The sequence below is a fragment of the Vanacampus margaritifer genome, chromosome 17 (assembly GCF_051991255.1).
Source record: "Vanacampus margaritifer isolate UIUO_Vmar chromosome 17, RoL_Vmar_1.0, whole genome shotgun sequence".
Lineage (NCBI taxonomy): Eukaryota > Metazoa > Chordata > Actinopteri > Syngnathiformes > Syngnathidae > Vanacampus > Vanacampus margaritifer.
In genome coordinates, this window is record NC_135448.1 from 11,054,864 (window position 1) to 11,542,450 (window position 487,587).

At 40.2% G+C, this 487,587-nt stretch overlaps 39 protein-coding genes and 4 long non-coding RNA genes across 100 annotated transcripts in view; 22 read left to right on the forward strand and 21 right to left on the reverse strand.

Moving 5' to 3' along the window:
- The window catches only part of LOC144037480 (uncharacterized), a 70,105-nt gene extending 63,500 nt beyond the window's left edge, over nt 1-6,605 (reverse strand). For 9 of the 12 annotated variants that reach the window (XR_013288914.1, XR_013288918.1, XR_013288913.1 and 6 more), the window contains exons 1-2: nt 4,072-4,382; nt 2,342-2,469 (exon numbers count right to left, since the gene is read on the reverse strand). This is a non-coding gene — a long non-coding RNA (uncharacterized LOC144037480). Of the gene's footprint in view, nt 1-2,341; nt 2,495-4,071; nt 4,383-6,473 lie in introns of those variants that run through there. The other 3 variants (XR_013288910.1, XR_013288912.1, XR_013288911.1) reach the window with 3 other exon arrangements.
- Nucleotides 6,606-7,081: 476 nt separating this feature from the next.
- Nucleotides 7,082-9,180, reverse strand: hoxa1a (homeobox A1a). The gene is made up of 2 exons (XM_077548838.1): nt 8,499-9,180; nt 7,082-7,817 (listed from the first exon to the last, which is right to left on the reverse strand). Exons 1-2 carry the CDS (start codon nt 9,103-9,105, stop codon nt 7,438-7,440), a joined length of 987 nt encoding a protein of 328 aa, XP_077404964.1. The 5' UTR covers nt 9,106-9,180; the 3' UTR covers nt 7,082-7,437.
- A 3,289-nt stretch (nt 9,181-12,469) lies between these two features.
- LOC144037474 (homeobox protein Hox-A2a-like) lies at nt 12,470-15,715 on the reverse strand. 2 transcript variants are annotated; one of them, XM_077549004.1, is made up of 3 exons: nt 15,513-15,713; nt 13,812-14,062; nt 12,470-13,442 (listed from the first exon to the last, which is right to left on the reverse strand). In XM_077549004.1, exons 2-3 carry the CDS (start codon nt 13,903-13,905, stop codon nt 12,712-12,714), a joined length of 825 nt encoding a protein of 274 aa, XP_077405130.1. In that variant the 5' UTR covers nt 13,906-14,062; nt 15,513-15,713; the 3' UTR covers nt 12,470-12,711. The 2 variants fall into 2 exon arrangements, with proteins under 2 accessions (XP_077405130.1, XP_077405129.1); XM_077549003.1 differs by having other exon boundaries at nt 13,812-15,715.
- Nucleotides 15,716-16,965: 1,250 nt separating this feature from the next.
- On the reverse strand, nt 16,966-46,387 carry hoxa3a (homeobox A3a). 7 transcript variants are annotated; one of them, XM_077548997.1, is made up of 8 exons: nt 45,903-46,387; nt 45,150-45,301; nt 43,824-43,935; nt 38,139-38,261; nt 33,457-33,579; nt 24,752-24,794; nt 21,535-22,081; nt 16,966-18,526 (listed from the first exon to the last, which is right to left on the reverse strand). In XM_077548997.1, exons 7-8 carry the CDS (start codon nt 21,962-21,964, stop codon nt 17,763-17,765), a joined length of 1,194 nt encoding a protein of 397 aa, XP_077405123.1. In that variant the 5' UTR covers nt 21,965-22,081; nt 24,752-24,794; nt 33,457-33,579; nt 38,139-38,261; nt 43,824-43,935; nt 45,150-45,301; nt 45,903-46,387; the 3' UTR covers nt 16,966-17,762. The 7 variants fall into 7 exon arrangements, 5 of the variants coding, with proteins under 5 accessions (XP_077405123.1, XP_077405124.1, XP_077405126.1 ...); XM_077548998.1 differs by lacking the exon at nt 45,903-46,387 and adding an exon at nt 45,479-45,858; XM_077549000.1 differs by lacking the exons at nt 43,824-43,935; nt 45,150-45,301; nt 45,903-46,387 and adding an exon at nt 38,355-38,375.
- Nucleotides 22,333-27,840, forward strand: LOC144037484 (uncharacterized). Its single transcript, XR_013288923.1, has 2 exons — nt 22,333-22,646; nt 27,368-27,840. It is a non-coding gene; the product is annotated as an uncharacterized LOC144037484 (long non-coding RNA).
- hoxa4a (homeobox A4a) lies at nt 30,255-32,237 on the reverse strand. The gene is made up of 2 exons (XM_077549009.1): nt 31,742-32,237; nt 30,255-31,327 (listed from the first exon to the last, which is right to left on the reverse strand). The coding sequence occupies exons 1-2, from the start codon at nt 32,166-32,168 to the stop codon at nt 30,996-30,998; spliced, it is 759 nt and encodes a 252-aa protein (XP_077405135.1). The 5' UTR covers nt 32,169-32,237; the 3' UTR covers nt 30,255-30,995.
- On the reverse strand, nt 38,691-40,960 carry hoxa5a (homeobox A5a). Its single transcript, XM_077549007.1, has 2 exons — nt 40,026-40,960; nt 38,691-39,519 (listed from the first exon to the last, which is right to left on the reverse strand). The coding sequence occupies exons 1-2, from the start codon at nt 40,612-40,614 to the stop codon at nt 39,272-39,274; spliced, it is 837 nt and encodes a 278-aa protein (XP_077405133.1). The 5' UTR covers nt 40,615-40,960; the 3' UTR covers nt 38,691-39,271.
- A 3,069-nt stretch (nt 46,388-49,456) lies between the features above and the next one.
- hoxa9a (homeobox A9a) lies at nt 49,457-51,263 on the reverse strand. The gene is made up of 2 exons (XM_077549010.1): nt 50,618-51,263; nt 49,457-50,424 (listed from the first exon to the last, which is right to left on the reverse strand). Exons 1-2 carry the CDS (start codon nt 51,117-51,119, stop codon nt 50,183-50,185), a joined length of 744 nt encoding a protein of 247 aa, XP_077405136.1. The 5' UTR covers nt 51,120-51,263; the 3' UTR covers nt 49,457-50,182.
- A 3,268-nt stretch (nt 51,264-54,531) lies between these two features.
- On the reverse strand, nt 54,532-56,832 carry LOC144037472 (homeobox protein Hox-A10-like). The gene is made up of 2 exons (XM_077549002.1): nt 55,995-56,832; nt 54,532-54,821 (listed from the first exon to the last, which is right to left on the reverse strand). The coding sequence occupies exons 1-2, from the start codon at nt 56,830-56,832 to the stop codon at nt 54,547-54,549; spliced, it is 1,113 nt and encodes a 370-aa protein (XP_077405128.1). The 3' UTR covers nt 54,532-54,546.
- Nucleotides 56,833-61,419: 4,587 nt separating this feature from the next.
- hoxa11a (homeobox A11a) lies at nt 61,420-86,325 on the reverse strand. Of its 2 annotated transcripts, XM_077549008.1 has the most exons (4): nt 86,193-86,325; nt 67,463-67,651; nt 63,185-63,916; nt 62,312-62,569 (listed from the first exon to the last, which is right to left on the reverse strand). In XM_077549008.1, exons 3-4 carry the CDS (start codon nt 63,828-63,830, stop codon nt 62,337-62,339), a joined length of 879 nt encoding a protein of 292 aa, XP_077405134.1. In that variant the 5' UTR covers nt 63,831-63,916; nt 67,463-67,651; nt 86,193-86,325; the 3' UTR covers nt 62,312-62,336. The 2 variants fall into 2 exon arrangements, 1 of the variants encoding a protein (XP_077405134.1); XR_013288906.1 differs by lacking the exons at nt 62,312-62,569; nt 63,185-63,916 and adding an exon at nt 61,420-61,741.
- Nucleotides 71,416-86,290, reverse strand: hoxa13a (homeobox A13a). The gene is made up of 3 exons (XM_077549005.1): nt 86,193-86,290; nt 72,483-73,306; nt 71,416-72,246 (listed from the first exon to the last, which is right to left on the reverse strand). The coding sequence occupies exons 2-3, from the start codon at nt 73,150-73,152 to the stop codon at nt 71,999-72,001; spliced, it is 918 nt and encodes a 305-aa protein (XP_077405131.1). The 5' UTR covers nt 73,153-73,306; nt 86,193-86,290; the 3' UTR covers nt 71,416-71,998.
- LOC144037615 (homeobox protein XHOX-3-like) lies at nt 81,740-83,857 on the forward strand. The gene is made up of 3 exons (XM_077549211.1): nt 81,740-81,902; nt 82,231-82,466; nt 83,327-83,857. Exons 1-3 carry the CDS (start codon nt 81,740-81,742, stop codon nt 83,855-83,857), a joined length of 930 nt encoding a protein of 309 aa, XP_077405337.1.
- Nucleotides 86,326-97,716: 11,391 nt separating the features above from the next.
- On the reverse strand, nt 97,717-125,225 carry hibadha (3-hydroxyisobutyrate dehydrogenase a). The gene is made up of 8 exons (XM_077548675.1): nt 125,108-125,225; nt 124,220-124,380; nt 123,976-124,085; nt 123,741-123,862; nt 106,735-106,868; nt 106,488-106,564; nt 99,602-99,758; nt 97,717-99,093 (listed from the first exon to the last, which is right to left on the reverse strand). Exons 1-8 carry the CDS (start codon nt 125,175-125,177, stop codon nt 98,935-98,937), a joined length of 990 nt encoding a protein of 329 aa, XP_077404801.1. The 5' UTR covers nt 125,178-125,225; the 3' UTR covers nt 97,717-98,934.
- A 291-nt stretch (nt 125,226-125,516) lies between these two features.
- On the forward strand, nt 125,517-142,829 carry tax1bp1a (Tax1 (human T-cell leukemia virus type I) binding protein 1a). Of its 2 annotated transcripts, none has more exons than XM_077548368.1 (17): nt 125,517-125,661; nt 126,446-126,659; nt 129,830-129,932; nt 130,416-130,606; nt 130,707-130,853; nt 132,850-132,989; nt 133,148-133,229; nt 133,300-133,485; nt 134,630-134,881; nt 134,963-135,154; nt 135,236-135,308; nt 136,498-136,961; nt 138,463-138,549; nt 139,663-139,852; nt 139,926-140,143; nt 140,468-140,550; nt 141,306-142,829. In XM_077548368.1, the coding sequence occupies exons 2-17, from the start codon at nt 126,471-126,473 to the stop codon at nt 141,514-141,516; spliced, it is 2,808 nt and encodes a 935-aa protein (XP_077404494.1). In that variant the 5' UTR covers nt 125,517-125,661; nt 126,446-126,470; the 3' UTR covers nt 141,517-142,829. The 2 variants fall into 2 exon arrangements, with proteins under 2 accessions (XP_077404494.1, XP_077404495.1); XM_077548369.1 differs by having other exon boundaries at nt 141,309-142,829.
- Nucleotides 142,830-142,983: 154 nt separating this feature from the next.
- Nucleotides 142,984-159,541, reverse strand: LOC144037158 (juxtaposed with another zinc finger protein 1). The gene is made up of 5 exons (XM_077548372.1): nt 159,213-159,541; nt 151,634-151,706; nt 149,934-150,130; nt 147,230-147,399; nt 142,984-145,424 (listed from the first exon to the last, which is right to left on the reverse strand). Exons 1-5 carry the CDS (start codon nt 159,325-159,327, stop codon nt 145,248-145,250), a joined length of 732 nt encoding a protein of 243 aa, XP_077404498.1. The 5' UTR covers nt 159,328-159,541; the 3' UTR covers nt 142,984-145,247.
- A 2,931-nt stretch (nt 159,542-162,472) lies between these two features.
- LOC144037424 (cyclic AMP-responsive element-binding protein 5-like) lies at nt 162,473-175,780 on the forward strand. Of its 3 annotated transcripts, none has more exons than XM_077548915.1 (12): nt 162,473-162,588; nt 162,700-162,947; nt 165,259-165,325; nt 165,804-165,897; nt 166,697-166,806; nt 167,855-168,087; nt 170,516-170,642; nt 170,927-170,998; nt 173,688-174,017; nt 174,095-174,337; nt 174,412-174,520; nt 175,015-175,780. In XM_077548915.1, the coding sequence occupies exons 2-12, from the start codon at nt 162,922-162,924 to the stop codon at nt 175,068-175,070; spliced, it is 1,467 nt and encodes a 488-aa protein (XP_077405041.1). In that variant the 5' UTR covers nt 162,473-162,588; nt 162,700-162,921; the 3' UTR covers nt 175,071-175,780. The 3 variants fall into 3 exon arrangements, with proteins under 3 accessions (XP_077405041.1, XP_077405039.1, XP_077405040.1); XM_077548913.1 differs by having other exon boundaries at nt 175,090-175,780; XM_077548914.1 differs by lacking the exon at nt 170,927-170,998 and having other exon boundaries at nt 175,090-175,780.
- A 480-nt stretch (nt 175,781-176,260) lies between these two features.
- tril (TLR4 interactor with leucine-rich repeats) lies at nt 176,261-179,227 on the reverse strand. The gene has a single exon (XM_077549033.1). It carries the CDS (start codon nt 179,021-179,023, stop codon nt 176,753-176,755), a length of 2,271 nt encoding a protein of 756 aa, XP_077405159.1. The 5' UTR covers nt 179,024-179,227; the 3' UTR covers nt 176,261-176,752.
- Nucleotides 179,228-186,345: 7,118 nt separating this feature from the next.
- Nucleotides 186,346-200,497, forward strand: LOC144037718 (oxysterol-binding protein-related protein 3-like). 2 transcript variants are annotated; one of them, XM_077549429.1, is made up of 21 exons: nt 186,346-186,471; nt 192,333-192,487; nt 192,584-192,700; nt 193,832-193,885; nt 193,960-194,073; nt 194,175-194,318; nt 194,410-194,500; nt 194,664-194,767; nt 194,895-194,981; nt 195,483-195,618; nt 195,730-196,085; nt 196,782-196,875; nt 197,410-197,645; nt 197,743-197,880; nt 198,118-198,181; nt 198,312-198,390; nt 198,525-198,669; nt 198,988-199,132; nt 199,208-199,334; nt 199,462-199,584; nt 199,876-200,497. In XM_077549429.1, exons 2-21 carry the CDS (start codon nt 192,425-192,427, stop codon nt 199,970-199,972), a joined length of 2,514 nt encoding a protein of 837 aa, XP_077405555.1. In that variant the 5' UTR covers nt 186,346-186,471; nt 192,333-192,424; the 3' UTR covers nt 199,973-200,497. The 2 variants fall into 2 exon arrangements, with proteins under 2 accessions (XP_077405555.1, XP_077405556.1); XM_077549430.1 differs by lacking the exon at nt 186,346-186,471 and having other exon boundaries at nt 192,410-192,487; nt 195,730-195,854; nt 195,954-196,085.
- A 343-nt stretch (nt 200,498-200,840) lies between these two features.
- Nucleotides 200,841-209,503, forward strand: LOC144037853 (gasdermin-E-like). Of its 2 annotated transcripts, XM_077549738.1 has the most exons (10): nt 200,841-201,459; nt 202,609-202,827; nt 202,993-203,185; nt 203,286-203,463; nt 204,490-204,616; nt 204,747-204,887; nt 206,023-206,144; nt 206,206-206,329; nt 206,404-206,474; nt 207,298-209,503. In XM_077549738.1, the coding sequence occupies exons 2-10, from the start codon at nt 202,617-202,619 to the stop codon at nt 207,526-207,528; spliced, it is 1,398 nt and encodes a 465-aa protein (XP_077405864.1). In that variant the 5' UTR covers nt 200,841-201,459; nt 202,609-202,616; the 3' UTR covers nt 207,529-209,503. The 2 variants fall into 2 exon arrangements, with proteins under 2 accessions (XP_077405864.1, XP_077405865.1); XM_077549739.1 differs by lacking the exon at nt 200,841-201,459 and having other exon boundaries at nt 201,487-202,827.
- Nucleotides 209,504-210,673: 1,170 nt separating this feature from the next.
- On the forward strand, nt 210,674-211,629 carry polr2k (RNA polymerase II, I and III subunit K). The gene is made up of 4 exons (XM_077548344.1): nt 210,674-210,783; nt 210,985-211,052; nt 211,357-211,449; nt 211,540-211,629. Exons 2-4 carry the CDS (start codon nt 210,992-210,994, stop codon nt 211,560-211,562), a joined length of 177 nt encoding a protein of 58 aa, XP_077404470.1. The 5' UTR covers nt 210,674-210,783; nt 210,985-210,991; the 3' UTR covers nt 211,563-211,629.
- A 141-nt stretch (nt 211,630-211,770) lies between these two features.
- Nucleotides 211,771-218,031, forward strand: spag1a (sperm associated antigen 1a). Of its 3 annotated transcripts, XM_077548343.1 has the most exons (8): nt 211,771-212,912; nt 213,760-213,859; nt 213,936-214,088; nt 215,220-215,377; nt 215,894-216,035; nt 216,794-216,920; nt 217,228-217,366; nt 217,550-218,031. In XM_077548343.1, the coding sequence occupies exons 1-7, from the start codon at nt 212,612-212,614 to the stop codon at nt 217,360-217,362; spliced, it is 1,116 nt and encodes a 371-aa protein (XP_077404469.1). In that variant the 5' UTR covers nt 211,771-212,611; the 3' UTR covers nt 217,363-217,366; nt 217,550-218,031. The 3 variants fall into 3 exon arrangements, 1 of the variants encoding a protein (XP_077404469.1); XR_013288838.1 differs by lacking the exon at nt 217,550-218,031 and having other exon boundaries at nt 216,784-216,920; XR_013288837.1 differs by lacking the exon at nt 217,550-218,031 and having other exon boundaries at nt 216,794-217,022.
- Nucleotide 218,032: 1 nt separating this feature from the next.
- LOC144037146 (E3 ubiquitin-protein ligase RNF19A-like) lies at nt 218,033-232,171 on the reverse strand. Its single transcript, XM_077548341.1, has 10 exons — nt 232,029-232,171; nt 225,266-225,995; nt 223,311-223,519; nt 222,119-222,263; nt 221,817-221,979; nt 221,624-221,738; nt 221,388-221,546; nt 221,092-221,311; nt 220,844-220,987; nt 218,033-219,436 (listed from the first exon to the last, which is right to left on the reverse strand). Exons 2-10 carry the CDS (start codon nt 225,865-225,867, stop codon nt 218,875-218,877), a joined length of 2,319 nt encoding a protein of 772 aa, XP_077404467.1. The 5' UTR covers nt 225,868-225,995; nt 232,029-232,171; the 3' UTR covers nt 218,033-218,874.
- A 661-nt stretch (nt 232,172-232,832) lies between these two features.
- dgat1a (diacylglycerol O-acyltransferase 1a) lies at nt 232,833-240,386 on the reverse strand. Its single transcript, XM_077548589.1, has 17 exons — nt 239,769-240,386; nt 238,886-238,973; nt 238,166-238,206; nt 237,993-238,078; nt 237,162-237,214; nt 236,219-236,324; nt 236,023-236,151; nt 235,849-235,920; nt 235,673-235,776; nt 235,551-235,589; nt 235,436-235,477; nt 235,309-235,353; nt 235,017-235,129; nt 234,894-234,959; nt 234,747-234,834; nt 234,607-234,669; nt 232,833-233,906 (listed from the first exon to the last, which is right to left on the reverse strand). The coding sequence occupies exons 1-17, from the start codon at nt 240,020-240,022 to the stop codon at nt 233,766-233,768; spliced, it is 1,530 nt and encodes a 509-aa protein (XP_077404715.1). The 5' UTR covers nt 240,023-240,386; the 3' UTR covers nt 232,833-233,765.
- Nucleotides 240,077-247,205, forward strand: LOC144037255 (TBC1 domain family member 20). Of its 2 annotated transcripts, none has more exons than XM_077548590.1 (10): nt 240,077-240,904; nt 241,379-241,433; nt 241,709-241,839; nt 241,913-241,993; nt 242,062-242,248; nt 242,715-242,816; nt 243,082-243,223; nt 243,300-243,484; nt 243,585-243,694; nt 243,998-247,205. In XM_077548590.1, exons 1-10 carry the CDS (start codon nt 240,850-240,852, stop codon nt 244,174-244,176), a joined length of 1,227 nt encoding a protein of 408 aa, XP_077404716.1. In that variant the 5' UTR covers nt 240,077-240,849; the 3' UTR covers nt 244,177-247,205. The 2 variants fall into 2 exon arrangements, with proteins under 2 accessions (XP_077404716.1, XP_077404717.1); XM_077548591.1 differs by having other exon boundaries at nt 243,938-244,040.
- An 11,749-nt stretch (nt 247,206-258,954) lies between these two features.
- Nucleotides 258,955-311,656, forward strand: dus3l (dihydrouridine synthase 3-like (S. cerevisiae)). Of its 4 annotated transcripts, XM_077548585.1 has the most exons (18): nt 258,956-259,187; nt 283,314-283,429; nt 297,371-297,454; nt 306,431-306,519; nt 306,948-307,197; nt 307,335-307,683; nt 307,888-307,955; nt 308,053-308,142; nt 308,229-308,270; nt 308,350-308,502; nt 308,724-308,840; nt 309,578-309,643; nt 309,737-309,847; nt 310,140-310,236; nt 310,323-310,398; nt 310,523-310,711; nt 310,785-310,913; nt 311,169-311,656. In XM_077548585.1, exons 4-18 carry the CDS (start codon nt 306,440-306,442, stop codon nt 311,239-311,241), a joined length of 1,890 nt encoding a protein of 629 aa, XP_077404711.1. In that variant the 5' UTR covers nt 258,956-259,187; nt 283,314-283,429; nt 297,371-297,454; nt 306,431-306,439; the 3' UTR covers nt 311,242-311,656. The 4 variants fall into 4 exon arrangements, with proteins under 4 accessions (XP_077404714.1, XP_077404711.1, XP_077404713.1 ...); XM_077548588.1 differs by lacking the exon at nt 297,371-297,454 and having other exon boundaries at nt 258,955-259,187; XM_077548587.1 differs by lacking the exon at nt 283,314-283,429.
- LOC144037799 (transcriptional repressor scratch 1-like) lies at nt 273,176-282,311 on the reverse strand. The gene is made up of 2 exons (XM_077549585.1): nt 281,695-282,311; nt 273,176-277,735 (listed from the first exon to the last, which is right to left on the reverse strand). Exons 1-2 carry the CDS (start codon nt 281,813-281,815, stop codon nt 276,945-276,947), a joined length of 912 nt encoding a protein of 303 aa, XP_077405711.1. The 5' UTR covers nt 281,816-282,311; the 3' UTR covers nt 273,176-276,944.
- A 446-nt stretch (nt 311,657-312,102) lies between the features above and the next one.
- Nucleotides 312,103-315,856, forward strand: LOC144037384 (zona pellucida sperm-binding protein 1-like). The gene is made up of 10 exons (XM_077548839.1): nt 312,103-312,680; nt 312,742-312,916; nt 313,561-313,683; nt 313,796-313,965; nt 314,052-314,149; nt 314,235-314,383; nt 315,065-315,239; nt 315,319-315,454; nt 315,631-315,705; nt 315,784-315,856. The coding sequence occupies exons 1-10, from the start codon at nt 312,186-312,188 to the stop codon at nt 315,790-315,792; spliced, it is 1,605 nt and encodes a 534-aa protein (XP_077404965.1). The 5' UTR covers nt 312,103-312,185; the 3' UTR covers nt 315,793-315,856.
- Nucleotides 315,857-316,514: 658 nt separating this feature from the next.
- cndp2 (carnosine dipeptidase 2) lies at nt 316,515-323,815 on the forward strand. The gene is made up of 12 exons (XM_077549468.1): nt 316,515-316,604; nt 317,640-317,718; nt 317,878-318,021; nt 318,462-318,624; nt 319,384-319,472; nt 321,167-321,367; nt 321,440-321,524; nt 321,619-321,779; nt 321,857-322,021; nt 323,197-323,338; nt 323,423-323,570; nt 323,636-323,815. The coding sequence occupies exons 2-12, from the start codon at nt 317,659-317,661 to the stop codon at nt 323,700-323,702; spliced, it is 1,425 nt and encodes a 474-aa protein (XP_077405594.1). The 5' UTR covers nt 316,515-316,604; nt 317,640-317,658; the 3' UTR covers nt 323,703-323,815.
- A 660-nt stretch (nt 323,816-324,475) lies between these two features.
- recql4 (RecQ helicase-like 4) lies at nt 324,476-335,479 on the forward strand. The gene is made up of 26 exons (XM_077548623.1): nt 324,476-324,929; nt 325,042-325,075; nt 325,151-325,260; nt 325,490-325,636; nt 325,706-325,836; nt 325,907-326,579; nt 326,651-326,733; nt 326,798-326,897; nt 327,319-327,484; nt 327,550-327,810; nt 327,877-327,969; nt 328,725-328,861; nt 328,987-329,070; nt 329,132-329,320; nt 329,392-329,574; nt 329,679-329,871; nt 330,159-330,352; nt 330,435-330,518; nt 331,402-331,539; nt 331,613-331,868; nt 333,337-333,466; nt 333,558-333,718; nt 333,804-333,981; nt 334,152-334,308; nt 334,929-335,037; nt 335,276-335,479. Exons 1-26 carry the CDS (start codon nt 324,846-324,848, stop codon nt 335,395-335,397), a joined length of 4,197 nt encoding a protein of 1,398 aa, XP_077404749.1. The 5' UTR covers nt 324,476-324,845; the 3' UTR covers nt 335,398-335,479.
- A 1,524-nt stretch (nt 335,480-337,003) lies between these two features.
- On the reverse strand, nt 337,004-346,667 carry slc39a4 (solute carrier family 39 member 4). The gene is made up of 12 exons (XM_077549527.1): nt 346,352-346,667; nt 343,354-343,713; nt 342,042-342,237; nt 341,823-341,959; nt 341,583-341,754; nt 341,253-341,425; nt 340,675-340,845; nt 339,805-339,909; nt 339,681-339,735; nt 339,445-339,597; nt 339,152-339,339; nt 337,004-337,664 (listed from the first exon to the last, which is right to left on the reverse strand). The coding sequence occupies exons 1-12, from the start codon at nt 346,571-346,573 to the stop codon at nt 337,536-337,538; spliced, it is 2,061 nt and encodes a 686-aa protein (XP_077405653.1). The 5' UTR covers nt 346,574-346,667; the 3' UTR covers nt 337,004-337,535.
- LOC144037771 (uncharacterized) lies at nt 339,957-343,545 on the forward strand. The gene is made up of 4 exons (XR_013289036.1): nt 339,957-340,855; nt 341,531-341,966; nt 342,063-342,326; nt 343,417-343,545. It is a non-coding gene; the product is annotated as an uncharacterized LOC144037771 (long non-coding RNA).
- An 888-nt stretch (nt 346,668-347,555) lies between the features above and the next one.
- On the reverse strand, nt 347,556-349,734 carry mterf1 (mitochondrial transcription termination factor 1). Of its 3 annotated transcripts, none has more exons than XM_077548719.1 (2): nt 349,683-349,734; nt 347,556-349,254 (listed from the first exon to the last, which is right to left on the reverse strand). In XM_077548719.1, the coding sequence occupies exon 2, from the start codon at nt 349,214-349,216 to the stop codon at nt 348,074-348,076; it is 1,143 nt and encodes a 380-aa protein (XP_077404845.1). In that variant the 5' UTR covers nt 349,217-349,254; nt 349,683-349,734; the 3' UTR covers nt 347,556-348,073. The 3 variants fall into 3 exon arrangements, with proteins under 3 accessions (XP_077404845.1, XP_077404844.1, XP_077404846.1); XM_077548718.1 differs by having other exon boundaries at nt 349,553-349,713; XM_077548720.1 differs by having other exon boundaries at nt 349,549-349,713.
- A 3,067-nt stretch (nt 349,735-352,801) lies between these two features.
- Nucleotides 352,802-395,760, forward strand: akap9 (A kinase (PRKA) anchor protein 9). Of its 12 annotated transcripts, none has more exons than XM_077549437.1 (49): nt 352,802-353,005; nt 354,833-355,084; nt 355,857-355,901; nt 356,250-356,315; nt 356,857-357,000; nt 357,261-357,416; nt 357,613-357,810; nt 358,267-360,777; nt 362,569-362,683; nt 362,993-363,149; nt 363,531-363,582; nt 364,027-364,332; nt 365,707-365,886; nt 366,559-366,641; nt 366,809-366,954; nt 367,902-368,035; nt 371,657-371,819; nt 374,267-374,361; nt 374,544-374,661; nt 375,539-375,577; nt 377,493-377,725; nt 378,269-378,388; nt 379,869-379,889; nt 381,282-381,458; nt 381,836-381,940; nt 382,020-382,172; nt 383,423-383,509; nt 384,757-385,524; nt 385,674-385,790; nt 385,871-385,915; nt 385,988-386,122; nt 386,204-386,248; nt 386,681-388,657; nt 388,745-388,802; nt 389,122-389,249; nt 389,363-389,542; nt 389,745-389,915; nt 390,771-390,876; nt 390,958-391,141; nt 391,316-391,466; nt 391,527-391,823; nt 391,895-392,365; nt 392,493-392,672; nt 392,953-393,159; nt 394,114-394,349; nt 394,434-394,528; nt 394,951-395,074; nt 395,149-395,279; nt 395,369-395,760. In XM_077549437.1, exons 1-49 carry the CDS (start codon nt 352,958-352,960, stop codon nt 395,413-395,415), a joined length of 11,757 nt encoding a protein of 3,918 aa, XP_077405563.1. In that variant the 5' UTR covers nt 352,802-352,957; the 3' UTR covers nt 395,416-395,760. The 12 variants fall into 12 exon arrangements, with proteins under 12 accessions (XP_077405563.1, XP_077405565.1, XP_077405570.1 ...); XM_077549439.1 differs by having other exon boundaries at nt 356,253-356,315; XM_077549435.1 differs by lacking the exon at nt 352,802-353,005 and adding an exon at nt 354,476-354,742.
- A 45-nt stretch (nt 395,761-395,805) lies between these two features.
- Nucleotides 395,806-401,407, reverse strand: cyp51 (cytochrome P450, family 51). The gene is made up of 10 exons (XM_077549459.1): nt 401,122-401,407; nt 400,937-401,035; nt 400,383-400,559; nt 400,178-400,304; nt 399,110-399,284; nt 398,472-398,591; nt 398,206-398,401; nt 398,049-398,144; nt 397,794-397,962; nt 395,806-396,548 (listed from the first exon to the last, which is right to left on the reverse strand). Exons 1-10 carry the CDS (start codon nt 401,284-401,286, stop codon nt 396,370-396,372), a joined length of 1,503 nt encoding a protein of 500 aa, XP_077405585.1. The 5' UTR covers nt 401,287-401,407; the 3' UTR covers nt 395,806-396,369.
- On the forward strand, nt 400,043-404,055 carry LOC144037729 (uncharacterized). Its single transcript, XR_013289026.1, has 3 exons — nt 400,043-400,511; nt 403,612-403,756; nt 403,846-404,055. It is a non-coding gene; the product is annotated as an uncharacterized LOC144037729 (long non-coding RNA).
- On the reverse strand, nt 402,398-407,478 carry krit1 (KRIT1 ankyrin repeat containing). The gene is made up of 16 exons (XM_077549458.1): nt 407,343-407,478; nt 407,091-407,247; nt 406,936-407,028; nt 406,193-406,322; nt 405,766-406,009; nt 405,573-405,688; nt 405,365-405,508; nt 405,149-405,305; nt 404,954-405,061; nt 404,111-404,267; nt 403,828-403,979; nt 403,576-403,742; nt 403,412-403,499; nt 403,121-403,327; nt 402,925-403,041; nt 402,398-402,767 (listed from the first exon to the last, which is right to left on the reverse strand). Exons 1-16 carry the CDS (start codon nt 407,442-407,444, stop codon nt 402,678-402,680), a joined length of 2,229 nt encoding a protein of 742 aa, XP_077405584.1. The 5' UTR covers nt 407,445-407,478; the 3' UTR covers nt 402,398-402,677.
- Nucleotides 407,479-408,652: 1,174 nt separating this feature from the next.
- On the reverse strand, nt 408,653-411,452 carry rpz2 (rapunzel 2). Of its 3 annotated transcripts, none has more exons than XM_077549464.1 (2): nt 411,316-411,452; nt 408,653-409,574 (listed from the first exon to the last, which is right to left on the reverse strand). In XM_077549464.1, exon 2 carries the CDS (start codon nt 409,563-409,565, stop codon nt 408,846-408,848), a length of 720 nt encoding a protein of 239 aa, XP_077405590.1. In that variant the 5' UTR covers nt 409,566-409,574; nt 411,316-411,452; the 3' UTR covers nt 408,653-408,845. The 3 variants fall into 3 exon arrangements, with proteins under 3 accessions (XP_077405590.1, XP_077405591.1, XP_077405589.1); XM_077549465.1 differs by having other exon boundaries at nt 408,653-409,571; nt 411,316-411,420; XM_077549463.1 differs by having other exon boundaries at nt 408,653-409,609; nt 411,316-411,408.
- LOC144037727 (1-phosphatidylinositol phosphodiesterase-like) lies at nt 409,377-417,527 on the forward strand. Of its 2 annotated transcripts, XM_077549461.1 has the most exons (5): nt 409,377-409,518; nt 411,319-411,478; nt 414,376-414,446; nt 415,641-416,211; nt 417,008-417,527. In XM_077549461.1, the coding sequence occupies exons 3-5, from the start codon at nt 414,409-414,411 to the stop codon at nt 417,317-417,319; spliced, it is 921 nt and encodes a 306-aa protein (XP_077405587.1). In that variant the 5' UTR covers nt 409,377-409,518; nt 411,319-411,478; nt 414,376-414,408; the 3' UTR covers nt 417,320-417,527. The 2 variants fall into 2 exon arrangements, with proteins under 2 accessions (XP_077405587.1, XP_077405588.1); XM_077549462.1 differs by lacking the exons at nt 409,377-409,518; nt 411,319-411,478 and adding an exon at nt 413,026-413,264.
- Nucleotides 417,528-418,552: 1,025 nt separating this feature from the next.
- Nucleotides 418,553-456,516, forward strand: ptk2aa (protein tyrosine kinase 2aa). 10 transcript variants are annotated; one of them, XM_077549453.1, is made up of 35 exons: nt 418,553-418,740; nt 432,142-432,168; nt 433,728-433,975; nt 434,413-434,585; nt 435,635-435,722; nt 435,943-436,022; nt 436,587-436,649; nt 438,228-438,282; nt 442,749-442,889; nt 442,998-443,075; nt 443,152-443,259; nt 443,377-443,494; nt 443,979-444,009; nt 444,654-444,718; nt 446,657-446,674; nt 447,993-448,049; nt 448,343-448,363; nt 448,959-449,056; nt 449,128-449,212; nt 449,289-449,389; nt 449,466-449,581; nt 449,736-449,836; nt 450,171-450,260; nt 450,348-450,552; nt 450,747-450,858; nt 450,960-451,034; nt 451,894-451,983; nt 452,145-452,249; nt 452,729-452,791; nt 452,942-452,981; nt 453,225-453,328; nt 454,435-454,590; nt 454,667-454,747; nt 454,866-454,951; nt 455,026-456,516. In XM_077549453.1, the coding sequence occupies exons 3-35, from the start codon at nt 433,772-433,774 to the stop codon at nt 455,144-455,146; spliced, it is 3,129 nt and encodes a 1,042-aa protein (XP_077405579.1). In that variant the 5' UTR covers nt 418,553-418,740; nt 432,142-432,168; nt 433,728-433,771; the 3' UTR covers nt 455,147-456,516. The 10 variants fall into 10 exon arrangements, with proteins under 10 accessions (XP_077405579.1, XP_077405578.1, XP_077405580.1 ...); XM_077549452.1 differs by lacking the exon at nt 418,553-418,740 and adding an exon at nt 428,719-428,901; XM_077549456.1 differs by lacking the exons at nt 418,553-418,740; nt 432,142-432,168 and adding exons at nt 432,690-433,349; nt 444,944-445,030.
- Nucleotides 456,517-457,539: 1,023 nt separating this feature from the next.
- On the forward strand, nt 457,540-462,018 carry LOC144037726 (major histocompatibility complex class I-related protein 1-like). Its single transcript, XM_077549460.1, has 8 exons — nt 457,540-457,955; nt 459,150-459,416; nt 459,555-459,833; nt 460,734-461,033; nt 461,122-461,229; nt 461,313-461,330; nt 461,423-461,541; nt 461,622-462,018. Exons 1-7 carry the CDS (start codon nt 457,892-457,894, stop codon nt 461,530-461,532), a joined length of 1,146 nt encoding a protein of 381 aa, XP_077405586.1. The 5' UTR covers nt 457,540-457,891; the 3' UTR covers nt 461,533-461,541; nt 461,622-462,018.
- Nucleotides 462,019-471,016: 8,998 nt separating this feature from the next.
- On the forward strand, nt 471,017-477,233 carry LOC144036898 (focal adhesion kinase 1-like). Its single transcript, XM_077547849.1, has 5 exons — nt 471,017-474,036; nt 475,143-475,298; nt 475,375-475,455; nt 475,574-475,659; nt 475,734-477,233. Exons 1-5 carry the CDS (start codon nt 473,947-473,949, stop codon nt 475,852-475,854), a joined length of 534 nt encoding a protein of 177 aa, XP_077403975.1. The 5' UTR covers nt 471,017-473,946; the 3' UTR covers nt 475,855-477,233.
- Nucleotides 477,234-478,206: 973 nt separating this feature from the next.
- On the forward strand, nt 478,207-482,730 carry LOC144036897 (class I histocompatibility antigen, F10 alpha chain-like). 2 transcript variants are annotated; one of them, XM_077547848.1, is made up of 8 exons: nt 478,209-478,693; nt 479,836-480,102; nt 480,239-480,517; nt 481,423-481,722; nt 481,811-481,918; nt 482,002-482,019; nt 482,112-482,230; nt 482,311-482,730. In XM_077547848.1, the coding sequence occupies exons 1-7, from the start codon at nt 478,630-478,632 to the stop codon at nt 482,219-482,221; spliced, it is 1,146 nt and encodes a 381-aa protein (XP_077403974.1). In that variant the 5' UTR covers nt 478,209-478,629; the 3' UTR covers nt 482,222-482,230; nt 482,311-482,730. The 2 variants fall into 2 exon arrangements, with proteins under 2 accessions (XP_077403973.1, XP_077403974.1); XM_077547847.1 differs by having other exon boundaries at nt 478,207-478,693; nt 482,112-482,730.
- Nucleotides 482,731-483,037: 307 nt separating this feature from the next.
- On the forward strand, nt 483,038-487,264 carry LOC144036899 (uncharacterized). Of its 2 annotated transcripts, none has more exons than XR_013288753.1 (4): nt 483,038-483,196; nt 486,506-486,618; nt 486,715-486,953; nt 487,049-487,264. XR_013288753.1 is itself a non-coding variant. In XM_077547850.1 (4 exons), exons 1-4 carry the CDS (start codon nt 485,302-485,304, stop codon nt 487,101-487,103), a joined length of 441 nt encoding a protein of 146 aa, XP_077403976.1. In that variant the 5' UTR covers nt 485,278-485,301; the 3' UTR covers nt 487,104-487,264. The 2 variants fall into 2 exon arrangements, 1 of the variants encoding a protein (XP_077403976.1); XM_077547850.1 differs by lacking the exon at nt 483,038-483,196 and adding an exon at nt 485,278-485,335.
- The last annotated feature ends 323 nt before the right edge of the window (nt 487,265-487,587 follow it).

Sequence of the window (487,587 nt, forward strand, 5' to 3'; positions counted from 1 at the left end):
AAGCCTCTTTTTGTATATGGTAAAGTGGCCCCTAGTGGCCCTTACCATGTGCTTCATTTCTCAGCATTTTGTTCTTTTTGCTTGAATGGGCTCTTCTCCTCTGTAGCATTTTGCTGGCGAAATGACACGTCGTCCCCTCACAATGGGAATCTATGGAGATGGATGGAGGAGCGCGCTACTGTTTTCTATTGTGACCGACAAAGCTATTCCTTCGAGGGTGTTGGGGGGCCACGAGTCTGAGAGGGGAGACAGGATGAACAGCCTGTTTGTCAGGTGTTGTTACTCACATTAGTCATGTAAAAACAAAGACGAAGGAGCGACGGCCGACACAAAGAGCATCCAGCCTCCACTCGGTGTCACCCGATCCCTTCTATTCCAATGTGCGGCTAGATAAGTGTGCGCGAGTTGTTTGGAAGGGGGAAGAGGGCGCCTCATTGGCTGCCACGCTTGGGTCAAGCCAAGGTCAGGACGTGCGTGATGGATGGAGTTTGAGACCGCGGCCCTTCTACCCATCCTCTCGCCTTTCTGGGCCTCAACGCTGATAATAAAGCGGCCGCTCTGTTCACATGTCTTTGTGTGCTCGCGTCGGGCCGAGCCGGACTGCTTCGTGGAGAGGTTGGGGCAGAACCGCAGGATGATCGACAAGGTGAGTTGTGAACAAGTCAGTCGTCTTCGAACACCTAACCTCTGCTCGCTTCCCTCGCTCATACTTTGCTGCTAGCGATCTACTGTACATGCATTTAAAGACCAAAAGATTAGCATCTACTAAATAAAATGATTAGGGGTGTAATGACAAACTCTATGAATCTGAAAATTGGTTTTGACTGAAACAAATTTAATCAATACATTTTAAAATGTAGCATTCTTGAATTGTACCGCACCCCATGCATCGAGATATCAATTCGTATTTAAAGGGATACTTTAGCTATTTAGCCATTTTTAGCAGTAAGAAGATAATATTTTGTCTATAATTAATGTGATAACTTCATTTTTTTTCATAAACAATGAATACCTTTTAAAACCTAATTTTGCCACTTGCTGTCAACTATAGATGACATTACCTGTTCTGAGGAAATAGGTTACGGCCAATCATGGCTCAGTTTGCTGACCAAACCCAGAAAACAAGTGAGCCGTGATTACCTATAGGTGATGTCATCTTCAGTTGACAACAAGTGGCAAAATGTGTTTTTAAAGGTATTAATCGTACATGAAATATTATGTTGTCAAATTAATTCTGAACAAAATATTAACTTTTTAATGCTGAAAATGGCTAAATGAGTCAAGTATCCCTTAGGTATATATTACTGACAATTTGTTTTGTTTTTTTATTTATTTGCCTTGAATAAATTGGGCTTTGGGAGTTTTAAATGTTTTTACTCAAAGCAGAAGGTCAACCCCAAAACATTTTGACAATAATATGTTCTATGCAGCCCTACTGGTCTAAATATGGTATTCTGGTTAATATTGCGTTAGTGGAATATGAGTTAAGTAGCAAAATTCAGCCATTTTTATCCATCTCAGGGGGCGGCCATTTTGCCACTTGCGACTCAAGATGACATCAATGTTGCTCAGGTCTCAGGTAACAACCAATCACAGCTCAGCTTCAGAAAACATGTGAGCTGTGATTTGTTGTTGCCTGAGCCCTGAGCTACTGTGATGTCAGCGGGATGGATGAGATGGATAAAAATGGCTGGATTTTGCTTCATAACTCTTATATCCCAAATGTAATATTAATCAGAATATCATGTTTAGACGAGTGAGGTCACACAACATATTATTGTCAAGAAATGTTTAAGGTTGACTTCCACTTTAAACATGACAACAGCGGCAGCTATGCGTATCAAATAAAATTGTAATCCAAAGAATCAAACTGAATTGAGTTGTTCTACTCATAAAGCTATGTGCTATTCTTGAATGTTATCATTGTATCACCCCATGTATCAACATTAAGGATGGGCGAGTAAAGATACCAGGTATCGGTATACGTAAGACCGATTCCCAGCCTTATTTTAAGGTAGCAGTACTCACAATTTGTGGCCGTTATACAATCAGGACCTAGAAATGAGCAGAATATATTTTTTTTTTATCAATTTCAATGCAATACTATTTAAGGGAGAATTCTATATTTGGATGTATAGGTCTTTCATTACAATTATTTCTTTGTTTTCTTTGTGAAATTTTATGTATCAAAAGTACTAGTGGTGTCAGTACTTGGTATCGGTGACTATTCAAGGGAATTTGCATCTTTTAAATAAAAACTAATTTTCAAATTCAAATCGTTTTTTGTTACACCCCTAATGATAATAATAATAATAATAATCATTAGATGGTGGAGATGTACCTTGTGCAAACAAGCCAGTGATCACATGATGTCATCTCCGTCGTCACCTTCTCCTCCGTCTCTCCCTCCATCATACTGTCAATGGCTCTGTAGGCTTGCCGGCTTTATCGGCATGCGGAGACGCACATCTGTCGATGGAGGAATTCATTTTGGCTGTCAATCACAACAGGGGAGTGGTCAATGAGCGCACATGTGCCAATACCTCGACGACCCTGATGACTGACTTGTGTCTGGTCTTTTTTTTTTTTTTCTGTTGCTGTTACCTGACTAGGAGACTCGCAGTAGTAACTTTGTTGCACGTTTTGAATTGCTTATAGTGTGTGTGTTAGCAAGTAGGTGACCACAGACGGACGATATGTTGTGTGGAGTTAAACGTGCAGCAAGAATGGCCGCAGATAGCCTGGCAAGTATGTTAATTCATGCAGCTCCAATTTTCATAAGGCACTGATTAAATTGGCTTCTATATTTAAAGCTTAGCTCAAAATTAAGCATGTAGAGGTGACAAACTAATCTTGAGTCTGGGCCATATTTTTGCTTTTCCTTTATGATTGCTTATGTTTCCCTTATTATTGTTATGGCTGTGGAAAAAAACTAATTAATGAATATAAAATGGATACAAGAAGTCTACACACCCCTGTTCAAGTCCCAGGTTATGGCAAAAAAAAAAAAAAAACTTTTTTAAAAAAACAAATCAGCATTAATGTGGCCTATAACTTGTGAAATTCTAGTAGTCTTCAAGAGCATTAGTTAAAGGAAAAGAAAAGAAAAAGGAGATGGTTGCAAACGTGAGCAAACACGCTCTTTTTTTTTACTGGGATGAGGCTGTGTTCCAATCACATTAAAACTCATGTTAAATGGGAGTCACAAAAAAACAGCTTCCATTTAAAGTGCTGCTGATTAACCTCAGATGTTCTAGTAGGCTTTCCCTGACATGACTTAATTGCTGTAGTAAGTCACAAAAAATGATTTGGCAGATTGTGTCTGGCCTCGGGCTTTGAGTTTTAAAAAACTGGATTGTCTTGAAATCCTCATGCATCTTGTTGATATCCATCCATCCCTTTTCTATACTACTTCTAAGACAATAAGGTCACAGCTGATTTAAGGTGGGAGGTGAGGACACCCTGAATTGGTCACCAGCCAATCAAAGGTTTCATATAGACAAACATCCATTCACATTCACACCTAAGAATGATTTAGACTCCGATAAACTTACAGTAAGCTTTTAGAATGCTCCAAAGGAAGCTAGATTTGAACCCCCAACCTCAGAAATGTGAGGCCTTAACCACTCTATCACCATGCTACCCCTCATGGAGACAACTAAGTGAAAATGAAAATAATTTAATACAATTTAACTGTCCTTATGAAATATAAATTATTGATTAATGTGGACATTAAACATTCTTTGGAAATCAACATTAATTCAAGCCACAGCTGTAAATACAATATAGACTTCATGGAATTTGGGGTATACAATGTGTACATAATTAGCCAAATTTGTTGTAAAGTAAAAAATAAAAATATATACTGATTACCTAATGCCATTTGTATAGCATATGTCCAAAGTAAAAACACAGACACGTACACAAGTTTATTGCTGCTCTTGTCTAATGACTTTGTGGTTTTCTTGAACAAATAAAACACTAGTTGCCTTGAATCAACCTTTGCAGATTACCACGACCTGGATAACTTAATCTCCACAGACATTAAAGCATATAGTGCTTTATACTTACCTAGCAGGTGGATATTGCGTCAGTTGCCATTGACACTGAGAAGAAAAAAAAACGGCAGCAAAATCAAATTAGATAGCTAGCTCAGACAGCTACCTAAACTAGCTTGCTATGCTAGCGAAAATAGATACTAGATAGATAGCCTACAAGATTAGGCTGTGTCCAAATGTCCACCATTATGCTATCTCCTAACATTTCAGACACTATAGTCCCGCATTATATTAGGTAAGTCTTACAGTAGTAGGCCGCGTAGCCTTTATAAAATGTACCACGTTTTTGGGGCGATTTGGACAGTCAGCTAACTACTTGCTCCTCGTCTCATGGCCTATCACGTGACAACCATACCTATCATGACGCACGTATCTCCGCTTGCGCCATCGCACGCATGCGCCATTTTGATTTCCTGCTTGTCATGATCGCTCTACTTTTCAAAGTTTTTTGTGGGTAATTTTTTTAGTTCGCTGACAGATAGAGAAAATAACTGATAACTGTAAGAGGCTATAAATTTCACAATTTCATTCACTGCCGTGGCCTTTACAGGCTTTTTTGGGTCAGGGTACATTATGCAGGTGTACCTAATCAAGTGGCCAGTGACAAAATGGAAAACGAAAAGGCAACACACACAAAATAAACGCCCAAAAAAAGGTTTATTTTTTTGGGCGTTTTTTTAAGACACAATTTCAGTTTTCAAATACATATCTTTGTAAAAATGTTTTTGATTTGAAATGCATTAAAATAAAATAAACACATAGCTGCAATTATTTTATTTTTTTTACATTATATAACAAACGCCTATTTCATTTCAAATTTTAGCCAAATGTCTTTATTTCAACATGTTTTAAAAGTTAAAATCTTCTGGCGATCCAGAAATAAATTGTAATCTACACCATGCTGAAAAATGCTATAGTCAAATGTTTTTGTTTTTGTTTTGTTTTTAATTATTTTCTTATTTGATATTTTACCAAATGTCTACTTGGAGTTCAAACCACATCAATGTTGCGTCTTAAAGACATTTCCATCGAAAACAGGGCAAGTCAACCTTTAATCAGTCCTCCTCAAAGACTTTAATGGTTCATCTGTCATCGTCCAAGTGTTTATTCGTGGACCCTAATGGGAACCATCGGCCGCATCAGTCATGTTGTGGAAGTGCAACTAAAAGAATGTTTCTGTGGGACAGCTAGCTCACATGCAGTCCGCTGTGGTGTTTTGGTCAAACAGGTCCTCGGAGGTGGACTGTGACTTGTTGTTCAGGTGCTTGTTTGACCAGTGTGGTCTGTTGTTTGGGCCTGAGTGTGTGTGCGTGTGTGTGTGTGTGCTGTGACAACAAACTCGAAGTTTGACCGTGGGATGACCCGAGGCTTTCTTTTGGGGGTCAGCTGCGTTTCCATGCCTTTTCCAATTCACTCACTTGGCTCCACAGGGAACCCGAAGAGAATTAAGTCAGTGAGGCCTAAACTTTTTTTTTTTAAGTCGTTTCAGAATAGTTTTAATTTTTTTAATCACTAATGGTAACGCCTGGATTGGCTGGCAACCAGTTCAGGGTGTACCCGGCCTACTCCCGATGCCAGCTGGAATAGGCTCCAGCACCCCCGTGACCCTTGTGTGGAATAAGGGGTTAAGAAAATGGCTGGACTAATGGTAACGTTCAACTTCAATTACCCATGGCCTATTTGTTTGTATTTGTAAACACTTTATTTTAACGATAATAGTTATTTTATTTTATTTCTCATTTAAAAATAAACTTGAAATCTCAGCTATTTATTCGTTTGCCAAGTTTCAACGACGCGAATGAGGGATGTTTGCAAAAAGAGACCTAATCTGGAGGGTAGGCAATTTGACGCTGCTGATATAAATTGTGTTACTAGTTTTAATTTAGATAAAAACATATACTGCATATTTCCAAACATATTTTGACTCCTAAAAAAATTCTAACAAATTTCGTAAATGACTAATTCGTTCGGTAGTTCAAAAAAATAACAATAAAAATAAAACAAGATAGAGGTCCACAATGGGGAAACTTTTAGATTTAAAAAAATAGATTGCATTGTCAAATGTCTATTTTTAAAAAGTATTTCCTTACCAATATGACACGTACATTTAAAGCAAACACGGTTAATAATATTATCATTCTTGAAATGGTGCCTACCGTTCTAAACATTTTTTTAAAATAATTATCATATTAATTATTATATAATAATAACAATACATTATTTGATACATTTATGATCAACTTTTCCAGACCGTTATTCAAATTAAATAAGGCCATTAAACAACGTGGTTAAAAGACAATATGTTGTTTTTCAAGCATTTATTTTTCACAAACAATATATGCATGTGAAAACTGCATAAATGGGATATTTGAAAACAGTTTTAAAAAGGCAATTAGAAAAGACAGCGGAACTTACAGTCTTGCGTGTTTTGGCTGCAGGTCCTCACAGCTCCAAGGGAGCCGATCCTGCAGGTGGATCCAGGTTCAGGTGAACTGCGCTCATTAATCATGCTTCTTCGGGCGGTTTTTGCCCTTTTATGGTAGGATGGACTCGCATGCTGCACGCCAGGAATTAAAACAGTTATAGGGGAAAGCGAGGGGGAAGATAAAGGACGCATAGAAAAGAAGAAAATAAAGAAGCAACCATAGTAGCAGCAGACGAAATCTCACTTTCAATTAGTTTTAAAAAGGATGACGTGAGCGCCTCTGCAACTTTTCACCGACCCTCTTGTCCCTATTGGCGCGGTTGATGACACTTTCACGCAAGTTTGGGCGCTGAGGAGCAGACGCTGACAGGGCCAGTGGGGCTACATCCTCGTCGATATCCTAACCTCCATGTTTGGATCAATACTGCTTATTTTTGCGTCTCCAATAAGGTTGTCATCGCGAATGACAGCAAAATAATGTCATTACCTCTCACGGGAGCGCGCATGGCTTAAACCACAAATGTGACGTCATTGTGCATTAAAAATTAACACCACGTGAAACTAGTAAGAGGTAATCTCACTTTAATCATCCGTATGACTGACCCGTAAACGTTTGAGGTGTTTGGTTAAATATACAAACACATAAGCCTGCAGCACGTGTCAGGTCCAACTGATAAAACTCAGCATCCCGATAACACGTGAACGCACCATGCAACTTCTGCACAAGACTTTCACACAATGTGCGCAAAGATGTGGATTATGATGATTGTTGTGACTTTGGCACATTTGATGTCAGGTCCAAAGAAGTGAATACTGCACATTTTCTGGACAGTTACATGAATACAAGATAGAAAAGACAATTACAGCCCACACGGTCCATTTTGCTTACATGTCAAAAAGTGCACGAATTCCTCAAAAATGTCCAAAGTTAATTGCGAACGAGGCAAATGGCTCTTAATTGGAGCAGTAAGGGTCAGCCCCGGTGGAGGACCCCGCGGAAGAAGGAGGGGAGGGGGTGGAAGGAGCCGAAACCGACTTCTCTGACGCCACGTCGTCCATTTTCTCTTGAAGGCGCTCGCCGGGGTCAGAGGGCACGACCTTGACCGGGAGCAGCCCTTCTTTTTCGCGCTTCTTCTGCTTCATCCTACGGTTCTGGAACCAGATTTTCACCTGAGTCTCATTCAGCTGCAGCGTGGCTGCGATCTCCACGCGCCGCGCTCGGGTCAGATACTTATTGAAGTGGAACTCCTTCTCTAGCTCGGTTAGCTGCTTGGTGGTGAAGTTGGTCCGCACAGTGTTGGGCTGACTTCCGTAGCCGTAGTCACCTGACCTCCCTAAAGGCAAAAAAAGAAAAAAAACACCATGGGAATTTTGAAGGCACAATTTGCTCTCATAGGACGTTACATAAGGTAGACCTCGGCAATTAACCTGCATCATAACATGACATCCTTAACTAATTATGTGAAGTGTAGTTTGGAGATGAACTCTAAAAACAGTTGGGTCAAAAATAACCCAAATTTGGTGAAAAAGGGACCAACTCAACTTTTTGGCTTTAAATAATCCACAAAATAACCCAAAAATTGGGCATCTTTGTGTGTTATTAATTTAATTTTTACGAACTTTTTGGGTTACATATTTCAAAAAGTTCGTTCGGTTCATTTTTCACCCAGTTCAATTGTTGTTTTGGTTATTTGTTTGACCCATCTTTTGGGGTAAATTAAATAACCCACAAAACAATCCAACAAAACCGGGTTGCTTTGTGAGTTATTATTTAATTCAACCCAACGCTTTGACTAAAACAATTCAAAAAGTTGGGTCGGTTCACATTTGACTAAAATTCTGTTGGGTTATATAATTAACCCCAAAAGTTGGGTCAAACAAATGAACCCCAAAACAAGCCCAAAAAATAGGTTGCTTTGCGGGTGAAAAAATTGCATCGGTCCATTTTTTACCCAATTTGGATTAATTTTGACCCAACCGTTTTTAGAGTGTATCTAATGAGATAAGTGACCCACCTGTTTTGGGGGGATTCCTCTTGACTTTCATCCAATCGAAGGTCTGTGCATTGGAGGCTCCCTCCGACAGAGGGGAGCAGCATCCGTCCAGGTGTGCCGCATGCAGAGGGGACAGAGGGTTCGAGCACCCTGGAAATGGGGTGACTTGCTCGTGCCCGCCTCCGTAGGCCGGGTGGGCATACTGCAACTGACCCAAAGGGGCCGCACTGTAACCCTGGCGATGCTGCGCCACCACTGACGTGGAAAGGTTACCCGAGTACACCAGCGGGCCGCACTGTGGGAAACCCGCGGTGGCGTCTACTTCCTGGTTGAGCGCGTAATGGTTGTAGGACGCGCAGAAACTTTGCGAGCCGTAGCCGGAGCCGTAAGCGAGCCCCAGGTTCCCCGCGGGGGGCTGGTAGGAGCCCGGCTGCTGGTGCTGGTGGGGGTGGTGGTGGGTGTCGTCCGGGGAAGCCCTGTTCGCCATGAAACGGTCATCCGCGCCGCAGTTGTTCACCGTCACGGCGCACGACTGGAAAGTTGTAATCCCGTGATCCGGGTGGAAAGCTCTCACGGAACACGACCCACCCTCGCTGCCCACTACCGAATAATCTAAGAAAGTGCTCATTGTGGCATATTGGACCCAAGCAGGGAGCGCCTGGAGCACCTCTGATCTCTCCTCTCTTACCCCCCGAGTGACCGTGCCAACATTTACCTATACTCTGATATCAGGAGGAAGGTGAAGGAGGGGGCAGCTGACCGATATCAATGAACGGGCGTGGTCACGTGGGTCGGGGTCAGCCAGTGAGACACTTGAGCTTATCCTCTCAGCCGCTGACAGATTGCTGTTTGAGTGGCTATTTAAATTCCAGCCGCTCGTCGATCAAGGTGACGCATCACGCACTCGTGCGTTGGCCGAGCAAACAATGAACGCTGGGCGGCAGACGGTGGCGGACGGCGGACGGGGTCGCATGCACGGGGATGCTCTGTGGAAGCCAAGGCGGATGCGTGAACTCTGACCTCAGGTACAAGTCTTTTTTTAGGGGAAGCGATCGTGCATGATGTCATTAAATAGTGGAACTATTTTCTTCAGGATGGATGAATGTCTCAATTTGTGTCACTGCCCGAGGCTATCAGTGTCCCATTCCGATGCCAAATGTTTCACGCTTTAACACTGCGAGGGATTTACTCAGCAAATATTGTCACAGCGGGGCACAGAGGGCAAATGTTTCACTCCATTGACACCCAAAAGAAGCCAGTGGAGGATAATGTTGTTTCTATATGACTTTGTTTCCTCATTAGGGTCACATTTATCTGCGTATCAGCGTTGCTGTAAGGTGAAAGAAACTACGAGATGTACTAATAGAATATGCCATTAATTCAGTTTCCTCTCAGGGTCAACTCTGACTTAACTTACACGGTGTGTGTATTCATTATACGCCGTGATCAAATGATGTGATAATGCGTGGCCAGCGGCGGTGCAGCTCGCGCGTAGCCTGCGGGTTGATTACCCTGTTAAAAAGTTCATCAAATAAAGCTGCTGGGGAAATAAATTAATGGGAGATTGTGCGGTGGGAAGAGAGAGTGCATGGGAGTGAGTGGGAGTGGGAGCAGACCGGAGGGCAAGCTCTTTACTGAAGCGGAAGGAGGGGGGGGGAAGAAAAAGAGGAGGGAGAAGGAAGGGAGGGGCGCATGAGAGAATCATTCGAATGGTTGAGCGCCATTAGTGGTCAAATGTGGAATTACACCTAAAATTATTATTTTCTATCACCATTTAGCCACAAATGTCTGAGGACATGGAGTAGAATGTAAATTGGCTCAATTTGATAAAGTATTTATATTTCTCATTGATTTAGTAGTCGAATTGCACCTGCACAAACTAATAAACCACGAGTCATATAATATTGCACTTTCTTTGTATTACACTATGGGTAAAAAAAATGGGCCGATGCTCTACTTGTGTCAATTTGACCCAACTTTGAGTCAAGAAATGGGTCTTTTAGTGTAAAACAACTCATAAAAATTTGATCACATCCTTTATTGGATCAAAAAATTGGGTCATTTTGTATAAAACAACCCAGAAAGTTGGGTCGAATTGACCCATAAAGTGGATCGGTTCATTTTTTATCCATAATATAGTATTCATGTGACAATAGATTCATAATTTTGGTTGTAACAAGCACAGCTGCTGAGTTATTTATATGTTTACATATGTATACATATTTGCATATGCACACACATGCATATACACACATGCATACAACCAGTATACGTATACACTATCAATCATGATCGGCTTATTTCCATAGAAAAGTAAGTGATCGGCATATGTTGATCAATATCTTCCATTTCCGATCACAAAAAAACGATTACCGGCAGCTCGTATTTTGCAGTATAGCGCCCCCTCGCCCTTTACGCAACACTGCACTGTTACAAATATAAAATTTAAAAAAACTGGATAATGTTTGTGCATTTCAAATACAATGGATGGACGTTTGGATAAAATATGTGTGTGATTTTAAATGTGATTAATCAATTAATTGAAAAAAATAATCGATGGATAATCAATTCCTAAAACAATCATTATGTAAGCAGCTCTAAAATTGGGAAAATGTGCGGCTAATCCATGTGATCAGTCTTGGAACCAGTATCGGTTGATCTCACTAATGAATCGACAGCATAAAATCCTGATTGGAACGCTCCTAATATACGTATACATATACCCATACTGTACAGGCCTATACATACTGTATATGTTTTTTTTTTTTTCAAGAGGACCTCAAATGCATGATGCGAACTTGTAAGCAAGCCTAAGTGGTAGTCAATACTCTCGCCTTCCCTTCCCCCTCCCCTGTGACATCCCATCTGCAGCAGAGTGCATGCGTGGGCGCGGAGAATGGTGCATGTCAGTGGAGCCAGCCACCAGCAGGCCACGCAGCTCTCTGTGCTCTTTGTGTGAGCACATGTGTGCACAGAAAAGACGCGTTGTCTCGGAATGATTTGGTTATGGACACCAATACTGCAGGGCTCCCCCACCGCCATGTTGTTTTTACCCACTCTACATCTGTTTTAAACACACAAAGAGAGCACATACTCACTCGGTTATTTTTTTTTTCTGGCCACCGATGAGCTGTTTGTAGCTCGCGTGTTATTAAATCGATCGGTGCAACTGGTAGTTGTTGATTTGACACACAAAGTTACATCCAGTTATTGAACCAAAGTGGGCTATTACACGATTCCCATAAGTCAACTCAAGTGCAAAGCAATAGAGCAAAGCTATTCATAATCATCATATCGAATCCCAATATTTCACCTGACGGCTTTACCAAATAATCCTGCACTGAAAATAATCGTTACTATAATAAAATAATGCAAATGGGAGCACGTAAATTATACTAGCGGTCTGTTTTGAATTTGAGCCGCGCAGCCTGCACAGACATGCAACTCATGCGAGCCGCTGCAGGAGAAGCCAGCCTGTTTAAACAGGCCATAAAAATGAATCATTGCCAACGCGTGGAGAGACTCGGCCCCCTCTAAGCTAAGATATCGGGGGAAACCCGTACGAAAATGTAAGTGGGCTTGTATTTGTGAACATTAAGTCACAATTGGGCTCCTTAATGTTCGTCCCATTCATGCCACCGCGGTGATTTATGAGGTCCTGGAGGCAAACATGGCTCGGCTGCTTGCTTGCAGCATGCACCGTGTCAAGAGCTTGGCCATGCAAAATCAAAATACTGCTGCATTCAATTTGATAAAGGCTTCGGGGGGAAAGAAAAGTTAGAACCCATTTTGTCTGTCTATTTGTATTTTTTAAATCTCTAAATTTAAACCGTCACACATTAGCGCCTGCTAGGTTATTTATATTCATTACCAACCTGTTGTTCAATTTGCATAGTATTTTTAACATCCCGCGTATTTTTTTTTACGAGAATTAATAAAACGTCAATAATCGCTCTGTCAATAGAATAAGACTCAAAACACAAAACAACATATTTGTAGCAAGTTATTTTGTATTCTAACAAAAATAGTCAAGACATTGGAAGCTATACAAAAATAAAAATGCCCAGTTTCCATACAGGCCGGATATTGTTGAATTTTCACACACACCCAAAATAATTTCCACTCCAAAAAAAATCAATTCGTTATGGTAGTTACAGTCCTCCGTGATTTCTTCATCCTTACCGTCCCACAAAATGTGTGCCGAATAAACAGACTATAGTCGGATTGATTTGTGTTAATAGTTGAGATTCTGCAGGTCGATTGTTGTTAGAGATTCCGAGAAAAAATAGAAAGTGTCCGCAGAAATGTCCACGGGACTGTCCAGGGATTCTGACAAGCTCGGCGAGGCAGCGTCGGAGAGTTGCAGGCAGGAATCCGACGAGAAAGCTTGGAAGTCGTGTATAGAAACATCCAAAGCTGGGGGACTGTCGCCATTGTCCGGCACAGATGCCGAGCCGGGGCCCATTGTTGACACGCAGCCCAGAACAGTGGGTGACGGGTTGGGAAAATGTTTCAGATTTTTCTCATTGCTGTTCAGCGGCGCAGCGGCAAAGCTCACGGAGCTGCTATTGTGGACCTGCTGCGCGGATTCCAGATTGTTGTTGTGAAAGGAGAAAGTGTCTCTCTCCAGCAGGGCCCCGCTTTGCTCGTACTGGGGCCCTTCGTCGTCTTCGTCGCTGTGCATCCCGTCCTCCCCGCCGCCGGGACCCTTGCCCGCGTCCCCGTTGTGGTTCTCCTTGCTCTGCGTCTGCCGCTTGTGCTTCATGCGCCGGTTCTGGAACCACACTTTGACCTGCCGCTCGGTCAGGTCGAGCAGGGCCGCGATCTCTACCCTCCTGGGTCGGCACAGATACTTGTTGAAGTGGAATTCCTTCTCCAGCTCGAGTAGTTGCGTGTTGGTGTACGCCGTCCTGAGTCGGCGGGAGCCTCCGCTTAGCCCTCCGCCTTCTGCGGCCTCAGGCGAGCCTGGAGAACCGGGACAGAACCGTTACATAAGGCAGGCTTGAGCACACTCACACACACACAAAAAAAAAAATGGCACCCGAAGATATTTACTTCTTTTTTTTAAATTGATAATGGCTCGTCCGTTTTGGACGTAAAAATGCTCCAAACAAAGTGAGACACTAATGAATGCTGCAGAACTCCATCACTCTTCATTACTGTCACACATCAAAAGTGTGACTAGGAGAATAAATCAGCAAACTTTAAGCAAACTTTTTCTCATTTCCTCCCGAAGCTCTGTCTAAAATACTAATATCGCATTTTTAACGATATTATACGATATAATAAATCCCCCTCCCCCCTCATTAAAAATAATATAATTAAATCACCCACCTTTTGGGGAGAAGCAGACGGGTCCATTCGTGGATAAAGTGGTAGCGGTGGTCGTGGGCAGGTGGTTCCGCTTGGAGGCTTTCTTCTCCCGCATCCACGGGTACTCGGGAGGCAGCGAGGCGGTGGGCAGCGGGCTGCATCCGTCGGGGCTGTGTCTCGGGCGGCCGTGGCGCGGATGGCTGCCCGGGTTGAGGCTGGGGATGGTCTGCTCGAAGGGAGGAGGAATCAGTGTCGAGCTCTTGATTGATGAACTTTGAAATGAATCAGCGACAGGGGGGAAAGATGTCAGGCACTCAGCAAGCGACGGCTGACTATTGATAAATCCGCTCTCTCGCTCGAATTCGTAATTCATCTCCTCTCCCTACGAGCCCAGGAAAGTTTGCACGCGTTATTGTCGACGACCTCAATGGCCACGCGAAGACGAAAATCATTCAAAAAATGTCCTGTGATGGCTTCCTCTTCCTATTTCTGTGATTACGGCCGTGTGGGGACCGAGCTACTATGAAACTATTGAATTCATGGAGACAAGGTTGAAATTGGACCGAGTGGCCTGTCACATGATTACCTCTGCCCAATGACAATTTGGGCTTTAATCAAAAGAAGCCACTGACTGCCTGATTGATCCAAAAAGTCTTCTTGCTTGCTTGCTGCCGCCTCGCTCAGCTGTGCCACTTTTATTTACATCTTTCTCCTCACGACTGCGTACCACTAAGAGAAGAGACCCCCGCTCGAGGAAAAAAAAAGTGTTTTTAAGAATGGCCGACTCACTATTACAGGGAAGGACCCCGCGCGGATTCGTGCACTCCTCTTTCTCGTATTGTTTGAGGATGTCAGGCGAGAACGCCCCCCAACACACGCGCGCACACGCACACACATGCAACATATACCCCAAAAGTGCTATTAAGACTTCTTCAGAGAATCCTGCATGACGAAAGAGAAATACATGAGGATGAGCAGCAATAATAATAATTAAAATAAAAAAAAACAGACCACTATAGATGAAATAATTAGTGCCACTTTTAGGCCCTTGAGCAAGATAATATTAGTTTGTTGTTAGTTTGACGTAAATCTCATAAATGTGCGCACTCACATTTGAACACAAAATAATATATTAACCTGCATTTCGTCTGGCTAATAAAATAATTCTTCTTTATTTTTTTGAGATGGGATTTTTTTTTCAACATCTATCCAGTAATTTCCTGCAAAAATATGACTTTGACAAAAAAAGAAGAAGAAGAGTTAGGCAGTTATGTTATTAGCCTCACGATATTTGCTATGTTTACGCACGAGGTTAGCATAGTTCGATGGCTAACATCAGTTTTCGATGCTAGCCTAATTTTTGTTTACACTATTAGCTCTTTTACAGGGCTTAAACGCAAAAAAGCGTCTACAGTGTGCATTCAAGCTAACTAATGACCATAATGGTTTGTAATAAACATTAAAAACGAATAATTTGCTGCGTTATTAGTGAACGTCTCTCCCCTGCTGCGACTTTGCTTTATTGTCGTTCCAAAGTCATCTGTGAAAGCCACATTTATGGGAATGTTTCCACCCCCTTAAACACACCGTGATATATGTTTAAGAAAATAAAAGTACGACTTGGTGAGTAAGAGAGAGGAAGAAGTGGTATAGGTTCTCTCTCAGTTTGTTGCTTATATACCAAACAAAGAGTGCTGGAAGCCTGCACGCGATCAATCTTACTCGCCAAAAGGTCTGACAGCTCGGTGCCCTCACAACACATTTAAGGCTTCTAACTCTCCCCCGGATCAAATGCAGCCAGGAAGCGGCGAGAAACACTGGTCACTCAGATTAGAACCATTTTCTGCTGCTTCTAGCCCGAGCTGTCGCTGGAGGGATGTTTTAAAAGATAAATAAGAATCGGACCAGGCGAGTGCGTATTTCCTTGCAGGGGGAGGCAGTGAACGCACCACGGGTGAGTATCAAAAATGCATTCACCTGGATTTGATCTCTTATCGCTAACGGGAATTTACGCACTTACATGGAGATATTTTTGTACACATCGAAGCAGTTTGTTTGCGGAAGGTTGCCATAGGGAAAATTGGAATCAGGCACAGGCTTTGTGTATAAGGAAAAGTGTGGGAGGAGGCTTTTTTTCCCTGAGCCTACACACATTGCAACAGTGATTTAACACAACTTTCCCACGGATGTGACTATACTGCAATACATGGCTTAGTTTGATACTTTTTGTTTTAAATGCAGCTTAAGTGACACATATGGGTCAGATCAGTGGCTTGTGCGAATGTAGAAGTCCAGCTTCGACACACCATGGTTCAATTGTTCCAGGTCTCCCTGCTAACCATATGTCATGGATACTAATGCCCTGTTATATCAATCATATTCAGATTGGAAATGATTTTCGGGGGGACTACATTATGGAGGATAAAAAAAAAAAAAAGAACGAGTAAATATTGTTTTGTTGAAGCAATTGTGATAATGCATTTCATCTTCTTTAAATTTTGCTAGTCGAGAACTAAGATTTATTTTTAAATAAACACTCAAATTGATAAGATTTTTATTTGTTGCTGTTTTTGTCTGAATCCTATTCGTTTTTTTGCCCTTTGAAAGCTGAAAACAAATTCCCACGATAATTTAATGTCCTCATCACCCTAACGATGCATTTAAAGACATTTGGACTTTTACGTGCATTTTGCTGAATAATGAGATAAACAAGCCAATACAAATTCACGTGGAGCTAGTATCCTCTCTGACCACATTTGACCGACTCAAAACATATTCAGGGACATTAGTTTTCAAACGATTTCTCATTTAGATTGTTGTCTACTTGCAGGGGCTGCACAAGGGTCCGGTGCCTGACATTTTTATTATTATGGATGTGCCCCGCAGATGAGATGAGAGGAGGGAAGAAGAAGGCCACCCGAGAGTTTTCTTCACGTCTCATCAGGAAGAGAAGGAAATAAATTACGCAGCTTTTTTTGGGGGGGCTGCATGTAATGCTGAACGATATCAATGGCAAATTTACTGCGTATTTATTTTTGGGGTTGTTTTTTTAACGCACTATTTTCCTTGGCGAATGCAGATAATTATGTTTACTACATGCTTAAAAAAATAAAAAACACAAATGATGTGCATTCTTATATTAATTTGTCTAAATTAAAACAAATATGCTTGGAAAGTATTTCAATTGTTTTATTTACTTCTTCGAACTGGAGCAGCATGGAATGTATGAAAATGTTTGTCTTGTGTTTTAATTCTGTTCAATAAAGAAATGACTAAAATATCCTTCTTTCCACCCTTATTGCGTCGACTGATTGATTTTACATTCTGTGAGAAAATAAAAATAAAAACAAAATGTCTCATCGAAGAAGAAGGGTGGAAATAGTATGACGTGGGTTGAAAATGGGAGTTTGGGGTTGGGGGTGACTTGAACCACCGAGCTTCCCGCAAGGGTGTCAAATAATACCAGGACTACTTTTAACACTAAACAAAAAATAAATAACATCAGAAATTCCAAGCAAAGGTTGCATCCTTATAAGCTCGTGACCCTTATTTTGACAAATGCATTTCTTTCACGTATGCCACGGATCCTTTCACAAGTGCAACAAAATGCATTTCAAAAAAATAACTTCAAATGCGGATAAATAAGTTCACATAAAAAAATCGAATAACATGTTTTCGTAATACCCTGTTTGAATTTGAAAAACACTTAAAATAGATTAAATAGGCCTTGGCTCGCTCGACGTCCTCCTCGAGCCTTCAGAAATGTCTTTTTAAGAAGGAAAAAAAAAAGATTATTTATCCTATACGCTACTTCACACATCGTCAACTAAAGGGAACCTAAAGAAAAAAAAAGAAGGCAAAAAAGAGACAAAGGTAGACGCAGTGTGGAGGCACACAAACAAAAGACGGTGACGCGGTCCGGAGGTGGCTACAAGACAATGGGCGGAGTGATACGGACTGCGCCGTGCACCGCTACAGATGAGTCAGTTTGGGCGCCTCCTGGATTCTTCCCTGAGAGTATTGCGGTGTAAGGTCTGTGTACGTGGGCGTGGGATCACACACGCCGTGATGCTGACTGTTGCCCATCGTGATTGCTCCGTTGTAGTCCATGTTGGAGGACGGCGGGTGCGGGGGGTGCGGGAGGTGCGTGAGGCCGAAAACGGAAGCCCCGGAGTTGGCCATGGGTTCCACGTAACCTCCGCCGACATAAACGGGGCTGCCCTGCATGTGAGTGCCGTAGTTGCCTCCCTGTAGGGGGTGCGCGTCATACTCGGGCGTGGCCGAGTCGGGATACCTCTTGTGGGAGTTGTTCAGACCGGCGGCGGGGTATGACGTCGCCATGCCGTACGTGTTTTGATGATTCTTATTGTAAGATGTAGGCGACTCGTGGGACTCGTAAGAAACACTGTTCACGAGAGAATGCATAGAGCTGAGGTATCCTCCACCGGAAGGGGGGCCCACTGGACTGCGAGGGGACTGCCCCCCAGGGGAAGGCATCATCCCCACACCCTTCTGATCCTTCTTGTATTTCATCCTGCGGTTCTGGAACCAGATTTTGATCTGTCTCTCTGTCAGGTTGAGCAGGTTGGCCATCTCCACCCTCCGAGGCCTGCAAAGGTAGCGGTTGAAGTGGAACTCCTTCTCCAGCTCCACAAGCTGGGCGCTGGTGTAAGCCGTCCTGGCCCTTTTGGAAGCGGCCGACCCAGGAGGACTCTTGTCTCCCGGGCAACTCTCCACTGTGAGGGGATGGAGGAGGAGGAGGGTGTCAATCAGTAATCCATTACAGGCAGGACAGTGAGAGTGAAAGCAGAACACAGTAGATAAGAAAACTACAGGAGTGTTTGCTTACTGGATAAATACGCTCACGGGCCACAACATTGGTTACGCGTGGACATTATGACATCAGCAAATTTTCATTTTTCAGCCAACATATCCTCCAATTGAACGGCTGGGTCAAAAAGAACCCAATTTTGTTTTTTAAAAAAACAAACGAAAACAAAACATTATGCCGACCTGCTACTTGGGTCAACTTGACCCAACTTTCAACCCAAATTTTTGTACACAACAACTTCCAAAATTAGTAACTCGGGGAAATTTTTGACCCAATTGTTATGTTTTACCCAGCTGTTTTAAGGGTGTACAAACCAACAAATGCACTCAAAGTCAACCCAATTTGGCCAAAATCGTCCCGACGTGCTACTTGGGTCAATTTGCCCCAACTTTCTAATTGGGTTGTTTTGATAAAAACACCTTGAAGTTGGGTCAAACTGACCCAAGTAGCGTGGCAATGAATTGTTCTTTATTTATTTATTTTGACACAGCAGTTTTAAGGGTGTTCAAGTCAAACAAACACATTTAGTTACTATGCACACTTAAAACAGTTGGGTCAAAAATAACCCAATTCTGGTCGAAAACTGGACTGACCTGCTACTTGAGTCGATTTAATCTACCTTTCTGGGTTGTTTTGTACAAAACACAATTTTTTTGGGGTATAAAACAACACCCATATTTGGGTTGTTTTATACAAAGCAACCCAAAGTTGGCCAAACTGGCCAAAGTAGTGGGCCGGTAAAATTTTGACCCAATTTTTTATTTATTTATTTTTGCTTTGTTTGTTTGTTTGTATTTTTTACCCAGCAGTTTGTAGGGTGTACAATTTGGGTACAATCTAAACCAAACTGCTGGGTCAAAAACAACCCAATTTGGGTAAAGAATGGGAGCAAACCGTTAACTTGGGTCAATTTTTACCCATTTCTTTGTACAAAACAACCCAAAAATGTTGTTTTGTTATATACACTCTAAAAACAGATGGGTCAAAAGTAACCCATTTATGGGTCAAAAATGGACCGATCCACTTTATAGGTCAAATTTGACTCAACGTTCTGGATTGTTTTATGCAAAATAACAAAAAAAAATTGACCCAAGTAACCAATATTTATGAGTTGCTTTATGCTGAAAGACCCATTTATTGACTCAAAGTTGGGTCGAATTGACCCAAGTAGCGGATCGGTCCATGTTTGGATTCTTTTTGACATGTACAAAGCAGAGTTGGGTCAAAGTTGGCTCAAATTGACTCAAGTAGCAGGTCAATCCATTTTATGACCAAAATTGGGTTATTTTTGTCCAAGTAGTTTTAAGATTGAAAGAGAAAAATGCTCCATTTGATTGTCATACTGTCAGAAGGTATTAAATAACATTTATTATGGTTGTATCATATTGTAGCGGGAGCATGCTTCAATACATCGTTGTCATAGGAATCGAGGCAACATTAGGTGCTTTGCATGGGTGCAGAAATACAAAACATCACATATGTGAAACTCATTTTCGGAGTGGGCCACGTTGCGGTTTTTCTCAGACAGCCGTGATGACTGTAAAAATCTTATAATCACCTCATCATACTATCCATTTAGACTTGTATTGATTTTCAATACTGTACTAGAGTAGTTAACAAAAGCTTTGGTTAACAAAAAATACTTGTATCTGTTTGCTGCTAAAATGAAATAAAAAATAGTAAGGAACAAAAATATTCCTTTGCACTTAAAAAAATATTATTCATCATATTTTTTCTAGTGTCAAGATAATAAAGTAAACCTTGTCCCCCCCCCCTCTCTCTCTCTCTGATATTGTATTATCACTTTTCTGTGAGCAGACACTTAATTGTATCCCTGTAGTATCTTTTTGACACTTTCCCCGGTCCACAAAATTATTTGGTGAGCCTGATCTGACCCTCCGGGCCTCAGGTTTGACACTTGTGACTTTTTTTTTGTTTTTTTGCCTTGCAACATGAGACAGGAGAAATATCATAAGTAATGCAGTTCTACACATTTACCACAACCACAATAGCGAATACCTGCCTGTCAGTGTCAATCACAACTTATTGTCCTTGTAAAGACAGAATTACACCAATGTGATGAAAACTAGTTCTTCACTAAAAAGTCTCTGTAGCGAACCACAATGCATGAAAATCCAACTCAGGGTTGTCTCGCCTCTCACACGGTAGCATATGCCTCAGGCACATTTCTCATTGTGTGCACAACTTCACAGATAAGCCTGCCCCTTCTTGCAGCAAAGCAAGGCACACTTGGAGTTTTTGTGGCAGGCGGCCAACAGCACATAGTAAATTTTACTACCTGTCGAGCCAAACATGGAGCAGAGGGACTGTAAGATGACATAACCTCCACTGAGGAACTAATAGCTCGTAAATTTATAGGAGGACAGAGTCATACATGACACCAAATTATAATGGCGTGCTAACTTATCAAATTCGGCATCACTTCATTTGCTAAGGTTTTCCTTTAGTGAGACAAGTGGCCCATGTTTAGCATGTTTGTTGACTCTGTGGGGACGCTATGTGATCAGTGCATGTGTATGTTTACAGTAGGCAGAGGTCATCTGCGGGGCAAGCAGGCAAATGGCGGGATTTAGCCCCAAAGCATGGCCTTATTTAGTGCGGTGAAGTGGGGGGGTGTAGCCCTTTAACCCCCCCCCCCCAAGTCCTTCCCATACCGAATTTGGACGCCGTTAACAGAACTACTCAGAGGTGTTGATTATTCCCCTCCCTGCTTCCTGAAGTCGCATGTAAAATTTCCCTCTATGTGACATTGGAAGAAGTGGGAACATCCCCCCCACTTGCTGTGGCCTTCACAGTGGGAGTATTATATGATGTGTGTTTTGACACCCCCGCCCCTCCCTCCTCGACACTCCCGACACGAATTTCACGGTGCGGCTTGCGTGTGCGTTGTACCTGAACTGGCGCTATTTGCGGGTTTCTGCTTGGTGTTCTGCCGGGACTCCTTCATCCAGGGGAAGATCTGCTTGCCGCGGGCGCCCGACGACGGCGAGCCGCTCTTGGCGCTCGGCTGGCCGCTGCCGTTGCTGGCGTTGTGGCCCGTATCGGAAGGGGAGCGGGAAGGAGGAGGGCTGCCCTCGGGATGGTGATGCGCCTTGGCCGTGCCGTCGCAGCTCTCCGCCTGCATCTCCGGCGGCTTGTGCAGAGGAGCTTGCACGGAGCCGTCGGGAGACTGCAGGGAGCAGGCGGGTCGATGGTAGTCACTTTCCACATGAGAGGCGCGGGGATATTGGACCTGATTGGCATCATAACTGAAGCTATTTGCGCTTTGATACGGGTAGCCACTGTAAATTGCCGAGCTGTCGTAGTAGGTTGCCTTTTGCATCTCGCCGTTTCCCAATATTTATTTCACAAAGTGACAGGGTCTTGACACCCTTGTAGAAGAACATTGGCACCCCGTGGTCACGTGACGCCTCTCCGCCAATGGCCTCCTCGGGTGAACCTGGGGTTACAACAAGCACTGTGAGGAGACGAAATGGTGGCGATCCATCTTACTTTTCAATGCAGGCCTGACACTGCGCACTATAGGCGAGATTGGGCCCGGCGCTTGTGCGCGCGATTGCCGTTTACCTTCTGGCTTGCACCGGCCAACCTTCTATTACCATCTGTGCTAAACAACATGCACTCAGAAACAGTTCGAATCAATTACGGGACCTAACAAGAAAGGGAATGTCATTTTAAGACACTCTTATTATTAAGCGCAATACAATAAAATCAGAATTTCACTGTGAGTTGTAATTATTAAACGAATCCTTTTTTGTCCTCTCTCAACCACTTACTGCAAGGCGTAAACAAGCACATTCCCTTCTGTGCCTTCCTTAAAGATAAAAACTTCGGAAAACCAGAAAAACCGGGTGGACATTGATGCATCTTTAGGACCACGATGTGAACTTTTGCTGTCCTGACCCATAATAATGGCGGCTGGTGGTGTTGACTTGGCGGCTGACCGGACCGAGCTCGGAACAAACCGGCCAGAATTGCTGCCGGGCCTACTACGAGCCATTAAGGTAACCTGAATATTAGTGTATTATTATATTTTAAAGCACATATGGTCATAAAAATGAATAAAAAAAAGCGTAGAAAAGAGAATAGTATGAGCTACCTTGATTTTAATCCGATTTTGACATTAAGTGGGCCCTAATATCACACGAATAAAAATTATCGCTAATAATAATAATAATAATAATGATAATAACAATAATAATAATAAACGAATTTTATGTATTTATTTTGTAATAATAAATTATGAGTGGTAAATGCAACTTTACATGTGTTTGCTTTCAAGCCGAGCAAGCATTAGTGCACATTAATTAAAAATGTTTTTTATATATAAAATATATATTTTTTTAAATACTGAAAAGGTTATTATATAAAAATGCAGTAAAACGATATTGCGTGACAAGCAGGTAAATCTGCTGAAAATGAGCTCTAGCGAGCGAATAATTAAAGCAAAAGTAATCATCTCGACTGGATCTGCAGCGCCGGAAGACTCGGCCGATTTCTCCTAAAACAGATTGTGTGGCAAAAGTGTGCATTAATCCCAAAAGAGCGAGTAGGAGGCAGGCTTGATCTTGCAAGCGCGCAGCCGTGCAGTGCTCTACGTTAAGAGAAATCTGCGAGTGTGTGAACTCTTCCTGAACCGAGATCCAAGTCATACGGTGATAAATCACCGCTCGCGACACACAAACTCGGCCATTTAGAACCGGGGCAGCCTATTCCTGGCCTGCTTACCTTAACCTCTGACGACCAATGCAGAGCAGCGAGCAATATTTTCTCATTCAGCGACGAAATCGATCAAAGTAGTAATCCGGAGGAAAGTTGAGGAGGAGGCAGGGCTGGGCTGCAGAAGCGAGCGCCATGCGTGCAGGCGGCAACCACAACAAGAAGAATCGAGGAGAGAGAGAGAAGCCCCCTTGCTTTTTTTCTTTCTTTCTTTCTTCCACCCTTCTCGTGTCTTCCCCACTCGACGTGGATGTGTACATGGAGATTACGAAAGCAGGCGGGTCAGCGAGATAAATCTTATCTGGCTTCAAGGGCTGAATTTATCGCCACGCCATTGGAAGCAATGCTTCTCCAGAGCAATAATAGAGCCATGCACGCAGCCGGTGGGGGATACGAGGCTGGACCGGACCTCTTGCGTGATCGCCAGTGAACTGGCCCGAACCGCAGCGTCACACCATAGACAAGAAAAATTATGCAAATGAAGTAGCGCCTTGGAAAAGGCAGTTCAAATCAAGTGGCTGCTTCGCCTCCTCCTCCTCACCCAAGCAAATGAGGGAGAGAGAGAGAGAGAGAGACAGAGAGAGAGAGAGAGAAGGGGGAGAGAAATAGAACATAATCACAAATACTAAGCGAGAAGTCCATTTTTATATTTTATATTTACTTTCTTTACAATGGACGCTAAACAAGACGCGCAATTGTATAGACATTAATCATTAACCTTTTCATCTTGGGATGTAATATTTCAAATCAGCACTCCAAAGTGGATGTATGATCAAGTGAGCAGAAGAGCGTGGGGGAATCCCTCTGCGTGGTAATGTTGTCTTTTTTTCTTAAGAGAAAGGAAAACGTCTTGTCAGCTTTACGAGAGGGGAAAAAAACTCCAAAATACGCTACGCGTGGGCCCAAAAATTCACGCGTGAGGTTTTTTTTTAAGACGCCTCGGCTTAATTATTGACCTCTTTGTGCTGTGTTCAAACTGCTGATTCCTCTCCTCTCTCTTTTTAATGCGCGTAAAAGGAGGTTAAAAGTCATCGAGGTGGGGGAGAAAACGGCGTGAGGAGTGAGCCGATAGGGAAAAGGCCGGTAAACAGATGTAGAAAATATATAAATATGTATCGCACGTGCACACGACTGGAGTAGAAATGGGTTTTTGAAAGGAGCGAGGCAGCGCTCCAAGAGCCTTCCTCGTCACGTTTATAGTGACAAATTACACCTCGCAGACAAGTGGAAGAGAAGGAATTATTGCTCCCGGCCTGCTCATGTTGCACATCCTAAGAAAAGTCACACACTGCTTCTGTCAGGCCTTTGGTGGGCGTGCTAGTTATTATTTTCAAAAAATTGAATAAGCAGCCATCAGGAGATAAATCAATAAAGACGAATATAGACTTACCGGTGTAGTCGCGTGTGTGAGGTGGCTTTATGGGCTTGGATTTCTGCAATGGAGAAGGGGAATTATGTTGTGCAATATTTCTGCAGGGTATTATTTCATTAGGTATTGCATAAAAATGGGCACATTTAGTTGAAGACGTGAATATGAATTCCATAATAAAAGCCTTTTGATGACTAAATTGTTTCCTTAAGCCTGTTGGGTTTAAAATAACCTATGCAATATAGGTTGGAAAAATACAATATTGTTTACAAAAATGTACCCAACATTAAGAAATAGCCCAGTATAGGTTAAAATAGCCCAATATGGATTAAAACTGAAGCAATGGATTAAAAACAAAACTACAATAGTGGTTAAAAAAAGGCCAATACGTTTTTAACAAGTAATCCAGTATCCAGTAGTGTCAAAAAATTGCCCAATATGGGTTGAAATTGTAAAAAGATATATATTGGTTAAAAACAACCCAATAATCAGTTTTAAGATATAGCCTGTAAATAAAATAGGTTTAGAAAAACAACATTGGTTAAAATTAACCCAGTAAGTGTTTTTCGCCCCCAAATAGGCCAGTATGGGTTAAAATAGCCCATAGTGGGTTAAAAGTGACCAACATGAACAGGGAAAAAATGTTAAAAATAACCCAATATGCGTATGTGTTAAAACTAACCCAATCTGGGTTAAAAATGCAATATTGGTTAAAATAAATGAATAACCCATATGCGGTTTTTTTTAAATTTATTTCCCAGTATGGGTTCAAACTGGTTCTCTATGGGCTCAAAAGAGTTTTAATGCTGGATGTCAAATATCGCAAACTAATATTTCCACATTGAGTCAAATCTCGCTGTCTCTCTGTTTAGTAATCCAAGTAAGAAAATGAAAATAGCTTTATGCAAATACGCTGTTTGTTGTTTCCCTCTCGGCCGGTAAGCATTTTTCCCACAAACGGATCGAATAGTCATTAGCTGCCGAGCACCATCTTCCCCAAGTCCCCGCGCCCATAAATCACGCCGGAGCGCCGTGACCTCAGTGCGGCCGAGCCGTCCTGCGTGGCACTCCGTCTTCCATTATAGGCTCGTTTTCCCCCCTTGGAACCACACAACCCCACAGCGTTCACCTACTTTTTGGATTCTACATTCGATTCGCTTAGGAAACCAAGTCGAGCGTTTTGGAGAAATTTTTGCTTGAGTTTCTATTGTAACATTTAAAATAATAATCGCATGAAAATGTGAAATTTTGTTTATTTTTATTTTTTGTTTACTAAAAATATGATTTCAATTTCTACTGGAGATATGCATCGATCTCCTCCAACAAGGGCTCATAAATAGACTAATACGAGATATAGCCTCCGTGTTTCTCTCGTGACCTATATTTGCAAATACGTCTAAATATGATCGTACGAATATATCAAATTCGCCCAACTAACTCCCTTTAATACTGACCTGTGCCTCACGCTGCAATAACTCACCACAGCAACGAACAATCGGCGGAAATGCCTCAAAATAAAATCCATCCTCCCAAAGCTCGGACTCTCTCCGCGTGGAAAAACATATCCGTCCTTGACAGCCGTTACATCCACTCACACACGCACGCACACACACGCATAAAAGTAGAGCGTTTCTCCTATTTGATTTCGCCTCTTTTCCTTTTTTCCTGGTTCTCCTGCCCACGCGATAAACACAAGCTACCAAGCCAGGACTCCCCTCGTGGAAAGTGGGGTTATAATGAGCATCATATGGCCGCATCGGGGCTCCGGTTTGCTCGGCGCAGCCATAACATGGAGCGGCGTCACGTGACGCGACGTCAATTTAAATCCTTTTTATTTGAGCCTGTGAATCATTAATGGAGACAGTGAGATGTGATTAAAAAATTTTTTTTTTAAAAAGAGGATTATGTCACACATGTTTGGGGTTTTCACGCGTGGCCTCCTTTGGTGAAATTCTAAAGGGCTCATGAATTGATTCATTTTCTCTATAATGCTAAAAGTAGATTATTCAAACCGGATTGCGATGATCATTCAGATCGACTCAGTGTCGCCCCCATTTTCTGTGGTGGCGTTTAGCGGTAGCGTTCAATTTGGAGGCAAGTCACAAAATAATGCTAATCACTTGAGAGGCAAACTTTGCATATTGGGTGTAAAAAACGACTTTTGGAGGAGAATTTGGGTGGTTGCCAGCACCCACGGAGTGTGCCACTCGTGCGCCATGGGAACTATCTGGCGCCCGGAACCTGCACCAAAACGTTGCCAACATGGCCGGCAGAGCCTCTCTCTCTCTCTCCCTTGCTCTCTCTCTCTCCTCGGCACCGTTTGGCGCTTGTTTTCAGTCAACACCGAGAAGCGGGCGTGGAAAAATCCCACCACAACAATTAATCACTCGTGGACAACGTCCCCCCCCCCCCCCCCCCCCGCCCTGCATACTCCCACCACCCGGCCGGAGCCCTGCCTTTTGTGTTCCCAAACTTGAGCGGTAAACTTTTAAAAGGCAGGAACTCGAGCGGCGGAATTCACAATGCGTAAAAGTACGGGAGAAGTTGACTTTTACGCACGGAACAAACATACATTTTACGCACGGGAGAGCTGTTAACCGGTATGTGTCCTTAATGCTTTTTCTTCTGTGATTACAGATGGAATCCTTTCACGAGGATTACTTGGCGTGGACGGGCTGAGTTTTTTTTTTTTTTTTTGTCTCACCTTTCATCACTCTACGTGAACTTTTCTGTGACCCGGACTGAAGAGATTCAAGTGCAGACTTATTTGAGGACGTAACGTCTTCTATTTAGCATTTCTGTCACGTTTTAGCAGCTAGCTTAGTTAACATTACTGTACATCTTTTTAGGGTGAGCTTTTGGTGTCGTTTACACAAACCGAAGCTTCTTATCATGTCAGCGAGGATGAGTTCAAAGACCCATTTGGACGATAGCCAGCACAAGAAGCATATCTTTGCACAATGTTGACATGCAGCTCTTTACAGGCAACTAAAAGGGATGATAGCAAGCAAACATCAACGATAATGAAACATGGAACGCCTTAAAAGTGACTTTCTGAAGTTGATTGTGGGGGTTATTTTTGCATGTTATTAAATAAAATTGAACGTCAACGCTGGTCTCTTTCTTAATTTGAAAAATGAAAATTTTGCATTTTACATTTTAAAATGTAAGCAGATTATTTTAGCAATAGCGAGCAAACTAGCTTAAGCCCTGAGGGACTCTGTTAATGATTTACAAGGTACTTTGGTCCATTGTGTTTTCTTTTTCAATGGACCTTTCATTTTGAGCTGTCCTGGCTACAGTTCCTTTTATACTACTGCTAATGTCAAATACACGATTCTTCATTGAAATCACAAGCTTAAATTTAAATATTGTATTAACATTATTCACTACTGAAACATGATTCATTCAATGTACAGGATGTCACACTCAAAGACATCGCTTATAACCAAAGTAACAGCCCCATTCTAATTTATATTAAAATAATAAATGTTTAAAATTTCCACCTAGCTACAAAAGGGTCGATAAAGTCTTCAAACTACTCACAAGCCATGACGGTCAGTGTGGAGCAGAGGAGATGTGACTCACGCCCTGAAGAGATCACTTCAAATGAAAATAAGTCGCATTTCCACATCTATTTCTAACCCCGGACCATTCATTATTCAACGAGCCAAATTAAAATTTCAGCACATTGGAAGTGACCTCTATTGGCAAATGACTCGGAGATTGTAATTGGACTTCTTCATGGAGTCTGCGCAGAATTGCTGTCAGTCACACTCAACGCCATTTTTTTTTTTTGCATGTGGAGCGAACATGAATCATAAAAACGCACCATCACGCAAAAATTACAAAAAAGAAATACCATTCGTGCCCACTAATCACTACAAAAACATTGGTTGTCTCGCACAAAAGCAACACGTTTCTCCCCCTTTGTCCCAAACTGACTGGGGTGTCTCTTTGGATGAATTCATGGCCGAGGTTCACACCTTAAAAGGCACTTCTTCTTTTTTTCCTCTACCGTGCCGTCTCGGGGTCAATCTTCAACGCAAAGAAACGGCTCTCGGGGGTCTCAGCACTGATGTATGGTCTGAACATTGTATGTGTCGAGAGGTCAGGGGTCACAAGAAGGGCTGTGGGCCGGTGATTGGTCAGAGTCGGCCGTGTCCCTTGGTTGAACCCTTCATTGTTTGGATGTAGCAGGTAGTGACCAACTCACACTCTGGTGCACTGAGGCTGGCTGAGGTCGCCTTGTAATGGCGTTTGACAATTTAGGTTTTTGGGCTTGGGTGTCAAAAGTCAAGCTTGTGACAAGCGCATTTTGATTCCTGAGGTTTTAAATTACAGTCCAGCGTGTTTATGGAAATTTACAGTGTCTGTAAATACACACTTGAAACGGCTGGGTCAAAAATAACCCAATTTTAGTCCGCAATTGGACTGGTCAGTACTTGAGTCATTTTGACCCAACTTTGGGTTGTTTTGTCTCCAACATTCTGGTTGATTTGTACCAAAAAGTAGGTCGTTTTTGGGCAGCGTGTCTTATTTTTTGACCCAGCAGTTGAGTGTATAGGTAAACTTAAACACAACTTACTATAATGTTTTGTAAACAGTACATATTATTTTTTAATATGGAACAACCCAAAGTTGAGTCAAATTGACCAAGAAGGTCGGTACAATTTTTTTTTTACCAAAATTGGGATATTTTTGACCCAGCATATTTAAGAATGTATAATACGTATATTAACTCAAGAACACCTGTACTGGAGTATTGTAAACATTATATACAAATGTATTTCTTTTGTATAAAACAATTTTGAAAAGCTGGGTTGTTTTGATAAAAACAACTCAAAGTTGGGTCAATTTCACCCAAGTAGCATTGGTAATTTTTTTTACAAAAATGGGGTCATTTGAACAGTTTTAAGAGTATATACTACATATCTAAATGTATATTGGGTATTATAAACAATGCATTCTATTGTATAAAACAACCCAAAAAGGGCTGTTTTGATAAAAACAAAGTTGGGTCAAATTGACTCAAGTAGCAGATCCCATTTTTAATCAAATTTAATATTTTTTATATACTATACATAGGTAAACTTCAGCAACTGCATTTATTATAAAGTACTGGAAGAAATGTTTTCAAAAAAAATATATATATATATATATATATATAACCCACAAAAACGAGTTTTCAGCAACCCAAAATTGGATAAAATTGGGTTATTTTTGACCCAGCAGTTTTGCATCAATATCAGTAAACTTTTTATTCTATTTTGTTTAGGTGCTAAAAACAATATACTGTAATTGCAATATGAGGACGTCATTTCCAAAATCTTGATCATAAAATATGAAAATCTATTAATTTCTGACCTAAATAATTTTAATTTTCAGGGTGCACATTTTTTTTTTATATACAAACAAAAACACAATAAGGCTAAAATAAATAAGTAAAATCCTGCGCGGTGGATTTTTACGCACGGCGTTTGTGGCTCAATTTGCTCCATTACTAATAACAATCCAAAAAGCCTTACAAGTGAAGTACACATTTATTTCACAAGGACATTTTCAGTCTACACTACACATCACAGGGGTCACTAGTGAGACGGCACAAACACAAATGTATATTCACAGTTTCGAACAACACAACATGAGACACAAGAGCACGAATCAAAAGTATACTGAAGACCTCACGACATGGAACTAGCAACCCGAAAAAAGTCTCTCCCTGTAGAAATGCATTCCTCATTGTGCCTTCATTCATGATTTGTCTATATATGTACATTACAATATGATGGGCATGTCACTTGCAGGACTATACATTCAGCACTCAAACACACATTGTGGCTACAATGGAACTCCTAAAAAAAAAAATCATAACGTTCAAGTATATTATAATTCTCCGTGGAAAATAAAAAAAAATCAAAAAGGAAAGGATTCAAGCTTTTGCCTCACCCATTTTGGCCATTTCTGACTGAAATGCAACACTTGTTTTGATCCATGTGACTGTGCGTTATCCTTCATTCGTAAAAAAATAAAAATAAAAATACAAAAAGCAAATATGCGAAGCCTTCAGTCGCCGATGTGGGATTTGAAAAAAAAATAAAAAAAACTATTTCTAGCTTATGAAGACGGGAAAAACGACCGCAGAGTGGAAGGAGACAAAAGGGGCAAATAACACCAAAATATTCACTCGGTCCGTCGATTTCCACTTGTGTTCTTTGCCATCTCAGTCTGGTTTGGGATTTTTTTTTGTTGTTTTTTAATTTCACTATAGACCCACGGTGCACGGCGTGGGGACCAGCTGCTGGCTTGTTTTCATCTGCTGCTGTTGGGCCCCGGAAGACGACGACGACGACGAGGCCGAATTGGAGCGGATCTTCGTATTGGGCAGCTTGTGCTCCTTCTTCCACTTCATGCGACGGTTTTGAAACCAGATCTTAACCTGGCGCTCGGACAGGCACATTGTGTGCGCGATCTCCACCCGCCTACGCCGCGTCAGGTAGCGGTTGAAGTGGAACTCCTTCTCCAGTTCCAGAGCCTGCTGGCGGGTGTAGGCAGTGCGGGACCTCTTGGGCACTCCTCCGGTGTAACTGGCATTGACTGGGGTGGAGGTTGAATGAGGGGGGGGGGGGAAGGAGGTGGAGTGTGGGGTCGCACACAGGCACACAGGCAGGTGTTAAAGACAAGATTCTCTCCAGAAAGCAATAAAAACCGCCGACTATATTTGCTTTAACGCACGTACAAGCATCCGGGGACAGCTGACGCTTAGGAAAGATTAACTAAACAGCGGGGTCGGATATTACACATTGGCTCCATTCCAGTGGAGGAGGCAGTTTGGGTTAAAAAGCAACAAAGGCGCATGAGCCCCGACAGACGAACACAGGCAATAAAATTTACGAGGGTCCTTAATTACCGACCCCGCTGCTCCATAGTCGTAAATTGCAGCTGCAAAGTGGCTGCCAGCTACCAGCGCTGTCCTCCACGCCACGCGTGCGTGCTTTTCTCACAACTCACCGGTGTTTACGTGGACCTTTTTCATCCAGGGATACACCACCGGCTCTTTGCCCTTCACCGCGCCGGGGTAGACCTCACCGGCGAGGCTGCATGAGTCCTTAACGGCCCCCGCTCCGCCGTCCGGGGCCGAGCCGAGGCGCGGTCCGTGGTTCTGCTGCTGAGGAAGCGTTTGCGGCTGCGCCGTGGAATGGTGGCCGTCGGTGAAATCGTCCAGTCCGGCGGCGGGGACGCTGCCGTAATCGTAGCCCGGTTCCGTGTAGTTGGACCTGGGGTAGGATGGCTCTTCGTGATGGGGGAAGCCCGCGTCTTTTGGCCGCTCGTAGTAGTCCCCCGGGTTGGGGATGTATCCGCCCTGCTGGTATTCGTCGCATGGAGGAAAGGACGGCTCGATATAGTTGGAGTTTATCAAGTAGGAACTCATGGTCATTAATTTGTGAAGTGCAACAATACTAATTTTTATCGCGCTGTCGTTTTTCTGATCTCCACAAAACCCTCCTACTCGCTGTCAAATGTACAAAGTTGTGTGGTCACGTGAGCGCGGCCGCCAATCAGCGCGCGTCCTGCGGGCATCATGTAAACAGGAACCAATGGAAAGCATGGCACTGGCATCGCCAGAACCTCTCCGGACTGGCTTACGTAGCTGTTTTCCTTGTTAAATCACATTATAGAAAAGCAAAACCAATCAAGAGACTTGTTTACTGCACGCAGTCAAACTTATGTGGGCGAGGCTTCATGTGGGAAAAGACGAGAAACTACCAAATATGAGGATAATATGCTTTCATTTTAACGCGTATTTGGGATTATTAACATACATGTTGCTCGCGTCTTTGTGCACAATTGAGTGTAAAATAAATATTTTGACACTATCATCATCAAAACCTTCATGGACAATGACTTGCACCAGCGGTTAAAAAAAATACACAAAACACCTCGCACGATTGCACGTGTGCAAAACAAAACAAAAAAAACAAAACAAAAAAACACGTCATTTTGCCTGTGTCAAAACCGTACAAATCTGGCAACCAACGCCGATATGAATCCTATTATTCCGAAGTCCTTGCATATCTGTCAACTCATCATTAAACACAATTTTGAGCGTGGATGACAAAGATCTTCAAAACATATTGTCACACTCATTGGCTAAAAGTATTGTGAAAGGCTCACCAAGAAACAATTGCAGACATGCAGCACATATCTGGCAACACAAGCGGCTGCAAAACAAAGCGCTGCATGGGGATGTTTTTGCACGAAGGACACGAGACGCGATGTTAAGGACACAAAATGTGCAAAAGCAGAATAGGTTGTCTTTAATATAGTATAAGATTTCTAAATAAATTCGTATAAAAAAACATTTTAGCACAAATCTATAATATTCGAATTGGGTGCAAAAATAGGTACACTTCAATTCAGTTCAGTTTAAAAATCCATCAAAAAAGGAGAGGGCACTTATGACCACATATAGAAACACCACCAACAATGAAATAATTGTAATAATAAAAATGACAAAATAATAATTATTATTCAGATCTGAAGTTGACTAAAAGTTTTTTGCACTCTTTCCATATTAAGCATCCATTTTTATAGCCTGCTTCTTGTTTAAATGCATTTTATATATTTTGCCAGTCCTGTTAAAAAAAACAAAAAACATCGCCAATTGTATAGCAATGACAACCCCCACCCCCCAAAAAAAGTCTTTCTAAATAAAAGTTTCTGACCTTGCTGCTGTCCATCAGCCATCACGTGCAGTCCCCGCTGCCGCTCCATCGTGGAGGTGAGAAAATGTCCTTCAAGATGCTCCAACTCCACACCAGGACACCCTACCGGCGTCAACAAGGCCTCTGCATGCACAAACAAGGAGTCCAAACTTAAGAAATATTAAAACGCGTTTCCTTTTCTCCCCATCAACCTTTTTTTTTCACCCCCTCCCGAGTCCCCCGCTTCTCTGTCTTCACTCCCCCAAACAGAGATAACTTGTGGCTGACCCCAAAGTGACACAGTTTCCATTTTGTTTCTGATTAATCTTGCCCATTGACAGTCTTTGTTAAACAACAAGGCGTGCCCCCTTCTTCCAAAGGGGCGACATTTTCATATCAGTTAGACGCGCTGACCCGCTCTTCACCCCGGACTTGGACTTCTGGCCAACTGTGGATTTTCTGAGACCGCTTTTCAATATTCTGAGCTTCTGGATTCGTTTTTCTTTAAAAGGGACCGCAAAGGATGAATTTGACTAAGCTTGGAATATTGCAAATATCCATAAAATGTCATTGCAGAGAAAGATTGCAGGTGAAACTTACAGCCGGCCGCTGGTTCGAAGGGATTCTGTTTAAATATGGGCCGTTACTGCGAGTTGAGTGAAATATGCGCCGCTGAACTTGTTGCTTTTCGTAAAAAAAAGGTATTGGTTTATTTTAGAGGCCTGCGTGGTGAGCACTGAAAATAATATTTCTGCAAAGCATCTCGAGTGAAATTCAACCCAAAAGAAAATAAAAAAATGCCCACAGTTTACAAGCGAGCTCGACCGTGATGTCGCATGCATGCTCGCCGGCGAGCATAAACCGCAAGTGAAGGTCTGCTGAGGTAAGATACATCACCCTGACACTTTACTGTAAATTTAGATTATGAGTCAAGTGCTGAGGCGATAGTGACAGATTACAGGTGGCTCACGCAAGGTCTCTTGTCTATACGTAATAAGAATGGATATCCTTCTGCATCAAGTGTCGATGGAGCGGAAAATATCCATCAAAAGTTCACAGAAAATATTTGGATGTGGTAAAAAAAAAAAGTTCACATGTGTATAAATTGCATTTTCAAAATGTACCTGTGCTTAAAATTTAAATTTACAGTACACCAAGTTTAAATGAATTGTATGATATTTTGACTGGAATATTATCATTTTCAATAAAGTTTTTTTTTTTAATCAAATGTGTTTTTTTTATGCTGCTATTCTGATGTCTGCTAATAAAGGTTTGTTTTCATATCTGCTTTTTATTTATTCCCCTATAACGTTTTGATTCAATGTATATCGTCATATATTTAGGTATTGTATATTACATTAAATTCACCTTTTAAATTTTTATTTTAAATCGAATTGTAAATTAAAATAATAATAATAATAATTTCAACACACTGTTTTTTGTTCTAATATTCGCACCAAATTGTCTGTCCTGCTTCCCGTACTTTAAAAAAAAAAAACAACTAAAAAACTTACAATTATGGAATCAAATTCGGTGTCTTTGTGTGCCACAAAAAAAAAAAAACATCTGTGCCATTTCTGCTCCCCTTAAAAGCTTTCCATTCACCACGATCAGGACGCGAGAGGCTAAATGATTTTTAAGGGGTCCGGGGGCTCAATTCGGGGGGTGTGGGCTGTGTGCAGGGCCTTCCCATTACGCGGTGACCGGGTCGAGAGTATCAATCCTGAAAATGCAAATGCCGCCCCCCGTCCCCAAACATATCAAATGCAATTTATTCAAAGGAAATTCACCAATCAAGCGCGATAATAAAACGCCAGCTACTCAATCTTGTTGCCGGGGACGGCTGGGGGGTTTTGCCCACCCCACCCTCCCTCTCGAACGCGGGGTCACCGTGCATGCAGGGTTCACCTGGAGTGCACCCCGCAACATATGTAATTCAAAGCTATTCTGCCTTTTGTGTAGACGAGTCAAGATCGCTATTATGAGGCTGCAGGCATCAAGCTGATGACGGAGACTTGCTGCTCAACTTTTGACCCCAATTTTTTCCTCTCCTCTCTATCTCGCCCTCGTCAGAGGCGACCCATTGAGCCCCCCCACCTTCAAAAAAAAAATTCGACAATCTCAACGTGAAGCCATAGCATCATTTCCATCAATTTAATGGAGAGGAAAAACCTGCACTAGTGATTAGATGAATTTCAAAGACAAAGGCAGGCAGCACAATATGCAAATACAAGTCGAATGTTGTCTTTCAACAGCATCCAAACGCTTTTTTTTTTTCTCAACCATCTTGTGTTTATTTACGCACATCACTCTTATCTGGACAAGGCCAAGGAAGCGTGCTATTAAGTCTCCTCTGCTCTGCGCACATTTGCAGGCTGACAGTGAACTTGGCCTAAAGCGAGCTCTGCTGGTGGCTCGGAGAGGATGCAGATTCATCTTGGAGCTGGGAGGCTGACCTGCGCGTGAACCCTCCCAGCCTGGCAGCGTGCCGCACAATCATTTGACGTATTGGCTCGGATTTTCATTTCGAAAAAAGCACAACTCTCCGATATGTGCGCCTTGTTTTATTGTCATTGTGCTAGCAGGACAAAGTTGGATACGCTCAGTGTGGGTGAGAAATGAGGAAAAGGCATTGGATGTATGGGCAGTTGATTGGATTGTTTTGTCCAACGTGGATAAATAGAGAAAAATTGGACAAATCTGATCAGTTGAAAGTTAATCCGAGTGAATGCATTATCGGAAGTGGTGTAAAATGAGGTTATTTTAATTTGGCACCAACTTGAAAATGGACTGAATACAAAAACTCCAATTTGGTTAAAATATGGGTCAAATATGCACCCATTCACTACTTAGGTCAATTTAACCCAACTTCCTGGATTGATTTGCACAAATGAACCCAAAAATTGGTTATTTTCTTCAAAGTAACACTCAAAAAATGTAATCGTTTTTAACCCAGAATTTTGGTTCATTTTTTGCCCAAATTGGGTTATTTTTTACTCTATGAGTTTTCATATAGCAATAGCACCAAACGAGTAAGATGATTACAAAAAAATAATAATAAATCCGTTCAATTCCGCTGGTTTCTCTACCATTGTAACTTTTGTCAACAATTTTACGTAAAGTCAAATTTATTTACAAAACTGGGTAAAAAAATTGACTGAACTTGGGTCAATCTGACCCAACTTGCTGGATTGATTTGTATAAATTAACCCAAAAATTTGTCATTTTCTTCAAAGTAACACCAAAAATGGGATTGTTTTCAACACAGAAATTTGGGTCAAGTTGACCAATGTAGTGAATTAGTCCTTTTTTTGGGCCCAAATTGAGTTATTTTTGACACTATAAGTGCTCATTTAAATATCACCAAACGAGTGAGATGATTTAAAATAATAGTAATAATAACTCGGTTCAATTCAGCTCGTTTCTCTACCATTATAACTTTTGTCAACAATTTTAAGTAAGTCACATTTATTTATAGGGTCCAAAATTGGACCGAATTTGGGTCAATCTGACCCAACTTTTGGTTGCTTTGTACATTAAGCCAATTTAGGGGTGGTTATTTTGTACATAAAATTTGGGTTGTTTTGTATAATATAAACCCAAAGTTTGGTCAAATGAGCCCAAGTTTAATTAAGGTTTTTGACCCAAATTGGGTTGTTTTTAACAAGCAGTTTTATATAAAATGTCAAAGCAATCCAAAGGGTTTTACACACATTCCATACTATAAAACAAGCCTGCATGCTTGGCTCTGTTTTTCTTATATTGGTCAGAGCAACATTATTCTACAGTAAAAAAAAAAAAAATCGTGTTAACTGCACGATATATGAGGCCGTTGTTTTTTTAAATAATTCATATTTTAACATTTTTGGGGGGGCAATAAAAAAATCTATTTACATCGATTCAACCTAGTCGTGACTAGAATGACTGAAAAACCCTAACATTAGCCTTCTTTTTTTTTTTTTTTTGCTAGCACAAGCACAAGTTACAATTATGCTAACGATATGTTAGCACATGTCCGGAATAAGTAAAGCAAGAACAAACAGGCATATTCTTCCATTGTTTGCCTTAAAAATCAAGCTACAATGGCGTCTGCATTTCCCTGTCACCACAAAGCGAGAGTGACTTTTCCAAAAGGGACTGAGCTTTGGGGTGGGGGGGGGGGGGGGGGGGGGGGCTCATTTGAACTTTTCAACCCCGAACCCAAAATGACTTGCCTGACACAAAACGGAATTCCTTTTCCAAAGTCTCCCTGCTGCATGCTGTTTGTCCCCGACTTGTGTTTACTTGACACTGTTTACAGCCGGGCCCAAAATGTGTGCAGCCAAACTTCCCCTAAAAGTCATTTCTGGGTCCTGCGAATCCTCCAATGTGATCAAATTGAGAGGAGAGAAAAAAGCGCACATCCTCCAAGACGACAAGTTAGTGGGTGGAAATGGACGCGGGGATAATTATCCAACATGCAAAAATGGATTATGAGTCGCACCCCAGATGGAGGGAAACAAGTTACACGGGGAAGGAAGCAATTAAATGGCCATGAGCCGGACCCAACCCTGCCTGCCTGCAACATCTGCCCAGACCAGAATCCAGCCCAGCACCACTGACAAATTAGCCTAATGGACTAATTGGGAAAAATCGAGGCAATAAGACGATTTAACACAAGGCTCGCTTGTTCTCAGGCTACCGTCCAACGTGCACAAACTCACCCGGACAAGCGTGCTTCATTCCGGCCGTGCTCGCAGGCGACGTCCGGTCCTCTCCGGTTCCGTCCGGTCCGGTCCACTGAGCTCAAGTGTCGCTGCGTTCTGGTCAAGAGGCTTCTCAATGCGCTGCAAAAGGCAGAGTCAGACCAAGCCTGGTCGTCAGTGCGATTATATGTTATGTGCAATATACTGTCAACTCCCCAAAACCATAAAACTTACTTTAATGGCCACCACGTGACCGTTTATGGCCAGTGAGCCTATCTGGACGCGCTCCGGATGATTTTTACGATCTAATTCATAGACAAAACCCCCCCGTTCATTTAACACCCAAATGTCGAAGAGCCAGAAAGGGGCCTAATAAAGTTTACAGCTTGAAAAGTCGACAGTTTGGTGTGTGCTGAGCGAGCTTGACGAGGAACGCAAACGCCGTGCAAGGTGAGTAAAAACAACGGAAAAAACAAACAAAAACAAACTTGTGGATTTGTATTCAAACTAAAATAAGCTTTAATAATAATAATAAAGTTCCTTTATGTAAGGAACACAACACACAAATAATGTAGTTCCAGTAGAAAGTTTATTATAATTATGATGAACAACAACAGTACATTTGACTTCCAGTCTTTTTAAAAACATTTACAAAAAAAAAAGACAACGCGGGTTATATTACACATAATGATTTGAAACAAAGGCCCCAAAAAAAAAAAGGAAAAAATATTTCAATTCCAAATACAATGCGCAGTTATAGTGTACACACAAGTACAATCACTTAGCAGACTTTTGGCTTTTATCGCAATTATACAGCACACAAATAAATACAATACACAATATACTGAGCTAAACAATATGTGTACATTGAGTGCATTCGCTGGTTAATATAGGTAGCATTTTTTCTCCCTTCTTTTTTCGGAACAAGAAATAATTTAAACCAACATTTATTGAGTCGTTTCCTCTAAATCTAGACAGAACTGTACATTTAAGATGGCGGAAATGAACATTTGAATGTCTTGACGGTCCTGGTGGTCCTGGTGGTCTCTGCACCCCCAGTTGATATGACATAACTTTTATTTTTGTCTCACTCCTTATCAGGGGGTGATGATGGGTGGGTTTGGGTACGTGGGGGGGTCGGGGGGGGGTAATCAAGGCCTGTAGCCCCCCGCGCCTGCAGCCATGCTCATGCTCTTCAGCTTGTTGTCCTTCTTCCACTTCATCCTGCGGTTCTGGAACCAGATTTTGATCTGTCTCTCCGAGAGGCACAAGGCGTGCGCGATCTCGATCCTCCGCCTGCGGGTCAGGTAGCGGTTGAAGTGGAACTCCTTCTCCAGCTCCAGGGTCTGGTACCGGGTGTAGGCGGTCCGGGCACGCTTGCCCTCTGGTCCGGATAAATCTAGAGTGCAGCAACATTTTTTTTTGAAATCATGGTTGCTCACGATATTTAAAAAAAATATTCGTAAAGGATTTAAAAAAATAATAATAAAATAAATAATAATTTAAAAAAAAAAGGTCAAAAATTGGACCGTTGAATCAATTTAACGCCATTTTGAGTGTTTTTTTCCCCCCTTCTAAACAACCAAATTTGGGGGTTGTTTTGTACAACAAAATTGGATTGCTTTATATAAAACGAGCTAAAAGTTGGTTCAAATGACCCAAAAAGCGAGTGGTCCAACTGTGGACCAAAATTGGGCTTTTTTTCCTTTTAGGTTTATATCGCGTAATTTTTGCAAGTGAAATACGTCACCATAAATAAGACGTCCCATTTTGTAAACATACAAATATACATAATGGCAAAATTAAACTTTAACCACCTACATTTTGAAGTGTGACTTTTGTGTAGACTTTCAGAATAAAGTACTGGACTCATATGACGACATGGTAAAGGGAAATGAAGTTTACCGTGACTTATGTGCAGTTTTCTCATCCACGGATATATCTGAGGCTGGGCCGGGTCGCTGGCGTTCTGTGGCGTGCCGGGTGTGCTCCCCGTAGGCTTTTCCTCGTCGATTGGGGACCCTTTGGACGCCGCACAGTCCCGGCCGTGCAGCAGAGTGCCCCCGCCGGATCCGGAGCACGGGCTGGGCTGCGAGTTTTTCCCCGCTCGGTGCTGGGTCCGAGACTCGCTGATCTGCGTGGAACCGGCCACCGCGGACGGGCACGGGTTGGGGTCAGCCGCGGGGGACAGAGCCGAGTTGGAGCTGCTGGCGACCGGCTGCGTGTACCTGAGCGGCTCCGCCGAGGGGGTGGCGGCCGCCGAGTGGCTCGGGGAGAAGGCGGCGGTCCGCTCGCTGGCCGCAAAGTGTCCGGGGGTGGTTCGGTCGACGGTCAGGTCCATTCCGTTGTAGCCATAGCCGTACCTGCTGGAGTGCATGGCGGTGGAGTCTCTGTATTGCTCGTCGGTCGAACTATGCTCTCCATAATTATGTAACTGGAAGTCCGCGCCATTGGGATAGCGACCGCAGAATGAGTTCACAAAATAGGAGCTCATTTGTTGACAATTCCTCCACTCGTGGTGTATTATTGTTACGATTGCAAGAGGAGAAAAGCATAAAAAGCAAGCCTGCTTGATTTGTGGCTCTTATGCTTTAGCGCGTCCTATAGCAGCCCTTGCACAATTTATGATGAATTATGGAAATGAGTGGGCCATGGACTTGATTCTCTCTTACGTAGGCACCCAAATATGGGGTACGGCGGAGTATCACGTGCTTTTGTTGACCAGTCGTAAATCCTGCTCGGTGACCTCCGGAGGTAAACTCGCGCGGGGTGGGGATGAGGAGGACGCGCTTGCTCAGGGCGAACTTTGCCTTGTCGACGTGCGCCATCCTCTGGCGCAACTGTTGCACTGACTTCTGCCGGCGGGGTCATCCGGAGGTTAACGAGCATTGCGGCAAAAAACGCCGACGCGCTTTCTTGGAAACAATACAAGCAAGGCGAGGAGGCGTGCTGCGGGTGCGATATCTGCAGCCCAAGGCTTGAAAGTTGCCTACTATAACCTGCGACGAGTGCAAATTGGACATTTAATAGTATAAAAGCCATTCTATGTATGTTTTGCACTCATTATGATCGTAAAACATTTCGCGAGACGTCTATGGGGGGTACTAATGAATGAATGCCAATAATATGCAATTTGGGAGTTCTATAACACACATATATATAATGCCACGTAAAATCACAATTTAAGCCTTTTTAAACCTCCTCACTTCATTGTTATTTATGAAAACATATTTGTTAGTGTGCGAGTAATAATAATAGTAAAGTATATAAATAAATAAAGTAGTCATTTGGAACCTTTGCCAAAAATTGAAGAAAAAAAACTAATATGAACAATTATGTAAAATTGGTAAAAAAAAAAACATTCACACAAATATAATTTGATATCAAAATGATAATATTATACAAATAATAGTAAAGTATATAAATAGAAATAAATAGTAGTAAATAAAGTAGTCATTTGGAACCTTAGCCAAAAATTGAAGAAAAAAACTAATATGAACAATTATGTAAAATTGGTAAAAAAAAAACATTCACACAAATATAATTTGATATCAAAATGATAATATTATACAAATAATAGTAAAGTATATAAATAGAAAGAAATAGTAGTAAATAAAGTAGTCATTTGGAACCTTAGCCAAAAATTGAAGAAAAAAAACTCTAATATGAACAATTATGTAAAATTGGTAAAACCATTCACACAAATATAATTTGATATCAAAATGATAATATTATACAAATAGGCTACATAAATGCATGGCAGTGTGTCAACCATGGGCAAATATGCAAATATATGGGAATGAAATAAAATATATTTATATATGGGAATACAGCCTATCATAAATTTATTTATTTATTTATACACACACGCGAGGACATCTTGTAAAAAAAAAATAATGAGGAAAAAGAGGGAAAAAAAGAAAAGAAAATAACAATGGTTCAAATTACCGTAAATTCGGTTAAACAATACAAGTTTTAAATAGACATCTTTGAGGAAAAAATATTGCCATATCGCTACCTTGGCGTGTTCAGTTCAGCATAATTTATTGGCCCAAAGGGAAGCTCGTCTTGCAGACATATAGTATAAAAGACCGATTCAGAAACAGTGAATGCAATTTAAAGCAGTCGACAAAAGTGCACCATAGAGACACAGACAGTTGACGGATTAAAACAAGGACACAAACAGACTGCTGGAGTTTTTACTGTAGCTCTCTTTGCCACTTAATGTTCAAATTTAGTAACAGGCCTACTACCCGACGTAAAATTTATTTGTCTTTGTCTTTATAAAACATATTTTCTAGCTGCATCTATCAACTGTATCGATCTATCCATCTATTAATTCAAACAAAACGTCTGAACTACACCAGAGCAATATAACTCCGACAACAAGCGTCTATAAGCAGCTCAATAAAAAGCATGGCAGCAACTCCGTTTGGTCCCATGCAGACTTGTGGAATTTTTATGGCACCCTTCGCCTCTTTTGTGAGCTTGTGAAGTGGCTTTTGGGTTCACGCTTCCTCACCCCTCTGCGGTTTTTTGCCTTGCATGTGCACAGGCCCGAAATATAGCGACAAAATAAAAAAAAATGAAACGCACACATTATCGACCCTGCTCTTAAATACTGTACAGCAGATGCTCTAAAAAAAAATCTATAGGAGACGTTGATTCGTCCGTGCGCGAAGGACACTAAAGTGTGTGCATGTGTTTCCTATACTACAACTGATTTATGACGGGCCAATGGCAACAAAGTTCCCACGAAACCATTTCCCCCCAAGTCGAGACATGGACACACCCAGAAGCTAAAAAGGGGCCACAAAAAAAAAAGGAAAAAAAAAAGAGTGGTGGTCGTGAAGGGGTGAAGCAATAATAAGACGGCAGTGCACTCTGCAGGCTCCTCACACACTAACACGCTTTGCAAAAATGAATGAAATCATCGTTTGACATTAACTTCAATTTCAGCACCTCATTATGCTTTGCAGTTTACATTTGACTATTATGTAAATTAAATCTACTTTTGATGGAAGCAATAAAAAAAGAAAACTAGTGGACGTTGTCAATCTGCAATATTTTGTACAACACAATTTATTCATCATTAGGCTACTATTGCACAATTTAATAACTGTTACTTGTGTGTAATGTATGTCATAAATTGAGTGTCTTTACTCCAGAGAAATTCCTTACGTATCTTAACAAAGATGAATCTGATATGAGTCGACAGTCTGGCATGACATGGTTTCGACACCATCTGGGCCGTACGCCCAAAAAAAAGAAGAAAAAAAAGACCTTGTAAGATCCACGCGCACGTGCACTCCCGCAGAGCTCCAAACATCAAACACATATTTTCCCCTGCAATAGAGGTCAACGTGTCACTCTTTCCTCGTCGGACATTTTGAGTGAGACAAGCGCCGCGTCTATATGGCGCGCGACCACAAGGGGGAGACAAAAACACCCTCATCGCCACTGTCAGCCACCTACAGTTGCCGCGGAAGCCCATCCCAGTTTAAAGTCAACAACAAACACACGGAAAGCGATGCAAAACACAAACGAACAATCATATGGTGCAAATTGATCTTTAAATGATCAGGCAGAATCGATAATATAATAATTAGAGACTGTAGTAGCAAATACAGCATCACTCGTGACAATATGGCTATTGACATGCTATTAAAAGCTTGCATAGAGTAAATATATGATCTGTCTTACCTATTTTGTTAGGTCCCAGGACACAAGACTTGACATGGGGGTTCAAGTGACGCGCAGGGACTCCTTCCACACATCTTGCCAAAAGCATCCAGTCACGTCTAAAAGGATGCTTCTGTGGGATAAAATCCGACAAAATGGAGAAAAAAAAAAGACATGTGAGAGGCTGAAGCTTAAAAAAGGGCGCCGGTGAAACCATCCGTGTGGGAGCCGGAGCCTGTTTAATGAAAGGCTGCTCTATTCCTCGATTGGAAATTATATATAAAAAGTTCATGTTCACTGCTCCCGACCACGTGACGAGGCGCGGCCAATGGGAAGCCGAGGTGGCTCGTAAAGCCGGATTGCCATGTTGTAAATTTTCATAAACAACAACGGATTTATGGCCCAGTGCTGGAGGAAGAAGAGAGGGAGAAGAGAGGGAGAAAAGGAGGGAGAGAGAGAGAGAGGGAGGTGGGGGGGAGTACAAAGGAGGAGGGAGCGAGCAGGTCAACAGCAGGCGCCATCTTAGTGAGGGACGAGGGAGAGTTCAACAGTAAATTCTCCTTCTCGTGCAGCTTGCCTCGTCTCGCATCTTCATAGTTCGAATTCCCCCAAGTGAAATGTTGGCCTCAACCACATTTTTTCCCCCCCAGCGTTTTGCGTACGCGCATTTGTACCAAAGAAAAAACGAAAGCAAATTACAAAGTCACCACCACAGATGTGACCGCTATTAAACTTTTTTTTTTTAAACACAATCTGATTATAAATGACTGCACATTTTAAATATGCACTGCCACACTAATATAATAATAACATAGCACACTGATATAATGACAACTTCCCGTTCATGAAACAATTTGCAGTAGGTTATACAATAATGGAGTCTAAAAAAAAACAAATCAATGGTTTTAATCATGCTCAATTAAATGTTAGAATTTAGCGTGTGTGGCAATATTTTTGAGCAAAAATATTTTTCTCGTTTAGCGACGAAATCACAAAGGAATTTGCTTTTGTGCGTGCGTGTGTGTGTGTGTGTGTGTGTGTGTGTGTGTGTTAGGGGTATATTGATTAGTGAGTCTAATCAGTATTTTATGTGTGCATGTTTAGTGCGTTTCTAATTGGGGCTATATTGATATATTGAATTTGTGTACGGGGGTCTGTTTAATGTTTAATTTGCGGCCACATTTCTGGTTTAAGAAAATATTTTTTTTTACTCTCACAACAGAATTCCCTTGTTTTATTTTTAAACATTTGCATAAATAGGCATGGCACGTGAGCGATATAAGGGCCTATATTGAAGCCGATTTTTTTCCCCCAATACTTTTGTGCTTGTGTTGCAGTGAGTCTTGCCTCCTTCTGCGCATCCGTCGACAGACGTCATGACTCTGATCCGTCCTTCTGTGACACTCTTGCATGCTGGAATCAGATTTTCATTCGTCTCTGACAAAATCTCTCCAGCCTGCTTCTCTGCTTCATATAGAACTGAATTTACAGTCTGTGATCTGGTGAAGGGGGGGAAAAAATGCACGAGTTGTACTTGTACCTTGTTAAAAAAATACAATTAAAATAAATAAATCAAGCATTCAACATCAAACTTGTTTGTCTGATTTTGCAGTAATTTTTTGCATGCCATTACATTCAATCCATGTCAAAAAAAATTTTTTTTTTCAAATCACCACCTGACTGATATGCAGCTGTCGTTGCTTAATGATTCGACATGGAAAATCCCAGCAGCCTTTCGTCGCAGAGTGAAGTCCCAATTATAAAGTATAGCTTCAGAGTCCAGGAGAGCGATTTACACAAAAGGTCACTTTTTTTCCCTTCTTTTTACAGCCACAAAGGGGATACGAGGCTATGAGAGTAATAGGAGTGCACAGAAAACCCCCCAACGGCAAGGTCTATTGGTAGTGAACACAGAGGCGCTGACCAAATGAATTTATGGCTGCAAAACTCATTAGTTGCGCAATAAAAGTTTTACGAGTCCTCCCTTGCAACACCAGTGGCTTCACGAAATTAATTGAAACACCAATGGTTAGGCTAAGTATCCTTGTGTTGAGGGAAGAAGAAAAAAAAAAAGTCACACTTGAAGTCAGTAGCACATACCTGCTGTTTGCATCATCCAGCCAGGCTGCATCCGGTGTTGTTTACCCGGGCGGCTGGTGCAGGCTGCCGGGTGGGAGCAGCTGTCGGGGAGCAAACGGACTGGTTCGGACTCGGAGTCCTGCCTCTGGCTGTGTAGCCTGCAGGAGCTGGACTTGGGCTGGGCCTCCAGACGGGCCCGGTCAAACGCAAGATCTCTAGCAGAGCCGCTTCCACCGGACTGGACTGGATGTGGATAATGCGAATTCCTCGGCCGTGTTTGAAAACAGTCAAGCTACGCACCGCCGTATATTTACTAAGAAGACCAAATCATATTTTCTTCCTGTCTGATTTGTTGGTCCAGAATCCTCAGTGTCATTTTTACGAGGTTGTGTGATATATGGCAGCAATACGGCCTAGATTTACACCAAACACCATTTTGACCGTGTACCGAGGAACTCAATCACGTGACACCGGCCTGCCTGCTGTCAGCCAATCGGGAGGCCGAGATGAAATCCATCATGGCGATGGCTGCAGAGTGAGATTAACGCTTCTCGCTCATAAACATCAAGCACATCGCAAAAGTGAGCTATATTCATCAAGAACAACATGAAACATTGAATACAACTTTTAACATTGATTTAGAAATAAAATAATGGAAATTATTCATGGGTGAAATATTCACTATCGTAAATTATCAAACTCTTGTCAATGTTTTGTCTATAATTCAAGTTTTTTTATTCAATATTATCAAATGTTTGCATCATACACATGGTAAGATTAAATAACAACCTTTATTTTATTTAAATAATGTGACAAATACACTCTTACTCTTAAAACCGCTGGGTCAAAAATTGGACCCAAACACTAACTTTAAAGATTGTTTTGTACCAAAAAAATGTAATTTGTCAAATTAACCAAAGATTAGAGTCGGTCCAATTTTTGACCTTTTTATTTTATTTTATTTTTTTACTCAGTTTTAAGAATGCATAGTACCCAAAATGTGGCTTTTATACACCTTTAACAGTGCTTGGTCAATATATACTGTATATATATATATATATATATATATATATATATATATATATATATATATATATATATATATATATACACATACACACGCGGCCCAAATTTGGGGCAAAGTTTCGTACAAAAAAAATTGTGTTGTTTTCTATAAAACAACCCAGACATTTAAAGTTAAATTTGGTTATTTTTGGCCCAGTTTTTTAAGAGTGTATGCACAGAGTAACTGCTTTTTGGGACTATCCAAGCATTTTTAACTGTTCTAGAACCAACCATTAGCACCAAATCAAAATGACATATTAAATGTATCCTGTAAAACAATAAAAATGTACCGTCATAATGGTAGGGGTTGGGGGGGGGGGACTATTTTGGTTAAAATAATAATAATAATAATAATAAAAGACTGACCTGATTGAACCCATTTTTTTTTACTTGGTTTGTATTAAATAAACCAGAATAATGGGTTGGGGTTATTTCTGACCCTGTACATTTAAGTACAATTGAACTATCACATTAACAATAACATAAAATAAAATGAACTAGTATTGAGCTATTAAAGAATTAATTTTTTTAGTGTAAGTATTTTTGTCTCATTCGAAAACCTTGGGAAATACAGTAAATATTTAAATCATGATTGTTTCACGATTGATACATCCTAAAAAAAAAACGATTAATCTCACAGTGAGTTATACGATAGCAACTACAATGAAGATAATTGATTATAGGCTACATTTCGTAATAGAAAGACAGACAACTTTTGGTTATGTTTCTAATTACAAAACAAGTGCAGAGAGTAAACAGAATTAGGGCCTACTGGAATGAATATGTTTAGAGACTAATTAGAATGTATCCATATTTTAAATGATCAATTCGGTTTGTTTGGGGGGGGGGGGTCGTTTTTATAGTGTCTTGCACGCCGCAGACGTATGGCAAATCCTACATGAACAACTGCATGTGCCCATAAGCCTCTGACCCTGCGCGTGCTGATTCCTTCGAGCATGTGCAGGGACTGTTAAAAAGGTGTGAAATTGTTTGGCTGGACTCTTAAAAATGTTACTAGAATATTTCGCCCACCGCCGCCACCACAGAGCAGGTTCATTAATGCAGACGTGTTACAAAAGACTGTTGTGGAACAGTGTCGCCACCCTCTGGAGGAGGAAGAGATTGCCACATCATGCACAACCTCCTTTGTGTTTTCTGCAACAATATATACCCACGTTAGATTATTATATTGGTGTTGAATATGGGTTTTAATTTATACAATGGGAGAATTTGGATGAACAAACATGAGTGAGCAGACAAAATACGAATTAGTTTTAATAGGTTAAAAAATGATGGTACAATCACGAAACAAAACAATGACATGCTTAGTCATCAGGCAATCACATTTTTCTAAATAAATGCCAATATGTCACAAATCCTGCCAGCGTATGTAAATGCACAAGCATGTACAGCCCATGGGAAAAATGTCAATGCCAACAAAAGATGCAAAAATAAAATAATAATAATAATTTTGCTCCAAAGCTCATGCTTGATTTTCAAGTCATCATTCGTCTTGTGCTTCATATTTATCATTACAAAAATACACGTTTAGTGGGAAAAAATGATTGCATTTTAAATCGCAATCGGAATATTGAATAAAAACTTGCCGTTTTATTATTATTATTTTTTTTTAAATTGCTGCCTGCACATGCAGGGCTGCTAAACTGCGTGTTTATGGACGTCTCGCGGCAGTGCAACGGGGTGCAGAGGGCGGAAGGTTCCCAGGTAGAAACAAAGGCTGCGTCCAAATGACCGTGAGTCGTGCATGCGCGTCCCCGTTGGGAAGAGTCCAATAAAGCTGATCATTTCCGCTCGGCCTTTTGTCCAGAACCAAAGAGAAGAAAAAACAAATGGCTGCCATTCTGGAAACAGCCTAATTGTGTCTGGACGGCCATAAAGCCATTAAAAGTGGAATGCCAGACAGTATAGGAGACCAGGCGGTTTATTGCGCTGTCTCTCGGCGAGTCTTTGAAGTTTGGGTCCATCTGCGTCCCCCCTAAGCGCGTCACAACACACTCGAGTCTTCAGCTTCAAATTCGTCCAACATTTTCTGCTTTGAAACCGATTTGAGGGCGAGATGATCAAGCGTGAGAGTTGCCGGCAGCGATCATATGATTCTCACTGTGCCCCCCCCCCAAAAAAAAAAAAAAAAAAAAATCTCTACAGACTTGAACCATGCCTTGGATGAGGTCGTGTTTGTAAAAGCCTCTCATTGACGAAATGTTTATTTATTCCTGACTGTCCAACAAAATGCATTCTACCCCCCAAAAAATCGAATCTTCATGTGTCCAAGCTTCTTCCATGTCTTTTTCTTGTTTTGCGTCCGCTTGCCTCGCAGCGTTTTTGCACCCCATAAAATGTTATAGCGGTAATTGTCTTTTACGGCTCTACAGAGCCATCACCATCCTCTGCCATCACGCCCAGTACTGTATTCTCCAACACGATTATGCTCATATTTACTGAATTTTCGCTTATTTTTTTTTACACCAAAAAGCGTCAACCAGGCAACATTTGTGCAGATATAATTTGTTTTATTTTAATAAATAAAGTACAAATTACATTTGAGAACTAAAATTCAGACGGTCGGCGGACCCGAGAGGTAATCAATTATAACCTACAGTGTGTTATTTAATTTCTCATCACTAAACAATTCTAATCTTTAAACTCAGGCTTGCCTAACCCAATCAACACAATAATTTGCCATGAGAGAAAAAAAAATGTTATTGTAGGTAGTTGATCAACACATATAGGTAGTCAGTCATGTAATGTAACGTAGAGCGTCTCGGATATTCTAATACTTTGAGATGTAGCACTTATAATAAAAAAAAAATACTGTCAGACTAAACTCAGTCATAATTCTAGCAATAATAACAAAATCCAACACATTTTACAAACTAGACAGAGAACACATAGCTGGAAACATCCAAACAAGCACGGAGACCAGGCCAACAAATTCACTTTAACGAGATACTAATAAAACATAATAATAATAATAATAAACACCATATGAAAAGGACAACTAACAAAAAAAAAAGGGGGCACTGTTAAAATTGTGCAATATAAAAAAGGTAGTCGCTTCAAACGAGAGCCTAACATGCTTATTATACAAGACAATCAAGCCCGAGAGGTTCTGCTATACGGAACACTAAAACGAGTTTTTCAAGAATTGCTCCACAGCAGAGCGAGTGAGAAAATCTCGCCATCGGCCTCGACGTGTGCTTCTCCTCACTCATCAGTCACTCATCTTTAGGCACGCCATCTTTGTTAAACTTCTTCATCTTCATACGGCGGTTCTGGAACCAGATTTTAACTTGTCTCTCCGTCAGGTTCAACAGCCTGGCCACCTCGTACCTGCGGTCCCTGGTCAGGTAGGAGTTAAAGAGGAATTCTTTCTCCAGCTCCAGGATCTGGTGCTTTGTGTAGGGACAGCGCTTTTTTCTCGTGGCACTCGCGTGGAGCCAGTTGGACACGGGGTTATCTGGAGAGAAAAAAAAAGGGAGGAGGGAGGGGGTGACTCAGGTCTCTTTTCGTATGGGATGAGCGGCTAAATGCATAGAAATGTATCATAAATGGTGATGTAAATGTTGCCAATGAATAGAGAACAGGGCGAGGGGACGGAGGAGGGGGCATAAGGAAATGGCATGTCAAAAATGGCATCCGATGGGACTTACTTGGATCAAGGTTCGGCTTCTCTTCAACCTCCACGCTCGCGTCGACTCCTCTACCGGCTAGCGCATCCTTTTCCGCGGCTGACGGCACCGAGCCGTTGCTGTAGTCAGACAGCAGCAGCGCCGTGTGCGAACCGGCAGCCTCGGGTTTGATTCCGTAATGGTGCGACGCCTGTAATCCGCTCATGGGCTCCAGGAGCCACGACTGGTAGCGGGCGTCTGATTCAGCCCCGGGGCCTTGGGGGTGCCCATAAGGGTGGTGGTAAACAGAAGAAACGCCGCCGGGGAACTGAGCCGGAACGTGGCTCCACGACGGGCCGAACACGGCAGGTTTGGACGTGAAGGTGCAAGGTCCGAGCTCGCCGTGCTCACTGATGGAAGGGGGGTGCTGCCTGCCGTGCTGGTACCCGGGCCCGGGGGGGTATCTCGGCATGGAGAGCTCCTCGCTCTCGGGGAGAATGAGAGAATCGACGTAGTAACTAGTCACCGCTCCGGATGTCGACATGGCGGCAAACTACACGTTCGCACGCACGCAGTTAGCCATACAGCAACAACAACAACAACAAAAGAAGCACGCGCACACACATACACAAGCAGTAAAGAGAGCCTCACAAAATAACAATGTGGAGAAATCAAGTAGCAACTTGGCCCCTCACAGAACTACAGTGGGTTGTAATGTGGGAGCCACGCCGCCAGGCCATTGGACAGCGGACGCACGTGATCATACAGGCTGAACAATAAAGTATAAATCAATCCCCTCTGGTCATTAAATACGCGCACAGTCCCCAATAACAAGCAGAGTTGGGAAAATAAGAGATGAAAATGAATAAAATCTGATAGATTGGAGAAAATGAATGAATGAAACGACAATGACGTCATGTGGGAAAAATAGTTGGTCGCTGCCTCTGCTTCATGTTGAAGACTTGCTGAAACGACACAGAATTTTCTAAGCTCATTTTATGAGCTATTTTATAGGCCACGTAAGCACGCTTCCATTGCTGCAAACCAAAACAATGTTTAAAACACTTCAAGGCATGCAGCAATTAAGGTTTAAAAAAAAAAAGCATTGCTAAGCGACTTTCAAATTTTGTTTATACTTACACACGTCTTCTAATTGTAATAATCTTCAAAATTCCGATTAAACGTTTAAAACAGCAACTTGATGAATTGCCGCGCTAAATGAAAAGTGCATGTTTTTTTTTTTTTGCACCCTACAATTTGGAAAATGTCTGTGCACGGGCCCGTGTTGTGGCACTGAAATAAAACATGCTCATTAACTTTAACGTTAATTGGGGGTTGCTTTTAACAACGTTTTGCTAACTTACAATTCACCGCACGAGCTGCGCATGCGGCAAAAACACACGATGACGTAAACGCTACTATTTGTTTTGAGCAGTGAAATAGGACGAAATAAATTAACATTTAAAGATCACAAATATCAGTTTTTAGTCAAACACGTTCATAAACATATTTTGTTGTATTTAAATGATCATTTTTAATTACCCGTTTTCCCGTTTTTTTTTATTTTGACGCTGCCGGCTTCACATTGTTTCAATTATTGTTTAATAACAAATTGGCATTTATTGTATAATAATCACTTTCACACGTGAGTTACTCCTAAAGTAATGTGTGTATCAAATAAAATAAAATAAAATAAAGACGTAAATAAAATATTTCACGTGTTGCTCACTCAATTAACAAAGTAAACACGAATGAAATATTTAGCAAACAAAATGGCGGACGGTGCTCTTTAACCCCCGTTAGACTTGTTTATAGTTTGCAATGCTGTTATCGCGTCCATACTTCAACATTAACAAATAGTGTTAGTGGCTCTTGTGTAACCTTATACTTATGTTCAGCTAAAATATGCAAGTGGTGGCCGCGGTTTTCTTCTTTTAGAATTAAATGACGCTCGGAAATCAAGGAAAGTTGACGTTAAAGATTTCAAGCATGCTAGGGAATGATTCCAAAAAAAAATAAAATATACAAATTGCATTTCTGTGTTAATAATTTGAGTTAGGAAGCCCTGCAAAGTTAAATGTCACACACACACACACACACACGATTGTGTGTATTTTTGCATTTACTCACAACGCCACAGGCAATTCCACAAAATGAGTTTGTCATGAAAGCAACTGGACAAGGTGTACATCCTATATTTGCAGACTGCCATCTTATAGGTGCATTGTTTGGCAAACAGACATCAAACGAGGAAGGGGAGGGGGTGTCAGGAAGGGGGTCTCAGAATAGACCATCCAGCAACGCCTCAGATGAGGAAAACACGCCACTATTGCGACGACTGTCTGGTTGTAAACCTAAATCAGGGTGTGTGTTTTTTTCACCAACTTTACCACGGGGGCTATTCAGCTCGTTTGCTCGGGGTAGATAACAGCCTGTCTGGCGGATCTAAACGTCGCCATAAAGCCCCCTTTCCCCTTCTTTTGTCTGAGCCGCTATTGCGCAGCGGAAGCATCCGGTCTCATTGGCCACGGAGGTCGCTGTTGGCCCATTCACCTTCCCCTTCCCCTCCACTGCAGTGGTCGTAACCGAGGCCTTGTGTCTGGCGCGTCTGCGTCACGCATCTCGTGGGCAAAAAAATGATATTTTTCCAACAACATACATATCGTATCATATGGTATTTTTATCGTGGATGTTGCTACGATTGATGTGATGATAGTCCAACGTGAACAAAACAAGCAACAGCAACCCAATCCATTTTTTCAATCAGCCTCGGCAGGAGGTTCGGATCACGTTACCAACATTTCTCAGTCTTTTTTTTTTCTTTTCTTAATCGCTGCATTTGCTCTCCGTTCGACGTCCATAACTGGGGCAATTAAGACAGTTTCATGTTGCAGAGTTCCAAATGCACCCCAACAACATGAAACTACCTAAACCACTCGACAGTCCATCCGGGGCCTCAAGTCACCAAATAGTCAACCCGACCAAACCAACCGGAACCAATGAAAGCATCATCATCATCATCATCATCATCATCATCATCACACCGACGCAATCCATGCACACAAAACGACACACAATTCAATGCACTTACCCGTGCATCATCTCTGATCCGAATCCTGTTAATCCCAAATTGAAAAAAAAAAAAGAAGAGCAAAATTGGATCCAGTGTGTAAGATTAGAAGCAGAGAGCAGGGCCGCCTGTCCGTTTGAAAGACTCTCCCACGACTGAAGCAGCTCTTAGAGGAGAGTGAGAAAGCTCATATAGCAGCCAGTCATAAAACTCGACAATAGCCGCCTGCATGCAGCGTCGTCGTCGCCTTAGAGCCTCGTTTCTTAATTATTTCCGATGCTAATTGCCCCTCTCGTCTTAAAACGGAATACAAATGAAAGATTTTTGGGAATTGGGTCATATAAAGATAACACACACACACACAGGGAGCAAAAATACAAGCAGCTAGAGCGATAATTTATTCAGCATGACACAAAAACACAATGTCGGTATGTACACAAAAATATACAAGTCAAAAACACGTATATTTTTCTCTGGTGGAAACGCCACTAAAGATTGTTGCTCGATTTACACATTTAGCTCACAACTTGGTCACAGGTGTATTATTATTAGCATTATTATTTGTAATATTTACGTGGTGATTCAAAAATGATTCCATGCAAATTGAGGTCGAATATTTGACTAAAAACAATAAAATGTGGAGTTTCTCTTTTCTTTTTTTGCTAGTGGAATTTACTAGCACTGACTAGCTAGCTAGCTAGCTTGCTGCTAGCTAATAATACGACAGAAGAGACGTAAACACAATGTTGCATTTTGAGTCACAAAATCAAGCTTTGCGGCCCACGTGAAATGGGTGGGTGTGTTGGGGCGTGGTGACAATGGAAGGGGGGGGGGGGGGGGGTCAGTCATTTGACGAATATTATTTCCTTTTTAATGTGTTGTTTTTTTTTCACCTCGTTCATCACGAAAATCCGTAGTTGGACGTGAGCTCCCGGATCCTGTTTTCCCGCGTCATTTTCTTCAATTTCATCCTACGGTTCTGGAACCAAATTTTGACCTGTCTGTCAGTCAGGTGCACGCTTTTACTGATCTCTAGGCGGCGCTCTCGAGTCAGGTACATGTTGAACAGGAACTCCTTTTCCAGCTCCAGAGTTTGGTGCTTGGTGTACGGGCAACGCTTCTTCCGGCCGCTCTTCGCCGTCAGCCAGTTGGCCGCGGGGTCGCTTTTGCTGTCGCCTGCAAAGGGGACGACATGCACACACACACGCGCACACACACACACACACACACACACACACTTATGTTTTAACATACACTGCAGTGTGAGCTTTGAAATTTGTTGATTAGTGTGACTTTGTATTTATTTATTTATTTTTGCATTTTTTTTCCCGTGCGTGTGTATGTGTGTGTGTTTGAATTAATGCATTTTAGTAAGTGTGTATGTAATTTTTTTCTTGTGTGTGTATTTGGATATATGCTTCATAGTGTGTGTGTGTGTGTGTGTGCTTGTATCCCCCCCCCCCCCCCTCACTATATATGGCTACGTGTGTGTAGATAGCATTATATTATATTATATTATATTATATTATATTATATTATATTATATTTTTCAATTTTGGTCTGTTGTGCATATATTTGCAATTTTGCCAGTGTTTTATTTTGTTTCAGCGATTTTGTGTGGGCAGTTCAATCTTATATTGTTTAGTGATAGTGTGGACTATAGCTGTTGATTTCTTTGTTGTATAGTCAGTGCATTTATTTTTTAAATTAACAAATTTGTCAAGAAGTGTGTGGATTTGTATCGAGCATAGCTATAATAAAAACAAATTGCTAGCCAGTGTGTGTTTGACAGTGGTTATTTGTGTCAGTGTGTATATGTTTTATTTTTGTTGTTAGCCAGTGTGTGTTTGTTTGCCAGTAGTTATTTCTGTCAGTGTGTGTTTTATTTTTGGGTTATGCATTTAGTGTGTTCCTCTTAGTGCTATTCGTGTGTTTGTGTGTGCTAGCGTGTGCTAATGCGTATCAGGGCGTGAGTGAGCGCGTGTGCGATTCCACGCGCGTGCGCGACAAGGACTACAACATGGGAACATTGAAAAGACTCCAATAGTTTACGATAGTGACTTGTTTACGATAGGAAATAATTGAAACCATGCGTACAGCAAAATACAAAATTCACTTGAACGCAATCGTCACAGAAATTAATCTGAAGACTATAACCACATAAAACCATATTGTTCTTAAAGGACTTTAGCAATGTTATTTTCTACTGTCAACCTCTCTATACACAATTATAACTGCATGGATAGCTACTTGCCATAGCTATACTGTGCTAACACACTCTAAAGACGTGTCTTGGGGCTATCAAGCTTTAACAGGTGCTAGCAGTGCACAAACAAACGTCGACTGTACCTTTGCTTCCCTTCTCCGGCCTCTCCTTGTCCAGCTCGTCGGTTTCCTCAGCAGACGAAGCTTCTGCATCCGTGGACTCGCGCGGATCTTCGCTCCCGGCCGCGGCGTGGGGCTGCCGGTCCGAGTTCCCCGCGGACACGGGCTCCTCATTGTCCCCGCCGCCTTCTTGCGTGGCGTTCAGAGCTTGCGCGGAGGTCGGTGGCGAGTGGAAGCGAGCAGGGGTGGTGGGCTGCGGGCCCAAATGAGAGTAGGGAGGCTGTGGGCCGTCGGCGTTGTAAAGTTTATGAGGGTGTGCGTGAGGTTGAGACAAGCGGAAATAGCACGGCATGGGGACTGTGCCTCCTCCACCTCCGCCGCCACCGCCGCCGTCGTTCACCAAACCAACCGGGGCTAACCGCGAATACGCCAGGTCTTCGGCACCGGAAGCTTTAGGGCACTTGGACTGCTCGTAGAGACAGTAGGCGCTCTCTTCCTTAATGTTCTGCGGGAAGGAGCAGGGCGTGACCTGAGGACCCGCGGAGCGCTCTTGGTCCACGCGGCATGACCTCTGCGCGTCCATCCACATCTCCATACCGGACAGGTATGCGCCCGGAGCGCTGACCTGCACATTTTGGCCCCCCACGTCAGCCCGCTTGGGTACACCTGCGAAGTATCCGTAGTTGTGTAGTCCGTAAGGCACTTCGGCGGCGGCGCTTCCCGTGTAATGACCTCCGCAGTTCTCAGCCCTCCCGCTGATCAGAGAATCCACCAAGAAGGCATTTCCTGATGGACTGTCCGAACATGACATTATTGTGGAGTATTTTGGCGAAGGGAGAAGGTAGCCCCCTCTGTCTGACATTTCTTGTGCAAAACATGCTGGATCTGATTAGGAGCGCCCCTCATTCTAGCGTGTGCGCCGGGCGGCCAATGGGAAGCTCAGAATGCGGCTAAGTCCCGCCCACCGGGAGCCTACGTATAGCACATCGATCACGCATGAGGACGAAGAGAGCGCAGCCATCACTGTATGCCCTCATCTTGCCTTAATGCACCATTATCGACCCTCGCACATCACGAGGAAACTTTTAGCAAACACTAAAATAGAAATAAGCATCACACAAATCCATATGCAGTCATATTAAATAATAATAATTATAATAATAATAGTGGAGCCTTTGTAGAATGTGTCAAATCAAGTCGAAACCTGTAAACGCACCAAACACAGACGTAAAAAAAAAAAAAACAAAGCCAGGGGACATGGATGGTAATAAAATGTTTAAAATTTGCCGATGGGGCTTCTACCAGCCAGCAGGAACTCTTCCGCTCAGAAAAAAAAGGAGAATCGCCAATTTGTATGCACTAATATGGCCTGAGGAGAACTGGGGAGCTATCTAACAAGACGGACATTTTTGTGTCTTCTTTATTCCAAGGCTCGACTTTATACTACCGCCTGCTTCTTTTACATGCAGCTCAGATTTATTTGAAATTGTGTAAAAATCAACTCATATTGGGAAAGCTATATAACAGGGCGCAGATGAAACAATAAAATAGTTATTAGGGAATATGATGACAGTGGAGAAACTGGTTTTTATAATTGTTCAAATAGTTTAATGAATTGTGGCTTCATTTATGTGATATTTTTTTTAACTGTAGGAATCCAAATGTTTTATGATTTTTAGAGAATAAAATGTTTTTTTTTTTGGGGGGGGGGGGGGGGTTCACAGCGATGATATTTTGGGAGTGGTTATTCGTCATTAACAACCTAATAAACGTGTGTTAATACGTGTACTTCCACGCAAACACACACGGCGTTCAAATCGTGGATCAAAGTGCGTGCGCGCCACACAGCGCGCTGCTTGCACGTACACTTCATCTTGTTGCTCCAATTCGGGGCCATAAGGGCCACAATAAAACTTTCCTTGCAACCTCCTTGCAGGGTCCTTGGCCATGTGCACTGTTATTGCTCAAGTTAATCTCGGCTAGCTTTGCCGTGACCGGGGCCGGCCCAGGTGGGCTGCAAGCCCCACACGGGCTTGTTAGCAAAGCGGACGACATGAAAACACGGGCGGAGAATCAAGAATAAAATATATTATGATTAATATTTACTTCATTTAATTTAACAGGGAATATATGGACCATGTTTGGGGTTACTGTAAAGTGCATGTGCTATTTGACTTTGCATCTCGTACATGCACAAATATATATTATACGCATCCCAAATGTATATCTTTATATACACACACAAGTGTTGAATATTGGCATGACATTATTATTTCATGCAGCAAAATAAACAGACTCAATGCATTATTATGTTTTTGTTTTTTTTATTAATTTATTTAAAAGTTATGAATGCCCTGGACTGCAATGCGCATTTAATATATCCTCCAATTTAAGATTGCTTCTGATTGGTCAATACCTTAATGCACATCTTTGCAATACCGCAATGACGAGATTTTTTCGATATATTGTATAGCCCTAAAAGTGTATATAATTCGTATGTAAAAAAAATAACCGTGGGTAAAAAAATAACCCAATTCTGGTCCAAATTTGGGCCAACCCACTAATTGGATTAATTTGACCCACATTTCTGGGTTGTTTTGTACATAATACACATTTTTTGTATAATATTGTAACTGTAAAAATTGGGTTGTCTTGTATCAAAACAATGGGCCAAATTGACCCAAGCCGGCCCATTTTTTACCAAAATTGGGTTCATTTTTGACCGAGTAGTTTTAAGCGTGTACGTATATTAGCCTACATAGATTCACACGTATTTGCGACCTATATGCATACAAATATACGGGTATTGTTATATTCTCACACACACACACACAAACATTCATCTATAGCCCAAAAGAGAAATAAATAAATGCAAGTAAGCATGCAGGGCGATTCTAAATCTTAAGGAATAATTCCAACAATATCTGTCCAAAGCATACATTGTCCTCCTGTGTCCTGCCAACCTCGCGGACATATGAGCCAATGGGGGAACTAAATACATCAATTAATTACGTGCGTCCAGTATTTTACAATTTGGGCCGTATAGTGGAGCATGAGATAGGGGGCTATCGATAACTTTCCACCGCCGTTATTAATTGTAGCTATTAAATCTTCATTTTCACAGCTGCCCGGCCATTTTAGCCTCTCAACAGTTTCCTCTGACCACTGGCTTTGATCAGGCCCACATAATGGCGGCCGAAGAGGCACTCAGGGTCGGATCATGTTCGTCCAGAGTGCAGCGATGAACAATAATGCGGCGTTTTATTACATCCAGCGGAAGCATTTATTTTTCACCAGAGAGCAAAAAAAAAAAAAAAAAAAAAGAGGCATGGCGAGCGGGTCCACACGAACTGACGTCCTCAGACACCGAATAGCCTCAAGGGCAAGATGTTGGGTCCGAAGACCGGAAGGAACCGGAGCCGCAATCAGCGTCCTATCGCAAGCAACAATCGACTTTGACTAATAAGACTTTTTATACACTTGGCACGTTCGCTAAGTGTTTTGGAAGGACGTCAAGCGTTGCTGTCTCTCGAGAGGAAACGAGGAAGATAAATGCCGCTGCTGTGATTTAAGAAGGTGACTGTTTGAATGCGTGTTTTGGGCTTAGCCACCAAACACAATTACATGTACAAACTAACCAAGAGGAGCTTTTACTTAGAGGGCTGCGTGTTATGACTTGGACCTTTGAAAAGTTGCAGCTCGGCGAAATGAGGAGCACATGCATGTGCGCAGTGCAGGGCGCTCGTGTGTTGCTTTTTTTAAGGGCGGCTTCCGCGCGGCGAAAAAGGAAAAGGAAAAAAAAACAAGCGATGAGGGTTTTATTTTCCTCATCGCCTATAGGGGAGGCAGATATTGTTGATTTTACCTGCGAAACCTCCACGGCCGTGACATTGGTTCCAATAGCGCCTCCCGGTGGCGAAGTAGAGTCCAGTCCGGGATGATTGAAGTGGACGACTCACATGAGGGAACCCTGTCCAAAACTGAAGTCCAGTGCAGGCGACAAGAAGTGCATGCTTTTCCTCTATCCTTCCTCTTCCTGTCGTGGCTCTCGCCTCCTTGGTAACACAGTTAATAACCTTGGGTCTCAGACGCTTTATTGCACTGCACTCCAATTGTACAAACGCTCCAGACCCTCAGACAGCTTTTACGACTGCGTTGCCTCGGCAACGGGGAGGATGTCCCGTAATTAGGGACCGAATTCCAGCGCGCAGTAAGGGATGCGAGCGAGGCGAAGGCAAGGCAAGGCCGGACTACAGCAGAGAGGGGCAACCATAAACTTCAGCCTCTCCCTCGCCGGCGTTTATGACCCTTTTGACTGTCATATATGAACGCCAATGCGCTGCGGCTAGCTGCCATAAACACTGCGATAACAACAGCAAATATGGCGAGCCTGCCCAAAGCTAAGAGCTGTTGGAACAAGGATTTCCAAAGCCAATATGTGGCCTGACAGCTTGACGGAAGAAGACACAGAAACTTGGGGGGGAAAAGAATAAAAAAAGAAAGAAAAAAAAGATGAGACAGAATAATAGTGCATGTTTTCTGAACGTAAAATGTTACGGCGACAATTAACGAAACACGTGAATAATGTTTGAGTTCATTTAAATGATTTGTATGTAAAAAATTGAGACCAAGGCAAATCATTGCGATGCAAAAAAAATGTAAATGCTAATGTATTTTTTTCGGGTAAACGTTTGATTGTGACTAGCATCCTTGTATTTATTTTTATTTTATTTAGTTTTTGCCTTTTCCAGACATGTGTGCAAATATGGACCATTTCATTGAAATACATGATTGATAAGACAAAACTATTATTTTACTTAAGCATTTTAGAACAATCGTTATGTGACACAAAAAAAAAGACCCACAAAATGACTTTGAAACAATTTTTTTTTGGGTCCTTCTGTGCAATAAAATGGGTTGTTTTAACCCATAAAGTTAGGACCAAACATGACCCGAGATAGTTCGGTCCAATTTTTGACCCAAATTGGGTTGTTTTTGACCAAAGAGTTTTGAGAGTGTATGTTCAAATTGTGCTATAGTCGATTTTTTTTCAACCTGGTTCATTTTAATTATTGAATATTTTATACTGTTATTTTATTTTAAGATACATAAACTACAACCTTAAAAGCGCTAGAGCAAAAATAACCCAAATTAGTTTTTAATAAAAATGGACCAATTTAACCCAATGTTGGGTTGTTTTGTATTAAAACAACGTTCTGAATTGTTTTAATACAAAACAACTCAGAAAATTGCGTCGTACTGACCCAATTTAGCGGGTCAATCCATTTCTTTACCTATTTATTTTAACCGAAATTGTGTTTTTGGCCCACATCGGTAGCCTACTTATTAAAAGTAAATACATTTTTGCACGCCGTGTAAAACATTTCATGCGCATAATTACACACACGCTTTGTCAAACCACACGCATACAAACAACACTTATATCAAATCTATTTTCATTTGTTTTTATTTGGAAATATAGTATAATACACAATCGTGTTTTAGGGCATAACAAGCAGGAGATTCAATGCGTTGACCCTGACATGAAATTTTCATTTCCATAATACTCAGATCACCGTTAAGACCGCAAATGCTTCAGAGTCAAAGAAACCGGAACAAATTGAGTTGGGTCCAATTAGAGGATGCAGGAGACCCTCTGCATTTTTCTACCTGTGTTTTTGGGTGTGGACCTCAGTGCAACCCCCGTGTGGATCCAGTGGACGAGCTTATGTCTCTGGTGGTGATAGGCCTGCAGCATTTGACTAAAAAGTCTGTTAAAAAAATCAAAATGGCATTGTGGGTTTATGGGGTATTAAAAAGAGAAGTAGATATAAATACATTTAACCTGCTTGTTATAATAAACTTACGTGAAATTAAAATATAGTAAACGAGTGGCTACAAAATAAATACACACAGAAAAAAAACATTACGTTACATTCTCATTCGTTAGGACGCCATTTGGTCACACCAATGTTTGCATTGATTCACTTATTAATTAAACATGACTTCCGTTTTGTGAGGAAAAAAAAAATCAAATTACATTTTGATAGCAAAATACACTTGTTCAGTCAGAGTACAAACTGAAACTCAAAAAAGAATGCGTGAATCACACTACTGCGCGCGCAATAGAGGCGCAATTCCAAAATAAGAGCTTCAATAGCAGAATAAACGTCCATGAAGCAAAAAGAAAAAGAAAAAATCATCTTCATTCAAGCTCGCTTTTTTCGCCCATTCGGGTGCTTGTCCGCGAACTTGAAACGCACTGTTGTTGTTTTGGCGGCCATCGTGGCGGCGGCGCAACAACAACAACAACAACAACCGCAGCCTGAGAGAGTCGTTGGTGGCGAGGTCCAAATAAGTCGCCCACTAGAGCAGAGGGTTGGACGTATAATATTGCAATCTGTCTCTGTTCAGCTTCTTCTCCTTCATGCGACGGTTTTGAAACCAGATCTTGACTTGGCGGTCGGTGAGGTTGAGCATCCGAGACAACTGCAGACGCTTCTCCTTGTTAATGTACACGCTGAAAAAGAATTCCCGCTCAAGTTCTCGGATCTGATATTTGGAGTAAGGGCATCTCTTCTTGCGGGTTCTCTGGCCATCTAGGGCGGACGGAAAAGGGGAGAGCCTGGGTTAGAATATACACCAATCGTGAGTTGCAAAGCAGACCAAAAAAAGCGTCAAAATATTAAAATAACAACAATAACATTCCCCAGTTGAGTCAAAACAGTCGCTGCTGGTTGGCTTTGACCTTTTCCAGCAGGGCAGGCTAAATATACTCCGCTCTCTATACTGAAGAGTGGGTGCAGCTTGTTTTTTTGTTTTTTTTAAAGACAATTCATCAACCCTAAGGTAAGATGAGGTGACGTGCTTTAACGTAAAAACTCGTATGACTTGAAAGTGCAGAGCGAGGCACCGCCCTCGAAAATTTTAAAAGCTTGAATGGGGCTTAGTTTTCAATACCGGGTTTCTGCTTTCTAATAATTTGCAAAAACAAGAAAAAAATAAATCGCTCTCATGGTCAATTTCAACAGCAAGAACGTCGTGGTGGTTTGTAACAAAGTTTTGTCGCGGGGAGAGAAGGGGAGGGGGTACGCAGGCCCTCTATAAACATTATATGCTTATAAAACAGCTTATAAATTTTTTAACAGCGGCGCCGAAGATTACAAAGTTTCTCTCATAAGCAAAGTGCCGACTGGAAAACACGCAATACTCACTGCTGCTGCCACTGCTGCAGGATTTCTCCTCATTGTTGCCGGAAGACAGCTCCGGGCTGCTGGTGTCCTCGCGGGGCTCCTTGGCTTCGGAGGAGCCCGAACCCGAGTCGTCCGGAGCCGAGGCGGGCTGCTTGCCGTGCGTTTTGTCCGCCGGGTATCCAGTCGAGGGGCTCTGGTCCGACACCGTGCCGTAAGCAGTCTCATAAAACTGGTCGAAGGCTTGCGGGAGGACGCCGTTTCTCCCCACGTTGCCGTAAAAGTTGGACGAGCCGGGTGCGGCGTGGTGGTGGTGGTGGTGGTGATGGTAGGCGCTCGCGGGGCTGTTTTTGCCGAAAAGATCCGTCGGACCCGACAGACAGTCCCGGTGCACCATGTCCTCGGTGCCCGGGTAGCACTGCGTCAAATTGCCCCGGTGCGGCCATTTGCTAGACGCGTCGATGGCGGCGTACTCCCTGAACGTCACCTCGCGGACGGGCTGGACTTGCGGGAGGTTCGAGGAATAAGAGTAGGTCATGGGCCGGGTGCTCGGACTCTGGGATAAAAAGGAGGGCAGCGCGGAGAACTCCGTCCCCGCCGACACGTAGTAGGTGCAGCTGGGCAGATACATGTTGGAGCCGACAGGGACCCGCTCGTCAAAATCCATCATGGTATCGTCGGATCCCGGGTTCTACGCCTTGGATTCCTCCACACCCGCCCTGAGCATGGCTCTGAAGCGCGCCGCTTTTCTCGCCTCTTTCAAGCAGGTCCGCGAGACAGAAATTTGGAGACGTAAAGCTGACGTGGAGAGCCATCGCCATCCACTCCGACGGAGGCGGGCGTCACGTGACCGCGCTGCAAGAAATTGACAGATTGGCAGTGTGTGGGTGCGCGCACGCCGCCGAGCGAGCGCGCGCGCGCGCGCGTGTGTGCGTTAAGCTTGACATTGATAGTTTATCGCCATGTTGGACTCGGAATGAATTCTTTGAAATTGCAACAAATCAGAGCAGCAGAAAAGCCGCCATCATTCCTTCATGACTTTGTTTGCGATTGCAGCCATTTCTGTTCAATAATTTGCTATAAAATGGCGAAATATCGCAATATGCACTTCCCAGGTGGGAATATATAACATTTTAGATATTCGACTTTGTGCACGCGTGTTTGTAAATCGGAGTCTTGAGGACTGTGCAGGAAGGAGACGGTCAAGCTTATCTCCAAAGTCTGCTTTTAGAATCGTCTTAGTCATCAGCATTTGGTGTTTTTACAACAGCAAGCATTTGGCTCAGCGCGCATTTGGTTATCAGGGTCATGTTCAAAGTAGCGGCTAATGTTGCAACTGTCTACAAGGTGGAAACAAATAAGGGAGGCCATATTGTTCCAAGAAAAAACAGTGGGTGAAATTATATTTAAAATATATTTTTTTTATGCAACATGCTTTAAATGTATTTAAACAACTGGCACGTGACTTACAAGTGTATTTTACTTGATTCCAACACGGAGGAATAAACCGCTCCATTTCTCGCAGCACGCTGTTTCCACTTCAGTTTTACGCACTACTCTTTCTTCATGTTTTCCCGGACATATTTATTAAAATAGACCTCTTCCAACAGGAAAAAAAAAAAAAAAAATCTTCCAGATGTTTTGATCTATTCCCCCGCAGGTTCACGATAGAAAGATGTTTTGCAAATTCCACAGCGATACCTTTTCTGTTATTTGTCACCGAACAAATTCGGCCACCACGCAGCTCGTTTTTGGAGCTGCAACCTGACTCTAATATGAGACTTGAGCTTGGATTAAGACCGCCGTGGCAGGCCTAGGGAGGGGGGGCTCTTGATAGCACATGTGAAACCCAAGATGAAAATATCACATGCTCCTTGCCTGGGGTTTGAACATCAAGAAGCAACGCGCCGTGTGGCCCTGCGGCTTTTATTTTATTTGGTAGAAATTGCAGGGGGTGAAACAAACAAAACAAATCTTGTTTGCAAGTTGAAGACTAACACGCTCCGCCTCTCAGTCAGTTCGGATAATTCTACGAGGTGTGCGGAGGCTTTTAAGCTCTAATTGAGGTACAGGAAAAAAGCAAAGACGAGCTCTGCACAGACCTGCGTTTTTATAGCTGCTATGCTATTCTGCTGAGCCCCCCCCCCCCCCCCCTTCACAGCCAGGCAGGCAGACACCACTAAAGTGGCCAAGCGTGACAGCAAGTCGCCACCAACGCGCATCCAAAGCGACCCAACAACACGACCGCGGTAAGATGCACTTCACTTAACACTGACTGATTGGCGCTTTTTGGGGGAATCTAAAAATAGACAATGAGGCTTGTTAAATGGTTTTAACCTTGAAGGGAAGTCTGCCGGAGCATCATTCTTATGGGTTTTTTTTGGCAAGCAAAGTGCAGTCTGGCACGGGAAGAGCTCTCAAAGCCAAAGCTTTGTCTGAACGGTCGACTTCAAGTTCGGGGGAGGGAAAAGAGGCACAAAGAGCAAAAGGGCCTACTGTGCCCCGGATGGAGCCGCTTTAATTGCTTTTGCATTTACGCATGCTTTGGGTCACAAGAGTGGACTTTAATGTCAGACAGAAACTTCAGGCCTGGGGCGACTATCGTCATTAATATTTCGAATAAGTTGCTTTATTGTGATAGAATTGACTGTTTTGATTGAGGGAAAACAAACAAGAATCTGAGGTGAAATAAACTTTCCTTTAAAGTATTTACTGTCTAATCGTTTTTATATTTTGTGAAAGAAACTTGTGAGTGAGACCATTTAAGGGAAACTATGTGATCTTAAAACGATATATTTACATTTTGAATGGTAAACAAACGTTACGACGTTCTTGCATAGACTTGGCTAAATTGTTTTTCGAATGGGGGGAAAACAAACTTAATATTTGAAGTTGAAAGTTTTTTTTTTTTTTTGAAGAAACTTAGTTAATAAAAGAAAATATCTCACCTTAAAATGACACGCTGTCATTTGGAATGAAAAACTAACGTAATGAAGTTGAGAGAAAGGTGCATTTGGAAACTTTCTTATAATCTTATATTTTTTTATGAAGAAACCAAAATGACACATTCTCCATTTTGAATGAAAATATGATAACTTAATATTTCAAGTTAAGAGAAAGGTGTAGTTTGAAACTTTCTCATGTAGGCTATTAACTTAACTAAACGGTCATACTACTTTCTAGTCTTTTTTTTTTAGTGAAGAAACTAGCGAGGTCAAGTGAAAATATCTCAACTTTGACATTTTGAATGAAAAACTGTCCAACAAAAACTGACTTAATATTTTAAGTCTACAGATCTTACTTTACATGAAGCAATTTTATGAACATTCTTATACAGTACTTCCATTCTAGTCCTGTTTTAGTGATTAAACCCAATTAAGGAAAACTAACTTTTTCCATTTTGGACGAAAAGGATTCATTTGAAAGAAAGCCACACTTATTATTTAGCCTACTTAACCATGTTGTGAAAGAAGAGTAAGTGACCCCAATTTGCCTCGAGGAAATATGTTGACACGTGCACACATCCACACTTATTTAACCTTCCAGCATGTTTAACAAGCACTATTTTAACATTCTTTCATTCTTGCAAATTAAATCCTAAGGCAAAAGCCCAGTGTTTTTTGTTTTTTTCAATCCCCCCCACCCAGCCGAACAAGTGGACACATAGCTGTGCCAAACCCGGCCGTGTGCCATAAAGCCTCGTTAGACTCCGAGTCAACAATTGATCGTGAGGAAGATGTGAGGGTACAGTTTAACGCCACATCAGGTAGACCCGTGGGCTGTAAAGCAGCCTCAATTGGCGCATTCAGCTCCTTGCAGAATGAAGCCTCCTGTAGTTCGAGTCCTTCAGTGGAGGAAAAAAGGGCCCACAGCTTTAGTGCTGCCTGGTTTTGTTTTCATTTTATGGTGAAAAAAAAAAAAAAAAAGCTATCACACCTGCAACTCCAAAGGGAAAATTCGCTGTAACGTTACAAAAGAGTGTGCGTTCTTTTGGAATTAAAGTTGAAGGAATAAAAAGGACTTAAACGCACGCCCAAAAAAAATCTGCTTTTATACTTATAAATACCTCAAACATCTCCATTATAAACATTTTGCATATCATTTGTGATGCTCCCGCGTGCGTTTTTTAGAGTAAAATCTTGTTTTTGAACTTGAATGATACGCGCTTGCTGTCTGCAGCACGGGGAGTGTAAAACCATTTGGGTGGAACAGGGTCAAAAACATTTACAGCTTAGAGTTTAGGAGCGGAAAAGACGACGAGGACATAAAAGGTGAGTGAGGGAAAAGGAAAAAAAAAAAAACCTGATTCGAAGCGCATCTGATGACTTCTTTCTCCCCCAAAACAGGTGACGGAAACGTTACCGGGACCACACAGGAGCCTTGCTGGGAAAAGTGAGCAACTCCACGGTCAACGGGAGCACCTCTGGACACGCCAGTGCGGTTCCACAATGGCGGCTTTGCCTGTGGATCGCATTTCGGGACACAATGGACCTAGACAGGAGGGAGGAAAGCGGATTTTAGTGCCACAATAAATGAAATGCCAAGCATGAGGAAAGTGACTTTATTCGCACACTGCTTTACATGAGTGCAGTAAAACGCATTTCAACACAGAATGCACAATAGAAGTTCAATCAATATATAATAAAGACACACGAAACATGAAACTTAGAAAAGTCTAATTTTAGGATTTGTGTTATTGTATCCCGTTTAGCTGAATTTAAAAACTGCTGAATTGGAAAACGTTTAACGTAAAAATAAAGAAACTAAAATACATTTATAATGTGACGTGCGCGCACTACGCATCCAAAGCAGATTTTTTTAATGCATTATTAGCTCGAAATTGAAGTTTAATTCGTTTCAAAAGACTCGCTGAATTGTATTTCCATGCATTTAAAACGCATAACACAGCGTTGTTGTCATATGGTTCACTTTATTTTTAATTGAAACTATAAGACAAAGATTTTTCCCCCCTCCATGACATATAGGTTATGCTAACCTCCATAATACAGAATATGTGGAACACTTGTGGAATCGTTTTTAAAAAATATATAAATGTCAAATAAACAGCAACAAATATAGTTTAATGATTTTTTTCCGTTCATTTTTAAGACATTAAATTTACAAAAAGAGCTTTCGTCAAATCGACTCTCGTTAATGCCAAAGCAGAAACTGGGATCTAAACGTGACTCTCATTCAATGCTATAAATTAAAAGGTCACCTCTACATTTCCAACTATGTAATCTACAATTGATTATTATGCAATGATGTGTGACATTTCATTCTTATGCAGCAAACGAGTTTTAGCTTCGGGGGTGGGGGGGGGATTTCCGAGCTGCCGAGGCGCCGACTTCGGACATAGAGGATTTGACGTGATGTCGGTCACGCGTTGTATTTGCGAGCTGTCACGGTCTCGGACTAAATTTTGTTGGTGGGGGAGTTGTGAGATTATGGTCCAACCTTGAGCCAGATATTGGTGGCCTAGCCTGTGTGTGTGTGTGTGTGTCGCTTCCATTACTTGCAGACAGCGAAGGTCAATATAAAGAGCACAATGCGTGCTGCTGTTGGCCTCGTCTAGCTCCAAGCACGTCTGAAAAGCAGCTGACTCATTCGCCGGCCTGCTTATGAGGTCACTGTGCTTATTAAGCATCGCAATTCCTTTCAAACGACTTAAGTAGATTCAAATTACATATCAAAGTTATTAAATCGAGTAAATAAATCAAAAGATCAGGGCGGTAGCTTTGAAACGCGGTCATTTTCCTTCACATATTCCTTTAAAAATGATTAACTAATGTGTAGTGTTTATTTGCGATGAAGTTAAATAACGTATGGGAAACTAAAAGGCAAGGTCAACCCAAACGCTGCAACTCTCCGTTTGGCCTTAAGGTGGCAGCATAAGTCCAATTTTTGCACTCCGCTCAGTTTAAACTCCAATGGGCGTTCCATTCATAAAAGTCTCACGTGACCATGGGGGAAGTGTGCTATGCGCTACCAATGCTCAAATTACAGCACAGCTGAAATGGGCGGGATTTGGGGGTTGTGTTATCCTCAGGCCGGCCAATCATAGCTCGCCGTGGCTGGTCGTGACCAATGAGTGACAACACTCCCCTCACTGACAGCTTCCGCAGTGACGGCGTACTGCGCATGTCCAAGAGGGCGCCACCACCTCGCGTGCGCGCGGCACTGCTGTGACGTCACAGCGTGAGAAGCCGCGGCCACGCGGACGCAGCGTGGTCATTCTGCAGTGGTGTTTCGATGTCATACACTAGATTAATGATTTTAAAGAACTCAATTCTGGATTTTATAAGTTTACTTAAATGTTTGTGTTATATTTTATGTTTGATTGCATTGCTGTACATTTGTTTGTGCTGCAGTTGTTTTATTAAACATATATAAATGAAATTGAGCTTAATGTCTTGACTTGTCACTGAATGGCACCCAATGTAAACAAATAGCAATGTTTTAAATTGAACAAATTATATAGCATGCTAGCAAACATGTTTGGACGCAATTTTAATGCATACAGGCGCACGTTTACGGCACTCCAGTCCATAAGAAGATAAGCCACATAATATGGTTAGTTTTTATCCCTACATAAAATTAAAGTTAGTCTACTTTGATGCTCTGATATTGTTATTACAAGTGCAACTGTCAATACTTTGTCGGACATACTAAGAAATAATTTCAAATCTCTATAACGCTTTTAAGTAAACGTCCAAATATTTTCTATTATAGATCATTTTGGTGTATTATTTGTTTGGACTTCTATTCTGTAAATAAAGATGACAATTCATAAATTAGGAAAGGCACGACTATAACATTCTAACTTTTAGTTTTAAGTAAACAAGTAAAAATTACAATAGTAGTTCCAAAACAATCTTAATTGCTTGTCGCCAAATAATAGCTATCATCAATAAAAAATAAATGTCATCAGCGATCTGTAAATTTACATTGCATGATAATGGCGAGTACTTTTTAATTGTTAAGGAGAGGCTCTTCTGAAAACAGGAAAAATTAGTTGCTGTTGCATCACCAATGTGAGTGAGCCTGTCAAGGGAGCTAGTCACGCTGTCATTTGGCTGCCAGTCACACTGACTCACGGATGAATTCAGCCAAAGCAAACGTGCGTGATGAGTTAGCTAATGCTGATTGTTCACTTGCAACTGCACTTAGTCACTCACTCGAAGCCGAGCAACGCATTTAGCGCTCGAAAAGTGGCGTTTATTTTTGTGTAAATATGCTGAACTTGATCAAAATAAAAGACACGTCCATTTAAAAAGACCAAGTTTGATTTGACATGCAACGTATATTTTACTTTTTGAAAACATCACACAATCTTTGCAGAATTAAGATGCACCGTGAACGGTATAAATTATTTTTAGACGCATTTGAGAACGAGTGGATACAACAGTACAGTGGAAGTTAAACATATCATGAGAACCAAAGAAATATACTGCCAGTGTGTTTTAAATTACACAAAAATAAACATGGTGGACACCAAAAGCACAATTGTATCATTCCCTGAAAACATACAGAAATTTCAATTGCGCCCGTGTGCTAAAAATATTGAAAAATACACAAACGTGACCAATAGCAATTCTCATGAAAATGAATAAATTTGACTTTAATTGAGAACAATAAAGAGAAATAAAAACCTTGCAGGACTTCCAATGCATTTTTTTATACCGTAAATAATCAGGTAAAGCATTCGGGTTAGTTTTTCATTAATTCATCGTTTTACTATTTATATCTACATACTCACTATAGTTATATATTATAATCATAACACAAAAATAGTGCATTATGACAAAACAATGAGATATTAGATGTCATTTTCTAATGTTATGGCCGTTTACAATGATTTCAAGCAATGTGTTAGTCACAAAATGATCGCTAGATGGCAGTGTTGATCTACATTTCAGCACAAATACGTGGTTTACTTTTTTAATCTTTCTTCGAAATTTACGTTTACTTCACACATTTCCATAGGTTTAAAATATTTAGAATTTTCCATAGGGTGCAAGCAATTCCAAACAAATATATTCATCACACGTTCACGTTCAAGGCGAAGTTGCTGGGACATTATAGATAAAGAAGAGAAAAAAGCAGTAATTCCGTGGGTGGGGTGGGGCGGGGGACATTCGTGGGAAAGTTCGAAACATGTTAACAATTTAAAGATATTAAAGAGTCTGATTTCAACAATATTGGATGCATATCAACCAAATACATACTTTATTGGCACGGACACACACATAGCCTTGACGTCATGCTAGAATTTACTTTATATACAACCACATGAAAAGTCACACATTATCAAAAGCTATAATATGCACAACATCAACACAAGATTATCTGAGCATTCGACAATTGCACCATGATGAAGATGGACATGAACGATCACACACGTTCCAACAAGCACTACAAGCTAAACATGTTGAGTAAGATGAAAACAAAACAAAAAAAACAAACAGAAAAAGACATCAGGGAGATTAATATTTAACATTCCCAAGGTCCAAATCCGAAATCGCGTCGTTTCCCGTGGATTTTCGCATTTATCACTCTCGTAAAAAGTTGCAGATAAAAAGGTGGAAACTCGTTGTACACCATTCTGCGAGAGTGAGCAAAAAAAGTCATAATTCAATGTTTGAGTTTTCTCCCCCTTGGACAACAAAGTGGCAGGTGGCTCCAGGAAGTCATCAACCAACAAATTATTGCTGTTCCAATCCAGCCATGTGTGTGTGGGTGTATATATATATGTGTGTGTGTGTGTGTGTGTGTGTGTGCGTGTGTGTGTGTGTGTGTGTGTGTGTGTGAGAATATGAAGAAGGGGGAAAAGGGGAACTAGCTGACCGGTTTCAATTTGTTGACAACCTTCTTCTCCTTGACGCGTCTGTTCTGGAACCAAATCGTAACCTGCCGTTCGGACAGGTTGGACTGGGCAGATATCCTCCTGCGTTTGTCCTTGGTGATAAATTTATTGGCGGCGTATTCCCGCTCCAGTTCCTTCAGTTGCACCTTCGTGTACGGCACGCGCTTCTTCCTCCCACGCCTGTACGAGCTGCAGTCGCCGCCTGCGTGGGACACTACGTCTGCGTGGACCGCAGAACGTCAACAAGTGCGTGAAAAAAATGGAGTTGAATGCCATTTGAATTAAAAAGGCAATTATGAAAAAGTGACTTGATTGCAATATTTGTTGTCATAAACACGCGTTTACATCAAATCCCGCCATGGAAAATTGAAACAATATGATTGCGGCAAAAGCTAGCTTAATTGCCGATAAAGTATCAAAAAGGTTCGAAATAAATGCTGACGCAATGCTGCTCACCTGAAAGGGGGGACTTCCACATGTGTCCCGCCGACTGAGGCTGCTCCTTGCCGCAGTAAACTTGACCGTTCCACCCGTTGGCGGCCAAGCTCCACGGCTGGTAGCTCTCCACGGGCAACAGCGGCTCGTGTCTGGCCTCCGAAGGCGCACCGATAGCGGGCACCATGGGGACGTCCAGGTAACTGGGCACAGGTTGGTAAGGACCTGACGGGTAGGTGGGGTAGAAGGCGAATTCCTTAGCCCGGGTGGTGAAGTCTTCCCCGGGGGCCGACGTGTCCATGTATTTCTCCCCGTAGACGGAGGGGGGCTGAGCCCCGCACGATTTGATTCCGCCGTGGTGCGACATTCTGCACGGGTAGTAGCCGCCGCCGAAGTAGCCGTAAGGCAGGGAGGCGCTGGAGGAATTCTGGGAGGCCGAGCAGGGGCTGCACTGCTTGGCCGGCTCGCCCACGCCGGTGGCGGGCACGTCGCCGGATGTGTACGCCGTGCTGGGCGCCAGCGAGGCCGGGTGCGCCATCAGATTCCTGCACTGGTTCGCCGCGAAGTTCCCGCCCGCGAAGCCCTCCATGTTCTTGCTCGCTTCATCGGAAGCGCCGCCGTTGTCGTAGAGGAACATCACCGACGGGTCGAGCCAGCAGCGAGGAGGACGGAGCAGCAGTGGCGTTGTCATAGCACGGCGTCCAACATTGAAGCTTGTGGCTCTTTTCGAAAAAGCCCACGGAGTGAAAAAAGATCCATCCTGGTTTCCCAGAGCGTAAAGCGGTGACGCGCACCGGAGCGCCGACGTCGCGCTGTGATTGGTCGACGCGGTGACACGTGAGTAACTGTGCAAAAGGAGGGACGGTAAACATCCCCACTTGAGATAATTAAATGGAGGAATATGCGGGAGACGCAAGTTGACCGATGAGCGAGTCTTATTTTGTTCATGCTAACATTTGTAATAACTCTACATAAGACGCATAATCACTTTCATTTTTAATCGGAGCCATCTGTTTGATTTGTGGAGAAAGGACATTCAAAATGAGAAATAGGCTACGCATGCACGAATTGTTCTTCAGTGTGAATGAGCAAAGCAAATGACTTAAAATGTGCTACAAAACAACATTTGCTTGATTTGTGGAGTGAATTCAAAACAACGCGCCATTACGCACACATTTAGGCTACATTACAACTGCCATGCATTGGTATGAGCACCCGGAATAGCCAAAATAGTCAAAATCACTATTTTAATAGCAAACAACATCTTGAATCACGTGTATTAAAAAGTACATTTTTAAAAAATTGCCTCATTTTCACGCACGCTTCACTTTGCTGCGTATTTTCCTCAAAATGGCCGACCGCGAAATATTGAGAATGGGCCTGCAGACGCCAACAGGGTGTCAATTGCGCACGATTATTATCTTAGGGGGGCTATTGTGACTCGGGCTAATTACGGGAGGGGCGGGGGAGGGGGTGGGGGGCGCCGCTGGAGGCCAAGGTCAAGTTGAAAGTTGCTGTCTCGCCGTCCGGGCTGAGGGCCATTGAGGCTTTGAAGGGAGCGTCTGAGCTGCTTGAAAAGAACGGAAGAAGGGTGAGAATTCCTGTCCCAATGAAAGCGATTGGAGGACATTAAACTTTTACTATCATTTTGTTTTCTGCACCAGCGCTCCTTCTCAACTGCTTGTCTGACGTCTGAGCGGCGTTTGAGCCAAGTGCAACTTTTCTATATACGCTGCATGGGATTCCGAGAAATTTGTTTTTATTATTTAGAGATCTTTTGGGGGGTGTTTTTGGCAAATACGTGTGACAATGGTGGAAATTCTGGGAAGAAGGGATGACGCGTCGTTTCTGTGTGCGTCTGGTTTGTTTATGACCGATGGCTCTTTTCTGACGCTTTCAACTCATTTTGTTTGACTTTTTTAACTCTAACCTGAGCATTTTTTTGGGGAGTGTTGTTATAACTTTTCATGTAAAACATTGCACTTGACTGGAGCAAGTACGGACGTTCACGTATAGAATATTAGGAAAAAATACTGGATCTTCTTTTTTCACTAGCAAGAAAATAATTCACAACACTATCATGAAACCAATGCACAAATAATCACGAGTAAAATATACCCCCCCAAAAATCAGTGACTGCTATATTCCAATATACATATATAAAAGAAAATAAAAATATGATGCAATAGCTGCTCAAAACAATTTCTTTACATTTTAAAATGTATGGAAAAAAATCTGTCATTCCCGTTCCCCTTTGAAAAACTATTCAAGTTATATTTTTGAGTTTATTTTACTATTAACTATTAGATATTGATGAGATTGGATTCACCATTAGAGTATAACATTTATTGTCTCGGTAAGCGTTTTACAAACGCTGATCAGGTGAACTGTGTTATCGTCTGGAGAATTATTTCATAATACGTACGCCAACTAATCAAATTTATAATGTAAAAAATTCTACAGGAAAACAAGTTAGGTCAAATGTGATAGTACAAAAAAATAAGTGCACAGCGGTAGAAAGTGTATTAGCTCATTTGTGCAACTAAAATAGACATTTATCAAATATATGACCAAATGTATTTGTGCCAAACGACTGGTAGTTTGATTGCAAAATATCCTCAAATAAACGTTTGTGAATATCTAATATCTTAAGTGAGTTAGTCTATGATTTGAGCAGAGCCTGTACGTTACTCATGGAAATTAAATCAAAAAGTGAATTTGTACAAAATCGACTTTTTAGCCCGACTTGTTGCACAAGACATCCTCACAATGAGCACGCGTTTACGGCAGACGCGCACACACAAAAACACACACAAGCTCCCGCCAAATAGCACCCAAGTTCAAGTTCGACTTCCTCGATTCAAACGGATTAGCTAGAAATGTGGCTACAAAAAACGTTACGTGACATTTTCAGTTGCCAGGATTTCAATACGGGAAAGCAGCTATGCATGTAACACATTGGAACATAAAGGCCTATATTGGGATTGACATCTAAATTAAGTGCACAAGTAGAAAGTCATTTATTGGGCCTCAATGCATGGAAAATATGAGTCGCATAACTCTATGATATATGCAAGGCAAAAATAAAAAAAATAAATGTTTATGACGTCTGCGGAGTCGACAGGAGATGTTAAAATAACAAAATGTGTTTTTTTTTGTGTGTGTGGTGATCCAAGTTACAACATGCGAGCATTTTGGACTTATGCTACTTCCTCGGGGTCTATTTATAATACAAAACACTCAGATTAATGCTCACATTTTCAAAATTTTCCTCCAGATCTTTCACCACATACAGCCTATATTTAAAAAAAAAAACTTGTAACTCATGAAATCATCTATATTGTCTTTGTGGAGGAAAGTTACAGTTTTTAAGTGGTATTTTAAATCGGCCTATATCACAACCCCCAAATTCTATACGCCCACTTATAACAGCTCTCTTTTGCAGCATCAAATGTTATCATGAAATGCTACAGCAGGCCCACGAAAGACAAATAGGCTAAAAATAAAAGGGGATAAATTTGGCTCTAGCATTCAGCCAGTTCTGTTAAAGATGGAGGACTGATGGAAATAAAGCATGGCGCGCGTTTTTTTTTTTTTTTTTGTGAAACGAAAAGGAAATAATGGAAAATATTAAGTAGTGGCCAGGATATAATGAGCATTTAAGCGATATAAACATTGTGATATTTCAGTTTCATGTCGCTCATCTTACCTTAGTTTATATAACAAAATTTAATTAAAAAAAAATAATTAAAGGAATGCTTGTTATTTCTGTTTGAGTCAAGCAGTTTACGGATATGATGTCACTACTTTTGAACAGCCGTTCCTATCGCGCGCAGTCACATTTATTGTCCCGTCTTCTACAAGGATTTAAAAACTTGCAAACATTCATCCAGATTGATCAAATCTGAAATAGATCCACTGGCGTTTTGTGAATACAGTAGGCCTGAGCTGCGTAATGGCGGCGAGGCTCTAAAATGAGAACCGCGCTTGCAAGCAGAGAGACTTGTAAATATCAGCTTTCTCAAAACGATGCCAGTCTGAAGAAGCTGGACTCTTGAGGGGGGCTTTGCACCTGGTGTGTGAGTTTGCTACTGATGTTGGCCCACTTAATGCCATGCTTGCCCCCCCCCCCACCACCTTAAACAGTCTCCTCTCGGGTTTACAATAAGGAGCCGCCGCATGCAAGGATGAGACAAAGTTGCAGTCACCGGGACGAGTTTGTCTCCAAGGTCATCGAGTTAAAAGTCTGCATGCGTCATCTTGCTTCAAGGCCAAACTCAAGCGAGGGAGAGAAAAAGAAACGGGAGGGGCCATAATCGTTTTATTTCCATCCTCTGCTAGCAATGCTTTCAAAACATGTGCGTCTTTTTTTGTGTTCCAAAAAGCCAATCTGGCGTATCAGTGGACTGGATTCCACACGAAGGCTACTGCACAGACTCCATGGTCAAGTTCAAGTTGGGCTGCCTGCTGCCTCATAAAAGTGAGGGGTGCATTAGCACCCCCCTTCCTTCCTTGAGCCCCCCCCAGCAAAGAAGAAGTCACGATAGAGTGAAGAGTTCTGCTCCTTGTCACAAAGAATGACCCACTTTATGCTAGTGGTGCACTCACATATACACTGGATGTGTAGTAAAGTAAAAAAAAACAAAAACTGGTATGTAATAAAGTACAAAAATAACGAATATTTTCTTAAACTGTCAATTATATAATCATACTTTCGACATACATAGTGCTAATGAGGAAGAAAATCACATTGACATGACATTTAGCAGCTAGCTTCTTGCTAGCAAAATGACTCATTTCCATAGTATGCACTAACAAAAAATGCTAAATTAAGCTATAATGATATATTTAAAAATGCACAATTATCTTGTGTGTTTTTTTATTTTATTTTTTAGGTAAGAGAGATCATTTTTGAAAATCAGAAGCTGTAGGTTGGCGACACGACTTCTTGTAGCCCACAAACTATTATGGATGGCTCCGGCCTTTTTTTTGTCATTAATATTTTAGAATATTAATTGAAATGCTGGCTACACAGATTTTTGACTGCCCCCCCCCCTCCAAATCAAATACCATCCCTATAGCTGCAAACTAGTTCATGGGTGGGTAATATCTTGCTTCATAATGCTCCCAACTTCACGTTCCGTGACGTCACTATTAATTTTCCCCTCATTTAGGATCCTCGCCCCAAAAACGAAAATCAACAGCCTCTATTTACGTCTTTTTTTTTTTTGTCGTGTCGTCATCAAACATTTTGCCAAATTTAAAATTAGACAGTAAAGCTATTAATTTTCATAGGGACAAATACTCAAGCAGGACATGAAACATGTACACAGTAACTAAGTATTTCCATACTTTGTTACTTAGTTTCCACCATTACTTTTTGGACTAAAACACGCGCTCCACGTGTGTATGTTTAATCTTTTAAAGGACCCCGCAGTCAGCAAAGTCACCAAACCCCTTCCGCTGTCCTCCACTATCTAAAACACAATATAAAGTGACGCTACTGTAAAGCCTCCAAGGTCACGATGGTTGCGCAAAAAGCTTCCCGGTGCGTTATCTCTCAAGGATCACAAGATCTCATCTGCCCTTATGGCCAAGACCCGTTGCATAACAGCAAGTAGCACAAAACAACCCTTGCGATAGATCAGTCAAGACACACAAACACAAAAGTAAGATGCTAATCGTGACGGCGGATTAATTACTACTATTTAAAAATGCACACGTAAGCAACTTTCTCACACTTGTATGGCGACGTTTTGCTGTTATGAATACCTATTAGCAGTATCAACAAAGCATCTATGACGGGATGTGAGCTAAATTGAGAACTGTATTTAAAAAAATATATACTTTGATTTTTTTTTTTTAAACAAGTTACTAGTGTTGAACGAAAACGACTGCTACACATTTATTAGTTAATATTTTGGTTATTGAGCCTGCACACGAGGAAAAATATTCAAAACATCACTACAATCAATCAATAAATAAATAAATACGCCAATACAAGATTCCAGCAAAAAATAAATAAAAAAATAAAAAAGTTGGGTGAACTAAAAATGCCAAGGAAATAAACTTGAATACAATTTTAAATAAATTGTCCCTTGTCCCCAACTTAAAGCTAAAACAACTCAGAAAACAGTTTTAGAGCAAACAACTTGTTGCTTTGTTATGCCATAAATGTTAAAAGTTGTTCCAACATAAATGACTGTTTTAGCACCCCAAAAATGCAAGCAGTATTTGTTAAAGTACTGTTCATTAAGTTATATTTTGGGTCAAGAATAACCCCTTTTTTGGAGTTGTTATGAACACCACGCCCCCAAAATTGGGGATTTTTTACAAAACAACCCTTCAAAATAATGGGTCAAATCGACCCGGTTTTGCACAAATTAACCTGAAAAAATGGGTCAAATTGACCCGGTTTTGTACGAAATATTACAAAATGGGTCAAGTTGACCCAATTTCGAACAAACCAAGCCCCAAAAATTACCCAGCTTTGTATATAATAACGCCCCCCAAAATTGGGTCAAATTGACTCAGTTTAGTACAAAACATACAAACCCCCAAAATGGGTCAAATTGACCCAATTTTGAACAAACAAATGTAAAAAAGATAATAATTTTGTACAAAACTGGGTCAAATTGGGTCAAAATGGTCGATTTTTGACATTTAAAAAAACAATAATAAATTTAGACAAATTTTTCGAGTAGATTTGAACTTGAACTGCACGATGGATTGCTTTCTTTTTATTATTATTATTGTGTCATGCAGTTTTTTTTAATTTTCCTTTATTTAGGTGCAGTGTTAATGTTCAAACTGCATTATTTTGAAAAAATGAAATGGATTTTTTTTTAAGTACTGTTCACTTGTATTTAACTTCAAAGCACAATACATTTGAATGCAATCTTTTGGTTTGTCACTTAATACAATATTGATTCAAATACATATAAGTGCATGTTTGTTTTTTACTCCCCATGTAAGCACAATGTAAAGATTCAAATTGTGCATCAAGTATTTCCTTTTCAAATATTGTCACTCAAATATGACGACAATCCAACGGTGAAAGCGAGATAGCCTTTTTTTTTTTTTCCCCCTCCTGTCTTCATCCTTTACAGGCCGGATGAAAGAGTTGGGGGAGAAAAGCAAAGGAATTTCCCTTGACTTCTCAGCAGGCAGGCATGAGGCAAGCAAGCTTTGTGGGTGGGGGAGGGGCTGGCATGCCCACTGGGGCCTTTCCCTCCGTCAGACAGGCGAGGGCGCACAAGGACAGCAGAGGCTGCTGCAATTTGAAGCTTCCCTCTCCAAGTGGATAGAGATTCTCCGCCCCGCCCACATGCAAATCCCAGCATGCCTTGCAGCTGCCCAAGCAAGTAGGGAAGCTGCATTTAATCTCGATTATAGCCTCAAAATAGCCGTTTTCATGACTATGGTTTGTAAATACACAACCTCAAATAATCTCAAACAAAACTTTACTGTCATAAAGTTATAAAGTATTTTTTACTGATTGTTTTTTTTTTTTTATTACAATAGGTCAGGAATCAATCTTGAAAAAGTGTGCAGATGAAAATAGTGTAATGGCGCCACAGCAGGATATTTTTTCCTGACCTGCCTCTTAACGTTTAAAGACTTCAATGTCAAAGGGTCTCTTATCTAAACTGACCCCGAGACTTGACCTTTAAGGACTTTACTTGACTCCACTTAAGGTAGTGAGGGGTGGGGGGGGGGGGGGGGTCAGCAAAGCACATGAGAGGGCTGTGCTGCGTGTGGGGAGTGGAAAGAGGTGCGACACTTAGCATGATTTATACATGAAATTGAAAAGTGCTGACACTTTGATGTGGAGATACACAATCTGTATTGTACTTTTACAAAAGTGAAAAGTAAATTATCTCATGTACAAAATGTTTTCCATCTTATTTACTTGAGTGGTGCTAGAACTGGTTTTGCTAGCAAAACTTGTTCCCGCTATCTTGCGAACTGACTGAAGTTAACTACATTGAAATGACCTCAACTGTTTGTTTTACAGATTATGTTTAAATGCATTTACCATTATGGAGTGAGCACTGGACAATAAACAATTTTCGGAACTACGGCCCTGGATGGGGAATATGTTGTCACTGCTGGCCCTGTTTTGTTCCTGGAGATAAAATCAATCCAAATCTCAAACCTCCTTTTGGTATCATCACCATAGCTTAAGAAAAATAAACAGATTTCAATCAAGTAATGAGCAGGAAAAAAAAAAGTATAGTCAGAAAACCACAAGTATTCCACAGAAACTGAGAAAAATATTTAAGTAAAAGGAACAAAGCATTTGTACTGAAAACCTGAATAAGTTACCAGAACACACAAATAAATAAATAACTAAATAAATACTTATTTTGAATCCAGTTATTTTTAAGTCAAAAGTTTCACAGAATTTAATGGATGACATCAACCAAAGTACTTCTGAGATTTATGTCACATTAATTCAATTACCGGTATTCTCAGTTAAAGCAGACTTACAAACTTTAGTTTTTAAACCACTGAAACAAGTTAACAAAACTAAAAAATAAAATAAAATAAAAAACAGACAAAAAACTATATACACAATCTCTAGACCACTGGAAAAGTTAACAATACTTAAAAAAAAAAAGTAAAAAAAAAAAAAGTTAAAAAAAATCTCACCATTTCACGTGTATTAGTCCATATTATTTACAAAGTCAAATATGTTAAGTTTGTTCACATGGGACTAGGCAATTGCAATTGTTCTGATTTCCTCCAATAGTCAATGCAAATGACACTCAGTCTGATTTTCAAATTGAATATAAATTGGAGATGTTTTGAACAGATTCCCAGAAACTCGCACCGCCATTGCCGCCTTGCGTTTAAAATGTACAATCAATACGTGACGTCATCTGGGCATCCTACACTGGCCAATTAAGATTGACAGCTCTAGAGAGAGAGGTGGGGAGGGGGCGAGGTAATGGTGATCCCTCCCAGAGTTCCTTCTGCACACTCTTCTCTCAGGGTCAGAGCGGATTGCATCCCAAGCCTCTCCTCCTCCTCCTCCTCCTCTTCCTCCTCCTCCTCAGCCACAACACGCCACCGCATCGGCCGTGCACACTCTCGCCCCACGCACCCTCAAAAACATCACTACCTCTTTGCTCGCCACGTTTTTTTCTTCCCCGATGGAGAGCCGAGAGGACATGCTGGCCCAGGAGGCTCCGACCCGCAAGGGAACCCCGACACGGGCGGACGGGAGCCCCGGGAAGCCGCAGCAGCGCAGGGGCTGCTTGACGGAGGCGGTGATGGAGGAGATCGCCCGCAGGAATTTGTGCGCGGAGATGGCTGGCAGGCACCGGGGCGATGGCCCCAACAGAGACGGCAGCAGTTCGGACACAGAGTCGGACTTCTACGAGGAGATCGACGTCAGCTGCACGCCTGAAAGTATGGACTACCCCTCGGCTAAAGGTGGGGGGTGCAAGTGATGTTTGGATCGCAAGAATTGGCAAAGATATCAAAAATACAACTTTAGTAATCTTATTTAAAAAAATGAAATCTATAGAGCTATACAGTGTTCCGTCAATGCACCTGTATGATGCATAGTGTCATTTGTGATTAAAATATTAGCGTTAGGTGAAAAGGTCTTAGCATTAACAATTAAGAAAATATAATAATAGGCCTATAAAATGTAAATGCATGCAATGTCACGTTGAAAATGACGACGAAATATTAAGTAAATAACTTGTGCCCATCTCCCCCGCTCACAATATATTATATTCCATTATCATCCCTCCAGGTCGAAATGGGGAATCGCCTGGTCTGCCAAGCGATTCTGGTTCGGACCCGGGTAAGCCCGGCTCAGGTCAGAACTCTCTGTCCTACTCGGCGGATCAGATTCGCCGGTACCGCACAGCCTTCACGCGGGAGCAGATCGCACGGCTGGAGAAGGAATTTTACCGGGAGAACTACGTGTCCAGGCCGAGGAGGTGCGAGCTGGCGGCCGCCTTAAATCTACCGGAAACGACCATTAAGGTAAGATGGAGAAAAGAAGCCGTCCAATTAAAAGACGAATAGAGTTCAGTAAAAATCTGATAGAAATATGAAATGATTTAATTGGGAAAGGGAAATAAATAAAAGGATGGCTGGCCTATAGTTTACTATTAAAAAAAACAACAGTTGGGTCAAAAATAACCCAATGTTGGGTCAAAAGGGGCTTCTTGGGTCAATTTGACCTTTTTTTGTGTACAAAATGTATTTTTTTGTACAAAAAAAAATTGGGTAAAAAAACAACCCTATCATGGATTAAAAAGTGGCCAACATAATTACGTGGGTAATTTTGACCCTTTTTATTATCTATGCAAAGCAATTCAATTATAATTTTTTGGGGTTTAGCAAAAAAAAGTTGGGCAATAAAAATAACCCAATTGTGGATTACTAAGGTGGATCATTTTGACCCCTCTTGGTGTGCAAAACAACCCAATTGCGTTTTGCCCCCTCAAAAAAAGAGAGGGGGGGGGGATTGGTCAATATGACCTTTTTGTTTACAAAACATTACAACAAAATATGTTAATGTTTTTTTTTTTTTTTCTTTGTAATTAAAAAGTTGGGTAAAAAATAACCCAATCGTGGGGCAAAAGGGGACTAATGTCAATTTGACCTTCATCACTTCAATTGTCATTTTTGTTTTTTTTTTTGGGGGGGGGGGGCAACTTGACCCATAATTGGGTTATTTTTGACCCAACACTTTTGAGCTAAGCTATAGTAGATAGACTACATGGAGTAGCAAAGTAAGAAATGTACACCCAAGGCAAAGCCAGTTAAGGGAGTTATTATGGTGAGTAATAGAGTTAAGTTTGTGGTTAATATTTGACCCGGCGTGTCTCCGGCCTCAGGTGTGGTTCCAGAACCGCCGGATGAAAGACAAGCGTCAACGTCTGGCCATGACGTGGCCTCACCCAGCCGACCCAGCCTTCTACACCTACATGATGAGCCACGCGGCGGCCACGGGCAACCTGCCCTACCCCTTCCCATCCCACCTGCCGCTGCCCTACTACTCGCACCTGGGGATGGGAGCCGGCTCCACTCCGAGCCCCGCCACTCCTTTCCCCAATCCCCTGCGCTCGCTGGACGGCTTCCGGATGCTGTCCCACCCTTACCAGAGGCCGGAACTCCTGTGCGCCTTTAGGCACCCGTCTTTGTACCAGAGTCCGGCTCACGGGCTCGGTCCCGGGGGAAGCCCGTGCACTTGCCTGGCCTGTCACTCCGCTCCATCCGGCGGCCTCTCGTCCAGGGCCCCGACCTCGGACTTCAGCTGCTCGCCAACGAGCAGGACTGATGCTTTTGTCACGTTTACACCTTCCGTGTTGAGCAAAGGTTCAAACGTGACAGTGGACCAGCGGGAGGAGGTGCCGCTCACCAGATAAAACCCCCAAATCTCCTCTTTTATACTCTTATTTAACCTCATTCCACCAGTCTTTATGAAATCTTTGGCTCACCAATTCTGATAGCACGTTTAAAATCAAATATTGCAATTAGGACCCAAAAAAAAAGAGAGAAACATTTCAATCCCTAATTATGTTTTTTATTTTATGCCGTCTTTCCACATCCATGTAAGAGAAAAATGCTCGCAGAGTCTCATTCTAACAAGGGGGATTTGTTAGCCGTCTCATTAGAGGCGGATCTCAGCCATGTGCACATGAAATTACAGCAAGTGATGTATATGTATAGAGCCGCTGAATTTTGAGTGCGGAATTAATGATTAGACCAGGAAGGGGATATGCTCGCTGCCGAAAGGTAACAAGGCGCCAGGGGAGATGATTACAAAGGAGGAGGAAGAAGCAAGATGGAGAGTGGACAATCAAATATCTTGAAAAGAAAAGTCTTTTCTCTCATATCAATATGATTCTCTTTTGATTATAGCCTAATTGCTGCACTAGTTTCGTGTATTTTTCCTTTTCATTGATTTTCTGTTATAAGGATGGGGTTATCTCAAATTTGCAATAAATTGTCATAAACGTGGAGCAGACGAGTTTTCTTTTAAGTCGTTTTATTTTACAATGTTGTATTGTTATTTTTTTTGTGGTCTCATTTAAGAGCTCCCTCGCTCCCCTTCCAATAATAACATTAATTTTCTTCAAGTGGTCGATGGGGCCTCATATCACGCGATGCGTCCGCTAGATTGACCATGACACTTAAGTGGTCCCAGGGCTCCTTCATATTTTCCTCTTGCAAGACACTTAATAGAGAAAATATAGAGAATTATTGGAGGTGCGAAGAGATCGATGACGCACCAATCAGCTGCTGCTTAATTGCACGAGTTATCTTTAACTGATTGGATTGATAAAAATGATTCTAGAAATCACATTTGACGCTATAATTTAAAGTCTTAAAGCATGGCCACTTTATTAGACACGTGCAAATATAATAGACCTGTCACAATATGGATAATATTGAGTTTTCATTTTTCATTATTATCTATACAATAGGGCTCATGAAACACTTAAATACTTTTTGGATTTAGTACACGAATAAAAATACGCATAACGTATATTTTTTCATTTGATTTGTTATTTAATTTTTTAAATAGCGGAATTTCACATGCAGTAATTTTCAAAATGATAATTTACAGCATAACACAGATTCCGCAAACAAGCATGCGAAATAATGAACGCTGAGGATGGAGAAAAAAAAACAACGTTTCCATTTATATAACAGCAAAATTGTGACCATGAGCATATAGCTAAAATAAAATAATAAATTAATCCATCCTCGCTACACAAAAAACACAAAACGTCTTCGGATATCCTCGTCCTTCTGGTGCGTCCTAATCAGACAGCGGTGCATCCATGCGTGACGCAAACCGCCCCCCCCCCAACCACCCCTCCCACCTCCATGTTGATTGATGGCCTTATTAACTGCAGTTCTTGTAAGTGTGACCACGTTGATTAAAATGCATATGTTTGGAACAGGACGCCGTTTAAGCCGCGCGGGTAGATTTATGTAAATTATCAAGGCTGTTTTCTTCCTTATTGAAATGTATACATAATCATTAAATACAAAACATAACACATTTTAGACAGGTGCATCAGGGTATTTTTTTTGTTTGCTGCAGACGAAACAAACAATATGTTGGAAAAAAAATACAATTTTAAAGGCCTAAAGCAACAATTTCAGCACACAAACATACGATCGTATCATCCTTAGAAGGGAGAATTGACTCATGTATGGCACCCCTGTTACATCCCACAAAGCATTTGGATAGGGGCGGTGCAGTGCAGATGTCCCAAACTAACACACACAAAACACACACAAATGGTGGTATAAATTGGCTTAGGTCCTAATTTACAGGCCCTTGTCGTCGAAAGCAAAAGGGCTGGCGGAGGCGTGCGCGACCCAATCGCAACGTAATGATGATGAATGGGAGATTAATGCGCATACAAGCAAGACAATTTAGACCTTCATCTGTTTAAATAGGCTTCCAATATCATTTTGGAAGCGGGGGTCACGTTAAATCAATCGAGGGAGGGGGGTGAAAGTCATTCGAAACGGCGTCTTTATCAACATTATTTACGGCGCAGCCGGGGGAAGAAAATGGACCGGCTGCGAAAGAGATTTTGTAAATACAAATTACATGGCGAACGAAAAGACTTAAAATGGTTTCTATAGCAGACATGCTCAGTCAATGGCTTTCAAAACCATAAACAACACGAGCGATTTTCTTTCATTTCGTTTTCTTAAGGTCACAAATCATACACTTACATTAATTCGACGTCCGGGGACAGGAAAGGAAGAAAAAAAAGTATATTCCCCAGTTGGCAAAAAACTCAACAGGCCTATACGTATTTTAGTTAGAAAAATTGTTACATTTGAAGCTAACGAGCTAACTTTACCTGGAATATACCACTTGGGTAAGGGAAGGGGTGCTCACCCATTCACAGTTATCCCTTTAACACAATAACTAACACACAACACTTGTAGTAGTCAACATCACGCTTTTATTCGAACTATAGTCCGATTAGAGACAGAATGACAAGTGATCAAACGGTACATTCATTTAATTGGGCCTACATTTACCCCTGCTTGTTAACATTGGTTTCCTCCCACATTTGAAACAGGTGTGGAGACACTTGCGCGGCTTTTGCGACGTATTGACAATTCCGAGATGACGTCACAAGTCAAATTGGCGGTCAATTCGTTGTCATTTGATTTGTGAGAATTATTTTAATTTTAAAATGCGATGAGATGTCATTTGACTACTATATCAATCTGTGTGCTTTGTATGATAGTCACAGGCAAAATTAATACAATACGCCGTTTGTTTTTACCGTAGCATTTGCATTGCGTTGCATTGGGGAAGTATCAGAAATACCCGGATGTTCGGAATTGTCAACAGTGGTCTCCTAAAACTGAAATTCATTAAACCTGTCCCGTAGAGTAACATCCTTTTTTGATTGTTTTCCCAAATTTCATATTTGTGAAGAAATCACCATTAATGCAATTTGAATGAGCCCGCATGAGCCAGGAGATCAGGGGTGATCAAACTGTGGCACAGGGGCCATTTGTGGCCCACCTTCCATTTTTTAAGAGGCCTGCAACATAAGCGAAAAATAAAATTTGTCACGCGCCCCTTCAGTATTTAGTTTTTTGGTATTTTAAAAGGGGTGTTAAATTTGTCAAAGGTTGGAGAGGTGCAATACCCAAATCCGCCCAAATCCCAAATTCAAAGCGACTATTGTTTTTTTACTATAACTATTACGAAACACTTGGTTTAATATGGATCTGTTCGAAATATCACCTACCTAAAAGCATAATTGCCCAAGTCATTTTTTTTTTTTTAACATTTTCGAAAAACAACAACAAAAAACTAGAGTCCAGTCACATCGATTTGACATTCATGACCTAGATCAGGGGTGCTCAAGTTGGGTCCTCGAGAGCCCCTATCCAGCCTGTTTTCCATGTTTCCCTCCTGCAGCACAGCTGAATCTAATGATCAGCTAACCAGCAAGCTTTGCAGAAATAATGATCCTCATTATGAATCAGGTGTGTTAGTGGAGAGAAACATAGAAAACAGGCTGGATAGGGGCTCTCGAGGACCCAACTTGAGCACCCCTGACCTAGATGATTGCGAAAACACGCGGATATAAAGAAAACATCTTTAGCAATGATATTTTTTATTGGAATTTTGACAGTAAGTTAAGAACTATGCTACTATGCTAACAATATGCAAAGATGCAAAAAAAAACATCAACAAAAGTAGCAATTACATTTCTCGTTATTAAGGTGAATAAAGTTACTAAGCCAAAAAATTTTCCTCCACTTTCAGCTCCTTGCCAAGGTCTAATTAATGATCTTTAAAAAAGTGCCAACTAACTTACGACAGGTTTCTCTTGTTTTGGTTCTCATTGTGAAGATCAGCATAATGCAGGGGCGGATCTTTTCTAGAGGGTCACAGGGCTGTGGACCACCCCAAAATTTGATTATCACCTTCAACAGAAAGCTGTGATGTCATAAAAAAACAAACAGTTTATAAACAATATGAAATCACTTGGTTAAGTGATCTTCCCATATTTATGAATAAAAAATGAAGAATTCCAATGAATGAGTTAATTTATAAACTTTATTTTGATTGTCCAGCTGCTATCCTCATCAGATCATTTTTCGTTTCATGTGGCCTCTCTCAGGATGCATTGCATCGAGCAATATTGTTTAAAAACGATTTAATAAGCACTTTGTTTTATGACGCCGTGTTATTATTTTACAACCCACTCGGCAGCCAGCGGCTCTGCGGATGCGTCCAATTCTCTGCGCACTCCGTTTTTATTTTTACAGCACGCCGGCTGCGTTTACTGCTCGGCAACCATGGCGGCTCAAGACCACAGGAAAGTTGCCCCACTTTTTCCACTTTGCCCGCAGTCTCATTGGACGTTCTTTAGTGTAGGTGTTAATGGCAGGAAGGGGCTAGCTTTTGTGAGCTGGGAGCTCAATATGGTCATGTGACATGGGTCACTCCACTTATAGACGCATACATACACTAGCATCCACGCTACGTTCCCTCTCAGTGCCGCAGTGATGCATCCTCATTAAGTCCCCGTCCTGCGACTGTCACAGCAAGCCTCCTGGTCCCATCCTTGGCCAACCAGAGTGTCTGAGCCTCCCCCAGCCTCCATGGAATCTTCGAACACTCCTCCCCCCTCCTCTGCACGGTGAAGCGCCAAGTTGTCCGCCTGACCTCTGAATGTTGCTGACCAATATTTGTGGTTGATATGATCGGAGAATGAAGAGCCTGCCACAAGTGGTGTCCAAACATTTTCTATAGGAAAATCCATTGTTTATACTGTAGTGGATATTTACCCCCCCCCCCCCCCAAAAAAAAAAAAGTCTTAACACCCCTGTTACATTGAAGCCCAAATAAATTTCAGATGTTCTAGTAGGCTTCTCCAGGCAGCGTTGTCGTCACATCTTACAGCAGATCTCTCATATTTCACCTTTGAACTTCAAAGGTATGAGTCAAGAGAAGGATCCAAAATGATTTCCAAGCCTTAAATCGTGAAGACGGTCGTCATCAATTGGTGAAAATATGGCACAGCAGTGACATTAGCAAGAACTGGATGCCCCTTCAAAATGGATGCAAAGATAAGAAAAAAAAAACGGGTCCGAGAGGCCTCCGAGAGGGGGTCAGCTGGCAAGTCAAAAACACAACCAAATCCAGCAAAAAAAAAAAAACAGTCTGCCCCCCAAAAAATTCAAAATAAAACCTTGAAATCACATGGGAAAATGTCTTACGGTCCAATGCAAGCAACCAAGTTTTTGACTGGAAGTAGGAAAGCAAAAAAAAAAAAAAAAAAAAAAGCATGAAAAGCCTACTAGAACATCTGAAACTTTTTTCGGGTAATTCAGAGGCACTAAATGGTAGCAGGTTTGTGCTGACTCCCATTTGACATTGAGTTTGAATGGGATTGGTTAATTCTGAACACAGCCACATCCAAGTTATGAGGGTGTCCAAACTTATGCAACCACACCTTTGTGCAGTTAATTTTGACTCAACCTCTTGAAAATATTTATTTTTCAATTGTGCAGGCCATGTCCAATGTTATATTTCATACATGGCTGCAAATGGCTCCCGGGCCGTAGTTTGAACACCTTTGACCTCGACTGATCCGGTAGATACGTTGGAGATTGAAATTCAGACACAGTGGAACCGCCAATCACGGCTCACGTTTTTTCTGGGTTTGGTCATGTGACTTCCTCAAGCTGAGCCTTAGGCACTGTGATGTCATTTTCAGTCAAGTGTCAAAATGGCCGCCCCCTTGAGATGCATAAAAATGGCTTAATTTTGCTGCTTAATTCATATTCCGTAAACAATCAGAATATTTAGAACATGTTGTAAAAAAAAAATGTTGACTTGAAACAGTCTCATTGCTAATGTAGCTTAGCTTGCTACTTACATGGACTATCAGTACCGATTCTGAAGACCTTGGCCAGATTAGATTGAATCCGGCAGCACATAAGAGACACAAAACTTGATCGGCGAAGTAGCCAAAAGAAACAAATATTGAAATTTATGTTGGGTACTACTGTACGTATTTTGGGGAAAAAATCCTGCGTGTATCGGAGCGTAGCGTGCTAAAGTAGGGAGGTAAGGTTACACCATGGGAAAGGGAGCAGGGGAGATAGCGGTACCAGATAGCGAGGGCATCTGAAGACGAGCTAAGAGCCTGTGCTTAGTGGCCTAATGGACGATTTGAAAGCACACTCACACTCTTTGGCTAGCAGCAGACCTCCCTAAAACCGTAAAAGTCGGCTGATTGACAAGGTAGAGGTGGGGTCAAGTGTGTGTGTGCGTGTGTGTGCGTGTGTCCTCCAATGTCGGGACATGATTCTGTTTACACAGTCATGCTGTGTGGTTGAGACTTGCCTTCCTTTTTGGGGACAAACAATCATAAAAGACCAAAAGGGAATCGTTTGTATGTATCGTTAACATTTTTGTTACATTCTTGACAAGGGACGTTCGATACCACTTTTGAAGTTTCAGCACTTGAGTAGTCACTGATACCACTAATATCCCAATATAGAATTTTACCTTAAAATTGTATGAACAGCTTTCCATTTTTGCTTGTAATAATGAATTATCTTTATTCACCACAGTGTTATGAAGAGAAATGTTACTTGTTTTAATTGTAAATTGTTCATTTGCATTAGGGCTGGGTATCGATTCTAATTTTCTCAATCAATTCGATTTCGATTCGCAATAATTCAGTTCGATTTTACCCGATTTGATTCACTTCGGTTCAACCCGATGTCGATTCATTATGGAACATCAATTCTTAAATGTCAAGGACATGATAAAAACTCCGCAAATATTAAGTTCCAAAGTAAATTTGCGGAGGCAGTAACCGATTTAGGTTACTAATGAAAGTAGCACACGTTTATAATCAGTTAACTGTTACACAAACATTGACATCAGCAAGGATGTGGTGAAAATATTTTCATAATTCTTGATTGAATAATTGTAAATATTCACTTAAAATATTCAGGATTGTCTTAAAGTGCAATGTCAGGTCTTTGATAAATTTGAGAAAATACTTTGAAATTCATGTGAATTATTAGATATATATTTTTTAAATCCTACCCTAATTTGCATATTTAGGACGTATATTTATTAGTAGCAGATGTTTTTAGTATACGTCTTGGGCCGCTAAAAAATGGATGGCGGGCCACAAATGCCTCCCCAGCCACAGTTTGCAACTCCATTTATAATATTTGCCGCACTTTGGCTTCTAGGAATCTAAGTTCTGAGAAAGGTAGCACATGATTTAATCGCAGATTAACGAACGCTTCATGTCATTTTGCAAACAGGAAGTAGATGATCACCACTTTAAGGCCATCAAAATTGATCGTAATAATTTGACATTTCATTTATGCTGCATTCAAACACGCCGGCAGTCGTGACCGGATGCAAAGTTTAATAAGACAGACAAGCTGACGCTGATGTATGAAGACCTGTGGCGACTTGGAGAGGAAGGGGTGGAGCTTAAACCAGGGAATCCCCAGCACTCGGTGAACGGTCAATGTGTCAATTTGGGAATAATGCACTGATGGAAATAATGATGGAAAACAAGACTCACGTTCCAGAGATGAAGAGCAAAGGAAGGAGGATCGTTTTTTTACGGTGATGCTTTGTTTGCGACGGCTGTCTGCTGGATGAAAACAGGGCCTCTTTAACTTCTGCTGGGTTAATGGAACTTTTATGAGTTTGTCCTGCAATCATGTAACCCCTGGCGTCTCCGTCTCCTCCTCCTCTTCTCTTTCTATCGGACGGCACATCAGAGGTGAGCCGCTGTGGCGTATCTGTAAACACCGCTTCTCCGCCTTTATGAGGACAGGACGGAGTCTAAAATGGCGGGTGACTCACTTGGCCCGGATGAGTTTATATTCAGTAAAGACTTGTTTAGGCAGCGGTTAGTGGAGTCACATGCGCAAAAAAGTACAGAAAAGTTATCCTAAAGGGACGTAATTGCTTTCACTTTTTGCAGCGTGTCAATTGCTTTCACTTTTTGCAGCGTGGTGATGGACGCTCAAATTAAAGAAGCGGCTCTTTTGTTTTATTAGAGAAGTCATCGCATTGCTTTTTCTCGAACCCCCGCCGCTTCAAAAGTCAGCATAAAAGGAAAATCTCCCGTCATAAAGCACGGCTGAGGAAAGAACGTCCCGCGTGTCAGATGCAACTTTTAATGCGGAGCCGTGACTCACGCGCGGGCTTCGTCACCGGGAGTTTTATTCACTTCCATCATCGGAGTGTCGATCGCAATCACGGGGCTATCTGAGCGGCGTGATTGACGGGGTGGAGTCACGGGCGTATGCGGTGGGAGGTGGAGCTGAACACTGAAATCAGCTGCCATCACAACGCCGAATTGCAATATTGGCATTTGTGTGACTGGAGCATTGCTCACACGAGAACCAAGTAGAAGTTAGCATTAGCATCAGATGTAACGCACTGCAATCGAAAAGTGACATTTTGGGGTTGCTGGAAATTAATGAGGCAGTGAGAAGGAAAATCTGCATACAATATAATACATCCTAAAGGGAACAAAACATTTGGTTGACTGTTTTGACCTCTAATAGCAACTTGCTGACACAGCAAATTTTTGATTCACTGTTATCTATTAAACATTATTATTGAAACTCATTAGAGATATTTTTTCAAAAAAGATGATAAAGAGATCCATAAGAATCCCTCTGAAGCTCTATTTTTTGTGTGTGCAGGGCAAAACCTGAGCGGGCTTTGAAGTAAAATACGATTTTTAGCTTAGCCTTAGTCCATTAGCATAGCGCTAATACTAAATAGCATCTATGTTGCGGTGCTACTACCATTTGAACCACCAACCGACAATCAGAATCATATTTTATCTCGTGCGTTGGATCCCTACCGGAATCCTCCATCACTCTGCGGTTAGCTGTTAAACCAGCCGGCTATCAAACGGTGGCTAAGGCTAGCTATTTCTCTGCTAGCATAGCGCATTTGGCTAGCATCTAAGTGCATTACAGAACATCCAAACGTATTTAAAAACGTCCAAAATGTTTACACCACACTGGCGGTTCCACTCTTCCGTTTACATACGCACTGCCGATATGCAAAGACGCACACCCGCGCCGTCTCTCGTCCCCAAGTCGCGTGGTCTTTTATTAGAACGGCATAATAAGGCTCCATCACCGGAGCCAGCCAGCCGGATCTCGCCCTCCCGATGCCGACCACCGCTTGGCTGCAACGGATGCGAGAGCTAATTTGTCACCGTCAGCGCTTGTCCCTCCCGTTTTCTCGAGTCTCAGAGGACGGTTTTAGCATTCCATCTTGGTACGGCATCGGGTTATAGAAGACATCTATCCGCCCACACTCGCCACTCTGCCAGCCAATGGAATGACTTTAATGAGCATTTAATTTTGCCCCCTCGCCATATATTCCTCATGCAACATGATAGCGTGTGTGTGTGTCCCCTCCACGCTGCTCTAAACGAACCAATTATAGGTGTTTATGTAGCTTTAATGCTCGTAAGCGTCAGGAGAGAAAGATTGCGCCGCTCACCACCTAATCAATGAGGCCTTGAATGCGACACCGGCCCACCCTCCCATTGCTCTCCCTCTCTCTCTTTTTTAAGCGTCTTGCTCTCCCCCTTGTTCCATCTCTGTTCAATTAGCGCCAGACAAGCATAGCGTATCAGGCTAATTGGCCATGAAGAGAACTTTAAACAGAGCGGGATGAGGCTATTGCAACGCTCCATTCAGGACAATAAAAAAAACAAAAAACATAAATCCTCAAGCTTGGTATAATGTGCTGATGTGCGTTTGATTGGATGATGCCGCAATGGACAGTATGCCATTAAGGTTCTTGTCGCTACATACTGTGAGTCCATATTCAGAACCTTGCCCAGCATTGGCTCATTCTCTTTTGGATCCAGCGCTGGGTGAGCTATTTCGCAACAATTTGGGTTACTTTTTGTCCAGCAGTTAAAAAGTGTACAAACATAACGTCTCAAGTTGACTTTGGCGTGCAGAAGTGAGTGCAGTGCCTCTTCATTTACATATATTCAATCTAAAAATAGTTGGGTCAAAAGTAACCCAATTTGGGTCAAAAAAGGAACGACCTGCTACTTGGGTCAATTTGACCCTACTTTCTGGGTTATTTAAAAAACAATCCAAGTTTTTGCGTAGTTTTGTACAAAATGATAAAATTTTGAGGTTGTTTTGAGCAAAATAACTCAAAGTTGGGCCAAATTGACCCAAATAGTGGATCGATCCCTTTTTGACCAAAATGTGGATATTTGTGAACCAATTGTTTATAGAGGAGCAGCTATATAAAGCACACCTTAAAACTGTTTGGTCTAAAGTGGGTCAATTTGACCGAGCTTTGTTTTTTTTTGCAATTTAAAAAAAAAAAAAATCTGAATTTTTGTGTAGTTTTGTACAAAATTACCCATTTTTGGTTGTTTTGTGCACAATAATCAATAAGGTTGTGTCAAATTGACCCAAATAGTAGATTGATCACTTTTGGACCCAAAATGGGTTATTTTTGAACCACCCGTTAAAACTGTTGGGTCAAAATTTGGACCAACCTACTAAATTATGTCTATTTGACCAAGCTAAAATTTGGACCAACCTACTAAACTGGGTCAATTTGGCCGAGCTTTGGGCTGTTTCGTACAAAAACTTAAAAGTTGGGCCAAATTGACCCAAATAGGGGATCGATCCCTTTTTGACCAAAATTCGGATATTTTTTTTAAAACCATTTGTTTGTAGAGGAGCAGCTATATAAAGCACACCTTAAAACTGTTTGGTCAAAAGTTGGACAGACCCACTAAATTGGGTCAATTTGACAGAGCTTTGGGTTATTTTGAAAAAAAAATAAAGAAAAATCCAAATTTTTGTGTAGTTTTGTACAAAATGACAATTTTGTTGTTGTTTTGTTCACAATAACCCATAAAGTTGTCAAATTGACCCAAATAGTGGATTGATCACTTTTGGACCCAAATTGGGTTATTTTTTAACCACCCGTTAAAACTGTTGGGTCAGAATTTGGACCAACCTACTAAATTGTGTCTATTTGGCCAAGCTAAAATTTGGACCAACCTACTAAACTGGGTCAATTTGGCCGAGCTTTGGGTTGTTTTGTACAAAAACTTAAAAGTTAGTTAGTTAGTAGTGGATCGATCGCTTTTTGACCCAAATTGGGATATTTTTGAAATCACCTATTTTTAGAGTAGCAGCTATATAAAGTACACCGTAAAAAAGTGTTGGGTCAAAAATAGCCCAATTTAGGTCATAAACCGGACGGACCCACTAAATTGGGTCAACTTGACCAAGCTTTGGGTTGTTTCATACCCCAAAAATTGTAAGTTGGGTCAGTCCAGTTTTTGACCCAAATTGGGCTATTTTTGACCCAACACATTTTTTGGGTATTATTGTCTACTGAAAGTGTGCTCTCACAAACCCACACAACTTTAACAATAACAGGTTCAAAAACAGCACCTGTAGCAGCCTTTGCACCCGGAGGCAGGCAGAGATGAATGTGGTTTACCGCGATGCTGCACCACCCACTGGGTATTTAGGGCCCACCTCGGTGGGTTAGGTGAGCTCTGTGGGGCCCGGGGTCCTGTTAGCTAACAGCGCAATTACTCACGTAGGACTCGGATCTCTGCGGGTAGCAGGCGGCGACGTCGTCTGACGGTGAAGATGATCACTCTTCCAATGAGTGTAATTAATATAATGAAGAGCTACTGAGCACGTTCACCGGCGTGTGATGAATAGAGCGCACGTGCTGTCGTTACTCACAGGTGACGCCGTATGTGTTAATGTTTTGCGAGTGTAGCGTGAGGAAGAAAAGGGCAGAAAACACACTACCATGCGTAGAACACAACTTATTACAACTCCAGATACGCAGTGAGCACAAAACAAAAGCAGACAAACGAACCTGATGTTTATTCATATTGTTGAACGGGCACAAGGTTCAACAATATGAATAAACATCAGGTTCGTTTGTGCAGTGGTCCGAAGTTTCACAACTACGGCGCAAATATATTCAAATACAGACGTAATGTTATAATTAGCTGTCATGGTGACATGTTATGTGCTGGCCTGCTGCCTGCCCGCGGTGAAATTATCTTCACTAATGAACCTAAGCGGAGTCAATGACTCAGGAAAGGGGGAGGGGGCGGGGGGGTCGACCAAACAAGACTTGTTTGGGCTAAATTACTATTGGCGGCATTGTGGCAAAGATATCAAGTCCACAATACTTTACTGTGAGGGGCTTGTTATGCGCTGCTGGGCAAGCTATTAAAGCTGCGAGTTTGCAGCAGCTAATTTAGCAGCGTGTCACTTTGGCTGCTTAAGCCGTTTGGAAAATGGATGGATTCGATACCACTTTTTTTCAGACCGATACCAGTTTGAATATTCACACTTGGAAACTCGAGGAAATGAAAGGTGTCTTAGACGGCTTATGGCTGGGCGAAATTTCCCTTTTAGGCATCAATAAAGTAATCTGAATCGGAGTACTCACCGATACCGAGTACAGATACTTTTGATACATAAAATTTCATTTATCACAATGAACAGACCTTTTCCTGACACAGATGATCTGCCAATGTGCCAAACTCTCACAGGACGGCGCCAACTACTGCTAAGGAGGACTTAATAAGATCGTTGGCTGGTATCGGCAGCTTCCACAAATACTCGATACCTTGAAATAAGGCCGATTATCAGGCCGATACCAGGTACTTGCCCACAGAAAATAGATTTTCCAACCATATTAAAAAAAATTCTCAAACAGCAGACGTCTTTACTTTCTTTGTGATTATGGATTCACGATTGACCTGGTGTGAGGTCACATGACATAAAAATCTTTAGTTAAAGCGAATTAACCGATTCCTGTAAAAATGTACTTTAGAGGAATGACCATTTTTTGGTGCGAACATGCAGCAAATAATTAGAGACAAACTTGTCTCAATGCCACATAGTAAAGGTTATTTTCCCCAACACTCGCTGACACATCAGACTGGATTCTTGCCCGATTGTGGACACAATACAGTGCGGTGCGTCTGTCGGGTGAGGCCCTCTGGCTCGGGGCTCGGTCGCGTCCCCTTCCGACGTCAGCGCTCGAGTCAGTCTCGCCGCGACTCCTTTACGGCCCGCTTTCATGTGTCCTTTAATGAGGAAACCGCCGGCTCAGCAGCCCGCTATAAAAACAGGCAAATTTAAGCGGGCCGAATAGGAATCAGCGGCCTAATTCGGCAGGCTAGACAAGAGGCGAATCTCTAAACCAGAAGCCGTTGTCTTATTTGCGGAGTAGACTATTTCAAGCATTAACAAAGTCTAATTCAAGAGTTATTTCTCCTCCGAAGCGAGGGGGATTTTTGATCGTGAACAGCAATCCAGTGAGTCACAAAACGATGACGCAACCAGCAACTATAGCCACAGTCTACTTCTAAAATCACAAAAAAGCAGTTACACAACCCGAAAAACGAAAGTTCAGTAAAATAAAATTGCCCACCCCCTCATTTAATTGTAATGATAGAAACAAGGGGATTGGTGGGAAGTCTCATTTCACCATTTTTGGGTACTAATTTTTGGGAATAGCACATCTAAGGAGATTGGAAAATGTATAACATCCACTTTTTTACATGAACAGATTGTGGAAATATTTACATTAAATAACACAAAAAGATGCCCAGGTTTACTACATTGTTACTGAAGAACAGGCATTTCTATCGGCACTAATAGCCAATAACACACAAAGTACACAGAACACATTTTAATGAACATTTGAAGTCCAAGTATGAGGTTCCACACAGGGTTGACAAAATGTCACAGATGTCTCCAATATGTTTCTAAACGCCACAACAAAAATGAAATATACATTATGTACATTTGCTTAAAGCAGCCACAAACTAACCGTTCCTTGCTTGTGACTTTAAAATTAAAAATGAGAAAAGGGAAACAAGTGGAAAAAAGTGGAGGGCGACTATTTTGCACTCTAAAAACAGTTGGGTCAAAAATAACCCAAATTGGGTCAACAAGGAAATGACCCAATGTTTTGGTTTATTTATTTGAACCAAAAAAAGTTGGTTCAAATGATAAACCCACTAAACAACTCCTTTTTTTTTTAACAAAACACCTGAATTTTTGGGGGACTCACCCAACTTTTTGGGTTGTGCATGTAAAACAAAAATTGGGGTAAAAAAAAAGGGACTGATCCAAACTTTTTGATTTATTTATTTAAGCTGTAAAGTTGCCTCAAATAAATAACCCACAAAACAACCAATTTTTGGGGGGATTGACCCAATGTTTTGCGTTATTTATTTACTTGGTAAACCCAAAAGTTGGTCTAATGAATAACCCACTAAACAACCCCTCTTTTTTTTAGACCTTCATATAACCCAAAATTGGGTCAAAAGAATAAACCAAAACCCAATTTTGGGTGTTGTTTTTAGTGTTATTCATTTGACCCAACTTTTTGGATTAAATGATTAACCCAAGCATTGGGGTTGGTCCCTTTTGACCCAATTTGGGTTATTTATGACCCAGCTGTTTTTCTTTAGTGTGTACAGTGAACAGTGCACAACCTAAACAGTGTTTGACAAGGGATAGAGGTAAGTTCAAGTAGCTTGTGTAACATCAAAACAGTCCTGAGCATCGTACAAGGTGTCCAAAGTGCAAAACTAAACATCTAAACCTCACAATATTTCACAACGAGGATCAGAAAGTAGCCGATAGCAACGATTGTTATGATCCTCTTGAGGGAAAACACGTAAACTTGAACTGTGTCCGTCAGAACCTTTGGTATTCCAAAACCGATTTGAGGCCTTTTTTTCTGGCACTCGATACCACCAAGTGAAAATCGGACGACGACGATGAGGGTATATGTTGTGTGCTAATTGGACTGTAGCATCTCCTGAGTATTGTGGGACGACGGGCAGCGGGTGCGAGGTTGTGCTCGTGTGTGTGTGTTTTCCACTCACTGTCCTTCCTCCTCACGCAGGAACTGGAAGACGGACGAGAAGTCTTTGTTGGCATAGCCGCGGGAGGCCATGACTCTGTAGATCTGGTGAGCGAGAGAACCGAGAGGGATCGGCGTCTTGGTGTTAGTAGCGGTGTTTTGGGCCAAGCCGAGATCCTGGATAAGAGACACATGAAGGAGAGGTGAGCATTTTTTTTTTTTTTTTTTTTTGCATTGAATGGTGAAGCACATCACATACAGTTAGATTTGATCCTACACGTTGCGGATATGGCAGATTGACAATTGGACCACAAAAGCCCGTTGCGAGGAGCATATGGACCATCAAATAGAGGAAGCCAGCAGACATGTTAAAGCCCTAAATGTGTCAGCTGGTGACCGTGATTGAGGAAGCCCCCGGCTCATACATGTGGACACGCAATAATGGTGTCCTACCCACTATATAGAAAGAGTAAAATGGCAGTAAAGTGAAATGTAACATAATAAATTGCACATGAAGCAGAACGGGGGGGGAAGTAGGTCCGAGGGTGTAACAAGCATTTGATTCGCTACCAAAACGGACGATTAAGTGAATGCGGTGGAACCTCAAATGAAGATTCAAAACAATACTTGTTTCCTGGAGGTAAATAAAAAAACTCTCCTTTCCCACATGCAGGGCTTTTTTTACCTTGGCCATTAGTGTGGTTCCGAAACCTCCCTGATAGTTGTTAGCAGAAGGGACTCCCTCCATGACGCCGGGGACGGGATTGTACGCGTCGCTGGACCAGCAGCGACCCGAGGACATGTTGAGGACCTTGGCCAGAAGTTTGGGGTCCAAACCCAGTCTAGACGGAAGAGACAAAAGAGTCAACTTTGAAATAACTGACACTGTAATTCACAGGTGGATCGTTGGAATTCAAGATAATATAGTTTCGATTGTGCATAGGCAGTAATAATCAATTCATCTATTGATTATTATATGAAATAATCAGATACAAATTTTTATTGAAAAAAATGGGGAAATTATTTCAAATTGACAGTCCTAAAATACACAAATGTAAAGTAATTATGATTCAGGTACTGGTTTGATGGTCAAAAAATTAGCAAAAATGTTGACTGCTGTTTTCCAAAGTAAAAGCAGACGTTTGTAAATGTCTTGTTTTGAAAAAACACAAAAAGGTGCCTCCTTTCATGGAGGACTACAGAATTTTTTGGGGGGATTATTTGGACCATTTTAAATCTAACAAGGTCTCTAAACGATTAATTGATTAGTTGTCGATTATTCAGATTGCTTTTACACCTCCAGTTAATTTTGTGGAGTTGTCTGGTTTTGCTTTCTATCAAAGTAAAAAACAATTTTTTTTTTCAAATGAGCTTTTTTTAGATGTGAAATCAACCCAACAAATTTTTTTTTGACTATAATATGTTCTATGCGACCCCACTAGCCTAAATACGGTATTTTGGTTAGTATTGCGTTAGTGGAATATGAGTTAAGCAGCAAAATCCAGCATTTTTTTAAAACTATATCAGAAGGCGGCCATTTTGCCATTTGTTGTTGACTGAAGATGACATCACAGTTGCTCGGGTATCATGTAATCACCAATCACAGCTCAGCTTCAGAAAACAGGTGAGCTGTGATTGGCCGTCGCCCGAGCATTGATGTCATCTTCAGTCGACAGCAAGTGGCAAAATGGCCGCCTTCTGATATAAATAAAAATGGCTGGATTTTGCTTCATAATTCATATTCTACAAATGTAATATTAATCAGAATGTCATGTTTAGACTAGTGATGTCACGTATAACATATTATTAATCAGGAAATGATTAAGGTATCAGATTGATTGTTGCAGCTCGAGCTAATTTTTTTGGGAGAGTTTTAGATGAAAATTATTAGTTGCCTTGAATTAGTAAATGAAAAAAGTGATGATGATGATTTTCTTAACTAACTAAAATGAGCAAAAATGCTTATGTCTGTGTTTGAAATCTTTATTTGTCACCTTTGTCGAGATGCGAGTATAAAAAGCGAATTTGATGACATTTTGTGAACTCCTTGAGGTGCAAGCAAAACCTGGAGATAAAATGGGTGCGGGGCAGCGCCTGACCCCCGTTGAACCTTTGCGCCCGAGTGCGACCATACCTCAGCGTTAATGGCTGAAGGCTTTGTAATGCAGCCTAATGCAGTATTGATGTTTAGCGGTACGTCTATCCTTCATCGTCCCTCTTTCATGGAAAAAAAAAGTGGAAGAGGAGGAGGTGAAGTGGTTTAAGCAGCACGGGGGAGCCATAAAGCTCACTGTCACGGAGCTCTTCTTTCTTTTTTTTTTCTTTTCTTTTTTTTTTATCTGCGGCTGCAGTGGCAGGTTACGATTATGCATGCGAGTGGACCCGTTTTGCAGGCGAGAGGAGGGTGTAACTCTGGCGTCGAATCTCTTTTTGTAGGCAAATGAATGCTGGCCACATCAAGCTGAGTGTTACTTACAAGTCGGCTCTGCTCTCAATATGACTGTTAAACAATCATAGCTAGCTTACAAGCCCCGCCCTCCCTCCCTCTGATTGGCTCTCATTCCGCCATTACAATAACAGTAGAGCTTTTTTTATTAGCCGTCGGCGAGCTAATTAAGGATGGCTGGCGTTTACATGCTCTTTTTTTTTCTTTCTTTTTTTTCTTTTTTCCTGGAGATGGACATGTCAAATCGGTAAAATTACCGAATGAACAATACTGAGCTCTCCAGGAAAATTTTTACATGCGCTTTTGTGTCCCGCGTCGGTTTTGGAAATGCGGCATCGGTGGATCTCTCGTCACTGATGGCTTTTTCAGCCACGCTTTTTTTTTTCTTCCTCCTCCTCATCTCCTGTGCTGACACGTCGTCCCCCCTGTCTGAGGACTCAAGGGGACATATGTTTGACATCACCCGCCCCCCCCTCCCTCCCTCTCTGCGTTCCGGATCAGCAGCTGAAAAGGTTACGGGCCGGGCGCACAATAAAGCGCGCCCGAGCGAGCCGAGACGCTGACGGCGAGCTGTTGTCTTCTGTGCACGATAAATCAATGAATCCCCCCCCCCCCCCACGTCGCACACGCAGATTACCGCTCAAACGCCGCGGAGGTGTTCTTCGTTCTAATATGCGACACGTCACGCTTTAACAAGATTGTCATGGACGCGCTTAGTCAAGGGCGGCGACGCAAACGTGTTGCCGTGCGATGGAAGTAAGACGAGCGCGTTTTATGCGCCGGCAGGTGGAGTTTTGCATTCGCAGCGGCGCTAATGTCTCCTCCGCTGCAATTAGCTCCTCATCCTCATGCGACGCCGCAAGAGAGAGCGACTCCTGTTTGTTATTACGCTAAAGAGGTAATGAGCGCGCACGCAGGCTTTAATGGTTTCATTTATAGGAGGCAACAAGCACATTTATAAGCGCTAATCAATTCGCTGGGGCAGCAATGAGAGGAAGATTTAATTCCTCTTTGCTAAAAATGGCAGTCTGCTGTCGTGACCTTTTTAAATCACCCGCGCGGGTGTGTGTGTGTGCGCGTGCTAAGAGATAAATCGTCTTCATGTTCACGTACTGTACGACAGGGATGAGCAACTTAAAAGGATATTTGACTCGTTTATCAATTTTCAGCAATAACAAGTTCATATTTTGCCTAGAATTAATTTGACAACGTAATTATTTTTCCATGTACAATTAACTCATTCACTGCCATAGACGTCAAAAATTCATTTGAACTAGTTCTATTAGTTTAAAATTTGTTCTAATTTTGTTAACAAAAGTATGAAAAACTATTTATTTTTTGTTGTACATTTAGAACAGATATAAAATTTGTGATTAATTGTGAGTTAACTAGTGAAGTCATTCGATTAGTTCCGATTAAAATTCTTAATCGCCTGATGCCCCGAATTATTCATAATCTTTAAGTCGCGTCAGGCGATTAAAATTTGTAATTAATCACACATTTTATATCTGTATTTCCCCCCCCAAAAATCTAGGTTTTCATACTCTTGTTAACAAAAGTGGAAAAAAAATGTTAAACGAATAGAAATTGTTCAAATGAATTTTTGACGTCTATAGCCGTCAATGGCAGTGAATGAGTTAAGTAACTTTAAAAACATATTTTGTCACTTGCTGTCTACTGAAAATGACATCACAGGTGCTTATAGCTCAGGTAATGACCAATCGCGGCTCACCTGTTTTCTGGGTTTGGTCATGTGACGTTTGCAAACGGAGCCGTGATTGGCCCTTAACTGATTCCTGAGCACACATGAAAAATAATAAAGTTATTAAATTCATTCTAGATGAAATATGAACTTCTTACTGCTGAAAATGGCTAAATGAGTAATGAGTATCCCTTTAAATGGTATAAGGGGCTACAATATTTCATCAGTGCTACATTGGACCACACACTTCCTAACCTAAGACAAAAAACATTTAAAATATGGACAAATATGTGCATAATGCATATGTGCAAAATTTGTATCATACAAGGACGGCACAAATATGTTTAACAGCAAACCAACTCATTTTGTGCTTTTTTTTTCCCACCCCAAAAATTATATATATATATATAAAAAAAAAAATTCAGATTATTCAGGTACAATGTTTGTACTGCATATTTTTTTTATTAGGCCTAATGAAATAATTTTGTAGTAAAGGTTAAGTAAGTGGAACTACACCATGCCTGCCATCTAAAGGTGAATGTAGATATTACACCTTAAAACTTTTTTTCTTCTCCCCCCAATATTTTTCAACATTTTGATTTGGTTCCAGGATTTCTTCTACATTTACTTCCAGGTTTTCATGATAAAAACATTTAAATAATAATTAATTAATTAATTAATAATAAGTACAATCACAATAATTAAAACAATAATTAAAATAATAAAATAATAATAAAAAAAATGTAATATTGAAAATTTGTCATGGGGCAGTACCCACCGCCCCCCACCCCCCAAAAAACAATTATATAAAAAAAATTCTACATTTACTTCCAGGTTTTCATGATAAAAACATTAAAATAATAATTAATTAATTAATAATAAGTACAATCACAATAATTAAAACAATAATTAAAATAATAATAAAAAAATGTAATGTTGAAAATTTGTCATGGGGCAGTACCCACCGCCCCCACCCCCCAAAAAACAATTATATAGATTTTTTTCTACATTTACTTCCAGGTTTTCATGATAAAAATATTTAAATAATAATTAATTAATTAATAATAAGTACAATCACAATAATTAAAACAATAATTAAAATAATAATAAAAAAATGTAATATTGAAAATTTGTCATGGGGCAGTACCCACCGCCCCCCACCCCCCAAAAAACAATTATATAGATTTTTTTCTACATTTACTTCCAGGTTTTCATGATAAAAATATTTAAATAATAATTAATTAATTAATTAATTAATAAATAATAAGTACAATCACAATAATTAAAACAATAATTAAAATAATAATAAAAAAAAAAAATGTAATATTGAAAATTTGTCATGGGGCAGTACCCACCGCCCCCCACCCCCAAAAAACAATTATATAGATTTTTTTCTACATTTACTTCCAGGTTTTCATGATAAAAATATTTAAATAATAATTAATTAATTAATAATAAGTACAATCACGATAATTAAAACAATAATAAAAAAATGTAATATTGAAAATTTGTCATGGGGCAGTACCCACCGCCCCCCACCCCCCAAAAAACAATTATATAGATTTTTTTCTACATTTACTTCCAGGTTTTCATGATAAAAATATTTAAATAATAATTAATTAATTAATTAATTAATAAATAATAAGTACAATCACAATAATTAAAACAATAATTAAAATAATAATAAAAAAAAAAAATGTAATATTGAAAATTTGTCATGGGGCAGTACCCACCGCCCCCCACCCCCAAAAAACAATTATATAGATTTTTTTCTACATTTACTTCCAGGTTTTCATGATAAAAATATTTAAATAATAATTAATTAATTAATAATAAGTACAATCACGATAATTAAAACAATAATAAAAAAATGTAATATTGAAAATTTGTCATGGGGCAGTACCCACCACCCCCCACCCCCTAAAAAACAATTATATAGATTTTTTTCTACATTTACTTCCAGGTTTTCATGATAAAAATATTTAAATAATAATTAATTAATTAATTAATTAATTAATAAATAATAAGTACAATCACAATAATTAAAACAATAATTAAAATAATAATAATAAAAAAAAAATGTAATATTGAAAATTTGTCATGGGGCAGTACCCACCGCCCCCCACCCCCAAAAAACAATTATATAGATTTTTCTCTACATTTACTTCCAGGTTTTCATGATAAAGATACTTGGAAGATTTATTTCGGTTTGTCAAAAAATAAATAAAAATAACAATAAAATTTTTTGTGTGAAAATCAGTCATGGGGCAACTGAGAATGCAGTTTGAGGCCATCCCTGACGTAAATCATAAAAAAAAAAAATATATATCACACTTATGCCACTTTCCTACTATTTGTCTGCAGTCCCCTCACCATCCCCTTCACTGACTGCTTGACTGCATGCAGAAATTACCGCAGGCACAAATGAGGCTAAGGAGAGTAGAAGGGATTAAAAGGACAGAATAAAATGAGGAGGTAAAACAAATAGGGACAAAGAACGAAAAGGAGGAAGAAAGACAGCTTGCGTGTGTGTGTGTGCTTATAATTGTCATGCGCGGCGATTCCTTGCACTCTGAGAACGTCACGCTCTGGCGGAGATGGGCCGAGCCTCCATCTGAGATCAACAAATTAGCTTCATGAAAAGAACGGCGTGTGTGTCTCGTTGTGAGAGAAAATTGTGCGCTTGTGCCCGTGCGGGCAGGTAAGAAGACGCACTTGTTTTCAGAAATGCCGCCGGCTTTATTAGCCTGCTAACATTTTCGAATGTCAGTGTGTGCGCGCACGTGCATTTTAGGACACGCTGTAAGAAACACATTTTCATAAAACCTCTCGATAAGAAGTGGACTGTGGATGTGCTCACGTTTTAAAATTAAACCTAAAAAACATGCCGACAATATTTGGCGAGAATTTCTTGTGAAGGTTTGCCTTTTTTTCGACACGGTTCTAATGTGCGTCGTCATTCGGTAGAAGTCGGTCTTGATTGTGTCAGCATATAAACGGGAGGGCGTGCACGCGTGTGTTTGTGTAAATCCCCGTCGCGCCGTTAATGCCGCCATATTTCAGTGGCCGAGCGAAGCGATTTATGTGCGACGGCTCATGCCAATTTTCCTCTTCTGTCTCAGCGATGATAAATCAGTCGCACACCGGCACAGCTGCGCTCGCGCGCGCGTTGAAACCAGGTGCTCTGTGGCATTTAAGTCGTCAAGAGTCATAAAAAACGCCTAATATTAACACTCTCAACGCAGGAAGTCGCCTGACAAGGGAGATGTGTGTTATTTGGAAGCTTGATAATTTACTGCAGGATCTAAACTGTTTTTTTTCTCCCTCAATCTGAAAATATCCTATTATTAACGCCCTAAAACCTCATGTGATTTAAAGTGGTAAATACTACCACTGTTACACGCCATATTCGAACGAGCTTACCTGATGCCGAGGTTCATGGTCTCTGCAGTTCCAATCATCCCGATGGCCAGCAGCATGTTGTTGCAGATCTTTGCAGCCTGAAGAGAATTATGACAGAAGAAATGTCACCTGTTCTGCATATGATTGGATTTGTCTTAATTACATGTGGGAGGATGCCTGGGGCCACTGCCCCCTCAGCCCCCCTGCTATGAACGCCACTGATTTTTTATTTTTTCCCCCTCCAGCGAATCAGAATTTTTGTTGTCACCTGTCCGGTGCCAACTTGTCCGCAGTAGACAACGTTGGCTCCCATGCAGGTGAGCAGCTCCTGCGCAGCGTTGTACTCTTCCTCCGCTCCACCCACCATGAAGGTCAGCTTGGCCAGGCTGGCAGCCCCGACGCCTGAAAAACGCACCACATGAGAGTTGATGTCAACTGACACGTCAGTTCCCCTTTGGAGGAAGAACAGCCAATTTCATCGTCACAAATTGGACCAAAATTGATTGCTAACAAAGTCAAATTGGATCGACTAACTGAGAAGGATGCTAATCATCAGCTAAGACATGGATGCATTTGTTCGATTCATCTTTTATTATTATTATTATTTATTTATTTATTTTTTAAATGCAGAAAGAGTCAAGCAATCGCACTAATGGTAAAATTCAGAACGTTTATTAAGAAATCACTGTACATAGTCAACGAAAGCAAAGCGAAAATGTGAGTCATATATCGACCAAACAGACATTAGATGACTTGACATTTGATACGATTAATTGAATTTTATTAATTGAGTTTATTATGATCATTAGGCTGTAATCCCTCTCACTCCAGCAACTAGTTGCCCTTTTCATTTACTTACGCTCCCTCCAATCAAAATCGGAGTTTCATCATATGGCTCTTCAAACATAGCACCCCACCCCACCCCATTTATAAATTTTTTACAAACCCAAAATATTCTCCCAAAAACATTCACTATTTTTATTTTTAAGAAATGCAGGGGGGAGTAGGGATAAAAATCCCTTAGAAGAACGGAAAACCCACAAATATGCAAATCAATATGCAAATCTGCAACTGTAGTTTTTATTTGTAATATCACCATTCACCACTAGATGGCGATCATGTCTTAGTTGCGCTTAAGGTGGTACGTGTGTACTATCGGCATAATTTTATTGTATTTTTTTCAGATTTGGAATGATATGCATTTTGAGTGAGTTGATTTTTGTGAATTTTTTTTAAAAATGTGTTCTTAATTTTGGTTTCTTGTTCAACAGTTATGCGCTGTCCTTGAATGTTTTTTTTTTTTTTTTTTTTACCATTCACCAATTTGCAATTTTTTTGCACTGGAAAAAAAACTGGTGACCGAAAAGGAAAGTTATTTTTTTTTAAAGGGTTACTTGACTCATTGAGCCATTTTTAGCAGTAAAAAGTTAATATTTTGTTCATAATGAATTTGATAACATGTAGAACCTGATGTTACTCAAATAAATGAAAAAAAACAACAAAAACGATTTTTTCTTCTTGCTGTCAACTGAAGATGACATCACCTGTGCTGAGGAAGTAGGTAACGACCAATCATGGCTCAGTTTGTTGACCAAACGCGAAAAAACGGGTGAGCCATGACTAGTCGTTACCTACTTCCTCAGCACAGTTGATGTCATCTTCAGTCGACAGCAAGTGGAAAAATTCGCTTTAAAAGGTATTAATTGTATACAAAAAAAAATCGTCGTTATCAAATTCATTCTGGACAAAATACTAACTTTTTACTGCTGAAAATGGCTCAATGAGTCAAGTACCCCTTTAACCCTGGAGAACCCACGGGGTCAAATTTGGCCCCTATAAATTCTGCTACTCAAATAAAGACCTTTTTTTTCCCAGCAGTGATTTTGTCCCTGTGTTCTTGTTTCCATTGGCCAAAGTGTGTTTGTGCATTCAAAATCCAGTTCTAAAATGCAACAAATAAAACAAAAAATTATATTGTTCAATGTAGCTGTGTATTTGATTGATTATTTTCTTAAATTCTAAATAGTTTACTGACAGTTTTTGTTATTCAGATTTTTCGAAATGATACCCCTAAATCCCAAAAGGGTCAAATTTCGCCCTAATCCTAAATTAGGGAATAAAGGGTTAAAATTGAAAAAACATATATTTTGATGTTCAGTGAATTTATAGCAGTCATTTAATGTATAATTCATAATTTTCCAAAGAAGAAAAGGGTTCCTGGGTTCTCCAGGGTTAAACAATTTATTTGCCCACCAATCGCGAGGAATCGGGATCAGACTGGTCCGCGAATAGTGAAAATCCGTGTATAGTTCACACACGCATTGGAGGGAAAAAAATGCATTACACATATATACACACATTTTTAATCATCTAATTCATGAGTAATCAGTATTTCTATCTGTCAAATATTGGTACCAGCAGCCTTCGTTTTCATCTTAAACACACGTGGCAATCGTCAGCTCAGCCACTTGACTGCGTTTCAAATTTTCCAAAGGTGGTCGTTGCACTTTAGCGCGCGTGTTGGGAGCCACGGCGGGACCGGCGTGTTAAGTAGCGGCGCACCAGAGGGACAGACGCATCCTTAAAAGCCGATTGTTGCAATCATCCACTGCGCAACTCTCGGGGGAGCTCTTGCCTTTTGTCCTGTCACCCCTTCTCTTTTCCTCTCTCTCTCGCAAACACACACAGATGTATAGCCAACGTGCGCACACACACACACCAGCTGTGCCTGAGGCTGCCCCTCCTCTCGGGGCTATCAGTGACATGCGTGAGGGGTAATTAACTTTACACTTTATCATGTTCAATTAGGCATCCCTCCCCATGCCTGATGGCTTAAGGAGCGTGCCATGTTGTGGGAGGCAAAACACCCCCTCCGAGGCCCCTCCCGCCTCTACAGAGTCCTTCATGTGAAAAATAACTTCTTTCCAAAGCGGGCCGCACCCGATCACCCTTAAATGCTTTTGTATCGGCAGACAAAAGCACTGTTAAACACACACAAAAAGAAGCAAAAAAAAATTAGCAGCTTGCTAAATGGCGCACGTTTGCACTTTTAGCTTTCCAAAAAGGAGGAGGGGAGGGCGAGCAAGACTTTCACAATCTCTTCAGGGTGTCGTGAAACTGTAATGAAAGGCCTCTTAATACGGAACGCCTAATAATGTCAGTGTTAATAATTAAACAGGAATTAGCATTAGCAGAAGAGCTGAACTCACATTAGCGGTGACTTGACTCATACTGGCATCGGTCTGAAGAAGAAAAGAAAGAAAAAAAAAAGTGGCATCCAACATCCCTACCTTTCATTTCTACGCCTTCTTTATTAGGGTTGATCTCAAATGAAGTCACGTTTTCCTCATTAACTCATTCACTGCCATTGACGACTATAGACGTGAAAAAATCCATGTGAACTATTTCTATTAGTTTAACTTTTTTTTTCATTTATTTTTTTTAATGAAAACTTAGATTTTTTTATTGTACATTTATAACTAAAAAAATTAATTTATCATGCGATTAATTACGATTAAACACCCCTTATTTTTAATAAAATTAGGCCAGTCAGGAGATTATTTTTTTTATTGTAATTAATCACATAATTTCACTTGTTAACTAACGATTAATCCCAAATTTTATATCTGTTCTAAATTTACAATATTTTTTTTTCTAGGTTTTCATACTCTTGTTAACAAAAGTGGAAACAAATGTTAAACTAATAGAAATAGTTCAAATTAATTTTTGACGTCTTTTTCACGTAAATCACTGCCGTTTAATTGTACATGCTTGAACCCAGCGGAGACATTCCTTTGGAAACTCCCTTCATTCGATCCCGGTCATATCCAACCGGTCGCGTATCGGTAGACGCTAGGGGTGTGAATTGCCTAGTACCTGGCGATTCGATTCGTATCCCGATTCATAGGTCGCGATTCGATTCCGATTAATCCCGATACCAATCTATAAATTGATTATTGCGATTTTTTTTTACTCAAATTTAGAAAATACCAATCAGTAAACTTGTACACTGTAAGATTTGTATGAAAATGTATTTATTTATATGAAAATTCAAGTTGCAGTCTGTTTCATCTTTGAACAGCACTGAAATAAAAATATTAAGGCTTAATGTTGCATTAATGTAACATTCTTCCATGCTTAATGTGTGAATCTTAACCCTAAGTACAACGTTTTGTTGAATATTCCCATAAAAAATTTATGTTTAAATATCGATTCGGTCGCATATCGAATCGAGAATTGCGCGCTGTAATATCGCGATATATTGCCGAATCGATTTTTTCGAACACCCCGAGTAGACGCCAAAGCAGCAGAGATTTGTTGTAACCATAATACATCTGTTAAGTATATTTATAGTGAAATAAGTTTTACGAATACACTCACTCAGTCGCCTGCCTGTGTTTCTTTTCCGAAAATCAACTGGCCACGCCCATGCGCTGTTCTAAAAATAGTAATTTTTTTGCGTAATTGTAAACTGCCCTATATGTCTGATGACGTCACATGACAACGTGTGTCAGTGATAAGCTGTCACCAGCGCACATAATGAGACCACTACAAACATTTCATACCCGTAACATTGAATACCAAAGATGTCACAGAAGCTGAGAATAAAGAAAAAAAAAGACGGGAAAAAAAGGCCCCGTCTTAAACGCACACACACTTAGAAAGGGCAGTGCGACAACTGCTGCTTAATTAGCAAAGATCACCGTTTGTGGACAACTAAGAGGCAATTATTGATAACACACTCGATGTGCTGATCAATAGAACTCACTGAAGAGAAAGCGAGAGGAAGATGAAGAGAAGAGAGATGGCGAGACACCAGAGGAGAATTAACGATCGTCCTCGTCTTACCTCCCAACACTCCTCCCTCCGAATTAACTAATCACCCTAATAAGCGCTTATGATATGTAGAGGATTTCTATAAGCTGTGGTCATGCAGGAATGATGGAAGATCTATAAAATTGAAAAAAAAAAAAAACCCGCAATCATCATAATGTGCCTGTTTGTGTGTGTTGGACTATCAATGACTCAGTTCAATATGCATACACTAAAGTTCAGCCACACGCGTGCGCATTTGTGTGTGTGTGTGTGTAACGGTCATTTTCTTCACACACTTTCACAGTGTATATTAATGCACGTATGCATCAGCGTGCGTGTGCGCAGGGATACGTCCCGTTGCCGGGCCGGTTCTGTCAGAGACGGATTAAAGAGGAATCCTAATGAGGCTTCCTGAGCGCTGGGGTGCACCGGCTCATCCATCCCAGCGGGAGTGACAGTGGTGGATCGTTAGCACTGCGCAACTACACGACGCCCCCTAGGGGGGGGGAGGGACAGGATGCGCGTGAGTGCGTATGGGGGTAGGAGGGCGAGGAAGGCAACTACAAGACAGGAAGTTGTTATGATGCGAGAAAGGGTTTTAAGTACCAGGCCACATTTCATGGTATCGGTACTCGCGACGGATAACGATACTGGTATCGGCCCCCCCGCTCTTGTGGCCATTTTTTGGTCAACTGTCAGAAAGACTTGTGTGTCTCCTAATGAGTTAACACTTAATAGTGATATCACCGATATCTGTGTTGTATATGTTTGTAGCTCATGTAACTTCTGTGTTTAATTTCCTCGTTTACGTTTGCCGTGCGCTTGATTGCCTCGCGGTGCTGAAAAAAGAAGGGCGCCATTTGCGAACCTCGCAGACGCTAATTATAGCTCTTATACATACTACATTATATTTGTAATGAACGGAGAATGTGAAACAGGAAATGGAAATACTGAACAGCCTTTCAAATTAAAAGCCTGGATTTCAATTATATATATATATATATAAATATATATATATATATAATTAAACATCACACGCTAAACAGATGGATTACTGAATTACTTGAATTGTATTCCTTAAAAATAAATTGTGCAACCACATATTTTGATTGGCCAATGGATTATTCATTTTATCGATTTGAAAAAAATATATATATATTATTTTATTTTGTGCACTATGCAAAATGACTTATAAGCAAATTAAAAAATATATAATTGCCATTAATTTCATCCAATTTTAAGGAAATTTGCTGCAGTTGGGATATATATACGTCATTTATTAAAATGATCTGTCGTCGTGAAATTTTATGTATCATAAGTACTAATGGTACTGGCATCAGTGAGTACTGTAGATTTGAGCATTGGTATAAAAAAAACATCCCTAGTTTTAAGTGTGAACGTAAGAAGAATAAATTTAAGGTGAGTACTAGAAAACAGTTCAATTAATGGTTTAGAGGGACATCAAAAATGACCATATTCAAATATTCTTCGAACACATTTGTTTACATTCAAGCTTCAAGTTGCCGTAATCGCAAATGATGTCATGTGATGAAATCTATCATCCAAGGCTAATGCGCAGCTAACGTTAGCATGCGTGCCTTCTAGCCGTGTCAACTGAACACGACCACTCAAACGAGGGAACCCGATAACGACCCGTTTGGAGCCAAATGAAAATCTGCACATCGTAGCCCGCGACGCATACGCACGCCTCTCCTGCGGAAAAAAAAAAAAAAAAAAGTTAACAAGCCGACGATCAAACATTATTAGGGCAGATGCTTCGCAGCACATCATTAAACATGAACGTCAGAAGGGTGAAACTTGCGCAGGCAAAGCGACATCAGAGAAACTCATTTGGTTAAGCCGGTTTTGTAGTTCGCACCACCGTCTTCAGTAGCGCTACTTTCATGACACTAAACAAAAACATACAATCCGCAAGCCCTTGGAAGCTTTTACGCTAAAAACTCCTTTTGAAGCGGTGAGGAACGTCCGTGTTCTTGTACGTAGAAGATCCGCGTGTGTGTTTACTGGGGACAGGTGCGAATCAGAGACGGCGGCGCCAGTGAGACTTCAGTTGGTGCCTCTGAGACTCTGGGCTTTTGTTTTTGTAAAGTAATATGCCCGTTAATTGCGGGTGAATCAGTTCACAATAATAATAGAAAAAGAACAGAATGTACAGCAGTGCTTAAAAACATAAAAACAAAAGGAGACCATCCAGCATAAAGAAGTGCTTTAATGCGGACTATTTCATTTTCAGAGCGAGGGAATGGGGAATTTTAAACAGTCAGTCGGTCTGGGAATGTTCAATACCATTTTTTTTTTCAGACCGATACCAGTATGAGTACTCCGCTCTTCAGTAGTCAGCGATACCAAGTACCGATACCACTAGTACTTTACATGCATAACATTTCCTAAAAAAAACAAAAATATTTTAAAGAAAGAACTATAAACCCACCCTTAAAAATGTATGGAAATGTTCTTCTGTAATTTAAAAGAGGGTGGCCGATACCTTGAATTAACACTAGGTATCGGTACTCACCCATCTCTAAATATTTTTTTGCAATTTAAATACTGCCTTCAATGGAGGGCGGAATAATTGTAATCCATTCCAGCTCCCAATAAAACGCCAAAAAACAAAATTGTAATGTGTTTTTCAATAAGTTCCCTACAGTATTGTATTTTATAAAGACATACTGTAATAACATAATTGTGCAAACCGTGGCCACCTGTGGCGGGCGAGTATAATATGTATTCTGTCAAAACTGATCAGCAAGACGTCGTAATATTAGGTAATATATGCCTATGAGGATTGTTATATTGTCTGTCTACAAGTGTTGCTGCACCGTTTGTGTCTGTCAAATATCTGTTGCTTCAAAGGTTGTAACGCCGCAACATCTAGGCTAGTTTTGTTAGCTGAATTATAGCATTTTGCATTGTGTGTTAGCATCAACTCATTCACTGCCATTGACGGCTATAGACGTCAAAAATTCATTTGAACTATTTCTATTAGTTTCACTTTTTTTCCACTTTTGTTAACAAGAGTATGAAAACCTAGAATTGCTTTTTATTGTTCATTTAGAACAGATATTAAATTTGTGATAAACGTATGAGTTAACTAGTGAAGTCATGTGATTCATTACAATTAAAAATTGTAAACGCCTGATGCCCGTAATGAAAAAATAAAATAAAAGATTTTTAAAAATTAGGGGCGTCAGACGATTACAATTTTTAATTGTAATTAATTGCATGACTTCAATAGTTAACTCACGATTAATCACAAATTTTATATCTGTTCTAAATGTACAATAAAAAAAATTCTAGGTTTTTATACTCTTGTTAACAAAAGTGGGGAAAAAATGTGAAACTAATAGAAATAATTAAATAAATTGAATTTTTGACGTCTATACGCGTCAATGGCAGTGAATGAGATTTATGCTAGCGGACTTTTGTTTAAATAAATATATGAATCATCTGAGCGATGGCTTGTTTCTCCCAATACAACACAATTCGTGCCACAACTTTAAGTGCAAGTTGCCGTAAACAAATGCAACCTTGGGTGCCACTAAGTTTTCCCAGCTAACTTTGGCTCTTTTTTTTTTTTTTTTTTTACACAGCAGCCTATCAATGAGAGTTGCCCGCCTGCAGTTTAAGCCAGCAGGGGTTGCGAATCTGTTTAGAGGCCGACAGCATAGCCTCATGTGGTCCGCCATTATAATTACACCCACGGGAAGATCTCGTTCTCAAACAAATTAAAAACCCAAGAAGGCGCCATAAAAACCATAACGGAGATCGAGCAATTCAGTGAAACGGTACGAGGGGGTGCGGCCGGCCAAAATAGCACAGACACATAAAAACGTTTATAAAAAAAAGAACATTCGACAGTTTATCTGCCAACTTGACTAATACCGCATTCTTTATCAGCTGCAGTTAACGAGTGCAAAACTATGAGAACCGAATCCTACATATAAATGTTTCTTAAGAATCTCGGGATCGGTGCTGGATTTCACTTTCCTTTGGTCCTTCCTCGGGTCTCCTGACGGCCTCACGACTCTGGCTGGGAGTGTTCGGTTTAGGTGAACGGTATGGGATTTTTTAAATAGGTTTTAGGTGTACTAATGAATACACACACACTCACAGACACATACAAAAAAATAAAAAATAAAAAAATAAAATAAAAAGAGAGCAATGATGATGACATGTCAAATCGGTAAAATTACCGAATGAACAATACTGAGCACTCCAGGGAGGAAAAAAAGAAAAAAAAAAGAAGGGAATCTCGGGATAAAGACTTGAGTGCAAATGAGACAAGCAAATGCAGTCTTAGCGTCAACTTGTATTTAGGGATACTTAAGGTGCAAGCCTGCGATGCTCTTCTATTGACCACAAGACCAACTTTAATAATCAGCCATCATTACCATCATCGCCATCGCTAACCGTTCAATTCCGCCGGGGTGGGGGGGGGCGGCGTCGGCTGCTCAATGGTAGGTGACAAGAGAATGGAGTGGGAAGGTGAGATCCGCAATCAATTCCTTCCTCTGGCCCGACGAGACTCATTTAGAAAAAAAAAGTGCCAGCTAATAATGCTGCAAAAATGAGTCCGCGGGCACTTTTTAACGCCTGCCATCACAACTGCCCTTCAAACGAACGTCATGCTAATTCCTGCTTAAGTGAGTGACATCGGAGTTACATTTGACGGACAGGGTTGGTTTCCGTACGACTCATTCGCCAGCTGACTCTTTGTCTGCGTGCGCGCACACACACACATGGGCGCGCGCAAACGTAACACAACAGATGACATAGGGGAAGTGAGAGCCAGTCCACAGCTGCCGCGGGTCTACCTCCATCTGGAGCACGGGCATCATCAGCATCCCCCCCCACCCACCACCCCGCACCATCGGCGCTACCCTGACTCTCTTTACTGCTCATCCATTCCCTCCCACTTGCAAACTCCCCCCTGTGTCACTGGAACACGTCAATGGGAGGCTTGTTATGCTAATCTAGTCTTTGGGCCGCTGTCTCGCTAGTACTGGTTAGCCATCAAAATGACAGACTGCAATTGCACCCCCCCCCACCCCCTCCTTCCCACGAACCTCCAGTAACCGGCCTTCGGACTCGGACACTCATCTTCTCATTAATCCCATTCTCAGACTGGATTAACCTGTCTTGAGTGATCTCCTGTTACTTTCTATGATGGCTGACCAGACAGGCTGGGGTGGTGACTTGTTTTTAAAAAAAAGTGACAGTTCCAATTGGGTCAGTATTAACATTGGTTGGTTTGATTGTGTGTCTGATATACAATATTGTTCACAGTAGTAGTAATATTGCAATATTGGGATTTTTTATATTTTTTAGCATGACTGCATTGAAGTAATAAGCATTAAAGGCATAAAGAAAATCAACTCTTCTGGAAAATGTCATGAAGATTCATGTCCTGAGTCAAACGGGTTGCTAGCACGAAAACAACGGTCAACTAAGAATGGTCAAACTTTGGTGGCCATTCATTTATAAGTAAAAAAAAAAGCCTCAAAATGTTTCAAAGTGAATGGTTTTAATTATTTTTGTAAAAAAAAAAAAAAAACACCAGCAGTAGATATGGACTGATACGTTTTTTTTCAGGACCGATACGATTGTTAGTAGTAAAAAAAACGGTCATAACCGATATTTCGAGCCGATATTCATTTTCGCTAAAAGGAAAAATATTGGCATCAAAATATGGAAAAAAATACAAACTCCAGCACTTGTGCTTTTTGAATATTTAAGCATACGTTTATTGAACAATTTTTAGGGTTCATAAAATATTGGAGTTTAAAAAAAATAAAATCTTAGTCAATAGACATCTTTGTTTTAAAAATCTGACAAGTTCAGGGATCTCCCAGGGGCAGTAGCATGTCTTCAAAAGTTAAATAAAAACTTAAGTAAATAGCTCTCTATTGTGTTTGACAGTTTTTCTAAAATTTCAGAATATCTGAAATATTAAAATTGTACTTATCTTAGTTTTAACTTCAAACAAAAACAGAAGATGCAGACTTTCCAGGGTCAGCAGCATCTATGAAATTTAATAATTTGCTCCCTGAAGTCCCCACCCCCCCCTTGCACTCTTTATTTTTTATTTTTGGATCTATTGTCGGCCGTATGATTCTTCAAAATGGCCGATGCCAATATTTGTCTAAATTCTGAATATCGGCGCCGATAATCGGCCTAATTCATAATCGGTCTATCCCCAACCAACAGCATGAAAAACTCAATCTCAAACTCAGCATTGAATTTCACATATTTAGTCCCAAAAATATGAATTCTTAATTACATGTATTGTATCTCTGTTCATCTATTCATGCCATAGGCCACAGGTGTCAAACACAAGGCCCGGGGGCCAGATTGGGTCGGCTAAATCATTTTATGTGGCCCGCAAAAGCAACACAAGCATGTCAACTTCCAAGATGCTTGCTAAAAAAAAAATAATTAAAACTTCAAATTGTCGTAACTACTATGTGGCTCGCGACAAAAATTAGTTTGACACCTCTGCCATAGATGTACAGTGAGAGAGAGACTAATATTTACTTGAAAAATAAAATAAAAGGAAAACTTTTTTTCACTCAGAAATTCTAAGTAAATTTTACAAGGGAAGTTTTGATTACATACATTTTACCAGTTTATTTAAAAAAAAAAAAGAAAAGCGACTCATGGGTTGAGGAACAAACCCACCCACAACCCTCCACTTTACCACCTGAGCCAAATGCCGCTCCTGCTGTATGTTAGTATAATGATGGTGTCAGGCAGAATCCTTGTACCTCTAAGAGACCCGTTTTTGGTCTCATGTTGGGCACACCAGCAATGCAGAATAGTAGTGGCAACTGGCAAACAGCGAGAGTGGCATGACTCGGGTGGTAGAGTAGCGGTTTACCAAGCGGAATGTCATGAGTCCAATCCTCTATCCTTGAGTAATTTTTTTATTTATTATATATATATATATAAACTGGTAAAATGTACTCTAAAACTCTGCTTGTAAAATTTACTGAGAATTTCTGAGTGAAAAATCTTCACTAGTTTTTCCCCCCCAAGTAAATATATCTTTTTTTTCTTTTTCTTTTTTATAGTGTAGTGCCATGTCTTAAAAACAGTTAAGAAACACCCAATTATAGAATTTAAGAATAGTTTGTAGGTACAAACAAAGCATACATTTTAGGAATACATGACGTACCATTCAATTCATTGATTACGATTTCTGTTCAATTATGTAGAAGTGATGTCACGTCTCAATCTGCCCACAGTCTTAATAAGAAGGACAACATGGCATCAGCTACGGAAAGACCACAAAGTCCTCTGGGAGACATTATCCTGCTGAACTGGAGTTCCAAACATCCAGTGAGATTTTCCCATCCCATTAAAATAAATAAATTAAAATAAAAGGAATTTTACTGTAGCCAAATGCCCATAGTTAGTGCATTTATAGCATTGCTACTGCAACCAGCAGGGGTGAATTATATAGGACACAAGCCATATACGGTTTATGGTTGGAACTCGAAATGCCTACTAAGCACAAAAAAAACAGTTTGGTTGGGGATCATTTGATAAAGTTGTTCTGTACCTCTGAAGAAGAAATGTTGCCGTTTGTAAATGTACCCCCAAATCACTCAAAGGACAGTCGACTGGCATGCGTGGATATGATTAGAGCGCCTTTGAAAATGGGCAGTTAGTCGAGGACTTTAAGACCTCACAAGTGAGCAGCATCGGCCCGATTGCCAATCGGACAACAGCTTGCTTTCCCAGTGCTGGGAAAAAACACAATGAAAGTTTTTTCCGGGGCCTTTTTAAAAGCTGTCATGCGTTAGCAATGCGGCACACCATCGTGGGCATTAAGGCACCAACACAGGCATTATGGGTAATTACTGCTAACGACCCTGCCACTTGTTAGCCAGAATTTCTATTTTTGCAAGTTGTATGCCAACACCCTTGGCTTGTGACATCAGGGTTTTGCTTTGTTGTGGATAAACTCTGTAGTTTACTGACAGTTGTGTGACTTGAGACCCAATCTCAGCGTGAATATACGGTTATTTAAAAAAGTGACTCAGGTTCATGGTTATCACCATTTTGGGTTCGGAAAAATGTATTGTTAAATTACATGTCTGATTAGAATGATAGATACAAGAAAATGTAAAAACAATAATAGGACTTTTTTGATAGAAAACATTTGAATGATTATCATAATAAATGAACGGGTAAAACTCCTTTAAAGAACATGCAAAGGATTAAACAATAATCACAAGTGTATTATTATTCACAGCGGCGCTCTGCATATTGTGACATGTGGAAAAGTCCAATTTGTCACACAGCCTGGATCGTATTGCTCACAAACCTCTGTGTGCACCCTATTTGGGTAGGGTGCCATCTCCTGGTAAGAGGCAGAGCATATTAATTAATTCCCTATACATAGGCGTAGGTCACAATGATTATTATTATATACCATTTTTATTTTTCTAAAAATTTATGCGTAGATTAATATCACTTTGGTGTGCTATTGAAATTTACGGACGCGTATTGCATTCACTTGAATAAACACTCTCCTGTTTTTCTGACTAATATTTTGGGGGGTGCTTTGTTTTTTTGTGTATTTTTAATTTTATTTTCAGTTTTTCTGAATTTTTTTGGTGTCCCAAAAAAATTTCTGAAAAATGGGGGGGAAATATTCCGAAAAACAGGAGGAAAATTTACTCAGAAAAACTTTTTTTTTTTTAAATATTCAGAAAAAAATTATTCACAAAACCAGGAAAAAAATTACTCCGAAAAACAGAGCACCAGCTTGTTTTTCAGAATTTTTTTTTCTGTCAAAAAAAAAATATATATATATGAAAAACAGGGGGGAGGGGAAATATTCCGAAAAACAGGGGGAAAACGTACTCAGAAAAACATTTTTAAAAATTATTCTGGAAAAAAAATATTTACAAAACCAGGGAAAAAATACTTAGAAAAACAGAGCACCAGCTTGTTTTTCAGATTTTTTTTTCTGTCAAAAAAAAAAAAATCTAAAAAGGGGGCGGGGGGGATACTCCGAAAAACAGGAGGAAAAATTGTTTTTGTTTTTTTCTTTACTTCTGAACTCCAAGTGACTTGTTGCAGACTCTCGAATGGTGGACACTTTCCCACATACCGCCAACGTACCTTCAAATATATGATTTATTGGCTCAGTTAAGGTTAGTTTACAAACATGTCAATCGATTGGAATGATTTTAGTAAGCTAACAGTTAAGTTTCTACGGAAGCGTATTGCATGCGGGAAAGTGTCCGCCATTTGCCAGTCTGCAACAAGTCACTTAGAGTTCAGAGGTAAAAAAAAAAAAAAAAAAAAAACAACTCTGAAAAACAGAGCACCAGCTTTTGATTTTCTGAGTATTTTTTTCTTCTGTTTTTTGAATAATTTCCCCCTCCTGTTTTTTCTGAATATTTTTTTCTTCTGTTTTTTGAATAATTTTCCCCTCCTGTTATTTCTGAATATTTTTTTCTTCTGTTTTTTGAATAATTTTCCCCTCCTGTTTTTTCTGAATATTTGTTTCTTCTGTTTTTTTGAATAATTTTCCCCTCCTGTTTTTCTGAATATTATTTTTCTTCTGTTTTTTGAATAATTTCCCCCTCCTGTTTCTTCTGAATATTTTTTTCTTCTGTTTTTTGAATAATTTTCCCCTCCTGTTATTTCTGAATATTTTTTTCTTCTGTTTTTTGAATAATTTTCCCCTCCTGTTTTTTCTGAATATTTGTTTCTTCTGTTTTTTTTAATAATTTTCCCCTCCTGTTTTTTCTGAATATTTTTTTTCTTCTATTTTTTGAATAATTTTCCCCTCCTGTTTTTTCCGAATATTTTTTTTCTTCTGTTTTTTGAATAATTTTCCCCTCCTGTTTTTTTTTAAATATTTGTTTTCTTCTGTTTTTTGAATAATTTCCCCTTCCTGTTTTTTCTGAATATTTTTTTTCTTCTGTTTTTTGAATAATTTTCCCCTCCTGTTTTTTCTGAATATTTTTTTCTTCTGTTTTTTGAATAATTTTCCCCTCCTGTTATTTCTGAATATTTTTTTCTTCAGTTTTTTTGAATAATTTTCCCCTCCTGTTTTTTCTGAATATTTGTTTCTTCTGTTTTTTTGAATAATTTTCCCCTCCTGTTTTTTCTGAATATTTTTTTTCTTCTGTTTTTTGAATAATTTTCCCCTCCTGTTTTTTTAAAATATTTTTTTCTTCTGTTTTTTGAATAATTTCCCCTTCCTGTTTTTTCTGAATATTTTTTTTCTTCTGTTTTTTGAATAATTTTCCCCTCCTGTTTTTTCTTAATATTTTTTTCTTCTGTTTTTTGAATAATTTCCCCCTGCTGTTTTTTTCTGAATATTTTTCTTCTTCTGTTTTTTGAATAATTTTCCCCTCCTGTTTTTTTCTGAATATTATTTTTGTTTTTCTGAGTAGTTTTTCCCCTCCTGGTTTTTCTGATTTGTTTTGTTTTTCTGAGTAATTTCCCCCCGTTTTTCTGAATAATCCCCCCCCCCCTTTCCAGAATATTTTTTAATGACAGAAAGAAAACGCAGTAACACAAAAAAATATATAGAAAAACTGAAAATTAAAAAAACGAACCCCACCCCCAAAAAAAAATAATTGCCAGAAAAACAGGATTTTTTTGTCCAAGTGAATGCAATACGCTTCCGTAGAAAATAACTCAATAATTACACATTTTTCTTTGTGTAATACCTAATTTTTGAACGTTGCTGGCTAATTGATGCTAAGCTAGAGGCACATAAACAAGGTCAATCATTGGTCATCTCAGGCTAGTAAAAGAGTCTTATTTGGGAGACAACCTTCATGGAGGAGTGCACACACTAACTGTTCACTGTCTGTAGTATGTAAACAGTGTGTGTGTTAAGGGAGAGTATCTGGCTTTAAGGCTCTGATCTCCAGTCGCTCGCTGCTGCAGACGCCAGCTGGTAAACATGCCATAGGCCCAGTCTATGTTTGTAAGGGGAGCGCACGGGCAGCAGAGTGTGTCGTGATTAATTCGGCATTGTGCAATCCAAAGTCCGCTACTGTCGCAAATAGCAATTAGCAATAGCAACCTGTGCGAGTCAAAAAGAGCCCCGATGAGGCGACGTGATGGACAGCTTAACTGTGAAAGCATCTCCTTCTCGTCTTATCTCCTTCCTCTCCTCTCCATGTGAAGGAAGCTTTTCTCCTCTTTATGACTCTTTATCTGACATGAAAGGCACTAACATGGGATAGCCGCCATTACTGCTCCATCAACATGAAAAAGCTCTGACGCGGGACTTCTCCAGCGCTGCTCGGCCCATTAAGAGTGACTGGCGATCCTGTGCTCTGTCAAGGAGTCGTCACGAGCAGACAGCGCCGACATAATGAGGACTTAAAACCTCAACCTTGCCTGAAAGGACTCTCGGTCAAATGCGGCAATAAAACCTTGAGATGGCAACTGACTGGCTTGGTAATTACAACCCATGTTGCGGTATTAACCCAAAGGGTCCTATGGTTTGAATTTACAAAGAGTCTAAGACAGGTCAGGAACTTGGCAATGGGGTCACAGAATTACCACTGTGGTTGGCGCAATTGGATTCTTCTTTACTTTCATTCCTTTATGTTTAACACCAGAGGAGCTTGTTAAGTGAGAAATAAAACTATGAACGTAGCAATGACCTACATTTTCTGTCCTTAACTCATTCACTGCCATTGACGGCTATAGACGTCACAAATTCATTTGAACTATTTCTATTTGTTTCACTTTTTTTTTTTTAGAGTGTGACAACCTAGAATTTTTTTATTGTACATTTATAATAGATATAAGATTTGTGATTAATCGTGAGTTAACTATTGGAAGTTCTGCGATTAATTACAATTAAAAAATGTAATCGTTTGACGCCCCTAATTTTTAATAATCTTTCCTTTTCTTTTCTTTTTATTAGGGTCATCAGGCGATTATTATTTTTTTAATTGTAATTAATCACATGACTTTACTAGTTAACTCAAGATTAATCACACGTTTTATATCTGTTCTAAATGTACAATAAAAAATGTTTTCTAGGTTTTCATACTCGTTAACAAAAGTGGAAAAAAAATGTGAAACTAAAAGAAATAGTTCAAATGAATTTTTTACGTCTATAGCCATCAATGGCAGTAAATTAGTTAAATAGTTGCCTCTGCTCTATGAGATGTCGTTCCATTAATTAATCACAGTTTGTCGTAATCCTAAATGAATACACGCCACACCTCAAATAAATGCTAACTTTTTTCAAGAAATAAGTGGCAACAAACTGACCAGCACTGAAAAATGTCTTTGTATATCTGTTGTACAATGACAATAAAGGCATTATATTCTATTCTATATGCATTTCATTTTTTTATAGAAATAAATGTCTTTACATAATTTTACTGGTCTATATGTCAAAATCAATCTTATGAAAAAGGCAAAAAAACAAAAATGTTTTACCTCCTGACACAGGTGCATCCATGAACACAGCGCCCATCTTCTCCGCGGCTAACGCCATCTCTTTTGACACGGCAGGGTCGATGGTGGATGAGTCAATCAAAAGCGTCCCCTTCTTTACCTTCCTAACAATAAACAGAATAGATTTTTATTTGCACATTTAGGAAACACTCTAAATGTTCTTTTTCCTTGCATGACACTTTAATCAGGGCATTTTTGGGCAGTGTCTAAAACTTACTTAAGGATGCCATTGGGTCCTGTGTAAACTTCAATGACATTTGGACTGGAGGGAAGCATTGTGAAAATGCGGTCTGCTTTCTCAGCAACTTCTGCAGGGGAGTCCACAACCTATAAAAATAAACAGATTATGAATAAAGTTGGGCTGTTCATTTTTCAACATTGAAATCAATATGTTAACACATGTCCGTGACATGCTTTCGTCAAAATCTGCTTAAAAGATACATTTACAGGTTGCGTGTTACCTGTGCCCCGAGATCCCGCAGCTCCTTGCAGGACTCAGGAAAGACATCAGTAGCGATAATGGGGTACCCATTCTTCAGCAGGTTCTTGGCCATGGGACTTCCCATGTTTCCCAAACCAATAAACCCAACTGGTGTTTTTGAGGCCATTGACCGCATGTACACTAAATAAGGGGGGGAAAAAAAGAGGAAAATTAGATGGAATTTTGCTGAGTTGAAAGTCCAGGGAGGAGTTCTGTCCTGTACAGTTGCAGGCTGCAATAAACTTCCAAGTTAAGCGATAAAGTGATAAGTGACATTCAGCCTATTGCAAGATAAGTGATACTAAATTAAAAAACACTGCATGGGTAATGCAATGAGGATCAGATTTAACGTCATCAAAAACATATTTATATGAAAATATATTACAGGATAAAATGCTGCAGCATGTCATCACTCCGTACAGGTCACTCTCAGCCAGCATTTTGGAACTGTGGCCAGGCTATTAAACAGTTCAGGCTTAGCCAAAGTCCTGGCAGGTTAACAATACTAAACACTGGCAGTGCACCAACCAGACAACAAAAAGGCTTTACAATTAAGTAGAAAAGTGAAGTCTACTACCTTAAACCTGACAAAACATTTTAAATGAAACCCAACAGAGAGCACACGAAAATAAAAGTAGCATTAATAAATGCAATAGAACATACATCATTTAATGGCTCATTTAATGTTGCATTTATTGCAAGATGCATGCTCAGAGCAGGTGGTCAACAATTGGGAATGTGACTCAACGTGCTAGCACAACTAGCATTGGCTAACATACTGGAAAAGACAGGACAGCTTAGCATTCTCGCTGTCCGAACACACAGAAATGTTAAGAGAGGAAAAAAACGATATGGGCGGATACGTTACCAAAGGTAGGGCTGACATGTTTATTCCACTTTAGCAAAATATTTCCACACCCTCTAAACAACGCTGCCATACTCCTCTCCCCTTGACCTCGGCAGTCGGCAAAAACCGTGACTGTTGACACGCCGGTACAGCAGTAATGATTGACAGTTACTTCAGCCAATTGTAGTTAGAGGATAATCACTTTAGCCAATAGGAATGAGCCAAAGGCGGGATGTCCTTTGTTTTCACATGTAAATGCACTTAGGTCGCGAATACTCCCAAATATTCGTAATTTACTTTATATTATTTGCTTTAGGTTGGATTAACATGAATATTAACAACAACAAAATAAATATTTCATTGATTTTTACCTTCGTTTTATCAATCTCTCTGCAGCCTCTGCATCGGTAGTCGCCTCCTCATCCCGGAAGTTGTCCATCGTTGTCTTTCAGGAAGCGGCGCATCATCATCATCATCGTCTGCGCTTTCACAACATCGCAGACAGGACAGGGACCAAAACAACTCTCTGTCCGCGAGATAATCCCTTTTTTCTCACTTGGAATTCTTTAAAATGGGTACTGTTTGATTATTAAGCCAATTTGGCACCCTTGATGTTGTCGGTTGAGGCATTCTCTGTGCTAGCCTCGTCACTAGTGCAATGTTTAGCTAGCTAATGACTTGACACGACATGGCCTGTTCTCAGGCTAATGTTAGCTGCTTAGCTACAATAATTGAGACGATTGCGTACCTAGTCAAGAGCCGATGTCCTCAAGAGTTAAGTACGCGTATGGTAGTTGCCATAGCCACAAATAACAATGGTTCAGGATTGTGTACTAGGCTGTCCAGCAAATGTTTATTTTAACTTCTCATTTGTTTACCTCAGCTTTTTATTGATACGTTTACTATGGATACAAAGTACTGCTTCTGTTCTAATGATTCTGAAGATCACAGCAACAAATACACAATAATATGGAAATATAGTACTGCAGTGGTAATATTATTTATTGCAGTAATAGCAATGCAAAACAACCAAGGAAAATAATGCAAATATCGTGAGAGCGCTGCAAAGGAAATGTCCTTTTATCTTTTGCTTTGTACAATATTGTGCATGACATCTTAAAGCACGCATACATGTTGACTTTCATGACAGCAGCTGTGTCTTGGGACAAATGATCAACCCATCATATTCAATAATTGCCCGAGCATTTAGTTATCTATTTTCATGATGGATGACAAGTTTTGAACAGAAGTTAAGAAAAATGTGCCACATCTGACCTGTTAGCTTCAAGTTAGACACTTGAAGCCATTGTAAGTCAAAAAGTAAAATGATCTGATCCTCGCTGTCCTTTTCCTCCACAGGCAAATGAAGTGAGCGGTAGATACAATGTCCTCGTTCCAGATAGTCGATTCCTCACCTGGCAGCAGCGTCAGCATCATGGAAACGTCCAACTTTGCCCATGTTATCTTCCAGAATGTTGGCAAAAGTTTCCTTCCTCAGGCACCCCTAGAGTGTCGCTACACTCTCACCCCGCACATCACACCTCACCCTAAGGACTGGGTGGGCATCTTGAAGGTAAATCTTATGTTCAGTAATTTAGTGGAACAATTACATATTGGGAAGGTCTTTAGTCTACCTTGTTAACAGTGGAACAAAGTAGATCACTGGGGAAATTTTCATTTTCTTTTTCTTCATCTATTTTTCCCATAGAAATAAATGGAAAATTATTTGTTCTCTTCCAGTATCACATGGTATGTTCTTTAGATTCTCAGTGTGATGAATCTCCTTTGATGTTATGCATGACAATTGTGGAATATTCCCAGAAAAATGCAATTGTACATATACAAAATAAATTGTACATAATACTTAATGGATCTTTGGTATTCATTTACACTAGCAATTTGCACATTAACATCTGCCTTTTTACCAATGGCTCCGCTCGTCACTACGCTGCTGAAACGTCACCACAAGCTTTGGTTTTGATTCTTATTAGGACCTCTTTCCATTACCCATTTGTGCCCCTCTCATCAATCTTATCTCTACTTCCTCCTCACCACCCTCCCATTTACTCTTGTATCAAACCTATACAATCTTAGACTTAATTAACAGGAAATGCAAAGTAAGAAATTAAATGTCCCAATAAAGTCAAAAGGCAAACAGTTTATTGTTTTAAGACGTCGACTTCAAATCGGCCCGCTCAATTAAAAAGGAATAAAGTTGTTGGAAGTTTATTTGGAAAAAAGTCGATTGGAAAATGGTTTTGTCGTAATCCGTGCTAATTAAACCCGTTTGATGGTTAGGGCCTGATGTCTGTATCTGTGCCCTCACATGATTCTAGAAGATCTGGGTGTTGTCTTGTGTATTAAACAACATTCCCAACAACATTCAGTACAATTCACGTCTGTTTCTGTGAGCGAGAGTGGAAGTTGGCAGGATACAGGGATGACTCAGTCTTGACTTGCTTGAATTTAGTTGTGCACCGACGCCTCCTAGTGGCTGAACGTATTCACAACCTGCCGTGTATCTGAGTGTATGGCCTCTAAACACACAGTATTGTACACCCTTGTCAACTTTTGTCTTCAAGTAATTTTTCTATCAACCCTTTAATATATTTCTCTGTTCAAATGTTGATTTAGTTTAAATGTGATGAAGCCAACAGCTGTCTAAAAAGCCCCGTGGTGGATTTTGGTCGTGGCATGTTTGTTGGGAGAAACCCATGGCGCAGGTGTGTAATTTAGGTGTCATCGCGCTGTTCCCTCGCACCTTGGCTCAATGATTGATAGTCACCGTGCCTGTGATTACTTTATAACATCACTGCAGCGCTGGAATGCCACACCATACCGAAGCGAACGTCAGTCAACTTCACTCTGCAATTAGCAAAATTATTTATGTCTCTTTGCTGTTCTGCAAACACGCGTGAGCGGACAAGCCGAACTGGCGGGAGGCCATTGCGGGCAGAACAGTGGCACGGGTTCTGCTTCGGCGATAAATTCATCACAATATTCTTGAGGTAACATCACAAAATCGTAAAAGCGAAACATACACGTGGTATTAGTAAATTTAGTTTTAAATTCTCACTTAGATGGACTCTTAAGTCTGTGAATTATTGCACAACTTTAAAGATATATTTATATATTCAACTAAAAAGAAGGTGAATACGCTTCCACAATAGTGTTATCTCATGTCACATATTTCGTGACATGTCACTAACTACTACGCAGCTTCCCTCCAAGTGAGAAACTCTTGTGTTGCTACTTTTTTTTTCTCACATCTAACAAAGTGGTTATCGCCCCCGCGCAATTTAGCACAAGCATGCGTGCGTGCGTGCGTTTGGAGCAACAGGTTTATGACCAGGTTTATTTATAAGTTGAGGTTCCAAATTTCATCATCTGCCACCTAGCAACACATGCAGTCCATTAGGTTGCATCTCACTTGCTATTTTGTGTAAAATGGTCACCTTTTCTTTGCCTCATTTTTTCCCCTCCAGCAACACCCACGCCAGACCCCTCCCACCCCAGCTGCCCCTCCTTTTTAGAGAGCCAAACAGGGGCAGGGACAGTGGAGAAGCTGGTGTGTGTTTTCCATTAGGGATGTTCGATATCACTTTTTTTTTCAGATCTTTACCAGTATGAGCACTCAACTCTTGAGTAGTCACAGACACTGATACCACTAGTCCTTTTTTTCATAACATTAAAACAAAAAATAAACGGAAAAAAAACATAAGAATAATAAATTTCAAAAAAGCTATATATCTCAACATAGCATTCTCCTTAAAATTGCATGAAATTAATGGGAATTTTCTATTCTTCTAATTTCTAGTTCCAAGTACCGATACCTTAAAATAAGGCTGGGTACTCGCCCATCTCTAGTTTCCATTTTGCACTCATTTTTTAATGTCGTTTTTGTATTTACTTCTCCAAAGATGACTATTTCTTTTCATGGCCGTTGTTTTATTTGGCCTACCTGATTTCCACAATTTGAGTTTAAAATGTGGGCCAACTAAAAACACACACACGAAAAAGAACCCACACATTTGAATGCTAATCCATATATTGATAAAGGAAGTTTATTACTTCCTTCTTTTCCAGTATTAGAGCAATTTTGACTGAGCTTTCAAGACCCACTGAATAATACAGTATAATATCCTATGACAATATTAACACTAAATCTACAAACACACAAAAAAAACTTAACTCTTCTTTAACCCCCCAAAAATAATTTGTCTCTATTGGTTTCTGTTCTTTTGTAATCAGCAGTAAAACATGGGTTGGTTTTGTTAAAAACGCTGGCTTCTTACCAAATTGTGGATTTTGTGAAAAGAAAAATGTCAAATTTTGCGGCCAATATTTTTCGCTTTTGTAATGCCTCAAACAATAAAACATCAAAAACAAGATTGAAAAGTGGAAAATATTTTTTAAACTATGACTGTTAGTGGCTTTTTTTACATGCCGTTCGCCATTCACTCCATGAACTGCTTCATTTTTTAAACACATTTTTTTAATCACGAGCGTGACACATTTTGTGTGAGGTCCCTGAACTCGTCTGACTTCCAACATGTTCACATTTATCTTCCCGATTATCGATATGACACGCAGAGATTCACCCCAATCTATTAAATGGCTGCCTTGGCGCAATAAAGATTGCAAAACACTGCTGCTCTGCTATCTCTGTGGCGCTCTCGTGACTGCCGAATATATAACATCTACTTACTCGTGCACATTTCCTTGCATGTGGTGTGTCCTCAGGTGGGCTGGAGCACAGCTCGGGATTACTACACCTTCCTGTGGTCCCCCATGCCTGAAAAATATCAACCAGGAAGTACTGTGGACAGGACTCTGATGTTTCAAGGTACAGAAGCTGAACACACACACACGCACATTTAAGCCAGCATGCAGACCCAGGCTTTTCCGAAGTAACTTCAGAATTTTATGATGCATATAAAAAAGCAGCACTTTTATTTAATAAGGAAACATAACCGCACATGTCGGCCTGGGACCTAAGCACCTCTGAAACCACACTCACTCCGACACATGTGCACACAGACACACACACAGTGAGGGCCTGCAAACGAGTTTTACTGTGCCTGGAATGGTCAGATATTGCACAATGAAAATATGAGCGCATGCTGTGGCGTGTCACTAGTCAGTAAAAGCGGTTTGCAGATGGATTTCCTGCACTTAACGTCTCCTATTGGCGAACCAGGCGAGTGAAAGACCTTCAAGTCACAGATCAAATCAATGTAAAATTTAATTCTGCATATATCAAAGAAAACCAAAGGTTTCAAATATGACAGCAATTTGTGGTTTAGTAACGCACTATTCTATTTTCTAGGTTATTATGTTCCCAAGTCTGATGGGGAATTCTATCAGTTTTGTTACGTGACACATGGCGGCGACGTGAGAGGGGCCAGCACACCTTTCCAGTTCAGGGCAGCCACACCCACCGAGGAGCTGCTGAGTGTCAGTGAAGATGAGAGCAATTCCGATATTGTGGTGGTCACCACTAAGACTGGCCTGCTGGAGGTAGGAATGTCATCTATTCAAACCTTGGACACACACCACACCGTGTTGTATAATAAAACTCTACATATTTCATCTCTTAATCATTATTATGGTTTGGCAGCATGTGGAGGAGGTGCAGCAGGAGCAGCTGAAGGCCATGCAGCTCCTCCAGGAGGAAAAGCAGCAGCTGCAGGAGGAGCAGAAGCGATTTTCGTGGGAGCGGGAGCGTGAGAGGGAGACGTGGTGCTTGATGCGCACACACAACCAGGTCAGATATTAAAACTGCAAATCTGCAATTATTAGTCAGTGTAAACTTGATATGGACTTTAAAATCAGCAGTCAGCAGCTGAACAAAGACTGATTTTTTTATTTATTTTTTATTTTGTTTTTTATTAATTATTATTGATCATCAGGTCTGAAATAAGAACATTTTGTGCCACTTTACAATCTCAAACTGCTCGTTTTGATCATGTGATACGGTAGTAAAAACAACAAAAAATGCTGCTGTAAATCTTTCACAAACAGAAGCCTTATGCAAAAATGAAGGTGATGAAGTTGCGTGTATGTACACAGACACGCAACGTTATCTAGCTGGAGCCGGTTCCCCACCAGTGATCACAGGTCTGAACTCTTCAAAGGATTTATGAATAATCTGCATCCATGCTCAAGAGACACGCAATTAGTTACAGCATGAGTGTGTCTGTTTAACTCTTGTGTGTACGTGCACGGCGGTCTTTGTCTGCGACTTTAACGACCCGGCTCAGTGGGGTAGAACGAAATTGCCACTCCGATTTCCCGGGCATCTGGCGTCGGGGACGATGCCATCGCAGCCACAGAGTTAACAAACATGACGTCAAACGTGCGCTCCAGGTCCACTTGGGCTCCCCAACACGCACACAAACACATGTACACAAACGCTCATTATGCTCGCAAACCCTTTTCGGCCATGTGTGGAATGAGGGGGGTTTAGTCCACAAAACCGCCATGGCCAAGCTGAGGGACAAACACCCCTCAGTCACGCAATGGCATGTCTGTTTCACTTTCATTTAAAATACAAAGTCAACTACTGAAATGCATACTAACATTTGTCAAATTGGCTTGACTGTTAATTAAAACATGTTTGTCAGAAAAATATTTGTAAAATGTACACTGGTAAAGCTCATAAAATGTTGGCTACTGTTCCATGGTTACTATTACTATTGATTGCTAATTTGACAAACTGGTTTGGCTGGAAGTTGGGATCATATTTATCAACTTTTGATTCTTGTGTAGTATCGCCCTCTAGTGGCGCTGTCCGGTGCAGGCCCAAAAAGTAAGAGGCTGCTTTGAGTTAGACTATTTAGTTGCTCTTTTTACGAAGGGCAAAATCGCCATAAATTACGGGGTATTACGCGCACACTCTGTTATTACCACTCAGCTTTTAATTCAACTCCCATTTTCCATGCGTAAATGTATAACCTGTGTGTGCGGGCGTCCACGTTTCTTTTACAGTGGGCATGTCACGCCTGATGAAAATATCCTATTGAGTTTTACATGAGATGCTAAGTACATTTTTTGTGGCTGCTAATTTTATGACTCCACTTTTTATAAGGTCTTTATGAACTGCTAAAGTGCTTTCCAAACAGCAGCCATAAAAAAAAAAAAAATCATAGAGATGTTCGAGACATGGCCTCTGGGCTTTAACTGTGTGCATGTCCACTCCGGAGTTTACAGTCGTTCCTTTGTCCTTAACTAGCACATCTATGTGTGTGCATGTGCATGCACTGTAAAAAATGACATTTGAGGGTGTGGAAGAGCTCTCATTTGGTGACAACTGATTTTAGTAACGCTTGATTTATTGCTCTTTGCTACTGATTGACACACACGTTCAAACAAGTTGTTTCCTCAGGAGACGCACCACGTGAAGAAAACTGACATGTATCGCACGGCATAAGCCACTTGACGTTTGTTCACAAATGCCTGTGCAACATACCATGACTGTTACTTATCATGGTGAGCCTGAAACATTTCCAGAAAGTGAGTTTAACATCCACAGGTGACTCTGGTGCTATCGGAGCATTATGTTGCATCTGTCTTGTAATTGTGTGAAAAACTAAAAATTGAGTTTAATGCTCTGTTGAACTACATTCGCAAAACATAACATATGAATGGAATACAGCTTGATATATGAACCAACTGTCATTCAGTCATTACTATTGCATGATTCACTTACAGCCTGCTGAATCATGTCACGATATTCGGTACCCCCCCCCCCCTTTCCTCAGGAGCTTCTGCGCTCCTCGCAGAATCTGTCGGAGGAGCGGGAGGAGGTGAGGTGGAGGCTGACGGATCGAGTGCGCCAGCTTGAGGAGGATCTGCTGGGAATGACGAAGAGAAACCTGATGAAAGAGACGGAGATGGGTTGGTGAGTGACGGGACGCGTGCAAGCGTCCATCAGTCATTAATGAGCTTAGTGAGGAACTGTTGAAATGGAAGTCTTGTCAATGAATACCCGTTTTCAACATCAGATGGTTTTCAATGTCGAGTGTTCAGTTGTGCCCTCCACTCTTTGTAACTCTTCAGGGTACGTGACGGTCTGAAGAAGGTGACAGCCGAACGAGACAACCTCGACGGCCAGCTCAAGGACGAGAAGGAACTCTACAAGGTGAGAAATAAACACTGGATGACCAACCGAGTGTTATCCATCTGAGCGGTTTATGTAAACACCTGCGCAGGCCCATCTGCGCAGCACCGAGCTGGAAAACACCAAGCTGAGCGCCGAGCTGCAGATGCTGAAGGCGGTGGAGCTCAACCGGGAGGTGACAATCGCGCAGTTCCAGGAGGAGCTGGAGAGGCTCAGGAGCTGCGTGGCCCAGCGGGACAGTTTGGATAAAGAGATGCTCACACTGAAAGCTGACAAGGTACTTGTCAGCATATGCAAATTAACTAGATGATTAAAACTATTCAGGGGAGTGTATTTGATTTGTTGTGCTTCTTTCCAAGGTTATTACAGCTCATGAAAGCTTATGAAATAACTAAAATTTGGGGGGGGGGGGGCTAATAAAAACTAGATAAATATAAACGAACATCCCGCTCTAAAATCATTTTTAAAAAGTCAAACCAAAAATAAAAACTATCATGAACCCCCAAATATAGATATATATATAAAATATATATAAAGCTAACTCGATATATAAAACTAAAACTAATAAAAACTAAACTCAAAAAAAGCATTTTACAATAAATATACATTAACAACGCCGCTATCCATCCACTACCGCTTATCCGGGGTTGGGTCACGGGTGAAGCAGCTTTAGGAGGGAACCCAGACCTCTCTCTCCCCAGCCACTTCAACCAATTCCTCCAGCGGGATTCCCAAGGCGCTCCCAAGGCCAGCCAAGAGACATAGTCTCTCCAGCGTGTCCTGGGTCGTCCCCGGGGCCTCCCGCCGGTGGGACATGCCCGGAACACCTGTCCAGGGAGGCGTCCAGGAGGCATTCGAACCAGATGGCCGAGCTGGCTCCTTTCAACGTGGAGGAGTAGCGGTTCGACCGGGAGTCCCTCCTGGATGACCGAGCTTCTCACCCTACAACGCTGCTCTAAAAAAGTCAAAACGAAATTAAAACTATCATGAAAAGTCCCAAACTATATATATAAAAAAAAAACATGTCATGTTTATAATGCTCGATATATAAAACTAATAAAAACTAAACTAAAAGCATTTTTTCGATAAATATAATTTAACAACCCTGCTCTAAAAAAATGTTTTTAAAAAAAAATTTAACTTTAAAATAAAAAGTCAAAACAAAATGAAAACTATCATGAAAAATCTCAAACTATTTAAAAAAAAACATGTCATGTTTATAATGCTAACTCGATATATAAAACTAAAACTAATAAAAACTAAACTAAAAGCATTTTTTCGATAAATATAATTTAACAACCCTGCTCTAAAAAATGTAAGTAAACTTAGAGTAAAAAACAATTAAAAAAAACAAAAGTCAAAACGAAATAAAAACTATCGTGAAAAATCCCAAACTAATCTAACCGTGCCTCTCGTTCCAGGCCGAGATGGCGCGTGTGCGTGAGCAGCTCCGTCAGGCAGAGGAGCAGCTGGCCGCGTCCCGCCAGCAAGCGGCCTTGCTGGCCTCCGAGCTCCGAGACTCAGCCAGCGCCCGGGACCACTCCATGACCGAGCTGTACCGCGCTCGCCTGGAGGCGGACAAGCTCCGCGCCAGCCTGACTGAAGCGCAGGCCGAGTGCCGACACATGGAGAGCCAGCTGGACCGCATGAGGAGCTCTGCACACAGCGAAGTGGTCAGTAAATCAACACAATAACTCTATTTCCCAAAAGTTTTGAAATATTTTTCATTTCCAGTTTTAAACGTCTTGTTTCAGGGCGTTGGGACCAATGAAGAGCTGGCACCTAGTGTGGCGATTGTCTCAGAGGTGGAAGCTGAGCTCCAAAGGGAGGTGGAGGAGCTGAAGCTGCGCCTCCACATGGCGGCCGAGCACTATAAGGAAAAATACCGAGAGTGCCAGCGGCTCCGCAGGCAGGTGGCCAAATTGAACACGAGCGAGTCGCACGCGGTGAGTGACTCTGCGGTGAAACCGGAAAGACGCAGCAAACATTACGCAGCCACATATTTGCATATGCTTTCCTGTGCACAGGAGCACAAGAAGAATGCATCTACTGAGACAGTCTTGGAGCCTATGACGCCAAGTCCTGATTCGCCCACAGCAGGTATGAATTTCCAACCTATAATAACATTTTATAAGGAAGTGTTCCTTTTGGGTTTTTTTTGTTGTTGAAGATTTGTACAGGTGAGCTAAGGTAACCTCGGAAAAATATTACCAACTTGAAAGCGCATACCTTGTGTCAAAAGCTTCCAACATGCCGATAAATCACCGCTTGCACCGCAATTTACTCTGACGGCCTTCCAACTGGCTTGTTTTGTCTTACCCAAAACATTGTGTGAAAATGCTTCTGCTCATGTTGTCAGTTTCTTAGCAGGAATTAAAATCACTAGTTACTTTTTTTGAAAAATAGGAAAGTCAGTATGTTGGCAATCCTGATTGTTTTTTGTTAGTGAACTCCTCTTTGTTTGCAGACATAACAAAGCCCCCCCCCCACAAAAAAAAGACATAATCATCCTACAAATGACTTGATGAGAGATGGGTAGGTGGCGGCTGGCCCCTGACAACACTTGAGTGGCACCTTCATTATTAAAAAAAAATAAATGAGAAAAAATTAATTAAAAAAAAACTTTTTTTTGCAAACTCTGAAATTCTTCAAAAATCGCTGCTAAACACCGAACATGAGTAAATGCAAGAAATTCTAGAAAAAATATATAAAAAGATTCATTTTTAAATTAAATAAATAAATATGCAAACTTGCATCAACTGTAGTTTTAAGTTGTAATATCACCTATAGCCCCTAGATGGCAGACATGGCTAAGTTCCACTTACAATGGGTCTTATACTGCAACATGAGTAGGCGTAATATTTTTTTAGTCTGGATTTGGAATGACATGCAGGATAGAAATAGTACCTCAATAATATTAAAATTTGGAGTGAGTTGATTTTTGTGAGAGAGAAAATGCACAAAATGAGTTATTGCACTTAATGTTGGTTAGCATTTTTGTGCTGTCCTTGAATGGCAATTTTAATGCAAAAATTCACAGTATATGGTTATTTTGTTGTTTGGTTCAAATCTTTAATTGTTGGGATTCTCAATACATGCATTGAGAAATGTATTATGAAAATTGAAATATATTTTGCACATACCTAAACTAGCCTTTTTTTTGGCATACATCTGGTTAGGAAGTGCATGGTTCTATGTGGCCCCCCGAGTGGCACTGATGAGAAATTGTGGCGCCCTCCAGCATTTAAGCAGCCCATCCCTGATGTAGGAATTTGTGTGTTTTTTGCAGGAAATATTGCCGCAGGAGCCCTCCAAGAGGCCTCTACCTTGACAATCAGCACTGAACTTGAAAACACGGACTGTACACACTGCAGCACACAGACTGAGGAGAAGCAGACCGAGGACAAGTCGACGGAGAGCGCAAAGGCGGAGAGAGATGTGAAGCAGGAAGAGGAGCGAGAAGAGAGGAGCGAGAAGGCGCGGGAGGACAGCCTGCAGCTGACGAGCTGGGTGGAGGTCGGGACAAAGTGGGCGGGCAGCGAGGCCGAGCAGACGGGGGAGGAGGAGGAGGAGAAGGAGGAGGAGGAAGAGGAGCTGGAGGACAGGAGAAAAGGAGAAGAAGAAACGGCAAAGAGGGAGCAGAGTAACTCCGTGGAGGAGGAGCTGGCAATGATGGAGGAGAAGTGGAAGGAGCAGTGCGCCATCAATGAGAATCTCAAACAGCGTCTGGCCAATGAGGAAGAGCGATTTAGAGTGAGCTGTCTATTGTACTATTTTATGCTCTTGTGCCTGGTTAAGTAGAGAATGCCTGATCTAATGGCATCCCATAAGCACGACTGCCAACTGCAACTACAATATGTCAATCAAAATCGAGCATTTTGCTCTTTGTCAGATGTTGTTGTAACTAATTGTACGGAAGAGGATTATGGCCAGTGAAGAGAAAAAAAATGTTTGGCAGGATTCTCTAATCTCAGAATTCTAATCTGACTTTACAGTGAGAATTCTCACTTTATTCTAAGAATTCTGACTTCAAAGTGAAAATTCTGACTTTATTTTCAGAATTCTAATCTGATTTTAAAGTGAGAATTCGCACTTTATTCTTAGAATTCTGACTTTAAAGTCAGTACTGTGACAGTACTGACTTTAAAGTGAGAATTTTAAAGTCCGAATTCTCCCTTTAAAGTGAGAATTCTGACTTTATTTTCAGAATTCCCATTTTAAAGTTAGAATTAGAATGCTGACTTTAAATTCTGAGAAGTCAGACTTCTGACTTCATTCTCAGATTTTAGTGAGAATTATAATTCTGACTTTATTTTTTAGAATTCTTAATTTAAAGTGAGAATAGTAGCACTAATAAAGTCAGAACTCTGACTTTAAAGTCAGCATTCTCACTTTAAATTTAGAATGCTGAGATGTAAGTCAGAATTCTCACTTTAAAGTCAGAATTCTGACTGGCCCCTAATCTTCTTCCGTATAATCCAACACTACTTAAATATATACTCCATTATTTCAGTTAGCAGGTTTGAGGTGTCAAAGGTTAAACTGAGCCTGCTTTTCAGTGCTTGCACACCTTCCACCTTAACAGCCCGAGTTAACATGAACCTAACGACATTTGGAGAGCGAGCGTGTTTATCGGCGCTCTAAGCAAAAGGCTCTCCCGTCTTTGATCGGACCTCCTGTCTGAGTTGAGGGCCTCGTGTGTCCTTAATGGCCGACTGGGGGGTGCGGGGGGGATGTCGGCCGACCGCCATGTTTTACGACTGTTTACATCAGGCACAGAGGGGGATGAAGCCAGAGTCAGACAGACAGTCGGTACTGCTGACTCCCCACCTGAACTTCACCCTCTAATGCCGCACCATAAATCCCTCAGAGGTGGGGAGAGCACCAGAGGAGATGAAAGAGAATTGGGGAGGGGGAGCAAAAAAAAAAAAAAAAAAAGCAAACACAATTCAAGAGTTGGGAAAGTGGGCCGGACAGACAGACATGAAGCAGAGAGAGAAGCCGAGGGGATTTGGAATCTTGGTAATAGGATGAAATGAGAGACGACGAGACACCCACTATCCCACAGTGTCTCCCAGATTTACTGCCATCCTGTTTCTTGGCGGTCCAAGATCAATAACAGATCAACAATGAAACTCCTGTTATCAGGGATTGTTTGCTTTCAGGTTCCCTGCAGGCTCTCCCAAGCTGAACTAAAACCTCTGGAGTGAAATGCACTTTTGCTGGTTATTAACTTCCTGCTCCGTGTGTTTAGGTACAGATGGCAGCGCGGACCAACGAGGTGATGGAGTTGAAACGTGACCTTGCACAAGCTTTGAAAGACAAGGAGCAACTAGAGGAGGTAGGGCCGGGCCGTTAATTGAATTTATTGATTAATTTAGGGTTATTTTTCAGTTTTTTTTTTTTTTTTTAATTAAGTGTGCTTTTTAGTTTTTCAAAATTGCATTTAGTTAAATTTAGTATTAGTTTTTCTTACATATGGCGTATTTGTGGAGTGCAAGAAAAGCAAAGGTCAAAGTATCGTCACAAATGTTCAACCTTCTTTTGTCTAGATGGTTGTACAGTAATTGATACATTTAAAATAAACCCTGAAAGCTTCACAAAGACGAAAACTAAGGACATTTTTACAATAATTATAGTTTTGGTTTGTTTTCTAAACATGCAAAATGTAGTTTTAGTTATCTAAAGCTCTTGCATTTTTTTTAATTATATTTCATTTTTCAATGTTAGGTTTAATAATATTTGTTTTCGTTAACTTTTACAACCTTCCACGAACAACATGAAAACAAAGTGAAGACAGTATAGAATTAGGGTTGCCAAATTAGCAACTTTGTTGCTATATCTAGTGTCCATATTTAAAAGAGCAACAATTGACTGAGCCATAGAGTTTGAAGGCTCATTTTCCAATATTTTTTTAAATATTTTTTTTAATTAACGATAATTGTTTTGGTATGATTTTTTTTTTGAGTTAAAAAACTTGAGTTAATTAAAGTAACTATAATTTGAGTTTTCAATAAGCAAAGGGGGGAAAATCTATTAAAATCGGGACATTAAAAGAATTTTCAAGCCATACAGCCCAGCCCAGTTGTCAGAGATGATTCCTAACATGCATGTGCTCTTTAGTCACGTCGTCCTCTTTCATGTCCTCCCCCACTAATTAATACATCCATAGCTGCCTCTTCTCCCGGTGCCATTCTTCCATGCAAATGCCAGGCGTGTCTGTTTCACCTCGCCAACCCTGGTTTAAATGTTAAACCTGCTAACAGAGCACTAATGAAGTCATCCAGGGAGGTCGGTGAGGGGGGAGAGCCCAAGTCTGACACCCATTACAGTAATGAGTAGGCTACTAATGCTAGTGCGTCACATATTATCACAAAGGGCAGCAACAGTGTTGAAGGAAATTAAAGTTGGGACAATTTGACATTCTTTGCTAACTAAATTTCTCCCTGCACAGGAGTTGTTGCATCGCTTCCTGAGCCGGCTAAGGGAGCAAGACGGCCGCGATGAAGGGGCTGAGGTCAGGCAGCCCATGCTGATGCGGTACCCGATGCCCTACTCACAGGACCCTTCGCCGCCGCCATTGGTACCACAGAGGCCCGCAGAGCTGCAGTTTGGCAATCCTTATGCCACTGCGGCCATGCAAGGTGTCGCATCATCGCCACCATTTTTTCCCCCATCATCACTATTTGAGTAATTTTTTTAAACCTTTATTTTTAGACCAAGAAACGGATGCCTCCCTCACTCCCGAGCAACTGAGCCGTCCTCCTCCCGAAGCTCCACCTTGCGCTACTCCATGCGCCCCTCCAATCACCCCCCCAAATCCGAACCCCGGCCCAGTGGCGCCAGGCTGGGACAGAGAGGTGGTCTGCATCCAGCCTTCACGCAGCACCAGCCCCCCGGAGACCGTGGAGAACCCACCCGAGGAGCCTCAGAATGTAAGAGGATGCACATTTTTTTGCCACAAGAAAACATTTTTTTTTATTAAACGTGTAGTTAGTTTAGCTGTCATAATGTAATTCTGGCATAGATAGCTGAACAAAGATAAAAGTGAAACCCTGTATATAGTTGTCATGACTTTTTTCCCCCTCATGCATTATGTTGCATAGAAGCAAACCAGAGCTATAAATGTCATTTAAATTTTGTACTGTATTTGGTTGTATAGGAGTAAAATAAATCAGACTTAACTCTGACACACTTCTTATTTTACCCTTTTGGGATATAAAATCCACCACTGTTGTTCTTGTTGACGTGTGTTGTAGTCTGGTGACGGAGCTCAGCCATCTTGTGACCATCAGTCCAGCAGACATGGTGAAACAAGAAGCAGCTTCTGCTTTGACGCGAGGTAATTCTCTTTAACAAATAATTAAATACAGTATGATTCATCTTTTCATTTCTTATCCAACAAAGAATAAATAGTGGTTGTCATAATGGTGCAAATTGCATAACTGGCTTCAAAACACTTCAAAACATACTAAAAACATCACTTTCAGTAATATTTCTTCTTGTATATAAAAGATTACCTCCTTAAATCACTTTTTTGAAAATGTCAGACAACCAGCTTTAGCATTAAGAAACGTTTTTTTTTTCCTTTTTAACTTAGCATAGCTTAGCGTAGCTATTAGCTCGCTGCGTCAGTAAGGTAACTTAGCATAGTTTAGCTTACCGTTTAGCGTTTCTTGGTTGCTTCACTTGACTTAAATAATTGTCCTTGTCGATTTAAATATAAATATGATGGTATTTTTTTCACTTTTAAACGCGTTTTGAGATGTTTTTTTCGTTAGCTTCGGCTTACACGTTTGTCTCGCCAGCTCCAGCAGGCTCTCGTCTTGACCTGTCAATCTAGTTCATGAGGAGGAGGGACTTCCGGTTCAAATCGAGCTCAATGGCAGATTTTGTTAAAATAATAAAAAATAAAATCCTTTATAGATTGAACAGAATATACTAATAATTACATTTATTATTTATCTTTTTAATTCGTAGTTTGTGTCACAGGGTTACATGATAGTAATATGTATTAATATGTCTACATACAAGCAATGGCACTTTCACCTGCACTGAAATACTAAGATCTTTATTAACTTTCAATCCCTCCCACAGCAGCGACGTGCACAAGCGCTGCCCGTTGTGCGAGGTGATTTTCCCGCCGCACTTTGAGCAGAGCAGCTTCGAACAGCACGTGGAGAGCCACTGGAAGGTGTGCCCCGTCTGCTCCGAGCAGTTCCCCCTCGACTACCAGCAGCAACGGTTCGAGAGGCACGTCCTCACGCACTTCGATGGCCACGTGCTCAACTTCGATCAGATCGAGTGACGGGAAGCCCCCCACCCCCTCCGGGTGTCGTCTGTTTCGTTAAGTGTACAATCATTGGCACTTTTTGCAGGTTACAGGTTATGTCAAGCTGTTTGAGCAGTTATTCCATATCCTTTAAATCCAGTTTTAAGGTCCATGCACTACTTTGCTACTATGTGTTTATGCCCCACCCCCCCACCCCCCCGCTAGTGTCACTTTTGCAGTTAAACCTTACAAGTAAACTTCTGTGCTACACTACAAGGCCCAACTAGTAGGCTGGCTGGTCAAGGATGTTCAATAAATTTTCAAACAGCTTTCCATACGCCAACACACATAAAACTTTGCTTCCACTTTATCTTATTTTTTTTAAAGCTCATCTTTGTTTCTCTGACGCACCTTTGGTAGTGCATGTGGATATTAACGGTGTATGTTCAAAATTAAAATTAAAAAACACGCACTGTATTGTCTGTAAAGAAATACAAACAGATATATTTCATTTTAAATGTAAATGCAAAGATGTCTAAGAATGGACTTCCAAACCAGAATGCTGCTCTTCTTCCGGAAAGAGGTTTGAAAAACAAAACTGATGTTTAAAAAAAAAAAAAAAAGTAATACATTGTATCTGCACACAAAAAGGCTTTATTCTGAATGTAATGTACATATGGAAATGTGTGCGATGTGTACTGTTACTGGGTTAGTCCTGACGATGACTGCACTTTCTACTTCATGTTCAGGTGATAGGAAGCTCTCGAAGATGCTGACACACTGAAGACCATTTGCACATTTTGCTATTCCATATCCTGGATATCCAAGGTGTGTGCTAGTATGTACTTTGACCTCACTAGTATGACAATTCAGTAGTAGTAGAATGAATGAATGGCTATTTTCCCCCCACACTCCCAAGACATTTGAATCTACTGAATTACTACTAGTGCAGTACAGGAGCTTACTAGTGAGGTTGAATTGTGTACTAGTGGGCCAAAAATGGCAACACGATGACATAGTGTTACTAGTGAGGAGAAAGTGCATAGTTGTACATGAACCTCAAGCTGGATTTCAAAGATATTGAATAAATGGTTTTCCACTGTTATGTTATGTCATATTTCATGTTATGTCATTAAGTTCTCCTAAAAAAAATACAGTATTTGCTCTATACATATTAGACCTCATGAATGAATGTCCACGTGTATCTACATGTCAACTGCTGTCATTACGTGAGCCTTGACGGTGTTGTTTATTCAGGCTTTACAAAATTGCACACAAATCACAAGGCCAGTGTGAGCGTGTGTATGTTTTTGTGTGAATGTTCATGAATAAATGACCTTAGCCAAGCACACGTGATTTTGCTACTTTTTTTTTTTTTGTAAGAAAACACAATTTGACTGTCAGTCTTTATTTTTGCATTTTTTTTCCAGGCAGGTGCCTGTTTACATTGAAGCAGCTTCACTTTTATATAGAAAGACAAAACACCCCCCCTCCCCCCTCCCCGAATACAAAACACTTATGTCCACGGTACATACGAAAATATAATTTAAAAGCACTTAACAAAAGGACATGTTACGATACATTCACTGTACATTGTAAATACGGGACTACCGCATCCCAACTACTCGACGTGTGTTAATACTGTCCTGTCATTGGTCCATGTTTGTTACCATGGAGACTAATGACAGAGCTGCTCATCATGGATAAGAATTTTCTTAATGCACAAAAGAAGAGTGGAGGGTGAGTGGAAATGTCACTGGACCCATCACAAACACAATGACCCCCCCCACTCCCAAGAGGCAATGAGTGATACGAATCCCTGTAAGGGGGCAACACCACCGTTTATCCTTCCTGCTCCACAGGATTGATGTGGCACAGAAACGACACATCCACACACTAAACGGCACAATAACACTCAAGGCTGATGTCTATGCAAACACGCACTCTCAACACACACACATCTGGAATGCTGTCATCTACAACACACATCTGGAATGCTGTCATCTACAACACAAAACAGGTTGTAGCTACTAATCTCTTCTTTTTTTTTGTACAAATCACCCTTCAGAGTGCATGCAATAAAACATTCAATGTACACCCACTTTTTTTTTTTTGGGGGGCGACACCAACATGGCCGCCCTGTTGTTGCCTCATCCCTCCCCTCCCTCCCCAATCAGGCACACGGTATGGTGGATGTTTGGCAGTGGAGAGCTGTTGGCAACCGTCATGGAAAGAACAAAAAGCTACGTTGGCAACTGGAATGACACGTCCAATAAATGGAGCTCCGTATGAGATGAAGGAAAAAAATGTCTCACTGGTGCGTAGAAACGCTACGAAGACCCAGACATGACATGGGGTGGGGAAAAAATGAATTGTGGGCACAATAAGCTTAATTGTGGCCAAACAAATTCCTTTGTGTAACAAAAACGAGTATGGGTAAACAAATGGAGTGCACCTTCGCCATAAACCGAATACAAAAGGTGCGCTTGATTTGCTTACCCAACTGTCCAGGAATGATGTTCATGTTAACAAATCTGGATTTTGCATGCACATTATACTTTATGGCCACACATTTGTATTTGGTGCATACAATATATATAACTTGTCATAAATTAAAATTTTGTGTCCACAAATGTATGGGCAGAGGGGGCGCAGAGAAAATAAATCCACCCCACTCCCCCAACATCTACAGTAGGAATGCATTACTTTAATCCAAATTTAGCTTCTCAGTTCAACGTAGTTCCATGACTCCCAGATGCCGTAAGATGGCGGCAAAGCACTACTTTTATCTAAATGAAACACCTCAAATTCACCAACAGCCCTGTGGCGCCAAGACACCACAAGATGGCAGCAAAACACACCTTCTGTCTAAATGAAGCTCCTCAACTCACTTCCAGCAAAGTTCCTTTGGCACCAAGACGCTGCAAGAGGGCAGCAAAGCACTATGTTTGTCTAAATGCAACACCTCAACTCACTTCAACATAGTTCCTTTGGCACCAAGATGGTAGCAAAGCACTTCTTTTGTCTAAATGTAGCTTCTCAATTCACTTCTACTTAGTTCCTCAGCCTCATAATGGCACAGAAGTGTGACAAAGTCTAATAATTTTAAAATTTTAAAAATCACTACAAATTGTGGCAACAATTTAGAACGCCATACGACCCTCCCACCCATGTCATGTCTGGTAAAGGTTTAGTGAAGCACGAAGTTTGAGTATTAGAAAAATATTTGCGATGAAACTTCGGACCATTCAAGCCAAAAATACTGACAATAAAATATAAAAAATAAAGCTTGCAAATAAAACTAACTATTCATGTAAATGCTTGTGAATAAGCTTATAGTTTTGATATATACAACTACATATGTGTCTACTGTTTATATAGCAATATATCTATTTGAAATATAACTTAGGCAGAACCCCAGAAGTTCCCGTGAGGCTGCCGATCCAAAGTCAGTAAACGAAGAAAAAGGAGTGAACGCACCTCCTGGCTTGGATCGGTGACCGGAAGGTAACTTTGTCGTCGTGCGGGGGGCGGGGCTTGGTTGCACTTCCTGTCTCTCACTTCCTGTCAACTTCTTTTAGCACCTTATGCAAGTCAAACCGAAATCAAATGATAGCATATACGAAATGTGCAAATGTACAACAAAAATAATACAAAGATATACTTTTGGAAATACGAGTGATATAAGATGGAAAGAAAATGTAAATAATAATGGGAAAAGAACTTAAAGCATGCACTTTAGTGTGAGGAGCCCTTTCTGGCTGGCTCTAGCCTTGAATCTTGCGCAGAATCTCGGTGGAGACGGGCGGGTGGAAGTTGATGGTGTGGTGCCGCAGGCCCTGCGACGTCTTGTAGCTCTTCCCGCAGCGGCATTTGAACGGCTTCCTCACGCGGATCTGCGTGCGGTGGCCGTTCTTGGCGTGGTACTTGATGCCGTTCACGTTCTGAGAGGAAAGAAGACGACGCACGCTTGCTTCAACATGCAACGCTACAGAAGAACCTGTTTTTTGGTGTTTTTTTTTTTTAATAGGCATAAATCTTAAAGAGCGGGCGTGGAGCGATTGGGAACTTGTCCATAAAAATGTCTACAACTCATAAAGTGCTCTGACATGTTCAAATGTGTCAATGTGACATTGAAATTAATTTTAATGCCGCTGTAAAAACGTCACTATTCTTAGCTACCGGAATCGGGTCTCGTCAAGGGTGACTGACTATCTGCTTCTCGGGAACTTTTTGGTAACTTTCTAGATTACAGTGGCACCTCTACTTATGAATAATAACAAAATTAAACAGAATGTAAAGAATTTAACAGTCATCGTGATTATTATTCATTATGCAGCTCCTTTTGGTGCCACTTTATCCTAACATATGGTTATAAACAAAGAAGATGGTCACAACTGCTCTGTAAGCTGCAGCAGTATTTTTTTGCAGTGAGAATAACAATCAACATTAATGCTAGTTTTGTTAGCCCTCTACTGCGTTTTGTATTGTGTGTTAGCATTAAGCTAGTGAACTTTCCTTTGGCAATGTGGTTTTAGCTAGCGTAAAATAAATAGGAGTGTCGTAAAAAATAATGTCATCATTATTTTCATTAAAATGAATGACTTTTTTTTTTTTATCTAAATCTTTTTTTAATGCTAAATATCAGTGTCAATTGATGGTAACAGTTATCTGGCATAATGTAAATTAGTGTTAATTTTATGAGCCATTTTTTAATTTAGTCTCAGTTTTAGTACAATTTCAATCACAGTTGTTAGTTTTTATCATAGTTAGTCAACCTCATCCCATTTTTATTTAGTCACCTTTTAGTCGGCTATAAGTCAATCATTTTAGTCTTTATTTTAGTCCAAGAAAACGTAATTTTATTCATCTATTTTTAGTCAACAGAAATTGTCAACATTTTTGTTCAGTTTTAGTCAGGTCAGGACAATCATTTGACCCTTTTACATTTTTTTTTTGTCAGCTGATAATATTCACATTTCCATCTACAGCTACAGTATATCAACAAGTGGCTATTATGACTCCATGCTAACACTAGTGTGTTAGCTAGCATTAGTTTGCGGTCGGATTAACTTTGTTTGAAAGAATTTAAAGGGTGTGTGTTAGTGACAGATTAGCAGAGACAGGATTTTGCAACAATTATAATTTTCATCTCGTCTTTGTTCGTGAACTAAAATTAAAATGTCCATAGATTTTAGTCCAGTCTTTATTAAGTGAGCAAAATGTTGTCTTTATTAGTCAATAAAAAAATGCATACTGATTTAGTTCCAATTATTGTTTATTAATGGCAGTTTTAATTTAATCTAGTCTAGTTTTTGTCCGGTGAAAAATGTGTGTTGAAATAAATATTTATCACAAATATCTAAATATTTTTTATTTCGTTTTCGTTAACAAAATTAACACGAGTGTACAGATTTTGTGCTGATCTTATTCTTTGTTTATATAAAAGTAAAAGTAGTGTGGGAATATTACAGCTGGCCTGAATAATCTTAACATCATCATTGCTGTTTTTGTCCTCTTAAAAAGGTCCCACATGCAGCAGTCATGCGACAGTAATGTCACCATACTCCCCAAAATATTAAAAAAAAATTGAAAGAGGTTTTTGTTTGCTGTTGCCTGATTACAGAATGATATTATCACTACTTTCAATCATGACATTAATGACTTTTTTTTGTTTTGGAGGGGGGTTGGTGAGGCAACGTGATATTTGCTTAACATCCATAAAACCACATGAGATCAGCTCCCTCACCTTGTATCTCTTCTTGCAGCCCGGCACGGGGCACGCAAACGGCTTCTCCTCGCCGCCGTTCATGCACATGGAACTGAGGATGGACTCGGAGCTGATGGCGCTTTCGGTGGTCCACGACTCATCACTGTCCGACTCCTCGTAGTCTACCTCCTCTTCGTCGTACTCGCTGCCTGTAATCAGTGAAACGTTTTGGAATAAATATAGGAAGCATGCAGAAGTTTTTTTTTTTAAATTAAACTTATTACCTTGGTCAACAAATTTTTACCAAATATTTTAATCAGAGATGCAAGTTAATGTTTCAAGAGGAGTTTTTTACTCTAATTCCGAATCTGCCCTTGTTTTTTTTCTGTAGCACATTAAGTTTTCATAATAATAATAATAATAATAATACGTAATTTTGTATTCTATTTAGTAATATTTATAAATTAAGGATCAGGTTCAGCAACAGGTGTGTTTTTTTTTTGTTTTTTTTAGGTTAGCTATAAATTACAATGTATGGGAAAATTGCAAGGTTTCAATAGGTCAAACTTAAAAACCAAAAAATAAAATAAAGCTGATGTGCTTGAAAAAAAAAAACATTTACATAATCAACGTCAAAAATATGTTTAGGGACACATAAAGCTGTCCGATTAAAATTTGCACTTGACCAGTGTTATTAAACATTACACAAATATACGTTTGAAGATTGTCAAATTACTAATCTAAATTATTAAACTAATTAAAACATTTTTTTTATTACAGTGGTGCCTTGAGACATGAGGTTTTTTATCTTATTTAAAACAATGTGACAACACTGTAATTAGAATGCTAAATAATAAAACGTGAATCATGATTAATTCATTGTGACTTCTTCTGGTGTGTGCAAATTGGCCACCGGGGGGCAGCATAATCCAGTCATGAGGACAAATGGACAAATGAAAAAGACTTTCACAACTACCGTTAAGTGGCTCTGTAAACTTCAGTATTAACATTTTTTTTTTTTTGCAGAGGTTGAAGGAAATAGCCCTGTGATTCTTGCTTTATTGTCTGTCTACCAGAGTTGATGCACATAACACCGCTAAAAATCGATGCTGTTCGTTAGCTCGTCGTTGTGTGTTAGCATGAAGCTAGTGGAAGCCAACGTTTTGTGGTTGCGTTAAATACAGAATGTGTAATATCCTTTGTTTTGTTTTAGTTTGACAGTATCTCTAGGTACAATATACGTTGGCATGTCATGATGAATTACCAAGGTTGTAATTCCCCCTACCCCCTAATTTGATTAAAGCCATAAAACAAAAATGGTAAAAATGGAAGTTAGCCCACTCTCTCACTTTCTCATTTTGCTATTTTCCGAGGATTGTGTATGTATGTGTGTGTTTGTGCCAGTGGGCCACATTCTCACACAAAAAAAACCACCTTGTCCATGTCTGCATTCTCTTGTGCCTGTGAGTCAAAATGCAGGGATTGGCACATGGAAGGCGATCATTAAGTGGGAGTGATCCCCATTGCTCAGGCTGGAAAAGTACTCTGGAGAATAGTTTCCACTCACGCGCGCGCACACGCCGACACACACCGGCCCCCCACCATCACACAGGAAATTCTGCACCTCAGCATGAGGAAATGGATGGTACCCTGGCACATGTTGAAATGTGTGCATGTGTGTGTAAAAGTGCAGACCTAACACTACGTTTAGAAACCATTTGGGCTGCTTCTGAACTGTGCACAGTTGTATACACACGCGCACGCGCACACACACACACACACACACACGGCCCCATGTGAACACACAGTGGGACAGCTGCTATGTAATTAGAAGAGTGTTGACTGGTCTGCTTGCAGCAGGAGCCTCTATGTTTAACACACATATACAGTAACACACACACATACTGTCTAATGGGGGTCAAAGGGGCTCATCATAATATTGGGTTGATCAGCTTAAATGTCCACAAAAAATGCTCACACAGTAGCACAAAGAATTAAACAGTTTGTGCGTCACAGTAAATTAAAAAAAATATTTTAAAATGATGCTTCAAAGCACATTGACATTCTCCTTGTGTGTTTGCCTTGGCCACCAGGGGGCAGTATAACAGACATATGACCAGCTCCGTTGATAGAGTTCACACACGCTGTGATTGGTCAACTGCTGGTCACATGACATATGGACGCCAAACTCTCTCTATCAAACTCTCTCTATCAACGACGAAGAAGAGTTTCACAAGTCGACTTGGTAAACGGCAGTCATTTTTTAAAGATGAAGACTATATGCCGTTAACTATCGTTATATGGTTGATCTGTACTAAAAAATGTGTAAAATGTGGTTAAATCAACGTGTTTGTCATGTTTAAACTTCAATTAGGAGTGACAATAAACATCTGTCAATACAATTCAGCGCACTAGTAGAACAACTAGGGCACTCTAATAAAACTAATGTCTTACTAGTGACGTTTTTTTCACGACTACCTTCCAATACAGTGTGACATATCTGCTCACAACTAGAACTAGTACGCTACTGCTGAGGTAAAACTGCACTAGTTGACATCTGCGCACAACTAGTACGACTAGTGAAGCACTAAATGCTAACTAGTAAAATTATATTATGCCACTAGTAGTGCTAGTAGCACTGTTGTTGTACTAATGCGCTGAATTGTCTTACGGGTGAGGACAAAGCGCCTACAATTCAGTGCACTAGTAGCATAGTGATGAGCGCGCACACCTGTCGTCGTACCTGTCGGCGTGCTGCTGCGGAAGGAGGAGGAAGGAGTGATGGGGGGCGTGACGGGCGGCGTCAGGTTGCCGCTGGTGTGGCGGGGGGGCGTGGCAGTGCTGTTCCTCGACACGGAGCCCGTGATGGACAGCGACAGCTTTGGCGCGACCTTCTTCTTCATGGTCTCCTGCTCCCGCCGTGCAGCGTCCGTCATGAACCTGACGGGAAATGAGTCACAGGTTATTGACAAAATGTGGATTCAACGCTCTTAAACGTTTCATTTGAATATATATATATATATATAAATTTAGAAGTAATACTTTTAATAATAACGCATTCATTTGTGGAGAGTGGGGTCAAGTTGTATTTTACCATTTAAAAAATGTGCAGAATTTCACAAATTATTTCATGTTAAAGATTAGATAGCTCTTAATATGAAAAGAAAATTGCACTGACTTGTCACCAATGTCTTACAATTGCAATTATGCCATCTAGTGGCAGAAAAATGACCTCAACACCAATCAATATCACACAGTACATCTTTCTAATTTAAACTCAATTTTATGATTTATTTTGAAATTACTGTATCAATGACCAAAAGATGCAGCCATATTTTTATTATTTTAACATTTTTTTCCACTTTTATGTTAACAACCTCTAAAAAAAATGTAACGCCGGAGACTGACATTTCTTAATTTTGCATCCTGAAGCCGATTCCACCATGAATTTCCTGTGCACATGTACTGGTAATTGATACATTTGATAAGAGATACATTTTTGTTGTAGTTTACTGTCAGTTTTTAATGACATTGCATTTGTGTACTGTACATAAACCACTAAAAATGGCTAATCCAAGAGAATAAATTTATGGAGGTCAGTGGTAGATAAAGGAAGGAGTGGACAAGCCTATTAGAGGTTTATTAAATTAAATAGAAAAAAAAACAACTCCACATTGAGTAACAATTCCCACACATTTGTCTACTCATTGTTTTTGTGCTAAATGTGTTGAATTATGAGTAGTCTTTATGCACTAGAAAAAGTGAAAAAGGAGGGAAAACAGTTTGCAGCTACAATTTGTTGCTGGAGTTGTAATTCATCCCAAAGGTGTTTGTTGAGATCTCAGCTCTTACACTAGATCTCATTCAACATTCGAGCATAGCTTTACAGGCCTTGTGTTGCGGGAAGCGAAAAGGACCCGAGAGGACAGTCCAGGAAGATAATGTCACCATTGCTTTGCTACTGGTTACTGTATTGAGGAGCTTTTAATGACGGTCGCTAACAGCCACTATTACGAGTGTTAAGTTTTGACAAGATCTAATTAAGATGAACAAACTGCCCCTGAAAATACATCCCGCCATCAAAACATGTTCTGGGGTTCCGCGGATGACATTTACAAGCTCGCCACTTGAACAATAACACTCCCACCCCCTACAAAAAAAACCTCACTCTCTCTTTTAGTCACATATTTTTCCATGTTGCGGCCGAGAGTGATTTAAGAGGTTGTGTGATGTATCGGTTTGCCACACAAACAAACAAAAACACACACAGAGCCGCATGAGCTGTCGTCCTGACTCAGGCGTCTCATGTCTTCTGTGGTTTTCTCTGCTGCTCTGCCAATGAGTCATGACATTGTCGACGGGAATACATCCGTCATTTGGAACCCCCCGCCCGGCAAAATGAACGCATGCTAACGTTGCCGCCTAAAGACAGGCCGACGGTACCTGTTGATGTAGCTGAGGGCCAGGTAGGTGGGCTGCTGTTGCTCTTGCTTCTCCAGGACCCGCGGATCTGTGTCTGAGACAGAGAGAGGTTCCACGTTAATCAAGAGGACTTATCTGTTCTTCCTGCCTGATAAATTATCGGACCAATCACCACGGTGTGTCACGAACAACAAATCGCATTAAGTCACGGGTGTCCATGACGGCCTCTGTGAACACGTCATCAGGGCCTTCCCAGACTTTGTGTCATGAGAGTCGCAAAAAAAAAAAAAAAAAAGAATTTCGCATGGGAGTAAAGGAGACACAAGGGCGCTGTGATGAATGTTTACAGTGTATTGCTAAAACACACACAGACCCTCTTTGGGGCGACTTCCACTGCCTGAGGGGAGCACCATTAAGTCTGCCTACCAACCTCCCAGGGAAACCAGTGGAGGGATGGGGTGGGGTGGGGGCTCGCGGGTGGGACTAGCGTGAAGCGCCAGCGCCATCAAGTGTTCGGCATGAGAACGCTGAAGGCCCATAGCGTGCTGGTCTGTGCAACAGTACATGCCGAGTAATGGCTATCAGATGGATGTGATGAAGGAGTTGGATCATATCAGCGCAACTGTGAACAAAACACACCCCAAGTACTCCTTTTCCCAGCTTTTCTCAAGTGTGCGTCTATGTGTGTGCGTGTGTGTGTGCCGGCCATCTTCGGTTTTCAGACTTTCACACCTCGTAATCTGAAACGAAAGCAGACGTCCGGCAGAACAGGACAACACCAAGGAGACCGGCAAACAAGAAAACAAGCCCCAGACAAGGAACACACTATTACACACACAGAATCTGCTACTACAATAAGGTGGTCCACAGAGGTGGTCACTGACCACCTTTTATAGCAGAGCCTCGACAAGACAACCCACTGCTTAGAACAGAAAAGCACACACACACACACACAACAATATAATAATAATACAATTAAATGTCCCAGTTAGTATAGAATTATTAATATAGTTGTTGTTTTTTTCCCAAATTGGAGGACAAGCATGATTTAATTTTATTCTTCCAACTCAACCATAAATAGTACACTTTAAAAAGATATTTGGTTTGTCATATCTCGTTGCTGTTTGAATTTTGAAACATAAACAACATATACTTAAAAAAATACAACAAAATAAATCCTTTATTTACAATTAAACAAAGTTAACGTCTATTTGGATATATTTTAATATACCTCTAATTAAAGTGACTGCAAATCAATGCTAATGTTTTGTTTTGTTTTACTCAGGAGTATAAGCTGGCTCTGTTAGCTGCTATGCTAACTGGTCAAGAACAAACAAACAAAAAAACTTTACAGTAGTGCTATTTCTTTATCTTATGAGTAACAAGTGTTGAATTAATTTGAGTTAAATATTTGTATGGAAATAGTAGCCTAACTACTGTTCATGACAACACCAATGCTAGTTTCCTTCGCCCAACTTGCATTAGCATTAAGTTAGAACACCTTCACTTTTAAGGCAAAGTTACAGTGTTACTACTAGTATTTTTATACTACTGAATAAATCCTTTAATTACAATTAAATAGGTTTTTTTTATTTTATTTTTAATATTACAGTTACGGGGCAGCAAATCAATGCTAACGATAATGTTTTTACTCAAGAATACAAGCTAGCTGTGTTAGCTGCTGTGCTAACTGGTCAAGAACAAACAAACAAAAAACGTTGATACCGTAGCGCTATTTCTTTATCTTATGAGTAACAAGTGTTGAATTGGTTTGAGTAAAATATTTGCTTGCCACTTTTTTCCCCAATGACGGCAACACCAATGCTAGTTTCCTTTGCCCGGCTCGCGTTAGCATGAAGCTAGTAGAGCATCACTTTTAACTTTTAAGGCAAAGTTACATGGTTGTTGTTCATCAAAAGGCAAGTCACAAGGCTCTGCCTCTTAAATTTAATTGTTGTGTTCAAATACATAAATATATTGAAATGATGTAAGGTGGGTAAAATTAAAGATAATAGTTTTCTATAAGGTCCCTCAATATCACAGATTTGGGGAGGGTTTGGAACATATCCTTGGTAATAAACTGGGGTTGACTGTATGGCAACCAGCGACAGGGTTTTATGCGGATACGAGGCCTGTGAGGTGAGCCAGGTGCGCAGACGCTGCCATGTTTACGACGTCCGCTGGCCTCGCAGCACAGGAAGCTGATGGGCAGGAGGGCAGCTGCGTCTGTGCATATGTTTGATTCATTACAGTAACTAATGGAGGCGACTACAATTTTAGCTACACTGCTGCAAGAAAGCTATCCATTTTCTATAGTGCTTGTCCTTGTTAGGGTCACGTGAGCTGGAGCTTCCTGCTGACTTTGGGCATGTGTGTCTCAGATTCTCAAAGTCGCATCCAATCAGTAGTCAGCAGTGCTCTTCACACAAACGGTCTTATCAGCGGCACAAGAGCGCCCCCTTCTGGCGCATTACAGCGCAAACGTGTGTGTGTGTGCGTGTGTGTCTATACACGTTTTGAAAGCAGGCCAAGAATGCACAGCTTGTTTTGCAGGCTGCTAATTAAGCCACACACAGCATTTTAACGTGTTTCTCGAGCAGCAGGCAGCCGGATGGAGGCCAAGAAGCGGGAATGTGGGAGGGGTTAAAAAAAAAAAAGAGAGGTAAACTTCCCTGTAATTATGCACCGCGGTGCATGGCGTGGCACTCGGGGGCCCGGCGACTTCCGCCATGCGATGATGTGTGAGCTCGCGTGCATGCCGTGAAAAGAGCGTCTACAGTTCCGCTTTCGGGATGCCAGTCCAACTAATTGCTCCGCTACACCCTCACAGGTCATTCAGGAAGTGGCATGGTACATGGACGCACACACACAAACACCCTTTCCGTGTCACACCTCCACAAAAAGGATGCAATGGATAGTTCGGACAGAGTAAAAGGCAAATAAAGGGAAGTTGTAACGAACCAGGATCTTTGTACTGATCCAAAATGCCATTTAAAAATGTGTGTGCGGTACAGTAGGGATATTAAAATAGCCACGATATCGTCGTGGTCATGTCACGATATTAAATGCAGCAAAAAAAAAAAAAGTTTGTATTCAATTTGTGCAGTTCTAGCACCCTCTGGTGGTTAGTTTATTGGTGCAGTTTAATTTGAATTCGGAATGTATTGGCCACTGCAGCGGTTATCACTCCAATAAATCTGTCATACGAGCATATATCTTTCATATTTTTCTTCGGGAAAAAACACTGAGCCGATAGGAGCACATGACAATAACATGTGACAGACATGACATGAACAAGCCCATTTTTTTGCTACATGCTGTTATTACAGTATGTACAAAAACCATAATATTGTGCTTTTTCCCCCCAGTTAGGTTTTATACAATATTGTGAGCTCTTTTTCTTTCTTTCTTTTCTTTTTTTTTTTTTAAATCGCCAACCTCCCCACAATATCGTATCATGAGGTTCACATTGTGATATTTATGGTGTTGATCCTTACATCCCTACAGTAGTGTTCCACCACTATAATGCAGTTCATCCTTCACCCTTCCATTAATCTAAAACATTTTAAAGCGAGCATTTGCATTTATTTAGACACAAGAGTGATGAAGCGAAAACAATAAAATGTTGTCTTTTTTAAAATTGCAGATCGTTTTGGTTTTATCTGGGATTATTATACAGTGCTAAATTTACATGTACACAGTTGTTAAGATTGCTAAAATGCTACTACATTACATGCGCAGTCAATGATTATTTATTTTTTAACAGAAAAGGTCTCATAATTTTGGAAATTAAAACTGGAAGTCAACCACTGTCCCAGAACTGATTCTATTTGACTTTGAGAGATAATTTATCAATTTTGAGCATGTCATCATGCCACGGTAAAGCAAATATCATCCCCTTCTTAAAATAAGTCTTTTTTTTTTCGCTAAAATCAGCTTTCAGATTGATATTGTGATTCACTCAATCTGGGACTGGTCCATGGTGATTTGCTCGGGAAAGGCGGGACATTCTGTACAATACTCCGAGCTGATTGGACGATGTGGCATCTTTTACACGTTTGTTTCGACCAACCAATCACGCCCACGGATTAAAAAAAAAAGTCGCCCTCGTTGTCGTCGTGAGCACAAATGTCTTTACCAGCTAAAAATGCACGAAGCGCCTCTCGCTGTTCAACATTCAACAAGGAAACGGTGAGTGATTGGAGCGTCCATTCGTCCATGTTAGGTTAAAAATCAGCTACATTCTATAATAAAATAATAATAATAATAATAAAATCAGTAATTGGTTCAATTCTTCGTGTTTTCTGGGGGAAAAAATGATGTAGGCCGCTATTTTTGGCCGGTAACGACGTGACCAAACATAATATTGTTTGTAACTATTGCAAAGACTCCCTAACTGCTGATGCAGGCAGATAATCGTCACAAAAGCAAATAAGATCACCAACAATATTTGACGTAATGCTCATCAAGTTGCAGAGTGTATTCAGTGAGAACAAAAAAAAGTTTGGGATTTCCCTACTTTCGCCCCGGGTGTTTTCTTCCTTGTTTTAATCTCCCCCCGTGCTCGGCTTCATTGTGCTGCCTTTGTTGAGGTTGCGGGGCAGGTTGGTGCGTGTGTAGGTGACACACAAATGTGCGCACAGGCAGATCAGCCTGACATCATCACATTCCTCAGACCTGAACTATTGGGACAACTAAACACGGTGCTCTGAAAACAATTTCCTGCGGCGATCGAAAAAGCAGGGGCTATGTCATTGCTGAGATGTTATCTCTTTTTTTGTAGGATGAGGTAGCCGACATATTAAGCGCTTTTCTCACGGAAACACACGTCTGGTGTTTACTTCCATGTGTGCAGCAGGGCGAGCGACTGGAGGGGGCGGGACGGTGAGCAATGTGGCACAGGCCAGGTATGGCCACAAGAGGTCAGTATTGTCAAAAGATGTTGTTTTTTTTAGGACATCCAGTCTGAACTTTTTAGCACCGAGCTTGACCACTTCAAAGACAACGAGACTTTATTCTTTTAAAAATATAATTTAATGCTATAAAATGACTTTATCGCACAACTTTCTTTAAACTTTACTCAGAAAATGTTATGGCTTTTTCTTGTAAAAGTATGAAATAGCCTAATTTCTCATAATATGACTTTATTCTCACAAAGTTATTTTGATATAAGAAAATGTCTCATAATACTGTATTATATTTTTTTCTTGTAATTAGGACTCAACTTCTCATCTCTGCTTATTTTATGTGTTTGTCATTCATATTTAATGCAAAAGGGAGTTCAATCAATCTTAGCTTTTCTTTTGATTGATTACTGATCACATCAGCAAAAGGATGAATAGTTTTACTTTATTTTAGTTTTATCTTGCCATACTATAGTGGTCTCTTTATACATAGGCCTATGATGTTAAAGAATATTAAAATATTAGTAATCTGCTACTACATGATCTGTTCACTTATATAAAAAATGGGAAAGATAATAAATGAAAATTACCTGTTTTTTCCTCATTACATAGATTTATTCTTGTACTGTTACTTTGAACTGCGAAAATGTTCTCTAATAAATTTAATTTTAATATTTTTTTTTTACAATACTGCGACTTAAAAATGTTTTTTTTTTCTTCTTTTCAACAGAGCCAAAAAAGTCCATTTTACTGGAGAAAGAACTACCAAAAAAATGCATAGAGCATCTGTAAAGTATGGTATACACAACGCTTCCCTTGCTCCACATTTTGTTATATAACAGCATTATTTCAAAATGTAATTTAAAAAATCCATAATTCTAAAAAAAAGGTTTTTTTTGGAACTATACAAAAAAATGCATATTAAGTATTATAATGGAATTTTAAGGGGAAAATTAAAACTATTCCATTTTGGAATATGCCTCTCACAACAAAATGTGGAAATAGTGAAACCCTGTGAATAATTTCCGGATACACTATATCCTATGCAAAATAGGAACTCCCACCTCCGTCACACTCCCACCTCAACCCCCTCCCATCGCCGTGGTAACTGATCTGGGCGAGCGATTGATTGAACTTGCAGCCGTGGAGGCCGCCGATGACCAGCTGCGGCGTTAAAAGTGAGTGGAGCGGCTGGTCATTAATGGGGCTTGTAAACGACCTCTCTGCGCGGTTGATGGCCGTGGGCTCAAAGGTCAAAATATGGTGCAGATGGGGCCTATAAGGGCAACTGATAGCCCCATCCATTCATTTTCTTTACCACTTGTCATCATTAGCGTCACTTTTTTTTTTTTATGTTCTACATTGCCACAGGCTGGCTTACCAGGAGAATGTCACAGCTATTCACACTCACTCCTTTTAACTCAAGAGATAAATAAGTGGCACAGCCCTGCCCCCTCCCCACTCGTTCCCGGCCCATAAACACATCCTCTGTTCTGACCCCAAAGTGGTGTGACATCACATGGGGTGTCCTCACCCCTACTGACAACACGGCCGCGCTCTTTGTGGACGAGACAGCAGGTGTGACGAGTTGACGCCGAGGCACCGTCTCCCTGACCCCTTTTAGAGGCTGCCAGTTGCCATGGAGACTGGCTCCATGAAACCTCCGGTCTACGCTCACTGTCATCCACTGCTTCCTTCCAACACACCACGAATAGTGATTAGCACTAATCATCTTTGGTTCGCATGATTGAGTTCTGTGGTATAAAAAAAAAAAAGGATTATCTCAAAAATACTTGCTTCATCTCACAATGTTGCACACTGGTGACAGAGTAAACGCAGCTCCAGCCTTCCTGTGAGGAGTTTGGCAAGATGGTGGCAATTGACTAGTTTTGCCAAATGAAGCTCCTCAACTCACTTCAGCTCGGGCAAATTTTAGTATACATGTACACTGAACCGTGAAGATGCATTGAAGATGCAGTGAATCCTTGTGTGAATGTAAGTATAAATGATTATTTGTTTACTAACGACAAGTCCATGCTGTACCCCGCCCCTTTCCAAAATCAGTCACCTGGGATGGGCTCCAGCGCTCCCCTACTACCCTCAAGAGGATAAGCCTATAGAAAATGGATGGATGGCTAGATGTAATTGAAAGCCTGAAGGCAATCATCACTTGCAGATTGCAGGCAAACTTAATGAAAAGTGCAACAAGTTGAGACTTGTGCAATGGGGGGTGAAAACCAGAATATGCGTAATGCGTTGAAGTCACTTCAAAGTGACACCAAGCTCACGTCAAAGCACTTGAAGGGAGTGATTTATTAATGAGCTCAGACACTTCAAGCAGACGCGTTCAATACACAAACTGAGTCGCATCAGGCCCGCTGTGGTAAACATTGAAATGTTAGCTGGCGAAACCGCTGTCTGCTCAGGATGCTAATTAAACTCATATGCCGACCGAGTGAAGGTGGAAAACGGCAAATACCGACGGGAAACAACGCTTAGTTTCTTTTTGAATGTAACACAAGTATATTGTAACCACAAAAATAATCAGAGGCGGCTCCACGCAAAGCCCGCAGCGTGAATAGCGGAACCCGAGCCTACGAGGCTTTAGCTCGCCTAGCTAGGAGGTGAGCTAGCAGCGACTAGCTAGTTAGCTCCCTGCCCCCCACCCTCCTCCCCACCCACCGAGGCCGACTCACCGATGTGATTGTCCTCGATGTGGACGATGAGCTCGGCGAGAGACTCGAACTGCAGCCCGCAGCCTCCGAACCTGCAGGAATTGGAGAAGAAGGAAGCGGCGGCGATGCCCGTCATGTTGTTTTCACCCGGGGACGCGCGCTGGTGCGTTCACCGGGCGGAGGGGTGCGATGGGGTAGGGGGGTTCTTGCGGGAGCCGGGGCGGTGGAAGCTTGGGAGGTAGGTTGGTAGGGGGGGGCTTCGGGTTCGGGGAGGGAACGGGGAAGAGTGCGGAGCAGACACCGGGGCGGCCAGACAGGACAGCAGCGGACGCAGCTGAGGCGAGCTCGGCGGTGGGTGGGGGGTGGGGGCTGCCGGCCTGACTGCCTGGCTGGTGTCAGCTACGTCATGACCTGCTTACCTGTTTGCATGTGTGAAATGATGAAAACAAACCGCATTCATAATCATATCGTCGCTACACTGCTCCTTTGCGTGTATTTTACAAAAATAATAAAGTTATAATAAAGTGTGATGTATGCAGTGTAATCAATACTGAATGTAATCTACAGTAATTGGATTTCAAGATTTTCAGCGTTGTGTTTGTTGAAAACGTTTTCACATCCAATTGAATCATTCACTATTTGTGAAAATAGGTGTAAAGCATTACATTTTGAAAACCTGATGCTGCCACCACCATGCTAAGGTGACCATTCTGTTGGTGGTGAGCAGTTGCACCACCCTTACTTTAACAATAAAAACAAAACAAAAAAACTTGTTTTTATTGGACCATAACAAATTCTCCCAAACACGTGGGGAAACACATTATGGCTTCTCACAAGTTTTTTCGCTAATGTTTTTGTAAAGAAAAATACCACTGCATTGCAAAATATAAATATAAAAACAAGATAAAATAATGTAAAGATATAAACTGTCTTATAAAGTGTAATTCAGCTGACTGCCGCGCGCACACACACACACACACACACAAACTGTAGCATTTGTTTGTTGATGTGTGCCTTTAAGGGGAGGGGTCTACTGATTGACGTCAGGCACTCTGACCCCAGCCCAAGTTGGCTATTTACTATTGGTGCTTCTCCATGCTCCTTGCCGGTGTTTTCAGTTTGTGTTTGACTGTTTGTCACAATTAATAAACAGCTGTATAAAAATAAACTGTATATTTTTTCCCCCCCATCTATCTATGCCAGGGACGTATAGTGACAGGCATTGCTCTTACACTGGATGGCAGAAGATACAGACATAATCATAGCTTTGTTTTAAACTAAACAGGCCTGTCTGCTTTTTATGATATATTTGTTTGGTGGTGTGACGTGTGTGATTTGTCTAATGTAAAACTGCTGTAGATTGACATTAAAAAAAAAACATACACACATAATGTGCATTTTTTAAACCCCGCTTGGCCAATAAAAAAGATTCCAATTTGGATTCTGTTGGTTCGCTAACATCAATGTAAAAATGCAAGTTGCATCAGCCACTGACAACACCACAACCCCATCTATAAAGTTTACTGATTAATGTGACCCTATAATTGTTCAGTTCAGAGAACTTTGGATGTGTTTATGGTTTCGTGTGTGTGTGTATGTGTGGCTCCCAGAGAGAGGAGAATGTTCTTAAATCACTGAGGTTGGCTGATCAGGGCCGACTGGCGTGTTAATTGACCATTATAACGGCCTGCCATAAAGCGCTGGCTACCGACTTCAGCAAACTCCCTCGTGACATGCTGGGAGCACACACTTACTCTTTTTCTTCGCTCACGTCTTGTCCATAAATTAAAAATGGATATTGCGTAGTAGATGATAATATAAATCCTAAGCTAACAACACTGTGTCCGTTTAGAAAAGACACAGCTGTTTGACGGGTACTACCAATATGAAGTCAAATTATATCTCACACTTTTAAAAGTTATTTTGGAAAGAAATGCCTAATGATTGTTATGGACAGACAGAGTGGTAAAAGTAGATGTAATAAAGTGGTATTGTCTGCCCCACAGAACCAACCAGAGACTTCCTGGTTGCCGTCATTGGCTTGCAAGTGTGACCGCCTCCTCTAGTTAAGTGTTACTGTGCACTGGCACGCACTCATGCTGTAAAACATCCCCTATCTTGGCTCAGAACAGAACTCTGATTCACATCCACACAAGTAGGGGGGGGGTGGCTGCGCACACAACATGACATCATCACAACTTCCTGTTTGGGCTTGTTGCTGCGGCCGCGCTCATTTGCATACTCCACTCCATTGGAGGATGATGAGTCAGTAGGGCTGGGTCCCATTTCGCACTTGTACCACAACAAAATTCTACTCCTCCAGTCTGCCCTGGCCTGGCTGGGGCGCAGGAAAGCCTGACCAAAGATGGCAGACAAGACTGCCACGCTTAGCTCAATGGACACGTGAATGGACGCGTTCCATTTGTGCTCTTGAGGATTTGAAATGTTTGTAAACGAACAGTTCGTTGGATTGGGGAAACTAGTGAGTCATAAGAATATTAATGTAATTTGCAGCAAATCACTTCAAAGTTGTGATAATCATTATTAACATGTGGCATTAAAGACCTTCCAAACAAGTCGGAAATTATGAGATTTGAACCTGCAACCTGACAGTACAACAGTACAAGAAATGGAGCATGGGCTCCCTCAAGAGGTATGGATAAAGAATTGATGCCCAAGTACAGTTCAGTTGTATTTAACTCTAAAGTTTAATATATTTGTGTTTAATCTTGAATAACTATTTTAAAACATTTATTTAGGTTAAAAAAAAGGTGCAATATGCATTTTAATTGCAACAGTTTTAAGTACAGTTTCCACCCCTTTATTTTTAATGGTGATATTTGGAGGGCTAGTTACTTTTTTAGATGGTACTGAAGCTACTGTGTTTTTACATAAAACAGTAAATTACACTTTTATTATTGTTATTTCTCTTTAAAAAATATGAATTTTCATCATTTAGGTCTTTTTTTTATGAACTATTTTACACTACATCATACATTTTCATTGACCCATTCACATGTATTTGCAGATGAATCAGTGTCACCGTAGTTAGGGAGCGTATCTGAATTTTGACGCCTCCTTCGACACACGACGACCGCGGGACGTCCCATCGCGCTTTCCCCCCCCCCCCAGACAAGAACCCACCAGGCGGTTCATCTCGTCGCAAGTGAGCAGCCGGGTTCGAGCTCCAGTAGCTGAAGCGTCTCCCTTCACTTCCCTAACCGACCGGCCGGTGTGGAGCTAAGCCCCGCCCATCGCACTCCGCAATGATTTAGAAGTTCAGGAATCCCACGTGACGTCACACGGAATGATGTAATGCGTCTGTAAATAGAATGTATTGTAATCTCGCGCCAGTCCAACGTGGTTCCTCGCGCCGCTTGTCCCTCTTCACTTGAAGGTAAGCTTGCGGCCGTCTGCTTCCCATTCATAAAACTTACAAGCTGTCCTCGCAAGTTGGAAACTTGTTTTATGCTCTTTTCTTTTCTTTTCTTTTTCTTTTTTTAAACAGCGGTGCCAAGTTTGAGTGTCCCGGAGGAGCGCCTTTTCGCCGGTCGGTGGTCTATTTGGGGGGCGTGTGACAGCACAGCACCGTATCCAGCTTGTTTTTTTTTGTTTTACGGACTTTTTGGGGGGAAATACAATTATTTTACACTGGATGCTAACCCGGAGAGGACTTGATGCTCAGAAGAACCGAAAATCTTATTTTTGTTTTGAATGAACTGCAAATGCGATGTTGACATCCGGCAGCAACAGGAAGTTAGTATGAATCATCATCATCATCATCATCTTTATTATTATTATTATTATTATTATTATTATTATTATTATTATTATTATTATTATTATTATTATTATTACCACCATGGGATGTTTAATGGAAAAATTGCACATTTATTATATTAATTTATTATATTATGTTTGCATCTTGCTTCAAACAATATATTCTATAAAAATATTACTTAAAATTTACACTGTATGTATCATGTTATATTAAATATTGTACACACGTAATATTACAAATAATTACCTATTATTCTTATTGGTACTAAGTAATAATATAACATAAAAGTCATGGTTCATTAATATTTTTTTATTTGCATATATATATATATATATATATATATATATATATACATATATATAACAGTATCATAGTTATGTATAATTCAATTCTGCTTATCACAACTTTTATAATATAAAATACATAGTATATTATTATTATTATTATTATTGTTATTATTATTATCATCGTCATATATTGTGATGAGATATATGATATATATGGTATATATATATATTATATTTACGTTATATTATTACTAATAACACATGAAATATTATAGTAAAGCAACATTTTATTGAATTAAATTAATTTAAATAAAATAATGCATAAAATGTAATAGTATATTACTTTTATATGTATATATGATTCTCTTTAAGTTATTATTATAGCATGTGACAAATATGAAATATTAGCGTATTTATAAGGTATATTCTAATTATCAATGCTTATTCATATTACTATAACTTTAAAAATCTAACTATATAACACATACAATTATAGTTATCATAACTATTATTCAAGTCAATTAAAGAAAGCAGTTAAATTTCAGTTACTATCCCAAGGGATAATCTAGTGTAAAATGACAAGATGCTATTTGGTATGTTGTTGGAATTATGTATTTAAAAGGTGACGTCACCTTGCTGACAGAAGGTTTTGCTTGAAATGTGCTGACTGGGCTCATTTTTTAAGCACTGCTCAAAGAGGCAGAGTCATAACCTATCCATCTATCTATCTATCTATCTATCTATCTATCTATCTATCTATCTATCTATCTATCTATCTATCTATCTATCTATCTATCTATCTATCTATCTATCTATCTATCTATCTATCTATCTATCTATCTATCTATCTATCTATCTATCTATCTATCTATCTATCCTGTCTTTTTCCATTTTGACACTTGCATATGCTTGCTCACACGTGCATGTGCACACACACGTACGCGCCTATGAAGTCACCTCTACTTGCCAGGGGTTGGAAAATGGGGGCTGAAGCAGGTTCAAACCTGTCAGGAGTAGGCCGGTGCAGCCCTCCCCTTTGCTGCCACCTCCTGCCCTCATTCCTTCCCCTTCCATTCATTGTCGCCTCCTCCTCTTCTCTGCCTCTCTCTTTACCCCACTGCCCTTTCCAGTCCACTAATTCAATCACCTTTCAGTCACTCTACACTACATGGAGGTTTGTGCTACTGCCCTGATTATCAAATAGTCTCAAATGCAGTACAGTAAACCGGAGTTTCAGAACTTAAAAAAAAAAATACAGCATTTTGTATTTCTTCCATCGTTTGTGCACTGCAAGTGTATCTAAAAGTGACGTGGCTGTGTTAGTCCTGAGCTAACCCAAACTGTACCATTGGTGGCCCTGAGTGTAGCCTACTGTGGGAAATGCAGGCCCAGCAGCATTGATACCTCAAAAGTCATAATCACTTCACTGGCTTAATAGCTCGATGGAAGAGCTGATGGGGTCAAACCTGCGTTAGCGTGTCCCAAGCACTCTTATTTGTGCTGATATTTATATCCTACGATGACTTGATTTTGATGCAAGGCACGCCGAGCATGCGTCGTTTTCATCCCGTTACTTTACATGCACTGATGATTGGGTGATAAAATTGTATTCCCTAATGCATGATAAAAGTGCATGCTAGTAGAGTTGTAAAATATGTTTTTAAAATCAACAGATTATGCTGTGAGCTGAATCATAAAGATAACTACGTGTACAATACAATTTAAGATAGTGTTTGTTGCTGCAAAGGGATCTTTTTCTTCAAGATAATGTCGCGCCATCAATCTCATAACACCTCATTTCTCAGCGTAAAGACACGATAATCGGAAATGTAACACGCTATCTGAAGTTGAGGGATTTGTCTCTCGGAAATATAGGCCAGAAGATGCCTTCTGCATGACATCACCACACAGTAACTGCAAGATGAGTAAGATAGTCCCCTCGCATACAGTGTGATTAGCCTGCTGCTAAACTTGCTGCCCCCATTCTCTCTTTGTGTAGGCCTGCATATGACATGAATGACAAACAGGACAGGCCTTATGTGTGCGAGGCCCCTGGCTGCTCCCAGGTCAGTTTCGTATTTATTTATTTATTTATTTTTTACACTTGCTGTATGCACTTCATTAAACGCACTTGCACCAAATTAGAACGCATATCTCATGTAGATAAATATAACGTATTATATAAACAGTATGATGCAACACTGTTTTACATTACATTATTATTTTTTTAACTAAGGTAAGGTGCCTTGTATATGATCTCATTAAATTGTGCAAGTGAGCTTAATGTTGAAAAGCTAACAGAGGCCCTTTAAATGGTAGCAGATGTGTGCTACACCTGCTACTTCCCCAGTTATAATGGGGTGCGCAAACTTATGCAACCACATTATCTCAGTTCTTTATTAGTTGGACAAGTTATAGGTCTCAATAATGATGCAAAACGTTTTTTTTTTAATGTATCATAAAGCCTGCCATTTGAACAAGGGTGTGTAGACTTTTTTTTTTTTTTTTAATATCCACTTAATATATTTTATATTCATCCTGCAGCGCTTCCAGTTTGAGGAGCATCTAATCATTCACAGACACAAACATGAGATGACCCTCAGGTTCTCCTCCACCAAGACGGATATGACTTTTACCGGTGAGAGAACACGCACAAATAATATAAAAATATTCCCGCCTCACAAATCTTGCTTGTTTTCTCCTTTTTAGCCAGGTACTGCTTAAGACACATACAGTATAAAATCAGATAAGATCAGTACAGTCTCTATTCTTTTTTTTCCCAGCGTGCACGCTATCCTCCATCAGATCATAGCAAATGATGTCACCATCTGTAAAGAACACTTTAAATTAAAAACATTGGTCGGTTCGGGCGTCAGTTCCACCGAGATGATAAATCAGAAAAGAAAGCAGAATGTGTCATCGTTGCCATCCCATTGGTTAGACTAATGGTAATGTGACATGGCCGTAACCATAGAAACCATCTGTCTATCTGGGCACATACTGTATATCAACATTATTTCAAAGCTCTCCAGACTCGCCATATGTGTGTTCCTGTTCCTTTCAAGTATAATGCGCGAAATCTTTCCTCAATACAAAGAGCCAGCTGACCTTCGACCCCTTGCATGTTTCGACAACTCGGGGAGACAGACTGATGCTATCGTGAGAGAGAAAGAGAAGCGTTTGTTACACAGAGGTCCCTCGAAATTGCTGCATCAGACGTGATGTTTATCAATCTGCCTTTGCTTATTAGACAAAACCCACCATAGTGGAACGGCATGCTGCAATCATTAAATATTTCAGGACATTAGCTGTGACAATTGCTTTCGACAGGCACCCTGAAAGGGATTAGAGATACGGTTTTAAAAATTAGTGACATAATAGCACAAACCCTTTTTTTTTTTACATATCCCTTGGTGTTGTATATGTGACCCATCCAGACCAGACGCCGACTCCCACTCGGTTTTTGCAGAACTGTGAAGAAGTTGGTCTGTTCAAGGAGATAGAGGAGGAGTTTTTGCAGGAGCAGGAAGAAGAGGAGAGCAAACAGGTACTGTTTTGCTACACAGAAAAGAAATATTTTTTATGGAATTATTTACAATAATTAAATAAGTGAATGCAATATAAACATAATGAATAAATACATTTTAATTAACCAATTTTAGGCAATTTTTTTTTTTGCCTATCCTCTAAAAAAAAAAACTATTCGCTGTTTTTATGCTGAGCCCAGTGCCATTTGGTGGCCTCATGATGCCAAGGAAATAATGTGAAGGAAACAATTTTAATTGAGTTGAGGGGTTTAATTTTAAACACGGGTGTCAAACTCATTTTTGTCACAAGCCAAAGTTTAGTTTTCGTCAAAAGGGATGTTAATCATATAAAAAAATATATATATATTTTTTTTAAAAATCATACAGTTGACCCTTACATATTTGTGGTTTGGTATTTGCAAATTATTATTTTATTTTTTTGGAACTTATCCACCGGTATTTGCTGAAGCCTCCACTTTTTAATTGATCCATTGCTTATTTTTGAGTGTTTTCTTAGTTAAAAAAAAAATTCTTGAATTTTTTTTGACAGCAATTATTAGGGATCATCAATAATTTGCGGATTTTCATTATTCATGTTCTTTGATTGATATACATTTTTAACAACAATTTGATTTTGAAATTACAAGTCATGGAAAATAGTGACAACTAGGGTTATAAGTGATATGGTGATAAAAATGCTAAAGAAAATTTGCTATTTTGGTGCAGATTTTATTTGCTTTTGTGGGCCCCGTAAAATGACGTAGTGGGTCTGATCTTGCCCCTGGGCCTTGAGTTTGACACTAGTGATTCAGTCAAAAGTAGTTCTTTGTCACCATTTAGTGATGGGGAATTAGTTTCGGCGATTTCACTGTAATGCAACAAACATTACAGGGCTCTTGATAATGTCAACGTTCCGTCGACCCGATGAGAGAACAACAGGCCATATGTGGCCCGCAGGCCACACTTTCCCCACCCCTGGTGTGTGGCACTAGCACGGTTAAAATGACTATCAAGACCGTCTACCCACTTCAGAAAATGCATCCATCTGTTTTGTCGCTCTTCCCGCAGACGGAATCCCATAATGGGCCTTCTTGTATGAATCAGCCCCAGCTCAAAGCCCAGCTCCCGCACCCGCACCCACACCACCAGCCACCGCTGCACCATCCCCACGCCCATTCCCTGCAGCACCCCCACGGCCCAATGATTGGCCCGAGTTGCAGCCTGGCTGCCCAGCAAGCCGTATCCTCCTCCATGTCTGGATCAACCAACAGCCAAGCTCCATCCTCACTCACGCACTCAGGGTGAGTATAATTGGTATACACACCCAATCGGTTAATAACCATGCTCATCATTTTGCTCAAAAGTGAGAATATAAATAGTAGAAGTCAGGAGAAGAGCTACTTATTACTAAAAACATTACCCCCCATGCACCTAATGCTTGTGGAGATCCGGACGTGAGTAAGCAGCTTTCATTAATCTTACAGTTTATTATTACACAGTGCAACACACGGATTAGATTAATCCTGTAATAGTCCCAGGGCTGGAAAATCTGTACCATTACAGCAAAAACACTCCCAGGCCATAACATTTGGTACACCTGCGCAGACCTTCAATACAAAATAACCTTGAGTTTGATTGATATTCTCAGAGACGTGTGATTCTAGCATGGTGGAGTCACTGTAATATTTGGGTTACCTTAGCAATACGAGAGGGGGGAAATATTGGGGTAGAAACCCTCAAAGTCCAAAAATGGCCAATTTTTTTCCACAAATCAATACTATTGGTCTGTCCCCACATCATCTGTTATTTTTACGCATAATCAATAGAAAAAATAGCTAGAGAACAAATCTATTATCTCTCTTGACTAGAACTGTCTTGAAGTGTCATAAAGCTCCGCCTCTTCCTTCTCTCTCATCATATTGATTTAGTCATTTAAAATGATTATGGTTTGATGTTATGTCCAATCCAACAAAACTAAAGACTCCTCTGGCAAAAAAAAAAGATCTGTAGGCAACCATTTGATATAATATTCTGTACAGTAGACCGATGAGCATCCAGACAGCGTGTCCACCAGTGTTGTTAACTCAACCATGGATCGAGTGTCTGAATGTTTCCCCTGATGTTTGCCTTCGGTTTCCATAGCAACCAGGCCCTCTGGCCGTCCGCCCGAAGGCCCGGTAGAACTGTTGTGGTTACATCAAGAAATGCTGCTTTTGGAGCGTCTGCACTTTGCTGTAAAGCTAAACGGTCCACATGCCTCAGATTCAGTCATGACATCATCGGCGATGACCTCAGCACGGCCGTGGAGGCCCACGCTGTCATGCTGGCTGACGGCCAGGGTGGTTCGGTCAGCACATGGAACCGTCCCCTGCTGTGATTCCTCAGCTTTTCCTCCTTAGCTGTCTTTTCCCCCCGTACACAGTCCGCTTGCTCTCAATTGTCAGCTTTTACCAAGTACACTTATCAAGAACTAAAATTCCGAAGTTCAGTGAAGCCCTCAGACCAACCTGCAATAGGTTAAAATCTGTGACACAGAGAGCCCATTGAACATTTTTTTTATATAGCTTTAGCCTTCTCACATGCTTTAAACACACCTGAAATTTTGAAAAACACTTTTTGAAGTGTTAGGTCTGCTACAGAGTGCGTTCTAAAAACAACTAAAAAATAACCAAAATTGGGTCAGGAATGGACTGACCCAACTTTTTTAGCTATAAAACCCCAAAAGTTAGGTCAAATTAAATGAACAACCCAAAATGCAACCCAATTTTTGGGCTGTTTGTGGGTTATTTTACATTACATTGTTGTTTACATTTGACCCAATGTTTTGGGTTGATTAAATAATCCAATTGGATTTGGGTCCAATTAATTTTTTTAAAAAATGGGTCAAAAATGAACTGACAACTTTTTGAGTTAACAAAAAAAATTGAGTCAAATTAAATTAATAACCCACAAAACAACCCAATTTCTTGGGTTGTTTAGTGGGTTTTTCATTTGACTCAACTTTTTGGGTTAATTAAATAACCCAATTGGATTTGGGTCCAATTAAATTAATAACCCACAACCAAAACAATTTTTTGGACTGTTTGGTGGGTTATTCATTTGGCCCAACTTTTTGGACTGTTTTGTGGGTTATTCATTTGGCCCAATTTTTTGGACTGTTTTGTGGGTTATTCATTTGGCCCAATTTTTTGGACTGTTTGGTGGGTTATTCATTTGGCCCAATTTTTTGGACTGTTTTGCGGGTTATTCATTTGGCCCAATTTTTTTGGACTGTTTGGTGGGTTATTCATTTGGCCCAATTTTTTGGACTGTTTTGTGGGTTATTCATTTGGCCCAATTTTTTGGGTTAATTTCGTAACCCAATTGGATTGGATTGAGTTCTTTAACCCAAAAAGTTGGATCAAATTAAATGAAAAACCCCAACTAATAACCCCAAAAGCAACCAAATTTTTTAGGTTGACCCAACTTTTTTTAGTTAAATGTCCAAAAAGTTGGATTGGTCCCTTTTTTACTCAGCTGCATTTAGCGTGTGAGTTCTTTTGTCAACTCTGACTGTAAGTACAGCACATGTCATCTATTTATCTGTACTTATTTTATCTCAGCTCCGTCTGCCATTACAACCTGGATATAAATGTCAATTTGCACCTCTGTCTCTAAGCCGCATTAGTGAAACTTTATCCCCGGCATAAAGCGTCCCCCCTCATTCGCCCTCTCTCCGGTTGACAACAGGCCTGTTCCTGGACCCCCCTCCTCCCTCCTCCACATACGCAACAGACACCGTCAACCGCTGCCAGCCTCGCTGCCTGGCACCCTGCCCGACCCCGCCATGCAAGGGGCATCTGCTCAGCACATGTCCGTAAGTACAGGCGACTGGCTCCGCGCTCCGTCTGCGACCTATACACAAGCGTCTTTATTCCCATCCGAATGATTCATAAGACGCAGTTACATTGGTCAAAGTGGCCGAGATGCCCTTGTTGTTGTAATATTCATAGCGGTCAGAAAAAATTCACTTCTGTTTTGAGGATGAATAAATCAGAAGTGTCACACAAACAGATGGCTGTGACCTTGCGGGGAGGAGCTTTTTATTCTCGAGGAGAGAGAAAAAAAAGTTGATTTTTGCGTCATTTATTTATTCTTCAGATGGAGAAGCAGATGTCTTGTATAATGGGTATACCAGGCCCCATAAACAACCCGTCCTGTTCTTCGCCTCAGGTACTGAACAGTCGGCTATAAAGGAAATATTTTCTTCCTGTGTATGCAGATCACTCCCTCCTACTCTGCTAAGAACATCAGGCCCTATAAAAGTCCATCGCTGTTGGAGCAAAAAAAGAATGCAATCCAAAGAATTGCACATTCTTTTTCAGTTCCCTTATAGCTGCAGTATGTTGCAACCTGTCTGTCTCACATAAAAAGAGAAGCATGTTGATTTTGAATTATACGTCAAGGTGGTAACAAAGGTTAAAGATTAAATCAGAAATCACTATAATAAGTACTTACAGGAATGATAAAAACCTGCCAGAAAATATTTTGATTTTGCAGTTATTCCTTCCAGCATGCCAGCTCTGATTTTAGTTTATTATGTTTATCGAAAGTCAGAAATGAACCACATACTCTGTCTGACTAATGACAGCTGCAAGGGAAAAGTAAAACCACAACGTCTTTTCAAGATTTCTCCTTTTTTTGTTCATTTTAAAGGATAGATTCATCTTATTCCATTTCCAAAATGAATGCATACAAAAAGTCTACAATGGATGTAAAAAGTCTACACCCCCCTATGAAAAGCCAGGTTTGTGTGATACAAAAAAAGTGAGACTTCCTCACACGTCACACACATGCTTATGATTTAAAGTGATTCCTGGGGTCATATTTGGCTCAATATCATGTCATTGATATAATATAACCTTTCAAAAATTCTAAAACAGTAAACTTGTTGCAGGGTTGAGCTAGCTAAGTGATTCTTGCAAAGTGAAGGTCCACCATGTGATCATTAAGCGCTAACATTAGCCAAAAATGTCCAACCTGTCAGCGAGCATAGATATTTTCCTGTTTGCATGTACATTATTATTATTATTATTTTACAAAGTATGGGAGCTTGAAAAACACAACATCTAAGTTCAGTTAAGTTTTAATATGAATTTCAGTGAAACAATTTTTCAGGTGAAATGGGGAAGTCTCAAAGGCACCTTGAGGTGAAACTGACACAGCTACTTGTCATTTAACATAGGACATTTTTTCCAACTGAAAGTGTCTACAAATGTCTCTATCGCACAGTAAAAGTTCAAGTACTTCATGTACACTTTTGTCTTCATTCCCTGATACCCCCAGTCAGAAATATCATGGCGTATGTCATCCACGCCAAGGAGATCCATGATGTAATCACAGGGGCCCACTGTCAGAGTGTTTCTATGTAGTAAACAGAGCTGAAATACTCGTGCCCCGTCCTGTTCCCTCCGTGCGTACGCGTATGTGTGTGTGTGTGTGTGTCTGGTAAAGCTGGCACAGACAGCTGAGTGATCTCATCCTTGGCAGCCATTAAATGTGCTCCCTTTTTCCCCCCTGTCTCTGGATGGTTGAAGTGGAAGGGGGTGGGGGGGGGAGTCAGCTTGCCTCTCTTAAAGAAATATTGTGTAACTTGGAGCAGATAGCAATATTGCCATGGAGGGGAAGGGGGGTGGGGGTGGGGGGTGATGTCATGCTGCAAACATGATCCCTCCCCGTTCCCTCCCGCTCTCTCTCTCTCTGGAGCTCTCTTGCACTCATTCTCTTCTTTGTCAAGTACAAGAGAAAGGTGAAATGAGGTTTAAATGAGCCGGAACAGTCCATTCGGTCAAATATGCAGGAGTGAAAGCGTGAATGAAGCTTTTATTAAAAGAAATATGAGGTCTGAAGGTGTTTGGTTGGGTCAGAGCTTATCTGCTGTTTCTAATTCAGTTGGGGGCGACTTAGAGGGGCGGAACGCACGCTTCCAGCTACCATGACAGGGGTGGAAAGTGGTTTTAAATAATGACGTTATGAAGTTATTCACACTTCAACCAAGGCCACAGGAATTCACATACATTTGTTTTAAACTGTTACAATAGAGAATTGTTTGATTTTCATTCAAGGAGGAATCTTGTTGGTTTTAATGATGTCATGGGATGACAAGGGTAGCTGAGGGCAAATCATTACTCATTCCTTCCTTGAATCTACTGTAAAATACTTTTCAATCAATGATCCTCAAATTGTCTCAGATTATTTACTAACTAGAACTGTACACAAAGGTAATGTTATATATGTACGCTACATTACTCCAGCTACATTACCAGTATTGTAAAATTTCAGCATTGACCTAAAATGTAATACAGTATACGTAACCTTGACAGGTGAATTCAATTTGACCTCTTCAAACTTTTGAATACACGCCTGACTGTTCATAACGTTTCGAAAGTATAATGAGGAAGGCGTGACCTATATGGATTTTTTTTTTTTTATAAAGCTGATGCTGATTCTGTTATTTGGCATAATTTGAATAAATAATAATATACAATGAGTTAAAAAAAAAAGTATAGAGAAAAAAAACATAGGGAAAAAATTGGCCGATTTTTAAAAATAGTTTATATTTATTTATTATAATAAACTTTCCAAGTAAGGGGCGGTAATTAATCATGCGTTTAAAAAAAAAAATAGTGGTGTTAAAGGAACTTTAAATTAACTCAAAATAAACACACTCATTTCGACACCCCTAACATATTTATATATTTATTTACACATAATTATATGTATTATTATATTTCTATTGACATAGTTAATATCAGCTAATTAAATAAGCTAGCCAATTAATCGGTATCATGTAAATATTGTACAGTATATTACACTACATAATTAAGGTCATTTACATTACAAGTCTTATGCTTTCGTTTAGAAGTCCAAGCAGATGATGGGGCATCACTACCAACACCCGGTAATGGCCCCCGTAACCAATCCTACGAGTGCAATGATGGAGATAATGTCACAGCGCCACCAGGCTCCTCCACTACAACACCATCATCACCCCCATCACCATCCTCATCATCCTCAGCTTACTGCTCCCCCCCTCAGTTACCAACATCGATGCCATCCAACCCATCCACAGCACCTTGGAAGCCCCCACAGCCACCCTCACCCGTCAAGGAACACACCAGCTCACCAATCACCCCCCGCCAACCTCCCCCAAGGCTCACCTCCTGCACCCCCATTGTCTGTACCTGCACAGGTATGACGCCTCTTCATCACCAACCTGCTTCCTGAAGTCATCTCTCAGGATTTGAACGTCAACGTATGCGTCCGCAGGTATCGCCGGTTCCGCAGCAAATGCACCCCTGCCAATCGCCGCACTCCCAGCATGCACTGCAGGTAGGCGGAAGCTGCAGCCGGCGGAGGAGGACGTCCGAGCAGGACCCCGACGAGCGCAGGCAAAAGTTCCTGGAACGCAATCGAGCGGCTGCCACCCGCTGCAGACAAAAGAGGAAATTGTGGGTGTCGTCACTTGAGAAGAAGGCTGAGGAGCTGACTCACAACAACCTTCAGCTGCAGGTTGGATTAGCTGCTTTCTAGCGAGCGCACACGTTTTGTTTACACGTTTAGAGATTTGTTTTACTCTTACCCAGAATGAGGTGACGTCATTGAGGTCGGAGGTTGGTCAGCTGAAGCAGATTCTGCTCACCCACAAGGACTGTCCTGTCACAACCCGACAGAGAGAAGCACAGGGATACAATAGTGAGTAATTATATCGCTATTAATCTTGCCACCAGATGATGGAGGTTAGTTTCTAGTTTAGTCACTTCTGCCACCCGAAAATACCCTAGAGCAGGGGCGGAGCTACATGGTGGCCATGGCCACTCCAATCTTAGAATCCGTGATTTTTCTTCATGATTATGATTATTATTGATTATTATTATTAATGTTATCAAATTTATTATTATTGTTTTTATATTATTATTATTGTATTTATTTATTTATTTATTTATTTACTTACTTATTTATTATAAAATCACACTGGCCACCCCAATGAAAATTTCCTGGCTACGCTCCTGCCCAAGTGGCTATTTTTTATAAACATTTTGAAAAGGTCTATACAATTGTGGGTAAAAACAAACACAGCGGATCTAAAAAGTCTACACACCCCTTTTGAAATGCCAGATGTTGTAATCTATTTGCATTCATCTGCAACGAAAAGCATTTTGTTGAACCGTTTGACATGCACCACACAGGAGTACGGACAAGAGTACGCAGGACAGCCAGCCAAGGATCAAGTGACTTTGATTGACAGCTGTCTCTGTGTCCAGCTGCAGGGGTGAGCCCGGGAGGAAGCCCCACCCCTGTAGATTCTGCGTGTCATCGGCAGGCCATCCAACACAACAGCATCACCACGTCCTCGCTGAAAGGCAGCACGCAGCACGAGCCCAAGCCTGGACGCTAGAGATCGGACTGGACTGTTTTTTTGTTTAGTTTTTTTCAGTGTTAATATCATTACCATTTCAAATGGTGCATAAAATGCCTTCTATAAAAGCTTTTAAAATGGTTGCAGCATTGAGTTTGTTGGCCGCTAACTTAGGGACGCTCATTTCATTTGGCCTTGCTCTTGTATCTTGCACTAATTTTGAAATATAAATACTATAAGCTCCTATTTTTAACAGAGCATATGCAAATGTGCACCTTTTGCCTTTTCCTCAAAACGGGGGCAGCTTCAACAACAACAAAAAAAAAGACTATATTTTTCTACAATTAATAATAAGAACATCTTTTTAGACAAGTGTCATTGCATCATAACTTCAAATCAATAGGTTTTGTTGAAAGCCATTTAATGATGCAATATTTCTTTCCAGGCACTTTTTAAATACCATTTTTTCTAAAGCTGCGCCTCCTGATTGAATTCCTGTTCGCATAATTTAATTTGCACTTGAGTTTCTCTTTTTGTACTGTAAAGATGGTGACTGTACATCTATAATATTAATAATAATAAAAATCTTATTCTGATTTGTTCTGTCATTGTTGAGCATTTGTATTACGTTTGATTCAGTATTTAAGAGTCAAGAGTGCCCTCTAGTGATTGCTTTGGTATTGCTCTTCAACAACAGGGTTAGTGAGGTGGCCTGTGAGAAATTATGCTAAATTAAGTATTCTCAGACAGAAATTACTGTATGATCCAGTAATTTTAAGTTTAATCAAATTTGTTGAAATTGTTATAATTTTCAGGGTAGTGATATCATTACAATTAACTAACTAATAAAATAATGAATTCAAAAATGAATAGAAATAAATTTAATATTTATATATTTCATAAAAATAAACAATAAATTGTTCAACAGCATGTTGACAAAATAACAAACAAAGATCATTTTGCTTCACAATCAAGTCAGGTTTTAATTTTGGCTCTGAAACAAAATTGCATCCATACATCCCAGATGGCAAAGCAAACATTAATATCCCATTAAAAAAAAAGAAGAAAACCTTATTTAAAAAATATATAAAACTGTACAAATAGACATTAGCATGTCTGTACAAGTGAAAACTAGCACCATAGTTGAAATCAGTGATCCATCATTCACACTCTCACACTTGCATTCAAAACAAAAGCACATGTAAAAAAACCTTGCAGGTGGGAGGATATGAAAGACACAAGGCGAGAAGAGGACGTGTGTGTTGGAGGACGTTGTCTTCCTCTGGGCTCTCAGAGAGTCCTGACAGGAAATGATCCAATTTCACTTAAAATTGTGAATTATATACAACCAATAATCTATCTTTGTCTTTCTATCTATGCCTATGTAAATGACATTACTAGATGAAGGCAATACTTCTTAAACTCCTTTTAAAATGATCATACATTTCTTCTAAATGTCACTTTACAGTGTTTTTATGAGCTGAAGTAACAAATCAAACAACTCCCAATGTAAATTGAACTAAAACTGAATTAAAGTTCATTAGAAATTTTCCCATCCATTTACAATCCTATTCGGAGAATCTGGGCAGGTCAATGTCCCTGCGAGAGGAACTCGTATCCTGAAAACGCTCACAAGAGAACTGGATGAGGTCTCCCAGTTCTGGTGGCACAAGCCGGGCCGGGCGACTGCTCTGGTAGCTGGTAAAGTCAGCGGACACCGAGGTGTTGCCCCGGAAAGGTCTTCTGGTGGAGTACATGTGGCGCACGTGAACCGCCGACTTCCTCCTCTGCAACCTCTTCTTGATGCTCCGCCCCAGCCAGACCAATCCCAGGACGAGAAGCAGCACGGCGTTCCCGGCCAGCGTCAGCACTGTCACCAGCTGGAGGTTGGAGGTCAAGACCGAGTCTTCGGAAAGGGTGACCAGACCTGAGCAGTGGTCGCGGGGCGCCACTTGACACACGGAACCGGCGACCACTCCTTCCACGCACACCATGTAGGTGATATCCGGGCGGAGATCCCGCAGGGTCAACGACCGGGCAGAGCCAGGGGTGTAAACGTAACGTGGAAACCGGTCGGATGTGCCGAACCGGTCAAACATAATCCGGTAGCGCACCTCATCCAGGACTGGACTGGGTCCTGGTGTCGCCCAGTAGACTGTGACTGTACTGCTTGTGACCTGGTCCACTGAGACATTGGTGATGAAACGGCGATTAAAGGCACATGGATCGGTGATAGGCGGGGCCTCTGTGTGGTCCATCCTAAGAAGATCAAACAATTCTCCGGATGGGATGCCAACAGTGGAGGCCCTCTCCTGGTTCCCTTCTGGATTTGGCATGGGAACTTTGGGATTTTTTCCAAGTGCGTCAGTTGGTGATTTGGATATGTGGGAGCCATTTTTAAATGAATGAACCATTACTGGCACCTCTTGGTCTCCTTGTATCCCCGCCTCTTCCTTCCCTTGTGTTTTCCCCGCCGTCTCATCCTGCTTTTGTTGCTTTGGATCCTCTCTTCCTCTTTCTTCCTGCCAAACTTCACCCTTCATCTTAACCCACGTCTTCCCTCCCTGGCTCTCCTCAGGTCTGGCGTGGCTCCCGCACAAATCGCTCCAGTTCCCGGCAGACTCTAACTGGGAACCGTTTACACGGTCCAAGGGGGTCCCGCTCAGGGTTGCCGGGTGATGACACTGTACAAACACATCCAACAGTTTGCCCTGAGAACGTGCTGCAGTCATCCATCTTTTCAACTCTTCCAGGCGACAATCGCAGGTCCAGTTGTTGCCTCGGAGATCCAGGTCGTGAAGAAAGTTATTTAGCTTGAAAATGTCACCTGATATGCTTGTTAGGAGATTATTTGTAAGATTCAGAACCCTGAGATGTTTAAGGTGAATAAATGCTAACGAGTCAACATTAGAAATCCGGTTGTGACTAAAGTCCAAGAGCTCCACGAGCTCCAGAGGATCCAGAAGCCCAGGTGGGATGTCCTCCAGCTCATTGGCATCTATCAGGAACTCTTTGAGGCTTGATAAACCGAGCAGAGCCCCGCTGTGCAGATGAGAAATCCTGTTGCTGCTGAGAGATAATTTGGACAGTTTTTTTAGATTATGGAAAACTTTATTCCCAACGTGCTGGATTTCATTTTCAGACAGCAGTAAGGTTGTCAAGGCTGTGAGATGGGAGAAGGTGAGAGCACCGCGCAGGGCTGGCAGCTTATTGTGGGCCAGGTTGAGAAAGCGCAGGTTGGCGAGTTTAGAAAAGGCGTTTCTGTGAATGTGATGCAGCTGATTGGACTCCAGATGAAGATGGCGCAGATTGTCCAAGTCTTTAAAAAGTGAATCTGGCAAGTTTGGGATTTTATTGCCATCCAGGCGCAACTTAACAAGATGGTCCAAACTAGAAAAAAGCCCTGGTGTTATTTCAATGATGCTATTGTTATTTAAATAAAGGACTGTCAGTTTCTTCAAGGGTTGCAAAGTTCCATCTTGAATGTCAGATAAATGATTATGTCCCAAGTAGAGCTCTTCCAAATGATAAAGTTTCTCAAACGCTTTAGGGTGGATGTTTAAGATTTGATTAAACTGTAAATCCAACCGTACTAATCCGATGAACCTTCCGAGGTCGACTGCAGAGATGTTACCAATGAAGTTGCCCCCAAGGCTGAAGACCAGCACCTCCTCCTGGTCGCTGCTGCGAGTGGGCACGGAGCGCAAACCCCGGTTGGCGCACATGAGACGCTGCGGTTGCTGGCAGTCACAGCGGTCGGGACAAACTCCCGGGGAGGCGAAACCACGGAGAGACAGCAGAAGCACGCAGAATCCTGCCAGGAAATAGCCGGTATCCATCCCCACGGCGCTTGTGGTACTGGTGCGGCATTCGCGTCCTCTTTATCAGGCGCAATCGCATCCGCTTGTTGCATGCGCCATGTTACATTTGCAGCTCTGGCGTTGACAATGAGCCTACAACACCAGTCTGGGTAAAAGCTCCATCACTTTGCAGCGTGTCGCGCTAATTAATTTAAGCAGTCTGCGGAATCGCTCACATCTCCAGTAAACCTCCATCCCCTCAAGTGGTCATCTGCTGCGAATTACCCACGCACTGGTGGAATATGGTCCCTCCTCTGCAACAAGTGAGCTCGTGAAGTTTGCAGGATGGCGCGTGCACGTGAGAGGAGACAGATTTTGACCGAGTTTCCTGCGCGTGCCCGTGTGCAGCCAACCACGGCTCTGATCTGGTTGAATTGACATGACGATCTCCAAAGTGTGTGCACGCAGGCTATTAAATGCATATATAGTATTATTAGTAATAGTAATAAAATAAATAAATATTTATATACAGACATTTTTTGTGTGGAAATTTTATGTTTCAACATAGTGCTATCATTATTTGTTATCGCTTTTGGTATGGTATCGTTCTAATAAATATGATATCAAAAATCTCTAATTTTTACATTAAAAAAAAATTGTTGTAAAGGTGTTTTTTTTTTTTAATCTATTATAATAACATGAATAATGCAATGTGCTACTCACCAGTTTGACAATTACAGTTGAGAATCATCCCTATGTTGTCGTGCAACCTCAAGGTACTAATTTCTGTAATTACTAATTTCTCTCACCATACCTTCTTCTAATTAGTAGGCCTACACCTTATGACGATAGAACCAGAAGGTGCACACATGGCTCACATTTGCAGGCAAAGGAATTCAGGTCTCAGACATCGGAGGGTGATGTGCCAAATCTGATCTGTCAGATAGAGAGAAAGGGTTTAAATACACTATGTTTGGGTATTGAGCCCAGTGAGATTGATTTTTTGCCAAGACATTTATGACACATGAGGTAAAATGCTTTTCGCCAATGGCACACACAAAGCATAAGCAGTGTAGCCTACTTTTTTTCTGCCAAAATATACTCGCAGAACAAATGTCAAGGACAAACACATGCACAGTGTTGCACACACACAAATACATGCAGTTTTTTTTTTTTGGGGGGGGGGGGTAGATTTGAGGGTCAATTTGCTAAAATGGTTTCCAGAGATTGGATGACTTTTGTAGAACAAAAGCTACAAGCTCCCCTTGTTGGGCCTTGTTCTCATGCTCTCATCGCTTGGAAGACATCAGATGTGAGCTCACTCTGAATCAGGATCTGTATATGAGAGACAGCTAAACACAACCCTTTGGGAAGTACCCTCTTTCTTGGGGTCATTTCCTGTCTGGCAATTTCTCTCTTGGATTCCCACAGCCCCCTCAACCTACACATTTTGTGACTGTGGAACACACACATGGAGCGAGATGACATTAGCCCCCCCATGACTGGTTGCCTGGTTTGTGTCACGGCCGAAAGACGATGGCTTTTCACATTAGCATTGATTTCATTCATTAGAGGAAACATGGGGGGAGGGCTCTTTGGAACTGGGAACATAAAATGAAAGATGCCTGGTAATAAATTGTAAACGAGCCAGAGGATGCAGGGAGGAAGGAAGGAAAATTGTTCTGGGGCTGACCCAGATTCAGAAAAGATGCTGGCACACTCGTTAGCTGTTATGACCTCAAGCAGAGCTGTCTGCCACCGGGCCTGCACCAGGCCGGCCTGCAGCAGCATCAGCATATTTCAGTTTCTCAGCAGGGAGTGTGGGGAAGGAAGCCTAATTCCAATTACATCGAGGAGAGGAGGGAGAAAGGCTCGGACGCCGCAACATTAAGTACATCTGAAAACATTTCACAAACGAATTGAATTGTGCTAGCATTGAGGCAAGATTCAAATCTTGCTAGCAGTTTTAGAATCGTAATCTCCTACTTGTCTGCATCTTTAATTTCCTAAAAAATTGACAAAAGCTACAATTGATGTTCTACTTTCCTGTACTTGTCTCGTTTCTACGTTGTTTACATGGTACCCACAACCGCGAGTGTGAAGGACTAATGAGCCTCTCCAAAGTAACAAAGTCAAAGCAAAGATGTCCTAGTAGAAACATGTGCATCCTGCTGTAAAGCAGATTGCATTCATGTTATTTTTCCTGACCCTCACTGAAAAGTACGTCCATATGGGACTAACATGAAAACAAATCTTACTTCTTACTGACTCAAAAATGAGATGAATGTCATCTAATCAAATAGACTCTGTTATCGTGCCATAGATTGTCCCCATATGTGACAAAGCACAGGACTATATCTTTACATTTGTGTTTTCTTTATTTGCTTGTGGGAATCAAGGAGAGGAAGCAAAGAGGCAGGGACGAGGTGGGATTGTGTGTTTGCACGAGCAACAGCTGGTGGGATCATTAAGAGCTTTGACCGGGACTCATGCTCACGCGCACTAACAGTGTGCGCCGATGTATGTTAGTGCGGGGGTGAGTGAGCATGTTTATGCGCTTAGAGGGGGAAGGTGAAAGAGATTCTTTCCTATCTGTCGCTGCACTGAGAAATGTCGATGTGTACAAAGACGTGGACGACACAGGGGCGGTGCACTATGGAAAATATTGGGACACGTGGCCATCAGTTGTGGGCGGTCATATGACAGCAAGGCGTGCTCAACTATCAGACTCATTGACCTACATTTACAATCTAATTTATAATGTTTGCGCCAATAACTTGTGTTAATTTATCCTCAACACTCTTTAGTTCGCTGTGTTTATCTTGGGTGTACATGTTAAAAATTTTTTTTTGCTCCTTCAAATTCAGTAGACAAATTCTATTAGCAATGGGACTGTTTGTTTAGCCAGTCAGATTTTAAATTTGTCCTGTCTTTTTTTTATTTATTTACAGAATACAAATTAAATAATTGTCCTCTCAATGCCAGAGCGCAAGTCAGCATTTTTACATCATCTGATTGGTTGTTCAAAGCAAAACTTGTTAGATCAATTTTCGACCAGTAGGGAGATCGGGGCTAGTTGTATCACGGGTAAGTTGTCACATTGTAATTTTCTTCTCCACCAGAGGGCGCAACGAAAAAGTGGAATACTAGTTCTCTTTGTATAAATAAATGGTCAGGGGTTGTGTACTGTCTGAAAAGAGAATAGCACATTGTGAGCTGACATGAGTGCCAGTTATTTTGCTTTGCACAACCCAAAGTAAAAAAAATTAACTTCATATATTTTGAAACAGGTGTCGTCGTTCATAGACAAATTCTAGCAGCAATTCATGTGGACTTGTTAGGGGAGAGATTCGGCATCCTGTCATGCCTCAGTCCATGCTCTGTTTTAAGCTAACTTTAAGCTAGAGCAAAAATTAGCCAACATGGCAATTTGGGGCAACTTGTCTCAGTCATTTGGGGGTTTGTTGTCACATGGCAAAGAATGGGCCAATGAAAAATCTACCTGTGGCAACTCTGTTTACTTATGCCAGAATTGTTCTTCAGATAATGAGTCTAAAGAGTGAGGAAATTAGTTTGCCAGGTTTTGTTTCATTGTTTAAAATTGATTTTCCAGTTGCAGGAACTACAGTATTCACACATTGCATTGCTGTTTAAAGCAAGCAAAACATTTGAGGCTGAGAGCTATGATCTACATGCCAGCAGTTCCTAAGGACTTTAATCTGTTTCATAATATTTTATGTTAAAGTTTGCTCAATGACTATATGGTAAATTTTTAAGATCAATGATAAACAATTTCTCTGGCTGTAAAAAACAATTAAAAAAAAAGGAGAATAAGGATATTTTTGTCCTTGTTTTATTAGTTGCAAAATCCAATGTGACATCTTACCCCATATGGTGTGACAACTTACCCATTGGTGGGGCAACATGTCACATGTTCACTCCCTCTATTTGATGTCTTATAACTCTGCACTGACACAAGGTATGAAAATGACATGAATACAAAAAATATATCTAAGACTTTGGTCTTTCATCTGGTATACATCTTGTATATGTGTTTATGTTTATGTGTGATGTATTGATTCCAAGAAATATATAAATGTATAAAAAGTGATACAACTAGCCCTGGTCTCCCTAAAACACATCTGTAGTGATCTGGAAACAGTAATACGCTAAACAATCATCAATTTTCAAAAACATTTAACAAAAAAAAATTGCTATCATAAATATTGAACAGATTTAGAATAATTGGTCAGGATATTTTTTCAGAGATTTCAGAGAATTGGGTCTTGGCCAACTTTGATCAAAAAGATCAGGCCCCGTTTGCAATTAAGACGTCACTGACGTGGAAACCTAGAAGTGTCATAGCTCACATTTTTTTTTGTTCCCAGAAAGGTAGAAACATGAAATTGACCAAAATGCATTGGTAAGTATTAATGTCAAATACATCCAGCCAATGGGTAATTAACTATTCAGACTTTTGTCCATAGTGTTGTGTCATCTGATCAAACATGTATAAAGATAGAGGAAGTGTGGGAGGGACACCTGGACAGGAAAGCACCAAACCTCAATCTCCCCATTCCTCTCCAGCTGGTTTTCATTACAGGGGGGGATGTAGGCCTAATGCTTAAAAAAAATATATCTCACACAATACAATAGAGTATAACAAAAGAACAAAACAAAGTCCTTGTTTTGCACGATTACACCAATGCAATGTAACATGGGAAATGCATTTCTTCCCTGCATTCTGTTGAGCTCCAGTCCCCCTTTTTTGACCTCCTGAGGCAAAAATGTTGAGGCGACAGCACAACTACAAGAGCTTTCGGCCTCCACTGTGAGAATGTAGAAGGGGAGAACAAAAGACGTACTTCTACATCTGGAAATAATTACAGCAGGCCATTGCCCTGTTGAAAGGGTGGCGAGTGTAGAGGGGGCAGGATGAGGGGGGGTGGTATAAAAGAAAATGAGTGCTAACAAGCCTTTGATGGACTAAGTTCGAAAGAAACTGCACATAATCAGACTGAATCACATAATGACTCAGAGAATGTTCCTTAAGATCTTAAGAAGGCAGTGCCACACTGACCCTGGGATCGCAAATCCCATGAAAAACCGAACTAAGGCGTATGAGCATGAACATATGGACTCTGGCGAACTGCAGATAGTATTCATAATCTGCATTTTTGCATCTTAATCTCCCACAATTACAAACAGATTAAAGAACAAAAAATGTGGTCTCCAGTCTTGATTCAAAGAAATCTGATTTGCAGCTGTTAAGTCTTCCAGAATGAACTGATTCTGTTAAACATCGCCCTCTGCAGTTGCAAGGGACACATTGAAAAACTAGAAGTGTAATTTGTACAAGCACACCGTGCAGCTTCCTAAACTTTTGTTTAAATTTTTAAGTACGTATTTTTAGTTCAACTTTGGCTATACTCTACTGTATTACAGAAAGTGGAACAAAGTCACACATGAGTTGTAACTCGTAAAACTCAAGTAAGTGCCAAATTACTGTTATTTGAATCAAATCAAATTTGAAACAAGTCAATTAAAGTTGTCATTGCTTGGGTTAGTCAATAAGTTAAAGTCGTACAATCTTGTTCAGTCACAAAATATATTCGCACATTAGCCACTTTGTACTCTTACTAGCGATTAGCTCACTGTACTAAAACATTCACAATGATATCATTTTTAATTGTTCCAAAACCAGCCTTCATATTGTCTATTACTTTATTGTCTTCCCAATTAAACATTAAATTAAGAAATGTCATTAAAAAACTTGTATATTAAAAATGGATATGTGTTTTCAATGCTTTATCTTTGTATTTTGAGAACTTCACTAGAAAAGGAAAAACTAGAGTCTTGTCTGCAAACAAAGTGTTTGTCACGAAATAAATATATTATTTCAAGCATTAAAAAGATCCCTTTTCTTACCTGGAGAAGATTCCCATCTCCAAGAAGCAATGCCGGTATGCATTTAAGCGTCTTTAACAATCACACATGTTGGAGGTGTGTTTGTGAGACAGAAACATGATATAAGGGGATGTAAATAGCTATTCTGGGATCAGTTTTCGTTGCGTTTGTTTATTAATGACCCACTCTGTCTCTTCTTTCGCTTTTACATTGCACAATGTTAAGATGTTTAAAAGTCTTTGTGGCTTTGTTTTATCTGAATGTGTCACAGGTGTGGTTCAAAATGTCTATCCATGCCAAAACCATGCCAAGGTATGTTGCCTGTTGTTTTGTTTCTGGACAAGGAAATGAATTGTTCTTAAAATGAAATGTTTTCTCAATATTATCTTTCTTTACTTTCACTACTTTGCAATTCACGAACATTCACCGTTGACAACATTAGGCATAAAATACCTGCACAGTCTACAAGCTTCTTCAAACACTCGACTCTGCCAAATGTTCTCCTCCCTTTCAACTGCCTTGTTGCCATAGAAATAAGCACGAGCAGGAAAGCGCAGCCTTGTGCGCATGCAAAGAGGGAAATTTGTTTTGTTGGATAAACAAAACCTGAGGCAGCAAGGCGACGGCAGGCATTCCAAGGAAAATAGAGGCGTACTGGTCAGAAACACTTCACCCCCATTTGCTTATTCTGTACATGTATACAGTACCGCAAAGTTCAAACAGTCATCATTTCTCACTTGTGTGGAAGATAAAAGCACCGTTTACAGTGGATTAGTCTAAAAAAATCAGTTACATAATTGCATGTCATGCTATGAAGCCACGTTGAGTAAAATATTTTTCTCACAGAACCATACCACACAATTACACTATTTGAAATAAACAGATTCATGTCGCCTGCCTGTAACGATTGATGACTTTTGTAAGTACAGCAAATATGAGATACTTTAAGACTTTTTACTCAAGTAATATTCTACAAAGTGACTTCCACCAAAGTTAGTTTCTGTTTAGATACTTGCAGTTTCAGGTACTTTATACAACACTGGTTAACAACAAATTGATTTAATGTGTGTGAAATGAGTGTTGTTGTTGTTTTTTACACTAAAATGAATTTGTATTTTTGCGCTCAAATACATTTTAGAGTCTGTGCTGTTTTTGCGTTCACACAAGCAGCACTGAAGTACAACGTATGAGTACAATTCTGCTTATACATTATGTTTATTTATTTTCTGTGCCTTTAAACAGCTCGACAAGTACTTCATTGTTTTTGACGCTCAACTCTCACCTTATCAATCAATGCCGCCGGCAAATTGCATTTCTGTCCACGTCATTCAAATGGGTTGTTTTAAAACGTACGATATCTTCCTCATTCACCGCCCGCGTGTGTTAATCCCTGCTTTTGATTGGCTAACGTAAATGCCGTTCAACCCGACACCACTCATACTCCGCCCCCTTCCACAGTTTTCGAGCAATGAAGCGAGGAATTGGGAGGACTTTCCCGACAGGTACTTCACCTCTTTGCTGCCAGGATGCGAGGTGGTTGTTTTCACCACGGAAGCCGAAGCATTTCTTCTCACTAACAGGTAAATATGTACATATTATTGTAAACCCTTGTTTGGAGTAGCGCCGCGTTGTAGTCGCATCTTTGACAGAGGAGTAAATACACCGCTTTCGATAGAATGACTTCGTCGTGACATTTGGTGGCCAACCAGTGCCCGAAAGCAGCACCGCATTAAATAATGAAAGTTGTACCAATGCTTTGTGCGCACCCGTTCGACGGTAATGTCTGGACTATTAGACTCTCTCTTCCTGAGTGATTGCAGCTTTGGCAGCTCGACGTGGGAACTGAACAGAGCGATCGTTTTAAAATGGACACCTGTGGAGTTTATCTCCATTCAAGATAGTTTATTAGCTATTTAGGCAGGCGACGTTGGCGCCTGTCTACAATTACAGTACAAGAATGTTGATTTTTCACCGGGGTAAAGACAACAATAATAGCAGTCAAAACAAACAAACAAAAAAATCTAGTCTTACTGGACTGCCTGACTATACAAATGTGAACTATGTAACATCGCTGTACAAAATTGCTTTAGGGCTCTATACAATTCAATAGAAGTGGTTTGGTATAATTGACAAGTAATTCATCAAGCAAAAGAATAAGCAAAACAATTGTCTGACTCACAATTTGTGGTAATGTTAGCTAAATGGGTAGCTTGAATATAAATAAATAAATAAATAAATATGTATGCTCTAGACAAACACTACATTGAAGCAAAAACTTGGAGTGCCTACAACAGTGGTAGGGAACCCTGGTCCGCCCTGTTTTCCATGTCTCCCTCCATCAACACACCTGATTGATGAACAAGATCGCTTGCTTGCTGATTAGCTGATCAGTTGAGTCAGCTGTGTTTGAGGAGAGAGACATGGAAAACGGGCAGGACAGTAGCTCTCGAGGACCAGGGTCCCTGGTCTACAATAAATGTGCATAAAAATAATAATCTAAAAAATGACAAGAAACAAAGCGTTTCGTACGCAGACTCAGAGAGGCAAATAATAAATTTTGAAAAATATTTTTTTTAAGGGGGAATTTATGCGACGCTCAATAAATTGAACAGATTTTGATTCAAATAAACACATTTTCATCAAAACTGCAAGACATCATGCCATTATCAGTACTCGGTATCGGCGATTACTTAAATGTAAATAGTGTACTTATGCTCGTGGTAAATGGTATCGGTACATCCCTAAAGATAAGGTAGCAGATCAATTAGTCACAGTACTGCCAAATTATTTTCCCCCAATTACGTTTGTGGGCGTCACCATTCAGATTGACTGACATTCTGCACTGATTTATCATTGTGTCACTTTCGACAGTCCACACCTACTTAAAAGCTGTTAAACACACCGCATACTCCGCCTTGGCCTCTTTGCTTACCTATCATTCATTGTGCTTATTTGTTATTGTGTATGGTGCGCCCTGCTTCAGTCAAGCCAAAGCTTCTCTTATGTGTACAAATAGTGTTATTAAAAAGAAAGGAGCAGCCACACTGGATGTAATTCATGTTTTGTTCCCATAGCAACGAGTTGTAACGTGAAGCATGAAAGCGATCTTAAACGACATGGTCTGCACACGATTGCATGCCGCTGATGCCTGCATTCAACCATCACGGGCTTTACATTGAAATCAAGCATGTTGTTAAAAATATGCCCGCTCAGCGCTACACTCTGTGGACATGATGTCAGAGGTCAGATAAGGGGTGTTGAGTGCTGCTGCCACCATATGTTTTCCACGAACCAGCTGCTATCGTTTGTCACAAAATGCGGGTGCTTGATATAATATTGTGAGTCTGATAACAGCAACTTCCTCTCACTTTCTGATAATCAGGGGATCATGCACAGTTTTCACTGGATAATTCCAGTAAGAAGCTTTGCTGCAAGATTCTGGATGTTTACTAGAGGCCATGTCACAGCTGGCTCATTTGCGAGGCTCTCTTTGCAGGCCATTGCTACACTAATGCATTGCGGACGATCCAGCTTTGCAACTTGTCCGGTTGATAGCAGTTCATGCTGTTATGGAAAACCTTTTGAGCATTTAGTATACAATATCCCGCTTAAGGTCCACGTACTACTGTAGTCCTCTTTGTCCTCACTTTTAAGACATTTCAGTGTACATCAGAAGAAGAAGAACTAGCTGCAGCACAATTTAACATCTAGCACGGTTTTTCCTCACTAGTGACAAGTAGTTGTCCAACTATACTGAAGTTCTCCTGCTATGACGACAAACAGTCATAGAAGTACTTGGACCTTAGGGTGGAGATCAAGTTTATAGTATAAATGCTCAAATGCTGATGCAGTAGTTGTGAATCAACGTCTGTTTATGTTGCTATTGCTCACGACTGGAAAGTCCAGTCTGACGTTTCCTCAGGCTGCAACTTGGTTTATCCTGTCTTGGAAACTGGTGAACAACATAATGAAGCTTTGCTGTAGGGATGTTCGATACCACTTTGTTTTGACTACTCTTGAGTAGTCACTGATGCCACATACCGATGCCACTAGTAGTTTTGATCATTTCCCCGCCAATATATCTCAATATTGCATGTTTCCTTAACTCATTCACTGCCATTGGCAGCTATAGATGTCAAAAATTCACTTTATTTCTATAAGTTTAACATTTTTTCCCCCACTTTTGTTAGCAAAAGTGTGAAAACCTAGACACATTTTTTTGTATTGTACATTTAGAACAGATATAAAGTTTGTGATTAATCGTGAGTTAACTAGAGGTCATCCGATTAATTATGATTTAAAAAATTAATCGCCAGACGCCCCTAATTTTTAATAATCTTTTTTTAAAGAAAAGATTAAAAATAAAAAATATTATTATTTTTAAAAATAGAAAATATTATTATTTTTAAAAATAGAAAATATTATTTAAAATAAAAAAAAAATAAAAAAATATTATTTAAAAAAAGATTAAAAAAAAAAATCTAATATATATTCTTAAATAATTTAAAAAAAGATTACAAATAAAAAAATAATAATTACAATTATTTTTTTGAAAGAAAAGATTTATAATATATATATATATATATATATATATATATATATATATATATATATATATATATTAAAGAAAATATTATTATAAAATAAAAAATAATTAAAATATTTTGTTAAATAGAAAAGATTATTATTTTTTAAATAATATATTTTTTTAATAGAAAAGATTATTAAAAATTAGGGGCATCAGGCGATAAAAAAATTATAATCGTAAATAATTGCGCGATTTCATTAGTTAACTCACGATTAATCACAAATTTGATATCTGTTCTAAATGTACAATAAAAAAAAATCTAGGTTTTCATACTTTTAACAAAAGTGGAAAAAAATGTTAAACTAATCAGTACTGGTATCAGTACTTGCCCATCCCTAATCATAATATAAGAAGCAAGAGACTTGCTCTATGGAGAGATGCATTTAATCCATGCATATCTGATGCAAAATAACTTCCAAAGTGCTGATCATTCATTGATCACTCTCATTCAGCCACGCTTGACCCATTTTTAGAAAAACACAAGTCATTTTGCTTCACCTTGACACCTTTCTTCCCTCATGTCTGTCTTATGACTTTGCTGACGACATAACCTCTTTGCACCTTTTTAGGAGATCATTGACAAGCTTTCGTGTCATAAATGATTGACACGTTTGAGGATTACACGGGTTGCAGGTTGCCGATAAACCGTGATGAAATTTCAGACAGCATCACCGTTTCAAGTTGTAGTTGCTACCGAGTGCTACTGTTTCAAATGTACTCTCATTAGAATAGCCTGAAGGCCAAATGAGTGTCACGGATATAATATATATATAAGATATAAATAATGGCAATCACACGCGTTAGTTCAAGTTTGTCATCTTGCAAGATTGAGTAAATATAAAGTTCAAACATGCATGGGAAAGCTTTTCAAGGTTCCTTTTGAGGGCTAAGTTATGAAAGGGGGGAGAAAAAAAGGGTGGAGCATGTTATGCAATGGGCTGCTTTTACTGACCACTGATGCCAGTCAGCCCTACTGTAACATGAGTGTGAGAACTTGGTTGCGCTAAAATAAGCTGTTCAAGTGTATTGTTTCTATGATGTCTGTGTTTTGAGTCTAAGCCCCGGTGTGGATTCGCTGTGCTTTTCGACACGCTTGCTATGGTGTATCAAAGCACATTCTTTCCTGTCGATGACTCACCCCACGGGCACGCCACCGGCCGTAAGGGAGGCCCCGAGATACTGCAAAATAGCACACACATTTAAACCATTACACTGTTGGCATAGGGCGTATTTATTGAGCTGCACTTTCTTAAATGAACTCTACCATGTGTACAAAACCCGAAATACTCCCTGTCAGCCATTTTGGAATCTGTTGTGCAGGTCTCCACGTTCACTTCACAGTATCGTGCACACGTGGGGCGTGGCTAAGAAACGCTCTTGGCGCTGCAACAAAAGCATGAACAAACACAGCCCGGTTGGGGCATGTGTGGCAAGGAGAGGAATGTCTGTTATAATCACAGTGAGAGCTGATCTTCTGCCCTCATCTAGAAGTCAATTTCCTTAACAAGGACGCCACGCTTTCACCCACCCTTGTATTTAAGCAGGGTTGCGAGAAAATCACATTGAAGCATGTAGAGGAGGGGTCAGCAATTTTTACTGTCAAAAGAGCTATTTTAGGCCAATTAAAAAAAAAAAAGCCGTTTGGAGCTGCAAAACATTTTAACATTGCAAAGAATGAAACGGTGTGTTAGTCTAATGAGGGACCAAGAGCTAATTGAAGCTGCATATAACAGAAAAATATGAGGCATCCAATAATTTGAGATTGTTTTTTAAATTTTTCAGAATTTGTTTTTCCATTTCATTTTTATACTTTTCTGCTTTTCTGTCAAATATCTAAAAAGAATTGGCAATTTAGGGACATGTGGTAATTTTCTGCCCTTCTTACTCTTTTGGACATTTTATGGCTACTTTTTGACATTTTTTGCTTTCAATTTTCTGACTTTTTTTTGTGCATTATTGTGGGCATTTTATGGTCATTTTCGGAATTAGTTATTTTGTTTTTGGACATTTTCTTTTTACTTTTTGAACATTTTCTTTCCTAAATCAACCTAAATCCATTTTTTGTGGACATTTTATGGTAACTTTCGGGATTACTTCTGTTGTTTTCGGATACATTATGGTTACTTTTTAAACTTTTTCTTTTATGCCTTTTCTTTTAAGTAATTTTTTTTCTGACTTTTGGGGAATTTTGTGTACGTGTTATAGTAATTTCCAGGATTTCTTCTTTTGTTTTTAGACATTTTATAGTTACTTTTTGCATGTTTTCTTTTCTGCCATTAACATACAATTCTCATTTTCAATTCATGGACTTTTTATGGTAATTTTCTGCTTTTCCTCTTCCTTTTTAGACATTTATGGTCACTTTTTTAAAACTTATTTCATCTACCTTTTACATAAAAATTTTGACTGACATTTTTTGAATATTTAATTACTATTATTTTTAATCTAAAACATTAATAAATTTAAATAATATTTTATCTTAAAAAAAAATCAATATGTCAAAAAATATAAATTTCTACTACTTTTTTTTTTTTGGGGGGAGAGATCCACAGGAAGTCACAGGAGATGAACTAAAGAGTCACATGTGACTCCAGTATTTTCCAGTGAAAAATGAACAACAATTTGCGGCCGGAAATTAGCGTTTTTGCATTTGAACACTCCAATTTCATGAGGTGGATGTTGCTAATCACTCATCCACTGTACTGCCCAATTCGTTAAAGTGCACTTTTGCCAGGGATGTCATCTTGTGGTTCAATCTTCCTGGTTGTACGTGCACACGATAACACAGTCCTATAAAGAGCATAACCTTTCTGCTCTATCCTGACATGGGTTTCTCTTAACCTTTCTCGGCAGCACTGACTACCGTTGCGTGACCTTCAAAGGTCAGATTGTTGCTCTCGGCTGCTCTGCTGCGATCTCCAGCACCGGACTTCACACACAAAAAGATGACGTCTCCATCACCAACTCACAGTGACAGTAGTGGCTCTTCCAAACAGGATGGTAACCAGGTGAGTTTTCCTTTTGGCCGACAACTTGATTTTGCCGCCGATTAAATGTTCTTGTCTAATGTTTATTAATTACTGTTTTGCCTGGTCTCCCTATAGGATACCTGGGAAATTGTTGAGGGGCTCAGGGGGGTTCCTGCCACCATGCGACCGCCTGAGCTACAGCAGGGTTTCCTGTTAAAGAGAAGAAAGTGGCCTATGAAAGGATGGCACAAGGTGAGTGCGTCATAAGACTGGATTGGCGCCGGAAGGGAGTTCATTTTCATTTGTTCGTTCCGGTTGCCTGCTCACCTACTATCAGATGTTTATTGAACGTAACAAGCAGCCAAATACACAAATGCTAAATGAAAGCACTCACAATAAGCATGGAACAGATGTTAACTAGTCAACCAGAGATGGAGTCAGAGCTCCTGACCTCACTCACAATAGGCCACGCCCACAATAGAGGACCATCTTAATAATACTTTATAAAACCAGTTAATTTCAATGGGGACAAATTACATACGAGGAAATACAGTAACGAGCTTGGTCACGGAGCAAATGAAATTCGTAAGTCAAAGTATAACTGTATGATTCATCCCGTGGGCGTCTGAGCACAGAGTGTCGCATTGAATGATTGTTGTAAAGGCAAATCATTGTTATCAAAATTAGCGATGGAAAGTCCCCATGCACTCGCCTGCCATTTCATGATGTCTCTGGTTATTTTCCCATTTATTTCCTTCAATCGTGTCACCCTGACTAATCCTCTTCCACCTCCACCCCACTTTTTTGTTCTCGCTCATGAATAATTGAACTACTAACCTACAACAATGATTCCCAACCACCGTGACACAGCACATTAAGTGTGACTTGAAAGATTGTCAGGTGGTGGTGACGGAACAATTAAATGCACTTCCATTGAATGGTTAATTAACACTGACTTATAATATGATGGATATTTCCTTCATAGACTTAAAGGTGAAGTCAACCACAAAAAAATCTTTACAATATGTTGTTTGTGTCCCTACTAGTCTAAATTTGGCATTCTGATTAATATTGTGATTGTGGAATATGAGTTAAGTAGTGTTTTGACATCACATTTGCTCGGGTAGCGACCAATCACACAGCGCACCTGTTTCTGAATCAGAGTCGTGATTGGTCATTACCTGAGCAACTGTGATGTCATTGTCATGGGACAGCAAGTGACAAAATGGCCGCCTCCTGAGATGGGTAAAAACGGGTGGATTTTCCTGCTAAACTCATATTCCCCACATTCCTCACGTAGTCACTTTTTAGTGATTTTTGTTTGCCATGTTATTTTTTTTTATTGAAGAATTATTAACATGAATTTTGTTTTTCACCATTTAGAGATTTTTTGTGTTGGACAAGGGCATCCTTAAGTATGCAAAGCATGGCACAGATGTAAGTAGCTCAAGGGTGCCTCATTATTCTGTTGTTGTTTTTTTTTAATACTAACGCACAACTTTAATTGACAGTTGAAAAAGGGAAAGATTCACGGTTGCATCGATGTCGGCCTTTCTGTCATGGCCATCAAGAAGTCAACCATGTGCATTGACCTGGACACTGAGGACAACATTTATCACTTAAAGGTAACTAACATTTGAGGATCACATTAAACAAACATCCAAAAGTGAGCCACTTATGACGTCATTCAATTCACGACTTGTTCAATTTATTTGTGGCACCCCAGTTGAAGTCTCCGGAGCTGTTTGAGGAGTGGGTGTCAAAGCTGCGTCATCACCGTGTGTTTCGGCAGAACGAGATTTCCTCATATCCTCACCATTACCACACTCACACCTTTAACTCGCCCTCCCTCACTGACTCCATGAGGAAGGTAAGTTGTGTCGCTGCGGCTTGATTTGTGGGCAAAATCGGCAAAAGGTGGAAGTGATTTGAGGTTGCGTGTCATGTCCCTTCTCACACAGAGGGCTTCTCTTCCCAAGCAAATGTCGATCCATCAGGCCAAGGTCAGCTCTTGGCTCCACTCCTCAGAAGACATGAACAAATGTGCCAAAGGTTTGTTTTTCTCAACTCTTGCTTTATCCATTTTGGCATTTAAACGCCACTTGGCAAGCCGAAAAGCTACATTCGAACCGAACTTGCGAACCTAGGTCTTTTTTTCTTATTTGCTTGAATAATTGATTGATAGCTAATAATGATGGCCGTGTTGTTTACTTAGACTTGGAAGAGTGTGAATCCTACCTCCTAGAACTCAACCTGCTGCTGAGGAGCATGGAGGTCATGCATCGCACATACTCTGCCTCATCCATCAGCGCACTACAAGTAAGCATTCCTAGTACTGTACACTCTTTGTGCAGCTGCTTTGAAACTAGCATTCATTTGAGATTACCATATCCCAGGTAGATTAAGGTGCGTACTCTACGAATATCATTATCTTGTGTTACCGCAGACATCTACAACTGATATCTCAAAGAAAGAGAAGAGGACAAAGAAATGGCGATCCAAGAATAGCAAAAATAGCAAAGTAACAACACAGGTATATTTTATTTTGCATTTTTTGGGGCAATAATATGTTATATGTGGCCTCATTAGTCCAAACAGGACATTCTGATTAATATTACATTTGTGGAATATGGGTTATGAAGCGAAATCCAGCCGTTTTTAGCCATCTAGGGGGCGGCCATTTTGGCCACTTGCTGTTGACCGAAGATGACATCAATGTTGCGCAGGGCTCAGGCAATGGCCAATCACAGCTTACCTGTTTTCTTAAATTGCACTGTGATGTCATTTTCACTCGACAGCAAGTGGCAAAATGGTTGCCTTCTGAGATGGATTAAAAAACAGCTGGATTTTTCTGCTTAACTCATATTCCACTAACGCAATAATAAGCAGAATACCATATTTAGACTAGTGGGGCTGCATAGAAGATATTGTCAAAAAAAAAGAAAAAAGGCTTCCCCTTTAATGCTTATTATTCATTTAGGAGGACTGACGTTCATACTGTCATATTTTTTACCTCCTCATTTCACCATTTAAGATGCCTCAAAACAATGCCTCCAATCCCAATCTCCTAACTATGGAGCCCAGCAGCCAAGACGCTTGTCCGGAATCTCCAGACTCTCCCGTCGATGTTTCTCGTATGCAAGAGAACTTCAACAGGCTAGCTAACAACAGTCAGTCTGTTTTATTGTATTTCCCCCACCCTATGACTTAAAGACTTTCTAAATGTGTTTTTTTTTTGTGTGTGTGTGATAACATTGTGCTGTTTGTTTCTTTCTCTCCAGTCCACAGCACACTGAAATCAGCGTATAGTTCCCTGTCATCAGAAAGGGACAGATTACGGCAAACTATTGAAATGCAAGCTCCCCAGCCAATGCAGGTTACGGCCTTAAAGACCGCCTATGGCTCAGTGAGTGACCCGGTACCCTTGACCACATGCCGCCTATGTGATTACACAATAAACGTTGCCTGTAATAACTCTCTCCGCCGACTTTTACCATCCAACCAGGAATGTCCAGAAGAAGGCCATCCTTTGGTCCACCAGGCATCAAATGAAAGCAGAGCATCAATCCCTGAGTCGATATCCGAGTTCTACGATGCGCAGGAATACCTCCTCTCCTCGTCTTCCTCTGAGAATGAGGTGATGCTTGATCGAATTCATAAGCCCTCTCAGTATTGGTCTTTTCACTCAAGTCAGAGTTTTATTATTCAATCACACGTAGGGGCTGGGCGATATAACCTTAACTCATTCACTCCCAGCCATTTTCACTGAAGCAACCCCCTTTGCTCCCGGCTATTTTACTGGATTTTGACTGATTTTTGCAAGGCCCACAGAATATTCTGTTCCATTGCTGTAAAAACATGGAACCTACCAAAAGAAAGATTACCGTCTCTTCTTTCATCTGTTTCCGTTTTGCAGCAATTAGCATTAGAATATAGCTAGGTTTCACCTTTTATTCACAAAAACACAGGGGGAAACAGCTTGTTGCAACATGGCCCTGGCTGGTTTCTTATACTCTGCTACCACCTGCTGGCCGTTTTTGTAATAACTACCATTGCTTCATGCATTCTCTTGAGTTCAGAGGCTGCATCAAATGTATAGCATAAAAATAACTTTTAAAAAACATAAATACGTCTTTGGGAGCATGGTAATATTTAAAATAGAATGTATTTATATGTTTTGGGGAGCAAATGAGTTAATAACTGAAGCACCAGTAGTCCAACAGTCTGTTTGAAATCATTCAGCATTTTTGTAGAAAGGTTTCTGACCTTACTTTTCATATTTTACCCGTTCATCCTGGTTGCCTGCTGACCTTTCACTGTTGCTTGTCACCAGCTGTCCGACGACGACTCGTACATCAGCGACGTTAGCGACTGCATTTCCGTGGATACCTGTAGCAACGAAGGGGGCAGTGAGAGACACAATTCGGGTACATAAAACACACAGTGCTTTATGTATGCATCAGCCCACTTCATCAACGGCATACGGAACCTTTTCAATTTGTTTATAGAGAAGATAAGCTTGTCTGTTTCCATCTGTGTGCGTGGCTTTTTATTTGATTTTTTTAAAGAATTAAATAAAATTTTGAATTGAATTGGATTGACTAATCTCTTGAGTGTAATTCCTATTTAATGAGTGCAAATATAATATAATAATATAAAATAGCATTATGGTTGATGGAAGTTGGTGTAAATTCAATTAGGTTTTTAAAAAAATAAATAAAAATGCACGCCATTTTCATTTCTACTTGTAGCCCTTTGAGATCTTGCGACGTAAAGGGCATTATAAATAAAATGTATAGTTATTATTATCATTAGTGTATTCTAGATGCGCTAAGCCAATCTGGCATCTCATTTTACGTTTGAATTTCTTGTTTTTACTGAATTTTTTTATTTTATTTTTTGGACAACTTGAACATCATCCAAGCAGCCAATCGCTAATTCCCAACACCTCCTCTTGGCAGTGAGCAGTGTAGCGTCCGTGGTCCGCCGCCGCACCACGCTGCCCTCTCCCAGTCCCCCCTGCAGTGTGAGTCTGTGGAACATCCTCAGGAACAACATTGGTAAGGACTTGTCCAAGGTGGCAATGCCAGTCCAGTTGAACGAGCCACTCAGCACCCTGCAGAGGTTGTGTGAGGAACTGGAGTACAGCGAGCTGCTGGACATGGCCAACAGGACCCCTAATCCTTACCAGCGCATGGTGAGAGGAGGAATTTAGGCTTACAATGTGAAAAGTAGGAATTTGTTACGCCATTCTTTGATCGGCTATTTATTTATTTATTTATTTTTCCTCATAGGTGTATGTTGCTACGTTTGCGATAACTGCATACACGTCGTCCTACTATCGGGCTGCAAGCAAACCTTTCAATCCCGTCTTGGGAGAAACCTATGAGTGCGACAGACCTGACAAGGGATTCAGGTTTATTGGTGAACAGGTATGTTTGTGTATGACTTGTTGAATGTTGTACTGGTATCGCTTTGTCATTAGCTCAGTGATGCTATAGCAATTTTTAATGATTGGTAACATGCGGTGATATTTTTGATGAAAGTAGTGACTCATTCTAGTTATCTGTATGAGGAGAAACAGCACCCTCTTCCGGTTTTGTGACTCATTACAGTAAGGATTTTTTTTTTTAATTCCCTATTATTACTTTCCCATTTTATTTGCCCAGGTAAGCCATCACCCACCTGTGTCAGTATGTCACTCGGATTCAAAGAACTTTTCCTTTTGGCAAGGTGAGCATAAAGAACCTCTGTTTGTTATAGTTATGCTCAAATTTGTGTTTAGAGAAGTTACTCTTTAGTTTTCTGCACATGTGATTTCATTTGTGAACTAAAACAAATTGTGTTCCCTTCTTTTTTTTAGATGTTCGGTTGAAAAATAAATTTTGGGGCAAATCCATGGAAATAGTTCCAGTTGGTACTACCAATGTCACACTGCCTTCGTAAGTCATTTACTTCTTTACTTTTTGTGTGATAAATACTCTCTTCCTGCCACAAAAATGTAAACCACCACCTTTTCCAGTTTATAGAGTTATTCTATTAATTGTTTGAAACTGTAATTGTATGTGTTTGGTAGGTTTGGGGACCATTATGAATGGAACAAAGTGACGTCCTGTATCCATAACATCCTCAGTGGGCAACGTTGGATTGAACACTACGGAGAGATGACCATCAAAAATGTCAACAGCAACACTTGCGAGTGTAAAGTCACATTTGTCAAGGTCAGATTCCTTTTATTTATTTACATACCGCCATTATACTGGTTAGTGTCTTTGCGTGTTCATTCTTGTTATTAAAAGATATATAAGATAAAAAGCTTCAATACCTTAAGTCAATTCCTCAAATTGAAAATACTATTTTAGACTTCCTGGTTCCTGAATACACTTCATTCAGTAACACTATCAAGCAAACAGCGCCATCTTTTGGCCAAAAAGGGTATTTATAAAAAAAATAATAATAATAAAGGGCGTTTTAGACAGAACGGTGCTCGATGTTTATTGCTTTTATATTTGATTATCCTTTTACCTTCTCTTTTTCAGGCTAAATCCTGGAGCTCCTCTGTCAATGAGATACAGGGCGTGGTGACCGATTCCAGTGGAAAAGTTGTGCATTCTATTTTTGGAAAATGGCACGAGTCCATTTTTCAGGGAGACCCACCCTCTGCCACATGCATCTGGAGAGCAAGTGAGTGGAGGCGGAGGGCCATTTTACAAAAATGAAGCCTTGCTTTGAACTCACTATGCCAATTTGTCTGTGTAGATCCCATGCCAGCGGACCAGGACCAGTACTATGGCTTCACTAGGTTTGCAGTAGAGTTAAACGAGTTGGATCCCACCATAAGACCTCTACTGCCCCCTACAGACACACGCTTCAGGCTGGACCAGAGGTTGACATCAGTTAATTTGCCTTTTTCTCATACAGCTTTCTTTTTTTTTCTTTTTTTGACACAAAGTAATAAACACTAAAAACTCTTCCACCAGATTGAATTAACTTTCTTTGGCTTCTTTGTTCAGGCTTTTGGAGGAGGGAAATGTGGAAGGAGCTGAAGAGCAGAAGCAGAGGATAGAGCAGCTCCAGAGAGAGAGGAGGAAAGTGCTGGAGGACAACAACATGACCCACCAACCGCGCTTCTTCAAGTATGCTTCTGTACTTGTTTGAATGCACAATCAGATGTGTGCACGTGTGTCCTTTTTCACATGACCGTGAGATAACATTTACACATGCTACTGTGTCACAAGTGATAGTCTGCTTACTCCCCGAGTCCCGTTTGTTCGACAATTTGGTTGAGAAGCTTCTTTTAGACAAAAGCAGTCATTTGCCGCCACCTTATTGCATAAATGCGCAATAGCAGTACAGTAGAAACCTTTAGGAGGGGTCACATAATGTATCAAGAAAATAACAAAAACTACTTTTATTGTGGTACACAGGAAGTCGGAGGATGACACATGGGTGAGCAACAACTCATACTGGGAGTTACGCAGAGACCCCGGCTTCACTAAAGTGGACTTTCCTGTGCTGTGGTGACCTGTGGATTCGACTCACATTCCACTTTCATTCTATGCAAATTAACAAAAAGAGGGAAGTAGAAAACTGAAGTGAGACGGACCTGTGAACCTGATGTGTGTCATGGTAACCCAAACCAACACGGACTTCCTGTGCCCTCTTTTAAGAACCAGCTCACTGTTTTCCTGTTTTAGCATAATCTTTCTTTATTTACACTTTGTTAGTGAGGACTCAAGCTAATATTGTATAACATAATTTTATGGATCACCAAGTGCCTTTTATTGCAGTGCTGCACCCATTCAGCTGCTGTAGCAGTTATTTAGAAAAAAAATATATATATTTATATATATATGGCCATGGGAGAAGGAATGAGAACAGAACTAATTAAAAAAAAAAAAAAGTTTATATTTTTAGCCTGGAGCACTCAAGAAGTATGAGCTGATCAGAAGTTCATATTTTTTTTAGTGATTTTAGCTTTGTAGTGTTCTGCCTGTGGATGGATGCGATGGTGCTTCAAAAATGCAAATAAACACGAAAGATCCACAACTTTTTAGTGCTCTGGTTTTGTGATCAAACTTGATATGTGGTATGAATGAAATAAATTTGCTTTATGATCACTGCAGCCATATAACATCATGAAAGTCAACATCGCTCCTCCATTTTTAAAGGTGCTCCGTGACTGAAATGCATTTGCAATTATATTGCTAGCTTAATAAACATGTATTTGTAAATTGGGTGAACTGGCATATCTTGCTGAAGTTAGAAAAATTCTGACTGAGCAAAAGTTGTTAACAATGTGACAAATCAATACAGTATATAGTTCTAATACGAGTAAAATAACTTTTTAATCAAATTATTATTGTAACGAGTGTACCTAATGTTATGGACTTGTGAGTGGATTTTTCCAGCAATATTGCTTTGTTTTGTAGATCAACATACTTCTCAAACTTGCTATTTGGATCAAGATTGCTACAAATGAATTGAAAATCAAATTGTTTCCTTCAAGCACAAATCACATCGCTGCAGCAACAGGATGAGATCATTTTGAGTATCGTGTGTAGTTCTCAGGTTGGTTAGTTGGTTTAAGACCTTAAAAGTTACACTTGTCTGTGCCCCATTTTCTTGACTCAAATTGTGGTGCCATCTGAACCACAAAAATTCCCCACCATTAAGTCAAACAGCATGTCTGCATTACATCACTATATTTCCTCAAAGTGAAAAATTGAATGAAGCCAATCAGCTCATGCCTTACACGAAGCTCCCTGCCTGCTTGGGTAACTGAGTCCACACCAGTGGGAGGAGGCAGAAGTAGGCGCATTGGGTGGGAAGTTTTCGTTTGCTAGCACTCTCTTCACCACCATCCTGCTGCAACCACCATTTTCTAATAACTCCGAGCGTGAGCAAACTCGATATAATAAGCCCAGTGGATAACTCGTTCGCCTCCGTGACATTGAACTTGGTCCGCGGCGTTTTATCAGCGACGTCACAACCTTCTTGTAACTTCCAAAGTAAGTAATCGATAACTACTACTGTCTCACTACTTTAACGTTCCTTTTGGTGAAGTAAATAGTGCAATCGTGCCCTTTGGTTCGTTTTTTTTTTTTTTTTAAGTGCTGTTACATGATTTAATTTGAAAATCCGAGTCATGAGTTTAGCCAGTGGTCCCGAGAGGGGCTGCCGGGAACGCGCGTGTGACATGAGGACGGGAGCCAAGCCCTTTTTCTTTTTTTAATGGCACTTTCAACTACTTGTGTTTATAATCTTAATAATTCCACGCATAGTCCGCATTTGAAAAACTGTACAGATCATGCAGCGGCGGCTCTTGCGTCATGGTACCTGGGAACCCTGAGTGGGGGACTTCCCCGAATTCATGCAGCTCCTAAAATTACCAGCTTCCATGAAAAAAGCCCATCAATTTTATCTAACACAATAAAACAGCACGCATCATACTCCTCAGAGATGCTGATTATTAATTGTATTGTGTTTTACTTGGCTTACGCTGGCCAACCAATCAGAGGCTGGAAAAAATAAAATGCTGATGTTAATGCGGGGCTAGCTTCTGCTCATGTGAGGCAAATCTCAAATCTAATCGGTGATTTGGTGTAATTATAGTTTACATTTCATTGGTCCGCTCTACTAGTTCTTCAGGTTTTGGGCAGACTTGACCAAATATTAGTATTTAGGTTGCTTGTCATCAAAGCCAGAGGTTGGAGGCTACCCCAACGGACTTTGGACTGGTTTAAAGTAGTAAGTTACTACTTCCCTCCTCATTCCAAAAGCATCACTATATGTCACTAATATAGTAACCACTAGATCACCTCGTTTGTTGCAAACATCCGAAGTACAAATGTGTTCCAAATTAAATGTTGGCCATGCATTTGTTATCCCTCAACGATGAAATATTTTCTGCTGTTGATTTCACTCTTGCAGACATGGAGCTCAAACTTACTTAAGATGACTGTTTGCAATTATTTGGCCTTTGAAATATGAGACTGCAGAAGTGTGTGTGTGTGTGCATATCAGTATTAATAACACACTGCTGGTTGGATGACACAGAGGTGTGTCAGTTTTTGGTGTCAAATGTCCTTATTATACACTCCTGTGAAAATCTATAAGAATTTCCTTCCACCCTTTCTGTGTTGTCTTTCTTTCCGCAGTCCAAGCAATGTTTTCCAAGGCAACTGCCAACTTTGTGCGCCAGGTCGACCCGGAAGGAAGCCTACTCCCTGCTCGCGGGATGAATGACTCTTCCAAGCTGCTTCCGATGGCTCTGGTGGTCAAACGCAAGCGTCACTGGTTCTGGCAGAGGCCCAAATACCAAACGACGGATTTTACGCTCAATGATTTGTTACTGGGCGGTGAGGAGATTACACCTGGTATGTAGGTGTTGCTGACTGTTTGTATGTTGTCTTTCTTTCTTTCACAATTAAAGTACAACGAACCCGGGTTATTTGACGTTTCATCATTCATGCTCCTGCTATATCATATTGATTTTTAAGTTATTGTTTTTTTTAGTTTTTTAACATTGATATCTGTTTCAGCTGTGTTCAAGACAGACTTCCTGACCTACATGGCCAAATACGGAGACAAAATCACTGGCAAGTTGGACGCCAAGGTTACTTCTGTTGGCGTGAAGCTGGAGGCTCAGGGCTCATCTAAGCTCCAATCGGATTTCGGCAAACTGAAGAAAGAGGCGGTAGATGTGAAGAAGTTGTTACATGACTCCGACAAAAGGTGCTAAATAATTCACCCCATAATACAATAGATACCAACACCTTTCATTCAGGAGTGTCTTGTTACTGTTGGTACACATTCATCTCTCTTTTTGCACCAGGTTGGTGAACATGGAGCATGTTTTGGTGCAGGAGCTGGAGAAGCGATACGACGTTCTGGCCGTTGTCAAAGAGAGCATCCTCAGCACCGGCGCCTTCACTGTCACCCAGACCAAAAAGGAGCGGTATGCTTTAAGTGCCGTGGCGGACATGTTGGGCAAGCTGGGGGCCACCATTAACGTGAGTGTCTTGTGCATTGAAGAACAGTACAAAGTCAAACTCATGAACCAATGCGAAGCAACTTCGTCACAAGGGCGGCCATCTTGGGACAGGGCTGCTCGATTACTCAAAACATCCAGTCAATGGCTGCAGATTGCTCAACTCTCCCAAATTCTCATGCGATTTTCATTTTTGCGCTACATACATGAATGATCATAAGACAACAAACGTAATTAGTGATTTCATTTGTTTTGGGATTGCCCGTTTTCTGAAAAGATATTCATAATTCTGTTTTCATTATTATAGAACCACAGCTTTCTGTCTGTTTGGTTTCAATAATTATCCATCTGGAAGTAAAAAGGCATTTCATATCGTCAATCTTGTTCTTATATTGGCTAAATGGCATTTACACAAATGCCGATACATCAACCAGAGACCTAATTTTTCATGTTTGAAAATTAACTCAAATAATTAATATATTGGACATTCCACAAACAAGAAAGCAAGCAAAACCTCATATTTATGTGAGCGTTATAACATATTTTTGTAGAAGTTTATGTTCCTGTGTATTTATCTCCCCCTGTCTGTTATACTGTTTTGTATTATTGTTTGTTCAATAAAAATTGTATTTAAAAAAAAACGTAATTAGCATATGCTAACAATTAGCGATTAGCATTAGCATTTTAAGTTGACAAACGTCTACAATTCGGCACACATCTAAGCGCTGCATGCTCAGTATGTAGTATTAGTTGTTCCATAAATCGCTTACAGACGATGCTTGAACAAGAGAGAACTGCAAGGAAACACAGGAGTGGAGTTGTCCACTGGTGCCATTAAGATCATTTACTTCCGGTTTCCGACTTCTTCTTCTTCTACTATTTCTACACACACAAATAACATTAACCACTGGTGGTGCACCGACACAATTGACAAATGTAAATTTAAATTATTTCCCTTTATATTTCAGCTCATCAACTGCATATATCTGTATTCACATGCTAATAAAAATGCAGGATGCTAAACTTCAGAAATTACATATCGTTTCAGTTCTGTATCGAGGAGAACACCGACATTGAGACGGACATGGATCTTTGTTTGGAAACCCCACCTCATGTAACGGTAGTCATTGCATACAGCGTCCTGGAACTAAAAATAAACAAAGACGGCCACTTCAGTGAGTGTGGGACTTATGTGAAAACTACTTCATTCTTTGAAAACTGAGGTCATTTTCTTCTGCATGATTGCTGACTGGTTGGTTTTGTGACAAATCTGTGCGCCTGTCCCGTAATTCATCTCATTAACAGAGATATGCCTCCAACCTGGAAAGATCGGGGGGGGCTTTGAGGCCGATACGGTGGAATCGTGGTCCTCTCAAGATGACTTGAATGTGGTGGACGGGAGGTGCTTTGATGAAGATATTCCACAAGAACAACCACAACAAAATGGTTTGTGTCTGATTTTTCGAAGGGAAGTGAAACTCAGAAGTACATAGATAAAATGTCGCAGTTTCCCCATTTTTCTATAGTGACAAATTATGAATGACGGGTTGTTCCCACCCCCGAGGAACTGGTATCATCACAGATTAAAAGAAAATATGAAAGTGGAAGTAACATACAAAGAAGTTTAAAACAGTTTTGCGGTCCAAATTGATTAGTCCTGTAAGTTTATTACCTTTAACTCTACTATTGTAAACCTTTCACAGAAAGCTATTTAAAAAAAAATTAAAAAAAGAAGAAGAAAAAGAAAGAATATTTTGGCCACAGTTGGCCATTAGCCACTCCAGTGGACACTAGTGTAGTCTTGACATCCAGTGGTCAACGTTTGTAAGTGCAAAAAAAAGGCAGACAACAAGATGGCCGACAGCAGTTCAAATGTGACGTGCAAGGAAGGAACAAGTGTCCGTTCCTTCTATTCCAGGAGGCCCTTGCAAGTAAAAAAAAATATTGGGACATCAAGCAACTAAGGAGTAATATACAGTAACTGTTAAAGTATTGATTTTGTAATTGGAAGAAATTGCGATTGATCATGAGTCCACTAAATTGGACTTTGGACATCATTAGCTGTATTGTGACTACAACTAAGTGTTGCTGTTGAAAATGCTTCATCTGCAGTATTTATTTATTTTTGCTTTAAATCAACGTTTCGTTTTTATTATAGCAATAATGTATGTATTTTAGTCCTCATATGAGAGTAACCGCTACGTTATGTAGCGGTCAGGTGCAGAACCTGCTAGCAAAACCCACAAGATAGTCGACCATATACTATCTGACTCAAGTGGGGATGATGACAGCAGCAGTGATGATGAAGGGTTGCCCAAAAAAAGGAAATTACTATCTGTACTTCATAAAAAGTTCAATTTTCTTTGGGTAAATGTTTTTGCAATACATTTAGTAGTTTTGAAATGTATTAAAATTGTTGCTCAAATGCACGTTATCCACCCTAGTGGACATGTCAGGAACTTCTTAAAAAATGTATGTTAAAAAAAAAATCATGCCTAAAAAGTGATAAAAACACTTGAGAAAAAAATCCTGATGTAGGTTATCATAATTTGTGTATGATGTTGTTGTCATCTATTTTTAGGCTCTCACGTGGAAGACCTCTCTCCACTAGCTGAGCTTTCCCCATCAACTCGGCGGGACTTGTTGTGCATGCTGAAAAATATTTTGACCGACCGGGTGGCTCTCTCACATCTGCAGTCCACGGTGAGTGAACCTACCGACCACCAAGAAAGATTTGCGGTCACATTTTGTTTGTCTCTTTCAGCTTGACGAATTGTGCTTTGGCAAAACACCTGACATGATACAGCAGGAGAAGATCTCAGATTGTGTTGACACTAGTGCTGCCGCTTCCCTGAATGCTGCTCATCTGTTAGTCAGTGCATTAGAAGGTGAGAGGAGATTATACTTTCTTCAAATCTTTGAGCAGTCCTATCTTGTGGTCTCTTACTTTTTCTTTTTTTAGAGTTGCCTGAGGAAACTTTGAGCCTCTTGTTTGACAGTCGGCGTGAGTTCTTAGAGGCCTTCAGCACCCTGGTTAGTGGTTTCGAAAAATTACTCCTCATCAAAATGCGCACTAGCGCTTTATTCAAATGGAATGAGTCATAAACTCACCATTAAATGTTGACAAAGTTTAATAGTTCTTCGCAAACGCAGATGAGAAATACATAATTTGTCAGAAAGAATGGGGGGAACAAAAGTTTTGTTCCGTTTTGTTTCATGTGTGTCTCATAATGATGCAGCACTTGTTCATTGTATTACTTCCGGCAGCGCAATTTCAGTGTGAGTTACTGAAAATAAATAAGTAAGTACTATAGTTGAGATAAATATCACCTTTGTCTGCTGTGCAATGTGTGTTATATATGTTTGTAATTCACATAACTTCGCCGTGTTTAATTGGCTCGTTGACGTTGCCGCGGTGCCCAATTGCCTCGTTAAGCTTTGGTGCTAAAAAATAGAACGGTGCGGCTTGTGGCCTTCACGGACGCTAATTGTAGCCTTTAAAAATACTACATTCTATTTTGTAATGTGTCTTTTTGCGTTTCCTTTGGGTTTTATGTATCTAATTTCTGCATATTGTTTCTGCTGCCATTAAAGCATTCAAGACATTTTGGAATCCTGATTCTCTGACCGGAATCGATCAGCGTAATTCAAATAATTAATGTGGACAACATTACATCATTAGTAAATTGACAAGTAACAAAATCAATATTCCTTGGCGCCTATACAGCAGCGATACCGTGATTTGTCCCAGCCAATCAGCTTTGCTCTTGTGAATCAAAAATCATCCATATCAAACTATATACCCAAGTTGGCGCTGCAAACTAAATTCCCCATCATCCATCTCCCTTCTTTCTAGTTGAACCTGATGGAGCGCGGCCATCCTCTCTCCCTCCAGTTTCTTCCTACTCTGCTGTGCGAAAAACAAGATTTCCAGCAAGCAAAGACGCTCCTCAGCTCCATTGGCTTGACCATGAATGTTGACAACAACCAGCTGTGGTTGGAGATGGGAGAAAAAATTCAAGTGCACCTGTTGGTCCTCAGCCTCAGCACATATGGACTGTCTCTGCTGTGCGGTGGACAGAAGTAGGATTTCTTTTCCTCTATGGTTTAGGTTCTCTCTATTGTAAAATGTAGCGTGAAGTATTTGTTGTCTTGTATTTACACACTATTACAGTGTCTCCCAACCGGTATTAATCCAAGGTGCATATTTTTCATTCGTTGGAGCTGTCAGTATTAACTCATTCACTGCCATCGACGGCTATAGACGTCAAAAATTAATTTGAACTGTTTCTATTAGTTTCACATTTTTTCCACTTTTGTTAACAAGAGCAGGAAAACCTAGATTTTTTTTATTGTACATTTAGAACAGATATAAAATTTGTGATTAATAGTGAGTTAACTAGTGAAGTCATGCGATTAATTACGATTACAAATTTTAATCACCTGACGTCCCTAATTTTTTATATATTTTTTCTTTTTTCTTTTCTTTTTAATCTTTTTTTTCTTTTTTCTTTTCTTTTTAATTGTGGCAGGCGATTACAATTTTTGATGGTAATTAACTGCATGACTTCAATAGTTAACTCACGATTAATCACACATTTGATATCTGTTGTAAATGTACAATAAAATAAATATTCTAGGTTTTCATACTCTTGTTAACAAAAGTGGAAAAAAAAAAGTTAAACTAATAGAAATAGTTCAAAAAATGAGTTCAAGTGTTAAGAAAAAAAAAGAAGCTTTATTGAATTCCTGTTACGGCCTATATTGAGCAGATGGACAATCATGCACTATAGGTAGTTTTACTTCTAGTTTAACTCGCTTGACACTCTCAAGTCATTTGCGCACTTTTCACAGCCAAATTTGAATAACATATTAGATCAATATGTTTTAGTTGTACATCTTTGATGTATCGTCTCAGCGCAAAATAACTTCTCAAGTTCCCACCACCGGGCCTCACAAATCTACCCTTCTGAAGCTATTAGAAATGTCTTGGATTCTTGGATGAGTTCACATTAATTCCAAGATTTTACTCAAGAAATATCTGTCGCAAGCTTTGTAGAAAAAAAGTAGAAGCAGAAGTAGAAAAATGTGACTAATTGCGGTTAGTTTCAATTGAGTATGGAAAATTGTTCTTTTTGGGAAAAAGACAAAAAGAAAGTAAAAAAACAGTATGTAAAATTGTGCAACTAATAAGTGAAAAGAAATTGTAATTGCTTGACAGCACTAGAAATAATATACATAATCTAGTTATCTGGAGCAGTTTAGAATAAATATTTATCGATGTTGTTATATTATTATGCTGCATGAAATGCAGTCGGTGAATACACAAGTTACTGGAGCGTTCTGCCATCTAATGGAAGAGCATTTAATATATCTGCCTGTCACTATATGATAAATGAACAAAGATACATTTTTGTAGTAAATAATACTTTTCCGAACAATTACACCTGATGATCTCTCATAACACACTTATGTGCCACGGCACTGTGGCTGGGAATCACTGGACTATAACATAAATATATTATTATTTTTTTGAAGGGAGAAATTCTATATTTTTCTAATATTTCATTATTTACTATTGTGTTTAAAAATGGAGTTCACTTGACCTTTTATTTACTAAAACAACCGTATGGGCTCGTACAAAGAGTGAAAAATAAGACCACTAAATTAATAATATTTGGTGGAGAAATGTTATCTTGTCATTTCTTTATCATGTCTGTTTTAAAGCTGAAAATTTAATGTATGCTAAAATGCACTAGTAGATATTTATTGATGTATGTTAACTGTTAAGCAGTTTCTTGCCATGGTAGTGTTCTTTTTTTTTTATTGAGGCTGCTTTTGACTATAGCTATTAAATGTTTAAAAAAAATTCCAGAAATGATGAATGTATCTAATTCTATAATATGCAACAAGGTACCATAATTATTTATGTTTTATATCTATATGACTTCATATATGAAGGTTTTATGAAGGCACTTAAATTTCTTGTCTGATAAATTATAGTTTTTAAATGATATTGTACTACTGTATACATATGAAATAAAAACTTTTATGAAGTTTAATCCGTGTGCAGGAGTGAGTTCATGAATAATTTACTGTCAATTTCCTGGACTGATCTCAATATGCATGTTGAAGCCAGAAGAAGAAGAAAATGTTCACAGGAGGATTAGCGTTTTAAGGTGTCACTTCAATTTAACATTTGGCTGATTGAATCTCCTTCGGGGAAATTAAATTCCAATCGTTTTTGAGGTTTTTCCCTAGTACCGGGTATGTGCTCAGTGTTATGCCAGCTGACAAACATTTCTCACAACAACTACAGATGTGTGTGTTCATGACATCTCCGTGACTGTGCAGAGGAAGATGAATCAAGGTGTCACGTAAGGGTAAAACTAAATGAACATAAGATGGAAACACAAACTGACATATTTGCTTTTACATTGTGTGGCCTTTCAAGAACAATCAATGACACTATGTGTACACACGGTAGCACAAAAATAAAATACATGATAACTACATTCATCATTATTTTTGGTTAGAATGTGATAAAGTGTATGATTATAACTTGAAATATATATATTTTTTAATTTTGCCTTACTTCTTGATGATTGGCTTACCACAAATTTTTGGAAGCATTTACCGTTCTCACTGGACAATAATGAGTACACAAATTAATGCGTAGTGTTCTCATCTGCTCGATTAGAGAAAAAAAAAAATTCTGATCAAACGGCATTTTCATTAAGTCAATCATTTGTCTTCAAAACATTCTCTGGTAATAAAGTAGATCCCTAATCTCTCACACCATGGGACGAAGAATTGTATGTTATCGTTGGAATAAACAATTCTTGGATTTAAAAAAAAAAGTGTTTGCCCCAATTCTTCAGAAAGAACGCCCTCTTGTGGACTTGCCTTTATGGTTACATCACCACTTGATGTCGCTGTTTATCCATTTTATACAGAGATTTTGTACAACGTCGTTGCTTAAACGTCGCTTTGCTTCTGACCAATCACAAGGGACGTTACTCGAGAAGAGCTCAGCACTGGTAATGTGTACCGGATTATTATTATTATTATTTTTTAAACATAATTATTTCAATGGATGTGTGGCTGCTCTTTCAACCCAATGTTCTAATAATTAAAATCGTCATTGCTCATGTCACCTGACTTGTTTATTTTATTTTATTTTTTTAAGAAAAGATTTGACGCTAACTTCCGCCATTTTCGCCGATGCCTTCCTTCGGACCAATCGTAAACCAGTTTATAGTTTGTGACGACTGACGAGCGTAGCACTGCGCATGTGCGTTATATGCCGTGTTTTCGAAGAGCGTGCTAAACATTAAACTTGGTACACCGTAATTATTTCATTCTTTGATTAACTATTAGACTTGTACTGTACTTTTATATGTACTTCAAACGTTAAATACCTGTTTCGCTGTATTCAATGGTCCCAAGAGCTAAATCATGTCAATAAGCAATGCGGTTGTTGTTATCGTGTGGTAGCATGTTGTTGGGCTAACTATGCTAACATACGTATTTCATATTTTAGAGACAAAATGGAGCCCCAACAAGATGTCCAACCACCAAGGCAGCAGCCTATGTTTTATATCTGTGGAGGTAACTATTTTTTTGCTACATCACTGTATTGACTGATTGTAAAATTAGGTATGGATTCCAATTTTGAGTAAATAACTAATGGTGAAAAGCAGGATGTTGTACTACTTTACAAATTCCCAATTCTACAAGTTGTACTTCCCAAATTAAGAGGTGTTTTTTTTTATAATAAAAATTGTAACTTCCAGTCTCACATTCTCAATTTCAACAATTCAATAAATTTCAAACATTTCAGTCCAGTGTTAGCTCTAAAACATTTACATGCAGCTTGTAAATATTAATTTTGTGTATATGTGTGTGTTTGCAGAGTGCCACACTGAAAATGAAATCAAAGCCCGTGATCCAATCCGGTGCAGAGACTGCGGCTACAGGATCATGTACAAAAAGAGGACCAATCGATGTATCCTTTCAGTGTCTGTATAAAAAGAATGAGCGCAGCTATGTACGTATAAATAATAGAAGTGTCTTTCCTTGACCGGTGATTCACAAGTGGTTGTTTTTGATGCCCGATGAAGCGGATCGTTTTCTTGTGTCTGTGAATAAATGTGGCAGCTCAATGAGTGACCAACGTTAAACTGCATTTTTCCTGTGTTTTCTTTTCTGGAATATGCAATACTATATTACTAATTGTAATACTACAGTTATGAACAATGATGACATAGTATCTCTTCTCTTAACACAAGAACAAAAGCAAATTTATTTGACCAATTCAGTTGGAAATGTTAAATGCTATTTATACATATAAAAGTATTTACCTATTTGTATGTTATAAAAGTAAAATTTAAACATTTAGCCGAATAAGGCAACCTGAACACAGAATTAAGTACATCTTCACTGTAAATACTCTTGTTGATTTGGTATAGTAATGTGCAGTATATTGTTAACCATTTTTTGAATTTGTCATCTTTGTTTTCGAGCAGAGAAATAATGTTATTATTATATTAATAAACATTTTACATGAAGTATTTACCTTTTGGTATTTTTTTAATTCCACATAAAGAAGCCTTTGCTTCAATACATTTTCTTTATTTTCTAATATACAGTGACTCAATTTTGTATCGTAATGCATTTTACATTAATTAATAGATTTGTATATACAATATTACATTTTAGCATTTTAAAAAAGCAACTCCACAAAAGAGAAGAACTGACTTAATTGCATTTTTTATTCATTAAAAAAATATCGCAATGACCTGAATAATTTTCTGAAAAGTCTATTTGTTGTAATAGTAAATAGTATTAAGTGTTAGTAATAGTGTTTGTCAGTAAATGTTAATTTTACACAAAATATTTACCTTAGCATTTAAAATACAGTACTCTACAAAAAAAGCGTGAACTCATCTAAAATAACCTGTTTGCACCAATTTTAAAACATTTTTGTTTTACCGAGGAACCCACGGAGGTGTCTACCACTTTGCACGCAGCACTGCACCGCCATCGCCCCTCCCCCACACGTGACGTCATGCAGGGGGTGTATCATAACGAAAACCTCCCAACCAGATGAAGCTGCTGAGAGCTCAGGAAAAGGAAGAGGAAGGACGCACTGCAGAGGCGGTGCAGCCATGGGGAACGCACAGGAAAAGTCCCCCTGCAATGGGGGAGGGGGATCCGGACCAGACCGGACCACCGCAACAGCAGGGGGAACCACAGAGAACGGGAGCAGATCCAAAGGGGTGGCCAATGGAAACGCCGAGGGGATCCCTGCCGGGGGACCAGATGAAAGTTATCTGGATGCCCCCGCTGGGGGTCTCCCCCCCAACCTAGCTCGCATCAAGAACGAAGGCAACTACCTTTTCAAGCACGGACAGTTTGGGGACGCCCTGGACAAGTACAGCCAGGCCATTGACGGATGTGCTCAAGCAGGTCAGATAACTCATTGATTATTTATCTGTGATTATTTTTGATAATAATAGGTGAATTGTTTAGATAACTACATATATCATCTCGCAACAGGAAATATTGTCTGATTTCTGTCATCCTCCATGAAAGCAGACTTAGGTTGAATCAAAACATTTAGCAAACAATAATCACCATTTTTGTCTGTTTTCTGACGTTACGACACAAGCCAGGGGCTGAATCTTTTTGTTTGTTTGTTTGTTTTTAATGACTTGTTTTTGACTAAAGAGATGGAAATTTAACTCATTTCACTGCCATTGACGCCCAAAATTAATTTGAACTATTTCTATTAGTTTAACATTTTTTTCCCACTTCTGTTAACAAGAGTATGAAAACCTAGATTTTTTTTTATTGCAGATTTTTGTTTACAAAAGCGGAATTTTTTTTTAAACTAAAAAAAAATTGTTAAAATTAATTTTTGACGTATATAGCCATCAATGGCAGTGAATGAGTTAATAGTTTTTTTTAAATCAAATTTAAAAATAATCGACGGATTAAATAATTATTAAAATAGTTGTTAGTTGCAGCTTTACTAAGGACTCACCACAAGGTTGCTGGTTTACAATATTTATGATTGGTTAAAGATTCGCACATGACTTTAATGTTTTTGGTGTTTATAAAAACATTAGGTTACCTGAGCTCTAATGTTTTTGGTTTATAAAAACCTGAAAGTTACATTAAGTAGCCTTTGATGTTTGTTTACACAAACACATGGCGTTCATTGACGCTATATTGTCTATTACAAACTGCACTTTGAAAGAAAATGTGTCTTTGACATTTACAAAACAAACAAACAAATGTTCCATCGTGTTAGGTATCAGCAACCCAGACGACTTGTGCATTCTCTACTCCAACCGGGCCGCTTGCTACCTAAAGGACGGCAACAGCGCCGACTGCATTGAAGACTGCACCAAGTAGACGCGTGTGTGTGTGGGAGAGTTGGTGGACAGTGAGCAATGACCCACAATGTTGTGTGCGTGATCCTCTTAGGGCCCTGCAGCTGCAGCCGTTCCTCCTGAAGGCGCTGCTGCGCAGAGCCATGGCCTACGAGTCGCTGGAGCGCTACCGCAGGGCTTACGTGGATTACAAAACAGTCCTGCAGATGGACACCGGTGTGCAGGCGGCGCATGACAGCGTCCACAGGTCAGCACCCGTGGGAGGCACACACGTTCAGGATGGCAAGAAATGAAATGAAGGAAAATATGTGATTAAAATGAACTCATTTAAATTGATTTAAAACAAAAATGAATTCATCCAGTCCCACCCAAAAATGATGAAAACATAAATAAAAATATTTAAGAAATGTATTAAATTATTTTAAATTATGACCAAAAATGTAAATATTAAAATTCACATGATACAGATGCAAGACCAAATTTAACATAAGAAAATTCAATTATTCCAAACTAATTCTAATCATTTAAAATGACATGACACACATTACATAAAATTCATCTGGACCAAAGACCTATATTATTAACAATAATCAAATAAAGGCAAAAATTAAAAAGTGAAAAATAGATTAAAACAACCCAATGGTACGAGTACTACATGGGCTCCCTCTAGTGGTATAAAAAAAATCACAGGCCAAGTACAGTTGTATTTAATTTTTAAGGTCCTATACATTATGCATTAATGTTTAAAACTCTTATTTCATTAAGTAAAAATTTCAATGAAATATTTATGTACTGCACAATTTATCCAAATCGTTAAGTATGGTTTTTTTGGTCAGTTTTCCTATATTTAACTCATTCACTGCTATGAACGTCAAAAATTCATTTGAACTATTTCTATTAGTTTAACATTTTTTCCCCACTTTTGTTAATTAACTAGAGTACCAAAACCTAGACATTTTTTTAATCCTCCTTTTTTAAATTAAAGATTATTAAAAATTTGCGGCGTCAGGCGATTCAATTTTTTAATTGTAATTAATCACAAGACTGCAATAGTTAACTCACTATTAATCACACATTTTATATCTGTTCTAAATGTACAATAATTTTTTTCTTGGTTTTCATACTTTTGTTAACTAATAATTCATACTAATAGAAATAGTTCAAATTAATTTTTATGTTTTTTTTTTTAAATTAAAGTTTATAGCCGTCAATGGCAGTGAATGAGTCAAAATAAAATCTAAATTGTTACAATGAAATATTACTGGCTAAATGATGTATACAACATGAAATTCAATAAAAAGCATACATTTATCATCTTTGATAAAATAACATGAAATTTGAATTTGACTTCTTTTGGAATGTTTTTGCGTCCGTCCAGGATCACCAGGATGCTGATCGAGCAGGACGGACCCGAGTGGCGGGAGAAGCTTCCAGAGATTCCCGCCGTGCCGCTGGCGGTGCAGCGGGAACACCGCGAGAAACCCGCTAGCGTCCAGCAGGCCCAAGCGAGGGCGGCTCGGGCCTTGCGGGAGGAAGGTCGGTCCAGTCGTGCTTTTTTATGACCTCCGTGTGTGTGTTAAAACATTCACATAGTGTTTAAAATGCGCAGCATCAATAATGCAGAAGGGAAGGAGTCACAATGGTGCTGTAATGGAACAATCCAGGTCAGGTTTCCTCCTGCAGTGTGTCTGTCACATGACTCAGCTCTTAAGCGAGCTCGATCTCATATGATTATTATTGTTGCTTGTAGCAGACAGACACCCACACCCATCTCTACAGTCAAAAATAATAATAATTTCCGCACCATTTTTTTTGTAAGACCGCAAAATTTTCTTTGACGTTTACAAAAAACATTTGTTGAAAACCGTAGATTTGTTTTTTTTACATTAAACAATGTTTACTAAGTGTGTAGGTTGTTTTTGGCATGCATTAGTTGGCAGCCACTAAATTGTTATGGTATACTAGCAAAACTAAACTACAAAATTGTATTTGATTTCCCAAAAAGTGTTTCGATTGAAGCTTTGATTGGAGTTTTTTTTTTTTTTTTTGTAGCCAGGCGAAAAGAGTCCCGCTTGAGTGCGTTGAAACACGAAGGCAACGCGCTGGTGAAGAAGTGTCACTTTGAGGACGCTCTGCACAAGTACAGCGAGTGTCTCGCCTTAAAACCGGATGAATGTGTCCTCTACACTAACAGGTACCACTTTAAATGAAAGACACAATTTTAAAAACTCCTAAATTTGTTGAAATGTTTTGAACTCATTCACTGCCATTGACGGCTGTAGGCGTAAAAAAAATCATTTGATTTATTTCTATTAGTTTAACATTTTTCCCACTTTTGTTAACAAGAGTATGAAAACCTAGATTTTTTTTTTATTGTATTAGAACAAATATAAAATTTGTGATTAATCGTGAGTTAACTAGTGAAGTCATGTGATTAATTACGATTAAAAATGGTAATCGCCTGACGCCCCTAATTTTACAATAATCTTTTCTTTTTAAAAATAAAATAAAAAATTTGAAAAAAATAATTACAATATATATATATTTTTTTTAAAGAAAAGATTATTAAAAATTTGGGGTGTCAGGTGATTAATTTTTTTAATCGTAATTAATCGCAGGACTTCACTAGTTAACTCACGATTAATCACAAATTTTATATCTGTTCTAAATTTACAAAAATAAATTCTAGGTTTTCATACTCTTGTTAACAAAAGTGGAAAAAAAATGTTAAACTAATAGAAATAGTTAAAATTAATTTATGACGTCTATAGCAGTGAATGATTTAAGCATTGTGTTTATCAAACAACTTCAGATTTGTCCTTTTTTTTTGTAACAAAGTTAAAAAAAAAAGTTGTGGGACATAACACGATATGAATGAAATAATGTAAAACCAAAAACTCCACACATTTACTATAATTATATATATATTATTTACTGCTGAGTGTCCCACAGAGCCATCTGCCTGCTGAAGCTGAATCGCTTCCAGGAGGCCAAGCATGACTGCGACTCTGCCCTGCGCCTGGAACCCGCCAACAAGAAAGCCTTCTACAGACGAGCGCTGGCCCACAAGGGTCTGCAGGTGCCTCCCGCCTCACCTGAACAAAATTGTGTTAATAGTTGAGCCCCGCAATCTTCCCGCCCCCCAAAACGGGATTGTAATTGCACACAAGATGGCAGCAAGGTACTTAAAATGGAGATGAGCATGTACGTAATCACGAACCAATGTTACATAAACATCTGTATTTCAGTAGTTCAATTATTCAACATAGATAAAACACTAGCATAATAGCCTAAACTATGCAAATTAATATATGAGGAATGAGATTTACTGTACTGGGTTTTTGGGCTCTTACCCTGTTCTCCATTTGTCCTCGCGCGCCTCCCAGGACTACCTGTCGGCCAGCAGTGACCTGCAGGAAGTCCTCCAGCTGGACCCCAATGTCAGGGAAGCTGAGCAGGAGCTACTTGAGGTCACCGCCCTGCTGAGACGGAGCCTTATGGACGACACGTTGCACACGTAGAGGGGTACGACTCAAATGTGACCTCTGCCAAGGCTAAATCAGCTAACCTTTGCGTTTACCTGTTATTCAGTTATAAGATTCATGATTGCCACAAAATGGCAGCAAACCACAACTTGTTCATCTTGTTTTATGTTTAATTTGTATTTTTTGTCATAACTATCAAACAGGAAATGATCTTTTTTTCCAGATGTGATGAGTCCATGCAGTCTGTCAAGTGTGGAGAGAAAAGTGTTGTCAACACAAAGTGGAGTGGAAACCAAATTGGTTTGTGTGTGCCTTACTGAGATTTACACCACTGTTATGATGCAATATGCCAAGTTTTGAGCAACTGACGTACAGTGAGTGGAACCTCAGAAGTGGAATTTCCTGGATGAATATACCTCGAAAGTGAAACTGTCTTCATGAGCTAAATCTTGCCAGACTTTCGACCATGAAGCCGTTTGAATTCACATTTCTCGATTCTCCAAACAGAATCGTGTCAAATGTTCCACTTTGGAGGTTCCACTGTAAAGTGCATGTTTGCAATGGAGTTTTATTGGATGGAATTTTATGGATTATATTAGGTAGCAACAAGCTATACATTTTTTTTGTCAGTATTGACGTTGCGCAACATCAATGTGCCGCATGTACTTTATGTAAATAGCACAAAATAAAAAAAAAACTACACAACTTGATTTGAGAAATTTTATTGTTTAAAGATATGCATTAGGATGCACATTACAAAGCCGATAATTAGTAAATATATGCCCCCCCCCCAGAATGAAAAAAAAGATATACTGTAAAATAAACATATCACTCCTCTGTTAGCATTCAGAGATGTAAGGTATTTTTTGACAATGAAAAGGAAAAACCTTGAAGTTTTCCCCAAAAGGCACTGAGGGGCAAACAAACGCCGTATTCGCATTCATCATTTGTGAAAGGGGACAAAGTATAAGATGTAAATCATTCAAAGGAGAATCCAACTTAAAATAACGACAAATAACTAAAAAGTGGTCTAAAAATCGGAACTTTGGCGAAATGAAAAGCAACTAAATGCTCTTTTAGTGACTTTTTTGTTTTGTTTTGCATAGCTTCCTTGCGGAGTTTGTCTGGAATATAATTTTGTCATTCAAATGTATGTAAACAAAAAAAAAAGAAAAAAAAAAAGTTCGGCCCACCACAGGGCTGTGACAAAAATACAACTTTCCAAAAATGGAAAATATGCAACAAAGCACTTCTGTACATACAATAATAAATGTTCAAAAGTAAAATGTATTGACTTATAACTGTGCTACTAAATGGTCCCTCTCAGTAAGAATGGGTGGCACAGTGGCGGACATTTTCTTAATTTTTACCTCCACCTTTGCTTTTAAAAAGCAAGCAGGTTACTTGCACACACCTACATTCAAGTTGACCTTCGGATAAACCTTTTTGACTCCTCGCGCCCTTCGCCATCAACGCCGACATTCCGCTTCCTGTTTTCCTTTACGAGACTTAAGACAGACGGTTCGTGAGGAGCGAGTTGTTTTGTTTTTAAATGTCTGTTGTGGTGCAGTCACGAGTATCGGCCGGGGCGCCATCTTCGGCGATATACAGAACCTCGCTGGGCGAAGAAGTGAGGCGGAGGCCGAAGGCGGCGGCGGCGTGGCCCCGCTGAAGCGGGAGTTGCTCCAAGCGGTCGTGCTCCACCTCGGGCAGCGGCGCGACGGTCGGCGCGTCGCCCGGCTCGCTCGCCCTGGCCGCTTCCGTTTCGCTGAGCTCGGCCGACAGGCGGCTGCAGTGCGAGTCGGCCACCGACGGCAGGCTGCCGCTCAGCGACGGCGAGTCCAACTCGGACGAGATGGTGCTGCGGCGCTCCGCGTCTCCGTGCGTGTGGTTGACTTTGGACTCCGCTTTGCCTCCGCCGCGTTTCCACAGCTTCCCTTTGCTCTTCTTGCCTGCCGCTGAAGAGGAGGACGACGCCTCCTTGGCGTGGCCGCCGCTGCCCGCCCCTCTGCTGCTACAGCTGGCTTCATCCAGGCTGCTGCTGGCGCTGCAGTGACGCACCTTCTCCTCTTTGGACTCAACGTCTGCTTGCACCTCCAGACTGTTGTCTCTGCATATATACACAAATTATTTTCAGAGGTGGCAAAGAAAGTAAAAACCCTGCCAGTTTGAATTTAGCCCCAGCCCCATGTGCTCGTTTACCTGCTAGGTAGCTAGCTAGCACAAGGGGCTAAAGCCACCTCTGATTATTTTCAAAAATATACAAAGAGAGCACTAATGGCTGGAGGACATTTTTAATCAGTTTGTGCTAGCTAGCATTTTTTCCACATTAGTGTGCTAGCTCATCTATTGATGCGCCTCATGAGAATTTGGTTTGTTTAAACTAAGTAACATAACGTATAAAGACGTTATATTTTAAATGTTTTAAGTGTCCCAAAGACGTTTTTATATGTTTTTTTAAATGCTAGAGCATACAGAAGGCTTTGATGCGGCCTCTCAACTACAGAGAACGGTTGAAGAAATTACACAAACGGCCAGTGGGGTGCAACAGCGCAAAAGAGATCAACCAGGGCCATGTTGAAAAAAACCCTCAATTACTCACAATTCTAAATAGATTTGTGAATAATGATGAAACTTAGCTATATTTTAATGCTAATTGATGCAAAACGGAAACGGATAGAAATATATCTTTTTTCCTGATGAAAGAAGAGACTCTAATCTTTCTTTTAATAGGTTCCATGTTTTTATAACAATAGAACACAATATTCTGCGGGCCTTGCAAAATCGGTCAAAATCCAGTGAAAACACCTGGGAGTGAAGGGGATTGCTTCAGTGAAAATGTCTGGGAGTGAATGTTAACTACTGAATTCGTATTCATGTAACAGGGGTTCATGAATGTGTCCATGTGAGAAGCATGGCATCGATCAACTCCATTTTACGTGCTTTGGCACCATCTGGTGACATCTACATGCAATTAAGCTACTTTTAGAGGGACATTAATTATTCACAATTCCTGCTATTTCAAGCAGAGGTGACTGACATGAAGAACTTGAAAGTACCTCTACTAGTAGTAATCTAAGGTCCATTTCCAGTATGTATCTATAATGTAGTATAGTTTAACCCTCCTTATGAGTCTTTTTGTACAGTTGTTATGGGTGTAATTCCACTAGGTGGCGCCACATTCATGTTTAACGACATTTGAAAGAAAAGTGAAAACGAAGTATTTCAAGTTCAGGCTTATTTTAGCTTTAGAGGAAGAAACTATGGCTACAGAACTGCTATAGGTTCATCTTATAATGTACATTCGATGATAAGATGATAGGTTAATGTTTGAGTTTATGATATGTATTTGCATAGTGTTAAGTGTTAAGACCTTAAAAAAAGAAATGCTATAAAAACACACCTATAGTGTATTTAAACAAGGTTATTTCTATATTACTGATTTCACCAATTGCATTATTTTATTTTATTTTTAACTACTACAGGATGACAGGTGAGAACATTTTGTATCGCTGACCTTTCCAGAGGCATGTAGGCACTGAGGATAGATCCCGCCATCGCCTTGGTGCTGGCGTTGTCGCTCATGGTGCCGAGGCTGACGGTGGCCGACTCGCCGCTCAGACTGCAACGCTCCTTCTGGACGTCTGCCTGCACCTCCATCCTGGAAAATACGCATTGCGTATAGTATTATTATCTAACAGCCTCAATGTACATCAACATTATGAATATCTGACGCATGGCTGTCGCGTTCCACTCTCGCGCTACCTGTTGTAGCAGCTTCCCGACAGGCTGCCGGTAATGCTGGTGCCGGCGAGGGCGGTGGTGCTGGCGTTGTCGCTCATGTTGTCCCGCTGTGCCGAGCCGACGCCGCAGCGCTCCATATGGCTACCGCTCACGCTGAGGCTCAGGCCCGTCAAGCCGCCTACGCTGGCGCCGTCGCCTAAGCTGGCGTTGTTCAGCCTCGTCTCCGCCACCGACGTCGTGTCTGCCGTGTAGTTAAGTCCTGACACTTGCTTACATGCTTCCATTTTGGTTAGCAACAAGCTCAGCGGTTAACTCACCTGTAGCTGCTGCGCCGGCGCCCATGTTGTCGTTCTCGTCGTCAAACTCGATGCGGACGCCTTTGCCGTTGCCCGCCGACACGCCGCAGCCACCGCTCCGGCAAAGCGAGATGGGCACCACGCCGTAGACGTACGCCAGCATGATGGGCACGCCGATGCCTGGTATCACATCATTGACATCAATGAGAGATGACAACGGAGTAATAAGCGAAAGGACGAGAGATTTTGTTTCTTACCAACAGTCACGGCTGCCACTGCGGGCGACACGATGACAGACAGCATCACGCCGCCCGCAATCACCAAGTTCCTCTTGTGCTTGGAGACGTCTTTGCCCTCGTAGCGATTATGGATCTGATGGAGGGTGTGGACAAAGAGGTCACCCACTCGTTCTTTCGGAAGGTGAACGCTGTCTATGAGTCGAGGCCTCACCTTCCTTCCCACGTAAACCGGGATGCCGATAATCATCGCGGGGAAGGCGATGCCCGCGATGAGGGCAATGCCTACGGGCGCTCCTACTAAGGTGCCCAGCTGCCAGAGGATTTTCTTCTTTCTGCTCCACGGCTTCTTCCCCCAGAAGGTGCAACCGGATGGACTTGGGGGTGACAAAATGTTTTGGGATCATTGTTTGGGGACACTTAAAAGTTAAATCTATTAATATGTGCTGTAACAGGATGAAGCCTGTGCGACTACATATCCTACAGGTGCCTGCGGGGAGGATTTAAGCAGCTTACCTGAGATAGTGCAGGTCAGAAATCTCCTTCATGCAGAGCCAGCAGAACTCACAGCCGCAGACGGCACAGGTCATGTGATTGCAGCTGCCGTCATTCATCTTGATGATGCAGGCGGCGCAGCGAGGACACGGCTTGATGTCGTCGCCTAGGAGACACCAAGGAGCACAATCCGTAAGGGAGGACCAAGAAAAAAATGATTCACTTAAGAATAGAGATTCTCATTTACTAAGATTCAGAATCCCAAAATCGATTTTATTTATTTATTTTATACTGTATTGTCCTTGTTTGTGTTGTACACGATTTGGCCACTTGGGGGCACTGAGGTTCCGCGCGTTCAGATACACTCTTGAGTTGTGATCTACATTAGAGTAGAAGAAAAAAGTTACTATCAAGTAACGGCAATACAAGATGTTTTTTTGTAGCGTAGGAAGAACGTTTGCCTGTAAGTAATGTTAAGAGGCTTCTATGAATACATTCCTTCACTGTTTATGTATTAATAGCAGTTTTTTTTAGCGATAAAAGTGCCGCGAGTAGCGTGCTAATTAGCGTTAGCGAGTCAATGCTTTCCATTGTTCATTAGCCTTGAGCTAGCTACGTTCGGGAAACAAGCTAAACAGTACAGCATTTGCATTTAAGTGTACACCGTGTACAATTTTCTTCGTTTAGTGTGTTTAATTTTACAGTTAACCTCAACTGGAGCGTAATAAACGGCTTGATACCAGCAAAATGTGACTCTTTTTGGAGGTACTGTTTGCACTTTGCTGTCTACTAAACTGGACTCAGTGCAGAATAAAAAAAGCTGTAAAATATATAGTTAGCTACATAGAATATAAATTGTGGTTCACACGCTGTTTTTGTGGAATAGGCATTTTCCTTACTATTCAAAAAAAAAGAAAGAAAAAAAGACACGGTCTCCATTTGTCATTGCAAAGAAGACTGGATGAGAACATGACGATTCTTTGCACATACGTTTATAGATTGAAGCAGAAATCATTTTGAATCGAGAATTATTTAAATCAAAAATCGATCCCGATTCGAATCGCAGACCCAAAAATCTGAATCGAATCATGAGACATTCAAGGATTCCCCCGTAACCATCAGCGCAGATACGTCAACATCTGGGGACTGGTTTAAATTGTAAAAAAAAAAGTCACAATATGTCTCCTTTAACACAAGTGCTACTTTTCATTACCCGCAGCGCCACTCTCCTGGCTGTAACTGAGCGACGAGGACCGGAAACTGCGCAGGCGGAAGTGCTGCGCCCGCTGCTGGCGCGCCGTGTCGCACGTCTGGTTGGGATGCCACAGCTGCTTGCAGTGGTAGCAGAACTCAGTGCCGCAGCCCTCGCGGCCACACGTGATCTTGGGGCAGCTGGCGCAGCCGAATGCGATGACGGCGTAACTGAGGTGAAGGCGGGAAAACAACAACGTGAATAAAAGTTGCTGACAGGGATGAGAGGTGGGATGCAGTTTATAAGGATGACACTAGAGGGCACTTGGAATAAGGAAAAACAAATTTTGGGAGTTTAGTGCACATTGTACATAATAGTAGCCTGGAAAAACGTATGTTACTTACTTCCAAAATGTAATTAGTAAATATCTGATAAAAAAAAATAAAAAAAACTTTTATTCTGCCATTACAGACATTTGAATTCTGTAGTCAACACATCATACTATTATAATACTACCAACACATTTTCGAATCTTTGACAACACACATCCATATTTCTTTCTACTCAGGCCTATTTTTACATATACCTCCATATATATCAATGAATTGTATTTTAAGAACATATCTGAATTTTAATGTGTTACTTTCCCCAAAACAACTGTTGATGTCCTGAGCAAGAGGATTAATACAGTGAATGGAATGGTAGATTTTTTATCATACAATGACAACTTTGTGGATGTACAAATGAATTTTTTTTCCCCCAACATAAAATGATGGCTCAAACGACAGTTTTTTGGTCATAAAATTAAACTATCAACAACCAGCAACTTAACATACACTGATGAATTTAAATAACATTTTGAATGAGTCTTAAAAATGACATCAAAATAATTTAATGGCAACAATTATTTCCTTTGAAACTTTTTTTTCCATAAAATTATTATTTTTTCTTAGTCAGAGACTACTGTAATGTTTGTTGAGTGTCAAAATTACAAAAAGAAAATGACAGCCTTGTTCACATTAAGGGATGGATATCATAAATTGCTAATTAACTGTAAAACAATTTTGTTAATTTTCATACAGTTATTTGTCATATTACAACTTTTTGGCCATTTAAAAAAAATGACTTATGGTAAAATTACAAAAATGTTCTCATAAAATTACTACTTTTTTGTGAGGCGACAACATTCATGTAAACTTATGCTGCCCATGTAAAGTTACGACTATTGTTCTCAGTCTTCTTTTCTTAAAATGATTGCCTGGTTACCACAAAGTGACAAGGCAATATAACGGGTATACTATATTAACATTGTAGGAGTTACTTATAACATACTACTGCCAAGTATGGTAATCTTGGAGACGGCCACACACAATCTCTGTTTGCAAGCACATAAAAAGGCTCAGTGTGAAGTGTCAACATGGGAGTCTGCAAGCAGCTTCAACACAGACGTTGCACTTTTCCGAATATACAGTAAATGTGTGGTGTTGTTGAAATAAAGACAAAAAGCATCAAGGGCATCTTTTAGTAACAAGTGCTGAAACATCCACGCCAGAGAGGCATTCTTACAAACAGCTGGGCTTTAGGCGAGGGGGCGCGTCAACCAATCAGGGCTGAACTGACGAAAGTAGGCAACGCCAAGTCGGTGGCGCGGGTGATCTCATAACTGAGCGGGACGTGATGACACCCTGGGGTGAATCACAAGCTGGGCTAAATTCCAAATCCAACAGGTCCGCCGTTCCCTGGGAACAAACTGTGGACTTTGTGCCCGATGCAAACAAACGAGACCCTGGCCTGACCCTGGAGCACACGTCCATGTGGACGCCGCCGAAGGACAAACATCTGCCATTTGTGCTAACGTTTGACCGTGAACAGTCGGGAAAGAACGCCTGGCCATAATATTAGATAGACCTGTTTTAACAGAATTATTTCAAAAATTTGATCAGTGTGAGTTTTGGGGGTGTCAGTCAAAATCTTACCCGCAATCAGGAGCGGGGCACCAGCGGCAGTCGGGCTCGGCCACCAGCCACCTGCGCAACATGAACTCCTCGTACTTCTCCATGAGGGCGCGGTCGGCCAGGATCATGGCGATGTCGTGCGGGTTGAAGCGCTCCGAGCACTCGGGGCAGCAGATGTTAACGCGCGACTCGGAGATCTCGATGCGCAAGTACTGGCGCAGGCAGTCGGCGCACGAGCGGTGGTGGCACGTCATGATGTCGGGGAAGCGGTCGCGCGTGTGCCGCAGCAGGCACAGCGGGCACTCCAGAAGGTCCGAGGACCCCGCCGCCGAGGAGGAGATCGACGCCGCTCCCTGGACGGAGTGCGCCGACGTCCTGTCGGTGAAAACCTCGGGCGGGACGCTGTCCACGCTGACGAGGCCGGGCGGGTCCAGCATCGCCCTGGACTTTCGTTTTGCATCCCGGTCGGACCGCCGCCGGCGGCCGAAGAGCGCCTGGAGGGAAAGGCGGCGCTTCTTGGGGGTCTTCCTGACTGAGGGCAGGCTGACGGAGGAGGCGGTCGAGTTGAGGTCGCGCTCCGAGCCGGTGCTCCCATGATGCTGCTGGTGCAGGGTGCTCATCATGACCAGAGATCACCACATGGGATGTTGGTAATGGATGGGGAGGGGTGGGGGTGAAGGAATGTTAAGGAAGCTTGAGACTCATGTAAACAAAGACATAATGGCTGGGAAGGGGCATGTGTTGGAAAAACCTATGGGGGGAGAAAAAAACCATAATGAGCCATAATTATCAAACAGACAATCACTTCAGTACTAAGGCTGAAAAAATACTATATGTTTACATAACATTGTACTGTCTTTCATATTCATTCATGGTTTATTTGCCTTTCAATTTAGCGTAACCCGGATTTATAACACCAAAATATGTACGTACCGTATAATAAATTAGATTTTTTGGGGGGTGGTAGTATTTCTTGTGTTCCTTATAAAATACACGTGAAGAGGACTTTTTATTATTTTTTTAATCACAGATTTTTGTTCAAAATCTTTCAGCCCTACTAGGCAGTAGGCACTATCTTTAAGTTGCTAGGCAGAATGCACTTTAGCCAAACTGTTGCTAGGCAGACTTTTCCCGCTTAAATACTGTATACAAAAGCGTTCCAACCATCATCATCCATGACATCATCTAGTCCCGAGAAGTGTAATTTAGTTGCAGTACTTGCTCAATGTAATTTCCGCAATAAAAAAATAATTCAGACAGCTAATGCAGCATGTGGCTAACTAAAACCTAGCATGAATGAGCACTCCAGTTTCTTCTCACATTGCAAAAACACGCATGTTAATTTGACCAAACACTCTAAATTGTCCATTGGTGTGAATGTGATGGTTGTTAGTTGGCAAAGCGTTATAAAAAAAAAAAGAGATGGCTATAATTATCAATCAATTATGAGCTGATAGCTAACGTAACTAGCAAGTGGCTAGCGATTAGCATAAACGTGACCCCAACATCTCGACAATTGACATTATCATTGCATATTACTCTTATGGTGGGTAGTTTCACTTTATTGGGGTTGCATATTAAAGTGGTTAACGTCTGTTTTATACATTACAGTTAAGAATGTCGCTAATTAGTTTAATTGACAGCACTTTGTTTAATTAGAACAACCAAACACATTGTAATAATACAACAAAATCAAATCTTGCAATGTCATGTCAATGTTCTTGCATGGATAAAAAAAAAAAACTTAAAAGTTGTTTATGTGAGTCATTAACCAAGAGAAACATTTTTTTTTGCAAAGTGGTCTGCATGGAAACAGTCACAAACAATGTTTCAGCAGCGCAGTAACAATCACAAGATGTAACGCAGCTGGAAAAGCCTGCTAAGAAAGACGGAGAGTAAAAGGGACTTTCCATTTGACTGTAGCCACTGTTTCAGGAAAAAAATGTGTGCGTGTGTTTCCACAAGCTCATGCATTATCAGTGCGCACAGACTGGGCTGATGTCCCAGTTCCTGAAAACAGGCCTTTGGGGGAGCAGGAAGCCCACTGCGGGGGCACAAACGACACCCAACCAATCACTGCTCTTTGCGTCAGCTGACGATTAGTCATGTCTGTAATGAAAACGATTCTAACCAGTGATTCGGCCAAAAGTCACTGATTATGGAAAGTTTTGGCCAGGAACATGGGAAAAAGCGAAACAAAACCCGGGGTAGTAAAATTTTAACAGGCGACAATTAATTTTGAAAAACAAAAAGCAATGGAACAATCTTGCTCTGAGTTTTTTTTTTTAATTCCCTTTATTTAAAATGTATGACATCATACTATAATACATGCTGTTATATGAATATTCTCACTGCTTCCTGGTGTCTGCGGCCAAAGCAAACAGAGGCGCGGTAACCCAAATATCACCCGTGTACTTTAACCCTAAACACACACAAGAGGCAGTGTCGCTAAGCCTTGTGTTTTCCTTTAAACGTGATTACGCCGCGAGCGCACGTCATTTTACTCATAAAATGTGTAATGAAGTCAAATGAGGTCACCGCTTCTACTTTTCATGTGTGCCACAAGCCTGGTTTTAGCCCACCAAATGCCCAAACTATTTTCCGAAGCGATGCGACGTCCTGGAATCTTGTCGAGGGTTCAGCCGGTTCTTAATCTCAACCAAACCTCAGCGGAGATGACGTAATCTTTCCTGCCATTTTGCGACGTTCGGCTTCAAAGTAACCCCTCGCACAATGACAATCTGGGAATTGGGAGATTCAGAGAGGACATCACGTACGCTGGCGTCCGGTGACATTCCAGTCAAAGGGCAGACTTCCTGAGAGCGACAATGCGCGAGCCGCCATTACTGCGTCGGGCCTCTGCGGCAGTGTCGCTTTTTATAACCGCGTCGTAGTACTGTAATTGTTTTTGGCTTTCCCGCGGACGAGAAAGAAGAAAGCGACCGGGCCTTCCTCGCTGTCATTTCACACTGTGGGAAGAAAACTATTGTTAGCCTGTGCGGTGCTGGTCGGGTGAAGGCTGCGTTGCTATTTAGAGCTCGTTCATTTGTCAGAAAAAATATGACAAGCTTAACACAGGACAAGGCCAAAATAGAAAAAAAAAATGCATGAAAGGTGAGGTATTATTTTTATCCACTTCAGGTCGCCATCCTCACATTCTACACTGTAGTATCTGTGACTTTGAATGTGTGTGGCTTGAAAATGTTGTCTGGTGAGTGACATGGGCAAAAAAAAAAAAGATCATTGAGCGGCCCTGAAACTTGGCTCGCAAGTTACTATCACAGTAGTTGTCTTTGTCCAGGATAGGGATTGGTGATATTTCCTAATTTAACATCTGAATCTTTCATAGGGAAGCAATTTTACACCACTTCTGTATGTGTGTGTGTGAAAGGACGATTCATTAATATGGTGACCAATAAAATGAAGTCACAAAGTAAATAAGGAAGGACTGTGCCCCGCAATTGACGCCTTATCTTTACTGCTGATAGCCCAATAAAATATTTGTAGAAGGCTTCCAATTTCATTTTAACTCTAAGATTGTTCAAAGTGTTCAGCCTATTTCAATGTTTATGTGTAACAAAATTGCTACAATAAGGGATTTAAGATGGTGACAGTTTTAGAATAATTCCAAATGCATATAAAAAAAAGGAGAAAACATCATGGGGCTCCGTACTGAATATTTTTTTACTTGATTGTGTTTTATGGATGTATGAATTTCTAAATACAAATATTTCATAGTGCCTCACGAATGCCATACAAATCTGTAGGAACAAAATTGTGGCAAAAACCGACAAACCTCATAACTGATTTAAATGGCTCGATTGTGTTTTTTCTTTGCATAGCACGACAGATCTTTGTTATGGCTCAAATCAAATGTGCGCAAATTACACTATGGCGTGGCCTGCAGTACCCGTTGAGCCGGTTTGTGACATTGGCAATTAATAACCCCCAATTTTTGGATAACATAATGAAAGTGGTGCGGAGAAATCACAACAAAGAAGCTCATCAGACATGACATCCTGGAGCATTCAGAAGCCTTTGACATGTCGTTAGACCCAAAACATTTGAGTTACACTAAAAATGTATTTTATGCAGCTATTTATTTTTAAGCACTAAAAATAGCAAATCATTAATATCGCTTGTGTGTGACAGCTAATTTCAGTGGCAAAGAAAATGATGTAATTGCAATTAACTTGTAGCCTCAATGATAATCAGATTATATATTTATTTGTTTCAAAATATACAGGAAACTAACATTTTGAGTTGTAACAACGATCATCGACGCACAAGGTCTCGTTTGTCCAGTTTGTGACATCAAATGTGACAAAAACATTGCATGTGGCCAGAGTTTGCATTAATCCAAATATGACTTTTTTTTAACAGCTCGACTGCGTTATGTTTTCTCTCGAAGCGCGTTGGACCCTAAACATTTATTTAAGGACAACTCGGTCCGGCGATTCACCAATCGGAGCCGTGCACGGCAAGACAGAGCATGCATAAGAGTTGCCGGTCACGGCAAAAATATCCACTGGATCGAACAAATTAATCCTGTATGTTGTCTGTAGAGATGGGACGTTTGACACTGAGACTCCGGAGCATGTGTCAGCCGAGTGAGACAGACTGCTCGAAACAATGTATCAAAAGCCCCGATGAAACCTCCGTGATCACGTGCTGATGACGTATGGGGCTTCATTCGCGCTAATGAGATACCGGAAATTATGTAACTGATTCAATTGTTTTGGCGCGGTGTCAGCTGTTAAAAGGAGACACCGAAACAACCACTGCCTCCCCCGTAGTGATGGGATTTTCGGCTCTTTTGGATCGGCTCAGTGAAAAGAGACGGCTCTTTTTGGCTCTCAAGCGGCTCTTTAAACTTTAGCTTTTCTTTTAAATATTTACGACAAATTTACGTGAAAAAGAGAGAGCGACATATGTAGAGAGGGAGAGGGGGTGAGGGAGACAGTAAGGAAATGACGGAGCCGGCTCTTGAGGGAGGGAGCCGGCTCTTTGTACCGGCTCGTTCGCGAACGACCCATCACTACTCCCCCGCGCCCACAGCCTTTTGAGAGAAAACTGACTTGAGAGAGCTTTAGGATGGAGAATTCCAATGCAAGAAAACGATCTCGTGTTTGGCAACACTTTGACGTTGTGTCACCCACAAAAGGTAAGATTTGAATTATTTGGCATAATATTAAATGGTATATTATCAGCATTATCATCATCATTGTAGTGTTGTATTTACTATTGTACAGTTTTGCTAAATGGCTCACCGCAACATTTGCAATAATAAATGCTTACAGAAAATAAATTAATATTACTGTATCACTTTTAATAATGTTAAAACTTTAAAGGATTTAAAGGTCGCTGGGAATCTTGGCTGTGTTACCTACATTTAAAAATATCGCAGCCTGCAGTATGTCCATGGTAACCATAATAATATCTTGATTGTTTCAGTATTTCATAACAATCAGAGGTGAGGTACTTGCAGTATACATATATGATATGAAAAGTGGCACTATTGTTATGTTGTATTGAATGTAATGTTATGCTGCTGAAACTAAATTTCCCTATCTATCTTTACTTTGATTTATTAATCCAGTGCAAAAATGATTATCTGTCATATTTTTCTTTTTTAGATATTTGAAGGACAAACTGCTTCCCCGGACGGAGAAGCCACTACAATATTGGTTTCTCCACAAAACCACATCTGTATCCAGTGGCTCTGCAGTACCTCTCAACACCAGCATCTTCAGTCCCCTGTGAGAGGATTTTCTCAAAGGCTGGTGAAATTGTCAGCCAGAGAAAAAGCCGCTTGAAGAGCAAATATTGTTTTTGAATAAGAACTTACAAAAAAAATAAATATAAAAAGTTGGGCACAAGCACAATTCCCTCATGTACATACTGGTATTTGCTTTATTTTCACTGTTGCACAAGCACAATTCCCTCATGTAGGTATTTGGTTCACTTTATGTTCACCTTCCATGTGTACCTGATGATCATTAGACAGACACAAATGTAAGACTGAATGTACTGGTGTTATGTTGGAATATAAAATCAGGCTTTGAAGACTATAGCTGGTATGACTCCAGCTGACCACCAGATGTCACCGGTACGATCTATCTTATGGGGCTTTGAAGCTTCGACTCTTTTTCCAAAGCAATCAGCCGAAAGCCTCAAAAGCGTCACAAGGCTTCATTTTCCCATCTCTAATAAAAATTATGAATTTAACAGCTTCTAAAAACTCTTCGCGTATTGGTTGATCGTCTATTTACGCATTTGATATGCACGCGTGACACAAAAATTACGAGTTTTGACGATAATCAACGCATAAAATGCCCCTTTCCAAAAATCAGTGACGGTCAAAGGATGACGCACGCTGACAACAACAAGGCTTGCCCGTGGAAGGGGATCTTTTCCAAAAACAAACTAATGTGTTAATATTATGCGTCGGCGAACCGATCTTAGCTTGTTAGCCCCCCATTAGCCTAGCTGCTAGCGCCCAACTTTAATAACCGTCCAAAAAGGAGTTGCCGCCCATCTGATTTTAAATCATTTTCCACACGGCGCGGCTTGCTGATTCAACATTAAGCATTTTTTAGTCCACATAGAGCTTAAGGGAACTTTAAACGGAAGCGATTTATCGTGCTTAACCTCATAAAAGGTAAGAATTGTTTACATGCTAAGCGACTAGCTTCGCCGTCGCCTCGAAACATGAAGGAAGTTGCAGCTTGTGAGGCGATTAAAAAAAGATCCCGAAGTTCCGCGTCTTTTCGGACAAACTTACCGTCAACTTAATTAGTGAAATTCTTTATCCAGGAGCTAAACAATGCACCGCCGTGTGGAGATCGTTTGTAGAGGAGGAAAAAAGTTGCCTTGGTTATGGACGACTAGGGTAGTGTATGTCCCCTGGGTGTGTAAATCTGTCATCAAGCCGCACTAATGGAAAACTAGAAAGCACTCGCATCCGGTTGAAATGTTACATTTCACAATAAAATATTCTCGTTATTGTTGTAACCTTGTATTCTAAATTAAAACAAAATGTTTAATTGTAAATTTGTAATGTGTTGTGTTGTACATTAAATGAACGTAAATCTCAAAACATCTGGTTTAAAATGGTCAGCTTCACTTTAAAGCATATCCTCTCATAGTTACTAAAACTGTTTAAATGTAATGTATTCTATGTGTTGTACATACTAAATAATGGACGAACGCAAATCAATCGCATAACATACGATTTAAAATGTCACATCGGCCTCACCCCTTCCCAATAATTAAAACAAAAAAGTTACCCCGGGATTAGTCCATCAAATAATTGCGTGACACAACCGGATGTGGTCGATTTGCAAAGTGTTTGCCTTGACAGTTCCAGTTTCAATGTTAAAACGAACGAATCATGACGCAATTCCTAAGCACCGGACAAAAATGCAATGAGGCGTGGTAATTCAAAATGAATCCAACCATTCAGTGAGCATCTAAAGCACACAAGTCCCAAAAAAGATTGGGGGGTGGGGTTGCGGAGACACGTGATATGCATTTGCATTAACAAAACATATTTTTCATTTTTACTTTGAATTTAGCACACAAAACAGTCAATTGACATGTTATTTTATTAAATATATACGCACACAAAATGTATATATATAACAAAATTTTTAAAAGGCAGTTAAATCAAGCTACATCGTTTTGTGCATACTTTATGAAATACACTTTACAATGACTATTAAAGCTCACCAGTGCAGCAAAGGTACTTTTTTGTGTGCCTCTTTTCAACTTTGAAACAAGCAGGCACTTTATTTTCTTTAATTACGAATGATTGCCAGCCTTGCTGCTTTATTTCATACCGACATTCCCTGAAATGTTTCAGATTAAAAGTGTGCGCCTCCATCTCAGCTCAACAAAAACTTTATCAACTGTTAAGTTCAGTGATTCCCAACCACTGTGTCAAAAATGATTTGATTGCACAATTCATTGTCATTGACAGTAAAATTAGTGAAATATTCATTATTACTTCTGGGAGGTTTGGCAGTGAATGGGTTGGTCAGAAAATATTTACTCATTCCAAATATATATATATTTTCATCTACATGCATCTATGCCAGTACACTGTACATGTTTTTAAATGTAAAGATAAAGGTTGGGGAAACACTGGTTTACTCTAAAGTGGATGGCAAAAACAAAAAAAAACAAAAGAGAAACATTCATAGAAATATTATGGTTCAAGTCGAGAACATGCATCTCGGTAAAGTGCTAAAGCATTCCCCTGTTGTTCAACCACTGCAGCAAATTATTAAAAACAACGGCCCCAAAATTATTGATTTAAAATCTGGCACGTTATTGCAGGAGTGATACACAAAACTAGAAAGGCAACACAACATAGACACAAACGTCATGTATTATTATTACACATAGTTTACTTTGAAGCTTGCATTGAAAGTGTTCGTTTTGCTTATTAGCGTACCCCCCTTCAGTCTACATGTTTCCCATCTTTGGCCACTGATTGAAAACATTGGTTTGGTCCACACTATGTGCTGTAGTGGGTAACGTAGTAGTCATGCACGTACATCAGCACGGCGACCGGTTGGCCGATAATGAGCGACATCCACACAGCCGCGTTGCCATAGATGCCGTTCAGGAAGCGACCCACGAACCAAGCCAGTGGAACCTGGTGAAAAAAACGGAGTGGTAAAATATTGAAATGAAGAAAAGCGCGTTTTTTTTGCCATCAGAATAGCAGCATGTAAACAGTCTCTCAGATGATTGATTTTATGTCTGCAAAAAAAAGGTAGTTCAACAAAGTATAATTGCTTTTAATTCTTAAAACGATTTTAAGGAGTTCTTTTTAACTCTGTTGCTAACCAAAATAGCAGAACGAACCAAGGCACAAAGTCTTGGATGAATTCATGAGCCAAGTCTTACTAAATGGAAGCCTACCTTTTTCTATCAAGAAAAAAAAAAATTAACAAGGTCTGACTGTTATGGATTTTTTTTTTGGGCCTATGCCAATTCCAATATTTGATCATTGATTAATCGGCCGATTAATTAGGAAATATATATAAATAACTACTGTTAAAAAAAAAAGAAGTAAAAATTGTCTGGCGGATTAATCCGTCAAGCCCTAGTATTATCTGCGTGCATAAATGGAAATTAAAGAGTTAACTTCCAATCCCATTTGAACTCTGTTGCTAACCAAAACAGCAGCAGATTAAAAAAAAAAGTTTTATCTATTTCTCTGCATAAATTCTTTTTTAAATTCAGTTTTCTACTTTCAATTGACATCAAACGTATTAATAACAGAATAAAACTAATAGACCTCCACATCTGCATCTGAGCAAATAAACACAATTGCTGCCATTTAGTCTCACCTGAGCCATCATGCCCATAAAGGCCCAAAGTCGGAACATCTTCAGAGGGACGCTGACCAAATACTGAGGAGCACAACCCAATCAAAAAGAGTTAATGAGAACAATGAAACTCAAAAACTTGGAAGGTTTTTGCCGATTACCTCATGGAAGAACGCGGATAGCAGGAAGACGGCGCTTTGGGCCACCAGCTTGTTGACGCCTCTCCTCAACATCGGCTTGTAAAAATGTCTGCAAAATGGAGACTGTCAGATGATTTGGCAGGCGTTCCGAATGATGTGTCCGCTCACCTCAGGCACCACTTGTGAACCGGGATGTTCCAGTTGGCCCAGAAGTAGGTGACGCTCTCAGAGTTCCTGCATGAAATACATTTCTGTGTATTTGCATGTATAGTACATGTTCTTAATACTTACCACCAGTCTCTGTAGAACTCCCTATCCCCAAATTGCAGCAGCTCGGCCACAAAGTTCATGGACGAGTGGAAGAACCAATAAAAAAAGATTAACCAGATCAGATGGTTGGGGACCTGAAGAGCAGAAAGCTAAGTTTTACATGATGTCCCTGAACGCATCGTGACGCTTTAACCTTGCCTGCCGCTACACACGAGACTCATGTAATCATGAGCCTGTCCTTGAACGCAACTCGTAACCCTCACCATTGACCGCGTAATCTCCGACGTGTTCCTGAACGCATCGTGTCACTCACCGCCAGCTTGAGAAGACGCTCCACCATTCGAGAGAAGTCCATTTCCTGCGCGAGACGCAATTGTCACTCGAATCGCACAAAGACTTGTTGTAGTCTGACGTGTAACTTCACTGAGCTTCCATCTCACCTGGAATGGCTTCATGGAGTTCTGTATGGTGGGAACCATCCACTAGGCGACACAAATGGATCACGTTAGCTAGTTAATTGAATTAACGGTTTTTATACGACTGCGGCAGCATTACCTGCTGTATTAACCCCACCAGCAGCTGCATGAAGAACAGCTGCAAGGAGAAGCAAACCACACATTGAACACACCCCCCCCAAAAAAAAGCCATTTGATGTATTCCGTTATTTCAAAAATCACCATTTCGAAGAGCCTCCTCAGGAGGAAGCGTTTGCGTATTCGAGGCGAGCGCGGGAAGTTGAGCTGGTAGCAAAGCGTCGGCGCAAACACAAAGTAGTACATGTCTGACGACAAAACAAGATTGAGATGACTAATCTAGTATTCATAAAAAAATCAAATAAAATAAATGTCATCACCTCTGTGGGTGAGGTTCCCAGGGTACGAGACGGTGTGCACTGCTGAGCCATTGGACTGAGCCACAGACGGACCTGGAAATCACAAAAGCAGGACATAATAGTCTTAAAATACAGTATGTAAAAAAAAAAAAAAATTAAAAAATGGAACGAGATTTGAAATGTATTAATACTCACATGAGTAGGAGCGAGTCAGTTTCTTGGCTTTGGCTTGTCTGATCTCCCGGCACCACCTGTTGGTGTCCTGGTAGGAGTACAGCTTGAGGAACAGCACCGTGTAGATGCCCAAGGAGAGAATGCCGCCCACTGACAAAAAACACAAGACACTTACTATAAATACTGCATTTGATGAAATAAACGTGTTTTGACCTACCAGGGGTAATAGAGGTGACAGTAAGGACCGTCACAGAGGGAAATATCAATAGTGACGTCAAGTTGAATATATGAAGAATTAAGCCAGTTGTTTCTGACACTGTTCCCTAGAAAACACAAAAAACAAACATATTTAAATATAATACAAATAGTACTGTAGTTAATAATAAAATATGAACCTTTAAATTTAACTTTTTATTTATAAATTTATACTCATCCGCTGCCATTGACGGCTATAGGCGTCAAAAATTAATTTTTTATTTATAATTAATTAATTTAAATTATTTCTATTAGTTTAACATATTTTCCACTTTTGTTAACAAGAGTATGAAAACATACCATTTTTTTTATTGTACATTTAGAACAGATATTACATTTGTGATTAATCATGTGATTGATTAAAATTAAAAATTTTAATTGCCTGATGCAATTTAAAAAAAAAAGGAAAGATTATTAAAAATTAGGGGCGTCAGGCGATAATTTTATTTTAATTGTAATCAATCGCATGACTTCAGTAGTTAACTCACAATTAATCACAAATTTTATATCTGTTTTAAATGTATATTTTTTCTAGGTTTTCATACTCTTGTTAACAAAAGTGGCAACAAATGTTAAACCAATAGAAATAGTTAAAATATTTTTTTTCAATGGCAGTGAATGAGTTAATATACATACAATATATAAAATGTAATAACATATATATTTTTAATTATAGTATTAACATATTAAAATTACAATAAAAAATAATGTAAAAATATAAATAAAATCACTCTTCTAATGGCAATGTATCAAAATTACTCATTCCAATAAAATTGGTTACAAATAAAAGATCACGAAACATTAAAATAAACATTCATATAATCAAAACAAATGACAAATTTAAAAATGAATAATTCTTATACTGTAGAATCATGTCATAATAAAATATAAACACAGGATCTCACCACAGCCAAACGTCTTTCTGTATACAAGGCTGCCAAAATGAACACGTTAGATGCTGGAAAAACAACAGAGGAAAGCAGAGCGAGGTTAAACAACATGTGTGAACTTTGGCAGGAATACTTTATGACTTGTTCAAAACAGCTGCAACGACTTGAGGCAGGAAGGACTACTTCAAAACTTGATCTTTGGCTTCAATCAAAATTAATTCTAAAAAAAACCCACATAAAAATAAGAAATGCCACTATTGTAAAATGTTTTTCATGATAAAATAACACTCCACGGTATTGCACCTTATAAAACAATACAGTAAATATAAAGTAAAATTTACATTGTAATCCTCCTGCTCGGTGCACCGTGGCCACAAGGGGGCACTATAATACAGACATTCAATATACGGCTTTGGGCATTCAAGTGATTTGATTAATTATTTGGTGTATGCTTAATTTTATTTCTAAATAATAAATACTATCTGCTCCTTGTTGTCACCACCATTTAGAGATCGTAACTCAAAATTTTGCTTGCAATTCAAAGGCGCTTAAAAAAATAAAAGGCAGAAAATGATCACAAATATAAATAACAAAATTTTTTATTTCAAATTTTAAAAATGACTTAAATTGCTAATGTAAAATAAAATACAAATTTGAAACTATAAGTTACAAATACAAACAATAAAAATAATACCAAAATTAAAACTAAATGACAGATTAACAAAACAAATTAATTGATTACTCATTAAAAAAAAATAACTACAGCATTAAGATAAATAAAAGAATGTAAATCAAATCAAATTCTAAATTAAAAATAAAACCAAATGAAACGATGAATTAGCATACCAATGATGAGGCAAGCGGCTGGCCAGCTGTAGGGGTCTTTCAAGAAGAGTGACACCACCTGTATGGGGTCTACCAGGATGCCATATCTAAAGCAGACAGACAGCAACAGTTTGGGTTCAGACTAATTGCTGGCAACAAATGTGGGGGAAAAAAATGTATCAGCGTACACGCACTTTATTAGATTCTCCAGGAAAAGGCGTGCATTACTCAGCACCTGAGAGACAAAAACATATTTTTACAGTTTATATTCATGTTGGTTGCAAAGTGATCACAATCAGCCATAATGGAGGGGGCGGGTGTTTATTGTTGTCTTGCTCAATAAAAAGGTCGAGGTGCGGCGGAGTGAGTGCTCTTGACAACATCTGATAAATGTTTATGGCGGCACTCGTTTCTGAGGAATAAGGACTGAGCTTTGAGATAAAAAAAAATTAAAAAACGAGGCATGAGTGTGCCTCTTTAGATTTTCAAACACGCTTACTTCATCAAGCTGATGCAACTGTTGCTCCTCAACTGTCTGACTTATGCTTTAGTAACCTTTAGCCAGGACTGCAACGGGTCATTGTGGTGTAACCTCTAAGAGGGCAAGTGGCATGCTTTACAAATAATTCTTGAAAATGGCTGCCGTTCATAAGACAAAAATCTACTTTTAGACCAGTCTCTTACAAAACATTCAACCATGGTCTGCCGGTTCTTTTTATAGACCGAGAGTGTTTTATTTTAAGATCAATGATGCCTGTCAAGACGCGGGATCAAAACACAATTTTAGTCTTATTTTACAATAGCGAACTTGTCTTTACGTTTGTATGATGTATTACTTGCGTTTATTAATGGCATCAATTTGAGCATTGAATACAATAATTACATCATGTGGGGAAATATTATACTATACTTACCAGCATGACAACACACCAGTTGAGGATTCCTCTGTAGTTACTGAAGCCACTAGCAGAGCTCAGAAGAGACTCCTGTTGGACATGGCAGCTGTGTATATATATTTTGGAGAAAAAAAAAATATGACCGAATATTACAAATGCAGCAAACGGAAATTTGGTGGGCTAATGAGGAGTGAGCTAAATTTGGTGTTCAGGGGCCACACATGATACTATAAAAAGTACTTAAAAAACGTGCATATATGAATCAATTTCATCATAAAACAAACTGCTAAAGCAAAATGCAGTTTTGATCATGTAAATTCTTAGTCAAATGGTTGAAGAATGAAGTCGTTGGTATGTGGCCCCTAAATGTTGAAATTGAGTGTGACAAATCACAGAAGTACAAAAATGCAATTTTGCAACAACTGAGCAAGTTTGTGCTTGCCTGTGAATGACATGTAATTTTTGTTTTTGTTGTTGCTGTTATTAACTAATAAGTCACCGCAAAATATTTCGCAATGAAACAGGATTGTGGTAAAACATTGCCATTCGAGTTGTTATAAAGATGCACCAATTGCATTATTAAATGGAGCATTTGTAGGTTAATTTTGGACTTTTGACCAGAGTTCACCTGGGGTTTTGTTTTCAGCACTATGGCGGTTGCACACCTGTCTCTGCTACATTCAGGTACTTCTGTATTTTCCTGAACTCCCGTTAATTTACATAATTAAAAACTATAGATATGTATTGAATGAAAATGCAGCTACACAGTATGTGTAGCAAATTGAAAGAGCGGTCAGTCAGGTGGAATGTTTGTTTAGTAGCTTACTTTTGTTGAGAAGTGCATTATGTGGAAATCCAGTAGAGGAATTTACGATCGTAAAGGTGTGTCCTTAAAGGTTACCTGAGTCCCTCGCTGATTTCGTCCACTGGACTTTCCGGCTTGTTGTGTTTATCAGTGGGCCGTTGACTCGGTTCTCTGTCCGTCTTTCCGTTGTTATGAAGACTCCTGGCCGTCTCATCCTTCTTACCGGGACACGCCGGTGGTTTGTCGCCGCCGTGCCACTTGCCCCCGTTGGCTTGTTGCTTGACGCCGCCAGAAATAGTCGTCCTCCTCTGGCGGGCTCCGGGCCCTTTCATCTCTGTTCGATCGCTCATCCCGCTCACGCAGCATTCACCTGACAGGACATGTCGGCCCGCCGCTGTCCTTCGCTTGTCAGTGGCCCCCGCAGGACACGCGTGACGCGGTTACAAGCGCAAAAGTAGTGTCCGTGTGGAAGCTCGGGGGCGGTGTTTCATACCTACGCTATCAAGATCATGGGGCAATTAGCTGATGGGTTGCCAGATTTCACTTATCCTCCTCCCCACGGAGCCTGCTATCTTCGGGGTGACGTCCCCCTTCTTTCACTGCTCGGTCACCGAATTAGTAGTCAACATAATGTACAGTACAACTATTTGACACTTAAATCGTAAACGTTGCTAATTTAGCAAGCAAAAGGCTTTTCTTCCCGTTGACCTGTATGCCATTATCAGTATGACCACTCGGTGGCAGTAGATCCTAAAACAATGTGGCAAAAATAACTCGGCGCTAATGCGTTTGTTGGATAAATGGCACTAAAATACCTTTATAGGTGTTCTTAAAAGAATCGTATTGTACTTGAAATTAGCAGGATATATTTTTAAAAAGTAAAGGATTAAAAAATTACCCCCCAAAAAATAATGTTATTCACGTTCCACAAAAAAACTACAAACAAGTTTGCTTGACGAGCACGAGCTGCTTATCAGCCAATCACCTTCGACATTTTAGTCACGGGTTCATTTTGACCAATGGTTAGCGCACCTGTTTAGTTCAAGCTACGTTGTCTCACAAGAGACACACATATTTGAAGTTGAGTTGGAAGATGTTATAAATGTTTTTATTTAGCTATTAATTTCGCTTCTGTGTGCCTATGACACAACGTGGATTCGTTTTCTTTTAAAAGGGGATGAAAAAGCTCAAGAGAAAGAAATTAAACGGGGCTAATGTACCTGTCACAAGCGGTAAGTCGAGTACCTGATAGCAAGCAAGGAATAAAGATAGTTTGGATACATTAATTAGCAAGATTTGAATAACGATAGTTTGGACACATTAAATTTAGCTTATTTTCTCAACGACTCAAGTTAGGCTTGAATTATACTTACAATAAATTCATGCCCGTAAGAGTTGCCTGCGTGGCAGTATGACATAAACAGATGGATGAGTTGTATCACTCAAAATTGATTTTACATAATTATAATAATAAAATTGCAAGAGGCTCTTTCAACAAACAGTGCAATCATGCTCAAAAATAAAATTCACACCAATTGAATGCTTTGCTACATGCAATTATGCTACTGATAAGCAGCATGTGCTTGGTTAGGCACCACCTAGTGCAATAAATAAGGGGAGTGAAAACATAACGAGATAAAAGGACTAGTAGGGGGATTTGCACAGTACTAATAAACACCTCTTGTATCTTACTGTTCCGGTTACAGAATTGGACTGTGGGAGGAAGCAGAAGTCGACTGAGATCCACCAGGCGTTAAACAGGTAGAATATTATGGCATTGTAGTTAATTTCTCTAGACATATGGCACAAAGCTACAAATTTCTTCACAGTTTAAGTGCAAGTTAAACTTTAAAACACGCACACAAGGTAATTAGCCATCAATTTAGTGGTGTAATGACAGACTTTTACTTGTTTTAAGAACAAGTATGTGATGGGCTTTCTACAAAAAAAAAATCCAATATTGTACTGTAGAGCACTTTACACTTGCACCCACCCAATTGTTTTCATACAAGCTATATGTACACTTCATTGAACAGTGATCCGGTGGACATTGAGACCCTGAGGAGGGCTGCGGCCAGTAACGGAGGACTGCTTTCCAATGAACTTCGCAGGAAAGTGTGGCCCAAGCTTCTCAACATCAACGTATATGATCTTCCATATAAACCTGGTTAGCGACAAACAGATGTACAGCATAGTACTTTTTAAATAAATATGATGTATAATCCAGGATTTTTTTGTAGGAAAAGATGGACGGGAGAACCACAAGGATTACAACCAGGTGGTCCTGGATGTCAAGAGATCCATGAAGCGCTTTCCAAAAGGTCCTTTTGCTTTACCGTTTTTACACGTTCAAAATAGTGCAGTAGACGTCATTCGTTTTCTCTCGCAGGTATGCCGTCTGCGGAGCGAGCTGTTCTACAGGAGCAGCTCGTGGATATCATCCTGGAGGTTCTGAGGTGCAACCCGCAGCTCAACTACTACCAAGGCTACCACGACGTGGCCGTCACGCTGCTGCTTGTTGTTGGCGAGCGTATGGCTATCGCCATGTTGCATACATTATCCAAATATCATCTCAGGTAGCATACAGTACGCACTTTTAACATTACTTAACTTTTGACTTTTTTTTCTTTTAAACCAAGAAAATATTCAAAAGTCAGTGATAAATATGGGTAAAATGGGTACAAAAAATAATAAAATATTGAAAAAAAAAGGGGGGGAAATGAAAAAAATATTGAAAAAAATAAATCTGCAAATAGGTGGATGCATGGGTGCTTGATAACTATTTTTCTTGTAATATTACAACTTTATTCTCCCTTAAAATAATGGCGGTGTGCTGTCATTACATCTAGATGGCAGCAATATCTAAGGCGTGGAGTTTCTTTGGCAGGAGTTAGGTTGGAGGGAAACAGAAAATAGTGTGATACGTTCATATCAATACACTTCACTTTCTTGGGAAGCACTACACTCTGGGCTAATTTGAGCAAAAAATAAATAAATTGTGAACTGAGGCCCCACTGCATTAACATTCATTTCTCTTTGCAGGGACTTCATGGATCCAACAATGGACAGCACTAAGCATATTTTAAACTACCTGATGCCTATATTGGAAGAAGTGGACAAAGAACTGCATGACTTCATGGTCAGGTACAAGTCCATCTAATCAGTTATCTGTAGCATTTGTTTGGTAGCATTTTGTGAAGTTTAACCAAGTAAGACCAAAACATTTATGTATAATACATATGATATTGTTGATTGTAGTGCAGATTACTTTATTGCTTTTTTTTTTTTTTTTTTAAATACATGGGAAAGAGGACGATAGGCGGTGGGGGGGATATCACAATTTATTTTTCAGTTCTTCAGCCCTATATGAAAGACAATGCTTCACTTAGTGATTTTGATGTTTTTTTAGAGCGGAGGTGGGAACCATATTTGCCTTGTCCTGGCTCATCACGTGGTATGGACACGTCCTGTCTGAGTTCAAACTCACGTTGAGACTCTACGACTTCTTCTTGGCCTCACACCCCATGATGCCCATCTACCTCGCTGCTACCGTAAGCAAACTTCAGCTCCGGCCTTCAAACGTCATCCTTTCCAATGCAATTTGAATATGATCTGTCTTTCCGCCAGATCGTGCTGCACAGAAAGCAGGAGGTGAAGCAGACGGAATGCGACATGGCCATGGTGCACCACCTCCTCTCGCGCATCCCACAAGAACTCCCGTATGAACTCCTAATCAGCCAGTCTCAAGAACTGTTCCACTGCTACCCTCCTGCCATGCTGGCTTCGCGGGCGGCGCTGCAGTCTCGTAAAAGGTTAGGAGCACCCCTACTAACTAACCATAGAATTTCATACAGAGATCCCGCCAGAAGTGACCAAATAATTTTCAATCTTTACATTTCTTTGTTTCTCCAGCTTGTCCATAAGCACCTTTAAGGCCTTTCAGCTTTCGACACTCCACCAAAGACCGGATTCTGTTCTCCAACGTCTCACCAAAGCTCAGGCCTCTGACACTTTGAGACAAGGTAAGGAAAACCAGGTTCTCAGGGACCCCATATAATGATTTTTCCCATCGGCAGTGTTTAACTAATTTAGATATCAAAAATGTTTTTGTGTACGCTTTTGTTCCATTTCATGTGACAGTTCACTCAAGCTTAACTCTGTTTTGATAAGAGTGGAGGAAAAATAATCACATCTTTACTCTTCTACCTCTCTACTCCCGGTGTTGTAATATTCCCCGAACCCTCCTCAAAACCCCCAAAATGCAGCATGAAACCCCTCCCCTCGTCATCCTCCTCTTCTTCACCCTTGTTCTGTGCTCGCCGTAGCTCGCCACTCAGGCCTGGACGTGGCTTTGCCCCAGGACGCGAGCCAGCGATGGGGGAAGGGGAGCAGGATGGTGAAGATGGCGGTGTGGGGGCTGTCTGCCACGCTGGGGGCGGCCGTTTTCGCTGTGGCCCAGACGGCCATGGAGTGGGCGCCCGACGCGTTGCTGCAGCTCTTCTGATGGGCTTCTTTCTCATCCTCACTGCAAGGACTCGAACCTTGTATCTGAGGAGGAGGTAGCTCACTGGGACAAGGTTTGAAGTACTGCTTGGCCATTACTCTACCCTTTAAGCTTTTTTGGTTGTGTGGGTGATTTATATATATCTTTTTGTTTGTGTGCTTGTGGGAATATCTCGAAACCAAAAAGTGCCCCTGACCAAATAACAGAAAACATTTTAAGAGCTGAAAGCTTCTCAATATGGATGGAGAGCGCAAATGAGAAAAGTGGGGTGCACAATTCATTGTTACAGGCTACACAAGTATAATAATCGACTTTTTGCGTGTATTTGTAGGTTTTTCGATTTTCAAACTGTTGAAGTGCACACCCCACACCTGCTGAATAAATCCAGGAAGCGCTTACATTCATGAATTATTAAAGCAATGTTTTGCCCAAACAGAACATTTGCTTACTCTATAGCCTAATCCTAATCGAACAGTAACATTATTACATTTTTTAATGTATTTATTAATCTTAAAACGTAGCCTGTCGGACGAGCGTACAAGAGTATAATCGTTTTAAACCCGAAAATAGAATATTAATAATACAGAAGTGTGTGTTAGCATTGTAGCGATTTCCCCAGCAATGTCTGCACCTTGTACCAACGTCTTAAGACTCTGAAATATTCATCAGCTTTTACTAGCACGCGCCTGCTGCATCTGTGAGTGCACGTTCGCACAGCACAGCCTTGGCCACCCTCTGCTCGGCCCTTTGGTCAGGCTAAATGTTGCCTAATAATGTACATACCAGTTTGTGTGAAGGAGTTGTCGATTTTCATGCGCCCATGATGAACAAGGGCCAGTTGCATGCTTTGATGGTAGGTGCCTTGCACCCTTACACATCAAGATGACATTTCTGCTCATGTAAAAACATGCTACTTGTAGTTTCACTTGTTGCTAACCTGACTTTCAAACTGTTGACACTGACTGTCACAACTAATCAAGAAGCCGACATTAGGACTAAAATTGCTAAAGCTAAAAATAATGAGAGCAACAACATGCTTTTTAATGTATTTTACTTAAAGGACAGTGTGTCGAATTTAGTGCCTTCCAGTGGTGAACTAATAGAACGCTATGATCTAAGTTTATAGTGCGTGCATTTTGAAGCATGTGCATTACGGTGCCTCAGAGAGACCACACTTCGCAAGACTAAAAAATAAATTTGTTTGTTTGTTTGGGCATCCATAGTAGAAAAATGGCGGCGAAACATGCGACGCAACCTATGTAATAAATCAGCGATTACTAGACCTACGATTAAAGGGAATGTTTACGTTTTTTCTACATCTTGCATGCTCCACCAATGCCCAGATGAGTACAAAGAGCCCTGACTGTTTTACTCTTACTACACCTTTCAACTTTTATCTTCCCTTTATAGTAGAGTATGCGCACCCTTCACACTCCACAGTTTCTTTGGGGAGGGGAGGGGCGGAGTTTTTCTGACCTCATTTGAAGTCATCTCTTCGTTTGTCAACTGTGGCTGTCGCTTTAACACCGTGCACGTACTTGCACGCGCACCATGAACGAGCTTGACACAATGCTGCAGTTACGCATTGGGCCAGAGGTGGCAGTCGCGAGTTAAAAAAAAGTGACAATCCTTTAAATGAAAAAAAATGTAACGATGTGAGACAACATTTACAACTTCTTCATAAAAAGAAAAGGCGTTGTTTAAAGGAGTGTAAATGGGCTCTGGGCGGCAGCGCGGGTTCGCGTCCCACCTGGAGATGACATTATGTAGTATGTGTGTGCGTGTATAAACATAAAAAAAAAAAAAAAGGGAGTGTAATAGCGCAAGCACGGACCTTCTGCTGCGTGATGACTGTTTTGATTTTGGATTCCTCGCCGGCTCGCTTTCTGATTGGCTGCACGTCACTGTCAACCGGCTGCAGGGTGGTTTGTCCTCGGGGAACACCGCACACGGAGCGAAGTCGGGCCAAAACAATCCAACATGTTGAATATCCCCGATTTCAAATCGGAGGTCCTTCCGAGCGTTGATATCGGGATGCGCCATGTGTGGTGTCATCCTTGCGATTATCGGGAGGCGAAATTCGGGGCCGAAATCGGGCCGATTCCCCTGCCGTGTGAACCAGGCTTTAGCTGATTGTTAGCTATTCACTATTCCACTTCAACCCTGCACTTCAGATTTTGCTAGCGTGCATTTTCAGCTGTCAATGACTATCAAAACAAATCAAGACAAGACAAGATGGTTAGCTACATATTGTTGCACTTAAGTTCTGTAGAAGTGGCTAGTGTGCGTTTTGTGGATTCTGACTGCTAGTGGCAACAAAAAAAAAAAAAAAGAAGAAAAAAAGCTCTCAACAATGTACTGGGATGCGTGCCAAAGTCCTGGCGGTGTCGCTAACCTGCCATTCAAAAAAACAAATCAAAACAGCAGTGGAGACGGATTGCGAATGTTAAAAACAAAGCGGGAGGGAGTCTCCACTACCATTAAAGGTTGGTGTGACCTCCTTCAGGGTTGCTGAGCTTGAGTAATTAACAGTCCCGTCAGTCAGTCACTCAATTAGCTAGTTCGTTAGTTGGCCGCCTTTCTGTAGTAGAAAGCTTATAGAGACTTTTATTGTTAATCACTTTAATTAGGCGCTCGATAAATCAGCGCCTCGTTGGCCAGTTTCTGTTTTTATGTTTGCGTCTGTGCTCTTCATGCAATCGTTTTTAATTCCAGCAGCTTGGCTTTTTGTTGTATGTTGCCATTATGCACGAAATTGTTATTATTATTAACGAAAATGAAACCCAAATAAAACATTTATGGTGCACATAAAGTATTTGAAAATTTGGACAAACCTTAGACTGTTAAAATATATTCATTACGTCAACATGCTTTAAACAAGTGTTTTATCGAAGGAAAACTACAATGAATATTTAAATATTTATTATCACAGCGCTATCCAATGACTGTATTCCAAAGGAATGATGTTAACTTATGAAATTGAGCTGGTGACCTTGTGTAAAGCGGTGAATAAATAATGATTGATGGTATTTCTTGTTTTCTGTCTTCTATTTATAAAAAAAAACAAAAAAAAAAACGTTTAGGCTGTGTTCAATTCTTGACAAAATCTAAAATGACCCATCAATGATTTCGTAGAAATGAACCAGAAAAAAATGGCAGGGATATTACATTAATTCAGTAGGATTTAGTCGGCGGCTGTCAAAACAAATCAAAACATTTGAACTCTGTTCTCTGACTGCTAATGCTAAAAACAACGCTAACACCAAAGCCAGCGTCTGTTTTGCTTTGCGTTTGCAATTAAATGGTGCGTAAATCCAGATGTTGTCAAGTGGCATCCACTGAAAATAGAGGTCATATATTTGTGTGGGGGGTTGTGCACCCCCTGGCGAGAGACACTCGTGCACACGCAAACACACACACACTTTTGTCACAACATTGCTCACTCTTGGTGCCCTAAAAGGCACGCAATATTTCTCGCTTTACCTTTGACTCTGGTTACCTTCCAAATCTGCAAGCGCGTGTGTTGCATGTGTGTGTGTTTAGGTGCATGCGTGCCCTCGCCAGGGACGACCGCTGCTCCAGGGATCTGCCTGTTTACATACTGTAAGGATTTTTTTTTTTTTGGGCTCTCTCATGACAAACTCACACGACAAACTGTGCCATTAATAAGAGCACCTCGACTCGAATCCGTTCCACTCACTGATAGACTTTGTGTAAAGGACTTAGTAGGATTTTATACGAAAAGTCATGCTGAAAAATTGCTCCACAATAACAGTATGCTTGAATTTTGTCAAAATATATAATGCAGTGAAAATACCAACAAGAACTTACTATGATGTATAAAAAGTTTAGGAATAAATCAGAAATAAATTAAAAGGTAGTAAGATTGTAGGAGTGAAATGACTCTGGCTAAAAAAAAAAAGAAAACGAAAAATCCTGCGCCCGAGTCCTCATGTCGTCCTCCCTTGCCTTACAAGTCCTCCTCCCCCCACTCAGCCCTTCACTCTGTCATGGATCAGAGAACATGTCGCAAAGTGCTTCGCAGGCAACACGTGTGCGCTGCACCCCTGCATACTGATGATGCGTCTCCACTCGCCACTGCTTCTTCCTGCCTGTACTCCGAATGAGAATTGAGTGGAAAGTGTACACAACGTTAAGCATTGCAACCTCAAATTACTATTAACCTGACTTGTATATATATATTTTTTGGGGGGGGGGGGGGTCTGTTTACTGGAAAATAAACATAAAACAGACAAACACAAATTTATGCTACCTTAATGCTAACACACAATGCAAATGCCACTAACAGACTATTAATTAAAACTAGCATTGATGTTGCAGCATCATAACCCTTAAATGGGGATACCCCCCCCCCCCCCCAAAAAAAAAGCGAAATGGTGAATTAGGTGAAAAATATGCGGCAGTCCACTGTAGTGACTAACATATTCTTCAGTCAAAGACAGATACTGTATTCCTGCAACTTACTGAGCATTCTTGACCGTCCTCTTCATGTATAGTATTTGTTTATTATACTGCCCCCGGTGGCCAAAATGTATAAACCAGGAGCAACACACTGCCTATTGAAATGGTATGTTGTGCAAACAGTAAAATGATTTACATTCTATTCATTATTTCTGTATGTTTTTATAAAAAACAATACTATTTACAATAGAATTTTTTTTAATTTTTTTGAGGGGGCTAGAATGAATTAATGGTATTTATAAGATTATTTCAGATGAACTATACCATAATTGTCGGTTCATCCTCGTGAAATGGAATATGCATCATTTGGTTCATTTTAAATTAAACCATTTTAAGAGTATGTTTAATTAAAAATATCTTGAGTCTCTATGGCAACACACAAATGTAAGAAAAGTATCAGCAAGAAGAAGATAAAATCCGTAAATGCTCCAATAGAGACATCAACACCAGCCTTCCAAAAAAGATGCTCCCTTAATTGGTGTTCAGATCTGTCAAGGCGCTCTCGCGAGTCGTGGCCCAAATTAAACTAAAACTGTTTGGAACATCTGTGCAGCAGGTGTGATCTTTGCGAGCGAAACTTTTCCATTTCCACCTTTTCAGCGTCAAGTGCAGCTAAAGGAAGTGTCGTATTGTGAATCTCTGATAACCCCCGGGCCTCATTAGGCTGAAAGCAGGGCCCGGCCATACAGTTCTGTGAATACCTTTTCAGGATTTCTGCACATGCTTTTAGTGTGTGTCGATGCGGAGTCCTCTTGGGCTTTCCACACGTGACCTCTCGTCTTCTTGGCCTGCCTGGGGTGTCACGCTGGGTCCAACCTCAGGCCAGACCTCACCTCGTATCCATGGACACCAGAGGAATTGGTATTTACTCCAATCAGATGATTTCTTGTCTTTTCACACAGTCGTCCAACTGTCGAATATTCATCTTTTCGGCAAATCTGACTGCTCTGATCCATTTTTCTTTTCAAGCCCTATAAATCTCTCCCAAAGTGAACAAAACACATCCTATTAAATTCTTGACAGTAATTTCACTTAATTTATTTTGTACAACATCCTACTAAATTATTATCAGTAGTTTCCCTTAATTACTTTTTATAAAATCGTACCATTTTTTTGTGCTTTCACTTATTACTTTGGTACAAAATCCTACTGCATTCTTGTCTTTAATTTCACTTATTTTGGTACAAAATCCTACTAAATTCTTATCGGTAATTTCACTTAATTTTGTACAAAAGCCAACTTTTTTTTGTGATTCCACTTAGTTACTTTTATACGAAATCCTACTGAATTCTTATCAGTAATTTCAATTAATTATTTTGGTACAAAATCCTACTAAATTATTGTTTACTTTGTTTGAAATGCTATTTGTACATTTTGAGTTCTACAAATTTGTTCTTATTTTTGTATAAAATTCTACTAAATTCTAGTGATTAATTAACTTGCAATAATACTAGTATAAAATCCAAATAAAAAAATTATAATAATTACAATGTATCACATAATCTAACTAAATGATTTTGAATAACCACTACATTACTCTTTGGTACAAAACTACAGTACTTTGTTTTGAGTAATTTACACTGTTTTGTAGTTGTTGTTTTTGACTGCCAGACGTTTTCAGAAACGGGATGTCGCCAGTGCCAGCTGATTTAAGCATTTTGACTGATCTTTCAAGGTCCACAGAAAATTATGTGTTTGGACTATGGAAACACACGTACTACCAAATGAAAGATTGGACTCTCATCTTTCATCAGAAAAAAAAGTTTGTTTCTACCTTATTCCGTTTTTCAGTAATCAACAATAGAAAATGGTTAGTGTCACCTCTGTTTTGAAACAAACGTCTTTTAACGTCTTTGGCACTCCTCCATAGGATTTTACTAAACGTTATTTAACGTTTTTGGCAGTCAAAGAGTTAAGTAATTTCCATACAATAATTTTTGTGCAAAATCCCTCAAATAGTTTTTTGTGTTCACAACGCATTCGTTTTTCTACACAATTCGACATGTTTTTCTTGTAATTACACTAAATTATGTATTAAAAAAAAAAATCCTACAAAATGTGTTTGAGATTTTCCTGCAATCTTTTAGCACATAGTCTTACTAAATTCTTGTAATAACACAATTACAAAATCCTTCTAACTTATTTTTGAGTAATTGCACTGCATTGCGTTTTTGTCTTCACCCTTGAATATTTACTCTTTCTTACATTTTGCAGAGAATTTTGCAAAAGTGATAAATTACACTGACTGCAATATTTTTTAAATCCAAAATCCTACTACTTTTTCCCCCTGACTGATTCATGTGAAAACAAGATCATGGAAAGTGCATCAGTCCTATTCTTTTTTTTTTTTTTTTTTTGCATCAGACCTAAAATAGCCAAACTGCTTTCGTCCCGCCGCCATATTTGCTTCCGACGCTGACTGATTTCACAGTCTGTTAAAGTTTCCCCGACATCGTGATGATGTCCTGTTAATCTTTTCAGCCTCGCTGTCAGCACTTCGCTCATCTGCCGTCCACTAATACGCCAACCACGCCAACCGGAGATGGCTCGTTCATATTTTTCATATTATCATCTTCAGTCGGATCCATCCGTGTCATTTTTTTTTTCTTTTTCTACAGCGGGAGAACACATCAATCTGTCTTAAATCGCACGCGGTCCGGCTCATGTCCTTCATTTGCAAACGCGTGGCACAAAAAAAAAAAAAGTCAAATGTCAACAAGCGTTGAGTCGTGTTTGCATGTGTGTGAGAAATGTGAATTTGTGGGTAAATGTCAAGAAGTTGGCAGTCTAATGGCCGCCGGCCCTGACAAATGATCCATAAAAGCGCCATTTAATTACAACCAGAATGGACTCGCTGCTCACTTATATGTTTGTCACCTTGTCTGTTATCGCGGGGATTTTGTAGGATTTCTTGCAAAGAGTCATACATTGTAATTGGTTGCATTTTGGAGGTTGGAAAAAAAACTGTTTTCAGAATGATCAGGTCTAACTTTTGTTGTCATTTTACATACATTTGAATGAACGTGCCATTTCCTTCAGTAAGTATCTTGATATATTTCAAAGTGGAACAATTCTTTTAAATCAGAAACAATTTTCCGGTTCAAAACGGTTTTGTTACACGCCTAGTATTGGTACAAGTCTTACTCAATTTTGTACTTTTACTGCATTACATTTTGTATAAAATCCTACTAGATTTATGTTAGTATTTCATTGCTTTACTTTTTGTTCATAACCTACAAATTTAATTTCACTTTGTTATTTTAGTACAAATCCTACTAAATTATTCATCTTTTCAGTGCATTACTTTTTTACAAATCCGAAAATCTTGTTAAATTAATGCAAAAATATTTTCACAGCATTATTTTGCACAAAAATCTTGTATTTACACTAATTTCCGGTTCATAGAAAATCTTGACAAAAATGGCACTTCCGTTGATTAAGTCCATTAAAACAATCTATTCTTAAAGCACTTGATGCATCAAAAATCAAAATATGTTGTATTTATGTCAGAATATCTCATTTTAGCACAATCAACAATCTAATGCTGTTAAGTAAGCACCTTTTTGTACGTCATCCAAATACCGGTAAATCCGTGTTATAAATTGCACTACATTACTACTAAATTATTCTTTTCATATTAACAATTTCCTTCTAAATTCTCTGATTAATGTTTTTTTCAAGGATGAAACAACTTTTTTGTCATCTTCAGCTTCAACATGGCATCAGTTAAACTGAAGTAGTTGAGAAAAAGAAAATTGACAAAAATGTACAGTGTTATTTAATATTAGTGATTAAAATCTAGTTCTCTTTTTTTTATTACCTTATCTTTCTTGATACCTAGTGCTTTTTTTTTGTTGCAGTTTGCGTGTGATCAAATGCATTGCTCTTCCTCATTTGTAATACTTGGATCCATATACCAGTTGTTTGATGTATGCATGTTGTATCTACAGGGAATTTAGCAATCCACACAAATTGAAAGCCTTTCCTCGCATGGCACAGATTTCCCAAAAGTGCTTAGTTTGCATGAGGTTTTCCTTGTGAGCACGTTCCATCTGTACAGGCAGCAAAGATGAGAGACTCCGCTAAAACTTTAAAAAACGAGCTTCACACATCATTAAGAGATCAGATGGCCGAGCGTGGCGGAAGCGCCGCCGGACACGGGAGACGTCGTGTGAGTGGAAATTCATCAAAAGGTTCACGTTTTGGCAAAGGGTTTTAAAGGTAGTCAAAGAACCAGAGTGATCAAGGAAAGGCATGTTGTCCTTTACGAGGTCTGCGGGGACTGTGGAAGCTCCTCCAAAACTTTCATGCCTTCATAAGAGTGCAAAATAAATTAAAAGCTGTGACCAGAAATCCACCGAAATGCTCCGCCATTTGTCTTTTTTTTTGGCTTTTCTAATCTTAGTATATGTTCAAATTTGCTAGCAATCAGACTTATATTATATTATATTATATTCACTAAAATCTCCGCTTCAAACAGAAATGGCTTCCGGTGTGTTTTCTGTCACGAATCCTTGACTTTTTTGTGTGTCTAACTCATTTTATTGCTAGCCGTTGGTGTCAACCATAAAACATCTGCAATCACAACTTGGAAAAACGCAGTCTAGTCATCGTTAACAGGATTGTGTGCACGGCCGCCGATTATGATACGAACGTTTCAGCGTTTTGATTACGCTGTCACAACTTGCAAATGTGATACCGCTCAGAATCCTATTTTCAATCTGGGTACAATCAGAGCTGGGATTGACTGTCGTCTTAACGCCACGCCGCCATCTCTTAATACAGTTGACAACTAACATAGTGGGCAAAAAATAGACGAGCTTAATTTGCCAAATCCTTCCCGCACTTGATAGTTTAGGCATCTATTTTATTCATATGGTATTCAGGGGTACACATCCTAGTTATTTTTTATTGTCATAAACTCATTCACTGCCATTGACGCCTCATTTTTAATAATCTTTTCTTTCTTTTTAAATCGAGTTAGCGAGTGAAATCACGCGATTGGTTACAATTAATTTTAATCACTTGACGCCCCTAATTTTTAAAAGTCTTTTCTTCTTTTTTGATTTAAAAAGAAAAGAAAAGATACAACAATAGATTATTAAAAATTAGGGGCGTCACGCGATTAGAATTTGTAATTGTAATTAATCGCATGACTTCACGAGTTAACTCCCGATTAATCACAAATTTTATATCTGTTCTAAATGTACAATAAAAAGAATTCTCGTGAACTCCCGATTAATCACAAATTTTATATCTGTTCTAAATGTACAATAAAAAGAATTCTAGGTTTTCATACTCTTGCTAACAAAAGTGGGAACAAATGTTAAACTAATAGAAATAGTTCAAAGGAATTTTTGACGTTTATAGCCGTCAATGGCAGTGAATGAATTTAAAAGTAAAAGAAAAGATAAAAAAATTTGGAGCATCAGGCAATTCAAATTTTAATCGTAATTAATCGCATGACTTCACTAATTAACTCACGATTAATCACAAATTGTATATCTGTTCTAAATGTACAGTAAAGAAATTCTCGGTTTTCATACTCTTGTTGACAAAAGTGGAAATAAAAAGTTAAACTAATAGAAATTGTTCAAATGAATTTTTGACGTTTATAGCCGTCAATGGCAGTGAATGAATTTAAAAGTAAAAGAAAAGATAAAAAAATTTGGAGCATCAGGCAATTCAAATTTTAATCGTAATTAATCGCATGACTTCACTAGTTAACTCACGATTAATCAAAAATTTTATATCTGTTCTAAATGTACAGTAAAGAAATTCTCGGTTTTCATACTCTTGTTGACAAAAGTGGAAAAAAAAAGTTAAACTAATAGAAATTGTTCAAATGAATTTTTGACGTCAATAGCCATCAATGGCAGTGAATGAGTTAAGATTAAGAGGGCGCTTTTGGAAAAATGTCCGTAGAACCAAAAAGATTTGTGTAGCTCAATGTAACGATCTGAAACTGCTCTCAAACAAATAACAATGCTAAGCATTACCTTTGAAAAGACAAGAGTTTGCACAAAAGTGAGCGTTAAATTATATTTAAAAGGTAGCATGAAAGTCATTACAGCACGATTGAGGTACGTGATGTCCTTCGAAGGCCGGATCACATCACAAAGTAGTCATTCGTTTGTGCTTGTTTGTTGTGTTGTTTACCTGCTTTATAAGCGCTTTGAAAATCGATACACATGTTGCAGTACGTTGGAATACTCCTGCTTGCCAGCCCTCGCGATTCCTTGTGTGTTGTGAAGAATGCAGGTCAATCTGTAGAGCATAATGACTATTGATTGTGTATGTAGAGCTACACAAAAGAGGGCGTTTAAAGTATTCAGATAAGAAATACTGTAATGTTTTTCTCTTTCACGCTACGCTGAGCTTTTTTTGTACTGTAACTGTTGTCTGGAAAGAAAAAGATTCCAAGCCTGAAAAAAGTGTTTTGTTTGGTGACGCATGCTTAGAAGTTGCTGCCTGGTTCATCACTTAAACAATGAATGCCTTCCTCAAATAAGTTCTTTACATTAAAAATATATATTTTTAAAAAGCTGTAATTGTCATTAATTAAGCATCTAATGTTCACTTTTGGACATTAAGGAGGTCGCTCCACACCGTGTTAAAAATTAACTTCTGTCCCTCGAATGCATACTGTAATTAACTCAGTTCACTCTTAGTCATTTAACTCATTCACTGCCATTGACGGGTATAGACGTCAAAAATTCATTTAAACTATTTCTAGTAGTTTAACATTTTTTTCCACTTAAAAAATCAAATGTATGAAAACCTAGAAAAAACATATTGTACATTTAGAACAGATATAAAATTTGTGATTAATCGTGAGTTAACTATTGAAGTCATGCGATGAATTACAATTTAAAAAAAATTAATCGCCTTACGCGATTTAACTTCTTTTTTTTTAATTATGGGTGTCAGGCGATACATTTTTTTTAATCATAATTAATCACATGACTTCACTAGTTAATTTTTGATTAATTACATATTTTATATCTGTTCTAAATGTATAATAAAACAATTCTAGGTTTTCATACTCTTGTTAACAAAAGTGGGAAAAAAATGTTAAACTAATAGAAATAGCTCAAATAAATTTTTGACGTCTATAGCAAAAAACAAATCTTTCAGACAGATACAAATGTGGAGACTTGGTACACGTTATACAGGTGTTAGTGTGATTGCTCCACAGTGTTGTGTGCATTTATGTTAAGCAAAGGCAAGTTCATGGGAACTCTTGCCAACCAAAACAGCAGCACCTACTGAGTAATCGGTCTCCCAGAATCAAAGTATGGCATCGTTGTGTTTAACTTAAAGATGATCTTGATCTTAAAGAGAATTTGTGTGGCAGTGGTCGCTCCACAATATTGTGTTCCCGGAGAGCTCTATAACTTATTAGTTGATTTCAAACTCCAATTCCTCTAGACGGAGATTATAATATACGAGTAATTAAAATAAAATAAAAGTGTTTAAATAGTGAGTGATAAATCCAACAGCAAGTGCCCGAGTGGAAAAAACTGGACTGGGAGCGAGAGAGTCGCGCTTATCTCAGCGGCCAGGCTTCTGCAAGGTCACTCGGCAGCCTCAAGAAGATGCTGCCACTTTCTGGAATGACTCTGCGAAAAACAATCAGCGCTGCAGCCCGAATGTAAAAGCTTGTGCTTGCAAAAAAAAAAAAAATGATGGGGGAACATTAAAATGCTAAAGTCTTTACAATGCACCCCTGCCGATTTGCGTCTCGCTTTTCTTCGCCTACTATTTGGAGAAAGGAAAGTACAGAGGGACAGAAGTTTTTTAAAAAAAAAAAGGAAAAGTTCTGAGGTTCGTGGTTCGAATCCCAGCCTTGCAACGGAGTAATGGAATTAAATTGCGACCACTTGAAAGTGGCTTTGGATCTTCACCCAGCCCGACTTTTTTTGTCCACAAACAATAAAACCTCACTTTCTCATCTGTTCCACTTAACACCTCTCTGACAGGTTGTTATGTTTTTAGAGACAGCTTTTTGGTACAGCTCGAGCTTGGATCTTATTAAGATGAGGTTGCGGATGCATCTAATTACAGCAAGTGTCTCACGGGTCGGTTCCCGCCAGCTTGCGGGTGCCAACAACTTTCATCTTCAACATATGGAATAAGTCCTCGGACCCAATTACTCTATGCTCAACTTTTCACTCAAGTGTCTTCCAGCTGTTCACTGAAGCTTAGTGCAGTTTTTTTTTTTTGTGTGTGAGTTACTACTAATAAATATTTCACAAATTCTATCCGTTACTTACTCTTGCCAACTTTTGGACAAATCTCATTAAGATTCTAAGCATTATCTGTAGTTATTTTCACTCAGATAATTCAACACTGCGTTGCGTTAACCTTGGCGTGTTGCTGTGGTCACTCCGCAACGTTGTGTCGTTGGGTAAAATCGGCGCGAATCAGTGTTGCTGACGCTGTTGAATTCACGTGGTAAAGTGTAGCGGGATCAATTACACGGCTAGATGCTCCCAATTAGACGAGGCCGATCAATGTCAGCCAAGATTACTTGCCTAATCTCACACACACACACACACACACACACACACACACACACTGACACGCGCGCACACAACACTGCATAGATGATTTGATAATTAAATCAATCTTAACAACTAGAGCTGCACTAATGAAGCTCTGATCAGATGAAATTCATCTGTGTGTGTGCGTGTCTGTCTTTGTGTTGTTGAATTTAATTGGCGATTTTCGATGCGCCAGCACCCTTAGCCACCGGACAATGGCCCATAAAAGCTATTTTAGCATATGATGACAATTTAACAATAGATAAGTTTGAACCACTAGAAGAAAAATAAGCCTTCAAGAGGAAATTTTCTTTACAATAATCTGTTCTGTACGCCCCCAGTCCAAATTCGACCTGTTTTTTAGCAATCTTTCAAGCGGCCATTTTGCTACTTGCTGTCGACAGAAAGTGACATCCTAGTTGCTTAGGTAACGACCAATCACGGCTCATCTGTTTTCTGAGTTTGGCCATGTGACATGCGCAAGCTGAGCAACTGTGATGTCATTTTCAGTCGACAGCAAGTGACAAAATGGCCGCCCCCTAAGATGGATAAAAACGGGTGGATTTTTGCTCCTTTATTCATATTCCACAAAATGAATGTTAATCAGAATACCATGTTTAGACTAGTGGGGCCACATAGAACATATAATTGAAAATAAATTTGTATTCCTTTCCCTTTAAATGTCACACAACTTCATTTCAGCTAGCATTGAAGCACTATAGTTGCTAATTTCACTGTCATCATAGTTGGAGATTAGAGTCAGTAGTCATGTGACTGACCAATATTTTGGTTAATCAACCCCACACCTCCACACCGCCGCCAATTTTGCCGCTTCTGTGGCATTTACGCTTTAGCAAAAGAGTCGTTATCTATCGGCTACTGCTATGTTAGCCTGCCATGCTAGCTGCCGCAAAGTATGCCTGTCGCTTTTCAGAGGTGGTGGAAAGTAGTGAAGTACAAATACTTCATTACTGTATTGTACTGAGCTAGGTTATTCATAGAAGAGGTACCACAAAAAAAAAAGAAGTTTAAATGGCTATGTAAAGTATGAACGGAGTAAGCTACATTGTTAGCCTTGTATTTTTTTGGGCGACTACTGTATGCTATTATGCCCAGCACTGCATTAGAAATAAAAATAGTCACGTATTAAAATACAGTACTAAATTTTCCTTACTGCGTGTGCTCTTCGAGTACTAGTGACAGTTTGATTAAGCCGGCAGAGATGAAGCGACTGCGTTGCCCGGCCAAGCTTAAACTCAGCAGGGTGCCGGCATATAAATGTGTGTGTGAGAGATTTAATTGCTAATCATCTACGTGTGGTTTTGCTTTCTTACGCTGTTCGGCAAGACGAGAGAAGAAGAAGAAGAAGAAGAAAAAGGCTTGATTAATAACATGATCCGTCACCCCGACGATATGATGATTAATGCAGCAATTCATCGGCACGGCGATACAATAGGAAGAATGTAAAGGGAGATGAGGACGGACAAGAGTGAGAAATGATGAAACGGAGAGAGGAAATGAAGCAAAAGTGGCACAAAAGAATAATGTGAGCAGTCGGAATTGAGGAAGAAAGGGGAAAGATGGACGGGAAGGAGGAGGCACAAAGCGCAACAAAGCATTTTGCTGTACAGCAGCTCTGTTTCTTTGAGGTGTATCATAACGCTCGTTACATGAATTGATTTGACTTTCAACGGCTTTCATTAGTTTCCTTTCGCTGGAAAGAGTCCAAGTAGAGCTTCTAGAGCGTTTTCTTCATTTTTTTTTCTGATTATACCATTCTTACAACAGTGTGTGCATATTCAGCGTCGTGTTGTTCATCGGAGATGATGCAACACTTGCCGGCTAATTAGCCAGTCAGTGGACTTCAAAGCCCAAAGTGTCATTAGTCTTGTTTTTATACACAGTCGTGACTCATTGGAGAACGCAATTGCTGTGGAAATTGAATTGAATTGGTCGAGAAATGTGGACGAAGGATGTGAAGAGGTAAACGGTCTGCATTTATGTTTGTGAGAGATCCTAAGTGGAAATGTGGAATTAGCGCGAACTGCTAACATGCTCACAGCTGTAATGCTAAAGCTACTACATACTGAAAATTAGTATCCTGAGGATGGAAAATAACTTTATTTTGTGAAAATGCGGAATTTTAAAGAATCCAAAGATGTCCTGAATGGTTTCAAGTTGGAATAGTTCCAGTTGGTGACAAAATGTGGAAATCAGCTAGAATGTTGTTATGCTAACAGCAAATTAGGTATGCTAACGCATCTATAGTGACCTGAGAATAGAAAGTAATTACCCTGGATGCGAACATGTCTCAATTTTATTTTCATATGAAAATGTGGAATTCTGAACAAGTGGGGACTTTTTGGAATGTGAAGATGCTGTGAATGAGCCGAACATATTGTTGGTTGAATATTTTGCTGCTGGAATCATTTGAATGGTTTGAGAGATGAGGATGTTTTAGGCACACAGTAACCAATTTTTTTTGTATGTATTTAATTATTTATTTATTTATTTATTTATTAACCTGACTCTCCCTCCCTTTTCTGGTCATTATGGCCGCTTAAGTGTTTTCCTGTTGCGGAGAACCTCGCCGCAACATCCAGCGTGACGGAAAAGAGGGATGCTCTCGTCAGGGCATGTGTGTGTGTGTTTGAAAGATTTTGTGTGTGCGCGCACTGACCCACTTTGTCCGCCATGCAGCAACAGAGTGGGCTGTGCATTTTTTAATAGCAACAGTCTACTTTGCTCTACGTCTCTGTGCGTGCTTGCGAGTGTGTGAGCATGCAGAACCCAAACCTAATGTGTTCCCTCAAGAATTTCCATAAATAGTGGCCAGGAGTTAGTTACTCAAACAAAGGCGGGCTTGAGGCATTTTTTTTGGGAGGAAAAAAAAAAATGTAAGCAATATTGGAACTTGGAACTGATCTTGGAGGTCTGTCAGCATTGTGATTGAAAAAGCAATAATAGTATAAAAGTGTAATTTGCGTTCTTTAATTGTAGAATCCCCAAAAAAATCATCCGTTTTTGAAACAAAAGCTTTTTTTCTAAAAAAAGACGTTTTATTTATTTTATTTTTTTGTGTGTTTTTCTCAAAATAGAAAATTGTCATATTACTGGAATAAAATCGGACATTTTTTTGGACTCAGTCATCACATAATGAGAATATTTTGAGGAAAAAGTTTTTTTTTTTTTTTTTTGGAATCTTACAAGAATAAATTCATATAACGAAAAAGTTCAAATTTAACACAAAAAGTTGAAATTTTACAAAATGATAACCATTTTTTTACTTGATGGCAAAAAGATGTAAGGTTGTGTTGTGTGTTATTTAAAGCCATATTGCTTCATATTTTTAAAAACTCATAGTTTGTTTTTCTTTTTGTCATCTTACAATGAGGCTTTTTTTGTTGTTGCAAATACTCAAACTCTATAGAGGAAAAGACATTTCTTCAAGGGAAAAAAAATCCCCTAGGCGTTATTGTGACCATTTTTTGGCTTTTTGTTGGTTCTGACCAAGCCATTTCAAAATAAAATACTGCCCATGGGTTAAATGAATAAAACCATATCATTGGCTCAAAAAAACTGCAATTTTTAAAGCGTAAAGCCTTATTTCTCCAACAAGGAAAAATCGAATGTTCCGAAAAAAGTTGTTTTTGGTGTTTGTTTTTTTTTAAGTATTTTTTTTTAACGAAATTAAACAATTATAAAGACTTAAAAAAGGTAATTTTCTTAATAGAATAAAACCTTTTATTTATTTGAGTAAAATGAAAAAGTCATCCATTCATCGCTACTTGGTGTGATTTAATGTTAAGATTTCCTTAGCAGGTTTTGACTCGCGTTGGGGAACGTCCCTCCCATCCCCACGCCGCGTTGCCGTCCACACAATCCTTCGCCGCAGTAATGGCAAACATCATGTATATTCCATGAGGGATAAAAGCAGCTCCAATGAGTGCTGTGTGCGTGCCTATGAGTGTCTATGTGTAGACGTACACGTGCGTATTAGACACCAAATGGTCCTCCTTTAATAAACTGCTGTTCCGCTCTTGCTCACGCAAACGCGAGCACGATAAACAAGGCGATAGAAGCGAGGACGGAGTATCATTTCAAAGCCTTACATCATTCGTCTTTCTTGTCCAAGGTTTTTGTGCGCGTATGGTCGTAATCATACGCACGCTCGTCTTCATGCATACGTTTTTTTTTTTGACCTCTCACTGAACGTATGAAGGCTACAGCCGAACGCTCCCAAAAGTCAGACAAAAAAATATTTAGCTACGTTAGCATCGAAAAGGATTTTCATTCTACGGTCTTTTGCTTGATGCTACACTCTAAAAACAGTTTGGTCAAAAATAACCCAATTATGGGTCAAAAATGAAATTGGTCTTTCAGCGTAAAACAACTCGTAAATATTGGTCAGATGCTTTACTTGGGTCAAAAAAGTGGGTCATTTTGTATAAAACAGCCCATAAAGTTGGGTCAATTTGACCCATAAAGTGGATCGCTCCATTTCTTATCCATAATTAGGTTACTTTTGACCTAACTCTTTTTAGAGTGCACAGAAGAATATGCATTATTTTTTATAGATAAATACTGTCCATGCATCATAAAAAGGCTGAGTAATTTTACTGTATTCTAATTTAACATATTTTGTAACAAAAAGTCAAGTCATAGAAAAACAAGGTGAATTTTTTTTTTCAACAAAAATGAATCTTTTGGAGAAAAATGTCAATCGTACCTGTAAGGAATATTGCCGTATTTTTTGACACAACGTTTTAATCTAATGAGAAAAAAAGTTATCATTTGCCAGTTTTAATCATTTTTAACTCTTTGACTGCCAAAAACGTTAAATAACGTTTAGTAAAATCCTATGGAGGAGTGCCAAAGACGTTAAAAGACGTTTTTTTTCAAAACAGAGATGAAACTAACCATTTTCTATTGTTGATTACTGAAAAACGGAATACGGTAGAAACAAACTTTTTTTTCTGATGAAAGATGAGAGTCCAATCTTTCATTTGGTATTATGTCTGTTTCCATAGTCCAAACACATAATTTTCTGTGAACCTTGAAAGATCAGACAAAAATGCTTAAATCGGCTGGAACCCACGGCATCCCTTTTCTGAAAACGTCTGGCAGTCAAACAGTTAATATTTTTTCCAAGAAAAATGTATATTAATAGAACAAAGTCTGTCATAATTTTATGAAAATAGTTTAATGACAGGACTTTTTGGGGGTACGGTAAGAATATTTTTTTGAGGGAAAAAGTAATAATATTCTGAGAAGTTTTCCCAAAAAGGTAAATATTACAAAAATTATCGAGGAAAAAAGTGTCATTTTTTAGATTCAAAGCAGATAAAAGGTTAAAAAAAAATTCTATATACACTAAAATTTGTAGTTTTAATGTAACATAATGAGACTAAGTAAAGCGTAAAGATTATTTTGAGGATTATTATTATTATTTTTTAAACTTAACAAGTAGAGATTATCAGAGTATCAGTATCAAGGATGCCGATACCAGTCACTGATACTTCAAGTAAAAAATGAATAAATAAAAAGAAAAAAATCTGACATTGCATACGTTTTCCTACACTCAATATATCGGTGACTCATCATGTGCGTCAGAAAGATAAAAAGCTCAGAATTATCTTTCATTGTTTCAATTGAAATTATTTGCATCATGAGTACTACTGGTATCGGTGTCAGTGAGTACTCCAGTGAATACTTCTATTGGTATCCGTATAAAAAAGTGGTATCAAACTTGTGATTTTTTTTAATGTATTTATTTTTAAAACCGATACCAATACAAGTATGTACTGGAGTACTCACTGACACTGATACCTATAATACTCATGATACAAAAAAATTAATAAATAAAAAAATCTGAAATATTGTGAGAATAAAGAAAATATTCTGTAAATAAAAAAGTGAAAAAAAGTAATAGTATTACAAAAATAGAGTACCATAATACATTTTAGAGGGAAAGTGTTATGTTACTCGATGAAAGGTGTAATCTTATCCGAATGAAGTACTACGTACCGACAATGGTGCACGACAAATAAAGTTGTTTTGTTTTTTTCCCGCCTTTTTACTAACGTCACCCTTATTGATGCTCATGCGTGTATTTCAAAGCCAATTATCTCACACTAGGACAGTGTGTGTTGGTAGGTTTGCGCGCGTGTGTGTGTGTGTGATGCGTGTGCATGTGTGATGTGTGAGTAATGACACCCCCTTCTGAATTTTGCTGTCCAGCTAAATTACTCAACACTTTCTCATATCAGTCCTCCCGGGACGTCGGCAATACTGCCTCAAAGAGCCCGGCAAGCTTATTACAGCCGTGGCTTTATTGATCAACGCACACACACACACACTTGCACTTTGCTCCTTTGGAGATGTAACACCTGCACAGTGAGACACACCCACACACAACCATGAGAATGGCAATATGATTTTTTTGTGTGTCCATGCTACACACACACACACTGGGTCATTAAAGGCTCTCTTCGCAGTGTGTCCTGTAAGCAGTTTGGTTCCCCGGCGGGGCGCTAATATACTGCTGCGTTTCCATCGCATGTCGTGGCGTCAGCTTTTTTTGCGGCCGTTAAAGCCACAGTTCCACTTTGCCGGCGGGCCGCGGGACCGCTTGGCGGCGAGCTCGGGGAGTCGACCGCCGCCGCGCCACAGACGCATTTCGCCGTAAATTGGCTGCAGGGAGCGCTCGGGTTTACTTTGAGGCCTGTCGCTCTCGCTTTGCGGCGGAATGACTTTCAGGCGACGTGTTTGGAACCCGCTGAGGAGAAAATTATATGACAACAAAAAAGTTGTTATTTTGCAAGGAAATATCTCATGAGATTAACTCATTCACTGCCATTGACGGCTATAGACGTCAAAAATTTATTTCTATTTCTATTAGTTTAACTTTTTTTCCACTTTTGTTAACAAGAGTATGAAAACCTAGAAAAAAAATATTGTACATTTAGAACAGATATAAAATTTGTGATTTATTGTGAGTTAACTATTGAAGTCATGCGATTAATTACAATAAAAACATTTTTTTAACCATCTGACGTGGTTAAAAAAGACTTTATTTAAATTACGGGCGTCAGGCGATTACAATTTTTAATCGTAATTAATCGCATGACTTCCCTAGTTAACTCTTGATTAATTACAAATTTTATACCTGTTCTAAATGTACAATAAAGACAAGTCTAGGTTTTCATACACTTGTTAACAAAAGTGGAAAAAATGTTAAACTAATAGAAATGATCCAAATTAATTTTTGACATCTATAGCCGTCAATGGCAGTGAATGAGTTTAAAGATAGACTTTTCTTTCTAGAACAAAAGTCATAGTACTACTCTCTAAAATGTTAAACCAAACCATAATTTCATTTTAGCTTAATGCTAACAGATGACGCTTAGTTTGGGACCTTTTCTGCCTCCTCTTCTTACTATTATTTACATATAAGTTGAATGTGTTTGTCATAAAGCAAAAAATTATTGTCGTTATATTTAGACTTTTTGCTTGGGAAAAAACATTTTTCCCTCGGGATATTATGATTATTTAGGGAAAAAGAAAAAAAAGAAAAACTTAATTTTAGTCCTATTATCATTTTTTTCTTATTTAAAAAAAGAAAATACTATTTTTGTAACATTATAGAATACTCATGGCAAAAATAAAAAAATATATTTTAGTTATTTATGTCCAAAGTATTTTTTCCAAGATAAAATTTACAACAATATTCTTTATCTTTCGACTTGGTGAAGCAGCAAGTGGCTCACAACAATAGTAGAAAAGAAGCGAAACGTGCAAGCCAAGAAAAACTCAGAAGAGAAGAGGAACAAGGAAAAGTGTGTGTGTGTGTGCGCGCGCGTGTGTGTCTGAGTACAATTCATTACAGTGATATTGATCTGGTCAAAGTCTCTTTGCTCACTGCCGCTGCCTGCCACTGTCCTTCTGAGACCAGGATGACGATTTTGATTTATGATGACTCGGCAGGATTTTTTTTTATTTAGTTCATGTCCCGGGAGCGCAGGGAAGAAGCATGACATAGCATTTTGTTTTCAAGCTAATTAAAGCGGCGACACACCACGAACCGTGGATTACCAATGGACACAACCATCCCGAAAAAAAATGACTCAGTGGCACCCCCTTTGAATGTTTGGAAAATTGGCCCCTGCCAGCATCCCCTACAACAGCTGAACTGATTGACATGAAATTTAGTGGATTTGTCTATCATATCAGAACACATGAAAAAGTCTTAAGAACCCATGTCTGATATTGAACAGCAAGTCGGCCATTTTGGTTTGAGGCGGCCATTTTGGGGCAAACAGTGAATTGGTGCACATGAGCCTCCAAGGTGGGCAGAGTTTGGTCCTCATTTAGAGGATTTGGAAAAATTATATTTTTTGTGATTTTTCTTTTTAATTAATTTTTTAAAAACTTTTTGCTAGTGTTGTTGTTGTTGTTGCTGAAAATAGCCTCGTTTTTTTTCTTTTTTGTGGCGATCATTCAAGCTCACATGTTAAAATGAGAAGAAAAATACGAATTGAAGCAGGGTGAAAATTCCAGGTGTAGCAATAAACTAGGAATAGTTGTCGCTTGTCACGTTATAGGTGATGAGCTGAGCTGAGCTGAGCAGCGCATCCCTCACTCATTACGCAGACACGTCGCGTGTGTGTTAAGAAGATTTCAACATTCATGAATCACAGACGGGAGAAGAAGAAGCGTGATATGACCGCGTGCTCTAATGAAGACGTATGTCGCCAATAAACATCCGCCGCGTGTGCTTGTGCCGCGTGTAATCGAGTATTGTTGCTCTTGTGTGTATGCGGGCACATCGGAGCAGAACTTCATGCCTCCAATGCAGGCAGGACACACAGAAATAAAACACAAATAATGGAAAATGGGAATAATGCAGAGAGAGAGAATAAATCTTCCATTTATGTTGTAGAGCGACACCCCTGAAAGTGTTTGCGCGGGTATGTATGGGAACGCTTAGATGGCTAATGAGCATTCAAATGAAACTGTTAAGCGATCGAAAAAGGAAAAAGTTTCCCTAGGTTGACGTGGCTGCGCTCACATATGTGATATTGTTTTCAGAAAAGTGAATAGGCTGCTTAGTAAGGCGCTTTGGAGAACATATAGTGTAGATAAAGCACTAATATGTTTACCATTTACCGTTACAATAAAAACAAAAAAATTGCGCTATGGCGTGTTTTTTGGACAAAAAGTTCAATTAGCAACCCATTTGATTTGATTCAGGACTTGCTGCTTGAACTGTAAAGAAATAGCGAGTGCGGATTTTCGGTGTGAGTCTGAGCTCTAATATACCGGTATACCGTTTATATAAATATATAACTTTTGTTCTTAAAATAAATACATATATAGATCTACTTACAAAAAAAGTAGCGTAATTTTGAGAAAATGTCAAATTCGCGAGGGAAAAGTTTGATCTGTAATTAAAAAAAAAACTGAAATATATTTATTTTTTATACCCCAAAAAATGATGCTTTTCTAAAAAAAAAGGTTTTTAAAAAAAAGTATATTTCTTTTTTAAAGTTTTTGAGGAGTACGCAGTGGGGTTTTTTGTGTGGTTTTTTTTTTTTTAGGAAAATCTAGTTTTCTTTTGTTTTTTTTTCGAAAAATATTTCGGGGGGTAAAAAAGAAAAAAAAAATATATATATACATAATTTTTTGGGGGGGAAAATAGAGTATGTTTTTGAGAAAAAGTTTCACATTTTCCAGAGAGGGGGGAGTATTTTCAGAACATTTAAAAAATATATACTGTACATTATTTTCCAATTTTATATATATATATATATTTATTTTTTTAGGCAAATATAGTATGTTTTTTCACATTTTCCTACTATTTTCAGAATTTTATATATATATAAAATATATATATATACATTATTTTTCCCCAAAAAAATCTAGTTACATTTTTTATATATTTTTTGAATTTTGAGAAAAAAGTTGTGTAGTATATTTCCTTGAATTTTTTTTATATATGCAGTGAAAGAGTTTCTTATTCTAAGCATTTTAGATGAAATATTTACAATTCAGTTCCTCTGATGATTTTTTTGTCTATGGAATTGCATGGCTTGTCCATCATGCCCTTTTTCCCCTTGAACAACCACACGTTGCTTCAAAAGTAGCTCAAGTGGAACATCAAGTCCTTGAAAGTCACCGCAAAACTCCCCAAAGAATTCCCCCTCGCGCGATCGATGTCCCCCCCGTCCCCCTTCGGACGTCTCCACGCTGATGCCGTCCGACAGCCGGCGACGCACGATTAGGCGAAATAATACACGAGGCGTCGCGTCGGACAATATCGATTGCGCGGGACCGGTGTGCTGCTTCTCTAATGGAAGTCGGAACATGATCTCATAGCGGGAGATCGGCTTCGCTCAGGTGACTTCTACAGCCTTCGTGTGCACGCACACTCCAGTAATCCCTCCTCCATCTTACATTTTTAAACATACCTTTAAAATAATACAAACATATTTAGACACATCTTGAGAAGGGGCACTGTGCCCCATTTTGAACAGGAAGTCGGCCATTTTTGTTGGAAGCAGCCATTTTGGGTGATTTCTAGCCTCAACTGGAAGCAGAAATTCTATCGACAAAGATGCATGACTGTAAATTATCAATGTCTAATGTAGACAGAGAAGCACTAAACATTTTATTATGGATTAAAAAAAAAATTATTTGACTTTGGGTTCGAGGACAAAAGTTGCTCGGCTAAATGTACAAAACACAAGCCGACAACTGTGAAGACTCACATTCACACACGTACGTAGTATATAAAACGGAGGAGTCTTGGACATGCACAAAGCACAGAGCTTTTTAAAAAATGATTAGCTAAAGTTGTCCTGATGCTGATGGCCGACGTGCTAAAAGCAGAACGCAATACAACTTTAATAGGAGACACACACACACACACACGTACAGAGAGCCATTTTTCTTCACTCTCCTTCATAATGTCTGCCTTTTGTGTCTTTAGTCTTTGAATGTCTAATGCTGACACGCAGTCTGTTGCTCATAAAACACAACTACAACACCAGCAGTCTCAACCACTCAATGAAAGCTGTTTGTGCGGCCTACATACCGTGTGATTTGTTCATGCTAGTTTTTTTAGGGGTTGTGCCTGAGGGGATTCTAGCATAGCAAAAAAAAAAAAAAAGTCATACATTTTTAAGATTATTTTTAGGATTTAAAAACATTCAGGAAAAATACAGTATGTTTTTGAGAACAAGCTTCACATTTTCCTACTATTTTCAAAATTTTAAATTCTTATTTCCCCCCCAAAAAATCTATAGTTACATTTTTTATTTTGAGAAAAGTTGTATATTTCTAAAAATTAAATTTTGTCTGTTAGAATTTTTTAAAATAGTTTTTTATAGTGTTTGGAAAATTTATTTTTGAGGAAATTTTGAAGGAATAATTGGGAGTTTTGGGAGAATTTGCTGCAATATTTTTGTGAAAAAAGGCAGATATTTTCAAGAAAATATTATTTTTTAGTAAATAGTAATGTTTAAGATTTGTTTGTATGAAAAAAGGCGGCGGTTTTCATGCCCAAATATTTTTGAGGGGTTTTCTTTTCATCAAGAAAAAGTCAAGGAAAAAGTTGCATTGCGAGCAAAAGTGATTATGAGTGGCGGAAAAAGTTGTTCTCCACAAAAAGAAAAAATATATATAATTAGATTAAGAACATTTTCATACTTCAGAAAAAAATCTCATGTCATGAAAAATGTTATATTAGATATATAGATAGATATAGATATAGATGCTTTGTTTTATCAGTTTTTTTTTCATATATTTTTCAGGGACAAGGTTGAATATTTTTGACAAAAAGATGTCTTCCTTCAGCAAAGAGCTGAAAACATTTAAGCAAAAAAAAAATTGGAAACAAAAATAAAATATTTTTGAGAATTTTTATTTATTTTTCTTTTTTCTTTGCATGTTTAAAAGGATTTTTAAATACATGTACTTGAGGAAATAAAAGATTGAGAAAAGGTTGGATTTTTTTTTAAAGAGTAAGATGCAGTAAGTTAAATATTTCCAACGCCTTTTGCACCTTTTTCTGCCTGTATCTCATAAACCATCAACATGAACAGTCTGCCATTGAATTCCAACTCCAGTATGTGTGCAGCTTACATATGGTGTGATTTGTTCATATTAAGCCAAACAGACTTTTTTTTTTTATTATTATGTGTAGTGCCTGAGGGCGTTGTACTGTAGCGGCGCAATAAAAGACACATTAGAGCAAAAGAGAGATTACAGTGGGGGGGGAAAAAAAATACAAGGCATAAAGGCTATTTTTTCCCGCCATCACGGGGATAGAAACAATAAATGTTTTTATACGTGGGCGTGAGAAGTAAGCAGAGGAGACGTTCACAGCAGGCGACTGCTCCTGGAAAGAGGAGAGTTTGGATAGGGCTGAGGCAAGGAATGCAGGGTACAATGTCTTGTGATAAGCATGACGAGAGCATGGTGGATGTGAATGAACGAATTGTTGTAGAAATCAATTCATTGAATGCATCATTCTTCTTAATCATATGTGTGTACCCTCCAAATTCTGCCTAGCAACAAGTGTTTGTGCAGCTCTGAGCAATTCAATGGCTCTATTTAATTGCGCCATTTCCAGATAAATAATATAGAGCGTGTGTTGTATCTGCCAGTAACACAGTCAGCGATGTCTTTTGTAGTTGGGTCGCCCCATTTTCTTCCATGTAAAGAGACCACTGAGGAACAACCCGAGGGGGAAGGGCGTGCTTCCTTGTTCCTTCCCCTGGAAAAAAGTCTTCCCCATTGGGGCGTGCGCTGCGAGCGCGCCCCCTGACAAAGCAGGAGGTCAAAGCGCTGTCACTCACGTTGATGTAAAAGGAGAGCGGAATAAGCAAAGAAGTGCTTGCAGGGAATCCAAATGAAAGCGCAATAAGACACACTGTCAAGTCGGCCTCGCGTGTGTCTTACCTGCTAATTGAAATGCGATGAGGCGTGAAACAACCCTTTAAAGCCTTATGTGCTGCGTGTGTGCGTGCGCAATGCACATCGATGCAGGTTTTGGCGCGAGGTGCGCCGCACCTGTTTGCACGCCAACGAGCAACGAATGCTAGCAGTTTGGTGGGCGTGGTTTCGGCGTATCAGCCTCCTGATGAATAAGCATTTTGGAGCGGCTGACGAGTACGGCAATGTCTGACGGACGGACGGAACATGAAAGTCGTAATCAGAAGAATCGGGTCGAAGCATTCTGTGAGTAATTGATCGAAGCGTTATATTACAAGAAAGGCGGAGACTTTTTTTTTTTCTAACAAAGTAAAAAAAGGAGGTGATTTATTTATTAATGTATTTATTTTTTCCCATTGAAAGTCAAAAGAAGCGTGAATTAAAAACATTTTTTTTAAATTCATACAAAAAAATAAAAATAAATTCATGTTAAAAAAAGATTTTATTATAAAAAGTAAAAAAAATAAAAAAATCTTTGACTTTTTTCTCGTAACCTAATTTTAATATTTTACTTAATATTTAACTCTCACAACACGGTGACTTTTTTACTCAAAATGCAACTTTTTTGTCATTATGACTTTGTCGTGAATTAGGTTTTTCCTCACTTCATATAATGCCCATCCATCCATCCATCCATTTTCTTGGCCGCTTTTCCTCACTAGGGTCGCGGGGGTGCTGGAGCCTATCCCAGCTGGCTTCGGGCAGTAGGCAGGGTACACCCTGAACTGGTTGCCAGCCAATCGCAGGGCACACAGAGACGAACAACCACACTCACATTCACACCTAGGGACAATTTGGAGTGTTCAATTAACCTGCCATGCATGTTTTTGGAATGTGGGAGGAAACCGGAGTACCCGGTGAAAACCCACGCAAGCACGGGGAGAACATGCAAACTCCACCCAGGAAGGCCGAAGCCCGGACTCGATCTCACGTCCTCTGCACTGGGAGGCGGACGTGCTAAACTTCATATAATGACTTTCAGAAATTGCCACAATATTGTCACAATGTTGCTTATTTTGTAAGATTGCAACATTTTTCTTATAATATTCGGATTTTTGTTGTAATGTCCTGATTTTTTTTCTTTTCTTTTTTTTTTATCCGAGAAAAATGAGTTTATTATTGTAGCATCGAAGTTTTTTCAAAAAAAAATTTTTATATTACTATTTCATCATAAATTACATTTTTTCCCAACTTTTTTTAAAAGTAATATTATGATTTAAAACTTTTTTTTTCACAATGTTGCGACTTTTCTCGTAGTTATCACGACTTTCTTTCTAAACATTTTTTGGGAACGTACACTGCAAGTTCTTCTCTTATTACGACTTTCTCATGATGTACGACTTTTTTTTTCTCGTATACTAACTTTATTGTGATGATGATTTTACTCTAGCTGAGGCAATGGAATCTTCCCGCTTGTTTTCTGTTATCCTGGTTTTCAAAATAAAAGCGTGTACTTTCTCTTACTGTATGTACTTTGAAAGCTTCGACTTTGCTCGCCGCGACATGAATGATTTAAGTGGCGAGCGCACGGGGGAGCGTGTATGAACAATTTAAAGCCATCGCCTGCGCCGGGCTTGAAAGGTCAAGTGTCGTGGGAAAACTGGAATTAGCATATTTAAATGCTTCTGGGCAATAAATAAAATATATTTCTCGTCTTCTTTTCGTCGTCGTCCTTCTCCAATGAAGTCATTCAATGCATAAGTAAAATAAGGGAAAGTTTGGTGTCACGGTGGCTCAGGTTGATTTAGTTGATGTTTACGGGCTTCTCTGATTCAAAACTTTTTTCTCATAACATTTCAATTTGTTTGTTGTGATATTGACTTAATTCCTATAATATTGCTACTATTTTTCATTCCATAATTTGCAATTTATTCTCAGAAAATTATTTTTTTTTCTTGTAAATTCTGATGTTATTTTCTCAAAAATTATGCTTTTTTTCTCATATTTTTTACACTACAATCTGAATGTTTATCCCATAACATAACTTTTTCTTTTAACGTTATGATCTTTCTCTCATAATGTTATGAGTTTATTTGACAATTTTCCAGTAAGTTTTACCTTTAGGGCTCAGACTTTTTTCTCGTAGCCTTGCAACTTCTTAATATTTCAACTTTCCTGTCATAATAATTTTTTTTATATATTATTATAAAATAATAATATAATAATTTAATTATATTTTTATAATATAATATATATATATATATATATATATATATATATATATATATATATATATATATATATATATATATATATATATATATATATATATATATATATTTATTTTATATATTTTTTCTGAGTTCATGAGAAAGTCTTAATGTATAAAAAATATTTCAGTTTAATAGGAATTGTAACGTTGTGAAAATAAGGTCGCAATGGTCTTCAGTAATGTTTTATCGGGGGAAAAAATATTCTAAGAAAAGTTGAAATATTAGAAAAATGGCGCAAAGTAACAAGCAATGATAATAGTATGAGAAAAGTTTACTTTTCCATATATTATGATCATGTTATTATTTTCATTCTTGTAACAAAACTAACATTATGACTTTTTTCTTGTAATATTATAAATTTATTCTTGTAATATCGCCATATTTTTTTATTATGAAATTATATATTTTTTCTCGTAACATTATTATTTTATTTGCGCTATTATAACTATTGTGATAATATTGCCCCAATTTTTTTTTATTCTTTTGGAATTTTCAAAATTTACCATCATAACATTAATGACTTTATCTCACACTATTCCAACTTTTTTGTTCTCGTATTGAGACTAATTTACTAATTCCCCATAAAATTTGTTTTCTTAAGGTATAACTCTGTGTTTTGCTCTTTCAATGTTTATAATTTCCTAAATAAATTAAGAAGACATTTAGAGGTTCCATTCTTTGTAATAATACTAATAATATGGGACATAAATGGCTCACAAATTCATTGAAGTGAGTCAATGAAAAGGTAATAAGCAGTTTTCTGTTGAAACTATTTTTTATTCTTAATAAGGAAGTGAAAGGGGGAAAAAAATGCCCAGTGTTGTTTTTGTGCTTTACATTGGAGGTCCCGAATAAAACGCAGAGGAAGAAATCGGAAGCTCTGGAAAAAAAAATCATCATCATCATCCTCTTCATTATCACACTATACAGTACAGATCTATAGAAATAATCCATCAGTCCATTCAGTGCTTATTTACAAGGCTTGAAAATATCGAATATCTAGAAAAGGACGCGTCGTAAAGTTCATTATTGTGACGCAATCATCGCTTCTAGTAGAAAAATGAGACTGCGGTTCTTCTTTCTACAAACAAGGCGTCGTCTACCTGAATCTCTAAATTCTTTTGTTGTGCTACTCACGTTGGGAAAAAAAGAAAGAACAAAAAAAAAAAACTTTCAAGAAGTTACAATTGGTAAGAGGAACAAGAAGTGCTTTTCATATAAGAATAGATCAACTAACTCGTGGCTATAGTCGGCTACAGTAGTGTCGTCTAAAAGTGGTTAGTCGGCGTTTTTCTGGTGCTGAAACATTGACTGCCAAAGACGTGATTTGCCGCCCTTTAAATTAAAAAATGGCTTCATTTACTTTTTTTGTTCTTTTTGTTTGCAGTTTGGGCAAAATGTTAATGAATTACAACTTTTTTGTGTTAATTATGACAAATTGTGACTACGAATTTTAGCTCAAGTTACACCATTTTCTTATCATACTGCCTCTGTCATAACTTTTTTGTGTGTGTCAATTACAGATTTTTTTCTTGTAAAATTGGAAGTAATTTTTTCTGAACTTTTTTGTAACATTACAACGGATTTTGCGTTACTTGTCATAACTTTAAGACTTTTTTCTCATAATATTATGACATTGTTGTCAATTATTTTTTAAATTTTGCGACTTTGTTATAACATTCTAACTTTTTTTCTCGTAATATTCTGATTTAACTGTTATAGTTTTATTACTGTACCATAACATTACTTTTTTCCTTGTAAATCTTTTCATAATATTACTTTTTTTTTTTTTACTTTTTAATCCTCGTGCCTTCATCAATTACAACTTTTTTATGATAACAAAACAACGTTTTCCTCATCAAATTGCAACTTGAATTTTACAGGAAATTTAGTTTTTTATGTTTTTATGACACTAATAAGATCAGTCCATGTTCCAGCAGCAGATGCCGAACTTTAGTACCCTCTACGTTCTTCTACATATACTTTTAGGATAATACAAGGCAGGCAGTGCATAAAAAGCATGTACAAAAAAAAGGAAAAAGCCCTCCTTTTCCATAACTGTCATGCATATCGTGTCCCCGATTAATCGCCTCAGCGGAAAAGGCCTCCAAAGGATCACAGCAGTGTGTGTGAGTGTGAGAGAGAGACCACATAATGCACATATATAGATATATATATACTGTATATATAGCCTCCATGGTTGGCAAACTCCCTGATATTTCATCATGTATCATCAATACATAAACAATAACAGAAAAAACAGTTGATATGAAAAAAAGAATTATTGCTTGATCAGATATGAAAAAAATTGCTCTTTTTTTGGCAACTAATCCAAAAAGATTCAGAAATTGGCATAGTTTTTCATTGCTAGGCTGTTGTCACCTATTTTTTTTGCATGCAGTTTATCATTAAAATGGCACAAAAAAAAAAAATAAAAAAAAAAAAGGCTAAATAAATTAGAAAGTGTCAAATGCTTTGGCATATTCCAAACAGAAGGTGAAATAAAGTGCAAATAAATAGCATTTAAATTATCAATAAATTAATAAATAGCAATAAACAGTAGCGGAGAATACTGTGTGATGGCATGAAAACCGTTTTGACATTAGTTCCCTTGTAAGTACGGCCTTGGCATTTTTGAATGTCTCAATTAATACTGGCAGCTAAAAGATACTGTTAACAAGCTAAACATTGGATGTTCTTCAATAGGAGATGTGAATGTTACAATAAAAATGGGCCTGTTTTGGGTCCCGAGCCACAGTTTGGAAACCCCTCCTTTAAAAAATAAAATAAAATAAATACCCTGGTGCATTTTGTTGCTGTCCGCTTCACTGACTCGTACTCGGATACAACGTGAACCGAACACAGACGCTCTGGCTTTTCCGATACTGTTGTGCTTGCTTGTGCTATTACGCTAATGGGTTGTGATGAGCTCGATGTGCTGTGCTTTGTTTGTCCGTCTTTGCAGCTTCTCGTGGGCTATTTTTCGACGGGTGTGAATTACCCCCGGTTGGTTTGTGTATTTATATTGTTCAAGATGGGTTTTAATGATGTCTCACTGGTGAGACGAGCTACAGTGTCCATGCTTGTGTGTCACTGTGGACTTTTTTTTTTCTTTTACTATGTGGATTATTTGTAGTTGTTTTGTTTATTTCTATTGCGTATTGTGGGGGTTATCATAAATAACTGACAAGAGGAGCAGTGGTGCATTTGACCAATCGTGGCCAAGCAGACTTTTTCTGATTTAGTAGATTATTTTAAGCCATTTTAGTTCATTCTATTGTGCAACATGTCCAGTTTTTTATTATCATAATTTTTTTACTGTGCGAATTATTTCTAGTTATTTTGTGTAGTTCTATCAGGGAAAGGGGCTGTGATCATAAATGATTGCCGAGAAGAATGATGGCATTGTTTTATTGATGATTTATTTTTACCATGTGGATTATTGCGAGTTCTGTTTATTTCTGTTGTGCATGGTGGTGGTTATCATCAATAACTAGAAAGAGGAAAATGAGCAAACAGACACTGCGCATGTGAGCGTCTGGAACTGACTAGACTTTGTAGATTATTTTGAGTTGTTGTATTTATTTCTATTCTGCAAAGTGACCAATTATCTTGAGCAAAGGTATGTACATTTTGCTTGTACCTGTGCCATGGATTTTATTTTAATTTTTTTTTACTCTGTGTATTATTTCTAGTCATTTAATTCTGCTGGGCAAAATGTGTTATGAATTCCTAGTGAGATAAATGATAGCATTGATTATAAGAGCATGTAGCCATGCGTGACCAAGTGTACTTTTTTGACTTTGTGGATTCTTTCTAGTTGTTATATTTATTTCTACTGTGCAAGGTACCAGATATAGAGCAGTGGTGGGTGGTCAGGGTTCGTAAGGCCTAAGCACCGGCCTACATTTAAACCTACATTCTAATATTTGTTTCATAAAATTGTGTTAATTTATGCTTACTGCTTGTCCAATCAGATTTCAGCCTGTGTGTTGCCGCGTCCATTTTAAATCTGCCCAACTGCCATTAGAATCAGTAGTGCTGGTTGATGTACCTTATGCTACATTAGCAATGTGTGACTGTTTCTTTAACCAATCGGATTTCAAATTCATCCTCACAGGGCCAGAGTGCTGTCCCTCGATGATGTCAGCATTTTCCCATCCTCTGATTGGTTGGTCAGAACAAGCCAAGTTTGACTAGCAAAACACATCTGAGGTGATCGGCATTGATACAGTTAATGATTGGCTTCTCTGGTGATTAATATGTTTTCTGTCTAGATTTTTTTTTTGTTACTAGTATGTGCTCTTATATTGCCTTTTTGTGTAGTATTGATGTTTTTTCTAACTGTAGTGGTGGTGTTAAGAGGTGAATTAGATCGGGTAAGTCCCAAACATCTGGCCCGCCACCGCCTTACAGTAACCGCCGAACCGAACCACACAGTCCGAGCCCTCGCCAGTGTCAAGTGGGCCCGAGCACGGTCGGAAGATGAGTCCACGCCGGGACGCATCCGGGTGGCCAAAAGGTTGAGGCGTCAGTCCCCGAGCGAGCCCATGGGCGAGAAGGCCCCCTTGAAGCAGGCCGACTCGTAGTGCTTGTTCAGGTAGCTCTTGAGCGCGAAGGTCTTGTCGCAGCGCTTGCATTTGTAGTGCTTGAACGCCGAGTGCGTCTGCATGTGCGCGCGCAGGTTGGAGCGGTCGGCGAAGGCCTTGCCGCAGTGCGCGCAGCCGAAGGGCTTCTCGCCCGTGTGCGAGCGCATGTGACCCTGCAGCAGCCACGGGCGGCTGAAGGCCTTGCCGCACACGTCGCACTTGTGCTTGAGGTCGTGGGTCAGCAGGTGCATGGCCATGGCGGGCATGGACACGTACACCTTGTCGCACGTCGGGCACTTCTTGGCCATCTTGCTGTCCATGCTGCGGTGCGTCTGCTTGTGGCGGCTCAGGTTGGACGACGTGGCGTACGTCTTGCCGCACTCGCCGCACGAGTGCCTCTGCGGGGCTCCGGGCCGGCCCGCGCCATCTCCGGCCGCCGCCTCCCCGGCCGCCTTCCGTCTCGACCGGCCGTCGACGATGAAGAAGGCGTCCACCGAGTAGGCCTCGCCGTTGATATAGCCGCTGGCCGCCGACGACACCTCCGAGCGGGGGCTGTCCGGCTGGTCCGAGTCGCCGTTGATGTCGGCGTGGAGGCCGCCCACGAAGCCGCCGTCGATGCGGCTGTAGATGATGGACGGGCGGGGAGGGGAGGAGGGCGCTTTGGCGATGGGGGGCAAGTCGCTGCGCGCCGGGTCGTCGTACGGGGACGGGCTCAGATAATCCCGCTCGTAACCTGAGGAGACACGGGAAGTGATCGGTGAGGAAATGAGACGCTGACTGATTTGGAACTCGTGACGCCGGAGTTATTTATAAACCCTGCTACAGGCTAATGCATTATACAATGACTGGACATTTTATTAGGTACACCTGCACATTCTAACTTCAAATCCAATCCAAGTTGTTTTCCAATTTTCCATAACAAAAAAACAACTTTCTCACTTGCAGGTATCTAAATAGGAGTTAGTTCTACCATCACTAATACGCAATTAAACTTTACTAGTAAACTACTGTGTTGCACTAGTAAGCATATTTCTTGCACTAGTAACCAGGATCTTACTTGTAGCACCAAAATACAAACTGGTATCATTTTGCCTCACTAATAATGTCGTTGTTCTACTAGTATGCCAAACATGTCCTACTAGTGTACAAAAATGTCATACAGAAAAATTTCTAGTAAGACACAGCCATTCCACTAATGTTTACTAGTGCAGACTTACTGCATACTAGTATGTGGACCTTCAAGGATATCCATCTTGAGGTCTCCAAATACTAGTACGCTCTTTTCCCGCTCTTGTAGGACAACTCTGACAAATACATACTGTATTACTAGTAAAGCAAAACTGTGCACTAGTTGTTATCTATACGCGACTGGGACTATATGTTAACTAGTAGAATTTAATTTAATTTTATTATTTTTAAATTTTCTTTTATTTTTTTCATTTATTTTTTTCCTGGAGAGCTCAGTTAATTCGGTAATTTTGTCATCATCATTGCTCTCTTTTTCTTTCTTTTCTTTCTTTATTTTTTTTAATTAATTTTTATTTTGTATGTGGGTGTGTATTCTAGTAGAATTTTATAATCTCACTAGTAGCTCACAGTTGTCAATTAATGCACAGTTTTGCGCAACATGTACAGTAGTCGTCCTACTAGTTTGCCAAATTGTTCTACTAGTGTGTGATACATTCCTACAAGTTGGGCCTAGCAGTGTTGCTTGTGCTAGTAGTTTACAAGTAAATCTTAATTGTGTACTAGTAGGCCAAAAGTGGTAGTGGAAATAAACATGTACTAATAACGTTTTACTACTTGAAATTGAGGACAGACAAACTAGATAGGACCTTAACCTGGATATTGAATAAATGCTGAAAAGGTTTGAAATCTTGCCATGCTCAAATTATTTTCACTTTGAATTTGCGACACACGCGCGCGCACACACACTGAGTGAGCCAGCGAGCCGGCTCAGCAGGATGCAGGCGCAAATCAATATAGCTGCTCCATTTCAATTAGCGCACTCCAAGATACTTGTGCTGGTAATATCATTTCACCGGTCACTTCTGAGAAAAGCATCCATGTCGGTAATAGCAACCGGGGGGGGGGGGGGGGTGCTTGAGGATGAGAAAAAGGAGAGATGGGGGAGGTCAAGTTGCTTGTTTACATGCTAACCGGACGTTTTGGGAGAGGGAAGACGCGGGCAAACAAGATGGGAGTCTTGACGTCATGAGTCATGAATATTCGATAATTGCACTCTTGACTGCGAATGTGTGTGCGTATTTTATAGAGCATGAGTAAAGTTTTGCAAAGATGACCAAGTGTTCATTTCAGCGCGCAGGAAACTTGACACATAGCTCTGGAGTGTGTGCACTGAATTCATTGGAAAATACGACACAAGAATGCAGCAAATGTTTATTATTGTTTTAGCAGCGAAATGTTTTTGTTACACTTCTTCTAGCTACAGACAAAACTAAATAAAACAAGTTCATTTTTTGTGATCATCTAGCAAACATTTTGGCAGTTATTGAGTGAAAGACAGCAGTCTTAATCTCAGAATAGTTTTTTGGGTCATCAAACTTAATCACCATGCTAATACGTTAGCAATCGGACAACATCACTAGATCAACTTAAAATGGCCTCTTTATAACAAAATGGCTGACTTCCTGTGTCTTTTCCGGATTGGCTTCTTGAGACTTTTTTGTGCATCTATTCATGCTAGACGTGGCTTTTAAATTTCATGTTGCTAAGTGAAGCCGGTTTCTGGGGCCGAATTTTTCAAATTTTTACTGCAAATCATTCAAATTTTGCGACATGTTCCTTCACCAAAGCATGACAGAAATCACAATCATAACAACTTGGCCCATCTGTCTGGAAAAGAAGGCTCAAATATGGTAGCAAAATTTTGACGGACCCTTAGAAATAGCTCAAATGGCCACTTCCAACCAAAATGGCTGACTTCCTGTCTTTTCAGGCATAGCTTCTTGTCACTTCTTGACACTTTTTTTTTTGCTTGTCTAGTCATAAAAGATGTGACTATTACATTTCATGTTGACAAGTCAAACTGTTTTCAAGAGCTGAAAAAAAAAAACACAGCATAAAAATGTCCAACGGTTGAGAGTGATGCTTGCAACCTGATGCACACTTGTGTGCTTTTGCCTCCATGTAGGTCGCAAAGTGCTTCCTGTGTGTATGCGTGTGTGAGAAATGCTGTGCACTCAAGCGTGTAAGCTGCCTGGAAAATATGCCAACTTGACAGAAACACAGCAGCAGTGTCTGTGTGTGCGCTTTTTTTTTGGTGTGTGTATGTGCGCGTGTGCGCGCAACAAGCGACACTTGCCCGAGTCAAAGTGGTGTTATATTTATAACGTGGGAGCCACAGCATGCCTACCTCCATGTTTGCTTCTTTTTTTTTCCTGTCATCACAAGTGACAGTTATTCATTTGGCCACAAGGGGGCAGAAACGTTCCAAAGCATGGTGATGAACAGCTCCAGAGTAACATTACACTCTAAAAACAGTTGAGTCAAAACAAACCCAATTATGGATAAAAAAAAAAAATGGACCGATCCACTTTAAGGGTCAATTTGACCCAATTTTATGGGTTGTTTTATACAAAATGACCCAATTTATTGACCCAAGTAAAGGATCTGACCAATATTTATGAGTTGTTTTACACTAAAAGACCCATTTCTTGACTCAAAATTGGGTCAAACTGACCCAAGTAGAGGATCGGTCCATTTTTTACCCATAGTTGGGTTATTTTTGACCCAACTGTTTTTAGAGTGTACAATGATTAGACCCCTGTTTATCCCGGAAGTTCATTTGTAATATAGAGAGACCATATTGAAAACTTCTTCTTCTTTTTTTAACCCTTCCCATTGCTAAGTTAAAAATCACATAAAAAGTGATGGCAGAAATTCACTTTTTTTTTTTTTTAGGCATAACCAGTCACCACTAGGTGGCACTGTGACTAAATGAGAGAATGAAATGAAAGACGGCTTTGATTAAGATCGTCCCTTGTGGAGCTGAATTACTAGTTTGATATTTAGATAAAAATAAAAATAAATCAGTCGCAAACGCCGGTTTCACCGAGCAACATTAAATTTAATAGCCATGTCTATCATTTTAGAAGAAATTCGGGACGCTAATTAGTGAACCACCAGGCTTCCTGTTTTCGATTTGTCTCCCTCTGTTGGTCATTGTTATTTTTTGTCTTTCTTGGACAAGTGTTTTTATATTCTTGGCCAATAATTCTGATTCAAATTTTGATTAACAGACCCACAGCTGGCCTTTTGATTTGAAGTGGACATTTTTTGGCCATCTTCCTGTGTCTTTGGTGGCATGGCTTCTTTTTTGTGCATCTACTCATGATGCAACACTGCTAGTAAATTTCAAATTCCCAAATAAAACTGGCTTTTGAATGTTGATTTAAAAAAAAAAAAAAATTACACGATGTTTAACATTATTCTCCATAGTGTTGAGAGTTAGACTTTGTGTATACTGCATTCCATGCATCTCCTTTGTACAATCTCTCCACTGCCACAAGATTGTATTGCTTCCTTGCTTTCTCACCGTTACCTGAGTTTGACCCCCTTCCGAGGCAGTTATGACTAATGCTGCTATCTGGGGATTAAAATAATGTGTCGGAATGGTGTGTGCGTGTGCGTGTGCGTGTGCGTGTGCGTGTGTGTGTGTGCGCGACTCACCTTTATGATGATGGAATCGCAGGCTCAGTTCCCCCCGTCGACCGTGACAGTAGGAGCTCTCCAGCTCAGCAGCTGAAATGTCATCCAGCTTGACTTTCTTCACCAGGAAAGAGCGAGGCATGATGGCAGTCACACACGCGCGCGCGCGCGCACGCACACACACTCCCACTTCAACACTTTATGAAAAGTTATTTAAAAAGTTTCTTCCCTCGGAAAACTGTGGCATGGACATTCCAAGTTTGTAGTTTTAAAAAAGAAAAAAAGAAAAAGGTCCCGGTTTGTGTTACTGTGATTGAAATTCCTCTCCCCTGTCGGGTCCTTCAGAACCGGTCAGCTCCCTGAAGCGAGCCAGTTGTCGTCGCTGTCCCTTCAGCACCACACAAGTCAGGCACATTCCAGTATACTAATAATCGTTTGTGTCTTTTTACCCTGAAGAGTGCAAAGTTCACCAACGTCCGAAACGCATCCCGAAACGTCCTTGCGTCATATTAGCTCCTCTTAAGCGCATCTTTGCTCCCATAAAAACGCTTCGCACGCGCACACGTTCCTCACGCTCTTCCTCCTCCTCCTCCTCCTCTTCTTCATCTGCCTCGGCTTCTGCTCAGAGTGCGTGAAGCTGCAGTGGCTCTCTGGTGCACAAGACCAGCTGTTGCCCTTATATAGAGGAGAGAGATGGCGATGGGGGAGGGGGGCGGGGGAGGGGGGGTAGAGAGAGAGAGAGGGAGAGAGTATCAGGCCCAATGGGAGCAGCGTGGAGGGATTTAATGAGCTACTTTGAAAGCGCTCGGTGGCTCGGCGCTGATTTATAAGGCAGTTAAAGGGGAGCAAAAGGGGGCTTTGCAAAAAGTGGAAACTGTGATGAAAGACGAAAAAAAAAAAGGGCCACACTGAAAATCAAACAAATTTAAAATAAGTGATGAGTAAATGTGTGACAGCTGTTTTATGGCCGCACTGAAAAAATCCTAAATAGATATGACAAATAAAGTGAACTGACACAAATAAACAAATTCCCTTTTAAAAAAAAAAAAAAAAGCGTGAATTGAATGTTGCTCAGTGCAGGCACACGCAGGAGTGATGCATTGTTTTGGATGTTTACACTCAAAGTGACTTCTCCCTGCAGCTAGGACACACACACACACACACACATCCCTACCCCCCTCATTCATGCTGATGCAGAGAGGCGGGATGACGGCGCGTGATGTAATCTGGTGACGCGTATGCTTTATGTAAGATCTTTTCACTGAAGTTGGAACTTTTTTTGTTTTTATTTCATCAAACCTTGTGAGCAACCCACATCATCTGTTTGTTTGTTTTTTTAAGCTCATGAGAAAAAATAAATCATACACTTGAAATACGAGATATTGAATGATATCTGCCGGCCGTATCGATCACACACACCGGGACAGGAAATGCTAAAAATGGTTCACTTCTTGTTGTGAGTTTTCCTGCTGATCTCAGCGCTGTTTGTCTACTTTGCGTGTGTGCGCGGACATGTCGAGACTGAAGGTCTATTAGCATAATAATAGACTTGAAATCACCGGCGTGTGTGTGGGTAAAAAGGCTCTCAGGAAACACAATGGGCGGGATCTTGTTGACTTTTCATTCCTTTCTCTTTAAAGGGCCATCCAAATGACTAAGACCACCCATTCATATCGAGGAGGACTTTACATTGGAAGCAAATGATGGAATCAAATAAGCAGAAGGGTTGGGGTGGCTTCCAGAGGACAAAGACAAGGTGGGCCAAGAAAGCATTCCCAAGATAGGACGTAATGAGAATAATCCATTTCGAGGTCAAATTGTGGCAGTTGTATTAGCGCTATGTGCTAACTGTCCAAGCAAAGTCTCAATGTGGTGCAAGCCGGATTCGAACCTGCGGCCTCCTGGAAAGTCGTGAAAAGTATCTCAAATCATCTTTCTCCATTAAAATGAATTGAAATACCTTTAATTCGCTCCAAAAAAAAAGAAAACACCAACAAAAACATGTTCTTAATTTATTTCAAAATCGCAAATGTATAATGGCAAAAGGTGGCAATGCACTTGACCAACTGCGCCACCAAGCAGTATCAGAAAATGGTGGAAAGTGGGACTTAGAACATTTTCAATGTATATCCCATTGAAAATGAATGGGGAGAAATTGATATTTAACGTTAAATTGTAAATAATGTGAAATCAGACGATATAGACCCCGGAAGGCGTGAATTTTTGATGACGGTGTACTCGGAAGTATTATGTGTCACACTATAAAAATCACAATAACATATTCCACTTCCAGCATTCCCACAAATAAAAGTAATAAATACAAAATTATGAAAAAATTTAGACAAATTATACAATTAACTCATTCACTGCCATTGACGGCTGTAGTAAAAAAAAATTTGAACTAGTTCTATTAATTTAACATTTTTTCCACTTTTGTTAACAAGAGTATGAAAACGTAGAAAACAAATTATTGTACATTTAGAACAGATGTAAAATTTGTGATTAATCGTGAGTTAACTAGTGAAGTCATGCGATTAATTACGGAAAAAATTAATCGCCTGACGCTCCTAATTCTTAATAATCTTTTCTTCTTTTTTAAAAAAAAGTTTAAAAAAAATGTTTTTAATAATCTTTTTTTTAAGAAAAGATTATTAGAAAATTTGGTTAAAATTAAAATTATTATTAATTTTTTTTAATCATAATTAATCGCATGACTTCACTAGTGAACTCACAATTAATCACAAATTTTATATCAAAATCTAGGTTTTCATACTCTTGTTAACAAAAGTGGGAAAAAAAATGTTAAACTAATAGAAATAGTTCCAATGAATTTTTGACGTCTATAGCCGTCAATGGCAGTGAATGAGTTAAATAAATACAATAAATTTTATACAACAAAACGATAAATTTGGCAGATCACCACAAGAGAAAAACAAAGTTTAAAGTGATGGAATTGGAAGTGTTAGCGGTAGAGGCAAACAAACATATTACCGGGTCACACTAATCAATCATTCCGATCATTTTTGGAGGAGCGCGCATGAACGGCATAAAAGCCACGTTTTGTTTAATTACCTCGTCCTGAATGCGCGCCCGCCGCCGCCCATCCTGTGTAACATTCCTTCAAGCGTGACAAGAATTCAACCACAGTAAAAGTAAGAAGCAAAGTATAGTAAAAAGACAAGCTGAAGAAAGGGGAAGTCATTTGCAAAGGTGGCGAGGATCCATATGTGGGCTCTATGAATATGTATGCGCTATGTATGCGGGGCGAAGATGGCCATTAATATGTATTGTTTGGTAATGAGGCGAGTGGGGCACATCAGATGGGTCCTTCCTTAACTGCTCACATGTGGCTCATTAAGGAGTCGACCACGCAAAGCACCTGATACCCCCCCCCCACCCCACCCCACGCCCATTCACGAAAAAAAAAAAAAAAAAGTAGACCACGTCGTCCTGATTGATGTCAACAAAATGGACATTTGATCAGCATCCATCCCATAATATGACCACCCAATAGAAAGTCGTGGAAAGATCTCAAATCATCTTTCTCCATTAAAATGAATTGAAATGCCTTTAATTCGCTCCCAAAAAAAAAAAAAAACACCAACAAAAACATGTTTTTAATTTATTTCAAAATCTCAAATGTATAATGGCAAAAGGTGGCAAAAATAATCCAAATATGGGCATGCTTATTATTCCTTCCTGCACATGCAAATCACCTTTGGATGAGCTTGTGGGGCCAATGTGCATATAGACAGCTTTATGAGTCATTCATTCAAACACAGACAGCTTATTAACCAGTCTGTGTTCTCAGCTGCCTCCCACCTGATACTACCACTGGCCCCTGGACACCGCGTGTTACCTCTGTAATGCCATATCAAAGATCATATTAATTCTTCTTTACTTCAATCGTCACTAATGCAGAAATCAAAACATCTGACCAAAGACTATTAGGACTTGAATGCATCTTACAAAAATAGTTTCATCTAGCAATGTGAAATTTAGTAGGGGTGTCTATTATGAGTAGACCCACAAAAAAGTCTTAAGAACGTTTGCCAAAAGGACAAAGGGATGGCGGCCATTTTGGTTCCAAGCGGACATTTTGGGGTTACGTTTGGCCATTTCCAGGGGTTTTCCAATGATCAATTTATCCTAATGATGTGTAATTCAAAATAAATTAAATTCAAACCTCATATAAAAGACAGATGGATGGCGCTACATTTCAAAGGAATCTAACTTTCATTATTCGTATGACGCTCAGTCAGCATGTTTTATTATCCCTCCCTGCGTCTTGGGTTTCCTTGAACCGCCCTTCTACGTCTTTGAAAAATCAGCCCCTGAAGCAAGTTTCACTCAGCAATATGAAATTTGGTGGAGACGTCTATCACGAGTAGACCCTCAAAAAAGTCTCAAGAAGCCATGTCCAAAAAGACACAGGAAGGCGGCCATTTTGGTTCGAAGCAGACTTTTCGGGTCATTTTCGGCCATTTCCTAAGATAAAGATTTTTCTGATTGCTAGCATGTCTTGAATCTCATTTACTAGATAGATTGCCAATGAAAAATGTAAAGAAATCCAGCTTTCAACATTTAATGTGACCCTCAGCCAGCATTTACTACTCCTCGCCCTGTGCCTTGAATGTCTGCTTTAGGTCCTTAAGGCTTCCTGTTCACATCTTTGAAAATTCAGCCCCTGGAGAAAAATAAAATACAAAATAAAATAATATAAAATATAAAATAAAAAATTAAAATTAAAATTAAAATTAAAATTAAAAATTAAAAATTAAAAATTAAATAAAATAAAATAAAATAAAATAAAATAAAATTCAGCCCCTGAAACCTGTTTCACTTAACAAAATGAAATGTAATATCCACATCTACCATGAGTAGAGCCACAAAAAAGTTTTAAGCACCCATGGCCACAAAGGCACAGTAAGTCAGCCATTTTGGTTTGAAGCAGCCATTTTAGGGTCAAAGACGGACTACCTTGCGATATTGTCCGACTGTGATCATATTCAAAGTACTTACTACTACTACACAGATAGGCCACTTTCCTACGGAGTTAATGAGCAAAATAGCATTCCATTGATTGTGATCAGCCCCCATTCAGCATTCATTTGTAACTCATGAACGGGCCACCTCAAGCCGGTCCTGTTAAATTGTCTCGTTTTGTGCGACAGAGCGAGAGAAAGAGAGAGAGAGAAGGGGAGATTCTGGGGGTTAATTGGGTCTTGGCACATACACACACACACACACACACAGCAAATCCTCTTAGCTACTATAATGAAGGAAGTAGATGTGGCAAAAAAAAAAAGAGAGCGAAAAAATACGGACGGAAAAAAGGCCGGGAAAACAGATGCAGGTCAAGATAAAAGGATAAACACGGAGGGATCATTTTTTGGGGTGATGCTTCAGAAGATGACACGTGAAAAAAATAAAAAGTCAAAAATAACATTTCATCATCGCCATGGAAACCAACAGCAGCCAGCCAGGCCGGGGATGCGGCCCGCTTGTTATCAACCCTCCTTGTTAGTTAGTTAGGATGTTGTTGTTGCGCGCGTGTGTTTGTGTGCCTTATGTGTGAGAGTGTGTGTGTGTGAGAGAGCGAGCGCAACAGCGTGTTAATGAAACCCTGCAGGGACCACGAGCACTTTGTTCTATTTTGCTCCAGGCTGACTTTCCTCTGCCAGGTTTGGGATTAATTACAACAGTTTCTACCAGCAATGAGTGCCGAGATGATATTTTTACCCTGGCGGTGGAATGAGCAGACGCGGGAAAGTCTGCGAGGTCGGGTGAGGACTTGAGCAGATGAAAACCACTGTATGATAAAAATCCAATAGATTTAAACTACATAGCAAACATAATCATTAGTGTTTTGTAGTCTTAACATTATGAGTATAAAGTTGAGTTTTTTGAAGGAAAAAAAAAAGCTGTAATATTGATATAAATGGCATAATTAGTTATAGGCTTTCTGTTTCGGAGGACATGAAGTTGTTGAGCTTCCCCAAAGTGACTCATGCAGCCGCAGTGTGACGCAGTCGCGCGCTCTATGTTCCGTCTTTGTCAATGTCACTTGGCTTCTATTGGATTCTTAATCTCATATGCTCCATAATGGGCGGATTATTGTGCGGCCGGGATATCTTGGTCAGCTCATCCCGGCCCGACGCACGGCGTCAAAGTTTGCGATGCACGTGCACAGAGCGCAATAGTGCTGATTCCAGCATGTCGCCAGAGTTGCAGAGTGCGGCATTTATTCCATTGAGTTACGCTGCATCCACTAAAGTGGAGGACAATGAGATCATATCTCTCTTTTTTTTTTCTGTGACAAAGATGAATGTAGTGTGTGTGTGGACTGCATTAAAGTATCTGCTAGATTTTGCTTTAAGGTTAAAGTTGCAGCATGGGAGATCCACCCCCCCCCCAAAAAAAAAAAAAAACTGCACGCAAAGTAATATTACAAGTACGACTACCGTACAATATAAAAAATCGATAGAATAAAGTCGCAATCTTTTCCAAGTTTTTTTTTTCACCTTTTTTTAATTAGCACCAAGCACCTTTTCAACCTTCATAATATATTTCCACAACTCTTCTGATGAAACATCGACTTAAAACTAGTTGAATGGTACCTTTGCCATGTTTCATTTTTACTGGCACTAAACAACTTTGAAGATGGTAGGAACACTGCCACACAAAAAAACTACAAATGTGATGACTGCTTTATGGCATATGCCAAAAGCTACCCCATAGGAAAAGACAGTCAAGGATCAACATTGGCCCGGATTTCACTCGCTGGCGTGAGCTAAAAAACGCGATGCGCTTGTCTATATAGGAAATGTGGTCTTCCTTCAGACATAACAATACCGCTTTTGTCCATATGGCGCCGCTATAATCAACGTAAACTGCAAGTTCCTTGGTGTTGCTTTAAAGAAAAAAGGCCAAATATTAGAATAAAGCAATATATTATGAAAATGCACATTATGAGAATACATTTGTATACAGTATTTTGTATATAATATCACAAGGGAAAAAATGTATTCAAAGAAAATTCAAGGATGTGTTTTTAACTCATTCACTGCCATTGACGGCTATAAACGTCAAAAATTTATTTGAACTATTTCTATTAGTTTAACATTTTTTTCCCACTTTTGTTAACAAGAGTATGAAAACCTATAATTTTGTTTTTAGAAATACAGATATAAAATGTGTGATTAATCGTGAGTTAACTATTGAAGTCATGCAATTAATTACGATAAAAAAATGTAATCGCCTGACGCGACTTAAAGATTATTAAAAATTCGGGCCGTCAGCCGATTAAATTTTTTGATCGTAATTAATCGCATGACTTCACTAGTCAACTCACAATTAATCACAAATTTTATATCTGTTCTAAGAATTTTTAAATGTTTTCATACTCTTGTTAACAAAAGTAGAAAAAATGTTAAACTAATAGAAATAGTTCAAATGAATTTTTGACGTCTATAGCCGTCAATGGCAGTGAATGAGTTAAGGATGATATTACAATAAAAACTCAATAAAAAAACCTCTAAAAACCTATTACAGAACAAAAGTTTTCTTTTATGAAAATACTTGTGTTTTTTTTAAAGAACATTTATTATTATAATTATTATTTTATTTATTTATTTTCCCCAAAAAGACATATTGTAAGAATATAACACAATACCATCACAAGTGTATCATTTCTCTCATTCTTGTATATATCTAGATGTGTATATGTATGTACTGTATATGTATATGTGTGTAAATGTGCAAGTCTTTGTATATGAATGTGTATATGTATAATAGAGGTGTCCATCTCTTTTGACGATTTGATACATACAGTACAAATCAAAAACGATTTACCAATCGGAAACAGTTTTGTTGCACCATTAATATCGCCCCAATTCTTCTTGTTACTATTTGAAATACATTTGCATTAGAGGAGGAGGACAAAGGCCGGGTAAAAGACAATGGGGCCCATGCAAGGGACTGAGAGGGTTGAAGGTCTCCGAAGGCGTCGCGTCGGCCGAGCGGATCAGCGAGACGGCAAAATGAGGCAGGAAAGTCCGGGGAAGTGTGCAGACATGCTTTAATGGTTTTAGGGATGAGAACTTTTGAAGAGGTTTTTTTTTTCCGCCTCATTCAAGTTTGTCCCCAAAGCTCCGCGGTCAAGACAGATTTAAGTCTGCTCGGTTAATTGGGGGAGGCGCGTGGACGAAATGGCTTAAACCAATCAAAAGTCATTTGGGCTTGAAAAGTCACGCCAACTTTTTGTGTTGTCTCCAGAGGGCGAATGACAAACGTTGCATGTGAAACTCGGGTTTGCTTTATAAAAAATTGTATAAAATTTTTTTTTAGGAAGGGAAGTGTATTTTTCAGTTCATAGATGCTACTGTTTAAACAAGCATTAACTAGCTCTTGCTAACCAAAACAGCAGCACCTAACCAACTTCAGAAAAATATTGGAACTGCAAATACGCAAGCCCTGCAGCAAATCGTGAAAATCTGCATCTAATCAACATCCCCGCCAAAAAGCGTCTTTCCTATGAGACTAGAGCAAACGAAATGAAGCTCCTCCCCTCATTTCAACATAGTTCTATGGTACCAAGATCGCGCCAAACAATGATTTTTAAGCAAGACAGATTGCAGAGTAACACCGTATATAATGTCCCCACTGGATGTCGTATTTCAATTAGTCGGCAGGTTCATAATGCATTTTTCATATGATTCAAAATTCCACTTGTACTACACCGCAAACACTGTTAACACGCCTCATCCGTCTGCGGTTGAGTAAACAAAATCAGTACTGATGCTTGATTATCAGCGCCCAGCCAGACGTCTGTTGTCCCCCCCTACCCCCCCCCCCCCCGACAATTGCCTCGCCGCCGCCCATGCGTGTGTGTGCACGTGCGTGAGTTAATCATGCCGCCCTTATCAGCGACCGTCAGACCCGCAGAGACTCCGATGTGCTCCCTGCTGATAGCTGCAGACACTGAGGTCGCCCTCCCCAACCCCCACGTGCTACCCGGCCACCCCCTTTTGGCGAGGGCGGGGGGAGTCTCTCTCGAATAAAGAAGTAATAGACCCGCAGCCGGAAAAATAAACGCTTATTATCGGGGCTACAATGAACACTCAAATGAAGCAAACAGCTGATGATCTCTTGAGGTTAAACCGCAACACAATAAGACTAACTCGCCTTTCTGGTTGCTTAAATGCGTATCCACTGTGTTTATTCATCGTGCTACATAATGCTAAAGAGGTCACGCTTTTAAAAGTCATATAAACATAAAGAGGAGTTAACCGCTATACAATGAGACTGATATGAAGTAAAGAGACCTCTAAGGGTCCGGCTATCGGGCCGAAACGGTTCAAATCAATCATTAAAGTCTATTCGGTCCTGTCTCGATGGCGTCAATGGAAAAGCTGTTAACCTGCTGACACGCACGCAGGAGCTGTAATGAACAGTCAAGGGAGTCCATTTTGCCCTTCTGTTTCGTCTGACCTGGGGGGGCTTATTGGCCAAAGCAGGAAGCACATTAGGATGAAACTGAAAATCATCAAAAAAATATATATTTTTTTTTTTTCTGGAGAGATCAGTATTGTTCATTCGGTAATTTTACCGATTTGACATGTCATCATCATTGCTCTCTCTCTTTTTTTATTTTTTTAAAAAATATATATTATTATTTTTATTATTATTATTTTTATAATTTTTTTTGTATGTGGGTGAGTGTGCGTGTGAGCGTGTATTCATCAGTTCACCTAAAACCTATTAAAAAATCCCATACCATTCACCTAAAACGAACCCAGCCAGAGCCACGAGGCCGTCAGGAGACCCGAGGAAGGATTCATTTTGATGACCGCCGCCGCTGTTTCTGGATGTGTGGGAACACCCCAACGTGCACATGACAGCTCGTTATCAAGCCCCCCAATTGCTCTCAATCGGCCCACGCAAACCCCCCCACTGACCACCAACGCCCCTGGAGTGCCCCTCCTTAGCAAGGTCGAACTGTAGGATTGGGATGGAGAGCATGTCGGGCAAGTCAGTGGTCCAAGGCGGCCATTTTGGGGCCTATAAAGTACTTAGGTAATCTGAGCAAATGAGCTGAATTGCCAAACTTTTTTGACTTTGCATGACGTCATAGTTTGTTGATCATTTCGAGGAGTCTTGTAGCATCCTTGCATTAATTTCCCAGAGGATCCAAATGGACTTCACGACTTTGCCCCGAGTGATGTTGTCAATCTTTTTATATTTAAATATTTAATGTCCATTTTACTTCCATCCTTGTCTTATTTTTCCATCCCCAATCCTTGTCTGTCTCATCGTACCCCTCCCTCCACCCCTTATAATAACACAACACCTTTTAATTAGTCTCCGCGTAACCCTTCATTGACTGGAACCCTCAAGGACGTGAGCCCGTTTGCATGATTGGCGGCTTTGTGAGCCGACAACGAGGAGGAAGTGGCGGAGAGGGTGTTTCAGAAAGATGACGACGGGTAGAAAGCTAACGTACATCGCAGCCGGAGAGTGGCGCAATCAGGTCCAATCAAGATGTTATTGATTTGGTAGGCTTGATTTGGCCGCCTCCAAGCCAACACCTGGCTCTTGGCTCCGTGGGACGCTGAGGATCATCTGCGGCAAACGCACACTTATGTCCTTCTGTGTCTTATTTGGCACACGTAGTCAATGTTGTAACTCACAATGGAGCATTATTATCAGCTCTGAAGGAGTGCAGGTGGGGTGTGTAATGTTGACGCTATTTGTCATCCTATGGAGATTATGTGTCGTTAAGATTTTTGGTTGATTAAATACATAGTGGTGCCTTATGGCACTGCAGCAGAATTTCGCACATTTCACACAAAATACATGGGATGAGGACCTTGAAAATTTTATCACAATATCGAGGAAAGGATATCGCAATTGATTTGTTTCAAAATCAATTTAGTTAACGTGATTAAACTCACTGTTTGTATCTTTTCTAAATGCATAATTAAAAAAAAAAAGAATCCAGGCTTACTTGTTAACATAAGAGTGGACAATTATGTTTACCTTATAAAAATATTTTTGCATCTTTTAGGTCATTGACACATAATTCTTAGCTATTTGAAGCTAAAAAGATATTACAATATAGTTAAAAATTGTGTAAAACATTGAGTCATAGATTTTTACTAGGCAGCATTAGTGTTTCATGTTAGACATTGCTGGCAGTAATAGTGCATTTTTATTTTTCAAATTAAAAGTCAATGAATTACAACATGAAGCAACTCATGGACTCCTGCCCATTTTGTTCATTGAGAGTAGTCCTCATTCCCCACAAAATATTTATTATTATTATTATATTTATTTATGCAAAAATTGTGACTGAGTGACTCCTTTGCAAAACGTACGCCTTTATCGTAATACATAGTGCCACAGCTTTCCGACAAGAGTCAGATATAAAATCGATGATGTCACTATAATCCATCAATTTCAGTCTAAACGATGACATTTATCATTTATGAATTACAGTGATTTTTAATGCTAGTACCCCAATTTTCAACATAATTGCAATTCATGTCAATGAGTCTGGAATGTGCTGGAATGAATGCATGACTTTATTTTGAAAAATGGTGCTATCGTTTGTGTTTAAAGTGACAATGAAAGGCCTGAGGATTCCCCAGCTGTGTGTGTGTTCGTGTCGGTGTGTATGTGTGTGTGTGTGTGTGTGTGTGTCTGTAGCCGTATGTTAATCAATGGCGTTAATGTAGCAATGAATTAGTAGTTTAGATGTCACGGGACGCTTAACACAGCTGATCCTTACCAGACACCGACTGAAATATACACACACACCACACATGCCCACGGGACCCCTGGGGACCACAGGCGGACATTGTATAGCAGGCTAATTATCCCAAATTGCTAAAGTAGTGGAGTGTGTGTGTGGGTGTGTGTGCCCTCACAGCTGCTCCTGGTGTCAAGTCTTTGATAGATGAGAGATGGAGAGAGTGTTCATTTACTGCTCGGAGACACTCACACACACGCGCACACACCTGACTGCTCATTTATGGCTCAAACAGATTGGTCTTTTGTTGCCCAGTCACCGGTTCGTGCCGTGAACGCGGTGCTAGAAAAGGCACCCCGTCTGCGGCCCTAAATCTCCTAAACGCTGCGAGGCGCCCTGCTAGGAAATCGTGCTTGTAATGAGGGAAATTAGAGCAGTCGTAAAGAGACGATTGTGTGTACGCTGCATGTGTGACTCAGATGGTGGAAGAGTGGATGGATGGACGGATGGATGACAGTTGGACGGACATAAAAACAGCCAGGCGGACAGTCGAATGGACAGACAGAAAGATGGACGGATGGATGGACAGACGGACAGAAAAATGGATGGATGGACGGATAGACAGATGGCTGATGGATGGGTGGATAGAAAGATGGATGGATGCATGGATAGACGGATGGATGCCTGGATGGACAGACGGAAATATGGGTGAATGGACCGACGGATGGATAGACAGACAGATAGATGGTCAGATAGATGGCTGGAAGGATGGTTGAATGGACAGACAGATGGAGCTACAGAAAGATGGATGGACGGACGGATGGATGGATGGTGCCTGGATGCATGAATGGATGGACGGAAATATGGATGGACGGACGGATAGATGGATGGATGGATGGATGGATGATGCATGAATGGATGGACGGAAATATGGATGGACAGACGAGTAGACAGACAGATAGCCAGACGGATGGATGTGTGGATAGATGGATGGATGGAAATATGGATGGACGGACGGGTAGACAGACAGATAGCCGGACGGACAGAAAGATTGATTAATGGATGGATGGATAAATGGATGTGTGGATAGATGGATGGTACCTGGATAGATGGATGGTTGGATGGATGGACAGACAGATGGAAATATAGATGGATGATGGATGGACAGACAGATGGAAATATAGATGGATGGATGGATGGACAGACAGATGGAAATATAGATACAGACAGATAGATGGCCAGAAGGACCAAAAGATGGATGGTTGGATGGACAGACGCACGGAGCTACAGAAAGATGGATGGACGGACAGACAGATGGATGAATGGACTAATGGGTGGGTGGATGGATAGAAAGATGGATGGATTTGTGGATAAATGGATGGTGCATGGATGGATAGATTGAGGGACAGGAAGACAGACGGACGGACGGACGGTTGGATGGATGGCTAGACTGAAAGATGGATGATGGATGGACGGACGGACAGACAGACTGACTGAAAAATGGATGGATTTATGCATGGACAGATAGAAAGATGGATGGCTATGTGAATGAAAAGAGAGATGGATGAGTGAATAGAAAGATGGATGGACGGATGGATGACAAATGAAGGGTGTATGGATATTTCAGTGACTGGAACGACAGGCAGAACTCAGGATTGATAGATGAAAAATAGTTGGGCACACGCGAATGGAAGAATGAGATGTGTTTTTGATGTCGCTGATGATGTCGCAGGGCCACAGACCCAAATGCGCACTTCATCTCATTTCAATCACCTCCTTGCAACACACACACCTGCACCAGCTGCGTGCATGTGTGTGTTTGTGTGTGTTGCCTCTGGGACAGGCAATGCAGGAACGCCCATGACCCTGGTCAGAGCTACCAACACACACACACACACACACACACACGCACGCTCACACCACAGGAAGAGAGCAACAACCGAGCGGGTGGTCTGTGAAATGAGCTGGGGTGCAGAGGGGATATTAAAGTGCCACATGTGTTCTCTTTACTATTCTCTAATTAACCTCCAAGCTGTCTTGTACACCACACACAGGGCTTGTCGTTATTTAGGAGCATTTGGGAGGAAAAAAATAAACAATGCACTGGAATTAGTAAGGGGGGTCTAATTTGTAGCATTTCGGATTTCATATAAAAGGTTTAAAAAAATGATGTTATATGATATACCCGAACTAAGTCATAATTTAAATAATATAACATTTAGGTGTAAATTAATTAGGTAATTCTACAACCTCACTAGGGTTACATAGCATTTCACAGAAAATTTGATATAATCCCAAAAAAAATCCGAAAAATATGTGAGATTTTACTCACGAACTTTATAAAAATAATATGCCTCAACTGAGTCCATAATAACCGAAAATAAAAAATTAAAATTAGGGGGGGGCGAAACAAATCTTTGAATTGTATAGCATATAATTATTTTTAAAAAAAATAATGACATTTTTTAAGTTAATTTGTTTTGAATGGCATTTTGGTGGCAAAATATAACTTTATTGAGCTATTGCTGCAAACTCACAAGAATGAGAACTGCCGAGTCTTCATAATTAATGAAGATGGCAAAATATCATTTTGTTCAGCAAAAGCCTTTCACACAGTGGGAGGGAAAATAAAAATCTGTGTGATTTACTAAGAAATTGTACGAATATAATATTAACTTGAATGAGTCTTTTTTTTTTTTATGTTTTTGTGGCTTTTTTTTTAATTTGTCGGATTTCATACCCCCCAAAAAATCTCGACTCTAAAATATCAACACTTTTGTGTGTCTCTTTGTACTGTCGTCATCACACACACACACACACACACACACACACACACGATGGACCCCGAACATGGACTGATGAGAGGGAGGAGTGTAATTTGTGTCGTGTGATAGTTGCGGCGTGGCTGCAAACAAAGGCCACGCGCGCGCGCGCGCGCACACACGCGCCAGCATGCTCTTTGTCTCGCTTCCACCGTCTTAGCGCTCACATGTAATTAGCTTCACTCTCTCTGCCCGCTGCAGATACTGATAGCACACAGGAGGGGTGTGTGTGTGTGTGTGTGTGTGTGTGTGTAGGTTAAAAAAAAAAAAAAAAAAAAAAGGGACGAGGGGGTCCAAGTGTCTCGCGGGACAGGTTATGACAAATAAGATTAATGTGCCCCCTATTTCCAGACTGGTGCACTGGCCTCTCACATACACACGCACACTCAAGAAAGTGACATCATATAAAAAAAAGCACACATGCACGCCTCCCTCATTGGCTTTTCTCTCAGGAGACACTCCATATGGAGAATAGAGTCCCGCGTGTGTGCGCGCGTGTCTTTTCCTTTGTTCTTTATCACTTTGAATCCTAAATATGTTCATTTCAACCATATTTACAGTACATGGACACTCGGACTCGCCGCCACATACATGATTGACAGGCGTCCACATTATATTGGAGTGTAGGAATTAGCCTTTAAAAAATGGAAAATAAATCAATGTCTGAGGGGCCACCCCTAGTTCAACTTTGACCCTCAGCTAATTATTAAATAGGAGACACAAAGAATAGAAAATTTGCAGCTATGCTAAAAAAAAAAAAGATTAAATAATTGTATAATTATTACTTATTTTATTTAACATACAATGCTATTGATAACTTCATATTCAGTTATATTTTTTTCAACATCCAGTACAACTTTTTCCAGGACATATTTTATTTAAATATGTACAGTATACAGAAGCTTCCCCAGGGTAAAGTATGTATTCAATTTTTTTTACTGCATTTTATTTTATTTTAAATATTTATTACAGCCTTCCCAAGTGTAAATCAAAATTCTTCTTATATTAAAGTTTTTTTTTTTCTTTTTACATTTTGAGCAATATCTATGTTTTTATTTTTTATTTTAATATAGTTTAGTTTATTTCCCATTAGTTCAATTTCAATTTTTTTCCTTTCATCCAGGTCTCTATGGGGGAAATGCCATCTCGGTGGTTTCTTCTTGGATCTCAAAGTTTCAGCTGATCGGATGACAAGATTGCATTCTGGGTAAATAACGACGCGGGAAAGCTACCAGTAATGTTGAGCAGCACTATTGCGCTAACATCATATCACATATTTACTTAACTGCAGATAGGGGAGGCCTTTGAGTGTCTTACAACAGGCGGTCCAACGCCATACTGTTTACATGCTAGGTGCTGCTGTTTTGGTTACCCAGAGCCCAGTAGTGGTGATTCAAAGCATCTATGGACTGATGTCATGACACTTACCATTCTTTTTTTTTTTCCCTCCTGGTGTTAAAAGGGAGGCGCGAATTTGAAGGAGGTGTTGAAATCGACATCTCCATGTAACAACTTGACTTGGACTTACGCCGCGTTTAGCCTCATTTGCAGCCTTTTGAACGCCCCATTCACGTTCCAAATCCAAACTAATGCGACTGACAGGAAGTCTGAGGCGAAATGAAAAAGGCTCCGAGTGCTTGAGAGCGTGTGTGTGTGTGTGTGTGTGTGTGCAAGCTCGCAGTTCAAAAGTTCATGTTTGTGTGCGTTTGCGTGCCAATCGGCTGCTTGGTTTTTTTGGGGAGTGGGGGTGGGGGGGGGCGTCAGCCCCAGAGGTATCATCTTGTACTCCCACTGAGCTCCTCTCCGCCACGCTCTCAGCCTCCAACTGGCACAATGACTGTGTGTATGTGTGTGTGTGTGTGTGTGTGTGTGTGTGCACCCGCGAGAAACACACTCACACGCACACATGCCCGTGGGTCACAGAGGAAGTAGAAACAAGAAGTTAATGCATAGTTTTGAAAGGCAACTGTGGGCGGCAAACAAGCAAACTGTTTAGCAGTTGACATTAACACACTGAAAAATAAACTTTATTTAGGAAATACATTAACTCATTTGCTTAGAAAAAAGAGGGGGAAAAACGTTCTATTTTAAATATTGCTATGTCTCAAAAATTTATTGATACTTGTTTTTTTGATGTTTTTTTTTTAATGCTAGAGCATACAGAAGGCTTTGATGCAACCTTTGACCTGAAAAGGTCGCTTAATTAAAGCAATGGTAGTTATTACAAAAAAAAATGGCCAGCAGATGGCAGCAGAGTATAAGAGATCACCCAGGCCCATGTTGCAACAAGCTGTTTCCCCCCACAGTTTTAAACAATTTGTGAATAATGATGAAACTTAGCTATGTTCTAATGCTAATAGCTAAAACAGACACAAATATACCTTTTTTTCCTGATGAAAGAAGACACTCTAACCTTTCTTTTGATAGGTTCCATGTTTTTATAGCAATAGAACAGAATATTCTGCGGGCCTTGCAAAATCAGTCAAAATCCAGTAAAACAGCCGGGAGCGAAGGGGGTTGCTTCAGTGAAAATGGCCGGGAGTGAATTGGTTAATATGTGCTGATTGAGTTATATTAACTGAAAATAGATCACGTTTGAACAGCAGGTGTGCCAGTATGGAACATCTTGTACAAAAAATAACACAGTGGGAAAAGCCTATCTAATTTTACTTTGAATATAATATGAGCTGAGTGAGTCATGAAAACTAAAACATAACATTTGTATGGCAAAAAAAAATGATCGGCCTAAAATGTATCACATTTTCATAATTAAATCAGCAGAAAATCTAAAGTGATTTTTTTCTCAAATAAAAAAAAAACAAAGCCACAAAAATGAGCTAATTGGATCCAAAGAACATCATCCGGCATTGATTTGTCCTTTTAAATGTTTCAGGTCAAAAGAAAACTTTTAACAAGCTTCATCGTGGATGATGTAGCAAATGATTTAGAGGTGAAGATGCGAGGAGAAAAAGAAAAAAGAGAGCGAGAAGACGTTCCTCCTTTCCGTCTGGGGCTGAAACTAATTGGTCCAGGATTAGAAAATACAGTATTACAAAAACGCACACACACATATACACACAATTTCGACAAAGTCTTCCACAGGTCTGGTTGCCATGGCGATAATGCTGCGCAACAGTGCAAAGAGAAAGGGGGTAAAAAAAAATAACACCACTTGCTGTATTGATGACAATTTGACATCAAAACCAAAAAGGAAAAGGAACTTTTCGAGCTGTTTCTTCATAGAAGAAAACATGATTGGATTAGTTTGGTGCAGAAGAACTTGAGGGAGGAGCCTGGTGCAATTATCTACAACTTGTTGCTAACCCAAACAGCAGCACCTACTCAAACATTACAATCACAATTAACTCATTTACTGCCATGAATTCATTATTATTTTTTTAAGATTAATAAAAATTAGGGGCAAGAGGCGATTAAATGTTTTTAACTCATTCACTGCCATTGACGGCTATAGACGTCAAAAATTCATTTGAACTATTTCTATTAGTTTAACATTTTTTTCTACTTTTGTTAACAAGAGTATGAAAACCTATATTTTTTTATTGTACATTTAGAACAGATGTAAAATTTGTGATTAATTGTGAGTTAACTAGTGAAGTCATGCGATTAATTACGATTAAAAATTTGAATCGGCTGACGGCCACAAGAGTATGAAAACCTACAAAAAAATTATTGCACATTTAGAACAGATATAAAATTTGTGATTAATCGTGAGTTAACTAGTGAAGTCATGCGATTAATTACAATTTTTTTAAAAAATAGACGATCCTAATTTTTAATAATTTAATCGCATGACGCCCCTAATTTTTTATAATCTTTTCTTTAAAAAAAAAAAAAAATCTAGGTTTTCATACTCTTGTTAACCAAAGTGGAAAAAAAGTTTAACTAATAGAAATAGTTTAAATTAATTTTTGACGTTTATAGCCGTCAATGGGTTAAAGACCTCAGTTAAGTAAATAAACACAAACCGATTGTATCTTACACTTCGAAAATGCATTTTCTTTCCTTTCTACTCCGGAGTTTGTGTCCCAATACTTTTCCCCGTGTGTGCGTGTGATTCACACTCAACAACATCATTAATTTCCTGACATTCAACTTTAATGATCTTTGATTAAAAAATGTCTCTTTTTGTCATGAAGACGAAGACGATGTTTCCAGAGAGAACAAGGGTGAGATTAATTACACGCACGCACACACGGATACACACCTCATAGGGCCCAGATGTTAGCGTTTAAATTTCTGTGTAAAATCAAGTATGAGAAACATGTTTTAATTATCTGGCCACCTGGACTGGCTTGTTGCACATACACATACAGGACAAACACGCGCGCACACACTTGTGGTGCATGTTTTCATCACAACAGGGCGTTGCATTCATTACTTCCCTTGATTAATTAAGCCGAAAAAGATCTGATTAAAGGTTTGATTTACATGTCGGGGACCAAACGTTGTCGTAATAATGCTAATTTCATAAGGCTGTATAATATTACAAATTAAATTGAGTGTAAGTTGTCTCTGGGAGGAGACAATATTAAGACAATAAATAGTAGTATAAATGTTTTCTTAGCAAATGAATGTAATGCTCAAATTGGATTCACATTTTTCAAAATAAAATAAAATATACAGTACACAGAGAGAAATTAACAAAACAAAAACAATATGGAACATTGGTTGCTTAAACCATAGATGGTGTATGTTTTTGGTTTGGGGTTTCGCCGGTGAAAACTGCATTTGCTGTTACATAAACAATAAGACCAGAGAAAAAAGCAAAGCATTTTGAAATCTCATATTCATGTTTTGGTATGAAATCAAAGTGTCTTGTGTATGGAACAAAAAACAAAAGAGTAGACATTGCCGTTTTCCAATCATTTTGAAGGGGATTTTTATTTTATTTGACATTTACTGATTTTATTTTTATAGCATTTTGAGCTGTCCAAAAAAATATTATATAAATTTTGTTAATTTGAAAATGTCCGATTTTTTTCCAAAAATGCACTGAATTTTTTTTTTTACATGCACACATATTTTTTTTTTACAGATTTTATTTTTAAAGCATTTTGAGCTGTCAAAAAAATCTTATATAAATTTTGTTAATTTGAAAATGTCCGATTTCTTTTTTTTTATTCGCTGACAGCCATTTTAAAAATATTCATCAGTTATTTCACAGTTACATTTAAAACTTTTTTTTTTTTTACTTGCACACATATTTTTTACTGATTTTATTTTTAAAGCATTTTGAGCTGTCAAAAAAATCTTATATAAATTTTGTTGATTCGAAAATGTCAGAATTTTTTTTTTAATTCACTGACAGCTATTGTAAAAATATTCATTAGTTATTTCACAGTTACATTTTTAAAATATATTTTTACATGCACTGTACATACATAGTTTTGTTTATTTTACAACGGTAGAAAATACTTGTTCAATATCCATTTACCGGTACTTATATTTAGATTAATTTTTTAACACTCCGAATACTTATTGCAATTATTTTGTTATTATTATTATGTAGCATATCATCTTCAAGCATGTTTTGTTTACCTCTGATGACAGAAATAGTGCATGCCCACAGAATGTAATGCAAAAGTGTTACAATATCGAGCTCAATCAAAATGCATCAAAAGTCCAACAAAATGAGACTTCAGTTCAGTGAGCATCTGACTGACTCCTTACAATTGCAATGACATGAGTTTACCTGGCATGTTTATCCACGTTTTCCTCCTCCTTTACTTCATTCCTTCCGCCTCCATCTTTGATTTTCTGCCGCCATCACGTCACCTCTGCCGGCGTTCCTCTCATTTCCCAGTCCACTGAGTTAAATATAGGGTGGGGGAAAAAAACAAAGCAATCAGACCATGACATGGTTATTATTTTAAAATGAAGTGCTGGGGTGTTTTTTATTTTTTATTTTAATTCCCTCTCATCCCCCTCTATGCATTCCCGCTCTTTTAACGCTCACTCTCTCTCTCTCTCTCTTGCAAGCTTGAGGAATTTTGACGCCCAGAGATTTAACGCTGGGAATTAGTAAATCATTAACATTTGACCAAAAGTGTGTGTGCGTGTGCGTGACTGATTTTTCAAGGATTCTGAGTTACAAAATGCCTGCTTAGAATAAACATGGTCATATTTAGACTCCGTTCCTGTGTTGTTTTGTCAGTTAAAAAATGTGGGAACACAAACAAAAAAAAATGAGTTGAAGTTAATATTTGTTTCATGTTTATATTTAATTTTTAGATAAATTAATTAATGATAAAAATTAAAAATAAATATTTACATTTTCAAAAACTGACAGAGTCCACCTCCAAGTGCAGAGGACGCCTTCCTGGGTGGAGTTTGCATGTTCTCCCCGTGCTTTTTTGTCCGGGCGCTCTCACATTCCAAACACATGCATGGCATGTTCATTAAACACTCTAAATTGTCCCGAGGTGTGATTGCGAGTGTGGATGGTTGCCCTGGATTGGCTAGCAACCAGTTCTGGGTGTGTAACCCCCGCCAACTGCCCGAAGCCAGCTGGGATAGGCTCCAGCACTCCCCGCGACCCTTGTGAGGACTAAGCGGTTAAGAAAATGGATGGAAGAATGGATCGCAGAGCCCAAATGTTTAAATTGTCACAAAAAAAAGAGAAACGAATGGTAAATGAAAACATTTTTTAAATGACCTAAACATGTCCAAAACATGGCCATAAAATGTCCAAAAAGGAAGAAGAGGAAAATCACCATAAAATGTTCATCAATTTGCCAAAATCTGCCACAATGGGTTAAAAAAGTGCAGAAAAAAAACATTTAAAAAGTAATCATAAAATGTCCAAAAAAACAAAATAATTCCCGAAAATTACCATTAAATATCCACAAAATTACCAAAAATATCAGAAAATTGGTAGCAAGAAAGCAGAGAAGTGTCAATAAATAAATAGCCATAACATTTACAAAAAAAGGAAGAGAAATGACCATATGTCCATAAAATTGCCAAAAATATCAGACATTTGACAGAAAGGCAGAAAAGTCTAAAAATGTATGAAAAATTAAGTATGAAAAAAAAAAAAAAAAAACAGAAAACAAAAGGTAGAAGAAAATGAATGTCCATGTATTTGCTGCATATTTTTTGTGTTATAGTGCAGCTCTTGGGCCTTCAGTGCATTAGATTAACACTAACAAACTGTTTCCATCATCACAATCTTTAAATGTTTTGCGGCTCAAAGCACATTTTTTTTGTCTTATTTACTTTGGCCTAAAATGGCTCTTTTGACAGGAAAGGTCGTTGACCTCTGGTTTAGGACTAAGGTTGGAGGAATAAAATTAGTGTTAGGGTTTGAGTTAGAGTTAGAGTTAGGTTTAGGGAAAGGTTAGGGTAGGGTTAAGGTTAGCATTCGGCATATTTGCACTTTATTGATTCCTTTTTAACTTCAAAGTATCAAACCCATAAAATATAAGAACAAACCACATTATACCTTAAATAAATCATGGCGTGTGACCTCTCTTTCTACCGCACCCCTCCACTTTTCCTTCCTTACCGCTAAGTCCTTAAATCTTCATCTTGACAAAATGGAGCGTAAACGACTTTTTCCCGTTGAGAGACGATTAAAAAAAACAAGGTGAGGTTGAAGACATCGCAATTAGATCTCTTGAACGTCTTACGTACTCAAGCAAACCCCCCACTAACACTTCAATTCCTTCATATCTTCACTCCATAGGAAGGACCGGTGGGAAATTGTCTTGGGAGATTACCACCAGTGTGTGTGTGCGTGTGTGTGTGTGTTGAAAAGAAGCAATGTATTAATGTAGCCTGAGGTCCATATGCAACATGCATGAATTTTTGTGTGTATTTTGTATCCGTGTGTGTGTGTCATCCAAGGAACACATAAGTGGATTAGCCGTCATGCTTTTATTCCTGTAATGGAAACATCAGGCGGAGAAAGAAAAGTAGGGCTGAGGCCAGGCGGCGAGTGAGAAAGGGGGGGGGGGGGGGGGTTCAGTAGACTAAAAGCAACGTTCAAGAGCCTCAAGGTTTTCTTCAGTAGGGAATGCTTTGTGGTGGAAAATTCAACCCCCGCCTATTGGAAACAGTGAACAACACATGTTGATCTTATCTTATGTTGATATCTTCTCTGTCACACGCACTTGGGGGTGGGGGGTAACGCCCCCCCAAAAAACAATTTTTTTAAGGCCGATTGAAAGGCGTCACAAAGGCAGCAACGTGCCTCCAATGCCTAAAAGGGACGTGTTGACTTTGACTCTTCATTCTATCTTTGCTGTTACAGAGCATATGCCAAGATGACTGTATGATGTTGTGCTCTCATCGCGTTGTTTTTGTTTTAGTCTCTGATTGAGTACAGGGGGCGTGTCCTCCTGCGCCGCACCTGTTTCTCATTCACAAATCAACTCTTTATAAGGACCAAATTCCAAATTATTATCTCTAGCTTCGTCTCTTGTTTCTGACGTGAGTCTTGTAGTTTTATGTTGTTGGTTCCTCGACTTATTGCCGCAGTGCTTGTTATCAACGCGTTGAGCCTTTTTTTTTACTCCGTAGTTTTGTTTCCTCAGCTTTACGTCTGAGTGATTGGTATCCACGTGTTGTTTTTCCCACGTCGCTTTTTAGTTTATCCGCTTTGTACAGCTCGTTTTGTATTTAGTTTTTTCTTATTCGCGTTGTGCGATTCTGCAGCCGTCAGGTGTATTTTTGTTTGTTTTCCTTGCATACTTTGCAAGCGACTTTTGTTAACTGTTCTTCTCCTGGCTTCGCCCAGCGCTTTGTGTTGTAGAATTCTGATGTGTACAATTAAATTTGTCAATCCACATCGTTTGTGTCTCTGCGTTTGTGCGATCCACTATCCGGTTATTCCGGAAATCATTACAACAGGCTGTTCATTTTCAACTCTTAAGATCTTGCAAAAGTAGTAGCGGTGATGTGTGCGTGTCGGGGGAGACTTGATGAATGTGTATGTTGAGAACATCCACAGGTTTGTGTGACAACGAGCTAACTGGGAGTGACACATGACAATGAGGCAGTGAAAACAGGTCACTGGACACTTTGAGGATTAGCACTGTTTGGGGGGGTAAGACATCCCAGGCAGATGTCCAGGGTCCCATGCCAGAAGCAAATGTGTGTGCACGCATGCATGTCTGCAATCATCTCAATATATTTACATTCGGTCATGTTTGACATGTGATGACTTTCATTTGATCAATATGAATATCACACACACACACAAAAAAAAAGTGAAGTGGCGTCAACCTGGCGTTGTCCGTGCTGGCAGCTGTGGAAGAAAATCTCATGAGGAGATTGTGGGCATCCTGGAGCGTTCGCCCGAGTCATTCTTCCGCTCCAGCAACAATGGCAACTTATAGAAGAACATAGCCGAACTGCCTTCGCTGGGGCTCATCAAGGATCTTTACAATAAATAAACCTCATTCAGTCCGTAAAAGTGATATGATTTTCTTTAATTTAAATTGTGAGTCTTCAGCTTTGTGAGCATCCTAAGGCTGGAGTCCAAGTGCTTTTTGGCTTTTACTTAGTGATATTGACAGTTTAATTAGCGTTATGTTATTTCTTATGGGTAGAATGAATAATCATTTTTTATTTTCTGCAAAAGCCTGTAAATACGTGAAAACGTGTCAAAGTGGCTGGAAATGTAAGTTAAACAAGTATAGTTAACCAAATAACATGAAACATTAAAAAGTACTGTGACCCAAGTCAACCCGGTACGATGATAATGATGCACTGCCGCCTCCTTACGGTACTAGGGCGGTACACACCGGCCCGGAACTAAGGGTCTTCGTGTGTCCTTTCCAGACCCATTTAAATGATGTACTGTCGCCTTCTCACGCTTTTCGAATACTCGTCGCATTACTTGCCTATTAATACTATGTGACAGTAAACGCAAGTAAATAATACTATTTTAGTACAGTTCTGCACCCTCACCGGCATTAAGGAATAGCTATTGTCTGTTTCAATTGCGAAGTTAACTTCGCGTTAGCAGCTAGCATACATTGATTAGTGGACGAAAAGGCTGTCAACACCATCAAACTAGTAAGTAAACAGTAAGCAACGTAAATCAACAACACTTAGGGCTGTTTTACATTCTAAGTACTTACTAAATATCTGTCATCGTGTTATTTGATTTTATGTACACGATAACGATGTTTGTTTGTTTTTTAAACCGAAACAGGCAGATGTGATGGAAAAACCTGCAGAGGAAACAGCAGTTGTAAAGGGAACAGAGGCTGCAGTTAAGGGTGAAGCAGCCCTCAAACCAGAGTGAGTCATTAGCCAATGAACTACCACCAAACTGTCAATCGTTGAATATGAAGTGCGTTTTTTATTTCTTAATCACTTATTCACATTTACTTAAAGTGGGGTAAAAAAAGTATTTGACCAAAATCCAATATGAAGTCCATGGGAAACTGGCTCAAAAATGTTTTGCCTCACGATATTCGGTGTTGCTTTGGCATCATCTTGTGGCATAGGTGCCAGGGGACAATGTTGAAGTGGGTGTAAAAGCTTCATTTCAACAGGCCACCCCTAGAAAGGTACTACCTTTTATGGAGAATAAAAATAGTAAACCTTTAATGTTGTAAACATTCTCAATTTGCCTCTGTAAGCTCCACCTAAATCATGAGATCAAGTGGAATTTCCCTCTCATCATAACACTGAACACAACACCCTCCCGTTTGTTGTAATTACAGATTCATCACCAGCAAAGAAAAATTCCACGAGTTTCTTGACGCCGAATGTCAAAGCTTGAAGGGAGGCGCGAGCAAGGTATCCGAGGACCCCTTTGAGAAGCCTGAACTTAAAAAGGTGAAATTGGACACAGAAGAGATCAACAAAGGCGCCAAACCGGACGGCAAACGAACGAGGGGGCAGAACAAGTCAAGGCCACACAAGAAACCACAATCGTACGAGGAAAAGAGGTTGTGTGCCTATGCTCGTCAGGTAGGAATTTTAAACACGACATCTGTGCATCTTCTATACTGCTTTCCTTAATTCGGGTTACAGGTGAGGTGAAGCCTTTCCTGAGTTGACCTATTGCGATCAGATTTCCTAAACGCTTGTCCCTCTCACCTCGCTAGGACAACCGGGAATGTCCCTACGGCGACAAGTGCCACTTCTACCACGACGTCGCCGTGTACTTGGCCAACAAGCCCGCCGACATCGGCGAACGCTGCCACGTCTTCGACACCTTCGGGAAGTGCGCGTACGGCCTCTCCTGTCGCTTTGCCAAGGCGCACACCACGGCGGAGCTGAAGAGCGCCGAGAATGCCGACGTGGTGAAAAGCTGCGAGGGCCGCAGGCCGTTGAGGAACAGCCTGAGTAAAGAGCTGCAGAATCAACTGAGGAAGCATTCTGTCGCGTTCGACAAGTCGGCGGCGTACCTCAAGGCGCTGAACGACAGCAAGGAGAAAAAAGAACAGGGCAATGGTAGGAAGACATTTTATTTTGTTGAGTATATAAGACGGTCATTTTCAAACTGGGGTCCCCAGAGGCTTGGGAGTCTGCAAAAATAATTTGCAGAAGTTAATTACCTTGTTAAACTTGATTTATGATTTTAATAATAAACCCAAAAAGTTTGAGAACAGCTGACGTGAGAGATATTAATCAGCAATTATTTCAATCTTTTACCAGGCGCCGCTGACTTACTGGCAGATTCAACGACCAAAACAAAGTGTGAATCTACAGATGCAGAAACACAGGTAAAAATATACTTATATTATATATATTTTTTTATTATTATTATTATTTTTTTATTTTATTTTTTTTAATTTTTAAAAAAAAACATTTTTGTTGCAGGTTAGCGCTGAGAAACCCTCCACGGTGAGAACTGTCGGTGTGTTGACCGACGTGGACGTCATCAAGTTGCGAGCATGTGAGAAGAAGCAGGTATCTTCCACTCTCTTTTTTATATTATTTATATTTTTTACAGTCAAAACAAAGATGGCTGAATGGATGCGTTTTGTCCTTGCCAGGTGGACTTCCGAGACAAACTCTACCTCGCCCCATTAACGACCGTATGTGCCGGTAGAGTTGAAAGTTTCACGCGTCATTGATGCAGCCGTTCATTTCCGGATTTTCTTTTTATTCCCTCAGTGCGGCAACCTGCCGTTTCGCCGCGTGTGCAAACGTCTGGGGGCGGACATCACCTGCGGCGAGATGGCCATGTGCACCAACCTGCTCCAGGGTCAGCAGTCCGAGTGGGCTTTGCTCAAGAGGCACGAGAGTGAGGATCTCTTTGGAGTTCAGGTTAGGTTACAAAACAACTTTAATAAGCAGAATGGGTCTAAAATGTCCGCCTCAAACCAAAATGGCAGACGTCTTGTGTCTTTTCGGGCTTCTATTAAATTTCTTGTCACTAAGTACAACTGGCTTTGGGGGCTGAATTTTCAAATTTTAAAGCGGAAACCCAAATCATAAATAGAGGGGTAATAAACGCTGACTGATTTTACAAAAAAATTGGTCCTTAGGTGGAGGGCTGCTTCCCCGATACCATGACGAGATGCGCCGAGCTCATCAACAACAACACGGAGGTGGACTTTGTGGACATCAACTCGGGGTGCCCCATCGACCTCGTATATAAGAAGGTAAGCTTTTTTTTTCTTTTCTGTGTTGTAATGTACGGAAGCGTATTGCATTCACCTGAAAAAAAATTCTCGCAATTTTTTGGGGGGAACTTTGTTTTTTTTTGAGTATTTTTTATTTTATTTTCAGTTTTTCTGAATATTTTTTTCTGTCCAAAAAAATCTGTCAGAAAAACAGGAGGAAAAATTACTCAGAAAATTGGGGGAGGGGGATTATTTGTTTTGTTTTTTTTAAACAGGAGGAAAAAAAACTTTTAAAAACAAGGGGGGGGGGGAAATACTCCGAAAAACAAAACACCTGTTTGACTCTTTTTTTGAAGGTTTTTTTTTTTTTTTTTTTTTTTAATCTCTGAACTCCAAGTGACTTGTTTCAGACTCGCTAATAGCGGAAGCGGACACTTTCCCGCATACCTCCATATGCAATAAGATGGTCATGTTTACTTACTGGCTCTCAATAAAGGCATGAATGTGTATACCATATTGTGGTTTGTTCTCTAATCTCTGAGGGAAAACCCCTTTAAAAAATTATTCAGAAAAACAGAAAAATTATTATTTTATAAAACGGTAAAATTACTCAGAAAAACAGAAAAAAATATTTTAAAAAACTGAGGGAAAAAAAATTATTTTTTAAATTAAAAAATTACAAAAAAAACAGGGAAAAAATATTCAATAAAACAGAACGACTTTTTTTTTTTTTCATAGTCATGCATGCCTGGCTCACTTTATTTTTTGCTCCTCAGGGCGGAGGCTGCGGCTTGATGACCCGCACCCGCAAGTTTGAGCAGATCATCCGTGGAATGAATTATGTGAGTGTACATGTTTAAGAAGATATTGTGCAAATTTTCGAGGAAACTAATGTCTCAACCCCCCACCCCCCCACCCCCTCTTTTATTCTGTAGGTGCTAGACGTCCCTTTAACAGTGAAGATCCGGACCGGCGTTCAGGAAAAGAACAACATTGCGCATAAACTCATCCCAGAGATGAAGAATTGGGGCGTCTCTATGATCACTGTAAAAAAAATTTTTTTATCCAGGATTATTCTGCATGTAACATTCAATTCATCATAAAGCTATTATTCTTCTGTAAAAATGAACAAATGCATTATTTGTGGTATACAATTAAGTGAAATTTCCCATAAATTTTTATTAATTAATTAATTTTATTAATTATTTTAGATAAACATTAAGCTTTTCTTTTTACAATTTAAATCGGCTCCCATTTTTGAGACACACCTTTCACTGTAAATGAGCAAAAACAGTGTTTTGAAGGTCTAATATGTTTTTCTTCCATGTGGTAATTTAGCTGCATGGCCGCTCCAGAGAGCAGCGCTACACCAAGCTCGCCGACTGGGACTACATCACCACCTGCTCCAAGCTGGCAAGCCCCATACCACTCTTTGGTATAAATTGATTGATTGATCTGGAACAGTTTGTTACATTTTGAATCATGCGGAACAATGAATTAGTTTCTCCTGTATTTTGTTAGGTAATGGCGATATTCTGTCCTATGAGGATGCCATGAGAGCCAAAGAGACGGGCGTTTCTGGAATCATGATTGCAAGGTTAGCACCATAGTCCACCCACCATCAAAGTATGTTCCCATACATTTTAATATTTTAAGAAATCGTTTCACAAGTAAGCATCAGGATAAATAAAAATATTTTTTAAATTATGACTATTTACCAGGGGTGCTTTGATGAAGCCGTGGCTCTTCACGGAAATCAAGGAGGGGCGCCACTGGGACATCTCGTCGGCCGAGCGTCTGGACATCCTCAGGGACTTCACCAACTACGGCCTGGAGCACTGGGGCTCGGACACGCGTGGCGTGGAGAAGACGCGCACCTTCCTGCTGGAGTGGCTCTCCTTCATGTGCAGGTTCGGGCCAGTTGTTCTTCGGCACCGGTTCAACATATCGCCTTTTTTTTCATGGGGCAAAAATATATATCAGGTATATTCCAGTGGGGCTGCTGGAGCGAGTGCCTGTGAAGATTAACGAGAGGCCGCCATACTACATGGGGAGGAACTACCTGGAGTCGCTGATGGCCAGTCAAAACGTCGGAGACTGGATCAGGATCAGGTGAGCGCCCTGCCTTTTTTACGCAGAGATACTGTCAACACGTCAGGACATTGAAATCTATCCACTCTAGCTTTTAACGCAGAACCTGAAAAAGTGGCTTGAAAGTGGCAACTTGCATAAAAGGCAACGGCGGATAAATTATAGGAGATCATAAACGCATTGTCATTTGCAGGCAGTGTGAAAAAGGACTTTGACTGTATTTATTGAATTCTGCTTTACATAATGATCCTTTCAAATGTTTTGTTTGTTTTCCAGTGAAATGCTGCTTGGACCTGTTCCCCCAAATTTAAACTTTTTGCCCAAACACAAAGCCAATTCATACAAGTGAGTTATATTTTATGCCCCCCCCCCCTCCCCCAGAGAAGCATATCAGGATTTTTTTCTGGGGGGTGGGGGGGGTTGCCGAGACTTAAGAAATCAAGTGTGTGGTGTTTTGACTGATAAAGAAAATATATGTGAATTTGAGTTTTGGTACACTTGTACTGTGCAATAAAGCCACACTTAAAATACCAACTGTCACTTGAACTCTGTTACTAATGAAAACAGCAGCACATAAACAGCATCTCGGATGAATTAAGGTGTTTGTTCTGACTTCGCATTGTAAACGAGTGCGCTGTGGTATTTGAACTGAGGCGACGTTATTGGAGACAATGATTAGCATTCTACCAAACTGACGTGGTTGCTGCATAATGTTTTCTTTGCTAACCAAAACAGCAGCACTTACGGAAAGCACATCAACTCCCTCTTGGACAAATTAGTGGGGAATCTGTACTTGTGTAGTACTAAAGATAATCTTACATCATGTGGAGATCATGCTTGCTCTCCAATTTTGTGTTGCTAACCAAAACAGCAGCACCATAAGTGTGGATTTCTACTATATTTTGTTCACTTTGCGATATTAAAGATGAGCTCTTGCCAGGTTGGTGGCGTCCTTATCGACTCTTTATGTCCAAGTAGACTGATGTGGTCATTCTGTAGAACACTGTTTGAATGCTTGTTTATATTTTACTATAATAATAATCAACGTTACTTTACCTCCCCATCTGATCAAATTTGTATTTAAACAATTAAATCACGTTCATACAGAAGCGAGCACTAGACATATTTCAGAATATGCTTTAATTGGATTGACAATACACACCTACCTCGTTAAGTGGTTGCGATTTGACCAATAAGAATCCACCAGGTGTGACCAATTAAGCACCACCTGCAGCAACACGTGGAGGTTGCAAAAGTTTTGCTGCGCCACGTTTGTTTTCTATTGGGGTCCATATGGCTCGCCTGTGGCTGCTTTCGGTCCTGACTTGGGGTCTTCTGGTTTCGGGATGGGAGCAGGAAGATGAAACGTCACTTTCTGAAGAATCGGAACCCGAGACGTTGGATGAAGGCAGTAACGGCAATGAATACGACAACGACGACAAAGGCGTTTTTTCTGATTCTGAGGAAGTGGAAACGTTAAACCACGAGCCCGCGAAGGAGGGCGAGGCAACACCCAATGGGACCCAGGAGGAATCCGCTGAGACTTCTCCGAGGGTGTGGACCAGCACCACCAACCCGAGTCGCGCCGGACTCCGAGTCACGTGTGAGGACGAAGGCTTCAGGATCGTTCTTCCAGCCGCTCAGTTAAGCAGCGTGAAAGTTTGGAGTTCAGCCCTTTCTGTAGGTACTGAGAACCCGCGACCTGTCGCTCACGATCAATGCGGTCTCAACGTCACCCGCCTGGACGACACCCTAACGGTTCCGTTTACCGGATGCCGTGCGGGGGATGTAAGTCATCTGTTGTCATTTAAATCCAAATGAACGGAGCCTGATGCAAAATGCCTTCCAGAGCGACAACTACGGCCTGCAACTAAGGTACGAGGATGAGCTCGGTGAGGCCCAAGTCGCCACGGTGACGTGCCATCCGGGTCCCGAGTCCACCCCTGGCCCATCGCATGGCGCCGGTGCCCGCGCGTCGAGGTGCCGCACGCCGCCACCGCCGCAAGCGCCACCAAGGGCGCAACGTGAGTGTTGAGTGACACGATTTATGACATCGTGTTGTTACTGGTACTAAAAATGGGTTCTTTTAAAGTGTTTATTTATTTTAATTTTTATTTCCTTTTAAACAAAAGACATATTTTTTAATTTATTTTTTTAAGAATGTAGTTTTTTTTATAATACAGGAAATGCATCTTTTCCAGCATTTTAATATTACAAAAAAAGCTGCATTTTTTTTTAATGCGCTTGTTAAATTATGACATCTTTCCTTTTTATTTACATAAAATGCCTGCATAGTCGTGGTTTGACTTTTGCAGTTTCACCTATTTACAAATTTGTTTTTGGGAAACTGCCCTCCATTATTTGATGGAAAAACAAATATTTTTTGCTGTTTTTTTAGCTCAGGCAAAAGCAAAGTTATTAAAAGTAAACCAAATAGTATTGCTTTGGCGCCATCTTGTGGCCAAATAACTAAATTTGAATTTGAAGCTTTGGTAATAGAAATATATGAATTGTAAAATTCCGAAACCGCCCTTAGTGTCTATGTCATTTAGGGTTACACATAATTGTGTTTGATTTGTATTAGGGGTGCATGTAAAAATGTTTTTCTTCTTAAGGGGTTTTGAACCCAGAAGGTTTGAACACCCCTGATGAAATATTTGGACTTCAGACTGTGCCGTGGCCTCTGAAGAGCAGCTGCTTTGTGGCGATTATGGAATTTTGCCCGGTCAATGTGTGGGCTTGGGATGCTGTGTGAATCCAACTTCCTATGAATGCTTCTATCCAATGGATGGTAACATTTTTTATTTTATTTTTTTTGCAGTGTATTTTTGTGACACAAAAAATGCTCTCGCCCACGCAGGCAGTGTTTAATCTCACCCATTAACTTAAAATTGTCCTCACAGAGTGCACGGTAGATCTTCATTTTGTTTTCATCATCCGCTCCACATACGCCAACATGCCTTTGGACCCCACCCAGCTGGTGATTCCCGGAACAGACTGCAAACCTGTTGTGGTGAATGCCAACTTTGCCATCTTTAAGTTCAAAGTAACTGAATGTGGTACACGGACATATGTAAGTTGTCACTCATAGATGCATATAGTAAAAGTAAGGTTGTATATTGCGTTCTGGTGCCTCAAGACTTGGCAATTCACTTTCAGGACATTGGCATGACAAGGTTCTACCTGGCTGAAGTCCAGACTCTCGTCCAAGCTCTCAGCCTCAAATACGGCATCATCACAAGAACGGACCCATTAAGGTTCTCTATATGACACCTTTTTGTGATACAACATAATTTAAAGCAATTTTTATTTTTTTTTTTAATCTTGTCTTTTCAATTTTAGGTTCCTGGTAGAGTGTCGCTACGGTTTGGCTGCTCACGACCACCAACCGTTGGCCAGCGTCGGCTACATGGTGAAGATCCCGAGTCGCAATCTGCCCACGTCCATCCCCTCTGTTGGGTTGTACGGCGTTCAATTGAGGATCGCCACAGGTCTGATATCCCACTTGTTGAAAAACACAAAACGGCGATTAAGTTGCGGTTTCTACTGTATGTAACTGAAGAAGTGAACACCTGTAGACACAGGTGATATTAGGGGTGCGAAACTTTGAATGTCTAACGATTCTGATTTTTGGGTGTTCAATTTGGAATCGATTTTTGATTCAAAAGGATTTGATTGGCAATGATTTTTGCTTCAATCTATAGATGTGCAAGGAATTGTAATGATCTACTCCAGTCTGATTCTCTAATGCTAATTAGCGCGCTACTCGCGGCACTTTTATGACTCAAAAGAATGGCTCCGCGCTGCAAAAAAAAACAACTTTTATTGGAATAACTTGATCGTGACTTTTTTACTTCTACTCTCTAATGTGGCTACAATTTAACCGTGTATTAGACCGCGTGGAACCACACTGCCCCCAAGTGGCCAAAGCAGGTACAATATGAACAGCGCTCCAAACAAAGGCAAGACGGTATAAAATAATATAATTAAAATCGATTTTGGGGCATTTAAAATCGATTCTGAATCGTACTAAATAAGAATCAAAAATTGTGAAATGTATCTAATGTCTAAGTGAAAAGTTCTTGACGCAACTGGTTCAATATCACAATAACATCCTTGAATATGAAGTTTAGAGCTTGGCTGTTTAAAATTCTGTACGTAATTTCAAACAGACGAGACCTTTTCTACCTTCCTGCCTTCTTTCCCGACATTGCGGTACATCTTGGGCAAACCCGTGTATTTGGAACTGAGACTGTTGTCTCCCAAACCCAGAGCGACCATTTTGGTCAAGTACTGTCTGGCGTTCCCTCGCTCGGCAAAGAATGCCCTGGTGCTCGTTTACGAAGGGTAAGCCCGATCATCTCAACATTTATTTTTTTTTCTTATTTGTGCTGTTTTACAAGGTATGTCATGTTGCTCACTGTAGATGTGCCAATCCTCATGACCCAAACGTGGCCATTTTGCAAGTGAGCAATTTGCCCCAAAATCGCCATCAGAGACGTTTTGTGGTCAAGGCGTTCCAGTTTATGGATGTTAAAACTAAGAGGTACCTCGATGAGCAAGTGAGTATCTGGAAAGATGGAGTTCTATGTCCAGTTCACTGAATTGTCTTACGAGTACTGTATGTACATGGACCAAAAAAGTTAGTTATCAAGGATATTGAATAAAAGATCTAATGACTTTTCATGGGTAACTTTATTCTGTACTATATATATATATATATATATTGTCCCCACAGATCCACTTACTGTGCTCTTCAGAGGTTTGCAGGTCGGACGAGAAGACTTGTGAAGAGCGCTGCTTTGATGGAAAAGTGAGATTTTAAACAGCACATTGGTGTCGTGATATAAATATCTGAATGTATTTTTTTTTTTTTGTAATGTTTTTTAAGGTACCATAACAACTCACAGCCTGTGGACAAACCAAAAATATTTTATTGTATATTAAACAGATTGCCAATTGTATCCTGTTGTGCATTTATTTGTCCTTAAGTCATGCCTCAAAACAAGATCACTACACCACATGTCATTTATAATCAACATTTTATTATAAGACTTGTACAGACACATCACATAACATCGGCCACAACTCGTGCCCATGCAGTCACTCCACACACTTTCATCCGAAATGTTTTTGTTACTTTGCGCTGCTGTACTTTAAAGACATCACAGACACACTCAACCGAAAATAGTTGCAAAGCATGCTGGGAAGTGTGTGTGGCTCCGCCACGAATGAATGACGTTGCAGCACTAGCTCGCATGAGCTTTTGTGTATGTTATTGCATTGGTTTACAAAATAACAGAATACGCCATTAAAAAGTGCATGTAAGCACAAAAACCAAACATTTTCTCAATGACGTAATTGATCATTTACAAGTCATGATCGTACAAACGTAAAAAATAAATATTTGTATTTATTACTGAATTTAGTGTTTAGATATAAATTAAAACAGTATATACTTTGCTTCTAATTACAACTTAAAACAACGCATAAGAGAAACCCACAATCCTTTGCGGCACAGACGCGTAAAATAAATAGTCGGGCATAATTTAAGATTTTATTTTTATACCACCTTTGCCCATTTTCACCATTTCTTTGTATTATTTCACTGATTGCACAAGTACAACTTTTTTTTTTTTTTTAAAGACAAAAGTACCCGGAAGCATTTGTCAGGTGGCGAGTCACGTGATTAAATCGTCGCTACGAGTCAAAGTGAGTTGGAAATTGTTGCATTAAATTTCAGTGTGCGTTGATTTAATACGTGGGCCAACCGTGTCATTGTTATGCATTTTAAAGGAAATGTTTTTTTTCTGCTTCTTCTAATGTACTGACCGTGAACGTGGCTAGCTACTTGTCGTCCAACGATGTACTGTAAACTCTGAAATAAAATCCGTGAAAATACAACACTTAAACAATTCAAGCAACGTTGGCTAAAACTAATGCTTAAACGACCCTTAAAATCTCGTGAGACAACCTTTGCATTGACGCAAGGCAAGTTATGTATTGCGCCATTCATTCATACACGGGGCGAATCCGTAAATCTTTCCAGCTGTAGGAAAAAGAACGATTAAAACCTAGATTAAGTGAAAATCAACAACATAAAAGCCAAAGCCACTTAAGTCATATCTTCAACTGCAACCGATACCGATTTTTTTTTTTTTTGTGCTACAGTTGAGCGTAGAAATAGAATGCTGATTCACGTTGTTTGCTTCTTGCACCCAAAGAGGCCCGGAAGTCTTACGAGGAACGTCAATGTCTTAAATATACAAACGCGTACCAAAATTGCTCATATTGGAGATTGAGAGAAAACTCAAGATGATACTAAAATCGACTTTCCAGGTGAACTTAATTAACCCCTAGGCGTTATTGTGACCATTTTTTTTTTTTTGCTTTTTGTTGGTTCTGACCAAGCCATTTCAAAATAAAATACTGCCCACGGGTTTTAATTTGAACTTCAAACTTTTGAATCCACAATCAATTCAATGTTTCAGTGCATTTCGTGCTGTGTTGACACAAACTGCATCTCCATGACAAATCAACATCATACTAAATACTCTAAATTTAATTATTTAAATTTGTATCTTTTGTGATGTGGCGTCCAAGTTGAGTTGTGAAGCTACAAAATCTAGTCCCCTTTGCTGTCAGCAAGAGCAAGTAGGTGGAGTTATTCCACCGCACCCGCTCATAAAGCAGCGCTGGGCTGGAAGTTGCCTCACACCATTTTTTCCTTCTGTCAAACCCACTCAGCTCCTTCCAGCCAGACAAAATGGCTCATCTTCCGGCTCTTTTCCAGTATGTGGATGAACACCAGGAGCTTTACGTGCAGGTAAGAGTAATTTCTATTAACATATATTGTTCTCAGGGGCCATTTCATATGTTATACATTATAAGAATTTGTGAGTACTGTCGTATATTTTGAGACATTTAAATTTAAATGTCTTGAGCTTTTAACTTATTTTTTTACTCTCGAATTGCCCTCGACCAGCGCCTGGCGGATTGGGTGGGCATCCAGAGCGTCTCCGCTTGGCCGGAGAAGCGCGGCGAGATCAAGAAGATGATGCAAATGGCCGCCAAGGACATCGAGCGGCTGGGCGGCACAGTGGAGATGGTGGACATCGGGCAGCAGAAGGTGAGGGAAGAATGGAAGCGCTTTTATCCTGCTTACTTCCGTATATTATATTTTATCTTTTAAGCTGCGGTAACTGGCATTTCCACATTGTTTAAGTCGGTAACTCATATCAATTATGGCTTGCGCAACCAGTTACTATGTAAACAAAATGTTAAAGTCCTCACAGAATTCACGTAAAGACTCATGTAGGAATAAAGGGGAGAGTGCTGAACAAAATTTGTTAAATTTCACATTGTCCCTTTTACTATTTTAGACGTTTTATTCATTTATCAATTTTGAACCGGAATTAATGAATTTATTCACTTTTCTTTAACTAAATTAACTAATATTTATGTCCGTAATCAAAAACTAATATTTTTTTCCCTATATATATATATATTTTTTTATATACTATACTTCATCCTGTGAGGAAACTTAAATATTGTTTCTATATGTGGCAGCTTCCAGGCGGGGAGGAGATCCCGCTGCCTCCAATCATCCTGGGACACCTGGGCTCGAACCCGGGCAAGAAGACGGTGTGCATCTACGGCCACCTTGACGTCCAGCCCGCCACCATTGACGACGGCTGGGACACGGAGCCGTTCACCCTGGTGGAGAAAGATGGTGAGCGTACAGAGATGCTTTCAGTTCCTGGATGAGTCTGCATTGTAATTTTCCGAAATGACTTGTACTGTAATGCAGCGGGTCAAGATTCTGGTATTTCCCAAACATTGCTTTCACTTTCTGAGTATGTGCATGCTCTGCAGACACACCTATAATTGAGAAGTCAACATGCCTGAGGTGAAACTGTCAGCTATTTGTCCGTTACGTTTACTGTTTGTGTCTTTTTGGTGCATAGTCGGCGTTTTGATCATTATTGCTCCATTCAATGCATGCGGTGCAGCTTTTATCAGCCAATCCTATCACTGTTCACGCTAGTTTCCAAAGTCCTTTTCCATGTCATCATGTATTATCTCACTGCTGGCAAATCAGGCAGCCTTTTTTAAATTTATTTTTTAAACTGCTATATTTTGCTTTAATTTACCCTCAACTTTAGCACGTCAAGATTTCCCTGAAACGTTATTAGTATTAATAGTAGTATAACTCAGCCTTCACTTGGCATGAATCTTAGTATATATTCTTGATTATTATCCTCCAAAGTCTCAATTGTGGCGATCAGTCAGCTGACTGAAAGCAGCGTCTCCACTTCCTCTTCCTGTCGTGTCCATCCTGCCTGTTCAGCATTTATTTTTTGCATAACTCATGTATGCTACTGTAAAAGAAAAAAAATCGAGTCAAGAAAATGGCTTCAACTAAATCATTTTATTCAACTATATAAAGTTAGACTAGCTTGAAAATGAAAACTTTTTTAATTTTTTTTAGGAAAGATGTATGGAAGAGGCTCCACTGATGACAAGGGTCCAGTGCTCGCTTGGTTTAACTGTATTGAAGCCTACCAGAAGATCCAGCAGGTGAACTAAAGTCCTTTGTCAACAGCTTGATTGCTTATTGTCCATTTCAGGAGCTTGTCTGTCCAAAGGTCTCCTTGCAAAATTGCTTCTTCCTGCAGCTATTTTAACTCATTCACTGCCATAAATTCATGAAAAAAAAGATTACTAACCTTTTTTTTAAATTTAATTGCATGACTTCAATAATTAACTCACGATTAATCACAAATGTTATGTTTGTTCTAAATATACAATAAAAAAATTCTAGGTTTTCATACTCTTGTTAACAAGTGTGGGGAAAAAAAGAGTTAAACTAATAGAAATAGTTCAAATGAATTTTTGACGTTTATAGCAGTGAATGGATAAATATATATATATTTTTTAAATATTAAAAATTTTAAAAATTGAATCGCATGACTTCACTAATTAACTCACGATTAATCACAAACATTATGTCTGTTCTAAATGTACAATACAAAAATTCTAGGTTTTCATACTCTTAACAAGTGTGGGAAAAAAAAAAGAGTTAAACTAATAGAAATAGTTCAAATTAATTTTTGACGTTTATAGCCGTTAATGGCAGTGAATGAATAAAAAAATGATAAAAATAAAAATTTGTGGCGTCAGGCGATTAAAATTTTAATCGTAATTAAGCGCATGACTTCACTAGTTAACTCATGATTAATCACACATTTTTTAGCTGTTCTAAATGTACCATTTTAAAAAAATCTAGGTTTTCATACTCTTGTTAACAAGTGTGGGGAAAAAAAGGTAAACTAATAGAAATAGTTCAAATGCATTTTTGACGTTTATAGCCGTTAATGGCAGTGAATGAATAAAAAATAAAAAAAGATGAAGGTTTTTTCTTATTTAATCGCATGACTTCACTAATTACCTCACGATTAATCACAAACGTTATGTCTGTTCTAAATGTACAATACAAAAATTCTAGGTTTTCATACTCTTGTTAACAAAAGTGGAAAAAAATGCGGAACTGATAGAAATAGTTCAAATAAATTTTTGACGTTTATAGCCGTTAATGGCAGTGAATGAATAAAAAAAAAAGAAAAGATTATTAAAAATTTGTGACGTCAGGCGATTAAAATTTTAATCATAATTAATCACATGACTTCACTTGTTAACTCATGATTAATCACACATTTTTTAGCTGTTCTAAATGTACAATTTACAAATCTAGGTTTTCATACTCTTAACAAGTGTGGGGGGAAAAGTTAAACTAATAGAAATAGTTTAAATTAATTTTTGACGTTTATAGCCGTTAATGGCAGTGAAGGGGAAAAAAAAAAGATTAAATTTAGAAAAAAAAATGTAATCGCATGATTTCACTAATTAACTCACGATTAACCACAAACGTTATGTCTGTTCTAAATGTACAATAAAACAATTATAGGTTTTCATAGTCTTGTTAACAAAAGTGGAAAAAATGCTGAACTAATAGAAATAGTTCAAATGAATTTTTGACGTTTATAGCCGTTAATGGCAGTGAATGAATGAATAAAAAAAAAAGATTATTAACAACTTGTTAACAAGTGTGGGGAAAAAAGGTAATCTAATAGAAATAGTTCAAATGCATTTTTGACGTTTATAGCCGTCAATGGCAGTGAATGTGTTAATAATTAAACTTACCCACGTCTTCTCATTTGTTCCTTCTACCACCTTTTCTTTTGTTTTAATTGCACCTAATCGTCCCTTGGCAGGAGCTTCCCATCAACATCAAGTTCTGCTTCGAGGGCATGGAGGAGTCGGGATCCGAAGGCCTGGACGAACTGGTCTTCGCGCGCAAGGACGACTTCTTCAAGGACGTGGACTACGTGTGCATCTCGGACAACTACTGGCTAGGCAAGACCAAACCTTGCATCACTTACGGCCTGAGAGGAATCTGCTACTTTTTCATCGAGGTGGACATCTTGAGTTTTTGGACATTTTTACATATTGGTAAATTGAGAACAACATTGACGCTACTTTCAAAGGTGGACGGCTGTGAGAAGGACCTGCACTCGGGCGTGTTTGGCGGCTCTGTTCACGAGGCCATGACGGACCTCATCACACTTATGGGCAAGTGAAGCTGCTTTGGGGCACATTTAGGGAGGTTTTGTATCTCCGTTTTCCACAAATTTTACCTTTTTTTTTCTCGTCGGTCTTTCGACAGGCTCCCTGGTGGACAGGAGGGGGAAGATCTTGGTTCCCGGCATGTACGACGACGTGGCTCCTCTGACCGATGACGAGAGGCAACTTTACGAGAAGATCGAGTTTGACTTGGAGGAATACTGCAAAGATGTCGGAGTCGGACAGCTACTGCACAGCACTAAGGTAAGCCAAGGCAGGCGTGATGGCTGAAAATGAAGCTACAGCGCATGTGTTGAATTTTTTTCTTTATTTTCTCGCAGGAGGACATCCTAATGCACCGCTGGAGGTACCCCTCGCTTTCTCTGCATGGCATCGAGGGGGCTTTCTCCGATGTGGGCGCCAAGACGGTGATCCCCCGCAAAGTCAGCGGCAAATTCTCCATTCGCTTGGTGCCCGACATGGACCCCAAAGTTGTGGAGAAGAAGGTAAGACCACAAATAATTAAATGACAATAATATCCAATATAATATACGCTCAAATAAAATACAATTCAATACAATATTATGAATTAAAATGCAATAAGTTCAATACTGTACAATAAAAAATTTAAATTAATTCAAATAGACTACAATACTTTGAATTAAATTAAAATAACCTAATTCATAATAAAAATACAATACATTAAAATTGAATGTATTAAAAGATAAAATAAAAATCAGTACTATATCTTTAATTTACCATTAACTATATAAAATAAGCTAATTTTAAAGTAAATAAAAATTACTCAAAATGAAACACATTAAACTAATTTGAACATAAACTATATAAAATAAGCTAATTTAAAGTAAGTAAAAATAAAATAACTCAAAATGAAATACGTTAAAACAAATTACAATAAAATATTTGAACACACAAAAAAGTGAAATTAAAATAATTGCAGGCAAGAGAAGAAGAAAAAATATTTTTAATTTATTGACATTAAATAATAAAATACAATAAATTATATTTGCTAATTCAAAATAAAAATACAATAAATTAAATATCCTTACAATATAATTGTATAATATATAATAAAAAAAATCCTTAAATTGCATAGTTCCAATAAAATATAGAACCATACAATTAAATAAAACATAAAAAATGTTTGTTTTTAAATACAATAAAATGTAGTATAATAAAAGGAAATAGATAAGCATTTTAAATTTAAACAAAAAAATATATACATTTTATTAAAATATAATAAATTACCCCTCAAATTATATATCACACAGTACAATTAAAATAAAATAATGTTGAAGTTTAGTAAATTAGAATACAATTAATTAAATCATATCAAAAAATTATTCCTTCATTCAAGCAAATTTATATAAAATGCAATCAAATGTAATAAAATAAAACTAAACGTAAATAAATAAAAGCTCAGCCTTTTGCTAGTCATCATGGGACTTTGTGGTTTGCTAGGAAGTAGATGTCGCTCACCGTTAGGAAAATAAAAGAAAAAAAATGCATACGTAGTAACATTTTTTAACTTAGTCAGATTTAAGCTGACTCACTCGTCATGATGATCACGCATTCCAAATCGCCAGCTTAACATCAAACCAGTCAGTATTTCTGCGTCTTACGTGTTTTCATTCATCACAATGGTGATTTTGCTTTTCAGGTGATTGACTATCTGCGACAGAAGTTTGCTGAACTAGAGAGCCCGAACAAGCTGAATGTGCACATGGGCCACGGTGCCAAAGCTTGGGTGTCCGACTTCAACCACCCGCACTACATGGCGGGTCGCAAAGCCATGAAGACGGGTATGCACCCCTTTTCAAATGCCACTTTTTGTGATACAAAAGAATGAGTAGTAGAATTATTTTTATTTCATGTTTGCATGACAGTCTTTGGCGTGGAACCGGACCTGACGCGCGAGGGCGGCAGTATCCCCGTCACCCTGACCTTCCAGGAGGCGACGGGACGCAACGTCATGCTGCTTCCCGTCGGTTCCTCTGACGACGGGGCACACTCCCAGAATGAGAAACTCAACAGGTACTTATCTTAATTTTAGCCTTTTTCTCCAGGCGACGTGAATCATCACTTTGTTCATTTTGCAGATTGAATTACATTCAGGGGATCAAGATGCTGGGCGCGTACTTCCACGAGGTGTCCCAACTGCAATAAATCTCATTGCCGCTACCACATGGACAGCTGCCGACTCTTCGATATCATTATGTAGGATGTTGATAAGATTTCTCACTGCCTCACAATAATAAAAAACATGCTTTGTTACTGTAGTCCCTGCTCATGTTTATCTCACTTGGTTCAGCATGGAATTATAAAAGATTAACGAAGGACCAAGGCCTTCTGTAAATAGCAAGCATTATTAATATAAACTGTTAATGTTTGACACATGATTCCAAAACAGTATAAAAGTTCAAACTCATCTTGAAGTGCTTTTAAAAATAGCTTACAATTTTTGGGAACTGTTGAAAAAACAAAAATGAAAAAAAAAAACACAACTTCAACATAAGTGTGTAAATTAAAATGATTAAGTAAAACGTCACACCATAACTATTGTATTGTCATTAGGGATTTTGATGCAAAAATATAACTGCATGATCATGAACGTGTGATAGGAAGTTTATCAGGAAGCAAATAAAACATTTCTTTAGGCAGGAGTTCCCAAAGAACCCGATGTGTTGTTTTTATGTTAATTTTATTTCGATTTAATTAAAGCGTCTTCTTTATTAAATGTAAAATCCCTTTATGCCATATTTTATATGTATGAATGTATAAAGTGAAACTCTGTGAGTCAACGTCCTACTGTAAATTAAATGTACGCGCTTAAAGTGTGACTGTCACTTTAAATACATCCACGTGGCTTTTGGAGCCCGGATATCCGCCTCATAATGATTGCCAAATTTGCCACGTACATCGACATTACACATTTTACAGCACTCACAACGTCTTAAAAGTTTTTTAACCAGATAGACAGTACACGGCGTCTCCAAATTCCACATGAATCAAATAACTATAGGCTTAAGACTAAGATAAAGTATGCATTTTAATTGGAACATAATTTTCAAGAAAAGGGGGATCGACTCAACACTGGCAACACGAGCTGCCATGTTCCGGCGCGGGAAAATCGTAACAAACACGGAAGCGCTTTGCCTGCTAGCTCGATGACATCATTGTGCGCTACTACCACGCGTTTTCCCCTCATAAACTCTTATTAAACGCGTCTAATAAACAATGTTAACCTTCGCTGAACATCAACAAAGCTCAACAAAGCCCATCTTTTAGTTCAGACTTTGTGGTTATATTATGGATCGCTACAACGAGGTGAAACTGTTGCTGAAAAGGTGGGAGCAGGGCTTTGTCAAGGAACACAAGAGGAAACCCGTCAAGGTACACACATATTTTAGTGCATTCACCTTTTTTTTTAATGTGTGTTTATCTGCATTACTGTTTTATTAGTACAGTTAAATAAATGCTAACCATATTTACCCAAAATGTTCAGGAGGACATTGATGAAGCTTCACAGGAGACCAGAAGTAAGTGCACACGTAACATTTGACATTTAGTTTAGTTGTAAAAATAATTCAATTAAATATGTTGCCGTTTTTCAGATTTATACAAAGAGTACCATAGTTTGAAACTGGCCAAAGAGAAAAGCAGCAGCGGTAGTAACGATGCAACCAGAAATAACACTGAACTTTCTGGAACTGCACCTCAGAAGGTAATACCGTGATAATCCTAATTTATAAACAGCCCCAATGTATGTTAGGAAGTGATTTGGTGACAAAAGATGCGTGTAAAACTGATTAAAGAGAAGTAGATTTGCAGGTTCTGTATATATTTTCTGCTGCAATGCAAAAAGAAAAAACAAATCCATCCAGAAAGAAATGTAAAGTATTATGTATTATAATCAAACTAAATGTGTGACAGAACCTTATTATGTTGTTCAGGACTGCTGGGGTTCCCATCTGAATCGCAGCGCATTACCAGCGTCTTCAACCAGGCCCCTTAGCACCCTGGATAGAGACTCGCTGAAGGCCTCGGCACAATATTACGGCTTCAAGCTCAAGAACAACCTGGCGACACTGACTCACAAGGTAGCTCGAGTACGAAGCTCAGATTGTGTGGTTGATTGCGTTGTTGATATGCGCTTGTTGTCGTTACAGGAGAAACCTGTCTCGTTGAAAAAAGCTAGACGTGTGCCTGTGAACTCCTTAAAAAAGGATGCTCTAAGTGAACAGAAGAGTAACACTGTCACCACATCCACTGATGCAGAATCTGCCCACTTTTCACCAACGTAAAGGACTTTTGTTTTTTGCACTGTCTTTATTTTTCACTTGTTCTCAATTTTAACAACTATTTTGCAGACAGGTGAAGCCGAGCCTGGGAGCCGTGGTCTCCGATAAACTCCCCCCAGTGGACCCTGAAGAACCTCTTGAGCCGTTTACGCCCATTCCAGAACCGTCCAAAGATTCTGTTAGTCCCGGTAGGACTCAGGTGTCTCCTATCTCCAGTCGAGATGTAGAAAATGACTTGGCGACTTCACATGGAGGTATTGGAACCACGGGTCTAGGAGGGCTTCGAATAACGACCACCGCGGGAAGGCCTTCTCCCGCCAACCGGCTGAGCTTCGTGGACAGAAAGTGGCTGGAGAGATGTCAGGTTTTTGGTGAGCTGGTAGCCGAAGAGAAGCCTGGGGCAGGAAATCAGGAGGGATGTCAGCCAAATGGGAAAGACGAGGAGAAACGAGCGGAAGAGAAAGACGCCGTGACCAACATTCCAGTAAATCCCACTTCGCAAAAGAAGACAAATACTGAAGACCTGGCGCCACCGAAAGAGGCCGGTGAGAGCCCTCCAAACATGAGTGGGAAGAAAAGACGGCGAGGAGAGGAGATAGAGGAAGGAGGAGCCCAGAAAAGGAGGAAGAGGAAGAAGAACGAGGAAAAAGATGATGGGGACGGAAAGAAGAAAAGACGAAGGAAGAAGGAAAAAGAGGATGCTGAGGTGGAGGAAGACAATGCGACCAAGTCGCCAAAGAAGGTAGTAACATAAAAACTGTTAATTTCCAAACTTTTCCCACAGTCCTAATAGCTATTATAAATACTGTCAAGGTTCCTCATGAGAACCTGCTTGGAGAAATCGAGGAAGACTTTGGCACCAGGAGATCATATCATGTGCAGCCAACCCGAGCCAGGTAAGACTTTAATCACGTCCTCCAAATTCAAAGGCCAAATTATTTTGTTTTGTCCTTTTTTCAGAGGCTCCAAAGTGACAGAGGGCAACTTTGTGAAGATCAACCTGAAGAAGAAATCTCACGTCAAAGGATATGCGCTGCGAGGAATGGCTTTGCGTAAACAAGTATGTATGTTATATTAAAAAAAAAAAAGTCAAGAAAAAAAATCCCGAAACACTCACATACAAATCCAAATAACAAAACAAAGAAATTGTGTAATTGTACTCCTTTTTTTTTTTTTTGGAGAGCTCAGTATTGTTCATTCGGTAATTTTACCAATTTGACATGTCATCATCATTGCGCTCTCCTTTTTTATTTTTTTTATTATTATTATTTTTTTATTTTATTTTGTGCGTGCGTGCGTGTGAGTATTCATTAGTTCACCTAAAACCTATTAAAAGATCCCATACCGTTCACCTAAACCGAACACTTCCAGCCAGAGTCGTGAGGCCGTCAGGAGACCCGAGGAAGGACCAAAGAAAAGAAAGTGTAATTCTACTCTTAACAGCTGAGTCATGCCTATTTCTGTCAAATACATTGGTTTAGATGTACATGCAGAAGTTCCAGCTGAAAGGCGAACGTTTCGGTGGCGCTGGTGGCTTTTTCGGTAGAGGCCGGCGAGGTGGCTTCCGTGGCGGCCATAGCCGCCAGGGCGACACCTGCTTCAAATGCGGCGGCACTGGACACTGGGCCGTCCACTGCAAGGGACCAGGTAGTAAAGCGTAAAACGTACGCTTTTGTTTTTGTTGATACCAAGCTCCTGTTTTTGTTTTGCAGCGCCACCGCCGTCTGTTCGTGAGGAGCAGCCCGCTGAGGAAGAGGAGCCCTTCGAGCTGCCCACCCTGGAGGAGGTTGCCAGGGCGACGGGTACACTGCAGCCACAGCCGCAAGTTCCTGGTTTCAAAGAAGAACAAGAACCAGAGAACACCGGCACGGACGAAGCTCTGCTCAACGTCATCCGTCCCGACTATGAGCGTCCGGCGCCTCCGCCGCCCGTCGAGCCGCTTTACAGCCTCACCGATGATGGCAAAGTTCAGGGTAATGAAATTGACTTTGACTGTATTGATTATTGTAAAACGATAACGTAAGTTTTGGTGTGTTCAGGGACGCCCGATGACGTCTTCACCGCTCTCCGAGAACTCGGCTACAGCTCGTTCAGGGCAGGACAGGAGGAAGCCATCATGAGGATCTTGTCAGGTACATAAAGGCAAACACAGCACAGGTCCTGCAAGATACATACATCAGAAATGTATTTTTATAACGGATAGGTTTTATTATTTAAAATAAAGCATTTTGACCAAATGATTCCCGAGCACGGCTCCTGCTGCTGCTCACCGCTCCCTCAGGAGATGGGTCAAATGCGGAGAACGAATTTCGCCCCACTTCGTTGGGTGTGACAATCAGCGGCACTTTAACTTAATAACCATTTTACAGCTACGTTTTAACATTGTATCAATTAAGTTATTAGTCAATTCATTTGAAATAAAATAGTAGTAAAATGATTTTACATAAATGTTTAACATTTTTAAAATATTTTTTATTTCAATTATTGGTTATTTATAATTGTAAATAATACAATACAAGTGAAAAAAAAAAGAATAAATAAATGTAGATACATTTGGCATTTTTAAGACTAAATACCAGTAACTGGATATTAGTTTTTTATAAATGACACAAGAAAACATAATTATAAAATTAAAAAAAAATACATGTAAATGCAATTAATATTATTAAATAAAATAACATTACATGCATTTTTATTACAGGGCACATTTAACATTGCATTTATTAAATCGGTTAATTAATTATATTATAAAAATACAATTTAAAGAACAAGAATTAATTTTATTGTATTTATATATTTGTTTTGCCTCTTCTGTCTATTTTAAAAGTCAAAATATGGCCACGGTTTGCCCACGACGGTATACTTAATTTTACTTCCGTGTGTCCAGGTCTCTCCACTCTGGTGGTGTTGTCAACGGGGATGGGGAAGTCGCTTTGCTATCAGCTGCCGGCTTACTTGTACGCCAAGCGGTCCAATTGCATCACTTTGGTCATCTCCCCTCTCGTCTCGCTCATGGATGACCAGGTGCGGCCCTGTTAAATGACTACACAACATAGCCCTTTTTTTTTTTATTATCCATGTCTCTGAAACCTATCGAAGCCTTTTCAGATGGCAAACTAAAAACCTGTCGTGAACGTGTGTTTGTGTAGCTGTCTGGGATTCCATCCAACCTGAAAGCAGCCTGCATCCACTCCAACATGACGATGAAACAGCGAGAAACCGCCATACAAAAGGTAACAAACAGCAATTTTTGCCACCGTGATGTATTTTGGATGACTGCGAATTTCTACTCAGGTGAAGGCGGGTCTGGTGTGCGTGCTGCTGCTCTCGCCCGAAGCGTTGGTTGGCGGAGGCGGCGCCAGTTCGGGATGCCTGCCCTCAGCGCAGGAGCTCCCCCCTGTGGCCTTCGCGTGTATCGACGAAGCCCACTGCGTGTCGGAATGGTCGCACAACTTCCGGCCGTGCTACCTCAGGCTTTGCAAAGTGAAGGACATTTTTGATATTTCGCTTGAGCGTCACGTGACAATTCGTCTGTAATGTTTTTCTTTTTGTAGGTGTTGAGGGAACGCTTGGGCGTGCGATGCTTGCTTGGGCTCACAGCCACGGCCACATTGTCGACAGCTTTGGACATCGCCCAACACTTGGACATCCACGACCAGGATGGCATCGGGGTCCGATCTGCCGCCGTGCCCACCAACCTGCACCTTTCCGTGTCCACGGACCGAGAGAAAGATCAGGTACGACCGATTGGGTTTTTACCTTCGAGAGTTTCTGCTGATTAATAGCCCTTATTTTTATTTTTATTTATTTTTTAATTATTATTATTATTTAATTTTTTTAGGCCCTGGTGTCCTTATTGAAAGGCGATCGTTTCGGCTGCCTGGACTCGGTCATCGTTTACTGCACCAGGAGGGAGGAGACGGCCCGTGTGGCTGCACTGCTCAGGACCTGCCTGCAGGGGGTGCTATTGAAAGAAAATAAGCATACCAGCAATAACCAAGTCAACCCAGTGGGGCAAAAGAAGAAAGAACTTGGTGAGGTTGAGTTGGAAATGGGTAACGTGAGGTGGCGGTTGATTTGAAGCTGTACTTTTTACTATTTGTCTTCCACTAGCTCGTTTAGGCAGTGAACTATTTGGGGCTGAATTACCTGAAGTACCCTCTGTTGTTTACTCCCAAGTACTCGCAATATTTTTACCTCATTGCTGATTTAGTGCCTAGTTCCTCACTCACTAATCTGGCAGCCATTTTGTGCAGCAAACTGAATGGGGACAAGGCAGTTTAGTTTCAACCACCGGTCTGCCTTGTTTCTATTTTTCCAGCAAGGAAGAAGATTCGTAAACCTTTGAAGTGGCAGGCCGAGTCTTACCATGCCGGCCTCTCGGGGTCGGAACGCCGTCGGGTTCAGAACAACTTCATGTGCGGCGAGCTGCGGATCGTGGTAGCCACCGTGGCGTTTGGAATGGGCCTGGACAAATCTGACGTGCGCGGCATCATTCACTACAACATGCCGAAGGTCCGCAGAAGATTTCCCACACAGTAGTATGACAAAGTACTGAGCGTGTAAAGTGTACCTGAGCGTGGCGTTATTCCCTCAGAGCTTCGAGAGTTACGTCCAAGAAATCGGGAGAGCGGGACGAGACGGAGAACCGGCCCACTGTCACCTCTTCCTTGATCCTGAAGTAAGGCTGCAATTGTAATTTAAAATTACAGACCACATGATTAGGTACACGCACACTCAACTAATAAATCAGCTTTTAGGTCATACTGTTTGAAAGATTGCGTTTACCAAATGTGTTTATTGATGTGGTTAATATTACGATTGGTTATTGTATTTAATACCAACATGAGATTCTTAGTATAGCAACAATAATTAAAATGTATATTATCCATTCATCCATTTTCCGAACCGCTTATTCCTTACAAGGGTCACTTGTAATAATTTTTTATTTCATTTTATTAATTCAATTACAATTTTTTTATATAATTGTATTGCCTTCTTTTATTTTGTAATATTTATATAATGATTTTATTTGTTTGATCTATTTTTAATTTCTTTTATCATTACTAATTTTCTAATTAGTTTGTATTTTATAAATTTAACCAGTTTGCATTTAGTACCGGTAATTTTGCTATTATTTTAAATATTAATTAAAAATTTTTATTTTATTTTATAGTTTTCCAATGTTTTTTTTACTTTAACTTTCTGTCTTTTTTGACTGATTTCTTCCGTCATATTAGTTGTTCAATTACTTTTTTTCTCCAACTTTTACTTTGTCATATATTCATTAATATAAAAAAAAGAAGAAGAGATTGTATGTAAAAATGTAAAAAAAAATATTGCTAATGTTAGGGCAAATAATTATTTAAAAAAATAACTATTAATATAATAGATAATGTACAAAACTAAAGTAAAATATATTTAAATTCTGTACTACAATATTTTTAATGTATTTAATGTTTGGATTTTATTATATTTAATGTTGTTTTTCATTTGATAATTACTGCATCATTATTTATTCATCATATATAACGGATGGATGTGTAATCAATCTTTATGTGTAGGGTATGGACCTCCACGAGCTACGGCGTCACATCTATTCCGACACAGTCGACTACTACACGGTGAAGCGGCTGGTCCAGAAAGTCTTCCCGCCGTGCAAATGTAAACAAATCCACCAGAAACAACAGCAGCTGATCCAGGTAAATGCCTGCTTTCCGCGCGGATTGCCACACGCACGACACACGCATCATACCCGACGCTTCTTGTCTCCAGGAGGATGTCGGTGATGCTGAGCTTTTGGAGATGATGGAGATGTGCGATCAGGAAAGCGCTGGCGACGCACCTCCGCAGCATTCCACAGATCATAAAAAAGACGATTCCGACACCTCAAAAGAACTCAACATGGAGGTTGTGGCTGACCAGGAAATAGGAACCTCCTTTGAGTGGCCCGTGGAACGAGTTTGTCATACTCACGAGAGAGCCGTCCCCATCCAGGAAACGGTTGAGGGTCTGGACATCACAGAAGAAGGTAACTGCACACTGATGTCCATTTTTACTGCCCGTTTAGGCAACGAACTAGGCCGGAATTACTTGCGCCTTCTGCAAGTTATTGCCAAATGAGGAGATCCATTTTACTTCTCTTGCTTTAAGATTTGGTGACGACACAGAATGCACTTTTTATTCCCGTCCTGATTCCTTTGGCATCCTCTTTAGTCAGCAAACGCATCTGAATTACTTGGACCTCCAATTGATTTCTGGCAAGTATTGAAATTAAAAAAAAAAAATGTTTTTCAAAATGTAGCGACTATGCAAAATAACATACTTTTATTAACTGTCCTTATTCCAATGGCAGCCTGTTTTTGCAGCAAACTAGTTAGGTCTAAATTACTTAAGTTGTCTGATGGTTGCAAAATCTATTTTGCCTCTATTGCTTCAATATGTAGGGACTACACAATATAATATACTTTTTGATAATTGTCTTGATTGCTTCTGCAGCCCGTTTAGGCAGGAAATGAGTTAGGCCTGAAATATACGTAAATAACTTTTGCAGGTTGCTGCCAGATACAAAACTCCATTTTGACCTCTATTGCTTCAATATGTAGGGACTACACAACATAATGTACTTTTTGATAATTGTCTTGATTGCTTCTGCAGCCCGTCAAGGCAGGAAATGAGTTAGGCCTGAAATATACGTAAATAACTTTTGCAGGTTGCTGCCAGATACAAAGCTCCATTTTGGCCTCTATTGCTTCAATATGTATTGACTACACAACATAATGTACTTTTTGATAATTGTCTTGATTTCTTCTGCAGCCCGTTTAGGCAGGAAATGAGTTAGGCCTGAAATATACGTAAATAACTTTTGCAGGTTGCTGCCAGATACAAATCTCCATTTTGGCCTCTATTGCTTCAATATGTAGGGACTACACAACATAATGTACTTTTTGTTAATTGTCTTGATTGCTTCTGCAGCCCGTTTAGGCAGGAAATGAGTTAGGCCTGAAATATACGTAAATATCTTTTGCAGGTTGCTGCCAGATACAAAACTCCATTTTGGCCTCTATTGCTTCAATATGTATTGACTACACAACATAATGTACTTTTTGATAATTGTCTTGATTGCTTCTGCAGCCCGTTTAGGCAGGAAATGAGTTAGGCCTGAAATATACGTAAATAACTTTTGCAGGTTGCTGCCAGATACAAAGCTCCATTTTGGCCTCTATTGCCTCAAGAGGTAGTAACTACACAACAACATAATTTTACTGTAGTCGCAATTCTTTCTGCAACCCATTTAGGCAGCAAACTCGTTGAGTCTAAATTATTTGCATCTCCTGCTGGTTTTTGCCAGATAGTGAGGGTGATTTTTGCAGTTATTTCTTCAAGATGTACAGTGGTGAATATGCAACAGAACATCCGCCGTCACTACCTATCACGACTTCTTCGACATCCCGTTTAGCCGGTACTTGACGTGCATATGTTTTGTTTGTTTTTTTCAGGTGTGGAGACACTGCTCTGCTATCTGGAGCTACATCCTCAGCGTTTTGTGGAGCTTCTCCACCCGACGCTGTCTGTGTGCAAAGTCAGCTTTTACGAAGGACCCAGACAGCTCAGAAAAATCACTAAAATGTAACCCCGCCCCCCCCTCCAAGTGACTCAACTTTCCACGTATTCATTACCCCATGTTGGTCAAAACTGAAAAAAAATTGTCGGTTTGCAGCTGCCCGCCCGTTGCCGTGGTGCTGGCCCGGAGGCGCATGGCCGGCGAGCGAGTGGAGTCGTGCGACCAGCTGGAGTTTGACGTGGTGGAGGTGGCCGACACGATGGGATGGCAGCTCCCATTGGTCAAGAGGGGACTCAGGCAGCTGCAGTGGAGCACCGGTAATGTTGTGTGGATGTGAATTTGTGTAATACGAGCGACTATGAATGAACATCGCTTCTAACTGTACTCGCTCTTTGTGTGTAGCTGGTGGGCGGAGTGGCGTCCTCGTGGAATTCGCTTCCCTGTCCTTCTACTTTCGCTCTTACGGCGACCTGAGCGACGAGGAACTGGACAAGGTGTGCCGCTTCCTGCACAAGCGCGTGCAGGATCGAGAGAGGTCGCAGCTCTACCAGCTGAGCGCCTGCTTCAAGGCCTTCAAAAGGTACACGTCTGCGTACGTTTGGCAAAAAAAGCTAGTCGGGCCTGGATTACGCGCACCCTCTGTTGGTCCCGTGTCAAGTTCCGAAATCCATTTTTGACACTGATTGCTTCAAGTTGCTGCAAGTACACAACATAAAATACTTTTGCTGCCTGTCTCGATGACTTTAAAAGCGTGGCCTTCAAAAGCGTGCTGTCCTGCGTGGACGACTTGGACGCGGGGCGCAGTCTCCGGCTCAAGGACCTTCTGTCCGACTACTTTGATAAGCGGCGGGAAAGAGACTTCGCCCTGGAACCGCTGGAACCGGAAGACAGCCTGGACCAGTACAAGGTGGCAAAAAAACACTATACTGGTGTTTAATGTTCTGTGTTTTGATTCGGGGTGTCAGGCGGTTCAAATTTTTAATCGCATGACTTCAATAGTTAACTCACGATTTAATCGCAAATTTTTTATCTGTTCTAAATGTACAATAAAATGTTTGTTTCTAGGTTTTCATACTCTTGTTAGCATAAAAGTGGGGAAAAAATGTGAAACTAATAGAAATATGGTTGCATCTTTTAGTCATTGATACAGTCATTTAATAATTATTCATAAAATTGAGTAAAAATTATTATATATATATTAATTTGCGTTGAGGTCATTTTTCTGCCACTAGATGGCATAATTGCATTTGTAAGACGTTGGTGACAGCTCAGTGCATTTTTCTTTTTATATTAGAGCAGTCCAATCTTTAACGTGAAGTAACTTGTGAAATTCTGCACATTTTTAAAATAACCTCAGTCTCCACAAATATATATGCATTATTATTACATTTATTACTACTAAACGTTGACGTGTCTGCTGCGTCGTGGCTGGAATTTCCCCAGTGCAGGCTTTCCAAGTCATTAATTGCGTGTTGAAAAACATTTTGACACCCCTAATTTTTACTATTATTTTTTTTCCCCGTGTAGCTCTTGGACTGGGAGAATCAGATCCGAGCGGACATAAGGAGCTTCCTATCCAACAGAAGTGATGAGAAGTTCTCGGGAAGAGCCGTTGCCCGAATCCTTCATGGCATCGGTGAGACATTACCATATATATATAATATGATGTACTCCCCCCCCCCCCCCCCCCCTATTTAAAGAAAATGTATTTTTTTAAATCGGGATAATTCAACCAGTAACAACCACTAGATGGTGTCATAGAGTAAGTTAAAAGTACAAAAAGTAACTCAGTGTTGTTTTGTTGCCAGGATAGACGAGGAAGTCAATAAATGTAAATTTCGTCCCATTTAAATGGTTGAATTTCTATTTGATAGGAAGTCCTTGCTACCCCGCCCAAATGTACGGCAGAGACCGACGCTACTGGCGGAAGTACATCCAGTTTGACTTCAACCAGCTCATCAAGTTGGCCACTCAGGAGATCATTCAATTGAAGTAAAACACACTCTGTGTTTTTATTGAAATTCTACATGTGTCAATGTGTTTCTTTCTATACGAATAAATTATATATATATTTTTAAGGCTGCTGACGAACGCCGCTGAATTTATTGACAAAATGTCTGAATGAGAGGAAAACTGATCCTGAGCAGGGCTCAGTTGCAGTGTTTTCCTTTAGTATGCATTTATTTTATGAACTAAAAAGTTATGCAGCTAACCTTTGGTTACAATATCTAAATCAAAGGCTTTATTTACCCCAACACTTGAAACAAGGAAAGAACAATGCTGTCTTTCCCAGAAATGTACCAACAAGAGCAACCTTACCAAACCCACCATCATTAACTCAGAAGGCAAATATTGACCTGTATTATAAAGCTGAGGAATGTCTTCTATTTCATCATCGTTAATGTTTATTTAATCTATTTTCTTCCACAGTGAGGTTAAGGTTGACCTTTTTACATGCTTAAACAAATATTCCACAGTTGTTTCCTGATCATGTAAAAAGAGTGAAATTCTGCACAGGACACCATTTGGATTTAAAGGTGCTTTAAAAAAAAAAAAAAACGCAGACACCAGCAATCCGTTCTCCTCAGTCAGCAGGTCTCGGTGCAATATTTGGGCTTACGGGCTCGGCGCACTAAAGCGTTCGTCGTCATTAAAGTGAGTGCAACTGGGACGCCGTGACCACCCGGATCGTGTAAAGGGTATACATTATGTGTGTGATGAGTTGTCACTGGACTCTGGCCCTAATGAAGAGGTTCACATAACCTCCGAGAGCAGATTAGATGAGGCTGATGATTAAAAAAAAAAAAAAAAAGTCTTTACCATCAGCCAGTTTATTTCTTTTATTTATTTATTTATTTAAAAAAACATGAAGTTGAATGAATTATTAAGTAAAGCAACTTAAAAAAAACTAGAATTAAATATATATAAATTATAATTAGGGATCAGCGAGTACTGATGCCAGTTATCTGTATCGGGGCAATTCCCAGCCTTATTTCAAGGTATCGGTACTCGCGATGGTGGCCGATCCTCTTATGGCTATATTGCAATCAGGAACTAGGAATTAATCATTAGTAAACCGGCAACTTAAAATTGCCATTAATTTCATGTAATTTTAAGTAAAAAGGCTGTATTGAGATAGATGGGTTTTTCTTAAAAAAAAAAATGGGAGGGGGCGGGGCTGAATTGTATGTATTAAAAGTACTATTTGGTACTGGTATCGGTGACAACTCAAGAGTTGAGTACTTGTACTGTTGTCGGTGTGAAAAAAGGGCTATCAGACATCTCTAATTGTAATAAAGATAATTGTCTCAAACAAATACAAATAAATGAATTCATTGGCAGGATTAAGTCGCAGTGGCTGTAAAAATTCTACACCGCATAGAATTCTCAAATGCCATGTTTTTGTCATAAGATGATAGAAAGAAAACAATTTCAAAACTTTTCCCACCATTGAGTAACTATAACCTGTTCAAAAAAATTTTTTTCTGATAGTTTCATTAAGAGAAACAAGTCAACTGAATTGATAAATTCATTGTTGACGTGTTCAATGCACACTAAATACAGCATGTTTGAATAATAAAAAAAATATTTTTTAAAAGCAGTGTTTTGCAGGAATATTTATTATTCAAACTGTTCAAATATACAAAATATATATCACACTTTATCATCCGGAAACATTTTGTGTTGAGTCACAGTAATAAACCTAAATACATTCTTTTAAAAAAAAAAAAAGTTGAAAGTTACATAACTCTGGTACGTCAAAAAGAGCCTCTCTGCATTTTACAAACAAAATGAAGATGACTTCAGCATGCTGTCATGTGACTGGAGTTAATTACAAGGTCAAGTCGAGAGAGTGTGCGAGTAGTTATATGTTCAGTCAAAGTCTCTTCTCAGCTACTTTATTTGTTCATGAAATCAGTAGATCGAACTTCTCATCTTCCACTTTAAAATATCACTTACTAAAATATTTTTCTAAATATGTTTATTTTACTCATATTTGTGTATCATATGTAAAACTATTTCAGTAGACCTTTGGACAGGGTGTGAGCATAAATTTCTTTCTTTAAAAAAAAAAAAACATCCTAGAAAACGATTCATCTTTCCCGTGCTAAGATCAAAACAGGGTTGAGGCCGCTAGAAACTGATGGTCTCCTCGTAGACGGACAGCAGCAGGAGGATGGCCCATCCCATCAGCAGGCCTACGTTCTGCAGGGCGAACATCAGCCACGGACTCTTGGACTTGATGTGGGTCATGGTGGGCAGCTGGAGTGGGAAACGAGACCAAAAAAAGGTGCCATTTTTAACTCATTCACTGCCATTGACAGCTATAGGCGTCAAAAATTAATTTGAACTATTTCTATTAGTTTAAATTTGTTTTCCATTTTTGTTAACAAGAGTATGAAAACCTAGAGATAATTTTTTTGTACATTTAGAACAGATTTAAAATTTGTGATTAATCGTGAGTTAACTAGTGAAGTCATGCGATTAATTACGATTACAAATTTTAATCGCCTGATGCCCTTAATTTTTAATAATCTTTTTTTTTTAAAGAAAATATTATTGTTATATTATTGTTAGATTATTATTATTAATTTATTTTAATGTTTACTTTAATTTGTATTTCGTAAAAAAAATGTAAAGGTACCATTTTTACCTCATTAACTGCCATTGGCGGCTATAGACGTCAAAAATTCATTTGAACTATTGCTATTAGTTTCACATTTTTTGCCCACTTTTGTTAACAGGAGTATGAAAACCTAGAGAAAAATTGTACATTTAGAACAGATTTAAAATTTGTGATTAATCGTGAGTTAACTAGTGAAGTCATGCGATTAATTACGATTACAAATTTTAATCGCCTGATGCCCTTAATTTTTAATAATCTTTTTTTTTTAAAGAAAATATTATTAAGATTATTGTTAGATTATTATTATTAATTTGTTTCATTTTAATGTTTACTTTAATTTGTATTTATTAAAAAAAATGTAAAGGTACCATTTTTACCTCATTAACTGCCATTGACGGCTATAGACGTTCATTCGAACTATTGCTATTAGTTTCACATTTTTTGCCCACTTTTGTTAACAGGAGTATGAAAACCTAGAGGAAAAAAATTGTACATTTAGAACAGATATAAAATTTTTGATTAATCGTGAGTTAACTATTGAAGTCATGCGATTAATTACAATTTAAAAAAAATAATCGTCTGACGCCCCTACTTTTTTAATATTGGTTTTCTTTTTAATTAGAGGCATCAGGCGATTAAAATTCTTAATTGTAATTAATCACATGACTTCACTACTTGACTCAAGAGTAATCACAAATTTTATATCTGTTCTAAATGTAGAATACATTTTTTCCAGGTTTTCATACTCTTAACAAAAAATGTGAAACTAATCGAAATAGTTCAAATGGATTTTTGACGTCAATAGCCATCAATGGCAGTGAACGAGTTAAAAATGAGGCGTCAGGCGATTACAATTTTTAATCGTAATTAATCGCATGACTTCACTAGTCAACTTACGATTAATCACAAATTTTATATCTGTTCTAAAACAATAAAACAATTCTAGTCTTTCATACTCTTGTTAACAAAATTGGGAAAAAATGTGAAACTAATAGAAATAGTTCAAATGAATTTTTGACGTCTATAGCCGTCAATGGCAGTGAATGAGTTAAAAACATTTAATCGCCTACTTTATCCACTTAAAAGGTTTCCACTGTACAGGAGTTTTGGCCGTGCCACTCACCATGTCAGCCAGGCCCACATAGAGAAAAAGGCCCGCAGTAATGGCGGCGATCCACTGAGTCGTGGCCAGGTCAGTCGCCACGCTCAACGCGATGTAGAGGCCAATGAACGACGTCATGGCGCTGCCGACGTTCAAAAGAAGCGCCCGGCTCACCGACATGCCGCAGTTGAGCAAGATGGCGAAGTCGCCTGAGTGCACAAAAAGTGTTCAAAATGAACATTTGGGTCGGGACTTGTTTCCGCGCCTCTGTAGGTGCTGCTGTTTTTCTTTGCAACAGAGCGCGCACGCGTCACCTAGCTCGTGCGGCAGCTCGTGGCAGAGGACTGCCAGCGTCGTGGCCAGTCCGGATTTCCATGAGAGCGTGAAGGCGGCGCCCATCGCCAGGCCGTCGGCGAAGTTGTGGATGCCGTCGCCGAAAGTGATCATGTAAGGCAGCAGCCGATGTTCTGCGCAAAGACAGCAAGTTAAAACATCATAAAGCACACATTTGGGAAAAGTGAGTTTGTGGGGGATTACTGTAAAATCGTACCTCGAGTTCTCTCTCTGGACAGATGAAAATTTCTTTCACACTCCTCTTCTTTCACCTTGGCACATGTCATGATAATCACTCTCACAGTAATATCAGTGTGCCTCAAATGTGTGACATTTCTTACCAGGTCTGCTTTGGAAATTGAGTGCAGTTTGTCTTTTTGTTTCCTGTCCTGTTGACACATCTCGAGGACTCGGCTGTGGTCGCAGTGGTGGACTTCGGATTCATCCTTGAAGGTTTGTCACAAATGATTATGAAATGTTTTTGGGGGCAAGAAATTCCTATTCGGTACGTCTGCACAATCTAATGACATCCGATGCAAGAGCTGTCAATTGTGGATGGTATTTGTAATTGGTTGGTAAGTTGAGTTAAAAAGACAGACTAGTCATGTGACTTGTCCCAGCCAATCAGTGAAAGGCAATGAAAATAATGGAGATGTTCGGATTCATGCAAAAATAATGCCATTAAATACTGAAAGAAAATTACATTTTACTTGTATTTCGTAATTTTCTAAGTTTTTTTTTTTTTTTTAATGTCTTGTAAAAAAAAAATATAATATTTTCTATTTTACTACCTTAGTATTAATTCTTATCAAGAATCGATTTAGTTTTTTTTTTTTGTATGACTTTTGAAAGGCCAAATTTGTGGACATATCTCTAATTATTTCAGTTGAATTGATTTAATTAAACTTATGCCTTTTATTTATTACTGAAGATTTTTTTTATATAATTATCACATGTAAAGGCAAATTATAATTAATAAAATTAATACTTTTATTTGAATTATTAAAACATAAAATAGATTTCATTTGTAAAGGCCTTTTTTTTCTTCATAAAACACTCATTTATTTTCATTTTAATTATTTCTAAATTGACACTTTCACAATGAATCCCTCATTTCATCACACATAAAAAATGCCTCGGCGGAATTTGCGATCCAGCTCTTGCATTGGTGTACCTAATGAAGTGTCCGGTTCCAATTTATTTTTGCTCACCGCGTGGTGGTGATGGCCACCATGTGTGATGATGTTGAAGACCGTTTCCATCAGGTAGAAGAAGTAGATGCCGCCCATCACCACCAGCATCTTGTACACGTAATCCGACAACTCCGGTTGGCCATGGTGGTGACCTCCGCCGGCTTCCGAGTGCACGTGCAGGCCCAGAAACTACACGCAGGTATTTATTTATATATTTTTATTATTATTATCATTATTGTGTTTTATACACAATGATGATAATAAATAACTTTTTGTGACATATTTTTTTTTAATTTTATTTTATTTTTTCTATCAAATGTGTTCTTTGGCTCAATAAAGATCAGGAAGCAAAGCAGAAAAAAATACAAAATAAAGAAAATAATAATTTGTATTTTTTTTAATTTAAAAAAAAAAAAAATTTAATTAAATAAATAAATAAAATAATAATAATAAAAAAAGAGAGAGAGCCATGATGATGACATGTCAAATTGGTAAAATTAATGAATGAACAATACTGAGCTCTCCCGAAAATAAATAAATAATAATAATAATTTTAAAAAATAAATAAAAAGGAAACAAAGCAGAAGACGGCTCACCATGGGCAGCAGATGCAGCAACGCGTCCCCCGTGAGTGAGCCCACGGCCAGGCTGATGCAGAACTGGATGCACAGCTGGAAGACGCTAGTGCACGACGTGCACAGCAGCAGCAAGATGCCCAACATGGACATCAGCGTGATGACCACGTTGGCCAGGGTTGCGTACAGATACCCTGAAGCGCACGCGCGAGAGCGTCAAAACCAAGTTGTTAATAGTTGACATATAATCGTCGACGTGCAGAAAGATGCCACGCCCTGGTTTTTATGTGTTTTGGTAGGTGCTGCTTTTTTGGTTAGCAACAGCGTTCAAACAGGCTTATGAACACTTACTCTCCGTTTTGGTGAGCTTGTCCGGTTTCGTCGGGTGCGAGCCGGCGCAGGACCCGCTCAAGATCTGCTGGATCAGCGCCGGGCTAAGCCGGGCCAGGCCAGAGCGGCCCAGGTTGGACGAGTTCACATCCAAGCCGTGGATCACTACCAGCTCGTGCGCAGAGAAGCAGTGCTAAGAGAATCAGAGCAATGGCTCATTTTTTAAACGCTGTCACATGATCTTCAGCGCGACGTCTTTACCTCTTCCCAGGTGCCGTTCGTTTCCGAATGTTGGCGTGGCATGTCGTGATCATGGTGCGAATGCTCGTTCTCTTCGGACTCGTGGCTTGACTCAAAGTTGGGTCCGATGCCAAGAGACATCATGGCAGCCTCAAGTTCTACAAGGTCCAGAAAATATATATATTTTTCTTTCTTTTGGATTCTTTTGACTTCTATTTTTTTTTTTTTTTTTTTTTTTACCTTCAATGGTGAAATTCTCAGAGCCCAGTCGGTGCATGATGTCATCTAGGAAGAAGCTCTCTCCAGGGAGCGACTGGAAGCATCGGCCTTGCAAGGCGTGATGCAAGACCCGGCCCAGAACTGCACCCGCCGCTTGGGTCTGCTCCGCTGACGAGGCGCCGACCTCTGACATGATGTCGCTTGTTGTGATGCAGTTCTGGTTAAAAGATGGCGGGTCCTGTAGTTACTTCATTTAACAACAAAAGAAACTCCCAAGCAGAGGCCGCTTCACCTCATCTTTGCAGGGTAAGTCTGATTCACTTATAATAAGGTCAAAAAGCAGCACATAGCCAACCTTAACTCATTCACTGCCATTGACGGTTATAGACGTCAAATATTCATTTGAACTATTTCTATTAGTTTAACTTTTTTTTCCATTTTTGTTAACAAGAGTATGAAAACCTAGAATTTTTTTATTGTACATTTAGAACAGATATAAAATTTGTGATTAATCGTGAGTTAACTCGTGAAGTCATGCAATTAACTCATTCATTGACATTGACGTCAAAAATTCATTAACTATTTCTATTAGTTTAACATTTTTCCATTTTTGTTAACAAGAGTATGAAAACCTAGAATTTTTTATTGTACATTTAGAACAAAATTTGTGATTAATCATGAGTTAACTAGTGAAGTCATGCGATTAATTAGGATTACAAATTCTAATCGCTGGACGCCCCTAATTTTTTAATAATCTTTTCTTTAAAAGAAAAATAAATAAAACAATTAATTCTTTTTAAAGATAAGATTATTAAAAATTAGGGGCATCAGGCAATTCAAATTTGTAATCCTAATTAATCGCATGACTTCACTAGTTAACTCACGATTAATCACAAATTTGATATCTGTTCTAAATGTATAAAAAAAATGTAGATTTTCATACTCTTGTTAAAATGTTAAAAAATGAAAAAAAAATTTAACTAATAAACTGTTCAAATGAAATTTTGACGTCTATAACTGTCAATGGCATTACATGAGTTAATTATGATTAAAAAATCTAATCGCCAGACGGTCCTAATTTTTTAATGATCTTTTCTTTTCTTTAATCACGTCAGGAGATTAAATTTTTTAATTGTAATTAATCGCATCACTTCAATAGTTAACCCATGATTAATCATAAATTTTATATCTGTTCTAAACGTTCAATAAAAAAATTCTAGGTTTTCATACTCTTGTTAACAAAAGTGGAAATGTTAAACTAATAGAAATAGTTTAAATAAATTTTTGCCGTCAATGGCAGTGAATGAGTTAAGCAAATATTTTTCCCACTGACCTCAAAATCTGACGACTCATAGTGCTTGAGAAGCTCTCTGAACACACTTTCTAATCCACCAAGGCCCACGTGCTGATGTTCGCGCCCATGGCACGACTCGCCCTCCACCTCCTCCCCCTCGTGGTGATGTTCATAGGAATTCCCGCTTGCGATTCCATGCAGGAAGTGTTCCACTTCTTCCCCCCACCTGCCCTGACCTGCCGCGGCGCACACCGTGTCAGGAGAGGTCAGGTACAGGACGCAACCGGCGGCCAGGGCGGTGAATCCCGCCGCGTCGATAGCGTGGTTTTTCACTGCTCCCGCCTGCCGATGATCGCTGTGATTGTGGAGCAGCTGGTGGACGGCGTTTGATAGCTTGCACTGGGGAAAAGTAAAAACACATTTTTAACCAATCATATCACATCTCATCGTAGTGGCCAAGTACACGTGGTGAAACATGCTAGGCAAAACCTGAAGAGTACTGGAAGACATGCAGCCCTATTAAGAGCAGAAGAGGCAAAGAAGGTCCCTAACTGAGCTTATTTTCACTGAGCAGAGAGAATACATGCCTGTGAGTGTTGTCATGTGCTCAGTTTGTATGTTTTGCTTTTCTTTGTGTGTTCTTTGAAAGTGTATCATTATTATATTTATGCTAATCCCAGTTAGCCTGTCTTATTAGGGGTGGGACTCTTTGAATGTCTCACGATTCGATTCCGATTTTTGGGTGTGCGATTTGATTCAGAATCGATTTTTGATTCGAAATTATTTGATTGACAATGATTTTTGCTTCAATTTATAGATGTTTAAGGAATCGTAATGATTCACTTCAGTCTGACTCGCTAATGCTAATTAGCGCGCTACTCGCGGCACTTTTATCACTCAAAAGAACATCTCCACGCTGCAAAAAAAACTTTTATTGTAATAACTTGATCGGGACTTTTTCCTTCTACTCTCTAATTTGGCTACAACTTAACAGCGTATCAAATCGCGTGGAACCACACTGCCCCTAAGAGGCCAAATCGGGTACAACATGAACAGCGCTCCCAATAAAGGCACACACAAACAAAGGCAAGACTTATTATATATATATATATATATGTATATAAAATTTAAATAAAATCGATTTTGGGACATTTAAAATCGATTCTGAATCATACTAAATGAGAATTCTTATAAGAATCGATTTTTTGGGCACACCCCTACTGTCTATAGGTTTTTGCATTGTTAGCATTGAGTTAGCTAGTACAGTATCTGTAGCGAGTAAAAGTACAAGTTGTCAGAAAAATACTGAAGTATAGTATCGATACGTGTATGTCGCTGTCAACAACTGCATTTTGGGAACCACGACAGCAGGTTGGACCAATATTCAAGCATAAGACATCAGTCACTGCAACTGTCAGTCATATCAGCTTCATCGCCTTTCATTAGCGGTGCTAGTTAATAGTAGCGTGACCCACATGGGAGAGTATTTACTATATGTTTCTGATAACGTTTTGCTTTTATACTCTACATATGAAAATATCTTTTTGTAATTAATTAATTAATCACCCCGTGCAAGGGGCGATTCTGGAGTCAGAGGTTCAGGGGTGATGACCTCCGGAGATACATTTTACTGTTAAATGAAGGAGTTTAAATCTCCATATACAAGTTAAAAAAAAAAAAAGTTTAACCTTTTGATACATGCACATAACAGGCTTTTTTTTCAAGGGCAGTGATTTGTCTGATAACTTCTTCTTCTTTTTTTTAGATCAATTAACAGTTATCGATTTATTGAACCTCTCAAGGGTTTGACACAGCAAGCAATCTTGCTCGTGAGTCATTTATCTCCCGCAGGGCAGGCAATGTTTCCTTTTATTTCTGTCAGTGGGCACAATCCGTCGCGCTTTCCTTTTACTGCGGTCACACTGACATGCGACAAGTTCAAGGACTTCTCACGCTGATAATGACACTTAAGCCTCACTGACCTCATGCTCACTAACGTTTAACTCCATAGAAATTGAGGTATTTTATTAAAGTGGGAAAGCTACAATTGGTGGACCACATACGACCCTGTGAGACTAGTCCTGCCCACCATGCAATTTAAAATAAATAAATAAATAAAATAACAAAGTAATGCAAACTTCAAAAATGTTGTAATGTATAAAAAAATGCACTTTTTTAAAATAAATTGCATATGTATTTTTGGATATATGTATGATGTATGTAGACATATTTGTGTGTGTGTGTGTGAGGTTGTAAAATATACGCTTATGCAGTATAACAACAAATAATTATCTTATTGTGTCACTACAATCATATACATTAAGATAAATGTTATTTTGTAACTTTAATAACGATACATAAAATGTTTTTTTATAAAATGATTATTTATAAAATAAAAGTTTATAAATAGGATGTTTTCCTCTTTTTTTAGTTTGATATTAATATAAATATTATTTTACTACTACTCTCTTTAATATTTTGTTGCTTTAATCATTGATACACTAATAAGTAAAGTAATATTTTTTTTAATGGTATTAACTATGTTGCTGTAATAATGAAGACATTAATACATACGATAATATAATTTTGATTATTATATTTGGTTACTTTAAGATAGTGAAACTAAAAACACCAAAAAATTAAAAAACAAAACAAAATATTTAAAGTATGATTAAAAGTTCTATACATTTTATTTTAAAATGTCCAATGAATGTCAAAGGTAAAAATGATGAATTTCAAATTAATTAAACAAAATGTTTTGTTAGCAATGACTTAAAATATATAATAAAATATAATGAAAATAAATACACACTTGCCTTCTAAGTTTAAAAAATGTATATATATATATATATATATATATATATCCCCACGAGCATTCTTAAGCTTGAACAAAAAAGAAAAAAATATCCTTAGTTTTTATCGCAATATCAGCACGTTAACAGCTTTTGGACCTCGATCCCTTAGCACCGCACCTGAGGCGCCTCACCCAAGCTCCGCGGACAGGTGGACTACCAAAAAAAAAAAAAAAAAAAACTACCTTTCCACACGGCACTTCTCCACACTGCACACGGTTCTCCAGCCTATTAAAGAGAGCGACCAACGACTCCTCGTCCAGAAGTGAGTGCTGCTGGCCGGGGTGCAGCAGGTTGACCACGGCTCCGTACGCCTCGTCCACGGCGGGACACGCTGATACCGAACCGAGCGCACACCAACTTGTCAGCGCCGAGAGAACGAGCAGCTTTTGGCGAAACGTAGTCATTTTAGCTTTTCTCGAGATTTAAAGCAACAACAAAAAAAACTTCAACAAGTGGCGTCTGGTGTGGTTCTGTTGGATTTCGAGACCAAATTTGAGCTGTAAAGACACTGCTGCCGTCTTTTATTCAGATTGAGGATCCACTGGATTGTGATTGGCTGACAGGTTCTGAGCGTCGTCCTGTCCATAAACGCTATATATAGACACACAAGACATACCCCAAACTGTTTCCATTATAAAAAAAAATTAAAAAAGACAGAAAAAAAATCACCCGAGAGAGAAACTAAAGGGTTGCTGGGATTTATACAAATACACAGCGTGTTCAGGTTTGTAATAAATAAATAAAATAGACCAATATAAATGATTTCAAAACTTTTTTCATCACTCGTGACCTATGACCTGCACAACTTAATTGGAAGAAAATAGAGGAGAAATAAAACTTGACGATGAAGACAAAATGTATGCTCTCTTCGCTTTAGATTTTTTTCCCCTTTGCTCTAGAAATGATTCATAAACGAGACGTAAACATGACGTCAGTTTGAACCACTCAGAGTATCACGACCACTAGATGGTGCTGTTACTCTACCTGGTGGCCATATACTGTACAGTACTGTATAAAAGTAAAAAAATAAATAGTCATGTACCAGTATGTTTAAAAACAATACATTTTCCTTAACCTTAACTTAAGGAGCTATTCATGGTTCCCTATTGTACTCATGAATTCACTTGATTGCATTATTTTCTGTGGAATCTGTCCCCAACTTGTACATAATAACATAATTCAAGGTTGTTGATCAAATGTGTCATTTCAGTGTGTATCAAACTGGAGGCCAAGTAAGGTTTGGTGGCACATGGGCTAGCCTTATTTAATTGAAAAAAAAAAAAGTATTTTGCTGCCATCTTGTGGCATCCATCCTGAGCAATAGCATTTGTTAGATTACCTGTTTTTGTAATCTTTTGCGTGTTCAAATAAATCAGAGTTGAGATCTCGTGAAGAGGGTCCTTGCAAGGTTTTTAATCAGAAAGTTTCTGATGACACAAAGGAATTTCACCAAGCCATGTTTCTCTCCAAATGTGTGTCCTCTCACTCAGACATGGGACTTTTATTAGAAAAAAAAACAATGTTTCCCAGGAAAACGGCTCTCCCCTCCCAGTATGCTAGCTTGTCCTTGAACTTTCAAAAACCGGATTTCTAACGAACAGAAACTAGACTTCTTAGATAAATAAAATAAACTTAGTAACTTTCTCACAGATAACAAAGGGGACAAAAGCATTACTCATCAAGCTATACTAAGTTAACATAGTTACACCTACATCTACACAACTATAACTAAATTCGAAACAGGTAAAATATCAAATGAAATAGTAAAATGTAAATAGCAACTACTGTTTTTCATGGCAGGGCAAAGTAAATAGTGGAGGATTTCTATAATTCTCTCAAAGCAAAATATGTGATCTGGAAGCCAATTTTAATGGACAACATTAAATGAACATAATAAGCTACATTTACTCATCGGTGCAAGTGACAAGTTTCTCCATCTTAGCTCCAAATCGCTTCCGACTCAAGTCCAGGATGCCGATGCCGTTCGCCTGGAAGTCATAGCCGATTGCACGAAGCTCCTCTAGTCTGGCTGTGACATTCTTCGTGCCGTAGTCCAAGACTTTAGGCTTCTCCAGGATCTGCTTCAGGATGATTCCTCCTTTTATGAGACAGTCCAGTTTTGTGCCCAGCGTCGTCGCCCCTATGTACAAAACCATCGGATAGCCCATGACCAGCTTTTTGATGTCCTCTTCGCAACAGCCCAGCGCGAGCAGCCTCCCCTGAAGACTGGTCATGTTATTTTTCAGGTACTCGTTGGAAATGTCCAAGATTTTCGCACCTGGCCCTTGCAAATAGGCCAGGAGCTCTGCATCCGTCAGTTTCAGAGTCGTTCGCACGTAATTGGTGTTGGCCTTGAGTCTCTTTGTGCTCCGGATGAGAATATAGTGGTTTTTGGATATGATCACTTTGGCAAACTCCTCAGGATCAGTCCCGCCAAGCTGGACGCAGATGTCCTCCAAGCACCGCACCATCTGCTTGTTGAGCTCCACCCGGTTTGAGAAGGTACGCGGTGCAGTCCCGATCAGCCGATGGAGGTCTTTGTTGCTGAGCCCCAGTGAAGACAGGTAAGTTATATTCTTCTCAAAGTTGCCGTTGTTGCTGGAGCGGAAGAACGACTCGGGCGAGCGTTCCAGAATGCCCACAAGCTCCTTGTCCGTCTGTAAGATGTTCTTCCACAGCTGCCAGCGCTGCTCAAGATGGTCCAGGGAGCGGGTGATGGCCCGAGGGTAACGCGATATGATGCTGGCAATGGTCTGGCGGCTGGCACCTTTGTTCTGCAGGAACCGAGCCAGGCCCTGCTCGTTAGTGACGCCTCTACGGAGAACGCCGGGCTGACGCTGGCGCGCCATCTTCACATCCACACCCAACAGATCCAAGTTCTCCAGCAGGGACTCATTCTCAGGGTATGCATTGGTATCATCCTTGCTCGGTGTCACACTGTAAAACCTCAAGAGAGGGGAAGTTGTCGCGGACTGTACGGTAATGCATTTAAAAGGTTGTTGAGCTAATCTGTGGAGGCCAATGAATGCTTTGAACCCAGAAGCCATTTTTCATCTATGAGATATCCTCGCAAGCACCTTGAGACCTGAAAATAGATATGTAGGCAAAAGTAATATAAAAATAATAATAATAACAATCATATTTTGATGAAAGTATTGTATGACACAAAATTTTTATTTAAACATCAGGTCAACTGTTCTAAATTCAGTCACTTTCATTTGTCTAAAGTTTAGATATTATTGCTTTTCCTTTACGCCTAAGGTCATGCTTAAGTAGTTATGAATTGTACTTAATATTTGAAGGCAGGAATGGATTTGATTGCATATAAAACAGCAACAACAAAAAATAAGATAAGATCATTCAAGTTCATCATCCTTACCTACCGAGTGCCTCACGGAAACACAAGCTAAATTTAAGCGCCACTGCATTTCGAGACTACAAAACGTCAGCGTTAAATAGGAATATAACAAGTGAATGGCGTTAGATATTCAAAATATTTTTGTTTTTGCGTACCAGCGGACATTCAGCATGGTGACATGTTGAATGGAATGTAGTTGCCTTTTCTTCTTCCTTGGTTTTCTTTTTTTCTTCTTTTTCTTTTTCTCGGCTGATTGGTCACCCGCGAAGTAACTAGCGCCATCTTGTGACCATCATTATTTAACAACAGACCAGATGGTAGTAATGAAAAGGAATCGAATGCATGAATCGAATACAATTACACAATTATCTACAATATAAAGTACTTACAGTGTGGCGTTTGCATTCCGGCTTCCTCTCACATTCCAAAAAACATTTATAGAAATGATTCCCTCTCCAACTAGCACCATAACGATTAACAATGAATAATTAATGTACATCTATCAAAAACGATGCAGATTAGCCACTGTAGCATCATGCAATTTGGACATTACTATAAGAAATGTCAACTTACATACTCCATTAAACTGTGTTGCATGTAAAAGTTAAAATTTGTACCCAAATAAATGTTTTGAAACAACCAGTTTTTAAGGATTGCATTCAAATTTATTGGCTATACGTAAAAGTTCAATACAACTGAATTGTGCTTAAACGTATTAAGAAAAAAAAAAAGTTTAAAGGGTTTATAGGCATAGTTGCAATTTTCTTTATAATTTGATTGATTGCATTGTATGACGGCGTATTAGAGCCACGTATAAATATATTTTTTTAGAGAGAAAAAAATTGCAAGATTAAAACTCGTAAATTTGTTATTAAGTGGCAAATTTGCTAAATTTCTTTCTCGGAATATTGCCCCTGCCCTCCAAAAAATATATTTATACGTGGCCCTAATACGCTGTCGCATTATTTTAAATGTTATTAATGTTATTTGTATTTAATTCAGTGATTCTTTTAAATACCATAGTGGTAGTTGTACCACACTTTGAGAATCACTGCTCAAACTTGTCCAAAGGTGTGAATATGAGTATGGTTGCTTGTCCATATGTGCCCTGTGATTGGCCGGCTACCAATCCACCAAATCCGATTGCCTTGGCTCCAGCTCACCTACAAACCTAATGAGGACAAGCATTAAAGTAGGGGCTGACATTGTATTATTATGTTTGTTTTATTTGTGCAACGGCACCCATATGTTGCTATACTTTGTACTTTTTAGAATAATACAACATAGTAATTTATTGCAAATCATTTTGCGGACTTGAGTGGGCGCAATCACCAAATTGCAGCCACTATTGTATTGTTAATTTGCAATTTTTAGTTCACAGCACATGTTTGAATGATGTTCTTTTCCTTATGCTGGCTCCACGACTCACAGACCTACTGATCATTTGGCTCTCAACACTGATGAGGGCCTCCACTTATGAATATTTTAACCGAAGCACAAGCTATTCATAATGCAAAACAGCTTTCACTCCTGCGTGGAATAAGATTCAAGTAAGGGTGATTCTAAGAAAAAGAAATAAAAAGGAAGTAAGCATTGTTATTATTATCATCATTGGATGCATTTACCATGAGTCTACCATGATGACTTTTTGGTGTTTATCTACTTTTATTCAAAGTCTCATCCAATAGTCGAATTCTATATGCTGCTCGTGTTTAGGGGCTGCTGACACATTACTCCCTTGGTGAATGAATAATTCAGACTGGGGCCTAAACTTTCAAATGCCCCACAGTTCCTTCTGCTGCTGCAGCTGCTGCACAAAAACTAACTGCTCACACAGGTGGCATCAAGTTAGACACGGCATGTCTAAAAGAAGATGGGTGGAATTCAAGATCTGTCAGACGATAAGTTGCTCCACTCCCATCAACCGAAGACACAGAGCGTCCCCGTCGTCCTCATCTGCTGCTGCAGGTACGTTAGAAGGGAACAGAACCTTCTCGAGATGACTATATTGCAACAGCTCTCATGTAATTCGACCTGAGCGGCGGGGGGATTTGAACATTTTCTTCACACACAAAAACGAAACGTAATAAAAAGGCAGCCTCTCGAACTGGGACAGCTCGCTGTCTGTTACCATAGAAACAGCAACAGTCCTTTTGGAGGGAGAACAATGAGTTCTCATCACTTCATAAATGAATTGAGGCAGGAGAAAAACACAGGCAATTAATACAAAATACATTCTTTTTTGTATTTTTTTCCCCATGGCATAATACAAATAACACATTCACCAGTATTACCACTTTGAGGTGTGAGCAGTCTCCCCTGAGGCAATACTACCAAATGTACAGCAAATTAAGATACAATGATCAAACAAATGTTTGTGTTACGAGCGGTTGTAGGTTGGGAGGCTTTTCATAACATTTCCTGTTAGGTTTTATTTGTATAATTACTGGGGTGGGCTCAGAACATAAGCGTTCACAGAGCATAGGTTGCCCAATCCAGGTCTACTGTTGAAAAACTACTAAGACACAATATACTTGTGTAAACAATACCAAACTATACAGATCTGTTTAACGTTTTCTCTTTGTGATATACGTAACTATACGATCTCTTCCTTCCCCCAATAGTAGACGCACGAGGTAGGGACTGGCTGACTCCAAAAATGAAGTGCATTACAATAACCCAGCCGAAATGTAACAAAGGCATGGATTACTGTTTCCAAGTGCTGTTGGGAAAAGAGAGGTTTTACTTTATCCAGCTGCCTAAGATACAATTAAAATTTTTTTTTATCAACAACAGCACCAATTTGCCGGATCCATTTAAAATCAATGTCCAATTTAAAACCCAAGTTCACGACTGTTTGCTTTAGATAAGAATACACCAATCTATGCGTGGGATGTACAAGTAGTACCAACTCAACCCATCATTTTATACTGGACAATGTCACTCAGATAAACTGATGACGGTTTAGTTGCCAGTCGATCCATTTGGAAATGGCTACTCCAACTCTAGATTTATCCTGCTCTTCGTCCACATGTTCTGTTGGCAACCTAAACATTGATTTTGGTGTATATAGGCGGCAAACTGAACACGTTTTTTGTCATTGTTTGCGCCTAGCACCTGCTGTGTTGTCAACAAACATTATACGTAAACTCTTTAATTATAATTTTAAAAGTATCACCATTGACAACAATTCTGCAAGACCGTGAAGGCAACACCAGTGGAATGCAGAGGGCGTGGCTACGAGCCACCTATCAGACGTCATCACGGCGGGGTGTCATGTTTACGTGGAAACAACATGGCCACCGACTGCCAACAAGGAGGCAACCCCTGAGAGAATGCGAACGGTGGCCGACTGGAAGCCGGCGCGGCCCCTACACACTTCACCACATTATTTGTGATTCCCTCTCCGTTTGTTTTAGCCACGGAGACCATGGAGGACGAGGAGCGGCAAAAGAAACTCGAGACCGGCAAAGCAAAGGTAGGACTCCTCCAGTGGTGTTACACTGTGTTAGCATAACTGTCTTTAAAGTTAACGTTGCAACAACTGTGTTTAGCTTTAATGCTCTCTGTTGGGGTCTGTCAGCTGTTCCCCCCCCCCCCCCACACACACACTTAACCCCCCCTTCACAGCTGTCAGTCCTAAAGTGCCCCCCTTCTTTAACAGGGGGTTAGTACCCTGTAACCGCTGCTAGCTCGCCACACAGTGCAAGCCTTATGTCATGCTGTATGAGAAACGCCATTGTTTGTTTAAAACCGTAGTGCTTCAAGTGAGTGTATTATCGCCAAGTAAGTAGAGGCTTTCCGACGCCTCCCCTGTTGGGAGGCTGGCAGGCAGGTGTAACAGGATTTACAGGACACATATCCCCTCATGCCAGACCTCTGATGCCTTTGCTGGGTCAATTAGCACCCGTGCTAATTAAGTCACTAATACACGACCCAATATAAAAGCCCCTATGTAAACGGATTGGGTTGTAGTTATTTTTTTTTTAAATGTAAAAATCCAATAGGTGTGTCTTGCTTCCTGTGCAGTTAGGAAATTGAAAATTATGTTAGATTGCCATGAAAACTGTAACAAAGCTGGAAACTACCTGTATTGCTGGTGTCATATTAGTCACATTAGTGCTGCAAGGAAATCCCCTATGTTGGTGTCGTGAAATAGTAATGAGAGTTCATGGTTTGCTGCTAGGAAATTAAAAAAAAATAGGACAGATTGTAGGGAAACATTGAGTCCAAATAAAAAGTTGCTATACGGCTTTCATGGAATAATCATGACAGGACATGGTGAGCTGCTTCGCTACTTGACGTTGAAGAACAAGATAGATTGTCAAGATGGATTCTGACCCATTGTGTTACCAGCTGGAGACAAAGTGTACATAAATAAAAAAATTGTGTTACTGTTAGCGCTATTATGTTTCAATAGTCTTGAAAAACAGCAGTGGGCATGCTGTGCAAAATAAATGAAATCTTGATACATCACGGGATTGCTTTGTCGCCTCAAAATGTATCAGGTGACAAACCGCAAATGTTCTGCATCGATTTTAAAGCTGTGGGTCATTTTTCTCTACTAATATGAATCATGAGCACATAACGCTGCCTGCTCTCAACCTGCTGCTGCTGTGTATTTACAACACAAGACAGCATATGTTGCTAGCCCAGATGGAGACATCCCTCAGCAGACTGTACCCCCCACCCCATCCCATCCCATCCCATCTTCTACATAGTTACTGGCTTCAGGCCAATGACATCGAGTAGCTGGGACATCTTATAAGGCTCTGATGTGGAATTTTTTGACATTCTCCCCGATGCCGTGGCTTCACCCAAATCTGGCTGCAGTGTGCTGTGGATTAGGTGTACCTTGGTTCAAGTGATCTAATTCAGTTAAATGGACGTATTAGCCGGTGCACATGTCGGCTCAACATTAAACGCATCTGCCAGCAATGGATGAAACTTAAGACAGAAATGCGATGGTAATTGACTAGTTGGAGATGATGATCTGAGTGAAATTTTTTAGTGTCCGGTTGAAAAGAAGAGCAAGATAGACGTCAAGTTTCATGGCAGTTTAAACTGATCGTTGACATGGTTTGAAGTGTAATCCTTTAGTCGGGATTAGCACCTGCTGGAAGAGCAAAAGACATGCATTGCATGTTACATGGATGCTCCCAACGCGGTCGATGACATGTTTCGCTTGCCTTTCCCCAAACTGTGCAGACAAAGAGTAAGTTCATTTAGCTTTGGATGGAATAAACTTTAAAAAAAAATGTCCATAAACACCCTTTTTCTGTGACATCTGTATTTCTTTTCACAGCTGGCTGAGTACCGTCAACGGAAGGCTCACGCCGATTCCCAGAGGAAGAAGAAGAAGAAAAAGAAGCCTGAGGAGGACTGGCAGGGAAGTTTGGAGCCGGACCGCTCAACAGGCAGGGAGGACGACTCATTCGGTGGCCGACATGGAGTGCGGGAAGCAAATGAAGAGGCGCCAGCCGCCGCTGAGCTGAGCTTCTCCAAGACGCTTCGCAGTGGGGAGACTTTCAAGCATGACCAGACGTATACCATAGAGGTATGATGGAATTATTAAAGCCTGATTTTACACTATTTTACCAATCAACATTAAATTGGGTGGACATCATAACAATAACAAAAGTCTCAAGGACCTATGCCAGAAATTGAACAGGAAGTCATCCATTTTAGTTTGAGGCAGACAATTTGGGTTTGTATTTTGCCAAATTTTTTTTCTAGGGCATAAATTTACACATGAGCTTTAATCGGAAGCAGTTTTTTTTTCTTTTTCAAATTTCATTTAGCATTAGTCTTTAAAATCATGACCTAAGAATAATGCTACCATTTCTGCTGGATCCCGTTTAATAAAGTAAGTGTTTGAAAATGCTTCCATGCATTCTCTCAAGTTATGACACACAAGGGAGCTTTTTAAGTGTATGTCTCAGATTGGGTGCTTGCCTTCAGCAACACCAAAAACAAAATGTAAGGACATTTTTTGTTGCCAAACTTGTTGCATTTATGCTTTTATACTTTCACAGCAAAAGTCCTTGTTGTCAACAATATTTTCTACCGTTATTACGTCTCTGTCCCAGAACTCCATGTATATTTGATGCTCACAAAAGCAGTGGTTGCCATGGAAACAGACGGCCTTCTGCCTGACCGACTTTTTATCACAATTTAAGGCCGATTTAGTCCATTTATTTGCGCATCTGTGCACAATCTAATTTTGTTTGTATTGGATTTCTAAGTTGGCTCATTTGTATCCAACTTTCTTTAAATATTGCGACAATCCTGTAAAATGAAATAACAAATATAAACTTTTTGTGTTGCAGCCCGAGAGTGAAGTGTCAACGACGGCAGAAGATTATTCCTCTGAGGTAAGATATTTGCGAGTAGGTAGATGGATGAATTATAGACTATCAATTAATCCGTTAATGTTGTTTAATAAATATAGCAGATGATGTTAAAATGTTTTAAGAGAGTTAGATAGCTAGTTGAACAAAGATACTTTATTCATAGTAAATCGTTTTTGGGCCACTAAAATTGGATGATTTCATTGCACCTGGGTTAGGGATTAGTGCGTGAAAGTATGTTTTTCCCAGGTTCCCCAGAGATGGACCTACTCTCGCCCCTTTTGTCATAAATGAGACTTGCAAATAACTGCCAATTTAATCGGCCTTCATCCGAGTGATTCTTTCCTGTTTGGCTGACACGTTGTGAATTAGCAGGTCAACGGCTGCCGTGAGATGATGGCCAATCTAATGACGTCCTCCTCCGGGGATTTTATTTGGGTACGGTAATCCGATCAGCCCTGATGGCTGAACCCGCCTCCGCTGACTGTCCGTTCGCTTAACAGAATAAGATACTACCCCGCCCCCCCGCAGCCTCGCCACATAGCAATGACTCTGTACTAACTCTGTACTAATTTTTGTATTCTTCTACCTGGTGCTTTGGTGATGGTTACGTGCCTCAAGGTCACATTGACACCATGACATGACATGTTTTATTTTTTGCCCTTGCTAAATGTAGGTGCTAGGATTTGGTTCTGACTCCTGTATCAGTTGTTAAGGTGTCAGTAATGGTGAACCACAAATATGTGAGAGATTACTGTATACTAAACCTACTGCAGAACAAACACTCAGTACTTTTCTGTCAGTTCATTTTGACCTGTATTTCTAACACCAGAGGCACATGTTCCATCATCTACAAAGCTCTCTGCTTTTAAAGCCTACTGCCGCAGCGCTTGGTTGTTGACTAACCAGCCCTCTGTCTCCGTCTCATATTTCTCGCGAAAAGCTGCACATGCTCTAATAGCTCTTACCTACCCTTCAGGAAGAGGCAGAGCGAGAGGTGATAAAGGGAGGCAGAATACAGGACGTCAAGGAGGCACTTGCAGCCAAGACACGAGCAGTGGAGGAGCTGAGTCAGGAGCTCGAGGAAATACGAGCCACATTTGGAACGGAAGGTGTACAGAAGGTAAATATTCATTCGATCTGAAACATATGATGATGCAATTAAGCTAAGGTGAGGATATGCACCCCTTTTATGGAAATTGTACAGTACATAGAAAAGAACCAATTTCAATGAACTCAAAATCACTATTAATCCATTGTCCTTATTTGGCGTGCACTGCTCGTCCAAGAGAAGATCATTAAAAGAAGCACAGTCATTGATTGCCCCCACACCATGGGTTCGACTTTCATTGTTTGCCCTCATTCATAACTTCTTGCTACCAGCTGCAGGAGTTTGAGGCCGCATTGAAGCAGAGGGACGGCATCATCACCCAGCTCACCTCTAACCTCCAGCAAGCTCGCGAGGAGAAAGATGAGATCATGAAGGAATTCCTGGCGTTGACGGATCAGAGCCAAAAGCTGCAGATTCAGTTCCAGCAGGTAGGAGAGATGTATTAATCATGTTTTTTTGTACCATTTAAACAAATTTCTCAGGTGTCTTCACATTCCTATGATGTGCTTTTGTCGAAATACCCTAATGATCCATCAACTACATTATCCAGAATACGTTCCAGAAATACATACTGTAAATACAGATGACAGTTTTTCTGATGATGATACTACAAACGTTTTCCAGCTGCAGGCCGGCGAGACCCTGCGGAACACCAGCCACAGCAGCACGGCTGCGGACCTTCTGCAGACCAGGCAGCAGCTGGCGCAGTATCAACTGCAGGTGGAGGAGGCCAACAACGAAGCTGGAAAGAACCAAAAGAAGTGCGATGGGCAACTGGAGCTCATCGGTCAGCTGCAGCGCAAAATCAACGACATGGAGTTGGTGAGTTCCATGAGATCTTCCTTAATCATTTCCAACATTTCCTTAAATGGGGGGCATTTTAGTGTTATTTTTAAATTGGGTTGTAAAAAAGGTGAATTCAGTTTGAAATTGTTTCTGTTCAAAATGGTGAAATGTCAACAGCTCACTGGAATTGAAAGAGCCATTGTTAAACACATCATGATCTATTATTTATTTATTTAGCTTTTTGAGAGTTAAACACTGTATATCAAGTGATAATGGAGTGTAAAGCAAAATAAATTGGAATATGAAATGTGTAGAAGCAGCTCGAGTCGAGGCAGACTTGGAGGAACAGAGAAGTGTCTGCACTTAAGGCTGCTTTGGTTAGCAGCAGAGTCGGAATGGGCTCAACTCGTTAACGTTTGTTGAGGAATTACAGGGTATGTAATGAATGGTCAGTGTTGCTTTTGTATGTCTAATACCTGACTGTTATTGTAGTCAGGGAGAAGATCAGAGGAGTCATTCACACAAAGGCTAAACGGGAAGGATGTGCTCATCGCAGAGAAAGAAAAGGTCATCATGAATCAAGATCAGTCTCTCGCCGAACTTAGGGCGGCTGAAGAGACTCTGGCCACCACGCTGAAGGAGAAGAATCTGCTGCTATCCGAGCAGACGGCGTCTCTGAACCTTTTCCGAGAGGAAATCGCCATTTTAGGACGCTCGGCCAATGATATTCAAGCTTCGGATGAGAAGGACCTAATTATAGCAGAGCAAGAGAGAGTCATTTCCGAGCGGGATTGTTCTCTCGGCCGGCTCGAGGAGGAGCTGGAGTCATCACGTCAAAGCCTGCGTGGCCTCCAACAGCGAGTGGCCGCAAAGGAATCAGAGCTAGAAAAATGCCTGGGCGACCTGCAGAACACTAAGCGTGATTTAGAAAGCAGTAAAGTGGAAATGGAGAGTTGTAAATCACACCTTGAGAAAGCGCGAGGCGACCTGCAAAGCTGTCAAAGTGAGCTCGCCAGCTCCCGGCGGAAGGAGCAAATGTCTTCGGATGAGATCAAGCAGCTCATGGGAACGGTCGAGGATCTTCAAAAGCGTTGTCACCGGGACAGCCTGTCAGAAGGCGACACCGTCCAAAGAATGCAGGAGGACACTGCGCGGAAGCTGGACCTACTCAGGGCCGAGCTCGACGAGATGTATGGCCAGCAGATTGTTCACATGAAACAGGAGCTCAACCTCCAGAACACGGCACGTATGGAGCAAGCCACGGCGCAGCATCACGCAGAGATGGAGCGTCAAAAAGTCGAGCTAGAGCGACATCTCGCTGAAGTAGAGCTTCTGAAAGGACAAAACTCGACCATCAAGGAATCACTCACTGTTAAGATTCAGGAGCTTCAAGCAATGTTAGCCGAATCCACAAGTGAATTCAACCGAGAAAAGTTGAACTTCCAGGCCGAGCTCCAAAGCCTCCGCTGCGATCTCCGTTCAGCGAGGGAAAAAGCCGAGCAGGTGTCCAATGGTCTCGTCTCGCAGGAGACGCAACAAAGCGAGATGCGGCGCCTTTTGGAGACCACCGACAACCTACGGCGCCAGCTGGCCGCCGCCGGGGAGGCGGCGCTCGAGGTCGAGGCCCAACATGAGTCTGAGACGACCAACTACAAGATCAAGCTGGAGATGCTGGAACGTGAGAAGGACGCCGTGCTGGATCGCATGGCCGAGTCGCAGGAGGCCGAGCTGGAGAGACTGCGAACTCAGATGCTGTTCAGCCACGAGGAGGAGCTCACGCTCCTGCGGGAGGAGCTCCGCCGAGAGAGCTTCCTCAACGCCGAGAACCTCCTTAACGAAGCTGCCATCAAACACCAAAAATCTCTGGATGATCTGCGCCTCACTTACAAAGACCAGCTACATCTGTTGCAAAACGAAAAGGCTGCCTTCTCCGGTGAACGAGAGGAGCTCTTGCACCAAATCCTCGGCCTGAAGGAAGATCTCAAGCTGGCCCTGCACAGCTCCAAAGCGGACGAGCTTGTGCGGCAGCTGCAGGAGCTCCAGGTGGAACTTGTAGATCTGCGGAAGGGAGGAGAGCAGCGCGCCAGGCTGGACAACGAAAACCAAACATTGCTGAAGAAGATGGAGGTTCTTCAAGAGGCGGAGCCAAACTGGGAGCGCAAATGGAAGGAGCAGCAGCTGGAAAATGACGCAAAAATGTTGGAAATGGAGACGGTCGCCGCCCAGCTGAGGGAGGAGATCGAAAAGCAGCGGACCACGTTCTCCTTGGCCAAAAAGAACTTTGAAGTCAACTACCAAGAGCTGAAGGAGGAGTACTCCCGCCTTATTGAGGCTAAGACACAACTGGAGGAGAGGACACTGAAGGAAGCGCTCGAGTTCCAGGCCAAAATTGCTGACCTGGAGGGCGAAAATGCCAAAAGGTGCGCAGAGGCTGTGGAAAATGACTCGGCCAAACTCACGGAGAATCTTAACCTAACAATGAGTGAGAAGGAAAGCCTCGTGGTGAGACTTTCAGAAGTCACTGAGCAACTCGAGGTTGCCGAGAATAAAATTGGAGTGTTGAAAGGCGAGCTGGAGGAGGCTAAAATAACAAAAGGAGACGACCAGCACTCTCAGATTTGCTCCCTACGAGGAGAGATCGAAGCTCTCCAGTCGCTCCTGAAGGCAGCGGAAGCTGAGAGAGACGGCGGTCGGCGGACTTCGGATCTCCACAGCCTCCCCCGATCCTCTCCGTCGCAAGTACGAGCCTCGCCGCAGAAGCCCGCCACTGGCGCCTCGGGCTCCAACCGGCGTAAGAGGCGTCAGAGGTTGAAGCAGGAGCGCAGAGCGTGCGGCGGCCCCTCAGAGGCTGCCAGGCAAAGGGAGGAGGAGGAGGAAGAGGAGGAGGAGGAGGTGGAGGAAGAAGGCAGAGCTACAAGTGCCGCAGAAAAAGAGATGCAGACAGAGAGGCAGGTTCGCGCCGATGAGGCTGACGGCTGCCAGGCAGACGGCACCATCAAACAGGTAGATCTGCGTTTACCACATTTTTCTCTGCCTTCCTCCCTCAGATTCACTTTCTCGCATGATGATGAAAGGCCTTTCCAGAATAATATTCTCCACTTATTGCTGCTATGCTGGCGGAAACTGACACTTGATGCTCATCTAACGGGGCACTTGATAATCGTAACGGCGCTCTAGTTGCTAAAAGACCCGTTTTTGCTCAGTTACACAAGACTTTGTTTTTATGTTTGTGCGGCTTGTGCGACGGTTGCTACCAGAGGGAGGAAAAAGATTAAAAAGAGCATCCTTGCTCTGTAGAGTTGTATCAGTACAATGTTGATATGGGACTACAGTAAAACCAGAGTGTAATTGAAGTCCCTTATTTTTTTTTGTAGTTGCCTATATTCATAGCGAATGCAATTTTTATTTCTGTTTTTTAAAAAGCTGCGTCTGTTTCCTCCTTGTTATGTTAGCACTTGCCACAGAGAACCTATCGAATCACGGAACAGACCCATGAGGATGTAAATTTCAATAAGAAATGATACCAAAGGCAGTTTTTTTAGTGTTGCATTTATATGGCCATCATGAAAAGTGCCTAAACTGTATCAATGAAAGTAGAAATCAATCATTTTGATTATCATGGAAAGCTCAATTTATTTCTCTAGTTCAATTCAAAACGGGAGACAGATTGATGACACAGACACATCTTATTCTTCATATTCATCTCTTAAAAACCTTTATTTTTCAGACTACAGTTTACAGCTAATGAAGTCTTACAGTTCACCTTAAAAAGTTTTAATTATTACAGAAGAATCACAATGTTATTTAATCTAGGAATTGAGTACAAATTGTATGATATTCAAATTTATTTTGATTGTTTTATATCGCATTAAAAGACCAATGCTACCTGTTGCTTTTCAATGTCAGTTGAGTAAACCCCAGAACAGATTTAAAAAGAAAGGGGGGGGGGGGTTGTTTGTGTGCCGGCAAAATATGGCCATGCAACAAATCCACCATTGAAATGGTTAAACACGTCCGACATCAAAGGCTGCAGAACAGCAATCGCATAATTGCTCAACCAGGACGAATTAGCACTAATGCATAAATTACAGTGAGTTGGAGCCCTTGCTTTATGTTTACCGCCCGGTAATTGGTTTGTTCCTGGACTGTGTCATTGAAGTGGGATTAGGCGCATTATGACTGCTATTGATATCATCACCAGAGATGAGCCAAATTGCATAATTGAATCGGAAAACCATATTATTCGAAAGGGACAGTGGCCGAGCACTGCTGCATATAGCCAAAAACCACAACAAATTCATGCCAATGGAAATAATTTTTAGTTGTTGTAGGTGTCAAACTCAAAATCCAAAATCAATATTATATGTGGCACTATAAGGCGAGTAGTATTTACTGGCATAAAATATAAATTTAAACTTTTAACAGAGATAACAAGTGTACTTATCACCAATTGCGCACATATATTATGATGAGGTGATTACACATTTCCATGGCCCTCTGAGGGAAAAAATGACTTTATGTATCCTGGGCCAAAATCCAAAACGATGAGAATGTACCAGAGTTCCACATGTACATGTCTGATAAAAGATGTCAGTCTCTCACTCGAGATGTATCACTTTAACACACAGTACTTCAATGACATCAATTACTACTTTCCTATTAGCCAGGGCTTTGGCGCCATCTCGTTGCAACTTAGAGCGTTGTAAAAAAAGCAACAAAAAAAAGCATGAGGTGTATTTGTATTTCCCCACGCCCCCCACCCACCCATGTAAACATTTTTTTTCCTGTTTTAAGACCGAATGCAAGCTGCAGTTGGAGGCACAGCGCATCAGTCTGACTCACATCCACGCGGCTCAGCTGGAGCTGTTGCAGGAGGAGGCGGACAACCAGAAGGATGCCGTTGACCAAGGTCAGCTAATGGTGGTTGTATAATAATGAGAGCCATTTGCTTTTTTTTTTTTTTTCTTCTCCAAAGTAATATCTCTCTCACATAAATCTGTGCTATGGAGAGATGAAATACCTCTTTTGAAAATAGTTTTACCCTGCTCCACATAACTTCTAAAAACACACCTTTTAAAAAAAATTGTAAACTTATTTGACCATGAATAAATAAATCCCAAGCATAAAATGTGTGTGTAAAATACGAGCACAGAGATTGGTAGGTAAACCGCAATCTAGTGTGGAAATACTGTATTGAATCCCAACTTCTGTGGATCAGATTTGACCAAGATCCAAAAGCTGAAGGCAGAGTTGGAGGAGAAACATCGCCACCTAGAGGAGAGTCACCGGCTGGAGGTGGAGCACCTCCAAGCTCAATACCAGAGGATGCTAGGGCAGCAAACGCAGGAGCTCACTGGCTCGCAAGCCCAGGACAGGTGAGGTCACAGCACCTTGAACAGTGTCCAGATTCCATTTCAACGTTTTCGTTGAACAATTTTGAAGTGATGCCTAACTTTTGCGCAATGTAATGTCTGAAAAAAGTATAACAATGAGTGCCCTATAAACTATTCATTTCTGTATTTTACATATTTGAGTCTTTTTGGCCTGTTTTTATAATAGTTCCAACATGGCTGATAAATCAATATGTACTAGATTTATATATCCATTTAGTTTAACTTTCATGTACTGTATATACATTTTAGACTTAAAATGAGTTGCTATGGATTTTTTTTGCAGACAAACAATAGAGAAAGCAAACCATGTTGATCATTAATTCACATCCAATATTGCACTTACTGTTTTTTCATATTTTCTAGTGGCCCACAGTCCAGCCAAGAGAGCGGCGAGGGGCACCAAGAGGAGCTGAAGGTTTGACTGCCTCCATTAAAATCACTCTTGTCACATCATTATATTCTACTACGGAGCTGATTGGTGCACGGGCACTAAGAGAGCATGACAGTCTGAGTGGACGCGAGGGGAGGCAGTGGCAGCCTTTAGGGCTAAACGTGCCCTAAATATCCCCTACACCACCGCCCTCCCTTTTTGCTCCAGAAGCAGCAGGATGAACTGTCCTATATCGAATGATTAAAAGGGTGGGAAGTTACATAATCCGCCTGTATTGCGTGTACGAATAGAGTACGAGCCATCCTCTTAGTTTGCCCCACTCTTCCAATCCTCATAACTTTGAGAGTCCCTGTTAGGAATTCATCACAAGACAGAGGAACAACGTGATGTATTGATCCGAGAGCAGAAGGGTGGGTTTGTTATATTGCACATTTCTACACCCTTCATAGTTTGTTTTGGCTTCTTCAGGATCTCACCGAGGAGCAACTGTCCCAGTGGGCGTCGGGCTCCCGCTCGGGCTTGAGCGCCAAGCTGCAGGCGCTGAGGAGGGCGCTGTACAACGAGTACGTCCAAGAAGTGGCCACGCTCAAGGAGCAGCACCGCGCCGAGCTGACGAGGTTGCGGCAAGAACTGGAGAGTGAAAGGAAGAGGAAGGGAGAGCGACGGGATATCAACAGCACTGACGGAGGAGCCTCAAGCTCCTCGGAGACCGCCGGTGTTGCCTCGCAGGGCGACCTGCAAGGAAAGCCGAGTGTGGAGGAGGAAGTCGCTAAGGTAGGTGATTGTTTTGTTTACTCTACCAAGGAATGGATCAAATGAGTGTGTGTAACTTCCTCTCCAGTTAGCGGTGTGTATACATCAGGGGTGGGCAAACTTTTGTTTGCTAGGGCTGCATTTCTGAAACAGATTATTATTATTATTAGATTATGTAAAAAAATAAAAATAAATCCATGTGAAATGTGTCAATAAAATAAATGTCTAAATAGTTTACAATCAACTGAAACTTTAAAGTGAACAATTATTTTATTGTTTACAATAAATTAATCTACCAACTATTTTGTTAGGGAAATGAATAAAACCACATTTTATTTAACTAATTTTAGGCTGCATTACCGGCCCCCCGAGCCATATTTTGCCCGTCCTTGGTATACAGGTTCTGAAGTCACGTTTCAGATAGCTGTCATTCCGATGCAATAGTTAAAAACTGAAATGTTGATTTAACAAGGAAACAAGATTCAACGTTGACCATGTTAACTCTCCCGTATCAAATGAAGTTTTATTCAATTTGACGCCAAATGTGCAATTTATATGCAGCGTCACAAGCTGCACTGTCAAACCTGATTGAGATTTACATTTTTTATTTAATTGTAGTGCTGCATCATGTTGTAATGGTTTGCACATCGGCCTCAAACTTCTGAGATTTGAGGTTATAATCGCAGATCTGGCATTCTTGTTTGGTGTTTGCTTGTTCTCTCTGTGCTATGATGTGCGGGTGTGGATGGATTTGGATTACTTTTTGCTCTCTATTTGAATGAAACTTTATCTCCTTTGAGCTATTAATATCCATGCATGGATTTGCTAGGTCGTAAATGGCCTTGGAATAGTTCTATGCTCTCTTAAGTGCTCTCTTATATTGCTATACATTATTAATTAGTACACTTCAACCAAATCACGGTTCAGTATGTACCTTGGTGTTAAAGTCACGGTTTGGTTCAGTAAGGCACTGTGTCCCAACACTTCCGAAAAATCCCACCCCCCAAAAAAAAAGTATATATACTGAAATAATACACAAGTTAGTTGCAGCTAGCTGAAAACTCACTAATAAATTTAAAAAAAAAATGCAGAGAGAATTTCTCAAATAACCAAAATAATGTGTCCAATAAATTAAACAAGGAATATTAAATTATATATAAATGGCCTAAATCTTAATCTCCTAAGTCATTTTCAGTTTCTTCTTTTTATAAATGCAGACAAATGCAACAAATTTGAACAGTCTTGCTGGTATTATGCCAGAAATTGTGCCACACTGCACAGTATTTGTTTACAGCAAAGACCTGTGGCCAAAAGTGTAAAGCCGCTACTAAAATGTTCTGTGTGGGCAGTCTGTCACAAATGAAAGAATCTCTGATACCAGCGTGCTGTCTTCAGGCCATCGTCCAGATGTCGGTGGAGTATGCACAGCAGACAGAGCTGGTCCGGATCAACAAACTCACCTGCCAGACCAGCACTGCCATTCAGACCCAATCAGACGAGGAGGAGGTTGCACCCGGGAACACGTCTGTCTCGGTGGGCGTGTGGCTGAAGGAGGAGATGGACCGTCTAGAAAAGGTATTTGTACTACTTAGTGAATAATTTTTGGACCAATTAAGTACAATCAGATCATTTCTCCCGGCATACCTGATTATCTGTCACGGCACACTCATCTGCCTACAGTGGTTGGTTATCACTGATTTGGAGGAACTCATTCCTGACGTGCGAGGCATCACTTTTTTTCCATTTTTTTTTTTCATTATTAGCTTTTGGCTTCGTGACTGCACAGACTGTCAGATTCAGCCTTCAATTTAATTTGTCATCGTCATTATCAATTCTGATTTATCAAGGCAAAAAAGTAACAACACAGAAGTAATATTTTCTTAGGGACATAAATAATACAGTATAAAGACACTAAACATGAAATCATCATTAAATCTACCGTTTATTCATGATTTAATTTAGTGAATTATATCATAAAATGCGTAGAGCCAAGTTTAGCCATCCGCATTACTACCTTCTCTCCAGCTGGTGGTGCTGCCGTGCTTCTTTTCCCCCAGCTGCACCTGTTGCCATGGCAGCACAAAGAAACTAGTGTCTCTCTCCACACTAGTCCAAGTGCGTCTGTGTTTGTGTCATAAGGGTGGCTGTTTACGGCTTGGCATTTTAAATTTGCCTCGTCGACTGTGCCACTCTTTCGGCTCTGCGATGACGGGACTGCTGTCCGTTGTCTCCTTTTTTCCCGTGCAGCCGCTGCAGGCGAAAGAAGATGGTGAAGAAAAAGTTGAGGGAGAGCAGGACGACGTTGACTCCATCGACAAGGACGACGAAAGGTGATGATCGCATCAATTTTAATGTAGTGATTCACCAGTGCAGTTGTTTTCAAACTTTTGCTTTGGGCCTGTTAAAGGCTCTGATATGATTCTGACATAACATCACATAAATCTTACATCCCTGCATGAATAAAGAGTTCTGAAGTCGGCATTCCTTTTGCTTCCAGAATTGTCCTACGCAGGGCGAATGAGAGGCTCAGTCGCGTGTTGGCGGACGTCTTGAAGACCACGGCGGCGGCAGAAGAAACAATGGGCCTCCACATGCAAAATCTGCAGGTGGAAGTTATCTCGTCATCCACACCCCACGTCGCAGGCATGTTGCACTCTTTTAATCGCCGATCGAAATAACTTGTGAGTAGAGAGACAACTACTACAGTTGCTGGAACTGCATTTTAATGTAGTGCGTGATATAAAAAGCCACTGTAATGTTTTGCAGTTTGAATATGACCACTTTGCTTAAATATAGGTAAATAAGAAACTGTATGTAAATAATGATTCATAAAGGTATTGCACATTGAACATTTAAATCAGTGATTCTTCCCATAAAACTTGAGGGAATATTATACTTTGTGAATCATTGTGTAATGGATTTAGGGACACGCCTGCTTGACACTTAAAATCTAGTACGTTTGGTTGGTATCAGTCCTCTGATGCGTACTTAGCCACCTCTGGCACGCTCACAATTGGTCATACGAATACTGCAATGCAAATGTTTCTTGCTAGTTATTCGTGACCTTGTACAATAGAAATAAATGCAACAACTCAAAATAATACTAAAGTTAAAACAATGTCTACTCATTCCTCGTTCACGCACATGTGGTCAATTAATACAATACAATCTTTCAGCAGTTGTTCATGATAAGTGCCATTGTGGACAGTGGAAATAAACAGATTGATGAAAAATATTTCATAGTAAAAAATAAATGTCAACAACATAAAATGAATGTGATGAAACCTTGCCTTGGCGATTATTACTGATAACCACCATCTTTCATCGTGGAAATAAACTTAACTCGCAATAATCAACGGCATGCACAGGCACATGTGAGCAGCCACCTCGAACAATGGAAATAAACAAAACAACTAAGAAATAATCCATGTAGTTATAATAAAGTCCTTGAACCGCTCTGTCGTCCACAAGTACATTTCCTGCCAATGTATCAATCCAATGGATTGCTCCGGTTATTCATAATAACACCACCTTGCACAATAGAAACCAACAGAGCGATAAGGAACAATTCATATCTCTTCTCTCACTAGGTCAATCTGCCAAGTGTTCATCTGGCGACAGCCCACTCCTCGGGGAGGACGAGGAGCATCTGATGGGCATCAGCAGTCGCCTACAGACGGCCTTGGAGAAGATGCTGACGGTTATCACTGACACCACCAACCAGGTACATAAATGGCTACTGTACTTTTTCAAGCTTCTCCACGTGCACCGTATATTTACACACAGACAGCAGTTATTGGTTTTCCCAGTGTGGCGATAGCTGCAGAATGGGGTCCTTTCAACAAAGTTGTCTGGAAAATGCCCCCACACTCAAAGGAGCTACCTCCATTCCCAGCGGTCGCCCATAGAAACGAGCTGTATTTACATGGCGCTTTTGTCTGACCGGCAGACAGCCTATCATAGTCCGGCTGGGTGAAAGGCCCCCCGCCCCCATGCCGTGCGCCCGCTGCGTGTAGCGTCGCCCCCTCTGAGTCGAGTTTAACTAGGCCATTGAGCTTGTTACTGTAAGCGAGTGAACGCCGCATCCTACTGGCTGAAATTCATGCCTTACTCACGCTTGGGTGCCATTTGTCTTGGTGAGCTAAAAATAGCTTGTAGCGACCCAAGTCCAAGCCAGGCGTCACTGTTGTTCAGCATCTTTGTGCATCGCTTCTGGCAAAGGATTATTTAGAATATTTAAATTTTTCAAAGTCAAATGTACAACATTTGCATATGTTCTGTATTTTTTGGGCCTTTCACACACAGATCTTTTTTTGTATGCTCTTGTGTCCCAAGCGCATTTCAAGTTGCTGCTTCATGGTAATGGCCACTGTGCACAATATAAATAAATAGATAATAGTATATTAGGTAATAGAACGACTAAAAATAACCAATAGAGTAAAAAAAAAAAAAAAAAAAAAGTAAATTGTACACTTATTTACACAATGGCAATGACAAGTTATTCATGACAACCACCCAGGTGCACAATAGAAATAAACACAGCAATGAGAAATAATTCATAGTAGTCCCAAATAAATGCACGGGCATATGCGCAATGACAATGTACGCGTCATGATCCATGCGATCACTCCTTTCGCCTGTGATTCGTTCCAGAAATTCCACAACATTCATGATAACCGCCACTTAGCACAATAGAAATAAACACAACTACAGCAGAAATAATCCACAGTGGTCTCCACAAAGTGTTTCCTCATGCAAGATGGAAAGTTAATATCATGAATAATGTGATTATCTTGACAGTCATTCATGAAAGCCGGCACATTGCACAATGGAAATCAACAAAATGAAAGTGATCGCTTTTCTTGTCTTTTTTTTCATGGTAGACATCACCATGTCCAATAGAGTAACACAAAACTAGAATTAACCAATAGAGTCAAAAAAGTTCACAGTATGAACTATGAAGCAGCCATACACACTGGAAATAATCAGAATGACAAGCACATGCATGCTGGCAGTACATGAAAAAAAAAATTGTTTTTCTTGCCAGGGGGAAAGTGTTTTAAGCTTGACAGTATGTCACACATGGAGAATGATGACATGTCGGAATTTTGAAATAGCTATTGTCTTTTTGGACTGCGTGCGACTGCGTGAGGAGTGAATCCGGTTTGACGACTTGGTTGCTGGGAGGGTGTGTGTGCGTGTGTTGTCTAAGGGTTATTATTTGTGCGCACAGTAGTGCGATAGGGAGTGGTGTCAAAGTGTGTGTGGGAGAGATCTATTTGCTATTCTACCTGGATGGCCCGGTGGTGTTGGGAATAGAGGCCACACCTCCCTTGCCCTCATTCCCTACGCCCCTCCCTCCCTGGTTTCACTGAGCACAATTCTTCAGCCCGTTGATCAGTGCAGTCAATGAACCACTGTGAGGAGAAAACAGCCGTGGAAGTCTTGGATTTGAGCCTTTTTTTGTGTGGAACAAGTCAATAAGGAAACCTTGCATAATACGTGCTCCTGTCCCGGTGAGTAACATTAAGAGCATGCGTAGAACGGGAATGACGGGCAAACTCTGGAAGGATCCCCGTCATGCCATTTCACCATCACCCGTACTGAGCAATTAAAAAGAGGGGGGAGCCCTCGGGAAAAGCTTGTTGTTGCTACGGCGATATAGCTTTGTTTGGGAATCTCCAGAGGGGGAGACGAAAGGGATGTGATCTGTGCTTTTCCACTGAAAAAAAGAAGGTCAGCAGGAGTAGGGGGATCACTGAAGGACTGAGGACCCATGTTCAGGAATGTCGCTTAAGTTAATGGAATCAGGATGACGAGCCCCGTTTGGACTTTTCCTCTTCGCCGCTCGCTGCGGTCGGACCTGTTTACCTGCTCAACCAAGCCACGAACGCGTTAACCGTTGCCGGGCAGCCAAACGCAACTTCATTCTCGGATCATGGCGAATCTTCCCCGGTGATCGAAAAAAGCGGCAGCCATGGATTCCCACCGCTCCTTCTGGAATTCCAGGACGCAAAGCTCCACCTGGGTGGAAGGGGAGGACCAGGACGTGTACGAGGTGGAATCTCGGATCCCCCTCCCGCGGCCTTTCCCCGTCTATAGCAACTTGACGGAGAGGAACGCCGTCCTGGTGCGGACGCAGATCTCGCATGTCAATAATCGCACAAATGGGCACCTGCTTAAAGTTATCTCCAGAATCTCTTTGCCCACACCTCCCTTTACAGTAAGTTTACACCTCACGCATCGCATGAGAAGTGCTGATGAATATTTTACCCCCTGCAGCTTCATTTATGCACATGATGAATTAAATATCAACTGAGAGCAGTGATGGGTTTCAGAAAAGTGAGATATTCCACGTCCATGGCATTATTTAGTTGTTTTTTTTGTCAGGCAAAATAATGATTTCGGGCCTATGAACTGCAAGCTTCATGTGTTAAATTCTCAAAAAACACATACCATAAATTGACTTACTTTATACTTTCATACTCCATTACAGAGTCTTTATTTTTTTATTTTTACTCCAGTCCAAAAATTGAATCGGTCCAGCACTTATACTTGAATGAGAGTTTTGTGCGACTTCCACACGACTATGTCACCACTTCCTGCTTTGCATAACAAAACGAAAAGACCTTTGCACTCCAGAGATACGCAAATCTGTTAAAGAGTCATCGTGGAATGGCAACAAAACACAACCTTGCCTAACATCATTATACTTTTAACTATGAAGTGGAAAAAATATGATACTATGGTTTTTGTGTTGTGCTACGGGATACACACTGGTCACAGTGTAAACAAAAGATTTTCTATTGTAAATATGAAACAGATTATAATTAATTAATTCATTAACTAATTGACTAACTCATTCACTCCCAGCCATTTTTATAAAAGTAATCCCCTTCACTCCCGGCCGTTTTACTGGATTTTGACGGGTTTTGCAAGGCCCACAGAATATGGTCTATTGCTATAAAAACATGGAACCCACAAAAGAAAGATTAAAGTCTCTTCTTTCATCAGAAGAAAAGTATATTTTTGTTCCATTTTGCAGCAATTAGCATTAGAATTTAGCCAAGGTTCATCATTATTCACAAATCTATTTAGAATTGTGAGTAATTTTTTTTTTTTCAACATGGCCCTGGTTGATATATTTTGCTCTGCTGGCCGTTTGTGTAATAACTACCATTTCTTCAACAGTTATTTGCAGTTGCTCTAGCATAAAAAAACGCATAACTACGTCTTTGGCACATTTAAAATAGAACATAGTTATACGTTTTTGGGAGCAAATGAGTTAAAAAAAAAAAAAGCCGGGCTTCATCAAACCTTTTTTGTGTGTGTGGTCACTTGTCAGGTGGAACATGCCCGCATCACCCAGACTGAGCTCATGCGCGAGTCCTTCCGCCACAACCAGGAGATCAGTGAGCTCCTGCAGAAGCAGGAGGAGCTACAGGACCGCCTCACCGAGGAGGCCCGGGCACGTGAGCAGCTGGCCCTAGAGCTACATCGGGCCGAGGGTGAGCATCTGAAGCACACACACACACACACGTACACAAAATGGCGCTCGTACAGTAAGTAGTAAGTCTAATTGGATACTGCAAGGCAGAGATGGAAGGTGGCATGTTTTAGCGTGTTTCACCTTGGGTTTGTGAAACATGTTAAAACCAATCCAATATACTGTTTGCCAGCATATGCTAAGCACCTACACAAATAATAGAGATGTTTCTTAATTGGTTGTTCACTGAAGAATTACGTTCATGAATGCCCTGAATGACAACAGTAAAACACAAACAGAATGAGCATACTGGCGCAGCAGCTGCTGTTGGCTCCGGCTCACACACACACTCACGCACAATCGCCAGCTTCAAGCCACCCAAATGCACACACTACAATTCGTACAGTAGTTTCTATAACTCTTATATTTTCATTTTTTGTGTACTCAAATATATTTACGGTTTGTTTAAAAGTGTGTTTTGATCATATGTTAATGCATGTGGGCTGCAATGCTGTTTCGATTCAGTTATTATAGTATTCATGCACATTTGTCATTATTTTTGGTTCTATCTGATGCGCCCGATAGAAGCTGATAAATGTCTCTACTTTGTTTACACTACGCTAGTTGAAAAAAATATATGTATATTTTTTTTAATTTTATTTGTTTAGGGTGTGTCCCTAAACGATAATGTTGCGATTTTCAAGTGATCTTTTAGGAAATGTGGTTAAATGTTAACACAAGAACCAAATTGATTTGGAAGATGAGGGGGGTTGGGCAGTCAACTGGAGCGTGAGAGAAACCACATTTTTTCAATCTTGTCATGGTGGTGGCGTATCAGCTAGAGAGCCGGCCCATCCATGTCAGAGACAGCTGGTCCTGCATGTGCCAACTGTGGCGTTCAAGCACATGCACACCAAACAACACCAAAGCTAAGTTTGAGCTCAAGTCTATCAAATACAGAGCAACTTTTCACAAGCTTTTGGAAACACGTGGAGTTATGGTGAGACTTCGATGCTTATCTTTGTTTTATTTGAACATTATAAGGTTGTACAGTCGGGAATCCAGTATTTGCTGCTATAAAACTTTAATAGTATTGTGACCATGTGGTAAACACTCATTGCTCATACTGATAATAATAATAATAATAATAATTTTGCATTTAGTATTTAGTGGGACATACTGGATTGTTGTGATAAAAGGCAAGATTCTGTTGTGAAATTTGGTAGGCAAGCCTCAGAAGCCATGCTGTAAAACAAAAAAATAATAAAAAATTGTGCTCAGGAGTGGCACCATTTTGTGCTGAAATGAGTTGGGCATTTGTCACTATATTGTGGCATCTACTGTATAGGCAACTACAGTACCGTACAAACATTTTAGCTGATTTTTGCTCTTGAAGCCTGGGCTCGGTCCAAGATAGGCGGGTGGCGCTAAATTGCGGTTCAAAGTCAAAGTTCAAAGTAAATTCAAGTCACGCAAGACGAGGCATAAAGCTATAAAGGGCCCATCTCTTGAACTCAACCCTATTGAGAACATGTGGCGGCCGTGGCTCAGGGTGTAGAGACGTTCGTTCAGTAACCAGAAGTTCGGCTGTTCGAGCCCCGCTCTCCCCAAGTCATGAGTCGCCGTGCCCTTGGGGCAAGACACTTCACACGCATTGCCTCCAATGCCACTCACATGGTGCGAATGTTTGGTGGTGGTCGGCGGGGCGGTAGGTGCACATTGGCAGCCACGCTTCCGTCAGCCTGCCCCAGCTGTGGCTACTTAAGTAGAATGAATAATGTATCTATTCCATTGTAAAGAGCCTTTGAGTGTCTAGAAAAGCGCTATATAAATCCGATGCATTATTATTATTATTATTATTATTATTATTATTATTATGTGGAGCATTATTAAAACCCCTTAGTGCTACACAAAATGAATTCATTGTGATATTTAAATTGCATTGTATTTGTGCAATTTAACCTACATAAGTGTCACGATATCTTGCCATGATTGGAAAGAAGCAAATTGTATATCCTGGAGAAGAACCCTCCTTAGGCAAACTCAATACAATGTCCTGCTCAGGTGTCTGCAATATGGCAATGCTCGGCATGTTTACCCTGTAATCCTACTGAATCAACACGAGCAGCCATTATCAAGCCATTAAAATGCACCATTATGATATTTAATAGTTCTTGGAGAAAGCCACTCTCCTCTGTATACCCACGACCCCGAATGGCATCCCAAAGCAAAATGCTTGCTGACCTGTGATGAAGCATTTCATTGTACTTGCAATTCAGTCCTGCACCACATGTCAAGCAAAATGGGTCAGACATGCAGCTCACTTGTCGGATCCTCAATTATGCAGCGGGAATGCGTTTGTACTTGCTTGAAACCTTGAGGTTTGTTTTTTTCTGTATCGGCTGCACCTCCCCGCACAAAAGAAGTCAAATTTTAAAAGCACTTACCTAACCGTCTCATCTCTCGCAGGTCTGATTGACGGCTACACGGGTGAACGGGCTGCCCTGGAGGAGCAGTTGCGTCAGAAGGAGGAGCTCCAGCTCCACCTGGAGCAGGAGCTGCAGGTAGATAATACACAGTTTTAAATGACAAAGTAATCACTTGGCCTTACTTAAGTCGAACTCATTTCAGTTTAACCCACTCAAGTTTCAATTTTTAAATCATGTGGGAGGGATAAAACTTTTTTAGATGGTCTCTCTATATAGTCTATTTTTCTTTTCTTTCTTTACATTTTTTTTTTATGCAGGTCACTGCGAGTCGACTGCAGGAGCTGGAGCAGGAGAGGCTTCAAATGCAGGAGGAGCGCGAGCTGGTTTCCCGGCAACAAGACGCCATGCGAGAAACCGCCGGTACCCGTGAGCTCTGTACGTATCCCAGAAGACCTGTGACAAAAAGTCTGGGTGTCCTGAAAAGTTCTACAAGTGTTTTTTTTTTTTTATTATTATTATTTAAAAAGTTGTTATTAAATTGTCATACTGAGGGTTTTCCTGCCCTCAAAAACACATTCAATTTTGCAGACGTGGTCAACCTGGTGAAAGATTGTTTGAAAATATAGCCCATGTTGAACGTTTAGCTAGGCAATGTCAAGGTCTGTCATGAGTAAACCCACATAATAACTCAACTATGAATGTGAATCAAACAGGACTTCTTTTTTTTTTAGCTATTTTTAGAGTAATGCTGGCCATTTTCAGGGGTCCTTAAAATATATATATTTTTATTGCAATGAAATTTTAAATTAAAATTTAATTTTATACTTTAAAATTTAAAGTATACTAAACACATGTTTGTTTTTATTCTGCACCTGTAACACATTTATCTTAGCAACATGAAATGTATTTTAAATATGTATCACAAATACAAAGCAACCTCATATCTAAACTTAGTTTTGCATCATTATATGTGGATGGAGCTTTGCTGTAAAGTTTGGTGACTTGCTATAAAGCAGTTCATTTTTGCACCATAACCCTTCTTGTTATCAAAAAGGATCTCATGAGAACATTTTCTCTTTTTAAGGGTGAGTATACAACACTGGACAATTTAAGAATTTAAGAAACGCCTTCCCTTCATGCTATTTGCTTCTACTTCCTGTGACAACTACTTAACAAACTCCTGAATGATGAAATGGGGGGGAAAAAAGCAGCACCCTCCCCTTTTTCTGACATCTTTTTCTTCTGAGATGTTCCTGTTTGTGACACAAAAGCAAAGCATGTCCAACTCGTGTGCTTTCTTATTCCCCTGTAGGCCTAGTTGAAGCTGCAATGGTTGCAGCACCTGAAGCAGGTGTGTCCACTTTGAGCATGGCTCAGCCCCTCTCCCTCTCTCTCTCTCTTTATGTTTTTTTTTTTGAATTGCCTAACATATGCTGTATCTGTAACCCTAATCCGGCAGCATCACACATAACCTGACAGAAGTGGGTGACTTGAGTCACATGACTTGAGTTTATTTAGACTTGTTTGGCCAAAAGTTACGAAAGACTCATGATACTCACCTTGACTTGGACTTGAAACTCATCACAAGCCACCTCATGAAGCAAAGATCTTGGAAGGAGCTCTGAAGATGATTACACTTCAAGGATTATGTTTTTTTGAAAGCAGCTATTATATCTAACGTTATCATTGCCTCACAGACAGATCAGCTCCGTTTACTTCACAGTTAAGCTAAGTGATTGCTGGTCAAACATTAACCATGCTTCATGGCGGTTCTGTGTTTAATTGAGATGACAGTAAAGTAATAGATGATAACGAAACTGGTTTGAGAACTTAAAAAACAACAACTGGGAAAGTACAGTTAGACGCGCTGTGTGCGAAGTGGCTGAGCAAGATTGTATGACTTGATTTGACTTGCTTAACCCAAGTAATGACTTGACTCGACTTGCTTGAAATTTAGTGATGACTCCATTTGCTTGATTATTTTTTTCCAACCACATTAACATGAAGCTTGTTTAACTCATTCACTGCCATTGACGGCTATAGACGTCAAAAATTCATTTGAACTATTTCTATTAGTTTTTTTTTTCTCTCACTTTTGTTAACAAGAGTATGAAAGCCTAGAAGAAAATTATTGTACATTTAGAACAGATATAAAATTTGTGATTAATCGTGAGTAACTATTGAAGTCATGCGATTAATTGCAATTACAAATTTTAATCGCCTGACGCCCCTAATTTTTTAATAATTTAATCGCCTGACGCCCCTAATTTTTTATCTTTTCTTTAAAAAATAAAAAATAAAAATAAATAAAAGATTATTTAAAAAAACATGTCTAGGTTTTCATACTCTTATTAACATAAGTGGGGAAAAAAGTTAAACGAATAGAAATAGTTCAAATGAATTTTTGACGTTTATAGCCGGCAAGGAATGAGTTAAAACTTGAAAGTAAAGATTTAAGACTTGCTTATATCTGACTTAATCCCACCTCTGGCATCACCCGAGAAAGCTTGTGCTTGCTTTTTGGCTTATGATCACAATCACTAACCTTTGCTTTAGCTTTTTGCTGTTCACTAATCTTGGCCTGCATTTTTTAGCATCTTGGATTAAGTAATAGTCCTGGTTTTAGCATGGTGGAATGAAAGCGACATCAGTCTCCTAATCGTCAATCATCAGTTTTTATTTTATTTTATTTTTTTATTTGTACCAGTAAGATGATTGCAATTTCCCCTCTCCCTCCTGTTGACGCTTCCTGGGCATGAATATTGCAATGTTATGGTCTGTCACTCACACACTTGTCGTACCTTGACACTGCTAATTCTGTGGCGGGGCTTTTTTTAATTTAATTTTTTATTATAAATAAATCCCCGGTGAACTAATGGGGATTGTTCATTGGTGGTAGCAGAACGAGAATCGTCTTGGTGGGGGATCATCTTGGAAAAGTGAATGGGATGTTTGGAGAGTCTGATGATAACCACAACAGATGGATTATGCACTGCCTACAAATTGTCCCTAATAAAAAAAAAAAAAAAAGTATTCCCAGCCTGATGAAAGGCACGTATATATTAAGCATGTATATTAAGCCTTAGTCAGCCCCTTCAAATCCACCTTATTTAACAATTCGAAATACAATATTGCATTAAAATCCATCACAAGTTTAGACACCAGCTCAGACTCTCCAATAACCTCAGCATCCTATTCATCACTAAAATCGCATTCCACAAAAAACAAAAGAATGTCCACGCAATAACACATCCGTGCCCGTTCAGATCTCCTGGAAGAGACGGAGAAGCTGATGAAGGAGAAGGTGGAGGTGCAGCGCCAGGCGGAGAAGGAGAGCGCCGACCTGCTGAAGCAGATGAAGGGCTTGGAGGTCGATCTGGAGGAGCAGGTCAACCGGGTGATCGAGCTGGAGAACGCCCGCAAGGCCGAAACCGGGGATCTCCAACAGCAGATCCAGTCACTGGAAAAGCAGCTGGACAAGAACCGGCGCTTCCTTGATGTAAGCAACAAACACTGGAGGGGGCAAAATACTCACACTTTGTAGTTAAATAAAATGAAATGCTTGTGTAAAAGTAGAAGTGCAGACAGTAAAAAAAAAAAAGAAAAAAGAAAGTTAGTGTTAGTGCACAAAACCTTTTGACTTTTGTTAGGAAGTGGGGGAAAAAAATGCCCGGAAAATCTACTACAACATCAGAACTTTATTTGATGTTAATCATAGGCAATTAAAATGGTGGCAGCTGTCTCCCATTTAAAATTAATTGGAATTTGATTAATTAAGTCTGAACGCAGCCAAAAACCTAGCGATGAGGGTGTGTTCACTTGTGCAACCACATTATTTCAATTGTTTATTTTTACCTGAAGAAAAAAAAAATTGAGTTGTGTATGTTAGAGGGCACGTTAATGATGGGGATTTTTTTTTTTAATTAACTTTTATTTAATTTTTTAAATCCCAACAACCTGGGATTTGACCAAGGGTGTGTAGACTTTTTATATCCACTCTAAGTACAATACTGACAAAAATGTTTGTATCAAATATTTCTAGGAGCAAGCCGTTGACCGAGAACATGAGCGCGACGTCTTCCAACACGAGATCCAGCTACTGGAGCAGCAGTTAAAGAATTCGCAGAAGCTTCCCAACGGCTCGGAGCAAAGAAGCCAAGAGGTAATAAAAGAAGGGAGGGAGCTCTGTTTCACTTGTATGACACCGCGCTGCACCACAATAGAGGCGATAGATTTACATGTGCTTCCTTGAACTTGACACCTAACTTGTTGACGTGGGAGAAAAGTGCCAGAATGCAATGAATGCTTTTTTTCTTGTCACATTAAAACCATTAATAGAACCATTGAGAAACTGAAATACAGTAAGCGTCTTTTATTCTCGAGGATTGGGACCGAACCCAGACTAAATTTTAGCTCTTCGCCAATTTACGAAGATCTTAGACCAATTGAGATTTATTCCTTAAACATACAGTGCGGTTACTGCGGTTCAGCTACATTGCAGATTTTATTGTGGAAGTTGTGAATACCGAACTGAAATTGCTGGAGGATAAGTGGCCATGTAAAAACTCTTAGTCTTAAATTATTTGATGTCTTCAAATTAAGACTGTTGGGATTGATGCCAAGGTAAAGAAAAAAAAAAAAAACGAATACATGAATAAGGATTAGTGTGACCTCCGCGCAGGGATTGGTTGGATTCGGGAGTACAGGAAAAGGCAGATCACTGCCAGATAGGGTAACCTAGCACCATTCACTAATGACACTGAATGCTAAGAACTAAAGACAAAGTCCATTGTATTCCATCATAATCCACTTCCATGTGAAAATAAGAAAAAAGCAGTAGGGAAAACTAACCTGCATACTTCTTCCACCTTCCTAAAAGGATCATCCTGCGTTATGTAAAACTTGCTTCTTGATTGCTTATATGCGACTAGTTGGCTTTGCGATGAAGTGCTGCCTCCACCAGTGAAAACCAAGCCGTTTCTAACAATGTTAGTTTGTAAGCATGCTGTAATTCTTTAACCTTTGTGTATTTTGAACAGAGAATGTCTACAAAGACACCTGGGAAATGTTTTTGATTGTTAAGAAAGAAAGGCATAACATGCCTCGGTTAAATTTCCTCTCAATACACACATTGCTGGTTCAGTTGTTACTTTAACTAGACTGAACTCTGGATCATAACGTGTCACCTTTTTAACAAGTTAGTTAATGTGTAACAGTCATTAGCGTATGCCATAATCGGCAGCAAAGCACACACTCAAAATGGAGCTTTGGTGAATGCAGTGAGTGGAATGTCCATCCGTTCTGATATTAAGACCTTTGTTACGGCCTCTTTGAGGTTAAGCGTTCCAGTTGAATGTAATAGTAATAGTTACTTTGTTTTAAATCTCTGTATGGCTTGCATGGAATGATTAAATCATCTTCTCTAACATTATTTGTGCTTCCAAACTCAGAGGGACCAGTGATGACATCCTACTATTTTGTTTATTCCCAGAGCCATATTCTCTTATTTTTTTAAATACCTAAAATAGTTTCTTTATTTTTTTTTTGCATCCTCCTCAATGGCTCACCTTTCTCCTTTTTTTGCCTTGGCGCTCTGTGCTCCTTCACGCTCCTCCCAACTTCTCTCTCCTTGGTCATTGCAGGTGGATGGAGTGTTGTTAAAGGTACTGCTTCTAGTCGCTACATGTATTCCCCAAACCCCTGGAGAGCGTTGAGTACAGGGGTGGGCAAAATATGGCCCGCACTGTTTTATAAACCCGGCCATCAATCATTTGCATTATGAAGAGTTGTAATTGTTGCATTCATGTAGTTTGTAATGTCTCTCCCTAAAATGTATTTGCTAATTAATTCATTTATTTTCATTTGTGTCATCAAATAATTAATTGAAGTACCATAAATTATGAAAAAATATTAGTAAAATAGACAATATAATATATACATGTAACTATTGTTTATTGAGTACCGGTAATTGAAAAAAATAGTTAAAATTAAAGTACAATTAAAAATGATCTAGGTTAGCATTCATCTATTTTACCTACACATTTGAGCAGTTTTCCAATAAAATGGATTAATTGAAGTGCAATTATTTGTTTTATGCATTTATCCCATTAAATAATTGGTTCATCTGTTGATTGTAAATACAAAAATATTAGCAACATAAGCAATAGAAACTTTTGTATTTATTTTATTGAAGGATGAATTAACTATAATTATCTCAATTAGAATACTTTTTTTTTTATAATAATTTGATTTATAATATCAATAGTCCTCTAATATTTTTTAAAATAATGTAGCCATATTTTTTTTAGCTTGTTTAATAATTGATTAACTTGTTGATTGTAAATAAAAAAAAATATTAGCTATTTTCTACCAAAAACTGTTAAAAAAAAATCTAGTTAAAAAAAATGCATTTATCTCATCTTAATTTATTTGAATAAGTAATCAAATAAAAACTGTGAAATAGGCATTTTTATATCTACATTAAATATGATTTAATCAATAATGTGTTTTAACATCAATTAAATAAAAAATGTATATATAGTAATTTTATTATTATAATAAACTGGGATTTTACGTAGGCAGTTTACCTTTTTTTTCCTTTTTTTTTTTTTTTTAAACCTCATTTACATCTTTCAGTGGAACATCTGTCCATTTTGAAAATGAAATATTCCCTGCAAGGACAAAAGTTTGCCCACCCCTGCGTTAGTGCATTCAGTATTCCCAGCCCCTCCCTCTGTTTCCTGTAGATACCGACCACTATGTGCATTTTTAGCTTTCTTCCTACTGAGCCCCCTCCTCGCTCTTCTTCCTTTTCCTCCCCCAGGTGGACCTGCGAGTCCCCTCGCCCCTGATTAATGATACTGTGTGGTGTGTCACCCTTGAATGAAAGCCCCCCCCCCCCACCTCCTGCACTTCTTTCCTCTCACCCTCCCTCCTTCCTTTCTCAGGTGGATCAGCTGACCTCCAAGCTAGCTGTGTATGTGCCGGCTAAATGGCATCCGTAAGCGAGTCTTTTCACCTGCTCGTCCTTCCTTCTTCCTCTTTGCACTAACCAGGTGCAGCAGCTGAGCTCCCAGTTGAAGGAGAAGGCGGACTGGTGCAGCGAGCTGCTGCTGGGCTCCGAGCAGCTGCGCCGCGAGCTGACCGAGCGCGACCAGGAGATTGACAAGCTGGAGAGCCGCGCACGCGAGCTGGAGCAGGCCCTGCTGGCCAGCGCGGAGTCCCTGGAGAAGGTTAGGAAAACGGGAAGGTGGGGGTGTGAGAGGGAGCCGCATTTAATGGCAAGAGGCTGTGTGAAAGCATTGAGATGAGGGGCTGACTTTAAGAGGAGGAGGAGGAGGTGGGAGGGACTGCACAGAGCTAGAGAACAATGTGTGGGCTGTTCCAATGCAGATGATGTCTACCGTCATGGTGTTTATGTTTACATAAATGAACTGGTACGAAATGCAGCACGGTGGGGTTAGTGGTTTGCACGCCTGCCTCACAATCCACAGGTTCCAAGTTTGATTTTCAGCTAACTAGTTTCTGCTGTGGTATAAGAATGGATGGTCAAAACCGGGATTGAAATTGAAATTCATTTGTTTCCGATGCATTTTGTTGTGTGTCAAAGGACGACCAAAAGAAGCATCATGCATCCGTCACGGAGGCAAAGCACTCCACGTTGGAGGTTCAGTTGCAGACTGAAAGAGAAGCGTTGGAGCGGAAAGAGAAGGAGGTAGTGTTCCCGTTTTATTGTTTTGGCCTACTATCATATCGGTGTCCATCATCGTAATGTCTGCCATCTTCTCCTTCAGATCTGCCACCTGGAGGAGCAGCTGGAGCAGTTCCGGGAGGAGCTGGAGAACAAAAACGAGGAGGTGCAGCAGCTCCACATGCAGCTGGAGATTCAGCGCAAGGAGATCAGCAGCCAGCAGCAGTTCCTGGAAACCAGGGAGAGCATGCTCAAGGTAACCTGTCAAAAACCTCAAAGATGATGTGATCTCATTCACTTCACATTTTGCAAACTACTGTTTTTCTTCAAATAGTGGCCCTCCCTCTAATATACACTGTACCCCAAACAGTCTCTTAAATACTATACTGGTATTTTTTATTTTTTTAACACACACATTAGAGCCCATTTAACTCAGTTGCTAACCATAACAGCAGTAGTGGGGAGACCCTTTACGTCAGAGAAACTTTTCCAAAATCCTTTTTTCCTAATCCTAACACCAGGTAAACATAACTAACGTGTACCCCTAAATGGCAATTGATTTGAAAAAAGTGGTCATCATTATAAGAACAGACTCTGACCAATGGTCGCTCCACAATGTTGTTTTGCAATCAAACCAAATCAGCAACAAACACCAAAGTGCATAAACAATGCACAGAATGTGGCACATGCTGTAAAATATTTGCCCACGCAGTGTTAAAAATGATGACGTTAAGTGTTCCAGTAGACTCTGAAGTGGTTGCTCCACAATGTTGTTTGCCTTCATAAAATTTGACTATTGTAATTGTTTTTGTTGTGATTTAAGTGCTGGTTTCACTTGATATGAAACTATAACATGCTGCTAATGTTGTTTAATGGTTTGCCAAAAATGCATTGAAGGCCTCCCCTCAAATAACAGCCTAGATGTAAATAAATGCCACCCATCCAAATCTCCTCCCCTCTCCCCATCGGCCACCATTTGCATGAATATGGTTTTCTTGCAAAATGCCAAATGGAAAATTATCTAAGGATATTAGTTTAGCGTGTAGATAATACCCACTTGGTGTAAATAGCACTTAGACTAGTGTTTCCAACCAAAATGTGCTGTGGGAAATTATCCAACTTCAATAAAATTGTTCCAGAAATGATTTGTATGTACAAACAAATGATGTAATCTGTCTATTTATGCCGAAGACACATAGTGACACGAATATTAAATGCTCCTCCCCCGGATGGCAGAAAAGAAAACAAACCTGACTATTCACCTGTTGTTACTATTATACCATTCATAAAACAGAATAATGGCTTCGTGTTCAACTAAACAGGAAAGGTTGGGAAACACTGAGATAGAAAATAGATTAGAAAACTGAGCATTTCCCATGTCTGCCAGATCGCATCCAGTGCAGGGCAACTTAAACCTCATGCCTTCAGTCATCGGGCCGACTCTGGACTCTTATTTTTGTCATGGCATGTTCAATCCATCTCGTTATAATCTTTTGACTCTTGAAGGTGATGGAGGAGAAGGACAGGGCAATAGCACTTCTTAATGAACAGAACACTAAGCTCCAACACATGGAGAAAACGTCTGGCAACAAGGTAACAAGCCATGTCTATGCACGCACGGAATAGGATTCGGTGTGTGCATAGCTTCATGGTCGTGTGTGGTGTTTTCATTTTTGGTGGCATCCATTTTGGTGTTGTGTTTGTCTTGGTAAGTAAATCCATGTGCTCGTTTTGTGGTGGTTCGTTAAAACTCTTGAGTTTCTGTCTGTAAAATCTCCACATTAAAAATGAATGTATAACCCAGGGGTGGGTTTGAGGGCCATATTTAATTTGTTATATAAACATATGGGCCATTCAGAGTTATTCAGAGATGAGGTAAAAAAATAAAATAAAATATGCATAATAATTTATTTGAGCTTTTAAATGTCATTGTAATAAATTTGTAGGCAATTAATAAGGATTAACAAGGACGAATACCAGGTATTGTCATTGGGCCGATACCCTGCCTTATGCTGTGTTACGATCAGGAACTAAAAATGAGAAGAGTAGAAACTTGTCATTAATTTCATGAAATTTTAAGGAATAATGCAATTTTGGTATACATAGGTCTTTCTTGAAAAAGATCTGTCATTGTTTTTTGGGGGGGGAATTTCATGTATCAAAAGTGGTATCGGGGACTACTGAAGAGTTGAGTATTTGTACTGGTATCGTTCTGAAAAAAATGTTTTTTTGAACATACCTACCGGTAATTTAATAAAATAATACTTCACTCTCGTTTTTAAATGTTGCCATAATGAAGTTATTGATAATTAATTAACCAATTTATTAATAAAATAAAGGGGAACTTTTTTCAATTAAATATTATTCTGTATGAATTAATTTATAATAATAATAAAGTAACAAATTATTTATTGAGTCAAATGAATGTAAAAAATATATTTGAATTCACAAATTAAGAGAAAAAACTAAAATAATTAGGACTTTTATGTGTGATGTTTTTTTTTATGAACTATTATTCAGCTAAAAACATTTTTAAAATTTAATGTTTTTGGCTTTTGAAATGCATAGGACATCTGAAGCATAGACAGAAATGTTTAATTTGTTTAAAAAAAAAAAATTCACCAATTTTACTAAGCAAATGAGCAATTAACAATTTTACGGGGGCAAACTGAAAACATCTAAGTATTTGTTTACTTAGCCCACCCCTGGTCTAATCCAAAATGAGTTAAAAAAATAAAAAACATATTTATAAAGCGGAGACTCAAAGGTTTCGTCCAAAGGAGGGAGAGAGAACCATTTATTTGGTACTATGTGCTAATATTTTTGGGTGATCTTTTCAGGGAATAGACGAGCGAGATGCCCTGATAAATGACCTGGAGTCGCAGGTGGAATGCCTGCGCAGCGAGCAGGAACGTGTCAAACGCCAGAGTGAGGAGGAACTGGAGCAGCTGAACGCCGTCATCGACAAACTCCAACAGGAGCTGCTCCACATGGAGCGCAAAGAGGACGACGAGGCTCACACGGGTAAGGAGTACGAATACGACGAGATGAAGCAGAGGATGGACCTGGCCTCCGGAGAATTCCGAGCCCTCAAAGCGGAGGACAGCGAGCTGCTGGAGACACACCTGAGGCCGAAAACCACCGACCTTGTGACGGCGCAGACCCAATTCCAAGCTCTGGAGAAGAGCGGCGCGTCCGGCGTGAACGAGCTCCGTCTCCGCATTCGGGAGCTGGAGGACTCATCGGGCAAGAAAGACGTCGAGCTGAGCCGCAGCCGAAAGTACGCTGAAGAGCTCCAGGGGCAAGTGTCCCAGCTGGAGGAGCATTTAAGGGAGAAAGTGGCCGCAGCGTTGGTCAGCCAAGCCACCCTGGGTGCCCTTCAGCAGAAGGCATCCAAAGACCACTCAGGTGACAAGGTGGGCCACCTGAACCAGAAGCTTGCTGAGCTTGAGGCCAGTTTAAGTGGCATCCAGAAGAATCACAAGCTCCGGAAGCAGCTGCTCTCCAGCTCGACGGAGGCGCAATATGAGAAAAGGCTGGCAGGGCTCCTGGATTTGATGATGCAGATGACGGGCGGGAAGCATCCCAAGACATCAGCAGCTCTGGAGGTAAAAAAAAAAAAAGTTTAGAAGAAGGGGATGGTACATTTTTGTGTTCAATGACCATAGACAGATAGGCCAGGTCATTCGCCAGTAGATATACATATCAAGTCCATGACTAGTTAAAAAAAAAAAAAAATCCTCTTTCTTTGAACCAGGCTGGCAACCAAGTGCTCACACTGGAGCTTCAACAGGCCCGAGATGAAGCGTTGGCTGCAAAACAACAGCTGGACCACCACATGGAGCAATGCCACCATCTCCATGATGAACTCAAAGTAAGCAGTTTTGTGTTTTGAGGTCCAGTTAGAACCCTTCTCTGTTGGCGACGTTTAGTGACTCTCTCACTCTCTCTTAGGACAAAACTGAAACAATAGAGAGGCTCAAGGAGCAGCTTGAGACGGTATCCATTTTCTTGATTGTCATGTTTTTACCCTATAGTAATGATAAATGATGAATTATGCTCCCCCGTCAGGTATCTTCTGGAGGAGATGAGGCGACGCGGGTGCTCCAAGGAGAGTTGACTAAGACCCAGGAGGAGGCGGCACATGCCAAGGAGGAGCTGAGCAGCTGCAAGGAGAAGCTGGAGAAGCTGCAGGAGCTTCTGCAGGTATTGATAAAGCAGTAGTTAACAAAGATGGAGATTCAATGTGAAGTATTACCTGTAAGTTTTTTTTCTTTTCCTCCAAAGGAGCGGGAACTGACCATTGCGCAACTTAAAGAAGATCTTTTACAAGTACAGTATTAAGTTTTATAAATATTTTTTGTTGTTGTATTAAAACAGAATTGTCAATAAATTACTACAGTAATTTCTGGACTATAAGCTGCTACTTTTTTCACTTGCATTTGACCCTGCGGCTAATACAAAGGTGCGGCATTATAAAGGAAGCGCAAAAGCGTCAGGCAGAGCAAAACAAACCAAGTGAGCCCAAATACAGTAGGAGAGACAGAACGAGAGCCAGACAATTTGCGCCCTCATTATGGAAAAGAAAGTAGCAGGAACCCGGTGCGGTAACATTAAAACACCTGCGGCTTATATGTGCAACAAACTCGAGTATTCCCCAAATTTAGCTAGCGCGGTTTATAGTCAGGTGCACCTTTATAGTCCAGAAATTACTATACTTAGAAGGTATGAAACTTGAAGCTCAAATGTGTCTTTTCTTTCCAGGTGAAAGCCGAAGAGGACAAAGCAGACAGGATAAACCTTCTCAAGGAGCTCCAAGACGTCCGAAGCCATGCGGACTCCACCAAAGATGAACTCGACAGCTACAAATCCCACAATGAGACGCTCCAGGAGGACATTCAAGTGCGTGAGGTCTCTATTTCTGAACTCAAAAAGGAGCTCCAGGAGGTCCAAAAGAACGTGGATGCCACCAAAGAAGAAGTTATCAGCTACAAATCCAGTAATGAGAAGCTCCAGGAGGATATCCGGCTCCGCGAGGTTTCCCTTTTGGAGCTAAAAGAGGAGCTCCAACAGGTCCTGAAGAATGTGGACACCACCAAAGAAATAGATAGTTACAAAACGCACAATGAGAAGCTCCAAGAAAACGCTCAAGTGCGTGAAATGTCTATTAGTCGACTAAAAGAAGACCTCCAAGAGGTCCACAAGAACATGGACAGTACCAAAGAAGAACTCAACAGTTACAAATCCCACAATGAGAAGCTCCAGGAGGAGATCCAGCTCCGTGAGATTACCATTTCGAAGCTCAAAGACGAACTCCAGGAAGTCCAGAGGAACGTGAACTCCACCAACGAAGACGTGGCAAGCTACCAATCCAGCAATGAGAAACTTCGGGAGGACATTAAGGTGTGTGAGGTCTCCATTTTGAATCTCAAAGAGGAACTCCAGGAAGTTCAAAATAATTTGGACTCCACCAAAGAAGAACTCAACAGTTACAAATCCCACAATGAGAAGCTCAAAGAGGACGTTCAAGTGCGTGAAGCCTCTATTTCTAAACTTGAAGTGGAGCTGCAGGAGGTCCAAAAGAATATGGACTCCACCCAAGACCTGACAAGTTACAAATCCCACAATGAGAAGCTTCAAGATGACGTTCAAGTGCGTGAGGTCTCAATTTCTAAACTCAATGAGGAGCTCCTGGAGCTCCAAAATAATCTGGACTCCACTAAAGAAGAAGTCAACAGTTACAAATCCCACAATGAGAAGCTCAAAGAGGACATTCAAATGCGTGAAGCCTCTATTTCTAAACTTGAAGTGGAGCTGCAGGAGGTTCAAAAGAATATGGACTCCACCCAAGACCTGACAAGTTACAAATCCCACAATGAGAAGCTTCAAGAGGACGTTAAAGTGCGTGAGGTCTCAATTTCTAAACTCAATGAGGAGATCCTGGAGCTCCAAAAGAATCTGGACTCCACCAAAGAAGAAGTCAACAGTTACAAATCCCACAATGAGAAGCTCCAGGAGGAGATCCAGCTGCGTGAGACCAACATTTTAAAGCTCAAAGAGGAACTCCAAGAGGTGCAGAAGAACGGGGACGCCGTCCAAGAGCTGAGAAATTCCAAATCTCACAATGAGGAGATCCAGCTCCGCGAGGTCTCTATTTTGAAGCTGAAAGAGGAGCTCGAGGAGGTGAAGAAGATTGCCGATACCACCAAAGAAGAACTGAGAAGTTCCATATCCCACAATGAGAAGCTGCAGGAGGACATCCAGCTCCGCGAGATCTCCATTTCGAAATTGAAAAACAAAGTCCGGGAGGCGCATGCGACCCCGAAAAAGGCGGCCGACTCAGCCTCGACGTCTCCTTCTCCTGCTGCGTCCCCTCAGCCTTTCTCCTCCTCTTCCTCGTCCAACTCCCAGCCCAAGAGGAAAGCAAGCGCCAAGCAGCCCCTCATCAAGGGGAGCAAAGACAAGACGTCCATATCCAGGAAGTCCGCAGTTCCCTCCAGAAGTCCCGAGCCGCCCGCGGCGGACGCTTCCACTCAGACGGCCGCTAGCGAGGAGCTAGAGGAGGTGATGGGAGAAGTCCGGGAGAAGGTGGTCCAGATGCAGGAGTTGCATGCGGCCGAGATCCTGGACATGGAGGCGCGGCACATCTCGGAGAGCGACGCCCTGCGCCGCGACGCGCACAACTTGGAGGACGAGTGCAAAGCGCTCAAGGCTGTCATTGACAAGCTGCGCGGCAATGAGGTGAGCACAAGCAGAGATCTGTCTTTGAAATGAATTGAAATGCCCCGAAATCACCTTTTTTTTTTTTTAATGAAAATCTTTTTTTAGGTCCTCTCACTGAGACAAGATCGGCCACTGTCACAGTTTAAAGATGGCTACACGAGTGGTAAGGTCAATAATGATGCTAATGATAAACTTTTAGTTATGATTAGCAGTGAGCTTCGGTCCAATAAAAGACTATTTAATGCATATCTCGACATTTGGGGTGCGATAGAATTTAGTGATGGTGCATTTTAAAGTGGAACGATTCAATTTGGTGACTGTCGCATGGTGTTCCACAGGGTTCAATTCTGGGGTCTCTTCTGTTTTCGTTATATCTTCTGAACTTGGGTTCCATGATAAGAAAACATTTTCTGATTAACTTATTTTTTTTGTTACACCTAGTTATGGTCCTTTTCTCAATGCAAGTATGTTCCTTGTCACAGACAGCAGCTCCGATTATAGCCAGAGGACCGGATATGACCTTCCGACTGGACTTCAGCAGGAGTTTAGGGTGACACCTGAAGGTGCCAGAAGAGAAGTGGATGACCCTGTATTACCTGATAAGATCAAGGTAAAACCTGAATTATTGTGGAAATTAATGTATTTGTGTAATCCTAACCTAAAACCCTAACTGAGATTTGGAACTCTACTTTTCTAATGCCTTATTGTTGTTTCTCCGTGCAGTCATTACTGCGTGAGGTGCACCAGGAGGGCATGCAGGTTCTTTCGCTGTCAGAGCTTCCCGTTTCTGAAAGTGAGCCTGGTTGCCATTTGAACCTGCAGGTCTGGCTGAAGGAGAGAGAGGCCCTGCTGGCTACTGTAGAGTCCCTCAAAGGCCTCATTGCTCACATGCAGACCACTCAGGTTTTTGTTTATGACACTTTTACCACTTTTAAAGCATTTCTTGGCACCTTTTCTCACTTTTTTTGCCTGCACAAATCTTCAAATAACAGACATAATAATAATGATAATTTGTCTAACGAAAGTCCACTATCTAAATGCTAACATAAAATGTGAAACGGCCTAATGAAAATTAGCATGGTTAATGCTCATATTTGTGTGCTAGGTGTCGGGCGACTCTGCGGATTGGCGTGCAAAACTCTTGGAAGCGGTGCGCCAGGTGTTCATGAGGGAGCGTAGTGTGCTTAAGTCCGCCCTCTACAGCCACTTAGACCTGATGGACACCAGCGATGCCGTCATCCACCTCAACCAGCTGGAGCGCAGGCTGGCCGAGCAGGTGACAATAATCCCACTCGTATCACTTTTAGAATTTATATCGCGGTATTAGTAGGAATTATTTTTTTAAAACTATGTTAGCATAGACATAATAAAAAAGCTGCGATTGACTGGCGAACAGTTTAGGGTGTACCCCGCCTACTGCCTGAAGCCAGTTGGGATAGGCTCCAGCGCCCCCCGCGACCCTTGTGGAGGACAAGCGGTTGGGAAAATAGATGGATGGATAATAACAATGTTAAAACAGTTTGAAACAATCAAAATAATTTTAATTCGTTATTCACAATTGTAGAATTTATTTGTAAATTAATCATAGTTTAAATCATTATTCAATTTTTAAAATATATTTTAGTTATTAATTTCTTTGTTTAAGTCCGGTTAGGCTATACTGACTTAAAAAAAATTGTAGTAACACACAAAAAAAAATGTACAGTATTCCATTTATTTGACTTATTATAAAACAATGCATTATAGCGTCAATTATTTTATTTTTTTATTTCACTTTAGCTATTTCAGATGTAATATCAGCTTGATATCTAATCATGAAATAAATAATGACATTGCTATTATTTGAATTGCTTTAAAAAAAAAAAATTAATGATGAAACACGGCTTCATTATATCTTAATTATCAATTAGAAATAAAATGTAAAATCATTGTTAAAATTAATTATTGAAACAATTATTCAATTATTGAATTAAAAAAACAAATGTTTTGAGTAATTCATGTATTTTAGATTTACTATATTAATGAAGCAAAAATAATTTTAAAACTAATAATTAAAATAATCATAATTTCTCCCCCCATTCGTTTTCTTCTAATCATCAATCGAATGTTGGTTATTTCGGTCCGTGTCCAGGATGCTCATCACAGAGAAGCACTGGGTTCCCTCCACACAGCAGACCGCTCCAGTCTCATCACTGAGATCCATCAGCTCCGAGGTCAGATGGAGCTCCTCCACCAAGGTAAGGAGCTTTGAAACAAGCTGCGACGTGGCATATAAATGGAAAGACACACTAAAGAAGAAGTTTGATTTTCTCCTTTAGGTGCACGACCTGCCACCTTATTGGGTGCGACGGCGCATCTGGGCGGGGGCGATGCCGACGGAGTGCCGCGGGCCAACAGGCTGCTGCTGGAGGAGCTAAAGGGAGAACTGTCACAGACCAAATTGGAGCTGGAGACCACGCTCATATCGCAACACAAGCACCTCAAAGAACTGGATACGCTCAGGTTAGATTGGACAAAATGTCTACAAGAGAACTGGAAAGTTTGTCTTCTTAAACCAATAATGTAAAAAAATATATATATAATAATCAAAAGAGGAATATTTTAGTAAATATAAAATGTTCTGCCAACAGAGCAAGGTAATTTAACTTGGAAAAACTGTGTTATCATTGTCTGCAGGGTGGAGGTATCGCAGAAGGCCTCTGAGGTGGACGCGCTGAATGAGCAGCTGTTGGAGGAGAGCCGGAAAGGCCGTGAGCTTCAGTGGGCCATGGAGAAGGAACACTGTCGCGCAGGGAGGAACGAGGAGAACGCTCGAGAACAACTGGAGGTAAAACCTCGTCAGCTCATAGCGGCACAACACAAACCAACTTGGACTTTGTTTTCCAAGGACTTGAAACTGGCTTTGGAGGAGCAAAAAAGCCAAGCGGAGGAATTGACGTCCACTTTGGAGCAGGAGCGCCAGACCTCCTCCCGCCTCTGCCAGCAAACCGAGAGGGAGAAGCTGAGCCTCCACAGGCACCTCCAAGAGCTCCAGGTGCAGCTGGAGACGGAGCGAGCCAAGGCTCGCGAGATGAGCTCCGCGCTGGGCACCGAGAGGGAGCTGCGGGTAGGCGGAGGCCCAGCCAGCCAGGAGGAGAACCTTCTGGAAGGACTGCACCAAGAGCTGGATGACAAGCAGGCAAAGGTGGGGGTCGGGCTGTTGTGTGATTACCAACAACAAATAAATAAACAAATTAATTAAATGGTGTTTTCTAGGTGGTGCTTCTCCTTAGCCAAATGGAGGCTGAGAAGCTTGAAGTGCTGAGAAAGGACGAGGCGCTAACACTGGCGGGCCTCAAGGCAAGGCAGCACAACGAGGCTCTGCTGGATGCCCGGGCCCAGCTGGAGAGCCTGGAAGCCCGGCTGTCAGAGACGCGGGACCTGCTGGCGAATGAGGCGGCGAGGCGGAGGAGCCTGGAGGAGGACAAGGAGCGACTGGAGGAGAGGTTGGCTCGGGAGGGCGGAGCTGGGCCGCTGCCCGCGCCACACCACCAACATCACCATGGCCCTTGGCGCACGGCGGACGCCATCTTGGGTAAACTGCACCTGGTTTCCTCCAAGATCCGCGGCATGGCAAGCAAGGCCACTGCTGAGATCACCAGTGAAGAGCTGTCGCTGCTCCAGTCCAGTGTTGATGATGTCATCAGCATGCTGCAGCAGTCTCCAGCTCTTCCATCTATCCCTGAGGTGAGCATTGCTAATATAATGTATAATAAAATCATAACACAAACATAATACTCGACACAAAATGGTGGATAACGGCTAAGAGATGCTAACAGAAATGCACTTCTCTTATGTTTACCCCCCTCCTTAGAGCGCCGCCCTGTTGGCAGGAGGCTCCTCATCGGGCTCATCCCTGACAGAGCGTTTGCTCCGGCAGAACGCCGAGCTAACAGGTTTCGTGGGCCGCTTGACGGAGGAGAAGAACGACCTGAGGAACCACTCCCTGCGGCTGGAAGAAGAACTCCGCTGCTACCGGCACGCGGGCAACACTGTAACTATGACATAAATGTTCAAGTAAAATTAAATTCTTCAAATTAAATATGGAAAATTGACATTTACTATACATTGAACCCATTCTGTTTGCTGCTAATTGCACTACAGTATGTATTTTCCACTGCTGCCTGGTATATTGTGGCACTGCAATGAAGGCGTGCAACACTATGTTCTGACTTGAATGTTTACTAGAAAAAACACAAAAATATAAATTACTTAAAAATATATACTAACAGCAATGGCGTGAATCATGACAGTATTCTTCCTCCCTTTTGCAGTCCAGCGGGAGGAAAGGAGCGTCCAGGCCAGACTCTGCCGACGCGCTGCTGCTCTCTCAGGAGAAGGAAACCTGGAGTCGAGAGAAGGTCCGTTTGGAGAAAGCCTTACATCAGGCCCTCGCTCAGGTGGCCCGTCTCCGAGGAGAGATCAGAACCGGCATGCTGAGGGAGATAACCGGACCTGAGGCGGACAACGCTGCACTCAAGGTCAGATGCGAATATTATGGATTAAAATTACAGGCTCCGTGACCCACAACAACTAGGGTGGGTAGGTAAATTAGTAGGTAACTAGCTAAATAGGTAGGGTGGCCAGATAACTATGGTAGGTTGGTTAGGTAAGTAGGTAAGGTTGGTTCTGCATGTATGTAGGATGGGTAGGTTGCATAGGTAAGTACGGAAGGTTAGTTAGGTAGGTACTACTCGGGTAGATTAGTTGGGTTGGTGAGTTGTTCAAGTTAGGTAGAGTGAATAAGTTAGTAGGCAGGCTGGTTAAATAGGGTGGATAGGTTAAGAAATATAGGTGAGTTGGGTTGGCTGGTAGGTAGGTTGGTTAGTTTGTAAGCTATGGTTGGTTTGTTAGGATCTCTAGGTAAGTTAGTGACTTGGCTGGCTTGGTTGGTTTGATTTAGTAGGGTGGTTATAAAGGTAAGTAAATCTGTTGGTTTGGTGGCTAGAGTGGGTATTTAGGTTGGTTAAGTGGGTAGGTTGTCTGGTTGGTTGGTTTTGGTAGGTTGATTAATAGGATGATTAGATATCTAAGTTGGGCAAGTAAGTATTAAAACTGTGTGTTTGGAATATTTATACCACAACAGCGATTGTGTTGGTAGAGGGATTGGTTGGCTGTTAGATAGGTAGGTTAGTTAAACAGGTTGGTAGATAAGTTGCTGCAAGTAAGGAGGGGAGGTTGCTGGGTAGGTCATTAGGTAGGTAGGTTAGTAATTAAGGGTTTGAGTTGGTTGGGTAGGTTAGTCCACTTGTTAGGAGAGTTACGTAAGAATGTTGGACGCTCTAGGCAGGTGGTTGTGCTGGGTAGATTAGGTAAGTAGGTTAGTAGGGTTGGTATTTTGGATAGGTTGGAAAATATAGTTGGTGAGTTGGTTAGGTAACTAGATTTGTTGGTAGGCGACTAATAATCTTAGCGTCCCCGCTTGTCCCCTGCAGAGGATGTACGGCAGATACCTGCGCTCAGAGAGCTTCCGGAAAGCTCTGGTCTACCAGAAAAAGTACCTGCTGCTGCTGCTAGGTGGCTTCCAGGAATGCGAGGAGGCCACGTTAGCCCTTCTCTCCAGGATGGGGGGCCGACCCTCGGAGGGGCAGGGCGTCGGCCTAAGGTGGCAGCGCGGGCGGGGGCTCACGCGCTTCCGCTCAGCTGTGCGTGTCTCCATCGCCCTCTCCAGGTAAGTCGCAGAGAGAAAATAATTCAGCGATTTGTATTTATTTATTTTTTTTACTACGGTTACTTGTATTTTTTTTTCTTCAAGAATGCGTTTCCTTGTCAAGCGCTGGCACAAAACGACGGGCATGAGCAACACGACTTCCTGTAGCCCTCAGAAAAGTGAAACCACGCAGATGATCGGTAAGTCAAACACGATTGGGATCATCACTTAGTTGTTGTGGTGCCATGTTGAACTTCCAGTGAGCAGTTTGAAATCGTGTGAAAGCGGTAACACCATATTTCAAACATCTGCTCCTCATTCACACCTGAGACCTGAGACTGGGGATGGGAAAAGGCTAATTGGGCCCAATTTTGACATTTTCACATAGGTGTGTACTCACTTTTGTTGCTTGTTTAGGCATACCTGATAATTTACACACTTCACACGGACTACATTACATTGTAGAAAAAAGCCATTACGTCTGTGATAAGATCTAATGAAATATTTAAAAAACTGAAGGCTGGACCAAATGAATGAATGAATGAATGTTTTTTTTTTTTTCGGAAAAATCATTATACATAAAACAAACATTATGCAAAAAAACTCGTGTTTTGTTCTTCAGGCACTGACGACAGAGATTACCTCCACCCGGGCGGAGATATGTACCGGGACCGAGGCGGGGGCTCAAGCAGGGGACGCAGCGGGCGGGAGTCCCCGCGGTCGCCCATCTGCTCCGCCCAGCACAGGTAGGACAAAATTCAGGAGCTTCCACTAAGGCTAAAAAAATGCAATTTTGATTGATGAATTTCTTGTATGTAAGGTTTCACGCGGCCGGAGATCCCGGGATGCTCACGTGCGCCCACCTGCAGAGCTACGACCCTGACCGAGCCCTCACCGACTACATCTCCAGATTGGAGGCCCTGCAGAGGAGGCTGGGGAGCGTCACATCAGGTTCACGTCGCACATTTACATGACAACGGAATCTCTTCTCTGTTTTAAATATGAAATGTCTTCTCTTATTTCTTCGTCGTCTTCTCCAGGTGCTTCGTCTTCGCTCGCTCCGTTACATTTCGGCTTGAGAAGATAAGACACCGAAAAAAAAAACAAGTTGCCTTTTCTGATGCAAACTGTTGTCTTTCCATATGGACCAAAACACTTTATCTGTGTGATACAGGTTTGCGTCGCCGCCACTTGAATGACATAATTTAATTCAACTACAAATGGTGTATATTTTGTTTGTGGATAATTTAAAATTTCTTTTTTGAGATTAATTTATGTTTGTGTGGGTGTTGGTTGCGAGCAAAGGGGCTTAACTGGATTCTTCTACACACTTGTTTTGTTTCAAGGCCCCAAGACATTTGGAGAGAGCGTATTTTTATAGAAGCTTTTCTGACTATTTTGTCAAAAACTGAAATAAAGGAAAATATTTGGACATGGTTTTTAATTATTGTTGACTTGAAAATGTGGGAGTTCAAAATGTGATCATTCACAAATCTCGTTTATTATTTATATTTGACAGAGATAGAGAGAGTTCCGAAATTCCCGCGTATTATCGAATGCAGCGTAAAGATTCATTTAAGAAAACTGGGGAGTTGGACAACAAGAAATGTTTTAAGAGGCTAGTAGCACTCACAAAACTTATTTTGCATTTGTAACCCTCCACAAATGTGGACTTTATTTTTACATTAATTACAAAATGAAATGTAATTTCCTTGTTTGAAAGACTGAAATTTCCTACTTTCTCATTGTCTACACACTGTAGTCTTTAACCAAGTGTAATATTCTCATAGTTTTCATGCTGCATTCAAGGAAACTAAGAAATGGCACAATTACCTGGCAAAACAAACATGGCAAACAACTAGTTGATTTATGTGACGAATTAGCTCGGAGAACCGCCTCGCAAATTGCACTTTTCCTTGTTGTTCCTTGTTAACTTTGAATGGTCATTGAATGCAGCATGATTGGAAGACCCTAATCAGCTTCTTCACAGCACTGATGCTGAATTAGTGGTCCGTTTTACGTGATATTCACTTCCAAGTCTTCAGTGTTTCCTTCTTTTATATGCGATGATGGGATTGTGCGGTGTGTGTATCATAGTGGTGTAGTTGATGGTGGGGAAGTATCCGTCCACCAGGTCGAAATCGTATAGGCGCAGCATTGTGGACCAGATGGTTTTGATCTGCACGTAGGCGAAGTTCTCCCCAATGCAGCGATGTCTCCCTGAAGAAAAAAATATAAATAAATGAGTCATTAAATTAAAAAAATAATAATAATCAAAATGGTTGGACTTATAGCATAATTGCCAATGTTATTTTTAACTTAAAATCAATCTCCTGTTTTTTTTGTTTGTTTGTTTTTTAAACGTGTGAAACAATCCAGGTCACGGTAATCAGTAACAGCTGAATCGAGGCAATTAGATTCTTGTTTTGTTAAAACAAAAAAACTTTTGTGAAAATGTCTACAAATACCTTAGGCAAGTATGCTATTTGACTACAAAAGAATCCTTACACAAAATACAAAAATAAAACACATTTTGTATATATTAGTTGTCCTGAGCCAAAATGATTTTGTTTTCAAAATGACTCGACACACAAATGATACTAAACACAATTCTAACAAATAAAAAAGCTACTAAAACCTTTTTGGAGTGACTTAGCACAGTACATGACTTAGCACTAGCAGATATGATTTAATCAAGCTAATTTCTCAGGCCATGTGTAAACCTAAGGTAAGTCCTCTTTATTTTTCATATTTTCTTAAGGTTTACAGCCAGCATGGATTATGTTACTCAAACGAATGCAACCCTGTTACTCACACACATATATATATATATATATATTCATAAAATATATTAATTTCCAAGTTTTTCGTTTGTTTGTTTTTTTTACAGCCAAGTGAGTTGTTGACCGGTTAGCATAGCAGCTAACACAGCAGTATGTTGTTGATCAGTTAGCATAGGAGCTAACACAGATAGCATGTATGCTTAAACAAAGACTCTAACATTAGCGTTGATTTTCAACCTTGCTACTTATCACACACACAAAAAGACATGAAGCTCATCTTTTCATTATGGTTGTTGTATGGTAAGTTTTAGTTTTTTTTCTTGACCAGTAGTTAGCATAGCAGCTAACAGTACTCTTGAGCAAAACGTAGCATAGCTGCTAACACTACTCTTGAGCAAAATGTCTATATTTTTGGGTGATCAAACATCCTCATTTGGAAGACAGACCGTTTCTTACTATTAGCATTTATTTTGTGTCCCTCTTACTCTAATTGAGGCAACATAAAATACAATTAATCAAATCTACAAAAGTACGGAAGAGTTGAGCTGGATGAATCAAATTACAGTATATGATGTTTTTGTCTTCTCTTTTCTTGAAAACATAACAAAAATGATCAAATAAATGGTCTGTTTTGAAAAATGTTTGTACAATGACCCAATACAAATATGGCGTTTTGGCGTACCTGCTCCGAAAGGCACATAGGCAAATTTCTCGCCGGCTGCGGGATTGTCATGGAGGTAGCGGTCAGGGTCGAACCGTGTCCTCTCACGCCACGTATCCTGCAGTCGGTGGTTGACGGTCGGGGAGACGCACACCTGGTGGCCCGCGGGGATGGTGAAGCCCGATGTGGTCTGTGGCACCGATGTGAGACACTAGAGTTACTCATCATAGCAATCTTTTAAACTGAGTTGCGGCTTAAAGCCAATGATGTCATTACCTGAGAAGAGCGAGCCATCCTCATCATGGTCATAATGGGTGGCCGTAGCCTCAGAGTCTCCTTCAAACAACGCTCCAACAGGCTGAGATCCTTCAACTGAAAATGACATAACATACTGTTAATTATGAATTAATTCACATTTGTCAAGGCGTGGTACCTGATCCAGGTGGAGCGGAGGCAGGTGGTCACCACACACGGCCCTCTGCTCAGCGTAGCAAAGCTCCTGTGTGGCTTTGTCCCTGGCCAGGAAAAAACCCAACCAGGCACTGGTGGTGGACGACGTGTGCTGACCGGCCAGCAGGAGGCCGATCAGCATGCCCGAGACCTCGTCGTCTGACAGCGGCCGGCCATCCCTGACAAACGACAAAAAGTTTGAAATCCGCCAGCTTTGAAGAGGAATTATTATTTATTTATTTATTTTACTTGTAGGTTGCATCCATAAGCGTCTGCAGAATATCGTCCACTTTCTCCTCAGAGCTTCTTCGCTTCTGAATCACCTTGTAAAATATGTTCTTGATCTCCCGGTGAGCTTTGTCCCGCTTTCTAATGACGACAAAATATCTTAAATCATCCTTCACCATTGAAATAAATGCAAATGCCATTAATCTGTTCCATCCTCACAAAAAACACCAATTTATTTTTTTTTATTTTTTTTTTAACTTCAGTATCAAAAAACATGCAGTATTAGCAATTAAATAGATTTTTTTTAATAGTTGGTTCATAGATTCATCCTCCAGCTCCTTATTGGCCACCAGAGGGCAGTATAATACAATACTAATACTAAAGGTACCGCTGTAGTTCCTTGGCTATTAAATGAGGCTTTAGCGCCACCTTGTGGAATCTTAGGGTGTTTAAAAGAGCATAAAATTACTGACAAATATTTTTTTTCCCCAGCAAATAATTCCAGATAGGTAAAAAAAATAATAATTGAGATTGGGTGAATCCGATGTAAATGGCGAATACATGGGCGAACGCTGTATTAGTGATTATTTGGTCCCTGATAGGAAAACTACACCCCAGGATCATAGTTCCATATGATGATGATGATGTCATCGTCCCACCTGAAGCTGGGCAGCGGCAACCATCCGGGCAGCAGCCAGGCGGCGTGACTGAATCCTCCATCTAGGTCGGCGTAGAGCTGAGCCACGTGCTCATTCAGCAGGCCGCGGATCTCCTTACCGTGCAGGCAGCTGCTGGCCGTCAGGATAATAAGCTCGGACAACGCCTCGAACAGGTCTGGAAGGAGGGAAAAGCTTTAATAGTGCTGAAAAACAGTCAGAAACGGAACAAAACAACAGTGGAAGTTGACCAGTGTGTATTGTATTGTTATTTTTGACCATCTAATATTGTTGTAATGTTATGTCAAATATTGATATTTTACTAGGGCTGCACTTTTATGTCCAAAATGATATTATTTCGATCACTGTTCTATTTGTGATCATTAATCACAATTATTCATGTTTGGGAAAACATTTGTTTTTACTGTGCTACTTTTTAACAATTTGAAAACAGTTTTCAGTGTAAAATTAAACTTCGAAAAGTATGGTTTATCATTTTAGAATACACTAATTGATATTAAGAAAATCACATTTACCCAAGAACTAAAAACTGAATAAATATGCTAGTATCTGGCTTATTATTTAGGCAGTTTATTGAACTCCTAATCATGCGTTCGCCCCCTAGTGGTTGGGTGACTACTAGTTGAGAAAGCAATTGATTATATCTGCATCAACAATCGAGTTAATTAATCGCAGCATCCAAAATTGTTATCACAATTAAATATGGTTATTCGTGCAGCCTTTTTTTTTCTAAACTACAAGTTATTAAACCATTTGCCGCACAAATGCTTTTATAAACCACAAAACATTTTTTCTACGAACTTCAACGTTAATTCCCCCTCCGCTCCACAAGGTGGCGCCATGTACCAATGTACCATTCTAAATCAATTATTTTTGTGAAAATAATTATTGCTGAGAGTTGTATGTAAGTTTATTGGCTGTGTTTACATCCAACCTTTTGATGAAAGATGCCATGTCTTTGTTAAAATAAAAGTTAGAGATACAATTTCTGAAATATGTTGAGCTATTGAACCTTCTGTCACACAATTGTATTAAATTTATTAATCTTACTTCTCTGGCCGCTGTCTCCCCATCGCTGAAAATAGTCGATGGTCTCTGCCTCAATTATCTTGACGTGTTCTCTAAAGTGAGCGATGTTCAGACCCGTCTTCAGCATCTTCTTTTGTTCCAGAAAGATCTACACAAACATAAACGACATCCACGGTGAGACTTATTTCACCGTTTTGGACAATAACGTGTTCCGGTGGACTCTCACCTGGTTGGGGACATCGTAAGCGACTCCTTTGCCGAAGACTGGCGTGGTTAGTCTGGAGTAGACGTCCTCGGCGTTCAGGTCCTCGTTCTTGCTGTTGAAGAGCAGCGTGGCGGCGTCGCTTCCCAGAAGGTACGTGAATGTTTTGCCCACCATGGTGAAGCTGAACACCGGTCCGTACTGTGGAAGTTAGAGGGTTAACTATTTGTCCGCATCTTGAACCTTTCTAGCTGTGATAATGCAACGGTGGGGATTTTTTTTTCTGTCAGGCCTTGTAATTTTCAATTTTATCTCTTTAAATTGATCAATACTGTTTATATTAGTGTGTAGCCTTAGGTTCTTTTTTTTAACCAATTGAAACCCTTGGGTTGAATAATACAATTTAGGTTACAATGGCCTCTTTCTAGCTTGTACTCTTGTAAATTGAAGTTTGTTTTCTACCATATTACATCACTACGTTACCCTTACATACGTCATGTCATTAATTCGCACTATATATTTTTTTTATAATATTTAAAAAAAAAAAAAAAAAACATTAGCTGTAAGCTTGAACTTACTTTTTCGTAGGCGTTTTCCAAAAAGTCTATGGGACTTTTGCCAAATGCAACAGCATGTCCCAGGAAGGGGACACTGGAAGGGATGTAAGGTGGATATTTCTGGAGGGAGGGGAAACAAAACAACAACAAATAACGACATTATTTAGAATTTAAGCACAAGCTTCATTCACTTTAATGCAACTTACCACATTCTTGTCAGAAGTCTGTCTGGGAAGTATTTTGCTGTAAAAATATCCTAAAGTGAGCGTGACGACAGAAACAGCCAGGACCAAGGAAGTTAGGTTGTCGTTCATTTTGCTCACAGTGTCTTCGAGCAGTTTAGTGCTCATTTGGTACAAATGCATCGACATGTTTAAAAATTCAGTTTCACGGTTCGCTTTTTAAGTGTGCGAACGGATCTTTATAATCTCGGACAACTCCATCTAAAATTGTTGGAGCGCTGCTGCTGTTGCGCTACCTGTCAACGTCGGTCCCGCCCCCGCCTGAGCGACTGTCGTTTATGATTGGCTGTTGTTTTCGTGTCTGTCAAGTGGTGACTCCTATGATTGGTTGCTTAGTCTGAACCGATGTCGGGTGTTATGATGTCACTGCGTGGCCAAATTATAAATAACTATGATTGGTTTTTATTTAAACACATTGATTGCTCTAAAGTCCGTCTCACAAGTCATAGATTTCTATGTATTATTTTAGCAAAAATATGAATACAGTTTTGTATTTAACTATTTTTTTTCAAACTATCTAATAATGTCACAAATTATGAATGCGAACATAACTAACTAACAACATATATATATAACAACGAACATAAGTAGCTTTATTTTTTCGTCATAAAACGCACTTATTCCGTAATAACTTGTGAAAACGACTGCGTCGTCAAGTCGTCATAATAACGGAAATTTAAGAACTCAAGTGTTATAGAATTTTAAATCTTTCTCGGCTAAATTAATAAAACGGGGTTGTGTTTACATACTAATTAGCTTAGCGGCCAAGGCTAACCATTTATTAAGTCCAAATTTAGCACAATAAACTAGCGTTTCCTGACTTTTATTGAGCCGAGGCACATATTCTACATGACTAAATTCTCACAGTAAACCACCAAACAAAAAATGTCACAAAAAGTAGGCTATGTAACAGCATTATTATCTTCACTTGCGAGTTTATTTTGTGCTGCAACGGCTCGTATCTCGAAACAATTATAAATTGGGTGCTCGTAAATCAAGTACAGTATCAGCTTGCACTCTACTGAAATACCGTGATGATTTTGTCTCAATTTACTTGATCAGTTGAAATTCGGGACTTGCATTTATAGAATACAGCTAGAGAAATATCATTCAATTTGCAAATTGCAATACGTCGCTTGCATAGATAGATGAACATAAATCCATTATTTGTAGTAAATGAAAATGTTCAGAAGATGAATAATAAATCCATTATTTGTAGTAAATGAAAATGTTCAGACTATTTAAGTGGAATTATTTATTTAATCCTCTAATTGTGCAAAATTTAACCATAATACATAAAAAGGACTGACAGACTCTTATTTGAACATCATTGCATTTATCAAAACAAATTATTAAATAGCATATCAACATAACATGGAAATACAAGATTTGTCAAAACAATCCCAAAACACACACTGGACTTGTGAATATGAACATTAGAAAACTGCCCTGTGTTGCATGTAATTTATTATTCGGCATTGGAATGGTTTGGCAGCTGCGTCATCCTGAGCGCTTTTGGTTCAGCCGTAAGTGTATTTCTCTGTGGCGCCTTTGTCGTTGGGTATCATCTGTCCGCTGAGCTTCATTAAAAGTTTCACAATGAGGCCGGCCTAGCAATAATTATGAGAGACATTCATTATTAATACCACTTAAATGTGTCAAAAATCATGTAAAAGTTTCTTCTAAGCCATAGAATTACTCTGATCACCGGGTTGTATTTGGAGAGGGTGTCATTTTGTCAGATGTTCTTTTACGGACCACGTTTACCTGCTTGGTGTGCACGACGAAGTTCACTTTGTTCTCTCCGCTGTGCACTTGGAAGTACTGGTCGGCGTGTCCGAGCTGCCACATGAACGTGCCGTACTCCAAGCTGATGAGAAGCACCTTCAAGACGAACCGACGGAGCATGCAAATGAGAGGCTGCAAGTATTTTCCGGCGAGAAGACGCAACACAACGGCGCACCTTGGTCTCCATGTTCATGAGGTGCAGTCCCTTGGTGTTGACGCCCACGTAGACGCGAATGACCTTGTGGTTGCTGGCGCTGGCCTTGGTGTACACCTGGCCCGTGAAGAAGGCGGCGCCGTAGGTGGGGATGTCCCAGCAGTTCTGCAGGAAGAGCCGCTGCAGGTGGTGCATCTCCTTGCTCACGCCTTCGCTGGTGCTCAGCGCCTGTTGGCAAATAAGTTCAAACGTTTTAAACAATGACGGGGGTGGGGGGGGCCGTGTCCAAACTTCTCCAAGCTTCCACTCTACTTTATATTCATGAAGTATCCTGTGGGTCCAGTGGTACGCTTTGCTTTTCACTTTCAATATCGGCACAATGGACTTGAGATTTTCCTCACTGAAAACAAGAGAACGTTAGTCAAACTGTGTGTATAGCAAAAAAACAAACAAATCAGATTCAGTCAGTGTTGTACTTGAGGAAGCCTTGCTTGTGCTTCTTGCTTTCATAGTTCCCGTAGATGATCTGCAGCAGGAAGCTGGCCAGCGTGATCAGCTTGCTGTCGGGAGCCGGAAAGAAGCCCTTCAGCAGGCAGTGGCGGGCCTCGTCAAACAGGATGAGGATGGCCAGCGGATCCTCCACCTGCCGAGAAACAGGTAAGTCACGCATTCTTATGCTGTGCTTTTAGCATTGCCAAGTTTTAAGCTAAGCATTTTAGCTGAGTGACCTTTTTCTCAATCTCTAGGGGCAAGCGGACGTCCCTGCGGAGGAAGAGCTGAGGCGTCTCCCTTTGCGGGTCCAGCACAGTCAGGTCCGTCACGATCTCCGTCCAGATGCGCAGGTGCTGCACGGGCTTGTGATACGGCTTCAGCTGTAAGTCTGTGACACATGTGCCTCTTATTACTACAGTATACATATTATATCCATCTTTAAAAATAAAAAAAATAGTCAGTGGTCGGGCGCATCCGCTTTTATCCTTAAAATAAGGAGATGTTAGCTAGTCTGCTCACGGAGGTTTTCGGAGCATATCCAAATGGTGAAGTACTGCTGGGTCTCTTGAGACAGACGCATGCCCTCCATGATCTGCTGCACGGTGGTGTTGTTGCCGTGCTTCAGCTCCACGGAACGGTACGAGCCGTCCATGCGGTAGATGCGCACCTTCTCGTACTGTAAAGAACATATTTTTAAAAATTAATAAAACACAAAAAGGAATTGCTACAAAATAGGGATAGACCGATTAGCGGCTCCGATATTCAGCATTTTGTCGAATATCGGCATCGGCCATTTTGAAGAATCATATGGTCCATTTTTTTATAAAAGTGTTAACTTTAGAGAACTAATTACATTTTCAGAGATGCTCCTGACCCTGGAAAAATCTCTGCACTTTCTGTTTTTGTTTGAAATTAAAACTAAGATAAGTACAAATTTAATGCTTAAAAATTAAACATTTTTGGAAGACTTTATTTACTGTAGAAAACAATTATTGAAGTTTTTATGTAACTTTTAAAAACATGCTACTGCCCCTGGGAGATCCTGCAACTTTTTGTTAGATTTTTAAAACAAAGATTTTTTTTTTAACTCCAATATTTTACAAACCCTAGAAATAATTCAATAAGCATGTGCTTTAAAATTACCAAAAAAATAAGAGGTGGAGTTTGTATATTTTGCCTTTTAGTGAAAATGAATATCAGCTCCAAATATTGGTTATTGACGTCCTTGACCACTAATAATCGGTATCGGTCTATCTCTACTACAAAATTTCCTGTGCATAACAATCTGTGGTGGACTACAGTGGGAAATGACCCCCTCTAGTGGGCATTGTGTTAACTGCAGTGGGTGATTGTGGGACTCACCGGTTTGCTGCTGGCTTGTTTAAGAAGCTTCACGATCTCCTCCCATTCGTTCTGCTTGTTCTCCTCACACACTTGCAGTGGTGATCGCTTCTGCTGGTCTTCTATGTGCTGATGACCACACAGTAAAGGAATGACATAAAGAGTCCTAGTATTTATTTTGGGGCAAATATTTTTGTAGTGTATTTTTGGGCTCACCCGGTCAATCTCGGGGTGCTGCAGTAAGACTTGGACGATGTCACCGTGGCCGCCTCTTGCGGCGAAGTGCAGAGGTGAGCTGAGCTGCCCGTTCAGCAGGTTCGGGTTACATTTACCTTTTTCCAACAGAAGCTTGGTCGCCTCTACTTTGCCGTGCCTGGAAGGACAAATGACAAACATCACGAGACGAATCGACGCGGTTTTGTGGATCCTCACCAGCATGCGTAGTGGATGGGAGCCCAGTGGTCGCTGTCCAGCTGCTTGACCGAAAAGCCGCTGTCCAGGAGCTTGGTGAGCAGCTCCGTGTCTCCCTCACAGGCACTGCGGTGGAGCGGGAAGTCGTCCACCCACTGACGATCCCTGCAAAGACAAAATGAGGATAAATGACGTATTCAGGAGAGGAGAAGCTGGATTGAGGCCTCACTTGTCCTCAGGTGTGCAGTTGGCGGCGTGCTGCCACGTCTCCCTTGTCGGGATCTGGATTTTGGAGTAGTCGGGTGCTCCGAGCCCAAAATATGGGTTGATGATAACTTTATCCACCTTGCAGACATACCGTTTTTTAATTAAAAGTATTTAGTACATATTTATCTGAGCGAGCATATTAAACCTGGTCTCACCCGGTTGGTGTACTGCAGATCGGAGCCATAGAGCGGGTTTAGGATGCACATGTCCGCCTTCTCCAGCGACATCATCTTGCTCTTAATTTCGAGCGCCGTGTAGCCCATGTGGAGGCCCTCGTCGCTCGCTCGGCCCTCGCCGCCGTACGCCGGGTTGCTGACGTTGGTCTTCACCCTCTCCACGGGCGCTGGCCGGAACAGGGCTGGGATGGCGTGAGGCACCGCGTGCTGCTCCGCTAGCCACCTGGAAGTGGGCATGTATTGGAACCAAGTCAACATTTGTGGATGTTGGAGGGGGCGTGGCTTAAAACGTAGGGAAAGAGTAGTCAACCGAGGGTTTGTGACTTCAACTTTTGGATTGTGCAGTTGTATGGATAAGGGCGAGTGGGCTTCAAAAAAGTAAATATGATGCCAAATTCAAGCTCACTTGTCCAAGGCAAGGAGCATCTTGGCAGTAACAGGGCAGAAGTGGATGCTGGTCTCGCTGCAGACCTTCATGATGTCCTGTAGGCACCAGAAGCTTGGGCCGCCCGAGTTGTGGAGCGGTTTGCTGTTGTCTGTCAAAAAGCGCTCGTTATAACTATTTCTACATTAACTCATTCACTGCCATTGACGGCTCTAGACGTCAAAAATTCATTTAAACTATTTCTATTAGTTTCACTTTTTTTTTCTCCACTTTTGTTAACAAGAGTATGAAAACCTAGAAAAAAATGTATTGTACATATAGAACACATATTAAATTTGTGATTCGCTTGAGTTCAAATTAAGTCATCAAACAAAAAAGAAAATATTATTTAAAAATTAGGAAAACCCAGAATTGTTTTTATTGTACATATAGAACAGATATAAAATTTGTGATTAATCTTGAGTTTAAATAATTAAGTTATCAAACAAAAAAGAAAATATTGTTTAAAAATTAGGGGCATCAGACGATTAATTTTTTAAAATTGTAATTAATCGCATGACTTCAATAGTTAACTCACGATTAACCACAAATTTTACATCTGTTCTAAACGTACAATACAAATGTTTTCTATGTTTTCATACTCCTGTTAACAAAAGTGGAAAAAAATGTGAAACTAATAGAAATAGTTCAAATGAATTTTTGACGTCTAGAGCCGTCAATGGCAGTGAATGAGTTATATTGGGGGGGGGGGGGGGGTACAACACCTTTGACGCCAACTGGCACCACAAACAGCGACGCCTCTTGGACGGCGTTCTCCCCACCCAGGGGGAATTTCTTCATGTGAACCACACGTTTACCTGGAATACAAACTGGATAACGAGCCTCATCTGAAAAGCAAATTGAATCGTCCCATGCTCACCGATGAAGCTTTGGTTGTTGGACAAGGGTTTGATGGTGTCTGCAACATAGTCCAAGATGGATTTGGATTTGTCTCCTGCCGCTTGGATCCTGGTTGTCGGGAGGACTTTCTTCCTTTTCTTCTCCTTCCCTTCCAAGGGCACTTCACTCAGGAGGATCTCAACACGGAGATGCACATAGTGAAACGATTGTTTAAAAACTTTGCGATATAACAAACGGTGACATGAGGGTGTCACTATTTTTGAATGTGCACCTCATAGGCTTTGGCTCTGTACTCCTTGGAGCTGAGGCTGACTTGGTTCTTGGGCCGGAGGACAGCGACAAACACGTCCTCCAGGCTGTCCTCGTTACCCATGACGACGGCTTTTAGGGCCAAATGCTGTGGAGTGGCATGTCTGGGATGCCAAACGACAATCATGACTATACAATTATTTTAACCGATGAACGCATGTTTATTATAAGGATTTGCAGGCCAAATGTTTAGTAAGATGTAGTGCTTTCGTTTCAAGTGTTTATTATGTAGTATGCACCCCTGTTTTGGTACTAATAATTATCTGTAATGGCCATATTAATGTACCATAATGACGCCAAAGTAACAATCGACTGAATGAGCAAATCCAGCCGATTGTTACTTTGAAGTCATTACGGTACAGTACTGTACAATATAATACAGTCGTACTGCTACTTGTTGAATTCATGATGGTGACGCCCCGGAAACCAAAGCACGTCTGTCGTTCCTACATGCTAATAACAAAAAAAAAAAAAAACATAGTTCTGTATTCACAACGACTCTTACGGATTTGAAGCCACGTTCAACTACGTAGAGTTGAATTACTTTAACGACAAATAGACGCCGTTTGGCTGTCCTAGCTTTGGATGCTACACGGCATCATCGGTTAATTCGAGTGGTCAAACTCACCGAAAAGCCACGCAAACTAAACACCACTACTTGCCCACCGTCGGAGTCCTTTTCGGGGTTAAATGTCTACCCTGGGCCTCACCGGGTGAATTTCCAGGGTGGTTATTCGGGCAAAAAGTCGCCGCCGGCCTGATATTTTTGGCCACTTGGCAAACAGGAGTCGCGGTGCGTTCAAGGGCCGCAGAGCCGGTAGGACAATAGAACACTTTGGCATATAGCGTGGCAGGGCGAAAGGTGTCGAGTGTAGCGTTGTTTAACTTGTTTTATTTTTACACGTAACTTTAGCTATTTGAAAATATTTAACAATTCACAAGATTGTCCATCAGGGTGATTGGTTGTCATAACTTTATGCTGATGCCTGTACTGTATACAAGCAGTTTTTTAAATTAGTAAACCCCGACCTGTTTGTTGTTTCTAACATTATTGAATGCCACCTCACATACGAGTATTCATATTATGCGTGCAATTTGTATTCGTGTCAAAATATCAAGAATCTGTCAAATGTGGAATGAGCTAAAAAATATCAACTTTGTACAGTCTTCGATTTTTCCACCATTGTGGGTGGGCTTGGAATGTTGTAAATGCTGTAAAAACCCATAAAAACAATTTTGATCTAGCGGGGTAACACTATATGGCAATCAACAAACACATCAATATTTTTTATTTGAAGTGATTATATCAAACATTGAAAACAAAATCATGCAATGGTTAATATAATAACATAAAAGATAAACATAGCTGAGGTTACATATGTTCTTTTGGTATAAGATGATTGGTCTGTATTGTAATTCGATTGGCCCACAGCCGTGTGGTGGTTCTAGACTTGTCGCGCCAGGTTCAGGAAGCAGGACTCTTCTCACCGGAAGCAGAGTCGGGTTCCCGGTCTTTGCAGAGACTGAGCACCTCCTGCATCTTCCCCTGAATGTCGTGCACCCTGACGGCCCACTTTTCGCGCACCTCCTCCTCGTCGTCCTCTGTGACCACAGTATAGGCCATGAGGGCGATGAGGCCCATGTGGAAGAGGTGGGCCACATGTGAGCAATGGCTCTCCATGATCTCCGCGTCGCCATCGCAGTTCTCCAGGTAGACCCTCAGCAGCGGCCTGCCGAAGAGCAAGCCGGAGCCCATCACGCCGCGGTAATACACGTCCAGGCCAGTGTCCATTTTGTCCCGTTCGTAGATCTGCTCAAAGTTCTTCATGTAGCACGGCGTGTTGTTCGGGTCCTTCTTCATCTGCGCCACCATGGCGTTAAAGGCGGCGTACTGATGCTTGATGTACTCCTCGTACTTGCCGAAGGTCTCGTTCACCTCGTCTATCCGGATCTGCGTCAGACACTGCCGGTTCTTCTCGGAGATGCTCTCCAGCTTGGTGTGGATGGCCTGGAAGTCCTGGTCCAGCTCGTGGCCCTCCTCGTCCATGAGACCCTTGCGAGCCACACCCACCAAGGAGGAGACGATGCCGAAGATGGGGTCGATGGACGAGGCGAAAGAGGAAACCTTCTCCACGTAGGTCAGCACAGTGATTGCCGTTTTCTTTACCTGGAAACTCTCCGCCATCTTGTTCTTCTGGGGGGGAAAATGGCCACACGAAGAAATTAAGACTAGAAGGATAAAGGAAAAGCAACACATTTTTAGAAAACTGAAAATTGTTGGAATGTTAGCCTGCAGTGGCTACCTAGCTGTGCCTTTTAGCATTTTTAATCAATTCTACTTTAAGAGCTGAGTTTCCACTCACTACGACCCACCCACATCCTTAGATTATTAACAATCCCATAAAAGCAGTTTACTATCATATACAGGCATAAATTTATGAACAAAATACCGTAAGCACATAAATGCACATTTGATTAATGCAAACTACATTACCGAGACGTTTGTTGTATCAAGCAATCTCATACATTACACATTTCTCCAAGCCTAGTAAAGAATGTGCTATATTAAATCACCTTAGGTTGTTTTAATTACACAATTTATTTAACTTTTAAACTTTAATATGTTAATAAAAGAACAAAATTAAGTCTAAAAATCACTACATTCCTATTGTTTTTGTTGTACAGTGCTCAGCATATATGAGTACACCTTTGAAAAATGTAAAGATTTTATTCAATGTCAATGAAGATAACGTAAGAACTATTTCCTAAATTTTGACAAAACTTTTTTTTGTAGAATATGCGCTTAAACCACAACATGAAAGTAAGGTTGTAATGGAATGCATAGATTACAAAATATTCAGTTTAATCAAATTAACTAATGCAAAAAAAATAATGCAACCCACAACAAAAACGACTACATCTAGTATTCTCTATGACTGTAAAGGATAGCAACATGTCTGCTAGGCTTGGAATTAACAAATTGTCAGTCTTTTTTTCTGGAGTTACTTATTTGTGCAAAATGTACTTTAATAAATTTAATATAAAAACGACTTTTTTTGTGAGTACTAACCAACAAATCTTATTTGCAATCAATGGCCCACATTTGTAGGAGTACTTTGTAGTAGTATAGTATCCCATAGAAAAGCTTGATTCTGAAAGGAAACTAAGGTTGTTCTTACAAACCTCATTTATGCGGAGCAAAAAACTACTGCATACGAATAAATAAGAGACTCTTGATTTTTGTTTAAACTAAAATTAGTGCATTATAGCAGTGGTCCCCAACCTTTTCTGTACCACGGACCGGTTTAATGTCTGACAATATTTTCACGGCCCAATCTAAAGGTTTAGCTGATAAAAACAAAATAAAATGACAAGAAAAAAACTGTGGTATTTTCTCTATAATAATAATGAACGTAAATCTACTGTGTAATCATGTGCAACTTTATTAACGGTGTCCGTAACGTCGCATCATCAACAGAGTTGTCAAGTGAGACGGATGTAACAGACAGAATCCGGCCACTTTTCAAAATAAAACATAATTTTCGAAAAAAATAATGCAATATTTTTTCTTTCGGTACCAAATGACCCACGGCCCGGTGGTTGGGGACCACCGCATTATAGTATACACCTCGGTTGAATTAATCATATCACAAAATAAAAATAAATCCTAAAATTATGCCAATGTCAAACAACATGACTTTATATGTAAGGTATGTCACCATGGTAACATATTATTTAACAAACACGTTTTGCTTGAACTAACACCTCTGATGTAGTTTATAAGCTTCCTTTCCACCCATTTCCTGATCACCCAAACAATCATACCTAGCGGCAGCGCCATTCCCTGCCTGTCAATCAACACTCAAACACATCAGCAGTAAAAAAAAAAAAAAACACAAATCTCAAGCGGCTGCTCGTGTTTAATGTTTACTCACCAGGGATAACGCTTCTGCTATCTTTCTGTCTACGGGAGCCGCCTGTCTGCCCTGGCCACCATTTTCCTTTTCCGGCCTACGAAGAAGAGACAGCCCTTTCTTGCCAAATAAGGCAAGCGACACCAGGAAGTGACTCGCCCCTGCCTTTTGCTGATTGGCTGATGTAAGTGCCGCACACCCCAGCTCCCGATACACACTTTCTCACTGATTACAGACTGTTGATACACTTACCAAACCAGAGTAGGTGACCACACAGGTTTTTTTTTTCATTATTCATTACCAACGAACATTCTTACACAGACAATTTCAAACCATAACATGAGCAAGGGCAAGTCAGGGTGATGATTATTTATTATTCCAGTAATTCTCATTCAAAAAAGTATCTGCCAAATGCAAATATGAAATCCTTTAAAATCTACACACACAAAAATGTGTACCCCAGGTTGCTGTCTTGCATTATATTGGCATGCAAACCGTTTGCATGAGCAATTCTACTTTGTAAGTTTTAAAGTTTATTTATTTTTATATACTTATTTTATTATTACTTAGCTGTGCATTAGCACGCTTTTGCACAACAGCACAAAATGAGGCATGAAATGTTCCAGGATTAACATGATGGGTCCACGGAGGATGCTAAATTTGAACATTATAAGAATCTGCAACCCAACAGATTAGCGACAGATAAGAGTCCCTTACACCCACCTGTCCCCTGTCTATTCAAAAAAGCCAAAGCGGCTCATCTTACATGTCCGCGGCGGTTCACAGGTGTGACTGACTCATCTTGCAATAGCTAATCTCAACTCACAATAAAACAATTCAAAATAATATTTAGTGTTTGAAGTACAATGCCATTTACAACTTCCTTCTTGCCCATCATGTAATCTGTTTATGCAATAACTAAAAATCGAAAATGGCCAGTGTTGGTAACCTGCTTACACTTTGTAGTTTTTATTTTTAACTCATTCACCGCCATTGACGGCTATAGATGTCAAAAATTCATTTGAAATATTTCTATTAGTTTAACATTTTTTCAACTTTTGTTAACAAGAGTATGAAGACCTAGAAACAATTATTGTACAATTAGAACAGATATAAAAATTGTGATTAATCGCGAGTTAACTGTTGAAGTCATGCAATTAATTACAATTACAAAATTTAATCGCTTGATGCAATTAAAAATAAGAGAAAAGATTATTAAAAATTAGGGACGTCAGGCGATATTTTTTTTTAACCGTAATTAATCAAATGACTTCACGAGTTAACTCACGATTATTCACAAATTTTATATCTGTTCCAAATGAACAATAAAAAAAATTATAGGTTTTCATACTCTTGTTAACAAAAGTGGAAAAAAATGTTAAACTAATAGAAATAGTTCAAATGGATTTTTGACGTCTATAGTAGTCAATGGCAGTGAATGAGTTAAGGAATGTCTTTTTATCTATTTATTTATTTTTAATGTGCGTACCGTGAGTGCGCTGTCGGCACCAACAGCTAAACAAATAGTATTGGACAAGGACAAGGCAGTTCTGCAATGTTTGAATTCCTTTTTAAGATAAAGCAATAATCTCACATCTGCACACGTTTCCATGGAGAACATGCACATAAGCGCGCGCGCACACACACACACTAACCACACACTTCTCAGGAATCCTCATTGAATTTCTTTCTCAACTCATAAACAACAATAACTGCTGTGACACCGTGACATTGAATGGATCAATAATGAGAACAAATACACAGGATAACTGAATGCTCAAAGCCAATGATGATGAATAGGACAAACACACGCACACACACACTCACGCACACACACACACACACAGGCCCCTCACCTCGCTATAGAGCTCAGCTGCTCAACTATGCCATTTCCCACAATAACACATCGTGGCTGTGTCCACTCGGGCGGCCGGGCTGAAGCGAGGCTGAGCACCTCTTCTGCTTTTTAGGTACGAACCTCATCACACCGTCAACATCACAACATCATCAACTTTTTCTGATACAGCAGCTGTGCTTTAGAAAGCTTAAGCCTTCTATTGAAAAGGCCTGTCACACTGTTTTATTTTTTGGGGGACTAAATGTCAGCCAGCCGGCTTCATTCATGTTTAAGATGACACGTGTCTCGTTAGGAAGGAAGGTAGAAACGTGGGAATGGGCTAAAGTAGGGTTTGTAAAATGTTTTTAAAGGTTATAAAACACAGCAACATCTTTCGTCTATGGTGTTTTGCATTGTTTCTTAGCACTAAGCTAACAGACTTTCCGAAGGTGCAGTCATATAAGGTTGTTTTACTACACGGTGTGTAACTATTTATTTATTTTTCGTTTCAGTATATATTTAAACAGCAAGTGCCAATAAATAGCTTGAAGCTTCCTCTCGTCAATATCTGCCAAACTGCTGCTTGTTGTTGAATTTAATTCCACTTTCAAGCACTCGTCTCAATTTTTTTTTTAAAGGTGCTTTTTAAATTTTTATTTAATAATCATTTAGTTCCATGTGTGATGACATTTTCTGATTTTATTGCCAAAGTTTTTTATTTAATATAATTTTTAATGATTCAATATAATTATTTATTTTAAATAGAAAAAAAAACATAGTCATTATATATTGCAAGTATATTGAAATTGGGATGTTAGATTTACATGATCTCATTTTTTTTTCATTTTTCATTTGTTTTCATTATTTATTGGCTTTTTCATTTTATTTTACATTTCTTGTACTTATGTGAGGTCAGCAGCAGCTTAAGCAGGTAAGCCTAGACTTTTTAGTTGGTTAATGGATTTACATTTACATGCATTTAATGGCATTTTTATTTAACCAATGATTGTTTGCCTTTTTATCTCATGAAAATCTTTCAACAAAAAAAGTCAGAAAAAAATGTAAAAATGCCATTAATCCATTAGATAAAAACAAATAAATGTTTTAAATAGGTTCATTACATAATACCATTGATATATTTCATAATTTGGTCAATTATTTTGCATTTTAATTATCTATTTAATTGACTTCATATTTATTTCATGTATTTTTTTAATTATTTTTTTAATGTATCTAAACTGCAGGATACTTGCCAGCAGTCGGAAACAACTGGGAACATGTGGTGCAAAGTCATCAACTTCCTGCTCCTTTTGGGGTGAGTGTTATTAACTCATTCACTGCCATTGACGGCTAAAAACGTCCAAAATACATTTGAACTATTTTTATTAGTTTAACATCTTTTTTCCCTCTTTTGTGAACAAGAGTATAAAAAGCTAGAATTTTTTTATTGTACATTTAGAACAGATATAAAATTAGCAATTAATCGTGAGTTAACTAGTGAAGTTATATGATTAATTACAATAAAAAATGTTTAATTGCCTGTCGCCCCAAATGTTTTATAATCTTTTCTTCTTCTTTTTTTTTTAAAAATTCATTCGCTGCCATTGATGGCTATAAACGTAGAAAATTCATTTGAACTCATTTCTATTAGTTTAAAAATTTTCCACTTGTTAACATGAGTATGAAAACCTAGACATTTTTTTCATTGTACATTTAGAACAGATATAAAATTTGCAATTAATCGTGAGTTAACTAGTGAAGTCATACGATTAATTACAATAAAAATTGTTTAATTGCCTGTCGCCCCAAATTTTTTATAATCTTTTCTTCTTTTTTTTTTTAATTTTTATTAATTCGCTGCCATTGACGGCTATAAATGTCGAAAATTCATTTTAACTAATTTCTATTAGTTTGAAAAAAATTTCACTTTTGTTAACGTAGAATTTTTTTTCATTGTACATTTAGAACAGACATAAAATTTGCAATTAATCGTGAGTTAACTAGTGAAGTCATACGATTAATTACAATAAAAATTGTTTAATTGCCTGTCGCCCCAAATTTTTTATAATCTTTTCTTCTTTTTTTTTTTAATTTTTATTAATTCGCTGCCATTGACGGCTATAAATGTCGAAAATTCATTTTAACTAATTTCTATTAGTTTGAAAAAAATTTCACTTTTGTTAACGTAGAATTTTTTTTCATTGTACATTTAGAACAGACATAAAATTTGCAATTAATCGTGAGTTAACTAGTGAAGTCATACGATTAATCACAATTAAAAAAAAGTATTGCCTGTTGCCCCTCATTTTTTATAATTTTTAAAAAATGAATTTATGGCAGTGAATGAGTTAAAGACTGTACTTTAATTTGTAGGCCAAATTACATTTTCTGTTTTAGACTATATGTAAAATTATTCTCCAGTTAGCCATCACCTACAGTAATTGCGGTTAATCCGCAATTTCACCTATTATTCACGGGGACGTACTTAAAACGGTCTCTCTTGTGGTAGCGTCTCTCATTTGAGCTGGGGCGCAATCCAGCGACCAGACTACGACGACACGGACACCCCGGAGTTCTTCAACCCGTCCTGGATGGCGAGCATCCCCGATGAGCGGCCCCTGTCCGAGATCACCATGCCTGGCACCCATAACACCATGGCTCTTTACGGCGGCGTCTACGCCGAGTGCCAGACGTGGAGCCTGGGTTTGCAGCTGCGCGCCGGCGTCCGCTTCCTGGACGTACGCGTGCGCCACGTGGAGGGCAACCTCACCATCCACCACGGGGTGGTGTACCAGCACGCCCACTTTGGCAACGTGCTGGAGGGAGTGCAAGACTTCCTGGACAGTTACCCGAGCGAGACGGTGCTGATGCGCGTCAAGGAGGAGCTGAGTGAAAGCGATAATATCTACGGGGCTGTGGTGGAGTACATACGGCGCTATGCCCGGTGGGAGATGTTGTGGCATAGCCGCCTGGTGCCCACCATGGGCCAGGCGCGAGGTAAGCTCGTCATCCTGCAGGACTTCTTTGGGCCAGACTTAGGGATGCGCTACAAGTCTATGGACATTGCTGACGACTGGAAGGTAAGATAAAATATCCTTTATTGAAAGACACGAGCATTGTGCTTTTGAAATTCTTTCTTTCTTCATTCTTTCTAAAATGCCACAAAATGCTGCCAAGATAGGAAAGTGTCATAACATTTTAGGATCCATTTCCACGGGTACTTCAATGAGAAAAAAAAATGAAAAAGGTGATGCTAAATTCCAAAATATATTTGAAATAGGGGTTAATCATAATTAGTCGCATGACTTCAATAGTTAACTCAAGATTAATCTCAAATTTTATATCTGTACAATAAAAGTTAACATAAAAATGAAACAAATGTTAAACTAATAGAAATATGGCTGCATCTTTTAGTCATTGATACAGTAATTTCATAATAATTTATACAATTTAGTTAAAATTAAAAAGATGTACTGTACTGTAAAAAATGAGTGATATTGATTTGTGTTGAAGTCATTTTTCTGCCACTAGGTGGCATAATTGCATATGTAAGACATTGGTGACAGCTCGGTGCATTTTTTTCCTTTTCATATTAAGAGCTATCTAATCTTTAATATGAAGTAAGTAAATTCTGCACATTTTGACCCCAGTCTCCACAAATATATGCATCATTATGAAATGTATTACTGCTCAATTTTGACGTGGACGTGTCTGCTGCGTTGCTACTGGAATTCCCCCAGAGCATGCTTTCCAAGTAAGGGCCAATCATTAATCGCGTATTTATAAAAATGAGTGGCATTAAAGGAACTTCTCAAAATGAACGCACTCATTTTGACACTCCTAATTTGAAGTAATTTAGGCGTTGTATTCTTGAAGGTTCCCACGCTCCTGCATGTAGAGGAGAAATGGCAGAGTGTCTACGAGCACCTCGAGATGGCGCCCACGGGGAATAAGGACCAGATCTTCCTCACGTACAGCAGCGGCGCCGGCGTCTTTGCCGTCCCGATGGCTGTCGCACAACGTGTCAATCCTCAGCTGTATGGTTACTTAAAGGCCAAGACCGACCTGAACCAGCGCTTTGGGATCATCTGCATGGACTTCCCTGCTGCTCCCATGATTCAAACCATCATTGACTTCCAGCTTGAAGCAGGAGCGGGGAAAATGATCCAGCCCGTCGTGCAATTCTAATAACAAATAAAACATCTCTAGATCTATTAAAAAGCCCCTAATAGGAAAAAGGTTCTCATCGTGTTTTGAACAACGGTTGGTGCTTAAATCATTATTATTACAATGATCATTGTGAACTTGATTGAAACAGCTCAGTTTGGTTCACTTCACTTAACACGTCACTTTAATTGTTAAAACAGCAAAATGTGAACATTCCAAACGATATTAATCTTGTGTTTTGAGCCAATAAAGCCATACACAAATGCATTATGTTCATGTGGCTTTTATTTGTTTGACCTGTGATTATTTTTAGTAGGTTGTAAATAGTCATATTTTTCCCTATGCTCCATACATAGCATCCCATAAATACTATACAACATAACAACAACAAATCTTAAATAAATAAATAAATAAATAAATAAATACCTCAGCATTTAAATGAACTCATGACCAGTAAACCGTGTGGCTCAATTAAATAAATAAATAAATCCCCAAATACAGTTCGTGCACATGGAATCAAGTGCAATGACATGTTGTGACCACAAGGTGTCACCCTTAAACTTGTATTCAAGGAGGTTTTCAGGACCAGCGCTGCAATTTGAATCTTGTACATTAGTAGCAAACGTCCTATACTGTTTACATTAATATCCATATTTTGAACTCATTATATAAACATTACTGTGACATCATTTGACTAGCTTTATTACTTACTATACTGTACACCAAAATGCAGCAACATCTTAATGTCTTGCCATTTAGATTACATTGAATCTCTTTGAATTCCTCCTTTGTATTTGTTTTTACTTTGGATTGTTCTATATAATTAAACTGAGTATAATGTGGATATGAAATGTCCACGCACTCGTGATAGAAAAAAAAGAGCCAAAAATATATGTATATATATATATATCAAATTTTAATGGATTCTATCTTTACCCAAGCCTTTGCTTTTGCTCCTGTTTTTTTTTCCGTAACCGTTGCCTTTTAAAAATAAATATAACAATAAATAAAAAACGGCTGTCAAAACACGAGGCGTGGCTGACAATACATCATCGTGACGATTTTCAAAAGAAAGTCCCCCGAGGTTATCCATTCCATTCACTTGATTCATTCATAAAGTGGGCGTGGCTTGGTTCAGCATGTGCACGCGCCCGCGTGTGTGTGTGCGCGCGCGCGCCTGCCTAGCTCCCAGCGGCGGCCATGTTGGAATGTTGGATGTGGACGGGGGCGAGCAGGGGGAAGCAGGAACGGCCGAGCGGGCTGCGAGCGAAGGGGGGGAGAGGGAGACACACGAGAGGGGGACGAGATTGGAGCGAGACTGGAGAAAAATCGGAGCGATAAAAAACGCCGCCGACAAGTACTTTGGGCTCCCGCGGTTCGCCCAGCGGGTTTTCCAGCAACTTCTGCCGGCTTTTAAAGTCAACAGAATCCTTTAAGAGAACGTAAGTAAACATTTTGGCTTTATTTATCGGGGAGGTGTTACTTAACTGTACTACAGTACTTCTGGAGCGAAAAAGGAAATGATGGGGTGCGTCGGCTCACGGTTTCAACACTCAAGTGTTTTGCCACATTGTCACCGTATTAAAGTGTTAAATATAAGTGGGATTTATGTTTAACGGCAACAGAGTTGGGCGCAAGAACCTTTAGCGTAACAAAAGTCACATGGAGTAACGTTACCTCCACTCTGACTGGATTAACCCACTTTTGTTCTCCCAAATCTCCCTCCAGGTGCTTATTTGGTCCAGAAGTGAAGCACTGGTCTATTAAGACTGAGACTTATAAAAGGCCACTCTTTAAAATTTAAAGGGAGGCCTTTTATAAGTTGCATACTTAATTTGTTTTCAAGTTTAAACAACTTTAGAATCCCACAAACGAAATGGACTACTTTTTCATCAGACAGAAGCAAATTATGTGTGTAAAATGTAATAAGTATGAGCCAGATATTCTATAGATGATTCCAATAATATAAGTGTAATTTTCCTGTGATAATTAATCTTTAAAACTGGTGTAAATGTATCATTGTTGTTTTTTTTGCCAACTCCCTCATAATTAAATAGGGTAGATTTTTGGCGTGACCTTTTTGTTAAATCCAAATTTCAAACTTTAATACTATATTATCAAAAGGTTGACATCAGAAACTGACAATGTATAATAATGATTAAAAAAATAGTTCCAAAGTAAAAATAAATAAATAAAATGGCACTCAAAACATGCAAGAAAAAAACTAATTATGAGCCGAGAAGGAACAAACATGCCATAAGATTTAAAAATACATTACACAATAATAAATTGCATAGTAAAGAGACATTGGAGTTGATGAAATGCATGAAATTAGTGTTGGAAGCGACAGGAAATTTGAGGCATCTAAATAACATCACAAGCAAACGTGCCTGTGGCGGGTTCAAAAAAATATGCTGCAAATCAATTTGCATCGTATTTGGCAGAGTCACAGAGAAAATCTATAATTCAAGTAAAAATAGGGATTTGAAGCAATATCTCACTCGCCTTTAATGTTTTTGACGGTCAATTGTCAACGGTCGATTTCACATCACGTGAAGCCGATTTTTTTTTTTAAGCACTCATTGGAGTGATTATTTGAAATTAGCTGCAGTGTCACGTTAGAGATGTGCTGTGTGTAGTTGTGCACCATTTGCCTCTACTTCATATTCCAGATGCGAGCAAATGCTAATGAACTGCAGCATCCACTCGTGATGCAGCCTCTGAGCACCAGTAAGACTTCTCGGTCCTTATGTGTGCATCATTTTTTTTTTTTTACATGGCCTGTGAGCCGCACTGCTGAAGAAATGCTGTGTCAATGCTGAATGTAACACTTTGGCTCAAGTTGCCATTGTGAGTGCACCTCTCAGGTGATTTGCATCGTGGTTGTTCATATAAGCAGATTGGTAATGATCGTTGTCTTGTTAAATGAATGGACGCTAAGCAATTCACAGTGAAAGGTCGAAGATAATCAGGTTTTTTTGGGGGGGAGGAGGGGTTCAAAACAAGGCAATCATGGAAATAAATCAGCTCACATTGTCACTAGGGTGTGCCAAAAAATCAATTCTCATAAGAATCGTGATTCTCATTTAGTGTGATTCTGAATAGATTTTAAATATCCCAAAATCGATTTTATTTCAATTATTTTATACTGTCTTGCCTTTGTCTGTGTGTGCCTTTATTGGGAGTGCTGTTCATGTTGTACTCTATTTGGCCATGTAGGGGCAGTGTGGTTCCACGCGGTCTGATACACTGTTAAGTTGTAGCCACAGGAGAGAGTAGAAGGAAAAAGTCACAATCAAGTTGTTTCAAGAAAAGTTGTTTTTTTTGCAGCGTGGAGCCGTTCTTTTGAGTGATAAAAGTGCCGCGAGGAGCGCGCTAATTAGCATTAGCGAGCCAGACTGGAGTAGAGCGATACGATTCCTTGCACATCTATAAATTGAAGCAAAAATCAGTCAATCAAATCATTTTGAATAAAGAAAATCGTTCATAATCGAAAATCGATTCTGAATCGAATTGCAGACCCAAAAATTTGAATCGAATCGTGAGACATTCAAAGATTCCCACCCCTAAAATGTTAAGACAAGTATACAAAACTGTTATAATAGTAAAAAAAACGACGACATGTATGGTGGTGATTTTTGTGAAAGATTATTTTCAGAGTATAAAAAGAATGAACCACTACGCCCCCATACCCCCCCCCCCCCCCAAAAAAAAAAGAAAAGAAAAAACAGTCTACAAATTTTGATATGAAAGAGATGAATTATCTCGGTTTGAAGTGTTGTATGACTTTAGAGGGGTATTTTTCACCCTATGGTTGGTTTGAATTCCAAAGCAACCTTGGGGTGTTTTGACTTCTCTCGTACACATTTCCGTTTCTAAAAAAATATATACAAAAAAAGTAAAGCTACTCACTCTTTAAAGACGCCAAATCAATAGATAAGCAGGATCAGGAAATAGTTGGGTTATGAGCTTCTCCGGTCACTTTCATGTTAGTCCTTTGATGTTTGTGTCATATGATGCGTTGCAAAGCGTGCAACTCTATAAAGTCCCCCCCCCCACACAATTTGTGGTCAAATTTCAAAATTTACCACCTCAGGGAAGTTGCATAAATGTATCATCAAGGCTTTATCATTTGTGGCCAATCCAGATTAGGATTGTTTGTAAAAGTTTTACAGTAAGCGTCTGTAATGCATTCCGCACTGCCTAACTGATTTGACTCTTTTCATGTGGTTGGCTACAGCTGGCTAATACAGGCGTGTCAGTGGTGTGTGTGTGTGTGTGTGTGTGTGTGTGTGTGTGTGTGTGTGTGTGTGTGTGTGTGTGTGTGTGTGTGCGTGTGTGTGTGTGTGTGTGTGTGTGTGTGTGTGTGTGTGTGTGTGTGTAAATTGCAGAGCAGTGCTTGTATTTATAGAAACACTCGACTACTCTCAAAGATCCGACAGTCAACCCCCGCCGAAAACTCTTGTCACAGTTGTCTGCTTCTTACCACCTCAGTTTCTTGCATTATATTCGTTTTTTTTTTTTTTTTTTTTTGCCACTGTTTGCAAAGTAATTGAGAGAAACGGTAACAAAGGCGGCAGTCTAGTGTCACCGTCTACAGGGGTGGCCAACCCTGGTCCTCGAGAGCCACAATCCAGCCTGTTTTCCATGTTCCTCTCCCCTAACACACCTGGTTCATGATCAGGATCGTTATTAGGCTTCTGCAAAGCTGGCTGATTAGCTGATCATTAGATTCAGCTGCGCTGCAGGAGGGAAACATGGAAAACAGGCTGGATTGTGGCTCTCGAGGACCAGGGTTGGCCACCCCTGGAGCCTCTAGCATGACAATTTTATTGTTTGGAAGTCAGCCATTATTTTCGTTTTTTTTTTTTTTTTGATAGACGTAATCCATTCCACGACTCTTGTTTTGTAGGGTTAGCTAACCGTACCCCTGCCCATGTTGGCTTATTGAGTTGTCGCACTCAATAAATTAGCCTTGCGATGAAGGGGCTGTGAGCTACTTTGTGCAAAAAGCTGTAAAAGTGCTTCATAAAGTGTTCGGATGAACTAGCGTAGACTGCAATCTGCCACAATGGCAGGAAATGACATCATCGCTAATGACCCGTCCCTCCTTGGGGGGGCATGCACATACCCGGACGTGTGCACGAAAACACACACTCTGCAGTCCCTTTTGAGTCTCTTTCTATAAGAGGAGATGAGGTAGACAGAATAACGCCAGATTTTTTCCAAACCCAACTTTAAACATTTTATGCAAACTTCTTTGATCCTCACACAAGTCCCTTTACTGGCAAATTTGAAGACAGACATAAAGACAAATTGGTCCCCTGGCCTGGATCGTGTACACATACACGCAAGTCAAGTCATGAAGGTCAGTGCTGCTGCATGTCAGCTCATGATGAATGGCGCGGGAACGTGGTGATTCCCTCCAGTGTGGACAAAAAATAAAATCCAGACTCAACGGGAATAATAGGACATCGTAATACCGGCCGCAGTATTGCAAAAACATGGAGCCGCACATCTTGTAAAGTAGTTGCCCGTCTTCTCTTTGCGTGTGCGCGAGATGGAGAGAGCAGTCGGCGTAATTACACGTCGGCCAAAGAAAGAAGTCATTGTCATAAAGACGGGAAGAGAAGTGTGCCGGGGGGGGGGGGGGGGTGAAGACAAATAGAGAAATACAAGACGCGGAGTGGAAAAGGGTCCACATATGTAAAATCACTTGGAGTGTCTGATTTTCTAAATAGGAATGAACTCATTCACTGCCATTGACGGCTATAGACGTCAAAAATTCATTTGAACTATTTCTAAGTGTGAAAACCTAGATTTTTTTAATTGTGCATTTAAACAGATATAAAATGAGTGATTCATCGTGAGTTAACTAGTAAAGTCATGTGATTAATAAAAAAAAAAAAATCTAATTAATCACATGGCTTCAATAATTAACTCACGATTAATCACAAATTTTATATCGGTTCTAAGTGTACAATTTTTTTTAAAGGTTTTCATACTCTTATTAACAAAAGTGGAAAACTAATAGAAATAGTTCAAATGAATTTTTGACGTCTATAGCCGTCAATGGCAGTGAATGAGTTAAAGGAACTTTGGGCCTTTTTTTTTTTGGACAGGATGTTGATGTTTTCACTCTGTAAAAAAAAATGTTTGTCTAAGTGTTCCTGCTGTCTGGTGGTCATTGTCAGGCTAAAATCTCAGGATACATCCCAGACGTGTAGGGAACGTACTCATTGAAACTTATATGCGTGTCTGTGTATTTACACATTGCGGCATTTTCTCTGTAGAGGCGGAAAAGAAAGTCAAAACAAAAAAAATGGAGAAATCAATGAATTCAAATCAGCCTCGTTTAGGGAGCGGCAACGCAAGATGGCTGCCGCGCAGACCAATATTCCTTGCATCAGCGTCTGCTCGGCCAATCGTATGACCTCATCACGCTCCCACCAACACGCACACACCCTGTCATAATAGAGACCATCTTCAGTGGAACACCTGGATGCCAGCCAGCGTTATGACATCACAGTCGCACGTTTTGGCGTCTGCCGAGACATAACTGGTGTTACCACCGCTGAGGTCAGGCGCGGGTAAAATACCGCTGTGTCTGTGTGCGCGTCTGGCTGCGTGATGAGTCACCCGCAAACGCTGTCCTTTCACACAAAAGGTTCATTGAGCAGCGGTCTTCATTCTCCATTCTTCGAGCTGCTTCCAACCCGTTTGAACGTGATGATTTTCAACTATGCGCAGGCGGGGAAATGTGTTGAATAAACAACATTTTTGGATGGTTCGGGGACCCTGATTGACATCACCTTGCCACTAGAGGGCAGTGTTACTACACGGGCCTTGGAATCCGGGTGAACTGAGACGGCATGACATGGGATGGATGCGAGTGTGTGACATCTTGGCCTACTAATCCGATGGCCCGTTAATCTGCTTTACTCTTGAGCAACTCCGGTCTTGCCTTGCGGCCGGTTTGCCAGTTTTGTGTTTGCCAGCGAGGGGATTGTCGGTCTCATTCACTTACCAACTATATAGAGACTATAGTAATAGAGTTGCGACATGCACTGTGTTTCCTCAAATGGTGCCAAGTGCCTCTAATAGATGCTGTGCCGTACTTAGTGTGACGTCAACTTAAGACAGATAAGAGCCTCTCTTAACTCATTCACTGCCATTGACGACTATAGACGTCAAAAATTCATGTGAACTATTTCTATTAGTTTAACAATTTTTCAATTCATTTCATTTTTTATGAAAACCTATATATTTTTTTTTGTACATTAACAACAGATATAAAATTATCATCTGACCAATTACGATTAAACGCTCCCTATTTTTTAATATTAAAAAAAAAATTAGACCCGTCAGGCGATGAATTTTTTTTAAATTGTAATTAATCACATGACTTCACTAACGATTAATCACAAATTTTATATCTGTTCTTAATTTACAAATTTTTTTTCTCTAGGTTTTCATACCCTTGCTAGCAAAAGTGGATTTTTTTTTAACTATTAGAAATACAGGGTGTCCATAAAGTCTCTTTACCATTTCAAAAATTTATTAAAAATGCAATTGATTAGATATTTTATTTAGATTTGTTCTATTGTATTCAGCGTTTATTAAAGTTTTTTTTTTTTATCACACTGCATTTGTGTGTTTCAGGGATCCTGTTTGTCAAAGGTCAAAGGTCGCCCAGTCCTTCCTTTATCTAACACTGTCACTGTCTCTATAAATTTCTTGTGCCATGCACGAATTGACGGACGTGATGGTGGATTTCTTCCATACTTAGTTCTGTAGTTTCGCTGAGTCTGCCTGATACACATTGCGCCTTCTCTTGAGGGGTAGCCATTTTGTAGGGGTTCATTCAACATCACCTCTTTGACAAACAGGATCCCTGAAACACACAAATGCAGTGTGATAAAAAAAAAACTTTAATAAACACTGAATACAGTAGAACAAATCTGAATAAAAAATCTAATCAATTGCATTTTTAATAAAAAATTTTAAATGTGAAAGAGACTTTATGGACACCCTGTAGTTCAAATTAATTTTTGACGTCTATAGCCGTCAATGGCACTGAATGAGTTAAATGGATGCACTATTTTTGGATATACAGTTTTACAGTACAGTACACAGTATAATGTTGAGCCTTAGTGATTATTTTCTGGAAATGTCAGCAACAGTTAGCACATCTGTCTCACATGTTCTGGGTTCAAATCTCGGGTCGGGTCTTCCTGTGGAGAGTTTAGCATGTTCTCCCCATGCTTGCTTGGGTATTCTCCGGATACTCTGGACAGCTTCCTCCCACATTTGTTCATTGAAGACAAGTTATCCAATGGTGTGAAATGCTTATGCAAAATGGTTCTTTAGTCTGACTGTAGCTATTTAATCAATGTATGTTTTAAAAATGCCAAATTTGGGTTAGGCCACAAATACTTTTTTTTTTTTTTACACAAAGAAAATGTCAGATTATACACAGGATATTGCACTACTTTTGTCGACTTCATCTTGTGCCACGATGACCTACATTGACTTCATAAATAATCTCTTATTTTGCATATCTATGTTGTGATGAAACAATTCTTTGTGGCGGAAAAACACAAATCTAGATAGGCAGTCAAGTGAACAGCAGGCGCGTCACTCTATTCAGTCGAGCAACCGAGAATGTCACGTTATGACTAATGGAGTAGCCCCTCGGGTGGCGTTTGTGTCAGAGGGGCGGAAGAGCCAAAGGCAAAACGCACACGCGCGCACACACATTCTCCAACTCCAGCCTGTTTTCGCGAGGATTTAGTAGATTTTTAAATGTACAAATGCAACACATTGTCAACGTTGGCGTGATTGCAGTGAATATTGCTTGGCATGTAAATATCACATCGATAACTATACAGTATATATATAAGTACTTTTAAGTCTCATTTGTTTTGTATTTATATTTGTATTAGTTAACCTTTTAAAATATTTTATTAAGATCAATTTTATTTTATTTTTTTATGACACATCAAGCAAAAAGAAATATGTCTGCTACTATATTTGTACGGTAGTTGGAACTAGGGCTGGATGATAACGGGGAAAAATAAATCACGATTATTTTTGATTGACATTGAAATGCCGATTAATAAAATGGTTAATCATTGATTGAAACTTTATATATAATATTTTTTCAACTACTCAAAACTATGACCATAGCCTTACGCCCGTTCATCTCTTCACGTTATTCTTGAACACTATTCTTTTTGTCAAGTATAACAATATAAATATTAAATTCGAGCCTCTTGCATTTTATTCTTCATTTTCAAATTAAAGCATTACATTAGTACCTCTTTATCATATTTATTTCATCTTATGTTATTTTCACAAGTCTGCGGATATAGTGGGCTAACCTGGGACCTTAGGGATTGTATTTTGTGCTATTATGTGGAAAGTTGCAATTGTATTTTATTCAGATTTTCACATATTGGAACGAACAGGCTGAAAGAGCCAGGCTGCCTGAGATTGCATCTCCATGTATCTCTGGTCAGGAGGGTTGTAGAGCAACAAAAGTCACCCTGAATATTCTCACCAGTCGCCCCGGTGCCCACTGAAAAGCATGGAAAAAGCATGTGAGGATTGGACAACCGGAAATGGATTTAAGGGGGGATGCAACCTCTGGCAGGCTGACAAAAATTGACTTCCTGAGATTGCATCCCCGTGTATCTCTCGTCAGGAGGGTCGTAAAGCCACAAAAGTCACCCTGAATACTCTTACTAGCACCAACCCTATATAATGAAAAGCATGTAAGGATTGGACAAACAGAAATTAATTTAGGGGCGGGGAGGCAATCTCAGGCAGGCTGAAAAAAATGGCAGCCTTAGATTGCATCCCCATGTATCTCTGGTCGGGAGGGTCATAGAGCTACAAAACTCACCCTCAATGCTCTTACTAGTCCCCTCTGTATTTGCTGAAAAACCTTTGTGGATTGGACAAATAGAAATGGATTTGGGGTGATGCAATCTCAGGCATTCTGATAAAAACGGGCTGCCTGAGATTGCATCCCCATGTATCTCTGGTCGGGAGGGTCATAGAGCTACAAAACTCACCCTCAATGCTCTTACTAGTCCCCTCTGTATTTGCTGAAAAACCTTTGTGGATTGGACAAATAGAAATGGATTTGGGGTGATGCAATCTCAGGCATTCTGATAAAAACGGGCTGCCTGAGATTGCATACCCATGTATCTCTGGCCAGGAGGGTCAGATAGTTACAAAACTCACCCCGAATGTTCTTACTAGTCCCCTCGGTATCCACTGAAAAGCATGTGTGGATTGGAGTCATTGGACAAACAGAAATGGATTTGGGGTGATGCAATCTCAGGCAGGCTTATAAAAACGGGCTGCCTGAGATTGCATACCCATGTATCTCTGGCCAGGAGGGTCAGATAGTTACAAAACTCACCCCGAATGTCCTTACTAGTCCCCGCAGTATCCACTGAAAAGCATGTATGGATTGGAGTCATTGGACAAACAGAAAAGGATTTGGGGTGATGCAATCTCAGGCAGGCTTATAAAAACGGGCTGGCCGGCATTGCATACCCATGTACTGTATCTGTGGCCAGGAGGGTCAGAGAGTTACAAAACTCACCCTGAATGTTCTTACTAGTCCCCTCTGTATCCACTGAAAAGCATGTGTGGATTGGAGTCATTGGACAAACAGAAATGGATTTGGGGTGATGCAATCTCAGGCAGGCTTATAAAAACGGGCTGCCTGAGATTGCATACCCATGTATCTGTGGCCAGGAGGGTCAGATAGTTACAAAACTCACCCCGAATGTCCTTACTAGTCCCCGCAGTATCCACTGAAAAGCATGTATGGATTGGAGTCATTGGACAAACAGAAATGGATTTGGGGTGATGCAATCTCAGGCAGGCTTATAAAAACGGGCTGGCCGGCATTGCATCCCCATGTATCTGTGGTAAGGACGGTCAGAGAGCCACAAAACTCACCCTGGAACCGAGGCTAATGCAATAGTAAAGTCAAAATTACAGTATACACGTTTAGGAAAATGGTTTCATTTAAAGCTGCTCAATCTTTTTGCGTAATTTCTCACAAAAATCTTGAACTTTCAGTCATCGCGTTGTCATTCTTCCCCTCCTTCACGTTGCAATTTATTTTGCCTCCCACTTCTGTCAACTCACTGACTCGTACATCTGGCTGCCTCCCTCTCTCTCTCTCTCTCTCCCTTTTCCACTTTATCCTTCTCCTGCTGGACAAAGATTCCCCCTCCCCCTTCTTCCTCCTCCACTCGCTCATCTCCCTCCCCCCTTTTGGGCTCCCCTCTCTCTCTCTCTCTCTCTCTCTCTCTCTCTCTCTCTCTCTCTCTCTCTCTCTCTCTCTCTCTCCTTCACTCTCCTCCTCTTCCCCACTCGTGTGTAGTTGTAGTAGTTGTAGCGCGGGATTAGGAAGGAAAGGGAAGGCCGGTTTGTAAACTGACACAGTGACCACAGAAGCTCGGCTGGGATTTGGGCTTTCCCAGTATAGCCTCCTTTCATTTTGTTTAGTTGGGGGGAATCTTGTTCTTCTTTTTCCTCTTTTTTTTGGACTTTAAAAATGGAGGGATTATACCATGGTAAGGCTAGTATGCATGTGTCATGTTCTATTTGCTGCGATGAAGTGTCCAGTTTTTGCAATGTGGGGAAACTGGTAAATTAGAATCCATTGTGACGTGAACTGACTTGCTCGAAGTGTGTCACTTGACACTTTTCATTTCGAAAGCAGCACTCTTTAATTGATTAAAGCATCCAAGCGTGCAGAATACAATTTAAAGAGGTGACATAATCCTCTTTGCTATCGATCAAGGGGGTGTGTGTTAATGTCAAGTGTGCACACAAGGAGGCTTGAAGTGTGTGCATGTGTGGGAAGTTGCGTGCGGTGGGGGGGGGAGTGGATATGGATGTTAAATTAGAGGGTTGTGTTGTGCATCCTTAGACTATTCCTGCTTTTGTCTTGTATGCGGGCAATCTGCTTGTTTATGTTTCTTCTTTATACAGAGAACCCAGCAGTAGTTATTCATTTGTAGGCTGTAGTTTATTTAAGGTATAAAAAAATTCCGCCATGTTGGAATGTAGAGTTTTTAATTAAGTGCATTCACATTAACGGATTAACAGAGAAGTGTGTTTTGCTTTTTCTTAGGCTTAATTAAACTATACAAACCATATTAACTCGACTGATTAAATGGTCACTTTATTACAGTATTACTCTGCGAACTTTCTTGTTTCGAGTGACAAGTAGTCATACTTCAGTTTTAGACCCCCTTTTTCAACATTCAGATTTTCAATACATTTTATGAAGGCGACAGTTTGAGCAATATACTGTACTTTACTTTATTTTAGAATTAAAGCAACTTAAAAGTCAACCAGCCTCATTGGAACGACACATGAATCGGTTTATTGACTGAATAAAAAGGTCGGTTATTTTTCTCTCGTCTTTGATCAGTTTTGAATAAAACATGGTATAATATCAGCCCCGCGTGCATTGCTAACCCCGGTTAACACGTTATCGCTGCACCTGAACTCCACACACGAGTGAGCGTGTGTGCCTTTGCAGATAAAGGCTGACGAGCACTCATGCGTTTACATGACCTTATTATGTTTTATGCATGCGGGCTTTATCTGCGTGGAAGGCGTTTTATGTTAGCCATTGATGTCTTAACTTGATTGATCACACAGGAAATGACTTGTGCCATAGAATACATCAACTAAAGATGTGTGCCTGCTCGATGATCAATAAAATCGCCTTTAACATTTTTACCTGGTAATCATTTCGGAACCATACTGTAGTTAAACCCTGATTTGAATTGAGTCGTTAAAATGTCAATTTTTCTACGTCTTGTCAGTAAGTCACAGCTTGACTTTGCATACGAAAGGCTTTGATTTCCACGCATCCCCGCTGTGTTTTTGGCCGGCAGGTGTGCGTGTTGCCTCGGGCGCAATGCTGTGCTCCAGTAACACTTCTTTGTCCACGGGGTTGTAGACTCAACCTGCACACCTCCTGCTGAGGCGCAACATGAGGCAGCGGGGCGGCAAGTTGGATTGCATACGTAATGTACTGTACAGTATATGCCCTTAAAAAGTGAAAGAAGCATTTTTTTTTAGCTACAAAGAAGAACATTTTACGTTTGTGTTTGCAGCGTTGAGGCAACACACTTTTCACTGAACTCGGCATCAGAGTGGCAGATGGTGTGTTTGTGTCTATCTAAGAGTATATTGAGATGTCATTATGGACACTTAAGAAACATGATGCCATGTCCTCTTTAACTCATTCACGGCCATTGACGGCTATAGACGTCAAAAATTCATTTAAACTATTTTTTATTAGTTAAAAAAAACTAAACTTTTGTTAACAAGAGAATAGATTTTTTTAATCGTGCATTTAGAACAGATATAAAATTTGTGATTAATCGTGAGTTAACTATTGAAATCATGCGATTAATTACAATTTAAAATTTTAATCGCCTGTCGCCCCAAATTTTTAATAATGTTTTCCTTTTTTTTTTTTTTTTATTCATTTACTGCCACTGACTGCTATAAACGTCAAAAATTCATTTAAACTATTTTCTATTAGTTTAATAAAAAATCCACTTTTGTTAACAAGAGTATGAAAACCTAGATTTTTTTTATCATAAATTTCGAACAGATATAATTTTTTTGATTAATCGTGAGTTAACTATTGAAATCATGCGATTAATTACAATTAAAAATTTTAATCGCCTGTCGCCCCTAATTTTTAATAACCTTTTTTTTTTTTTTATGAATTTATGGCAGTGAATGAGTTAAGCTGCTACAAGAATAAAAAAATAAATAAAAATAAAAAGTAGTTACAAAAATAGCCAGTGCTATGAAACTAAAATCAAACTGTTTTCAGAAATAAGTCTAATTTCCGTAGGAGAATTAAATTGTAATATTTGAAATATCATCTAATTGTATAATAAGAATGTTGCAAGAATAAGGAAGTCACCAACAAACTCAAAATTACGACATCTTTCCAACTTTATGCTCATTTGATTTCATCTTGTTACTGTCAGAATTTCATATTTTTTCTCCTTATTTTGTCTTTGGAGCTGGTCTTTGATGCAAGAACGACAAAGGAAACACTTGAAGGGCTGTGAGATGTGCATTAGGAGGCAAATGTGCTAATCATAAAAGTCATACGGTGGGAGATATCGTTGATTGAAGGCCCTCTCTGCCTCCACCATGCTCACATATACACACATGCGGACAGCACACACAGACACATACACACACGCACTCGCACACTGGTTTCATATTACAAAGTGTTGGTCGATAAACTATACGACCTGAGTTGGCATTTCCTCTTTGTGGCCTTTCTTTGCATTACATCATCTTTGTTGATGACCCCCTTCTGTCATTTCATCCTCAGCGCATGTGTGTGTGTGCGTGTGTGTGTATACTGTATGCCTTGATTGTCTGAAGCACTTATCCTCTCGACCTGACTCGGGATCAGTGACGCGCTAACTCAGTCGTAAGGGCCCAAAAGTCTCTTGGACTTCCTGTGGGAGACCATCGGATGTTGAGGGACTCTATAGACATTCAGATGCTCAATGTCTATAGAAGAGTCTCATGACCTGCCATTTTGTAGTTTACCTTAGTAATTCAAGTCCACATGGTCGGGTACAAAATTCTTTCCACTGTTTAAAAAAAAAAATAATTATATCTGGGGACCTATTGATTATCCTCAATCCATATGATGTTCTTTCTCACTAGGATATTGATTTAAAAAATCTATCAAATAAACACAATATTAAGTGACTCTTTTGTGATTAACAAGCTTTTTTTTTTGTTTCTTTCAGATATCTCCAGGATTGCCTACTACACAGGTGAGTGAACCCCCCACTCGTACCTCATTTTATGTTCATTATCATACAGCTGCTTAAGGCTTGTGGGTGAGGTGACCACCAAAGATTTCCCCTGACGGAGAACAGAAGAGGTAATTTGTTTGCGGTGTTAGAGGTCAATGCACTGCGAGTGGCTGTAATTAGAAAGTAGGTTCTCTTTCTGGTTGACAAGTTCATCCACAAAGAGCAGAAGGTGCAAGGCGAAGTATACGGAGCAGTTGAGCATGTTATTCATGTGGGCTGGCATCGAGTCCATCCATCTGTGAGGCAGACTTGTAAACTTGTAAACAGACATTTTTATTTATTTTTTTTACTTTGTCCGAACACCATCCCCAAATTATCCCTCTCCAGCGCACAGAAGGTTCTGACGTCACCACCCGGTGGGTAAAAGTGGGAGGGCATAATCATTGAGCAGTCCAATGTTTTGCTAATTAGCATATTCCTCTTGCTCCTCCTCTCGGCTCCCTATTCAACTTTCACCCGTGCCGCGTTTGTCCTTCTTTTCCTCTCATTCTTCCCCGAGACAATGGTCGCCTTCGCCGTCAATCCCTGCATCTCTGCTTCTGTCTCTCTCTTTCATTGCGCACCGCGGTCGCTAAACAAGAGGACGTCTTTCCATTGGCTGCTCGCTAATTGTTTCTAGTTCCCTCCGAGTGTACGTTGCCCACCGGCCTGGAAAAGTTGGATTTTTTTTTTCTTCTTCTGGAAACTGTCATCGCAACAGGAGAAAAAAGCTATCCAAATTCTCTCCTGAATGATGGTCACGTCACACTTCCACGGCAACGGTGTAACTATGGAGCACAGGCATGGGGTAAGAACAGCCCGATAACAAACAGCGCGCTTGTCGTCAGAAAAAGGGGGCCGGCGTGGGGAGCGAAGAAGAGAACTTTCTGAACTCTCCGGATCTCAGGCCAAAGGACTCAAATGTGACATCGTCAGAACTTGCAACTTTTCAAGGATTTGCTCTGTTACGCCGTTGGAAGTGGCGGATCTTGTGTGTTGGTTGACATCGCCCCCGCCCGGGGCAAAGTGCGGCGTCATGCGTGTTTGTGAGGCCGCCAGCTGCCTGTCTGTGCTCGGCAGTGACGGACACAGCCAGAGACTGACGTGTGTTTCCATGGCGACGAGCGGCTGTAGCCCCTTTCCCATATGCTGGGGCCGAGGTAGGGCAGTCATTTCCCTAATAGGCGGACTCAAATAAAATCAACGCCACCTATTAGAGACAATCTTTTGTATGTCGTGGGAGGAGTTAAGTTTAGCCTAGATTGTTAGCGGATGAAATTATGGGAGCATTTTCACTGCAAATGCAATTGTAATCATTTTGAGGTTTTTATGAATTCTCTGTTTTCTTCCTCAAACACAAATCAAGACGCACACATGACGAAAGGAGGCATTCCCAGATGAGTTTAATTCCAGGAAGTTTGTCAATGTCAGGAAAAATAAACGCCCGTGGTCCATTGTCTTGCTTCGGTCACAGAATGGATGAGCCTTGACCTGGCCCAAAAAATCTTAATGTGGGAAATCATTTACTTGTTTTCCAGAATATGACAGACACTTAGCTGCGGCCGTCTCAGCAGGGAAGACCATGGCGACGCCCTACGTGGATCCCAACCTCAATCACGCCCTGCTGGACGGCGGCGCCAAGTCGCGGCTCAGCACCGGGGGGTCGGAGCGTACCGCCGCCGGATCCGTGGACAGGGTCCTGAAGGTCTTCCACCATTTCGAGACCAATACAGAACTCAGCAGCTGGTCGTCCAACATCCGATACGGGGATGCTACCGACGTCCGGGTAAGATTCGGACTCTGCTAATTAATGACTAGAACCCGGAAAAAATCTGGATTTCAATTATATCGAAATCAATCGAATTAAAAACCAACATACAAACATTTGAGAACCTCAATATGTTTTGTTGTGCTCGTTTTAAACTGAGGACTCCTATACGACAAAAACTCAATTTGTTAAGCGGTCTTCCTCCATATCTGGGTCAAAACCCCCACCCCTGCCAGATTTTTTTACATGGCAACACACATGCTCCTTTGAGCATTAATGCGCATGTGATGTCTAGCAGCTTGTTTGGGTGTGAACGTCACCTTAAATTTGTTGAAGTTAAAGACAGGCATGCACAAAGTGAGGCACGATGTGAACCTTCTGTAGCCTAGACTCAATTATTATTATTATTATTATTTTGTTCAAGTGAATATAATATCACAAGTTGACGTCCACAGGGAATCATCCAGAAGATCCTGGACATCCACAAGGTGCGATGGACGTCATGCTTTGGCCTGCGTCTCAGCAGCAGCGGCCAACCCGGCGACCAAGTGCACTGGCTTCATCCCGACATGGGCGTGTCGCACGTCCGAGAGAAATACGAACAAGCGCGCCCCAACGAGGAGTGGAGGTAAGTGAATTTTGAGGCGGAGAGTTTAGTTAATAGGCAAGATGCCCCTTTTGTACGATGCGCTTTAAAGATTCATCTGTAGCTTCTCTCCGGATGAGGAAAAGATGTCATGTCATTTATATTTTAAGCCAAGTAGAGAGAGCTGGAAACGAACACAGCAAAGGAAACAGTATTGCTATACATAGTGCGCCTTTTTTTTTTCTGGAGAGCTCAGTATTGTTTATTTGGTAATTTTACCGATTTGACATGTCATCATCATTGCTCTCTTTTTTTTTTTGTATGTGCGTGCGTGCGAGTGTGTGTGTATTCATTAGTTCACCTAAAACCTATTAAAAACATAGTGTGCCTTTTAATTAACAGGTCCCAAAAAAAGGGTGGGGACAGCATAATTATTTGGGGCTTTATTTCTTCAGCTGGAACTGGGGCCTTAGAAAAAAAGGACCGAATTATGAACAGTTGGAAATCGCAGACCGTGTTAGCTTCATGCTTCTGCTTAGAAACAAACACAGTCAGGAAAAGCCTATGACAACAGCTTCACTTTATTTGGGCTTGTATGATGGCAGGCATGTGCTGACTCAAGTTTAAACGCAATTTGTTCATTCTGAACACATCCAAGTTATAAGAGGCACAGTTTGACAAAGCCACAACTCGCTCCCTGACGCAGTTATGCCTGTCGCAAACGGATAAGCAGCAGGGAGTGATTTACTGGAGACGCCTCATGAAAAATCCAGCGGGCCCCCGTCTGTTGTAGGCTGGATTGAAAGGCTCGTGGATCACTTTTATTGTGGCGGTCGCCGCTAATGCCATTGTACATTTAGGACCTTTTGCACCGTGGACTTATAAAGAGAGAAGGAAGCAGATGTCACCTTTGTCCGACTAAGTCAACAACTCTTTGCTGCTTGTGTTATGATGTAACCCCTTCTCTCACTATGTCATACCCTGTCATTTGCTTTTTAGAATTGCATGACGGGCCGAATCAAGTGCTCAAAAGGCCCACGGGCTGTAGATTGCGCAACCCTTCTCTAAACACTTAAATTTCTTTTCCGCAGGTATGAACTGAGGATCCGATACCTCCCAAAAAGCTTCGTGCAGCAGTTTACGGAAGACAAACCTACACTCAATTACTTCTACCACCAGGTACGGACGCACAAACACGCCCCCAATACACACGCATGTCATCTTTCAACATGAGACATATGGCGCTGATTGCAGACTGTGTGTTTGCCTGGAAGTCATCTAGGTCAGTAGGACTGTTTATGTTTGTCAAAGTGCCATTTGTTGCTCGGCGATATAAATATGTCAGTGTCTTTAAATAAACATATGCGTTTGTTGCTTACATGTGTCATTTGGCACCCAGGTGAAAAATGACTACATGGCACAGACCGGGGATCAAGTGGAGCAAGATGTCGCCCTTAAGCTGGGCTGCCTGGAGATCAGGTGAGACGCACGCTGAGAACTCAGCTGTTAACTATTAATTGTTTATGTAATGATAACAACACATTTCTGATTGTGCTTGTTTTTATCCAGAGGTAAAAACATCATTTTAATAGTTTAAATGGTTTAATTCGTGATATTACTTTAGTGGTCATTGAATTACATTCTTCAGTATTTCAATAATTTTGTTTTAAATGATTGAAAATGTGTGTATTTGTTATGAAAAACATTTTTCTCAACTTTCTTTTAAAATATATATTATTTAAAAATCCGAAATATTCTTCAAATGTTGATTTCTGTTTTCATTTTTTTCCCCAAAAACGCAACAAAAACAAACCCTTATACAGTATTAAGTAGTGCAGTTCAGACTGCTGTCACTATTTACACATTAATCACATGATTTAAACAACTGTGTTAATATTTTTGGATGTAGTTCTTGTTTTGGATTCCATTAGAATGTGCAGGTGTAGAAAATTAATTTATTTCCCTCGGGTCCACTGAAAGATCTAGAGCCTGTTGTTTAGCTAGGATGATTTCATGTTGGATATTCTCTGCTCTGATTTCCAGGAGGTTCTTTAAAGAGATGAGAGGAAACGCCCTGGATAAGAAGTCCAACTATGAGCTACTGGAGTAAGTACTTTTTATGCTTATGACTTCCAGACCAGCAGTGAGTGATCTTCCATCAGCTTGGTCCTCTCGTTAGCATGTTTTGCAACTCAACTCAGCTCAGTTCCAGTTCCATACATTTGTCTTTGTTCACGTTCAATATGGCAATTACTCATGAGGGCAAAGCTGCTTCGCTCTCCACGTAGCGATCTGCTGACTGTTAGACGGCTAGCGCTAACAAACCGGGCGGCTTAACGAGGCTGCTTGGCTCCGACTCTAATGAGCTGCCCGATTCTGCCATACTAGTCTTTTCTTTCAAACCCTACGGCCTAATGAGCTCGCCAATGAACAGCCAAAAGAATGGCCAGTCGTTTTTTGTATCCTGCTTCCTGCTCATCTCATGTCTTTTGTCTTCTTCGCAATTTTCTCCTTTTGTTATTTTGTCTCAATCTGTCCCTCGTCCCCAATAAGATGTCAGCTTTCTGCCAAGCGGGTCTGGAGGGGGAAGCACTGCGGGCCTGACAGTTGGCCTGTTTAAACATTCTCTAGTTTATCAAAAGTTCTCAAAGCAAACTTTACATTACTTATTTTTTTATACAGACAAGAAAGACCACAAGTAGCTGAACTTTGGAACATCTAAAGTTGAAACAATTATTTTGTGATGCAGTTCGACTTCCAGGTTGTTCCATTAAAAATAAAAAATAAAATTATACATTTGATTCAGATAAAATAGTCACCACCATAAAACCTTTATATATTTTTTTTAATAATTTATTATCCAGTGTGGTAATAGCCACATGCTGTTGCTATTTACCAACCAAATTTGTATCCTGAATTTGTCAGCAGTGTATGAAGTAGCATTTTATAATTTCTCACTGCCATACAAATATACAGAAACGTTAACCACTGAAAATGAGACAAAATAAAATTAAAATAAAGCAAAACTGGTCACCTTTTGATGTCTGGGCGACACATAATGGACTAGAAAAATGTGCCCTATGTTGGTAAGCTTCTCTTCTCATTTTAACGGTAGACATTATGCTAACAGCTACATTTTATTTAGCATTTGCTTGGTAAAATCCATTTGATTGAAGTTCATTTATTAATCATTCATGAATTACTTAAATGTAGATGGATGGAGTCTATGGCAGTGGTGGGCAAACTCGGTCGTCAAGGTTTTGGAGGTTTCCCTGCTGCAACGCTGCTGATTCCAATCAACAGGATCGTTACCAAGCTTATGCAGAACTTTCTGATGAGCTGATCATATATCAGCTGTGTTGGAGAAGGGAAACATCCAAAACCTGCAGGACTCCGGCCCTCGAGGTCTGAGTGTGCCCACCCTTGGTCTATGGTAATCCCAATTTTTTGCTGATGTCATCATAACAAAAATCCAAAACAGTACTGTACGACTGTTTGACTTTGCAAGTTAAGCCGTTTAGCAAGTGAGTCAGCCTCATCACTTTCTGCTTCCCACTGTCCACTTCCCACATCCACTTATGTAACCGAGCTCGGATCAGATAGCGACATTTAACATTCCTGTGAATATTTACAGCATTCTAAACATTCCCACTTCTCTCTTGTCGTCTTATCCTCTGTACACAGGAAGGATGTTGGTTTGAGGCGTTTTTTCCCCAAAGACCTTCTGGATTCAGTCAAGGTGAGAAGAAAGCACTACAGTAATCCCCTCCATAGTTGCGTTTCACCTATTCCCAATCTTTCCTTTGGAACGTATCCGCAAGCTATTCACTGAAAAAGGGACTTCTTCACAATTTTTGTGTTAATGTTAGCTCAGTTTGAAATTATATTTAACACTAGATTGTAGTTTGCAGAGCATAGTTTTTTTTTGTTTTTTATAATTCAATCTTTACATACATGTGGTTGATTGTCAATTCTGTGTGTGTGGGGGGGGGGGGGGGGGGGGGGGGGGTTCACTTTTCACTGTAGTATATATATATTTACCTTGAGTGGCCTGCTCTATTAAATCAAATATTTGTAACAGGGGTGTCCAATGTCTGACACAGGAGCTCATTTGTGGCCTTGTGGCTTGTTTTTGTTGTCCCCCAGTATGTTAAAAAAATTAAATAAATAACCATTAACTCAATTGTTTTTATAGAGCACATTATGTACCGCACTTTGCATGCAGCTATGGTTGTTTTTAATCCTGGAGAACCCACGGGGTCAAATTTGGCCCCTATAAATTCTGCTACTCTAATAACAAAGACCTTTATGTTTTTTTTTCCAGCAGTTATTTTGTCCCTGTGTTCTTGTTTCCATTGGCCAAAGTGTGTTTGTGCATTCAAAATCCAGTTCTAAAATGCAACAAATAAAACAAAAAAATTATATTGTTCAATGTAGCTGTGTATTTGATTGATTATTTTCTTAAATTCTAAATAGTTTACTGACAGTTTTTGTTATTCTGATTTTTCGAAATGATACCCCTAAATCCCAAAAGGGTCAAATTAGGGAATAAAGGGTTAACATTGAAAAAACATATATTTTGGTGTTCAGTGAATTTATAGCAGTCATTTAATGTATAATTCATAATTTTTCAAAGAAGAAAAAGGTTCTTGGGTTCTCCAGGGTTAAAGTAAAAAATCTGACGTGTAAAAACAAAGACAGCTAATTAATAACATAAACGAATCACTAAAACAATGTCCAGTCTCATGCTGATTCGTAAGCCAAAGAATAAATTTACAAATAAATTAACAGACTCTATTATGCCGCAAATCCGTTTACTGTTTTCTGCGCCAGCCCGAAACTAATAAATTTCATGTTTAAATTTGGAGTTTTTGTACGCCGGCATAATAGCAGTGTCAGTGATAAATTTACGGCACACTTTTACGGGGAGGGTGTATTGAAGAAAGGCGCAGTGACCCCAAAAGGTCCTGATGTCGGCAGGCGGCGGGGAGACAGATGCTCGTGCACAACCCCCAGGGTCACGTTTAAACCCACTTTCTCTTTCCAACAATGAGGAAGGAAAAGGGGAGGTGTGCGGCCTCCTTTCCTAGTCTGTTTATCAAGCCCAGCTGAACGCCCCCCCATTCCCTGCCCTTCCCATCAGCTGCCCACTTCTTTACCTCCTCTTCACAAACATGGCAACATAAAGCCTCCCTCCCTTCCTGGAGGCAACCACACGCGCAATCAACATCCATAAATTCTCTGATTGGAATTGAATGCAGATGTCAGGGTGGGTGTCGTAGTTTCACAGTATTTGAGTTATTTTGACTGAAACTGATTAAACACACATTGGTTATAGACATGACAATGGCGATATTCAGACGTGACTTTAAAAAGTGTAGCCTTTCTTACACGGGGGGGGGGGGGGGGGTACACGCGGCATTACATACCGAGTCTGTCATTTTTATTGATGGAGAATGATTGGTGGGGGATATTATATACAAGCGCTCAATATATTGAGTTTCGTAATTGGCTACGGTTCTGTTTACATTGCAATTATCCCAACAAGGATTTTCCATTCTCAATATTGAAGAGGTGTTACAATTATTGTCCCAAATGTTTTCTGAGCAGTAAAAAAGAAAAGAATCACCGATGATCTGAAATCCAACTTTTGTTTGAATTTTGAGTGATTTTTTCCCTCCAGAAAATATACATTCACTGCAAAAACTAAAATCTTAAGTAAGATATCATTTCTTAAATTTAACCTAAATTTGACAAGTTATTTTTACTTAAAATGAAATTGCCAGGCAAGATCATTATGCTTATTTTAAGATACTTATTACTTAATTATCTTATTTGATCAAGCAGTCTTGGCATTGAGTGTTAAGAGCCAGTTTTAAGTACTGGGAGGATTAAAACAAGCATTTCCCACATTTTAGGATGACAACTAACCAACATCAAAGGCCCTGAACTGGGGTTTCATACGTTTTCTTATTTTAAGATTTTGCATAATCTAGTAATAAGATAAATGAAGAAAAAAAATACAAGTATGAAAATAGCCTCAGTCTTGAAAGTTGTGGGTTCAATTCCTGGCTGGGTCATGACAAAGAAACCTGTTACCTCCCTGCTTGACAAGTTATCCAAGCGTAAAAAAAATACTAATTTTAAGAAAATAGTTCTATTCATTCCAGCTTGAACAAAGACGACATAACTTGTTTGTAGTCTGAAAATACTATTTTCAAGACCGCAGTGGTTGATATGGGCCCAGTATTATTTTCTTATTTTTCAAAATCTTACAGGTAAATTTAAGTCAAATTTTCTTGTTCTGTTGGCAGATAATTTTGCTCATTTGAAGTAATAATTTTCTTATTTTACTTTATTTTTTTCTTAAAATTTCTACAGTCCTTTTTGCACTGTTATTATTTTGTTTCACAAAAGCTCTTGTGAACATCTGCAGTTGTTCGGCATGCATACGAGGTGTGTGCGTCCGGGTGTCGCAGCTGTCAGATGTGTGGCTGTCTTTGAAAGGGGTATAAGGGAATGGGAGTCTTTTAATGGGATTATTCTCTTTCTCAATCGACTCCACTTGTCACACACACACACACACACACACACACGTGCATAGACACACAAACAAAAAACAGATGGCTACGATAGTAAAGGGTGACTGATGCCAGGGCTGGTCAAAGCCTTCTAAAGAGTCTATTCACACTGACAGGTTGGCAAGCAAGTTTAGTAAAAAAAAATATAATAATAATAAAAAAAAGGGGACATTATAGACAGTTTAATGACAATGATTACTAGTGTGTGCCTCCAGGTGGCGCTAGTGTAAGTGCTTGACAGCTAGCCTTACACCGTCCGGTGTGAGTATGGGGACAATATGTGATCGTCTTTGGCCAGTTGCGATAGCGACAGGCGTTTCCTCCCAGGAAGGATGGACGCTTTAGAAGGACTAGAAATGTCATTATCTCTCCATCAATTGGGTTAATCAGGTTACACACACTGATTTTTAACCTTTTCCATCAAATTTTTGTGTTGATACTTGACAGGATGAAACGTGCGTCAATAGTCGTGGTAGTACCAAGACTGACCTGTGGGAGGCAGCATGACGCCACAGGCAATCCAGACTGCCGGAAAATGCAAATAAGACTAGTAGTGGTAGTAGATGAAGAAAAACAAGAGTTTAGGTTAACTGTTTTCTTATCTGATAACTACTTCTCCTTGCAAATATTTTTACAAGTTTAACATTTACAATTGTTGCCCCCCACACAATCTTCACACACCAAGAGATATCTGATAATGCGGCCTTTGAATGATGATACCCCCCCACCCCCAACCAGAAAAAAAGGATGACCATACGTCCACAGCCATGTCTTGCTTAACAGCTTGTAAATCGGCATGTTCTTTAAATCAGCTTTGAACCTCCAAACTCAATCTCCTCTAATCTCTTGTCTTAATCTATATGGCGAGCTATTCGCAGTTTGGCTGGGCCTCTCTATTTTCACATCCTTAGCCTAATAACATAACTGCTTAGGTCATTTCTTGAGTGTTATCAGAAAACAAGAAAAACAAATTCAACAAAGACTCCAGTTGATTACCATTATCTGAATGGAGAATCTACCAAAACAACGAAAAACTACATTTTTCAAGCACATTAAATGTTTTTTTTTGTGTGTGTTTAACCCTGGAGAACCCAAGAACCCTTTTCTTCTTTGGAAAATTATGAATTATACATTAAATGACTGCTATAAGTTCACTAAACATAAAAATATATGTTTTTTCAGTTTTAACCTTTATTCCCTAATTTAGGATTAGGGCGAAATTTGACCCTTTTGGGATTTAGGGGTATCATTTCGAAAAATCTGAATAACAAAAACTGTCAGTAAACTATTTAGAATTTAAGAAAATAATCAATCAAATACACAGCTACATTGAACAATAGTATTTTTTTTGTTTTATTTGTTGCATTTTAGAACTGGATTTTGAATGTACAAACACACTTTGGCCAATGGAAACAAGAACACAGGGACAAAATCACAGCTGGGAAAAAAAAATAAAGGTCTTTGTTATTTGAGTAGCAGAATTTATAGGGGCCAAATTTGACCCCGTGGGTTCTCCAGGGTTAAAAGTGACTTACGCAAATCATGCCGTTAGGCTAATGAAGAGAAGATGAAGTGCAAATGGCACAACATGCCATGTACTTAATTGACTCTCATCCTCCTTCAGGCCAAGACACTTCGCAAATTGATCCAGCAGACATTCAAGCAGGTTGCCAACCTCAACGATGAGCAGTGCATCCTCAAGTTCCTTGAAATCCTGGCGCCCATCCAACGCTATGACAAGGAATGCTTCAAATGTGCCCTTGGGGTGAGTAGGACTCTGGTTCCTTGTGTAAGGTTGACCCCTAGTGGTAGCATTCAGTCTCACATGCATTGACTTGATACAATATCTGTAAATACGTCTCCCTCTTGACAGTCAAGCTGGGTGATCCAGGTGGAGCTCGCCATCGGACCTGAGGAAGGAATTAGCTACCTGACGGACAAGGGCTCAGCGGTGAGTAAAAGTTTGCCTTTTCAACTGTCGTCTCATGATCCGATTGTGAGTAATAAGTCTCTTTTCCTACCTACAGCCAACCCATCTGGCTAACTTCACCCAAGTGCAGTCCATCCAGTACTCGGCCATGGAGGAGAAGGACAGGAAAGGAATGCTGCAAGTCAATGTCGCAGGAGCCGCTGAGGTACCCGGGCATGATCTTGAGTTGCCACCGTCGGCTTTGGAGAGCGATGCCGTATGTCAGTCGCGTGTCCTGTGAGGTAACCAAACTTTTTTTGCGCTTTTGTGTGCACCGCGTTAGCCTCTCACCGTCACGACAGCCTCCCTGACCATGGCGGAGAATTTGGCCGACCTCATTGACGGCCACTGTCGGCTCATCTCCATGGAAACGCGCTCTTTCATCGTCAGAGTTCAGAAAGGTGGGGGCGTTTGGTTATGTTTTTTTTTTATGGTAACTCCTTTCCGAATGTGAATTTGGAATGATTTTGGGTTGTATTGCAAAATCAGTCACTCTTTGATATTTATGTTGATGTGTGCCTTTAAGGGGTGTGGCCTAGTGAGTGACACCAGGAGCTCTGGTTGGCCATTTACCCTACTTTTAGTGTAGTGTGAGCGTCTGCGCCATCCTTCTTGACGGTGTTTTCATTTTGACTTAACTGTTTTTGCCCTGTTAAGAAAATGGCTGAAAGTGATTAAATAACATTCCGGAACCTTGAACTAAAATTTTGACAAGAAAATCTACAACTTGGAACATAAAAAAAACAACTCATAATTATGCAACTATTAATGTCCAGTACGTGTAGAAAGGTTGTAATTATGTAGTCCGTATTTTATCACCATGCTGCAAAACGGGGTTTTTTTTCTTCTGCAGTAACTTCATGTTGTTTTGCATTTGTCCTCTAGAGGGGGAGAGAGCGCTACCTTCCCTTCCAAAGTAAGTGCCATTCTCTTTAAACTTGTGTTATGTTGAACCTAAACCTAATTCTAGGCTCAGACTTACCTTGTTTCCTAAAATAGTGCCCTCCTAACTTAATGGTCCCCAGGTGCACCTGACTTGGATAAATGCATAAAAAAATGAATGGGTCATTTTAATGACATCAATTCAAGACACTATTGGTGTCTTATTGACAGTAAAGAGTGGCCTGATGAGTCAATTTGGTTTTGGTCACTAATTAAAACAGCACATTTAAAAAGGCTTGATTGAAATAAAGTGTCTCATCCAGTCTCTACGGTATTCTTTTTTTCATTTTGTTTAGTCCATTTCCGCTTGACATAAATTACCCGGCAACTTTGTTTGATGTTATTCCAATGATGGTTGGTGGGTCCGCTTGAACTACTTGATGTTTTTGTTCAGTTTAAACACAAGTATCACTCCTTTTTTTTTTTCTCCCTGCGTGTACCTTTCTCGCTCGTCTGGTCAAATAAGGAGATAAGTTTGGCAGGCAAATAGTTTCCACTTGTGCAAGTCTCCTCCTCTTTTCCTTGGCCTCTCACTCTGCCCTTTCGCGAGCCACCACAAAAAGGCAGAGATAATTACCGCACTTTGGGTTGTGAACACATCCATGTTTCTATTTGTAGGTTGTCCAATAATGAGAAGAAGTTAGAGGCGGTAAAGAGCGGCGTGAGAACAATCTCTGTTTCAGGTAAGTGAGGGGAATGCTGGACTCGCTCTTGTCACATGTTCCCTAGTGACTGCTCTGCTCTTTCCATTTCCTCCAACATCTGTTTTTTCTCTCATTGTTCCTGTCTTGTCTCCTCCGTCCTGTTTGTTTACCTCTACACTTGGCCTCGTTCTGTACTCTGTCCGTCTTCCATTCACGCCGTCCTTTCTTTTCGACACCTCCCCTTTGTCGTCCGATTGGCCGAAGACCCGGTGCCGTCGACTCCTCCCAAGTCAGCCAAGGCGCGTCGTTTCCTCCTCCCCTTTGTCTTCTGTTCCGATTCACCACCCAATGGTATTCCTTGTGATGCGAATGGCTAATCAAATCATGCTAATTCAGAGGATAATTCAACTAACAAAGTAATTTTGGGTCATTTTGGTGACAAAATGGCAGTATGGTGTAGTAGTGGTTCGCACGCCTGCCTCACAGTTGGAAAGTTCCTGGTTGGAGTCTCGACATGGTCCGTTGTGTGGCTTTTTTTTTTTCCTCCCTGGCTATTCCGGTTTACTCCTCTGCATTCCAAAAACATGCATGTCACATTCATTAATTGAAGACTCTCAATTGTCCATGGGTGTGAGTGATTGATTACTTTAGTAAAAAAAATCGATTCTCATAAGAATCGCAATTCTCATTTAGTACGATTCAGAATCGTTTTTAAATGTCCCAAAATCGATTTTATTTAAATCATTTTATACTGTCTTGCCTTTGTCTGTGTGTGCCTTTATTTGGAGCGCTGTTCATATTGGACCCAGTTTGGCCACTGAAGGGCAGTGTGTTTCCACGCGGTCTAATTCACTGTTAAGTTGTAGCCACATTAAAGAGTAGAAGGAAAAAGTCACGATCAAGTTATTCCAATAAAAGTCGTTGTTTTTTTCCAGCGAGTAGCGCGCTAATTAGCATTAGCGATTCAGACTGGAGTAGATCATTACAATTCCTTGCACATCTATAGGTTGAAGCAAAAATCATTGTCAATCAAGTCATTTTCAAGCGAAAATCGATTCTGAATTTGAATCGAATCCAATCGTGAGACATTCAAAGATTCCCACTCCTAATAAATAGTAGCATTGCAAGAGGAGCCCATAAGCAAAGTAAAATGATGAGTTGAAATCGTGCTTTGACTCTGAGGTCACATTTAATTTGCTAAATTCCAAATCCAATATATAATCCATTATTTTTGATTTAAAGTGACAGAGCTGAATTTGCGGTCAGGATAGAAGACTTTTGCGATTATCATCAGCCAAGGCGACAGCCGCAGCTCAGTGCAGTGAGCCATTAATCTGGACGGCAGCCGGAATGCTGCAGACGTTTTCCCAACGTTCTCAGCTGGCGGCTTCCAATTTGACACGCAGGCAAAGCGCATATTCGCGTTTGTGAATTCTTTTCAGTATTGCGCTAAAATCATTAGAAGTCATTGTGGGCGAAGGGATCAAATCAAATGCCTTTAAATTAAAGATGTGTCAAACCTCCACTGATGTTGAAAATAATTGCCGGTAAATGATTTGTCTTGGGAGAAGTGTCTGATAATCAAAAGTATTGGGACACCTGATTGTAAAAATGTTGTGCTTCTGCCTTCTGTTTGCAGCTTGCACTCATTTGTTCTGCAGGATTTTGTGGGATTTGTGGGCGATTCTTTAGCAATTCTAACTGTCTGCTCACCATTTAAAGTCCGCCACTGGAATTTCAGCGTTCACCTCCGCCGCTCTCACACAAATATTTACAAGCGGCCGCAGACTGCATCGTGTGCAAGCCACGGTCTTGCATGCTGCCACTTTTTTAACGCTTTATTGACGCTTTAACTAACTGCCTGCGCGTTTGACTTTGCAGGTTGTGCGGCGGCCATTTTGTGGCACGACTAATCTCTGCTTTCTTTCTCTCTGTCTCCTCCTCTTCTGCTCTTGCATGCTCTCCCGGACCTTGCAGAAGATCTTAGCGGGGATGGTAAAGTGATCAATCTCTCTGTTTCTTGTGTTATGTGGAGCACCCCCCCCCCCCTTTTCCGGTACACTTGCACTCATGTGTGAAAGTGTGCTAAGGGTCCGGGCTACAGTTATGCATGTGCTCCTCTTCCGCCGAAGCTACATTAGCCCAATTTGCGAGAATTTTCTATATAATGATATGCTTTGCTCCTAAAATCAAAGGTGACACATCCACAAAAGCAACTATGGGATGTTTCTCTTTAAAGGAGTTTCTCCAAATGCTTCCCTCTCTCCACGCACACACACACAAACATGCACACGTGGACTGACATATATTTGTTGCACAAAGTCGTTCCTGGTTTCAAGCAATGCATTCCAGGCTATAATGGGCAAACACACGCGCTAAAGGGAGATTGGAATTTGAAAAGCCAAAGAGTTGTTTTGTTTTTCCGTGACTGGAATGTTGTATTATTAGATAAACCATAAGTAATTTAAACCAGCTTATGATGAAATGTGAAGGATGCGGCCTTCTTAAAACTTTCAGACAAGTGTTGTCTTGGCCAAAAAGCTTTTGAAATGAACGTGGAAGTCAGTCCAGTGCAGTTGAGTGGTTTCCACTGCTTTAATTGAGCCTGCCTTTTATTAGCCTTTAAATGATCCCGCCCGGCACGTTCCTGTTAAAAAATTTCTTGAGTTAATCAAGAATTTAGGGAGCAGATTTCCGGTGTTCCCACTGAGAGTCCGGCGAATCGGGTGTTAAGCTTTCACGGGCAGCAGATGTTGGACTCGTGTTGCGAGCAGCTGAGTCTGCAGCCTGATTTTATTTTAAACGCCAACCATCTGGTTAGGATGGATTCCGTCCATCCTTCCCTCCTCTTTTTTTTTTTGCCTCCTCCTCCACCTCCGCCTCCTTCCGTTCCTCCTCCTCCTCCTCCTCCTCCTCGTCCTGACGCCTTCTCTCGCTCTGTTTTAGATTTTTTTACAAACATCTCTTTTGGATCTCTGCTGCTTTTATTTATGTTTCTCTCCTCTTGAACTCTCGCTGGCCTCCTCTCCTAATTTTCCTGCCGCCATCGCGCCGCAAACGCCAGTTGTTGTCAAAGAGCTCAGCTGACACACCCAGCCAAGTTTGTGTGCGTGCGTGTGTGTCAGTGTGTGCGTGTTTGTAAGAGAGAGAGAGAGAGAGAAAGTATAGCTGCATGGGTGTCGCTTTGGGCAGGAGTCAAAACAGTGAGACTATTTTCAGTAAGCTCCTGCGCGTCCTCAATATTGCACATGCCTTTTTTTTTTTTTTTTTTTTGACTTACGTTGTTAGTCATAGTGTTTGATTTTCGTTGCAGAGACGGATGACTACGCCGAGATAGTTGACGAAGAGGACACGTACACCATGCCCTCCAGTAAGTGCACGATTTCCGTTGGGGTTTCTTTTAGTCGACAGGGGAGTGTGACACGCGTTTAGCCTCTTCCTTCTCCCTCCTTTTACTTCCTCTTTGAAAGCAAACTTTCAAATCTGACATATGTTCTTTGTATGCAATCCGTGCACGCGACGTGACAATCGCCGCCAAGTACGCCGATGCTGAATGGCCTGGATGCGCGTTTCCCGAGCTGTCTTGCCTCTTTCCCGCTTTTCACCTCCCTGTCTTCCTCTTTTTTTTTTTCCTCCGCTCTCCCACCCACATCGCCAACGCAGTGACCTATGGAATAGTGGAAGGTAAAAAAACAACAACAACAACAACAACTAAAAGCTTTAACTCTCTCATTCTGTCCAATTTCCACATTTTTCTTTGTCAAATCATCTCCCTTATTTTGACTATAGATTGACATTTGATTAATCAATGTTATTTTTAAAATATAAATTTTAAGGGGGTGGATATTCTACACTCCTTTTGACCGCTAATAATACACTCCAGTTTGCCTACATTGCCTCAAGACATGATTAATCAACGATTGATTCCACGTGATCCACTAAATTTCATTAATAACGATGAAAGAAAAACGCAAAATCAATTTTTGTTGTCATTTTATGTGATTTTTTTCTAGTGTTGGTTTTGCTGAATTACATGGAGGGATTAAGTTAAATGGATCAATATCATACATTTCAGTATAATTTAATTGTATTTAATTTCATTAAAAAAATATTACATTTAATTCAATTTGTTTAATTTAGTTTCATTTTCCATATTATTTTACGTGCTTTGCTGTAGGTGCTTTTCTATTCAGGTTGTTGCAAAAAAATCATAAAATGCAATTAGAGAAAAAAATAACGGTCTCTTTTTTTCCATCATCACTTCATTTCTTCTTTTTAGCGCGGGACTACGAGATCCAGAGGGACAGGATCGAGCTTGGCCGCTGCATAGGAGAGGGTCAGTTTGGAGATGTGCACCAAGGAGTTTACAACATCCCGGTACGTATACAGAATTATTAACATGGGAAGATGTGATAAACGGGATTCGGCATCGAGATGCTATCCTGCAGGACAAGCCAGCGTTGGCTGTCGCAATTAAGACGTGCAAGAACTGCACTTCGGACAGCGTCAGGGAAAAGTTCCTCCAAGAAGCGCGTAAGGCAGCCATGACGTTAGCAAACGTATTTCAATCGCGCGTATTCTGTTAAATGGACTACGCGTGCTTTTGCAGTGACTATGCGGCAGTTTGACCACCCTCACATCGTCAAGCTGATTGGCGTGATCACCGAGAACCCGGTGTGGATCATCATGGAGCTGTGCACGCTGGGAGAGGTCCGCTTCCTTATACCCAATTTTTACGCTTGAATGTATAGTGATTCTAATGGGGGTTTTTTTCCCCTGCGTACAGCTGCGTTCCTTCCTCCAGGTGAGGAAGTACAGCCTGGACCTGGCAACACTCATCCTGTTCGCCTACCAGCTCAGCACTGCGCTGGCGTATCTGGAGAGCAAACGATTTGTGCACAGGTGAACAAGCCATTCTCATTAAGACCTCGGTTTAAAAATGTCCTCACGCAGCCATACTTGGATGTTTTTTTATTTGTTTGTTTTTATGTGACATAAATGTCCATTTACGAGTCTGCATCATATTCTGCTTTTTTTTTTTTTTTTTTTTTTTTAGGGACATAGCGGCACGTAATGTGTTGGTGTCTTCGATTGACTGTGTGATGCTGGGGGACTTTGGCCTGTCCCGCTACATGGAGGACAGCTCCTACTACAAAGGTGATAATGATGCGCCTTTTCATATTGAATACAGTCAAACCGCTAAAATGAAACCGCTCTTTGGGGATAATAGTTTGTGGTCGACTTTAGAGGTACTGCTACTGTGTTCAATCAACTTAATGACTTGAGTTGGGCAGCATGATTGCATATTGCGAGTATGAATGGTTTGCGTTTGACTAGCGACCAGTTCAGGGAGCACCTCAATCCTATCCAGGTATCCTGGCTGCTTTAGTTGGAGTTTACCGCCATCTACTGGAGGCTTGGGGCATTTTCTGAAGCTTCTTTTTTTTGGGGGGGATTTTTTTTCTCAAGCTTCTATCCTTCCTCCTTTTAGCCTCCAAAGGTAAACTTCCTATCAAATGGATGGCTCCCGAGTCGATCAACTTCCGAAGATTCACCTCCGCCAGTGACGTCTGGATGTTCGGTGAGATTATCAGCTTCTTACTAAAAATGACATCGTATCATTGCGGCGGCGATGGCTCGTTAATCATTTTTTGCATCCCCGCCACAGGCGTCTGCATGTGGGAGATCCTGATGTACGGCATCAAGCCCTTCCAAGGGGTGAAGAACAACGACGTGATCGGCCGCATCGAGAACGGCGAGCGGCTCGCCATGCCGCCGCAGTGCCCGCCCACCCTTTACAGCCTCATGACTAAGTGCTGGTCGTACGACCCAAGCAAGCGGCCGCGGTTCACAGAACTCAAAACGCAACTCAGGTAATTACGATAACGGTGCACGATGATACGAAATCATCACAGACCGCATCATTTCACCATGCATGTGTAATGCTATCATATAATGTGAAATGCCGTAAACAGGCTAACATATACAAGCAGAGCAAACAACAATAGGAATATATTCACCGCAACTAATAGTTATAGTTAACCAACTTTTTGGATTTCTATAATAGCACCATACTGGAGGAGGAGAAGGTGCAGCAAGAGGAGAGACTGAGGATGGAGATGAGAAGACAGGTCACAGTGTCCTGGGACTCTGGAGGTTCAGATGAGGCGCCGCCCAAAGTGAGACTCGTCTTTTTTTTAAATTTTTTTATTTTTTAGCTTCAATGATGTAACTTGATTCCACAGCTCCAACAGAATGTGTCATTTATTTGTTTTTGCAGCCGAGTCGACCGGGTTACCCGAGCCCTCGCTCCAGTGAGGGCTACTTCTCTAGCCCACAGCACAACCACTACCAGGTACTGCACACACACAATGCCTAAATACCTCAAATGTGTCACACATGCACAAATATGACCTTTTTATTGCTAAAATAAGTTTTCATTGACCAATAATGACAATAAAGACATGCTCTATTTATTTGAGAGGATTCGGAAGACTGCATTTTTCTTCCCCCGCCCCCCCAATGGGTTAAGAGTTAGCACATCCACCTCATGGCTCTAAGTTCTGGGTTTGAATACTAGGATACTTTACCAGTATCATCATCTAAACTGTATTTGTTGTACCAGTATGAAACCACTTTTGAATGTCATGGTAGACACGGCCACCTAGTGGTTTAACATGGCATGTTTTTTTCCTAAGGGTGGGAAAGGATGAATACCACATTTTTGTCTTTTTTTTTTTTTTCATATATACCAGAAAGATGAACCCGGTGATTAATTGAGGCACAAAATCGGCCGTAGTTCAAGTCTCCATAGCAACTTGCCAAACCTGCATAACCAAAGGGAAACACTAGAAGCAGTGAAGACACAAAATGAAAACAAACATGGCCATCCTATCATTTCACTTCTAAAAGCTCTTTAGAGGGATGTCTTCAAGCAAAAAAACAAACAAAAAAAAAGTCGGAGTCAGCATGACCTCAGTGCACCGCAACATTGTCAGCAGTGACTGATGTGATCTACCTCTCACAAGTCATCCAAGCGGACAGCAGGCATTTTCCTTTTGTGCCTGAAACACCTTATAAGGAGCGGGACATTGTAACTGGACACAACAATATCACATCTGCAATATATATCTTGCTATTGTCAAAACTTTTGGGGGTGTTTTTGATTGATTATTATTTCGTTTATAACTCTCTCTTTTGGTGTCCAAATTAAGCCGACAGCACATGGCGGCGGCTTCCCTGCGACTGATTCATGGAACCAGCACAGACCGGAACACACTGCACTGTGGAGCACCAACACGGAGGTACATAAATAAGATGTTTATATCTGTCTATATTAAGAGTTTAAACTGTCAACACAACGATACAATGCTTTTCTTTTGCAGCAACCACAATATGAGGATCAAGTGTGACGATGGCAACTAAGGAAATAAGAGGATGAAAGCTCTTTTTTTTGTTCTTGCAGGACACGGGATGTGTGGGCCAAGCGCTCATGGAGGAGAGGCTAATGATGCAGCAGCAGCAAATGGAGGACGACCAGCGATGGTTGGAGCAGGAGGAGAGCTTCATGGTAACGGGAACGCACGCCACTCTCGTAGAAATAGACAAGCGACGCAGGCCTCGGCCAATCAGGGTTGAGCATTTGCGAAGGTAGGCGCGGCGAGACAGGAAGTGGGATTGGCAAGGAGGTTCGGAGCGAGCTCTGAGGTGTGGATGGAAAGAATGGGAGGAAAAGTGGAGGGGATCTTTTCCTTGACCGGCTCCTCCTCCTCTTGGAAAGAAACCTCCTTATAGATCCTATTTCTGCCATCTACTTCCTCTCTCCTCTTCAAATTCGTCTCGACCTCTTTTCATTTCATGACCTTCTCTCGCGCCACTCTTCTTGTTCAGACTTCTTTTTCTCCCAGGATGCAACTCTTCAAGGCTTGCTTCACCAAAACGGTACAGAAGCAAAGAGCCAGGGAGACAACCAGGGACACCTTGTTTGATAATGCCTGTTTTTCTTCTACTCAGGAACAATAATAATAATAGTTGTTTTTTTTTCTCCAGAAGGCCGAGCCCCGAAACAGCCGAGGGAGCATCGAACGAGAGGACGGGACGCTCCAGGCGCCGGTCAGTGCTTTAGCTTGACCATTTCTTTCCAAGTTTTTTTTTCTTCATTTGGCATGACCACATGACCACAGTGATGGCCGCAAGATGGCCGACAGCTCAACCCACCACTCCCTTCTCCTGACCTGTTGTGTGCATTTCTTCTCTGCGCAGGGTGGAAGCCAGCACATCTACCAGCCTGTGGGCAAACCAGGTAGGAGAGCGTCTTTGACCCGGTTTAGTCAAAACACCCCAAGGAGCAAGAACATCGTTTAAGCATACATTGGGCAGCATTAGCGATTCTGAATGTTGTGGGCAGATTCGACTGGCATGGCAACACATAGAGGCTGAAATATAATTGGACAAAAAATAAATAATGTGTTGGAAGCAGTGAAGTGAAGAGGATAGACTTAAATGCTAAAAACGTTGTGTATTTTTTATGTATTTATTTTTTTAGAACACATGGCTCCGCCGAAGAAGCCCCCTCGCCCCGGAGCCCCTGCTCACCTGGGCACCCTGTCCGGCCTCTGCCCCGTCGACAGCTACAACGAGGGCGTGAAGGTACGTCATGCTCGAAAAGTCCACAATTGAGTCTAGTGCCGCCATCCCATGCTAACAGCTTACAGATTTTGGGCTAATGTGCTGTCCCTCGCTCTCTCCTCTACCCAAACCCCCCCCCTCTTGCCTCCCCATATAGCCGTGGAGGGTAAGATGATCCGTGCGTTCTAGCGTAGATGTTCAGTAGTGTTAGCCTGTCGTCATCAGAGATTCATTCGGTGAATAATTTGGGTAACACAAATACAGTGGAACCTTCAAATACTTTTGACCCCTTGAAAAAAGATGGTGCCGTCATAGTACACAATAAAATTTTATCTAGCTGATGCTAACATAATTAGCATGTAGCTGAAAGCATAATGACTAGCATGGAAATGACCAGAGGAAGAATGGCAACTTAACTCATTCACTGCCATTGACGACTATAGACGTCAAAAATTCATGTGAACTATTTCTATTAATTTAACTTTTTTTTTATTATTTTATTTCATTTTTTATGAAAACCTAGAAAAAATGTTGTATTGTACATTTATAACAGATATAAAATTTGTGATTAATCCTGAGTCAACTATTGAAGTCATGCGATTAATTACGATTACAAATTTTAATCAACTGACGCCCCTTATTTTTATATATTTTTTTAAATTAGGGGCGCCACGCGATTATTATTTTTTAATTGAAATTAATTTCATCACTTCACTAGTTAATTAACGATTAATGTTCTGAATGTACAATAAAAAAAATCTAGGTTTTCATACTCTTGTTAGCAAAAGTGGAAACAAATTTAAACTAATAGAAATAGTTCAAATGAATTTTTGACGTCTATAACCCTCAACGGCAGTGAATGAGTTAAATACTTTTTGACTCTCCATTGCTCTCCAAGGGTAAGTAGCTGTAATTTATTTTACTTATATATATATTATATATTTAATACTATTTGTAGTTTACATTGGAGGTTCCACTGTTATTTATCAAGCCATAATCAGCATTAGTTCTAGCAGTAGTAAACATAATGTAGATTATTTGTAGTGTTCTGTCTGTCTATCTAGCTATATATAAAAAAAAATCATAATAAAGTAAAAAACACAATTCTCCTTCCCACAATGGTGCAGTTACAGCCCCAGGAGATCAGCCCGCCCCCCACAGCCAACCTGGACCGCTCCAACGACAAAGTGTACGAAAACGTGACGGCACTGGTCAAGTCGGTCATCGAGATGTCCAACCGGATTCAGCCAGCGGCGCCCGAGGAGTACGTGCCCATGGTCAAGGTGAGGGGGCGGAGCTCGTCACCAACGCAACATCCCAATTGAAGACTTCTGCTGAGGTTTTGTGCACGTTCTATAGGAAGTGGGTTTGGCGTTGAGGACTCTGCTGGCCACGGTGGACGAGACCATTCCCGTGCTGCCCGCGAGCACCCACCGAGAGGTAAACGCACACATGGCTGGTAGTCACGTTAGGATTGTGTGCAGCTTCCTGTCGACACCTTTTCATTCAGCAACTTAAACATTGGAATATCATGTGACATCATCCTCACATGACACAGATCGAGATGGCGCAAAAGCTGCTCAATTCTGACCTGGCAGAGCTGATCGCCAAGATGAAGCTGGCGCAGCAGTACGTCATGACCAGGTGAGCGCCGCATTGCTTTGCCCCGCCTACATCTCGTTGTTGACGCGAGACGCTCGTCTGGTCTTTTTCTGCAGCTTGCAGAAGGACTACAAAAAGCAGATGCTAATGGCTGCGCATGCCCTCGCCGTAGATGCCAAAAATCTGCTCGATGTCATCGACCAGGCGCGTCTCAAGATAATCACGCGAACACATTAGTATTGAAAGATGTCCAAAAATGCAGGAGCGAGATGGACGTTGGTCACCACGGAGACAGAGACTTGGATCGAAACGGTGCGCAGTGGACACTAAGTCACCCTGTTTTGGTGTCTTCTTGTAATTCCTTTTTTCTTTTTTTTTATGAGAAACTCTTATCACATATTTACAATAATACAGTGATTAATGACTCCCTATTTTAAAATACTTATTGTAAGTTTCTCTCAATTTTTTTGTTCTTTATTGTAAATTTTTTTTTTTACAGGAAATTGATTTGAGAGGAAAGTTTGCATGTAGCATGAGTTCTACATTTATTTATTTAAAAAAAAAACAGAATGTGGAAGAGAAGCACTAGTAACTGTTGAGATTTAGTTACAAAATTAAATTATATACATGAAAGAAACGGCACAAAAAAATCAGGAGCAAAATTACAATAAATGTGTATTTTAAAAGAAGGGGTTACTTTTTAATCACCCTGTACATTTTCAAAAGCAGCCATTTTTTAAAATCTATTTAACACGTGAGGACTCGTTTTGAAGGAGTTTGCCACGTGACGAACTGGAAAGCAGATGAAGTAGTGACGTTTGAACTTGCTTTTTATATAATATATATAAAGTTTATATACATATGTAATATTTCCCGCCTTTGTTCTTACTGATTTTTTTTTTTTTTTTGTCAGTGTTGCTTTATTTTCCACATTCTCGTCCTTCATCTTTAAATCAGGGGTGAGGAGCAGTTTTCCCATTTTTTTCTAAAATATATGATTGACAAATATGAGCATTTGCAGGTTAAATGTTTTTAAATGTGTATGTCAGCTCCTCTGAGGTTTGATTTGTTTATGAAGTTGCATGACAGGTCACGTGCCGCAGGTTACCCACCCCATTTTTAAAACACAAGCAAGTACACGGCAGGCCACTTTTTTTTTTTATCAAGTTACATATATAAATAATTCTATTTTAACACTTTTATGAGGCACAGATTGCTTGTTCGATACAAGCATAGAATGGAATGGATATAGAACACCATAAATATGCTTTTTATTGATGCTTAAAAATCTTGATGGCTTCTTTGTTTTTAATGTGTATAACAAAGTCATATTGGGTTGCTTTTTTTATTTTTACACTACAAAGCAAATTGGCAACTTTTCACTTTTCAGACTAGAATCCAATACTGTGAATAGACAAGAATCACAACATTATTTATTGGGTGAATGGCGACTGCAGTTGGATACTTTAGTCAGCCAGTTTGAACCTGATAAATTCCCAGAATGGGATGTATAGTCCCTTTTCACAATTGACCCCCCCCCCCCCCCCCACCATTTCTCTCAGGAAAAGACTCATGTACAGTTGCAAATAAAAAACACTCATAAACAGGTTACGGTTACTTCTTTATTTACCATAAAATGTATTATTTCTGCTATACAGCTATTTTCTAGCGTTGTAGTTGCCTAAAACGTTTCAATTATTTTTTAAATAATTGAGAAAAAGAAAACCGTGTTAAAGTCTTCCACTGAAGAGTATTCGCTTTTTAAAAATGTTTTATACAAAACTGCATTGGATTCCATTTGTTTTACAACAATAAGTCCGCTTTTTCTGTGGTTCTTTTGTGAATAGTTCAACTCAACTGCCCTTAACTTTGCGGCTTCTTTAAGTTTCAAATTCCACAGTTTTGTTTTGCGCAAGTTGAAAAGTGTCCCTGTGGCTGTGGCGCTCTGTATTTAAGTATAAATTAAATGGATAATTATTGAAGGATTAACTATCATTATGAGGCGAACAACTGTCGTGGCTATGCGTACATAAATTTACATATTAGAAGAAGAAAAAAACAAAAAACAGAAACCACTATGCTTTGATTTTGATGGCCGAGAAACGCGCCAGTCCGGTTCAGTTTATGTGCAATTTCTCTGCCTCCATCTGCTGCTTAAATTGTGAACTGCAACTAAAATGTCATCACCTACTGCTCATGCGCAGAAGTGTATGCTGTTTTGTCGGGACACTGGTGTCTCGTATTCTGCCTTTACTACATTTTGTTTGCTTCAAACTCTTTGTAGTTGGGTTAGGATTGTAGTCTTTTATACATGCAATAAGAAATGTATTTTCAAAAATGAAATACATGAAGAGGACGTATTTTGTCCACATTTTAAATAGCTTTTTTTATTTTTGAATATACATCTAGAAGTGTGTGTGTTCCGAGTGTCATTGGCTGGTCTGTGGTCACGTGATTTCCCCGAAAGGAGCACTTCCTTGTCTTACCGGCTCCCGACCAGCAGGAAGGAAAGCGTCGCTGCTTCCAAAAACACTTGACCCCCCCTCCCCGATGTATTGCTGAAAGTCAGCATTTGCACACCTTGAATGCGAATCCGAGCTGTTGTTCTTGCTGGCGTGGCGTCAAGGAATTTTGCGTCACACGCCAGGAAACTTGAACTTGACCACTTAAGCTTTCAAGCGTTCCGACGCGTCCGATAAACAGTTTATTATTCAAAGCTCAGCTTGACAAAATGAAATGAAAAGTTGCGAAGTTTTATTACTTTTGCTTCAACGCATCTTAAACGTTTTTTCATTTTCATATTTCTGTCCAAAGTGAAATGCTTATGTACAGTACAGTATGTTGTGTTTCTTGACCTGACGTCACCGGTCTGCGGTCACGTGATTTCACCGAAATCGAAATCTAGCCGCTTCCTTGTTGCCTTCACCGTATTTGAGCGGCGTCTTCTGGTTTGCTTTGACGCGGGACCGAAAGGAGCAAAAGATGTGGAAGATGAACTTGTTGGGATTGTTTGTGGTGGTTGTGCAAATCCACAGCGTGACGCCTGGTAAGTGCACAAGTTGACTCTCCCAATTTTTCACGTCTTAGTTGAAGGAAGCAACACTTGAACTGCAAACTTCCTTTAACATAACACTCGCAAATAATCACTCAACTGAAATATGAAAAAGATGTCATCTAGTGATGAAGTAAACTGTAAAGGAGATAAATAGCAAACGTGTTCGACAAGTGTATTAAAATTGTAACTTGTTGACTGGCAAAATAGAAGTGGTCATAATTCATGAATTTCGTCATGAATTAATTTTAACAATCATTCGCTTAATTTAAATGAACGCAAAAAACTAAATATATTAAGTGTTGTAAATGTTTCGTAGAAAAAAATGATAATGGTTGGTTTATATATATATATATATATATATATCCATATTTGAAATTATATTTATTTATTTATTTATATAAATATATATATATATATATATATATATATATATATATATATATATATATATATATATATATATATATATATATATATATATATATATACATAATTTCAAATATGGACAGTCCAAGATTTGTGGACAGCAAACAAACAAAATGTTTTTGTTTTCGCTTTGACTGATTCACTCGCTCACATATTTCCTGACGGCGTTCTCTCACTTTCCAAACTTGTAATGATTGTATTGGAATATTTAATCAACGGTATTAATCTCCTCTTAAATATACTTAACTTAAATACTGTATAATAAATGAAAAAAATGTAGTATGAACGAAAAAACATATAGAATAAAAAAAATATATATATACTGTGTTGTATAAGCAAATTAAAAAAAATACTTTTAATGGAAAAATGACTGTAAATGAAAAAAGAACATATATGATGAATGAAAAAGCATTAATAAACTAAAAATCATACCAAAACCCAAAAACATATATAAATAAACAAGAAAATATACATAATTAACAGAAAATAAAATAAAAGGGAAAGTAACACGGGCGAGAAACGAGGGAACACTGTACATACAAAATAGCAATGTCTGTGTAATAAAGGATTAATAAGCAAACTTATTAAGGAAGTGTTTGTTTGGTTTGTGTGTAAGAATGAGCTGAAATCAATCAATGTATTGAAATGAATGCAAAAGACAAATATGTGTTTTAACAACAATAAAAACAATTATTTCCTCAAAAAGATGTCAATCGTTTGGACGTCAAACAAACAAAATGTTTTTGTTTTCTCTTTCAGTGGTTCACACGCTCAAATATTTCACAACTGCGTCCTCTCACATTCCAAACTTGCCATCGTACTTTGATGTTGGTTATGTTGACGGCGTTGAGATCTCTCGTTACGACAGCAAGAGCAGGAAAGCAAAAGCCAAACAGGACTGGATGAACAAAATCACCGACGAGGATCCGCACTACTGGGAGAGAGAAACACAGATCGGTATTGGTAATGAGCAGGTCACCAAAGTCAACATTGAAATTGTGAGAGAGCGCTTCAACCAAACTGGAGGTTTGTTTACATTCAACTTTCTAACAACAAAAACATTTCATGTGTGAATACTTTTTGCTTTAACTATTCACGCACACACATACTCAAGTCGGATGTGCAGAAGTAAGGTTGCTTTGTGTGTGTGTGTGTGTGTGTCAGGTGTTCACATGTTCCAGAGGATGTCTGGCTGCGAATGGGACGACGAGACTGACGAGGTTGACGGTTGGGAACACCTCAGTTACGACGGCGAAGACTTCATCTCGTTTGACTTGTCGACACTGAGATGGATCGCAGTTAAGCCGCAAGCTGTCGTCAGCAAACACAAGTTGGACCAAGACGACGCCTGGAATCAATACCAGAAGCATTATTACACTGAGATTTGTCCTTCTTACTTGAAGAAGCATGTGAGCTATGGGAGGGACTTCCTGATGAGAACAGGTACCAGCACGCCCCCTGGAGGAGCATGGCTGACATGGCAACATGCACTCTCGCCTTGCCCCTCTCACACATTCTCCATTTTCCTCACTTCGCATGTTCTGTTTTTCCTCTTACTAATTTCATCATCTTGCACTCCAACTTTCCTTATTTTCACACATTCTCTCCATCTTTCCGTCACACGTTTTCTCTCACGCTTTTAATCCACATTTTGTCCTGTCACACATTCTGGCCATTTTTTTTCTGCTCTCACGGGTTCTATCCATCTCTCTCTCACTCATGCTCTCCATCTTTGGTCTTCACACATTCTCTTCATTCATTATCCTCTCACTTTCTCTGCATCTTTGACTTGTCATCTCTCCATCTTTCTGAACCTCATGTTCATGATTTCCCCACTCACACATTTTCTCTATCTTTTGTCCTCTCACACATTGTGGCTATACTTCTTCCTCTCACACATTCCCTGTCATCTTTCTGAGTTCACACTTGCTCTCCATGGTTTCTCCTCTTCAACTTGTTCTCCATCTGTCATCCACTCACTTTCTTCCCATCTTCTGTCTCTTTCCTCTACGGTCCTCTCACACGACTCTCACAAGTTCTTTCTGTCATTCTCTCTCTTTCTCTCTTCTTTTCATTTTTCGCTCTTTCCTTCTTTGGTCCTCTCATACATTCACTTTAACTATCATCCTCTCATGCTTGTTCTCCATCTTTGGTCCTCACACACATCCTCTGTATTTTTCTCCTCTCACACCTTCTCTCTGTCTGTCATTCTCCCACATATTTTCTCCATCTGTTATTCTTATACATCTTTTCTCCTCTCACACAATCACTCCATCTGCCACTTTCTCCCCACCTTTCCTTCTTTGTTCCTCTCACACATTTTCTCCATCCCTTGCCCGGCAGAGCTGCCGGTGGTGTCGCTGCTGCAGAAGACGCCTTCGTCGCCGATCACGTGCCACGCCAGCGGTTTCTACCCGGCGGACTCCGTCCTATTTTGGAGGAAGGACGGCGAGGAGCTCCACGAGGACGTGGAGATGGGAGAGCTCCTCCCCAACCACGACGGAACCTTCCAGACGACGGCCCACCTGAAAGCGGAGCTGCCGGCCGACGCGGCGGGCCGCTACGAATGCGTCTTCCAGCTGGCCGGCGTCGAGGACGACATGGTCACCAAGCTGGACAGAAGAAGCATCCTGACTAACCATGGTGACGCACGCACGCACGCACGCACGCACGCACGCGCACGTGATCCTTGCGTGTCATTCACACGTCTTCCTTCTCACGTCTGGTCAAGAGGAAGACGCCACTAAGGTGACGCTGGCCGTTGTTGTCCCCTTGGCGCTCCTCGCTCTGCTGGCGCCGCTGCTCGTGCTCCTCGTCAAGCGTCACAAAAGCCCACCAGGTGAGGGACGCAAATGTTGGCCTGCCTGCCGGCAACATTCGGGTTCACAAGTCGCAACTTTCTTCCTCTTTTCTTCCTTGCAGCCAACTACGCTCCAGCTTGTAAGTCAAACATCTTCGCAGTCCTGTCCAGGTCCGATGTCCACCTTTGCGAAAAAACGCTCCACATCTCTCGCTATCTTTGCGTCCCGCAGCTGCTGACGCTTCCAATTCCGAGCCGGCCTCAAAGACGGTTTCCGAGCCTGATGCCGAACCTGCTTACGAGTCGGTTCCTGAGGCTGATTCCGGGACCAGTTCCTCGTGACGTCACACGGTGAGCGAGCTGACCCGGACTCCACGTGTTCTTGGACTCTGGATTCATGTCCACCATTTGCTGTGCTCGTCTTCGTGCAGGTGTCGGGACACGACAGAGACGTCTCCATCCAAGTGCTTGGATTTGAAAACAGAGAGAATTTTGATTTGTTTCCGAGATTTATTTGAGTTTCACGGGTTGCTTTCTTCTTTCTGTCCGTTTGATTTATATGAAATCGTCAGTCACATGGTGAGAAGGATTTCTTCTTTCTTGGTATCAAGCAGTTGAATAGCAATAATAGATTGATATCACATTTTTGGATTGTGGGTTTGCCTCCTCTATCATCGTTACCTAGATTCTTCTAGAATTTCTTTCACTTCAACAGTCAGCAGTTAATTGGTACATTTATCACAATGTTGTTGTTTGCGCTTATTTGACCTCGTGATGTAAATATTGGACCAATAAAAGGATGATGAATGGGGGGAAAAAAAAGCAAAATGGATGTTTTTTTCTGAGTTTGCTCAAGTTTCTGGAAGCTCCTCCTGCCCACCGAGCGCCAGCCTCTTCTTCTCACCTACAGGACGTAGGACATTCTTAACTAGTGATGTGCCCTACTGTGCCGATGCGCTTGCCGAGTAAACCGGAAAAAAATCTGCAAAGCGCGCATCGAGGCATGTGTTGATTTTGTGGCCACGCCCGAAACCTCGGAACGCGCGTTGCTACGTCCGAAGCCTCGCCAGACGGGCTTCCTACGTCATCGCCAACACAGAGTTTCGCGGGTGATTCGAAATAAAATGGCGCACCGAGACGACAATGAGCTCACAGGTGACACTGACACACCCAACTCGCATCTTCAAACCTCAATCGGATTCGTTTTGCAATGGACGCACCCGCAACCAAAAAGAAGAGAACATCCCCTGTCTGGGATCATTTTGAGCAGATCTCTCCGAAAAAGGTACAAATTATAATAAGCAGTGTGAAAATATATTGTAAATGATTGTGACAACACAGTGTATCCCTCGTTTTAACGTCTTTCTTCTGCTGATATGTCAAAAGGTGAAGTGTAAACTTTGTTCGAAAGAACTTGGGTACCAAGACAACACTTCATCTATGTTGAGGCATTATAGGGCCCTGCATGAAAATAAGGAGACAACTCAAATAGAAGCACGCCCAGGTAAGCCATTTCTTAACATGCAATGAAAAAACAGCATAGCCTACCATGTATATTTGAAATGTGACAGATGAAATGAATGACATCTATCATTAATAGGCCTACTCGGTTTCTGTTAAACTGCAGTAGATAAGAATGCAGTGGATGATCCATATGGTCATCGAAGATTCCGTTTTGTGGAGGGCACAGGGTTCAGGAAGCTTATCCAAGCTTTCGACCCTACATCTGTTCTCCCCACCAGGCAGGTGTGTATGAGAGCACATGAATCATTATTCTCCCATAACTGCTCTTCCAATAGTGTTCTTTCTCCTTTCAAACAATAATGACCTTTTATTTTCAGGTGGAGACACGCTGGAACAGCACCTGTGTGGTATGCTGGAGTCCATAAATAAAAAAATTAGAGGTCCTCTCCCTAATCAGCGAGGACGTCAAAGAATTAAGGGTAAGCTTGGAATTCGTCAGCCAACGGGTAAGTGACCTCCAACGCGATAATGCCGAGTTACGCTCTTCACTCGCGACTGTTTCAGCCGAGTTAGAAACCATTAAAAAGGAAAATAAAACGCTAAAAGAAACTGTTCTGGATGTCCAATCCCGTAGCATGCGGGAGAATTTAATATTTTTAGGTATATCCGAGAATACCTCTGACAATCCAGAGGTTGAGATAAAAAAAATTATGACCACGTCGTTAAAAATTCCTCAGGAGACGTAAATAACATCTCTTTTCACCGGGTACATCGGCTTGGAGCCCGTAGGGGCAACAAACCCCGTCCTATTATCGCCAAGTTTGAGCATTTTAAACAGAAAGTATTTGTTAAAAGTCAAAGACGGGAGCTTAAAGGGACCTCATTTGGAATGAACGAGCAATTCCCGAGAGAGATTAATGAGCGGCGAAAGGTACTGTTTCCTATAATGAAACAAAATAGGCAGGAGGGTAAACGGACTACGATGGTCTTGATAAGCTATTCATCGATGGCCAACTATTCCGGAACCCGAACTTCGCTCCCTGGCTCTTCTAATTGGCATTGGTGGAACTAAACTTTGTTTGATTATTAGATGTATACATATACTGTATATGTGGTTATAAAACCTAACATATGATTACTCATTATCTTTAGGCTATATTATAAATATAATATTAATACATAACTATATCTAAAGTATATTTACACAATAAATCTCACTTAGGTTACCAGTTACTGGTGTATTTTTATGTTTAAACCCCCGCTAACTTCCTTCACTTTCACCTTCCTACCCGTTTTTTCACTGTTATATTTACTTACACGTCACCTCATATTTTACACAAATCACCTAACCACTTTGATTCTATCCTATAACATGCCAATATTGACAAACAGCCTATACAGATACATACACAGGATTGAGTCTATATTGTTTGTATGCATAAATTAGTTCTGGTTTCCTGGAATGTTTGTGGCGCTCGCTCACAAGCAAAAAGAATAAAAACTTTAGACCATCTCTTAAAATTAAAAGCAGATATTTGCCTCCTACAAGAAACCCACCTACAAAAATCTGAAGAAAAATTACTTATTGATAAGAATTTTAGCCAAGCGTACTCTGCCCCTTATAACAGTAGACAAAGACGAGTCTGTATACTCATACATAAGAATTTACTCTTTACTCTAAATAATACAATAACAGACCCAGAGGGCCGATACATTATTATTCAGGCGACTATATTTAATAAAATATATACATTTGGCAATTTATATGCCCCTAAAAATGATGATCCGGCCTTTTTCCATGATTTTTTCTCTCAGCTGTTTGATTTAGCAGCGAACTCTACTATTATTATTGGAGGAGACTTTAACACAGTCTCAAATCCATTAATAGACCGTTCTAATAATACAACATGTATAAAGCGATTACAATCTACTAAAGTAATGGGGGAAGATATGGATGACTTTGGCCTCGTCGACAGCTGGAGACTTAAAAACCCAAATAAGAAGGAATTTACCTTCTTTTCCGCTGTGCACCGGTCTTTTTCAAGAATTGATTATTTTCTTACAAATAACTCTATTGTTGATAAAACTGTTACAAAAATACATCCTATTATTATTAGCGACCATGCACCAGTCTCCCTTTCCCTACAAGTTGATTAGACCTTTAAACCACCACCGACATGGCGGTTTAACATCTCACTGCTGAACGACGCAGAGTTTGACAAAATTAAAAGAAAAGAGTGGGCAGACTTTTTGGAAATAAATGACTCTCCAGACCTATCGCCATCTCTTCTCTGGGAAAGCAGTAATTAGAGGTAAAATGATATCATATTCATCTTATAAAAAGAAACAGGATCAAAAATCAGAAAAAGACTTGGAAGATAAAATTAAACAACTGACGGATGAGTACGCAATAAACCCAAATAACCAAATATGGACTGACTTACAAAATACAAAAATACAGTTAGACGATATGCTAACTAAAAAGACAGAATTTATAATACAACAATTGAGATATAACAACTTTGAATATAATAACAAATCAGGTAAATTTCTTGCAAACCAACTTCAACGCAATCGGGAAAAGTCTCTTATAACGGCGATTAAAGGGACAACTGGTGAATGCACACAATCACCAGAAGAAATTAATCACATTTTTTATAACTATTATCGTAACCTATACTTAGAAACTAACAAGCCTAACCCTGAGCATATTGAGGCATTCCTCAGTAGCTTAAATATACCTCAGTTAACTACTGAATATAAAGACATGTTACTATAAACGAGTTGTACAGTGCTCTAGATAGTATGCCTAATGGCAAAGCACCTGGCCCGGATGGTTATCCGGCTATATTTTTTAAGCACTTCTGGTTAATGCTTGCTCCACTATTCTTAAGAGTAGTAACAGAAATTAAAACTAAGGGTTACATACGCCCACACATGAATACAGCAGCAATTAAACTTTTATTAAAGCCAGAAAAAGACCCCACCCTTCCATCAAGTTACCGTCCGATTTCACTAATTAATACTGATATTAAAATTATCACTAAGGCTTTCACATCTAGACTAGAAACAGTAATCTCGACAATTATTCATAGCGACCAAACAGGCTTTATTAAAGATCGGCACTCTACTAATAATATTAGGAGACTCTTTAACCTTATTAGCATGTCACAGCGGCATGATAAAAAGGCAGTTATTATATCATTGGATGCAGAAAAAGCTTTCGACAAAGTTAACTGGTCCTTCCTCTTTGCTGTTTTAAATAAATTTGGCTTTGGGAAATCATTTATCCACTGGGTATCAGTATTATATGATTCTCCAAAAGCTACAGTTACTACTAATGGGATTATATCTCAGAGCTTTACTTTACAGAGAGGCACAAGACAGGGATGCCCACTATCCCCTTTATTATTTGTAATATTTATTGAGCCACTTGCATTAGCCATACGCCAGGAAAGAAGGATTCAAGGAATTCACTCTGGGGTAACAGAACATAAAATTAATCTATATGCTGATGACATCTTACTTTATTTAGAAAAGCCGGCTACTTCGCTAGGGGAAGTATTTAATTTAATAACTAAATTCTCACAGTTATCAGATTATTCTATTAACTAGACAAAATCAACACTTCTACCTATTACAGAAAATTCTTGGAACCCTGCAAGCCAGGACCCACACTACTCATTTCCTATAGGTAATTTAAAATACTTAGGCATAAAAATCTCACCTAAATTAACTGATTTAATTCATTTAAACTTTTCTCCACTTCTGGATAACATTTATAGTGACTTGGAGCGCTGGAATAATCTTCCTATTTCTCTAATAGGACGAATAGCCACCATTAAAATGAAAGTTTTACCCAAAATAAACTATTTTTTCTCAATGATTCCATTTAAACCTACGGCTAAATGGTTCCAGTTGTTGGACTCAGCCGTAAAACAAAATTTTACTGGAATAAAAAAAAAAGCAAAGATTAGTCTATCTACTCTTCAGAAAAGTAAATCCAAAGGTGGTCTAGAGGCACCAAATTTTATGTACTACTATATAGCTAACCAGCTACAATATATCGTTCTATGGGCACAACCCAACAGAGACACTAACTGTTGGTTGGAACTAGAACAGAAGGATTGTAATAACCTCAGACTTCGAGATTTACTCTTTATTACGACATCGATTAAGCGTCATAATTGTTTTAAAAACCCAATGATTTCCGCCACCGTGACTGCCTGGTGGAAGGCACTAGAATTGACAAAAGCCCAAGTGGAGCCCTGTGGACTTTCTCCCCTATGGCATAACCCCGACTTTCAACTTAACAACCAACCGTTTCATTTAGCTGTGTGGGATCAGAAAGGAATTACACATCTCCACCATCTCTTCTCAGATAATATGTTTATATCATATACATCCTTGCTCCAAAAATACAATATAAAAAACGGAAATTTTTTACATTATCTACAAGTTAAAAATATGATAAAGAAAAAAATTCCAACACTTCGGGGTACGCTCCAACCGCCTGTCTTAGCTAAAGATATTAACAAGCTTTCTCCGACAACAACAAAAAAACTTTCAAAAATATATAAGTTACTTTCATATACTGATAAAATGTCTTTACCCATCTCGAAATGGGAAACAGACTTGTCTATAGCACCGGAACCTGACTTTTGGATTCAAGTTTGTGAAAACGCATTTAAAATGACAAAACACACAAATTTACAACTTATCCAATATAAAATTAGTCACAGAACATACATTACTCAATATATGATGAAGAAAATGGGACTCTCAGACTCTGACATTTGTCTCCAATGTTTACAAAACACTACAGACACTTATGTTCATGCTTTATGGTTATGTACTCCGGTTATGTATTTCTGGACTAAAGTCTTAGAAAAACTTTCCGCTATTTTGGACTGTAGGATACCTTTATCTCCAAACTTGTGTTTGTTAGGTGACCTAACAACAACTGACTTACCACATAAACAATTTCAATCTACACTTGTAGCCCTTACTATCGCAAAAAAAAACAATTCTTGTTAACTGGAAAAATAAACAAACTCTGAATATCGACCAATGGTCTAACCTCCTCATAAATCACATTTTAATGGAAAAAATATCTGCCTCAAATAAAAACCAAATATCAAAATTTATAGAAACATGGTCTACGTATATAGAATTTTTTTAACCTAATTCCGGTTACTTAATTTTGTCTGTTAGGGAGAGCCACTACATCGTGATAACTTACATTGATGTTTCTGCATTTGGCAATTTATTATTATATTATATTATTAGTATGGGATTTTTTTTAATGGGCTTTAGGTGAACTGATGAATACACACACGCTCGCACGCACGCACGCACACACACACACACACACACACACGCACATACACATTCTCACCCACATACAAAAAAAAAATATATATATATATATATATATGTGTGTATATGTATATATATATATGTATATATATTTAAAAAAAACAAAAACAAACATTTATTAAATTTTTTTAATTTATTTGTTTGTTTGTTTTAAAAAAAAAGGAGAGCAATGATGATGTCAAATCGAATGAACAATACTGAGCTCTCCTGAAAAAACAAAAAAAAGATTAGCGACCATGCACCAGTCTCCCTTTCCCTACAAGTTGATTAGACCTTTAAACCACCACCGACATGGCGTTTTAACATCTCACTGCTGAACGACGCAGAGTTTGACAAAATTATAAGAAAAGAATGGGCAGACTTTTTGGAAATAAATGACTCTCCAGACCTATCGCCATCTCTTCTCTGGGAAAGCAGTAATTAGAGGTAAAATGATATCATATTCATCTTATAAAAAGAAACAGGATCAAAAATTAGAAAACGACTTGGAAGATAAAATTAAACAACTGACCGATGAGTACGCAATAAACCCAAAGAACCAAATATGGACTGACTTACAAAATACCAAAATACAGTTAGACGATATGCTAACTAAAAAGACAGAGTTTATAATACAACAATTGAGATACAACAACTTTGAATATAATAACAAATCAGGTACATTTCTTGCAAACCAACTTCAACGCAATCGGGAAAAATCTCTTATAACGGCGATTAAAGGGACAACTGGTGAATGCACACAATCACCAGAAGAAATTAATCACATTTTTTACAACTATTATCGCAACCTATACTCAGAAACTAACAAGCCTAACCCTGAGCATATTGAGGCATTCCTCAGTAGCTTAAATATACCTCAGTTAACTACTGAATATAAAGATATGTTAGATGCGCCACTTACTATAAACGAGTTGTACGGTGCTCTACAGTCCCTGACAAAAGTCTTGTCGCTTATCCATTTTGTAGAAACACCAGCTTATAACCTGACTTTTAATGAACCCATTGGTTTTGGAAATGGCTCATATAAAAGCTAAAACCCTCCCAAATGATGTTTAATATACAAAAATAAATTTTGATCATTTAATGAACACAGAAAGGTCAGATTTTGGCAAGACAAAAGTTTTGTCGCCTACAAAAAGTCATGTGAAAATGGAACAAATGATTGACTTCAAAGACAAAAAAACGTTACATAACATCAGAGAATGAAGTAGTGGTGCTGTGAGATCCATATCTAATATCTTGTATGACTTCCATGAGCTTGTGTCAGTAAGATGGGGCTTTAGGACCCAGATGCGGGAAGGCAGAGGTGCAGTCCAAAAAGACGTTTTAATATCTAATCAAAAAAAACCTAACTTCAAAATACAAAATAAATTGAACTAACAAAACATGAAGCTAAACATGACAAAACAACTAAGGCGAGACTAACAACATGACATGGATCCTGATCAGGCGAAGAGGTCAGCGTGACGTGGCGAAAGACTTACGACAGTTGCAACAGCAAAAATGAACCGACACAGACAGGGGGGAGACAACCGACTAAATACACCAACACTAATGACATGACAAGACACACCTGGCTGAGGGCACTGATTGGATGACACATGAGGGTAATGGGGACACAATCAGGGTTGACACAGACACCACACGAGGAAGGGCAAGTGACCAGAAACGAGAGGAGTCAGACTTTTCACAATAAAACAGGAAATGACAAGACAAGGGGAAAACACAAGGAAAACATGACAGGGAGTAAACAAGGCTGAAAATAAACATGACAGCTTGAAGGACTGCATCCATGCGGTTCGGCAATGATTCATACGAGTAATCAGGAATAGCAAAGAAAGCCGTCTTGCATGCCTCCCAGAGTTCATCAAGATTCTTTGGTTTGCTCTTCCATGCTTCCTCTTTCATTCTAGCCCAGACATGCTCAATGATGTTCATGTCTGGCCAGTCTTGGAGCACCTTTGATCTTCTTGGCCTTGAGGAACTTTGATGTAGAGATGGAAGTATGCGATGGAGCGCCATCCTGCTGCAAAATTTGACCCCTTTTATGGTTGGGAATGTAAGAGGTAGCCAATACGTCTTGATGTTTTAGGCTATTGATATTGCCTTCCAGCCTGCAAATCTCTTGAAGGCCCCATACTGGATGTAACCCTAGACCATGATTTTTCCGCCACAATGAATTTGGGATTAATCGTGAGTCAACTATTGAAGTCATGCGATTAATTACGATTACAAATTTTAATCAACTGACGCCCCTTATTTTTATATATTTTTTTAAATTAGGGGCGCCACGCGATTATTATTTTTTAATTGAAATTAATTTCATCACTTCACTAGTTAATTAACGATTAATGTTCTGAATGTACAATAAAAAAAATCGAGGTTTTCATACTCTTGTTAGCAAAAGTGGAAACAAATTTAAACTAATAGAAATAGTTCAAATGAATTTTTGACGTCTATAACCCTCAATGGCAGTGAATGAGTTAAATACTTTTTGACTCTCCATTGCTTCCCAAGGGTAAGTAGCTGTAATTTATTTTACTTATATATATATATATTTTATATATATATATATATATATATATATATATATATATATATATATATATACTATTTGTAGTTTTAATTGGAGGTTCCACTGTTATTTATCAAGCCATAATCAGCATTAGGTCTAGCAGTAGTAAACATAATGTAGATTATTTGTAGTGTTCTGTCTGTCTATCTAGCTATATAAAAAAAAAAAATCATAATAAAGTAAAAACCACAATTCTCCTTCCCACAATGGTGCAGTTACAGCCCCAGGAGATCAGCCCGCCCCCCACAGCCAACCTGGACCGCTCCAACGACAAAGTGTACGAAAACGTGACGGCACTGGTCAAGTCGGTCATCGAGATGTCCAACCGGATAGAATGGCACAGAAAGCATAGAATGGAATGGATATAGAACACCATAAATATGCTTTTTATTGATGCTTAAAAATCTTGATGGCTTCTTTGTTTTTAATGTGTATAACAAAGTCATATTGGGTTGCTTTTTTATTTTTACACTACAAAGCAAATTGGCAACTTTTCACTTTTCAGACTAGAATCCAATACTGTGAATAGACTAGAACAGACATGGGCAAACCCCTGCCCGCGGGCCAAATACGGCCCGTGAAGGAATTACCATTAATTGTAATCGTTTGCGTGTTCAAATAATTGCAAGATGAGATTCTGGTGGAGAGGGTCCTTGCAAGGTTGGTTTATTACAGAGATCTCTGGTCACACAGTTAGACATCACCCAAGCAGTGTCATCCAATGTGTGTCTTCTTTTGCCCACACAGCCTCTTTATTCAAAACATGAGGAAACGCCTCTGTCATCCCGTGACGCACAGAATGAGTTTGCATTTTCCCAGTAAACTAGATCGTCCTTGAACTTTTGACAACCGGATTTCTAATGAACAGCAACTAGACTTCTTAGATAAACATAGAAACATTTTAACTTTCTCATTTCTGGGAAAACAGTAGAAAAGATAGCAAGAATATCAAAAGCATTACTCACACAGGTTATATCAGGTCAACATAATTACACCTTCATCAACACATCTATAATGAAATGTAAAACAGGTAAAAAGTAAAATAAACCAATAAAAATGTTAATAATGTCAACACCCGTTATGCGTTTCAATCCGGCCCGCCGAACTTATCCAATAAGGCTAGAAAAAAATTCAAAATCTTTTTTTTTTTTTCAGCTCAGTGTCCGAGTGGTTAGAGTGTCCGCCCTGAGACTGGGAGGTCGTGGGTTCAATTCCCGGCCGGGTCATACCAAAGACTATAAAAATGGGACCGATTGCCACTCTGCTTGACACTCAGCATTAAGAGTTGGAATTGGGAGGTTCGATCACCACATGATTCCCGAGCGCGGCGCTGCTGCTGCTCACCGCTCCCTCAGGGGATGGGTCAAATGCGGAGAACAAATTTCGCCCCACTTAGATGGGTGTGACAATCAGTGGATCTTATCTTATCTTATCTTATTAATTTTATTTTGTCCTTGCAATGCCCGCGTTTCACCAATAGGTGGCGCCAAAATTTTTATTGTGGGTGGGCCAGAGGAAAAATGGGTGGGCCAGAGAAAATATGCAAAATAAAAAATTCCCTTCACGTCCCTAATAGTGCTTTACCGCGGGTACCAAGGACAGCGATTAAGTTGCCGCTCTTAACACACACTTTTTATGGCGTTATTTCGCTTCTTTAATTACGAGGGCGCAGAAAATAAAATCGCTGGCGCGGTCTCACGTGAAGTGAAGGACTGCTGTGAGTGACGGTACGAGCAGTGGATGACTGGTGTTGGGATCCACTTCCCTCAGACTCCTGTGCAGATTATGTTTTACACCAGAGTCACTGCTGTGTAACTTCTACACACCCGGAAAATATGATCACTGGGTCGGGGTCTCGCTGATAAGCTCGTTTACGCACAGAAAGGGGACAGAAAGATACGCAGGGCACATTCATAACAACGTTTGCAATTTGTTAAAATAAACGGGAGAATGGCAGTAAGCTTAACTCAAGAATACTGATTCATAAAATACAATTCTTCTGGATTTGGACATTTACAGACGGCAGGGTTTTGTGTTGAACACAGCAATAATGTCCTGATAGTCCAGAGAATCGGTCAATTCTTTTTTGAAAGAAAGCAGGGACAAAGAGTTCAGTCTATCAGTCAACATTGTGGCACTGTTGTGTGTTTTGATCCTTTTGATAGCTGAAGATAGTCTTTCTACATGTTGTCATGGGTGAGGTGAGGAGCGCGCATGCAGGAGACTGTTGATATTGGTGAAGACATCCCCGGGGCGTGCGTCAAGCACTTCTATGAGCGTTTCCTCGTTGGCTTTTGGCTTCTTTTTGAGCTGCTGCACAAACTCCGTGTGCTATGCGTCCCCCACGGAGATGGAAAAGTGGTCAGAGACGGATTGGATGTACGCGCTTTGTCCTCAGCGCGTGACAGGCAGCAGCGGCTATCATGCAGCCGCATGTGTCACACGTACTGTGGGCCCGGGTTAAAAAGGGGTGGGCCAATGGAAAAAAAAATCTTTAACTTTACGCCTTGAATTGAAATCTATTAATAATAGATGCAGTCACCAGGTTTGACAGATCACAGTGTATGTGCTATTATTATCTATTTACATTTCTCCTCCCACTTTGCCAAATAGTGTGTAAATGCCGCATCTTGCATATTCACTGAGGCAAACGTACTACTTGGATTAGGGCTATTTTATAATAATAATAATAATAATAATACATTTCATTTAAAAACAGCACCTTTCAGAACACCCAAGGTCACTTTACAAAGCATAAAAACACAGCAAAAGTTGAGCTAAAACAATAAAAATGAAGCTATTGGAAAAGCTGTTTTAAATAAGTGGATTTTGCACATTTGAAAAACGCAGTCCAAAGTGCACACTATAAGTAAATTGGGTTGTACATTTATCTGTGTGTTTTTACTGTGCTATGAGGTCCAAATGCTCCTGGTCCGGCCCATCTGTCAAAATTTCAAACCCTTTGTGGCCCGCAAGTCAAAAAGTTTGCCCACCCCTGGGCTAACTGCTTCCAGTTGTTGGACTCGGCCATTACAAAATTTTACTGGAATAAAAAAAAAGCAAAGATTAGTCTATCTACTCTTCAGAAAAGTAAATCCAAAGGTGGTCTAGAGGCACCAAACTTTGTGTACTACTATATAGCTAACCAGCTACAATATATCATTCTATGGGCACAACCCAACAGAGATATTAACTGTTGGCTGGAACTAGAACAGAAGGATTGTAATAACCTCAGACTTCTAGATTTACTCTTTACTACAACATCGATTAAGCGACACAATTGTTTTAGAAACCCAATAATTTCCGCCACCCTGACTGCCTGGTGGAAGGCACTAGAAATGACAAAAGCCCAAGTGGAGCCCTGTGGGCTTTCTCCCCTATGGCATAACCCCGACTTTCAAGTCGACAGCTACAACGAGGGCGTGAAGGTACGTCATGCTCGAAAAGTCCACAATTGAGTGTAGTGCCGCCATCCCATGCTAACAGTTTACAGATTTTGGGCTAATGTGCTGTCCCTCGCTCTCTCCTCTACCCAAACCCCCCCCTCTTGCCTCCCCATATAGCCGTGTAGGGTAAGCTGATACGTGCGTTCTAGCGTAGATGTTCAGTAGTGTTAGCCTGTCGTCATCAGAGATTCATTCGGTGAATAATTTGGGTAACACAAATACAGTGGAACCTTCAAATACTTTTGACCCCTTGAAAAAAGATGGTGCCGTCATAGTACACAATAAAATGTTATCTAGCTGATGCAAACATAATTGGCATGTAGCTGAAAGCATAATGACTAGCATGGAAATGACCAGAGGAAGAATGGCAACTTAACTCATTCACTGCCATTGACGACTATAGACGTCAAAAATTCATGTGAACTATTTCTATTAGTTTAACTTTTTTTTTTGTTATTTAATTTCATTTTTTATGAAAACCTAGAAAAAATGTTGTATTGTACATTTATAACAGATATAAAATTTGTGATTAATCGTGAGTCAACTATTGAAGTCATGCGATTAATTACGATTACAAATTTTAATCAACTGACGCCCCTTATTTTTATATATTTTTTTAAATTAGGGGCGCCACGCGATTATTATTTTTTAATTGAAATTAATTTCATCACTTCACTAGTTAATTAACGATTAATGTTCTGAATGTACAATAAAAAAAATCTAGGTTTTCATACTCTTGTTAGCAAAAGTGGAAACAAATTTAAACTAATAGAAATAGTTCAAATGAATTTTTGACGTCTATAACCCTCAACGGCAGTGAATGAGTTAAATACTTTTTGACTCTCCATTGCTCTCCAAGGGTAAGTAGCTGTAATTTATTTTACTTATATATATATTATATATTTAATACTATTTGTAGTTTACATTGGAGGTTCCACTGTTATTTATCAAGCCATAATCAGCATTAGTTCTAGCAGTAGTAAACATAATGTAGATTATTTGTAGTGTTCTGTCTGTCTATCTAGCTATATATAAAAAAAAATCATAATAAAGTAAAAACCACAATTCTCCTTCCCACAATGGTGTAGTTACAGCCCCAGGAGATCAGCCCGCCCCCCACAGCCAACCTGGACCGCTCCAACGACAAAGTGTACGAAAACGTGACGGCACTGGTCAAGTCGGTCATCGAGATGTCCAACCGGATTCAGCCAGCGGCGCCCGAGGAGTACGTGCCCATGGTCAAGGTGAGGGGGCGGAGCTCGTCACCAACGCAACATCCCAATTGAAGACTTCTGCTGAGGTTTTATGCACGTTCTATAGGAAGTGGGTTTGGCGTTGAGGACTCTGCTGGCCACGGTGGACGAGACCATTCCCGTGCTGCCCGCGAGCACCCACCGAGAGGTAAACGCACACATGGCTGGTAGTCACGTTAGGATTGTGTGCAGCTTCCTGTCGACACCTTTTCATTCAGCAACTTAAACATTGGAATATCATGTGACATCATCCTCACATGACACAGATCGAGATGGCGCAAAAGCTGCTCAATTCTGACCTGGCAGAGCTGATCGCCAAGATGAAGCTGGCGCAGCAGTACGTCATGACCAGGTGAGCGCCGCATTGCTTTGCCCCGCCTACATCTCGTTGTTGACGCGAGACGCTCGTCTGGTCTTTTTCTGCAGCTTGCAGAAGGACTACAAAAAGCAGATGCTAATGGCTGCGCATGCCCTCGCCGTAGATGCCAAAAATCTGCTCGATGTCATCGACCAGGCGCGTCTCAAGATAATCACGCGAACACATTAGTATTGAAAGATGTCCAAAAATGCAGGAGCGAGATGGACGTTGGTCACCACGGAGACAGAGACTTGGATCGAAACGGTGCGCAGTGGACACTAAGTCACCCTGTTTTGGTGTCTTCTTGTAATTCCTTTTTTCTTTTTTTTTTATGAGAAACTCTTATCACATATTTACAATAATACAGTGATTAATGACTCCCTATTTTAAAATACTTATTGTAAGTTTCTCTCAATTTTTTTGTTCTTTATTGTAAAAATTTTTTTTACAGGAAATTGATTTGAGAGGAAAGTTTGCATGTAGCATGAGTTCTACATTTATTTATTTAAAAAAAAAAACAGAATGTGGAAGAGAAGCACTAGTAACTGTTGAGATTTAGTTACAAAATTAAATTATATACATGAAAGAAACGGCACAAAAAAATCTGGAGCAAAATTACAATAAATGTGTATTTTAAAAGAAGGGGTTACTTTTTAATCACCCTGTACATTTTCAAAAGCAGCCATTTTTTAAAATCTATTTAACACGTGAGGACTCGTTTTGAAGGAGTTTGCCACGTGACGAACTGGAAAGCAGATGAAGTAGTGACGTTTGAACTTGCTTTTTATATAATATATATAAAGTTTATATACATATGTAATATTTCCCGCCTTTGTTCTTACTGGATGTTGTTTTTTTTTTGTCAGTATTGCTTTATTTTCCACATTCTCGTCCTTCATCTTTAAATCAGGGGTGAGGAGCAGTTTTCCTATTTTTTCTCAAATATATGATTGACAAATATGAGCATTTGCAGGTTAAATGTTTTTAAATGTGTATGTCAGCTCCTCTGAGGTTTGATTTGTTTATGAAGTTGCATGACAGGTCACGTGCCGCAGGTTACCCACCCCATTTTTAAAACACAAGCAAGTACACGGCAGGCCACTTTTTTTTTTAATCAAGTTACATATATAAATAATTCTATTTTAACACTTTTATGAGGCACAGATTGCTTGTTCGATACAAGCATAGAATGGAATGGATATAGAACACCATAAATATGCTTTTTATTGATGCTTAAAAATCTTGATGGCTTCTTTGTTTTTAATGTGTATAACAAAGTCATATTGGGTTGCTTTTTTTATTTTTACACTACAAAGCAAATTGGCAACTTTTCACTTTTCAGACTAGAATCCAATACTGTGAATAGACTAGAATCACAACATTATTTATTGGGCGAATGGCGACTGCAGTTGGATACTTTAGTCAGCCAGTTTGAACCTGATAAATTCCCAGAATGGGATGTATAGTCCCTTTTCACAATTGACCCCCCCCCCCCCCCACCACCACCACCACCATTTCTCTCAGGAAAAGACTCATGTACAGTTGCAAATAAAAAACACTCATAAACAGGTTACGGTTACTTCTTTATTTACCATAAAATGTATTATTTCTGCTATACAGCTATTTTCTAGCGTTGTAGTTGCCTAAAACGTTTCAATTATTTTTTAAATAATTGAGAAAAAGAAAACCGTGTTAAAGTCTTCCACTGAAGAGTATTCGCTTTTTAAAAATGTTTTATACAAAACTGCATTGGATTCCATTTGTTTTACAACAAACAATAAGTCAGATTTTTCTGTGGTTCTTTTGTGAACGCGCGGAAGCTGTGAATAGTTCAACTCAACTGCCCTTAACTTTGCGGCTTCTTCAAGTTTCAAATTACAGTTTTGTTTTGCACAGGTTGAAAAGTGTCCCTGTGGCTGTGGCGCTCTGTATTTAAGTATAAATTAAATGGATAATTATTGAAGGATTAACTATCATTATGAGGCGAACAACTGTCGTGGCTATGCGTACATAAATTTACATATTAGAAGAAGAAAAAAACAAAAAACAGAAACCACTATGCTTTGATTTTGATGGCCGAGAAACGCGCCAGTCCGGTTCAGTTTATGTGCAATTTCTCTGCCTCCATCTGCTGCTTAAATCGTGAACTGCAACTAAAATGTCATCACCTACTGCTCATGCGCAGAAGTGTATGCTGTTTTGTCGGGACACTGGTGTCTCGTATTCTGCCTTTACTACATTTTGTTTGCTTCAAACTCTTTGTAGTTGGGTTAGGATTGTAGTCTTTTATACATGCAATAAGAAATGTATTTTCAAAAATGAAATACATGAAGAGGACGTATTTTGTCCACATTTTAAATAGCTTTTTTTATTTTTGAATATACATCTAGAAGTGTGTGTGTTCCGAGTGTCATTGGCTGGTCTGTGGTCACGTGATTTCCCCGAAAGGAGCACTTCCTTGTCTTACCGGCTCCCGACCAGCAGGAAGGAAAGCGTCGCTGCTTCCAAAAACACTTGACCCCCCCTCCCCGATGTAGTTGCTGAAAGTCAGCATTTGCACACCTTGAATGCGAATCCGAGCTGTTGTTCTTGCTGGCGTGGCGTCAAGGAATTTTGCGTCACACGCCAGGAAACTTGAACTTGACCACTTAAGCTTTCAAGCGTTCCGACGCGTCCGATAAACAGTTTATTATTCAAAGCTCAGCTTGACAAAATGAAATGAAAAGTTGCGAAGTTTTATTACTTTTGCTTCAACGCATCTTAAACGTTTTTTCATTTTCATATTTCTGTCCAAAGTGAAATGCTTATGTACAGTACAGTATGTTGTGTTTCTTGACCTGACGTCACCGGTCTGCGGTCACGTGATTTCACCGAAATCGAAATCTAGCCGCTTCCTTGTTGCCTTCACCGTATTTGAGCGGCGTCTTCTGGTTTGCTTTGACGCGGGACCGAAAGGAGCAAAAGATGTGGAAGATGAACTTGTTGGGATTGTTTGTGGTGGTTGTGCAAATCCACAGCGTGACGCCTGGTAAGTGCACAAGTTGACTCTCCCAATTTTTCACGTCTTAGTTGAAGGAAGCAACACTTGAACTGCAAACTTCCTTTAACATAACACTCGCAAATAATCACTCAACTGAAATATGAAAAAGATGTCATCTAGTGATGAAGTAAACTGTAAAGGAGATAAATAGCAAACGTGTTCGACAAGTGTATTAAAATTGTAACTTGTTGACTGGCAAAATAGAAGTGGTCATAATTCATGAATTTCGTCATGAATTAATTTTAACAATCATTCGCTTAATTTAAATGAACGCAAAAAACTAAATATATTAAGTGTTGTAAATGTTTCGTAGAAAAAAATGATAATGGTTGGTTTATATATATATATATATATATATATATCCATATTTGAAATTATATTTATTTATTTATATATATATATATATATATATATATATATATATATATATATACATAATTTCAAATATGGACAGTCCAAGATTTGTGGACAGCAAACAAACAAAATGTTTTTGTTTTCGCTTTGACTGATTCACTCGCTCACATATTTCCTGACGGCGTTCTCTCACTTTCCAAACTTGTAATGATTGTATTGGAATATTTAATCAACGGTATTAATCTCCTCTTAAATATACTTAACTTAAATACTGTATAATAAATGAAAAAAATGTAGTATGAACGAAAAAACATATAGAATAAACAAAAAATATATATACTGTGTTGTATAAGCAAATTAAAAAAAATACTTTTAATGGAAAAATGACTGTAAATGAAAAAAGAACATATAAGATGAATGAAAAAGCATTAATAAACTAAAAATCATACCAAAACCCAAAAACATATATAAATAAACAAAAAAATATACATAATTAACAGAAAATAAAATAAAAGGGAAAGTAACACGGGCGAGAAACGAGGGAACACTGTACATACAAAATAGCAATGTTTGTGTAATAAAGGATTAATAAGCAAACTTATTAAGGAAGTGTTTATTTGGTTTGTGTGTCAGAATGAGCTGAAATCAATCAATGTATTGAAATGAATGCAAAAGACAAATATGTGTTTTAACAACAATAAAAACAATTATTTCCTCAAAAAGATGTCAATCGTTTGGACGTCAAACAAACAAAATGTTTTTGTTTTCTCTTTCAGTGGTTCACACGCTCAAATATTTCACAACTGCGTCCTCTCACATTCCAAACTTGCCATCGTACTTTTATGTTGGTTATGTTGACGGCGTTCCGATTGTTCGTTACGACAGCAAGAGCAGGAAAGCAAAAGCCAAACAGGACTGGATGAACAAAATCACCGACGAGGATCCGCACTACTGGGAGAGACAGACACAGATCGGTATTAATAATGAGCAGTTCACCAAAGTCGACATTGAAATTGCTAAAGAGCGCTTCAACCAAACTGGAGGTTTGTTTACATTCAACTTTCTAACAACAAAAACATTTCATGTGTGAATACTTTTTGCTTTAACTATTCACGCACACACATACTCAAGTCGGATGTGCAGAAGTAAGGTTGCTTTGTGTGTTTGTGTGTGTGTCAGGTGTTCACATGATCCAGTGGATGTCTGGCTGCGAATGGGACGACGAGACTGACGAGGTTGACGGTTGGGAACACCACAGTTACGACGGCGAAGACTTCATCTCGTTTGACTTGTCGACACTGAGATGGATCGCAGTTAAGCCGCAAGCTGTCGTCAGCAAACACAAGTGGGACCAATTGGACGGCTATCAACAACACCTGAAGCATTACTTGACTGAGATTTGTCCTTCCTTCTTGAAGAAGCATGTGAGCTATGGGAGGGACTTCCTGATGAGAACAGGTACCAGCACGCCCCCTGGAGGAGCATGGCTGACATGGCAACATGCACTCTCGCCTTGCCCCTCTCACACATTCTCCATTTTCCTCACCTCGCATGTTCTGTTTTTCCTCTTACTAATTTCATCATCTTGCACTCCAACTTTCCTTATTTTCACACATTCTCTCCATCTTTCCGTCACACGTTTTCTCTCACGCTTTTAATCCACATTTTGTCCTGTCACACATTCTGGCCATTTTTTTTCTGCTCTCACGAATTCTATCCATCTCTCTCTCACTCATGCTCTCCATCTTTGGTCTTCACACATTCTCTTCATTCATTATCCTCTCACTTTCTCTGCATCTTTGACTTGTCATCTCTCCATCTTTCTGAACCTCATGTTCATGATTTCCCCTCTCACACATTTTCTCTATCTTTTGTCCTCTCACACATTGTGGCTATACTTCTTCCTCTCACACATTCCCTGTCATCTTTCTGAGTTCACACTTGCTCTCCATGGTTTCTCCTCTTCAACTTGTTCTCCATCTGTCATCCACTCACTTTCTTCCCATCTTCTGTCTCTTTCCTCTACGGTCCTCTCACACGACTCACCAAGTTTCTCCTCTCTCAGTTTCTTTCTGTCATTCTCTCTACTCTTGATCTTTTGCTCTTTCCTTCTTTGGTCCTCTCATACATTCACTTTAACTATCATCCTCTCATGCTTGTTCTCCATCTTTGGTCCTCACACACATCCTCTGTATTTTTCTCCTCTCACACCTTCTCTCTGTCTGTCATTCTCCCACATATTTTCTCCATCTGTTATTCTTATACATCTTTTCTCCTCTCACACAATCACTCCATCTGCCACTTTCTCCCCACCTTTCCTTCTTTGTTCCTCTCACACATTTTCTCCATCCCTTGCCCGGCAGAGCTGCCGGTGGTGTCGCTGCTGCAGAAGACGCCTTCGTCGCCGATCACGTGCCACGCCAGCGGTTTCTACCCGGCGGACTCCGTCCTATTTTGGAGGAAGGACGGCGAGGAGCTCCACGAGGACGTGGAGATGGGAGAGCTCCTCCCCAACCACGACGGAACCTTCCAGACGACGGCCCACCTGAAAGCGGAGCTGCCGGCCGACGCGGCGGGCCGCTACGAATGCGTCTTCCAGCTGGCCGGCGTCGAGGACGACATGGTCACCAAGCTGGACAGAAGAAGCATCCTGACTAACCATGGTGACGCACGCACGCACGCACGCACGCACGCACGCGCACGTGATCCTTGCGTGTCATTCACACGTCTTCCTTCTCACGTCTGGTCAAGAGGAAGACGCCACTAAGGTGACGCTGGCCGTTGTTGTCCCCTTGGCGCTCCTCGCTCTGCTGGCGCCGCTGCTCGTGCTCCTCGTCAAGCGTCACAAAAGCCCACCAGGTGAGGGACGCAAATGTTGGCCTGCCTGCCGGCAACATTCGGGATCACAAGTCGCAACTTTCTTCCTCTTTTCTTCCTTGCAGCCAACTACGCTCCAGCTTGTAAGTCAAACGTCTTCGCAGTCCTGTCCAGGTCCGATGTCCACCTTTGCGAAAAAACGCTCCACATCTCTCGCTATCTTTGCGTCCCGCAGCTGCTGATGCTTCCAATTCTGAGCCGGCCTCAAAGACGGTTTCCGAGCCTGATGCCGAACCTGCTTACGAGTCGGTTCCTGCTTCCGATTCCGGGACCAGTTCCTCGTGACGTCACACGGTGATTGAGCTGACACAGACTCCACGTGTTCTTGGACTCTGGATTCATGTCCACCATTTGCTGTGCTCGTCTTCGTGCAGGTGTCGGGACACGACAGAGACGTCTCCATCCAAGTGCTTGGATTTGAAAACAGAGAGAATTTTGATTTGTTTCCGAGATTTATTTGAGTTCCACTGGTTGCTTTCTTCTTTCTGTCCGTTTGATTTATATGAAATCGTCAGTCACATGGTGAGAAGGATTTCTTCTTTCTTGGTATCAAGCAGTTGAATAGCAATAATAGATTGATATCACATTTTTGGATTGTGGGTTTGCCTCCTCTATCATCCTTACTTAGATTCTTCCAGACTTTCTTTCACTTCAACAGTCAGCAGTTAATTGGTACATTTATCACAATGTTGTTGTTTGCACTTATTTGACCTCGTGATGTAAATATTGGACCAATAAAAGGATGATGAATGGGGGAAAAAAAAGATTAAAATGTAAGTATGTTTTTTTTCTGAGTTTGCTCAAGTTTCTGGAAGCTCCTCCTGCCCACCGAGCGCCAGCCTCTTCTTCTCACCTACAGGACGTAGGACATTCTTAACTAAGGCTTCCTTTTCACCTGCTCTCCTGTTTGCTACCTTTCTCATAAGTATCATGTCAAGAAACTCCCTCAATGTTCCTGACATTCAAACCCCATCAGCACTAGTAGAGAGAGAGAAAAAATCCTAGAACCGTGCCTGACCTCATTTAATAATTAGGTCGACACCTGCGTGAGTCTGATGACGTCACAGACAGAAGACGCTTCCTCTTTGGAGTGTCGACCCTCACCTGCTCCGTTTGCATATTTATATATTTTTAACGGAATATTAAATAATTTCAAGTGGCGATCATAGCGTGAGAGAAAATCTCGGAAAATGTGTGTAATGTCTGAGAAGTGACAAACTCCGCCCATTTTCTCCTAAGCAAGACATGCGGCGTCATCAGGTAAGCCTGCAGATGACTTTTTGCCTCGTGCACAACTTTAGTAAGCGATTAGGAAGCAGCACGTGTGTGGCTTGTTTCACTTGCAGCTTTCAAAAGACTTTGGGAAAATGATGGCTTTTGCTAACTTAAAAGCAAAATATATTGAATAAGTAATAAAATAGATTGAATAAATCATAAATACACAAATGAATGGCCTGAGATGTGACAAATATTTCAGTTTAGATTGCTAATGTGTTTATATTATCATTAAGACTATTTTTGTGATGTGTTGTGATTTGTGAACTGCAAAAAAAAGAAACCAAACCCACGTGAACACGTCTGAATCACGCATTTCGTTAGCGCTGCTGTGCTGACGTCATCAGCAAGATCGACGGCGCTTCAATCTTTTTTTTTAATTTCTTAAATCTTCAAGTAGCCTGCTTTTATATTCTTAGGTTAATTTAAAGTTTTTTGTTGACATCTTTCATATTTTCTTTCCAATGTTTTGACGTCAACTGGATTTTTTTTATCAAATAACTTTATTAAACAATTGTAAATTGATCATCTCCAGCCAATTCTGTACCGTGACGCCATCGGCAGGCGACCCCGATACAATCTGGCAGCCGGATCACATCTGGTACAGACACCGGTTCAGTTTGTCTAAAAATTGTGTTCTCTGCTGCTATCTGGTGTTCAAATCGTGAACTGCATCTATGATGCATTTTCTAAAAATCACAAAATCAACTACATTTCGATTATCGTACGTTTTGTTTACATTATAGATAGAAACTTTATTAAAAAATTATACAATTTTAAAATTCTGAACAATTGAAGTAACTCGTTTTTAATCAAAATTTTATACATTATAATTGAAGTTTTAGATTTCAATTTTTAAGTTCATTTAAAAACAACTGTTGAGCAGTTTAATAATTTGTGGTAATTAATTTTTTTTCTCCTTTTTGGGAGAGCTCAGTATTGATCATTTGACATGTCATCATCATTGTTCTCCCTTTTTTATTTTTTTTGTATGTGGATGTGTGTTTGTGCGTGTGCGTGCGTGCGTGCGTCCGTGCGTGTAAAAAAAAAATCCCATACCGTTCACCTAAACCGAACACTTCAAAATCCAGCCAGAGTCGTGGGGCCGCCAGGAGACCCGAAGAGGGACCAAAGAAAAGAAAGAAAAGCGAAGCCCAGCACCGACCAGACACCACCCACTGGGCCACTAACCAGAGTCCTTCACCAACCCCAGAGACATCTAAAATCCAACAAATCAGGGAGACCTCAAGAGACCAAAGGAGAAACTGAGGAAAGGTAGAAAGGACAGACGAAGCAGAGTGAGATCCACAGACACCAGCCTCCACCGATTCAATGACCTGTAGAGTTAGTCCCCTTCTTTATTTCTTTTCAACAAAATTCATAACAAAGCGAGACATATTAAAAAAATATCTTTAAGCGCACTGAGGAACAAGTGAATTTTATTTTGAAAGTCAGGCAGTGTCATTGTCAAACAAGAAGTCTTTATTTTTACAGTGTATAGTTAGTAACATAGCAACCTGAACCAACAGTTTTACAATGTTCATCTTTGCTTCACGACGCGGAGATAAAGTAATCGCCTATGCCTGCACTGTGGGCAAGGCGGTCACTTTATCCGTGCATGTCCCCGTCAGGCAAGCAAAAGGGCAGGCTCACCAATAACAGGGGAGGTATTGGTGGGCCAAACGCATAGCCCCTCCTCACGCCGACTCCAACTCGCTGCTACGCTGTTCCACAACGACCAGTCCAGGGCGCTGTTTGCGCTAATCGACTGCGGGGCTGATTCGAATTTCGTCGATCGCAGCCTAGTCAAGCAAATGGGAATAGAAACTCTCCTATTGGCTACGCCTTTCAAGACCACAGCCCTCAACGGTCAGTTACTGTCGCGAGTAGAACAGCAGACAATGCCAGTCTCTCTCCAGCTCTCAGGCAACCCGTGAAGTCATTCGCCTATCTGTTTTGGATTGCCCTCAGTCGCCCTTGGTACTTGGATTGCCCTGGCCTAAAATCCACAACCCCGATATTGACTGGACGGTGCCAAGGCTTACTGCATGGAGACGACTTACAACATCTCACGGCCAGAGAGAGAAGCTATGGAGAAGTACATCACCGAATCCCTGGCTGCAGGTATCATCCGCCCGTCCTCTTCCCCTTTTGGTGCAGGTTTTTTCTTTGTGAGTAAGAAAGATAAGTCCGTAAGACCTTGTAGAGACTATCAAGGGCGAAATAACATAACAATAAAAAACAAATACGCCATCCCCTTGATCGAGTCAGCCTACCGACCACAAGCAGTTGCAGCGTTTCCTCGGATCCGCCAATTTCTATCGGGGATTCATTAAGAACTATCGTCGTGTTGCAGCCCCCCTCACACCCCTCACCTCCATTGCCATCCCTTTCCGCTGGTCAGAAGAGGCGGAAACTGCATTCAGCAACCTCAAGAACCGGTTCACGTCTGCTCCTGTCCTTATTCATCCAGACAGTTCATTGTGGAGGGGGATGCATCTGAGGCGGGAGTGGGGGGGCCGCGCTCTCCCAACGGCCACCTGAGGACGGTAAGGTACATCCATGTGCCTTCTTCTCCCGTAAACTCTCCCCAGCAGAGCGTAATTACAGCATCGGTGACGGAGAACTCCTGGCTGTTGTTAGATATTATTAACATTTTAATTCTTTATTTCATATATTAACTACGTTGAAATGTTTTATAGATGTGTAAAGCAAGTGATATAACGTTGAACTCAGTATAATTTGACCTTAAGCTGGAACATATTGTTTAGTCTAAAAAAATTCCTTCTCAGTGTTCTGTGCGAAAACACATTTGGTCCTTGAGAACAGAATCTGCTTCGAACACACACCCCTGACTCTGTTTGCGCCATCGCTCACGGAAAAGTACCCAGAGAGGATGTTTTGTCTACAAATGAAAGAGAGGCGGTCTGTTTAACTATAAGAAGCCATTTTCCACGCGGAAGACACACATTCGGCACTCTGAAATTCCACCTGTTACGTGATGTTTGGAGTCTGTCACGATGTCCAGAGATCTCTGTTTTTTTATTAAATCATTTTTGCAAAGGTGTTTTTTCTTACATGAAATCTGTCTTGATATTTTTGGAACACGCAAAGAGGACAAATAAATTTATTCCTCTTCACTGTGAAAATGGCACGAGAGGAATGGCGCCATCTGCTTGAGGGTGCAACACATCCATTCGTGGTGCGGACAGACCACAAAAATCTGGAATCCAAGACAGGCTAGGTGGGCCCTCTTTTTTGCTCCTTTTCATTTCACTTTGTCGTATATTCCAGGGCCTACGAACGCCAATCCTGATGCCCTGTCCCGCCAGTTCTCCACCCACAAAACAAAGGATTCAGAGCCCGTCCTTCCACCTGCTTGTGTTGTAGGATCAGTGGAGTCAGAGGTTGAAGCATTGCTTAAGAATGCACAGAGCGGACAAAACGACCCCAGAGGTGGGTCCCAAAGAACTCTATTTGTCCCTGATTGTGTCCGTTCCTAGGTACCCACGCTCCCGTCTGACCTGCCACCCGGCAGTCCACCGAACCCTAGTCGTCCTGCGCCCATGCTTCTGGTGGCCGACTATGAAAACGGACACTCGGTCATTCGTCGCCGCATGCACGGTATGTGCCCGAAACAAAACATCTCCCAGGCCCAGTTACCTCCGCCCATTACCAGTCCCCAGCCGTCCAAGGTCCCACATAGCACTGGACTTCGTCACTGGCCGTCCTCCATCAAGAGGTAACACAGTCATACTTACCATAGTGGACAGAATTTCTAAGAAACAGCTAACCTGTTAATACAACATGTTTTCCGTCTCCATGGCATTCCCCTAGACATAGTCTCGGACCGAGGTCCACAGTTCACATCCCTTGTCTGGAAGTCTTTTAGCTCTGCGCCAGACATTTCTGTAAGTCTATCTTGCGGTTATCATCCGCAAACCAATGGTCAGACGGAACGCACCAACCAACAGCTAGAAACCGCACTTCGTTGCATGTCACATAAAAAAAGGAAAAAACAAACACGGGATGCGTCCATCTGTCAGTGAGGCATGCCGGGATTTGGTGCACGGCGGCTGCGGTGCGATCGCCAAGTCCAAGACACTTAGTGGTTCAGGGAACAAAGGTGCCACGTGGTTGAGAAGGTGGCACGGCACCGGGAAGTCCTTTCGTCAGTTCGGGGCAAGACGGAGGGGAGAAAGTGGAAAATAAACCGGAACAGAGGCGGAAGACGAGAGAGCCAACAAAGCTGGCGCCGGCTGTTTTAAAGTTGTGGGGCGTGTTCATGAAGGGAGGACCGACCCCTCCCTCTTTGACTCGACCCAACTCCAAGACCTTTTAAACTCCAAATTATTGAAAGAATTAACAACTAATAA

Coding starts and splice junctions, on each gene's coding strand:
- hoxa13a (XM_077549005.1), bottom strand. CDS start 73,152: ATGACAACGCCACTGCTGCTCCGTCCTCCTCGCTGCTGGCTCGACCCG. Junction 72,247..72,482: donor GTGGAAGTCCCCCCTTTCAG/GTGAGCAGCATT, acceptor CGGTCCACGCAG/ACGTAGTGTCCCACGCAGGC.
- tax1bp1a (XM_077548368.1), top strand. CDS start 126,471: ATGTCCTCGTTCCAGATAGTCGATTCCTCACCTGGCAGCAGCGTCAGC. Junction 134,882..134,962: donor GCTCTGCACACAGCGAAGTG/GTCAGTAAATCA, acceptor GTCTTGTTTCAG/GGCGTTGGGACCAATGAAGA. Junction 140,144..140,467: donor CACCCGAGGAGCCTCAGAAT/GTAAGAGGATGC, acceptor CGTGTGTTGTAG/TCTGGTGACGGAGCTCAGCC.
- dgat1a (XM_077548589.1), bottom strand. CDS start 240,022: ATGAGCGATCGAACAGAGATGAAAGGGCCCGGAGCCCGCCAGAGGAGG. Junction 237,215..237,992: donor AGCCGCTTGCCTCATCATTG/GTATGCTAATTC, acceptor TTGTTTTTCCAG/CATCTAACGTGTTCATTTTG. Junction 236,152..236,218: donor TGTCACCTCTATTACCCCTG/GTAGGTCAAAAC, acceptor GTTTTTTGTCAG/TGGGCGGCATTCTCTCCTTG.
- hoxa5a (XM_077549007.1), bottom strand. CDS start 40,614: ATGAGCTCCTATTTTGTGAACTCATTCTGCGGTCGCTATCCCAATGGC. Junction 39,520..40,025: donor AAAACTGCACATAAGTCACG/GTAAACTTCATT, acceptor GCTGCACTCTAG/ATTTATCCGGACCAGAGGGC.
- hoxa3a (XM_077548997.1), bottom strand. CDS start 21,964: ATGCAAAAGGCAACCTACTACGACAGCTCGGCAATTTACAGTGGCTAC. Junction 18,527..21,534: donor CGCAAATAGCGCCAGTTCAG/GTACAACGCACA, acceptor ATCCCCTCACAG/TGGAGAGTTGCCCGGGAGAC.
- hoxa9a (XM_077549010.1), bottom strand. CDS start 51,119: ATGTCGACATCCGGAGCGGTGACTAGTTACTACGTCGATTCTCTCATT. Junction 50,425..50,617: donor GAAGCCGAACCTTGATCCAA/GTAAGTCCCATC, acceptor TTTTCTCTCCAG/ATAACCCCGTGTCCAACTGG.
- krit1 (XM_077549458.1), bottom strand. CDS start 407,444: ATGGGTAACGAGGACAGCCTGGAGGACGTGTTTGTCGCTGTCCTCCGG. Junction 406,010..406,192: donor ATGCTCCTTGCCTTGGACAA/GTGAGCTTGAAT, acceptor GCCCACTTCCAG/GTGGCTAGCGGAGCAGCACG. Junction 405,062..405,148: donor AGCACCCCGAGATTGACCGG/GTGAGCCCAAAA, acceptor TGTGGTCATCAG/CACATAGAAGACCAGCAGAA.
- LOC144037255 (XM_077548590.1), top strand. CDS start 240,850: ATGAAAAAGCTCAAGAGAAAGAAATTAAACGGGGCTAATGTACCTGTC. Junction 241,840..241,912: donor TGATCTTCCATATAAACCTG/GTTAGCGACAAA, acceptor ATTTTTTTGTAG/GAAAAGATGGACGGGAGAAC. Junction 243,695..243,997: donor CTCTGACACTTTGAGACAAG/GTAAGGAAAACC, acceptor TGCTCGCCGTAG/CTCGCCACTCAGGCCTGGAC.
- LOC144037384 (XM_077548839.1), top strand. CDS start 312,186: ATGGCTCGCCTGTGGCTGCTTTCGGTCCTGACTTGGGGTCTTCTGGTT. Junction 312,681..312,741: donor CCGGATGCCGTGCGGGGGAT/GTAAGTCATCTG, acceptor AATGCCTTCCAG/AGCGACAACTACGGCCTGCA. Junction 315,455..315,630: donor AGAGGTACCTCGATGAGCAA/GTGAGTATCTGG, acceptor TTGTCCCCACAG/ATCCACTTACTGTGCTCTTC.
- LOC144037718 (XM_077549429.1), top strand. CDS start 192,425: ATGACGTCTCCATCACCAACTCACAGTGACAGTAGTGGCTCTTCCAAA. Junction 192,701..193,831: donor CTATGAAAGGATGGCACAAG/GTGAGTGCGTCA, acceptor TTCACCATTTAG/AGATTTTTTGTGTTGGACAA. Junction 198,670..198,987: donor GTAAAGTCACATTTGTCAAG/GTCAGATTCCTT, acceptor TCTCTTTTTCAG/GCTAAATCCTGGAGCTCCTC.
- ptk2aa (XM_077549456.1), top strand. CDS start 433,226: ATGCGTGTTTGTGAGGCCGCCAGCTGCCTGTCTGTGCTCGGCAGTGAC. Junction 449,057..449,127: donor AAGGAGTTTACAACATCCCG/GTACGTATACAG, acceptor GCTATCCTGCAG/GACAAGCCAGCGTTGGCTGT. Junction 449,582..449,735: donor AGCAAACGATTTGTGCACAG/GTGAACAAGCCA, acceptor TTTTTTTTTTAG/GGACATAGCGGCACGTAATG.
- LOC144037853 (XM_077549738.1), top strand. CDS start 202,617: ATGTTTTCCAAGGCAACTGCCAACTTTGTGCGCCAGGTCGACCCGGAA. Junction 203,464..204,489: donor AGCTGGGGGCCACCATTAAC/GTGAGTGTCTTG, acceptor ATATCGTTTCAG/TTCTGTATCGAGGAGAACAC. Junction 206,330..206,403: donor GTTAGTCAGTGCATTAGAAG/GTGAGAGGAGAT, acceptor TTCTTTTTTTAG/AGTTGCCTGAGGAAACTTTG.
- tril (XM_077549033.1), bottom strand. CDS start 179,023: ATGGATACCGGCTATTTCCTGGCAGGATTCTGCGTGCTTCTGCTGTCT.
- spag1a (XM_077548343.1), top strand. CDS start 212,612: ATGGGGAACGCACAGGAAAAGTCCCCCTGCAATGGGGGAGGGGGATCC. Junction 214,089..215,219: donor GCGCATGACAGCGTCCACAG/GTCAGCACCCGT, acceptor GCGTCCGTCCAG/GATCACCAGGATGCTGATCG. Junction 216,036..216,793: donor TGTGTCCTCTACACTAACAG/GTACCACTTTAA, acceptor AGTGTCCCACAG/AGCCATCTGCCTGCTGAAGC.
- hoxa4a (XM_077549009.1), bottom strand. CDS start 32,168: ATGACCATGAGTTCCTACTTGATAAACTCCAACTATATCGAGCCGTCC. Junction 31,328..31,741: donor AAAGGTCCACGTAAACACCG/GTGAGTTGTGAG, acceptor CCTCCACCCCAG/TCAATGCCAGTTACACCGGA.
- hoxa11a (XM_077549008.1), bottom strand. CDS start 63,830: ATGATGGATTTTGACGAGCGGGTCCCTGTCGGCTCCAACATGTATCTG. Junction 62,570..63,184: donor CTGCAGCAGTGGCAGCAGCA/GTGAGTATTGCG, acceptor CGTCCGCCCTAG/ATGGCCAGAGAACCCGCAAG.
- cndp2 (XM_077549468.1), top strand. CDS start 317,659: ATGGCTCATCTTCCGGCTCTTTTCCAGTATGTGGATGAACACCAGGAG. Junction 318,625..319,383: donor CACCCTGGTGGAGAAAGATG/GTGAGCGTACAG, acceptor AATTTTTTTTAG/GAAAGATGTATGGAAGAGGC. Junction 321,368..321,439: donor TCTGCTACTTTTTCATCGAG/GTGGACATCTTG, acceptor CTACTTTCAAAG/GTGGACGGCTGTGAGAAGGA.
- LOC144037727 (XM_077549461.1), top strand. CDS start 414,409: ATGTGGTGCAAAGTCATCAACTTCCTGCTCCTTTTGGG. Junction 414,447..415,640: donor AACTTCCTGCTCCTTTTGGG/GTGAGTGTTATT, acceptor CTCTTGTGGTAG/CGTCTCTCATTTGAGCTGGG. Junction 416,212..417,007: donor ACATTGCTGACGACTGGAAG/GTAAGATAAAAT, acceptor GTATTCTTGAAG/GTTCCCACGCTCCTGCATGT.
- LOC144037472 (XM_077549002.1), bottom strand. CDS start 56,832: ATGTCAGACAGAGGGGGCTACCTTCTCCCTTCGCCAAAATACTCCACA. Junction 54,822..55,994: donor GCCGGAGAAGGGAAGCAAAG/GTACAGTCGACG, acceptor TCCCCTTTGCAG/GCGACAGCAAAAGCGACCCC.
- mterf1 (XM_077548719.1), bottom strand. CDS start 349,216: ATGGCTTCTGGGTTCAAAGCATTCATTGGCCTCCACAGATTAGCTCAA.
- LOC144036899 (XM_077547850.1), top strand. CDS start 485,302: ATGGAGAAGTACATCACCGAATCCCTGGCTGCAG. Junction 485,336..486,505: donor CACCGAATCCCTGGCTGCAG/GTATCATCCGCC, acceptor CGTATATTCCAG/GGCCTACGAACGCCAATCCT. Junction 486,954..487,048: donor TGGCCGTCCTCCATCAAGAG/GTAACACAGTCA, acceptor GCATTCCCCTAG/ACATAGTCTCGGACCGAGGT.
- hibadha (XM_077548675.1), bottom strand. CDS start 125,177: ATGGCAGCGTTGTTTAGAGGGTGTGGAAATATTTTGCTAAAGTGGAAT. Junction 106,869..123,740: donor GGATGCACCTGTGTCAGGAG/GTAAAACATTTT, acceptor TGCGTTTTTCAG/GCGTCGGGGCTGCCAGCCTG. Junction 99,759..106,487: donor ACCATGAACCTCGGCATCAG/GTAAGCTCGTTC, acceptor TCTTCCGTCTAG/ACTGGGTTTGGACCCCAAAC.
- rpz2 (XM_077549464.1), bottom strand. CDS start 409,565: ATGGCGGAGAGTTTCCAGGTAAAGAAAACGGCAATCACTGTGCTGACC.
- polr2k (XM_077548344.1), top strand. CDS start 210,992: ATGGAGCCCCAACAAGATGTCCAACCACCAAGGCAGCAGCCTATGTTT. Junction 211,053..211,356: donor TATGTTTTATATCTGTGGAG/GTAACTATTTTT, acceptor GTGTGTTTGCAG/AGTGCCACACTGAAAATGAA. Junction 211,450..211,539: donor CAAAAAGAGGACCAATCGAT/GTATCCTTTCAG, acceptor GTGATTCACAAG/TGGTTGTTTTTGATGCCCGA.
- LOC144036897 (XM_077547847.1), top strand. CDS start 478,630: ATGTGGAAGATGAACTTGTTGGGATTGTTTGTGGTGGTTGTGCAAATC. Junction 480,103..480,238: donor GCGCTTCAACCAAACTGGAG/GTTTGTTTACAT, acceptor TGTGTGTGTCAG/GTGTTCACATGATCCAGTGG. Junction 481,723..481,810: donor AAGCATCCTGACTAACCATG/GTGACGCACGCA, acceptor CGTCTGGTCAAG/AGGAAGACGCCACTAAGGTG.
- LOC144037474 (XM_077549003.1), bottom strand. CDS start 14,163: ATGAATTACGAATTCGAGCGAGAGAGCGGATTTATCAATAGTCAGCCG. Junction 13,443..13,811: donor CGTCTGCTTCTCCCCAAAAG/GTGGGTGATTTA, acceptor CCGGTTCTCCAG/GCTCGCCTGAGGCCGCAGAA.
- LOC144037726 (XM_077549460.1), top strand. CDS start 457,892: ATGTGGAAGATGAACTTGTTGGGATTGTTTGTGGTGGTTGTGCAAATC. Junction 457,956..459,149: donor AATCCACAGCGTGACGCCTG/GTAAGTGCACAA, acceptor TTTCTCTTTCAG/TGGTTCACACGCTCAAATAT. Junction 459,834..460,733: donor GGACTTCCTGATGAGAACAG/GTACCAGCACGC, acceptor CTTGCCCGGCAG/AGCTGCCGGTGGTGTCGCTG.
- dus3l (XM_077548588.1), top strand. CDS start 306,440: ATGGAAAAACCTGCAGAGGAAACAGCAGTTGTAAAGGGAACAGAGGCT. Junction 308,271..308,349: donor ACCTCGCCCCATTAACGACC/GTATGTGCCGGT, acceptor TTATTCCCTCAG/TGCGGCAACCTGCCGTTTCG. Junction 308,841..309,577: donor TCGACCTCGTATATAAGAAG/GTAAGCTTTTTT, acceptor TTTGCTCCTCAG/GGCGGAGGCTGCGGCTTGAT.
- LOC144037424 (XM_077548913.1), top strand. CDS start 162,922: ATGTTGACATCCGGCAGCAACAGGAA. Junction 162,948..165,258: donor ACATCCGGCAGCAACAGGAA/GTTAGTATGAAT, acceptor CTCTTTGTGTAG/GCCTGCATATGACATGAATG. Junction 174,338..174,411: donor ACAACAACCTTCAGCTGCAG/GTTGGATTAGCT, acceptor ACTCTTACCCAG/AATGAGGTGACGTCATTGAG.
- hoxa1a (XM_077548838.1), bottom strand. CDS start 9,105: ATGAGCACTTTCTTAGATTATTCGGTAGTGGGCAGCGAGGGTGGGTCG. Junction 7,818..8,498: donor GAGGAATCCCCCCAAAACAG/GTGGGTCACTTA, acceptor TTTTGCCTTTAG/GGAGGTCAGGTGACTACGGC.
- cyp51 (XM_077549459.1), bottom strand. CDS start 401,286: ATGTCGATGCATTTGTACCAAATGAGCACTAAACTGCTCGAAGACACT. Junction 400,305..400,382: donor CTTACGATGTCCCCAACCAG/GTGAGAGTCCAC, acceptor ATGTTTGTGTAG/ATCTTTCTGGAACAAAAGAA. Junction 399,285..400,177: donor GGGAGACAGCGGCCAGAGAA/GTAAGATTAATA, acceptor CCCTCCTTCCAG/ACCTGTTCGAGGCGTTGTCC.
- LOC144037615 (XM_077549211.1), top strand. CDS start 81,740: ATGGAGGAGATCGCCCGCAGGAATTTGTGCGCGGAGATGGCTGGCAGG. Junction 81,903..82,230: donor GGACTACCCCTCGGCTAAAG/GTGGGGGGTGCA, acceptor TCATCCCTCCAG/GTCGAAATGGGGAATCGCCT. Junction 82,467..83,326: donor TACCGGAAACGACCATTAAG/GTAAGATGGAGA, acceptor CTCCGGCCTCAG/GTGTGGTTCCAGAACCGCCG.
- slc39a4 (XM_077549527.1), bottom strand. CDS start 346,573: ATGACTACGTTTCGCCAAAAGCTGCTCGTTCTCTCGGCGCTGACAAGT. Junction 341,755..341,822: donor CGAACGGCACCTGGGAAGAG/GTAAAGACGTCG, acceptor TGATTCTCTTAG/CACTGCTTCTCTGCGCACGA. Junction 339,598..339,680: donor GTCCAGAGAGAGAACTCGAG/GTACGATTTTAC, acceptor GTCTTTGCGCAG/AACATCGGCTGCTGCCTTAC.
- LOC144037146 (XM_077548341.1), bottom strand. CDS start 225,867: ATGATGAGCACCCTGCACCAGCAGCATCATGGGAGCACCGGCTCGGAG. Junction 223,520..225,265: donor TGCCCCGCTCCTGATTGCGG/GTAAGATTTTGA, acceptor CCTTCACCTCAG/TTACGCCGTCATCGCATTCG. Junction 221,312..221,387: donor CGCCGGCGCAGCAGCTACAG/GTGAGTTAACCG, acceptor ACTACACGGCAG/ACACGACGTCGGTGGCGGAG.
- akap9 (XM_077549435.1), top strand. CDS start 354,677: ATGGATGCTCCCAACGCGGTCGATGACATGTTTCGCTTGCCTTTCCCC. Junction 362,684..362,992: donor GAAGGATGCCGTTGACCAAG/GTCAGCTAATGG, acceptor TCTGTGGATCAG/ATTTGACCAAGATCCAAAAG. Junction 392,673..392,952: donor ACCGGCACGCGGGCAACACT/GTAACTATGACA, acceptor TCCCTTTTGCAG/TCCAGCGGGAGGAAAGGAGC.
- LOC144036898 (XM_077547849.1), top strand. CDS start 473,947: ATGACAAAAGCCCAAGTGGAGCCCTGTGGGCTTTCTCCCCTATGGCAT. Junction 475,299..475,374: donor AGTACGTGCCCATGGTCAAG/GTGAGGGGGCGG, acceptor CACGTTCTATAG/GAAGTGGGTTTGGCGTTGAG. Junction 475,456..475,573: donor CCGCGAGCACCCACCGAGAG/GTAAACGCACAC, acceptor CACATGACACAG/ATCGAGATGGCGCAAAAGCT.
- recql4 (XM_077548623.1), top strand. CDS start 324,846: ATGGATCGCTACAACGAGGTGAAACTGTTGCTGAAAAGGTGGGAGCAG. Junction 327,970..328,724: donor CATCATGAGGATCTTGTCAG/GTACATAAAGGC, acceptor CCGTGTGTCCAG/GTCTCTCCACTCTGGTGGTG. Junction 329,071..329,131: donor GAGAAACCGCCATACAAAAG/GTAACAAACAGC, acceptor ATTTCTACTCAG/GTGAAGGCGGGTCTGGTGTG.
- LOC144037158 (XM_077548372.1), bottom strand. CDS start 159,327: ATGACGGGCATCGCCGCCGCTTCCTTCTTCTCCAATTCCTGCAGGTTC. Junction 147,400..149,933: donor CCGCAGCAGCACGCCGACAG/GTACGACGACAG, acceptor CACTGATTACAG/GCAGCGAGTACGACGAAGAG. Junction 145,425..147,229: donor GCTGCAAGAAGAGATACAAG/GTGAGGGAGCTG, acceptor CTTTCCTCTCAG/AACGTGAACGGCATCAAGTA.
- LOC144037799 (XM_077549585.1), bottom strand. CDS start 281,815: ATGCCTCGCTCTTTCCTGGTGAAGAAAGTCAAGCTGGATGACATTTCA. Junction 277,736..281,694: donor GCGATTCCATCATCATAAAG/GTGAGTCGCGCA, acceptor GTGTCTCCTCAG/GTTACGAGCGGGATTATCTG.